Source organism: Macaca mulatta, chromosome 15 (assembly GCF_049350105.2).
Source record: "Macaca mulatta isolate MMU2019108-1 chromosome 15, T2T-MMU8v2.0, whole genome shotgun sequence".
NCBI classification, from domain to species: Eukaryota; Metazoa; Chordata; class Mammalia; order Primates; family Cercopithecidae; genus Macaca; species Macaca mulatta.
The window spans coordinates 94,641,051-95,084,153 of NC_133420.1; the positions used below are offsets into that span (position 1 = coordinate 94,641,051).

At 40.9% G+C, this 443,103-nt stretch overlaps 5 protein-coding genes, 5 long non-coding RNA genes, 1 other non-coding gene and 1 pseudogene across 20 annotated transcripts; 8 read left to right on the plus strand and 4 right to left on the minus strand.

Moving 5' to 3' along the window:
* The first annotated feature begins 33,931 nt into the window (after positions 1 to 33,931).
* Positions 33,932 to 65,049, plus strand: AK3 (adenylate kinase 3). 4 transcript variants are annotated; one of them, XM_077965008.1, is made up of 6 exons: positions 33,932 to 33,984; positions 51,161 to 51,203; positions 52,381 to 52,500; positions 57,220 to 57,392; positions 57,993 to 58,111; positions 63,119 to 65,049. In XM_077965008.1, the coding sequence occupies exons 3-6, from the start codon at positions 52,440 to 52,442 to the stop codon at positions 63,237 to 63,239; spliced, it is 474 nt and encodes a 157-aa protein (XP_077821134.1). In that variant the 5' UTR covers positions 33,932 to 33,984; positions 51,161 to 51,203; positions 52,381 to 52,439; the 3' UTR covers positions 63,240 to 65,049.
* A 4,593-nt stretch (positions 65,050 to 69,642) lies between these two features.
* CDC37L1 (cell division cycle 37 like 1, HSP90 cochaperone) lies at positions 69,643 to 96,599 on the minus strand. The gene is made up of 7 exons (NM_001257827.1): positions 96,305 to 96,599; positions 91,070 to 91,351; positions 86,762 to 86,855; positions 78,720 to 78,835; positions 78,042 to 78,164; positions 73,883 to 74,047; positions 69,643 to 70,225 (listed from the first exon to the last, which is right to left on the minus strand). The coding sequence occupies exons 1-7, from the start codon at positions 96,434 to 96,436 to the stop codon at positions 70,124 to 70,126; spliced, it is 1,014 nt and encodes a 337-aa protein (NP_001244756.1). The 5' UTR covers positions 96,437 to 96,599; the 3' UTR covers positions 69,643 to 70,123.
* On the plus strand, positions 80,210 to 83,562 carry LOC144334707 (uncharacterized). Its single transcript, XR_013404857.1, has 2 exons — positions 80,210 to 80,459; positions 82,753 to 83,562. It is a non-coding gene; the product is annotated as an uncharacterized LOC144334707 (long non-coding RNA).
* An 80-nt stretch (positions 96,600 to 96,679) lies between the features above and the next one.
* On the plus strand, positions 96,680 to 99,468 carry LOC144334706 (uncharacterized). The gene is made up of 2 exons (XR_013404856.1): positions 96,680 to 96,882; positions 99,319 to 99,468. It is a non-coding gene; the product is annotated as an uncharacterized LOC144334706 (long non-coding RNA).
* Positions 99,469 to 107,098: 7,630 nt separating this feature from the next.
* On the plus strand, positions 107,099 to 166,211 carry SPATA6L (spermatogenesis associated 6 like). 7 transcript variants are annotated; one of them, XM_028835183.2, is made up of 14 exons: positions 107,104 to 109,565; positions 109,745 to 109,789; positions 113,969 to 114,106; positions 118,503 to 118,551; positions 124,271 to 124,312; positions 135,390 to 135,514; positions 142,897 to 142,974; positions 146,516 to 146,755; positions 149,553 to 149,655; positions 153,336 to 153,370; positions 154,121 to 154,308; positions 161,069 to 161,162; positions 162,241 to 162,347; positions 165,759 to 166,211. In XM_028835183.2, the coding sequence occupies exons 2-13, from the start codon at positions 109,751 to 109,753 to the stop codon at positions 162,328 to 162,330; spliced, it is 1,221 nt and encodes a 406-aa protein (XP_028691016.1). In that variant the 5' UTR covers positions 107,104 to 109,565; positions 109,745 to 109,750; the 3' UTR covers positions 162,331 to 162,347; positions 165,759 to 166,211. The 7 variants fall into 7 exon arrangements, with proteins under 7 accessions (XP_077822248.1, XP_077822247.1, XP_028691016.1 ...); XM_077966121.1 differs by lacking the exon at positions 162,241 to 162,347 and having other exon boundaries at positions 107,103 to 109,565; XM_015117773.3 differs by lacking the exons at positions 107,104 to 109,565; positions 109,745 to 109,789 and adding an exon at positions 112,567 to 113,844.
* Positions 110,757 to 113,719, minus strand: PLPP6 (phospholipid phosphatase 6). Its single transcript, NM_001198707.3, is given in 1 exon segment — positions 110,757 to 113,719. A coding segment is annotated over 1 exon segment (891 nt). The 5' UTR covers positions 113,633 to 113,719; the 3' UTR covers positions 110,757 to 112,741.
* On the minus strand, positions 135,528 to 137,786 carry LOC144334708 (small ribosomal subunit protein eS6 pseudogene; annotated as a pseudogene).
* Positions 166,212 to 179,069: 12,858 nt separating the features above from the next.
* On the minus strand, positions 179,070 to 270,661 carry SLC1A1 (solute carrier family 1 member 1). Its single transcript, NM_001265831.1, is given in 12 exon segments — positions 179,070 to 181,217; positions 183,398 to 183,532; positions 190,003 to 190,197; positions 190,644 to 190,766; positions 192,729 to 192,836; positions 194,458 to 194,642; positions 199,713 to 199,811; positions 201,368 to 201,410; positions 203,001 to 203,115; positions 205,379 to 205,471; positions 222,360 to 222,500; positions 270,399 to 270,661. Coding segments are annotated over 12 exon segments (1,575 nt in total). The 5' UTR covers positions 270,490 to 270,661; the 3' UTR covers positions 179,070 to 180,970.
* Positions 203,107 to 204,189, plus strand: LOC144334709 (uncharacterized). The gene is made up of 2 exons (XR_013404858.1): positions 203,107 to 203,741; positions 204,096 to 204,189. It is a non-coding gene; the product is annotated as an uncharacterized LOC144334709 (long non-coding RNA).
* Positions 240,965 to 258,524, plus strand: LOC144334710 (uncharacterized). The gene is made up of 2 exons (XR_013404859.1): positions 240,965 to 250,665; positions 256,566 to 258,524. It is a non-coding gene; the product is annotated as an uncharacterized LOC144334710 (long non-coding RNA).
* A 507-nt stretch (positions 270,662 to 271,168) lies between the features above and the next one.
* Positions 271,169 to 421,842, plus strand: LOC114672800 (uncharacterized). Its single transcript, XR_003723291.2, has 3 exons — positions 271,169 to 271,536; positions 418,718 to 418,826; positions 419,442 to 421,842. It is a non-coding gene; the product is annotated as an uncharacterized LOC114672800 (long non-coding RNA).
* On the plus strand, positions 377,679 to 377,783 carry LOC114672973 (U6 spliceosomal RNA). The gene has a single exon (XR_003723486.1). It is a non-coding gene; the product is annotated as a U6 spliceosomal RNA (small nuclear RNA).
* Positions 421,843 to 443,103: the final 21,261 nt, after the last annotated feature.

Sequence of the window (443,103 nt, forward strand, 5' to 3'; positions counted from 1 at the left end):
TCTGTAACTGAGAGAAAAACATGTATGATCTATGGAATTAATATCAGCTTACAGGTCAATTAAGTTGTTAATTATTCATGAAATCATAGGTTTTCAGGGCTTGAAGGATCTTGGAGATGACCAAGCCCAGTACTCTATCCAACACACAGCTGCCCTATACACCATACCCAGAGCGTGGTCTTCTAGGGTCTTATTGTAAATCCCCACAGATTGACAGCTTATGGCACACGAGGAATTGTGCTCCATTTCCTGATATCTCTGTTTAAATATGTTTTTCTGCATAGCAAGTTGACTTCTTTCTTCCTCATATTGCAATGCATTGATTATGGGAGCAAACTTAACCCCTCATGCTATAAAGCCCTAATACGCCACCTTCTCATCCTAGTGAAATATACCTGGTTTTGTATGCTATTCCTCCATGTCATTCCAGATCATTGTCTTTCCCAGTCATTGACCTGGGGTCCACCTGTAAGTCTGGTAGACCATTCTTCAGTCCGATTAAAAAAAAAAAAAAAAAAAGCTCTGCGAGGCCGGGTGTGTTGGCTCATGCCTGTAATATCAGCACTTTGGGAGTCTGAGGCGGATGGATAATGAGGTCAGGAGATAGAGACCATCCTGGCTAACACGGTGAAACCCCGTCTCTACTAAAAATACAAAAAAATTAGCCAGGCGTGGTGGCGGGTGCCTGTAAACCCAGCTACTTGGGAGGCTGAGGCAGGAGAATCGTTTGGACCCGGGAGGCGGAGGTTGCAGCGAGCCCGAGATTGTGCCACTGCACTCCAGCCTGGGCGACAGAGTGAGACTCCATCTCAAAAAAAAAAAAAAAAAGGTCTCTGCTGTTCTCTACTCCCCTTCCTTGTCCTGCCCCCAACTCCACCACGTCCCAAACTGGTTGCTGGTAAAATGGAAGCCCTAGCACAGTAAAGCAAACCCATAAAAAACACCTTTCATGTGACAGTTGTCTAAGAAATCAAAGCCGCATCAAGAAGAGTGGCTAATATTTAGGTCTGGAACTGTAATAATCAAAAAAAGGACAATTCTCTGAATTTTCCCTTCAGGGAGAAGTTTGGAACAATGGGCTTATTAATTCCAGCCGAATTAGTTTTGGGACCAAAGCTGTCTGAAACCAGAAAAGGGAAACCAGCTGCAATGAATTCCAGGAAATATCAACATGTGTGTACTTCTTAGAGGGAAATTTCCAGGGATTTCTGGGAACGTTTTGTAGCTTCGGTGCTTACATATGTTTAGTGTATGTAAGGCAAAAGCTTAACCCAAAAATACTCAGAAATTGACACAGTGAGTCTTTTCTTTTTCTTAAAAAAAAAAGTGTCCTATTTTTTCCTGATTTATAAAAATACTACATTATCATAGAAAGTTTAGAGAACACAGAAAAATATACAAAAGTAGAAATTAAATCAGGGCAGATACTCTTACAATAAATTCTTTGTATTATCCAATAGAAAATGGTATACTTATTAATTGTCATGTTTGATGTAAAAATTATAATAATAATGGAGCCAGGTGCAGTGGCACAAACCTGTAATATCAACTACTCAGGAGGCAGGAGCAGTAGGGTTGCTTGAGCCCAGGAATTCAATGCTGTAATGCACTGTGGTCATACCTGTGAGTAGCCGCTACACTCCAGCCTGGGCAACACTGTGGGGCCCCATTTCTAAAAATAAAAATTTTTTAAACTAGGTTGAAAATTACTTTGGTTGTGTTCTTAAATTCTGTTGAACAGAATTTAGAATTCTTAGAAATTTAACTCTCTTCTTCCTGCTAGAATTATAGAATCTATGTTAATTTCTTGAACTTACAAACAAAGAAATCAAGAATGATAAACTCCATGATTGTTTCATCGCTGACCAAAATGTCAAAAAAGGTTTCCAGCTAGGCTTTTTTCAGCAGCCCATAGAAAATATTTACGGTCATTTCAAACTCAACATGTTTAAAAACTGAGATCATCTTCCACTCAAATTTGAGGTTCTTCCCAGTCATGCTGTTTTTTAGAAGGACAGGTAATGCTATTTTTCTGGCCCACCAGACTCACAACATCAATGCCTCTCTCTCTCTTCTTATCAACATATTCAAGGGCCTGGTGTGGTGGCTTATACCTGTAATCCCAGCACTTTGGGAGGCCAAGGCAGGAGGATCACTTGAAACCAGGAGTTGGAGACCAGCCTGGGCAACATAGCAAGACCCCCATCTCTACAAAAAAAAAAAAAAATTACAAATTAGCAGGAAATGGCAGTGTGCACCTGTAGTCCCAGGAACTTGAGAGACTGAGACAGGAGGATAACTTGAGCGCAGGAGTTGGAGGTAGTAGTAAGTTATGATCGTGCCATTGCACTCCAACCTGGGTGGCAGAGCAAGACCTTGTCTCTGAAATAAATAAACAAGTCATATTAAAGAAGATAGCAATTCTTTTTTTCGGGGGGGGGAGGCAGACAGAGTTTCGCTCTGTCACCCAGGTTGGAGTGCAATGGTGTGATCTCGGCTCAGTGCAACTTCTGTCTCCCTGGTTCAAGTGATTCTCTTGCCTCAGCCTCCTGAGTAGCTGGGGCTACAGGCGTGCAACACCATGCCCAACTAATTTTTTTTTTTTTTTGAGACAGAGTCTTGCTCTGTCACCCAGGCTGGAGTGCAGTGGCGCGATCTCGGCTCACTGCAAGCTCCGCCTCCTGGGTTCACGCTATTCTCCTGCCTCAGCCTCCTGAGTAGCTGGAACTACAGGCGCCCACCACCACGCCTGGCTAATTTTTTGTATTTTGTTTTAGTAGAGACGGGTTTCCGCCATGTTGGCCAGGATGGTCTCAAACTCCTGACCGCAAGTGATCTACCCGCCTCAGCCTCCCAAAGTGCTGGGATTACAGGCATGAGACACTGCACCTGGCCAAAGAAGATAGCAATTCTGTTGATTCTTTCTTTAAACCCTCTATAGGATTCCAGCCCTCCCTTTGAAATTTCATGCCACAACCTTAGGCCCTATCAACTGGGAAGCTATTAATAAAGGAGAACCAGAATTAATCTTCATCCAGCTGCCTTTGTTATTCTTTCTAAAGTATCCTTATGTTTTCAGTCCTTTTTTTCTTTACAATGTGTGTTAGCTCCAAATTGTTTAGTGACTCAAATCAAAACTCTTTGGCCTAATGCCATTCACCCAAAAACTATTGATTTAACTACTCTGTGCCAGGCACTGTGTTAGGCAGGAAGGATACAATGGTGACCTTAACAGACAAGATTCCCTGCCTCGTGGTGCTACAGTCTAGTGGGGGAGACAGATAAAAAAATTGAACAACAACAACAAAAGCAACAAAATAAATATTTAACTTGTGACAAGTGCTCTGAAGCACATCAACAGAGCGCTGTGCCCAAGAATCACAGAGACAGTCTATCTACTCTGGCTGCTGTGTGAGGTGCAGATTAGAGGGAGTTGAAAGAGGACATGGGGAGAAAAATAAAAAGAACACTACCATTGTCTGTGTCTGAGCAGCAGATGACAATGGCCTGGATCATGGTGATGGCAATGGAGAGGAAGGGACATGGTCATGTTAGAGATGTAGTTAAGAAGTAGAAGTGATAGAACTGGCTCATGGATCTGATACAAGAGGGTAGTAAGGAAAAAAGCTGAATCAAAGACCATGTCCTGCTTTCTGGTTTGAACAATTGGGTAGATGGTGGTGCTAGTTACTGAGATGAGAAATATAATAGAAGAAGAAATTTGGGAATTATAATCAAAGGCCGCGCAGGGTGCAGTGGCTTATGCCTGTAATCCCAGCACTTTGGGAGGCCAAGGTAGGTGGATCACCCTGAGGTTAGGAGTTCGAGACCAGCCTGGCCAACATGGTGAACCTGTCTCTACTAAAAATACAAAAATTAGCCAGGTGTGGTGGTGCATGCCTGTAGACCCAGCTACTTGGGAGGCTGAGGCAGGAGAATCACTTGAATCTGGACTTCAGTAATTCTCCTGCCTCAGCCAGAGGCAGAGGTTGGAGGCAGATGTTGCAGTGAGCCAAGACTGTGCCACTGCACTCCAGCATGGGCGACAGAGTGAGACTCCATCTCAAAAAAATAAAAAACAAAATAAAATCAAGGGCTCCATTTTTGGACGTAACCAACCATATAAGGAGCAGAACCAGCTCTGGCATCACAACGATAGTAGTGGCCACAAGGAAGCATGTTCCTGCGGTCCCTCCCTTCAAGCCCAGCTCTCCCAGAGAGAACCCAATCCTCTGAGCAGCCAGTGGTTGATCCTTATCCCAGCTGGGGACCCCGTTTAGAGAAGCTTTGACCTTGGCCTATCGAATTTGTCTTCTGCTGCTTTACAGGAGGTTCCAACCCTCCAGAGCAGAAAGAGGTGTGACCAAAATACCTCCCCAGATTATTGGGCAGGAGGGACAGGAGAAGGGGATTTCTCCTGAAGATGCCCTAGTTTAGCAGGGCCACCCTCTCTTATGACTGCCTGTGGAATGGAAAGAGGGGAGCCCCCATCTTCCATAGTTCGAAGGGTGGGATTCTAAGAAGTCCCTTGGAAGCAATTTCATCCAAAAGGAAGCATTGCCATACCCCTCTCCATCCAATGCTCTGTTGAACAGGAAGAGGTAGGTCTGACTCACATCTGGAGAAGTTGCTCTCCCTGCTAGGAGCAGAGAGAGGCAAAGTCAGCCCCTCCTGGTCCACAGCCATATTGAGGCTGAGTCCTGGCACCCTGTCCTGTCTAGTGTTGTTGGTCAGGGCCTGCCCATGGGAATAGGGCTTCTGGCTGGATGACTTTCCTCCCACCCCCCTAGGTGGCCCTCCCTGGACAAGCTGAAGCAGATCTGCCTCCCTGACTGTGACGTGTTGTGTGGCCCCTAGAACCTGTCTCAGGCTGGCTTCTCTCACCTCAGGCACCATGGCGAGGTCCTCAACTTCCTGGACAGAGAGATTACTCCCTGCACTGCTACCATTATTACTCAGGCTGCCCAGATCAGGCAAAACTCATTCTCTGAGGCCAAGTGCTCAGTCCAGCCAGAGAACATCAGAGCTATCCGGAGCTAGGAGAGACAGCTCGGCTCCCCTGCTTACAGAGTCAGCTCCCTCAGGTCCAGAGCAGCCCTTTCTCTTGGGTTGGGACAGGAGACATTGGACAAAGACAGGAACATCTGCCACCTGAGGCACTCCTACTTTGTGCCTTCCACCCTAGTCACTGACACCATCCGGAGGTAGCTATGGTCTGACCCTTCATCATGAGGGCAACAAAGCTGCTCACAGGAGGTACCTGGGAGAATGCTCTTGACTGCTACTCTGACTGGGAGCAGGTCACCAAGACCCAACACCACTCTTGTTGCAACCACACTTCCAACTCCACCCAAGATGAACACTTTGGCCTTTGGACTCCTTACCTCAATCATCACTAGGACAGCTTACTTCCTGACCTCCTCTGAGTCACCCCAACCTCATGGGCCAATTCTGTGGATATCAAAGAGTTATTGCCAGGTGTAAAATGATTCCTGGGATGATCTGGGACTTGACTGTCCACTGCCTGACCAGCGCCTTCCAGAGCAGGTCTCCTGTATTGAGAAAGTGAATCAGCCTTCATCAGTGACCTGTGTGTCCCCAACAAGACTCCGACAAACCATGCTCCCTGCTATAACCAGAGAACTGAGTGTATCAGTCAGGGTCCTTCAGAAAAAGAACCAACAGGATGTGTGTGTGTGTGATTATAATAAATATATTTTATATATATATGATGTATCATAAGAAATTGGCTCATGCAATTCCCAATATCTAGAGGGTGGCAAGTCCCAATATCTGGAGGCTGAGTCAACAAGCTGGAGATCCAGAAGAGCAAATGGTTTAATTCCAGTGTGAGTCCTAAGGCCTGAGAACCAGGAGAAGTGATGGTGTAGTGCCTGTTCAAAGGCTGGCAGACTCACTTACCAGGAAGAACAAATGCTTCAGTTCGAGTCAAAGGCAGAAAAAAGCTAATGTTCTAGTTTGAAGGTAGTCAGAAAAAGGAATCCCCTTACTTGGGAGAAGGTCAGCCTTTGGTTCTATTCATGCCTTCAACTGATTGGATGAAACCCACCCATGTTAGAATGAGCAATCTGTTTTATTCAGTACACCCAATGTAAATGTTAACCTCATCCAAAAACACCCTCTCCAAAACATTCAGGATAATATTTGACCAACTATCTGGGCACCCTGTTGTCCAGTCAAGTTGACACATAAAATTAACCATCATACCTTAGGATGCAGACTAACTACCTCAACACTCTCTGAGATGAGAGTATATTAGGGCCCAAGATGAAAGAGTCTAAAGTGAAATACATTAGACCCACTGCAGAACCGCAGAGGGATTAGATAGTGGGCAATGCCCTACCCCAACCACCCCAATAACTCACTAGCTCTAGTTTTGATATGCTAACTTTGAGAAACCTATGACTCCTCCAAATGTCACTGTCAAGTAGGCAGTAAAATGTTGGAGCTAGGCAGTCAGATGAGAGAGAGGTTTGAGACACATATTTGGGAATCAGCACAGAACATTAAATCAAAGGGTAGTAGGGCCAAGTGTGGTGGCTCACACCTGTAATCCCAGCACTTTGGGAGGCTGAGACAGGGGGATTGCTTGAGCTCAGGAGTTCAAGACCAGCCTGAGCAAGATGGTGAAACCTGTTCTCTATAAATTAATTAATTAATTAATTAATTAAGCAAACCATTAGAGCTAGTTCTCTATTAAAAAAAATCAAACCAGTAAACGTAACACAAAAATAAATAAATAATTTTTTTAAAACCAATAGGTAAAGATTATAGAGACAAGAGAGAAGAGGGTCCAGAATGGATCCCTGGAGAACTAAACCATCTGAGATTGAATAGGGGAAGATGGATATAGATAGGTGAAGAAAACTGAGAAATGCCAGGGTAAGGGGAGGAAAACTTGGAGAATATGGGGTCACTGAAGACAAGAAAAGAGTACATGAAAATGATTGTACCAAATGCCACTGTGAGGTCAAGTAAAGAGGAGAACATACAAAAGCTCATGCTGTTTGACCATTTTTATTTTATTTTATTTATGTATTTATTCACTACTGATCAGAAGGCAAGACCATTTTCAAACTTCTACAGTTTGGTTCCATTTCCCCTAAATGACCTGATCTCTTGTTGAATTCTAGCTGGAGTCACACATCCCAGTTTGCTAAGGGCAGTTCTCCAAATAGTCATGTGCTCATGTCAAAATGTAATTTTTAAAAGTAGTTTTATTTATTTTATTTTCTCTTTATATATTGTTTTTTCTTAAGAGGTCACACTGAAGACCACATGTAATTATTAATAGTGCTCTCTTTCATTATCAAAAGTGCATTCGTCTGCATGATAAATTACATGGTTGGCCTCTTTCTAACACAAGCCATTTGTGCCAGGTGAGCAGGGATAACTTTCCTCCCAATTCCTGCCATTCTTCTTCCTCTTTTAGGGCTTCTTCCCAGGGTGCTCCCCTGACACCGGAAATGCTTCTGCTCCTTTCTGACAAACTCAAGTCTCACCTCTCCATGCTTCTTCAATTCCCATCCAACCAATGGCCTACTCTTTCTTCCTCTTTATTTTCTTAACGGTGTATTTTTACTCCAAACAATATCCAATTTATAGAAAATTTGAAACCATAGAGCAAAAGACTTTTTTCTCCTCATGTATTTGAGAATAAGTTGCCAACATGGTGTTGGTGGCCCCTAAATACTTTAGCATTCTCTTATAAACAAGGACATTCTTCCTACCAAAATCAGGAAATTAACACTGATACACTGTTACAGTATAATTCTCAAACTCATTCAGGTTTCACTAACTGTCCCAGTAGTGTCTTTGTAGCAAATAAGTGCAGTTCAGAATCATGCATTACATTTATTTGTCATAGCTCTTTTAGTCTCCTTCAACTGAGAACATTTCCTCAGTTTTTTTCTTGACTCTTGTGACTTTCTTGACTCTTTTGCAGTTACAGACTAATTGTTTTATAAAATATCTCTCAACTTGGGTCTGTCTCATGCTTTCTAATGATTAAATTCAGGTTATGTATCTTTGACAGAAATACAAAAGAAGTCGTGTGTTCTTCTCATTGGATTCACACTTCAATATGTCCTATCACTAATGACGTTAACTTTGATCATTTCATTAAGGTGGCATCTACTGTGCTTCTTGGCTGTAAAGTTACTCTTTTATCCTTTGTAACAAATAGATGTTTTGTAAGGAAGAACTTTGAGAATATGTAAATTTTCCATTCCTCTTCAAAATTAATCTTTATATCACTTTATATTAATAGGGACTCATGAACTATAAATTATTCAATGGGTATATTACTATCAATGGGTTATATTACTATCATTATTAAGTTTGATGTTCAGATTGTCTCAGATTTGACCAGCAGGAAATTTCAGGCTGGTTTCAGTGTCCTTCTTTGAGCACTTTCTTTTTTTTTTTTTTTTTTTTTTTTGAGACAGAGTCTCGCTATGTCGCCCAGGCTGGAGTGCAGTGGCCGGATCTCAGCTCACTGCAAGCTCGGCCTTCCGGGTTTACGCCATTCTCCTGCCTCAGCCTCCCGAGTAGCTGGGACTACAGGCGCCCGCCACCTCGCTCGGCTAGTTTTTTGTATTTTTTAGTAGAGACGGGGTTTCACCGGGTTAGCCAGGATGGTCTCGATCTGCTGACCTCGTGATCCGCCCGTCTCGGCCTCCCAAAGTGCTGGGATTACAGGCTTGAGCCACCGCGCCCGGCCTCTTTGAGCACTTTCTTACTTTCTGACACCAGAAGCTATCCCAGACTCATCTTTTACTTTTCATTTATTAACTCCTAGAATCAACCAGTTCTCTTAAGGGGTCTTGGTTCCTGTAAGTGAAGAATGATATTTAGAAAGCAGGACTGGGGCCAGGCATGGTGGCTCATGCCTGTAATCCCAGCACTTTGGGAAGCGGAGGTGGGTGGAACACCTGAGGTCAGGAGTTCGAGACCAGCCTGGCCAATGTGGTGAAACACTGTCTCTACTAAAAATACAAAAATTAGCCAGGCATGGTGGTGGGCACTTGTAATCCCAGCTACTCGGGAGGCTGAGGCAGGAGAGTGAGACTCTGTCGCAAAAAAAAAAAAAAAAAAAAAAAAGCCCACACACCCAAAAACCAGAAACCCTGACTGGGCACGGTGGCTCATGCCTGTAATCCCAGCACTTTGGGAGGCCAAGGTGGGCAGATCACGAGGTCAAGGGATCAAGACCATCCTGGCCAACAGGATGAAACCTCGTCTTTACTACAAATACAAAAATTAGCTGGGCGTGGTGGTGCGTGCCTGTAGTCCCAGCTACTCGGGAGGCTAAGGCAGGAGAATCGCTTGAATCTGGGAGGTGGAGCTTGCAGTGAGCCGAGATCGCGCCACTGCACTCCAGCCTGGAGACAAAGTAAGACTCCTTCTCAAAAAGCAAACAAACAAAATAGAAACAGAAACCAGAATTGGGACCAGGCACAGTGGCTTATGCCTGTAATCCCAGCACTTTGGGAGTCTGAGATGGAGGATCGCTTGAGGCCAGGAGTTCAAGACCAACTTGGCCAACATAGCAAGACTCCATCTCTTTTTTTTTTTTTTGAGACGGAGTCTTGCTTTGTAGCCCAGGCTGGAGTGCAATGGCATGATCTCCACTCACTGCAACCTCCACCTCCTGGGTTCAAGTGCTTCTCCTGCTTCAGCTTCCTGAGTAGCTAGGATTACAGGCATGCGCCAGCACTCCCGGCTAATTTTTTGTATTTTTAGTAGAGACTGGGTTTCACCATGTTAGCCAGGCTGGTCTCAAACTCCTGACCTTGTGATCTGCCCACCTTGGCTTCCCAAAGTGCTGGGATTACAGACGTGAGCCACCATGCCCAGCCTGACTCAATCTCTATTTTTAAAAAATAAAATAAATAGAAACCAGTATTGGGCATCATTGACCTCAGGCCCTCTCAGGGCACAGAAGTAGGGAATATAAGGATGTATGTATACACATTATACACATACACACAATCATACATGCATTTACACTTATATTTCTCTACATATGTAATAAAATATAGATCTTATTAGTTTGTTTATTGAAAACCATGACTTCATACCAATACTTCTCATTCCAACCCAACACAGATTTCATTAGAGTTTTCTGTCCATAGTTTATTTTTTTGAGATGGGCTGTTGCTCAGTTACCCAGGCTGTAGTGCAGCCTCAATCTCCTGGGCTCAAGTGATCCTCACACCTCAGCATCTTTCCTTGAGATGGCATACAGGTGCATGCCACCACACCTGGCTAACTTTTTTTCATTTCTGTAGAGATGGGATCTCACTATGTTGACCAGGTTGGTCTGAAACTCCTGGTCTCAAACAGTCCTTCCACCTCAGCCTCTTAATGTGGTGGGATTACAGGAATGATTTGTTAACTCTCTTCTCCAAGAGCGAGAAACTTTGCTCCCATTATCCTTAATATTATATATTTACATACACATCCTTGGAGATACCTTTCTCTCCCCACCGGGACTCCAACATCCCGTGGCAGACTGCCTCTCTGCTGGGGCACCCCTCACTGCTCTGACACCCTGGCCTGGACTTGCCCCTAAATGTATGCTTTCTGATCCTGGTCAGGTTCTGGCCACCACAGCTCACCTCCACCCTACTCATAGCTGCCTATCTTGCTTGACCCCGCCCCTGATGACTTTTGCACTTGAGTTTTCAAGGAAGGAAAAGAGGAACTGTAACTTCTCTCTCATTACTTTTAAGCACTTCCATTTCACTTATACTTGGTCATTCAGAAATTAATAGTTATTTCGACTATGCATTGTTCTTAAATTGTGTGATGCCTTTAAAGAGCGCCTCTTCAGTGAGATTGGGCCTATGCTGGGAGTACAGGTCCTTTTTCCTGTCCACCACACTTCTCTGTTTACCCAGAGTTGGGAAGACTGCAAACCCTCCCCCTGCCTCCCTCCTAGAAGGTCTCTGGCTGAAAGCTCTGTCCTGCCAGGAGGAAACCGACTCAGCCTCCAGTTCTGGCCTGGCCTGATAGTCTGCCCAGTGGCCAGGCCAGCTCTATCAGTTCTGTACACAGGGATGCCCTGTAGGGAGGGGGAGGGAGGAGGAGGAGAAGGAGTTGTGTGCAGGGCCCCAGGCGTTTGCTGTGCCTCACTTCCCACACCTCAGAAGAATAAAGTACTCAGCCCAGAAGAAAGATTCAGGCTTTCAGACTGGTTTGTTAGAGAAACGACATTCAAAGGTTACTCACGAGGCACTTAACAACCTGTAAAGGAAACTGGATGACTAACAGAAATTACAGGATGGCTCCACCCTCTCACTGAAATGACATATTCATTTGAATGCTTGGGTAATTTCACAACAGGGAGTGCTGGCAGGGAGCAGCTTTTCCTCACTGAAGATGGAAATAAGGGTCATTGCTAATTTCCTTCTCCTCTCCTTCATTACCTGCCCAGCTCTCTGCTGCCACCAGCCTCCTGCCCCGGCTTTTCTTGTCTAAGGCTTCATACCTTAATAAATCAATTTACTCAGCTTTGTTCTGGGCTAGGTGAAAAAGAAAAAAAAAAAAAAAAAAGATTAATGTATTCACACAAGTGGGACAATTGCAGACAAACTGAGTAAGAAAAAATAAATTCAATTATGCAGTATTTGAGGCTTGAATTCCAGTAAATCAACCAAACTTCTTCCTCCTCCCTTCAGGTAAAAGCATTTGTGTTGACACAGCGCCGCCTGATGGCAACTGGAATCTTAGCAGGAAATATTCACCTTACATTCCAACGTTATGCTGCTCATTTCACGCTTTTTTTTTTTTTTTTTTTTTTTTTTTTTTTTTTTTTTGAGACGGAGTTTCCCTCTGTCTCCCAGGCTGGAGTGCAGTGGCGCGATCTCGGCTCGCTGCAACCACCGCCTCCCAGATTCAAGCGATTCTCCTGCCTCAGCCTCCTGAGTATCTGGGATTACAGGCGCGTGCCGCCACGCCCTGCTAATTTTTTGTATTTTTAGTAGAGACGGAGTTTCACCGTGTTAGCCAGGGTGGTCCCGATTTCCTGACCTCGTGATCCGCCCACCTCAGCCTCCCAAAGTGCTGAGATTACAAGAATGAGCCATCGCGCCCAGCCATCATTTCACACTTTTTATTTTTAAATTTCAGTTCCCTTTCAAGCTCTAGACTCTTTCATTCAGAATCCATTCTCTGTGTGCTTATGGTAGATGCTAAAGGTCTAAGAATATATAGCCACTTCATGTCTAGTGTGGTAGTTCTTAAACTTGACCTTGCTCAGGTTGGAGTGCAGTGGTGCAATCTTGGTTCACTGCAGCCTTGACCTCGTGGGCTCAGGTAATCCTCCTGCCTCAGCCTCCCAGGTAGCTGGGACCACAGGCGGAGCCACCACGCCTAATTTTTGTTTTGTAGAGACAGGGTTTCGTCATGTTGCCCACATTGGTGTTGAACCACTGGGCTCAACAGTCTGCCCATATTAGCCTCCCAAAGTGCTGGGATTGCAGGCATGAGCCATTGCCCTGACTGAGAAAGTTTTAAAATGCAGACTCCTAGGCTCTGCCCTGCAAAGATTCGGAGTTGGTGGGTCTGGGGTATATCCCAGGATCTTGTGTTTAAACTCCCCAAGTGATTCTGAAACAAGGAGTTCACAAATCACATGTTGAAAGGAACTAAAGATGGAGAAGTAGACTGGAATTTGCAGTCTGGAATTGTTATTGCAGTGTAATTTGGCAAATGCCACAAAGTACGAACAGGGTCCGCTAGGGACACAGAGAAGGGATGCCTAATCAGATTAAGGAAAAGAATAGAGCAAGCTTCCCAGAAGGTGAGACTCTAGATGAATCAAAGTTGGTGAGATGAAGAAGGGGAGCAGGAGAATCAGACATAGGGCATAAACTATGGAAGGTAAGAGGGCATGAAACTCCATGGGCCCTGTGAGCAGTGCGGGAGGCTGGAAGGAAGGAGAATGTGGCAGAGTGTCAGAAAATGAAGGGCCTGGGGCTGGGGACAGTGGCTCACATCTGTTATCCCAACACTTTGGGAGGCCAACGCAGGAGGATTACCTTGAGGTCAGGAGTTTCGAGACCAGCCTGTCCCATATGGCAAAATCCTGTCTCTACTAGAAATACAAAAATTAGCCAGGTGTGGTGGTGGGCACCTGTAATCCCAGCTACTCAGGAGGCTGAGGCAGGAGAATTGCTTGAATCCGGGAAGCGGAGGTTGCAGTGAGTCGAGATTGCACCACTGTGCTCCAGCCTGGGAGACAGAGCAAGACTCTATCTCAAAAAAAAAAAAAAAAAAAAAAAAAAGGGAAAACAAAGGGCCTGGAATGCCAAGCTATCTTTCTCCCCACAGATCCAGGGAATACAGAAACTTTTAAGCAGGCGAATGACTTGAGCAGATCTGCATTTTAGGAAGATCTCTCTTGGCAGCAATGCTGAGGGTGCAGGACATCCGGCTTGGGTGATCAGATGTCATTTTCTAAGGGAAGGACAGGGTTGGAGGCAGGGGGTCAAGGAAAAGTAAAAGAGACACAAAAGGGAGGCTGGGCGTGGTGGCTTACCCCTAATCCCAGTTACTTGGGAGGCTGAGGCAGGAGAATCGCTTGAACCTGGGAGGTGGAGGTTGCAGGGAGCTGAGATCGCACCACTGCACTCCAGCCTGGGTGACACGGCGAGACCCTGTCTCAAAAAAAGAAAATAACAAGAGAAACAAAGGGAAAGAGGAGGCCAGGCATAGTGGCTCATGTCACAGGAGGAAGAAGTTCAAGAGAGGAGACTGTAGTTAGTAACAATGTATTGTATACTAGAACATTGCTAAGAATGAATTTTAAGTGTTCTCACCACACAAAAAAGAAATGTGAGGTAATGTATATGTTAATTAGATTGATTTAGCCATTCCGCAATGTAGATGTATATCAAATATCATGTGGGTCACCATAAATATATACAATTTTTATTTGTCAATTAAAAAATTTTGAAAAGGCAATCATTTTATAGTTTTCCCAGCTTGTAGCCACGAGGGCTTACATGGGTGTCTTTACGTCCACAAGAAGAGAGGCACTGAGCAGGCAAAAGGACAGGTGCCCAACCCACAGCTTCTGCTTATTCCCTTCCTTCCCCTTTACCAAGCTGAACTTACAGCCTGACCACAGAATGACCCAACAAAGCTAAATTTAATTGCGTTTGGAACCTAGGAGCAGACTCAGTTTGATCTCCAAACCTCCCGAGAGCAGCAGCGTACCCAAGGCCATCTATCGTATGGAGTGGATAAAGGAGTGTGTCTTCTTTCATTTTGTCAGGGAGTTCTGGGGTCTGTGTTCATTTCCCAGTTGTCCTTGACAACCCTGTTTTATGCTAGACAGCAGAGTGGGAAAAGCACTGGTCAGGAACCAAACGAATTACCAAATTGTCTGACACTGTCGCTTAAGCTGGCTGTCTCTCAGTTTTCTATCTTTAGAACAGGGATAACAGAGCCTACCCTAATCATTGCTTGGTTGGTCCAAGGATGAAATGAGATAGTGCTCTCAAAACTGTAAAATGTGTCGGGCGCAGTGGCTCACGCCTGTAATCTCAGCACTTTGGGAGGCGGTGGTGAGTGGATCACCTGAGGTCAGGAGTTCAAGACCAGCCTGGCCAACATGTTGAAACCCCGTCCCTACTAAAAACGCAAAAATTAGCCGAGCATGGTGGCAGGCACCTGTAATCCCATCTACTTGGGAGGCTAAGGCAGTGAGCCCAGATCGTGCCACTGCACTCCAGCCTGGGTGACAGAGTGAGACTCCGTCTCAAAACAACAACAACAACAACAACAACAACAACAAAAACACTGCAGAAAGCTTTTAAGATAGGTACAACTAAGAGCTGCATTACCGGATTTAGGTTGGGAGAAATAATACAGGAATGGCGCCCCCTTCTGTGCAACTCAGGAACTGCAACACACGCTGGAGGCAGCCTTCATCCAGGGTGGGGTCCGAGACTCAGGCATCACCAGGCTTAACTCCTATTTCAGGTCCCCTCCCTGTCCGTCGTTTTATGACTTTCCTCCTGGTTCTATTTGTGCCACCCTCCCCTCAATTTGATCTCCAACTGGGCCTGGCATCTTCACAGCAACTTAGAATTCTCAACCACGACCTTCTATCCCCACTTCGGGGCTCCATTAGTCACAGTGGGTCTTTCCTGCAGGAGACTCCAGCTGAGATATTTAGGCCAGATGCATTTTTTTTTTTTTTTTTTTTTTTTTTTTTTTTTTTTTTTTTTTGCGTTTCACTCTTGTTGCCCAGGCTGGAGTGCAATGGCGTGATCTTGGCTCACTACAACCTCCACCTCCTGAGTTCAAGTGATTCTCCTTCCTCAGCCTCCCGAGTAGCTGGGATTACAGGTGTCCGCCACCATGCCCAGCTAATTTTTGTATTTTTAGTAGAGATGGGGTTTTACCATGTTGGCCAGGCTGGTCTCGAACTCCTGACCTCAAGTGATCCACCTGCCTCGGCCTCCCAAAGTGCTGGGATTACAGGCGTGAGCCACTGCACACAGCCTAGCTTCTAACAGAGTCACTTTTCTTTCTTTCTCTCTCTCTCTTTCTCTCTCTCTCTCTCTCTCTCTTTCTTTCTTCTTGCCAATTAATGCTTGTGTCGACCTGAAAGGAAGAAGCTGAGGCAAAATTGCTATAGCGAGTTTATTGGGGTCAAGGTTGAGAACTGCAGCCTGGGACACACTTTCAAGTTGCCTTGGGGAGTGCACCCAAGGAAAAAAAAGAGAGCCTCAAATTTTTAAAGAATATAAGACGAATCAGGAGAGGGGGCGCTTACGAAGTTGATCATTAGGAATTCTCATTGGTTTACAGAAATAACAGTGGTTTGTGATTGGCTAGACTTTGTTGAACTGTAGGGTGTATGGCATTTTATGGCTAATTGGCATCAGTTAGTTTAGAGTCTGCATAGCAAGAGACTTCAAGAGATCATTATTTAGCTCAAGAAGGAGTGAGATGTGACTACAGTTACATCCCAATGCCTCTCTGGGCCTGATAATGTAAAGGGGTTCAGATTTCTCTGATAAAAAATGTATCTTTTTTCAGTGGCTCTCGCCTGTAATCCCAATGCTTTGGGAGCCCAAGGCAGGCAGACTGTTTGAACTCAGGAGTTCGAGACCAGCCTGGGCAACACGTCAAGACGCCACTGCTACAAAATTAGAAATTAGCTGGGTGTGGTATCATGCACCTGTGGTCCCAGGTCCTGGAGAGACTGAGGTGAGACAATCAATCACTTGAGCCCAGGGGGTTGAGGCTGCAGTGAGCCATGTTTGCACTGACGTGGGTGACAGAGCAAGACTGTCCCAAAACAAACAAACAAACAAAACCTTTTCTTTTCCCTCCACACTTGATAAGAGTGTTTTTTCACCTGCTTATCCACAGATTCCATGACATTCTCAGGAAAAGTGAATTACAAGCCCGAAGCAAAACTGCAGAGAGGGCAGGGTTTGTCTGGAGGCTCCTTCCCCCATTTTCTATACAGTTTTCTTTGAGAGCATCATGAGCCGAGAGCCAAAGTATTCCGGATTCCTTTACAATCCCATCCAAGTCCCAACCTCCCTGTGCCCAAAGCATAGTGACTCTGCTGTCTGCTATGACTAATTTGATTAATTAACTTTTAAAAAGTTATTGCTAGGTGATAATATCTTAATGTGCTAACGTATTTGTCTTTTAATAGCAGTCTTTAAAACCTGGAGCCGAAGATGGGGGAGAGAGGTAAAGAGAAGGATAACTTCAATGTCAAATTACGCAATTTGCCTGAGGAGATTATTTGTAGACAGGCCCTCTATTTACATAATGATAGGGCATGCCAGCAACAGGAACCTCACTGTCCCTCTGTGACAGGCATGATCTTCATTGTGCTGTTGAGAAAAGCGTGGATCAGAAAGGTCAAGTGCTCACCTAGGTCCGTAGAGCTAATCAGTGATGAAACCAGGATGAGGAGGCAGCTACCTTAGGCTAATTTGCACTTCATTTCTTTGCCACCTTATTCTGCTGTGAGAGAATATTTAATGAGGTGGAAGTTGCAAATATTGACTGAAAAGAGATACTCATATTTTTAAAAATTGTCTGCAGATTTAGATTATCCTTTGCTTTTTTTTTTTAATAACACTTGTTACTACATTGAAAAGAAGGTGGGAAGAAAGGAGAGAAGACAAGATAAGCAGAGCAAAAAAAAGAGAGGGAGCAACCAATATGTACCTAGCATTTTACACATGCTAAATAAAAAACATAAGAGGTCATTGTTTTAGACTGTTTCTGCACTAGGCCCCAGCAGACCAGACTAAAAACCAAATGCTGAAGTTCCACATCCATGTCACCAAACCCAAACTAAGTTGTTATCTGACTTTCCTAGAAATCCGAAGAGATAACAGCTGATTTTCCAAATAGGCCAGTCTTCAATTGGCAGGATAATGAAGTGCCTTCTGCTTTAATTCCTACCTAAAAGAAGTAGCCTGCAGTAACCTGATGTTAACTAATCAGTTCTTTTTCTATTGTTCTATCTCCACCCCACAGGAAAGCAGCTTTGCAATGCCTGGTACACACCGTTCTTTGCCTCTGCTTTCTTCACCTTACCCTGTCTGTAAGCCAGCCCCTTCTCAGCTCCTGGGAACACTTATTCTATTTTATAGAAAGAAGTGTTGTCCAACTCTAGAATCACAAATAAAACCAGCTGTGATCTTTAAATTTGCTGTAATTTTGTCCTTTGACACGTATATAATCTTATTTAAATCTTGCAACAACCCCATAGAGTAGGTATTATCATTCCCCTGTTTCATAAAGATAGGCTGGTGAAATTAAAATAGGTTAATTATTTTGCTCAAGGTCACTCAGCCTGTGAAAGCCAAACTCAGCTGTGTGTAACTGCAGATCCTGTGATCCAGGAAACCCTTGAATTTCAAGGAGGATGATTACCCTCATGGGAGTAAATGATTACCTTTGTAAACTAAAAATAAAATCCTAAGCTCCCCAACTGATGGATTGGACCCTTTCTTGGCCAAGAGAAATCTGAAAAACTGAGTCCCTGGCCATGACAGGATGGGAGGTCAGGCATGCCTCATTATACTCCCTTGCTTTTGCAGTTTAGACAAAACAAATGCTCAGCATTTGTGTTAAAATAGAGATCATGAGACTTAACAAGAGGGACTCTGTGAGAATAAGATACCAAATTATAAACAAGACCTGAGGCTATGCCCGACGTTAAGTCACAAACCCCTGCAGGTCACTCTGACCTAGACTTTCTTATCTTGACTTAAATGTTCCTTTCTGTGGACTTCAAATTTTTAGACAAACTTTTACTCCTTCAACCAATTCCGATTTTTCTTTTTCTTTTTCTTTCTTTTTTCTTTTTTTTGAGACAGGGGTCATTTCATTACCTAGACTAGAGTGCAGTGTTGTGATCACTGCAGCCTTGACCTCCTAGGCTCAAGTGATCCTCCCATTTCAGCCTCCCGAGTAGATGGGACTACAGGCACATGTCACCACACTAATCTAATTTTTTAATTTTTTGTAGAGATGGAGTCTCACTAGATTGCCCAGGCTAGTCTTGAACTCCTGGGCTCAAGCCATCCTCCTGCTTTGGCCTCCCAAAGTGCTGGGATTATAAGCATGAGCCACTGTGCCCAGCCCAATTGCAAATTAAAGAATATCTGAGTCCGCCTACGACCTGTAAGCTCCTGCTTCAAGATATCTCACCTTTTCCGGCCAAACCAATATGTATCTTCCATGTATTGGTTTGTCTTTGCCTGTAACCCCTGTCTCCTTGAAATGTCTAAAACCAAACTATAACTGACGACCTTGGGCTCACTTCCTCAGGACTGCTTTGAGACTGTATTTCTAGGGGCCATGGTCACACATATTAGCTCAGATTAAACCTCTTTAAAATCTTTTACAGCTTGTTTTTCTCTGTTAACACATTATACCTGGGATCTGGGATAGAAATACCCTGGATGGACCACAGCCTCAGAATTAAAGGGACATTATTAGGATAAAGTGATGTCTCATTTCTGGAGGGAAGTCAGTGCTACGGTGGGGGATGTTTTATATCAAAGGACAAGCAATGCCTCAGGCTAAGAGAAACTAACCAAGGAAGTATGCTGTATGGCCAACGTTACGGTATTTGACATGTCAGGAATGCCAAAAATAGATATGTGAGATTTGTAGAAAATTCCAAGAGAAAAAACTTCAGAACATGAGTTACCTCCATTCCAAAGGAAGTCACTACCTGTACTTAGATTTCTATGAGCTAATCAGAGAGCAGTCACAATTTATAAAAATAGAACCAGTCATTACACAACCAGGTTCATTTGTTTTATTTTGTCTTTGACTTTCAGGAGTTGCTTTTTAAAATGTTTTAGAAAATGGGCCGGACGAGGTGGCTCGTACCTGTAATCCCAGCACTTTGGGAAGCCAAAGGGGGTGGATTGCTTGACCTCAGGAGTTTGGGACTAGCCTAGGCAACATAGTGAGACTCATTCTCTACAAAATATACAAAAATTAGCCAGGCATGGTGGTGCGTGCCTATAATCCCAGCTACTCAGGAGGCTGAGGTGGGAGGATCACTTGAGCCCAGGAAGTGGAGGCTGTAGTGAGCCAAGATTGCACTACTGTACTCCAGCCTGGGTGACAGAACGAGACCCTTTCTCAAAAAAAAAAAAAAAAAAAAAAGAAAAAAGAAAAAAAAAGAAAGAAAAAGAAAGGAACGGAGGGAGGGAGGAAGGGAAAGAAAGAGAAAGAGAAAAAGAAAAAGAGAAAGAGATGAAAGCAGGCAAGGAAGAGAGAGAGAGGAAGGAAGGAAGGAAGGAAGGAAGGAAGGAAGGAAGGAAGGAAGGAAGGAAGGAAGGAAGGAAGGGGAAGGGAAGGGAAGGGAAGGGAAGGGAAGGGAAGGGAAGGGAAGGGAAGGGAAGGGAAGGAGGGAGGAAACCTTGTTGCGCAATTAACAAAGTGAAATCTTCAGAGACACATGGCCTCCATCCCTGTGCCTCAGCTCTATTCCCTTCTCCTCCTAGAGGTAATCAGGGTTTTTGTTTGTTTGTTTGTTTGTTTTTGGTTTTTTGAGATGGAGTTTTGCTCTTGTTGCCCAGGTTGGAGTGCAATGGTGCGATCTTGGTTCACTGCTACCTCTACTTCCTGGGTTCAGGCGATTCTCCTGCCTTAGCCTCCTGAGTAGCTGGGATTACAGGCATGCACCACCATGCCTGGCTACTTTTGTATTTTTAGTAGAGATGGGGTTTCTCCATGTTGGTCAAGCTGGTCTCAAACTCTCAATCTCAGGTGATCCGCCTGCCTCAGCCTCCCAAAGTGCTGGGATTACAGGCGTGAGCCACTGTGCCCGGCCTGGTAATCAGGGTTTTTTGCTGTTCATTTTCATTTTATTTTTCTATTTCTCTGCCTCCTGGGCTCAAACCATCCTCCCACTTCGCCCTCCTGAGTAGCTGGGACTACAGATGAACACCATCATGCCCGGCTAATTTTTGTATTTTTGGTAGAGACGGGGTTTCACCATGCTGCCCAGGCTGGTCTCCAACTCGTGAGCTCAGGTGATCCACCTACCTCAGCCTCCCAGAATGCTGGAATTATAGGTATGAGCCACGTTGCCTAGCTTGTTCTTCTGTTTTAAAAAATGTGAATATAAGGATATATTCATATCCTCTTCTCTCTTTAGTTAAATGGTAGGATATTACCTTCATTTTTTGCCACCCTACTTTTTTCAGTGGCTATCATGCCACAGAGATACTTCTTATGGGTTCTACAAATGCATATTTTACTATGTTAGTAAATCTTAGTTTATTCAATCATTCTGTGCTGAATGAACTTTGGGGATGTTTCTGGTCTCTTACTATTAAAAGTAGTGCTTACTGAATAACTTTCTGTATATGTCTTTTTGTATTTTTGAGATAGATGGATCAATTGACAAATGGTATATAAAATTTTGCTAGATATTGCCAAATTTCCCTTGAGAAAGAAAAGTAGCTCAGAGCAGTCTGAAGAATGTGAGGTATGCAAAATTTATTAGGCCAGGAGGCGGAGGTTGCAGTGAGCCGAGATCGCGCCATTGCACCAGGCTGGGCATGGTGGCTCATGCCTGTAATCTCAGCACTTTGGGAGGCCAAGGCACGTGGATCACCTGAGGTCAGGAGTTCAAGGCTAGCCTGGCCAACATGGTGAAACCTCTGTCTTCACTAAAAATACAAAAATTAGCCGGGTGTGGTGGCAGGTGCCTGTATCCCAGCTACTCTGGAGGCTGAGGTAGGAGAATCACTTGAACCCGGGTGGCGGAGGTTACAGTGAGCCAAGATCGCACCTGTGCACTCCAGCCTGGGTGACACAGTGAGACTCTGTCTTGAAAAGAAAAAAAAAAGAATGAGTCTTCAATCACAGGCCTGCCCCCTTCCCAGGTGTCATCCTCTCCCTCACCAGGGCAGCTGCTTAAAGGCAATTTATTTTTCTCTTTCTTTCTTTCTCTCTCTTTTCTTTTCTTTCTCTTTCTCTCTCTCTTTTTTTTTTTTTTTTTTTTTTTTTTTTTTTTTTTGAGACAGAGTCTTGCTCTGTCGCCCAGGCTGGGGTGCAGTGGCCGGATCTCAGCTCACTGCAAGCTCCGCCTCCCGGGTTTAGACCATTCTCCTGCCTCAGCCTCCCGAGTAGCTGGGACTACAGGCGCCCGCCACCTCGCCCGGCTAGTTTTTTGTATTTTTTAGTAGAGACGGGGTTTCACCGTGTTAGCCAGGATGGTCTCGATCTCCTGACCTCGTGATCCGCCCGTCTCGGCCTCCCAAAGTGCTGGGATTACAGGCTTGAGCCACCGCGCCCGGCCTCTCTTTCTCTCTTCTTTTCTTTTCTTTTCTTTTCTTTTCTTTTCTTTTCTTTTCTTTCTTTCTTTCTTTCTTTCTTTCTCTTTCTTTCTTTTTCTTTCTTTCTTTCTTTCTTTCTTTCTTTCTTTCTTTCTCTCTCTCTCTTTCTTTTTTTTCTCTTTCTTTTTTTTAGATACGGAGTCTTGCTCTGTCACCCAGACTGGAGTGCAGTGACACTATCTCAGCTCACTGTAACCTTTGCCTTCTGGGTTTAAGCAATTCTTGTGCCTCAGACTCTCAAGTAGCTGGAATTACAGGTGCACACCACCACACCTGGTTAATTTTTGTATTTTTTAGTAGAGATGGGGTTTCACCTTGTTGGCCGGGCTAGTCTCAAACTCCTGCCTTCAAGTGATCCATCTGCCTCAGCCTCCCCAAGTACTGGGATTACAGGCACGAGCCACTGCACCCGGCCTGCTTAAAGGCATTTAGTTTTTTCTTTCCTTCCTTGTAGTTTCCAGACTAGCTGATGAATTACCTAAAATTCTATCATAAATTGCACTATGTGACCCTCACCCATTATATTCATGTTCTTGGCATTAGTGATATAAAAAACAATGTATAGCCAACCAATAGTTCATGTTCAATTTAGGAACCACCCCGTTTTTGCCTTTGGAAACCCACTTGTAACTTCTGCTAATTGGAGCATATATTTCAGGGCAACTTGAACATGTATTTCCCAGATTAAAGTACTCGAATTTGGCCCAAATAAACTTTTGATTTATACTAATTTTACCTCAGTTTCATTCTTAAGGCTGACATCCTCCTTATAGATGGTACCATTTTTTGCATTCCCACCAGCAAAATATGAGTGCCTCCTTCCTCACCGCCTTGTAAACACATTATATTGTTGACCTTTGAGATGTTTCCCAATCTGATACTTGAAAAATGGTATCTCATTTTAGTTTTAATTTGCATTTATTTTACGGGTAGTAAGATTTGACATCTTTTCATATATTTAAAGGTCCTTTATTTTCATTTTGTGCGTATGTGTGTGAACTGCGAAGTGTTTGGATCTCTTGCCTATCTTCCATAGGATGGGTTTCCTTCCCTTTTCCATCTTTAGAAGCCCATCATATATTAGGAATATTTGCAGCAGTGTGCTGAAGCTGGCTAGTGCCAGCTTGCAAGTGCTGACTGTTAAATTTTTAGGAATTTTGCAGTCCCACTGATGTAGCATTAGTGCAGCTGATGTTACATTGGCAAGTTATCATTGGCTATGGTGGGAGTATTTACTCCATGGAAATTGGCAAATGCGATAACACCCTCCTGACCCCCACCCCTGGGAAGAACACATCACTGGACATTCACCCATTGCCTATGACATACATTGGAAATCATATCCCGGTTTGTCATTTATCTTTTCATTTTGCTTATGATGTCTTTTGCTATGTGAAAATGTTGTTTTGTATACTTCAAATTTTGGTCTTTTCCTTTATTGCATCTGGATATTGAATTAAGAGTTAGAAAAGTTTTCCCAATTTCTTGATTATAGAAAAATTTCATCATATTTTCTTCTAGCATTTATATAGCTTTACTTCTTTCAAAAAATTAGATATTTGATCCATTGGAATTTATCTTACAGTGGAAAAACAGATATGGTGGTGCTCCGGTTTGAACATGCCCTTCTAATTTCATGTGTTGGAAATGTAACTCCCAAATTTATAGATTGGTGGCATTTGCATGTGGGGCTTTTGGGAGGTAATTAGGATTAGATAAAGTCATCAGGGTAGGGCCTCCATAATGGGACTGGTGGCTTTATAAGAAGAAGAGAGACCTGAGAGGTTGACATGCTCTTCCTCTCTTGCCATGTGATGCCCTCTGTCATATTATGATGTAGTAGGAAGGCCCTTACCAGATGCCGGCACCCTGCTCTTAGACTTCCCAGGCCCCAGAATCATGAGCTAAACAAACTTATTTTCTTTATAAATTACCCAGTCTGAGGTATTCAGTTATAGCAACAGAAAACAGACTAAGACAGATTGTATCTTCTTCCACTGGCTACCCATTTATCATATGACTATTTATTAAGAAGGTCTTTTTCTCTGTTGATTTGAGATGGCATCTTTACCACTTATTAGACTTCCAGATGCCATTGTTTATTTTTCAGTTTTCTTATTTTTAAAAAATTTTTGGCTTTTCTATTCTGTTTTATTCATGTTCTGCCATGGGTTTGAACATTTATCCCCATCAAAATTTATGTTGAAATTTATGCCATTGAGACAGTGTTGGGAGGTGGGATCTTTGGGAAGTATTTGGGCCATGGGGCTGCACCCTCCTGAGTGGGTTTAGTGCCTTAATGAAGGGCTTTCGGGCATGGTCTCTTTCTCTCTCTCTCCCACCAGATGCTAGCACTTGGATTTTGGACTTCTCAGCCTACAGAACTGTGAGCCAATATGTTTCTTTTTCATTATAAAGTATCCAGTCTCAATATTTTGTTATAGCAGCACAGAATAGACTAAGATATGTGTCAATATTATCTTCTTATTCTACAGGCTTCCTCATTGTCCGTCTTTCTTAGGGCTTTCTCAGATATTCTTATTTATCCTTCCAAGTGAACGTCCTAATACAATTGTCTTAGCTCTAAGGCTCCCTCTTCTGTTTCTTTTACAAAGTGTTAACAGATATGACATTGTAGTATCTGAGTTCGACCTTCTCTGTTCTGTTCCTTGACTTTTGTCTAGACCTTATCTTTCTTTTTTCTTTAACACCCTTGTCTGGATAATTTGAATTCTACTCCCAGAAGTTTCTCCTCAGAGAAAGCATTTCCTGTATGCATCCAGTACATTTTGAAATCACTAATTTAGCTGCTGAATAGTTATGGAATTTGCGGCAAAATTATCCTCATTTTTTAAATCTATAAATTGTAAATGAAATGTAATTTATTTCATAAGGGGTTTTTGGACAACTAGAAGTAATTTTCTTTTTTTTTTTTTTTTTGAGATGGAGTCTTATTCTGTCACCCAGGTTGGAGTACAGTGGCACGATCTCAGCTCACTGAAACCTCCGTCTGCTGGGTTCAAGTGATTCTCCTGCCTCAGCCTCCCAAGTAGCTGGGACTACAGGCAGGCGCCACCATGCCTGGCTAATTTTTTGTATTTTTAGTGGAGACGGAGTTTCACCATACTGGCCAGGCTGGTCTCAAACTCCTGACCTCGTGATCTGCCCGCCTTGGCCTCCCAAAGTACTGGGATTACAGGCATGAGCCACTGTGCCCAGCCTAGAAGTAATTTTCAATCAGTTCTTAGTTCTACCTATCAGCAGAATTTGACTCATTTAATCATATTCTTCTTGAAACACTTTCTTCAATTGACTTCCATGACATCATACTCACCCAATTTTCTTCTTAATTGGCCTCTCCCTCTCTTTCAAGGTTTTTCAATGTTTCTTCCGTATCTTCCAACCTCAAAATGTTGGAGAACCTCAGAACTCAGATTTCAGACTTCTCCTCTCTATCTAAAGTTGCTCCCTAGTGAGCTTGTACCATCTCATAAATTTAAACATATTGACAACTCTCAAATTTATATCTCCAGCCTGGACCTCTACCCTGTGGTCAAAATTTATACATCTGCCTGCTTCCTTATTTTCTCTGCCTGGATGTCCAGCAGGCATCTTGAAGTTGACTTATTCCAAAACAACTCTAATATTTTCACCCACACCTGTCTTTCTTATAGTCTTCCCAATCTCAGTTAATGACAATTCTATTCTCCCAGTAGCTCAGGAGAAATCTCTTTTTTTCCTTCACTTTAATCCATCGAATCCACCAGGGACTCCTGTATGGTCTACATTTAAAATATATGCAAGAAGAGGGCATCTGCAGAGGAGAGCTGCCCGGCACAAGTACCAGTGTCTGACTGGAGTGAGGAAGATGTCTCCACATAGAGGGCAGTACAGTGTGGCTCAGGGTTTTGGAGTCTGCACAGGGTGAGTAGAATGCTCCTAGCGATAAGCAGCCTGGTCTGTGATCAGAGCCCAGAAGGGGTGAGAAGGATGTCTGTGGAGGGGGTGGTCTGGTCCAGCAGAGTGTCAGAGCCCCAGCCAGATAAGAGTGTCTACATATCGGGCTGATGAGTGGTCGGCAGGGAATTCTGTAACCCAAGTAGGGTGAGGAGGACATCTGCATGGAGAAAGGGTAGGCTGTGGTGATGGAAGGTTGGGTATACACAGGGTGATTGATCATAAATATGGATACATGAAGGACATGAGAGTCTGTTAGAGACACTAACTCAAAATCCAGAAGCAATGTGTGACTGTGTGTTAGGTAGATAAGAATAAAAGAAGACTGAATGTAGCGGTTCACACCTGTAATCCCAATATTTGAGAAGCTGAGGTGGGAGGATCCCTTGAGCCCAGGTATTTGAGACCAACTCGGGCAACACAGCAAGACCCTGTCTCTACTAAAAATAATAAATAAATAAATAAATAAACAAACAAACAAATATTATTTGGGAGTGATGTCATGTGCCTCTAGTTCCAGCTACTTGGGAGGCTGAAGCAGGAGGATCACGTGAGCCCAGGAGGTAGAGGCTGCAGTGAGGTATGCTCACGCCACTGCTCTCCAGGCTGGGTGACAGAGTAAGACTCTGTCTCTAAAAAAATAAAATAAAATAGGCCGGGCGCGGTGGCTCAAGCCTGTAATCCCAGCACTTTGGGAGGCCGAGACGGGTGGATCACGAGGTCAGGAGATCGAGACCATCCTGGTGAACATGGTGAAACCCCGTCTCTACTAAAAAATACAAAAAACTAGCCGGGTGAGGTGGCGGCGCCTGTAGTCCCAGCTACTCGGGAGGCTGAGGCAGGAGAATGGCGTGAACCCGGGAGGCGGAGCTTGCAGTGAGCTGAGATCCGGCCACTGCAACTCCAGCCCGGGAGACAGAGCGAGACTCCGTCTCAAAAAAAAAAATAAATAAATAAAAAAAATAAAAAAATAAAATAAAATAAAATAAAATAAAATAAAAATTAGTGGCTTCAATGTATGAGGAGAAGACCAGACTAGGATTGTAGTGAAGGATGGAAGGGAAAAAATGAAAATGAATCCTAGAATGTTAGATCAGAATTGAAGGTATCAGTGTAAACTCATGGCTTCAATAATACATAGATAAACATAGAAATAAATGTAGATGTAAACGTATGTGTAAATGAATACAAACATATTTACATGTTCCTTAGCTCTGTCCTCTGAGAGGGCCTTAAAGCAGCAACACATTAATAGTAATGAGCACACTGAATGCACAGGCCTGAGTTTCTAAATTCCATATTCCACTAAAGGGAACCAGGGATTCTTGGAGAAATGGTTGATCTCAGCCATCTCAATGTGTTGCTGGGTCTAGAAGTACAAGATGAACCTGGACCTTCTTATGCTAGAAAGTAAAGAAGTGCACAAAGAGTAATGGGGACATGCCAAAAGGACACAGATGCTAGCTGACATGAAGGAGATTCCATTAGCCAAATCTTAAATGATTTGAACATCAAAATAAGTAATAATGACAAGGGCTTACAACCTGTTTAATAAAATAGGAAACCATATAAATAAATGTAAGATAGTGAGTAAATTAGAAGTTTGATGAAAGACGAGGTATTTACAAAGTCTGAATTCAACTACCCTCTCACAGAATACTTTTTTTTTTTTTTTTAAAGACAGGGTCTTACTCCGTTGCCCAGGCTGTAATGCAGTGGTACGATCACAGCTCACTGCAGCCTCAACCTCCTGGGCTCAAGTGATCTTCCCACCTCAGCACTCCTCTCAACCCACTCCCTGAGAGGCTAAGAATATAGGCTGGGCCACCATGCCCAGCTAATCTTTTTGAATTGTTACCCAGCTGGTCTTAAACTCCTAAGCTCGAGCAATCCTCCCTCCTCAGTCCCCCAAAGTGCTGGGATTACGGGCGTGAGCCACTGTGCCGGGCCTAGAATACTTGTTAATTACAAATGGAAAAAGAGTAACTTTACAGTGGAGAGATCCTGCAGACACCACCTTAACTAGGTGATCAAAGTTAGCATCATCAATAATACAACACGTTAAAATCATATGCCATCTGATGGAACATAACAAAATCACAGCACTACTTCTGTAATTTTCTCTACCAAAGATGAATAAGCTGAATATAATCATGAGAAAACATCAGATAAAGAGACGGTGTTCTACAACATAACCTTCCTATAATCTTCAAGAGTGTGAAGGTCATTACGTCGGTATAGTATGGGAAGTTAAAAAAAAAAAAACAAAAACAATGAACAAAGAGTGTCAAGGTCATAAAAGTCAAGGAAAGACTAAGGAATTACTCCAGCTTGAAAGAGAACTGAAAGAGAATAAAGACATGGAAACTGAATGCAATGTGTGATTTTGAAAATCACACAACTAAAATTTACTGTATGATTTCATAACTTCTGTTATAAAGAACATTAGTGGAACATTTGGGGAAATTGAATAAGATCTGATTAAATGTTAGTCATGTGATTTTTTCTTATTTTAAAAGTTATATTGTAGTTATGCAAATATGTCATTGTAGGAAACATATATGAAAATATTCAAGAATGATGGGGCATCTCAAATGGCTCAGAAAAAAAGAATCTTTGTACTGTATTTGCAACTTTTCTAAAAGTTTGAGATTATTTCTAGAAAATGAATATTTGTATTCAGAATCCAACTAATTCTCATCACCTATACCATGCAAGCCCAAGTCATCATCCTCTCTCACTTGCATTATTACTTGAAACCACCACGATCACTTTATTTTCTCCCATGGCTTCTGTGGCTCAGGAACTTCGGAAGGGCTCAGCTGGATAGTTTTGGCTTGAGGTATCTCATGCAAGTGCAGTCAGATGGCTAGAGTTGGGACACCCAGGGAATAAAGCACTGCTCTCTCCATGTCATCTCAGGAAGTCCCTAAGTGGTTTCTCCATGTGGGTTAATCGGGACTTCCTTACAGCCTCTTGGCCTCGGGGCAGTCAGATTCCCCATGTGGCAGCTGTAGGCTTCCAAAATGAGTGTCCTAGTGAACAAATCAGAAGCTGCTTTGTCTTTTATGACTTAGCCTTGGAAGTCACATAATACCACTTCCACCATACTCAGTTGGTCAAAACAGTCACAGAAGTCTATTCGGTTAAAGGTGGAGGGGACAGGGACCTCACTTCTTGATTGGAGAAGTGTCAAAGATAAGCTTATGGACTGGGAGTGGGCGTCGTGGCTGTCTTCGGACAATACCATTTGCCACAGTGGTTTGTTAGGCCGTGTAAGGTCTGGACCCTTACTACCTCCCTGAGCTTTCTTGTTGAATAACTTTCATTTCTTGCTCTCTGTTCCAGGCAAATGGCTTCTTTGGAAACTCCAGCACACTCCTCCCTCAGGGCCTTTGCGTTTGTTCTTTTCTCTCTAGAACATTCTTCCCCCAGATATTTATTTATTTTATTTTTTATTTTGGAGACAGAGTATTACTCTGTTGCCCAGGCTGGAGTGCAATGGTGCGATCTAGGCTCACTGCAACCTCCGTTTCTCGGGTTCAAGTGATTTTCCTGCCACAGCCTCTTGACTAGTTGGGATTACAGGTGTGCACCACCACGACCAGCTAATTTTTGTTTGTTTATTTATTTATTTTTGAGACAGAGTCTCACTCTGTCACCCAGGCTGGAGTGCAATGGCATGATCTTGGCTCACTGCAACCTCTGCCTCCCTGGTTCAAGTGTTCAAACAATTCTCGTGCCTCAGCCTCCCGAGTAGCTGGGACTACAGGCACACGCCATCCCACCCAGCTAATTTTTGTATTTTTAGTAGAGTCGGGGGTTTAACCATGTTGGCCAGGCTGGTCTCAAACTCCTGACCTTAAGTGATCCACTCATCTTGGCTTCCCAAAGTGCTGGTATTACACGTGTGAGTCAACACATCTGGCCAGAATATTTATTATTCATTGAGACAGGGTCTTGCTCTGTTGCCCAGGCTGGAGTACAGTGGTGTGATCACAGTTCACTACAGCCTCAACCTTCCAGGCTCAAGCAATCCTCCCACCTCAGCTTCCCAAATAGTTGGGGCCACAGGTGCACACCACCACACTGGCTAATGTTCTTCGTCTTTTTTTTTTTTTTTTTGTAGAGAAGGGGTGTCATTATGTTGCCCAGGCTGGTCTCAAACTCCTGGACTCTAGTGATCCTCCTGTCTTAGCCTCCCAAAGTGCTGGGATTACAGGTGTGAGCCACCACGCCTGGCCTGGAGTGGATTTTTATAGTAGTGGATAACTGATGCACCTTCCTTGTCTTTGTTGCACTACAATCACTACAATCCCAGTAATTATTTCTCAAACATGAACCCTTCTATTCTTTTGTTCTCATCTAGGTAACACATAGTGTGAAGCAATATACAAACACATATACATACTTCTTGGAAACAAGCTGTATTAGTTCCCTAGACCTACAGTAACAAATTACCACAAACTAGGGGGCTTGAAACAATAGAAAGTTATTCTCTCACAGTTCTAGTGGCTACAATTCATAGTCAAGGTGAGGGCAGGGTTATTCTCCCCCAAGGATCCTAGGGGAGAATCAGCTTTGTGTCTTTCTCTTGGCTTCTAGTGTCCCCAGCAATCTTTGGTGTTCCTTGGCTTGCAGCTGTTTAAGCCCAATATCTGCTTCCATCATCACATGGCATTCTCCCCCTATGTTTTCAGGTCATATTGGATTAAGAGCTGACCATCTTCCACTATGACCTTGTCTTAACTATGTCTACAAAGACCCTATGTGCAAGTAAGGTCATGGTCTGAGGTACTGGAGGTTAGGACTTCAATATATCTCCTGGGGAAATACAATTCAACCCATGACACATGCCTATCATTTCCCCCTCAGTTGTACATTCTAGAGCCCTTAAACATTTCAGTCTTCAATGTGACAAAGGCTGGGCATGGTGGCTCATACCTGTAATCCCAGCACTTTGGGAGGCCAAAGCAGGAGGATCATTTGAGGTCAGGAGTTTGAGACCAGTCTGGCCAAATTGGCGAAACCTCTACTAAAAATACGAAAATTAGCTGGGCATGATGGTTCAGGCCTGTAGTCCCAGTTACTTGGGAGGCTGAAGCAGGACAATCCCTTGAATCCAGGAGGCAGAGGTTGCAGTGAGCCAAGATTGCGCCACTGCACCAGCCTGGGTGACAGAGAGAGACTCCAGCTCAAAAACAAACAAACAAAAGTGACAAAACAGTAATTCTTAGTATTTAATCAACAAAGACCTATTGAGTGCCTACTATGTGCAAAGCACTCATCTGGGCTTTATTTGCTTCAAACTAATCTGTATAAACACTTGATCATTAAATTAGAATTTGAATGAATTTGACCTCAGTGTTTTTCCGTTGGAACAAGGTAGGCAGTGAGGAACAGATCCATACAAATGCCTGTGAATGGTGAAATGACTATGCCAGGCACAGTTGCCAGGAGATTTCACAGACTGGCAGTTACTCATTTGTAATCAACAACCTTTCGCAAAGCTAAAGTTGATGGGTGTTTTGTGGGCCTGTTAATATGACCACGACACTCAGCTTTTCGCCCCTGCGATGAGAGGATGATTCCTCAGCTATTTTTGTTTGAACACTTTTTTTTCTAAACCAAATTTCCCCAGGATTTTCTTTCTGGTTTCTTTTGGAGCCAGAACCTCCTATGTTTCCAGCTTTGAGATTAGAAGTACTTTCTCCACACCTTCAGATTTTCTAGTATTGCATAAGTTGTACTTGTCCAGACTCGTTCATTCTTTAGTTAGTTGTTTTTCTCATCCTTTCATTTGTGGTGTTTACTTCATCCCTTCCTCTGCTTTCCATGGGTTATTTTGATGTCCTTTTCCCAATTACATTAATTCAATGTTTAATTCATTTATTTTCATTATTTCTTGCTTAGTAATGAGTATGTATGAGCTCGGCTGGGCACAGTGGGGTGGCTCAAGCCTGTAATCCCAGCACTTGGAGAGGTTAAGGCGGGCAGATCATTTGAGGTCAGGAGTTTGAGATCAGCCTGGCCAACATGATGAAACCCCATCTCTACTAAAAATACAAAAATTAGCTGGGTGTGGTGGCGGGTGCCTGTAATCCCAGCTACTTGGGAAGCTGAGGCATGAGAATCACTTGAACCTGGGAAGTAGAGGTTGCAGTGAGCTGAGATCGCTTCACAGCACTCCAGCCTGGGCGACAAAACAAGACCCTGTCTCAAACAAACAACAAACAAAACAAGGAAGGGCGCAGTGGCTCACACCTGTAATCCCAGCACTTTGGAAGGCCAAGGCGGGTGGATCACCTCAGGTCAGGAGTTTCAGACCAGCCTGACTAACGTGAAGAAATCCCGTCTCTACTAAAAATATAAAATTAACCAGGTGCGGTGGCACGTGCCTGTAATCCCAGCTACTTGGGAGGTTGAGGCAGGAGAATCACTTGAACTCGGGAGGTGGAGGTTGCGGTGAGCCGATTGCACTCTAGCCTGGGCAACAAGAGCAAAACTCTGTCTCAAAGAAAAAAAAATGTAGAAGGTATGTATTTTCTTTCTTTTTTCTCCATATCAGAAAGTAAAGGCTAATGTCTTTTCTAAGTACCAGGCTGTCTATCTATTGAAATCCCCCATCCATTCACTCAGCTAAGATTCACTCACTGTCTCGCCCTGACGTCATTTCTATCTTCTTTGAAATCAGTTCTGGACCTCTGAGGAGAATGGTAACTGTGTTTATTTTCATAGAGCCTTCTTTCTGCCTTCACATAGTGTCACAGCACAAAGCAATGATAATAAATGGACAACCATTATTGAACATTGACCCTGTAGCTGGCATTGCACTAAGTACTACATTAACTCCTCCATTCTAATCCTCTATGCCCAGTTTGCAGACAAAATGATACTCACTCGAATGTTTGTCCTCTGTTTCCATTCTTGAAACACGCCAAACCTCCAGTTTAGGGCCTTCCCCTAAAACTGGACATAGGAAGGGCCTATGTCTTTCTCTTCCACATTCTAATTAAGTACTCAGCACAAATGCCATCTCTTCAAAGCTTTTCCGACCGCCTATCTACAACAGCCTGCCTCCACAGTTTCACATACTCTTTTATGTTACTTATAAAAGAATCTCACTCAATGAAACTCGGATTTCCTCTCCTGTAAAATGAGGTAGGCCCTCTCGGCTCAAGGTCACTCCCTCTGGTTCTACACAGACGAGTGGGAAGAGAGGGCCCTTGGCAGCAGAGGAAGAGGAGGAAGGAGGGAAGGGAAGAGGAGGAAGGAGGGAAGGGAAGAGGAGGAAGGAGGGAAGGGAAGAGGAGGAAGGAGGGAAGGGAAGAGGAGGAAGGAGGGAAGGGAAGAGGAGGAAGGAGGGAAGGGAAGAGGAGGAAGGAGGGAAGGGAAGAGGAGGAAGGAGGGAAGGGAAGAGGAGGAAGGAGGGAGGGACAAAAGCGGGGGTGGGTGCAGAAGCGGGGGGTCTGGCGGTCCAAGGGAGTAGAGGGGAGGGGGGACTCGAGTGGGCGCCAGGTGGAGCGGGGACAAGGGTTGTCAAGGGAGCACGGCAGGGGGCGCGGTGTGTCCCGCAGGGACTGGGTAGGGCAGCGCCTGCTATGGACTAGGGGCCCAGACTACAAAAGGGTTGTTGGAGGGATGGGTGCGGGTGGATTCCGAAACCAAGAGGCTCCGAAGGGCGACTAGAGGTGGCGGGGGCGGGGGGCGCGCAGGAGTTGCCAAGGTCGGACAGAGGGGAGCTCGGTCTATCCGGCTGGGACTCGGCCAGACACGGCGCGGGGTTCGGGAGTCGCGGAGAGGCGCGGAGGTAGATCTGAGCTGAGTGGAGGGCGCGTGGGGGTTGGTGCAGAGGGGCGCCGAAGGGACTGGGCCCAGCGGCCGGTGGAGAGGGGCCGCGGAGAGGCGCAGGTGGCAGCTGGGCGGCAGAGCGAGCGCAGAGGCGGCGCGGTTTGCGCGGCTGGGCGGGGCCAGGCGCCGGGGACTGAGTGCGCCGGGGTCGCCGAGAGGCGGGAGCAGCCGCGGGGTCGGTCGCTGTCTGGGCTGCCCCAGTGGCTGTCGGCGCACTTCCGGGAACGCCTGGGAACCTCAGTAACCGCCTGATAGCGGCGCTGCCAGCTGGCCGGCGCGGGCTGCGAAGCGGGTGAGAGCGCAGGCCAGGCCAAAGCCCTGGTAGCCGCGCGGCGCGGGCCTGGGTCTGCGGCCATGGGGGCGTCCGCGCGGCTGCTGCGAGCGGTGATCATGGGGGCCCCGGGCTCGGGCAAGGGCACCGTGTCGTCGCGCATCACCACACACTTCCAGCTGAAGCACCTCTCCAGCGGGGACCTGCTCCGGGACAACATGCTGCGGGGCACAGGTGGGAGCTCTGGGCCCAGGGCCGGCCGTGCGCTGTCACCCGGGTCGGACTTTGCGTGCGAGGTGGCCGAAGCTGGGCACGCGGGTCCCAGGCTGCGGGCGCGGCATTTCCCTCCCGTCGCCCGGGACAGAGACCTCGGGCTGCTGAGCGACTGCGCCCCGAAACCTCCGGCCTCCGTGGGCCGCTTCGGGCGGGTTATGGGAGAGTGGGGCTGGGGAAGGTACTGGAAAGTTAGGTCAAGCTCGAAGTTCAGAGATGAAAGGAAACCACCGGGCTTTGTTTCAGAGGCACTAGTCTTCCCAGTGGCAGCCACTCTTGGGGGTCCATCGAGCTGAGCTGCAGCTTATTCAACGTGCTGGTGCATTTAGAAGACTGGCATTAGCCCTGCTAGAGTTTGCTTGTTTTGTTCTCTTCTCTTCTTTTCTCCTCTCTTTCTTGTTTTCCTTTTTTTTTTTTTTTTTTTTGGTGTGGTTAAGCTCTATGGGATCTTGTAGTTCTGACCTTTCCCCCATATTCCGAAGGCCAAGTATTATTTACCCTTGTTGCAGTCATAAAATTATCTCAAATTTTGATATCCCTAGATTTCGTAGACACGGAGGCTATTCTTACGCGTGGTTACATAAAATATTTTGTTTCTCATGCCAAATGAATTCTTACAGCTCAGCACGAAAGCCAGTTAACAATCTACACTATACAATGGGTGAATTTGTGGTATGCAAATTCTCTCTTAAGAAGGTTGTTTTTGAAAAGCCAATAGCGGGAGTTTTTTTCTCAAAAAATGTTGACCTTTTCAAAATAGAACCTGTTTTGAAACTCATTTTGAAACCCATTTACTATATAGAAATAATGCCTACACAAGGCCTTTTTCTTTCTTTTCTTTTCTTTCTTTCTTTTTTTTTTTTTTTTGTAAGGATAAGAAACAGGATAGACGTGTATAGCATAAAAAACAACGCCGTCCTTCGTTCCCTACCTCAGTCCCATTCTTCGGGGGGGGGAACAGAGTTTCCTTCTAGAAAGGTTTACTTTGTAAGCACAGATACGTGTATCACTTATTTTCTTTTTCTTTTTTTGGTTTGTTTGTTTTTTGAGACGGAGTCTTGCTCTGTCGCCCAGGCTGGAGTGCAGTGGCGTGCTCTCGGCTCACTGCAACCTCTGCCTCCTGGGTTCAAGCAATTCTCCTGTCTCAGCCTCCCTGGTAGCTGGGACTACAGGCGCATGCCACCACGCCGGGCTAAATTTTGTATTTTTGGTAGAGATAGGGTTTCACTGTGTTAGCCAGGCTGGTCTCCATCTCCTGACCTCGTGATCCACCCACCTCGGCCTCCCAAAGTATTGGGATTACAGGCATGAGCCACCGCTCCCGGCCAAGGTGTGTCTTTTCTTGTATGTAATATGTGATCATACTATGTATATATACTCTGCATCAGTGTGGTTTCACTTCGTGTCTGGGATATATTTCACATGAAAACGGACACATCCGTTTCATTCTGTTTTTGTAGGTATGTATTTTCAGAATCTAGTATGATTTATGTAACCAGTTCACACCTGTAATCCCAGCACTTTGGGAGGCTGAGGTGGACAGATCACTTGAGCTCAGCAGTTCTAGACCAGCCTGGGCAACATGATGAAACTGCGTCTCTATAAAAAATTCAAAAACAATTAGCAGGGCGCGGTGGCAGGCGCCTGTGGTCGTAGCTACTCGGGAGGCTGAGGTGGGAGAATCACTTGAACCTGGGAGGCGGAGGTTGCTGGGAGCCGAGATTGCAACACTGCACTCCAGCCTGAGCAAGACCCCATCTAAAAGAGAGAGAGAGAGAAAGAGAGAGAAAAAAAAGTTGTTTGACTTGCTTGCTAAATGTTGTTAATGCAACATATTGAAGTAGTTAGGTAACATTAAACAATCCCAGATACTGATACTGGTTGGGGTCAGGTTAACCAAAGTCTAAGAGAGTAGGCCTGGCACAGTGACTCATGCCTTTAATCCCAGCACTTTGGGGACTGAGGCAGGCAGATCACTTGAGGTCAGGAATTCAAGACCAGCCTAGGCAACATGGCGAAACCCCTGTCTCTACCAAAAATACAAGAAATTAGCTGGGCATGGTGGCTCGCGCCTGTGATCCCAGCTACTCAGGAGGCTGAGGTGGGAGAATCACTTGAGCCCGGGATGCAGAGGTTGTAGTGAGCTGAGATTGTGCCACTGTACTCCAAGCTGGGTGACAGAGTGATACCCTGTCTAAAAAAAAAAAAAAGGAAAAAAGTAAAGCATATTTATTATAAAAGAAGGAAACTATATCTCTTTCATGCAAATATAAAAAAGGTAAATTAAGATCCTTTATAATTCTGCCTTGCCACACAGAGATGATTATAATTAACCCTTGGGTGCATTTTCTTTTATTCTTTTTTTTTTATTTTTCTTTTTTATTTCTGTTGCATTTGTATTTGCAAAATGGTTAAATTCTAAAAACAAATTGTCATATTCTAAATGATAGGTTACTTTTTTATTCTCATTTATAGTGAGCATGTTCACGCATCATTAACCAGTCTTAAAAACGATGTTTAAGCTGGGCGGGGTGACTCAAGCCTGTAATCCCAGCACTTTGGAAGGCTGAGGTGGGTGAATCACCAGAGGTTTGAGACCAGCCTGACCAACATGGCAAAACCCTGTCTCTACTAAAAATACAAAAATTAGCCAGGCATGGTGGTGGGCACTTGTAATCCCAGCTACTTGGGAGGCTGAGGCAGGAGAATCACTTGAACCTGGGAGGCACAGGTTGCAGTGAGCTGAGATGGTACCCTTGCACTCCAGCCTAGGTGAAAAGAGTGGAACTCCATCTCAAAAAAAAAAAAAGATGTTTAATTTTATCAAAGTTGTATGGTTATATTTATTTATTTATTTATTTATTTATGTATTTATTTATTTGTTATTTTTTGAGACGGAGTCTCGCTCTGTCCCTCAGGCTGGAGTACAGTGGCGCGATCTCGGCTCACTGCAAGCACTACCTCACGGGTTCACGCTGTTCTCCTGCCTCAGCCTCCCAAGTAGCTGGAACTACAGGCACCCGCCACCATGCCCGGCTAATTTTTTTGTGTTTTTAGTAGAGACAGGGTTTCACCATGTTAGCCAGGATGGTCTCGATTTCCTGACCTCGTGATCTGCCCACCTCGGCCTCACAAAGTGCTGGGATTACAGGTGTGAGTCACCGCACCCGGCCAAAGTTGTATTGTTATTAAACATTTTTATTGGACATGTATGTTGTTAACCATTGTTTATTATAATAAATACTGTTATGACGATCTCTGTACATAAACATTTGGCACATCTTTGCTTATTTCCTTCAAATAAATTCCTAGTATGGAATTTCTACAAATATGGTACTATCAAATACTACAACAGAAGGGTTGTTCCAATTTACTTTCCAGTCACTGTTTTATGAGGGTGCTATATTTTATAGCCCATGGCTGTATTTTATAGCTAAGGTTTAAAATCATCCCAGGAGATATGATAAGAACACTGGAAACATTAGGCAACTCATTGACAGTAGCAAAGCTGGAATGTAGATCATTACTGAAACCTGGAGTCAGGGAACTTGAATCTGACCTTAAGACATTTAGTCCAGTTCTCTCTTTTATTTTGTTTTATTTTTTTGAGACAGAGTCTCACTCTGTTGCCCAGGCTGGAGTGCAGTAGCACAATCTCGGCTTACTGCAACCTCCGACTCCTGGGTTCAAGCGATTCTCCTGCTTCCGCCTCCCAACTCAAGTAGCTGGGACTACAGGCTTGCACCACTGTGGCTGGCTAATATTTGTATTTTCAGTAGAGACGGAGTTTTGCCGTGTTGACAGGCTGGTCTCGAACTCCTGACCTCAGGTGATCCACCTGCCTCGACCTCCCAAAGTCAGGCCTCTCTTGAAGATGAAGAGACTGAGTTCAGGAGAAGAACCTGCTTGATAGTAAACAGTGTTTATTGGGGGATGAGGGTGAAAACGTAGATTTCCTTGTGTGCTAATTAAATACTCTTTTCTCTATGCAGTATTTCCCATACTGAGATTCATGAGATAGATGTGAATTAGACAATGAGATTCATGAGATAGACATTTTAGATAGATAAAAACTTTTTATCTATCTATTTCAAAGTAGATTTGAAACAGACACAAATCTAGCACACCAAAGCTGTATTTCATGAAAATTATAGCTATTAATTTTTAAAGCTAAGTCACTTTAAAGAAAACTATATAGTAAAGAACTGTATAGTAAACTATATAGTGAATAGTAGTTCAGCTATGGTAGAAATCATGAGGTTGACATGTGATTGCTCAGTCTGAGACACTGCACTGTAGCATAGTACTTCTCAGAGATGTAACCTTGGCTAGGTTTGGTGCCTCATGCCTGTAATCTCAGCACTTTGGGAGGCTGAGGCAGGAGGGTCATTTGAGCCCAGGAGATTGAGATTAGCTTGGGTAACATGGTGAGAACCCATCTCTACAAAAAATAAAAACATTAGCTGGATGTGGTGGCACACGCCTTAAGTCTCAGCTCTCTGAGAGGCTGAGGTGAGAGTACTGCTTGAACCCAGGAGTTCGAGGCTGCAGTGGGCTGTGATGGCACCACAGTACTCACAGTGACAGAATGAGACCCTGTCTCAAAAAAAAGGGAGACATAACCCTAGACTAGACGGCCAACCCTTATGAATCTCCTTTATCCTCATCTATATGCTGGGGCAGATGAATGTAGTGGATAATCTTCAAGACTTCTGTCAGTCCCTGGATTCTATATGTCTAACGAAACATTATTATGTATACCTATGGCACATAGGCATGCATAATTAGGATACTGATGGCAGGGCGGATTTTTTTTTTTTTTTTGAATGGTAAAACATTTAATTTGTAATAGGCAATTCTAAAAATATAAAAGGATATTTCATGAAAAGATTCTTCCAAGATATTTTATGCTTATACAACCAAAGATTTACCTATGCTTCTCTTTGTGTATGTGTTTTTTAAAACACAGATTATAGCATGCTGTATATACTGTTTTATGCCTTTAACAATATTGCTTTGCATATGGAGTACCCCATTTCATTTTTTTCTGATAGCTTTATTGAGATATAATTAATGTGCCATATAATGTATCCATTTAAAGTATAAAACTCAGTGGACTTTTTGTATATTCACAGAGTTGTGCAGACATCACCAAAATCAACTTTTTTTTTTTTTGATATGGAGTCTCACTCGCTCTGTTGCCCAGGCTGGAGTGCAGTGGCACAATCTCGGCTCAGTGCAACCTCCGCCTCCCAGGTTCAAGTGATTCTCCTGCCTCAGCCTCCTGAGTAGCTGGAATTACAGCCATGAGCCACCATGCCCAGCTAATTTTTGTATTTTTAGTAGAGATGGGTTTTCATCATGTTAGCCAGGCTGGTCTCGAACTCCCTACCTCAAGTGCTGGGATCACAGGCGTGAGCTACTGCGCCTGGCCTTCATCAATTTTAAATTAATATATTTCTTCTTTTAAGAAATTTTTTCTTTGTTCTTTTTAAAATATTTTTTTGGCTGGGCATGGTGGCTCACACTTGTAATTACAGCACTTTGGGAGGCCGAGGAAGGTGGATCATTTGAGGTCGGATTTGAGACCAGCCTGGTCAACATGGTGAGACCCCGTCTTTACTAACAATACAAAATAAAATTAGTTGGGTGTGGTAGCGGGTACCTGCAGTCCCAACTACTTGGGAAGCTGAGGCAGGAGAATGACTTAAGCTCAGGAGGCGGAGCTGCATTGAGCCAAGATCATGCCAACGCACTCCAGCCTGGGCAACACAGCAAAAACTGTTTTAAAAACAACAACAACAACAACAACAACAAAATATATATATATAAATACTTAATTTTGTATTTTCTTTCTTTTGTTTCCTCATAATCAATGGAATCCATTTTTCTTTTTTTATAATGGAGATGGGGTCTCACCATGTTGGTCCAGGCTTGTCATGAACTCCTAGCCTCAAGTAATCCTCCCTCCTTAACTTCTCAAGGTGTTGGGATTACAGGCATGAGCCACAGTGCTCAACCTTTTAAAAATTAATATTTTTTCTTTAATAATCAATTTTAGAACATACCCATCACCCCATAAAAGAAAGTTCATACCTATTAGCAGTCACTTCTGTTCCAACCCCGCTCCCCTCCACCTGAGCCTCTGGCAACACCAACTCTCCTCCTGTCTCTCTTGAGTTTTCTATACTGTACATTTTACACAAATGCAGTCATACAATATGTGATCTTTTCTGACTGGCTTCTTTCATTTAGCTTAGTGTTTTCAAGGCTCATCCACACTGTAGCATGTTTTAGTACTTCATTCTTTTTTATTGCTGAATACAATTCCATTTTATGGATGGGCCGTGTTTTATTTATCCATTCATAAGCTGGTGAACATGTGGGTTGTTTTCTCTTTTTCTGTTATCTTATGGGTGTACCATAGTTTGTTTAAATAACTTAAAGAACAATTTTTAAAAGGTAAGCCTGGTCGTGAATACTGTCTCAAAGAAAGTAGGCTTTTGCTAGATGGATATTTTTTAACAAAGTAAGTTAGGCCTTTTACAATTCCATGGCTAGAATCTAGTAGAATCCAGGGAGCTTGTCTGTCCATCTATCCATCTGTCCATCTAACCATTCATTCAGGCAACTATCCATGGATCCTTTAAGCATCAGATATGTGCTAGGTAGTGGAGACACGGAGAGGAACTGATTTCACTAGGTGCTCACAGAGTGTAGGCATGGGGGCAGGTGGGCAGATGGACATGTGTATTAGTCAGCTCAGGCTGCTGTAACACAATACCACACACTAGGGAAGGCTAAACCACAGGATTTATTTTCTTATAGTTCTGGAGGCTAGAAGTATAAAACCAAGGCACTGGCAGAGTTGGTTTCTGGTGAGGCCCTTCTTCCTGGCCTGCCTAGTTGCCTTCTCACTTTGTTCTCACATGGCCTTTCCTCTGTAAGCAGGCACCCCTGACATCTCATCCTCTTCTTATAAAGACACCAGGCTTATTGGATTAGTGCCCTCCCCTTATGACCTCATTTAATCTTTTTTTTGTTTTTTTTTTGTTTTTTGTTTTTTGTTTTTTTTTTGAGACGGAGTCTCGCTCTGTCGCCCAGGCTGGAGTGCAGTGGCGCGATCTCAGCTCACTGCAAGCTCCGTCTCCCAGGTTCACGCCATTCTCCTGCCTCAGCCTCCTGAGTAGCTGGGACTACAGGCGCCCGCCACCGCGCCAGGCTAATTTTTTGTATTTTTAGTAGAGACGGGGTTTCACCGTGGTCTCGATCTCCTGACATTGTGATCCGCCCGTCTCGGCCTCCCAAAGTGCTGGGATTACAGGCATGAGCCACCGTGCCCGGCTCCATTTAATCTTAATTACCTCCTTTAAATCCCTATTTCCAAATATCGTCACACTGGGGGTTAGGTTCCATCATACAGATTTAAGGGAGACGTAATTCCGTCTATAACAACATGTAAACAGATAGTCATTGGTGTGATAGGTGTTGCAATAGAGACAAGTCTGTGACATTTGGAAGTTCAGAGTGGGAGCTTCCAGTTCCATAGGAGGTTGAGGGACACTTGACCATGAAGGGCCTTTTAGGATGTGTGTTGAAAAATGTGTAAGAGCTTACCATGGGGCTTGGGTAAAGGCTAGGAGGATCCATGTATATAGAGCTCCTTGCTGGGGTGTGGTTTCAGGCTGAAGTGCCAATGGGGAGGATGAGGGAGGAGGAGAAATAAAATGAGGCTGGACCCAGGTGGGCATTTATGTAATTGTCAAAATCAGGATTTATCCGAAGCAGAGTGAACGGGAAGGGGAGTATAGGCCTGGAACAGGAACTCTTTCTGGATGCTTCACTGAAGAGGAGAGCGATTGGGTGATGGTTAGCGGGAGGAACAATGGTCAAGGGAGGTTTTCATTTTTAATATAATTCTTGTGAAATATTCCATGCATCAGAGTATTACAAGGTCTATGTATGGTTAGAAGAATAATAAAACGAACATCATTTACCTGTCACCAGAGGGAAACAAGGACTTTGGGGGCCTTCCAGTTCCCCTTCCATGCACATCTCCTTCCTGCTTCCCAGAGGTAACCACTTTGTTGACTCAAGTGTTTATTATTTGAGAAAAGTTTTTTTACAAGCCCATGATAGGGCATAAAGCTATCATTTAATTTCCTGATATTCTCCTAGTTTTATTTTGTTTCAACACAGTTTTAAAGTTAAGTTTTATGTCATTTATAATGATTTTAAAAGCAATTTTGGCAGGAACTAGGTTAATTCTCTGTAGCCTTTTCTCTTGGCACATGTGAAAGAGAACTGCTGGTTGGGGGGTGGCTCACCCCTGTAATCCCAGCAATTTAGGATGCTAAGGCAGGAGGATCACTAGAGTCCAGGAGTTTGAGACCAGCCTGGGCAACATAGTGAGACCCCTATCTCTATAAAATAAATAAATAAATAAATTAGCCAGGCATGATGGTGCTTATCTGTAGCCCTAGCTACTTGGGAGGCTAAGCTGGGAGGATCGCTTGAGCCCAGGGGTTTGAGACTGCAGTGAGTTATAAACATGCCACTGCATTGGCTCTTTGAAAAAAAAAAAAAGAGAGAGAGAGAACTGTTATTTACAGTTTGGTCAGGTCCCTCTTTTGTGCTTCATAACTGCTCAAACAGTAAGTTTGAATAAGCTTATTCAGATATGAGGTGTGGTTGATTTGGGTAACATGAACTTTAAAGGGAGCTACAGAATTTAAAATGACTTTTTATGTAATATAAAGGTTTATTTCTCATAGTAATGTCTCCATGTTTTAGGATTTCTAGTTATTATCCTCAAAAGTTGGTTTTGAGTTTCCCTTTCTCTAACCTTCTTTTCTTATTTTTGTGTATAACATTGTAGAAAATTAGCTTATTATAAATAATTTACTTTTGAACTGCCTTTTGTGTTTTGTGGAAGTGCCCAAATTTGTTAATTTTTGAATCAAAAAAGGAAATATAGTTGGCCTTGAACAACTTCCGGGTTAGGGCTGCTGATTCCTAGTGTAGTCGAAAATCCACGTGTAACTTCTGACATCCCCAAAACTTAAATATCCTACCGTTGACCAGAAGCCTTACCAATGACATACACAGTTGATTCACACATATTTTATATGATATATGTATTGTATACTGTATTCTTATAATAAAGCAAGCGAGAGAAAAGAAAATGTTATTAAGAAATTATCAGCCATGTGCAGTGTCTCATGCCTGTAATCCTAGCACTTTGGGAGGCCAAGATGGGAGGATCACAAGACTCCATCTCTACAAAAAATAAAAAAAAAATTAGCCGGGCATTGTGGCGTGTGCCTGTTTTCCCAGCTACTTGGGAGGTTGAGGTGGGAGGATCACTTGAACCCAGCAAATCGAAGCTTCAGTAAGCTATGATCACACCACTGCAGTCCAGCATGGGTGTCAGAGCGAGACCCTGTCTCTAAAAACGAAAATCATAAGAAAAGAAAATATATTTACTGTTTGTTAAATGGAAGCGGATCATCATAAAGATCTTCATCCCCATTGTCTTCATGTCAAGTAGACTGAGGAAGAGGAGGGGTCAGTTTTGTTGTCTCAAGGGTGGCAGAGGCACAGGTGGACCCATGCAGTTCAAACCCATGTCGTTCAGGGGTCCACTCTAGAATTTTTATGAGGAGTCTGTTAAGATGTAATATTAAATGTAGGTAATCAAATGGATAAAACTTTACCATATCTCCAGAGAACATGCTGGTTGTCTTTGCATATAATTTTGGGAGGGGGTAAATATATTTGAAAGGTAGTATGCAAACTGCTTAGACTCGGAATTAGGGAGTTAAGTCTTTTTTTTTTTTAATAAGCTTCAACTGAAGCATTATAGGCTCCAGGTTTTAATAAATATTGTGGATAAATGCTTATTGATATAGAAATATGTTCATTATATATATACCATGAAGTACTGTGCAGCCATAAAAAAGAACAAGATTATGTCCTTTGCAGGGACATGGATGAAGCTGGAGGCCATTATCCTTAGCAAACTAACGCAGGAAGAGAAAACCAAATACCTCATGTTCTCACTTATAAGTGGGAGCTAAATGATGAGAACACATGGACACATAGAGGGGAACAATTCACACTGGGACCTTTCAGAGGATAGAGGCAGGGAGGAGGGAGAGGATCAGGAAAAATAACTAATGGGTACTAGGCTTAATACCTGGGTGATGAAATAGTCTGTACAACAAACTCCTACAACACAAGTTCACCTGTGTAACAAACCTGCACATGTACCCCTGAAAATATAATAAAAATTATAAAACAACAACAAGAACAATAAAATAAAAACACTTTACATTTGAAAAAGAGTGACAATATCAGTAGCTAAAACCAACATCAACAGTTACAAGACCATCCTTTCAGCCAAGTAAGGCAATCAAAAGATGTACAGATCAGGTAGCAGTCTTGATCAGTCAGGCATTCAAACTGGGTCCATAATGATCAAAGTGAAAGTTCACAGAGCAATTATAATTGAGAAGGTAAAAACTCATGTAACTTCCATTCAATACTGCAATTTAAAAATAGATTTTTTCACAATAACCATATACAAGATAATATATTTAACACATAAAAGAGAAAAATAACAATTCTTTCTCATCACACAAAAATCTCTTTGGAATGTTAAAGATAATCTATTCTCAATGTCTTTCTTGTTCTAATTAAATCATACAAACATAAAAAAAGTTCGTGATAAATGAAAAACAGATTACTAGACTACACGTAGGATTATCTATCTATATGTTAACAAAACTAAAAAATACCTGGTTTTTGTTTTGTTTTTGTTTTTCCTGAGACAAGGTCTTGCTCTGTCACCAAGTCTGGAGTGCAGTAGTGCAATCATGGCTCACTGCAGCCTTGACCTCCTGGGCTCAAGCAATCCTCTCACCTCAGTTTCCTGAATAGCTGGGATCACAGGCAATGAAAATTTTTATATTATCATTAACAATAATTATCTCTGAGTAGTGATGAGACTATGAGTGTTTTTAAATTTTTTTTCTTACTGGGAATTTTTCATCTGTTCTATTTTTTAAAAAACAACATCGATTTAATTCACATACCATACAGTTACTCCTTGTAAAGTGTATGATTCAGTGATTTTTAGTGTATCCAAAGTTGTGAAACCATCACCTCCGTCAATTTTAGAACATTTTTATCGCTCCAAAAAGAAACCCTGTTCTCATTAGCAGTCATTACCCATTTCTCCCCAACCCTCCCAGCCTTTGGCAACTACTAATCTTCTTTCCATCTCTATAGATTTGCCTATTCTAAACATGTTATGCAAATGGAATCATACGATATGTAGTCTTTTGTGTCTTGCTTCTTTCACTGAGCATGTTTGAAGGTTCATCTATGCTGTAACATGTATCAGTACTTCATTTCTTTTTTTGCTGAATCATATTCCATTGTCCTGATATATCACGTTTTATTTATCTGTTCATCAGTTGATGGACATTTGAGTTGTTTCTACTTCTTGGTTATTTTAAATAATGCCACTATGAACATTCATTTACAAGTTTTTGTGTAGACATATTTCTTTTTCTTTCTTTCTTTTTTTTCTTTTTAAGAGACACAGTCTCTCTTTGTCACCCAGGCTGGAGTGCAGTGATGCCATCGTAACTCAACAGCAGCAGCCTTGAACTCCTAGGCCCAAGTGATCCTCCCACCTGAACCTCCCAAGTAGCTGGGACTACAGGTGTGCACCACCATGCCCGTATTTTTTTGATTTAGATGTAGGGTCTTGCTGTGTTGCCCAGGCTGGTCAGGAACTCTCAGGCTCAAGAAATCTTGCTGCCTTGACTCGCAAAATGTTGGGATTACAGGCATGAGCCACCATAGCTGGCCATATGTTTTTATTTCTCATGGGCATATAGCAAGGGGAGGAATTGCTATCTCTTATGGTAACTGTCTTTTTTTTTTTTTTTTTTCCCGAGACAGGGTCTTGCTCTGTCACCCAGGCTGGAGTACAGTTGTGCGATCATGGCTCACTGCAGCACTGAGCTCCTGGGCTCAAGTGATCCTCCTGCCTCAACCTCCTGAGTAACTGGAACTAGAAACACATGCCAAGCACCCAGCTAATTTAAATAATTTTATTTAAGCTGGGTGTGGTGGCTCACGCCTGTAATCCCAGCACTTTGGGAGGCAGAGGTGGGTGTATCACCCAAAGTCAGGAGTTCGAGACCAGCCTGACGAACATGGTGAAACACCATCTCTATTAAAAATACAAAATTAGCCAGGCGTGGTGGTGCATGCCTGTAACCCCAGCTACGCGGGAGACTGAGGCAGGAGAATCACTTGAACCCAGGAGGCAGAAGTTGCAGTGAGCCAAGATAGTGCTATTGTGCTCCAGCCTGGGCAACAGGAGCAAAACTCCTTCTCAAAAACAAACAAACAAAATTTATTTGTAGAGACATGGTCTTGCTGTGTTGCCCAGGCTAGTCTTGAACTCCTGGCCTCAAGTGAAATTCCTGCTTTGGCCTCCCAAAGTGCTGGGATTGCTGGTGTGAGCCACCATGCAGGGCTTGGTAACTGTGTTCAACCTTTAAAAAAACTACCACACTGTTTTACAAATTGGCTACACCACTTTATAATCCTACTAGCAATGTATGAGGGTTATAGTTTCTCGACATTCTTACCAACACTTGTTTTTATTTATTTTTTTGTTTGAGACACAGTTTCACTCTGTCGCCCAGGCTGGAGTGCAGTGGTGCGATTCAGCTCACTACAACCTCCGCCTCCCAGGTTCAAGCAATTCTCCTGCCTCAGCCTCCCTGGTAGCTGGGACTACAGGCATATGCCACCACAGCCGGCTAATTTTTGTATTATTCGTAGAGACAGCATTTCACCACGTTGGTCAGGATGGTCTCGAACTCCTGACCTCAAAGTGATCCGCCTGCCTCGGCCTCCCAAAGTGCTGGGATTACAGGCATGAGCCACCGTGCCCGGCCTAACACTTGTTTTTAAAGGCATATATTGTTTTATTGTGCCTCACAGGTACTGTATTTTTTTTTTTTAACAAATCTAAGTTTTGTGGCAACTCGGTGTCGAGCAAGGCTGTTGGCCCCGTTTTTCTAATATGTGCTCCTTTCCCATTTCTGTTTCACATTTTTGGTAACTTTTGCAATATTTAAAATATTTTCATTATTATCATATCTGTTAAAGTGATCTGTGATCAGTGATCTTTGATGTTACTATTGTAATTGTTTTGGGGTGCCATGAACTACACCCATATAAGATGGCAAACTTAATTGATAAATGTTGTGTGTGTTCTGACTGCTCCACTAACCAGCCATTCCCTTGTCTGTCTCCCTCTCCTCGAGCCTCCCTATTCCCTGAGACACCACAATATTGAAATTAGGCCAATTAATAACCCTACAGTGACCTCTAAGTGTTCAAGTTAAAGGAAGAGAGTGGCACATCTTTCACTTTAAATCAAAAGCTAGAAATGATTAAGCTTAGCGAGCAAGACATGTTGAAAACCAAGACAGGCTGAAACTAGGCTTCTTGCACCAGTTAGCCAAGTTGTAAATGCAAAGGAAGACCTTGAAGGAAATTAAAAATGCTGCTCCAGTGAACACTGGAGCACAAGAAAGTGAAACAACCTTGTTGCTGATACGGAGAAAGCTTGAGTGGTTTAGATAGAAGATCAAACCAGCCACATCATCCCTTAAGCCAAAGCTCAATCCAGAGCAAGGCCCTAATTCTCTTCAATTCAGTGAAGGCTGAGAGATGTGTTGAAGCTGCAGAAGAAAAATTTGAAGCTACCAGAGGTTGGTTCATGAGGTTTAAGGAAAGAAGCTGTCTCTGTAACATGAAAGTGCAAGTGCTGATGCAGAAGCTGCAGCAAGTTATCCAGAAAAATCTAGCTAAGATCATTGATGAAGGTGTCTACACTAACAAACAGATTTTCAATGTAAACAAAACAGCCTTGCATTGGAAAAAGATGCCATCTAGGACTTCCATTGCTGGAGAAGAGAAGTCAATGCTTGACTTCAAAGCTTCAAAGGACAGGCTGACTCTCTTGCTAGGGACTAATGCCGCTGGTGACTTTAAGTTGAAGCCAATGCTTATTTACCATTCCAGAAATCCTAGGGCCTTGAGAATTATCTAAATCTGCCCTGCCTGTGCTCTGTAAATGGAATGACAAAGCCTGGATGACAGCACATCTGTTTATAGCATGGTTTACTGACTATTTGAAGCCCACTGTTGAGAACTATTGTTCAGAGAAAAAGATTCATTTGAAAATATTACTGCTCATTGACAATGCACCTGGTCACCCAAAAGCTCTGCTGGAGATACACAAGGAAATTCATGTTTTCATGCCTGCTGACATAACATCCATTCTGTAGCCCTTGGATCAAGGAGTAATTGCAACTGTCAAGTTTTATTATTTAAAAAATACATTTCATAAGGTTCAGCTGCTGTATAGATAGTGATTCCTCTGATGGATTTGGGCAAAGTAAATAGGAAAACTTAGGGAAAGGATGCGCCATTCTAGATGCCAGGAAGAACACTCATGATTCAGGAAGAAGGTCAAAGTGTCAACATTAACAGGAGTTTGGAAGAAGTTGATTCCAACCCTCATGGATGACTTTAAGGGGTTCAGGCCTTCAGTGTAGGAAGTAATTACACATATGGTGGAAACAGCAAGAGAACTGGAATTAGAAGTGGAGCCTGAAGATGTGACTGGATTGCTGCAATCTCATGATAAAACTTGAATGGATGAGGAGTTGCTTCTAATGAATGGGCAAAGAACGTGGTTTCTTGAGATAGAGTCTAGTCCTGGTGAAGATGCTGTGAGCATTATTCAAATGGCAACAAAGGATTTAGAATATGACTTAAACTTAGTTGAAAAAGGAGCAGCGGGTTTGAGAGGATAGACTACAGTTTTGAAAGAAGTTCTACTGTGGATAAAATACTATCCCACAACACTACATGCATCAGAGAAGTTTTTGGTGAAAAGAAGAGTCAGTTGATGAGGCAGACTTTATTGTTGTCTTCTTTTACGCAATTGTCATAGCCACCTCATCGTTTAGCAACCTCTACCCTGATCAGTCAGCAGCCATCAGCCATGGAGGCAAGACCCTCCACCAGCAAAAAGATTAAGACTCGCTGAAGGCTCAGATGATCATTAACATTTTTTAGCAATAAAACTATTTTAAATTAAGGTAGGTACATTGTTATTTTAGACATAATGCTATTGCACTTAATAGTCTACAATGTAATGTAAATATATAACTTTTATATGCACTGAGAAACCAAAAAATTTGTGTGACTCACATATTCACTTTATTGTGGTGGTCTGGAACCAAACCCACAATATCTCCAGGGTAGGCCTGTATGTGTCTTTTTGACTATAACCATGTTCGTGAATGTGAAGTGGTATCTCATTGTGGCTTTCATTTGATTTCCCTAATGATTAAGGATGTTGATCATGTGTTCATGCGCTTATTGGCCATTTGTATATCTTCTTTGAAGAAATGTGTATTCAGATCCTATGCCCATTTAAAATTTTTTTAAATTGTTGAGTTGTGAGAGTTCTTTAGATGTTCTAGATACAATTCCTTACCAGATACATGATTTGCAAAATTTCTCTTCCATCCCATGCTATGCATTGTCTTTTCACTTCTTTTCTTTTCTTTTCTCTTTTCTTTTTTAAGAGATAGGGTTTCACCATGTTGGCTAGGCTGGTCTTGAACTCCTGACCTCAGGTGATCCGCCCACCTCAGCCTCCCAAAGTGCTGAGATTGCAGGCAGGAGCCACTGCACCCGGCCTCACTTTCTTAATGGTGTTTTTTGAAGCACAAAGTTTTTAATTTTAATGAAGTCTAATGTATCTATTTTTTTTCCTTTGTTAGTTGTGTTCTTGGTTTGATATCTAGAAACCATTGCCTAATGCATAGTGATGAAGATTTATATGTGTGTTTTCTGTTAAGAGTTTTTAGGCTGGACACAGTGGCTCACACCTGTAATCCCAGCACTTTGGGAGGCCAAGGCGGGCAGATCATGAGGTCAGGAGTTCAAGCCTGGCCAACATGGTGAAACCCTGTCTCTGCTAAAAATACAAAAATTGGCTGGGCATGGTGGTGGGCGCCTGTAATCCCAGCTGCTTGGGAGGCTGAGGCAAGAGAATCACTTGAACCTGGGAGGGGGAGTTGGCAGTGAGACAAGATTACATCATTGCACTTCAGCCTGGGCGACAAGAGTGAGACTCCATCTCAAAAAAAAAAAAAAAAAAAAAAAAAAGGTTTAGTAGCTTTAGCGCTTACATTTAGGTTTATGACCTATATTGAGTTAACTTGTATACATAGTAGAGGTCCAACTTCTTTCTTTTTCATCTGGATATTTATTTGTCCCAAGAGCATTTGTTAAAAAGACTACTTTTTCTTCATTTATTTTGGCATCCTATTAAAAATCAGTTTACTATAAATTTTAAGGTTATTTCTGGACTTTCAATTCTATATTTTTTTTTGTTTTTTGTTTTTTGTTTTGAGACAGGGTCTCACTCTGTTGCCCAGGCTGGAGTGCAGTGGCATGATCATGGCTCACTGTAGCCTTGACCTCCTGGCTCAAGCAATCCGCCCGCGTCAGTCTCCTGAGCAGCTGAGACTATAGCCATGTGCCACCACACCCAGCTAATTTTTAAATCTTTTGTAGAGATGGGGTCTCACCATGTTGCCTAGACTGGTCTCAAACCCTTGGCTTTAGACATAGGTTTACTTCTTTTTTTCTGGATGCTTTTTATTTCCTTTTCTGGACTAATTGCCTTGGCTAGAATCTCTAATATTATATAGAAGTGGCAAGATAATCTTTTCTTACTGCTTGTTCATATACTGATAAAATTAAGTACTTTATTAATTAACCCCATCTTCTAACCCATCTGTTGCAGCTGGTTGGGGATTTAGAAGAGGGCTTGGCCTGAAGAGTGAGAGGTGAGGGGAGAGGCCAATAACAGGTTTTTTTGGGAGTTGGCCCTAGAGAATTGCATGTTTTTACATTTTTTTTCCCAAATGCTGTTGATGAGGTTGAAGCTCTCCCTCCCGAGAGCAGTGGTCAAAAGCCTGGAGACAAAGAAGTTCACACATTAATATAAGGCTGTTTCAGTGTGTCCTGAGCTCTACATCTACCAAACCCTCTTCTAAGTGCAGTCTGCAAATCCAGCAGCACACCTGCCACATGACAGCCTGTGTCCATGCAGTTACTGTTCTTAGTTAAAAGCCTAAAGTTTCATGAATCTGACAATTTAGAATCTGTTTTGGGGTCAGTATGGCAATTCATACCAAGAGTTAGGAGAATGTTCATATATACCTTGACCCTTTAATCTGACATCTGGGAATTTATTCATTGCAAACAATCCCAAAGAGAAATAAAAAAAAAAAGAAAAGCAAAAAAACAAGAGTCTTTGGTGATGAGGAAAAATCAAGACTAATTTACACAATTTAAATGTCCAACAGTACTGCTGTAATAAAGTGTATTTTTATATATTTATTTCTAAATATATTTGGAGTGTAATATCGTTACCTGAAACAACTATATAAAACTACTGAAAAGTATTTACTAAATAATGCTAAGTGACAAAAAGAACATAAAATTGTAGATATGCAGATTATGATGGTATTACAGTTCTGAAGGTATAGAAATAGTTTGGTAAGGGAACATGAAGAAATTAAAATGCTCTTGCATAAGAGTGACATATAGTTGTAGGTAATATTATTAAATTGTTCATAAATCATTTTCCAGAGTGTTTTGTTAATAAAAATATGACATAATCACAATGCTAATCTGGTTAAAAATGGAACTGTGTCACAATAGCAGCACCTGTTTTACAGGATTGGAAAAGTCTCTACAATAACATGATAGCAGGCATTTAAACTGAATCATTCAGAATAATGATGATTTCAAATTCTTATTTTAAAAGAAAATAATTTCAGCTATTTCATAGTTTTTTCTGGTAGAAAATAAAAGCCTTTGTTTTTATCAGAAAAGTTGGTGATGCACATTTTCACATAAGTATGCCATACAGACTTCCCCTTTGGGCAACTCATTCCGAGGTGCCTGGAATGGGATAAAACAAATGCACTTACTGATTTTTTTCCCCCTTTGCTGTAGAAATTGGCGTGTTAGCCAAGGCTTTCATTGACCAAGGGAAACTCATCCCAGATGATGTCATGACTCGGCTGGCCCTTCATGAGCTGAAAAATCTCACCCAGTATAGCTGGCTGTTGGATGGTAAGTGGAGTGTCGTGAGCATTTCACCTGCCCAAAATAATGAGTGCTGACAGGAGAATGAGCATTTCATGAGCTTCGGACGGACTTCAAGGATGGCGTTTGCAGGAGAGGGGTGCTTGGGACTATCCTGAAACCGGTCTTCTTCTCTGGGACCAGTTCTATATCCAAATGGAAAGAGGGAAGTGAATTGCATGATTTCTAAGATCCCATCAGTTATAACTTTAGTTCCTTTCCCCTTTCTTTGATAATATTCTGTGATATGGGAGGATCACCACAGAAGAAGCAGGACCCAAGAGTAATTTACAATAATCTGTAAACTTTCTCTAGCCAGAGGTATGGCAGAATCCTTGAGGGTAGGTTGATTTTTAGTTTTGTTAATATAGAGAGGAGACGAGATTTGTTTCAGTTGAGTCCAGAGTTCTCACTAAAACTGGGATAAACTTGGGATAAGCCTTTTCTTCAAGAAGATCTGAGTCATAATATCCTTTTTTGGAAGAGGGTAGCTAATCTAGTCTTCTCTCCTACTCAACCCCATTCACCCACCTTTGCACACAGGCATGCATGCACTCAGTGCTGCCCTCACCAAGCCCTGCAGCCCTGACTTGCTTGCTTTATCTAAGAAGGTTCTGAAGTCCTTGTCCTTGTGGAAAGTACATTCTAGTAGAAGACAAGTAGTAATCAAGTAAACGAAAACTTGGATAAGCCCAGATATAAGTGCTAAAAGGTAAATTAGAAGTTGATGTGGACCAGAAGCAGTAGTTCACGCCTGTAATTCCAACACTTTGGGAGGCCAAGGTGGGTGGATCACCTGAGGTCAGGAGTTCAAGAACAGCCTGGCCAACATGGTGAAACCCCATCTCTACTAAAAATACAAAAATTCGCCAGGCGTGATGGCGCACACCTGTAACCCCAGCTGTTTGGGAGGCTGAGACAGGGGAATTGCTTGAACCAGGAGGCGGAGCTTGCAGTGAAACGAGATCGCACCACTGCACTCCAGCCGGGGTGACAGAGCGAGACTCCGTCTCAGAAAAGAAAAAAAAGAATTTGATGTGAACAGGGAGTAATGTAGTGGAGAGGTAGGCAGTTTTTTTTTTTTTCTTTTCAGTTGAGACAGTGCCTGGCTCTGTTGCCCAGGCTGGAGTGCAATGGCGTGATCTCTCACTGCAACCTCCTCCTCCCCAGTTCAAGTGATTCTCCTGCCTCAGCCTCCTGAGTAGCTGGGATTACAGGTGCCCACCGCCACACGTGGCTAATTTTTGTATTTTTAGTAGCGATAGGGTTTCACTATGTCAGCCAGACTGGTCTCAAACTCCTGGCCTCAAGTAATCTGCCCTCCAAAAGTGCTGGGATTACAAGTATGAGCCATCACACCTGGCCTCTTCCCCTTTTTAAAACAAAATATGTTGTATGGTTCAGAATTAAAAATTTTGTTTTAAAAAGTTTAATGAAAAATCTTGCTTCTTTATGAGATGGAAGGGCCTGAAAAACATTCCCGTTTGTGGGAGGTCTTGAGGAATGAGTAGGATTACATGGGTGGAGAGACAGGTCATCTTTGGCAGCAGGAAGAAGGTAAACTAAGGTAGGTTGGTGATGCTGCCCCAGGAAAGTGTCAAGTCATGCATGACACCAACCCACAGTAAGCAGTAAGGGTCTCGGGGGAAAGCCAAAGACTGAGCCAGATGGGACAGGCCGGGAATGTGAAGCACTAATGTTTGTGATTTTGTCATTGTTCTATTGCAAAAATACCTTTTCCTTTTAAAAAATTAAGAAAGTTGTAAATGTTTCACAGAGAGGCTCAAAATCCTTAATGATCGCATCCTTTAGTAACAATTACTTTTAATTTCTTGGTATGTAATTCATCAGGATTTTTTGCATAATTAGTGATTTAAAAACATATACATACACATTCAGAAATGTATAGTTGTCCCTCAGTAGCCTCAGGGGTATCGATTCCATCCACCTCCTGTGGATACCAAATCCATGCATGCTCAAGTTCCTTATATAAAATGGTGTAGTGTTTGCATGTAACATCTGCTTAGCCTCCGGTGTACTTTAAATCATCTCCAGATTTCTTGTAATATCTAATACAATGTAATTGCTATGTGAAGAGTTGTTATAATGTATTATTTAGGGAATAGTGACAAGAAAAATAAGTCTACATCTTCAGTACAGGTGCAACTATCCATTTTTTTTTTCTGAATACTTTTGATCTGAAGTTGGTTGAATGCCCAGATGTGGAACCCACAGATGCTACTATATTTGGTATAAGATGTGAGTTAAGTTTCTAGCTCCCCTCCCCACAAGTAGTATCTAATATTGTTATATATATTTTTGTATAATACACACACACATACACATACCATGTTTTGCATTTTGCTTTTTCATTGAATAAATCTATATTTAACACATAGATTTGCCTCATGAAATAAAAGATGCATGGGCTTGCATTTTGTGTCTGTATCATAATTTGACTAATCTACTGAGGAACATTTGGGTAAGACAGCTTGTGTTCAAATTCCACTTCCATCACTTTGTGAGCTTTGTGAGCTAAAGTAAGTTACCTAGCCTCACTGTACCTCAGTTTCCTCATTCATAAAGTGGGAATAATAAAGTATGTCTCTTAGGGTTGTTATGATGGTTAAAAGAAATGATCCTTGTAAAACATTTCACATACAGTACTTTGCATCTAGAAAGTGCTCAAGATTTAGCTGTTAAACTCCATTTATTATTATTAAATGTACTAAAATTGTTTTCACCAGGATGACTTACTTCAGTGTAAATTTTATAATATTTTTATTTTATAAAATTATATAGATTGAGATTTTGCCATTATAAGCTTTCTTTGGGGGCTATTATTTCTCCCAAATCCAGGTTTCCTGGGTATAGTTTTAGTCATTATCACTGTCATTTTAGCACATTATAAGGTCTGTTTTTCCACATTTCATTGTTAATAAGAAAATGTAATTTTTCAGACATTATTTTTGCTCTAACAAATTATGCATGTGCAGTTTTAACTTTTTTTTTTTTTTTTTTTTAATGGAGACAGTGTTTTGCTCTGTCACCAGGCTGGAGTACAGCAGTGTCATCATGGCTTATTGCAGCCTTGATCTCCTGAGCTCAGGCGATCCTCCTGCCTCAGCCTTCTGAGTAGCTGGGACCACAGGCATGTGCCACTATGCCCTGCTAATTTTGTTGATGTTTTTATTTATAGAGAAGGGGTCTTGCTATGTTGCCCAGGCTGGTCTCAAACTCCTGGGCTCAAGGAATCCTCCTGCCTTAGCCTCTCAAAGTGCTGGTATTACAGGTGTGAGCCACCATGCCTGGCCTAACTTTTGTCATTTTTGAAAATATATTATTTTGGCTGGGCGCGGTGGCTCAAGCCTGTAATCCCAGCACTTTGGGAGGCCGAGACGGGTGGATCACGAGGTCAGGAGATCGAGACCATCCTGGCTAACATGGTGAAACCCCGTCTCTACTAAAAAATACAAAAAAACTAGCTGGGCGAGGAGGCGGGCGCCTGTAGTCCCAGCTACGTGGGAGGCTGAGGCAGGAGAATGGCATAAACCTGGGAGGCGGAGCTTGCAGTGAGCTGAGATCCGGCCACTGCACTCCAGCCTGGGCGACAGAGCAAGACTCTGTCTCAAAAAAAAAAAAAAAAAAAGAAAATATATTATTTCTACTAATTTTAATTTTTTTTCTGGTATTCTGGACAAAATGTCCTTAGTAACAACATTGCAAAGTCAAAAGTTTGTGATCAAAGTATTATTTTAAATTCCCTAATATGTTTGGGTGTATTTCTGAATTCACTCATCAGGTACATTTGCCTGTCTATTTTTGAACTACATTGTTTAGCTATATAACACATCTGCTTATCTGTTAGGGTTTTGACCTTTTGCATTAATAGTGTTTCTTTAGCTGGACTTTAGTTTCATTTTGTCGTATTTCAGAAATAGCCTCTGGAGTGTTTGTTTGTTTTTGAGAAGGAGTCTCGCTCTGTCACCCAGGCAGAGTGCAATGGTGCGATCTTGGTTCACTGCAACCTCCCCTCCCGGGTTCAAGCGATTCTCCCACCTCAGCCTCCCAACTAGTTGGGATTACAGGCACCTGCCATCATGCACGGCTAATTTTTGTATTTTTTTAGAGATGGGATTTCACCATGTTGGCTAGGCTGGTCTTGAACTCCTGACCTCAGGTGATCCGCCCTCCTCGGCCTCCCAAAATACTGGGATTACAGGCGTGAGCCACTGCACCTGGCCAGCCTCTGGAATTTGAGTGAAGATCATGAGTTCAGTTTGAGTTTAAAGGCAGGAAAAGTCCTGTGTCCCAGTTAGAGGTAGCAGGCAGGAGGAATTCTTTGTTATTTGGGTGAGGGTCAGCCTTTTGTTCTATTCAGGCCTTAAAATTGATTAGATAAGGCCCACCCATATTAGGAAGGGCAATATACTTTATCAGTCTGCCTATTTACATGATAATTTCATAGTAAGAGCAGCCTGACAGATATACCCAGAATAATATTTGCCAAATATCTGGGCACTCATGCCCTCGTCAAGTTGACAGGTCACCATCACAGTTGCACTGCAGCTGTGATCAGCCTGCCTGGTGAGCCTCATTCCTTTTGTTCAGATTGTCCAACATTAATGCTTTTTCTTTCTTCTGTCTCCACCTCCCCCTCCACCTATACTTCCTTTCTTTTTTCTTTTTCTTTTTTACTTTATAAAGGTTTTCCAAGGACCCTTGCACAGGCAGAAGCCCTAGACAGAGCTTATCAAATCGACACAGTGATTAACCTGAATGTGCCCTTTGAGGTCATTAAACAACGCCTTACTGCTCGCTGGATTCATCCCGCCAGTGGCCGAGTCTACAACATTGAATTCAACCCTCCCAAAACTGTGGTGAGTAGTTGTTGTGGCACTGTCATATAGCATACTGTCCCTGAGTCCTCTTGCCCTAACAGACATAAGTTTAGTGAACTTGGAAATCTTCTGCCAGACCAAAACTCCCGAGGGTATATTCTCAAGTTACTTGGTATCGTTGACTGATATAGTCCACTGAGCTTGGTGCTAAAGGTGCCCCAGGAGCAACAGGGGTTTGTTACTCATTCAAAAACATTTGTTGATTTCCTACTCTGCCAAGGAGTGTGTTAGGAGTTGGGCTGATAGAGATTCATAACACCTTGGTTTATTTAGGACTTGAAGTTAAAATTCCCAGTTTATAGCTGAATCTTTTTGTATATATACGAACTTACTTAGAGGCTGCTTAGAAAACCTTTTACTCTAAGGCTAAAGTGACTGATAACTGTGGAAATGAAACTGGCGTCCCCTGTTTCTGTTGCGATGATCTCTCTTGAGGTTGAATTCCATTTACTTAAAAGTTAGCACATTTTTGTGCTTGGTACTTGCACAGAGATGTTTGTTTAAAAATAATTGAACTGCTTATGAAAATATCCTTCAGAAATATGATATCTGATACTAGTCTCTTCTAATCCTGTTTAGGGCATTGATGACCTGACTGGGGAGCCTCTCATTCAGCGTGAGGATGATAAACCAGAGACGGTTATCAAGAGACTAAAGGCTTATGAAGACCAAACAAAGCCAGTCCTGGAATATTACCAGTGAGTTTTTGCTTTTCAGAACTTCTCTTGCATAGTGGTGCACTAAGTCTAGTTTTGATTTTCCTTCCTCTACAGCTGAAATGCTAAAATGCCAAAAGGCCCAGTTCACATGGGCTTAAGTAATAAAGGAAATACATTAACTTGTGTAACAGAAGTCCAGAAGGTAAGTTGGGCTTCAGTCACACCTGGGTTTGATCAGTGTAGCCATTCTCTTGGTTTTGCCTTCCTGTGTGTATTGGCTTTGTCCTTAGGCTTCCTGCATGGTAGCAGACATTTGCAGGAACAGCCAGGGCTTCCTTTTCTATGAAGGGCTGAGGGGTAACCTTTCCTCCAGTGAATAGAAGCCCAGAGCACCACTCAGATGGAGCCAACTTTAACTGCAGTCAGGGAATGCCTGGCACTTACTGTTACAGGCTTGGGTTACTGCCCACTGCAGAACCAGTCATTGGGGTGGGAATGGTTACACTAATTACACTGACCAGTCCACATCTAGAGTTGGTAGTGCGACAGTCTCACCCAAACTCTGCTATGTGCAGATGTTCCGCAATTTACAATGAAATTACGTCCTGATAAATCCATTGTAATTTGAAAATACCAAGCACCATAACTTAGCCTGCCTTAAACGTGCTCAGAACACTTAGATTAGCCTACAGTTGGGCGAAATCATCTAACACAAAGCCTGTTTTGTAATAAAGTGTTGAATATCTCACATAATTTGCTGAATATTGTACTGAAATTGAAAAGCAGAATGATCGTACAGGTGCTCGAGGTACAATTTCTACTGAATGCATGTTGCTTTCGCACCATCATAAAACTGAAAAACCCTGCATTGAATCATTGTAAGCTGGGGATCGTCGGTAGCAGAGGGAGGGCTGGAATGAATGCTGGGAAGGCAAACCTAATATTGCCCACCACATTTGCCAATACAGGATGCTATGGTGTGGAAGAATGTCAGATGGCGGCTAATCCCTCTGACTCTGTAATTGGCTAGCAGTCTTTAAAAGCTTACATTTTAACATTGTTTTGTCTGCAACACATACAGGAACTGTACTGAATGAGTATTTGACTTAGGCTAAGAAATAGTCCAGTTTTCTTACTGAGCCTTCCCACTTCTTACAGAGGATTTACTGCCTCCCCTTTCATTTGTGTACTTACTGAATACTGATCCTGATCAGGGCAGAACAGTATCATGGGCAGAACACAGACTCTGAAGCCAGAATACCTAAGTTCAAGTCCCAGCTCACCATCTTCACCTTCACCTTCTGCTTAACCTCTGCCTGTTTTTTCCTCTATAAATTGGGGAAGAGAATAAAGGGTTAAAAGATTAATATGGGTAACTTTCTGTGACACATAGAAAGCACTATAGAAATGTTAGCTATTATTATTGTTGTTGTAATAGGGCACGTATGCAGTAAAAATCTGAAGCAACCATTTCCAAACATTTATTTATTTATTTATTTATTTGTTTATTTATTTATTTATTTTAGAGACAGAGTCTCACTCTGTCACCCAGGCTGGAGTGCAGTGGTTCTATCATAGTTCACTGCAGCCTTGAACTCCTGGGCTCCAGCAATTCTCCTGTCTCAGCCTCCCAAGTAGCCAGGACTACAGGCCCGTGCCACCACACCTGGCCAATTAAAAAAATTTTTTTTTAGAGATGGGCCTCTTGCCATGTTGCACGGGCTAGTCTCAAACTCCTGGCTTCAAGCAACCCTCGTGCCTCGGCCTCCCAAAGCATTGGGATTACAGGTATAAGCCACCATGCCTGACCTTTCAAACCATCTTAATTGTCTCTGGAGCATAAAATTATGTTGGCAAACCACTTTTTATAGTAACTGTTACTATAATTTTGTCATTTGTTTAATGAGACTGGTTCTGAAAATTACCATCTCTTTTGCCCTAGGCAAGCTATTTAACCTCCATGCTGCAAATCCCTTATTTGTAAAGTCAGGCAATATTAAATAGCATCTGCTTTACAGGGTTGTTAAAGGAATTAAGTGAGAGATCCTGGGAAGTCCTACAACAGCCCTGGTGTCTATTAAATCATTCATTGTCAGCAATTATTGTTTACTCTCTTGACACTGTGGTAGGCCCTTGGTCCACATGGACAATTAGATCCAGTCCCTGTCAGGCTCCAAGAAACTATGTATGTGGGTGAGGTGGGGAGCTGGGTAAACAGTATTTATCATACAATGTGATATGTGCTTATATTAACTAAGAACCTAATTCACACCAGCTTAAGCAAAAGGGGAATTTATTGGTAATATAACTAAAAAGTCACAGATAGATGGATGGGTCCAGGTGTTCAAAAACACCTATCATCAGGCCTCAGTCACTCAGCTCCATTGTTCTGTGTTGGCTTCAGTCCCAGGTGTGCCGTCCCTGTGTAGCAGCCCCTCAGCTTTCCAGTTTACCTCCTACTAGTCAGAAACCCCAGCAGCAAAGAGCCTCTTTTGCCAGCAAAAGTCTTGGGGTTGGCATCGATTAGCTCTGATCATGTCCATCCTTGAAGATGGGGAGTAGCGACAGTCTCTCCTGAACCTCGTCAACTGAGTTTAATGGAGAGGTTGTTTCCCAAAAGTAACCAGAGGAAGGGAGAATGCATTGTTGCTGGGCAGATAGCACCACCACTGCAAGGCTATGAATAGAGAATCCCCCAATGCAGTGAAGTACCAGGGGTTGTTGGGATTTGTTCTGTCAAAATATCAAAATATGGGAAGGGGCCTGGGACGGTGGCTCATGCCTATAATCCCAGCACTTTGGGAGGCTAAGGCAAGAGGATCGAAGAGGCGGGAATTCAAGATCAACCTGGGCAACGTGGTGAAACTCTGTCTCTACAAAACATAAAAAAACAAAAATTAGCCAGGCATGGTGGCACACGCCTATAGTCCCAGCTACTGGGGAGTCTGAGGTAAGAGGATTGCTTGGACCCAGCAGGTCGAGACTGCAGTGATCTCTGATTGCACCACTGCAGTCCAGAGTGCAGGTGTCAGAGTGAGACCCTGTCTCAAAAAAAAAAGGTAGGAAGGGCAGTCGAGGAAGGCTGCGAAGATGAAGTGAATGATGCGGGTCCTTATCTTAGGAGATATCTGAGAAGTCTTTCTAGGCTGCTTCTGGCTTTTGCTGCCTCTTGCTGTTAATTCAAGCTTTTGCTTTTGCTTTCTCTCTCTCTCTCTCTCTCTCTCTCTCTCTCTCTCTCTCTCTCTCTCTCTCTTTCTTTTTTGAGACAGAGTCTCACTCTGTCAGGCTAGAGTGCAGTGGTGCCCTCTCAGTTCACTGCAGCCTCTGCATCCCAGGTTCAAGAGATTCTTGTGCCTCAGCCTCCCCAGTAGCTAGGACTACAGGCGTGTGCCACCATGCGCAGCTAATTTTTGTATTTTTAGTAGAGACAGGGTTTTGCCATGTTGGCCAGGCTGGTCTTGAACTCCTGACCTCAAGTGATCCACCCTCCTTGGCCTTCCAAAGTGCTGGGATTACAGACGTGAGCCACCACACCTGGCCTAATTCAAGCTTTTCATTCTCAGCTCCCACACATAGAACTAGGGCGAGACTTAACTAAAAACTGAAAGTTTATTTGCAAGAATGTTAGTAATAGCATTGTTATTTAAAAATGCTGATGGTTGTATTGTTGGTTGTTTTAGAAAAAAACTCTTAGCTGTGGGACATTGTAATTGGTCTATGTTTACAAACAACACGATGCCCTTACTCTTTGGAGGACCAGTTGTTGAAGCTGGTTCCATTTTATTACACAGAAATTAAAATGACAAATGTTCACCCACGATTTAGGATCAAATAGGTGCCTGCAATTGTGCCCTCAGTAATTAACCCACTTGTGACACTGGTTTGATTTTTAAAGTGGCTCTTCAAGAGGCTTACAACAGTTAAGAAGCTTGCTTCCTTGAAAGCTGTACCAGGTGCCAGTGAATTTAGAAGCAGGGGGGTTTCTCATACCCTAAGAATGCTGTATTTGCATAATTTCCCTCCTTAGCAGATGTTTCTTACCAAGAAAACAGTGGGTGATATTTAAGTTAACTGTGGCGAATTTTATGAGGTATCAAGAAGGAATACTTTTGTCCTTAGTGAAACCCCTGAAAACCTAGTAAGAAGGGCTGCAAAGGTATGAGGGATCCTGTTTTCATAAAGTAATAAGCCAGAGTTCTTAGGTTGCCCTTTTGCAGCCTTTAAACCAGTGTGTATATGTGTAGGTGTACACATGGACTAGACGAGGGGTGTTAGCAAGAGGAATGCCAGAATCTCTGGAGGGAATCTGTGTGGCTTGAAAAGCAACCCCAGGATTCTGATTCTCACTCCTCACCATATTATCCACAGGAAACTGGAGTAAATAAAATAGACTTTGGCTGCTGGTCTAGTGACAAGCTAGACAAATCTGCCTGTGGAGAAATGAAGACAGTCAATAGGAAACCCAGTAAAACCAACACCTTTTATTCCCCTTTCTGTTAAAATTCAGAAGAGTGGAGTAGACGAAAAAATAAACGTTGGCCTAGGCAAAAAGGAAAGATACTCAAGTATTAGAAAGTAGCTTTTGCAAAGGAGTTAAGTAGAAAAAAAAAGCTGACGGGTGTTCTGGTATCTTAACAGGTTCTGTTTGGAAATGTACTACCAACTTGGTGATTTGGGCTAAGTTACATTACAAAGAGATGTTTTTAACAGTAAAATAAGAAAATTTGAGCTTTGGAAAGGATTAAACAAACTATTATATGTAAAGCATGTAGCACAGCCTTTGACACACAGTGCATGCTCAATAAATAAAATAAATGATAGGTGCTGTTATTTTTTTAAGCACCCATTTATGTAAGCCAGAGAGCACAACTGAAACTAAAATCTAAATTTTCCAATGCCTGGCCAAGTGCCTTTGTCTCCTGATTACACAAACCCATACTTACCAAGACTCCTAAATCTACATTATCATCGTTTACAGAAAAGCTTTGAAAGAGCTTATTAGGAAGACTCAGACCTGTGTTTGTTTGTTTTTTGTTTCATCTTTAGGAAAAAAGGAGTGTTGGAAACATTCTCCGGAACAGAAACTAATAAGATTTGGCCCTATGTGTATGCTTTCCTACAAACTAAAGTTCCACAAACAAGCCAGAAAGCTTCAGTTACTCCATGAGGAGAAATGTGTGTAACTATTAATAGTAAGATGGGCAAACCTCCTAGTCCTTCCATTTAGAAGCTGCTTTTCCTAAGACTTCCAGTATGTATGAATTCTTTGAAAATTATATTACTTTTATTTCTATTGATTTTATTCTGGATACTAAGGATGTGCCAAATGAGTCGGATACTAAGAATCATCCTTTGAAGTCATCTGGTGTTTTATGCAGTTATCCTCAAAAACATCAGCGATGTCTGAACTTTTCAAACATCTGTTAGAGCAAAATTGAAAGAGCATTTGGTAGTAGTCTTTTTGTTCAGTTAACAAGTGGTTGATAAAATTTCCATATTTTTCTGGAAAAGTTTAAAAAAAGTTACATGTCATTTGGAGAAAATATATAGTCAGAAATTTTTGCATAGATTGATGCCAAAAAAGACATTTCTAGCATTGTGGAACATGGTGAGACACTATATAAAATTTCAGAAAGAAAGCAACTGGATTTACAGATTTATTGTGAGACACAAATTCACTGCTGCCTTTACACTAAGAAATGTATATGTTAACCATATATGCTGTATTTATTTTGTTAAGCATACTTTTAGTTTACTCAGAATTTTCAATTTGCTATAAAAATGTATCAATTAGCATATAGAAAAATATTACTTTAAGATGACTTGTTTCCTTTGAAAATACATATGTACTGAGGGTTATGATTTATGTCAGAAATTGACATAAGTGCTTTTACAAGCACCAAAGTTGAATGAATTTTCAACAAAATGTAATTCAAGTCTATGTTTTCAGATGTGACTCAGGTTAAGAAATGTGTTTTAGGATCTACTTGCTGGTTTTTCTTTTTGATCCAAATGTATGATCTGCCCTGATAAATAACAAGTTATAGTACCATCTCCCCCGCCAAAAAAAAAGAAAGAAAAGAAAAAAGAGAAAACCTGTGGCACTATGTAAATAAAGTAAGCATACTTTGTCGTTAGTGAATAGATGAGGCATGCCTGGGAAATGCTCCCTTGGCATAAATAGCAATCAATCATAATTAGTAAACAAGTGTACCAATAAAAAGAATTTACATGATAGGTTAACAAGGACCAGGAAAGTAAGTGAGTTTCCTGAAGGAGTTCTTTGTTCCTGATCAAATAAATCTGTACCTGTGAGCATTCACTGCCACCATATTTTAAGGAGAAAGAACTCTATTGGCGTCATCTGAGCAGCCATTTAAAAATTGGAATCTGAAGGATGGTTGCTGATGTACTGTGTGGTCTGGTAGAAGTGGGGAAATATGAGAGGTGGAAGAAAAATTTGATTATGTCTTCCATGGCATATTTACTCTTACTTTACTTGATGCCAAGTCAAATGAAACAAGCCCTCTTACAAGCTGTTACTGCCTTTAAAAATCCGTTCCATTTTTTCCCCAGGTACTTAAAATACAAGTGCCAGTAAGTGGTTCTTATGTATTTTGGGGGAAATTTTTTATTTCCCTTTTCTTCTGATATTTAAAAAATTCATCAATCTTTCAAGATGAACCAAGGTTTTTTAAAAGAATTATAGTAAACACTTCATTCTTTATAAAACTTTCTATAATGCCTTATTTGAATGTTAATCTTAGGTGCTTTCTAAAAACTGTTGTGAAATACCAAACTTATGGATTATCACTAGGTTATCGGCATACATCAGTCTTTATCAGAATAAAATGAAATGTCGTAACTGTGGCTGTTGTGGTCCTTTGCAGGGCCTGCTCCATCCCACCTTCCTTTCTGCTGCCTGATGTCTCAATGGCTTCCGAATGACTGTTCTAATAAATGATCTTAAAACAGTCCATAGGCTGGTTTCGGTTTATGCAATACTTCATCTCCTGCTATGGTAGCCGTGCCTGCCTTCATAATACCCTTAGGGGATCTGGAAATCAAAGTGAGGAGTGGAAGAACATGACTATGAGAATTAAGACTATTTCCTGTGACCATTCCCTTCCCACCCCCAAAACAGCCCAAAGTTTGCACGTACATTCATTACTTTAGGAATGAATATGACTGTAATACAACTTTTTCTTTATTTTTTTTAGACAGGGCCTCACTCCATTGCACAGACTGGAGTGCAGTGGCATAATTGGGTCACTGTAACCTTGAACTCCTGGGCTCAAGCGATTCTTCTACCTCAGCTTCCCAAGTAGCTGAAACTACAGGCGTGCACCACCATGCCTGGCTAATTTTATGTTTTGTAGAGATGGTGTCTCGATATGTTGCCCAGGCTCGTCTCCTGGCCTCAAACAATCTTCCCGATTCAGCTTCCCAAGTGCTGGGATTACAGGTGTAAGTCACTGCTCCCACCCAAAAAAATAATTCTGTAATGACTATCATTAAGATTTATGTACTACATGGAAATACATGTATGGAGCTGAATGCCATGGCTAGGAGAAACTATTATATTTTTGTTAAAAGCCAGTGAGAGGCTGGGCGCGGTGGCTCACACCTGTAATCCCAGCACTTTCAGAGGCCAAGGCGAGTGGATCATAAGGTCAGGAGATTGAGACCATCCTGGCCAACACAGTGAAACCCCATTTCTACTAAAAATACAGAAAAAAAAAAAATTCACCGGGCATGATGACAGGCACCTGTAATCCCAGCTACTCGGGAGGCTGAGGCAGGAGAATGGCGTGAACCCAGGAAGTGGAGGTTGCAGTGAGCCGAGATGCCACTGCACTCCAGCCTGGGCTACAGAGGGAGACTCCGTCTCAAAAAAAAAAAAAAAAAAAGCCAGTGAGAACAGCACCTCAACCCACTTATTTTATAGAGTAAAAGTTATTTTGCTATACCTTTTGTAAGCAGAGTGTACCGTGGGAAATGCAAACTGGCAGTTGTTAACACCATCCAGAAATTTGTCAGTTCCATTTGAAATAGTTTAAATACTGGCTCAAATTTCTAAACCTCACCCTGTGGCTATTTTCCCCCCAGCTATATATAATGGCATTCTAGCAAGATACTTTGGATCCTCATAACTTGTGACAAAACTGCCCTATACTAACAACAAATCATTGTAATTATAGATCTCAAATTATGTTAAATTGCTATACTTGCAACCAACAGCAAGAATTTATATTTTAGAATATGTTAAGTCTTCTCATTGACCAAAACAAACAAACAAACAAACAAAAAACTTCAGACCCTGATAAATTGTAGAAATATCTTTCCTATCTTTGCAGTTAAAGATTTTCATCTTGAAAGTTACGGTTAAAAAAATTTTAAACAGTTAAAATAGTGTAGCTGTGCTTAAAGCTTCTGGTAAAAGCCAATATGCTTTGTAGAGCCCTTTTCCCCCTCCTGCTTTTTGTTTTTAGCTCACTAAATGATATAAACACTGAGTTTTTCCATATATAGCACTGAATAAACTGTCACGCCAAAGTGTCAATCAGTCCAGCACTGTGTCATCTTTTTCTAAAGGATTCCAAGTTAAATGTCTGATGTGTAAATAACATGAAGAATTATGCTGTTAACTATGTGAAAGATGTGGGAATTTTAAAAATCATTTTCTATATTTGGAGAAGATCAAACAAGTCTAATTCTTCAAAGCTTATGAGACTGGTTTCACTTCATATTAGATGGTAAACAATCAAGAATGAACTTATATTCACCCTTGTGTCCCCCTCCCCTGACCCCCTTGGCTCACACAGTAAGCAAATAATTTTCAGATAAATCAACTTCTCAGAGTTATGCAATTGTATATACATGTCCATGTCCATTACAGATGAGAAATGGGTGGATTTAAGGGTTTTGTTAAAAGTATGTTTGCTATAGTGGCAAAATTGAAATGGAAAGCCTAACCTCAACCCAGACAAGTACCTCGGTTCTGTCCCACACCAATTTAAGAACTGAAATACATGACTGACTTAGAAAAGTAAACTGACATTTTGTTCTCCTCTGAAAATACCCCAAGGTTAACTTCAGGATCACCTTGCCTAAACCTACAATCAACTTTTTTCATCCTGTAAGAAAATCCACTTACTAAAACAGATTCATGTTCTTTGGGCAGCATGTTCATTCATTTTTTAGATGGAGTTTCACTCTGTTGCCAGGCTGGAGTGCAGTGGCGCCATCTTGGCTCACTGCAACCTTTGCCTCCCGAGGTTCAAGCAATTCTCCTGCCTCAGCCTCCCAAGTAACTGGGACTACAGCCACGTGCCACCATGCCCAGCTAATTTTTGTATTTTTGGTAGAGACGGCATTTCACCATGTTGGCCAGGATGGTCTCGATCTCCTGACCTCATGACCTGCCACCTCTGCCTCCCAAAGTGCTGAGATTACAGGTGTGAACTACCGCGCCCGGACGTTCATTCATTTTTAAAAGGGTAATATGATATGCCAGTCTGAAAGAAGAGGAGGACCTGGTTTTCCTAAAGAAAAGTTATAAGAGATTGTGAGCTCATTAGGCAAAATTTGAAAGAGTCCACTTAATGGTATACTTGGAAGAGAATGTTACCCATCTACCTAAGAGTAATAATTTCAAGTCAGTATTATCTTCACTACCACTGAAAAAATGACAGAGTTAACAGAGAATAAATGGACAGCTATTTGATTAAAAAAATTTTTTATTCAAATATTAATTTTATCAAATGAAACAAGAATCTTTGATGATATTTTGATGTAAAAAAAAAGTTTCATTCATGTGTTTGCACTTTCCATGGTTTAATTTGTTTAGGGTAAATTGTCCAACCTGAAATATAAATTATCCCTTTGCTTAGTATACTCTTTATTTCTTAAGAAACCAAAAAAAGGACATTTCATTTGATAGGATTTAGTTCAAGGATGTCAATTTACTGTTTCTAGTACTAAAGTACGGGTAACTATGTATGGTCTTTAAGTGCAAATTATGGCATCAGTCAATGGTTCCCAAAACAAACCAAATCACACTTACATACTCAAAACACAGTATTTTCTTTTGCAAGTAAAAATATATAAAACAAGTTTCAAAGAACGTCTTTTCAGTAATTCCCGTTTTAGAAACAAAACCCCTCAAGAATAGTTTACTCAGTTTGTTGATACTTTCTCTCCTGCCAGTCTTCAGTCATTAAATACCTGTAACTTAAAGAAGGCAAAATGAAATTCAAAACCATTTGAATGCTTACAGGCAAATCCTGGGAAAGAAGGGAAAATAATAATTCAAGTAACATTTCTGTGAAACTGGGAATATGGCTCCTGTGTCTGCCCATTCTCTCAATTTGGTAGAAAGGGAAAAATAAGAGCTTGCTTCAGAACAGAACAAAAAAGAAAAAAATGTCTATGACTAGGTCATGGGTTAAAAAAAAAAAGTACAGGCTGACAAACACTACTATGTAAATTAGTCAAACATTTTATTATAGAGTATATATTTATATCAAAAGCACAAAAAGACTTTTATTCTGAAAACCAGGAAGATTGTGATGTTACAGAAGAAGATTCAATAATTCCAGTCCATTTCTAGGGTACTAAGTGTCTGATCACCTCAGTTAAAACAAAATACAAATGAGGCCAAGGTCACAGGTCTGATCACCCTGAGTCCCTTAGCACTATTTGGTTTCTCAAGTTGAGACATGTATTCCCAGTCCCAGTTAGCCACCTTCCAAGTGTTTGCTATTAGTCTTAATGGGTACTTAGCCAAAGACTACACCCAAATATAACCAAAGCTCATGTCTAAGTCATAAGATTAATCCTTCAATAATAAGGATAGCATAATTAGCTTTGTTACCTAATTCTACATAAACTAAATCGTCAAATATCCTGGCATAATTGAAATGACTTACCGAGGAAATAGTAAAGCTTGGAAGCATTCTATGGTAACTGAGCTGAAAAACGGGAAATGCCAAATGTTGTAAATGCCGTCATTACCAATAAGGGTCACCAAATTCTCAGAAACAGGTAATTGGCAGCTCAAGGCAGTTAGCACTACAAGATTTCTCTTTAAAAAAAAAAAAAAAATCATTTTTAAGAGTCCTTTTTTAAAAGGCTACATCAAAAACCAAACCAAAAACAAACAAAAAAAATTAAAAAGGCTACATGAGTGAAACAATAACCACAAATTTAAAAATCAGATTATTATTCCTGTTTGTTCTTACGAGTCATTAGTATTCTTTTAAAACTTACTCCCTGAGAGATCCCAGACTATGTTAAGAAAGAGTGAGCTTGAAGTTATTCTTATTTAAAGAGAAAATCTATATTAGCTCATCACTTTTGATATTACTATAACTCTTAAAGTCAGCAGGGTAAAATCAAATTCTAAGGAATATAGTTTTGAGAATCATTTGAGGGTAAATGTAATGTCTACATCAAATTTGTATTATAGTCAAGGATTTAACTGATGGTGCCGAAAGTCAAGTATTTAAGAGTTAAGACTTTTAAAAATTGTACCCCCCAACTTACTTAGTAAAGTAGATTACCAACTACTGATTTATTGCTTTTAATGTGATGAAATACCAGATTTGACAGCTAAATTAGCAGTGGGATACAAGTACGTTTTTATCTTTAATCATTTTTGTAGAATAGGACATGTACATATCCATATAAAAAGAGACTGTAGCAGATGCCTCCCAGAATCAACCAGTTCTTGTAAACATTGCATTTGTGCAGATTTTCATACTTGATTCCAAAATTGAGAACAATAAGATTAAAGGCAAATTTAGTAGCCACAAAAAGTCCAGTTTGACTTCCTGCAACATATGGTACCACTCCTCTCTTCAGAACAAAACAAAACAAAAAACCTAGCAGCACATTAAAAAAAAGTTTACAAAACATTTCAGTACTCTTTCCCTCCCATCAAAAACCAAACAAAAATAAAGTGCAGCACCCATAAAAGTGTCAAGAAAATAGCCAAGTTCTTCCTTTCTTGTAACAAAATAGCACTTGACCTCAGCAGTCTTAACCAAATTATACAGTGTCCATCATTTTGGGTTCATCATCTTCTTTATGTACCACTGAGTTTAAGCTGCAGAGAGCTGTATTGATAGAATACTGAAGATAATCTGGATTCTGGGGAAAAAGAAAAGGTGGATTGGGGGGGAGAAAAAAACGCATTATAACCAGTTTTATGACAGCACATACATATATATTCAGTTTCACAGTCCTATTTCTCTGCAGTGTAGTAGAGCAATAGGAAAGAAGATGGACTTTGGAAAGAGACTTGGGCTGAATTCCAAGAAAATAAAGAAAAAAATAGGATGCTATCACCTATGAGATGTGATAAAAGAATGATACATGTGAAAAACAGAAATGTTAACAAATACCACCTTTCTTCTCCATTTAATCATACAAGGCAAGGCTACAACTTCCATGTGATTATATATACACAGCTACTGATAATTTAAATATGGTTTGAAGTCAGCGATGCATTTTTAAGATTACCATCTAATTATAACAGTAAATACAAAAACTGCAAATCATTTGAATGAAGAAAAATATTTGCTGGGTAAAAATTGTGGATATCTTCAGGGTCTACTATGGTTTCACAAAGGTTAAAACAAACGCAGTGAGAAATCTGTATGCTTTTGAGAGGTATTTACATCCTTATTTTTTAAACAGAATAAAACCACGGGATTTTTTAAACAAGCATCACTCATAAATGTTATGTCAATTTCAAAAAAAAAAAAAAAAAAAAAAACTGGGAATAGAAAACATAAAATCTTACTCAATAAATGCAAAAATAAAACCATTATTTGTTAAAGCACCATGAATAAGGGTATAGCCCTTAAGATCCAGAACTTTAGAAAATTCTTCCCCAATTCAATTTTGTCTACTCAATTGTTACGAATGTCTGCTAGTTACTTAAGACTTTTACCACTTGTATTACTAGTTTTACTTGTATTTATTTTATTTAATAAACACCAACGAGGACAATAGTCAAACAGGATAGATGTCTTAAACCTCACCATCCAATAAGAGGTTGGGAGGCAGGGTTTTCTAAAGATCCTCCTAAGAAAGTACAACACTTTGTGAGATTCCTTTATTCTAAAAGTCAAAAAGCTAGCTGGAGTTTGGATTATTCCCAATCAGGTCTTTATGAAGGAAATAGCAGACACAACCGAGATGGGATATTCACACTGGGCCTCAGTTTTAATCCTGCCTCTATTTAGTAAAGCAAGCCTCAAGGAGAACAAAATTCACAATTTAGTAAAATTAAAAGCTAGCCTATAGGATAAACCTAAAGTAACTGTTATTATATCTATATCCAAAAGGCCTTGGATTAGACCTCTCAAAACTAAGGATAATGAATGGTATTTGGCTTATTTCAAACAATTGCTGTCAATTATTTAAAAAAAGAAATTAAAAGCTAAATGGTTACCCACACTTAAGCTTTATCAAAAATGACCAATATTCTTGCTACATTGTCTCATTCTCCTAAAAAACAGCTTTAAGTCCTTTTTCTGACAATCCAAACCTAATTCTCTGGAAGAGAGCTTACAATTACTCTATTAAGACTGGGCTCCAGTTTTCCATGACACAATTTTAAATAACAGAATTGGCTGAGGAGATTCTCCAAAACTCATCCACCCATCTTCCTAAGAACTGTAAGATACTATCATACAGAGACTTTAAAAAAATAGAAGGAATCAGTATACCCAACCTAACCTATACTTAAATTTCATTGACTGTCCCATATTTTCATCTAGTAACATTCTCAACACATATGACTCAACAGTCTGTGGTACAGGTGAATAAGCAGTGAAGTATAACAGAAATCCAAAAGTAGAATATTAGATTCATCACTTATTGTGTTGACTTCAGGCAAGTTACTTAAGTTCTATGAATTTCAGTTTACTCATCTATAAAAATCAATGAAAATGAATCACAGGGTATTTGAGAAGATTAAATAATATGTGTGAAAGTGCTTTGCAACCTATAAACTGATATAAAAATGAGATGTTATTATGGTAAGATTTTTCTTCCAAACCTCTAAACTGATGATTTGGTCCCTCAAGTGTCCTCTCATTTTATTTCCCTCAATTAGTTGATAATCCTTTCTGCACATGTAGCAAGCATCTAACTGAAATTTTATCCAGCCCTTGTATCCTTCAGAAGGACTACACCAGTATGCTCAAATTGCTTACCATAAGGAATTGGTCTCCCACCATGAGGAGATTAGCCCAGCTTAATTAAATCTGAATAACCCTGATAATATCAGCAATACAAAAGTGTCAGAATTGTATAATTCTAGTCCCCCCATGACTATAAGGGATGCCTAGCACCTGATATCAGTTGCTATCTAATATGTGTAACAAGGACTTACTTCTCTCAAACCAGAGGAAACTTCTTGATAACAAAGGCTAAGATACTATAATGTGTACCTTTCCCTCTTATGTTTAGAATCAGTTACACCCTTCCAAAGTCTCTTTTTTTCCTTCCCATGCATTACGTGACATTTTAATTTCAGGAGGTTTATATATTGGATTTCACAGTGACTTGGTCCCAGAATTCCCCTGGAAAAACTACTTCCCTATGGGCTATTTCTTAGGAACTGAAGAGAAAAATCATAATGAATTTAAATAAAATTAAGAGATAATCTGTAGGAAATTTGTAGAGGGAATATTTCTTACATGTCTAACTAAGGAGGAACATTAGTAATTATTTAAAAATCAAACATTTATTTCCATCCTTGAGACTTTTTTTTTCCAGGCAGCCTCTAGAGCCAGAGTAGGCTCAGAGACTCCTGAGAATAATATTTTTGACTGGGGTAAATATGATCAATCGCTTTCCTTAAAGGACATACATGTAATTGGAATGGTGAAATTACAGTGACATAAGGTCGAGTCATTGAAAATCTCAATTTTTAGCACTTTATGAGGTTTAAAACTAAATATAGGACTCTCCTTGCATTGTCTTTTGCATAAGACTTTCCTTCTCACAATGTAGGCAACAGATTAAACTGGCTAAAGCTGGTCTTAAAATCTTGGAGCCTGGAAATGAGAGATGACTGGGCTCTATTAAAGTGCTACTAGTAAAATCAAATGGGTAGGAATTATCTAATAACTTAAACTTGTAATCCTAACTAGCATCAGGAAGACCAGTGGTCTGATCACTTCTCCTTTTTGATGTAAATTTTTTCTTGCTGCCTATATGACATGGTTTTACCTTGATCAAACCACTGAAGACTTCGAAGAGGCTCAAACAGTTGGCCAATATTACCAGATACAATATTATCAGCTACATTAGTGTGTTCTAAAAATGTTACATCTTGTAGACAATACCAACATTTAACAAGAAAATACTAAATAAACTTAAGCAACAGATCACACTGGTTCCACTTGCATGTCCACTTTGAAGCTAATTCATCTAAAAAAAATCAAAATGGCATAGTTCTAACTCAGGATGAGATGTTTTAAGGAAGTTCCTGAGGGAGCCATCTTGAAGAGTTTATGACTGAGAGGATCAATAGCTAAGATTTGTTCTTAAGAATGGTTAGGTATAACTAGTCATTACTACATTAAAAGGAGAGGAAATCTGGTATCTCTAAATACTTAAGAGGTGAGATTCGGTACCAAAACATGGCATGAAGTAAGATTCAACAGTTATCTTCTGAGGCAGGAATATGTAAAATAGTAACACACATTAAAAAAAAAAAAGTTTGGCAAAATAACAAAAATTATGTGAACTAATATGCTTATAAAATAAATATTTACTTTTCCAACTTACCTGTGGTAAGGATTCTAATAAACCTATAGATCCAACACCAGAATGGGGAACATGATTCTGAAGTGTCATAGGATGAAAACTTTGTGATTGAGAATAAAGTCTTACTCTTGACTTGAAAGCTTCAAGTTCATTTTTGAATGCTTCAAAATAACCTTCTTCCTCTGCCTAGAAAAAACAAACAAACAAAAAACAAAGACTGTGTTCTTCAAGATTTCTAGACATAGTAAATTCCAGAAAGCATATAACAGGTTTGAAGTGGAGGAAGTAATGACAAGGTGAATAGTCTAAATACAGAAACCACCATGATCCCTGTCACATTTGTGAAAACTACCTGATTTATAGGAACATTAATAATTGGTTTGCTCCATTTCCTTCTGCTTCAGCAAAATAAGCTAATAAAAAAAAACCCTCCCTATACATACGCACACAACTAAAAGAAAAGAAGGTTTTCTCTGTATTTTCCTTGATTTATCTGGCTCCTTAACAGGATCCAAAATAGTCCTCATTTAATCTGTCAAATTCATTCTGTCTTCCTCCCACTACCAAACAATCAAGGGATATTCTTAAAACCTTTTAATCCTCCAACAATTAATGAAGGTGCACTATTACCTGTTCCTAGTAATTTTCTAACTCTATATTCCCTACTTGTAAGAGCTATGAAAACCAAATAGAATTCAACAGTCAACATCATTATGGAACTATCTTCTTGTTCTAGTTAAGCAAGTACCTTCTTTTCAATATTAGAGAAAGAAAAAGTATGATAACTTAGGTCGAGGGAGTGGAACTCTTAGGCAACTCTCTATTGGCAGCTGCCTCTGTTTATGTTTCTTCTGAATATAGAGAAATGATACAGAGATTTATCCTACCAATAGAATGCAGGCTTTAAGTTCAAGTAGCAGGAGAGATCTTGTCAAATGGATTTTAGGTTGTGTAATCAGGTTAAAACCTGTGGATTACTTATCAGCATCAGCATCTATTGAAATAACACAGAGAATGTTCTGTGCTGCCATCCTATCTTCTTGTAAATTTAGGAAGAACTTCCTTAATTACATTTTAGCACCTCGCTTTATAAGAACTTGTGTGGACACAGAGTATGTCATATCCAAAAGTATTCTTTCTGAAAATTGAGAGGCACAATTGCTGGCCTCACTGCATGCTTAAGGTTTAGGGATTTAGATACAGTGATGACAGATTTTGTATTATTAAGTAATGTGTAGGCCACTTGCTTAATTTCTTTATGCCAATTTCTTCACCCATAAGATAGCAATAGTAATCCTCATAAAATATTATATGAATTTAATGAGTTAATCCATGTAAAGTGCTTAGAATAGTCCCTGGAACAAAGTAAGCATACCATGAAAGTGATTATTTCATAATTTTAAAAAAAGTATTATTAAGAATACAATGTTAAGATTGAAGACCAGTGCCTTTCAGTTTTACTTTGTTAAAGTAAATGTCAAACAATATATATGATTTGGCCATGTTCCATTATTTTATTAAACACTAGTTTAAACACATCCATTAATGTAAGATGAAAAGGAAATTATGTTTTTAACTACTCCTAAGTGTCAAGTAAAAATTCAGAAGAGACGAAGTGTGGTGGCTCATGCCTGTACATTTTGGAAGGTTAAGGCAGGAGGACAGCTTGAGCCCAGAAATTCGAGACCAGCCTGGGCAATACAGTGAGACCATGTCTCTACAAAAAATTAGCTGGGGATGGTGGCATGTGCCTGTAGTCCCAGCTACCTGGGAATCTGAGGCAGGAGGACTGCTTGAGCCCAGGCGTTCAAGGCTGCAGTGAGCAATGATTGCACCACTGCACTCTAACCTGAGTGACAGAGCAGGACCTTGTCTCTAAAAACAAACAAAAGTTTAGACTAGTCACCAGAAGCAGCCTAGCTAAAATACCAAGTCAAGTATTTGCTATTAAAGTTCAACTGTTTCAGGAAAACTTCGTGTTTCGGTTGCATTTCAGAAGAGTTTAGGGTATTTAAGTTAGGACTACTGCCACATTGACAGTTTTTTTTAAATATACAAATAATAATTTTATGTTTATAAAAGGAAATGTTCATTGTAGTACATGAAAAAGAAAATGGAAATTATTTATAATTCCACCACACAAGTATAACCGAAGTTAAACTTTTGGTATATTTCCTTTTAACTTCTAATTGTATATGTTCAAATATATCCTATGTGCAGAAAAGCATGTAAAAGACATACACACAGTTTATTCAGCAACACCCCCACTATGTGCCCGTAGAAATTAGGAAATAGATCATTACTAGTATCCTAGAAACCAGTTCCCAAGAGCATTTCCCCTCCCTCCCTGAGGTTATCATTATTGTAACTTTTGTCTTCTTAATCATTCCTTTACTTTAGTTTTACTGCTTATATATGCATCCTTCAACAATATATTATTTAGTTCTGCCTGTTATTAAAAAAATACTTTATAAAAAAATACAAAATAAGAACGTTGATACTAGATATATCCATTTAATATCTATCTAAACAGATACATCACTCTGTGGTTTGTTTGATTCACTCTCTTGTTTTCCATCCATGCTGATGTTGGCTAGTATTTTACCGAATGAATATACAGGTTGCATATCTGAAATGCTTGGCACCAGAAGTTTTTCAGATTGTGAATTTTTTCAGATCTGGGAATATCTGCATTATATCTACCAGCTGAACATCTCTAAATTGAAAACACAAAATCTGTGAGTATTTCCTTTGAGTGTCATGTCAATGCTCAAAAAGTTTCGGATTTTGGAGCATTTTGGATTTTGGATTAGGAATACTCAACCTATACCACAATTTATTCATTGTTCCCAGGTTTTTGCTATTATGAACAATCTACTATAACCATTACGGCAATCTAGTACATATGTGTAAGAGTTTCTCTAGAGCAGCAGTTCTCTTTACGTCTTGAAAATTACTGAGGACCCTAAAGAGCTTCTGTTTATGTAAGTTATAGCTGTCAGTATTTACTGTTAGAAATGAAAACTGAGGAATTTTAAAAACATTAACTAAAAATAACAATGACAAACTCATTACACTACCATTAATAACATTTTAATTTTTAAAAAAATTGTTTTCCAAAACAAAAAAATTTAGTGAGAAGAGAGCTGCTTTTTCTTTTTCCTTCAATTTTTCTAAATCTAATGTCTGGCTTTACAGAAGATGGCTAGATTCTCATATTTGTACTTCCGCATTAATCTCTATTATACACTACTGAGAGAATGAAAATGAAAATTAAAAATAACATCTTGATATTATTATGAAAATAGCTTGGACAGAGAACCTCCTGAAAAGGTCATGAAGCCCCTCGGGGTTCTTGGACCACACCTTGAGAATCTACTCTCTAGGGTGTATATACCTAGGAGAATTTCTGGATGTTAAGGCAGGCACTTGTTCAACTTTACTAGGAAATTTTGTAAAGTGGTTGTTCCAATTTATACTTCCACTAGCAGTGAATGCAAATCCTCATTGCTCTACTTCTTGGGCAGCTTTTAAATTACTGCAAATCTTGTCAGTGTGAAAGGGTACTTAATCTTTCTAGACATCTATTTTTCTTCAACATGGCCAACATCATCTAATATGTACTGCTTCCTGTGAATTTATAGCATAAGCATGTCTTCAGCTCACTACAAATGTTCCATAAATATAATTTTAAAGGGTACATAATATTCTATGTACCATGGGTATTTTTAACTATTCCCTTAATTGCTGAATTTTTAGGTTGCTTCCTATTTTTTCTTTATAAAAGTCTGATTTCTCATTAAACTGCTGAGTTCTACACATGAAGAATCCTGTATCTATTTTGCTCAATAATGCATCCTGAGCATCTGAAACAGCTGTGCTTTGCATTAGGCACTCAACATTTACTGAATGAATTAATGACAGAACACAAGTTTCCTGAATATACACATTCATTTAAATGGGTCTCAATTTCATATACATGCTGTAGTACAGCCTCTTATATAGCTCTTTTAAGTTTAAATTAGCAAGAAATTAGCAATATAAATTTTCTTTTCACAAGAAAATCTACAGAATTTAGCCTGTGGCATCCTGCTTGGATGCCTTCTATTGATACGAATAGAACAAAGAGGTCTCAGCTGGGACCAAATCTTCCCATTTATCATATCAAATAATTACTTACTTTGGCTTTCTGGAAAAATAAACGAAAACACCCTCTTGGATCCACATTACAGTTTTTGGCCATTTCCATAATAAACTGCATTACAACAGCTTGATGTGCTATTTGTTCCATTAAAGCCCCTTTCTGAAAAAGATTTAAATGATATGAGAAACAAATATATAAATATATTTAATTGGCATACTGATTCAAATTTTGCATTTTTAGAATATTTCTGATTTTACTCTCTGTAGTTATAAGTCAAATACTTTACAAACATATAAAGAGTATATCTTAGTTTATTATTATTATTATTATTTGTATGTGGACCAGAATAACTAAAGGAAGACCATGCTCTGAACTTGATTTAATACCATGATTACTGTCTGGATTTTTAAAATACGACTTTCAAATTAGTTTGAAAAGGATTATAGCAATATGAAAATAAGAGAGATGGGGGTGGAGTGGGAGAGAAAGCATAGTGGAAAAGTTTCTGTATGCTAACTGAAACAACAACAACAACAAAATCCCACATTAAACTCAAGGAGATCTGAAAGAAAAAAATGGTAATTTCATCTAATGACCTTCCTGCTTTCTTTTAAAGGACTTAATGTAGAAAAGAAAACAAAACAAAACATCAATAAAGTATGAAATCAGATTTCCACTAAGGTTCCCAGAAACTCAAGGTTCACATAATAATACCTTCTCAGCTTCTAGGTGAAAACACCATAAAATAAGATATTTAGCAGTTTCTTCACATACAAGGTATGGATGGTCAGACAAAAATCTCTGACTATCATCCCATCGACTCAACATACCTGTAAAAAAAAGAATTGAACCATAAGTGTTAAATATTTTCCTTCTTCCTATAAGGGAAGAAATACCAACAATTCTTAATTCATTAATCTCTTAATAGTATTTTAAAATGATTCTCTTTAAAGACAATTCATATTACCAGAGCAACAGACTATGGTAAAAGAGCAAGTGAGGGACAATACTCTTTAAAGCAATACTTAGTAGACTGGAAAAAGCTCCTAAAATTCACAGAAAGTTTTATTTCAGATAATTAATCAGGCCAGAGTTCACTATTAAAAAGTCCTGCATCCACGAATGCCTGCAGTCTTGGGCAAATTGAGAGTTAGTTATGTAAGCCATTTACTCATGATGTCTTTTATAAACAAAGTCTTTTAAAAATTAGTTAAGCGTATTTGAAAATGGTTGTCATTTTGTTTCAAGATGTCAAAGAAATCCAAATACTATTTAAGTTATATCTACACTTTTATCTAAATTAGTAGGAAATTTGGTCAAAGTCAATACCACCAAGAAATCACGGAACCAGCAAAGTGTTGACTTTTTAATGTTGTCTCTACTAAAAATAGAAAAATTAGCTGGGCATGGTGGCAGGCGCCTATAATCCAGTTACTTGGAAGGCTGAGGCACAAGGATTGCTTAAACCCAGGAAGCGGAGGTTGCAGCGAGTCGAGATTGCACCACTGCACTCCAGCCTGGGCGACAGAGCGAGAGACTCTGTCTCAAAGGAGATAAGCCGGACATGGTGGCACATGCTTGTAATCTCAGCACTTTTGGAGTCTGAGGCCAGAGGAATGGTGGAGTCCAGGAGTTGCAGGCCAACCTCAGCAACATAGTAAGACCCTGTCTCTACAGAAAAAGTTTAAAAATTAGCTGGGCATGGCAGTGTGCATCTGCAGTCCCAGCTACTTGGGAGGCTGAGGGGGCAGGATCACTTGGGAGCCTAGGAGCTGGAGGCTGCAGAAGGTATGATGGAACCACTGTGCTCCAGCTTGGGCAATACAGTGAGACCCCATCTCTTAAAAGGACTTAAAAAAAAAAAAAGGATAAAGACTGTAGCATTTTCTCATAGAGTATTCTAAGCTTTATAAAGTTATTTCCCCAATGCTTTGCATATAATGATTAGGTCACTTGAAGTTCTGAGAAACAGAATGATTATGGAAGTTACTTAAAACTACTTTTTAAAGTATAAAGAATATTGCCAGGCATGGTGTAATCCCCACTATTTGGGAGGCTGAGGTGAGAGGACAACTTGAGCCCAGATGTTGGAGGCTGCAGTGAGCTATGACCTCACCACTGCACTTCAGCCTGGGTGACAGAGCAAAACCCTACCTTTTAAAAAAGTCTAATGATTCCTGGGACTCAGATTTAAAGAAAGCACAATCCTTATTTCTTACACTTGAACCCATAAAGTAAATCCTATGAAGCAGTTTTGCCTTAGCTTTCTTACACTTCTGGAGAGGTAATATTTTCAACTCTATCTACCATCCACGATAAAGCATTGCTCCTCTTGTTTACTTCTTCATGGCAGCATTGTGACTCACTGAAATAACAAAAGCCTTATCCATTCTGATTTATTTTGCAGGAAGGATAACATGAAAGGGTTCCTGACACTTGGAGCCATGGGGAAAGGTATCACTAAATGTTAATTTGTTTTTTCTTTTTGTTGAGACAGGGTCTCACTCTGTTGCCCAGGCTAGAGTGCAGTGACACGATCTCAGCTCACTGCAACCTCTGCCTCCCAGGTTCAAGCGATTCTCCTGCCTCAGCCTCCTGAGAAGCTGAGATTACAGGTGTGTGCCACCACACCCAGTTAATTTTTGTACTTTTAGTAGAGACAAGGTTTCACCATGTTGGTCAGGCTGGTCTCAAACCCCTAACCTCATGATCCACCCGCCTCAGTCTCCCAAAGTGCTGAGATTACAGGCGTGAGCCACCACTTCCGGTCAAATGTTAGTATTTTTTAACTACCTATTTAATACCTGAGACAAATTAACACTTGACATTGAAAATATATTTTTTTTAAATCTGAGAAATACTATCACTTGATTTCAAAAATGCACATTGAATTAGTATGAAATTGATAAGTTCAGTTACAGGTAGTTGATACAGACCTTTGTGGAAACAGTGTGGAATTTTATGAACAAAACAAAGACAGGTGGGGTGCAGTAGCTCACACCTGTAATCCCAGTGCTTTGGCAGGCTGAGGCAGGAGAATCACCTGAGCACAGGAGTTTTATGTCAGTCTAGGCAACAAAATGAGACCTTATCTCTACACAAAAAGATAATTAGCCAGGCGTGGCCTAGTACACCTGTAGTCCCAGCTGCTTGGGAGGCTGGGGCAGGAGGATTGCTTCAGCCTAGGAAATTGAGGCTGAAGTAGCTATGATCTTGTAACTGTAATCCAGCCTGGTGACAGAAAAAGACTCTGTCTCAAAAAATAAACACATAAAGAGAATCAACAACTCAGTGGAACAGCATATACCTCAAATTACTGACATTATTTTGGAATTTGTAAACAAACTTGTATACAAATGGAGAGTAACAACTTAAAAGATGGTGGCTGAGAACACAGACTAGAGCTAAATGGCCCAGGTTCAAATATTGGCCTCACCATTTTACTATTGTGGGCAAGTCCCTTTATAGGCCTCCATTTCCTCATCTGTAAAATAGGGCTGAAAACAGTACCTAACTCAGGATTTTTGTGACAATTAAATGCTATTAATTCATATAAAGCCCTCAGAACAGGGCCTGAGACATAGTAAATACTCGATAAATAATAAACACCCATTAAAAATGTTTATTTAGCTAATCCTTTGGTTAAGGATAATACAGTCATTTTAAACTAGCCAAACAATTTATCTGAATGCTTGGAAAACCTCATTTTGACAAGTTTAGATATTTTAATCATATGCTTTAACCTATGTATTTCCCTAGTGAACATCTAAATCTCAATCCATCATCAACCTTCATATGCCACCTGATTCCTAAAATGGTCCTGAAATACACATGTCCTTATTACTGATTTCCGTTTCCTCTTTCATTATACTTATAGAATTATTATTATTAATTTATTTATTTGTTTATCTTGAGAGACAGGGTATTCCTCTATTGCCTAGGCTGGAGTACACTGGTGCAATCACAACTCATTGCAGCCTAACCTCCCGGGCTCAAGAGATCCTCCCACCTCAGCCTCTGCAGTAGCTGAGACTACAGGTATAAGCCACCACACTCAACTAATTTTTTTTTTTTTTTGTAGAGATGAGGTTTCACTGTGTTGCCCAGGCTGGTCTTGAACCCCTGGGCTCAAGTGATCCTCCAGTCTGTTTCTCAAAGTGCTGGGATTACAGGCATGACCACCATACCAGGCTTAGAACGATACATTTTAACAAACTGCACTAATTCATTTTAATTTCCATGTGTACTAAAAATCTCCCAGCTAGTTTGTGAATTACTTGAGGAAAGCTGTATGATCATTTCCCATATTCCTAAACTCCAGATCTCCTATATTTCCAATCATCTACCACCATATGCATTTCTACCGATATGCCTGCACATAAATCCATCTTACTTGAAACCAAACCTATACTTGTCTCTCTGCCATCCTACAGTGCTTCCTAGGCTCCATGTTACCAAATCAAGCGTTCTAGAAATTCCTCTGACATTTCCATTTCTCCCACATCAAACTGATCACCAAGTCCTGTGGTTATACTACTATGATCAGTTAATATGGTGAATCACATTAATGAGTTTTCTAACATTAAGCCATTTTGAATTCTTAGGATAAACTCTTTGAAAATTTTTTTTCGCATTATAAAAATAAAGTTAGTTTATCGTGAAGAATTTTTAAAATCCAGAAAATAAAAGTTATCTGTAATTCTACCACAAGACATTATTGTTAACATTTTGATGTATTTCCTTCCAGGCATATTTTTGAATGACTTTTTAAAAAAACAAAATTAAGGCCTGGCGTGGTGGCTCACACCTGTAATCCCAGCACTTTGAGAGGCCAAGGCAGGCGGATCATCTGAGGTCAGGAGTTCAAGACCAGCCTGGCCAAAATGGTGAAATCCCATCTCTACTAAAAATAAAAAAATTAGCCAGCGTGGTGGCAGGTGCCTGTAATCCCAGCTACTCGGGAGGCTGAGGCAGAAGAATTGCTTGAACACGGGAGGCGGAGGCTGCAGTGAACAGAGATCACACCACTGCACTCTAGCCTGGGGGACAAGAGCGAGATTTCCTCTCAAAAAAAAAAAAAAAAAATTAAAATCATATGCATTTTCTATTCATTTCACTTCATATGTAAGAATGCTTTATATCAAATGTTTTTCAAAAATAAGATATTGATTTTTTTTAAAAGCAATAAACAATTACATTGAAGAGGTTGTAAATACTCATAATCAGTACAAATGAAAAAAATCCTATCATAGTATTTGCGCAAATGTTTATAGCTCTTGGTAAAATTTCCAGTGACAACATCCTACACAGATTAAAAAAAGCTGAATCACAGCTAACTTTGGCTAAAACTGAAGATGATGTGCTCTGAAAATTAGATGACTCAAAAAGCAGCTCTGATGATCATAAAGCCAGTGATGTCAAACATGCATATAACGGTTTGAATGTAACGGTTGTAAAATGTAAGAGATAAAAGGCTTTGTTTCTAAATTAATATTTTATATTTATAAAATGTGAATTACCTAAATTAATAAACTAAATACAAATGTAGAGGAAAAAATCAGATTTTAATGCTTTATACTATTCCATGATATACTGTACCATTTACTATTAGGTGGTAAATTCTACCTAATTGTAAGGGTAAAAGCAGCACAAGAAAGGTAGTCAATAAATTGTATAAGGGAAAAGCTAGGAAAAACTCTGAAGAATATAAGCACAAATAAGACCACAGAGAAGCACTGGTGGGAAGGCCGTATAGCCCTACACAGCCCCCACACACACCAGGCCGATGTCATCCAAGGGTCTGGAATGCAATCCAAGTCCAGAAAGCCTCCAACTGGAAGCTTTAATTACATCTCCTATTGCAGATGTGTTTAAAAGAGTATACCAGAAGCCATTATCCTAAGCAAACTCACATAGGAACAGAAAACCAAATACCACATGTTCTCACCTATGTGGGAGCTAAATGACGAGAATACATGCACACATACAGGAAAACAACGCACACTGCAGCTTACCGAAGGGCGGAGGGTGGGAGGATCAGGAAAAATAACTACTGGATACTAGGCTTAATACCTGGATGATGAAATAATCTGTACAACAAATCCCCAAGACACACGTTTACCTATGTAACAAGCCTGCACATCCTGCACATGTACCCCTGAACTTAAAACAAAAGTTAAACAACAACAAAAAACCAAAATAAAAGAGTATACCAATATAGTCATCATTTTGGTAAGCTTTCTTCTTTCATCACAATAAGCATACATCAGAAATCTTCCATCAAGCAGGTATAGCCACAAATTTTCACTGTCTTGTCTCACACTTCTATCAATTCAGTGCCATAATTCAGTCCACAGGGATTTTTATTATCTTATTCCCCATGACTACAAGTTGGTCCACTCTCCACTGATGGAACTTGGTAAAGCAGAAATTGCAGGTATTCCAGGTCCCTTATTAAGATTTCCAGAGTGGGAAATAAAACACGTGAAAATTTTGGGAGCCTACTACCTTAGTAACATTCCTGGGGATCCAACATGCTGTGGCAAGTAATATATCTCCTCTGAAGTTAGAGTCAATATGCATTTCCAGTAAAAAACAGGCACAATGTGACTCCGGGAGTGGCTATTGGTCTGGTTGGGTGTGAATACAGCAAGGTTCTGGTATTTATTACAAGATAGTATATTGGAAGTTCATAACACATAATGGCAAAATGATTGCTTATTAATCACCTGTGGATGTTAAGTCAGTTTTTTTCCTCAACTATCTCATTATTTGCACAACAGTTTCATAAATTCAGGGGTCACGGTGGCACAGGTTTGTGATTATGCATAGATTTGACAGTGTAGACTTTCCCCATCAAGGATGTTCTAGTATCCTAATCCAGTTTAGCCACTGAACACCTAATTTGCCAGTAGCAAAAAACATCAAAATCTCACTATGGCACAATGCACTGCAGAGATGAGCCAGCCATCAAGTAGCAGGTTGATTACCTTGGCCCCACTTCATCTCAGAGGGACTGGTAATTCTCACTTGAACCAGCCCACTTTAGATGTGGAAGTGCCCTCCCTCCTTGCCATGCTTCTAATCAGTAATACATCTGTAGTCTTACTAAATGAATTATTCACCATACCACATTATTTTTTGACCCAGAAACTCATTTTACAGCAAAAGAAATGCAGACTGTAGGGTTCATGAAATTCACTGTTCTCATAACGAACATCACTACCCAGAAGCAGGTTTTATAAAACGCTGAAGATACATAGCACCAGATGGGTTACAACACTTTGTGATATTTGGATATTTTCCTACACAAAATTGCTTCTGAACAAGGCAGTCAGCTTACAGCAAAAGTGAAAGAACTGTTTCTCATTTACTAGGTTTCTCGTGGCTTCAAAGCAACCAACTTTCAGAGTGCCAGCTGGGTGAAAACACCTTGAGGAATGTTGTTTTACCAGATGCAGTACATGCTCTGAAAGAGCAATCAGTATGGTACTATTTTTCCTTCAACAGAAAAACATGGGCCTAGAAAGCAAGCACTGTAGGCGGGAGTGGCAATTCACATATCACAACTAAGATTCATGTGCAAATTTTTTGCCTTCTATCCTTATGACTCAAGGCTCTGCTCATTTCAAGATTTTACTATCTGTCCAAGGGAGGCCTGTGTATGCATTTTTTTTCTATTATAAATAATACACATTGATGATATGTAGAAAAACTTCGTCTTTATTTCTTCAGGTACTGTTCTTTTAGTTAAATACAGTCTTTTTTCTTTATTTAAAATGAAAAGTATGAGCAAAGTGAATTTTATGAATAAATTACATAAAAGGAAGGGAAAACATTGAAAGTAATATTTATTGTATTGACATAATTGAAGCATAAACGAAATTCAAAAAATTCTGAGTAAATAAACACCAATAGGAAAAAGATTTCAAAATGCCATTTAAAAAGTTCATGAATATATTACAAATAAAAACCTTGTTTACTAAATTAACATACTACTTGGAATTTTTTTTAAAAAGTTTTTACTTTGGAATTAAAAAAAAAGTTTTAAACCTTAACTCCTAACAGTTCCTAGTAGCATTTTCATGCCAGCGGTATCATGCTGCCTATAATTCTCAGAACACACCATGCTGTTTCCTAACTGCCCGTCTCATGCTGTTGCTGTTGGCTTGCCTCCCTTATACATGAAAAACTCTTATCTGTTCCTCAAAATCAAGCTCAGATGCTGGCTTCTCTGGGAAGCCTTCACTTGTATCAAACCCCCTCTTACCCTTTTTCCCCAATAGAAAAAGCCTATTTTTCAGTTCTTTATATATACATTTCTATTACTATATTTATCTGAGTAACAGTTCAAGGATCTGCCTGAATTATAAAGCATCATATCCAAAACCTGAAAAAAAATGAATAATCTTTTAATCATAAGATAATCAGATTCCAAAGAAGCAAAGAGGAGAAAGAAAAAAGCAAAGACTAGTTGGGAAATGGAAAGAGGCTATGGAATACATAAAGTTGTCTTAGAAGGTAGTACTATATAATAATACTTTTGCTTGTCTTTACCATTTGGTAGGCTCTGTCAATTAATTTTATTTATAACCAAAAAAAATTCTAAAACAAGATCTACACAGCTGTGCCAGAAGTAGCTACAAAATTGGAGTTTGCTACTTTTCTTTTTGGCTCTCTTTTTATAAGTCCGTTTTTTGCACATGTACATATGATACTAAACATTACAAAGAAGGAAACCCAAGTAGTAGACTTACCAAAATGTCTGATTTTTTGCTCATATTTTTGCATAAATGATTCTGATTTATCTTCATCCTCCGTGTCTTTTCTTTTATCTTGATTAATAAAACTCTAAGAAAAAATTTTAGAAATTTAAATCAGATTTTAAATTCTAATTGAATCTTCTTTCTCAGATACTGAATACCTAGCAATTCTTCCTGTAGACAATATTTGTGGTATAGTATCATACTGATATTACATGATTAAATTCATCTGTTAAACTATTTTTAAAAATTAAAATTTTCTTGTATGGGAGTCTTATTAATTTTGTTTAAAATGATATATGAGGCCGGGTGTGGGGGCTCACGCCTGTAATCCCAGCACTTTGGGAGGCCGAGGCGGGCGGATCACGAAGTCAGGAGTTGGAGATCAGCCTGGCCAACATACTGAAACCCCGTCTCTACTAAAAATACAAAAAATAGCTGGGCGTGGTGGCGGGTGCCTGTAATCCCAGCTACTCGGGAAGCTGAGGCAGGAGAATGGTGCGGATCCAGGAGGCAGAGGTTGTAGTGAGCTGAGATCACACCATTGCACTCTAGCCGGGCGACAGAGCAAGACTCTGTCTCACAAAAAAATACATATGATATATGTGTGGATATAGGTTTATCTTAGAAATCATGCAGAAAAACAACTGAATTACCCTTTTTGGTAAGCTGAATTTCCCAATTAAAAGCAGGTATAGAAACATCCTTTATATTTTACATGAATAATTTACTTGTGCATTATTTAATTCCTGTAAGTATTTGCAACTCTTGCCTAATCTTTCGAGTTCTTGCTGGAAATAAACTCAGAAATTCAAAGCACATAAACTATATTTACTATAAATTCTTTATTAAGACATAAACCAGAAATAGACCATTGTTGTTGCGTGTCTTTTTTTTGTTTTTTTGAGATGGGGTCTTGCTCTGTCACCCAGGCTGGAGTACAGTGGCACAATCATAACTCACTGCAGGCTCAACCTCTTGGAGTCAAGTGATCCTCCCACCTTAGCCTCCAGAGTAGCTGGGACTATAGGCGTGAGCCACCATACTCAGATAATTTTTAAATTTTTTGTAGAGACGAGGTCTGGCTATGTTGCCCAGGCTGGTCTTCAACTCCTTGGTTCACGCAATCCCTTCACCTTGGCCTTCCAACGTGCTGGTATTATAGGCATGAGCCACTGTGCCTGGCCCTTTGTTGCATTTCTAATAAACTTCTTAGAAGAGACCAAACAGTTTGATTTTTAAAGTCAAGTACAAATTTCTATTAAGGAAGTACTTATTTTCAGTTAAATAAGTCATAAAATATACCAAGAATAAAGTTTGTATCTAGCTAGAAAAACTGGCAGAAGTTTCCTAGAACATTCTGTAATCGTATTTATACCCTGTTATCATCACTGCCAAAAATAAAAATTGCAAACTAGATGACTGCCAGTTTATAATCAGGAAGCACTCAAAAGTTTACATATTTCAAAATAAAAGATTTTTTCTTTATACAGTCTGCCATCTAGACCAGCACTGTCCAATAGAAATACAATCCAAGTTGCAAATGTAATTTAAAGTTTTCTATTAGCCACGTTAAAAAGCAAAAAGAAACAGATGACATTAATAAATTATTTATCCTAACATATCCAACCTATTATTTCAACACGTAGGCAATACAAAACAATTATTAATATTTTACTTTTTTTGGCACTAAGTCATTGGAATCCGGTGTGTATTTTACACTTACAGCACATCTCAATTCAGACTAGACACATTTCAAGCACTCAATAGCACATGTGGCTAGTGGCTATCAAGTTGGATAGTGCAGATCTAGATCAGTCCTCTCAAGTCTCAAGCTCCCAGACAAAACCAGTGTAGGACTTTGAGCAAATGACTGGAACATAAAGATAGTCCTAATTAATTTGTGAGATAAATGTAGGCTATCTTAGAACCTAAGTTTAAAGAAATAATTAAAAGCAACAACAAAATGAAAATATTTTTTTTGTGACCACTGTGTTAAAGAAGAGACATCTCTTGCAGTGAGCCGAGATCACGCCACTGCACTCCAGCCTGGGAGACACAGCGAGACTCCGTCTCAAAAAAAAAAAAAAAAAAAAAAAAAAAAAAAAGAAGAGACATCAACTTTACAAAACAAGAAATATTACTTTGAACATTTCTGGAACCTTCTGGAAGAAAAAAGTTATTTTAAATAGTTTTGGGATATAAATGCAGAACAGAAAATAACACTTAAGATGTACCCCTTAAAACAATATATACAGATATAGCAAATGACTCAGATAAAGAATGATCCCATTGTGGAGGGGGAGAAAAAGTATATGTAAATTAGTAGAGGCACAGAGAAAGTCGAGAAAGATAGGACTCACTGTTAAAGTACTGATAGGGCTAGTGGCGAGGTGTGTTACTGACTGCTGTAGCAGAACTAGAGCTGGTCCAGGGAAAGGCAATTTAAAAAGCTCATGAGAGTAGGTGAAAGCAGATGCCAAGAGGACAATTAACAAGTAGGTTATGTGCTGAGAAGTCTAGAAAATAATGATGGTTAAAGATAAGGTTCATTGTGGACTTAGACAAGAATGAGCAGTCTCTCCCTGAAACTTGAGGGTGAAGTACAAATATAAAGAAGTATCACTTTACAAATTAGTAGAAAATGACTGAATTTCATTGCCCCATAGGTTACAGACTAAAGATTTAAATACTTTTTTCCTAGGTTCTACATTTCATATATTCAAAGGATTGTGGACTACACAAATGTATCTATTTGTTAAAATTTTACACTTAAGATTTGTGCATCTCAAAGTATATAAATCTTACCCAAAAATTAAACAAAAAATAACAATAAAATGCAGGAATGGGTGTAGGGGAAGGTACAGATGAAATGAAAATGGCAGAATGATGACAGTCATTGATGTGGACTGTGGGGTTTATCTGTTCACTTTGTGTATGTTGAAATTTTCCACGATGAAAGGGCTGAAAACAGGTCTAAAGTCCAAATTCACTCCTAGATGATACATCCATGGGCTAATTAAGGAAAATGACGACACTTGAAGGCCTCTTTCTCCCTATTCTCTGCATGTTTCAGGCCTAAAGAACACTCATAGTGGATAACATACAAAATCTACCTTTGTGGTAAAGCTAAAAGCTTTCAGCTTTGTGAACTGTGTTTCCTTCAGCCATTATGGGATAGTGAAAAAAATGAACACCAAAATATCTGTATCCATCAGCATGTTCATAGACTTCTTTATAAATGGTTCTCCAAAATAAGGCTTAATACAAACTACAATTTTTCTTTTTCTGAGACGGGGTCTCACTGTTGCCCAGGCTGGAGTGTAGTGGCGCAATCTCGGCTCACTGCAATCTCTACCTCCTGGGTTCAAGTAATCCTCGAGCCTCAGCCTCCTAAGTAGCTGGGACTACGGGCACTACAGGTACATGCCACCATACTCAGCTAATTTTTGTATTTTCTGTAGAGACGGGATTTCATCATGTCACCCAAACTGGTTTTGAACTCCTGGACTTAAGTGATCTGCCTGCCTTGGCCTCCCAAAGTGCTGGGATTACAGGTGTGGACATCTAAGCCTGGCCTATTTTTCAATAAATATCATTTTATTCCACATTTAAAACACTAGTTCATGAAGTTTTGCCTTTTATCCCCTTTTCATGCATCTGAAAATTAATCTCTAGAAACTCTAGTTTTCAAATGGAAAACTGAGGTATTAAACCCTGAAGTTTGAAAAACATGGGATTTTAAAAGTCTAAGCCTTCATTCTTAAAGGCACTGAATAAAGGATATTCAACACTTCTCATCTTATCTCTCCATCCCAGTCAGTAATTTCTCACATTTAACCCACCACTAAGTTATTAAGTCACTCTACTTAGTTTTCTACTTAGTTGATTCATTTATAAAAATAAGGTAGTTGTATTAAAGGAACTCTAAAGTAGTGATAATCAATGTAGGGGGTACAAAATATGAGATGTGGAGGAAAATATTTCACAACTGATCTATTTTCCCATCGTTATAAATATCAAATTTTTGTGAATGTTTTTTAATACATGTAATATTTGTTCGGCAGTACATTTATATAAATATGTATTTCAGACTGCTCAATTAACTGCCTGGAGTCTGCAGCTCTACAACAAAAGCTTTGAGACTTTCTGACTTTCATAACTTTTCAAGCACCTTTCATAAACTGTTAAAATTGAACACCGTTTATGGGATTCTGCTGCTTTGCTACCAAATACGCACAACTGGTTTGTACAAACACTTCAGTTTTTCTTCTTTCATTATGGCTCAATACAAGGTCATACCTTATTAAAAACATCCTTGCTAATGGCATCCATGCTCCACAGACACATCTTCTCTCTTTGTACTAGAGCTTCTTCTTTCTGTCGCCACTCTTCTTCCCGTTGCCTCAGTTCTGATACTGCTGTTTGTGCTTTGGCATGCTCCTGATCCAAGGACTCAGAATTATGCAGTGCTAAGCTACCAAGTTTCTGTTGAGCTTCAGCAAGATTCCATTTGCACGCCACAGAGCTCTTTACAAACTCTTTCTGCTTTTGGCAAGCCAATTCAATTCCATGGCTATACATCTGGATAAAAACAATATTTGCAAGAAATGAAGAAAGCAATGGATGTTTGTGCAGCACAGTTCAATTTTTTTTAATTCAAAGGATTTCTGTACAATATTTTGGAATATAGTATATCCTGTGTTCTAGGTCTGCAGTCATGTTTTTATATCTTAGTCCTTGTTTCATCAACTAAATTCTAAACTGCTTTGTTAATTTATGTCTATCCCCTGACAACTAACAGCAACAAAAAGCCTGGCAACTATCACAGTGTCTTGCATGAAGCTAGTGCTTAACAAACATTTAATTAAGTCTTCATAATCCTGAACAAGCAGAATAACGAGAACAAAGCTTAAATCTAGTTCATCACTTCAATACTCAACTTGCTGACAACCAGGCCTTTATAATTTTGTTCTCCAAATTCTTCACTACAAAAAAACCTCCTTTTATCTAGAAGTAATCATTTCTTGGTTTCTATTTTCTATCTGTATTTTTCTAATCCTTGGTGATTTGAGAAGTTCTTATTGGATATTTCTATTTATAAATGATTATATCAGACAGACATCCTTTAATTTATTCCTAATCAAAATAGGCAAAGTTATATATCTATATCTATCTATCTATCTATATTTTGAGATGGAGTCTCGCTCTGTCACCAGGCTAGAGTGCAAAGGTACGATCTCAGTTCACTGCAAACTCTGCCTCCGGAGTTTACATGATTTTCCTGCCTCAGCCTCCCAAGTACCTGGGACTACAGGCACATGCCACCACGCCCAGGTAATTTTTGTATTTTTAGTAGAGGCAGGGTTTCACCATGTTGGCCAGGATGGTCTCGATCTCTTGACCTTGTGATCTGTCCACCTTGGCCTCCCAAAGTGCTGGAATTACAGGCGTGAGCCACTGCACCCAGCCGCAAAGTTACATTTCTTAAAAGTAGCAATGGTCCACCCTGCTGACTGTACTAGTCAAAAGCAGTAGTAATTAGTTTTAATATTTACTTAATTACTACATGTAAAATACTGTGATAGAGATTCAATTCCCTATATTCCTTGGCTCTATAAAACAAAAGCTGAAGGCACATTCTTTATGACTTCTTAGTCAAATGTAGATCAACTTCAGAATAATTTCTCTCCAATCTATTCCCGTATCTTCATCACTATTCAAGCCCTTAGAATCTCACATGTGAATTATACAAATGCTGACTCTCTTATCTCAAGCCATTCTCCACTCCACTAGACTGGAGTGATCTTTCAAACAAATGAATCTGATCTTTTTTTTCATTCTTAGCTTTGGGATAAAGGACATACTCTGTGGCATAGCCCTTCGTGGTGGCATAGCCCTTTGTGATATCATTTCCCATTACCTCTCCAGACTCAGTTCCAATTGCTCTTCTACTTGTTTGCTTATTCTTCCCTTTCCTACCCTTGTCCCTCACTTCAATTTGGCAATCCTCTTTCTTCGAGGTAACTCCTACGGAAACTCCTATCTTCATCCAGATTCTGGCAGACCCTAAACTTTTTCTTACCCAGTCTCTCCCCACCCAAGTTATGTCTATTTCTATTGTGGTGTTTTTCATACAATATCATGCTTATTTGTTTACTGACTGGTGATGGTAAACAATTCTGAGGCAAGTAGCAACCAAGGACCCTACCTCTTAGCTGAGTCTTCAGGCAAACTCAGGTTTGTACTGGGACAAATGTGGACACTGTTGCTATTCAGATGTTTTATTTGCTCATTCAGCAGGTCTGGAGCCCAGGTACTATAAACAATGTCCCTAACTAACCAAATAAAACATTTATTTTTACTTTTTGTTATCTTAGAATAGGATCAAGAATAACTGTAGAGTAGCTATGCTTAAAACAGGGCCAGGAAAAGGAGAAAAATTAAGCTATAAAACTTATTTTGTAAGAAAAGATATAAGAAATTTTGTATACAAAACTTCTTTTGGCTGGGTTCGGTGGCTCACGCCTGTAATCCCAGCACTTTGGGAGGCCAAGGTGGGCAGATTACCTGAGGTCAGGAGTTCGAAACCAGCCTGGCCAACATGGCAAAACCCCTTCTCTACTAAAAATATTTTTAAAATTAGCTGGGCATGGCCAGGAGCGGTGGCTCACACCTATAATCCCAGCACTTCGGGAGGCCGAGGCAGGTGGATCACGAAAAGGAGATCGAGACCATTTTGGCTAACATGGTGAAACCCTGTCTCTACTAAAAATACAATAAAATTAGCCGGGCATGGTGGCGGGCGTCTGTAGTCCCAGCTACTTGGGAGGCTAAGGCAGGAGAATGGTGTGAACCCGGGAGGCAGAGGTTGCAGTGAGCCGAGACTGCGCCACTGCACTCCAGCCTGGGTGATACAGTGAGACTCCATCTCAAAAAAGAAAAAAAAAAATTAGCTGGGCACGGTGGTGGGCACCTGTAATCCCAACTACTCAGGAGGCTGTAGCAGGAAAATCACTTGAGCCTGGGAGGCAGAGGTTGCGGTAAGCCAATATTGTGCCATTGCACTCCAGCCTGGGCAACACCGCAAAACACCGTCTCAAAAAAAAAAAAAAAAAGGAAAAAGAAGACAATATATCAAGAAAAGTAATATGGTTATATGGATAAACAGAAATTATCTTGCATTTTCAAATTATTTGGGAGTAAATATTCTTTTCTCAAATCAAACAATTCTAAAAATAATTTATGTTTTAATTCTCCACAAACTACCCAGACAACATTTGGTCATTTGGCAAACTATCCAACATGTATTCAGATGATTAAATAAAATATTAGGTCACATTCTAATCCATGACCATACAGAAGTTTTAGAAAGACATTAAACATGATCTGCCTTTACATTAATTGGATCTAAGAATTACATATCACATAATACATTAAGAAATCTAGATCCCCCTTATTTGATAAAATTAAGCCAAAGCTGTTTTTTAGGATTATAAAATGTTAATTAAACATTTTATTTTTTTCCAAACATTCCAATCCAAAAATTTAAGTCTTAAAGCCAGCAAAACCAATAAGTAGGTCTGTAATAAACACATGAACTTAGAATTAATAATCACGTTGCAAATTTTTTTTTTTTTTTTTTGAGACAAGAGTTTCGCTCTTGTTGCCCAGGCTGGAGTGCAATGGTGTGATCTAGGCCACGGCAATCTCTGCCTCCAACAATTCTCCTGCCTCAGCCTCCTGAGTAGCCAGGATCACACACACCCACCACCACACCCAGCTGATTCTGTATGCACCACCACGCCCGGTTAATTTTGTATTTTTAGTGGAGACGGGGTTTCTCCATGTTGTTCAGGCTGGTCTCGAATTCCCGACTTCAGGTGATCCACCTGCCTCAGCCTCCCAAAGCGTGGGATTATAGGCGTAAGCCACTGCACCCGACCCACTTTGCAAATTTTAATACCATTTAAAGGTAGTTTCAGACAAAGTTTTACAGTACTTCACAGGGTGGGCAGTGCAGTAGGTGGGAAAATATACTGGACTAGGAGTCATAAGTGGGTTCTAGTTTTAACCTGGCCACTAACTAGTTACACGGTCTCAGGGAAATCACTTTTAATGAGAGAGATAAGCTTACTCACTTCTAAAAATCTTTCAGTTAAACAAATTTATAAGTGCACAAGTAAGAAATTAACATACAGATATTTCTCTAGATTACTTCTGTAATTCAACCACAATGCACTGTAATTCTTGACACCCTTTTTCCTCTTCATATGCCTTCCAAATTGACAATGGCACCTGCTGTTCACTCTTTTTTTCCTCCCTAACACATCATATGCTTATAATACATTTTGTATATAAAGATGACACTGGTGATCCAAAATTAGTGGGTGACTAATGATGGACCCATCAACTCTCATTCTATCCTCCTAAAAAATGTCTTATAGTTCCCCAGTGACTAGCTGGCCAAAGTACAGACAGTGGTTATGAAACAGCATTTTTCTCTGTGTGAAGCCAACTAACTCTGTTAGCTGGGCATAAGACTGATAATCTCACGCTTACTGGCAAACAATTTAACTCATCCTCATTAACATCTAGCAAAATAAGTTGAGAGGAAAACTACTATTAAATCTGTTACACTCTTGGGAACCCCATTTTGCAAGGAGGCGACAGACACCTATGATCCATTGAATATATTAGTGTTTAGACTGTGATCCTGAAATATACTTCCAAAACACACAGGGATTCGGAGGAGAAAAAAAACAGGAAAAGGTGATGCGAGTATGTAAGTATCCCCTAAGATAGGTCCCTGAAAAATCCTTAGTAGTATATCACATTTGGATACGTTTCAATGGCAGGAAGGCAGGAAAGCTGGATTGAAAACACAAGTAAATACCAGGAACCTAAGAGAAGTCTGAAGGAAAAGGCAAGTATATGCGTATATATTTTCACTGGAGAATGACGTGAAGCAAAACTAAACAGTAAGGCAAAGATGGTCACGCGAATGGGAGAGGTGTACGCCAGCGTCAAAAGCGAGGTTTGAAGAATTTACTCAGTTGTCAACATGGGTTGAAATCGCATGTGAAATCTTTGTGAGGACTCGGTGTGACGTTGAACTACAATCATTCACTGTTCCTATCAACTGTGCACAAGTATGCTAGAGCCTTTAACAGAATAAAGTGCTCCGGGAAAACCTCTCACAAGAGGACAAAGGGTCAATGTTACACCATGAGCCGCCCCAAATCTGGGTGCTGTCAGGAAGGGGAGATGGAGGAACGTCTTCCAAGGGTGAACAGCAATCAGCCAAGGTGAAAGAAAAGGTGTGCGTGGAGGTGGAGGTTGGTAATACATGGCCACCCCGTCTCCATCCGAAAATGCTATAAAAGGGGTGGGATGGTATCAGGCATCAGATCCCCGGGCCCCGGCAGTGAGGTGGGCGCAGAAAAAGGCTTAGAAGAGGGTCTGGGAGACGCGGCATTCCAGGGGTTTGGGGACAGCACCACTCCATCCCTCGGCAGAACGCAGGCCCCCTCTCACCTGGGCGCCGCCGCCCGGCAGCTGCGGGCAGCGGGGAGAACTGGGGAACACGTCCAAGTCACTCTCTTCCTCAGCCTCACCCTCGGCCCGAGGGAGGCTCCAGGGTCCCGGAGGCGGCCACGGTTGCTCCATGTCCGGCTGCTCCGGGTCCTACAACCGCCCCCGGCCCTACAACTGCCACTGCCAACAGACTTGGCGTGAGTGGAACCTGCTGCGCCGAGCCAGAAGCCCAGCCGGGGGCCAGGGCCGTTACCCAGAATCCCTCTACTGGCCGCGATGCCGCTGCACACCCCGCGATAGCCTGGGCCTCGCCACCGGCGGACGGCGGAAGAAATAGTCGGCACGGTGCGTCACTTCCGGTTGGGGCGGGGCTGTGAAGGCGCGTCCCGGGCTCTTTGCGTGTAGGGGGTGGATCTACAATTGTATTCCTGTTTTAAGCACCATTCTCTTTGAGCTTTTCGGCACTGCAAACTTAACGGCTAATGGCGCTGTGGGTGGAGAAATGTTTGTTAGGTAGCGTTAGGTATTGCTATCTGGTGTTCCCTATACCGAAAACGGCGGGTCCTGGCCGCCTGGAGGTACGCAGCCCAGGTGTCCACTTTGCATGTTCCTTGGAAATTGCAACTCGTTCCTTTACGTTGACATTTAAACCAGTGATTCTAAGGCAGAGTTGGGGCGGAGGGAGGAGAATTTTGAGCAAGCGGAGCCAGTTTTCCTCTCATTTCTAATTACAGGCAACAACAGAATTCTGTGGTTGGTTGGTTGGAGGAGTACACCAAAAATAAAGTACCAGAGCGAGCACGGCTTCAAAAAAATTAGGATCAGTACCGCTAGTAGCGAACGTATAAGAAGGGCTTCCTGTATTCCTACGTATCTTGTTTAAGCCTAAAGATGTGTGCCCTCTTTATCCCCTTTTTTGGAGACGAGGCAATAGACCTAACAAGCCTGAGACCACACATTTTACAAGGAAGAGGTAGCATCCAGCCCCAGGGAGTTTAACTTCAGAACTTGCACGTTTAACAATCAGGTCTTGCTGCCCTACTCATAAAGAGACCCAAATAAAAACAACATGACGCCATTTTTTTCCATGTATTTAGATTGGCAAACTTATGAAGTCGCTTAATACCAAATGTGTACCAAGACGTAAGCAAATGATGTAAGAATGTCATTAGTGTAACCTTTTAGGAGGAGTAATTTGACAATATGAGAGGCTTGAGCGGATTGATTCAGCAATTTCACCACTAAGGAAGTATGCAACAATTATTTTTGCGCCAATATCCAAGGATTTATCTACAAAGATTTTTGGCAGCAATTTTTGTGTGTGTGTGGCAAGAAAAAAAAAAAGTATTCTGATTGTCCATCTATAGAGGAACTTAAATTACGGAATATTAATACAATGGGATATTACCCGTTTTTAAAAAAGTAAATTGTATCTAAATATGCTGATACATAAATACCTCCAAAAGGTATTGAGTTTTAAAGCAACTTGCAGAATTAAACATATGTGTACGTATACAGAGAGAGGGCAAGAGAGAGAGATGGTATTTGCGTGCATGTGGGGGTGTGTGCAGAACATTCCTGGAGGATATACAAGAAACTGTTAATGATTACCTCGGGTGGGTGAGCCTAGGAAGAAAAGCTGCTGAGGACCTTTACTTTCCACATTTAGCTTCCCTGTACTGTGCTGTTTGAAATTTTTCCAATGAATGTACATTAGTAATTATAACAGTACAAGATTACTATAAAATTAATTACAAATAAAAGCTGAGAATCACTTTTGCACCTAAACCTTTTGAATTTAGGGGTGAAAGTAACAGGAGAGACTGGAAAGGGAAGAATAAAAGAAAAACATTTTTCTCTTTGCTTCCATGAAGCCACCAAGTGCTTTGAATATGCCTGGCATAAAGTAAGCCCTGTATAAACGCTAATGCTGTTGGTTTTTCTCCTACCTCTTTTACTACTTCTCCTCAGTCTTCTTCCCTTCTAGCTGACCTCTAACTTTAGAGTTCCTCATATTTTGGCCAGTGAGGAGAATTCTGTGGCTTTACATAACATCTGTGTATCTATAATTCTCAAATTGAAATCCAAGTCCTGACCTTACCCCTGTGCTCCAGACTCATGTCTACCCGCTGATTTGTCATCTCTTTTTGAATGGTTCATACACATCTTAAATTTAACACATCCAAACCCTTGATCTCACTCCCTTCCCCAAACTTCTGTCTTTTCTGTGTCAATCAATGGCATCACCATCCAGTCCAAAACCTAGAGTTCAGCCTTAGTTCCTCCCTCTCCTTTACGTCTCACACCAACAGCAAGTCCTGCTGTTTTTACCCCCAAATACGTCTTGAATTTATGTTCTCTCCTGCTTTACTGCGTACTCCCTAGGCCAGAACACTATGATTGCTTCTCAGAACTACTGCAGTAGTCTTCCATGCTTCTGTTCCATTCTTGCTCCTTACAATCTCTTTATACTCGTCCCAGAGAGATATTTAAAAAAATATATATTGTGTCTCACCCCTACTATATCAATTATATGCTTTCAATGCAAATAACTGAAACCCCAGCTAAAAGAAACCTAAACTATAAGGACATTTATTGGCTATTTAACAAAAACAATGATGCCAGGATAGGCTTAGCAGTTCAAAGATGTCATTAAAGATTCAGGTTCAGGCCAGGCGTGGTGGCCTACACCTGTAATCCCAGCACTTTGTGAGGCCAAGGCTGGTGGATCACTTGAGGCCAGGAGTTCGAGACTAGCCTGGCCAACATGGCGAAACCTTGTCTCTACTAAAAATACAAAAATTAGCCAGGCATGGTGGTGCATGCCTGTAATCCCAGCTACCCGGGAGGTGGAGTTTGCAGTAAGCTGAGATCGCACCATTGCACTCCAGCCTGGGTGACAGAGCGAGACTGTGTCTCAAAAAAAAGAAAAAAAAAAAAAAAGAAAGATTCAGATTCTTTCAATCCCTATCCCCCATCTCCAGCATCCTAAATCTGTTTACTTTCATTTTCAGGCTTGTTACATCATTGTTGCAGGATGGCTGCTACAGCTCTGGACATCACATCAAAATATGGCAGAAGCTAAAGCAGGAAGAGAGAGGAGAAGGCAAAACAGCTGTATTCACCTGTGATTCTCATATGAAGAATAAAGGTATTTCTCGAAATCTTTTAGTGAAATCCTTGTATCTTATTGGCCAGAACTGGCTTAAATAAATTATGATTTGTTCTCTGGAGCTGGATGCATTGCTACCTAAACAAAATTGGAGTTCTGTTAGCAAGGAGGAAGAGTTTGTGGCAGTAAGGTAGGCTATCACATTTTCTGCCATAACTGATAAAGTTCCTGTGAAACCTAGTGGCAGCCTAATTCCTAAGTGTCATTCCTGTCTTTATTTTTTTTTTTTTTTTGAAATGGAGTCTTGCTCTGTCTCCCAGGCTGGAGTGCAGTGGTGCCATCTCAGCTCACTGCAACCTCCGCCTCCTGGGTTCAAGCAATTTTCCTACGGGATTACAGGTGCACGCCACCACACCCAGCTTATTTTTTGTATTTTTAGTAGAGACAGTTTTCACTATGTTGGCCAGGCTGGTCTCAAACTCCTGACCTCAGGTGATCCGTCCGCCTTGGCCTCCCAAAGTGCTGGGATTACTGGTGTGCACCACTGCACCCGGCCCTGAGTGTCATTTCTTAAACCCTCTCCCTAACACCTTCCTTGCCCTCTCCCACCCAAAATTTCTCTTGGACTCCTTTCATTTCCTCAAACATGGCAGTTCCTTTCCTAACTCATGGCCCTTTCGAGTTGCTATTCCCTTTACCTGAATATCTTTTTTCTTACTTTGAAAGGCTTGCTAGTGGTCATGCTTCTCTTCTTCGATCTTAGATCAAATCTCATACTCTTAGGCCAATCCGGCCAGTGAGTCTAAATGAGGTTCTCATTTCTTCTTCAACCTGTTCTATTTTACCACCTTGTATATTTCCTTTCTACTATTTATCATAGTATTATTTTATGTTCACTTAGCTATGTTTCTTCCCCCAATAGAATGTAAGCTCCATGAGAGCACAAACTGTTTCTTATTCACTCTTGTACTTACATGGCTCAGAACAGTATCTGGCTTACAGTAGACACTCAGTAAATGTGGGCTGAATAAATGCATAGAGAATGAATGAATGGAAACAAGGATAAAAGAAAAGATTAAATAAAGGCAGAAGATGGTGAAAAGGGAACACAAAGAAGTATATTTTGGTAGGAGATAAGGAGTGGGTATAATGATATCAGAAGTAGCCTCATCTTGAGCCATTGCTGACTTCAGGATCTGAATCCTGTGCCCTGACATAGTAAACACTTATTTTTAGAAACAGTTTTTGCTATGTTACCTAGGTTGGTCTCAAACTCCTGGGCTTAAGAGATCCTCCTGCCTCGGCCTCTCAAGTGGCTGGGATTACAGGCATGCACCACCAGGTCTAGCTCCAGTAGACACTTTTTAAACAAGTCTTGGAACTTAATCATACTCTTTTACTTTCTTATTTTGGATAATAAATAAAACTAGTTGGAAAATGCTTTGGGTCATAATTTGCCTATTACTCCCGTGGATGTAGAGCTAGCCAGCTGAACTCAAAGGAGCAAATTAGGTTTTTTTCTGAGTAGAAATTACTTTTAAATGGAAAGACTATGTAATCCAAAATGCCCAAGGGCAGCCCTTGTAGAAGGACTTGTGTTGCATCATTATGTAAGCATTGAGCCTACAAATGCCAGTAAATCAAAGCACAAGCCAAAGAGTAACATATGAGTCTGACTCATGAACTCTAATAAAGTTGTGTGAAACAGAACCCATGTGTGGGTCCAGATCCCAAATGACTTCAAGATTGTTAAAAGCTGTGCAATTGCAATTTGATTCCTTCCTTGGAAGATTCCTGAAAAATTCTTGAGAAGTGTGTATATGTAAAGAAATACTCAAATTGCCAGCTGCTGTTTTGGATATTCATGCAGAGATCACTATTATAATACAGCACTACTTTTTCCCTTTAAGTGGATGTCCCTCTGAATTACTTGTAAAATATTATTACACACCACAATAATTTTCTCATCTTATCTGCATTTGAGGTGAACAGATCCACTATATTTTCTTTTTCAGTATGTGTAAGACTTATATTGAAGGGAATTTTATACATTAAAGATTTTTTTAAATTGTTATTACGATTTTTTTTAAGAGACAAGATTGTGCTCTGTCGCACAGGCTGGAGTGCAGTGGCAAGATCATAGCACATTGCAGCTTCCAACATCTGGGCTCAAGGGATCCTCCCACCTCAGCCTCCTGAATAGCTAGGACCATGAGTGCATGCTGCTATGCCCACCTAATTTTTTTAAAATGTAGACATGGGTTCTTGCTATGTTGCCCAGGCTGGTCTTGAACTCCTGACCTCAAGCAATCCTCCAGCATCTGCCTCACAAAGCACTGGGATTACAGGTGTCAGCCACCATGCCCAGCCTATTATGAATATTTTTTAACACACAAAAGAATAGAATTACAGAAACCCCATTCATCCATCACTCACAGTCAATAATTATCAAGATTTTACAACATTTGCTTTATCTATTCCTTTTATTTATTGACTGGAATATTTAAAAGCAAAATCTTAGATGTTAAATCATTTTACCACTACATACCTTAATATATGTCTCTAAACAATGTTAATATTTGCCTTACATAAACACAAGGGCATTATCATATATATAAATTAATGGCTTGGTGTTATCAAATGCCCAAACCATAATCAAGTTTCCCTGATAGGCTGGGCGCGGTGGCTCACGCCTGTAATCCCAGCACTTTGGGAGGCCAAGGCAGGTGGATCATCTGAGGTCAGGAGTTCGAGAACAGCCTGACCAACATGGAGAAACCCTGTCTCTACTAAAACTACAAAAAAATTAGCCGGACATGGTGGCGGAGGTTGCGATGAGCCAAGATAGTGCCATTGCACTCCAGCCTGGAGCAACAAGAGTGAAACTCTGTCTCAAAAAAAAAAAAAAAAAAAAAAAAAAAAAAAATTTCCCTGATAGTCTCAAATATTACATTTGGTTTGTTTGAATTAATGTCCCAACAAAGTCCACATATTCCATTTGGTTGTGAGGTCTCTTAAGTATCTTTTAATCTAGATCAGTTCCCTCACCTCTTCCTTTTTATTTTTATTTTTTAAATGCCATTGACTTATTGCAGATTAACTGGGTTAGGGTCCTATAGAATGTCCCAGATTCTATTTATTTATTTATTTATTTATTTATTTATAGACAGAGTTTCGCTCTTGTTGCCCAGGCTGCAGTGCAATGGCACGATCTCGGCTCACTGCAACTTCCGCCTCCCGGGTTCAAGCGATTCTCCTGCCTCAGCCTCCCGAGTAGCTGGAATTACAGGCTTGCACCACCATGCCCGGCTAATTTTTTTTGCATTTTTAGTAGAGACAGGGTTTCTCCATGCTGGTCAGGCTGATCTCGAACTCCTGACCTCAGGTGAGTCGCCCGCCTCAGCCTCCAAAAGTGCTGGAATTACAGGCGTGAGCCACCGCGCCCAGCTCTATTTATTTATTTATTTATTTGTTTGTTTACTTATTTATTTATTGAGACAAGGTCTCACTCTGTGGGCCAGGCTAGAGTGCATGGCACAATCATGGCTCACTGCAGCCTCAACCACCCAGGCTCAGGTGATCCTCCCACCTCAGCCTTTCAGGTAGCTGGGACTGCATGTACATGCTGGAATGTCCCGCATTCTGTTATAGATATGTCTGCCTGCTTCCTTGTGTTGTCATTAACATGTTTTTCTATCCTCCATGTTTCCTTTAAGTGAAGTTAACTCTAGAACAATGCTGCCCATTAGAACTTTCTGTGATGTTGGAAATATTCTGCCAGCATTATCTAATACCAGTAGCCACTGGCAACATGTGGCTATGTGTGCTTTAAGTGTGACTAATGCAAGTGAGGAACTGGATTTTAAATGTATTTAGTTGGACAGGTGCGGTGGCTTACACTTGTAATCCTAGCACTTTGGGAGCCTGAGGTGGGCAGATCACCTGAGGGCAGAAGTTCGAGACCAGCCTGGCCAACATGGCGAAACCCCATCTCTACTAAAAACATAAAAAATTAGCTGGGTATGGCGGCGAGTGCCTGTAAACCCAGCTACTCAGGAGACTGAGGCAGGAGAATTGTTTGAACCCAGGAGGCAGAGGTTGCAGTGAGCCAAGATTGTGCCCCTGCACCCCAGCCTAGGTGACAAGAGCAAGACTCCATCTCCAAATAAATAAATAAATAAATGTATTTAGTTTTAGTTCAGTTAAATAACTATAAATGACTACCGTATTTTTATTATCAGACAGTGCAACTCTCAGTGTAGTTGATTAGATTCAACTACAACTTTCTTGATAAATGTGCTTCACAGGTACTTCCTATAAATCACATAGGGAAGCATACCTATAATGATGTAGAGTGGGGCTGGAATTGATCAGTGAGTTCATATGGTGACAGCCAGATTCTGCTAATGTAAAGTTTGCCCAAAGGATATAATGTAAAGTCTGCCTAAAGGATATTAACATTAATATATATAAATTATATATGTGTATATATGTATGTATGTATATATGTATGTGTGTATGAACTATATACACACTTCATCTTTTTTATTTATTTACTTTTTTTTTTTGAGATAGAGTCTCACTCTGTTGCCTAGGGTGGAGTGCAGTGGCGTGATCTCGGCTCACTGCAACCTCTATCTCCTGGGTTCAAGAGATTCTCCTGCCTCAGCCTCCCAAGTAGGTGGAACAGGCCTGTGCCACCACACCCCGCTAATTTTTGCATTTTTAGTAGAGGAAGGGTTTCATGTGTTGTCCAGGTTGGTCTCGATCTCCTGACCTCGTGATCCACCCACCTCGGCCTCCCAAAGTGCTGGGATTACAGGCGTGAGCCTCTGCGCCCTGCTATACTTCATCCTTAGGCAGTTTGTTAGAACCAAAGAACGAACTCAATGTAGTTCATTGAGCTTTCTTATACATACAAAAGTGAGAAAGGTAAAACTTTCTTCTCTGTATATCAGAGTTTGAGAAAACTAAACTATTACAGAAAATTTTAGAGAAAGACTTTAGAGAAGGCCAAATATAAGACAATTATTTCTTGGGTCTTGAGACTGGGCCCATGCTTTAAAAGAAATAAAAAATCAGTGACCTGGAAATGCACTACTACTGAAATAATCCAGATCATTTCATGTTCTTGGGTGTTTTTTCGTTTTTGTGTTTCTTCCTTTTCAGGCATTTCTTACAAATGCAAATGACTAACTCACTTTGGAAACTCAGTCTGCTGGTGTTATTCATACTTGCTTATGAATAATTCACTGCTCAAAAGATTGTAGGGCCTGACAAATGAGTCTGTTGAGTCCAGACATAAACAAATTGCTTAGAATAGGACTTTGAGGGTCTTTTTGTTTTTTTAATCACTTATTATTAAATACAGCTGCCCTTTTGCTCTAATAAGGGAGTATGGATGTGATGGAGAGAACAGGCCCTCTTTTCTTACCTGTCGGCTTGTCTGATAACTCAGGTGGGGAACCAATGGCAGGAAGAGGACTCAGCATGCACTGAACAGTGCCATAAAATCTGACTTGACTAACCTTTCCTCTTTCAGATTATGAAAGCTAGACTCTTCCTGGATGCATATATGCACATGTAGGAAATGTTGCCTATCATTTCAGGAGGTTTAAGACCCCTGAGATAGCTAGGAATCACAGGATAAGAAGCCTTGCACTGGAAGCAGAAGTGGCAGACACACTTGCATGGATATTTTTATGGCATGCAGTATATAGGAGCTCCAAAAGCTGAAGAAGTCAGTTCCTGCTCCTTTCTATATTCCCAGACCAATCCTTTCTATTATTTTACATTTTCTACTTGTTTTAATGCGGTTTCCTTTTTGGACTAAATAATGCAAGTACTTGGCAAAAATATATTTTTTAAGTACCTAAAGATATTCAATGAAAAAATAACTTCCGGCCGGGCGCGGTGGCTCAAGCCTGTAATCCCAGCACTTTGGGAGGCCGAGACGGGCGGATCACGAGGTCAGGAGATCGAGACCATCCTGGCTAACACAATGAAACCCCGTCTCCACTAAAAAAAATACAAAAAAATTAGCCGGGCGTGGTGGCAGCGCCTGTAGTCCCAGCTACTCGGGAGGCTGAGGCAGGAGAATGGCGGGAACCCGGGAGGCGGAGCTTGCAGTGAGCCGAGATCGCGCCACTGCACTCCAGCCTGGGCGACAGAGCGCGACTCCGCCTCAAAAAAAAAAAAAAAGAAAAAATAACTTCCTCTCTGCCTCCCTATCCCAGGTCCCTCCCCAGAGGAACACATTATTAGCACCTTCTAGCATATCTTTTCAGGGATATTCTAAGCATATATGTAGATATAATATTCTCCTTCTCTCCCAAATGGCAGCACAGTGTATACATTTTTATGCCATTTTCTTGACTCTGTATTTTATAGACTATTTACTGTTAGAATGTATAGCTCTGTCTGCCTCATTCTTTTTCCATGCTGCATAATATTCCATCATAAGGCTAAAACATAACTGATTTAATCTGATCCTACCTAATGAACACTTAGCTGGTTTCCAGTATTTTTTCAAATAGAAATAATTGTGCACCATATATTTTTGTGAAAGTATACCCATGGGATAAATTCCTAGCAGTGGAATTGCTGAGTCAAATTAAACAGTTTGATAGACATTATCAAATTGCTCTCCGGATAAGTTATATGTGGTAGGCAGAATAATGGCCCCCAAAGATATCCATGTCCTAATCCCTGGAACCTGTGCATATGTTATCTTACATGGTAATGGGGAAATTAAGGTTGTAGATGGAATTAAGGTTGCTAATCAGCTGACCTTAAATTAGGGAAATTATCCTGGATTATCTGAGTGTTTTCAGTGCAATCACAAGGGTCCTTACAAGTGAAAGGGAGGCCAGGCACGGTGGCTCACACCTGTAATCCCAGCACTTTGGGAGGCCGAGGCAGGCAGATTACTTGAGATCAGGATTTCAAGATCAGTCTGGCCAGTATGATGAAACCCTGTCTCTACTAAAAAGACAAAAATTAGCTGGGCATGGTGGGACATGCCTGTACTCACAGCTACTCAGGAGGCTGAGGCAGAAGAATTGCTTAAACCTGGGAGGCAGAGGTTGCAGTGATCTGAGATTGTGCCACTGCACTCCAGTCTGGGTGACAGAGCAAGACTCTGTCTCAAAAAAAAAAAAAAAAAAAAAAAAAAAACCACAAAAAAGAAAGAAAGGGAGGACCAGAGAGAGGGCAGCATGAGAAGGACTTGGCTCTATGTAGCCAGTTTTGAACATGAAAGAAGAGAACATTAAGCCAAGGGAATATGAGCAACCTCTGGAAAAGCAAGGAAACAGAAAAGGCAAGGAATGTAGCCCTGCTGGCACCTTTATTTTAACCCAGTGAGATCTGTGTTGGACTTCTCACAAAATTAAATAATAAATTCGTATTGCTTTAAGCCCCTAAATTTGTTATGTAGCCATAGAAAACGAATACATTGTATGTATTTACACTCCCATCAGTGTGTTTTCCCATACCCTTCCCATTAGTGTTGTCTCTTTAATAGTTTTTTCCTTTCATATGAATATACTTATTATTTGAAATATTTATGATTTTTGTGTCTTATAATTAATTTTTTTAGTTAAAAAAATCTGAGCCATAATTATCTGCCATATTCTTGTTCTTTGTTAATTTACTCTTTGGAAAATCCCCATTTGGGGCATGTTTCATTTTCTTGTCTGGGGCCAGGATGTGAACAGGATGTGCTGCTGTATCACTTCTGCAATGCTGATGTCACTAACTGGCCAAGCTGCACTGCAGACACTCTCTGGAAACAGAGGTTGTTCACTGAAATCTGTTTGCTGCCACCAAGAGGTACCTACCCAGTTAACAAAGCCTTTCTCTTGTAGTGGTGACAGTCCAATCCTTAAAAGGCTTTGTTGGCCCCCTGCAGAGGTGGACAGCCTCAATGATAAATTACTTTGCAAGATGAGTGAGAGGCATTGGGTATCTACATCTCCACAGCAGCTGAGAGCCTCAGGTAACCATGGTGGGGACAATTAGGAGAGTGTGAAGTATCCCCATCAACTCATTTAATATCACCATAGAAGATTAGCAGAAGTAGCTGTGCCTGGTCCTTTCTAATTCTGCAGATTTCTTTTACCCCATGTGATGGGACCTCTCTTTACCCATGTACATTAACCCCCACAGATTGGCTTGACCATCTCTGCATTTAATATTCAAAAATATTTATTATCTTCTATCCTATTTAGGGTATAAACACTTAGCCATGCAGAGTTTATAGATTATGGAGACAAATAGTAATCAACAGTCACAGGAACAAATGTAGAACTGCTATTATGGCAGTTGCTACAAAGAGGAGACACATATATGTATGATATAAGATATGATATTGAGATCCCACCTTGTCAGGGGCAGCAGAAGAGAGGTCTTGGTGGGGTATGTAAATCTGTGTACATGTGTTAATCAGTACCTGCAATGGATGACACTCTTAAGTAAAGGGTACAGAGTGAGGAAAGGAAAGGACCTAGAAACATTGCTTAGCCAGACAGAGGAGGATAAACAGACAAATAAAGAATGGCCAGAAAGTTGGAGGGAAACCAGAAGAGAGCTGTGCCCTAGCAGCCAAGCAAGGAGAGACCAGTTAGATCAAGAGTTAAGACTAAGAAGAGCATATGATGGAACATTGTGTCTCTGGAGATCAACAGGATGTCTATGTTGCAGACCCAGTGATGTGGTAGGGCACACCTGGATTCAAATGTGGCTGCTCCCTTATTAGGTCTGTGGCTTTTAGTAAAAGGCTATCTAGCTTCACATTCTGCATCGTAAAATAGGGATAATATCTCCCTGATAGAGTTATTATAGGGATGAGATGAATTAGCATATGCAATGTCCCTAGCACTTTGCAGATCCTTAATAAAGACTGATTCTTCTCTCCCAATACAACTCTGGCTATTTATTAATTTGTTCTGTTTGTCACTCTCCTTGATTTCTTAGCATTGGTGTTGGTGACCTACCTGTTAGGATCATCACAGGTCCCGTCCCACATCACTCGGGGTGTCAGCAAGTTGTGAGTGACAAATCAATGATCTGGACACTATAGGTAGCTAGATGCCCACCTGTATCTCTTGGTATGCAGAGAGACACAGCACTAGGAACTGGATAAGGACACAATATGCCCTTCTTTATCATACCAAGTTTTTCCCTTCCAGGGAAATAAACTTCAGTTACCAAAATTAATACCTAATCTTTGTCTTGACCATCCTTCTGCACTATATCCAATTGTATAACTCTCTAATGCAAAATACTAGTAATAAATGACTGAACACAATTTAGGGTTTTTAATTTTTTTTCGGAGACAGCATTGGCCTTCCTAGATTTTTTGGATTGCTAGAAGGAGCCACTACCTGCTCCTTTCCTTCATTTTTGTCTATTATATATAGTGAATGTCCCCTACCCATTCAGAACTCTTGCTCTGCCCACCACCTCTGACGGTTTTTACAGTGTAACTGTGATTATGGCAAATACAGTAACTACCCATTGGGCTACTCAACGCTTGCCTTAAACTAAACCCCAGAAAAGGCTGGACACTGTTATGGAGAGACTGACATACTTCTATTGTTGCTAACAGGGGGTACCTAACTTTTAAATCTGTTTAAGCATTAACCTTGTGTTTCTAATTAGCACACGTTTGCTACTGACGGTGGCCATGTTTTCCGAAGCAAACATAACATCTAATAAGCAAAAGAGTATTTTTAGGAACAGACAACTATATTAAATGAGAATTGTTACAGAAATTCCTAGGCTTGGGGGTCGTGCAGCTACTAAACATGTGTACTATTTAAATTATAACAGACCTATGATCTCATTCTACTTTCAGAATGGAAACGGTAAACATTTTAACATGGTAATTGGGGATAACAGGAGCTGATGGAAAGAAAGCTGGGATTATCGGCGTTTCTCTATCCGCCTACCACGCCAGACAGGGCCAGTCTCTCCAGTTGGGGGCACTGCGTGAGGGACAGCGACCGCGCCCCCAAGCGGCGCACCGCGAGTACGCGCGTCTGCGCTGGGGCCTCGCGCGCGTTCCACGATGGAAGACTGCGCGTTTGAGTGTCCCTGGCAACGCCACGCTTCCGCCTTCTGGAAGCCTGCACTCCAGCTTCGAGTGTGAGAGACCCGTCTCGGTGGGAGGGACCTGGGCTGGGGGGGACGGTGGGGGAATAGGGGGATGGGGACTGGAGAAGCTTCTGGGAACATTTGCTCTAGGGATTGAGCTAAACTAAGAAAAATTGGTCCAAGGCTCGGCACAAAAGGATCTTTTCATTCCAGTCCTTTCGCCCACGCAGGGAACGATGCCTCTGGAGGTGGTGGTGGAGCTGCAGATCCGGGCGGTAAGAGATTGATGAACTCCCCCTCCTTAACCTCAAGTCGGACTCTTAAATAGTCTCAGGTGGTTTTCAACAACCCTCCCCCACATCCTCCACTTACCACAAACACATCATTATCTTCTGGGACAGATCGTACCTTTGTCCTTAAGATTCTCCGTATTGGTTTTCCCTGACTTCTTAACATTTAATTCAGCTCCACCTGTTCCCACCTTTTTTTTTTCCCTGTTCTAAAGTTAACATGTTTCTTATCTTTATCGTGATTTTTTTTTTTTTAGTATTTTCAAACAACCCTGCATTAAGTCCAGGTAGAATTTTATTTTCTTCTCCTGGATAAAATTTTGTGAACGGATTTTAAACTTCTTTAACCAGGGAATAATTTTAAAAAGCTCCATCACTTCCTGATTATTTGCCAACTCTATGAAGCAATCAGATATTTTCCTATGCTATTCTCCCCTTAGTGATGGCTCTGGCTTGCTAATTCCAAAAGGGAAATCAATCAATCAACAAATATTTTGTAATTATCAAATCTTTCCTAAGTGAGGTGCTGTTGCAGAGTGACTCCATGGTTTCTACTTGGGCGTCTACCATTCCCTCTTATTTCAGTTTCCATTTTCCAATCCTTCCATGTAGTTAGTAACAGAATGTCATGCCACCTTTCCTCTAGGGGCTTTTCTACTGGCTATGATTACAAGCATAATGCTAACAGGAAATTGTCATGGAATCTGGTTGGCCTCCATACAATTGGCAAATGCTGTGGTTTCATCATACATGTGGGTGTGAAAGGTGATCAAAATTTCCTGGATTTGTCCCACTTTGCTGTCAGCAAATAGGGCTAGACCATATTCAGTCATACTATACCAGTTTTAAGCTCTAAAAATTGTGCAGGAAGATGAAGGAACTCTTGAGAAGCTAAGTGATAAATCAGTCTCCCTCCTCATCAAGGCAAAAATTAAGTTTTCATCTCACTTCATTCACCATTATTGGTTAATTTTATTTTGATTTTTAAAAGGCATTCCTCAGTGTACAATTAACAAAGAAATCAGTTTTCTACTCTACAGTACTTAGGATGCTTCAAAAACATCAGGTGAAATTGATCTATGCTTTAAAAGTCAGAACTCAGGCCCCAGCAACTAAAACAGGGAATTCCAAAATTGTAATTATGAACTAGATGGTAAGCCTAATTTCATGCCCCTCATATTCAGATTTGTGGACACGGCAAGAGGAAATATCATTTGCTTCCAAATATCCGGCCTGAATATTGCTGCAGTTAAAACAAAGGATCTCACTAAGGTTAAACAACAAACCCAACCCACTTAGAGCTTCACAGTTTAGCTGCTTTAGCAAGTGAAGAGGTAGTCGGTGTTCAGGATGTTGTGGGAATGCAAATGATTTGATTTTGAGGCATGGCTGTTTCTTTTTCAGTGTGCCCCTCACTCTGAACAAGCTCATGCTTTCACTCAATCAAAACCTACTTATCACAGCCATTCTCCAGGTTCCTATCCGAATCTCAGTATGGTAGATCAAAGTCCATAATAATTTCTATTTATAAATGCCAAAACAGTCATTAAGATTATCTAAGGACATCACTTCCATAGGTAATTTAAAGGATTTATTTTCAGGTAGAGCAGTATTTAAAGCATATGCCTTCTCCAGTCTTTCTGGGTCAAAGAATAATGAGCAGAGTCTACCCTGCGTTTGGTGGTCTTTGGTCTTATGATTTGGGGAGGCACCATGGATGAACAGCTTTAAATGTAAAGATCAATGTAAACAGAAATTTTGGAATTATACCTTGTGCCTGGTACAGCAGCAGACTCCCCTGATGAATTTCAAGTTAAATACTGTTACCTAAAATGTGCTGTACCTCAGAAAACGGAATTCCATGTGAAAAACTGTAGCATACAGGTATATACAAGAAAGCTTACGTTCTTGCATTGAGAAGACGTTCTTTCCCCATTTTATTACCCTGATAGAGGAGCATTATTCTTTATTCAGTGGAGATGACTGGCAGCAGGGCCCCTCCTGTTATACTGGTCACTGGCATAATATATGGTCAGCCTATTCCCAAACTTTCAGTTCCTCTGACTCTCCCCAGCAACTTAGTTCCTCTGCCCTCTCTCATGCCATGTTAGGTTGTAAACAGAAATAAGCATGGGGCTATGTCCCATTCTTCCTTTTCTATGAGCATCTTAGATATGCCTACCTTTTAAGTGTTTCCTCTTTAAGCAAGTTCTTGGCTTTTTCTCTGAATGCTAAAAGACAGGGAGTAGTGGGAAACACATAAAGATCTTTTGAGGGGTGGAGGGAGAGGAGAGAAAAGACAAGTATCATAATCTCTTTTCCCACTACCCGATCCACAAATATGGATAGAGATAATAAAGAGAAAATAAAGTAAAAAAGCTTACCAAGAAAATCAGGATTAAGAAGAAATCGTCCCAACTATGGCAACAGATCTTCAGGGAATAAACTAGAAAAACCTATGTCTTGAACTTTAAAAATACTGTTTAAAATCTACCTCAGGAAAAGGACTAGGATTAGTACATGGCCTGTCTGCATGTATATTTACAGAATGAACATCATGTTTCTTTCTCAAAGTTCAGTTTACAAGTGGTATGTTGATTTAGGGATTACCACAAAACACAAATCTTATTGATACCAACTTTTAACAGCAACAGTATAACCACCTCAGCTTGGTTTCTTTGCAGTTGTCCTGGAGACATAAACAATTGTTGAATAAATATGCAATAGAGGGTTTTTTGCTTTCCCTAATATGGCTGTGTTCAGTAATGGCCAGCGTGTGCTCCAGCCTAGCAGCACATCAAGATGGTGGGACACCTGAAATCCCAAAGGAAGCCTGAAATGCCTAAGAGGGACAAGCGGGATGGCTGCTGGTTTAGGTTGGCATCATCGAATGTGGAAACCTTCAGACCTCCTGGTGCCATCATCAATGAGATGGTGTCATCGTTGACTCCACAGTAAAAAGAGGACCGGAGCATTATGGGGTGAGAGCCAGCAATAGTCCACGATGCTGTACTGCATGTAGCCCAGAAAAAAGCCAAAAACCACGTCGGTGACATTGTGCCGCCCCAGCATGACCCTGGAGAGGCCCAAGACGAAGGCCCACAGAACCACCAGCACCCTCAGTGGAATGGCCAGTACCAGGTGGTTCAGGATGAACCTCGACATCAGGGCAGCCCTTGTGGCATGGCCCGACGGGAAGGAGTACTTGTCCACCGAGAGAGTGACAAACATGTCCATCTGGTTGTGGGCCGGGCGGCGCCTGCGGACCAGCCCTTTGATCAAGGCCACCAGCAGCAGGTCCAACAGCAGGGCGAAGAGCAGGTTCATCAGCACCTCGCGCCCGGCCCAGCTGTCGCTCCTGCACAGGCAGTAGAGGGTGCCCAGCAGCCAGGGGATGCCATGTCCCGAGATCTCCAGCAGCTTCATAAGGGGTCGCACGCTGCCCCACGACGAGCTCTCTCCCGCGCACACCCCCAACTTCTTGGACAGCCACAGGTCGATGGCCAGCAGGGAGCGCAGGGCTATGCCCAGGAAGGACGGATTCAAGTCCATGCGGTCCTCCTCGGGCAGCGGAGGCGGGGGCGCCTGGGAGGGGCCCGCCGCGGCCAGGGGGAAGGAGCCGCGGCGGTGCACTGGGCTCTCCGAGGCACGGAGCCGGGCGCAGGTGGGGTCCACGCCGGTAGCGCGGCTGCTGAGCAGGGACTGGAACTCAAACCTGCTGCCGCCGCCACCGCCGCCATGGGCTGGGCTGCCGGGGCTGCTGCTGCTGCTGCTCGAAGCGGAGACGCCCAGCGGCCGTCCCTCGACGCTCCTCCGGGGACTTGGCATCGCGGATGGCGGCCCGGACCCCGGTACCAGGCCGGACTAAACAGAGGCTTCCCGGCCCTGCAGCCTCTTCCGCTTCCGCACTACCATCCTGGAGGGGCGGGGAGAGGAGCCGGCGAGAGCGCGATTGTGACACCTGGTGGAGACGTGTGAGGGAATTGGAATTTCCAATGTGAGGAGAGCAGAGGGGAGGACGTTGGCGCTGGGAGGTACAGGTGAGGGAATGAGGTGATGGGGAAAATGTCAGTGTTTGTAGGAACTTAAAAGAAATAGAGCCCCGTGTAACAAAACAAAGGAAAGCCTGTTTTCTCTCTCTTGTTTGTTTTCTTTCTTTTTAAGATTTCTTGCCCAGGGGTGTTCCTGCCTGGCAAGCAAGATGTGTACCTCGGGGTCTACCTCCTGAATCAGTACCTGGAGACAAACAGCTTTCCCTCTGCGTTCCCCATTATGATTCAGCAGAGCATGAGATTTGAAAAGGTGATCTTGACTTTCTCATTGGCTTTTGTTGTCTGAAGGTAACCTAAAAGTTCTTATAAAGAACACAGGTCTTACAGCATTATTTTGTAAATTTCCTTCAAAAAAATTATCCAAAAGCACTTCAGCACAGTACAAAACCGCAGTCGGCCTTGAAGCAAAACCACAGTTGGAAGACTTGCTTTTGTAATGCAGGTCTGAGCCAAGTTCTGTCAATCTAGTGCTAAATACCCCGGTTGATGTTTCCTATTCTTGGAACTCCCATGGCATTTTTTAACTAGAGCAAGGAGAGCATTTCTGAATGTTTTTGGAGGTGTTAGAGGTAGTTGCATTATATTTATGAAAGGGATTATTAATAAACTGTGGACCTTATAAAAAACTGTATTAGACCAAGAAAAATAATGAAAAAAATGAAATTAGTTAAATCCTGTAATTAAAATCCTGTAACAAAATAAAAAGGCTGTTCAGATTTACTGTTTCCTCAGCTCACACCTGGTTTACTTAGCTACAGTGATAAAAGCTAGATTCCATTCTGGTGAATAACATGGTGATATAAATAATCACAACATTACCAGCCCTCTTCCCACCAAATTATTTCATAGAATATTGATGTTATTACTATGTCATCACTGACAATCTCTTAACATTTTTGTTTTGGAATTTAGAGATGGAATCAGTTTTAACCTTAGTAAGTCTAATGATGTTGCCCCAAACAATATCACTAAGGGAGATCTGGGGAGAAGGAAGGCTACAGAGTAGAGCATGTCATTTTTAAAGGTCTGGAAATTGAGGCCCAGAAAGTGACCTATCTGTTTCAACCTGAGGTTGAGAGAGATGAAGATCAATTTTCTGAAGGGCTAAGATTGTATGTAATATTTTTATAAATCACAACCTATTAATTTAAATGAAGAATGTACCAAACTGGCTGGATAAAAGAAGAGAGAAATAAATGGCTATAACCTTGGTACATATAATCAGAATCTAAAGGAACTTAGTTCTCCCATTTAGATGTTGGAAGTGGTAAAAAAGAGCCTGGCACGGTGGCTCACGCCTGTAATCCCAGCACTTTGGGAGGCCGAGGCAGGCGGATCACGGGGTCAGGAGATGGAGACCATCCTGGCTAATACGGTGAAGCCCCGTCTCTACTAAAAATAAAAAAAATTAGCCGGGCATGGTGGTGGGCATCTGTAGTCCCAGCTACTTGGGAAGCTGAGGCAGGAGAATGGCATGAACCCGAGAGGCAGAGCTTGCAGTGAGCCGAGATCATGCCACTGCACTCCAGCCTGGGAGACAGAGACAGACTCTGTCTCAAAAAAAAAAAAAAAAAAAAAAAAAAAGTGGTAAAAAGTTGATGGTAAAAAGTTGGTGGTAAAAATGCAGTCTTCCCCTCCCCCCCAATAATTTTCTTTTTTTTTTTTTTTTTGGAGACAGAGTATTGCTCTGCCATCCAGGCTGGAGTGCAGTGGCAAGACCTTGGGGCACTGCACCCTCTGCCTCCCAGGTTCAGGCGTCTGCCACCACACCAGGCTAATTTTTGTATTTTTAGTAGAGACAGGGTTTCACCATGTTGGTCAGGCTGGTCTCAAACTCCTGGCCTCAAGTGATCTGCCCACCTTAGCCTCCCAAAGTGCTGGGATTACCGCATGAGCCACTGCGTCTGGCCTGTAAAAGCCTTTAAAAATATTTTTATAAGAAGCCCTAAGATAGAAAATCATAGAAGCACACGACTAGATAACTCCAACCTCCTTGATTTGTCAAAGAGAAGAGTGAGCCTGAGTCACATTTCAGATGCCACTTCTGCTCTGTTGAAAAGCTGTACATTTGAGATTACTAGTCAAACAAATCATGGAACCATTTTTTCATTTTATAAAATTCACTCAATTAATTGTCCTCTTGCATGAGTTGTTTGGGTTCATATTCCTTTCTTCCTGTTGGTTTTAGCTTCCTTGTATCTGTTCCCTTCTCTAGCTGCAACTACTTTCAGCAGGTGGTAAAAATTTTCTCTTCCTTGGATCTTCTGTTTAATTCAAAGTGGAATTTTCTGAGGCATTTGGGTAAACAAATTACTCATAAGAATATATGAGCCATTGTTCAAGCAGTTCATGTTGATCATTTACTCCCCAAGATCATACTTGAGAAAATCCTTAGATATGGATGTTAGTTTCTTAGAGCTGCTATACAGAAGTACCACAAATGGAGTGGCTTAAACAACAGAAACATGGTTTTGCTGTTCTGGAGGCTACAATTCTTGAAATCAGAGTGTCAGCAGGGACATATTCCTTTTAAAGGCACTAGGGAAAGACCTATTCCAGGCCTCTCTCCTAGTTTCTGGTATAGTTCCTTGGCTTGTGGCAGTGTAATTCCAATATTTACATGGCATTCACTCTGTGTGTGTACTGTTAAAAAAGACTGGGGTGGGGGAAGTCATTAGGCTGGGGCGGCTCCAGTGCTTTAAATTCCTGCGTAAGCAAACTGAAGCCCAATGTAAACAGTAAAACTATAGACTTTTACCAAACGGATGCCACCAATGAACTTCTAACTGGAGATTTTACCGATAAGAAATTGCCAACTAACCTTTAACTAGAGACTTTACCTATCAGAAACTGCCAATGATCTCTTAACTAGGGTCTTTCTACTCCAACCAATTAAATGTATTTTCTTTGTCTTATTTTCATGTCAGCCTGTAAAAGCTTGCTGTCCATAATGCAGCAGTGGAGGTCTCTGAACCTCTTTTAGTTCTGAGTGCTGCCCAGTTTATGAATCGTTCCTTGCTTAAATAAATTTAATTTTGCCTAAAGTTTTTTTTCTTTTCTTTTCTTTTTTTTTAAAAACAGTTTCTGTGCTCAAATTTCCACCCCTCCTCAGGACACCAGTCTTATCAGAGGCCTACCTTATCCCAGTATGACCTTATTCTAACTTAAGTAATTTTATTTGCAGTGACCTTATGTGCAAACTAAGGTCATATTCTGAGATACTGGGTTTAAGACTTCATCCCATGAATTTTTGGGGGGACACAATTCAGCCCATAACAATGGGTAAAATGAAAGGATTATTAAAATAATTTAGGCAAAAAAACTCACTTACCCACATTTGCTTGATAAATCCAGTCAGTAGGACAAAAATTGATTATATGAGACACTTTCATTTTTGTTTAAGTTTAAATACCATTTAAATCAGAACTTTGAAGCCTGAAATCAAGCTCTGCTGAAAACGTTTTGTTTTTCTTAGGGCCTAGAACTTAGGGGGAAAGGCATGGTGTACCTTTATTTCAATCCCATCCCAGGCCCTTTTATTTCAAGAACAAAATATAAAGATTTGGCAATGGCTAGATAGATATTACAATGTTTTTCTTGTGCTTCAAGATACACTTAAAACTTTTGAGACTCTCCTCTCTTTCTTTTCTTATTCTATGTGAGTGTAGCTGCTAGTACTTAGCTTTTGTTTTGTGTTACGCATAGGTAAAATTTCTTTTTATGTTCCTTTTCAGCACAACCAATTGCTTGGGAAGAGAAACCATTCATTCAGTTAACATTTAATGAGTATCTGTTGTATACAGAATGTTTTGCTAGGTAGTCAAACAAGACTCTTTGAGGTTAATTCAAGATGGGCTTTTAACACAAACAGTAGAGCTAGGTCAAGTTGATGACATTTTTAGCATGTGGTAGATTTATCTAATTGAGATTTTTTTGCACTTATTGTTGTGTTAACCTTCATTTATTCTATAATCAATTGTTGAACTTTTAATCAGACACTTATTAAAGGTACATCTGCTGAGTTCTAAAATGTTATGTGACTGGATTTCACATATGTTAATTACTTGGAAGAATTTAATTTACCCTTCCTCTCTCTTTCTTTCCTTCCTTCCTTCCTTCCTTCCTTCCTTCCTTCCTTCCTTCCTTCCTTCTCTCTCTCTCTTTTTCTTTCTTTCTTTCTTTCTTTCTTTCTTTCTTTCTTTCTTTCTTTCTTTCTTTCTTTCTTTCTTTCTTTCTTTCTGTCTCTCTCTCTCTCTCTCTCTTTTTCTTCTCTTCTCTTCTCTTCTCTTCTCTTTTCTTTTCTTTCTCAGGGTCTCACTGTTTCTCCCATGCTGGAATGTGGTGATGCCATCTTAGCTCACTGCAACCTCTATCTCCTGGGCTCAAATGATCCTCCAGCCTCAGCCCCGCAAGTGGCTGGGAATACAGGCAAAAGCCACCAAGCCAAGCTATCTTTTGTATTTTTTGTAGAGAGAGGATTTCACCATGTTGCTGGTCTCAAACTCCTGAGCTAAAGCAATACACCCACCTTGGCCTCCCAAAGTGCTAGGATTACAGGTGTGAGCTACTGCACCTGGCATTTACAGTTTCTATATGCACTTATTAATACAACTTTGAAAATTTATTTTCTCCATTTTTCTCTGCAGGTATTTGAAAGTGCAGTGGATCCTGAAGCTGTAGTAGACCTTTTGGAAAGTAGGTACTCTGAAAAACAAAACAAACCAAAAGACTGTTGTGTGTAATTCACAGATTTAAAAGTCTGCTCTTTTCTAGACTGTGATATGTTCATGTTTGGTAAATATTTATTTCAAGACAGCCTATGTAAAATTTGAATCACATTTTTGATTCTGCTACATACCCTTCCTAAATATAAATGGGCTTGGCTGGGCACGGTGGCTCACGTCTGTAATCCCAGCACTTTGGGAGGCCGAGGTGGGTGGATCATTTGAGGTCAGGAGTTTGAGACCAGCCTGGCCGGCATGGTGAAACCCCATCTCTACCAAAAATACAACAAAATTAGCCGGATGTGGTGGCACATGCCTGTAGTCCCAGCTACCTAGGAGGCTGAGGTAGGAGAGTCACTTGAACCCAGGAGGTGGAGTTTGTGTGAGCCGAGATCGTGCCATTGCACTTCAGCCTGGGTGGCAGAGGAAGACTCCATCTAAAAAAAAAAAAAAAAAAAAAGCTAGATATAGATGGGTTTTGATGGGGGATGGTATGATTCTGTTTGGTTGTTTATTTCTAAAAATTGTTTTTGTGTATTTCATTGTTAGAATATTTTTATCACTACAAAAAGCAGCTCTATGCCCATTAGCAATCACTCCCTATTCCCCAGCAACCCTCCTAGCTATCAGTAACCACTAATCTTTCCATCTCTATAGATTTGCTTATTCCGGATATTTCATATGAATGAGGTTATGCAACATGTGCTTCTTTGTGATTGACTTCTTAGTATAATGTTTTCAAGGTTCATCCATATTATAGCATGTGCCAGAACTTAAGTTTTTGTTTGGCCAAATAGTATTCTATTGGATGAATATATCACATTTTGTTTTTCTAGTCATCATTGATGGACATTTGTATTGTTTCCACTTTTAGGCTATGATGAATAATGATGCTGTGAATATTTGTGTGTAAGTTTTTGTGTGAACGTATGTTTTAATGCCTCTTGGGTATACCTAGGAGTGAAATTGCTGGGTCACATTGATACAGGAGTGCTGGGAAGAGAGATAGTGGTACCTTTAAATAATATGGAAGGAGGAAGTGCTGGGTAGAGGAAGGGTGTGATCCCTGGCTAGGGCTCCATCCCCACGGACCTAGATGAGGACAGGCACTCCTGCTTTCCCGCCCAAATATTGCATTTCCCAAGACCATCCTGGCCCACCACGTCCCCATCCTGTGCCTATAAAAACCCGAGACCCTAGCAAGGCAGAGACAGAAGCGACTGGACATCGAGAGGAGCACATTGGCACTAGCAGAACAACACGGAGTTTGGCTGGGGCGGTTGGAGGAGAGCTGGGGCCGCCAAGCGGCCCAACTCCAGGGGAAAACCATCTCCCTTCTGGCTCCCCCATCTGCTGAAAGCTACTTCCACTCAATAAAACCTCACACTCATTCTCCAAGCCCATGTGTGATCCGATTCTTCCAGTACACCGAGGCAAGAACCCCGGGGATACAGAAAGCCCCTATGTCCTTGCAACAGGGTAGAGGGTCTAACTGAGCTGACTAACACAAGCTGCCTATAGACGGTAAACTAAAAGAGCACCCTGTAACACACACCCACTGGGGCTTCAGGAGCTGTAAACATTCACCCCTAGATACTGCCATGGGATTGGAACCCCACAGCCTGTCCCCCTCTGTCTGCTCCTCTAGAGGTTTGAGCAGCGGAGCACCGAAGAAGCAAGCCACACCCGCGTCGCACGTCCTGAGAAGGGGAAAAGGGAGCTTTTCCCGTTTCAATATGGTAACTGTATGTTTAACCTTTTAAGGAAGTTTCACATTATTTACCAAAGCAGCTGAATCATTTTACATCCCACCAGCAATGTATGAGGGTTCCATTTTCCCACATCCTGGCCAACACTTGTTATTATCTGTCATTTTGATTGGTAGTCATCTTTGTGGGTGTGAAGTGGTATCTCATCATTGTTTTGATTTGCATTTCCCTGATGGCTAATGATGTTGAACATTTTTTCGTGAGATAATTGGCCATTTGTGTATTTTCTTTGGGGGAAATGTCTATTCAGATCTTTGCCTACTTTTTAATGGGATCATTTGTCTTTATTTTTTTGTTTATTTTGAGACAGGGTCTCGCTCTGTCACCTAGCCTGGAGTGCAGTGGCACGATCATACCTTACTGCAGCCTCAACTTTCTGGGCTCAAGTGATCCTCCCACCTCAGCCGCTGAAGCAGTTGGGACTACAGGCACACAGCACCATGCCTAGCTAGTTTTGTTTTTGTTTTTGTTTTGTAGAGACAGGATGTCATCCTGGGTAGAAGTCAGAATGGGAGCAGGCTAGGTCTCAGGCTGACATACCAGGTAGATTAAAGAGTTTGAAATTAGGCAAAGAGTGAGTCAGTACCTACAGAGGTAGCATAGATTAGGGTAGTCACTGAGCAAGTATGTGTCTCAGGAAGCCATCAAGGTAATTGGGTATAAAAAATGATGCCTTTGGCATTTGGCCTTTTAAAAAGTAGATTCAATACCCAAGTTGATTTACTGCATTTATATTTCTACCTGAATCTTAAAAAACAGGAAGGTGAAACATCTCTCTGAGATGGGTCACATCTGTAAGAGCACTGATTCTCTCAAGCCTCTTTAAATTCAGAAAAAAATCCAGCATTTCAAATGATCCTGCAAGAATTGGGATATTTTCATTTCATTTCCCAGTATTAACCCTGGGAGGTAGAATGAAGCATAAAAGAACATAAGAACAGTTCTCTAGGTCACTCATTAATGATTTCCTTTTGTCCTTGATATTTAAAGCAAGTGTGAATTACGTGATGCCATTCCAGAAGGCAATTAAAAGGTGTAGTTATTTTATCAAGCATCCTAATTAACTTGCTCTATGGAAGAATAGGATTTTTCAATGAAGTATCTTGCGGATAAGAGGACAGGCCCTGAGAACACACTACTTGGGTTCCAATATAACCCTGTTACTGTTAGCCAGTCTGACCTTGCCCACATTACTATAGTTTCCTCTTTGAGGTTTAGTTTCTTCATTCATAAAAATGAGGATAGCCATTGCATTGGACTCATAGAGTCACGATGAGAATTAATTGACTGCATAGAATTTAGAGCCTGACCATAATCAAAAAATCAAAAATAGTAGATGTTGGCATAGATGTGGTGAACAGGTAACACTTCTACACTGCTGATGGGAATGTAAACTAGTATAACCACTATGGAAAACAGTGTAGAGACGCCTTAAAGAACTAGAAGTAGAACTACCATTTGATCCAGCAATCCCACTACTGGAGTATCTGTCTACCCAGAGGAAAAGAGGTCATTTTATGAAAAAAATACTTGCACACGCATGTTTATAGCAGCACAATTTGCAATTGCAAAAATGTGGGACAAATCCAAATGCCCATCAATCAACGAGTGGATATAGAAACTGTGGTGTGTGTGTGTGTACATATATATATACATATATATATATATTCCATTATATATATGTATGATGGAATACTAGTCAACCATTAAAAGGAATGAATTAATGGCATTAGCAATGACCTGGATGAAATTAGAGACTATTATTCTAAGTGAAGTAATTCAGGAATGGAAAATCAAACATCGTATGTTCTCACTTATAAGTGGGAGCTAAGCTATGAGGATGCAAAGGCAAAAGAATGACACAATGGACTTTGGGGACTCGGGAAAAGATTGGGAAGGGAGTGAGGGATAAAAGACTACAAATAGGGTGCAGTGTATACTGCTTAGGTAATGAGTGCACCAAAATCTCACAAATCACCACTAAATAACTTATAATCAAATACCACTTGTTCCCCAATAACCTGTGGAAATTAAAAATTAAAAAGAAAGAATTTAGAGGCTGAATCAAACTAAGTGCTTAAATTACCATCAGGGTGATGGTTGGCAAATATATATTCCCTCCTCTCATTTTGAAAACCTAAAGTGTCAGGCTGTCTTGGCTTTTAAGTTTCTTGGCATTTAAAGTTTTGTCATATAAATTCAAAATTTTTTCATAAATCTACAAAGTTAGAATTTTACTTTTGTTGTCTATTTAAAATGTTTTCATGTCTGGGCACAGTGGCTTACATCTGTAATCCCAACACTTTGGGAGGCTGAGGTGGGCAAATCACCTGAGGTTAAGAGTTTGAGACCAGCCTGGCCAACATGGTGAAACTCCATCTCTACTAAAAATACAAAAAGTAGCTGGGCATTGTGGTACGTGCCGGTAGTCCCAGCTACTTGGGAGGCTGAGGCAGGAGAATCGCATGAACCTGCAAGGTAGAGGTTGCAGTGACCCAAGATCGCACCACTGCACTCCACCCTGGGTGACAGAGCGAGACCCTAATTCAAACAAAACAAAAACAAATAACTAAAATGTTTTCACTTGTTATGTTATTTTGTGAGAATTATCTTCATTGATTTTTTTAATTGTTATAATTGCACCAACCTAATATATCATTTAAGTTATCTTAAAGATCTGAACTTTATTCTTGTCCTTATTTTAATTTTATTCTTGTCATTGTACATAGGCTCGCTATTTCTAAATATATTTTGAACTCAAGAAAATTTAAAAAGTTTATATATATATATATATATATATATATATATATTTTTTTTTTTTTTTCTTTTTAAGATGGAGTCTCACTCCATTACCGAGGCTGAAGTGCAGTGGCACAATCTTGGCTCATTGCAACCTCCACCTCCCGGGTTCAAACAATTTTCCTGCCTCAGCCTCCTGAGTAGCTGGGATTACAGGCATCTGCCATCATCCCCGGCTAGTTTTTGTATTTTTAGTAGAGACTAAAATACATGTTTAGTAGAGACTAAAATACGTTCACCATGTTGGCCAGGCTGGTCTCGAACTCCTGACCTCAGGTGATCCACCCGCCTTGGCCTCCCAAAGTGCTGGGATTATAGGCGCGAGCCGCCATGCCTGGCCTTACAAAGTTATATTTTATGTTTAATTTGTATAGTCATATTGCACACTATTTTAAGCAAGATAAACTTTTGTACATTAATGGATAACAAGTGGATTTTGAATATTTAAGATGAAAATTGCATTGTTATTTTAGAGCTCTATGTATATATACACTTACTTATTTATTGTATGCACTTTTAGGAGACAAATATTGCATCTTTTTTTTTTAATACTTTTCAAGAGGTGAAGTGCTATTTTTTTTTTTAACTTTTAGGTTTAGGGGTACATGTGCAGGTTTGTTATATAGGTGAACCCGTGTCATGGGGATTTGTTGTAGAGATTGTCACCCAGGTATTAAGTCTAGTATCCAATAGTTATTTTTTCTGATCCTCTTTCTTCTCCCACCCTCCACCCTCAAGTAGGCCCCAGTGTGTATTGGTCCCCTCTGTGTGTCCATGAGTTCTCATCATTTAACTCCCATTTTTAAGTGAGAACATGCTGCATTTGGTTTTCTGTTTCTGTGTTAGTTTGATAATGACCTCCAGATCCTTCAAAAGACATGAACCCTTGTTCTTTTTTATGGCTAGTGAAATGCTATTTTTATAATTCTGTTACTCTCATTACACTCTCTTGATTGATTAATTCTAGAAATACCTGATTTGATGTTGGTTTGGAGTTATTTTTAATTATTATTTTTATTATTATTACTATTAAATGGATTTTATAACAGTTTAAAACTTAATAATTATTGAAAGACTGTGGCAATTTTTGGAAGTATTAAAATCTCATTTTTTCCTTTTTAGGCTTCCTAACCAGGTTTGAATTAATACAGCTAGTTCCTCCAGGTAATGTGCCAGTAAATACATTTCTAAATTAGCTTAATATAATTTTAAAATAAATTTGGCCTGAAAAAATGGGTACTGTACTTAAGAGTTGTGTTTTAAAATAACACATAACTTTATATATCTATAAGTTTATATAACACATGCCTTTTTTCTGCCAATCTATTAAATTTTGTCTATTTTCAGAATAATAACTTTATGGTGTTTGGTGGCAGGGAACATAACTTAAACAGACTCCTTGTCTTTCCATTTTTTAATAACTTTATTTAATTATTAAATAATTTTTCAGTCCTGGCTTAGCTGATTTCAAGTTTTGACCTTTGGCTGTGTTCTAATTTGTGGGGTGTGTGTGTGTGTGTGTGTGTGTGTGTGTGTGAGAGAGAGAGAGAGAGAGAGAGAGAAACCCTAAGACATTTTCTTTGTTAGTTGCTGGAACAAGGTTGGTAAACTATAGTCCCTAGCCAAATCCAGCCTGTAGGCCATTGTTGTATGGCCCGTGAACTAGAAATGGTTTCCACATTTTTTATTGCAATTTAAATCATATACAATTCATCATTTTCAAATGTACAATTCAGTTGGTTTTAGTATGTTCATAAGATTGGACTGCCATCACCACTAATTCCAGAACATTTTTATTACCCCAAAAAGAAATTCTGTGTTTATTAGCAATCATTTCCCATTCCTTCCTCCTCCAGGCCCTGGCCACCACTAATTGTGTCTCTGTTGATTTTCTCATTCTAGACATTTCATATAAATAGAAGCCTACAATATGTGACCTTTTATGTCTGGTTTCTTTCACTTAGCATAATGTTTTCATGGTTCAGCCATGTTGTAGCATGTGTCAGATTTTAATTCCTTTTTGTGCCTGAATAATATTCTTCTATATGGATTGGGTAATGAGGGCTCTGCCGTTATGAATAGGTTGATCTATTCATGGATTAATGTATTGATGGGTTATCATGGGAGTCAGACTGTTGGCTTTATAAGAGTAGGAAGAGAGACCTGAGCTACCATGCTCAGCACCCTCACTATGTGATGCCCTGTGTCACCTGCCTACTCAGCAGAGTCCCCACCAGCAAGAAGGCCCTCACCAGACACAGCCCCTCAACCTTGGACTTCTCAGCCTCCATAACTGCAATAAATAAATAGCCTTTTAAAAATAAATTACCCAGTTTCAGGTATTCTGTTATAAGCAACAGAAAATAGACTAAGACATTTCTACTTTTTGGATGTTTATAAATAATGTTGTTTTGAATACTTGTGTACAAATTGTTGTATATTTGCTTTTAGTTCTTCTGTGTATATACCTAGCGAATGGAGTATATGATAACTGTTTAACTTTGTGAGGAACTGCCAAACTATTTTTGGTTTTTACATTTTTAAATGGTTGGAAAGAATTTTTGAAATGAATATTTAGTGATGTGAAAATTATATGAAATTCAAATTTCATTATTCCTAAATACAGGTCTTTTTGGAACATAGCCATACTCATTCGTTTAAGTAGTATTTATAGCCACTTTTGCAGAGCAATGACAGAGGTGAGTAGTTTTGAACAGATGGCCTACAAAGCGTAAAACATTTAGCTGTCTGACCCTTTACAGAAAGAGTCTGTGACCCCTGTGCTAGAATCATGAGATTCTAGGAGGAAGCTCTTCTGTGGTACTTTTGCTTTGCAGTATGTCTTGAGTGACATAAGACCTGAGCTGGTGAGAGAGGTTAGGACCTGCCACTCAGTGGCACCAATTCTCATAAATAGTCTTTCAGTATAGCTATCTAGTTATTTTAGGGTTGTTGGCATAGAAGTGCGTGTGCGTGCACGCTTGTGTGTGTGTCTGTGAGAGAGAGAACACTGAAAACTCAGAAAATTCTCTTCTGATCTTTGTTATTACACATTTCTGCTTTTTTTTCTTTCTGAAAATGAAAATAGCTTCATAATTTTTACTTGTAAAAATTATGTAATCCTGAGAGAACCTTTATTTATATTTTGGTGAACATATTTCTTGATATTTCTCTGTAGATAGAAGAATACATAGATATGGAATTTTTGCATAGCATCACGTACTTTTTTTTCTGTTATTAGCTTTCCCCATTGTATGTCACTGTTATATTGTTGTTTAATTTTTTTTAATTTAATTTTATTTTTTATATGTATCTTTTGAGACAAGATCTCACTCTGTCACTCAGACTGAATGCAGTGGTATGACCTCCTGGGCTTGAGCAATTCTCCTGCCTCAGCCTCTCAATAGCTGAAACTACAGACATGCACCATGCCCAGCTAAATTTTTATTATTAGTTATATTTTTTGTAGAGCTGGGATTCCACTGTGTTGCCTAGGCTGGTCTCAAACTCCTGGATGCAAGCAATCCTCCCACATTGGCCACCCAAAATGCTGGCATTAAAGGTGTGATCCACCATGCCTTGCCTATGTTGTCATTTCTAAAAGCATAAATCTACGTTTTAAAAAAAATTTAGTTTTTTATTTTTGAGACAGAGTCCAGCTCTGTTGCCCAGGCTAGAGTGCAGTGATGCAACCTCAGCTCACTGTTCCATCCGCCTCCTGGGTTCAAGTGATTCTCCTGCCTCAGTCTCCTGAATAGCTGGAATTATGGGCACCTGCCAACACGTCCAGCTAATTTTTGTGTATTTTTTGTAGAGTCGGGGTTTCACCATGTTGGCCAGGCTGGTGTCGAACTCCTGACCTCAGGTAATCTGCCTGCCTCGGCCTCTCAAAGTGCTGGGATTACAGATGTGAGCCACTGCCCCCAGCCTACATCATTATTTTGATAGCTATAAATAATTTTATTAATTTATGTATGTGTGTTTTATAGGTCTCTAAACAGTATTTCCATAGTATTTTGAGTTTTACTTTTCTTACTTTACATTGTTACCTATAGTTTACTTGTCATTTTCAATAGCTATGTATTTTTCCATAGTGGTGGTGTTATCCATAAATTGTTGAGCATTTAGATTTTCTTTTCTTTCACATATTTCTTGGTATATTTACAAATAATAGAATTCTTAGATTGAACCATGCCTTTTAAACTGGGGTAAGCTGATCCCCAATAAGGTTCCAATACTTCTACTGCATCCAGGAGTGCATGGCATTCCCATTCCCCATATCCTAGTTAATGCTGGATACTGTCAATTGGATTTGTTGTGTTTGCAAAGTATGTCATGGCTCACGCTTATAATCCCAGCACTTTGGGAGGCTGAGGCGGGCAGATCATGAAGTCAGGAGTTCGAGACCAGCGTGGCCAACATAGTGAAACCCTGTTTCTACTGAAAATACAAAAATTAGCTGAACATGATGGCAGGTGCCTGTAATCCGAGCTACTCGGGAGGCTGAGGCAGGAGAACTGCTTGAACCCGGGAGGCAGAGATTGCAATGAGCTAAGATCGTACCACTACACTCCAGCCTGGGCGACAGAGCCAGACTCTGTATAAATAAATAAGTAGATAAAAATATATTTTATCCTATTTTATGATCTGTCTCCTTTTTAGATATGACTGTGACAACCTTAAATTTAAAACTTCTTAAAATTTTTCATTTTCCCATATTATGATTTGTTTTCTTTCTTTCCTTCTGTATCAAGTGACTGTCACTGTCCTTTGATTACTTATGGAGTAATGTCTGACATAAATGTTGTATTTTGGTATAGATTCTTATTTTTAACAAAGTTTTAAATCAGTTATGCTTAAAACAGTTACATTTTCCCTGTTTTGTTGTGTTATTTTGATGTTTTATGGTGTGTGCTTTTCTTTTTCTTTAGAGAGCATGGGAGAAGGAAGATGAGACTAGCAAATGTCTCAGCTAAAGCAGAGGGGACTGAGGAGGCTTTTGATAGGGATCGTAGTCCTGCCTGCTGTGGATATCACTGAAGCAGGTCAAGGGCCCAAGTGAAGTGCAGTGAACCCAGGAGTCTGTAGTTCTTTCTTGTGCTTCTTGGTTCTTTGGCAAAGGCTGCCGCTGGAGACAGACAACAACCCCACTCTGTGAATTTAAAAACAGGTGCTTTTGGAGATGTCATTACCTTCATAGATAGATGGAACTGAGCAGGTGCCTCCTGCCTGCTTTTCAGAAATTCTCACTGAATGTTTTTCAGCCTAAAAGTGACAGGCTGAAATCAGGGCACTGAGTTTTTTTCCATAAGTTTTTTATTCTTATTTGACCCAATTTTATGTTCAAACATATATCACTGCTGGCAAATTATATTTTAGTATGCTGAGAAAGTAGAAGCATGCCCACTTTGGTCTTATTTAATTTTACATGGGTTTTTAAAAAGTTACCCAATACCTAAGTAATCTCAGTATAAAAAATTTAACTAACATGAAAGTATGTAAAATAAAATGTCAAAAGCCCCTTCAACAATCCCTGACAGATAATTACCATTAACAATTTGATGTGGGCCAGGTACGGTGGCTCGCGCCTGTGATCCCAGCACTTTGAGAGACAAAGGTGGGGGGATTGCTTGAGCGCAGGAGTTCAGGTACAGCCTGGGAAACATGGTGAAACCTCATCTCTACTGAAAATAAAAAAATTAGCTGTGTGTGCTGGTGCGTGCCTGTAGTTCCAGCTACTTGGGAGGCTAGGGAGGTCACTTGAGTGGTTAGGGAGGTCACTTGAGCCAAGGAGGTTGAGGCTGCAGTGAGCTGTGATCTTGCCACTGCACTCCAGGTTGGGTGACAGAGTGAGACCCTGTCTCAACAAAACAGAACAAAACAATTTGATGTGTATCTTTTTAAACCTTCTAAAATACGTTTGGTATATTCAGCCAACCCTAAAATATACACATATGCATGCACATGCCTTATATATAGTTGGACCTTCTGATTGTCAAGTTCCACATCCATGAATTCACTAACCATGACTCGAAAATGTATTTAGGCCTATGATGGTTGTGTCTGTACTGAACATGTACAGACTTTTTCTTGTCATTAGTCCCTTAACAATACAGCATAACTATTATATAACATTTACATTATATTAGGTATTATAAGTAATCTAGAGATGATCTGAAGTATACAGGAGGATGTGCATAGGTATATGCAAATATTACACCATTTTATTTCTTATTTTAAACTTTTTATTATTATGCTCTTTTTACCTTCAACCAACTCACCCCAACTACACCATTTTATATCAGGGACGTGAGCATTCATGGATATTTTCTTATCTGCAAGGGTTCCTGAACCAACCTCCTGTGGATACTTAGGGATGACTGTATATTAAATACAGTATATATAAAGATAAATATATTTAGTATTTAGCATATATAGTTGTGTGTGTATATATTTTATGGTTGGTTGAATACACTAAATGTTGGTTTTCTGGTCTCTCGAAAGACATATGACAGTCCAAGATATACCACATTTTAAAAAGTCAAGTGCAGAATATGTATTTTCAGCATATATACACACACACACCTATATATATGTTGACTATAAATATTCTGCAACTTCCTTGTTAAAACTTAATATGTCTTGGAGTGCTATAAGTTTTTCATGTGACCAGAAGCCCATCTCTGAGAAGGTTGGGAGAATAGTTGTTTGAAAAGAATGATTGCAGAATATTCTAACTGAGTGCGTAAATACTGGTTATAACTCAAAAATTAATCAGATGCAAAATGGGAGCTGTGTTATACTTGTTTTTTTTTTTTAATTTACAATCTCTCAATTTCAGATTGTAATTTTAGTGGAATTAAATTTGAATTGCGCAAAATAACAATTGATTTTACTTAGCTTCGGATGTAGTACAGATTGATCCATTAATTTGTTCCATATATGTTATTACAGGCATACTTTTGCACACACGATCTACACTGTGCCAGTCTTCCTAGTGTGATGCTGGTGGCACCCACCGGGCATGTAGCAGTGGCAGTGAGCCCTCGTGATCTGCTGATCCTTGATACTAGCTAATTTTTTTTTTCTTAAAGTCTCCTGCGGACTGCGCTGTGGGGTCACATGGCCCACATTTGGGTTCTCAGGGACCAATTTCTCTGTTGGCTGAATTGTTACCTTTTCATTTAGCTGTATTTATTGCTTAATATTTTTTCTCATTGCTTTCAAACACACATACTCAAAAGACATGTTATGATCATTAAGTTAATAGTACAAATAAATTAATAATACAAGTAATGATATCCAGATGTGCATATGGCTTTACTGCTAAAGAATGAAGTCCAGTGATCTTTGCTGCCAAGAAATAAGACCCTTCCTGTTCTTCAGTTTGCAAAGGTGGGAAAAGGGAATGGACACAGGGGGGCAGCGTGATCCTATTCCACAGTGAGCTTGACGCTTTCTTTTTATTAACCTCTGAGATAAATACCTTCACTTTGGGTAAGTCAGGTATATTCAGTCCAACTGTAAAAGTCTATTCTCATGGGCCCCCATTCACTTAACAGAGCTTAATTTTATACTTTTATAGCAATGCTTTTATAGCAATATTTTACACTTTTGTAGCAATGCTTTTATACTTTTATAGGCATTAGCAAGGAAGGACCTTTTGTCTCAGATGATTTGGTTTTGAATTCCTACTTTGCCATGTGGTATCACTAGCCATGTGGCATCATGACAGGTCAAACTCTCAGAGCCTCAGTTTCCTTATCTGTAAAGAGGGAATCAAATGTGATCCTGTATCTGGAAGCACACTGTCAATTCTGACATGCTCTAAAAATGTTAGATATTCCTCCAGCCAATGTTGTTATTACAATTGTTATTTCTTTTGAAGTCTAATTTGTTTCCTTTTTGGGGGAAAAGTTCATTGATGCCATTGATGATGTCACTGTCTGTGTAATGAACTCTTAAGAACACTGAGTTCTCTCAGATACTTCCCTTGACCTATAAGACTTGTTCAGCCTGTGAATATGTTTATTATTTCTAACCTAGGCTCTTGCTGTACCGTCCTCTTAATGTGCTGACATTTTCACTCTGGGTGGCAGTTTGGATTTCTAGAAAGTGACCACACCAGAGAGACTGTCTTGAGAAGCTTCATAGCCTTCTATTTATTTGTCTAACCCTGTTTCAGTCTATTTTTATTCCTGTGATTCTAAAGATAGGGTATGAGCTCACTTTCAATTTTCTAGCCTCTTACTTTTATCTAAATTCTTGCTAAACACAGGAATAATAATTTGCAGCTATCATTTAGATGCAGTGACAAGAACTAGCCAAAAGCATATGAAAGGAAAGAGGGAAAAGGAAAGGCCTCCTGTGTAGAACGTCATCTCAGGAATCTAGGTGCTTGTTCCCGGTAGGAACATAATGATGTTTACAGAAGCCAGAGCAGTTCTGGGGCCACTGCTGGGCTGGTGTCAGAGAGCAATCCTGGTAATGGTAGGCAATGTCAGGTGCTGTGCTGTGCATTATACATGGCTTTGTCATTCGTCTTCAGAGTAGTCTTAAAGGGCAGGTACAATGACAGTTTTTACATTTTCTTGAAGAGGAGACTGAAGTTAAGTAGTTTACGTAATTTGCCCAAGATCACATAGTTGGTAAGTGGTGGAGCAGGGATTTGAACCCAACCTTGCCTGACCCTAGAATTTGAATTCGTGGTGCACGTCTGTAATCCCAGCTACTCGGGAGGCTGAGGCAGGAGAATCACTTGAACCCGAGAGGCAGAGGTTGCAGTGAGCCAAGACTGAGCCATTTCGCTCCAGCCTGGGTGACAGGGCGAGATTCCATCTCAAAAAAAAAAAAAAAAAAAAAAAAGTTCTTAGCTCTATACTATAGGCTTCAGGAGTAAGTTGTCTTTTGTTGCTAGTGATAGCTGGGGAAATTGGCACATCACTTTCCATTTGCAGGTTGTACTTCAGAGTTTCTGGATGGAGGCAGAGTCTGTTTTTGACCAGCAAAGGTGGGAGGATTATGCCCATCACAGGGAGCATTGTAAGAGGAGCATTAATGAAGAAGGCCAGGATGAGACTAGTAAATGAAGCAGAGAATTAATGTTAGAATTACACCCATTGGCTGAGTGTAGTGGCTCACGCCTTGTAATCCCAGCACTTTGGGAGGCTGAGGCCAGTGGATCACTTGAGGTCAGGAGTTCGAGATCAGCCTGGCCAACGTGGTGAAAGCCCGTCTCTACTAAAAGTACAAAAATTAGCCAGATGTGGTGGCAGGGTGCCTGTAATCCCAGCTACTTGGGAGGCTGAGGCAAGAGAATCGCTTGAACCCAGGAGGCGGAGGTTGCAGTGAGCCCAAACTGTGCCACTGCACTCCAACCTGGGCAACAAGAGCGAGACTCCATCTCAAAAAAAAAAAAAAAAAAAAGGAATTACACCCATCTTCTCTCCTGTCTTCCTACCCTCTCTATCTCTATTCCTAGCAATTTACTGTTATGGAGCTTAATTTTTAACTATGCATTTATTTGTATAATTGTTTAATACTTATAGACTATAAGCTCCAGGAAGGCATTGATTATATTTACCTTCTTCACTAGTATACATCCAGTGTCTGTAAGTCTTACTACATAGGAGGTTCTCAATGAGTGAAGTGTTTTTTGAATATATGAATGAAAATAAATTGAAAAATGAATGAAGGGTAAGAGTTGGAAAAGCTTTTAGAGAACATTTAGTCTCTCTTCTCCTTTTTTTAATAGTATGGAAACTGAGTCTCAAAGAGGGTAACTAATGCTTATTGAGTGGCTAACGTAAGCTGGCACTTACGCTAGTTAACTTACTTTAGTCCTCATGTTCATTCATTTAAGAAGCATTTATCAGGTACCCATTATGTCCTAAGCATTGTTCCACAGGTTTAGGGGCAGCATCCAGGATGCTGCACTTCACCACTCGTCTCTGAACATCATTGAAGTTCAATTTTAAAATGTCTATCTTTAGTGATATTTCAAGGGGCTTGTTGAAGATGCTGACAGTGAGGCCCCTTTTCAGGTGTGATTGTCTTGGCTGGACCCTGTACTGATTGAACTGCTCTGAGTTCACACCTTTCTAGGGACAACCCTGCCAGCAGTAGAATAATGTACAGAAAAGACAAAGTCACTGCTTTCATGGAGCCTTGTTGGAAGCAGATCACGAATAAATACATGAACAAAAATATCAATTAGTGGTAAATCTTATGTTGAAAGTAAAATCAGGTGATGTGATGGGGAGTGTCTGGGAAGGAGTGCTCTTTTGGATTGGGTTACCACCTTCTGATAAGATGACATTTAAACCAAGCCTGTTATTCAGTAGGAAGGAGCCAGCCCTGCAGAGACCCGGGGAGGGAACTTTACAGAGAGGAGAATGATAAGGCACAACCCTTATGTGGAGGTGAGCTTGGTGTGTTTGAGGGACAGCAAGAAGGGTAAAGGATGACAGGGAACGACGATCAAGGGGAGAGTGGCAATAAATGAATTAGGAGAGATTATTAGAAGCCTGATTATATAGAGTCTTGAAGTCTAGGGTAAGGTGCTTAGATTTTATTCTAATGCGATGAGAAGCCCATTGGAAGGTTTTAAGCAGAGAAAGGCACAGTCTGATGTATTTAAAACATTGCAGTGTGCGGATAGTGGATTTGAGTGCAGGAGAATGGAGGCAGGGAGATCAGCTAAGGCCATGGCAGTAATGCAGGAGAGCATGCATGGTGGAAGTACATTGCTCAGGAGGGAACATCAATCCATTGTGGCTGGAGTGTGGCTGGGAGTGCACGAGTGGAAAGAAATGCTATTTATGATGAAAAATATAGAATAATTTCTTTTTGCACTTTGATTCTTTCCTCAGTAGAACCGAAACATTCGTATTAAATGGAGTTAGTAGGAGGAAGAATTTAATGCATCATATTATGTGATGTAAGGTCAATTATGTTCTACAGTTGATGTACTGAAAACGAAGCAACCCTCATCAGAATTCTTCTCATAAGTAAAGTGGCAGTCACTAAATAGCAAAACTGCCTCATTGGCTACAGTTACTTTTTTGATGGTCCTCTAGGCAGGGACCACTCTCAGTTCAGATCACTTCTGCAGCACCTGCTGTGTGGTCAAGGATGATTCAGATGGTAGCTTTCTGTCCTTCGGCTCAGTAATTGTTCATCCTATTAGACCCAAGATCTTTTGGTAATGAGTATTTTGTAGTATCCCTTTTATGATACTAAAAATATTTGTAGTTAATATAATCAACTTATACAAGTCACTGTAAAAAATTAACATAATCTGATTGTAATATAAAGTAGAAATGAAAGTGGTGTATGATAAAATGTATATGTTAATATGTAAGTGTCAAGCATAATGAAGCATTTAGATGGGACATGATTTTCAAAATATCAAACAGGTCCAGTTAAAGATCCAAACAAAACAAAATACAATTGTTCCTTGATTTACACAGTACTTGGAAAAATTCAGTGTATTTCCAAATCATGCAAAAAAAAAAAAAAAAAAAAAAAGCTTCGTCTTTACATATAACATAGTTACATAATTATTTTCAATTACATAGTTAGTTAAGTTCTAGGCTCAGATAATTATAAAATAGTTTTTAGCCTGCAAGAATGTTTGCAAGATATTAGAAAGTCATTGGGGCTGGGGGAGATTGTGTGATGTGCATGAGTGTCTTGAGCACTGCAGGACTCCCTCACACCTCTGGCTCCTGCCCCTGAAATATTTCCACAAATGTCCAAAATGTCCCTGGGATTGGTACCCCTGCTGAGAACCACAGCTGTAGCTGTCATCTGGGCCCTTGGCATCCATGCATCACAGAACACATTGAACCCCAGTCTAAACTGTAAACTTGTGTGAACAATGCTATGTTCGCCTTGTTCCTATTCTATCCCCGGTACCTGGCTTAAGGGTTATCATTAGTAAATATTTGTCGAAGGAAAAATTGGATGGATAGATGGAAAGATAGATTTTCCTATTTGTTCTGTTTTGTAGAACACCTCTTTAGTCTTTTTTTCTCTGTTATGACTTTGGAAGGCTTTAAAAAATTATCCAAAAGATAAAAAGTAATAGAAATTAGTCTCCTCTTGAATAACAGGTGCTAGGATCAATGTGTCTATTTTTACCTGAGTGCCATCTCTGCCATCATCTGCCTGAACTTTTATTTTGTTAAACCTGAAGGTGTAAATACAGATATTTATACTTTTTCTCCTTTCTTTCTAGTGTGGGATGAGTTGGCCTACTATGAAGAAAACACACGGGATTTTCTTTTCCCAGAGCCCAAGCTAACACCTTCGCACCCTAGGAGGTGTAGGGAAGTGCTCATGAAGACGGCTCTAGGTTTTCCAGTAAGTGATTCATGTCCATCTGGGCTTCTATTAGGAGAGAAAGTCTTGGGACCTGAATGTTTTATTCCTGAGGAGGGTTTGATCTTTATTTTGGTTAGTACCCCTGCTGTTCTGTTTAGTGGCTCCGTTTAGATGCCCAACTCAAGGTACCAAATTATACTGATTTTCAGTATTGATCTGAGAGGTGGAAGTTTTATCTAATCAGGCTAAAATCTTTTCCATATTTACATTGTCACATAGTTATAAAAGCCTCCTTTTGTTGCAGATTAACAGAAAGATTAGTTTGTTTAATCATAGCTATTATGACTAAATAGAGTAGCAATAGCAGTTATGTTATTTTTCATTTATTTTGCACTTTCAATTTTTTCTCCCAACAATTCTCAAGTTAGCCAAGGCAGATATGGTCTCCATTTAACAGAGAGGAAACTGACAGAGGCTCACAAATTGATATTACTGAAGAATCTTGAAGGATATAGCAGATATTCCACTGGTAATTTAATTCTTTGGGGGGCATTATCTGAACCCAAATTCAAGGTACGCATTTTGATGTTGTCTTTGACAATTTCTTTTCCCACGGCAACCCTGATGATTTTCTTGACCGTTACATCACTTGAATGATCTCCATTTAAAAGGCTATGCCTTTGAGAATTATAAAAAGTATTTTGATACTCAGCTTTTCTCATATTGCCCCATGAATTACAATTACTATAATTTGTTATCGTTTCCTACTTTGTTGAGAGTACTGTGCAGAATATATTTAATATAACAGTCAGGACCTCTGTTTCTATGAAGCTTATCATGACAGAGCTTCTAATACTTCAAACAGCAAACATTCATTAAAGGTTGCCCTAATCAGAATTCCTAATAACTGTAACCCCAAGCCCTTCATTATCTTTGAGAGTTTGATGAATCTCACTGAAACTGTCTTTGTTTCTCCAAGATCTTCATGTATCATTTAAATCCATGGTACATGTGATAAGCTTGCCTTTAATTATTTTATTTTGAGTTATTGGGATATTGCTCTTCAGAAGCTAAAAGTTTAGGATCAAAAACTGATGAGAATCAGGTAGGGGATACTCTATTATTTTAACTTTGGTTTGCCTAGTTCTCTGCTAAATAAAAGGCATCTACAAACACTGAGCTGGTATCCAGTCAAGTATCAAGATAAAAAGAAGCAAACGTTCTTATATTTTCTTGATTGTTATCTCTGTTCAACTTTATGGTCATAAATAGGAAAAATAACCTATAGGAGGTTGTATTTATAGTTATTTATACATGCAGTTAGTCATTAGAGAATAGATTTTTTAAATATGTGGAAACACCTGCATGCATTAGAGGTAGAGTATTCTTACAATTAAGTTAATCAAATTATATTTTAAACAATTTGTGAATAGATAGAGGGACTCAATTTCTCTCAACCATTCTATAAAGCAAAATAAAACCAATTGCATAGTAGTGGTTTTTGGAGTGTGGGATCTGATCTTATTTGTTACTCAAAAAATTTTATTTTTGACTGGACTCAGAAGTAGAAGCTTGCAGAGAGGGCCGCCTACATCTGTTGTCAATCTATTCCTGGCATTTTTCTTTGGTCTCCTTCATTCTTTTGGCCAAAAGTTTAGCATATTCTGCAGCCTCTCTCTTATTTCCCCTAGTAGTCTCTTTCGTCAGAGTAGTATGCCAGAGTTTGTGTTACAGGATATGTGGAGTAACGAGACACTGAATCTTGGGTGCTTTGGTTCTAGGTTTCTTACCTTCTTTGTTTAAGGGCTTTATTACAATATATTGGCAGATATCGTCTCTTTTAGAGTGACTGAAAAGTGCAGATTCTGCTAGGTCTTTTGGGCCCCAGGCGATGAGGCACCATAGTGTCAGTCAGTCCAGGAATATCCTTCTCTCCTTTTTTGATGATAACCAAGTTGAGAATGGTCAGATTGGTGACCACATTGTGACCCTGAACAGATTTGCACTTTCTTTCTCCAATTCTCCTTGGTCTATAACAGGAATGTCCCTTCTCAGCAGCAGGTGGACATAGCCATGGGTCAGGACACCCTGCTTTATGGGAAAAACTTGTTTGTCATTCTCATCGCTGATCTGGACCACATAACCCTCCCAATCTTCACCCAGAGCATCTCAGTAGTAACTTCTGTGGCCATATGCTTCTCATAAAAAGTATGAAGTTTGCTTTCATCATCCACTTCAATGAATTTCTGGCAGCCAGTGGCTGGAAAGGAAATATTCAGCTTCATCTTTTTGTTTGTTTGTTTGTTTTTGTTTTGATGTCTAACCAAGTAACTGTTACGTATTTATTTGTATACAATAAAAGCGTCATGAAAATTCTGTGTTGGAGATCACATCCATGTTGCTTTCACACATAAATAAGTATTATTCTGAATAGGAGAATATTAGTTATGTCCTGATTAATGCAATACATACTTCCTTTGTCAAGTATTTCCTCTGCTTTAATAGACAATTTCAGAAAGACATGTTAAGGGGGGAAAATCACACAATACTAAGGATCTGAGGGCCATAAACATCACGTATGTTGAGTTTGCTTTTAGTTTTGTTTCCAGTAGCTCTTAACCAATGTCCCTGGCTGTAATCTACGTGCTAGACACATTGCAAATGTTCAAAAGTGTATAAGATGAAAGAGCAACACACTTAATTGTTGTTATTATTTTTTGAGATGGAGTCTTGCTCTGTTGCCCAGGCTGGAGTACAGTGGAGTGATCTCGGCTCACTGCAACCTCCGCCTCTCAGGTTCAAGCGATTCTCCTGCCTCAGCTTCCCAAGTAGCTGGGATTACAGGCACTCACCACCACGCCTGACTGATTTTCGTGGAGACGAGGTTTCTCCATGTTGACCAGGCTGGTCTCGAACTCCTGACCTCAGGTGATTCTCCTGCCTCAACCTCCCAAAGTGCTGGGATTACAGACGTGAGCCACCATGCGCAGCCTTCAGCTTCATCTTGAAGCAGCTGATTGCCCCCGAGATACCACAAAAAAGAGCTATCACTTTAATAATAGCTGATGTTTCAGCCTGGCCAACACGGTGAAACCTCGTCTCTACTAAAAATACAAAAATTAATTGAGCGTGGTGGCGCATGCCTGTAATCCCAGCTACTGAGATGCTGAGGCAGGAGGCAGAGGTAGCAGTGAGCCAAGATCATGCCACTGCACTGCAGCCTGGGTGACAGAGTGAGACTCCATCTCAAAAAAAAAAAAAAAAAAAAATAGCTGATGTTCACTGTGTGCTCACTGTATACCAGGTACTGTGTTGAGCTCACTATCCTGTTCTTTCCCCACTATAAAGGAGAGGGAAGCTGGTGTAAAGAGTTTCAGAAATGCACTTAGGGTCACAGAACTGGTGAGTGATGGAGCAGGAATTCTCATGCTGGCCTGACTGGCTTCAGAGCCTGCGCTCTTACTCACTGAATGATGCTAATTTTCTCATATTTATTTCAGCCCACTATCTGATTTCTTTTCATTAATATTGTAGGAACTAAGAATGAATATGTGAGACAAATTCACTTTATTTTCTCCTAATTTATCAACTTATTAACAATTAGATTTATTTCCTCCACTAGCATGTGGCTTTTCTTTGTATTTCTGTATTTTGCTGTTTTATTTCACTTGATACTTTAACAGTATTTTTTATTTCCTGGTGAGGTCAAGAATTTTTTTTGTTTGCAATATTATCTAGTCTTATCTATTAGATAATAGATAATATTACTGTCTCATCTATTAGATAATAGATAATAAAAGATGATAATACTGTCTCCCTGTGAGGCAATGAGAAGATTGCACAATTATCTATTATTTTATTTATTTATTTATTTTTTTTGAGACGGAGTCTCGCGCTGTCACCCAGGCTGGAGTGCAGTGGCTGGATCTCAGCTCACTGCAAGCTCCGCCTTCCGGGTTCACGCCATTCTCCTGCCTCCGCCTCCCGAGTAGCTGGGACTACAGGCGTCCGCCACCTCGGCCGGCTAGTTTTTTGTATTTTTTAGTAGAGACGGGGTTTCACCGTGTTAACCAGGATGGTCTCGATCTCCTGACCTCGTGATCCGCCCGTCTCGGCCTCCCAAAGTGCTGGGATTACAGGCTTGAGCCACCGCGCCCAGCCAATTATCTATTATTATGTTAGGTTAAGACTGACTTTGTAAAGTGAGCATAAAAAGCATTTAAAAATTATTTTTATTTGTTTATGTTATTATGTTATTTATTATGTTAAATCCTTTCATTGACCTAACTGTTATCAACATCATTCCATTGGTAAGGAGACTGGTTGAGATATAGTCTCTAAATTTCAACTCTAAAGTAAAATGTTATGCTAAAAGCAGCACGGTATGAAAAAGAAAATACATTCTTCTTTATTGTCTGTAAGTCATGGCAAGGAGTGGAGGTCATATAAGGTGAACAAAAATGTGTTACAGAATGTGGGTTCCTTACCAGCAGGGGACTTCCTTCCTCCTCTCTGGGCAAAGTGGATCAGGAACTTGAAAATCTATTAGGTAGCTGCATGTACAGTGGTTTAGTATGGAATCAGATTGTCTGGGTTCATTCCCAGTTTTGTCATGAATGGCTATGAGACTTTGGGTAAGTTAATCTCTTTGTGCCTTAGTTTACTCATCTGTAAAATGGGACTGTAATGGTACATCCCTCACAGGATTATTGTGAGTGTTAGATGAGGTAATACACAGTGTTTAGCATAATACCTGGTATATAGTTAAGTGTACAATAAATCTAAGCTGTTATTATTTATTGTGCTGTCATCCAAGGGTTAATACTGTCTCCCTGTGAGGCAATGAGAAGACTGCACAAGACTGTGGCATGAGAGATGACTTGTTCAGGCTCAGGCCACTGGGCTGTGGGGGACCTGAGGCTTGGCACACATGTGAGGGTCATATGATTCTACCAGTAGCACTGTGGACACTGAAATTCTCCTTGCCTTCTTCTTCTTGTAAGCCATCTGGTTAAGAAAAGATGAGGCTGTACTAGTCATATGATTGTACATTCTTTATCAAATGTCCCTCTGCATTGTCTGACTCTGTGTAGCATCTTGGCCCCTGTGTTTATAAGCCTAGAAATGTTTTCTTGAGTTGTCTGTCCAAGCTTTGCACTCTTGTGTGCATACTGTGCATTCTACAGGCAATATAAAAAGGAGTTAAGGATATAGATTGTACCTGTGAGGACTTGTGTAGACAGGATGGGTGCACAGGAATGAATGAATGCACAGGAAACAAGCTGACTAGCTGATTCACAAGGCCCCTGAAGAGATAGCATGAGGAAATGGAAAGAAGGTAGGTTTTGTAGTAGTTCAGCAGAGTTTCTTTTTTCTTTCTTTCTTTTTTTTTTTTTTCTTGAGTCTCTCTCTGTCATCAGGCTGGAGTGCAGTGGTGCGATCTCGGCTCACTGCAACTTCCGTCTCCCGGGTTCAAGCGATTCTCCTGCCTCAGCCTCCTGAATAGCTGGGATTACAGGCTCACGCCATCACACCCAGCTAATTTTTGTATTTTTAGTAGAGAATGGGTTTCACCATGTTGGCCAGGATGGTCTCGATCTCTTGATCTCGTGATCTGCCCGCCTTGGCCTCCCAATGTGCTGGGATTACGGGTGTGAGCCACAGTGCCTGGCCAATTCAGCAGAGTTTCAAATCCTGGGTCTACCCACCTGTGTGACATTGGGCATACTATTAAACCTCTCCAAGTCTGTTCCCTCCTGTGTAAAATGGGAATACAGTGGTCTACTACACAGGTTGTGTGAGGATTAGATGAGATCGTGCCTCTGGAAACCCTTAACAGAAGCTGGCACATGTAATAAGCATGCAGTAGATGTTGGCTTCCTTTCTTTCGAGGGCTTCAGCTGGGGCAGACCCTGTTATGGAAGCACCTTGAGTATAAGTTGTATAAATGAAAATGAAATATTAGAGACTGGAGGGAGAGACTACTATAGGCTTACCTGGAGGAGTTAGAGTGAGATCAGACATTGAGAGATGGGTAAAATTTGGATGGAAAAGAAGAGAAGGAAGGTGCCCTCAGGACAAGAAGTAACTTGGCCAGGTGGTGGTCTCTGGGGGAGAGTAGAGCAGAGAGGTCATGCAGAGGGGCCACTGGTGAGTCGATGGGGTCAGATGGAGACAGTGTAATTTAGTCAGATCCAGGTCCTGTCGCTGTGGTGCCATTTATAAGCCTTGTAAATTTGGGAAAATTGCCTTAATGTCTCGTTAGGCCTCATTTTTTGGGGAAAGCAGTTGTATTTTAAAAATTATTATACAATAAAATTGATGCTTTTTTGGTCTACAGTTCTGTGAATTTTAGCACGTGTATAGATTTGTAAAACCACTACTACGATCGGGATATAGAACAATCCCATCACTCCTAAAATCCCCCTCATGTTACCCCTTTATAGGCACACCCTTCCCCTGACCCTAAGCACTAGTTTTTTCTCCATCACCATAGTTTTGTTTTTTTGAGAATGTTACATAAATGGAATCATACAGTCTGTAACCTTTTGAGAATGGCTTTTCTCACTTAGAAGAACGCTGTTGAGATCCATCCATGTAGTTGTGTGTGTCATTCATTTGTTCCTTGTTATTACCGAGTAGTTTCCATTATGTAAATACACCACGGTTCATCTGTTTACCCATTAAGAGTGTTTGGATTGTTTCTAGTTTTTGCCCATTTTTCAGTTTTAACATCTGTAAAACAGGATGATTATAATAATTGTACCTACCCTATAGGATTATAAGAATTAAACAGGATAGGATATATATACACACACACATATATATATAACCCAATATTTTAGACAGTATGGTACTGAGGACAAAAAATAGAAATATCAAATCAATGAAACAAAATTAATTTGGAATTAGGTCTAATGAATACAAATATCTGATATGAGATATAAAGCAAGTTTTTCAAAGCAGGTAGGTAGAGAGGAAGACTCTATACATTATACATACCTCTCTCTAGGTAATCGCATTCAATTCCATGGTGCGGTGTTTTAAATAGAGTAGCTAACATCATGGACACTGGAGCCGGAATGCCTGGGTTCAATTAATAGCCATCATTACTAGATGGACATGTTACTTAAACTGTGTCTTAATTGAGGAGTACTATTATAAAACCTGCCTCATGGGGTTGTGTTAGGATTGGATGAGTTAATATATATGAATTACTTAGGCCTGGCTCTGATACATAATATATATTACATAAGTATTTAGCTATTCTTATTACATATATATTTTAGATAATGTGTGTGGATTATGCCAACCACACAGAAGAGCAGTTAGGTTCTTGTATGATTTTAAGTTAGAATGAGATGGCCAAAGAACTGTTTCTAGTAATTTTATTTGCTTTTCTTATACTGTTTTATTTTTAGGGAATTGCTCCTAAAATAGAGTTTTCTACAAGGACAGCCATCAGAGAATGTGTGTTTCTGCATAGAAACAGATTTCTTGTAAGTACAATACAAATCTAGTGATAGAAATGACCGGATTTTTTTTTTTTTTTCCTAATTTAAAGAATTTTTGCCCAAACTCAGTTTATCAAGTTTACATGAAACTAAACAAGTAGAAACCTGGAAAGTTTTTACTAGGTTTGAATTTCTGTAATTCAAACTGTTTACTCAGCCAGTCATATTAGAGTATGTTTGGCACATATGTTTGGCAGCATGATGTAGCTGGAAGCAGGGTGATTCAGAAGCTAAAATTACAAATTTGATGTAACTGAGCTAATTAGCTTTTGTTATTGTCGTTCTATGACATTTACTTTTGATCTTATGAACAGCAGTTTCCATCTTTCTTTTTTAAAAGTTCAAAAATTTTAGGCTAGGCATGGTGGCTCATGCCTGTGATCCCAGCACTTTGGGAGGCCGAGGCGGATGGATCACCTGAGGTCAGGAGTTAGAGAACAGCCCAGGCAACATGGTGAAACCCCATCTCTACCAAAAATACAAAAGTTAGCTGGGCATAGTGGTGTACGCCTGTAATCCCAGCTACTTGGGAGGCTGAGGCATGCAAATCGCCTGAGCCTGGGAGGTCAAAGCTGCAGTAAGCCAAGATGGCTCTACTGCACTTCAGCCTGGGTGACAGAGTGAGACTCTGTCTCAAATAAAATAAATAAATAAAAAATAATAAAAATAAAATAAAAATTTAGAAATTTTATTTTTTCATGGATACATAATACCTATATATATTTATGGAGTACATGAGATATTTTGATATAGGCATACAGTGTGTAATAATCACATCAAGGTAAATGGTGTATCTGTCACCTAAAACATTTATCCTTTGAGTTACAAACAATCCAATTATATTCTTTTAGTTATTTTAAAATTTACAGTTAAATTATTATTGACTATAGTCACCCTGTTGTTCTATCAAATACTAGATCTTACTCATTTTTTCTATTTTTTTTTTTTTACCCATTAACCATCTCCACTGCCCCTCAGCCCCCACAACCCTTCCCATCTTCTGGTAACCATCATTCTACTGTCTGTCTCCATGAGTTCAATTGTTTTAATTTTTAGCTCCCACAAATAAGTGAGAATATATGAAGTTTATCTTTCTGTGCCTGGCTTATTTCACTTGATATAATGACCTTAACTTCATCCATGTTGTTGCAAGACAGGATCTCATTATTTTTTGTGGCTGAACAGTATTCCATCGTATGTATATAATATAATTTCTTTATCCATTCATATGTTGATGGACACTTAGGTTGATTCCAAATCTTGGCTATTGTGAATAGTGCTGCAGTAAACATGGGGCCATCTTTCTTTTGCTGAGGCTGATGCTCAGATTGTATTCATGGTCCATCTTTGGTAAACGTGAAGCGTCTTAGGGCATCCATGTGTACTACCTCAATTTTACTCTCTTCTTCAGTCCTAGTGTCCCCCTCACCCCAATTTCTTTCTGTTTTGCTTTTACCTTATTGTATATAATGTTGTTGCCACTTAAAATCTTTTCTAGAACAAGATAGAGAAGGAATAAAGGTAGTTTGTGAAGCTTCTTCAAATACTCTGGGACACGGTAGAGTAAAACCTGTATGTGAAACAAAATGCTTATCCCAGATCTTATGTATGGTCCTAGAAAAGACCTTGAAAATGTGGGCTGTGTGTTATGGGATTCTGAATGAGAAAGAAGGGCCAATAATCTCTGCAAATCTATCAAACCTCGCAGCATAATAACTCATGTAATGGGAGACCAGTGATTAATTTTAAGGAAGGCGTTATCTGCTTTTTAGTTTCACCTTATTTATCCTCTTTTCTCTCCAATTTATTTGTGATATGTTCATAGCAATTTTTCAGTGTTTCTTTCTCTTCTGTTCTACCATTTTAATTCTGTTTTAACTTCCTAGGTCTTCCTTTCAGTGTTAACTTTTTAAACAAATAGTTTTATTGTTTTTTTTTTTTTGAACTCCTGGCCTCAAGAGATCCTCTGCTTCAGCCTCCCAAAGTGTTGGGATTACAGGCATGAGCCACCGCACTCAGTCTGTTCTTTTTTTTTTTTCTTAAAAGTATCACTTTATTTTGGAAAATTAGAAAACAAAGATAAATAAGCGAAAAGGACCCAAAATTTTAAAAACCTGTCCCATTTTTGCCATTTAGAGATCAGCATTAATTTTTTTGGTATATTCTGTACACACACACACACTTTTAAAAAAGATTGAGATCACACTGCATTGCATATTATTTTGTACCCTTCTTTTTTTTACTTAACTTATCATAAACATTTTCTCATGTCCTCAGGTATTCTTGTGCCAGACAATTTTTCATGGTTTCATAGTATTCCATTATATGGAAGTACTGTAATCTGTTTGGCCATTCATTTTCCTTTTGTTGAGCACTTAACTGACATATCAGCCAGGGTCCAGTCAGGAAACCACACCAAACTTGTGATTGTAACAGAAAGATTTAATTTAAAAAAATGGCTAAACAGGGGTTGAAAGACTGAAAGGTAAAAGGGGAACACTGAAATGAAGAGTAACTGCAGGAAGCAGCTTCCACCCCTAGGGCTGGGGAAACAAAGGGAAGATGTTGGGTCAGCCAGAACACAGAAGCTTAAAGAAGAGACTGAACAGAAATGGGACCCAGACCTCTGGAGAAGGGCTGCTTTCCTGGATGCTTCTTCAGGAATTCGAAGGTGGGACTCTGATGAGCTGGGACTCAGATCTCTAAGGAGGGGCACTGCTCCCTGCTGGTGCCACAGGAGCTTGGAGGAAGGTTCCTGTGAGTCTAGACTCAAATCTGAACAGGGGGCTCTGGCCCGCTGCTGTTGATATGTCTGGAGGGGTGCAGTGGGGCTAGTTCTGGCATAATAGGGGAAAGGCTATAATCTGGAGCCACTTGCAGCTGTTAAGGGGAAGAATTGTTGCTGGAATGATGCTAACAGGAATAGAATACAAAACTGGAAGTAGCCAGTCACTGTATCTCCTCCAGCCTTGCGCTTTCTCTAGCACCTTCTAGTGGCAGAGCCTACAGAGACCAGCTGGAAAAGCAAAAAGGGGGTTTGTAGAGTCCCTGGGTCAGTATTGTATAGCTGAGGTGGATTTGCAACTGAGCGCAATTGCTTACTCACCAGTACAGTTGGTTTCTAACTTTTGAATTACCATAAGCATTTTTGTAGCTATACATATAGCCATAGTTATTTCCTTATAGTACATTCCTGGAAGTGAAATTGCTAGACCCCTGTATGTGTCAAATTCTCTATTATCTATCTATTGGAGGTGTCTGACACTTTCTAACTTTCCCGTTATAAATAAATCTCACTGTTAATTAGTTGAATACATTATACTAGCAAGGTATAAATACTAATGATGTTGAACTGAATAGGAAAAAAATTAGAGAAATGTCCTTCCTTAAGTTTATGTTTTATAAATCTGAGGTGTTCTATCTTTGACCTTAATTTTTTAAAGTTCAATTAAATACAGTTATATTCTGATTGAATTTTTTTTCTTTATTTATTTTTGAAAATATTCTTTTTTTTTGTTTATTTCAGGAAGAAAGACATAAGTCACGAAGGCCTTTATCTACATCACATGAACCAATATTTCCCTTAAATACTATAAAGATGAAACTAAAGGAGAATAACCTCAACAGACTGCCCAAAGGCATGCAAGCCCGGGAGCCCTCTCCATGTTCTACCAGGCATTTCTTCCAGGACCAGCCAGTTCAGTTGAACCTTGGAAGTAATTTCAAAATCTCTGGAGGAAGCAAGCCTCCATTTGTTGTTAGACATGTGAGCCTAAAATTATTTTTTAGAGTATTTTGCAATAGTGAGGATATGGATGAGGGTGGAATAAAGGAAGTTTGAGCTATAATAACAAATGAATAATATTAAATAAAAAGGTACTTCAAATTGAATAAAAATTGTGATTAAATTATGTTAATTTCCTAGATCATTGTCAGGAAACTCTTAGAAAGGTGCCCTATACAGTAGACTTGCTCAGTAAATGTCAGCCATCCCTATTTTTAATTTTTGAAAATTATTAGCAGAGTATAATGTCTACACATGATAACTTGCTGTTATCTTGAAGAGTCAGTGAACTGACAGAGGTTGAAAACGCGTAACGAAGGTTGGCATGCACTCTGTATCAATCCAAAACTAAAGCTTCATCAGTTTTAAAGAAAACTACATGAGTTTTCTTAATGAGATTGGTGCTCAGTGGCCATATGTTGAAGAGCCAGAAAAGTTTGTTTGCAGGAAGAAGCAATGTTGTGCGATACTCAAAGCACTTAATTAAAGTCATCTTAGATTATGTCCTCTGGCAATGGTGGGCAAATTTAATCACACTAGTTCTCTTAGTCTCTTTACAATTTTTTTTTTTTTTTTTTGAGACAGAGTCTTGCACTGTTGCCTAGGCTAGAGTGCAGTGATACAATTTCAGCTTACTGCAACCTCCGCCTACCACGTTCAAGTGATTCTCCTGCCTCAGCCTGCTGAGTAGGTGGGATTACAGGTGCCCACCACCACACCCAGCTAATTTTTGTGCTTTTAGTAAAGACAGGGTTTTACCGTGTTGGTCAGGCTGGTCTCGAACTCCTGACCTCAGGTGATGCACCCACATCGGCCTCCCACAGTGCTGGGATTACAGGCATGAGCCACTGCACCCGGCCTACAACTTTTTTGCTACTATAAAAGTAATGGAAAACAGAAAAGTTCAGGAAAAAAATTAATCCATTGGCTCACCAGCATAATAAAATCATTGTTTGATTTAATTTGACTCAATTTCTCTACATTATACTTGCATTCATAGGCTTTATTTTTTCCACAAAGTTGTAATTATACTGTATATACAGATTAGTTTTCCTACATATTCCGATTAAAATTATATTTAAAAAATTTCCTGTGTTATTTTGCAGTCTACAGGAACACCAGTTCATGTTCTAATTAATGACTTATTCTCCAGAATGTTAACTATTGATAGTATCATTAAGTTGATATTTTGATTTAAAGTCACCAGTGGTGATGTTTGTGTATTAGGCAGAGACTGTGAAGTGTAGTAAGTCTTGAAGTGAAGGTGCTGCTGAGATGACTGTATGTAGAATTGGTTTGTAGAACTGTTTGGCTAGAAACTGCAGAACAGCTATCTACAAAAAATACACAACAGCTGTTGTCTTGGTGGCCTGGGTAATGACATCTGGCAAAAATCTAACGACCAATCTTTAAACATGGGGCCATAAAAATATCGAATTGAGTTCATTTATTTCATTTTGTTGAATATATATCTGATTTACTTCATTTGATATAAATTATTGTAAAATACAACTTTAGTCCATGCCATTATGAACTAAGTAATCTTAAAATCTTGGTAGATTTCTTAGGGGATTAAAACTTGTTTGATACTTATTTTATTTAACAAATTCTTATATAGTTTTTCCTATGCGCCAAAGTCTTTTATCAGTGATTTGGCATATTTAATTTTTTTATTTAGTCAGATTTTCTGATGATATGTGATGTTTCCTTAAGTAGAAGCATTAAAATTTAGAAAACCTGATGTTATAAAGACTATAAATTCAAGTCAATATATTAAAGTAAAATGAAAAGTAACATTATAACCTGCCTTATTAAAATTTTAAAAAACAGAAATAAAAAAAATTCAGCACCTCTATATTGTAGATATTTGGAAGAGTCCCTAGTTCACGTGTTTTGACCTGTTTGCAGATCATGTTTACCCAATTTTTCCTTAGGAAAATATGGTCAGTCACCATAGATAAAATAATATAGTTGCTATTATTATTATTTATTATTATTATTTTTTTGAGATGGAGTTTCACTCTTGTTGCCCAGGCTGGAGTGCAATGTCGTGATCTCGGGGCATCACAACCTCCGCCTCCCAGGTTCAAGCGATTCTCCTGCCTCGGCCTCCCAAGTAGCTGAGTTTACAGGCATGTGCCACCACGCCCAGCTGATTTTTGTATTTTTAGTAGAGATGAGGTTTCTCCATGTTGGTCAAGGTGGTCTCGAACTCCTGACCTCAGGTGATCCTCCCTCCTTGGCCTCCCAAAGTGGTAGGATTACAAGCGTGAGCCCCTGCACCCAGCCTAGCTACCATTATTCTTTTTTTCAAAAATGTAGACACTTGGACCAGAGAGGAATGTGGAAAGTAGAAATGTCATCTTGTGGGAATCCCTTGCTGTCAGTGAGGACCCCACTTAGGCCACCACTACTCACACTGTTTAAGGAATGTGAAATATTGTCCTATTTTAAGAGATTGTGAAATAAAGCTTCACTTGCCCTCTTTCTGTGCTGTATCCTTACCAGTTGTTGGAATGTAATTTGTGTCTAACTTTAGTTCCTTATGCTAATGTTTAGCCTATGTCCTCATGTTCTAGCCTCAGTGAAGGACAGAGAGTTTCTCCTTTTAGGTGTAACATGTAGCAAACTTGGAGACTGTGATCTAGGTGGTTTTCCAGCCTTCTTTTTCCAACCTGTGTAATCAGTGATTGAGGGGGAGACAGGCATTACCAGTGATGAGGGGAGGGTACTAGAAGCTATAGTGGATTCTAGTCTTATTTCTTTCCTTTACTTTCAGGTGGACAGTGCAAAGCCCTTTGGTGAGAATATTTCAGAGCATCATTTGAGGAGGTGTAGAAGAAAATCTAAGTTTTCAGACTTTCCGTTTCCAATGAGAAGAGGTACTTGAGTTTCTTGTTACTCCTGTACATTTCCCTGTGGCAACAAATGTGTCCTGTGTATACTCTTTCATTCTGAGGAATCACAGGTTATGTTCGGAACTGTGGGCCTAATTCTCAAGTCCTCTCCAGCTGTGGAATTTCCAGGGCAGTGGTCCCACGAAGCAGAGTCAGCTGAGAAGCTTCTGTCTGAGAGTTCCCCTCGTCATTGAAGGGGACCGTTCTGAGCAGCGTGCTGAGTGTGCTGTGGTTGCAGTTGTTCCCTGGCTGTTCCCTGGCTGGGCTGGGAAAGCAGAGTGCAACTTGTCCTGCTGTGAACCCTTTGCAAAGTCACCATTGATGCCTAACAAATAAGGCTTTCCATTTTTCTGGATGGGAAAAAACAGGAGATTGATGGTGATCAGGAGATGTAACATTTGCTTTACAAGATTTCATGTCAGTAAGGTGGGAAGCCAACTCTATCTGAAGCAGTTAGATGAAGGCAGGGTATTTTTAAACCTTTAGATTTCAGGCCCTTTTGCATTCTTAATATTATTGAGGAGCCCAGAGAGCTTTTCTTGATGTGGATAACATCAGTAGTTAGCATGTTAGAAATTAAAACTGATACATTTTTAAAATGTAAGAATAGACTACGGCCAGGTGCAATGACTCACGCCTGTAATCCCAGCACTTTGGGAGGCTGAGGCAGGCAGATTACCTGAGGTTGGGAATTTGAGACTAACCTGACCAACATGGAGGAACCCCATCTCTACTAAAATTACAAAATTAGCCAGGCATGGTGGCGCATGCCTGTAATCCCAGCTACTCGGGAGGCTGAGGCAGGAGAATTGCTTGAACATGGGAGGCAGAGGTTGTGGTGAGCCGAGATTGTGCCATTGCACTCCAGCCTAAACAACAAGAGTGAAACTCAGTCTCAAAAAAAAAAAAAAAAAAAAAAAAAAGAATAGACTAGTATTTCTATTCCATTAGCCATCATCATCATGATGATGTCATAACATCATTGTGGCTTTTGGAAAACTCCATTGTGCAGTGGTGAGAGAATGGGAATGAAAGAGGCAAATCATGTCTTAGTATTACTATGAAAACAGTTTGACCTTGCAGATTTCCTGAAAGGTCTTGGGGACCCTTGGGGGAGATCCCTGGACCACACATTAAGAGTCACTGGGTTAAGGAATTCCTTGTAGGCTTTTGACTGAAATCCATGAATCGTGTTGTTAGTGAAGGTCGTGTTGGTGAAGATCAGTCATTCCTGAAATTAATCAAAATTCTTAGGCTGGAAAGGAATGGTGGTGGTCCATTCTCTTGCCTGCTGGTAGCACTGAACTTTCCATCTATTGCCATCCCTGACAGTAGAGTTCTTTATCTTAGGCTTAAAGGTTTACACTTTTAAGGGTCTACTTTTAAGCCTCTTATGGTAACTTAAGCCAGTGTTCTTAGACTGTGGTAGCTCTTTGACAGCAGCTGGCCAAGGACAGAGTACCGGGTTTGAAGCAGAATGTGCTTCATCACATCTGACATTTAATTTAAGTTCTTTGAATTGAAAGTCACCCGGGTAGCTTATAAAGCAGCATTGTCTTCTCTACTGCAGTGAAATCACGCAACAGCAAATGTCCTTTCCTGGGGCGGACAAGTTGGGTTTAATGCAGGCTCTATTATGATGGGACTCACACATCACATTGGTCTCGGCCTTTGTCTTTTCTTAATCCTCACAGGTGGAGAACTAAGGTTCCAGAGAGGTTACAATGTGTGTAAAGGTCACACACCAGGTTTTTGGCATACCTACATTTAGAGAAGACATTCAGACCTCTGGCCTCAGATCCTTGGAATCCCTGTAGCTTTCAAGCCAGAACTTTGCTTATGTCAGTAAGGTGGGAAGCCAACTCTATCTGAAGCAGTTAGATGAAGGCAGGGTATTTTTAAACCTTTAGATTTCAGGCCCTTTTGCATTCTTAATATTATTGAGGAGCCCAGAGAGCTTTTCTTGATGTGGATAACATCAAGCTCATTCATCCAGGCCTAAGGTAGAACACAGCAGTGCTTCTCAAACTTGAATGTGCATTTGAATCACCTGGGGCTCTTGTTAAACTGCAGATTCTGATTCATTAGGGCTGGGGTGGAGCTTAGGTTTCTCCTTTTCTAACAGGCTTCCAGGTGATATGAATGCTACTGGTCCAGGGACTGCACTTTGAGAAGCAAGGGAATGAAGGCGAGCCCCCCTGTGAAAGGAAGGGCTCAAAACCAGTAGGTAGGAGTTTCTGAGGCCACAGGGTTATGAGGCCACAGGAGGAAGGAGGTTATGAGGCCACAGGTTATGAGGCCACACTGGAAGGAGGTTATGAGAAGGGGGTTATGAGAAGGAGGTTATGAGGCCACAGGGCAGGTTTGTGGCTATAGCTGAAAGGGCATTAGCATTGCTGACTCCCTGCCCAGCTGGGGGTGGGTGCAAAGAGAGCTCCTGGGACAAAGTGGTACCTACATATCTATATGCCTAAAGGATATGAAAATGGTCTGGCTTTAAAAATCTCTTTTTATATCTACCAGTGACATGGGGAGGGGGATCAGTAGTCCAGAAAAAGTCCTTTGTCATTGCCTGAGCCCCGGTCACACTGGGGGAAGCCATGGTGACCTTAGCATTGTCTTACAAATACTAATTTTAAAAACATTTTTTAATCAACCTGGAAAAATCCAACCTAGTCTTCACTTTCTCTGTGTCTTTATTACCTCATTTCCTAGTCATCCTTGCCATACTTCGGCATTAGGTCTACTTACCTATCATGATCATTTACAGTCATGATAGTGATTTCCATTTTTGCTATGTTCTGTATTTCTCCAAGCTTTTACGTATTTGTTGTCTCAATTTAACATTTGTGTCTACCTTGGACAAATATATTCAAGAGCTCCTGCATAAATAGGATTCCATGAAAACCAAAGAAAATGTCAGAGGAGACAGTTTACAAATTTTATGTTAGACACATAGTACTTTTTTTTAGGTTCTGGGCACCTACTCAAATACGAGTTTTTCAGGCTGCTTAAGGGTTATTGAACTTACTCATTCACTTTAGACTTGCTTTACCCTTCCCTCTTCCATACGTGCTGTCATTGAAGACAAATCGTCCAGAGGCTCACACCTGTAATCCCAGCACTTTGGGAGGCCAAGGTGGGTGGATCACCTGAGGTCAGGAGTTCGAGATCAGCCTGGCCAACATAGCAAAACCCCATCTCTACTAAAAATACAAAAATTTAGCTGGGCGTAGTGGTGGGCACCTGTAATCCCAGCTAGTCTGGAGGCTGAGGCAGGAGAATCGCTTGAACCCGGGAGGCGGAAGTTGCAGTGAGCTGAGATCGTGCCATTGCACTCCATCCTGGGCGACAGTGTGAGACTCCATCTCAAAAAAAAAAACAAAAACAAAAACCCAAAAAACAAACAAACAAAAAACCCAGAAAACCTCATTGTTAACCTCAAAAAGACAAAAACAAAACAAAAAAACCCCACGACCCAGAGAATTGAAGTGGCGTAAGGGAGACTTAAAAGTGGTAGTGTAACTTACAAGGGAGCATTTAAGTTTTTAAATAATTCATTCATTGTCTAAAATTTTTGTACCGCTGTAGAATAAATATAATGGCAGTTTTAAAGCTAAATGGTAATAATGAGTCATTGAAACACCTGTTCCTCTTTCTTCTAGCTTCTTCTCTTGACAGCCTTGCAGCTAATGTAAAGGTAATTTTAGAAATAGAATTTGTAAAATGATTTACTTCAAGCTATCTTATGTCAATTATTGTGCTTTTTCCAATCAGTGGTGGATATTTCTAGTTAGTCTGCTTAGGTGGAATTGCTGTAGTTTAGTGTTTGTTTGAAGATGTGCCCAGACTCCATGTTATACTTTGCTTTGGGGTTAGCTGGTTTGTGCCCCTCATATAAGTAGGATGAATCACCACGGAGGGTGTATGTAGACCCAATACCTACTTTATTGGTAGTGATTTTTATTGCTTTTTCTCCAAGCAAATAATTTTATACATAGAGGTGGTAAATCATTTGTTCTTGAAGTTTGATTGGTTTGTCAAAGTGAAGGCTCAAACTTCTGTGTAACAACATGAGAATAGATTTATGCAGAGAAAATGGAATATACTATGCTTCTTATGCCATAGCACTTAAATATTTTGTTAAAGTTATATTTTTCCCAGATCAATAATCCCTAGTCCTCAGAAATCAAAGTTTACAGCGTGAGTTTATTTTGGTTTGTTAATATATCCCAAACATACAGACTTTTGGTTATTTTTATCAGTCTTAACTCCTGAGCATTTTGTCACTAGTCTTCACTTCTCCAGATCCTCTTCTATTTGCGGGAGATCCCTGGCGCAAATGTTCTGTCATCTTAGCCCTAGTTGTCTTCCTTGTTCAACCCCACCCCCAGCTCTAAATTAAGCAAACAGAAGCAAAATTACAATTAAATAATGCGCATTCACTCAGGTTATCAGAGAGCCAGATGAACGGATTATTTTAAGGAGTGACTCATCATCACGTTTAGATTCAAGTCAGTTTGGAAAGTCCTCGTCCAGTAAACAAGGTGATGCCGATTTCCACCGGAAAGCTTCATTTGCCACCTCCCAGCATTCCAGCTCTCTCGGACCCTTGGATCAGCCCCTTCTCAGAGAAAGGTCAGTATCAAGCACCCATCTGTTTGCCTGAAGAGTGCATTGTGGCCTGGCAGGGGTAAAGCTGGGTCATTTCATCAGCTTCCTTTCTTAGGAATATTCAGCTGGTGACACCTTGATATGAAAAAATGATTATTTCTTTTAAAATCTACCCAAAAGCCAGAGGCATATCTCAGAATATTTGCTGTGAATGGAATAGACAACTAACTTTGACATAGGTACTATTTATCTACCCATTTTTATTTGTCATACATTTAAAAACTAAACCTTTTTATTTTACCAGTATAGAAATGTTCACTACAGAAAGTTTGAAAATGACAGAAAAAAAAGGGGAAAAAAATTACCCATAGTCCTACCACCCAAAGACAAATGTTAACATATGGGCGTATATTCTTTTTCTAGACATGGTTTCTTTGTTTACATTATTTTCAAAAATAACAAAATTATATTTGCATATGTCTGGAGAGCAGGCCAGAGAGTAAGAACAGAAACCTTTATTTGCCAAATGGCACACTCTAGTAGGGTAAGTAACCATTCGTTTGCTTGAGTCTGCCTGATTTTAGCCCTGAAAGTCCTGCATTCTGGGAAACCCTTGAGTCTTAGGCAAACCAGGACAGTTGGTTACTTGAAGTTCAGGGAAGTGGCACTGACAATAATATTTATAAGATTGTTATTTTGAATGAAGGATATGCCAATCTGCTTTTCTCTGCATTATTAGTGATGAGAATAAGAAGCAAACTGTGCATACCAGAATAACACAATTGCTCACAAGGGACTCAGAGTAAATATATCCCAGAACCACAGTGGCCCTGAAATTTTTACAGGAATTATATTAACTTCGAGGTAGACTAAGAAAATGGCTGTCTATTCTTAGCGTTTTTCAGAAATGACAAAATAACTGTATATTCAAATGTTAAATCATGGATTTAAGGAAGCCAGATCACATATTTTAATAAAATCCATTAATATATGGTGAGCTTTTGATTAGTTACTTTATTAGAGGAAAACAATACAACATAGATTAAAAAAAAACTGGCTCTGGGCTGGGTGCGATGGCTTATGCCTGTAATCCCAGCACTTTGGGAGGCCAAGGCGGGTGGATCACCTGAGGTCAGGAGTTTGAGACCAGCCTAACCAACATGGAGAAACCCTGTCTCTACTAAAAATACAAAATTAGCCAGACGTGGTGGCATATGCCTGTAATCCCAGCTACTCGGGAGGGTAAGGCAGGAGAATTGCTTGAACCCGGGAGGCGGAGGTTGTGGTGATCCGAGATCATGCCATTGCACTCCAGCCTGGGCAACAAGAACAAAATTCCGTTTAAAACAAACAAACAAAAAAACTGGCTCTGGCACACAGAGACAGGTGGTCAGAGACACACTTATACCTCTCTGTGCCTGGCCTCTGTCCCCTCCTGTCTTATGCTTTTGCCACCAGCCTGGAATTCAGCAGACTGGCAAAGCACAGGAGGTTATCCTGGATTTAAAGACTTGTAAAGGATTGATTTTAAATGAAGAGTGGAAAGAACTTTCAATTGGCAGTGGTCAGGAGACATGGGCTCTAGCGCTCATGTGTCTCTAAGTGCTGGGTGATTTCACACAGCTACTTGACCTAATTTTTTTAATTAATTAATTTCTTTTTTTGAGATCGGGTCTTGCTTTGTCACCCAGGTGGAGTGCAGTGGCACAATCACAGCTCACTGCAGCCTTGACTTCCCCAACCCAAGCAATCCTCCTGCCTCAGCCTCCTGAGTAGCTGGGACTACAGGTGCGCACCACCATGCCTGGCTGATTTTCGTACTTTTATTTTTGTAGAGATGGGATCTCACTGTGTTGCCCAGGCTCTTCTCAAACTCCTGGGCTCAAGCAATTGTCTTGGCCTCCCAAAGTGCTGGGTACTGGCATGAGCCACCGTGCTCAGCTTCAACCTTTTAAACCTCAGTTTCCTCATCTTTAAAATGGATGTGATGATCAAAGATCCATCTGCATACAGCCACAAAGTGCTTCTCAGCTGCCAGAACTGGGGAAAACCCGTGGTTTTTTTTTGTCCCTGTGCTTTCTATCTATAACACCTCCCAAACTCCTTAAAATCAGTACTGCAAGCTTTTCTGAGAGACTGTATTGAGCATGCTGTTATTGGGTAACTGTTGTGGACAATGGACACCATCATGACACATCTCTGCTTTCCACTGGCTCACATACTAGACAGGAAGGCAGGCATACACCATGTCACTGAATATGAGATAGACTGTGGTAGGCACTTAACACTTAACAGAAGTACAATCCAAATGCAGGGGAAAGACAGAGTGGGAGGAAATCAATTCCATCAGGAGAGAGATCTGAGAAGGCGTCTTTTCTCTTTAAATACATGTTAGATAGTTTATGCATTCATTCAGCCAGCCTTTCCTGAGCGTCTTTATGCAGCAGGCCAGCAATTCTCAACTCTGGCCAACAGAAGAATTGCCTCTTGTTTACTGAGTCAAAATCAACTAGGATTGGAATTGAGTGTGTGGGCGGGGAGTGCATGAAATCTGTGGTTAAGAGGAAAGTAGGATTGATACTCAATCTGCTAGGCCTGGAATGGGAACACTGACATTTAAGACATTTCTCCTGATCTCTGAAAACTTGCAACCTAGTAGAGGATATAAAAAATAATAATAATAATAAAAAAGAAGCATGCGAAGAGCTTTCTACAAAGCAGAACTTTGTGAATAGTGTGGAACAAAAGTTACTGGAGTATAAAGAAAAAGGGTGGAACTTTTGGAGTGTTTTAATGGAGGAGGTGATGCTTTCATGTGGTGGTGAGGGGAGAAGATTGGATTATGATGGGGTTCATGGAGGTGAGTGATGGGAGGTGGGAGGCAGGGGCACTGTCAGCTTCCAGCAGTTAAGAAGTTTGGAGAAAGTTGGTGCCAGTACTCAAAGGTTTGAGGGGGACCTTTGTTGCTTGACCTAAGGAGTTTGGGCTTTGCTTGGAAGGAGTGAGGAGCTCTGTGATATTAGTCACAGGAGTTGGCATAAGTGACTTTAGAAAGATGAGTCTTAGCTGCAGACCAGAGTTTTACTGGCCATCTCTGATGAGGCAGCAAATTCTTTGTGCCCAAAGTCTCTCTAAACTGGTAGCTTGGGACTTAGTTGGACTATGAGTTTGTAAATAAGGCCATGATTATCAGTGACAAAGAATAACACAGCCACAGAAAGGCCATCCAGTTTGCCCATAGCTGTCCTGGTTTTAGTACCAAAAGTTTGCATTCTGGGAAACCCCTGAGTCCCCCTGAGTCCCAGTTAAACCAAGACAGCTGGTCACCTTAACACTAGAGAAGTGGCTCTGAAGATAATATTTTAAAAACAGTTCTTTTGAACGAGGGATATGCCCTTCATGTCCTTGCAGAACACATTGCCCGTTGGCTTTAGAGTGATCACCAGGGCAGATTCCTGGGACCCTGGGGGTTGCTAGCACTGTGTCTCCACTCACTCAGTGTTCTTTTCACACCAGCGTTATCAGGACCACTCTTTCTCTGTGCCCAGTTCACAAGGGTGCATGAGAATACCTGTTGTGTTTCTGCTAACTTAATACTGAAGTCAGTAAGGATCAATGTCTTAGGGATGAGTTGGGAGACAAATTTTGGAGTGAGAGTCAGCCCAAGGTTTTGATGGACGAAGTAGAAAACACTTTATCAGAGTGAACAATGGGAGTACTAAAGGAGGGAGAAACACTGCCAAGCCTGTTCCCTGTATCCACCATCTGAATAGTGTCATGCCCCTTCAGCACACCCTCTCTCTGCACGTTACTAAAGGAGAAGGTAGATCCCATGGAGAGGGCTCTAGTAAAGGCATAGCATTGCTCCCATCTGTTGACTCATCATTCTCTGAGATCTTCAAATGTAAAAAAATAAATTGCATGTAACGATAATGGTAACAAATACAGGAGTCGCTTTGGTACTGGTTACTCTAGATCTATGAAAAAACATTTACAGTATCCAGCTGGTGGCTGTTTTTAAATGCTAGCTTCATTTATAGCTTCAACATATTTCTATTCCTTCCTCTTGAACATTCTTAGAGAAGGGCCAGGCGCGGTGGCTCATGCCTGTAATCCCCGCATTTTGGGAAGCGAGGTGGGTGGATCACTTGAGATCAGGAATTGAAGACCAGCCTGGCCAACGTGGCCAAACCCTGTCTCTACGAAAAGTACAAAAATTCGTTGGGCGTGGTGGCATATGCCTGTAGTCTCAGCTACTTGGGAGGCTGAGGCAGGAGAATTGCTTGAATCTGGGAGGCAGAGGTTGCAATGAGCCAAGGTAACGCCACTGTAGTCCAGCCTGGGTGACAGAATGAGACTCTGGGTCAAAAAAAAGAAAAAAAAATTCTTACAGAAGCATAGAAATAATGTTTGTAGTGACATGGGCAGTGCTTTAGGTGGTGCTTCCATTTGCTATGAGTTGTTTTCTTGGGTCGGCAATGGATTTGTGTAGATCCATTCATACTCTTGGTCTTGTCTCCCTGGAAAAACCAGCGGGACATGCTTGTCACAGAGAGAGCTGGAATGGAGGCCCGGATGTGGGCCGGAACCAGCCAAGCAGAGGGGCAACTGCACAGGGTGGTCATTCATATGGTAGCCATAGTAACAACTGGATTTCCAGATGTTCCTGTCATTTCCAGTGTGTACCGCACATTAATTAAAGAGAACCATTTTCTTTTCTTTTTTTTGAGATAGAGTCTTGCTATGTTGCCTAGGCTGGAGTACAGTGGTGCCATCTCGGCTCACTGCAACCTCCACCTCCTGGATTTAAGCAATTCTCATGCCTCAGCCTCCCAGTATCTGGGACTACATATGTACCACCACCACACCTGGCTAATTTTTTATATTTTTAGTAGAGATGGAGTTTCACCATGTTAGCCAGGCTGGTCTGGAGCTCTTGGCCTCAAGTGATCCACTCATCTCAGCCTTCCAAAGTGCTGGGATTATAGGTGTGAGCCACTGCGCCTGGCCCCAAGTGGCTATAATTCTTTGGGTATTTTTAGAAAACCGTATCTGTGCCTTTCATTATCAAATTGCTATGTACACTTTTAGATTAGTTATATACCTCAGACTTTAGGATTTGGTAACCATCCGCCTCCTGAATATGAATGGATGTATGAATGAATGAATGAATGAATGAATGAATGAGAGAATGAATTCAATCACTCAATAAATATTTATTAACTACTTACTGTGCTATTCAGTTCCTACTCTGCCCTGGGATGAGCTATTAAGCAAAGAGTCTCAGTCTCAATTTCACTCTAGGAGTAAAGACCGCCATTAACCAAATAATGACAAAATGTCCACTGGTGCAAATGGTATTAATGAGGTATAGATAAATGAAACTGCAAGTGCGTATAACAGAGAAGCTGACCTCCTCTGCAGGAGAGGGCTCAGAAAGGACTTTGCTGAGAACTGAACAATTGAACTGAGCTCTGAAGGGTGGGTAGGAGTTAATAACAGTAGTGAGCAGGGTTGGGAGGTAGAAGAGGGAACAGTGTTGCCAAATGCCTATGGAAGGTAGAAAATGCTCTATGTTTGGGGAACTGAAAGAGACTATCAAACCTATGGTTCAGTTTGGAGTCTGGGTGGCCTAAAGTAAATGAGATATGAGATAAAGTCCTGGTGGTAGGAAACAACCAGGATTGGAGGCTGGGTGTAGTGGCTCACACCTGTAATCCCAGCACTTTGGGAGGCTGAGGCAGGAGGATCACTTGAGTACAGGAGTTTGAGACCAGCCTGGACAGCACAGGGAGACCCTGTCTCTACAAAATACTTAAAAGTTAGCTCCGCATGGTGGTGCATACCTGTAGTACCAGCATTGGAAGATTGAGGTGGGAGGATCCCTTGAACCCAGGAGTTCGAGACCAGCCTGGGTAACAAGACCCTATCTCTTAAAGAAAAAAAAATAGCCAGGCATGGCAACATGTACCTAGTTGATCCTCTGGGAGGCTGAAGTTGGAGGATTGCTTGAGTCCAAGAATTCAAGGCTGCAGTGAGCTATGATCATGCCACTGTACATTAGCCTGGGTGATAATCTCTCCCTAAAACAACCACTGGGATTAAATTTTATATTAAAATTTTTTGGATTTAAATTTCATATTAAAAGTTTTTATATTAAAATTTTAAATGTAAAAGTAGGGTTTGTTCATGAGAGAAATATCTGAAAAACACAGGAAAGTACAAAGAAGAAAAGAATCACTCATAGCCACACATAGAAACACGAAAAATTCTTTTTTTTTTTTTTTTTTTTGAGACGGAGTCTCGCTCTGTCCCCCAGGCTGGAGTGCAGTGGCACGATCTTGGCTCACTGCAAGCTCCACCTCCCGGGTTCATGCCATTGTCGTGCCTCAGCCTCCTGAGGAGCTGGGACTACAGGTGCCCGCCACCACACCCAGCTAATTTTTTGTATTTTTAGTAGAGACAGGGTTTCACCATGTTAGCCGGGATGGTCTCCTGGCCTTGTGATCCGCCCGCCTCGGCCTCCCAAAGTGCTGGGATTACAGGCGTGAGCCACTGCGCCTGGCCAAAAATTCTTAACATCTGAGCAGTTTTTATTCCCCAGTGCTTTTCCTATGGGTAGGTTTAAGAAAGACATTGAAATCACACTATGTTTACCATTTTGCATGCTGCTATTTTTTATTATGATTAAGTTTTAAATATCAATCCATATTGTCATGTGCTTTATTTAAGTGTCGTTTTTAGTAGCTGCTTAATATTCCACCCTGTTCCATCTGTTGAGCAGGTTCCATCCTGGTTCTCAGTCCACTTGGAAGAATATCCATGAGAGGGTATGCAGTCTTCTGACATCCCACAGAGCACAGCAGCACCAAAATAAGGTTAGACTTTCTTATAAAACTAAATCTTTGCTCACTAAATAATATGGGAACAGGGACCTATAGTCTAGTCAGGGAGACAGACATTAATCAAATAACCACAGAAATAAGTGAAAAATTGTGAGGCTTACCAAGGAGATTACCTGTTGTCCTGAGAGTGAATGGTGGCGGGTATTTGACATGGCTGAGAGTCAGGGCTGGCTTCCTGAGGATGAGACAGTGGGACTTGGATGCAACGGAGGAGTAGCAGCTAATTTGGTGCATGGCACTCATCAAGTGGAGGTCCTTTCAAAGGACTAAGAGAAAGCAGGCTAACTGGCCCACAGAGCATTCCTTTCCCCTGCACACATGAATCCCAATCCAGTGAAGAATACAGTTGTGTTTGAACTATGTAAGGCCACAACATGGAAGAAAGTTGTTCTAAAATTTAATAAGGTGGTTTTTGGCTGTATGACTTTTACAGGGGTATGGGGAGTGCTTCTGATCCATTGGTAGGTATTCCCAGTACTTTGTCACTGCTTCAGACACACAGCTAAATGGCCGTTTACCAGCTCCAAAGAATTCAAATAAAGGATAACAGTGCCCCCAGTGGCTGACTTTAATGATGCCATGTATTTGAATTAGTCATCTTGACTTATTAAATACTGGCATATGCTAGATTTGCAGGATGATGCTTAAAAATAAATGTTGTTTGCCCTAACCATGAGGGTACTGAACTACTTTACTTCTTTTCTGCAAAGTCATAGGCTTTGCTTTAATTCCTAACCTTTTCGGGCAAGGACTCTCTTTAAAATGTAAACAAAGGCCTGGTTTGGGGCTTAAATCTATAATCCTAGTACTTTGGGAGGCTGAGGAGAGAGAATCTCTTGAGGCCAGGAGGTTCAAGACCAGCCTGGCAACATAATGAGACCTCGTCTCTACAAAAAAAAGAAAGATTCTACATACACACGTATATAGTGAACCCCATATAACAGCATAAATTGGATGCACAGACCTCCTACATGCAAAACTATACCTCTGGGTATCATCCATCTCTATTATGTTATGGGTAACATAATTGCTGGATTTGTTTTTATTGTAGGAAGAGTCTACCTCTGAAGTAAATTATATCATTGAAAGACCAAGCTGCCCTCTGAAGAAATACCCACTGCATGAACAGAGATATTTTTAAGCTGCTGTCTTATATAAGTAAGCAGCTTAAATACTTCTCCTTATCTTGGTTTGCTAAAAGAATTTCAGTTTTCTCCTATCAATATGAAGTAACTAGAAAGTATGGAGGACGGGAGACTTGGAGGAGACTTGAGAACCATGTTCTTCCCTTGCTCTGTATAATGGAGCTCTGATAACGGCAATGCATGTGTCTTCCAGTTCTCTTGCCTTTTGTAATCATCTCTCCTGCCCCCAACATCACCCTTTGTCTAAGGACCTTCCAGCCTTCTTTCAGCTCCTTCAACACGAGCTCTTTCCTGCCATGGGGTCTTTGCACATGTTGTTTTCTCCATCTGGAATTTGTCTTCCTGACTCTGCCTGGATAACTTCTATTTGTCCTTCCAGGCTCGTGATTTTCTGCGACACGACACTCCGTCTCTCTGTGATGCATACCGTTTAGCACACTGCATTTTTCCTTCATAAATTATAACACAATTTATTATTATATTTTTATCTGGGCTGATTGTTTAAAATCTGTCTGTTCTACTGGAATGAAACCTTTATGAGATCAGAGAATCTGTCTCTGTTGCTCACTGCTTTATAATCAGTATTTAGTGCCATACAATGGAATCACATTTAACTTTTCAAACACATGTAGTAGGTGTGTGCACTGAACAAGAACCTGCCTTCCCATCTCCACCCTGCTGCTGTCCCTGTATCACCTGACCCTCCACAATGGTTGCTGCTCAGTAAAGAGAGTTTTGTTTTGTTTTGAGATGGAGTCTTGCCCTGTTGCCCAGGCTAGAGTACAATGGCATGATCTTGGTTCACTGCAACCTCCACCTCCCGGGTTCAAGTGATTCTCCTGCCTCAGCCTCCTGAGTAGCTGGGATTATAGGCGCACATGACCACGCCCAGCTAATTTTTGTATTTTTAGTAGAGACAGGGGTTCACCATGTTGGTCAGGCTGATCTCGAACTCCTGACCTGGTGATCTGCCCGCCTTGGCCTCCCAAAGTCCTGGGATTACAGGCGTGAGCCATTGCGCCTGGCTGCAGTAAAGGGTTTTTATAAATGCATGTTGAATATGCATTTATTATGAATGCATGTAACAAGGAAACTCTGGAATTCAGATCTGTGGCAAATAGCCACATTGTGGGACATCATAGTTTCTCATATATTCTTTTCTTTTCTTTTCCATTCAAGCTCAGAATAATAATCGCTATTCCTTATGGCATGCGGCCTGAGTGCTGAGACTAGTACACATACTTCACATGTATTAAACAAGTTCATATCTAATTCTCAGGACAACCTGATGAGATAGGTACTATCATTAGTTCCATCTTACAGCTAGGGAAACTGAGGCATAGGTTAGGTCCGTTGCTCAAGGTGACATGGCTAGTGAATGGTGGAGCTTTATTCTCTTAACTGCTACATTCTATTGCATTTTCAAAGCTGAGTGTAATCATACATGGAAATCCATGCAGAGAAAGAGCAGGTGTGTGAAGGAGGGCCCTTTGGAACCCAAGCAGAGTTTGTGGGCATTGCCTTCAGAAGGCTCCCACTAGGATCCTATAGCTTTGTAATGTATAGTCCTCATGTCAGCAGGATCAGAATAATTATGCATCTTTCTAAACAATAAAGGAGTGTGGGATAACCTGCTAAGTTTTCACTGTAGTCAGGCTCCTGAAAGTCTGGTTTGAGGGTCACGCGTGCTTTACAGAACAAGTTGGTTTGCCCTAGGGGTGGCCAGGGCTCCCTACCTTCAGCACAGAGGAATGGGGAGGACAGCTCAGTAATTGCCCATTCTGCAGGCTTCTACCTTAGAACGTTCTGCTTGCTAGATTAAAGGACGGATTCTGGGCCATTTACTCTCTGGTTACCAAAGTAATTGCTGTCTAGGCCATTATTTAGGTGGTTATACAGAACATAGCCCACATGATCATCAAATGCCAAATTACGCTGAATTTCAACATGGGTAATATCAGGTTACACAGAGCCTTGAACCAGCTGATATGTGGACACTGATGTCGGGGGATAGAGAGAAAGTAAGAAAAGAAAAAAACACGTCAATTCTGTCTTGGAAAATAGGTTTCATACATAACAGGAATTCCCACCCAGTGGTTTGACATAAGTTTAGAAGACCTTCTCTGGAAGTCTCCATACCATCCTCCCTGACACCACTTCTTGAGTCATGGATTCCTGGAGAGGCTGGGATCCTGGAGGGTCATTTTAGTGAAGGTTTAGTGATTGTAAAAAACCCAAGTGACTCTGGCTAGTCTTAAGCAAACAGGGCGTTTATCTGAAAGATGCTGAGCATCCATCTCAGTGAGTCCAGGAAAGATCCAAACAGGCAAGATCAAATAACTGAACAGGACAGCCAGAGCCACTCCTGTGGGTTGGGAGGACAGACCCCAGGCAGGAGGCATCCGCCACACACAACCCAGTGGCTCCCATGGTGTGTCCCAGTTCTGGCTTTTCTTGAGGACTTTCTTCTAATGGCAGCACCAATACCTGTCTCTCCCTTTCTCCATATCTGTTTCACTGCCAGGTCCTGGCTCCCCAGTGATCTCGAGATCCCAGGGAGATGAAAAAGTAGATTCTTACCACAAAAAGGTCAGGGATTCTTTAGCCAAAAACAATGAGTCAAATTATCTGACCAGGTAGAGGGAGGGAATGAGTGAAAGAAATGGGTTGAAGGGGTTGGAATACATCTACTTCTGGATCTTTTGGGACTTGGTGGTTTTGGTATAAACAGAGTATCCCTTGTATATTTAAAATTGGTGAATTTTACCACACAAAAAACAAACATCCAAAAAACCAAACAAAACCTCCCACAAAGAAACCCATCAGATTATCCCTAGTTCTCTTGGAAGGCATGATTGCCATGACATCATGGCCCCCAGTGTGCAATGCCAAATTACAGAGTGAGACTGCATCACAAAGAAAGCAAAGAAAGGAAGGAAAGGAAAGGAAAGGAGGAAGGAAGGAAAGAAAGAGGAAGAAAAGAAAAAGAAAAAAAAGAGAGAAAGAAAAAGAAAGAAAAGAACAGAGAAGGAAAGGAGGGAGGGAAGGAAGGAAGGAAATTTGTTCAGTAGAATATAGTTGATTGGAACATGTTTAACAGGTCAACTGAATAACACCTATTTTGGCACATTTACTATGTAGCAAGGACTGTGCTAACTCTTCACAATAATAGTAAGAGGTGGATACTCTGTCATCATCCTGATATTTTACAAAGACGTCAAGTAAATTGCCCAAGGTCGCACAGATGCTCACTATGCTCACTGGGTTATTCTGTTGTGGGAATCCGGGGAGACTAAGTGATCCCAAGGCATAGCTACATGCCAAGATTGGGGTAGTATGAAATTATCTTTTTCTCCTTACTTGTATTGGTTGTTTGCCTTTTTCTCAATACCATATGTAGAATATATTGCTTCAAATTTTGCAGGGGAAATTAATGAAAGCTGAAGGAGGATCATGAAGAGCTCACTCACTACGACAATTGAAGCATCCTTAAAGAAATGAATAATTTTTGTTGTCTATGTTGAATCACTGATGTCTAATCCCCTTTAAACCAAATGCTGTACTCAGTCTTTTGTGCCCAGGTAAGAGTTGTTGATTAAAGTGTTTGCTGTTTGGGGGCTCACATTTTCTTGTCAAGCTGGAAAATTTGTGTTTTTGCATGTTTATTTTAAACATGAAAGAGGAAGCACTGTAGTTGGGTGGCAGGTGCTTATCCATTTGGAAAGCACTTCTTAGAATTCTAACAGGCCGGGTGCGGTGGCTCAAGCCTGTAATCCCAGCACTTTGGGAGGCTGAGGTGGGTGGATCATCTGAGGTCGGGAGTTCAAGACCAGCCTGACCAACATGGAGAAACCCCGTCTCTACTAAAAATACAAAATTAGCCAGGCATGGTGGCGCATGCCTGCAATCCCAGCTACTCGGGAGGCTGAGGCAGGAGAATCGCTTGAACCCGGGAGGCGGAGGTTACGGTGAGCCGAGATCGTGCCATTGCACTCCAGCCTGGGCAAAAAGAGCGAAACTCCGTCTCAAAAAAAAAAAAAAAAAAAAGAATTCTAACAAAAATGTCGAGATGCCTTTTAAGGTATTCTTCATTTTTGACAGTGGATGTGTTCTTGAAAACTTCTTTCTTTCTCTCTTCTTCCTTCTGATCCCTTTCTCTCTGTCTCTCATTAATTATATATGAGCTAGAGGAAGTTGGTATTCACAGGAATAACCTGATAAATCCTCCAGAAAAGACTGTCAACCTGACTTTCTCTTTTTGGTATATCCTTTTTTTGTTGTTGTTTATTTCTTAGTGTTAGGCTTGATTTACATGAAGCCCACTAAAAACCTTGGAAAACAGAGCATTACATCTGGATAATTCAGATCTTGTTTTAAATGTTGAATTTCTGTGATAAATTTGTAAGAGGAGGCTAGCTCCTTTGGAGTGTAGTTTAAACTGCTCCTTCTGTTTCCTACTCCTTTGTTCCAGCAATTCTTTGTAAATTTAGATGAGGAACAAAACCTTCCTCAAATATTTCTCCAAAAGAGCTACACATTAAGTAAATAGGTTCTACAGATAGGACTGCCAATGCCAGGTTTTAAAGTTAGTTAGGAAGGTGCATTTATGAAATGCTTACACAGTGTGAGGGAGCAGGAAGAGGAAGGGGATGGGATAAAGGGAGACTAGAGGCACATTTGTCTTCATTGATACAGACCCAGAGAAGAGGGGCCTGAAAATGGAAACTTATGTCCCTCCTTCATAGTATAACCATAGCATTTTCCTCTACCAGCCCTACTATAGTGTGAATGTTTGTGTTCCCTCCAAATTTGTATGTTGAACTCCTAACCTCTAAGGAAATGGGGCCTTTTGGGAAGTGATGAGGTTGTGAGGGTGGACCCCTCCTAAATGAGATTAGTGCCCTATAAATAGGCTCAAGGGAGCTCGTTTGCCCATTTCCACTGGCGAGGAGACAGCGAGAAGGCGCCATCTCTGAACCAGGAAGAGGGCCCTCACCAGATTCTGAATCTGCCAACATTTTGATCTCGGACTTCCCAGCTTCTAGAACTGTGAGAGATAAATTCCTGTTGTGTGTAAACTACCCAGTTCATGACATTTTGTTATAGCAGCCTGAATAGAGTAAGACACTACCCTAAAACTTGTTCAGTTTTTAGAAGATTCAGTGAGAGACAAGTTTTCTTTTCTCATTGTGATCATAGGGATTGGTTCATTAGGTAAATTAAGGAAATGAAATTAAAAATTAGAAAAGGAACTCCAAAAACAAAAACAACAAAACAAAATTCATTTATCCTCTTCTCAGAATTTCAGCCAAATAAAGGTATATCCAAGTTGAACCTCCCAATCTAAAAATCTGAAATCTGAAATGCTCCAAAATCCAAAACTTTTTGAGCACCAATATAACACCATAAGTGAAAAATTCCACATCTGACCGCATGTGGCAGGTTGCAGTCAAATGCATTTGAAACTTCATTTCATGCTCAAAATTATTTAAAATCATGTATAAAATTACCTTCAGGCTATGTGTATAAAGTGTATATAAAACATAAATGAATTTCATGTTTAGACTTGGGTCCTATCCCCTATCCCGAAGATACTTCATTGTGTTTATGTAAATATTCCAAAATACAAAATCAAAAACCAAAACCCAAGTTTAAAACACTTCTGGTCAGTCCCAAGCATTAAAGATGAGGGAGACTCAACCTGTATCACAACCAGTATTCCACCTTGGCAAGGCCAACAGCAAGCTTAAATTACATATGCTAATATATTCTCAGTCTCTCTGAAACTATAGTTGTCCATTTGTTATTCTGATGTTACCTCTAAGTAGTCATCAAAAATAAGAAAATACTGTGTTACATTAAGGTTATGCTATAAGTCTCAGCTAAAGGAAAGCAGCCCTAATGAATTGGTATCCCATTTCATTTATTGTTAAAATATACACCATGCATTCAATATTCAGTGTTTTTTGAAATGGTTTGAGCATAACTCTTTAATTTAATAAGATCTTAAATACACATTCTTATTTAAAGTCATTTTTGGTTTTCACACTAAATTATACTTTTTTCCCTCTACTTTCGCATTTATTAACTCTATTCCTTAAATTATAATCATTTTTACTTTTTATTTCTCAAGGAGTTATCTCAATTTTGAGGAATCATGCTGGGGCAAGGATTGCAGTTGAAGTATTTTGCTTTTGGAGTATATAATAGTATGAATAATTTTGTGATGTTTGGGGGTTTGGATTACTTTGGGAAGGTCTGTGTCATTAAACATCATAAAAATAATTCCCATATGTCTTGCTTCAGTTTCTAATTCCTTTCTTGACTTTTATGGTTGCAGATCTGTCAAAGCGTGGAGCATATTTTATGGACATGTTTCATGGGGTCTTGGTTTGCAGAGGCTCCTAAGAAAATATCCTTTGTGGAACCTAGGCCCTCCAAACAAAAGCTGCTGTACAATGAGGCCAGTTCTCTGTGGTCACCTGACGTAGCTGAAGCCTGTAGGCCATGAGTTATAAAAGAGATTTTTTAAAAATGAAAGTGCAAATCATATGTTTGACATAAAAGAGGTGGTTGGTTTTAGGTGTAATTTGAGAAGACTGATGGGTATGTGTGTGAGTTTAGCCCTAGCGCCCAAATGCCAGGCTACTCTCAGTATAGCCAGTACTCCCCCGAGTTGGTTCCATCAAAGGAGCCCGCTGGGTTCTCTGGAGGGCAGCCTGAGGAACAGGATATGCTCTCTAGTCCGTGCTGTGACCAGAGAACCCACTAGTACCACCGGATGGGGCTGCTGTCTTTCTCTGGTTAGGGGACCCCTCCTAGCACTACTTGGGGGACCTGCAGGTCTTGAGGAGACCTCTCTTCCCTTGTGCTGGGAACCCTGCCAACAGTAAGAAGAGTCCCAACCCTTTGCTCCTTTGGCCTGGGAGCCTTCCATCCTCCACACTGAATCTAGGGGCACCAAATTATGGTAATAAAGTTACTTTATTTATCAAAGGAAAGAACCTATGCTTAATTTCACATAGGGAATTTGGTCAAAACAGGGTCATGTCTAGGACAGGAGCTATTACTTGGTGCAGATGGGTCCTTTTCTTGATAGCTGAGTTGATGGAGCTTCTTCAACAAAATGAGGAGTTTCTGGTCCAAAATTTTTCCTTGGGATTCTGCATCTTTTAGAGTGATCCATTAGCACCGCCCCACCTCACCCCCCACCCCCACCGTGTGTGTGTGTGTGTGTGTATTTTGTTTTCTTTTTTTTTTTTTTTTTAATATAAAGAATAGAGAAGAAGTCTCCCTATATTGCCCTATATGCTGGTCTTGAACTCCTGGCCTCAAGTGATCTGCCGTCTTGGCCTCCCAAAGTGCTAGGCTTACAGGTATGAGCCACCGCACCCCTCCTAGTACCTGGATTTAAATCCTAGTTCTGCCATTTACAGGCTGAGTGCCTTGGACAGATAATTTAACCTTTTTGTGTCTCAGTGTCCTTATGTATAATATGGAGGTAATAATAGTATCTATCTAATAATGTTATTGTTGATAGGTAATACATTTAAAGTACATTAAATCAGTGCCTGGCACAAAATGAGCACTCAGTGGGCATTAGCTATTCTTATTCTCATCTCATTTAATTTTTTGAGGAAAGCATTGTTCCCCCTATTTCTGGCTAAGGACACTGAGGCTCAGAAAAGCAAGTGTCAGAGCCAGTTTGCAAACCCTGCTCTGTGTTGTTTCCAAATCTCAGGTTCTCTGTACCACTTCCTGTCACCCCTTGGCTGCCACCTGGTTGGCCTTGAGGCATCCCAGATAATTCAGCCTAAAGGGTTTGAAAAACATGAACTCAGAACATTTCAGAATAACAGAGCAACTGAGGTCTCTTGACAGAAGTTGGAACAATTAACCACTTCTTATTTAGGCCAACAAGAGAGGCTTTCTGCTCTTATTTCCTGTCATTGGAATGTTATGTTTGTAAACCGCATTTTTAGGAAGTCCCCTCCTCCCCACCACCCCCAAATAAACTTTCCTGTTCCTTTTTCTCCAGGAACTGACACTCACTGAAATTGGAATTTTGAACTGGGATAAACATCATACTTGTTTTACTGGGATGACTTCCAGGAACAGACCGTAGGCAGTGGCAGTAGGTGTTATTGCTGGAAGTGTTGCATTCGCGGTAGGAACTCTTCATTATGAAAGCTCATTTGTTGTTGCTTAAGGGATAGGATGACGTCCTTTGTTCACTGGGTCTCCTCCCAGCCCTGCAGTTAACCAAATTGATTCCACAGCCTCGCGTGGACCTACTCAACTTGTATTTGTTAAACTTCTGTGTGCTCACTATTGCGCAGGACCCTGTGGGGTAGGGAGGGGTCACACTAAGGGGTATAAAAAACAACCTGTGCCCTCTTGAAGTTTCCAGACTTACTGGGGCAATGAGACGTTAAATGAGATATTTCAAGTGTGATTCCCAAAAGGTGTTGCAAACTCGGATGTCTTTAGGGCCAGGCAGGATTTGTGACTGTCAGAAGCAGTGGAGTTTGAAATAATGGTGAGTGATGGGAGCTGGAGTGAAGTGGAGCGTGTAACACCCCACCCTCCCACAAGGTGTTCATCTTCAAATTCAAATCTAAACCAGCCAAAGGCTCTGTGGCCCACATAAAGCTCGTCTGAAGCTGGGTCTTGCCCAAAGCCACCAGTTTTGACTCCTGTTTAGTAGTATAAAGTAATGATATTGATTTACAGTGAGGTTTGTGGAATTCAATTTCATTACTTTATAGTCAAGTCTCATTGATTGACTTAATAATATAAGGCAGTATCTGATTATGTACCAAGATACTGTTGCTTCTGTGTGTTTCAGGAGGTTAGAAACAGGTGGTATTGGGATTGGAGGCCAAGAATTTATTTTCAGGGTTTAAAAAATAGGCAGACCAGGTAGAGAAGAGATTTGGGAGAGTGAAGCAATTGGGGAGAGTGTAATGAAGCATGTGCGTATGGAGAAGAGGAAATGTCTTCCGGAGTATCTTCTGAAGTGTCCTAAATATTCAGGTGAGTATTTTCAACTTTGTGCTGTAGACAATAAGAAGCCATTAGAGTTTTTGAGCCAGAAAGCAAAGTATTAACCTGATGATCTTGTGCAGGATGGTTTGGGGGTAGGTAGAGGCTGGCAGTGGGGAGACTCTGACAAAGCCTTTGAAGAAGTCTGAAAATTAGGGCAATAGAACCTGAACTGAGTAGGAGAGTCACAGGAAAGAGAAGGGCTGATTAGATACCAGGGCTGGGAAGACATCATGAGACAACTTATTTTAGGGGTGCTTAAAAACCTGTGGGTGTATGGGGGAGGTACCTGGCCCTTTTAAGGAAGAAGTGGTTAAGTCAGGTGGCCTGGGCTTGTTACAAAGTGAAGGTGAACTACTTAGTCAGCAGAATAAAGTATTGATGGAGAGAATAATTGCCCTGCAGAAATAAGGACACAGTGTCCTTCATTTTGTGGATTCATATTCTTCATGATGTGTGATGCAAGATGAACTGAAGGACTAAGAGAACAAAATAGGAGCTCAAATGAAATCCTTTAGGGACTTTTGTTTTTGTGGTCTCTTTTTGGCCAGGGAGATAGAATAGGGAACACTCAGAATTAGTAGGGGGCGGGGTGAGTGTTTCAGAAGCAATGGAGGCCTTGTCTGGGATTTTGTTTCGTATTTTTTTAATCCCTCTGAATCTTGTTCTTATCGTGAAGGCCTCATGGTTGTAAATAGAATTTAGAGGATTATCAAAATACAAGTTGTTTATTCAAGAATTACTTGGGAAGAGAAAATGCAGGAGTACACCACGTCCAGTGATGCACGTCTGGACAGAGGCTAAGTCTTGGGTCACTCACTTCACAAAGAGGCATCACTGTTCACTCAGGGGCTCCCACCTGAGGCCCAGAGCAGAGGGATTCAAATAAATGGACCAACCTCTATAGACCTGCCTTGCAACCTCAAACCTTTTGGGGACAAAAGCAAGAAGAAATGTTTATGATCCTAGATTGTAGGAGAAATAATGGTGATTTTTAAAAACACAATTCCCAATCTGGGAAAGAGAGACTACAGAAAAGATTGATGAGATTGATTTTGGATAAATTCAGTTTAAAAAGATGGTGGAAAGGCCAACAAGAAGTGGTCAGTAGAAGTTGGAAGTGGGGATCTGAGATTTGGCTTGGAGATCAGTGCAGGAGAAACCAAGGGCAGCTGTAGATTTTGTGGATACGCATTGTTGTTAATCATCTGCATAGAGATGGTAGCTGAATCCATAATATTGGAGGAGTATCTAGTGGAGAGAAAAAGACCAGAAGCATGTGAGCTTGTTCATTCATTCCACAAATATTTGAGGGGACCCTGTGTGTGTGGCACAGGCAGAGATGAGACCCACAGCAAGGGAGCAGCAGGAGGAGGAGGTTACAAAAGTGATGGAAGAGTGGTGGGAAAGGGTCAGGTGGGGCAGAACCTCGTAATGTCTTGGAAGCCAAGGAAAAATAACTTAGTGGAATATAAAGCTAACCGATAGTGACAAATGTTGCAGAAGAGTAAAAATTGACGACTGAGAAAATGCCTTTTGGATTTCATGAGCAGGGCATCGATGACCTCAGAGTTTCAGGAGTGCTGTGGAAGCCTGACTGTAGGGGATTAGGTGTTTGTGAGTGGGGAGGAAATGGAGTCACAGCATAAAGAACAAAAAGCAGCCCCTAAAATTTTGCAAGAAAAGGAAAAGAGAAATAGGGTTCCAGTTTTTATTCTGACTCCCCATCCCTGGTTTTGGAAAAGAAAGGGATTTTGGGGAGAGTTAGGATTTGAGTGAAACATTTAAAGGTGATATGAGGGAGGGACACAATGATATTGTATACCATAAAGGAGGTGAGGCTGGGCAGCTAGGTGAGATGGGAGATAATCTAGACATATTTAAAATTAATTTTTGCTAGAATGGGAAAACAAACAGGCAATTTGAGGGAGCAAATTTGGTTGTATCAAATAAAATGTTATGATTAGAAAAGATAAACAGCTTGTAAAGAGGTGACGATTGGATACTATCATGCATTTCCTCTTACTTTTTAGACATTTTGAAGCACTATATCTTAATAGTTAGGAAAAGACTTGGAATCATGTGAGTCCCAGCTCTGTGAACTTGGGCAAATTACTTAACCTCCCTAAGCCACAGTTTCCTCAACTGGGAAACAGACGGTAATATGACCTGCCTAATAGAAGTGTTAAGAAGAATGCGTGAGACTATGCATGTAAAGTCTTTAGTACAATGCAGCATATAATTAGCACTTGGTATTAGCAGTGATTCATTTTTTCTTAAACCACTTTATTCAGGTGTGATTGGCATACTAAAGGTGTACATATTTAGCATGTACAACTTGGTGAGTTGTGAAACAATCACCAAAGTCCATGCCATAAACCTATCATCTTCAAAAGTTTCCTCTCACCTTCTTTATTAATTAATTATTTTGGGGGGTATGATAAGAACACAATGTAAAAGCTACTATATTAGCAAATTTGTAAGTATACAATGCAGTATTAAGTATAGCTACTATGCTATGCAGTAGATCTAGCCAATGATTCTTATCTGCTTTGAACATTTAGACCACCCCACACTTGAGTTATAATTAATATTTTAGTACTCCTGGCACTCTCTGCCTTATAAGGCCTGGTGAAGAACAGTGACACTGCAGCCAAATGGCTGAGCCATCTATTTGTTGTGTGGTCTTTGGGGAAGTTGCTTAATATTTTGTGCTAGTTTCTTCATTTGTAAAAAGGAGATAATAATAGTACCCACTTTATGATGCTGTTATGAAATTAAATGAATTCATATTTACGTGGTAAGAACACTGCTTGCCACATAGTAATTGCAATGCCAACATTTGCTGAGTAAATAAAAATGTTCTTCCTCTGTGTCTTTTTTTTTTTTTTTTTTTGAGATTGAATCTCGCTCTGTCACCCAGGCTGGAGTGCAGTGGCGTGATCTCAGCTCACTACAAACTCTGCCTCTAGGGTTCAAGCCATTCTCCTGCCTCAGCCTCCCGAGTAGCTGGAACTACAGGCATGTGCCACTACAGCTGGCTAATTTTTGTATTTTTAGTAGAGACGGGGTTTCATCGTGTTGGCCAGGCTGGTCTCAAACCCCTGACCTCAGGTGATCCACCCGCCTCAGCCTCCTGAAGTGCTGGAATTATAGGCCTGAGCCACTGTGCTCGGCTTGTTGTTGCTGTTTTTCCTTCTGGGCTCAGGACATCCCACTTGCTTGGACACTCATCCTGGCAGGGAGGAATCTCAGGGGATACCTGCAGCTGTTAGGTCAGCACCTTAAAAGAAACTGGACCTTGATTTGCCTTAGAGTGTCATCTCTAGGAAAGGAAATGATGCCCAAGAATAGGGTAGCGACTGCCTGGATTGATATAGAAGCAAACATTTTCTTAGTGGCAAGAAAAGCAGACTAAATATCCTTGCAGGCTGAGTCAGCATTGTTTGCATGTCTAATTTTTTCATCAACTTCTGTGGCATGTTTTTCTAACTTAACTGTTCTCCTCTGATGGAGCAGAGAGCCTTGGGTTTGTGATTCATGTGAAATTGACACATTCTTTCTACCTTAACCTTTCTGGCTAAAATAGGAAATGGGAGGATTAGCTCCAAAGTACCTGAGAGGTAAAGCCAACTTGGCATGCTGGGAAGGCAGAAGCAGGTGTTGAGGATGAATCAGCCAGTGTCCCTCCATCGCCGACTGGTATTGCCTTCTTTTATCACATGAATTTATACAGTAGCACTTCTCTGACATCCGTCAGACTTGCCTAGTTTCCTAAAGACCTGGACAGGATAACCTCGGATTCATTTTGGAGAACCTTTATAATTTTTTTTAAGCCCTTGGCTCAGAAAGGCCTTTTGGCTGGCCTTTTGTTATTCTTGCCAAGCTAAGCTAATAGCCTTGGAAACACAACACAAGGGCTCTTTAAATAAAAGTTATGTTTGAATGCTTGGAGGAGGATCAAAGTCATCTTTAAAATGTGCATGCCTTGAGCTCTTTGTGAAGGCATGCTCATAAACTGGAAGGAGTAGTACCTTTCTCCAGCGACTGCCCTCCCAAGATGACTGAAGTCATTTCAATCTGTCTTACCTTCACCTTGGAAAAGGTAACTTTCTACGGGGCACAGACAAAGACAAAGCAAATCCTGGCTGGTGTTATATCTCCAGACCTCTTGCACCTTCCCCTGCAGCCAGACCCTTGACCCTGAAATGCTCAGATGATGCAACTCTGTATCACATTCCCTGAAGTGCCCTGAAGCCTTGGTAATGGCTTTCCTGCGTTATGGAGGAACGGCAGCTATCAGAGCCTGCAGTCTGACAGGAAAACGCAGCTTCTTGGAGGGAAAATGGAGGACAGGCATCCAGATACTACTGCTCAGTTTAGTTGATTCTGCATTTAGTTCCAGGGTTATTTGCCTCCCTCCATTTTTTGATAAACAGTACTTTTGTGAGGCAACTTTCTCTCTAGGTAATATCCTGGAGTTGTCCCCATGGAGCTAGAGCTTCCGAGCTGCACGCTGCCGGGGCCTTCTGGAAACCAGTGGAATTTCTCTAGAAGAGGCAATGGTATTCCTTTCTCATTTTCTACAGCCAGAATAATCAAAGGAATGTAAATGTTTATCTTGTCTTTTGGGGGCTTATTCATAACTGTTTTGAACTTGGTGTGGCAGGCCAAGTGGAGATTTGTAGATGAAACTATAAGTGTCACCCTAATTCTGGAGAGACACCTTCCAAATCACACATGACAGTGGTTTGGCCTAGTGAGGGAAGAAATGGGACATCAACTGTGTGGTTAGATTTCACTGCTTGCTTAGGAGTTTTGTGGCACTGTGCATGCAGCCTAGGCCATTGAGAAATGTCCTGATCATTTCCATCCCTGATGGATAACTTTATACACTTAGGTACACTCACCCAATTCCATATACAGGTCAATGTGTTGTTCCCAGCCAGGGACGGTGGCTCACGCCTGTAATCCCAGCACTTTGGGAGGCCGAGGCAGGCAGATCACCTGAGGTCAGGAGTTTGAGACCAGCCTGGCCAACATGGCGAAACCCTGTCTCTACCAAAAATACAAAAATTAGCTGGGCATGGTGGTGCACGCCTGTAATCCCAGCTACTCGGGAGGCTGAGGCAGGAGAATCACTTGAACCCAGGAGGCAGAGGTTGCAGTGAACCAAGATCGCAGCACTGCACTCCAGCCTCGGTGACAGAGTGAGACTCTGTCTCAAAATATATAAAGATATAGTTCCCAAAGCTAATTTAACAAGGCCTGCTTCTTCTTCTTTATATTATCTGGCTTTCACTTTAAAAATCTAAGATTGCAGAGAGGTACATTTCCTCCCACAGGGTATATTAAAAAGCTCCAGGTAGGGCCCTGCTTCCATCAGGTGAGGAGACTGTTTTTGAATAGTCACACAAGATTTATAGGCTGACTGCAAAAGTGAACTTCATGCTGGACTCTCATTTTCAGGACGTATGGAGGGGTGTTATGTGAAGGTACATCTCAGCTTCACACAGCCCAAGCATCTCAAATCCCTGTCTGTGTCTCAGGGCATAGGAAATGGCTGCGAACACTTATTTTTTGCTTACCTCCTACATAACACTTTATAGGAAAAATTTCCGTTTGCTACCCTTTAGATTAAAATGTCCCATTTCTGGAAGAGTTTCACCTTTATAGAATGGGGGCTGTTTACGAATCTCACGAGGTTGGGTATACTGTTTGCTCTGAGAACTCAGCCAGCACCAAGTGGTAGGAGCTTCATTCCTTCACCACATCAGGGACACGGATCCTAAAACACTGGAAGAGCAATTGCATCTCTATGGATTACCCATGTTAATAAATGGGGGAGGGAGAAGGGTGTAGTTTTTTCCCAGAAGCAGGGGTGGGGAGAAGAGACACTAGCATTTATTAGACATAGTCTGTAACAGAGTCTTTGCTACATGCATTTTCTCATTGACCACTGAAAGCAGTCCCGTGAGGAAAGAATTTTTATTCCTATTTCATGGAAGAGGAAACCAAGGCTTAGGTTGTTGGCAAGGGACACAAAGCTGGTAAGGAATCAGAGCTGTGTGCATACTCATTGTATTCCATAGTCCCTTGCTGGGCAGTTGGGGAATACAGAATATCAATCCTGTTGCATAGAAGCTTCTAGCAGCCTTCCAAGGCTCTGAAGGATCACTTCCTGTCTCCTGTTCCAGGAGGGAAGATTCTTGAGCCCCTGCAAAGCAAACACTGCAGCCGGCCTACTGCCTGAGTATAAGCCAAGCACACTCCCCATGGCTCTTCTAAGAATCGGGGTGTGCTTTAATAAAGGGCCTTGTACCCACTGGACTAATAAAGATTTGCTGGAAGAATAAAGTCATTTGTCAGCTGATAACACCATTTCTCTATTCATGAGTAAACTCTAGGCAAAATCAAAATCACATGGAGACCCAGGGGCACCAGCTCTTCCAAACAAGTATCTTTTTCTAAGGAATTGTGTTGTTGAGTATTTTCTCCCATGTTGTACACAAAGGAAACTACCCGGTATTCCTTTGGCCAGGTAGCAATAGGTATTTTTCTGAGGAGATAGGATCCTCTCAGTGGGAAATAGGGAGCTGTTCATTCCTTTGTTGTCTGTCACAGCAAGTAAGTCCATTGCCCCCTGCAGAATCCCCTCATGTCTGAGGTATTCTAGGCAGGACTGCACCATCCCATCAGAGATCACTCTGAACACAGCCATTTGTAGCTTGTAATCTTACTTCAGAGGGCAGGATTGGTCCTTTAGTGAAACCAAGCCACCATCATATTGAGAGGTAAGACTTTTTTTGTTGTTGTTAAATATAGGGTCTCTGTCACTCAGACTGGAGTGCAGTGGCGCTATCACAGCTCACTGCAGCCTCAACTTCCCCAGGCTCAGGTGATCCTCCCACCTAAGCCTACTGAGTAGCTGGGACTACAGGCACACACCATCACTCCCGGCTAATTTTTGTATATTTTTGTAGAGACAGAGTCTTTCTGTGTTGCCCATGCTGGTCTTGAATTTCTGGCCTCAAGCAATCTGCCTGCCTCGGCCTCCCAAAGTGCTGGGATTATAGGGGTGAGCCACTGCGTCCAGCCGACTATCTCTTACTGTAGTAACTTCTAACAAAATCCTACTTTCATCTCCGCCACAAAATATGCATGCAGCTGTTCATAATGGCACTGTATTTCCGCCTTGTAATCCCATTGGCTAACATGAACAATCGGATTATCTTTCCTCAAGCCTCGCTTTTTCATTCTTGGGGTAAAAAGTTTTGAAAACAATAATCCAGCTAGGCACACTGGCTCACGCTTGTAATCCTAGCACTTTGTGGGGATGAGGCAGGGGAATCACTTGAGGCCAGGAGTTCAAGACAAGTGTGGGCAGCATATTGAGACCGTGTTTCTACAAAAAATAGAAAAATTAGCTGGAGTAATGGTATGTGCCTGTAGTTCCACCTACTCAGGAAGCTGAGGTTTGAGCCCAGTAGGAGGAGGCTGCAGTGACCTGAGATCATGCCACTGCACTCCAACCTGGGTGACAGAGCGAGATTATATCTCAAAAAACAAACAAACAAAAAAAACACTGTGTAAAATCTAATTCAACTGATCATATCTCTGCCTTCCCACACCCATCCAAGTAAGTTAAAACAACAGATAACAAGAAGAAAAAGGCGGGGGGAAAGAATGAGGGAAGTGTTTATTGAGACTGAAATGGAACATTGTTCTCTTTTATGAGTTAACAGCAGTGTGTTAAGAGGCTGGTTACAAACTGACTCCAAAATGATAACTCGCAGCTCATGAACAGCTCTGCCAACTCTAGTGCCACTAATTGGGGCATCCTAGTAAGGGGTAGAACCATTTAGCCCAAGAGAAATTACTGATTCAATTTCATTTACATTTAGATTTATTTCTTATAAACAATAGCAATATTTGCATTTTAAAATTCACATTGAATCATTATTTACTATTTATGATGTTTACATAACAATTCAGTATCATTATGTTGTAGATTTCAGATGTAGGTGGTCAATACTGAGTACTTATTTACTCTTCTGCTATCTTTGGCACAATTTCTCATTTCTTAAACATGAAAGCACAGGTTTAAGTTGGCTACACAATACTGCAGAAACATGACTATTTTGGATCTCAGTGTAAGTACAGGTTTATGTTAAGCATTATTTACAAGATGAGAACTGAAGCACAGACTTTAATAAACTATCTTCATAAATTAGCAGAATGACAAGCAGAGAATGTAATGAATAGGGCCAAGATTACCGGTTAGAACAGTCCTCCCTGGAGGAGGAGACGAGTGTCATAGAATGGAACTATTTTCCCTGAACCACTGATATCAGTTTATGTCATGGGATTTACTCTGCAAGAACCCAGGTTAGGGGCAGGTCTTTTTCTGCAATGTGGCTTGTTCAACCCATGGAATCTTTATTAAAATACAACTTAGTTGGTAGCTGGCCAACATTATTTGGGCCCTGATAACAGAAGTGCAAGGATGGCAAAGTACTGGCCTCTTTGAGTACGAATGAACTTGGAAGAATAAAGCCTTCCAGTTGGATGAAAGCACATCCAGCCTTTTGTGAGTGACAGCTTTGTATATAATCTTATGCAGAGCTAATATGGATTGCCTCGAGGCAGCTCAAATCTGGAAATTGTAAATGAATGGCTATGCCACCTTGGAGTATCACCATAGTACATCTCTGCTTTAGGGCTGATATACAGATGTGAAACGATCGAACAACATGATTTCTCATTCTAGTGCTCCTGAGAAAGGAGTTCTGATAAGCCCCAAAGCAGACCTGGGTTGGAATTGTGGTTATTATTCAAGTACAAGGAGAACTCTTTATTTCACATTGACGGTTCAGTTCTGATCTCTGTCTGGCAAATTATATGAAAATAATAAATATATACATATATATATATATATATAGCTCTACGCTGAACACTGGGTTAATAGTTACCAGCGTCCCAATACAGTACATTGAAAAAAGAATCCTTCTCCCTTTCTTCCAAACCCTATGCCCATCTTAAAACTTATTGCAGAACTATGCTGGTCTGTTTTCTTTGAAATTGGCTGGAGATAAGTTAAAAATGGACATTTTGGCACATTAACTGGGGAGAGGTGGTTGAGATGCATTATAATTTATAAAAAAGTGAAAGGTCAAAGGAAATTCATGCCAATAGAAAGCCTGAGTAAACATATGTAACCAATGACAGAATATTTTTTTTAACCCAAAACACTTGTCTATGCACGAGAAAGCATTTTCTTTTTCATATCCATTACCTAATTCTAATAGTTATTACTTTATGTACTTCCAAACTTTGTCTCTTATAGAATTTCTAAAACTCAGATAATAGAACTTTGCTTTTAATGGATTTCCCTTCATCTTACCCCACACCCAAATCCCAAAACCCGGAGAGCAAAGGCTGTGAATCCAAATATACAAAATAATCTGGAGGTCTGTATATCAAATCAAATGAACACCTGGCCATTAGCATTTTTCTTTTCCTTAACCAGTGTTTGAGATGACTCTCATGGAAATGTCCTTCCTTGTTTTCAGTTATCTGCAGCCAGGGGCCCTAGAACTGTGAGGTCTGGGTGAATGAGATGGTGTCAGACTTGTCTACTGCAAAGCCTCCATTGACATAAGACTTCTTGGTGTCTGAGTCTTCGTTGTCAAGGATTGTAGATTCCAAGGCAAAGGGATTCACAATGTTTACTTCAGATGAAACATCCATCTGCTCCAGCTCCTTCTTGGAGAGCTTTTCCACGATGCCTGTCCCAAAAGCATCACCAAGGACGTTGACCATGGTCCTGAACCGGTCCCTGGGGAGAGATGGGAGGCGTCAGAAAGGAAGCCCAGATTTCATTTTCCTTCATCATCGGAGAGATGCAATGACCTGACATGTTCAGTTTAGATTTAAGTAAATGCAGAAAGTGCTGTCCTTATGACTGACTTACTGAAGGCTCCTCACAGGCCTGGGGTTGTTCATAAAGGCATAGCATGAGCTCTCCCAAAGTAGCAATGATTTCCCTAAGTCTCCCTAAATTCCCTCCTCTTTCCCAAAGAAACATGAATAGAGTTGTTCCAGATATTTTCTGGGGGAACTGAGGGAGGTTCAGAATTCAGTAAGTTTTTCAGCCCTAACCTCTGTCTTGTGGTTTTCTAGATTCAATGCAAATGCCATTGTGGGCTGTCTTTGGGCAAAGGTCAGAGAACTTGGGTGTTTTGTGGGTGGTGTATGTACCATGTGCATGTGGGGTATGCGTGTGTGTGTTCAGGTCTATGGTGTACTTGTTTATTTACCAATCTAGGTCACTCTACTTATGAGCAAACCAGGAGGCATGGCGCAGAACATGGGGTCAGAAAACACAGGTTAGCCCAGGAATGGATTTCTCCGTGAGCCACCCTCATCCGGTCTTAACTCCCAGAGAGCCTGGGGAAGAGACCGGTGACAGGAAGACAGGTAGAGAAGGCACACTGCAGAGGAGAGGATCCATTTTGATACTGGTGCTTTGTTGATAGCAACTGCATGCAGGGGGAATCTTGTGAAAACTACATCTGCAGAACAGAAAAGGCTGACAATGCTTACACATGGCCACACTGGATGCCCTTCTGTTATTTAGAACAAGTCCAGGGATTGAACTGGACCTAGTGTCTTTTTATCCCATACCTCCAATTGGACCTTTGACTCATCCGGGTATCTTGGCAGTGAAGGTAACTGGTTCTAGGAAGACTCAGGGAAAGGAGAAAAGTGCAAATCCACCATCATCACTAGAAAGAACCAAATCTTGCCTCAATGCTAGGATATCTTTGCAAGAAGGGTGCCACCTCATTTGGGCCTATAGCCCAGTTAGCTACTGAGGCCCCCCCAACCCATGACACAGCTTCCAAGCCAGGTGCAGAGGCTTTGCCATCTGAAATGTGAATCTGTGTTTTCAAGCCCACATAGGATGTCGCTGCTTCCCTTTCCATCTTATCTATCACCTGCAAACTACAGTACCTAGCACTGTACTCCCCAGTGAGCCTGAGCTGGTTCTGAGCAAAGGCTCCATGTGGAGTGATACTTACCTGCAATGCCAGGGGACAGAGCCAGACCTAGATGCTGCAAGACCCATGCACAGAAGTGGGCATCAAGGGTAAAGCTAGGAGCCAAGCTGGTTCTGACTTTAATCTTGAGGGTCACTAAAGGTACATTCTCACACAGATGTTCTGCTGTATTCTGTGTGTGTGTGTGTGTGTGTGTGTGTGTGTGTGTGTGTGTGTGTGTGTGTATGTGAGAGAGAGAGAGAGAGAGAGAGAAAGTGTTGTTGATTGGGGCCTGAATAGTCCAACTCATTCTAATCATAACAATGAAACTTGCCATTTATTGAGTATGTATGGGCTGCCCGATACTATTCTAGACACTCCATTCACATAAGCTCACTCAGTCCTTAAAACAACCCAATGAGATAGGCAGATTTTTTCCCATCTCACAGATTATACAACTGGGCCTCAGGTTACGGAACTTGCTCGAGGTCAAGGAACTTGCTCAAGGTCAAGAAGCTGGTAAGACACAGGATGGTGATGCAAACCCAAGTGCTCATGCCACTGTCCCTAACAGTTCGGAAGATGCTTAGGAAGATGGACTGATTTTGAACTAGGTGGTTCTGAGCCTATGATGCTGAACCGGGGCTGGGATAGGCCAGGATGGCCCCGGGGCCCTGCCTGGCTTCTCACCTTATTGTTCTGTGTTTATCTTTGTTCCACACCCAGCTCCTAACCTTGAGCATTACCAGGTATAATGAGCTGATGGAGCTCACTGGCTTTTTAAAATCACTACTCCACATTATGAGGAGTTAATTTTTAAGCACATTATCAGATGGCCTGGTCAGAGGAAAATTAAAGTAGCAACAGGTGGCTCATTAGGCAATCTGAGGAGAGAATGATGACAGACTGCAGAGCCCGCGAGGCTGGGAAGCCCGCCTGCACATCCGGCTGAGGCAGTGCATTTATTTCAACTCACAGGAGCCAGTCGACAGCAATGATCAGGGTGACATCCTCGGCGGGCAGGCCCACGGCACTCAGCACAATCACCATGGTCACCAGGCCAGCCTGGGGCACACCAGCAGCTCCGATGCTGGCAGCTGTGGCCGTGATACTGCAGAAACATACCAGCAGGAAAGGAGTTAGACAATTACCTCTCCCGTTAAAGCGTTGGCCTGAAATGGTTAGTCCCGCTTAGTCGCGATGGCTATTACTGCTGTGTCCCTAAGTTGGGCAGTTAGAATCTGTGACCTGCTGAGCCCCAGCTCTGCCTCATTACAGGATTAGAGCTGCAGGGGGATGGGGGCTGGGTGGGGTATGATGCCATCTCCTTGCAGAGAGAGATGTGGCACATCACTCTAATGCAAGGAAGAACTGCATAAGTGGCACCAAAAAATGAGCAAGAGAGATACTCAAGAGGAAAGCAGGAGTTTACTAAATGGGGTGTTAATAGAAGGCTTTGTGTACTCATCTATGTATACATACACTCATCCTAAATAAGTGCCAAGTACCTCTGCACCTGCCTTCCTACTCCCTTCTTCCATCTACTCACCACCCAATAATTTACGGAGCACCTAATGTATGGCAGGAATTTAAGTTGCCCTGAAGAATGGACAGAGGGATAGCTGTAGGGGCAGATGGACAACGGCATTTCAGGTGAAGGCAAAGGAATGAGACAATGGTTAAGCAGGCCTTATGCACTCTCTTGACATCACAGGACTCTTTACCTCTGGGAACTGCTCTTTAGGGCACTGGATTGAGAAAGAGCTGATCCTGTCCAAGATGCAAGCATTTACTCCTGACTGCTCCTTTTTGCCAGTAGATGTACTTTGTGGGAAAGAAAGATCTGGAATCCAGGAGACGCAGCCAGGTGAACTTTATTACCAGGTATTTAAAAAGATTCCTCTTGGTAAGATCAGGTGAGGCAGTAGGGATTTTTCTCTTTGTAATGTGCAGTCTCTTTATCAGCAACATCTTCCTTATTTTAATTGGATCATTCTGAAGGAAACAAGGGCTCACCCTGCCCTGAAAAGTCCCTTGACTTAGATAAGCTTGAGACCACACCCACGATGCTTTCTGGAGACAAGTCCTTGCCCTTGGGCCAAGGCCTGAACTGCTGCCCAGGTGCCACTGGGTTGAAAGGTGAAAATGTAAAAATTGCCAATTTAAACTGGAAGAATCCCTGATTCTATCCACAAATTCATATGCTTTGGGGCTAAAAACGTCTTAGAGTTCTTAGGAAGCTGATTCTACTGCCCATTCATCTGCCTACTGAGGTGTTGCAGAAAGCATTTGAGGGTACAAACACAGGCCAGAGTTTTTTGACAAGTGTATTTTCATTCAGTGGTTTTGACCACCAAATTACAGTAAATTAGAGATTTCTGGGGCTGTACCAATTACTCCAAAGGTTTCAGGCCTCAGTCTCAAAGGTTTCTGGCCTCTATAACCCTTTGGATCTCTTCTGACATAATCACTCTTTGGAAAGCCGAAGATTATTTTAATGCTGGTTGAAAAAAATTTAAATGGAATGCATCAACAGGTTTTCTTTGTCAGAAGTGATTTGTATCCATGCCAGCTGCTCCCTCTTGGAAACCCTGAGGTGTCACAGTTATCCATGTTGCTATAGCCTGAGGCTGGGCTTGAAACTCAAAATTCATTTAGTCCAAGAAAACTCTGTCCTTGAGCCTTGACCTTGCTTGCTAGACTACGGCTGTTTGACTGGCATTGGTCTGAAACTCAGAACTATGAACCTTCAGATGGGAGAAAATAATATAAAAACCTACTCCTGCTGCTTGAACATATTCTACTTTGAGTTAGAGGATTTCCACAGAAGAAAACATAAATATCAGTGGCACAAAGTTCTTTCCTCACACTGAGGCCTAGTTTTAGGACCAGCCACTGGACTTGGCTCTCTATATGGGTTGAAGGATGGGTTGTGACTTGGAGGGAACACAGGTTTTAGTGTCAGACACACCTGGGTGATGTACTTTAGGCTGTACCATTTCACTGATGGCATTTCTTTAGGCAAGTTACTTCTCTGAATCTCAATTCCTTGCCTGTAAGATGGGGACAGTATGTCTACTACAAGCTGCTGGGAAGATTAAATGAGGTTAATACATGTAAGGCATCTGGTATAGCACTTGTAGATGCTTAAAAACATGCCATTTCCACATGTATAGCTATGTAACAAACCTGCATGTTCTGCACATGTATCCCAGAGCTTAAAGTAAAACAAAAAACAAACAAATAAGAAGATTAAAAATGTGCCATTTCTGCTGCTACTTCTGCAACAGCAGTAGTTGCTGCTAATGCTTCGTCTATTGCTGTTGTCGCTGCCACCACTGGTATTATTTTTTGTTTTTTTTTTTTTTTTTTTTTTAATTAAATTATGGAGAGTTTATTACACACCAGCAATAACTTTTTCATATACTCCATTAGATAACAACACTGAGACATTTCAAATGTAGTTACATTAAAAGTCATGTTGGAATGTACTTTAATTACCATGATGATAGTGGCAGTGCTTACCAGGAAAAGAAAAGCATTTTGTTCAATTAGTGTTCTACTACTGCTACTGCAGCAACCAGAACAGCAACTATTATAACAACAACTACTACTACTATTACTACTGCTACCTTTTTTCCTCTCTGCTCTTTCTGGGCCCCAAATCCTATAATTATCTTCTTTATTTTATATATATATATATATGTGTATATATATATATATATTTTTTTTTTTTTTTCCCCAGAGACAAGGTCTCACTCTGTCGCCCAGGCTGGAGTACAGTGGCATGATCACAGCTCACTGCAGCCTCCACCTATTGGGCTCAAGTGATCTTCTTGCCTCCGCCTCCTGAGTTGCTGGGACCACAGGTGCGCTCCACAACACCTGGCTAATTTTTGCATTTTTTGTAGAGATGTGGGGCTTCGCCATGTTGCTCAGGCTGGTCTTGAACTCCTGGGCTAAAGTGATCTGCCTGCCTTGGCCTCTTCAAGTGCTGGTATTACAAGTGTGAGCCTCTGCGCCCTGCTGTATGATTAGCTTTACTTTTCTTTCTTTTTTCTTTTTCTTTTCTTTTCTTTTTTTTTTTGATGTGGGATCTCACTTTGTTGCCTAAGCTAGAGTGCAGTGGTGCCATCTCAGTTCACTGCAACCTCTGCCTCCCAGGCTCAAGCAGTCCACCCACTTCAGCCTCCTGAGTAGCTGGAACTACAGGCACATGCCACCATACCTGGCTAATTTTTCTTTTTTAGAATATTTTTGGTAAACATGGGGTTTTACCATGTTGCCCAGGCTGGTCTCGAACTCCTGGACTCAACCGATTCACCCACTTAGGTCACCTAAAGTGCTGGGATTACAGGTGTAAGCCACCGCTTCTGGCCCTAATTATTTTTATAAGACAATTTATCCTTTTTTTTTTTTTTTTCATTTTGACACGTGTACTCACACCAATTTTCAATCAGTTGTAACCTTTGAGTATTATGATAAAGCCACAAAAGGGTATGTTTTGGGTAGATAGTACCTATGTTTCTTTGACATCCAGTCCACAGAAATATACTTTGGGTCTAAAAATCTCTTTAACCGTTAGTTACGTGAACTATAACGGTAACTGTCAAGTAAAACCAACCTTTATTATTTCCCATGTAGAGCCAGTGAGGATTTTAAATTTTAAGCGAATGATTACTTTGGGTCTCACAGTTGTTATTGGTTCTGGGCCAGTAGTTACCAGCAAATCTGATTTAAGAACACACCAGAGAGTAGGGAGAGAGGCTTTAATGTGAATTGACTAGCCTCTAGGCCCAGCGTTCATTCCTCTGGCAGTGAGGTTAAAAAATGATTAGAAAGATCTAGAAAACTTATAACCAAAAAAGAGGGAGGGATTTCATCATAAAGTGGCAAATACACAAAAGAATTGGCACCTCATAAACCACTCCTTGGAAATCAGTTCAGTGAAGACTGGGTTCCACATGCCAGGGTGAGGGAAGTGGGAAAAAACCCTTGGAAATGTAAAAGTAACAACTGTTGGAAGCACAGGGGTGGTTGTGGAGCAGAAACTTTCTCAGGCATGACTCAAGGTTTCAATTTTGACATACTCTCTGCTGTTATAATTACATGACTTTACTCAATCTCTTTGGCACAGGCTTCTTTAGCCACTAACACTTTTTTATAGATTACACGGCATTGGGATAGTTCTCCAGCTGGTGTGCCAAATGGTGTATTTTGCACTTGTCTTCAGCCAACAGAAATACTTCGCGATTTAGGGGTGGGGAGGATTTAAAAAATGCATTGTGTTAGAACATTGTTAGTTAACAAACTCTGATTTTATGCCTAGAATTTATGTTTAGGCTGGGGATACAAGAATGAATTAACTCTAAAGAGTTCAGATTCAACCTTGAGCAGGCCTAGGGACGAGTTTAGTCTTAAACTTCCATTCTAAACTGAACAAAAGTCTTCAGGTTAACTCTCATCCCAGCCTATTACTCTAACATAGCGCTATCCAAAATAACTTTCTGCAATGATGAAACCATTCTATGTCTGTGCTATCCAATTCAGTGGGCCACATGGCTAGTGGTTACCGTATTAAACAGTGCTGTCCTGGAGAAACAAATCTGGCAAAATCCACTTATGACAGTTCTACCATCTACTTGGGCAGACAATTTCTATCCTCATTTCATTAGAATTCTCTGCAGCAACTGACTCTGTGGACCATTTCACCCTTGAAAATCTCTCTTTTCTGGGTTTCCATGATACCAAGGTTTACTGGCTTCCCTCCCATCTCTCTGTCCTTCTCCCTCTGCCTCTTGGGTTTTCCCTTCTCTACCTGCTTCTAGTATTAGGATTTTCCAAGCCTCAGTCCTTAATCTCCTTCTCTTCTCTACAAACTCTCCCTACGTCATGTCATCCACTTTCAACATTCACTGAGTGCTCACTACATAGGCACAGTTATAAGCATTTTATATGCATCTTACTTAATTGCCACTATTTGAATAAGTTGTAGGTACTATTACTCATTTTACAGATGAGAAAACAGGAGCTTAAAAATTCAAGTCACTTGCCCAAGATCACAGCTAATCACGATGTAGCTGTGATTCCAATACAAGCAATAACTTGTGACTCATACATTTGAAGACCATCATTAAGCTCATGTCCCTGATGTCTGTATCTTCAGCCAGACCTGTATTTCTCATTGCATGTGTCCACCTAGAAGTCTTAAAGGCATTTCAAATTCAGTGTGTCAAAAAGTATTAACTATTTATCTTTCCTACCTATATGTGCTTCTCTTACACTAGTTCCTGTTCTGGTAAGCCCCACCCCCCAATTTGGAATCATGTACCAATCCTGGGAGTCATCCTAGCATTCCCTTGCTTTTCACCCTGAATCCAGCTGATGCTTCTTCCATTCATTAGCTCTTCTCCAACCTCAGTGTCAGTGCCTTCTAATACCCTGCCTGGACTTCTGCAATGGTCTCCTAACTGGTTTCCTAGATTTGGTCCCTGCTCCCATCCAATACATCTGCCATATTGCCAGTTATCATTGTAAAAGGCAAATCTGCCAGGCGCGGTGGCTCACACCTATAATCCCAGCACTTTGGGAGCCTGAGGTGGGCGGATCACCTGAGGTCAGGAGTTCAAGACCAGCCTGGCCAACATGGTGAAACCCATTTCTACTAAAAATTCAAAAATTAGCCAGGTGTGGTGGTGCATGTCTATAGTCCCAGTTACTCAGGACGCTGAGGCAGGAGAATTGCTTAAACCCAGGAGGTGGAGGTTGCAGTGAGCCAAGATCGTGCCACTGCACTCCAGCCTGGGCAACAGAGCAAAATTCCATCTCAAAGCATAACATAAATAAATAAATAAATAAATAAATAAATAAATAAATAAAATGCAAATATGTCCACAATGTGACAAAGCATCTAAGAACTTTCCACAAACTTTTCGTACAAAACCTTTCATGACATGACCCCTGTCTCCTCATTCCTTTATGTTCTCCACATTGTATCCTTTATGCCAGCCATAGCAAGAAATCTGTATGCTGTAACTAGCCTATGGCTGCATCACAAGCTATTTCTGCCACCCCAGATGCTCTTAGCTTCTTCCTTTGCCTGCTAAATTCCTATTCTTTTAAGATTCAGCTAAATGTTCCCCTCCTCTGGGAAGCCATCCTTCACCTTCACAGCTAGAACCAGCCCTTCCCTCTCTGGAGTCCTCTGTGAACACCATACAGAGTTCTCTTACATCCCTCATCAGGGTCTTCAGCATTCATTTGGATATGTGCATCCCAATCTAGCAGGGATCTTTTGAAAGCAGGGACTGGCCCTTACTCAGCCTTGAGTCTTTGTGCTGGCCTGTGCCTAGATCCTACCGGCTTCAGTAAACCGAGCACAGGTGATGGCTTTGGCTACCCAGACCCCGAAGCAGAAATCTTGCATACCAGGATATAGTTGTATTTAATCTTGGGAAGGTACTTTGTAGATCAAGAAAAAGAATTCATCACTGGGACATTCTTGGTGTCCCTTCACAGACCATTTTTACTGGCAGTAATCCCCATATCACCGATGACAATGAATGTGACACCACGCCCCACCTGATGGTGATGATCTGCCCAATGCCCAAATCCAGGTCATTCAACTGTGCAATAAACACCGCTGCCACTGCTTCATAGAGCGCGGTCCCATCCATGTTGATTGTTGCACCAACGGGTAACACGAATCGAGTGATCCTCTTGTCCACCTGGTTCTTTTCTTCAGCACAGCGGAAGGTGACAGGCAGTGTTGCTGAACTGTGTGATAAAAAGAGAAAGGAACTTATGGTCTAGAAATGCTGGTCCTCAGTCCCTGCCTGAAGCCATGCCTCTCTTCCAAAAAGTAAATAAAGGGTCCTTTTGGGTAATCTTGTCAAGAAAAGTAAAGAAAATAACAAAACAAAATGAAAGAAAGGATCCAAAGCATGTTGGCCCTTTAGGCAGGTCCACGAATCAGAAGGTGCTGTGCCCACCGCTGCTCCCAGGTATGCCATAACCCCTTCCTGAGCTGCAGGCCATGCTAAGAGGGCAGGAAATATGCAACAGCGTGAAGCAATGTGTTCAGGGCCAGGGACAGAGAATATGGAGGCCATTTCTCAAAGGCAGCTACAAAAACCGCAAGCTGGAGTCTGTTTTGTAAAGTGAGGTGAGAGTTGATGACATTGAGTCTGGAGGCTTCTTCCAGAAACCCCTCTTCTGTTTACCTGGAAGAGATCATGAGAGCTGTCAGGAGAGCCTGGGCCATTCCCATGGCAAATCGGAAAGGGTTCTTTCGTACGACTATGAAATATATCAGTGGGAGAATAACAATGGAGTGGATTGCAAGCCTGTAAACAAGAAAGAGAAATTAAAGTTTCAAAGATAATACCACCTCCCCACACTGAATCCTTTTATCAAACATCTTTTTAATTTATAAAATTGACTTTCATAATGGCCCAATGAGAAATGGGAGTAGGGCAGGAATATACGTCCCCATTCCATGTATGAGAGTGTAGAGGCTCACTCAACAAATGAAGCATCTTGTCAGAGTTAATGACAAAGCCAGTAGCTGAATCCAAATTTAAGGCTTCACAGAACAGAATTATATCATGCTGCCACACCCCTGGGTGTGCTATTCCTGCCACATGCACAAAAATGCCCTTTTTTCCTTCTGTTGCTGCTGAATTCTTCTCCTCTAACACTCAGCTAGGCATCCCCCTTCCTCCAGGAAGCCTTCCCTCACTTCCCCAGGTAGGGCTGAGCCTTCTTTCCTTTGTACCCTCTATGTCACCACTACACTATACCTCATATACCTCTTATCACAGCGCTCAGTCCTTACCCCCTCCACTCCTTGCACCAAGCTGCTGTCTTGCTGGTGGCACCCACTGTCTAAGAGGGAAGTCAGATTTACAGTAAGGAAAAAAGTCTCAGCTATTCCACAGCCATAATTTGGGATGGACTTTCTTTTCTTTATTATTCCTGCCTTTTCAAACTGTTCCTTATTTCACATGGAAATACACAGGTTACATGAACTAGGGGGCTTAAGAAATGAGACTCATTTGGCAGATAGATATATACGTAACTGGCAGCTTACAGTCTACAGATCAGTTATGTGTGTTTGAAATAATAGGAAATGGTCATCAAAATTACAGATCCTGGAGGTCTGGAGAGAGGATCTTCTCGATAGAGAGCTTGTAGCTAAAAACCATGAGGAACTGACTTTTAGTTTTCCATTAGACACCTAGCTGGGGTGACAGAATAGAAACCAGCAGAACTTGGTTATGAAATGGCTCAGCTCAAACACCCCAGCCACATCACTGCTGAGACACAATCCCTGGCACTGCCTGTTTCAGCAGCCCTACAGCAGGGTGGCCTCCAGTGAGGTGGAGGTCCCGCCTCCCTTGGCACCATGGTCCTCACACTGTAGGGACCAAATCTACCTCTGTGTTGGCTGGCAGGGCTGTGTTTTTGGGAAACACAGATTAAGAACCAAATGTGCTGTGTTGGAAATCTCCAATACGATCAAGTTCCAATAGGTGAGGTGATTGCTCAAGTTGGGTGCTTGTAGGTATTGACTTGTGGGAGTCAAATCAATAATATTTACTTATTCCCTTAGTCTATATTTCTTAGCATATGTGACATATTCTGCCCCTGGCTAGGTGTCCAGGGGCACCATTCATATCTTATCCCACCTCAATAGCTAGGCTATAATAAATATGCAAACTACCCAACCCCTACTGCCTTCCTGTTTAATGGCTTCTAAAAAGGCCCGCACAATTCCTCCTAGCCTCGAGATTCTCCTGGCACCCTCTCTGACACTCTGATGGTGCAGGCCATGGTGGTGGTTAACAGCCCCTGCTTTGAACCAACAGCCATCCTGCTCCTACTTGCTCAAGTCTGATTTCATTTAGGCCCTTGCTAATTTCTTTCAGGTTCAAGGTGCATGGAGGCTATTCTTACTTGCCTGGCTAGTTTACATTCTTAAGGAAATGAAGGCCAGGAGAGAGCCAAGGGAGGCTACAAGTGGGTTTCTCTCTTGTTTTAAAAAATTATTTTAACATAACCAATAAAGGCAGTGACAAAGCCTGGTCCAGGCTGTTCTGCCAAGAGCTGACAATTAGCACAGCATGATCCACCTACAGTATAGCTGTTAAAGGGCAGCCCTCCTCCCCCTGCTGTCTTATCTCTGAACCCTATCTTTCCCAGCACATAGGGGAGAAGCCAGTTTTAACCAACTGAAACCCAACCTCCCAGTGGCCATCCTATTGGATTAAAGGAACTTTCTGTCTCTTCTCTTGAGTCTGACATACCCAGTCAGGACTGTGGCCATGTAAAGGCCCAGCTTGCGGAATATTTCCCAGTCTTCAACTTCTATGATCTTCCCAGCAATCAGGAACAAAATACCCAGTGGCATATAACTGGAAAGGAAGCACAACAGAGGCATGATTCCGTCAGCAAGTGTTTTCTCATGCTGGGTTGGTGGGGAAGGAACAGGCCAGTGTGCGCACCCTCGGCTTGGCATGCTCGCTTGGTGGAGCACGGGATGCAGAATTGAAGCTAAGAGCTGTTTCAAGTCCTGGGTGAACAATACTGGCTCTAGTTTTCAGTACCTATGTGCACCTTAAATTCTACCCATCCAAACTACCACAGGATAGTTTGCAAACTTGGCAAGAACATGTGGTTCTTGTTGATCTGAATAGATCCACATGATGATCTGAACAATTTTCATGGTTGCATCACTCAAAGCATTGAAGAAATCCACCAGAATTTATGGATGAGGGCGCATACCTCATGCCATGTTCCTAGTGCATATATATCCTGCTGATTGTCATATCTGCAGATCTCACTTGAGCTTGATCCTCACTGACAAATACGGCTCTTTCTAGCCATGGTCATCTGTTTCCCAGGTATCAGCAACAGAGGCATTAGTATTAGTACTGGAAGTGATCATCATAGCTCTATTTGTGGAGCTCTCATTACATCTTGCGTTAGGGAAAGTATTTTATGTGCATCATTTCATTTAATGTACTTCTCCTATCCCTGGGGGTAGGTTTTATTATCCTTTTTAACAGATGATGAAGCTGAGGTTTCTGCAGTATTAAGTGACCTGTCTGTCCATTTTTACTGAACCCTTTACACCACAGTCAGACATCACTGTCCGTATCTACACTTTGGATTAAATAATGTTGAACCAATTAAATATGAGGTAAGTGAGGCAGATGCCTCCTAAGAAAGGTGGACTTTTTGGCATTTCCAGGGACAGGGCAGACACTCAAGTGGTGTCACTGGTATGCTCACGGATGGCAGCTTTCATTCAGATGGGTTAGTGCCCATGCTGTACCAGTTATAAATATTTTGAAACTCACTTTTGCATGGGGCACAATAGGGAAAGCACTTTGTGTTCTCACATACAATGAACTCCTTCTAATCATTTTTTAAAGAATTGCTTCTTACATGAAGGCTGACTGGGTGTAAGATGATCTCGCAAGGCTTTGAGGGAAAAGACAATGGTTGATAGCTAGACTTTTGTTCATGAACTAACTCCTGGGTAATATGTGGAATTATTTAATACTCTAGTGGTGGCTGGGTGTGGTGGCTCACACTTGGGATCCCAGCATTTTGGGAGGATGAAGTGAGTAGATTGCTTGAGCCCAAGAGTTTGAGATCAGCCTGGGCAACATGGCAAAACCCTGTCTCTTCAAAAAATACAAAAAAATAGCCAGGCATGGTGGTACATGCTTGTAGTCCCAGCTACTCAGGTAGCTGAGATGGGAGGATCACTTGAGCACAGGAAGTTGAGGCTGCAGTGAGCCGGGATTGCACCGCTGCATTCCAGCCTGGAGTGACAGAGTGAGACTCTGTCTCAAAAACAAAAACAACCAACAGCAACGAAAGCCCCCACAAAATACTCTGGGGGCTCAATATTAAATGTCCAACTTCTCTAGCATGAGGTCAGTTGAGAAACATAAAACCTCTTCTAATTTTGAGGGGACAGAATTGTCAGGGGAAGCAAAATGATATTAAACGGTGTCTGCTCACCACATGATGATCTGAACAATTTTCATGGTTGCATCACTCAAAGCATTGAAGAAATCCACCAGAATTTGTCCCTTTTCTCCCATTTTTCCAATGACAAGTCCAAAGACAAGGCAAAAGACAATCAAGCCCAGGACGTTTATGCCATCTGAATACATGCCAATGATTTTGTATTCCTTTGTTTTGTTCTGTGGATCAAAACCAAGAAAACATATTGACTCATGATTATAATCTTGTTAGAAAGCACAGGTTTGGAAATGAGAAGATACAATGACCAAACATAATAAACTGGTGATCTCCCAGGCAGAGTCAACAAAACTATAGAAAATATAAAAACAATAATAAAAACACCTATGCATGTAACAAACTTAACCCTTGCTCCCCGAAGTTAACATGCTTTCTCTTCTTTCAACAAGTCCATATTTGAATATTTCTTATAAAGATTTCTTATTCTGGAACGGTTTATATTTTTATTATGAATTTTAGAATCAAGGCGCTTTTCAGGGTCATTTTAACTACTAGCTACATTTGGAGTCTGCTTAAAAAAGACAGGAATTAATAATGCAGGAAGTACAAAGTACTTACCAGTGTGAACACTTTTACCATCTGTTTTACCCTGATAATGAAGCACAGTAACATTCTTTATGCCTGTGGTCTTGGATGACCAATAGGATTATTTATTTATTTATTTATTTATTTATTTATTTAGAAATGGAGTCTCTCTCTGTTGCCCAGGCTGGAGAGCAGTGGCACGATCTCGGCTCACTGCAAGCTCCGCCTCCCAGATTCACGCCATTCTCCTGCCTCAACCTCCCCAGTAGCTGGGACTACAGGCGCCCACCACCACGCCTGGCTAATTTTTTTGTATTTTTAGTAGAGACGGGGTTTCACCATGTTAGCCAGGATGGTCTCAATCTCCTGACCTCGTGATCCGCCCACCTCAGCCTCCCAAAGTGCTGGGATTACAGGCGTGAGCCACCGCGCCTGGCCTATTTATTTATTTTATTTATTTTTTTTGAGACAGTTTCACTCTGTCGCCCAGGCTGGAGTGCAATGGTGGTATCTCAGTTCACTGCAAGCTCCGCCTCCCAGGTTCAAGCAATTCTCCTGCCTCAGCCTCCTTAGTAGCTGGGATTACAGGCATCCGCCACCACACCCAGTTAATGTTTTGTATTTTTGGTAGAGACAGGGTTTCGCCATGTTGGCCAGGCTGGTCTCGAACTCCTGACCTCAGGTGATCTGCCTGCCTCAGCCTCTTGAAGTGCTGGGATTACATGTGTGAGCCACCACGCCCAGCCAGGATTCTTTTTTTTTTTTTTTTTTTTAAACTTCTATATTCAAGGGTACATGCGGTGCAGGATGTGCAGGTTTGTTACATAGGTAAACGTGTGTCATGGGGGTTTGTTGTACAGATTATTTCATCACCCAGGTATTAAGCCTAGTATCCATTAGTTATTTTTCCTGATCCTCTCCCTCCTCCCACCCTCCTCCCTCTGAAAGGCCCCAGTGTGTGTTGTTCCCCTCTATGTGTCCATGTGTTCTCATCATTTAGCTCCCACTTATAAGTGAGAACAGGCAGTATTTGGTTTTCTGTTCTTGTGTTAGTTGGCTAAGAATAATGGCCTCCAGCTCCATCCATGTCCCTTGCAAAGGACATGATCTTGTTCTTTTTTAATGGTAGCATAGCATTCTGTGGTGTATATGTATACATTTTCTTTATCCAGTCTATCATTGGTAGGATTTTAGACATACAAAAATTAGCTAAATACTTACTACTGTGAATCATGTATTCGTTTTTACTTTTTTTTTTTTTTTAAACAACAGGGTCTCATGTTGTCCAGGCTGGGGTGCAGTGGCATGATCATAGCTCACTGCAGCTTCAGACTCCTCAAGGAGGGCTCAAGTGATCCTCCCACCTCAGCCTCCCAAGTAGCTGGGTCTACAGGTGCATGCCACCATGCCTGGCTTAATTTCTTCACTCTATCCTGGGTACAAATAGCCTGAGATTTACAGAGAGATAACTGAGTGATGCCAACTAGGTTTGTAAAGAATTATGTTAGCTAGGCACGGTGGCTCACACCTGTAATCCCAGCAGTTTGGGAGGCTGAAGCAGGTGGATCACCTGAGGTTAGGAGTTCGAGACCAGCCTGGCCAACATGGTGAAACCCCGTCTCTACTAAAAATACAAACATTAGCCAGGCATGGTGGTAGGCGCCTGTAATGCCAGCTACTCGGGAGGCTGAGGCAGGAGAATTGCTTGAACTTGGGAGCCGGAGGCTGCAGTGAGCCAAGGTCGCAGCACTACATTCAGCCTGGGTGATAGAGCAAGACTCCATCTCAAACAAACAAACAAAAAATTATGTTGAGGAGCCACTGGGCTACCAGTCATTTCTTACTTATGATCAAACATATATTTAGGGCAAAGCTAGAGTATTACTGCAATGGCTATAGCATAAGGTCTTCAGATTCAGTTGGAGATAGCCGGGCGCGGCGGCTCAAGCCTGTAATCCCAGCACTTTGGGAGGCCGAGACAGGCGGATCACGAGGTCAGGAGATCGAGACCATCCTGGCTAACACGGTGAAACCCCGTCTCTACTAAAAAAATACAAAAAACTAGCCGGGCGAGGTGGCGGGCGCCTGTAGTCCCAGCTACTCGGGAGGCTGAGGCAGGAGAATGGCGTGAACCCAGGAGGTGGAGCTTGCAGTGAGCTGAGATCCGGCCACTGCACTCCAGCCTGGGCAACAGAGGGAGACTCCGTCTCAAAAAAAAAAAAAAAAAAAAAGATTCAGTTGGAGAGACAAGACTGTGAGAAGCATGAGCCAATAATAGCAGGATGGTATGTAATTAATTGTGCACCCAAACTATGAGATACAAGTGTCATATGGAGAGTGGGACATGAATGAGGGTTTTGAAGTTAGGGAAAACTATGGCTGAGGAATCAGCAGCCAGGAGAAAAAGCATGTTTCAAAAAGATGGCAAGCAAAGGCAAAAATGATCATGCACTAGGCCTTTGTACCCTGCTTGAATAATTCTTGCTCATTCATTACGGCCTCCAGACTAATTTAACAACCCTTGTTGAATGCCCCCCAAACATCCCACTCTTCCTGATTGTAATACTCATCATTCTTTGTATGAGGACAGAGGCCTGGCGTCTGTCTTTTCACCATTATAATCCCAGTGCCCAGCAGGGCCTGGGGTATGGAGGGTGCTCAGAAAATATTTATGGAACAACATCAAAAGGCAAGAATAAAGAGTGATGGAGGAAGTGGATCTGGAAAGAAGAGAGGCGCCCACTGGAAGTAAGTTGTGAAAACTAGAGAGAAGCCAGGTCACGCAGCGCCTCTGAACCCGGTCAGAGGAGTTAAGGCTTTCTGCAGTAGGAAGCAGGGAGCCAATGGTAGTTTATTTAATTTGAATTCTTAAGTCTAATGAATACTCCTTTTCTCCTTAAATCATTCCTTCCTGTGTGAAGTTGAGAGAACATTCAGGAGAAATCACTACAGGCTTACAAAGATACCACTGCAGGCCCACACATTCTGATCTCCAATTCTGAAATCCCCAAAGCTCTCAAAGCATGTGGATTTTATTGATAAGTTTATAGCAAACTCTTTTGGCAGCAAAACCTATCCTAAACTGAGATGAGGCTACTGGCTACTAAGGGTTCATTTCTCTCCTTGGCAGAATATTTATGAGTTTGTTATAAAAACATTGATGTGGTTGATTCTGGCATGTTGTTGCCCTTCTCACTTACGAAGGTTGCATAATATGCAGTACATACACCACATGGCCGTTCTAAAGTCTGAGAAACTCTGAACTCCGAATTACATCTGGGCAGAGAGATTCTGACTAGGAATTGTGGACCTGCATTGCATGCTTATGTATCTGACAAATCTACAGCAGTTCCTAGAGATGGCCAGCTCTACTGTAAGCAGACCCGGAGAGGAAGAGGCAACAGGGCTCATTTATTTGCTCTTTGTGGTCGATTCTCTCTATTCCTGGTAATTATGTTTTGTAAAGTGCCCATGAACACTGCATTAGCAAATACTGAACCGTTGCTCCTGGGGGAAATGCAGGGTTATGTTTCTGGGAACCTTGGACACATCCTTTTCAGCAAACAATCAATATATAACATTGTTGTATTTCTTTTACAGACACCTTGTTTCATATAGATTGTTGATTTATTAATATTGACCTCACAGCCAACAGCACTATAACTCATTCCTGAATGAAGCTTTTCTAAAGCACAAATTTTCTCCCTAAGGCACATCAAATGCCTTAGGAACATCTTGTGCTTAGGAACCCTGGAGACCACTTCAACATGATGCTTACTTTTTTTGAAACAAGAGTCTTGCCCTGTCACCCAGGCTGGAGTGCAGTTGTGCAATCATAGCTCAAATGATCCTCCTGCCTCAGCCTCTCAAGTATCTGGGACTACAGGCATGTGCCACCACACCTGGGTTATATTAAGATGTTTTGTAGACATGGGGTCTCACTATGTTTCCCAGGCCAGTCTCAAACTCCTGGCCTCAAGTGATCCACCTGTCTTGGCCTCCCAAGTATTGGGATTACAAGTGTGAGCCACCATACCCAGCCTGGTCCTTTTTTATTTTTTGACACAGGGTCTCTGCTATCCAGGCTGAAGTGCAGTGATTCAATCATGGTTCACTGTAGCCTTGACATCCCTAAACAAGCGATCCTCCTACTTCAGCCTCCCAAGTAGCTGGGACTATAGGTGTGCACCATCATACCCGGCTATTTTTCATTTTTTTAGAGGTGAAGTGTCACTATGTTGTGCAGACTGGTCTGGAACTCCTGGGCTCAAGTGATCCTCCCACCTCGGTATCCCAACGTGCTGGGATTACAGACGTGAGTCACTGAACCCTGCCCTGGTCCATTTTAAACAGCAAAATCAGCAAGGAAAATCACAAAAATGCAAAAAAGATGATACTAAACACAATGCAAAATGGACACTTGTTTCCAGTATGAGAATCAAAGCAAGAAAGCAGAGCACAACTTTGTTCACCTTAGCTGGGAACGTGCCTGTCGGGTGACTCAAATATTTTGCTGCTTTTTATGTACCTGTGGATGACCACGAAAGCCCCATAAGTGTGGATTTTGGGGTCACAAATAAATTTTAGCAAGTAGGTGAATTCACAAATGCAGATTCTGTGAATGACGAGGATTGACTGTATTTCCTACTTGGTCATGAGTCAGTGCCTGTCTCCTGGGGAAGAGGAACAGGAAACAAGAATGGTACCTTGGAAATAGCAGTTGTCATGACAGCTGTGAAGGACTCTTCTGTCATGTTCGTCTCTGGATCTCTGGGAGGCTTCACTTCTTCACGCTTAGTTTTGTACTGCACGTTGGAGAAAATCAAGGACAAGCAAACAAAATGTTTTTTAAGCTTTTGAGACTAAATCACAGGAACATGTTATTTTGGTCAAACAAGTGCCACTGAAGGGATCTACCTCCAATGCCTCTGTTGGCTCCAGTTGTCAATGGTACCTCCCATCAGGTTTTGGAACTAAAAGCAAGGCAGAAATGTAAACCCCTGACTCCCACAATCACCATTCACTTATGTCAAAATGTTCCTTCACTTTCACAATAAGCGACAAGTTGATGGAGGAATAATACAAAAGAAAGTACAGGCTTGATCTGCAGGTGCTTTCAGAGACAGTCTCTGTAAGGATTCCTGTCAATCATTTTTGTTTTTATTAATTAATAAATTATTTTTAATTTGAGCAAAAACACTTCATCACTTTGATAACATCACCACGACTTTAATAAGCATCAAGAAAGGTTTAACAATGTGGTTGTTCCAAAATCAACAGTCCCCTTAGGGCTATTCAGTGATACTGCTGTTGAATTCTCTTCTTTCAGCCCTGTTTGGTTCTGTGGAGCTTCCACATGGGGGTTTAAGAAGGAGTGAGTATATTATTACACCAGGCATAAATGTTCCCCCTACAAGGCTCTGCCAACACCGAGAACCTTACAAACAACCACTGTGACTGATTTGCAAAGGCCCCGCTGTAATAGAGGAGGTTCTGTCCCTCGTGGAGGTCTGCAGAGAGCAACAGAGTTGCCATTTTTGTTGGTATACACAGAAGCCTCTGTTCATGTAACTTATGTAAATGAATACAGCAGTTTGTGATGGACTCAGCTGTCTTAAAGCACATAAATAAATAGGAGGGAAAGGCTTGAAGTAAATGGAGTGAAGAGATTGTTCAATTTTCCTATAGAAAAAAAATCATGGCTTTGATACACTACGTTGTGGAGCTCCAGCAATGGGGATGCAATGATTTTTTATTATTTCTTTTTAGAGACATGGTCTTGCCATGTTGCCAAGGCTAGTCTGGAACTCCTGAGCTCAAGGGATCTCCCACCTTGGCCTCCCAAAGTGCTGGGATTACAGGTTGAGCTTCCACACCTGTCTGGGACACAATGATTAAGGAGAAGACTGTGAACCTAGATGTGGACCACACCAGGAGGGTTAGATCCTGGGTTCTAATACCAGAGGAAAAGCAAAGAGGAGATAAAGAGCTACCTTTTTTCTGTAGAAAGTTTAAACTTCTATACAAATATACCATGGTTCTCCAAAAATAGGTACTGGAGGCCACATTTTAAAATACTCATTATTTGACAGATTTCTGACTTGTACCATTTGAGCCCTTTTGGGGGGAAAAGCATAAAGGAAGAGGAAGCAGTGTAAATTGTGACATGCACCTTACTGTGAGCCAGAAAGGCTAGATACAAAATAGAGACATCACCTTAAACTCGGCCAGTCACAGGTGTACGTCCTGCTGCCATTTTTGCGGGGCTAATTCCATTTCTTGAATCACAGCAGAAAAAAACATTTTTTAATTGATAATGGGAAGAGGGTAGCAACTTAAGAGCACAAGTAATTAATATTACCTGCTGAAAACAGGCCTGGACAAGATTCTCAGGGAACATATTCCTGTTGGAGACATGAAAGGCAGTATTATGTTAGGGCAAAAAGTATTGTTTTGTCATACCTAATATATTGGTAGAAATGAGTATAATATAAAACTAGTACTCTGGTTTCTCTTCTGGCCTCTCCTTTGCGGAATACTTCATGTATTGAGATTTCTTTTTTCCTGCAGAGCTTCACCCAAGTATAGAAAGCTCTCCTAATCAACTATCACTTAACTGATTCACTGAGTAACTGACATGCTTGCTCTCCTTGGTAAAATGGACACTCACAGTCAAGAGACTATTTATTCTTTAATATTCTGAACATTTCTGTTTTCATCAATGACGTTGTATGCTTACTGATATGGTTTGGCTCTGTGTCCCCACCCAAATCTCATGTCAAATTGTAATCCCCACATGTCAGGGGAGGGGCCTCATGGGAGGTGATTGGATCATGGTGGGTGGTTTCTCCCATGCTATTCCTGTGATCATGAGTGAGTTCTCACAAGATTTAGTTGTTTGAAAGTGTATGGCACTTCTCCCTTTGGCCTTGCTCTCTCTCCTGCAGCCATGTAAGACGTGCCTTGCTTCCCTGCCTTTGCCATGATTTTAAGTTTCTTGAGGCCTCCCCAGCCATGCGGAACTGTGAGTCAATTAAACCTCTTTCCATTATAAATTACCCAGTCCCAGGTAGTTCTTTATAGCAGTGTGAAAATGGACTAATACACTTACCATGGGTTCATTGTATTTGTTCCCAAATTCTTTATACCAGTTGCAAATATCATCATAATTACTGAATTTCATATTATGTAAACCAGTGAAATAGGAGCATAAAAAGGAAGGTATGGTTTCTATAAAATCTAAGCCACATGCCTGGAAACTCAGTAAAGGCCAGTGACTAAGATTTTTATGGTTAGATTAGGTATGGGAAGATTATTGAAATTAAAAAGAAAAACTGGAAAGATTTACACTCAGCTTTCTTTGCAATGTCCAAAGGTTTTGGTGCTCTGTTCTACAGAAACTTTATCTGGAACTTGCAGATGATACATTTATAAGGGCTGTACACGCAACAGAAACTTTAAGAAATTACCATGAGCTAACAAACTTGAAGAAAAGACCTTGACTTTATGTCAAACAATTGGTGAATAAATGCACTAAGTGTTAAGTGAAAACAAAATATGTAATGTGTATCTTATGTCCTTTTTTACGAGTCTCTGCTTTAATTGGTATTTTTTATTGACTGACCTATTTACAGCTCTGGTTGCTTTCAATAAGAGAGTTTCTCCTGTACAATTAAAAAATGGATTTATCTAAGTGCGCTTCAGAACTGACTACCAATCCATCCCAGCATCTCTCTGGAACATGTATCTGCACTTCTGTTCATCCTAAATCCTGATTCAGAAGCCTGTTTCTTCTCTTCCCTCTTGGAACCAAGACTTGGCAAGCAGTACTGGCTATGTAATTTGTGGGTTCCTGAGCAAAATGAAAGTGCACAATAATTCAAAAGTTATTAAAAATTTCAATAGAGTAACAGCAGAATATTAAACCACGTACAAGGCCTTGTGCTACTATAGGGTTGCATGTCCTTGAAGCCACCTTGTGGCAAGACACTCACCTGATGAGATCTAACATGGCATCCACCGTACTGACTTCAGGGGTGCTGCCTGTCCTGTCGATTTCAGCCACTTTCTGGGTGACACCAGGCTTAATGCTCACCACCAGCACAATACCTGTGGCCAAGAACAGTGTCCACAGAGCATTAGGAACCTTCCAGGGCACCTGGCACAGCTAGTACCTTTAGAACAGTGGGCATGGTTATACCAGGCAATAGTGTGATGGGGAGGACCCTGAGGTCCAGCCAAAATGCTGAGCCTCCTCTGGAATCTCAGCAACCACTTTAATTACTCTTCCATTTAAATGAGTAAGCAGAAAGAACTCCGTGTGCTTGCGTGCATGTGTGTGTGTGCATGTGTGTTTAAAATGAAGGGGCTGCATCCCAGAATTGCTTCTGGAAACACCTGCTGATGAGAATATTCTTTTTCTTGAACTTACGAGATCAGCCTAGGAAGGTGTTAGGGTAAGGATGATCCATTTTCCAGCCCAGAGAATGCATCTGATGTCTTTCTGCAACTTTTACCCACCGATGCTGGTTATCCTCCTGATAATACAAAACCAGCCTTGCCTTCCTTCCACACCATAGGTCTTCAAGTATCTCGAAAGCAGTCATGTGGGAAAATGCTGTTCCAGGGGTGGAATGAGGACAAATAGATGGGAGTTATAGGGAGAGAAGGTTCATCTCTCTGTAAGGAAGAACTGTCTACATGGCAGAGCATCTGACATCACCATTGTGGCCTTGGTAAGTAATGGGTTCCTGTCACTTGAGTGTCCAAGCCAAGGTGGGAGGCTGTAGAAGAGACCAAGACATTGGAGGGTGTTTGACTGGAGGGAAGTGAAGAAGAAAAAGGTCCTTATGCTCCTTATTGCTCCTCCCTCAAGAGGAGGCAATGGTAATCCAAGGGGTAGGGCTCTGGTATGCTGAATGGGTCCGTTTTGCTAGTGGGAGGAGTTGCTGGGCAATAAGGGGCCATGAGTGGGCATGGCCCACTCTTTTCCTCTCTCAGGGTTGTAGAAGGGCTATATGCCTCCAGCTAATAAGAGAGCAGGATCTTGCTTCTCATTGCAATTTTTTCTCTGTGTCTGTCTTCCTCAGGAAACTCATGAGATGATGTGGTTTTGTTTTATGGCAGAGTTCAGGCTCTCCTGGGTCCCTTGGCCTAATACCATTAAAGCCTCACCACATCCCACCTCTTCTTATCAGCTTATTGAAGCAGGGCTACAAGGGCCGAACTGCTGCCACATCTGAGTACATGCTCTTTCTGTCTTCCCCCTCTGGACATTCTTCTTAAAATGTCACTCAGGGTTACAAAGACCAAGCATTCTTCAAAAAACCATGCTAAAGGTATAAGAGCAGCTACTCCCTTACTAGAATTTTCTCCCTCTTACAAGTGGGATTTATCCTTAACAAGGATAGCTTAACAAGGATAGCTGTTAGCTCTTGTTACTATGTGAAATGCACTAAAATGCTATATTTCTGGAAATATTTTATAATTATACTCAACTTCACTATTATAGACCAATTATCCACTTTAAGAATTATGTAAGTGGCTGGGCACGGTGGCTCACGCTTGTAATCTCAACACTTTGGGAGGCCAAGGCAGGTGGATCACCTGAGGTCAGGAGTTTGAGACCAGCCTAGCCAACATGGCGAAACCCTGTCTCTACTAAAAAAGTACAAAAATTAGCTGGGCATGGTGGTGTGCACCTGTAATCCCAGCTACTCGGGAGGCTGAGGCAGGAGAATCGTTTGAACCCAGGAGGCAGAGGTTGCAGTAAGCCGAGATCATGCCACCGCACTCCAGCCTGGGTGACAAGAGTGAGACTCCTTCTCGAAAAAAAAAAAAAGTAGTTAGGGTCAGGCACCGTGGCTCATGCCTGTAATCTCAGCACTTTGGGAGGCTGAGGCAGGCAGATCCCTTGAGCCCAAGAGTTCAAGACCAGCCTGGGCAACATAGCAAGACTCCCCACGTCTCTTTTTAATTTAAAAAAAATATATTTTTAAAATAGTTGAGCTTTTCTTAACACACAATTTTTTTTTTTTAATCAGAAAGTAGTATTGTCAAAGTACCATAAAGTTTTCCCTTTGAAGTCTGTCTGCCAGGTTCAAGTGATTCTCCTGCCTCAGCCTCCCAAGTAGCTAGGACTACAGGTGCATGTTACCATGCCCAGCTAATATTTTTGTACTTTTAGTAGAAACAGGTTTTCATGTTGGCCAGGCTGGTCTCAAACTCCTGACCTCAAGGGATCTGCTCACCTCAGCCTCCCAGAGTGCTGGGATTACAGGCCTGAGCCACCGCGTCTGGCCACCAACTACTTTTTGAATGAAAAAAAAATTACCATTACATAGAGGAATAAGGATTCAGAAATAAATATTACCTAGAATAACAGCAATGAGAGTGGTACAGAAATAATACACGACAGCACGTAGACCAATTTTTCCAGATACGTTGGAATCCAGTGCAGCAACACCTGAAGGGCGAGACAGAAACCAAATTACATTAATTTTAAAAGACAGGTTTCCCGCAATTTAATCCTCAAGGTGTGAAATAAAGAGCTGAGAGGTGTTCTCATCTACAGACAATGGGCAATAACATGCAATCGGCAAAAGCAACACTTCAAAATTCCAAACAGATGTAAAAGAGGGAAGCCCAGTCAGGTGCAAGTTCCCCTGCAGGCAGCTTCCCACAGCCTTGACCTCCAGGAGTGCCCTGCCTTCAGATCTTCTTGGAGTTGGTCAGAAAATGATCATAAGGAGTCCCCCTCCCACATTTGCAGTAAGAACTTTACCAAGATTTGTATTATATCATTCAACATCCCTTATGATAAACTTCCTTTGGAATTCAGTTATCTAGGAAAAGTTTATCTTGAAGATCTGAGATCGTTTTGTTGTTGTTGTTGTTTGTTTGTTTGTTTGTTTTGAGACAGAGTCTTACTCTGTCACCCAGGCTGGAGTGCAGTAGTGTGATCTTGGCTCACTACAACCTCCGCCTCCCGGGTTCAAGCGAGTCTCCCGCCTCAGCTTCCCGAGTAGCTGGGATTACAGGTGCACACCACCATGCCCAGCTAATTTTAGTATTGTTCGTAGAGATGAGCTTTCTCCATGTTGGCCAGGCTTGTCTCAAACTCCCGACCTCAGGTGATCCGCCACCTTAGCCTCCCAAAGTGCTGGGATTACAGGTGTGAGTCATCATACCTGGCCTGAGATAGTTTTTTTTTTTTTTTTTTTTAACACTTGAGAAATCATATAACTCATGATAGTTTTCCTTTCTGCCCTTTCCAGGAAGCTTAGGCTCAACTGGAAAAAATAATGTTTATATACAATTATAAAAGTAATATACATTCATTATAACTATCTGAAAAAGGAGAAAAGGTAAAGATGACAACAAAAATCACATCATCTCATCAACCAAGTTAATATTCTGGTGAATTTTCTTCTAATATTTTTCTCAATTTTTTGTAAACAGCTGAGAGAATTTTATAGTTTTTAACCCTCTCTCTTCTTAATATTGTAGTTGTAAGCATTTTCCCTCATTGTTACAAACTCACCCTGAGGATAATTTTAATGGCTCAATAATCTGTCATGTGGCTATACCAGAATGTATTTAATGATCCACTTATTGCTGGATCTTTAAATGGTCCTGGGGCCAAATTCACAGTAATGTCATTATCCATTCTGGTTAGTGTGTTTCCTTCCTCTTTTCATGATTTTCAAATTGCTTCTGTGTAAACAACCTTATTGTGTATAGCTTTTATTGTGAGACATCTTAAAATTTCTATTTGAAAGAGGAAAGATATTAATAAATAATTTCCCAGGGCACAGGTAATGTCAGAGACTTACGATCATTTGGTTAGATGTCACTTCAAATGGTTCTTGGCTACCAGTAATATGACTAAGTGTTGCCCAGATTTGAAAGGGCTGTCTGGAGTGTCAAGGACAGCTGGATTAGAGGTGGAAGGCAGGCATCCCTGCTTGCCAGAAACCCTTGCTCCCTGTCAAAGATGCTCATATAAATGGAGTCAAAAGCCGTTCTCCAACTGGACTTGGACGTGGGAAATGGGCCAAGTTGAGAAACAACGGAATCATGTTTCAGCAAGCTGTCATTGGAGGTTTCAGACACTACCCAGCCTGATTTCCAAAATGAGGGTCATATTTTGAGTCAAAGGATCATTATAGAAAATGATTTTGCATATTCAGCACACATGAGTTGTCCCATAACCATTTGCAAAGCCTAAGGTACAGGGTAGCAGGAAAAAGGAAGAGGTTGTCACAAGGCAACCCCAAGGGAAAGGCAGTAAACCTGTATGGCTATCAGCATGCATAGGTAACTTTTATGTTCATTTCCCACACTAAAAGGCCTATCCATTTTTTTTAAGTGACTGGGGGATTATGCTTCTCATATATAATCATACATATTTGATGTACAGGAAAAATCTGCAAGGAAGTGATCACCATTATGACGACAGAACAAGTCATTTCTCACTCTAAACACACCATTTCTCTGGCTGTTGATTGCTCCTTTGGAAGTTAATATTTTGAGAGAAGGTGCTCTGGCCTCTGTAGCAGCCACCCCAGAATGTTGTTAAGGGGCCATTCATCAATCTCTGGGAAAAGATTGTGCAATTGCCATATAATGGGCATACTGCAATAGTCACATTCTAGAATAATTTTTATGATAGATTTTATTTGATTTGAGAAAAATGCAGTTTGCTGTGTTGAAGAGTCTTTCTTTTCCTCACAGTAAGACAACGAAAGGTAACAATTAGGCAAGCAACAACAAAAAAGTCAAGAGAGATTGAAGGCCAAAATTTAGAAACAAATTCACTATCTCATGTTTAGTTTAGGTCTCTTAAAGAGCAAATCATAATGCAAATATGTAAGCTTGCTAAGTATATTATATGATTATAAAATATGTGCCTATTTCATTTTAGAGCTCAGTATATCGTTTTGATAACTATAATAATTATTTCAAACAAAAATCATAGGTTAAAAAGAAACAAAAAGAATCACCACCTTAACAGACTCCAAGTAACTCATCTGTAGCCCTAATATGGGATCTATTTTCAGATATATTGTCCTTCTTTGGTAGATGTCTAATTTAAGCAGATTCCAGCCCCTAAAGTGCTGACAAGTGAGAGTCACAGAGCGGTTAAAGAGCTGTTCTTGGAGGTGTATTTGGTGCTCTTTCAGGATTTTCTTCCAGCAGTGAAACAAATTAAATCTATGTGGGTAATTGTTTCCAGCATATGTTAATATGTCTTAATTTGTCTTAATGATTTGGCCATGGGCTGGTGCCTCTGCTTGTACTCCAGGACTCAGCTGGCAATAAAAGGCTTGATAATAATGAGATCTTGGTGAAAATATCTTAAACAAATACATCCCCAAGTAGACATCCAGCTTCCCCTCTGTCCTGGAGCACAGCAACTATCTTGCAGTAACTTTCGCATAGTCCTTTGTTTTCCATTCCTCTAATCTACCTCCATCCTACCGTTTTCCCGGATATATCAGATATTTACTCAAATCAACAATTATACTTCTCTGCACTGTATAGTTACCTCTACCTCTGTACAGTTACCACTGTATAGTTACCCTCTACCTCTCTAGTCATCAATATGGGGGCAGAGCTGGCCCCCAAGTCCAGGCTCTTGCATGATTTATAATGCATTGTTGGGGATAAGAGTGGTGACCACTATAGAGGGAGAGAACAGATACAGGGAAACAGCCTAATCTTTGAAAACCTCTGTAAATAGGAACATTACAGAACTTAATGACCATAAAATGTCTGTCTGGATGGTTGTAAACACCCCACCTGCCACTAATATCAATAATGATGAGGATGATAATTATAATACAAATAATGATAATGACAATAAACACTATACTGACTGCATGTTAATGCATCATCTTTAATTCTCATTATAACCCAGGGAGGCAGGCATTATTACACCCATTTTACAGAGGACAAAACTGTAGCTCAGAAAGGCTAAGTACCATATAATCATAAAGCTGGTAAGGTGAGTGGTAGAGCTGGGATTCCAATCTACGTTTTACCTCAAAGGCCATATTCTTAACCACTATTCCATATTGACTCTATCCATGTGCTACAAAATTCTAGACTAGCGCTGCCCAGTAGAGCTTCCTGACAGAAAGGTTCTGTTTTTGTGCTGTCCCCTGCAGTAGCCACAAAGTGCACATGGTTAGCAAGCACTTGGAAAGTGGCTAGTGTGACTGACGAACTGAGTTTTCATTTTAGTTAATATATATTTATTTAATTTTTTTTTTTTTAATTTTAAAGATGAGGTCTCACTATGTTGCCCAGGCTGGTCTTGAACTCCTGAAATCAAATGATCCTCCCACCTTGGCCTCCCAAATTGCTAGGATTATAGGTGTGAGCCACCACACCTAGCCAATTTTAATTAATCTCAATTTAAGTAGCCACACGTGGCTAATGGCTATCCTATTAGACAACCCAATGTCTCTAGACCCTACCAGTGTTTAGCAGTTAGTGCGTGCTCAACAATGTTGAATGAACAAACTATAGCTTAACTCTATTATCAAATTCAGGAAAAGTTCTTTGCCTTGCAAGCATGGGCAGGGGAAAGGAAGATGCTAAGCCCAAATCTCCTGGCACGTAGTTCTATCTACTGCACTGACTGTATTGCTCTAAGGCCTGAAGCTTATTGTTCACTGGGCCCCCGGTGCCTTAAATAAGGTGCTCTACGAATGTTTGTACTTGAAGCTTTCTACAGGACAGAAAGAGCTGCATTTTTTACAAGTAATCCTCTCCTTACAAATGACCCCATTTCAAAGATCCACTTGTGGGTTTGAAACTTGGAACTCAGCAGGTAGTCTCCTTAGAAACCACTTATACATGGTGGTTTAGTTTGGTTCCCAGGGCAGCCAACGAGAACACTTTTCGCCATAAAAGACTCCACAGGGGAACATATGTAACATCTTAGTCTTTTTCAACCTTGTTTTGTTGTTGCTATTGTGCAACCCACCCCCCAAAGCCTTTTTCCTAATCACCACCCCTGTGAAATTCTAAAACCACAAACTGTGTATATAGTAAATGTATATAGTAAATGATACATGTATTTTTTACATAAAACAAGTAAGATTTTCTCCCCCAACTCACCACCACCAAATAAAAACAGCTTTTGCTACCTTGGGGACAATATTGTCTTGGTGAGAACTTGTGGTCTAGCTCAATGAATGTTGACTGAGAATGAGAATCCAGGCACTAGACTCTTATTGGCGGGACATCAGAGAGCAGGCCCACCTTAGTCCCAGACAAGTAAAACCTCATTTGTACTTTATTTCTGAGTTTTCACTCTCAATGGCCACCTGTGTTTCTTGCTCTCAGCCCATCTTTGGTGGCTGGCAAGGTCTAAAGGACCCCCTTGCTTTATAGTTCACTATCAGAACTCGTTTCTCCTGGGAGCTGAAAGCTGTCCTATAGGAGGTGATAAATGAGAGGGAACCAAGCAGGTGTGATGGCATCTGCACAGAAATCAGCAGTGAGTATTTAAAATGTTTATAGTAATTGGACAGTAACTTTATTTCTGTTGAATGTAATAATAAAAAATAGGGGCCGGGCGTAGTGGCTCACGCCTGTAATCCCAGCACTTTGGGAGTCCCAGGCAGGTGGATCACCTGAGGTCAGGAGCTTGAGACCAGCTTGGCCAACATGGTGAAACCACATCTCTACTTAAAACACACACACACACACACACACACACACACACACACACACACACAAATTTGCTGGGCGTGGTGGCGTGCATCTGTAATCCCAGCTACTCAGGAGGCTGAGGCAGGAGAATCTCTTGAACCTGGGAGGTGCAGGTTGCATTGAGCCCATATCATGCCACTGCACTCCAGCCTGGGCAACAAGAGTGAAATTCCATCCCCACCCTCTCCAAAAAAAAAAAAAAAATAGGGCTAGTATTTCATATGTCTATTTTTAATATAATTTTTCTAGTAATTTGCTCTAACTATGGTTTATGAAGGTTATTGATCTGTAACAGATCAGAAATTTTAACAACTGGATTTGCTCCATCCAGTTGAAAAACTAGATGTTTTGTGAAGCCCTGGTGCAGAGACTAGGTACTGTGGGTTTTCAGAGGAGCCTGAGCTGTCACCAGATTGAGATGACCAGGAGAGGCTTGATGGAACAGGTGGCATCTGAACTGGGCAGAAAAAGAAGAGCACGGTTCCAGTTCCTTGTGAGCCCAGAGTTGTCCATTAGAACCTGGGACAGTTTTGAGGCTGGGCTGTGGCCTAGAAACAGGGATAAAATCCCCAGTTGTCCTTGGAAGTCAGGGGCACCTGCTAGCTCTTTATTTTAGGAAAAGGCATTTATTTGCTTTTTTCACCTCAGGAGAAGGCTCTGATGAGCAAGGGTGTTGGCTCCCAGCCAAAGCAGTAATCATCTGAACTTTTTACAAAAACACTCCAAAGGAAGCAGTTGCCTGGCTAAACAATAGCATGTTTTAAAAATAAACATCCGAGGGCAAAAGACTCCTCCTAGAGCTCTCTGATTAAGCAACCACCCACTGAGAACAAAGCTTTCGTGACAATCTCTCCACATTGCTGTTAAGGTATCAAAATTCAGTCCCTTATTGGAAGTTCTTTTAGGTCTGGCATTTGGCGGTGTTACGCCATTATAAGTGAACACCACATCCAAGAAACTCACTGTTGCATAGGAGTTAAAACTCGCCATGTGGATGACTCCTGTCTCTGTCACCAGCAGAGAGGCCACCTGTGCAGAGAGAAGGCATGGGCTTTGGTGGGACAGACTGGGCTCAAATCCCAGCCTCCTCCCAGACTCAGCTTCTCCATCTATAAATTGGAGGATCTGAAATGCCTCTATCACCTTTAGGTTAATTGTGAGGAGCAAAGTGAACAACCAACCTCAGCTTGCATAGCTGTTGTGAGGATTAGAAACAATGTATAACAGGCCTAATACAGTGCCCAGGACACAGTGTGTTCGTAGTAAATAGCCTCCATGGTTACTGAATAAATGATAAAGATGATGCACGTCACTGAGCAAATGGAAAGCATTCAACAAGCATTAACTGATTCATTCCTTCACTACACAGTCACTAAAGAGATCTTTTAAAAACGTAAATCAGGTCATTTTATACATCAGGATAACCCTTCAGTGGCACTGAAGGTAAAGAAAATCCTTACCTTGGCCAACAGGCCTTGCAGGGGAGACACCTGCCTGCCTCTCCAGCCCCGCCTCGTGCCATCTTCCTGTCTCATCCTCTCCTTCAGCCTCTTCTGGATCAGACCAAGCTCCTTCCCACCCCAAGGCCTTTGCACAAGCTCTTCCCTTTGCCTGGAGCGCTCTTCCTCACTCTTCATCTGGCTTTTAAATTCTTTCCTCAGAATCCTTCCCCGATTATCCAGCCTAAACCAGGGTGTCCTGATTTCCTTGCTTGGCATCCTGTCTCAACAATTTTTATCATTGGTTCATTATTTTACATCTCTTTCTTGCTAGGTTTTAAGCTCCACGAAGGCAGGAGACCTAGATATCTGCTTGTTCACGAATGTATACTCAGTGCCCAGCACATAGGAGATGCTCAATAAACATGTTGATTGAATGAATAACAGTTATTTAAGTATGGCTGCCTGCCCTGGATCCCTCTCCCAGGCTCTGGCCCCTTGGCAGCAGAGTGCTGCCAGAACAAAACTTGCCAGTTCCAGCTGCTGCCCTTATGATCTGTGTGATCTTGAAAAAGTGGCTTAATCTGTCTTCAACCTCCTGTTTCCTTATCTCTAAAGATGGAGTTAAGGTCCCACCTACTTGACGACTTCATAGGGCTGCTACGAGGATTAAATAAACAGGTTCACAATTTTTAAATTCCAAAATGTTCCTTTTATTCCCCAGGGAAAACAAAGCAGGATATGATCTTACTTTGTTAATCCAGGGCATAGGGAAATCTCTGCAGCCTTGATTAGTACTCCCTGGATGTTCAAAGGGAAAGGAAGAGGCAAAGGGGAGCATGCAAAAGCTTTCCGTGCATGTGTCACCTATCACATCTACTTTTCTCAGAGACATTAAGAACTCTCTTAAAATAGGTAATATCTCCACTCTAGGCTATTTGGTGATGTTAACAAAATAAACTGGTCCTTAAGCAGAATCAGCTAAAGGTCCCCTTGAAGGTAAAGAAAATCCTTACCTTGGCCAACAGGCCTTGCAGGGGAGACACCTGCCTGCCTCTCCAGCCCCGCCTCGTGCCATCTTCCTGTCTCATCCTCTCCTTCAGCCTCTTCTGGATCAGACCAAGCTCCTTCCCACCCCAAGGCCTTTGCACAAGCTCTTCCCTTGTCAGCTGGTCCACATTTGAAGTTCAAAACATGCATCAAAAAGCAGTGGGCTCTCCAGGCGCAGTGGTTCACACCTGTAATCCCAACACTTTGGGAGGCTGAGGCAAGTGGATCACTTGAGGTCAGGAGTTCAAGACCCAGCCTGGCCAACCTGGTGAAACCTCTTCTCTACTAAAAATACAAAAATTAGCCGGGGGTGGTGGTACACACCTATAGTCCCAGCTACTTGGGAGGCTGAGGCAGGAGAATCTCTTGAACCCAGGAGGTGGAGGTTGCAAATGAGCTGAGATCGCACCACTGCACTCCAGCCTGGGCAACAGAGTGATACTCTGTCTAAAAAAAAAAAAAAAAAAAAAAAAAAAGAAGTGATGGGCTGTGTCCTGGTTTTAGCAGTCCAGGAGCTGTTTTAGCATTTTTTTCATTACTGTGGAACACGGTGGTATTTGTAGTTAGGACAAGTTTTTCAGAAGACTCCATGAACTTTTTGATTCCCTGAACTTATTGTCCAGTGAAAGCATTAAACACACCTCGAAGAATCTGAGGAACTCAGCTATTCTTTTCCAAAGTCCATATGAATGCTCTGACAGCAGCAGCTAGCAAATGGCTCGGTGAGACTTTTCTGGGTTTTTGCCACAACCTAAATATGACTGAGCTGTCTCTTTGCTTCTCTTTATTCATAAAATTGGTATCTCAGACTTCTAGGCAAAAGCTTCTTACATGCTGGTGAACTTTACAAACTGATGGCAGAGCAAGTCTTTTTATATTGTTCTCATTTCCAGAATGAATGCATTCAGTGTGTTCATATCTGCGTAGCTCAATTCTAATATTGGCCCTGTAGATTCTGCTGCCAGTTCAGGTACTTTGTAGGAACTTCTGAAGGTCTCAGACAAAAAAGAGTAAGTAAAAAAATTGTATAGCATTCTAGATGTGCTATGAAACATTATTATTGTTCATATTTTAAAACCGAGGACAAGTTAAGTAAAATCCAAGGTTTCACAGCTAATCCACGGCAGAACCAGGATTCAAACCGAGGCAGTGTGGCTCCTGTCTGTGCTCTTAACCACTAGACTCTCCTGCCCCTCTAGGATAGATACTTGTTCAGGTGTCCCTCTGTAGAGAATGGCACAGGTGGGAGTCACTGCTAGAATTGCTTCCCTCGCCTACAGGCTCAAGTCCAGTACCCTTGGCAAGGCACACAAGGCCAATAAACCCTTGTGCTCACCCCTTCCATCCCATTCCTCTTCCCCACATTTCCAGCATTCCACTTCCAGTCTCACTGTCCTCCCAAGATGCTATTTTGGGAGGACAAAGATGCTATTTTCTTCTGCCTGGAATACCCACCCTCATCCGTTCACTTGATTTTTATGCTTCCTTCAAAATGGCTCCTTCTAATGTCCCCTGTGCTGTCCTCATTCCCAGAAAGTGCTTATCACACAGCATTGAAATGTACTCTTTCTTTCTGAGATAAGACTTAATTTTACACGTTGTGTGTCTAGCAGAGCCTGGCTCATTAAAGATGGAATGAATGAATAAATAAATGAACGAATGGTCTCCCAGGTCCATGCATCCAGTATATAGAAGGTCCTTAAAATCCCTTTTTAAATAATAAAATCAGGTTATCTTACAGCTGAACAGAGCTATGAACAAGTCTAGTACCTGTTTAGTCAGAAAGAAGGCTCATGCATGGTTGATTCTCTGGGCTTCAGTCTCAGGGAAAGACTAAAGCAGGGCATATTTATCTCTTGCCACTATTCATTTTATTACTTGCAAATGACATGTTCATTATGGGAACTCTTCCTTATACACTATGTGGTTGTTTTGTCTTTGGAGGCCAGGCATTACACAGATCAAACTGATGCAGTAAGTCCTTTGGTTTCAACAGCTGTATTTTAACTCAACACAAATTTCTTGATAATCTTAGGGAAAGGAGCACTTAAAGTGCAGGAAGAGCCCACTTGTTCCAGATGTTGCAAATGAGGCAAGAAGTTCACTCTCAGACTGTACAGTCTTAGGCAACAACCTTGTCTTCCTGCCTGGAGTTTTAAGTTTATAAACCACCTCGAATGGCAATTTTCATAGAAACTAAACTGTATAACGGACCACCAATGTTTCAAGAAAAGAATGCATACTCCTCCCCCATAGCTAAAATTGACATTAAATGCTCTTAGCCACCTACATTTATGAACAGTAGCTTATATTTAATAGCAAGTCGTACAACAAAGTGATGTGCGTCTTCAAGTCTTACAATTCTTGCTAACGAGGGACTCCTGGACCTGACTATCAGATGACCTCAGCTCTGTGACCATGTGAGTGGTAGGCCCTCACCCTCTTATATGTGGTTTTCTATTAGTCTGTTTTCATGCAGCTGGAGTTAACAAATGTTAGCTGAATAAAACTGAACCTTGTCTCGGGGAGGCACGTGGCATGGTTCTTTTCATAGGAGGATGTGGGACTGTTTCCAGATACACAGCTGCCTCTGAGTAAATGAATACATAGCCTTTAAAAAAAAGCCTTCCTCAGCTCCAAATATTTAAGTGTGTCATCTGCTGTAAAGCCTGAGTTTACAAATAAGGTGTTCTAAGACTATCACCAACTGCACTTTATTCTGCTCATCCTCTATTCTTCAGTCTCTTCAGTGCATTCATACTCATTGCCAGATGTAGTAGTTTATTTTATTACCTGGATTCAACCTCAACTAGCTTGTATCTGGAGTGTCAGAGTCTAGCTGGGCAGGGGTCAGCTCCTGGCTGGCCTCCTGTTTTTGTAAATGAATGTTTTGTTGGCACACAGTCACCCTCAATCATTTACATACTGTCCGTGGCTACTCTCCCAGGACAAACAGAGTTGGGTAGTTGGGCAAAATACACAGGGCCTATAAAACCTAGAACATTTACTATTGGGCCCTTTATAGAAAAACCTTGCTTGAAAGGCAACCAACTCACATATGTATTCTACATCTGGCTGTTGTTTAATAAATACCGAATATACCTAAGGTTTTATAAGGCTTTGAACTTTTTTACTTGGTTAAAAAGTAGGGCAGGTGTGGTGGCTCATTCCTGTAATCCCAGCAATTTGGGAAGCTGAGGTGGGAGGATCACTTGAGGCCAGGGGTTTCAGACCAGCCCTGGCAATATATCAAGACCCTATTGCTACAAAAGTAAGAATTAGTCAGGCATGGTGGTGTGCACCACCTGTAGTCCCAGCCACTAGGAAGACTTAGGTGGAAGGATAGCTTGAGTCCAGGAGTTCAAGGCTGCAGTGAACTATAATGGTACCACTGCATTACAGCCTGGGCCACAGAATGAGACCCTGTCTTACACCGTCTCCCAACAAAAAGTAGTAGAAAACCTCTGATCTTATGGTTGAGGTCAAGCCCTAAAATTTTGAAATCCTAATGTGAAAGCTGGAGTAACAATTATCTAAAAGTCTGGAACTTTTTTTTTTTTTTTTTTTTTTAATCTTCCAAGGGTAGAGTGTTAAATTTATCTTTGGAGAAGCTCCTCAATTGTAAATCCAATCACCCAACCAGTGTCTGGTGGAAACTGAAAGATATTGATAAACAAAACACAAATATTTTCTCCTGACGTCTAGTGTTTAGTAATGTGACTTGTCCAGGAAGCAGAATGAGTACTAGGACTCACACTCAGTGGCCTGGGGGAGAGAGGAGGGAAAGGAGGGATTTTTCTTGGCTTGATATCTGCTTGGCTTGACATCCACTGAGCTGCAAACTGGTGCTGTTTCTTAAGGAGCTGTGTGTGCCCTTGTTTGAGCAGGTGTTTATAGGAAATCCAGAGCTGCGACATCACAGGAATGGTTAGGAATGAGCTTCTCCTTGCTCTGGAGGAAGAAATGTGCACAGGAACTGGCATGGACTTGGCCCAGCCTGACCTGGACAGACTCCCAAGTTCTACAAGCAGGATGGTTGCAATAACCCAGCAGGTACTATGGTATGGAATCTACTGAAGGCTCCTGATGGGGTCCACGAGGAAAGGCTACCCCCTGTGGCTGTGAGGGGGGTTTTCTCTGAAGTGGATATTCCATAATGGCAAGCATCCCAGGAAGAGGTCACTCCAGGTCAGGACAGGATGGCCTGTGTGCTAGTGGAATTTTTCCTTCTTAGAACCTGGTGTCAGGTTCTGGGATCTGGGGTGCAGGAAAGCTTGGAACACCTTTAGTGGAGAGATGAACTCCAGCCTCCTGAAGGCAAGCTGGCAGCTAAGCAGAGGGGCATCTCTGTTAAGGGACCCTGGGAGCCCCTTCAGGGAGCAGCTGGATGTCACCATTGGTGTTTCATCTGCTTTTGGTTACCTTTAGCAAAGATCATGTCCTGAGTAGCAGTGTGGTCTCAGCTACACTTTGGAGAATTAAGCTTCTGTTCCTGTCTTAGGATGGAGGAGCAAAGAGGGGAACTCCTTAGGTCACAGGGGTAGTGGCAGCCACAGCAGACACCAGGAGGCGCAGCTGTGCCCACTGGAGTGCTTCTGGCCCAGGCGGGGGTGGCAGAGGCTAAAGTGTTAGAGCTGGAACCTCTTCCTGAGCAAAGTTACGAGCATCCAGGAAGGATGCTCAGGGGACCTCTGGGAGTGGGACTGGAGGTGCTGTTCTGTTCCTGTGCCGGTCATAGGAGGCTCCAATCATCATAATTTAGTTTTGGGAAGTATTAAAGAAAATGTGACCTGAATTTAGACTCACTGGCTGGTGAGACCTGGACCAGGATTTTTCCAGAGCCACAATTCTCAGGCATATTCATAAGCTATTTCCTGTTATTTCTCTGGTGGTTTGATATAAATACAGCTTACAAGCCTAAATGTTAGCAGACCCCAAACACAGATATTCCTCAGCATGGCAGGAGCGCGTTCTTCACAATGTAATTTATGGGTAGGATTCTATTAGTACCCACAATGACTGTCTCTGAAAATGTCTTGAGTTTATATTGACTGTGCCATTTTTTTTTCTGTTTTAAAGTAACTTTGAGACATTATGTCATTTCATATATGCATTTAAAAAGTAAGGACATTTTCTTATACAACTATATGCCATTACCATCTCTAACAAAATCATTAACAATTTATTGATACCATCTAATAGACAGTCTGTATTCAAATTTCTCTGGTAAATATGACTTCTTAACCTTATTACATAAAAAGGGGTTCTTCCTGTTTTTTAGAAAAGCTATAAAGTGTTTTTTTAAATCTCACCAGAGGCTTTTGATGGCAGAATTTTTTTCTACCTGTTAATTTGGCAAGAGAGTTTCCTTTCTGCAGGAGCACAGATTATTAATCTTGGGTCTGAGTTCCAGCTGTGTTTCTGCTTCTGATTTACATATCCTTAGGGGACTCATTCAACCCTCCCCAGCTTCCCACCTGCATCCTCCTTCGGCCTAATAACTGTATACATTAAGCTACCAGCCTGCTGGATTTATGAGGGCATTTGCGATGTGAAATGGCCCTTCCTGTGTGTTTTCCATGGCCATCTTCTGGGTGGGGAGGCTGAGGACTACCTCAGAGTTTGGAGGAAGGAGCTGTGTACCAGGTAAAGGTGGCACTGAGCTGGCAGGGGAAGGGAGCAGAGATGGGGCAGAGAAGCGACCAGAGGCAAAATTGGAGGAGCTCAGGGCAGAATCCATCCCCATCTCTTTTATTAAAAATACAAACCAAACAAAAACACATGTCCAGTTGAAAATGTAAAGAAAGCACAATGGATCATGTTTTCTTACTTTCCGGATGTTAACCTTTTGGTTTTGATCACAACTTTTAAAAATGTATATACATTTTAATAAAATTTGGATTGTACACACTATCCTGTTGTGTAATTTTATTTTCCCATTTTATACTGTATTGGGAATGTTTTCACATGTAATTAAATATGGTTCTAAAACAAGTTTTTAACAGTTGCTTAGTATGAAAATTTGTATACTATGTATACATATGTATACAATATACATTTGTATACATTTAGGTTGCTTATAATTTATCACCATTACAAAAAAATGTTACCATGAATATCCTTGTACTTAGGAATTTGAACATATCTCTGATTATTTCTTTATGATCAATTCTGAGAAACAGAATTACTGGGTGAAGAGATCAGAACATGCTCCAAACTGTCCTCCAGAAAGTTTCTTCCAATTTATAAGGTAACTGAAAGTGTATGAATGAACTTATTTTCCTATAACTGTGCCAACACTAGTCTTGTTGCTTTTCCTCTCTAATATGACAATTTAAAGCATGGATATGCCATCATTGTCCCCACCCTGCTTTGTTCATATCCCTGGAATCTTTGACTATTTCATTGCTCCAAATCAAAAGATGGGGTGGTGGTTTTGCTCGCTGTCTCTAGTTCTTGACTGGCTGCTGCGGGTTTGGTGGAGGAAAAGTGGAGAAACGACTTGACCCATGCTATAGCTTCAAAAGTAGCTGGGCTATGTCAGTGGAATGCTGAGTTGTAAATTATTTTCCTAGATTATTTACAAGACTGAGCTAACACACAAAACATCCAGACTGCAAAAATCTCACTAGAGGAAGTACCTGTTTCTGGCTTCTGGCCAAAGGATATGCTTCCCAGAAAAAAAACCAAACCAAACCAAAACAAAACTCACTTATTGACTGCCAAGAGTGGCATGTATTTTTCAAACATCTGATATTACAGAATCAGTATATTCATACATGTATTTTTACCTTTTCTTCTAAAACCTATTTTACCTCAAGTTTTGGGTTTGCTGCATAATTTGGATCAATCTTCTATACTTCCCCTCATAGATACATGAGTTAAATAGTATTGCTCATCAGGTAGTTTATGCACCTTGTGCAATTGCATGCAAAATACAGTATATACATGTACAATTGTGAAGATTTTTCTTGAAAGGAAGTCCAAAGCTTGCATTGTGTTCTCAAAGGAGCCCAAGAAAAGATTAGGAATCTTTGGCTGAGTGTGGTGGCTCACACCCATAATCCCAGCACTTTGGGAGGTTGAGGTGGGCGGATTTCTTGAGCCCAGAAATTCGAGACCAGCCAGGGCAACATAGGAAGACCCCATGTTTAAAAAAAAATTTTTTTAAAGAATCTTTGATATGGAGAAGATTCTAAGGGTTATAACTACAATCCTTATAGCGGCCAGGCAGGTAACGTAAGAGTGAAGTGGACAAGGTATTGGGCAACAAGGAGTTGTGAAGACTATAGCATTCTTAAATGCATTTGCTCCAACTAAATGAAGTAGTTGTCTCTTGGTTTCAGACCACTGTTGGTAGGTGGGAATATTGGGCCAGTGTTCCCAGATCTTCATTTTTTTTTTTTTTTCAGAGAAAGCCAGAAATTTGGATATTTACATGAAATCTTTCCAATTTTAAATGCTTATGACAATTTAAACAAATAAATATTATTTGGGACAAATAATTGGTCTGCTGCTGTGTCAGTCAGGCTGCTAGGGTTAAAAGGAACCAGGCATTTCCAAACATAATTAAATACATTCATATAAAAATAATTAAATGCTCTCTTTAGGTTTCTCATAAGCCGAGAACATCAAGACCATTTAAGGACAAAGTTCCCAAGGGACTCTAGTCTGGTTGGAGTTTGGCAATTGGGAAATTCAAAGGCCAAATGTGACAGCTCTTCAAGCAATGCAGTTCCTGAATGCAGCAGATCCTGACCCCCACCTTCTCTTCCCCTGACCAATGTCCAGTACTCTACCAGGGCCAGTCCCAGGTCTTTACAGTGGCAGTGAAGAAAAATGTTCTAGAAGGGGACATGTCATGACATCTAATTGCGTGTTTACATAAAACCTTGATTTTCAAGCTAACAGCACCAGCTACTGTCATGCCACGTTTTACCAATTGCCAGAGTTAAGTACAAGAAACTGTGCAATGCAGATAAACTTATCACACCCAGACAAATGATATTTTTGTAAACCAAATTCATCTCTATCTACCTAAGGAAGCTTCCTCTTCAAAGGAACCCTGCAATATAATGATCAATATGGGAAAAGTCATTTCCAAATGCAACTGTGTCACAAGTTTTAAAAATACTGGGCCTTTCAAATGTGGTGCACATCCATATTTAAACCCTTCTCACAGAATTTGACTGCTGGTCCCCATAGCAAATATGTAGGGCAGATACATAGCAAGTTCTGGGTTTCAGTAGAAAGTGGGTAAGGAGTAGAGAGACCCTGAAGGCAGCTGTTGAGAGGCTGAGGGCAGTACAGCTGCAGTTGGGAAATAAATGAGTGAATGACTGAAAACATGATCAAAATTGACAATCATATTTTTCCTGAGGACACTAGCTAACATGTCAGTGACTAAATAAGCTTTTTTTTTCCATGCCCCAGATAATGTTTTGTTTATGTTTGAAAATGACATTTTCCTCCCAAGACATCATATGCTGGTCAAATGAAGATTTGAGCAGTGGTGGACAGCACTGTAGGCACAGTGTATGACAAAGCAATGCCATGTTGAGAACAGTGAAATGTTTCCACAGAAGCAAATATAGACATTCCAAGTGGAGAGAGGTGGAGAGGGAGAAGGAGAGGGAGAGGGGGAGAGAGAGAGATGCATCTAATGTATTTCAATTTTTCCCATAATTAGAGAAGAACAACTTAGGTGAAAGCTTTTTAAATAATCATAGAGAATGACATGGTTAGGCTTTGTGTTCCCACCCAAATCTCATCTTGAATTGTAATCTCCATAATCCCCACGTGTCAAGGGAGAGACCAGGTGGAGGTAATTCAATCATAGTGGCAGTTTCTCCCATGCTGTTCTCATGATAGTGAGTGAGTTCTCACGAGATCTTATGGTTTTATAAGGGGCTCTTCCTGCTTTGCCTGGCCTTTCTCCTTCCTGCCGCCTTGTGAAGAAGGCTGTCTTGCTTCCCCTTTGCCTTCTGCCATGATTGTAAGTTTCCTGAGACCTTCTGAGCCATGCTGAACTGTGAGTCAATTAAACCTCTTTCCTTTATAAATTACCCAGTCTTAGGAAGTTGTTTACAGCAGTATGAAAATGGACTAATACAGAGAACATCAGTTTTCTCAAGGTACCTGTAATCATGCTGGATATAATTAATGGCAAAATGATGAGTTTCAGCATCCGCATTAGAATTTCTCCAGGAAAAGCAAAGTAGAATTTCTCCAGAGTTGAGAGGTTGCTGTGTTCTCGAACCAAGACTCCTGTGGTAATGCCTAAGGAAAATAAGAGTTGGAAAGAAGGAAGAGGAACATTATTGAGTTCTCCTATATCCATGTCTATGGAAAAATACCCCCAAATGCACATTTTAATGGCAAGAAAAATAGTTTAGATCATTTCCCATGAGTCTGTAAAATCTAGACTGAAGTTATATTTTAAAATATAGTGAACAGAAAGTACACATTATTTAGTAAGTCTATAAAAAGTATTTTACACATGAAAGCTTTGTTGTCATTTCTTCCCCATCAATTATACTTATTATAATGACAAAATATTAAAGAACACTGTGAGAAAAAAAAATCTTAGTCAATCCAATACAGCTCTTTTGCTTTCACATACCACCTTTGTCTACCTGCAGAGATATTTGACATATTTTATTATTTTTATTAAGACAGGGTCTCTCTGTCACCCAGGCTAGAGTGCAGTGGTGCCATCTCAGCTCACTGCAGCCTCGACCTTCCAGGCTCAGTCGATCCTGCCACCTCAACCTCCCAGTAGCTAGGACTATATGCACACCACCACGTCCAGCTATTTTTTTTTTTTTTTGGAGAAATAGGGGTTCATCAGGTTTCCCAGGCTGGTCTCGAACTCCTGGCCTCAAGCGATCTGCCCACCTCGACTTCCCAAAGTACTGGGATTACAGGTGTGAACCACCATGCTTGGCTATTTTACATATTTTATATTTACATATCAGTTTGTATTTTTGTCATATTTTTATTATAAGTACATTTTGTAGCATATTTGTATAATCTTTCCTGTTTATGCGACTTTTATAATTTTAATAGGAATATAATATCCTATTGATTTATTTACCATATTATCAAATGACTGTTATCTAATGTTTTGCACTCTTTTCAGTTATTTCTAGGTAATGATATGTTCAGGTTTATCTGATTAAAAGGCTTTTTACAAAGTTTCTGATCTTGAGTACCTTGTACATGAAGTCTTATAATTATGTGAGTGTAGGGACATGTTCACTATTAAGAAATGTTGCCATTCTCTGAAAGCTTTTCCTTAACAAGTTGCCCATATTGAAATCCTCCAGTTGTATGGATAACACAATTTAATGATGACTTTGATAACTAAAAATCACAAATTTTTATTTCTTCTTAATTATCTTCCAAGTATTTCTAATAACATCTAACTGCTTTACCCTTTCCTTCTCCCAATACACACACCCTTATTTTAAGGCAAAAAAGGAAATGGCATGACTTTTGCATCATTTTTCCTTCATCAGCCTCTGTTGGATGTCATGATACTTGGAAGTAAAATGACTAAATGGCAGAAAGATTCAAGGAGGATATCACTGGATATGTGAATCTACAAACTCAAGCTATTAGTTTATGAATACCGAGACTTATTTGGGCACAATTAAAAACTCTAAGGCAATGAAAGAATATGTGAATTATAATCAGTACTAGAATTTTCATTTAAATTCAGGCATCCTTCCCATGCCCACTAGTAGACCAAATAGATGAACCTCACAAGATGCATTTTGTGTACTAACCTTATCCTTAGCTTAATTTTATTTCTCTAAATATTCTACCTTTGCCTTGATTTCTATTTTGTGCATACACTACTGGATGCATTTCTGGTGATTCAGTAGTGTTTACACACTACTGCATTGTGAATACACAATTTTAAATCATTATTGGAACAAACATATACACATACACACATAAACATTTCCCAAATTGTAGCTAAGACAAAGATGAAACAAAACCCTATTATCAATGCTATTTGGTTTCTACTTTACAACCCTAGTGTTAGAGACTCTTGAATGGATAAGAATACCAAGAATTCAAAATATTTTAAGTAAATTTAAAAAACATGATGTGCTCACTTCCTGCTTTATAAACTGCCTGTGTTCAGCTGTTCTATATAAACATACCCATATTATGCCCTAATACTCTGTAATTCCCAGGACTTTAAAAAACAAACAAACATTCTCTCTCATACTATTCAGGTTGCTTCAAGTAAATTTTTGGCTTGTATGTCAAAGAAAGCTCAGTGTGTAAAAAATAAAGATGTGTCTGTGCTCAAAAACTAGCCACACAAGGACTCTGTTGAATAGCAAAAGCAGCCCATGTGCCCCAATCTCAGGGCTTATATTACTAATGATTAACTGTGCCTCTAATTATCTCTATGCTAAATTAATGTAGGGTCATTAGAAAGATATGCACTTGCTATTTTTCAGCCTTTAGCCAGATATAGGATTTTTTTAAAGGGAGAAATAAAAGAGCTGTCAGGTATAGTAGCTTGAAAGCAATAAAAGGCGACATGCATGCCAAGCAGGTTACTGTATTTGGCAATTACAACTTTCTAGCTTTTTTCAAGCTTGTTCTTGAAATTGAGTGCCACAAATTGTACTCCAATATTTCTATTTTCCTTCCTTCCTCCCTCCCTCCCTCCCTTCCTTCCTTGCTTCCTTCCTTCTTTCCTTCCTTCTTTTTCTTTCTCTCCCTCTCTCTTGCCCCTTTCTCTCTTTCTTTCTTTCTAAAAAGAAGAATAGAAATACCAATCTAGCGCTGGAAATGAAGTTGGGATATTCAGAGATGTCACCCTGAGACCCTCAAATACAAGAAATGGCTAGTGAGAGGCCGGGTGCAGTGGCTCACACCTGGAATCCCAGCGCTTTGGGAGGCTGAGGCGGGCAGATCATGAGGTCAGGAGATCAAGACCATCCTGGTTAACATGGTGAAACCCCGCCTTGATTAAAAATAACAAAAAGTTAGCTGGATGCTGTGGCAGGTGCCTGTAGTCCTGGCTACTCGGGAGGCTGAGGCAGGAGAGTGGCATGAACCCAGGAGGCAGAGCTTGCAGTGAGTCGAGATCGCGCCACTGCACTCCAGAATGGGAGACAGAGAGACACTCCGTCTCCAAAAAAAAAGAAAAGAAAAGAAAAGAAAAGAAATGGCTAGTGAATGACCTCACCTAGGAGTTATGCCTTGTAAATTGGTGTGCTTTATCTTGGTCTCAAGCAGTTTAGAAACAGCAGATTCAGGATGAAGAAAATCACCAGAAGATTTTCCAGGTCCCAAGAAGAGGTCAGAGTCTCATAGGGCAAAACCTTTCTTTACCCATTAACAGAGTCAGAACCTTGGACTGGATTAAGGATTATGGAGAGGTCCTCAAAGCCAAAGGCTGCTAGGAAGAACTGCCCTTCTGGGATTATGCAGGCCAGGCCCACCTGGTAAGGCCACTCCCAGAACTAAGAAAGGTGGAGATTATGAAAATAAATAATTCAAAATCTCAGCTGTTGAAACTTTATTTTGAGCCTTAAGGGAATGTGATTATGGAACCTGAGTTACATAAATAGGCAGCTGTAACCTTTGTTTCTCTGATTATAGATTAGCCTTTTCCTTAACTACATTGTTTGGTAAAATGTTGTAAATGACTAAAGGGTGCCAGGGAAGACCCTTTCTCTCTAAGTGTGGATCTTCATTATAGATTAGCCTCCCTCTTTCCTCTTTCACACAAAGTCTTCATAGTTAGCACACGATCTAGGATGGAATGTTAAACTTGCTTTTAAATTGGAAAGGAAATGAAAAGCTGTATGGAAAAGAAAACAAATTAAATTTTTGTCACTCATAAACCAGCCTTGTGTAGAAAATACTCTAATCCTACTAAACTTCTTTGTTTGCTGTATAGAAACAAGTACTTAACTTTTAACTTCGAAGCACTGACTCCATTTCTCGGAGTCCATGTTTCTTGGATGGCCATTACCAGCTTTTTGCTTGAATAAACTCTTTAAAACTGGATTCTGATCCTTTTGATTATTTCAGGTTGACAAGATCAACAATTTCCCTGAACGGCGTAGCAGGAAGGACTTCAGCAGGGCCAACAAGGAATTCCCAGTAAACTAAGTACCTGGACCCCCAAAGCCTCAGCAATGGACACAGGACACCATTCTTGGGCTTCCTTCCCACCACAGGCAAGGTGATTTCAAGCAGATGCTTGGGAAGCTTGGGAAAGACACTGGTATTAGGCAAGCAGGCTCAAGCCTGGTTCCACCAATTGTGAGGTGTGGAACCTGGGCCATAACTTTAACTTCTCCTATTTTCAAGGGTTAGATTAGCTGCCTTCAGAAGTCCCTTCTAATGCCTCTAATCACCTCTGAGCCTTGATGTCCTCAACTTTAAAATGAGATCACATTATCTCATTTCCAAGAAAGCTGCCTGTGCTTTTGAAGCAGGAAATTTCCCAGACACCTTTGCAGGTAGGAACTGGAGTGCACGGATGCTAGATCTAGCTGGCCGCTTTGGCACTGGCGGGGGCAAACTCCACTCACTTGGACCCATTGCACTTCATCCCTTGCAGAAGGGAGTCCACAGGTGAGCAGGTGCGGGAGCTGGGGGTGAGGGCTTCTGGGCATCAGCCTGAGCAAACTGTGTGTGGAGTCCTGAGGCAGTGTCTAGTGGGTGCCCACTACCCCTGAAGCCTCAGACAGCGTGTGTTTTAGTCAGCACTCTTTTAGCTTTTGCCAGCCACAGACGGCTTAAGTGTTAACAGTTCAGTGGGCCCTCTACCTTTTCGTGTGAGACGGTTGCTGTCTACCGAGAGCAGACGGTCAGTGTGATAGCCTTTAGCATCCTCACCCATGGCATCCAAGCTCTTGTTTGGTGTCCAGGAATAATCAGGTCACATGAACAAATTGAAGGGTGGTGAATATGGAGGATTTTATTGCTGATGAACGTGGCTTTCAATGGAGGGGAGCTGAAAAGGGGATGGAGCAGGATCATCTTCTCCCAGAGTCTGGCCATCCCTGGCCAGACTCCTCCCCAAGGTAACACTGTCAAGCCATCCCTCTGAAGTCAAGCTGCTTCTCTCCAATGTCCAGGTGCTTCTCCTCTCTCTGCTGTTGGAGCCTGGGGTTTTTATGGGCACAGGATGGGTGGCAGGGGGCCCATGGGTGGTTTTGGAAAAGGCAACATTTGAGTGGGAAAACAAGAATGCATGTTCTCACTTTGGGCCATGGATCCAGGCTTCAGAGTGAGGCCTTTGCTGGGGACTGCCCTCTTCTGCCCAGAATTTCCCTGCCTCCTGTCCCTATTGCTTTCTCCAGCTTTTATGCTAAATATAAGTAAGCTGGTAAGGCCAAGTGCAGTGGCTCATGCCTGTAATCCCAGCACTTTGGGAGGCCGAGGCAGGTGGATCATGAGGTCAAGAGTTCAAGACCATCCTGGCCAAGATGGTGAAACCCCATCTCTACCAAAAATACAAAGATTAGCCAGGCTTGGTGGTGTATGCCTGTAGTCCCCCGTAGTCCCAGCTACTCAGGGGGCTGAGGCAGGAGAATCACTTGAACCTGGGAGGCAGAGGTTGCAATGAGCCGACATCACGCCACTGCACTCCAGCCTAAATGACAGGGCAAGACTCCATCTCCAAAAAAAAAAAAAAAGTAAGTTGGTAAAACACGAAGAAAGAAACATGGGAGGAAAACACCCATGATCTCAACTAGGGATTATTTAAGTTCAAAGGTGAAGGTTTAAAAGAGAAGATGCACAGAATGTCATTTCTTCCATGATGTCTCAAAAAAAACAACTGCCAGTTCATAGCCTTGTCTCAGAGGTTCTGAGGTGATTTGTTTTTTTGTTTCTAAGTTTATTAAAAAAGTATTGTTCAGGAAACAATACTGGGAATCAGAAAAGAACAACAAAAAAAATCACATATCATTACATCAGTCTCTCTCTCCCTCTCTCATTTTTTCCAGGTCCTAATCAGTCTTTGTTCTTATGCACACACACTCTTTACAGTTATAAAATTAACCTAGGGATAGTAGTTGAATTGCATTTGACTAAGATTTATGAAAACAGCATTGTCATTCTTTTGGGATATTTGCAGAAAAGAGATTAAAATCATCTGTGGTTTTTTAAAATGAAAGCCATAGAGTAGTTCTCCGGTACATAAATTAATTTTGGCTTGATTAAATAAGAATTACTGGCAAAGGAAAAAATCTTTTTAATTATTGCTGAAACAGATATGTAGCCATGCCATCATGCTAGGCACTACATTAAGCAAATTAATTACGTGCCTTTTTGCCTTTTGGGAGCTAATCTAAATAAATGTTGATGATGAGTAAATAAGTGTAGAAGAACACTTATTGACAAATGACTACATGCATTCAGTGGATAAATAGAAGGATAGTTTCTCCATCCTGCCCTCATGCTGTATTATCTGTAGCCCTTTCTCATCTCTTTCTGCCTCGCTAAAGAGCTGAGTAGCTCCACCAATATAGGCTCTTCATGAGAATTCCGGCTCAAAGCACAGATGGTGGAGTCTGCAAAGCTTTTATTTTTTTGTTTTAAAATCCTTTAAATAAAGTATTTACTACACTGGCAATATATTATAGCAGCTCTGCCTGAAATAAAAATAAATGCAAAAATTCATCCACAAACTCACCAACTCAAATATATCCAAGGTTGAATTGTTTCTATTTTTCCTTATACTATTGCAGTTGTGACAGGAAAATAAATCTTGGGGCCCCCGAATCCCTAAGCTAAAGGTAAAAGTCAAGCTGGTAACCCCTTAGGGCAAATCTGCCTCCCATTCTATTCAGAGTTACCCCTCTGCTCACAGAGATAAGTTTATATCTGATTGCCTCCTTTGGAAAGGCTAATCAGAAACTCAAAAGCATGCAACCATTTGTCTCTTACCTAACTGTGCCTGCAGACCCCCTGCCTGCTTCAAGTTGTCCCGCCTTTTCTGGACTGAACCAATGTAAATCTTATATATACTGATTGATGTCTCATGTCTCCCTAAAATGTATAAAACCAAGCTGTGCCCTGAGCACCTTGGGCACATGTCCTCAGGACCTCCTGAGACTGTCACAGGCACGTCCTTAACTTTGGCAAAATAAACTTTCTTGATTAACTGACACCTGTCTCAGATATACTGAACACATACTATATGTCAGGCCTTGCACTAAACATTTCAAATAAATTCTGTCTTGTATATTATCTCTTATAATTTTACAAATTATAATCTGTATTCTGCTGAAATGTCTCATAATTTTTAATGGCTATATATGGAGTTTTTTGTAAATGTTTTATTGAGATCAAATTCATATAACATAAAATTTACCATTTTAAAGTATATAATTCCATGATTTTTAACATACAATGTTGTACAACTGTCACCAATGTCTAGTTCCAGTGTTTCCATTACCGCCCAAATATTCCACACCTGTTAGTCACTCACCACTTCCCCCTACTCCCAAGGGCTCCTGGTAACCACTGATCTACTTTTCTGTCTCTATGGATTTGCCTAATCTGGCATTTCATATAAATGTAATCATACAAGATGCAGCCTTTTGTATCTGGCTTATTTCACTTAGCATGTTTTCAAGGTACATCCATGTTGTAGCATGTGATTTTTTGAAAAAGCACTTTTCATTTAATGTTATGTCATAAGCATTTCCCCCACGTTAAACATCTTCATCTTTTTATTAAAAACACTGAGTAATAAAACTTTAGCTGTTTGGAAGGACTTGCCTCTTGACCATCAGCCAACTACTAAACACTCCAATCCTTGACAATTTTGCTGAATGTTGCTGACTTTGCCTAGCGACCAAAGAGGCAATCATGAAATACCAAGCAAAGGTTCATATTAGCATACATTTTTAGGTTTAAGTTTTAAGGTAAGAAAGTACAATAAACACATTCTTTGTAGTAGGTTAATTCAAAAAGAGGCAATAACACTTTTGTGTTTATTAATATCCAAATATATCCCAAGCACTATATTGAGTGCTAGAGGATTTGAAGGGGAAGAGTTAAAAAATAATATAATTGTGTTATTAAAGCAATAAAAATGTTTTCCTTCATGGGTGACTCCACCATCAACAGGAAATGTGGTTTGCACTGTTTTGTCAATAGCAACAATTGTTTACATTGAGTCATCTATCCCTTTTGGTCTACCACCTACAATTAAGAATTCGGTCTGACTGAGGAGAAAAGTTGATTTTGGTAAAGGTCGAATGGATTTCGCTAGGGTAGGATTTGGGCCTGCAGGCAAAACTGGTTTTCTCTGACACATGACTGTGTTAAACCAGCATCTCTGTGCCCAGGAAGAGGGACTGCTTCTTCTCACAGGACCCTTGGATCTTGAAGCCGCTCCTGAATCAAAGGTTACATTGTATTCTGCATCATTAACATACTGAGTACACTTAGTTGTGTTTTCAGTGCTTTAATTAGTGGTCCATATTGGAGGGCTTTGACAATTCAATTATCCAGACTTTATCCACAATATTCCATTGCCCACCATCAGAGATCAGAGTTAGTTATATTACGGAAATTGAGAGAAAGGGAAGAATTGGGCCCTCTTTTTGCATGCTCCACCCTTTTCATATTTTCTCCCCCTCTGCAAACCTCCTTCTTCCTGTCAACCCAAATAAAAATAAGAGCAAAATAAGGGAAGGAGTCAAGTCATTCACTTTCCATTATTTATGGTGCATTTTAAGGAAGCTCTTAAATATTCAAGTTACTCTCTCAGCCTATTTGGTCTAAATAAATAAGAAAATACATGCACAATATTTGCTTCATTGTCCAACTCAACTTTATCACCTGGTAGCATTCAAGGCATGTATCTTACAGGTAACTGAGAACTCTAAAAGCGACTAGGCCCACGGATCATGAGCAAAATGATACTATTGTGGTGAAGTAATCAAGTAAATATATATTTTAAAAATGAGACCAAGTGTGGTAGCTCACACCTATAATTCCAGTACTTTGGGAAGCCAAGGTGGGAGCCCAGGAGTTTGAGATCAACCTGGGCAACATAATGAGACACCATCTCTACAACACATTAAAAAAAAAAAATGAAAGTTTCATTTTGACTGATGGCAGAGGCTACTGATTATCTAATTCATCCTTCATTCCTCCTTACACTTATTCATCCGTTCATCTGCATATTCATTTGTTCACTCATACATAGGTGTATTATCCTAATATATACATATCAAACACTTATTGAGCACCTACACAAATAGGCATCATGGCACACTGTGTGACTACAAAGACATCTGGATGCATGGCCCTTGCCCTCAAGGATGGAGGACAGAACAGTTTCATCAAGAGAGTAGAGACATTTGTCTGGGAAAGGAAGAGTATGAATTCGTAAGACTACTGCAAAGGCTTAAAGGTCAGAAATCTGGGGTATCTTGGCACATTTAAACAGCTTCAAGCAATTCAGTATGGCCCGTGATTAGGTAGGTGGACCTAACTGCACAAGTAAGAAGAAGGATCACATATGCCAAGCTAAGGATTTGAAACTGATTCTGAAGGCAGTGGGAAGCCTCTGAAGGATTTACTCCTTCATTGGAAGGAGTTTTGCAAGAGAAAGCAGTGTGCGAATCCTGTAAGTGGTTGCTGTGATCCAAGGTGGGGGGTGTTAAAGAGTGGAGAAGGGGAACAAATTTAGGAGGTGGAAGAGTTAGTATTTGGTGATAAATTATATGGCTGAAGGTGGAAGGCAGTAGAGATGAGGAAGAAAGTGAAGTTCTGGGGTTCTTGTTTTCTAGCTTGGGTAACAGGGTGGGTGGTGATACCTACCACAATGGGCAATATGGATAGTTCTAAGGATGATGAGTTCATTTTTGTATGGGACACTGAGGGGAAGATGCTTAATGAACACACGGATATGTGTATATAGAGCATAAGAAAGAGACGTGGATGAGGTATGTTGATATGGGTATCAGTGGCACAAACAAAGAGATAAGGGTAGATGAGGCCACATATATTACAGCCAACTCAGATTATAGACTGAGAAGCATGTACTGTTAAGGTTAGGACTCAATTTATCAAAGCTCTGGTATTATCTCTGTATACCTTAGATCCTCAACCAATTTTACTTCTTCCCACCTTCTTAAACCAGAATACTCTCAAACTATAAAAAAAATCTAACTTGCATTTTTTGTTTGTGTTTTTGAGATGGAGTCTTGCTGTGTCTCCCAGGCTGGAGTGCAGTGGCGTGATCTTGGCTCACTGCAACCTCCGCCTTCTGGGTTCATGCCATTCTCCTGCCTCAGCCTCCCGAGTAGCTGGAACTACAGGCGCCCACCACCATGCCCGGCTAATTTTGTTTTTGAATTTTTAGTAGAGATGGGGTTTCACATGTTAGCCAGGATGGTCTCGATCTCCTGACCTCGTGATCTGCCCGCCTCGGCCTCCCAAAGCGCTGGGATTACAGGCTTAAGCCACCGTGCCCGCCCTCTAACTTGCATTTTTAATAAAATCAAACTCCAGTCCTCCAAGATTTTCCATGCAAGAAGTATCTTCTTGTGAGAAGGGGAGGTGGGCTGCACAGTTTTGGTTCTTGTTCTTGGAGATGCCTTTCCCGTGGGGAATTCTCATTAATTAACACTGTCATCACGCATCGTGGTGTGCATCAAAGTGTCCATGCTCCTAATATCCCTAGCATAACAGAAATTACACTAGAAGGTTTAAATGAGACTTTACTAAAAAGTAGGGGGTGACGAGCAAAATAAACACAGAGGATAACATGCACAGAATAAGCTGAGTAACAAGAGGCAGGTATTCTTTCATTCTTAGTTGGTGACCCCAATAATGGGGTCTTCTGATGTGCTCCTGGTCTTACTCCAGGAGGGTTTTACTTCTTGCATTTTCTAAAGTTCAAGTTCAGATTCCACTTCTTTTCAGAAGACTCACCACTTTGCCATGACAGATACCCAGAATATCTACTGGTTGAGTGAAATGAGCCCCATAGTATGGCTTCAAAACAATAACAAAATGGTCTCAGAACTCAAACTCCATATAATAGAGATGTTCGCATAGACATTAGCATTGGATAGGTGCTGCCATTTTTGTTATATAAGCTTAGAAACAATTTCTGTAGATCTTTTGTGGGAATTTTATCTAAAATGAGAACCTGGTTTGGTTATCTCAATCAAAATACCAATCAAAAGAAAGTATAGCAGAATGGCAAACATAGTACACCATGACAGTCTAGTGTATTGATCATAGTGCTCAGATAAAATGTGAATAATCAATGCCATAACAAAACCAGCACTTTATAGAGCATGTCATTTTACAAACTGCTTTCATACAACAGGGTAGATAGAGCTACTGCATTAGTTTTCTATTGCTATGTAACAAATCACCACAAATTTAGTAGCTTAAAACAATACACAGGTAATATTTCCAAATTTCCTTGGATCAGGAGTCTGAGCACAGCTACGCTGGGTCCTCTGATCAGGGTCTCACAAGGCTGCAATAAGGTGTCAATCAGGCTGTATTCCTTCCTGGAGCTTAGGGTTCTCTTCCAGGCTCATGGGGCTGTTCTCAGGATTCACTTCCTGGTAGTTGCAGGATTTCTTACTGGCTGCCAACAGGGGCTTCTCTCAGCTCCTACAAGTCCTACTGTTCCTTGCCATGTGGCCCTCTGACAACACAGTGGCTTCCCTCTTCAGAGTCAGCAGGATGGGCCCAGTCTCTTTAAGGGCTTTCACTTGATTAAGTCAGGCCTACCCAGGATCATCTGTTTTGATTAACTCAAAATCAACTGATTAGGGACTTTAATTACATTTGCAAAAGTCTCTTTGCCTTTGCCAAAGAATGTGAAATACCATCATATCCACACTTAAAGTAAGGGGATTTTGCAGGGTATTTTTGCCAAGAAGTAGGAATCTTGGGTACCATCTCAGAACTGCCTACTACATCTACTGTAGATCCCCTACCACAACCAAACCGCATGAATAAAAACCTCATGTGACACTGGCATTAACTTTATTTCTTAATTGTAATTTTGTTAGAATTCTATTCAGTGTACAGAATCCGAATTATTGATTCTTTGAAAGACTATTCTTCTGAAATGTTTCAATGAAAAGTAAAAAACCATAAACATGTATACATCCACCACATGCAGACTGAAAAAATCCTCCTCAGATCTTTTTTTACAAATAAAACATTATGGTTGAGGGTCCATCGTATCCTCCCCAATTCCATCCTCTCTTAGATAGATTAGATAATCACTAATTTAAGCCTACTTTTTGTCCATGACTTTGTACATCTACTACTCATGTTTCTATCCATTAAAATGTCTTATGCTGTTTGTGCTTGAAAAATCTAACTCACATGGTATCAGTCTGGATGTATTCTCTTACCTTGCATTTTTGAAATTTTTTGTGTTTTTAATTATTTATTAATTATTAATATTAATACAAGTAGATCCAGTTCATTCAAAGTGCTCTTCAGTATTCCATATCACATTCCCTATTTTGTTTTCTATATGACTAAATCCTGCTCTTATCTGATAAATTCTTTCCACCTAATTTTTAAAGGTTTACTCTGTTATTTTTCTCACTTTTGGAGTTGATTGCTTAGCTCATTATCATTATCTTTGTGAGTTTTTTTGTTGTTGTTTTGTTTTGTTGTAGAGACAGGGTCTCACCATATTGCCTAGGCTGGTCTCAAACTCTTGGCCTCAACTGACCCTCCTGCTTCAGCCTCCCAAAGTGCTGGGATTATAGCTTTGTTTTTGTTTTTCAGTATGTGCATATAAGGCATTTCCTTCTAAATTCTGTGTTGGTGTCCTGTGAATTATTTTACAGTACTTTTACTTTTATTTAGTTCTAAATATCTTATAAATCTCTATTGTGATTTCTTTCTTTGAATTGTAAATTCTTTAAAAAATATATGCTTTTCAGTTTCCAAATGTATGGGTCCTTGGAGGGTTTTTATATATTCCTGATTTTTTATCTCTCTGTGATGCATTGACTGATTTGTCTCACACCTATCTTGCAGTTTCCAATCCTTACATCAGTTGCATTTCCTGGATGTTTAATTTATTCACTGAATTTTTAATTCCGGTCTTTCTAAGTTTCATTTCTAGAAGTTATAGTATCCTTTCCACACTATCATTTTTCTATTATCTAGTTTCTATTCCGCCTATTTTTCTTTAGTTATTCTAAACATATTTAGTATATATTCTTTCAGACTGTTCTATCATCTCCAGTGGGGGACACCTATCCTCCTACTGGGTCTTTTCCTGTGTAGTTTGTAATTTCTGATCATAGGCTTGTCTTTTGAGGAGGGGGTTGACTTTTTTCTGAGTTTACCTACAGGCTACTTGTTTTTCCTGGGGACTTAGGAGTTTCAAGTCCTCCAGGACAGTTTTCATATTAATTTTTCAGCTTGATAAATCAGCATTACACAGTGCTGTAAATTTAGATCATGCACTGAGGGAATTATCAGTCTGGATTTTAATCCTCTCATGGGTACCAGCTTTACCTCTTACTTTAGCCATGGGCAAATGGCAAACTTTCTTAAGGTTTTCCTGAGTCACTAGGTAGAATTTCTCTGCTCTTGTTTCCAAGGGCAGGGCCAAATTTTGTGGTTCCAGACTTTAGGTCAAGGTTTGATTTAAACTCCTTCACTCACATGGGCCAAGATCATATCTCCTTTCCCCATGTGGATATTAAAACCCCTATCTCCCATTATTAAAGCCTGTAAGTGGGTCTTGCTGTGGTTGGTTTGTCCTCACCAAAACTTATGCTGAAATTTCATCCCCACTGTGGCAGTATTGGAAGGCAGGTCCTAGTGGGAGGCACTTGGGGTCATGGGGCTGGATCCCTCATGAATAGTTTGGTGCTATTCTTGCAGTGGTGAGTTCTCACTCTGGCAGGACTGGATTAGTTCTCATGGGAATGGATTAGTATACTCAAGAGTGGGTTGTTATAAAGCCAAGATACCCCTCAGGTTTCTCCTCTTTGTATAGATCTGCTTCCCCTTTGACCTTCTCTACCATATTTTAAAAATAATTTTATATTAGTTATTAAAATTAAATTATATACACATGACCCAAGATGAGATGACTCTCTCTACCATATTTTGATGCAGCTCGAAAGTCTTCACCAGAAGCCAGGGCCATGCCCTTGAACTTCCCAGCTTGCCGAGCTGTGAGCTAAATCAACATCTTTATAAGTTACCCAGTCTCAGGTCTTCTGTTACAGCCACACAAAACAGATTAAGACAGGTCTAGACCTTAGCATCAGATCTTGTTTATACTTCCGGCTTCGAGTTCCCTTTTTATTTCTGGCACAAGGGGATTTCCTTTATTGCTTTTGAGTTTGGGTTTGGCTCTCCTTTAACCTGGAGGGGACTTTTATATATCTATGTGTTTGAGATGGTGGGAGAACCCATTCATATTAGCTCAACTACCATATTAATAGATGTGTGACACAACCATCAATTATTTATTCCTTATCCTTTCCAATATGCCCATTTTAACATGGATAATGGAGTCAGTAAATATTAAAATTGAGAGTTCTACACTGTATAGGAACGATCTTGCTACATCAAGAACTCATTATATTAAAACAATCATTGCTTTTCTAAGTATTCCCATGTATGCACATAGGATCAATTAGCCAACAATTATTTACAGATCACCTAATTTATACAATGCATTGGCTAAACGGGTAAATATAGATGAGAGTAATGTATAAACAAAGGGCCTTTAATATACACAATGAAATAAGGCATGTTAAATCACATGAGGCATTTTGAAGGAAGAAAGGAATTCAGCAGCAATCCTTCAGGAGGCAGGCTCTTTAAGAAGAGACTGTGTTCAAATCTTGGCCTCACCACTTTATTAGCTGTATTATCTTGGACAAAATACCCTGTAGCCTGTGCCTCTGTTTCCTCATCTATAACAATGGGAATAACAAAACATCAACCTCATAGAGTCATTAGGAGATTTTAAAATGAGACTATATGTAAAGTACTTAGAATAAAAAGTACCTGGCTCACACTGTAAGTACAGCTAATAAATGTTAGCTATTATTGTAGGCTACATACTCTTTATAGATTTTCTCATGAAATGCTCAAAAGTGTTTTGGCTCTGACAGGTAAGTCATGGTTACAGAGCTAAAGAGCAGCAGAGTCAGAAGTTGAGGAGAGAAATTAATGTTAAATATTTTTGATATGACCAAATTAACAAAATTCTTCCTTCTGTCTATGACATTTATTTTGGTAGAGAAATATTAACTTTTGTTCTATAAATTAAAAACTTCAGAGTTAAAATTATGATATATAATATAATGTTTGTTAATCTTTATACCACTTGATATCAACAAAATAAATGTCTTAGGGTCTTAATGGTACTAGAACACATGGTATGTGAAAAAGAAAGAAAGAAAGAAAGAAAAGGCATTTGGTATCTTCTGAAATAATTTCTAACGTGACTCAATAACTTAATTAAACTCTGCAAATATTTACTATGTCCAAGGACCTGTGTTAGGTTCAAGGGGTGGGAATCAAGGTATAAAAATGGATGATGTAAGACCCTTCCCTCAAGGAGCTCACATCTAATGAGGGTCAATCATAGATGCAACTCAACACAGGCAGGAGTCACAGTGGGGTGCTGAACAATGGAAGGTGGAAGTATTGAGCTGTGGGAAGACAGGGAGGGAGAGGAGGAAGAAGGGGAGAGGGCTGGGGAAGGCTCAAGAGTAAACACAAATAGGTACCTACCTCAGGATTTTATGGAATTTTTATGGAATTTTATGGAATTGTTTACAAGTACTTTGGGGAAATGCTAGTTGATCAAAAGATCGTGTTTCTTCATCCAGTAATGAAAGGAAGCTGCAGCCAGTACTAGGATGGTGATATGGTTTGGCAGTGTCCCCACCCAAATCACATCTTGAATTGTAATCCCCATAACCCCCATGTGTCAAGGGAGGTAATTTGGTGGGAGGTAACTGGATCATGGAGATGGGGGTCTCCCCCATGCTGTTCTCATGATAGTGAATGAGTTCTCATGAGATCTGATGGTTTTATAAGTGTTTGACAGTTCCTCCTTCACACACTCACACTCTCTCTCATGCTGCCTTGTGAAGAAGGTGCCTGCTTCCCCTTTTGCCATGATTGTAAGTTTCCTGAGGCCTCCCCAGCCATGCAGAACTTTGAGTTAATTAACCCTCTTTCCTTTATAAATTACCCAGTCTCAGGTATTTCTTTATAGCATTGTGAGAACAGGCTAATACAGATGGCATCAAGAGTATACCAGGTGAAATCCATGGAAACCATGAAAAGAAAGAGGAAGACTGACTCACACGGAGGTTAGGCTGAATAACCATGTGAGATGTGAAGGGATAGAGAAAATATAATGTAAATCTATGCTTCTTAAACTCTGATGTGCCCTGAATCACTTTGGGGTCTTGTTAAAAGGCAAGTTCAGGCCAGGCGCGGTGGCTCACACCTGTAATCCCAGCACTTGGGAGACCGAGGCAGGCAGATCACAAGGTCATGAGATTGAGATCATCCTGGCTAACTCAGTGAAACCCTGTCTCTACTAAAAATACAAAATATTAGCCGGGCATGGTGGTGGGCACCTGTAGTCCCAGCTACTTGGGAGGCTGAGGCAGGAAAATGGCATGAACCCGGGAGGCAGAGCTTGCAGTGAGCCGAGATTGTGCCACTGCACTCCAGCCTGGGCGACAGGATAAGATTCCATCTCAAAAAAAAAAAAAAAAAAAGAAAAAGAAAAAGAAAAGAGGCAGGTTCAGATTCATTAGAACTATACTTGGAATAACAAAGAAGGAAATGAACCTAGCAAGGGCATCCATAAGACCTTGCTACCAATGGCAAGCACTCACTTTGAAGAGCATAAAGATGCTGCTGCAAGCCTCAAGCAACTGGACACTAAGGTATGGTTCAATCAACATGCAAACAAGTGGGGCCACTCCCTTTGTAAAGGTCCTGAATAAATAATTGTCTTTGCTGACTTTCTCTCCCACTTAGCTGCCACCATCAACTGTACTTCCCCCTTCCCTCTTCTGCCTCAGGGTGCGGCTCCAGGCCTTCCATAAGGTACGCAGACATAAAGTCACAGTTGAGCCTAAATGAGGGAAAATCACACTAGCCAGCCATTATCAAGCTTCTAACCATACCATCTCAAACAATGAACTCATCATGACAAGAAAAATGTGCTGCAAATATTCTTCCTGGATGATGATGGGGTTCATCTGCCCCAGAATTTTTCTTTAAGAGCAATTTTGAAGCAAAAACAAGGTCTCCATCCCACCATGGACAAAAATGTGATAAACCCACAAGCTTCCTCAGCCACCATGGCACTTTCTACTATACCAGATGTGACCACAGCTTTCCTTCAGGTGGCGGAGAGGATTAGTGCAGGGCCTCAACAGTAAAACCCTCTCCAAACAAAGTGCTTCCTTCTCACTCCAAACTCCATTTTTGAGCATAAATCCTGATGACCTTTGAAATACTTGTGGGTAAATAGGAGGTAGGACCTGGTAGAGACAACCAAGCTTCACAATATGGCAGAAAAAATTTAAAATTTTCTTGAAATATATTGCTTTGCAATTTATTCAAAAATGAGAAATGTGCAAATTATGTATCTGGTAAGGGTCTAGAATACATAAAGAATTCTTACAACTCAACAATAAAAAGACAATCAAATTGTTAAAAATAGACAAAAGATTTGAATAGACATTTCTCCAAGGAAGATATACAAATGGACAATAAGCATATAAAAAGATGTCCAACATTATTAGTCATTATGGAAATACAAATCAAAACCACAATAAGATGTCACTTTATACTCAGTAGAATGGCTATTTTGAAAAAACACAAAAAGAGAAAATGATATATGTTGGTGAGGATGTGGAGAAATTGGAATCCTTTTGCCTTTTTGGTGAGAATGTAAAATGGTGCAGCCTCTGTGGAAGACTGTTGGGCAATTCCTCAAAAATTAAACATAGAATTACCATGTGACCCAGCAATTCCATGCCTAGATATATACCCTCTGGAACTGACAACATGTCCTTACACTAAAACTGTACAAGAAATGTTCACAACAACATTATTCCTAATAGCCAAATGTGAAAACAATCTAAATGCCCAACTAATTGTTGGATAAACAAAATATTGTATCTCTATCCAATGGAATATTATTCAGCCATAAAAAGGAATAAAGCACTGCTGCATGCTATGGTATGGATGAGCCTTGAAAACATTACACTAAGTGAAGCAAGCCAAAGAAGCCAGTCACAAAAGTACATGTACTATGATTCCATTTATATGAAATGTCCAGAAAAGGCAAATCCAGAAGCAGAAAGCTAACGAACCAAATTGATTTTTAAAATGGGAAAAAAGAAAAGTAGACAATAATAATATTAAAAGGGATTCATTCAATTTTGATTGGTTGATAATTTGATGGCTTTTTCACGAGGTGGGAAAGCTGATGACATCACAGTGAAACTTTTCTTTTTCCTTTAATCATCACACTAATAGCACAAAGATTGCCAAAGATGTGACATTTTGCTCAAACTTCCACTTGGCAGGATGTATGTGAGCCTATCAGATCTGAAAGTCTCACCATCTGGAAATAACAATTTGAAAACCCAAATGAAGCCAGACATGTTTATTAACAGCTCAAAAGAAGATGATCAATTTAAAGAAAAGTTGTGATTACAGATTGTGGAGCATAGCCTGTAAAGGAGATGCTTAAGAGCTTAATTTCCAATTACAGTGTCTAAAGATAAATCAAAACAGCCAACAGAAAACCAGGATTATTTTGAGAACAGTGTGATATGAAAATCCCTGTAGAAAAAGTAAAATAAAAACTAATGGCCTAGAAAAAATCAGCTGTCATTAATTAATGACTTGCATACCTGTGCATACAACCACTTTGCTAAGCTCTGTGGAGGATATGTGGTCTGGGTCCCCATGTGGTTTACAGTCTAGGTGAAGATATAAGACATAGCAGAAATTTCCATGAGTCACCTATCTGGAGTTGAATATGTCCCACCAGTTACTAGCAGTGTGACCTTACGTAAGTTACTGAATCCTTCTAAGCCTCTGTATCCTCATCAGTTAAAGAGAAATGAGAAGGGGACCTATGTCATATGGCTGTCGTGAGCATTAAGTGAAATAATGAATGCACAGGACTTAGCCCTGCCCTTGGCCTGCAGGAAGGCTCAATAAATATCTATGATTGAATAATAACAACAGATAATAACAGCACAAGTAGAGAGAGCAGAGCTTCCAAAATTATTGCCTGGTGTAAATAAAAACCAAGCAGGATCAGATAATGAAAAGAGGAATTAAGAATCTGGATTCTAATTCCATTTCTACCACATACATACTAAGCTATGTAATTTAAATCCTCTTGCTTTTTGATTGCTTTATCTAAAAACTTCAGTGAGGGTATCTCAAGAATGTTGGGTGAACCCAAAGAGAAAATGTACATAGGAAACACTGTGTGATCTAAACCAATGTCATGCATTATTCTTATTTTACAATGTATTTATCTATTATTCTTATTTGTTTCCATTTCATTGAAGACCACTCAAATTATACAAACAGTTATGGTGTAAAATTTAGAGGCCTAAAGACACACTCCCTGTGGAGGATTGAGCAGAAACTTCTCTTTAGAGCAAACAGAAACCAAAGTTTTATTTCAGCTCAGTTTATAGTTGTCTAATAAACAGTTCTGCAAACACCAGTCTTATAAATACAGCTGAAAGGGGTTGGAGATCCTAAGGCAGACAGAACAGTGGAAAAACATGACATGATTAGACACCATCGGGCCCAAACCACTCATCATTTATCTTCTAGCTTTGGGACAGAGCACAAATGACAGCCTCTATGTGCCTTGATTTTGCTATAAGTCAAGAAGGAATGATACACGACTCAGACTCAGGGTGAGTATTAAATGCAATAAATCATAAAGTGAGAAAATTCTCTTCTTCTTTCTTCCTTCCCTGTCACTTCTGCCTCTCCCCTCAGGGAGTGGAGCCATCAGTGCTGAAAGGTGGTACAGGCAGCAGAGTGACCTGATATTTTTCAGTCTACCCCGATGACAGAATGGGACTGATGGCTTCTGCATCTGAAAGAAGCTAGAGACACTGCATTGACAGGCAGCTGGAGTTGGAATAGGGCATGAGGCCTCTATCACCACAGATTCTAAACAAATGAAAGATGTCTACAGAGGGAGAGCACAAAGATATTTAAAAACCATGCTGTAGGCTGGGTGCAGTGGCTCACATGTGTAATCCCAGCTATTAGGGAAGCTGAAGTGGGATGATCGCTTGAGCCCAGGCTGCTGAGGCTTCAGTGAGCTGAGATCATGCCACTGCACTCCAGGCTGGGCGACAGAGCCAGACCCTGTCTCAAAACAAACAAACAAAAAGACCATGCAGTAGAAGAACCTTTTCACCACTCAAGGAAATAACACCTCCTTGGTCATCTTTCCTAAAACCAAAAAAAGTAATGACTTCATTCTTTTTTTTTTTTTGAGACGAAGTATCACTCTGTCACCCAGGCTGGAGTGCAGTGGTGGTGCAATCTCAGCTCACTGCAACCTCCGCCTCCCAGGTTCAATTCTCCTGCCTCAGCCTCCTGAGTAGCTGGGATTACAGGCACCCACCACCATGCTTGGCTAATTTTTTTTTTTTTTTTTTTTTTTGTATTTTTAGTAGAGATGGAGTTTTGCTGTGTTGGCCAGGTTGGTCTTGAACTCCTGACCTCAAGTGATCCACCTGCCTCAGCCTCCCAAAGTGCTGGGATAACAGGCCTGAGCCACCGTGCTCGGCTACAACTTCATTCTTAAAGTAGAGTTGAAATAAATTTCAACAATTTTCAGATGACATCAAAGACTGCAAATGTACAAGGCTACAGCGGTCAGGGCAGAAGTGAAGGAAACAGGCCTGTGGGTCTGTGGTGGTCCTGATGTCTCTGCCCAAGTCCCATCACATGAAAGTGAGGGTCCATGGTGGCCTTGTCTCCTGAACTTTTAAAGAGAAACTAAAAATCTAGGTCTTTGTGTGAGACCACCCCATTTTAAATATGTTAACAAAAGCTTAAAAACAATTGTTAAAGTCTGTGAGCTCACCCCAAATATCTCTGCAAGCCAACTTCCTCCTGGCTGTCATCTTTCATTCTGTTACACAATAACAGAAGAGGGAAGGTGACCAGTGTTCAGCCGAAAGCAAATATCACAGCAATCAGGAAATGAGCACGTGGAACACATGAAGCCTCCCGTGGTCTTGAGTCAATCTTACAAATGTTTTCTGGGTGACTTCTTTGTGCCAGCACCATAGGAGGTGCTATGTTGTGAGGTCAAAGAGAGGACGCTGCTCCTGCCACTGAGAAATTGTATTCTAGTAGGCAGGACAAGACAGAAGACAAGAGAACAAGCTAGTCTATAGGAATGGCCACCCCAAAATTGTAGGAGTTCAGAGCTACCCTTGAAATTCACATTAGGTGGGATTAAGAAAGGAAGAATTTTAGATGAACCTTGGATGTGAGAGTAAGAAGGAATTCACTAGGTGGGGACTATTGAGGACAGTGGAGAGTGGAGAGAACACCTAAAGACAGAGGGGCAAGGGAAGAAGAAACTAACATGTGTCAGGTGCCTATGGCCCAAACACTTTTATAATACATTATTTTATTTAGTCATCTAACAAGCCTGTTATTTACAGATAAAGACAATAATGTAACAAAGGTTAGGAAACTTGTCCAAAGTCACATGGCCAGCCTCGATATCCAGTTCTGTTGGACACCAAAGTTCTGTTTCTTCCATAAAGAGGTGATAAGAGTGTGTTCAGTCAGTAGTTTGGCTAGTGCTTGAGGGGTGGTTTAGAGAACCAAGACTAGGAAATCCCTTGGGGCACACCATGGAAGGCCTTGAATGCCAGGGAGGAGAATTTATACTTCTCTGACCCTAAGTTCCCTTCCATATAACGGGTTCTTTGTGAGAATAAAATGAGATAAACCATGTGTTAAACGATAAAGTAATATACAAAGATTAGCTATTAAGGATAATGAATAGCCATTGAACATGTTTATGTAAGAGCCAGCCTGGATTGGAGGAAAGCCTGGTTAAAATGTGTAGAATGGATTAGCATAGGGAGATCAGGTAGTTGGCAGCTGTTTACAGGCAGGAAGATGAAGGCCATAGGATTGGAAGATGGGAAGGAACTTCATCAGGAGTGGGATAGATTGAAGGCAGGAGAAGAATGAGAATCCCAGATCCGTAGTTTGGGTCAGGTAAAGGTTTGGTGAGATGATAAGGGTGGTTTATTTCAGACTTTGGGTAAAAGGGAGTATGAATCAGTTCATTAATTCATCTTGTTTCCCAGAGAGAAAAGAAAGATCAAGAGACTCCATTCTGGCTCTGCCACATCCCCACAGCCAGCCCTGTTTTATTTCATCTGCTTGCTCAAATTAAACCCACCACACTGGAGTGCAATCTGCCAGGAGCCAGCTGGGGTGTATTGTGTTCAGTTGTTCAAATGTTCAGGCCTGTTCTGGGTAAGTTCATGCTGGTGTCTCTTGGAGGGATGCCTAGGGTGAAGGGCTGAGCTCTGAAGTCAGACAAATCTGTTTTAGAACCTGGCTCTTTCATAGATCACAGGTCACTTCCTCTTTCTTTATGGCAACTCACAAAAGAGGGACCAGGGAAGCTCCTGTACCAATGTGGCTCTCTAACAGGATCTGGAACTGAAGACTAATTATTTGGACATGGCTTACATTCAAAAGGACATTTCGAAGTGGTTGAAGAGGAGAAACTTTGCTAACAACTTGTTCAAAGACTCTTTTACTCCAGGGAACATATCTGACTGGGAAGAGAGTGGAGGATCTAGTGCCTTGTGCCATACTGGAAACACACAGGACAGAATGCTCCACAACACAGCCTGGCCTTGGGAGGAAGGTAGGAGGTTCTGACTCAGCAGCCAGCTGAGAGAGGTGGAAGAAGACCCTTGATCTGGGCAAGCAAGGGTTCAGTCCTGCTGGAAAGTTGACTCTTTTACCAAGAGAATCCTGAATCGCAGAGAAAGAAGTCTCAGACTGCAGTACTCTAGGAGTGAAACCAGATGGATGCCTAGAGGAACTCAGCCAGCTGGATAAGCTCTCATCTCTCCACCTTTGACATTGTGCTTCACACGGATGTTGATGTTCACCAAGGGTTTTCTCTTCCACCCTCTTCTTGGGCAGCACACTCTCCCACAGGGATCCCATCTGCTTTTATAGCTTCCATTTCCATCTCTATCTGTTGCCTCATGCTGCTTCCCCAGTGACAAACTCAATATACAATTACCTGCTGGGACTCTACCTGGATACCTGCACATGAGGTCCAACAAGGGAAAAATAAACTTATCTATCCTCCCTTAAGAAAACCTCAGACTTTTCATCCTGGGTCCCCTGGTGATTTAAAAATAGGCCTATTGAATATCTGAAACTCTTTCCATCAGAAAAATGGAGGCTCTGTCCCTGTCTCTTCAATCTGGGTTGGCCTTCGTGATCACCTTGATAGACAAAATGCAGCAGTAGTGAGGTTATGTGGAATCCGAGATAGGTTAGAAGAGGCCAGCATCTGATGAGTTTTCTTCTTGGGACACTCACTTTGAAGCCCTGAAGCATCATGTAAGAAGTCCAGCTACCTTGAAGCTGCCATGCTGGAGAGACAACATGGGAAAACCAGAGCAACAGGGAGGGTAGTGGGGTGGGGGTTGGGGGAGAGAGAGAGAGAAAGAGTAGGGAAGAGAGAGAAAGAGAAGAGGGGGGAAGAGAGAGAGAGAGAGAGAGAGACAGACAGACAGACAGACAGAGAGAGAGAGAGTCAGAAAGAAAAGGGATACAGGAGCCCCAGCTGCTTGAATCCTGCCAGCCCAGGCAGAAGACAAGTGAGTGATGCCCTTTACATGATCCCAGCCCCAGCCACCAGCTCCCTGCAATCACAAGAAAGAACTGTGAGCAATAATGATATGGTCATTATTATTTTAAGCCACTAAATTAGGGGGTGATTTGTTACCTAGAAATAGATACCCCTAAATTGTGTTTTTATTTGCAAACATTTTTGGAGGGCTTACCGTGTACCAGACCCTGGGCTAAGCATAATTAACTCTGATCTTCACAACAACTCTATGAGGTAACTTCATTTTCAGGTGAGAAACTAAGGCACAAGCAAATGAAATAATTTGTCTAAGACCCCACAGCAAATAACTGATACAGCAGATATATTGAAGCGGTTTGGGTCTGAAGTGGTACACTTTTGGAACATTCCAACTGACTCTGTGTCCCATGCCACATACCAAGTTCTGCTGTTATTGGCCAAATAACTCTCAAATTCATCTCTTTCCCTTCTACCCTCACTGACACTGCCTTGGTTCAGGTCTGCCGCATTTCTCACCAAGGCTACTTCATCAACTTCCTAAAACTCTTTCTGCATACAATCTTGTCTCTGCCAATTCGTTCCGCAAACTAAGTCAGAGCTATCTTCCAGGATGCAAATCTGGCGGAGTCACTCTCCAGCTTAAAGCCCCTTCAATGGTTCCCTAACATAGGGTGGCACGCAAGCTCCCTGACCATCCTAGCCCCAGCCCCAGCCCCAACCATGCCCACTGTGTCAGTTCTGCCCTGCGCTCATGTCTTTGAGCCTTTATTTATTGTTCCCTCTGCTCTCTCATTTATCTGATTACCATTTCAGTGACTTCAAAACTCAGCTCAAGCATATTTGGAAAGCCTTCCCAACCTCCTCCATGATCCGTGTGACATGTGTGTCTCCGAGCCCGATAACCAGGGAGGCTCTGGCTGGCCCTGTGGATGTTATCTTAAGAAGTCGGTGAACCTTCCATGCCCAACAATATCCAAAACAATCAGGTCAGATATCCTCAGTGGGAATTAGGGCAGCATCAGGCCACTCAAGGTTCTGCTCTTTGCAGGGATGAGAACTCACTAGAAAACAGGAATTCCCCACCAGTAAACACAGACCCCCTCTTGCAAATGCCAGACATGTATGCACCAACTGACTCTTAAGGTGATGTATGTATGTGTACATGTGTTGATCATATAATAAAATTGACTATTTTAGTGTACAGTTCTATGGTTAACGGTTAACATGTTAAAATTCTTTTCTTTTCTTTTTTTTTTTTTTGAGATGGAGTCTCGCTGTGTTGCCCGGGCTGGAGTGCAGTGGCTCGATCTCAGCTCACTGCAAGCTCTGCCTCCCGGGTTCACGCCATTCTCCTGCCTCAGCCTCCTGAGTAGCTGGGACTACAGGCACCCGCCACCTTGCCTGGCTAATTTTTTGTATTTTTAGTAGAGACGGGGTTTCACCGTGTTACCCAGGATGGTCTTGATCTCCTGACCTCGTGATCCACCCGTCTCGGCCTCCCAGAGTGCTGGGATTACATGTGTGAGCCACTGCGCCCGGCCAACATGTTAAAATTCTTATAGCTACCGTCAAAATTATAATATAGAACAGCTCCATCAGGCCAAAGAGCTCTCTCATGCTGTATCTTTGTCGTCACACCCTTTCTCCATTCCTAACCTCTAGCAACCACTCCTCTGTTTTCCATCACTACGGGTTTGGCTTTTTGAGGCTATCATGCAGATGGAATCATATTCTGTGTAAGTTTTGAGACTGGTTTCTTTCACTGAGTATAATGCCTCTGAGATTCATCTGAGTTTTGTACGTATCAATGGTATGTTCCTTTCTGTTGCTGAATGGATCACATTTTATGGATAGACTGCATTTACTTATTGAAGAATATTTGGGTTTCCCATTTTGATTGATTATGCATAGTGCTGCTATAAACATTCACATGCAGATTTTTGTGTGAACATGTTTTCCTTTCTCTAGGACCTATACACAGGAGTGAGACTGCTGGGTCATATCATAAAGCTGTATTTAAGGTGAGAAGAAAGCGCCAAATTGTTTTTTTAGAGTGGCTGTACCATTTTATACTCCCATCAGCAATGTTTAATAGTACCAGTTGCTCCACATCCTCATCAGCACTTGGTGGTGGTGTTTTTTTTTTGTTTTTTTTGTTGTTTTTTTTTTGCCACTCTTAATAGGTATTTACTGGCATCTTATTGTGGTTTTACTTTTCCCTAACGGCTAATGATGTTGAATATCTTTTCATGTGTTTATTTGCCATCAGTATACCCTTTTCGGTGAAGTGTCTGTTCAGGTTTTGCCTATTTTTAAAGTTTGATCGTTTGTTTTCTTACTACTTAGTTTTGAGAGTTTCTTTATATATTCTGGATACAAATTTAGACAAGTTGGATATGTGATCTGCAATTCTTTTCTCCCAGTCTGTAGCTTGTTTGTTCATTCTCTTAAGTGCCTTTTGTAGAGAAAGAGACTTATGTTTTAAAGTCCAACTTACAATTTTTTTTTCTTTCATGAATTGTGCTTTGGCATCTAAGATCTCTTTGCCTAACTCCAGTTCATGAAGATTTTCCCCCTATGTTTTCTTCTAAAAGTCTTATATCTTTCTCTTTTCCTTTTGGAGTTAATTTTTGAATGTAATGTGATTTTAGGTTGCGGTTCATTTATTTTTTTTTTTCTGCATATGATGTCTAGTTGTTCCAATACCATTTGTTGGAAAGACTATCCTTTCCTCTTTGAAAAGCTGTTGCACTTTTGTCAAAAATCAATTGGAGGGCCAGGTACAGTGGCTCACACCTGCAATCTCAGCACTTTGAGAGTCTGAAGCAGGAGGACTGCTTGAGCCCAGGAGTTTGAGGCTGCAATGAGCTACGATCATGCTGCTGCACTCCAACCTGGGAGACAGAGTGAGACCCTGTCTCAATTTAAAAAAAAAAAAAAAAAAAAAAAAAAGACCAACTGGGCATATTTGTGTGGGTCTATTTCTGGAATCTCTGTTCTGCTTCATTGCTCTATTAGGTTGGTGCAAAAGTAATTGCACTTTTTGCCATGTCTATCTTTTCACCAGTATTATACTTGATATGTTGATAACCATATTGAAATAAGATAGGATTATTCCTCCAACTTTCTTCTTTTTCAAAATTATTTTAGCTATTCTAATGCCTTTGTATTTCCATATGAATTTTATTTTTTGTTTGGTTTTTTGGAGACAGGATCTCACTCTGTTGCCCAGGCTTGAGTGCAGTGGTGTGATCATGGCTCACTGCAGCTTCGATCTCCCGGGCTCAAGCAATCCTCCTACCTCAGTCTCCCAAGTAGCTGGGACTACAGGTGGATGCCACCATGCCTGGCTAATTTTTGTATTTTCCTGTAGAGACGGGGTTTTGCTATGTTGCCCAAGCTGGTGTTCAATTCCTGAGCTCAAGCAATCTGCCTGCCTCAGCCTTCCAAAGTGCTGGGATTACAGATACGAGCCACAGCACCCTGCCTCCATATGAATTTTAGAATCAGCTTTAGAATTTGATATATCTACAAAAATCCCTGCTGGGATTTAGATCAGAATTGCATTAAATCGATACATCAATTATGGGAGAACTGACATCATTCCTATGTTGTCATCCAATCCATGAACAACTTATGTCTCTCCATTTATTTAGGCATTCATTGATTTCTTTCATCAGTGTTTTATAGTAAGAGTACAGATCCTATATATATTTTGTTAGCTACATACCTAATCCTTACTTTTTGGAGCTATGATATACAATGTATTTAAATTTCCATTTTCTGTCATACATTGTTAGTATATAGAAACAGCAAGTGATTTTTGTGTGTTAACCTTGTATCTTTCAACCCTGCTAAAATCACTTACTAGTCTTAAAAATTATTTTGTAATTTCTTGGGATTTCCTGTGTAGAAAATCATGCCATCTGTGAACAGGGACAGTTTTCTTTCTTTCTTTTCAATATGCCTTTTATTTCTTTTTCTTGCCCTGTTGCACTGGCTCAGGCTTCCAGTGAGATATTCAATAGAAATGGTGAGAATGGACAGCTTTGCCTTATTCCTGTTCTTAGGGGGAAAGCATTCAGACTTTCAGCATTGAATATAAGCTGTAGTGTAGTATGTGTGTGTGTATGTGTGTGTGTGTCTGTGTGAGTGTGTGTGTGTTTGTATAGAATTCTTCAGAGTTTAAGGCAAAACATGCTTAATTTTTCTCCTCCTCTGCTATGGTATGAATGTGTGTGTCCTCCCTCAAATTCATATTTTGAAACCTAATCATCAATGTGATGGTGTTAGGAGGTGGGGCCCTTGAGAGGTGATTAGATCATGAGGGCAGAGCCCTCCTGAATGGGATTAGTGCCTTTACAAAAGAGTCCCAGAGAGCTGCCTTGCCACTTCCACTGTGTGAGGAAACAGCTAGCAGGCATCATTCATGAGCCAGGAAGTGGGCCGTCTGCAGACATGGAATCTAATGGCACCTTGATCTTGGACATCCTGGCCTCCAGAACGGTAAGAAATAAATGTCTGTTGTTTATAAGCTACGTAGTCTGTGGGATGTTGTTATAGCAACCAGAACAGACTATGATACCCTCTCTCAGCTTTTAAAGTGATTTCTGTCTCAGTTCCATCAATTTCAAACCATGTGGTTAATAACTAAACAACTTCACTGGCTTTTGTAACTATGAATTCAATAAAATTTAACTTATGAGTGTTGTATTGATTGCTTTCAGTAAATAGCTCAGGAACATAACAGATAAAAGGCAGGTTTGTTGTTCTTGTTAAGGGACAGTATCCCTTGTCCCTGCAGTAAACAGCACACCTCCTCTCAATTTGTTTACAATGGAGCTGAAGCCCTAACTAGTCCAGAAGCTTGGGGGAACATGGTAGGATGAGGGAGTGACCCTGGTCTCGCCAATCAGCTCACCACATTCCTTTGGTCCCAAGACTATATTGAAGAATGGAGCTCTGACTTAGGGCTGAGTTAGCCTAAGGTTAAGGCCATGGAGTCTTGTTTGAACTAATAGGGATCAGAAAGTTTATCTCTCCTGCTGGGTGTGGAACTGGGATAAAGAAACCTCGACCTGTGCTGGCAGCTATCTCACCACCAGGGAAGAGTCTTGCCTGGGAGTGAAAACGACACAGGTGTAAAGAGACTATATGTAAAGAGAGAACAGGTCCAGATGATACTAAACCCCTGTACTGGAAGCCAGGTACTGTTTCTAGACTCTTACGGTATCTGAGCCATAAATTTTATATGTTACCCCCACCACCTTCCAACTTTCTGGATTAAACCTGTTTGAACTGGATTTTCTGTTGCTTACAATTAGATGAGTCCTAAATTATAGTGGGGAGACAGAGAAACTGCCACTGGTATTCTAGGTGTCTTCTCCACCAACCACATTTGCCCTCCTTGCATGGAAGAAAGGCTGGTAGATGCAGGGCCAATGCTCTCTAGATGTGGAGGCCTAGGGCTAGGCCTGTGTGACCAGCCGGAGATGGTCCTGCTGGTATATAGCTAGAGGCTGTAGGAGCCATTCTGACCTCTCATTTCCCACAATGCCCTTAAGCAGCAGCCACCAGTATCACCAGATGTCATCAAAATAGACCAGGTGCGGTGGCTCATGCCTGTAATCCCAGCACTTTGGGAGGCCGAGGTGAGTGGATCACTTGAGGTCAGGAGTTTTAGACCAGCCTGGCCAACATAGCGAAACCCTATTTCTACTAAAAATGAAAAAATTAGCCAGGCATGGTGGCACGTGCCTGTAATCCCAGCTACTTGGGAGGCTGAGGCAAGAGAATTGCTTGAACCTGGGAGGCAGAGGTTGCAGTGAGCCGAGATCATGCCACTGCACTCCAGCCTGGGGGACAGAGCAAGATTCCATCTCAAATAAATAAATAAATAATAATTTCCTTGCCATCATTTCCTAGACTGTATCTTTTCAACACTTCTTGGTGTCCCAAGAAAACCTTTCAGCATGGCACTTCATTCCATATGGCTCTGTGCTGGTCACTCTCCATTTGCCCTCAGATTCACCCTCTGTCTTTCTTTGTCTTGCTCTGTGCACTGAGAGGACTGATCCAGGGTTCCTTGCCTCTGGTTTTGGCTGGGTTGAGCAAATGAGAGGCAGTAGCTGTAGATCTTAACGGTGGAAAGAGACAGAGGTTGGGGTTTTTAAATTTTCTTCTGCCCTCCCTGCCTGTGTTCCTCTGCGGCCACATAGGCCCTGTCTTTTGGTCCCTGCTACAACTCAGCTCTCACTGTACTGTGGAAACCCCATTACCCTCCCTTGCCTGTTCAGGCCTAGAGGAGCTAATAGCTTCCCAGTTATTCATCCCTGGGTGCCTCACCATCCCTTGCTGATTCCTTTTACCCTGCTGAACTCTATAAATAGTCCCTTGATTCAATTCTGCTCAGTGAAACCCTTTTGAGTGAGTGCACCATCTGCTTCCTGCCAGGTCCCTAACCAATACAGGCCTGCATGTCCTTCTCACCCCCAATCCCAGCAGATCCAGTCACAGCAAACTCCTTGCTATTTCTTAAAAGATGTTCCACGCTTTTTTGCTTACATGCTTTTTTGCTTTCACACTCATGTTCACACAGATCCCCCTCCCTCGAAAGCCCTTTGCCACTATCTCTGCCTAATAAACTCCTACCCATCCCTTAAAGCCTAGTTAAAAAGCCGTCTCCTCCAGAAAGCCTTTCCCAGGCTCTCTCCCCAGGTGGAAGGAATCTCTCCTCTGGACCCTACTCAGTTTTATCTGTATTTCTATTACCCCCTCAAACAGGTCTAATTCACGCTCTCCTTCCCTTTCATCTCAAGCTCCCAAGGCAGAAGCATTTGTCTGCTCATTCCTGTACCCCACCACCCCTGGCATCAAGCTTGACACACTGTAGGTGTTTGATTGACACCTGCCGCATTGAGCCGAACCAGGAATGCATTTTAATTGCTATTTAATGCACATGCCCAGGAAGCCACTGCATTTTCTACTCTTTGCTCATCAAACCTGATTGTGAAAGGCAGGAAAAAATCACTGAGGGAGGATGTCATGAGCAAAGCATGAAAATTGGGCCACAGGAATGCAGATAAATTCTGTCACACTGTCTCAGGGCCATCCAACCCAGAAGTGTGTCATAAACACAAGTCTCTCCAGTAACTCCTGACTTGTGAGATGTTCTCCTTTTACAATGGCTATGGTGCTGTACACATGAGAATTCAAGTGTCCAGCTCCTCACCTGGGGGATGCCTCCTGGGGATGGAGTCTTAGGAGTCCTTTGGGCTCAAGTGAGGGTGAGCTTCGTTGGGAAAATTAGGACCAGCCCACAGGAATCTAGTCTCTTGAGCAAGCATCCGGCTGGCTTAGAGTCCAGCAGGTGGGTGAATCTATCAGTCTCGGAACAACCAGACTCTCTCTCCCACAGGTGTGTCAGTCCCATACATGTGTGCTTGGATTATTTCCCAAGATACATATCTATGACTTGACTTGTGGATTCCAAAGTCTTGCATTTTCTACCTGTGGTTGACTCTGTTCTACTTTTTTCCTCTTAAAGCGATTTGTTTGCTAATCTCATGGGTGATTCTACCTATCATCTTGTTTGCATTCCTGTGAAAATCCTTTATCTATCCTATGGTCACGTTCCACTCTTTCCCCTCCTCAATATCTGGGCAAATATTTGGGTTCCAAGCCACTGACGGAATTTCTGTCCCTTTGCTCAGACTTGTATGGTTTGGAGAGGGCCTGGAATCCTCTGCTTGAAAGGTACACCTTTTCCTCCAGTTTAACTAACATCACGTGTCCCAGATCACTACCTCTTTACAACAGCCAGTTTCACATGCCTGTAAACACCTTCTTGGTTCACTACACAATCTTAGGAAGCCGTCTCCCTGTGTGTAAATAAAGGCTGACCATCTCTCCTGCAGCAGGTTTTAGTCAGGTGCAACTTAAGATCAGATTGACCTCTGGGAGAAAGAAGGTGGCCCATCGTTCTGGATTTTCTAGACCTGCTGCAAGCCTGGAACTCCTGGATGAACCCTGAACCCAGAATGCTAAGTCTAAGTACCTGGGTCTCCAGGACATACTTCAGTCCATTCCTTACGTCTGCTTACAAAATTTGTGTCATCTTGAATGCTCTTCCTCATGACTCTCAACTATGCTGCCTGCCTGCTAACTGTTTACCCTTCTCTCTTAACTTTTGTGGAGCTATAACTTTCCCCACTCCCAGAAGGACCACAGAAACATTTACTTTTATCTTCAAGTGAGTTAAGACATATTTTAAGAATTTAAAACACAATAGCAAACATTCATAAGGCACTTTATAATTTCAAAAAGTAACTCCATGTGGATCAGCTCATTTAATAACAATAGTGGATTAGATTGAAGGTCTAGAAATGATTGTGAATGCATCTAGGATGACCACCAGAGACCAAAAAAATCAAACATGGTGAGTATAATCTTTCCACAGTAACACTTGAGGATTTTGTTTACTCCTGAAATTTTTTTTTTTTTGAGACAGAGTCTTGCTGTGTTGCCCAGGCTGGAGTGCAGTGGCACCATCTCGGCTCACTGCAAGCTCCGCCTCCCGGGTTTGTGCCATTCTCCTGCCTCAGCCTCCTGAGTAGCTGGGACTACAGGGGCTCACCACCATGCCCAGCTAATTTTTTTTTTAATTTTATTTTTAATAGAGATAGGGTTTCACCGTGTTAGCCGTCTTGATCTTCTGACCTCGTGATCCGCCCACCTCGGTCTCATGAAGTGATGGGATTACAGGCTTGAGCCACCATGCCCAGCCTACTCTTGGAATCTTTTATTATATGTTTGTGAAAATCTTCAGCCCCCTTAGTACTGCCCTCATGGAAAACAGATGTTCCCTGGGAAATGAGGGGAGGTTCTAAGAGGGGAGAAAGAGAGAACCTAAGAAAAAATTACTGGCTGCATACTCCACGCACTGTGATCTGCCAACCCTTTTCCCTGGTACACAGGGCCCTGAATAGGCTTCAGGGAGCCTACACAAGCTCAGTGATGAGCACCAATTCAGATAACTTCAGGGTTCTAGATCTTAGGTGCAGTAAGTCCAGTCTTTTGCAGTTATTGACTTGAGGTTAAAAAAGCAACCAAGCATTACTCAATTATTTCCACTTAAGCAAAAGTAGATGTCGATTTCTATTTTTTTTTTTTTCAAAATAAATTAGCTGGAGATTATTGGGAAATACCAATATTCAATGCAGATGTTAAACCAGATACAGAGGGGACCCAGGCATGCTATTTAAGGTTATGGTTTCTAAACTGGCAACAAGATCTTTTCTTAGGTTATATCAATTTACTTCACATAGAACAGCATATTTCAGGCCTTTTCCACTTCATAACAAAACCATCTGTACACAGAACCCAAACACAACCATATAGCATTATATGTAAAATGTGAAAATGTACTTTAAAATGCAAGTGGCTCTAAAGCACTTGCAGGATAGAATTTCATAGTAATCTGGCCAGGCATGGTGGCTCATGCCTGTAATCCCAGCACTTTGGGAAGCAGAGGTGAGTGGATCATTTGAGGTCAGGAGTTCAAGACCAGCCTACCCAACATAGCAAAACCCCCTCTCTACTAAAAAAATACAAAAATTAGTCAGGCGTGGTGGCAGGCACCTGTAATCCCAGCTACTCGGGAGGCTGAGGCAGGAGAATCACTTGAACTCGGGAGGTGGAGGTTGCAGTGAGCTGAGTTGGTGCCACTGCACTCCATTCTGGGTAACAGAGACTCTCCATCTCAAAAATAAATAAAATAAAATAAAATAAAAGTACAAAAATTAGCTGGGCGTGTGGCACATGTCTGTAATCCCAGCTACTCAGGAGGCTGAGGCAGGAGAATTGCTTGAACCCAGGAGGTGAAGGTTGAAGTGAGCCAAGATCATGCCACTGCACTCCAGCCTGGGTGACATAGTGAGGCTCCATCTCAAAAAAAAAAAAAAAGAAAAAGAAAAAAAAAGAAATATACATATATGTACACATACACCCCCACATCACACACACAAAACTCCACATAATCCAAACCAAGGCCATTTCCTTATTAGCAAAGGTATTTCGTGACAGTTAAATATTACAGACTTATTTACCACTTGTTTTGGTCAATCTTGCTACAAAAAGACACTGAAACAGACAATTTTCTTCTTCAAGGTAAAGATGATGTCTAATTTAGAAAATCTTCCTCTTGCGATTGCACAGTGAAAGGTATCATTTAATTAAATATAAAAGCTTACTGGGAGAAATTATTTAAATCTACACAGAAGAAAACATCAACTTTTTAAAAACCAGTAAGAGCACTGTCTATAACACAATCCAAAATCTTTCAAACCCAATCACAGTGCTCTTTGCTGTTTTGTGACAACAAGATCTTTATCTCCATCACTTCATAGAACTCAGAATCTCTTCAGTCTGGTGAAACCTCAGGAAATTCTCCACATGCAAGAAAGAAATCCAAAAAGCGGCAGCAGAAATGGAGCAAGCCTGTTACATCTCCTGGTTGACAATTAACTTTTGCTAATAAAAAAGTAAAAACTTATTTTCAGACTCTGATGACCACATCTAGTGTTTACCCACGCGGTTGTTCAAAGTCTCCTGGAACAGGTAGCACAGACAGGCTAATTAATTTCTTATCATAGAAATAATCTCCAGACAGGGAGAGAAATGGGCAGAATTTGGATAAGGATGTGAAAGGATACTTGGAGGGGGAAAATCCAGAAATAAATTCACTAAATGGTGTAAGAGTTGCTAAATACCACAGCTGAAAAGGCTCTACCATCCAGGGTTGATTCAGCACCAAGCTGTGGCCCAATTATGGAAAAATAGATGGATCTTCCATTTTCTCTAATTAGCCCAAAGAATTCTCTGGAGATCAGGCTGGTTCTGGTGCTGCTTTCTTGGGAAGATCAGATCTCCAGTCTGGGAGCTTCAGGGCCATGCTGTGCTCACACTAAAATGGCTTCAAAACTGCTAGTAACCAGACTTGTTCCTCTGGGGTCCCCAGTCCAGGAGTTAAGTATGTTTGGGATGACTTAAGCTAGCGTAAGAGTTCCTCATGGTCTTCACTCAAAAACCCATACAACTGGGTGGGTTTCTAGGGGATGAATGGGATTGGTTCATCAAAGATTTACTTGTTTTAATTCTTCGGTGAAGAAGGTTGTAATCAGTCAAAAATATTTGGGGGCACCTCCTGTGAAGTAAGTACAATGCTGGATGCTATGATGTGACAGACCTGTGTAGTATTGCATTCTTGTCCTTAGAAAACAGGTAAGAAAAAGTGTGAAAGAACAGCAACACATATATTAAATTATAGTTCCATGTAATACTGAAACTGAACCTAAGAGACAATCCTCCTTACTCATATCATCACCTTTATGCAGACTTGCTCTTTCCAATCTTCAAGCCCAGAAATCCTACCACACCTGCTCAAGGCCATTCCAATTATGGCCTCCTCCAGGAACTTTCCCAGTTACACCATTCTTTGAAGGCCCACAGCATGCTGCAGCCTCCTTGCAGCATTTACCACACTCAGGATCATGTTAGTGATTCTGCATGTATTGCCATCAATAGACTGAGAGGACAAAACACAGACTTTGACTCTGCCTCTCTTATCAGTAACATCAGTGCTTGCGCAATTTAAATTCAGTTCCTAATTGATTGCCAAATGAATAAACTTTTCTCAGCAACAAACAATACTTTTCATCTTATGCGCCAATTCTGTTTGATCAACAGTGGTTGCCTGGAGCAAAGTTTGGAGGATTCTGAGACCACAACAGAGCTCAGTAGTGAAGAGTACTGTAATCAGTGATATCTGCCACAGAACAGGCCTGGGAATGGTGGTGCTAATGGTGATAATTTAATGCATATAAATCAAGGGTTAAGAATGCAGAGAAGGGAGATTATCTCCAACTGCAGTCAGAGAAGTCTACAAGATAAAAGTGGGAATTAGATCCATCTTCAAGGATAGGCAGGATAACAGTGAGTGAAACATTTGCGCAAAAGGATTAGGGCATGAGAGTACAACAGTTCTGGGAAAGCAACTAGATGTGTTCCACTAGAATGCGAGCTCAAAGAGAAGGCTTATGTAGGAGAAGCGTAGGGGAAAGGACTAACCACACACAATAAAGAAGAGCTACAAGACTGACAAAAGTTGAAGCAAGGAGGAGAATAGGTTTTATTTGGCTACTTTGCAAGAATGAAGCCTGTCTGCCAGAATGGTTCTACCTACCAATTAGGTGTATCAAGGTTTGCTAGGAAGGAAGACTTGCTTAATGGTTAATAATTAGTAACCTAAGCTTTAATCAGACAGTCCTGGGTACTAATCCTAGCTCTGTGTGCTCAGCTACATGACCTAAGCCTTGTAAATTTCAGTTTCCTCATCTGGTAAAATGGGAACCTCCTAACTCATTGTACTGAGTGTCAAATGGGAGGTAAATGTACATAAAACTTATAGTAAATTCTCAATAAATATTGATATTAGGTTGGTTAGCCAAAGAGAAATTTTCAAGGGAGAAAATATGTCACTCTCACTCTCTCTCTCAATGTCTCATACTTTGGGGAATCTTTTTGTTTTGTTTTGTTTTGTTTTTTCCTGGAGACAGGGTCTCATTCTATCACCCAGGCAGGACTGCTGTGGTGTGATCTTGGCTCACTCCTGATTCAACCTCCTCCCGGGCTCAAGTGATCCTCACCTCAGCCCCCTGAGTAGCTGGGACTACAGGCATGAGCCACCCATACCTGGCTAATTTTTGTATTATGTGTAGAGATGAGGTGTCATCACGTTGCCCAGGCTGGTCTCGGATCCCTGGGCTCAAGCAATCTGTCTGCCTTGGCCTCCCAAAGTGCTAGAATTACAGGTGTGAGCCACTGTGCCTGGCCCATAATTTGGGGAAATCTTAAATGAGACCTGCAAAGTGGCTAAGTGGCTCAGAAAACAAGTCTTTGAGATACCCACAGAAATTGAGCAGTATCAGTTTATTTTCCAGTAATGGGGAGAGGCTCAGGGATTAGGCTCTCTGTGGCTTAGGCATTTCTGGTGATGGTGCATTTTTTGTTGTTGACTTAATTCCTTACTGAGTTATAAGTAACTAGATAACTCTTAAGCAATAGAACAGTGGTAGAAAAATAATTATACAATCTCACCCAAGCTCTCTCCTATAAGGATTTCCCCCTTGTTTGAGTCAGTGCTGTAGTTTTTTTGTTTGTTGGTTTGTTTTGTTTTGTTTTGGAGATGGAGTTTTGCTCTTGTTGTCCAGGCTGGAGCACAATGGTGCGATCTCAGCTCACTGCAACCTGTGTCTCCTGGGTTCAAGCGATTCTCCTGCCTCAGCCTCCCCGGTAGCTGGGATTATAGGCATGCGCCACCATGCCTGGTTAATTTTGTATTTTTAGTAGAGATGGGGTTTATCCATGTTGGTCAGGCTGGTCTTGAACTCCCGACCTCAGGTGATCTGCCCGCCTCAGCCTCCCAAAGTGTTGGGATTATAGGCGTGAGTCACCGTGCCTGGCCAAAGTGCTGTAGTTTTAACCATCTGAAAGTGCTATACCCAAACAGTTGTCACAGAGAGATTATAAGAATAAACACACTGTGTGGCCATGTGGACCCTCTCTGAGGGTGTTTCTGAAGCCAAGTCCCAGTCCCCAAGGCCGCTATTACTTCAACATGCAGACCAAGCAGAGAGTCACATGATGATAGCAGGAGAATCATTTGAATCTGGGAGGTGGAGGTTGTAGTAGCCGAGATCGCACTACTACACTACAGCCTGGGTGACAGAGTGAAACTCTGTCTCAAAACAAAACAAACAAAATAGAAAAGGCCATTTAAAACACTTTCTACTATCAAGAGCCTTCCTAGACATGTGGAGATCTGCTGTGACAACTGCCCTGTCTTGGACACAGTTAGGGACTCTGAGATTAAGAAAGGGCTTGGGAGTGGTGACCTCAGCATGAGTGCAGGGCTGGTGGGACATCTTATCTTCTCAGGGCTGGTTCTGGGGTTTAGTGGTAGAGAACAAGGCACTGTATCCCTCCCTGTCTTGGCTGAGTGGGGACCGCTGCCCAGAGCTCACATAGCTGAGGCTGGGCCTGGGAGAGGAACGTGAAGCATCTGTGAGCTGGGAAGAGATCTGTCCATCCCAGAAAGTATAGGACTATTTACTGGAAAGGAAATATTCTACCTTTGGTAATGGAACAGGCAGTCAGCAGATAATTTTCAAAGTAAAGTAGTAACATTTCTGGCAAAGAGTGAGTCACTGAAACACTTCCTTTCCATTAACAGAGGTGTTACTGTGGGTGTACTAATTACAACAGGGCACTCTTTGTTGCAGTTTGGGGCTGTTCCTTCAGCAAGTGTAATGTATTAACTCTTTCTAAATCAATCTCTTGGGCGCAGCATGGTGCCTCATGCCTATAATCCCAGTACTTTGGGAGGCTGAGGCGGGCAGACTACTTGAGGTCAGGAGTTCGAGAGCAGCTTGGCCAACATGGTGAGCAGCTTGGCCAACATGGTGAAACTCCATCTCTACTAAATATATAGAAAATATTAGCCAGTTGTGGTGGCAGGCGCCTGTACTGCCAGCTACCTGGGAGGCTGAGGCAGGAGAATTGTTCGAACCTGGGAGGTGGAGGTTGCAGTAGCCGAGATCGCACTACTGTACTCCAGCCTGGGTGACAGAGTGAGACTCTGTCTCAAAACAAAACAAAACAAAATAGAAAAGGCCATTTAAAACACTTTCTACTTTAACAGACACTGCTATGGGGGGTTTAAATGGGCCACTCAATGTCATCTAAAATGAGTTCATTTTCTTCGAGAGTTCTTGAGTTGTCACAGCATATGTAACCCCAAATCTCCAGTGACATGGGAAATTTGCAGTACCTCAGGCGAACACAGCTTCCCTGGCACCAGGCCAGTGTGTCACGGACTCCCTAGGACAGTTATTTTCAGTCTCGGCTCTGTTAAAGGTAATCACAATTTCTCACAAGTAATTAATGTGGAAAGATTTCTCTCTTTATAAGCAAGTGCTCTCACATGCATGCATGCTCTCTCACAACTGAGTCCTAATCCTACCTTGTCTGACGTAACCCAGGCTTTACCCATCTGAGCTCCACCACATCCTGAATTTGCACACAAAAATTTTCTACACAGCATGTTTTCATTTGAAGCTTGCTTTATTTCTTATGCCCAATGCTCAAATTTTTAACAGGTTAGCAACTTCAATTGTGTAGTGTTACTGTCCTAAATAAAACACCATATCTTAAATTAAGCAACATCTAACAAGATATTCAAGATTTGCCAACCATTAGTAATTTATATTCAAAGTCTTCCTCATAGGAGGCATTAAGATTGTATATACCAACCTGCATGTGCAGAGTCTAATATGTAAAATCATTTTAAAGATTCATTTTATAATTTTGTGTTTAGATCATTTTGTTTGGGGTTTTGATTTGATAGACTTGAGTTATATATACCTTGCATAGAACAACCAAAAATCAGAATCATTTCAGTGATGCTTCAAATCTGATTCTGATTTGGTTGCAAAAATGAAAACACCAGGCATAAGCATTCAAAACCCAGTTTCTTTTCCTAATTCTTTAATATGTAGAATTTTGGCTAGGCCAGAAGGATCTCTAAGGTACTTAATTAAGGAGATAAGATAGATAGATGAGAGATAGAGATACATAATATAGGGTCGGGCGCAGTGACTCACGCCTGTAATCCCAGCACTTTGGGAGGCCGAGGCGGGTGAATCACCTGAGGTCAGGAGTTCGAGAACAGCCTGGCCAACATGGCGAAACCTCGTCTCTACTAAAAATACAAAAATTAGCTGGGCGTGGTGGTGGGCACCTGTAATCCCAGCTACTCGGGAGGCTGAGGCAGAAGAATCGCTTGAACTTGGGAGGCAGGGGTTGCAGTGAGCCGAGAACGTACCACTGCACTCCAGCCTAGGTGACAGAGTGAGACTTGAAAAAAAGAAGCCTGGATGACAGAGTGAGACTTGGTCTCAAAAAAAAAAAAAAAAAAGATACATAATACATACACATATATATTATGTATGTAATACATAATATATACATACATATATAATATACACACATATATATGTATACATAGAGACAGAGACCACGTATCTCAGTATTTTAGAGAACGTATAAGCAATATCATATATATACACATACACACACACATATATATGTATTTTCAAATGAACTTAAGTCACTATCAACTCCCAAATTTCTAGAAAATATTATGGAAACCAATTAGTAGTGCTCAGTATTTTGCTAATATTGTCATGTCTGTGGCATGCTATGGAGTAAATATATTAATACAAACTAAATATATATGACTAAACTAGCAACCTTGTCTGTTTTCATCAGTTTTCAGAAATATATAAACATAAAGCTATATTCCTCATTAAAAGCAAAAGTCCCCATTATATAGGAATAACTATGGCTTTTTTTGTTTTCCCTATGTCAAACTGATTATTTATTGTTGTGGAAATCACTGGTTTTGAGGATATAGGAACTAGGCTACTCCTGTCATTTTAAAGAAACTATTATTTTGTTTAGTGTTTTTGGAGTATTGTGTACTTTGCAAATATTTTAAATTAGAGACATATAAAGTCCAAAAACATACATATATTAGGTCTTCTATTACTGTTGTAATAAACAATCTAATAATACTGACCTAGAACATATTACCATGGTAAGAGCCCCGTATACAATTTACATTATTATCCCTATGTCACTGATCAGCAGTTCAAACACAAAACAGTTAACTCAATGTCAAGGTCATTTTATCATCCTGTAATGCCCTTTAACCCCCACTTAGCTCCTTATGGAAGAGTTCCTCTGGCTCCCAGCAATGAACTGTGGAATGAATACACAGTCATAAAGCTAAAGGTTCTTAAAGCTATAGGACTCTCAGAGGTTTTATAACCCAAGTCAACAATTACTAGCACACATACCACTAGTTCCGGACCCTAAGCCAGTGGAAGACAGCAGTAATCAATTTCAGAACTTTTGTTTTCAACTCTTTTTCAACAAACATCATACCAGATAATCCACTACCTATAAATGGTAAAAGATGCATGAATAGAATCTTCTTTGCTTTCCTAGCTAATCTAAATCCCTTTCTTCTTAATAAGAACCAAAGACTCAGAGAGTATAGGTAGCAGATACACTTTTTTGAAAATTAAAAAAATAGTTTTTAAGAGTCAGTCTCATTACTTTATGGCTCATTTTATTTTTTAGTGCCTGTGAAATGTAACAACAGGGACCTCAAGGGGTCTGTAATCTAGTTTTGAGAAAGAAAAGATTAACATGCTTGATATTTATATAGACTCATTCAGTGTTAATCTATGTTGCTGACATAGATCAGAGGGGGCTGAAACACACAGAGCAGAAGTTATGGAGGAAACAGAGTTTGATCTAAGTTTTAGGCTCATTTGTTCCCTTGACAAACACGGACAACCTTTTACTAACTCTCTGGGTCATAAATGGCTCAACAATTCAACAAATGTATTCACCTTACTGTGCAATGTGACAGGTACTGTGGGCACAGAGAAGAGCAGCACAAAATTCCTTCCCTTAGGGTTCATGAGTTTGTGAGGGAGGCAGAAAAATCAGAATACACGGTAATAAATATCACACAGCAGCAGGAGAGGACAGTGGTTAGAAGCAGAGTCTCTGGAGCCAGACTTCCAGGGTTTGAATCCCAGCTCTGCCCTTGACCTTGGGCAAGTTTCTTAACTCTCAGTTTCCTGAAAATATGCTTGATGGAAAGATTAAATGGTTTAATACCTATATAGCACTCAGAACAGTACTTGGCACAGAGTAATGGATACATAAGTCTCAAAAAAAAATTTCTGTTTTTTTAAACCACCCAATTTGTGGTAATTTGTTATGGCAGCCACAGGAAAGGAATACAATGCTTCACCCTTAACTCCTCCCTTCCATCTCAGGAGTATAAAGTCCTGTTCTCTGTTCAGGGCCAATCCCCGACCAGGTCCCTCCACTTCACGCTGTCTTCTCCACGCAACATCACTCATTGTTTTCTCTCTCTTCTGCATTTATTATTATTATTTTTTAGAGACAGGGTTTGCTCTGTCACCTTGGCTGGAATGTACAGTTATGTGATCATGCTCACTGCGGCCTGGAACCCCTGGCCTCATGTGATCTTCCCACATCAGCCTCCTGAGTAGTTGGGGTTACAGGCACACACCATCATGCCTGGCTAATTTAATTTTTATTTTGCAGAGACAGGGGTCCTGCTGTGTTGCCCAGGCTGGTCTTGAATTCCTAGCCTAAAGCAATCCTCCCACCTTGGCCTCCCAAAGTGCTGGGATTACAGACATGAGTCACCATGCTCAGCTGCATTTTTATTTTTAATGATCACTTTTCTTCAGGTTCGGTCAGACTCAAGTCTCCTTAAAAAACAAAAAACAAAAACAAAACAAAACAAAGCTGGGTGCAGCGGCTCGCACTTGTAATCCCTAGCACTTTGGGAGGCTGAGGCAGGAGGATAGCTTGAAGCCAGGAGTTCAAGACCAGCCTGGGCAACAAAACGAGACCCTGTCTCTTAAAAAAAGAAAGAAAAGAAAAGAAAATACTCTGGATCTTAAATATGACTTCCACTTTCTCTGAATTCTTTCACATCTAAGTGCCTCCAAATAAAAGCCCAGAAGGTCACATCCCTGTCCTTTGTATCCCCAACGCTGTTGAACACCCTCCCCAGACCCCCTCACTCCTGCCCCTGAACCTGTCACCCATCACTGTTCCTGTTCTTAATTTCTATCACACCACTTCCGGTTTCTCCTATGGGGCCCTTCTCTTCCCAGGCCTCCAATGCTGGGGTTGTCCAGAACTCTGTCTTTGGTCTTCTCTTCTCCCTACTCTCCCACGATAGGTTCATTCATTCCCAAAGCCTCAATCAGGTCCCTGACATGTTCTCTTAAGTCGACACTCCACTCCACGTTTGTCTCCTGAGCACCAGACTTACTTAGCCAGGTGCTTGCTGCCTACCTTTGCCCAAACACCCCTCTGACTCCTCAAACTCAACATGTCCACCGTGGAACATGCCATGTTCTTTTCCAAGGCAGTGCCCCTTCCAGGACTCTCTGTTTTGCTAGAGATGGCCACTGCCTTCTCCCTTGGACCAAATTCAGCCAAGCCCTGCAGGTTAACCCCAAGCAGCTATCTTTCCATTGTGTTCCACTCCTGGCTGCTCAGCTGAGGCACCCATCTCCCCTTTCCTGGACCTTGGACCTGAACCATCCTACTGCTCTGCCCCCAGCCTCACCTCCACTTCACCTCCTCCTACTCTCTCTCTCCCTCATTCTACTCCTTGATGTTTCTCACACAAACTAGGATGTTCCCCAGATACCTGTGCAACTTTTTCCTTCACCTCTCCTCAGTCTTGATTCAACTGTCACCTTCTCAGTATGGCCTCTCCTGTCACCCTGTTTAAAACTGCAACCCCCCACCTTGCCAGCCCACTCCCTGCTCTATACTACTCCAGAACACTATTCCCATCTAACATACTCTATACAGTAGGTTACCTATGTATTCTGTTTATGGTCTTCCTCTCTCTACTTGAACATTAAGTCCCATGAGAACATGCCGTATGACCCGGCTCTAGAACAATCCCTGGTGCACAGTGGGTGTCTGATACATATCCGTTAAATGAATGAATGGCTTAAGTGTTGATTACTATAGGGATATTCCTAAACAGTGCTGAGCCAAGGTTCTATGCAGGTGAGGGGCTGAGCCTGGAACCAGCGTGAACTGCTGCTGGGCCCTGTCTTCAAGGGCTAGACAGACAAAGCGGGAAAGCCTATGCAACGTCTCAAATTAGCACTTCCAGATGCACGCTACATGAGGCTGGGCAAGGGTATTACTAAGACCATGAAGGAGCTGTTTCTGATTTTAGATAATAGAATCAGAATCTATGCATGATTGCTTCCTTAGTGCTCCAAAGAAAACACTTTAGAATGAATAAGCTTGCCAGCTCTGTCATGTAAATGCCAATACCTATTGCTGTTTCTGAGTAGCTCTAAGTTGAAATCAGAGTTTTCAAATGACTGAAGTAATGGCATAACTGGTCTGGAGGGAAAGATTAGGTTTTATATTGTGTGAATAGGGTGAGGATATAAGAAGTGCCTTAACAACATTATATACTATATAACCATTATTGGATGACCCGAATCAGAAGGCTGGTAGAATTCTCACTCAGTAACTCTGCTTGGACAGAATTCCCACTTAGAGCATAAAACCTTCTTTCAGAATTTACATACTTAAATTATATTTATATAAATTATATATTTAAATAATATATTTAAATGAATTGAGGATTAGCGATTAGCCTGTGGGGTACAAAACAAAATGATTCATTCTTTCCATTTCCCCTTTAAAGAAATGAATAATGCTATGGAGACAGTTACTAGCTCAGACAGAGCAGGTCATCAAAACACTTGAATCACCCTAAATTATAGGTGGGACACTAAGCAGAACAGACACAGAGACATAATATGAGATAATTTATTTAATAAGAAAATATTAATTTTCTCATAATCAAATTATTCATATTTACCTTAAAATAACAACTATTGAGTGCTGAATATATGCCAGCCACACAACTGAGTATTTTTCACATTATCTTAATCACCTCTAATAACAAATGAGGTAATGACTAATATCTCCAATTTCCAGATGAGGAAACTGAGGCTTGTAGGGAATACACAATTTGCCTACATGATAGAGCTTGATAGTACCAGAATTCAAATCCCAAGGACTTTTCACTCCAGGCTCTCTGCTCATTCTACCATTCTATGGAAGTAAAGAATAAGCCTATAAGAATTATAATGAAAGCCGTGAAAATGTTCCTAGTGGTATTTTAGTAGGGGATAGAGGATTTTCCTGTGAAAATCGAAGATATTATTTTCAGGAAGCATGTAAGGTGTCACAGAAATTAACCAAGATGGTCACCTAACTATTCAATCCCTTCATCTTGTGAACAAGAATTTGAGAAATGTTTGGTTCTTAGCATTTCCTTGTCCATGAAAAGAGTGAACTTCCACTCCTGATAAAGATGACCTTTATTACATTTCCCCTCATGTGCTATATCTTGAAAAATCAGACTTTAAGCTGGCTCATAAAAATCTTTGCCCCTTATTTCTATAATCAAATATTTTAAAGTGTCAGGGCTACTAAATTATAGTAGTGACTGAACATCTCATTTCATTATTATTTCTTTAAATTTTTTTTAGAACTAGAGATGAGATCAGGCCAGTCTCAAACTCCTGGACTCACTCATTCCTGCCACCTTGGCCTTCCAAAGTCCTAGGATTACAGGTGAGAGCCACTGCACCTGGTCAGGGACCAAACATTTCAATGGCTATAATCAGAAAATGATGTTTTGTCAGGATAGTTAATAAATTTCACAGTTTTTTTCTTTAAGGTCCACATGCTGAAAAGTCCAGAAGGGAGGCTGCATCAGAGCTCCTGTGATTTTTCTGGATCAGTTAAGGCAGTTATAAAATAAATTCTTACTATCATGATCTAGCAAGGGTTTATGAATAGACTCAGTGCCACTGTTATAAGTCACTGGAATTTCACTGCCAGTTAAACAAATCAGCCCTTACAGACTACACAAACAGAAGTATGATTTTCCACTCAGGCCCAGTACTCTGAAGAAAAAGGAAAAGGAAAGGATCCCTGTTAATGGGCACATTGGGGGTGGTCTAGGTTTGAGACTTCTCAGACCGGAAGCAGGACTGCCCTTTGTTGCCATCTGAGGGAGCAAATATCCAGGAAGATTTCAGCTGGACACTTGATTTTTAAGTGGTGACTTTCCTTTCTGGAGAAAAGTACTCAAACCAAGCTCTTGGGGCTCACATACATTAAAATTGGAGGAAAGTGCCCATCTGAGACCAAAGGCCATGTCTGCAAAATGGGCATGTACTTCTTCTTGACCCTGAAGACGTATTCATGCAACCGATTCCAAAGGCCAGGGAACAATTGCTTAAAATCTTTTCCAAACCAGTCTCTAGTGAATTGCATGCTGACCGGTGGTGTGCAACACTTGGGTAACAAGTGAGTATCTCTGGAGAGCCCCATGCTGAAAAGGCAGGATAACTCCACTTTCACAGGGAATCAAGAGGGAGGCACAAGCCAGTGTTTACCCTGCAAAGTCTTTTTTTTTTTTTTTTTCCTTTTAGACAGGGTCTTACTCTTGTTGCCCAGGCTGGAGTGCAGTGTTGCGATCATGGCTCACTGCAGCCTCCACCTCCCTGGGCTCAGGTGATCCTCCCACCTCAGCCTCCTGAGTAGCTAGGAGTATAGATGTGCACCACCACACTATTTTTGTACTTTTTTGTAGAGATGGAGTTTTGCCATGTTGCCCAGGCTGGTCTCCAACTCCTGGGCTCAAGCAATCCTCCTTCCTTGGCCTCCCAAAATGTTGGGATTATAGGTGTAGTCATCTTTTTCTTTCCTTTTTTTTTTTTTTTTTGGTAGATTCTTGGTCTCTCACCCAGGCGGGAGTGCAGTGGCACAATCTTGGCTGACTTCAACCTCTGCCTTCTGGGTTCAAGCAATTCTCCTGACTCAGCCTCCTGGGTAACTGGGATTACAGGCGTGAGCCACCTCGCCCTGGCCCTCTCTCAAAGTCTTCAAAAAGAGCTTTAACAATTAATCCTCGACTCTTATCACTAGGAAAACAAACAAAGCCATCTCTTCTCTTTGGCCTAAAGGAAATCAAGTCGTTCTTTGTAGCATATGCTATTTAAATATGGTGGAGTAGGATAAACTTTCCCTTAAAAATGTCCAAAACCGAAGGAAAAAAAAATTCCAAAACCACTTGGCACTTGTTGGGGGAAATAGTCAAGATTTGCTTCTCTACTTCTCTCCTTTCCTCCTACAAATAGCCTCTGCTAGGGTCATTCCAGGATGTTATTTATTTACTAGAAACCTGACTTTCCTTTGCACAAGGTTCTGGAGAATCCAATCTGACCCCAACAATCCCATTAACTTCCAAAGGCCATTTCCCTGCCCTATTCCCACCCTAAGGGGAGGGGGCGGTTCGGAGGGGAAGCAGACAACAGCAAATATTCTGAGATTTAGGAGCAGCAACTGGAGAGGAAGGTACTCGAGTTTGGGAGGAGACAAGCTGTCCCCACTTGCCTTTTCAGCAAACACAGCTGCAGTTTCCAAAGGGAAGGTGGAGCCTGCCGAGGAATCCACATTCCTCAGAGGGTGCAACAGCCCTCACCTGCTGAGGAGCTATCACGGGAAAGGAGATAGATATGGCCCTAATCCCAAGGAAGCGCATCCCCGGGCCAGAGCTAGAAACACACAACCTTGGCAAAAAATCAGAATCTAAATAACTCATACCTCTGAGCAATGGCTCAGACATCCACCTGGTCCAGTGATCTGTGAGGGGTGGATCACTTAAATACACACTTGTTTAAAAACAGGCAAGGATGGCTTAAACATTATTTTAAATACAAAAACAACGTGGAGAGCAAGGAAGGCAGGAGGGGAGGCGGCTGAGTTCTCTTAACTCTATTCCCCCGTGACCTCCCGCGGGCCACAATGGCACATCCCAGAATTCAGGCACGAATGTGGCAGCTTTTCAGAGCCCGGGTGCAGGCAGTCGACGCTCGCCGCGTGGGAAGGCACCGTTCCACGCACTGCCCATGGTGAGCGGCGACAGCGTTCTCAGCCTCCCTCCCCCAAGGGTCCGGCCCATCCCGGAGGCCAAGGTGCCTCTTCCAATTCGACGGAGAACTGTAGTCCACACTCAATCTCTGTCCGGGCAGCGTGGTTGGGGGTGTGGGGGTGAGGAAGGTGGCGATGTTAGGGGGAGATACGGTGCGGGATTAACAAAGAAAAAAATCGAACCCTGTTTTCAAACGAGCAGAACCAAGAGCTACTTGCTTCCCTTTCGACTCCCAAGCCCCTTTGATCATTTTGGGTAGAGCAGGAACCAGCAGCTCAAGGAGCACTCAAATGGGAGTCCCTGAGGAGCTTTGTTCTTATTGTGCAGTAATTAGAGCGCTTGAGGGTGGGGGAGGGAAGGCCCCGCGGGGGACTCGAGGCTAAGGCCGAGGGGGCATTGAGGGACCCTGCATGGAGTGCGCCAGCGCCAAGCCCACCCTCACAGCCGCACGCGGCCTGGGCGCAGAGAGCGCGTGAGGGTGCGCTCATCGCCCACCCGCCGCGCCGCTCACCTAGCACCACCGCGGCCACGGTGGACAGTAGCAGCCAGTTATTCTTCAGGAACCGCTTCCACTCGCATCCCTTCCTCGCCGGTTTCCCCATGGCTGTCGCCGCTATCGTGCCCTGGGCTCGGCCGTGAGCGCGTGGGCTGGGCGACCCGGGGACTGCTGGCTGCTTGGCGGCGCGGCGAGATGCTGGTGCACAGGGGATAGGTGAGAGCTGGCCGCTGCAGTCGCCGCGGTCACCACCGCCGTTGCCGCCGCCACCCGGGATCGCGCACCGCGCCTGCCGCCCTGCCAGCCCGGTGGTTTTGCGTGGCAGGCGCGCCCGGCTCCTCCTGCCGCCGCCGCGCTCTGCGGCGCCCGGGCCAACCAGCGAGGAAGGAGGGAGGAGCGGCGGGCCCGGGAAGGAGGGTGGGTGCGTGCGTGGGGCGCCTGGGGTCCCTAGGGAGCAGGCGTGGGAGGGCGCCCAGCGCTGCGGCAGGAGCTGGGGCAGCCTCTCCGGGAATCCTGAGTCCCGCCCCACAACCTTCCACTGGAGTCTGTCTCGCTTTCCACGCCCCACTCATGCTAGGTCTTCGGGTTCAGGGTTTTCTTATGTCCCTAACCCAGAGAGGCGGAGCCACTGCCCTCCTTGGCGTGGGCTTCATCCTGCACGTCTCCCTCTCCGTTCTCCACACCAGCTATTTCCAGTGCCGGCACCCTAGAGAACGGGTGCCCTTTCGAGTTGGGGGAAGCTGATTCTGCCTTGGGTCCCTCTTGCCCCGCTACGCAGGCTGGGATGTGCCAGCAGCCGCGAAAGCCTGAAGCCTCTGGGAGGAGAGAAAGGAGTCCTGGGGCAGAACAGGGCTCTGGAAACTTTCACGCGGAGCCTCCAGTGCCCCCCCACAGGGATTATTAATTCTCCTCTTCGAGTCGCTGGAGGTGATTTGTCTGTGGACACTGGGCTTGGAAGTGTTCCCTGCACAAGGAGATGGTGATTTCTCTTAGAACTTTACTTCCGCTCCTTGTGACCACAGGCCCTGGAGCATGGAGGCTTGGTGCAGTAATTAGGACTGAGAACCGGACCCGGGAGCTGTTCTGGGGAGAAAGTGGGCGGTCCATCCCCTAAGGTCCAACGGATTGGAAAGGCAAACACAGGAGAAACTAGGTTAGTGGTGCCAAATATATTTGGTGTTGCTAAGTGAATTTCTGATTCTCTTCCATTTTCTACCCAGTTCACTCTCACATATACAAACTCTTTCCCTCCGTATACCGAATCAGTACCTCCGCAGCTGCAAGCGGTCTTCTTATCAGCTTTCCTAAAATTAGTGAGCCCGGAACTCTTTTTGCTATTGTAGAATCTACTCTGATTGTGGGTAGGGAGAATTTCCCCTACTAGATTTTCTGATGACTAAATCCTCACAATTTGAGCTTCATTCCTTTGGCGTAAATTGATAGAAGCATCTTTTAAGCGATAATGGATTAAGATTTACAACCTTGTGGACTTTAGTATGAGTGAGTTTATCAGCTCTTTCCAGAAAGCAAACTTTGACAGAAAGGTTAGAGGGATTTTAAGGTCTTTGGGTGTCTGAGGAAGATCTGAAGAAATGTCAGAAGGGGGGCCGGGCGCTGTGGCTCACGCCTGTAATCTCAGGACTTTGGGAATCCGAGGCGGGCGGATCACGAGATCAGGAGATTAAGACCATCCTGGCTAACACAGTGAAAACCCGTCTCTGCTAAAAATACAAAAAAAAAATTAGCAGGGCGTGGTGGCACGTGCCTGTAGTCCCAGCTACTTGGGAGGCTGAGGGAGGAGAATCGCTTGAACCTGGGAGGCGAAGATTGCAGTGAGCCAAGATCAAGCCACCGCACTACAGCCTGGGCGACAGAGTGAGACTATCTCTAAAAAAAAAAAAAAAAAAAAAAAAAAAAAAAAATGTCAGAAGGGAAACTATCAAGAAAGCGAGAACAGTGCCGGGCACTGTGGCTCACACCCGTAATCCCAGCACTTTGGGAGGCGAAGGCAGGCGGATCACTTGAGGTCAAGAGTTCGAGACCAGCCTGACTAACATGGCAAAGTCTCGTCTACCAAAAATACAAAAATTAGCCAGGCTTAGTGCCATGCGCCTGTAATCCCAGCTATTTGGGAGGCTGAGGCAGGAGAATCACTTGAACCCAGGAGGTGGAGGTTGCAGTGAGCCAAGATCACGCCACAGCACTCTAGCCTGGGCAAACAGAGGGAAATCCTATCTCAAAAAAAAAAAAAAAAAAAAAAAAAAAAAGCGCACGAGAGAAGACTTGTCCCACAGTAAAAAAACAGCTGGAAAAAACCCAAATGTCCAACATAAATGGAATGGTAAATATATTATGGAACTGCCAAGCAACAGTACCTTATGCAGCCTACATAAAGGAAGTTTATGAAGTTTTTAACAGCATGGGATAGCACGTTATAAATCTATATTTATAAATATAAAGGGAAGAAAGAAATACTAAAATTGCATATACAATTTGATCACATGTATGTAAAATAAACATATTGGCTGGGTGCAGTGGCTCACACCCATAATCCCAGAACTTAGGGAAGCTGAGACAGGAGGACTGCGTGAGCCCAGGAGTTTAAGACCAGCCTGGACAACATAGTTAGACCTCTGTTTCTACAAACATTAAACCAACCAATTAACAAGCAGATGAAATAAAACCATGTGCTTAGAAAAAAAGACCAGAAGAAATATGTCAAGATTTTAACAATGGTCATCTTTGCCTTCTATCTTTTGTATTTCCAAAGTGTCTACCATAGAACCGGGAGTGTTGGCTCACACCTGTATTCCCAGCACTTTGGGAGGCTAAGGCAGAAGGATCACTTGAGGCCAGGAGTTTGAGACCAGCCTGGGCAACTTAGTGAAATCTTGGCCCTACAAAACTTAATAAATAAATAAATAAATAACCTGGGCATGATGGCACATGCCTGTAGTCCCTGCTACTTGAAAGGCTGAGGTAAGAGGATGGCTTGAGCCCAGGAGTTTGAGGTTGCAGGGAGCTATGATTGCACCACTGCACTCCAGCCTGGGTGACAAGAGGCCTTACATCACCCATAGCACCTTCACACTGGGAGGCCAAAGCCCTTGGTCCCCTGAAGGTTTGCTTCAAAATCACTGACAGGCAGATTCATTAATAGGAGAAAAGGCATACCAATGTATTTAACATACACACAGGAGCCTTCAAAATGAAGACCTAGCCTCCCAATGAGGTACAGAAGTTTGTATACCATCTTGAGGTTACAGAGAGAATGGGGGCTTGAATCATGGTAAAACAGGTTGTGGGAGGTGGGGAGAACAGGAATTGCTGAGGGGATTAGGAGGGAGAATGAATGGATCGCTGAACAGAGATTAATTTGTGAATAGTTCTCTTTGATAGTGAAAGTGTCTGTTCAGGTGTGGTTACATTCTTGGTCTTACAGGAAGGGGAAGAACAAACAATTACTTTCTTTGATGGGTCTGAATCTTAGGCAGATAAAGGAACTTCCACTTCTTTGTGAGAGACCTTGAGGTTTCTCCATGTCAACATGTCAAAATGCCATATTTTGGGGTGTTGGATTCTGAGCCCAACAACACCTAAAGCCCCTATAGTGCATACTTGTTTTATGTTCATTTAAATTATGCATTGAAAATAGTGCAATATAAAAGATTAAAAAAATTTCAATATATACAAACATTTTGAAATAATCAAAATCTCCCTGACTAAAAGCAAAAGTCAAGCCAGGTGTGGTGGCTCATGCCTGTAATCCCACCTCTCCTCTTTGGGAGGCCAAGGCAGGTGGATTGCCAGAGGTCAGGAGTTTGAGACCAGCCTGGCCAACATAGTGAAACCTCGTCTCTGCTAAAAATACAAAAAATTAGCTGGCCATGGTGGCAGGCACCTATAATTCCAGCTACTCGGGAGGTTGAGGCAGGAGAATTGTTTGAACCTGGGGAGGCGGAGGTTGCAGTGAGCCGAGATTGCGACATTGCACTCCAGCCTGGGCAACAAGAGCAAACAAAACTCCGTCTCAAAAAAAAAAAAAAAAAAAAAAAAGCAAAGGCAGGAGTCTCAAAAGTTCAACGCTGGTAGTACAATCCCCTGATGGGTTCTTGCCTGCCACACAGGTAGAGCTGATTCACTGAGACACTGGTATTGTTGTAAAGATGGAGCTTAATTAATACAAAGCTAGTCACATGGGGAGACAGGAGGTTATTACTCAAATCAGCCTCCCTGGAAATTTGGAGGCTGGAGTTTTTAAGAATAACTTGGCAGTCAGGGTTTAGGGAATAGATTCTGCTGGTTGGATGAAGATAAAATCACAGGGGTGTGGAAACTAGTCCTTATGCAGAGTCAGTCTCTGGGGTGGGGCTACAGGACTGGTTGATTTGTGGATCTGATTGTGGTCAGCCAGTCCTCAGAAATCCAAAAGTCTGAAAAACATCTCAGAAAACCAATCTTAGGGCTGAGCACGGTGGCTTACGCCTGTAATCACAGCACTTCGGGAGGCCAAGGCGGGTGGATTACTTGAGGTCAGGAGTTCAAGACCAGCCTGGCCAACATGGTGAAACCCTGTCTCTACTAAAAATACAAAAATTAGCTGGGCATGGTGGTGAGTGCCTGTAATCCCAGCTACTTGGGAGGCTGAGGCAGGAGAATCGCTTGAACCCAGGAGGTGGAAGTTGCAGGGAGATGAGATTGCTTTACTGCACTCCAGCCTGGTCGACGAGAGTGAAACCCTGTCCCCCCGCCACCCCCATGCCAAAAAAAAAAAAAAAAAAGGAAAAAGAAAACCAATCTTAGGTTCTACAACATGTGATGATGTTATCTACAGGAGTACATTGGAGAAGTTACAAATCTTGTGTCCTCTGGAACAATGGTTGGTGATCATTTACGCCTACATCTTAGCAGAATTCAGGCTCCCTTCATAATCCTGATCTTTTGTCTTTTCATTGGTTCTATAAAGACGATTCCTATTCTCCAATGAGGAGGGGATAGTTTTGGGAAGGGCTATTACTATCTGTACTTCAAGGTTAAACTGTAACTTCCTCCTAAAGTTAGTTTGGCCTATACTGGGTACAGTGGCTCACCCCTGTAATCCCAGCACTTTGGGAGGCCAAGGTGGGTAGATCACCTGAGGTCAGGAGTTCAAGCCCAGCCTGGCCAACATGGTGAAACCCGTCCCTACTAAAAATACAAAAGTTAGCCAGGTGTGGTGGCAGAGGCCTGTAATCCCAACTACTCAGGAGGCTGAGGCAGGATAATTGCTTGAACCCGAGAGGCAGATGTTACAGTGAGCTGAGACTATGCCACTGCACTCCAGCCTGGGTAACAGAGCAAGACTATGTCTCAAAGAAAAAAAAAATTAGCCTAGCATGGTGGCACATACCTGTGGTCCCAGCTACTCGGTAGGCTGAGGCAGGAGAATTGCTTGAACTTGGGAGGCAGAGGTTGCAGTGAGCCTTAACCATGCCACTGCACTCCAGCATGGGTGACAGAGTGAGACTCCGTCTCAAAAAACAAAACAAAACAAAACAAAACTTAGTTTGGCTTATGCCCAGGAATGAACAAGGATAGCTTACAGGTTAGAAGCAAAGTAGAGTCAGCTATGTCAGATTTCTCTTACTGTTATAATTTTTGAAAAGGCAATTTCAGTGGGCCAAGTGGATTTTAAACTGTATTTATACTATTGCTACATAGAAGTTCCATTTTAGCTGGTAATAACAAACAAAAACAAACAAACACATACAAAGCACTTATATACCAGGCACTCTTCTAAGCACTTGGCCCAAATTAATTCACTTGGTCCTCTCAGTATCTCAGTGAGGTAAGGATTATTGTTTCCTCATGAGGTTGTTGGAAGAATCAAATGAAATATTATGGCTTATCATTCTTATCTTACAGCCGAGGAAACTGAGGCACAAAAAGATTCAGCTCCTTGTCTAAGTTTCCCCTTTTAGGAGGAGAAAGGGTTGAGCCAGATGGTCTGGCTCTGGAATTTGTGCATTTAACCAACACCTGTTTTTTTTTTTTAATTTTTTATTTTTCCCGACACTGAGTCTCACCCTGTTGCCTAGGCTGCAGTGCAATGGCACTCAGATCTCGGCTCACTGCATCCTCCACCTCCCAGGTTCAAGTGATTCTCCTGCCTCAGCCTCTTGAGTAGCTGGGATTACAGGTGTGCACCACCACACCCAGGTAAATTTTTTGTATATTTAGTAGAGATGGAGTTTCACCATGTTGGTCAGGCTGGTCTCAAACTCCGGACCTCGTGATCTGCCCACCTTGGCCTCCCAAAGTGCTGGGATTACAGGCATGAGCCACCGCACCCAGCCACCAACACCTCTTATGTAAGGAACAAATATAGAGTTGTTACAAAAAGAACTAGCTGAGTTACATGTTGTATTTTGTGCAAGGTCTTTAAGAGTCCATTCACCTGTATCCAGCAGACACTTGGGTCTCTAATGTGCTGTGCTCAGTAGGGCACTAAATACATTTTATGGGGCAGTGGTTGGACTCCTGCATCGTCTGTAACTGCTGCTGGCACCCAATTCTATGACATTTCTCTGCCTAAAGCAAAATACAGGATATGAAGCATCACTTTGGGGAGATGTCTAGTGATACTGGTCTTTAACTTCAATTCTTTTTTACTTTATTGTCTTCTAATAGTCATGGACACAAATGATCTTAAATTGAACAAAAGTTGAGAGGCATTTCCCTTGTAAGCTCTACTTTGAAGAACTTGGTCACTCAGCTCCTGGAAGAAAAAGTTCTCTCTCCAAGTCAAATAGAAAGAATTGTTAGAATTTTTTTTTCCTTCCAATAAATGCTAGCATCTCTCTTTTTCCCCCAAGTCCTTCAAATTCCACCATCCAAATAAACCTTTGACTAGTTTTTATTAATTACATTTTGCTAGTATGCTGCTGCTGCTTTTTAAAGATTTAAGTAATTCTGGCATTTCCTTCATTGTTATTTTTTTCCCTTTTTAAAAAATAGTTGACTCATGGCCTCTCCTGTTAGTTATTAAAGGAAAGAGACTTTGACTTTGCCACACGAAGTTGTATCAGCAGGCCTTATATATTAATTGGGATATAAATGAAAAAGGCATTCAGAAACAAAAAGTAAGACATCAGCTTCTGAGTATCTCTAGAAATAGTTTCCTAGTTGTATTCTCTCATCATAAAACATTTATGGTTGGTTGTTTTGTCCTCATGCAGTGGCAAGGGAGGAGGAGGTCATGGAGTACCAGAGTCTCCTTCAGCATCTCAGCTGCACAGAGTTTCATGATCCATGGATGGGGAGAAAGATGGTGTCAGCACACCTAGACACGCTTTTTTTTTTTTTTTTTTTGAGACTGAGTCTGGCTCTGTCGCCCAGGCTGGAGTGCAGTGGCCCGATCTCAGCTCACTGCAAGCTCCGCCTCCTCCCGGGTTTACGCCATTCTCCTGCCTCAGCCTCCGGAGTAGCTGGGACCACAGGCGCCCACCACCTCACCTGGCTAGTTTTTTGTATTTTTTAGTAGAGACGGGGTTTCACCGTGTTAGCCAGGATGGTCTCGATCTCCTGACCTTGTGATCCGCCCGTCTCAGCCTCCCAAAGTGCTGGGATTACAGGCTTGAGCCACCGTGCCTGGCTCTAGACACCCTTTTTAACAGTTTCTTCATCTTCCAATCTCAGTCTAGATATAACTTACCTTGGAACTATAAATTGAAGAAGAAAAGAACTGTAACTCGTTAAACTTTCACAACAATTCTCCAAGTAATATTTTATAAAGATAATTTGACTGGAAAGAACTTATCTATTAGTTATATGACCTTGAACTCTTGGCTTCAACAGAACTTTACCCCACGGGCTTTATTGCTCACTCTGACAAAGTGAAGAACAATTCCGTTTCATTTTAGGATATGAAACAAAAGTTCTCTGTCTGCCTCACATAAGCCGTGTGTCCTTGACCAAGTAATTTAAACTTTCTGAACCTCAATTTTCTTATCTGAAGATACCATTTAAATTAATAAATGCAAATAGTCAATACATATTTAAAACATGAAAAAATCTTCAATCTCACAAGAACTAAATACAAATTTAAACCAATATTTACCAGCTAGGTAAAGATATTTCGACATACATTTTTAAAAATTTACAATTGCAAAATTTATACTTTTAGCATTATAAATTATAAACTTAGAGAAGGTATGGAGAAGTGGGCAGTGTCATACCCTGCTGGTAGACCCAGAAAATGCTGTGACTTTTCTGAGGTTAGGCAATTGGTGACATCAATCATAAGTGCTTGTATTCTCTAACTCAAACACTCTACCTCTAGAAACTTATAATGAAAAAAATACCCAAAGATGTGCACAAGGGCTGTTCACCCCAGCTCAGCTGGAAACAACTTAACTGTCTAGTAAAGTAAACTGGCTAAAGATTAAGTGTGTAAAAGTACACTAGACAATGGGACATCACTTAGAGATTGAAAAGCGTATTTTAGCTTTGATCTGAATTACATGAGAATTACATAGGAAAATGAATTACATTGGAAAATGGTACACACACACACACACACACTCTCTTATGTTATTTATTTATTTATTTATTTATTTATTTATTTATTTTGAGACAGAATCTTGCTCTGTCATCCAGGCTGGAGTGCAATGGTGTAAGGCTCACTGCAACTTACGCCCCCCACGTTCAAGCAATTCTCCTGTCTCAGCCTCCTAAGTAGCTGGGATTACAGGCACATGCCACCATACCCGGCTAATTTTTATATTTTTAGTAGAGACAGGGCTTCACCATGTTGGCCAGGCTGGTCTCGAACTTCTGACCTCAGGTGATCCGCCTGCCTTGGCCTCCCAAAGTGCTGGGATTACAGGCATGAACCACCACATCTGGCTCAATTATGGTTTTAAATGCAAAAGTAAGTTATAAAACAGTAGATGGAACTGGGTGAGGTGGCACGTGCCTGTAATCCCAGCACTTTGGGAGGCCCACTTGGGAGGATCACTTGAGCCCAGGAGTTTGAGACCAGACTGAGCAACATGGAAAAACCCTGTCTCTACAAAAAATACAAAAAATTAGCCAGGTGTGGTGGTGCTTGCCAGTGGCCCCAGCTACTCTGGAGGCTGAGGTGGGAGGATCGCTTGAGCCCCAGAAGTCCAGACCTGCAGGAAGCTGAGATCAAGCTGCTGCACTTTAGCCTCAGCAACAGAGCAATACCCTGTCTCAAAACAAAACAAAACAAAAAACCAGTAGGTGGGTTTTTTGTTTTTGTTTTTGTTTCCAATAAATATGTAGTAATTTATTACTTGTATACTTGAAAATATAAAACTTACAATATACATTCTACAATTGCAATTAAATATGTGTGTGTAAGAGTAATATGAAAATTATTAATGTGCTTATTTTTCTTTTTGCCTTTCTGAGCACATGCGTTTTGCCCTGGTAGAGGTCAAGGCATTCATATGCTGAGGATATTAGGATTTGTTACAGAGGAATGTTAAAAATGTGGTAACATTCCACTTCTATATGATATATAGTGTTAGATAGCAGGAAAGAGGATTATTGAGAAAGAATGTTCCATATTCCTTCATTTCTTCATTAGAATATCAAAAGCTTGGCTGGGCATGGTGGCCCATGCCTATAATCTAGCGCTTTGCGAGGCCGTAAAGGGAGGATCACTTGAACCTGGACTTCAAGAACAACCTGAAAAACATAGTGAGATGCTGACCACAAAAAATAAAGTTAGACAGGTGTGATGGCACATGCCTGTAGTCCCAGCTGCTTGGGAGGCTGAGGTGGGAGGGTTATTTGAACTTGGGTAATCCAGATTGCAGTGAGCTGAGATCATGCCGCTGCACTCCAGCCTGGGCAACAGAGTGAGACTTCATCTCAAAAAAAAAAAAAAAAAAAAAAAGCCCAGGCTGGAAAACCCGTCTCACAGAATTCTTCTGTAGTGTAAGAAAGACACCTCTCCACCTATAACATCTGTCACTCTATCACAGCAGGAGGTGAAAACATAGGGAATCAAAAGAAAATATTTTCTGGTCAATGTTGGGCATGGTGGCTCATGCCTATAATCCTAGCACTTTGGGAGGCCAAGGTGGGCGGATCACCTGAGGTCAGGAGTTCGAGCCTAGCCTGGCCAACATGGCGAAAACCCGTCTCTACTAAAAATACAAAAAAAAAAGAAAAAAAAAAAAAGAAAAAAAAAAAAAAAAAAGAAAAGAAAAGCTGGGCGTGGTGGCACGTGCCTGTAGTCCCAGCTACTCAGGAGGCTGAGGCAGAAGAATTGCTTGAACTCAGGAGACAAAGGTTGCAGTGAGCTGAGATTGTGCCACTGCACTCCAGCCTGGGTGACAGAGCGAGACTCTGTCTCAAAAGAAAAAAAAAAGAAGAAGAAAATATTTTCTGGTCAAGAGAATGATGGGAAGAAGGAAGGGAGAGAGGAGAAGTGATGGTGGTCCTGGTTTCTCTCTCTGAGCTTCATCTAGGAAGGAGTGTATGTTAAAAAAAGGAGGGTAGCAGCTCTGTCTCCCACTAACCTGGAGTGCAGCCGCAACCACACCAACACCAACACAGCAAGGCAGTGTGGCCAGGTGGAGAGATACTCTGAGATTTCATTTCCTAACCACCCTTGGTAACTGGAGGCAGGGGTGCTGACTTGAGAGCCACAGGATGGTCATGACTGGGTGAGGCGATCCTCCTTAGACTCTAGGGAACCTCTATAAACTGACCTGATGTAGAGACTTGCATATTTGTTACTAGCAGTAGCTGAAGTGAGGTGTAGGCCTTGAAATGAGGTGTAGGTAAATGCCCTGAGCCCTAATTGAGCCAAAAGACAGGAAAGAATACATCTTCACAGCTGTAGATTTTATCCACAAAGGCCCACAGGGAATGTTGCAAGCAGGGACATGAAGGACAATGCTCTGGACACCAGGATCTAAATAAGTCCACACGTGACATTTGGTTAAGTTGTAAAGTATCTTTTATTCTATCTTATGTGTTTGTTAAAGGGACTAGGTTGAGGCCTGGTGCAGTGGCTAACGCCTATAATCCCAGCACTCTAGGAGGCTGAGGCAGGTGGATTGCTCAAGCCCAGACTTTCAAGACCAGTCTAGACAAAATGGTGAAACCCTGTCCCTACAAAAAATATTAAAAAAATCTGCAGGGATATTGAAAAATATGTATATTTAAAAAAAAGGTACTTGGTCATTTGTCCTACAAAATTCTGCTTATTCTGGATTTGGCTAATTCCTTCTCCATAGTGGAAATTAATTTGTTTCTGTATCCCCAATAGTTCCTATAAGTTGGTAGTTAGATGTAGAGGTTTGCTACTTCATAATGCTAAGATTGAACAGTGGATTCTGATGTCAGCCTGATTCAACTATGATAAATTCACCATCAACACTTCACATATGGTTTTAGCATCTATTGGTGACAGTGAAGACCATTTTAAAAAATTCATTCTAATTCTATCATTTGTACTGCATGTATTTTCTGTAATCAACTATTTGGTTACCCTGAATAGATTTTATATGGAAAAGGCAGGATAAATGCTTAATTTCTTTCTTTGGTTGGTTTTCTCAATAATGAATTAGTGCACCAGCAACTTCCAATTGTGACTACTGTGTTTTTTTTTGAGATGGAATCTCTCTCTGTCGCCCAGACTGGAGTGCAGTGGTGCACTCTCAGCTTACTACAGCCTCCACCTCCTGGGTTCAAGCGATTCCTGTGCCTCAGCCTCTGGAGTAGCTGGAATTATAGGCACCCCCCACCACGCCAAGCTAATTTTTGTATTTTTAGTAGAGAGGGAGTTTCACCATGTCAGCCAGACTTGTTTTGAACTCCTGACCTCAAGTTATCCACCCGCCTTGGCCTCCCAAAGTACTGGGATTACAGGTGTGAGCCACCACGCTGGGGTTTTTGTTTTATTTTTAAAATATTAGTACGAATACATGGATTTATATGTGTTTTGGATAGATTTATGTGTTCCAATCGGTTACAATCATGATCCTTTCCCATGCTCAAATCATCCTGTCTTTAGCCAATGGGAGCCCCTTCATTTTGGCAGCTGTGTTTTTTTAAACAACCACTTGTCTTCAATAGTGTCTTTGTTTTCTGACTCAGCAAGATGTCCCAAGACCACCTTGTGTATTTTTTGCCCCGAAACTGGAATCAGTTACTTCTCTAAAGGGTTCAGATTCTGGTTCCTGGTAAATAGTATTCAGGAGCTACAGTCTTGGTAATGGTGGCTCATTGCTACATTGTTTCCAGGCCTTTTTAGTGGACAAGGCTTAGAAATATGTATTTCATAGCAAGAGACAAATACATAATAAGTTCATATTGCTATTTCTGATTTCATTTTTTCTTATAGTGTAATATACATAATAAATTTTACAATTTTAATTTTACCATGTTTTTAAGTGTACAGTTTAGTGACATTAAGTACATTCATATTGTTCTGCAGCTGTCACCACTATCCATCTCCAGAACATTTTTATTCCTAGGCTGAAACTCTGAGCCCGTTAAACACTAACCTCTAGCCAGGAGTGGTGGCTCATGCCTGTAATCCCAGCACTTTGGGAGGCCCAGGCGGGAGGATCACTTGAGCTCAGGAGTTCAAAACCAGCCTGGGCAACATAGGGAGACCTTATCTCTACAAAAAATACAAAAATTAGCTGGGCGTGGTGGTGCACATCTGCAGTCCCAGCTACTCCAGAGGCCGAGGAGGGAGGATCACTTGAGCCTGGGAGGTTGAGGCTGCAGTGAGCCGTGATCACGCCATTGCATTACAACCTGGGTGACAAAGAGAGACCCCATCTCAAAAAAAACCCAACCCCCCAAAACCCACTAACGTCCTATTCCCCACCTCCCACCCCCACCCCACCCTAACTCCCAGCAAACACCATCCTACTTCCATATCTATGAATATTTGTTCTTTTGTGAGTGGCTTATTTCACTTAGCACGATGTCCATTAGGTTCACACATGTTGAAACTCGTGTCAGCATTGCCTTCCTTTGTAAGGCTAAATAAGATTGCATTGTATGTATTTACCACATTTTTGTTTATCCATCCATTTGTCGATGGACACTTAGGTTGCTTCCAACTTTTGGTTATTGTGAATAATAATGCCGTGAATATGGATGTACAAATATTTGTTTGAGTCCCTGCTTTAAATTATTTTGGGTATATACCCAGAAGCATAATTACTGAAGCATATGGTAATTCTATATTTAATTTTTTGAGGAACTGCCATACTGTTTTCCATAGCAGGTGTACCATCTTACATCCCACCAGCAATGAACAAGGGTTCCAATTTCTCCACATCCTCACCAATATTTGTTATTATATTTTCTAGTTTTTAAAATTCTATTAAAAAAACAGCTATTCTAACAGAGATGAATCAATTCAAATTTAAGATTATAGGATTGTGGCTACACTTTAAAATTTTTTATTCTTATTTCTTTTCTCTTTACCTTGAAAATGTTGGTTCCTAAAAACATTAATTCAAGTACTTATTTCCTAATACTATAATGTACACATAATAGTTAAAAAAAAACAAGACCCATATTGTTTCTAATAATAAGATCACTGGGCCGGGCATGGTGGCTCATGCCTGTAATCCCAGCAATTTGGGAGGCCGAGGAGAGTGGATCACCTGAGGTCAGGAGTTTGAGACCAGCCTGGCTAATGTGGTGAAACCCCATCCTTACTAAAAATACAAAAATTAGCCAGACTTGGTGGTAGGCACCAGTAATCCAGGCTACTTGGGAGGCTGAGGCAGAGGATCACTTGAACCCAGGAGGCGGAGGTTGCAGTGAGCCTAGATCCTGCCATTGCACTGCAGCCTGGGTGGCAAGAAGGAAACTCCGTCTCAAAACAAAACAAAACAAAACAAAACAAAACAAAACAAAAAGCCCCCACTGAATTCAGTTTAAGATTTCTCTGTGGATCTTGTGGTCCCTAAAGATACATCAGTAGAGATATATAATCAAATTACTGCATTTAAAAGTCACTGTAAATAATTATTTTTCCTGTTATTCTATCAATTTGATATAGTTATGATTATATTCATTATATGAATATGATTTTATTCAACAATAGATTATATTCATCCATTTGTTTTCAAATGTCAGAAACTGGTTTTTAAGAATTTAGTATTTTTTAAATTATGTAAAACATTTACATAGTTCACTCAAAACTATAAAACAATACAATCAGGCCAGGCACGGTGGCTCACATCTGTAATTCCAGCAATTTGGGAGGCTGAGGAGAGAGTATCACTTGAGCCCAGGAGTTCGAGACCAGCCTGGTTAGCATAGTAAGACCCTATCTCTATTTCAAAAAAATAAACAAACAAAAAACTGGCACAATCAGAGAATTCTCACATTAATATCCAACCCCACTCTTCTTCTACTACCCTTCCTCTCACTGTAGGTAGCAACTAATTATCTGTTAGAGTTTGGTTTATTCTTCAGTTGCCTCTTTTTAGAAAATATAAACACGTACTTATATTCATATTCCCCTCGCTTGTACACAAAATGGGAGCTTACAAGCCCTCTTCTGTGCCTCTTTTTTTCATTGAACAGTATATCCTGGTGCTCACTGAGTATCATAATACTGAAATCTTCCTCATTTTCTTTTCTACTTAATATTCTTCTGTGTAGGTTTATTATAAAGAAGTCTTCCTCATTCCTTTGCACTGCTGCAGAATAATACACTGTGTGGGTGCATCCATAGTTTATTTAACAAGTTCACTAGTGATAGAAATCTGGTTTGGTTCCAGTATTTTGCTATTACAAATAATACCACAAAGAATAGCATTGACCTCACTCAAGAATGCTCTGGTAAATGTTTGCCAAGAAGCTCTCTGGAAAAATAAAATGAAATGAGAAAACAACCCTGATTGAGCACCTTTTCATAATGTTTAGTGGGCATTTGGATAGCTCCTCTTCTGTGAAGCATCTGTTCAGCCTCCTCTTACTTCGCTATAAGGTTGTCCATCTTATTGTTTCCTCTATATGAGCCCTTTGCTGGACATATGTATTTCCAATACTCTTTCTCATTATTCACTGTCTTAGTGATTTCTTCTGAATTTCTGAATTTAAAAATTTTGACTGGGTGCAGTGGCTCATGCCTGTAATCCCAACTACTTGGGAAGCTGAGGCAGGAGAATCACTTGAACCTGGGAGGCGGAGGTTGCAGTGAGCCAAGATCGCGCCACTGCACTCTAGCCTGGGCAACAGAGCAAGACTCTGTCTCAAAAAAATAAATAAATAAATAAATAAAAATAAAAATAAAAAAATTAACATAGTCCAATTTATGAAAAGTTTCCTTTAAGTTTGGAGCAGAGTTCTGTTTAATAAATATTTGCAAGCCTGGGCAACATAGGGAGATCCCGTCTCTATAAAAATTTTTTTAAAAAATCAGCTGGGTGTGATGGCAGGTGCGTGTAGTCCCAGCTACTCCAGAGGCTGAGGTGGGAGGATCACTTGAGCCTGGGAGGTTGAGGCTGCAGTGAGCCATGTTCACACCACTGCATTCCAGCCTGGGTGACAGAACAAGACCCCATCTCAAGAAAAAAAAAATTGCTTTGGACTTCACATGAAAAGTAAAAAAAGAAAAAATAAGTAAAGAAAAAAAAATTGTTTACTCCAAAGGTATGAAGATATATGTTTTATTCTAGAAGCTTTATTATTTTGCTTCTTTCATTTCAATCTAAAATCTATCTGGAATTCATTATTTTGTATGATATGGATGAAGATTCATTTTTCTCCATATGGATATCCAATTAATCCACGAGCATTTATTGAAAAGATCATCCTGTCTCCACTGCATTGCAATGTGACTTTGGTGTATGTGTATGTGTGGATCTGTTGCTGAATTTTCTATTTGTGTGGTGCATTTGGGTTTTTGTTGTTGTTTTGTTTGTTTGTTTTTGTAGAGATGGGGTTTCACCATATTGCCCAGGCTGGTCTTGAACTTCTGAACTCAAGTGATCTGCCCACCTTGAACTTTCTATTTTGTTTTATTGATCTATTTGTCTATCTTTTCACTAATTTGCTCTGTCTTGATTATCGTAGCTTTATATGTAGCTTTGATATTTGATATTGTAAATCCTCTAACTTTTTTTAAGATTGTCTTACTTATTAATCATTCTTTGAATTTCCGTATAAAACTTAGAGAGCTTATGAATGTACACAGAAACACTTTCTGAAATTTTGTTTGGGAGTGACTCGAATCTATAGATAGATTTGGGGGGAACTGACATCTTTACACTACACAGGTTCATGAATTTCGAGCCTTCTGATACATGAAGCTAGTCTATTTTTGCATTTATTTAGGTCTTTTTTAGTTTTTCTAAATAATATTTTGCAATATTCTACATAGAAGTCTTGTGCATCTTTATTAGGTTTTCCCCTCAGTATTTAAGGTGTTTTGATATTTTTGTAAATAGCATCTTTTAAAATTTTTATTTATTTATTTTTATTTAACTTTTAAGTTTAGGGGTGCATATGCAGGTTTGTTATATAGGTAAACCGATGTCACAGGGGTCTGTTGTACAGATTATTTTATCACCCTGGTATTAAGCTTAGTTATCTTTCCTGATCCTCTCCCTCCTCCTCCCACCCTCCACTCTCTGATAGGCTCCAGTGTGTGCTCTTCCCTTCTATGTGTCCATGCCTTCTCATCATTTAGCTCCCACTTGTAAGTGAGAACATGTGGTATTTGGTTTTCTGTTCCTGCGGTAGTTTGCTAAGGATAATGGCCTCCATCTCCATCTACGTTCCTGCAAAGGAGGACAACATCTCGTTTTTTTGTTTGTTTGTTTTGTTTTTTGTTTTTTGTTTTTTTGAGAGGGAGTCCTGCCCTGTCATCCAGGCTGGAGTGCAATGGCACGATCTCGGCTCACTGCAACCTGCACCTCCTGGGTTCAAACAATTCTCCTGCCTCAGCCTCCTGAGTAACTGGGATTACAGGCGCCATCATGCTTAGCTAGTTTTTGTATTTTTAGTAGAGATGGGGTTTCACCATGTTGGCCAGGCTGATCTCATTCTTTCTATGTCTGCATAGTATTCCACTCCATGGTGTATATACATAATATTTTCTTTATTCAGTCTATCATTGATGGCCATTTAGGTTGATTCCATGTCTTTGCTATTGTGAATAGTGCTGCAATAACTGACAAGGTTGCAGAGAAAAAGAAATGCATATACACTGTTGGTGGGAGTGTAAATTAGTTCAACCATTGTGGAAAGCAGTGTGGTGATTCCTCAAAGTTCTAAAAACAGAACTACCATTAGACTCAGCAATCTCATTACTGGGTATATACCCAAAGGAATGTAAACAGTATTTTTTAAAAAGATTTTTCAATTGTTTGTTAATGATATCTAGAAATATAGTTGATTTTTAAAATATTTATCTTCATATCTGCAATCTTGCTAAGTTTATTTAATATCAATAATTATATAATTTCTGATTTTTTGTATATACAACATGTTATCTGTAAATAACGACAATTTTAGTTCTCTCTATTTTTTTTATTATACTTTAAGTTCTAGGGTACATGTGCACAATGTGCAGGTTTGTTACATATGTATACATGTGCCATGTTGGTGTGCTGCACCCATTAACTTGTCATTTACATTAGGTATATCTCCTAATGATATCCCTCCTCCCTCCCCCCACCCCATGACAGGCCCCTATGTGTATGTTCCCCACCCTGTGTCCAAGTGATCTCATAGTTCAGTTCCCACCTATGAGTGAAAACATGAGGTGTTTTGTTTTCTGTCCTTGTGATAGTTTTGCTCAGAATGATGGTTTCCAGCTTCATCCATGTCCCTAAAAAGGACATGAACTCATCCTTTTTCATGGCTGCATAATATTCCGTGGTGTATATGTGCCACATTTTCTTTTTTTTTTTCTTTTTTTTTTTTTTTTTTTTTGAGACGGAGTCTCACTCTGTCACCCAGGCTGGAGTGCAGTGGCCGGATCTCAGCTCACTGCAAGCTCTGCCTTTCGGGTTCACGCCATTCTCCTGCCTCAGCCTCCCAAGTAGCTGGGACTACAGGCGCCCGCCACCTCGCCCGGCTAGTTTTTTGTATTTTTTAGTAGAGACGGGGTTTCACTGGGTTAGCCAGGATGATCTCGATCTCGTGACCTTGTGATCCGCCTGTCTCGGCCTCTCAAAGTGCTGGGATTACAGGCTTGAGCCACTGCGCCTGGCGTGCCACATTTTCTTAATCCAGTCTATCATTGATGGACATTTGGGTTGGTTCCAAGTCTTTGCTATTGTGAATAGTGCCACAATAAACATATGTGTGCATGTGTCTTTATAGTAGCATGATTTATAATCCTTTGGGTATATACCCCGTAATGGGATGGCTGAGTCAAATGGTATTTCTAGTTCTAGATCCTTGAGGAATCGCCACACTGTCTTCCACAATGGCTGAACTAGTTTACAGTCCCACCAACAGTATAAAAGTGTTCCTATTTCTCCACATCCTCTCCAGCACCTGTTGTTTCCTGACTTTTTAATAATTGCCATTCTAACTGGTGTGAGATGGTAACTCATTGTGGTTTTGATTTGCTTTTCTCTGATGACCAGTGATGATGAGCATTTTTTCATGTGTCTGTTGGATGCCTAAATGTCTTCTTTTGAGAAACATCTGTTCATATCCTTTGCTCACTTTTTGATGGGGTTGTTTGATTTTTTCTTGTAAATTTATTTAAGTTCTTTGTAGATTCTGGATATTGGCCCTCTGTCAGATGGGTAGATTGCAAAAATTTTCTCAGATTCTGTAGGTTGCCTGTTCACTCTGACTGGTAGTTTCTTTTGCTGTACAGAAGCTCTTTAGTTTAATTAGATCCCATTTGTCTATTTTGGCTTTTGTTGCCATTGCTTTTGGTGTTTTAGTCATGAAGTCCTTGCCCATGCCTATGTCTTGAATGGTATTGCCTGGGTTTTACTCTAGAGTTTTTATGGTTTTAGGACTAACATTTAAGTCTTTGATCCATCTTGAATTAAATTTTGTATAAGGTGTAAGGAAGGGATCCAGTTTCAGCTTTCTACATATGACTAGCCAGTTTTCCCAGCACCATTTATTAATGGGGAAAGGGAATGTGGTATTATTTCCGAGGCCTCTGCTCTGTTCCATTAGTCTATCTCTCTGTTTTGGTACCAGTATCATACTGTTTTGGTTACTGTAGCCTTGTAGTATAGTTTAAAGTCAGGTAGTGTGATGCCTCCAGCTTTGTTCTTTTGGCTTAGGATTGTCCTGGCAATGTGGGCTCTTTTTTGGTTCCATATGAACTTTAAAATAGTTTCTTCCAATTCTGTGAAGAAAGTCATTGGTAGTTTGATGGAGATGGCATTGAATCTATAAATTACCTCGGGCAGTATGACCATTTTCACAATATTGATTCTTCCTTTCCATGAACATGGAATGCTCTTCCATTTGTTTGTATCCTCTTTTATTTTATTGAGCAGTGGTTTGTAGTTCTTTTTGAAGAGGTCCTTCACATCCCTTGTAAGTTGGATTCGTAGGTATTTTATTCTCTTTCAAGCAATTGTGAATGGGAGTTCACTCATGATTTGGCTCACTGTTTGTCTGTTGTTGGTATATAGGAATGCTTGTGATTTTTGCACATTGATTTTGTATCTTGAGACTTTGCTGAAGTTGCTTATCAGCTTAAGGAGATTTTGGGCTGAGATGATGGGGTTTTCTAAACATATAATCATGTCATCTGCAAACAGGGACAATTTGACTTCCTCTTTTCCTAATTGAATACCCTTTATTTCTTTCTTCTGCCTGATTGCCCGGCCAGAACTTCCAACACTATGTTGAAGAGGAGTGGTGAGAGATGGCATCCCTGTCTTGTGCCAGTTTTCAAAGGGAATGCTTCCAGTTTTTGTCCATTCAGTATGATATTGGTTGTGGGGTTGTCATAAATAGCTCTTATTATTTTGAGATATGTCCCATCAAAACCTAATTTATTGAGAGTTTTTAGCTTGAAGAGCTATTGAATTTTGTCGAAGGCTTTTTCTGCATCTATTGAGATAACCATGTGGTTATTGTCATTGGTTCTGTTTATGTGATGGATTACGTTTATTGATTCACAAATGTGAACCAGCCTTGCATCCCAGGGATGAAGCCAACATGATCATGGTGAATAAGCCTTTTGATGTGCTGCCGGATTCGGTTTGCCAATATTTTATTGAGGATTTTCACATAGATGTTCATCAGGGATATTGGTCTAAAATTCTCTTTGTTGTGTCTCTGCCAGGCTTTGGTATCAGGATGATGCTGGCCTCATAAAGTGAATTAGGGAGGATTCCACCCCTTTTTTTTATTCCAAAAAAACTATTTTTTGGAATAGTTTCAGAAGGAATGGTACCAGCTCCTCTTTGTACCTCTGGTAGAATTCGGCTGTGAATCTGTCTGGTCCTGGACTCTTTTTTGGTTGGTAGGTATTAATTATTGCCTCAATTTCAGAACCTGTTATTGGTCCATTCAGAGATTCAACTTCTTCCTGGTTTAGTCTTGGGAGGGTGTATGTATCCAGGAATTTATCCATTTCTTCTAGATTTTCTAGTTTACTTGTGTAGAGGTGTTTATAGTATTCTCTGATGGCGGTTTGTATTTCTGTGGGATCGGTGGTGATATCCCCTTTATCATTTTTTATTGCATCTGTTTGATTCTTCTCTCTTTTCTTCTTTATTCATCTTGCTAGTGGTCTATTGATTTTGTTGATCTTTTCAAAAAACCAGCTCCTGGATTCAGTGATTTTTTTTAAGGGTTTTTTTGTGTCTCTGTCTCCTTCAGTTCTGCTCTGATCTTAGTTTTTTCTTGCCTTCTGCTAGCTTTTGAATGTGTTTGCTCTTGCTTCTGTAGTTCTTTTAATTGTGATGTTAGGGTGTCAATTTTAGATCTTTCCTGCTTTCTCTTGTGGGCATTTAGTGCTATAAATTTCTCTCTACACACTGCTTTAAATGTTTCCCAGAGATTCTGATATGTTGTGTCTTTGTTCTCATTGGTTTCAAAGAACATCTTTATTCTGCCTTCATTTTGTAATGTACCCAGTAGTCATTCACAAGCAGGTTGTTCAGTTTCCATGTAGTTGTGCGGTTTTGAGTGAGTTTCTTAATCCTGTGTTCTAGTTTGATTGCACTGTGGTCTGAGAGACAGTTTGTTGTGATTTCTTTTACATTTGCTGAGGAGTGCTTTACTTCCAACTATATGGTAAGTTTTGGAATAAGTGCAATGTGCTGCTGAGAGGAATGTATATTCTGTTGATGTGGGGTGGAGAGTTCTGTAGATGTCTATTAGGTCCGCTTGGTGCAGAGATGAGTTCAAGTTCTGGATATCCTTGTTAACTTTCTCTCTCGTTGGTCTAATGTTGACAGTGGGGTGTTAAAGTCTCCCATTATTATTGTGTTTGTGTCTAAGTCTCTTTGTAGGTTCTAAGGACTTGCTTTATGCATCTGGGTGCTCCTATATTGCATGCATATATATTTAGGATAGTTAGCTCTTCTTGTTGAATTGATCCCTTTACCATTATGTAATGGCCTTCTTTGTCTCTTTTGATCTTTGTTGGTTTAACGTCTGTTTTATCAGAGACTAGGATTGCAACCTCTGCTTTTCTTTTTGCTTTCCATTTGCTTTGTAGATCTTCCTCTAGCCCTTTATTTTGAGCCTATGTGTGTCTCTGCATGTGAGATGGGTCTCCTGAATACAGCACACTGATTGGTATTAACTCTTTATCTAATTTGCCAGTACTTGCCTTTTAATGGAAGCATTTAGCCCATTTACATTTAAGGTTAATATTGTTATGTGTGAATTTAATCCTGTCATTATGATGTTAGCTGGTTATTTTGTTCCTTAGTTGATGCAGTTTCTTCCTAGCATCGATGGTCTTTACAATTTGGCATGTTTTTTCAGTGGCTGGTACCTGTTGTTCCTTTCCATGTTTAGTGCTTCCTTCAGGAGCTCTTGTCAGACAGGCCTGGTGGTGACAAATCTCTCAGCATTTGCTTGTCTGTAAATTATTTTATTTCTCCTTCACTTCTAAAGCTTAGTTTGGGGAATGGGGTATCCATCCCCTCAAGCATTTATCCTTGGATTTACAAATAAGTCCAATTACTGCTAGACTTGTTATTTATTATTATTATTTTTGTTTTTTTTCTTTTGAGACAGAGTCTTGCTCTGTTACCCAGGCTGGAGTGCAATTGCGTGATCTCAGCTCACTGCAGCCTCCGTCTTGTTGGTTCAAGAGATTCTTGTGCCTCAGCCTCCCTAGTAGCTAGGACTACAGGTGCGTGTCACCATGCCCTACTAATTTTTTGTATTTTTAGTAGAGATGTGGTTTCACCATGTTGGCCAGGCTGGTCTCAAACTCCCGGCCTCTGGTGATCCCCTCGCCTTGGCCTCCCAAAGTGCTGGGATTACAGGCATGAGCCATTGTGCCTGGCCTACTATCATTATTCAGACTAAGAATGTATGCAATATATATGTAAATTTCCTGCATTCTTACAGGATTATCCCTTCTCTGGTCATGAACAGAAAAATGTGCTGAAACATCTGTAATTGATGGGCAATCCCCAAGGAAGAAAGAGGGAAATGCTGATTCTGGTAATGCTGTTGGTTAAGTACGCAAATATAAGGCAGAGTTTCTGAAGAAATGTGTCACTGAAGTTTGTTATTGCTAGCCCTTTGGCCACATCCATTTATAGCTTGTGCAAATATGTCTGTTTAGAGGAATACACTACACTAGCTACCAGTGACAGGTTTGTGTTTTATTTTAATACCATTTTGGGGGATTTCTTCTCATATTCACATGTGTCTTTCCCATCGGGTTTAAACTCAAATGTGAAGTCTATTCAGACCAGCATTTCCTGGCTTCAATATTCTGCATACAACGTTTATAATTCTTTTCTTCTTCCATATGCCACTTATATTACTTGCCTAAGGTTTTCTTTGAACTCATTTTCTTTTTCTTCAATTAATGCCTTTTAAAAGAAAATATCAGGCCAGACATGGTGGCTCATGCCTGTAATTGCAGCACTTTGGGAGGCCAAGGGAGGTGACTCACCTGAGGTCAGAAGTTCAAAACCAGCCTGGCCAACATGGTGAAATCTCTACTAAAAATGCAAAAATTAGCCTGGTGTTGTGGTGGCACTTATAATTCCAGCTGTTCGGGAGGCTGAGGCAGGAGAATCGCTTGAGCCTGGGAGGTAGAGGTTGCAGTGAACCGAGATAGCGCCACTACACTCCAGCCTGGGTGACAGAGCAAGACTCTGTCTCAAAATAAATAAATAAATAAATAAAATTTAAAAAAATAAAGAAAGAAAGAAAATATTACTATCACAAATTGAAAATCAATACTGCTTGTCAAAATCATGGTAAAAATTAAAACAGTGAAACTGAAATAATTTTATTAAATACTACAAAGAGATCATCGCCTATTGAAGACTCTGACCCCCAGGCAGCCCTCTTTATTAAAATAAGCAATGTTAGAGAGGTTTTAAAGCCTAAATAAGCTGAGCTATTCTCCTTAATATAATAAAAAACCTGACAGAAATGAAAAGGGAGGGATTTTTTCCTGTGTGATTCCACTTTGTTCAGTGATTTGCCAGTGTACCACATGAAGGCTCCTCATGTTCTACTCTTTAGGATACACTGGATTGGATCATCTCCAAGATGTCTTTCAACCTGCATCTATGACATTCCAAATTTTTTTTCTTCGAAGTATTTTTGTATTTCCTCCCTCAGTTCTCACTCATGGAAGCTGTCCTTGACCTATACCACATGTACAAATGACTCCTTTCTAGCAATGACCGCTTGTACTCCTGCACTCTTAGTGCTGAATGTCACTATGAAAACACTTGGGAATTTTATATAAGAAACAGAAAAATGGAGAAAACTGTGTAAAGTAGGAAGTAATTAGGAGACAATAGCTCAGACAAAAGACATCCTGCATCTTTGACCTGGAACATTTTTATCTGTTTTCCCCAATATTTTTTCACTTTCTTGTACTTCCCACTTGAGGCTTATTTGGGTTAAAATAAGTGTATTCTCCTAAAACAGCAGATATCTCTAGGAGGATTAAAAGACCATCAGCTACCCACACCTTAGTATAAATTAATCTAATCGGTTTGGTTATTTCCTTGATGTCTGAGATTGCCAACATTAAAAGAAACAGAAAGAAATAATTTTGATGAGTAGTATATTTTCAGGGCCTGGGGGAGCATAAGAGGAGAGAGGGTTGGATGAAAGAGCATGAAGAGATAGAAGAGAAACAATAAAGGAAGGTCAGAGGGTCCCAAATAAAAGTTTAAGAATAGTTTAATGTTTTCTCTCTTTCCCCATTTTCTTGCTCTATCAGCTTAATTCCTGTCATACAGACCCAGAAGTCAGGTGAGTATAGAAAATGACACTTAAGTTACTTCTTAAAGTCAACTTTTATAGGCTAGGACTTTCCCCACCATTAGTAAAATTGCTTCTAAGGAAAAATGTATTTTGTGTTTGTGACAACCAACATATTCACTGCGTTCTATTACACAGTATTTGATAACCTGAGAACTATCTGTATGGATTCTGCATACAGTCAGTAACTAAGAAATACTATTTATCTCTCTGCCTTTGTAAATCTCCAGCGGAACAGAAAAATGCCAGGAAGATTGGTACAGACATGGACTTCCCCAAGAGAATGGTTCAATTTTACATAAAGTGTTCCTGTGCCCTTTAAGTCCTATATTAGGTTTCCCATCACCTTAAGTGCAATAGTTCTATTGATGACTTTCAAGCAGGTTCTAGGCCAGTGCTTTTCAAACTATCTGTGATGAAGGACCAGACTTTTTCTTCTTCTTCTTTTTTTTTTTTTTTTTTTGAGACAGGATCTTGCTGTGTTGCTCAGATTGGAGCACGTGGGCACAGCCATGGTTCACTGCAGCCTCAACCTTCTGGGCTGAAACAATCTTCCTTCCTCAGCCTCCTGTGTAGCTGGGACTACATACACACACCACACCCAGCTAATGTGTGTGTGTGTGTATATGTGTGTGTGTGTGTGTGTCTGTGTGTGTGTTATAGAGAAGGAATCTTGCTTGTTGCCCAGGCTGATCTTGAACTCCTGGCTTCAAGCAATGCTCCTGCCTCTGCCTCCCAAAGTGCTGGTATTACAGGCATGAGCTACTGCTCCTGGCCACCTCCTTTTTTTAACTCTTTGATCCGTGGTGGAATCCAAAAATGCAGTTTGTGCCACATGTGACTCAGCATACAAGTCTGAAAACACCCCCACTGGTCTCTTACCTCAGTCAACAAGACAATTTCACCAATCTTGAGCTTGGATGTTCTGGCAATGTCAAGTTGCTATAAGAGTTTCTACACACTAATTCCTAATTTCTGAGCTTATCTTATTGCAGAATGGTGAAAAGGTTTACAGATCATACATTGAATAGTGATCTTGTAGGTGTGCTCTGAGAATCCTTCTTATAAAATGACAAGACCCCTGCAGCCCTGGGGAGTCCTTTCATTGACCTAGAGTAGATGTAATCTAATGGTGTGGCCCATGGACAAAAATAACCTGAGAATTATTGGTCTGTAACACAGACTTGCCAACTCACTTGGTGTGCTCTTCTTGCTACTTCCACTCCTTTGAACTGTACCAGAAAATTTGGAGATTGTATAGTTTTTACCAATTATTATATTGCTAACTAAGTACATAAACATAATATGTAAAACAATCTGCAAAGCGCTTTCTCACTGTCAGATTAAGTTTTGCTGCAGTAACAAAGGATCTCTGAAATCTCAGAGCTTGACAACAATAAATCTTTCATTTCTTATTCATGCTATATTTCCATCAAGGGTCAGTCTGAGCCAGCTCCACTTGATCTTCATTTTAGGACCTATGCTGAAGGTGTAGTGCTAGTTGGGACATGGCTGCTGGTATTGGGTGAGGGAAAAGAGAAGATGGTGGCCATGTGATAGTTCTCAAGGCTTTATCCCAAAATGTCCATATTATTTTCTCTCATCTCTCATATCTCATTGGCCAAAGCAAGTCATATGACCAAGCCTGAAGGAGGCAAGGATGAACAAACTCCCAGAGGAAGGATCTTGGAGGGAGGGGCAGCAAAGAATCCAAACCCTAGTAACACCTATTGCAATCATTTTGAAAATTTGAGTGAGAGTTGAGGAAAGAGTAGAGGCATTTCAGAATGTGAAAAATCTATCCCATAAACAAGGAAGATAAAGTTACTTTTACTAATTTTAATACCAATATGAGAACATTTTACTCTGATTTTAAGGCTCTGTGAGAAGAATTGGTTATTTAAGTGCATCATTGAAAAATGTATTCTCTGTAAGAATTACAGATGATTCATATTAAAAAGAAAACCATCATGGGCATTGATCCATCTTTCTGGAGTATATAAGGCTGACATACAAATATACATGAAGTAAACACAAATGAGAATGTAGTCCCACCTGATACAAAGTTAATTTGTGCCTGAGGTTTGAAAAGTTTAAGATCTTTTCTTTTGATTTCCATGGTTCATTTAAAAGGTGAGAGTATCACAGAAAAAGAGTGACATATTCATTCTCTGAGGCTTGTTAGAGAATTCCTCATTTGGTAAAATAAGAGAACGTCTCCAACTCCCAGAGAAGAAGTAAGACTGGTCTTAGTAGTCTTTAAATATTCTTAATTCTCTATGGATGAGAACAAAATTTTCTCCCATCTTTCTTCAAATAGGAGTCATTTTAGTATCAAAGAATTAATAAGCCTCCTTAAGTACCAAACGTACAACCAAGGAGTAATTGGGCTCATTTGATGTTAGAGCTCTTCAAGGTCTCTTTTTATATTAAAAACACTCCAGATTGGAAATGCTTTGTCAGAACTAGAAAGAAAGAACAAGGACAAATCCCCACAGCATGCAGACATGTAGAAGAAAAAAGGAAAGAGTACTCCTTTATTTGCTTCTTTTCTTTCCCTCTTTGCCCATGATTTCTTATTTTTCTTTGGAGCCTTACATTACTACTCTTTTAAGCTCCTCTTGGGATGGCTTCTTCTGCTTCTGTTTAGTGAGATGTTAACAGCACATTTTTCTAAGAGCTCCTCATATTTAAACTCGGGGCAGTGGGGGAAATTGTGTTTTTCCTGCACTAGCCAGGACATCAAGCTAAACTTGGAGTATATATACCTACAGCTTCTTCATGGGGCACAGGAATGTGGCTGGAGAAGTGCCACATGGTGTGGACTTCCATTATGGCAACCTAATGGTAACCCATTATGCTTGTGTAGAAGTTACAGTATTTGCAGAGTTCATTCACCACATTTTCTTCTTTGATCTGATTTTGACATCAGTTCTGTGAAACTGGAACTTTCAACCCCATTTTATAATTAAAGATTAAGTGATAGAACCAATGGAGGGGATCCATGCAGATGTCATCTTTCTTTTCCAGGAATTGCCTCCTTTCTCTATCCACATTTATATCTCAAAAATGCCCATGATCTTCCAGGACAGCATGAGATTCCCCACTGTTGACTGGTCCACCACTGAGTCACCAAATTGCCTTTCCTCATGGCCATAATTGCTTGATCTACAGATGGGTACCTGACCTGAACCAAGTTAATCAAGAACTGTCTTTAGGATTTTACAGATTGGAATGGGCCAGGCGTGGTGGCTCAAGCCTGTAATCCCAGCACGTTGGGAGGCCGAGACGGGCGGATCACGAGGTCAGGAGATCGAGACCATCCTGGCTAACACGGTGAAACCCCGTCTCCACTAAAACATACAAAAAACTAGCCGGCCGAGGTGGCAGGCGCCTGTAGTCCCAGCTGCTCGGGAGGCTGAGGCAGGAGAATGGCGTAAACCCGGGAGGCGGAGCTTGCAGTGAGCTGAGATCCGGCCACTGCTCTCCAGCCTGCCAGCCTGGGCGACAGAGCGAGACTCCGTCTCAAAAATAAAAATAAAAATAAAAATAAAGATTGGAATGGAAAATTCAGCACCCCTTTAGTGGCACAAACTTTTAGAGCGTGCCTCTATCATTCTACTGAAACAGCTCTTATTAAGGTCATCTGTGTCATTCCCTCTCCCCTACCACGGTGATATCTAGGGATCAATTCTCAGGCTTCATTTTTCTCCATCATTCAGCAGCATTTAGCATGGTTAATCACTTCCTCCTCCACTTTGTTTTTCTTCCCCCACAATTTTTTTTTTTTTGAGACAGGGTCTTGCTCTGTTGCCCAGTCTAGAGTGCAGTGGTGTGAACATGGCTCACTGCAGCCTTGACCTCCTGGGCTCAAGCAGCCCTTCTGCCTCAGACTCCCAAGTAGCTGGGACCACAAGCATGTGCCACCATGCTCAGCTAATTTTTAAAAATTTTTTCTAGGAATGAGGCCTCACTATGTTGCCCAGTCTGGTCACGAACTCCTAGGCTTAAGTGATCCTCCCACCTTGGCCTCCCAAAGTGCCAGGATTACAGGCATGAGCCATTGCTCTTGGCTGCCTCTTCTACTTTCTGCATCTGCTTTCTGGGATACCACTCTTGTTTTCCCTCCTACTTCACTGGCTATTCCTTTTCAGTCGCCTTTTCAGGTTTGTTCCCCGATTCCTAGTCTCTAAAGATTGGAGAGCCCCAGGGCTGGGTCTTGAGACCTCCTGTATCCTCTGTCTGCCTTGGGCTGTCTTTGCTTTTCTCTTTGTCCTATAACACCACATCCAGTACTTCAGCATACAATGCTGACAACCTTCATGTATATTCAGTATATGGTCACTTCTCATCAGCTTTATCACCTGGTTCAACTTTCACCATCTCTTACAAGGATTATTCAAATGATCTCCTAAATAGTCTCCGTCTCCACTCTTGCCCCCTACACATGGCAGCCAGAGTAGTTCTGCTAAAACAAATCAGATCATGTTATTTTTCAGCTCATTATTTTCCACTGACTTGCCATACCAGAGTAAAAGCCCAAATCCTAACGATAATCTTAGATCCATGTGGCAAGGCCATTGCTACCTTTCTGCTCTTGCCTCTTAGCATTCTTCCTGTCACCCACTTCTGCTCTAGCACACTAGTTCCCTTGCTTGTCTTTGAACATGTCAATCACTTTCCCACTTTAGGGTCTTTGTATTTGCTGTTTCATCAAATATACTTATTACTTCCTCCCAAACATTTTCCACTTGTTCAGATGTAATCAAGTCTCACTCTGTTGCCCAGGCTGGAGTGCAGTGGTGCGATCTCAGCTCACCACAACCTCCGCCTCCTGAGTTCAAGTGATTCTCTTGCCTCAGCCTCCCGAGTAACTGGGACTACAGGCACACACCACCATGCTCAGCTAATTTTTGTATTTCTAGTAGAGATGGGATTTCACCGTGTTGGCCAGGCTGGTCTCGAACTCCTGACCTCATGATCTACCTGCCTTGGCCTCCCAAAGTGCTGGGATTACAGGTGTGAGCCACCACACCTGGCCCCTGGCCACCTTTAATAAAGTAATACACTCTACTTCCACCACCATCACCATCACTACTTGACACTCCCTAACTTTATGCTTGTTATTTTTTCCATAGCAATTACCACTACCTGGCATGTTATTTGTGCATTTGTTTATTATTTGACTCTCTCCACAACACATGAGCTCCTTGAGGGGAGTCCTTTCCTTGTCACTGCTATGTCCTCAGTGCCTAGAACAATGCATGCCATGCAGTTGGGCCCCAAAACAATAGCTGATTGAGTGAATAAATTAATGTAACCTTCTAGAGCTGTGGGAGGCTGTGTTTTCTCCCAAGTAGAGCAAGATAGTCTGCAATAAGAGAGAACAAAGTTGGCATGACAGGAGGGTGGAGATCTGGTAGGGAAGATGAGTTCTGGCTGAGCTTGAGTCTCCAGTTTTTCCTGGTGCTCAGGTGCATACCTGCTCTCCTATGGGTTGGTGGTTCAGTCCTTCCATGGAGTTAATGGGGCTTTGTGTTTAGCAGCTTTTAGTGGGATTTGTGAAACCAGCATGGTCCCAACAAGTACACAAAGTTCAAGTACACAAAGTATATAGAAGGAGCTATACTTAGGGTCAGAACTTAGGTCTTGGATTTTTAACCTAGTATCATACTGCAGTTTCTGCGATTTCTTTCTCTCTCTCTCTTTCTCTCTCTCTCTTTCTCTCTTTCTTTCTCTCTTTCTCTCTTTCTTTCTTTCTTGACAGAGTCTCGTTCTGTCGCCAGGCTAGAGTGAAGTGGCGCAACCTCAGCTCACTGCAACCTCTGCCTCCCGGGTTCAAGTGATTCTCCTGCCTCAGCCTCCCAAGTAGCTGGGACTACAGACACGCGGCACCATGACCAGCTCATTTTTTTTTTTTTTTTGTATTTTTAGTACAGATGGGGTTTCACCATGTTGACCAGGATGGTCTCGATCTCCTGACCTCATGATCTACCTGCCTTGGCCTCCCAAAGTGCTGAGATTGCAGGTGTGAGCCACTGTGCCTGGCCAGTTTCTGCATTTTAAGTCGTTATTTGATTACAGGGCCCAAAGATATATGTGCCCAAACCCACCCAAAACAAGGCCACAGAGGGTGTTAAGAGTGAATAATGTTCAGCTAGAGCTCACTGAATATCTGTTTTCCTCCTTTCAGAGGGTGCAATCAATGCAATCAATTCCCTTATAGATGCAGACAAATCTTGCTTTTTTTTTTTTTTTTTTTTTTGAGACAAGGTCTCACTCTGTCACCTAGGCTGGAGTGCAGTGGTGTGATCATAGCTTATTGAAGCCTTGACTTGCTGGGCTCAAATGATCCTCCTGCCTCAACCTCCTAAGTAGCTGGGACTACAACTGTGTGCCACCAAGCCAGGCTAATTTTTTATTTTTATAGAGACAGGGTCTCACTATATTGGCCCAGCTGGTCTCAAACTCCTGGCCTCAAGCAATCCTCCCACCTCAGCCTCCCAAAGTTCTGGGATTATAGCTGTGAGCTATTGCACCCAGCTCAAATATTACATTTCTTATAAATTGAAGGTTTGTGGCAACCCTGAGTAAAGCAAGTCTACTGGTGTCACTATTTTTAGCAGCATGTGTTCATGTCATGTCTGTGTCACATTTTGGTAATTTTTGCAATATTTCAAAGGTTTTAATTATTTAATCTGTTATGGTGATCTGTGATCAGTGATCTTTGATGTTACTATTGCAATTGTTTTGGGGCGCCATGAACCATGCCCATATACAACAGCAAACTTAATTGATAAATATTGTGTATGTTCTGACTGCTCAACTGGTCAGCAGTTCCTCCATCTCTCTCCCTCTCCTCAGGCCTCCCGATTCCCTGAGACATAGCAGTAGAGAAATTAGGCCAATTAATAACGCTACAATGGCCTCTAAGTATTCAAATCAAAGGAAGAGTTGCTTTAAATTAAAAGGTAGAAAAGATTAATCCTAGTGAGGAAGACATGTTGAAAGCCAAGATAGGCTGAAAGCTAGGCCTCTTGCACCAAATAACTGTGAATGTAAAGGAAAAGTTATTGGAAGAAATTAGAAGTGCTACTGCAGTGAACACACAAGTGATAAGAAAGCAGAACAGCCATATTGCTGATAGCGAGAAAGTTTTAGTAGTCTAGATAGATGATCACATCACTCACAGCACTTCCTTAAGCCAAATAGCATCACATGCTACAGAGAAAGCTTTTGTGAAAGGAGGAGACCATCCATGCAGCAAAATTCATTGTTTTATTTTTTATTTTAAGAAATTGCCATAGCCACCCCAACATTCAGCAACCATCAATCTGATCTGTCAGCAGCCATCAATATGGAGACAAGACACTCTACCACCCAAAATTTACAACTTTCTGAGGGCTCACATGATCATTAACATTTTTAAGCAATATTTTAAAATTAAGTTATGTGCATTGCTTTTTAAGACATAATGCTATTGCAAGTACAATAGACTACAGTATAGTGTAAACATAACATTTTTTTTTTTTTTTTTTTTTCTAGACGGAGTCTCACTCTGTCGCCCAGGCTGGAGTGCAGCGGCATGATCTCGGCTCACTGCAACCTCTCCCTCCGAGGTTCGAGCCATTCTCCTGCCCCAACCTCCTGAGTAGTAGCTAGGAGCATGCACCACCACACCTGGCTAATTTTTTGTATTTTTAGTAGAGATGGGGCTTCACCATGTTGGCCAGGCTGGTCTTGAACTCCTAATTTCAAGCAATTCGCATGACTTGGTCTTCCAAAGTGTTAGGATTACAGGCATCAGCCACCACACCTGGCCTAAACATAACTTTTATATGTACTAGGAAATGAAAAAAATCATGTGAATCACTTTATTGCAATATTCTTTTTATTCTGGGACCGAACCTGCAATATCTCTGCAGTATGCCTTTCAGGATCTGGAAAGAAACAACCAACGCATTATCTTTGAATGTCCCATTATTGATCACTTCATGGAGATATTAAAAATAGAGTGTTTTAAAAAATTAATTGCATAAGTGACTGGAGAAATCCTACAATGTTAGGTTTGGAAAGAATGTTAGAGGCAACTTCATTCACCCAAACAAATGATATAATCCACCCAGGGTAACTTGTTTAGTGACAGGGCTGGAACTAGAATCTAAGATCCTATGTCTGTTTGATCCTCAGTGCCGGCTCTTTTTACTATACAAGATGCCTGATTTTTTCTTGTCCTTCCACTTCCATCCTGTTCTTGGAGGCTGCAACCACATAAACTCTATTAATAATCTCTACATTAATAACTTGTGGATAATGCTATTTAGTTGTCTACAAAGAGTGTGGTGACACATTTTAAATGAACTGAGAATAACTGAAGACCGTAAGATGGAAGGCAATCTCACACTAGCCATGAATTAAATATAAATCAATGTAAAGTCAGCAATTTATGGACTCACCCATGTGAAAAAATAATAACTTTAGAATATGCCACAAAGGTAGGCTTAAAGCTCTTCATGAGTACTCTTTTTATATTTCTATTTTAGAATGAGAAATTGATTATTATCTTGGAGCTAAATTCTACTTTGCCCTATGCACCCAGGACTCTGGAAAAAGGTATAAATTACCTAGTAAAGTGGAAAAACACTAAGCACTTCTTAATTCTTAATAGTTTTGAGGAGGTAAATGGTATAAGAATAAAAAAGAGTTATTAAGAAAAATTAAGGAAAAACATAGAATTAAAGGCACATGTGAGTGTGTGTATAATTCTAGATTATATGAAATAAAAATTTCTTCAAATTTGTGAGGTCCCCTACCTTAGGGTGCCAGTAAAGAAATGTATCACCTCTAACTATATGCTTTTTCTTGAATAACCCCCCTCATTGTGAAATTATGAGAGAGAGACCCTAACTGTCCCAGCCTGGAACACATCAAACCCACAGACCAGAGGAGGGCAAAATATATTCCCTGAAATAGAGGAGAGTAGCTCCTCAAAACAGAAATGTAGATGCATTTACTAAAATAAGAGGAGATACATGCTGGAAAGAGTGAAATAACAAGTGTCCACTAGTATCTCCTAGATTTGCCCTTTCATCTTCCTTCCCATACTATCATAATGTGTTGGGAAACAGCAAGATGTAGGGCAAAGGGACCTGGACTTGGATTTGACCTTTGGCTCTCTATAACTTTAGATAAGACATATATAACCTTTATGGGCTTTATTTTTCTCATCTGTAAAATTAGAGGTCTTTAGCATATTATTGCAAAGATATCATTCTTCTGCAGATGATGAGTCTATCATGCACACTTTGGTGCTGTCCATGGTTCTGCCAACTTACAGTGAAATTCGGTAAATGTGCTTCAAAGACTAGAATTTATCAGGGTTAAACAGCAAGATTCTGGTGCAGGGCAGATCAAACAAACAACAACAACAATGACAACAACAAAAACAAGCAGTAAGATTCTGAAGGCAGGGAGTCAAATAGCTACTCATTTTGAGGTGACTGAAAGCTGTGGAACTAGGTTCTAGTTCCAGTCCTGTCACTAAACAAGTTATCATGGGTGGATCGTATCATATCAGTCCTGGTCCAGGAATTAGGAGGTGTAGTGCAATGCTCATCTGTGCTTTTGTCTTTGTGGAATTCATTTGCCCTTCCTCAGTTAATAGCACCACAATTTTCCTTTGATCAGTCATCTATTAATCCATGTGATTCAGGTAGGGTTGATCTCCTTCCCATCTCTCCCACCACCCTTTATCCCTCATTGTCACATTGAGGGATTGTAGTTGTGTACACAAGTCCAACCCTGGAATGACTTAAGCTAAAGACAGTCCTGGGATTTCAACTGAAATAATTTTAAATTCTATTTCAACTGAGGTTGATAAACTAGTAACATGTTATCTTGGACCTACTTGGGGAGAAATTTCATGAGAGTAAACACAACATAGAAAAAAAATCAAACATGAGAAATGGAAAGAAATAACAGTCTTGAAGCATCTGGATCAAGTTAGGCCTGGAACCCATAACTCATACCTGACTATTTCAGTTTTATGAACCGATAAATAATAACAATTTTTCTCCTCCTCTTCCTCCTCCTCCTCCTCCTGATTTTTACTCTTTTTTTTTTGTTAAGGCAGTATAAATTTGGTTTTAATTATTGAAACTAACATAATTATGCCAAAGTACATCTAGAATAGTGTCTAGGTCATTTACCTTCTCTGAACTTCCACCCACTCACCTGGAAAATAATAGAATAATCAATTATGCAATTCTTTAGTTCTTCATTGAACCAGTATACTTTCTCAAAAGTCTTCTTTCAATGAAATACAATTATTTAAAGATACTTTTTGGAGAGATTCCATTGATAGATGCAGGTAATTACCCTTAGAGATAAAAATGCACGTGCCAACACTGAGGTAAAATTTGAATACCAGGATAATCCCAGTCTCTGCTAATGGTTCAAGAGCTTGAATGAAGTGAAATTAGGGATTCTGGCCTGTCAGAAATTTGTGACCTTCTACTGCCTTGATCAAGTAGTCATTAATTTAGATTGGTATAAATTTGTGTTAACCCAGAATCCCATATTCCCTGTTATGGTAGAGCCGCCTACTTTTTCTTTGAGGAATAGTTTGTTTCCCATTTCGTGTGGTCTTGCTAAGACCGTCAATCAAGGCATCCCACCACCCTCCTCCAACTGGTCAAGACTTTGAGAGGAATGTGAGTCTTGAGTGATAAAAGGTTGAAAAACAGCTGTAGCTGATTCCTTCTTTATTTATAGTGTATTGTGAACACATTTTAAAACTTTATTTTGAAATAATTATAGACTTACAGAAGATTTACAAGAATAGGATAAAAATTCTCAAATACCTTTCACCCAGATTTCCCAAATGAAAACATTATACCACTTTTCTTTTTATCTCCGTTTCTCTTTCTCTCTCTGTCTCTCTGTATCTATCTACTTATCAATTATTTATGTATCTGTTTATATCTATCATCTAGTCTGCATCTACATCTATCTATCTAGTTTTTTGAATCATTTGATAGTAAGATATAGACAAAATATCCTTTTTTTTTGAGACAGGATCTCACTCTGTCACCCAGGCTGGAATGCAGTCACATTATCCTGGCTCACTGCAAACTCCACCTCCTGGGTTCAAGCAATTCTCTTGCCTCAGCCTCCTGAGTAGCTTGTATTACAGACACCCACCACCACGCCTGGCTAATTTCCATATTTTTAGTAGAGATGGGGTTTCACCATGTTGGCCAGGCTGGTCTCGAACTCCTGACCTCAAGTGATCCACCCACCTCAGCCTCCCAAAGTGCTGGTATTAAAGGCATGAGACTGGAGTGCAGTGGTGTGAAATGCAGGACAGTTGTTCTAAAGAGTTAGCATCATAATCTCAGACATTGCAGAAATGAAAATATAAATACTTGTGGTCTTAAACCATGAGATTATGGAGTTGATTTGTTACCACAACATAGTTTACTTTATACAAAGTAGATACCCAGTATCCTTCCAACATTTTTCCTTGGTATAAGTTAGCTAGGGTGGGCTTCTTTGTTCATGCAAAATTAAAGAACCCTAAGTGCATACACCATGGTTACTGTAACAGCCTCCCAAATGGTTTCATTGCTATCTGTCTAGTGTCTGCTCACCCTGATACAACCTCCAAACTTCTGCCAGTGTAATCTTTGTACAACTCAGGATGGATCACTCACCTGCTCTCCACTGTTTACTGCATGAAGTGAACTCAAGATTCTTCCTTACCAGGTTGGCTCTATCTTTTCTATCACCTTTTCTGTAGACATATGTTGCTACTCTTCATTTCTCCAGCATGAAGCTTTTAGAGATAAGGGACAAAGTTGCGTTAATCTCTGTACCTGTCAGCCTTTGCCATCACTAGCACAGGGCATTGCCTATTGGCTATTGTTTCTGTCTAAACCCATGGTCACAAAGTTTCCATAACTCCTCCTGTTGCCTTGACAGAGGCTCTGGCCAGTGGGCAGGAGCAGATGAGATAAAATGCAAGGAGAGAGTCTGGGCAGAACTTCCACTCTGGGTTAACACCCCAGTTCTACCACTTACCACCCATACAATTACTTAACTATGGAGAGCCTCATTTTCTTCCCATAGGTTGAGAATGACAATATTTAACTTGCAGGGCTTCTGGCACAGGATGGTGGAGGTACCAAGGAAAAAACAATCACATTCCTCTTCCTCACCAACAAACCAGAGATCAGGCAAAGCAACTGAACTCTTGGCTTGAGTTATTTGAAGATTAGCCTCTCAGTAAACATGAAATTTAAACTATACTGCAAACTACTCTGCAAACTTTGTGAATTATGAACTAGTTGAGGTATTTCTAGTTCCAGATTTTTTTTTTCAGAATTTCCTTTTCTTTCAGACAGAATATATACCTCATGTAGAAGCTGTATGATCTCCTGATTCTGAACTTTTGGACATTAAGACAAAGAAAGGAAGAATTTTACTATTAAAAATGAAGCATGTACTTCTTGATTAAAGCAGAGTTGTTACAAAGGTTGGAAAGTTATACTGATATAAGTGTAGATGCTGCTAACGAGACATGTCTTCCACTGTATGAGCATTTATAAAATTGATTAAGTTTTATGTCAAAAAGGAGGACTCATTAACATCTCAAATGTAGAAACCTTCAGGCTATATTTCTTAAATTGCAAATTATGATAGAAAGATACTTTAAAAAAAAGTAGCCACTTGGGATTTAAAAATACAATAAAACCAAAAATTTTCCAAATAATTCTTTTATACATTAAAAAAATATTTTTAATTAAAAATAATAGAGATAGGGTCTTACCATGATGCCCAGACTTGTCTCAAACTCCTGAGCTCAAGTGATCCTCCTGCCTTGGCCTCCCAAGTGTAGGGATTACAGGCACGAGCCACTGCACCAGGCCAATAATTCTTGAATGATCGTGGAAAAAATGAACTCTTGTGGTGAGGTCCCATATAGAAACTATAAGACTTTATAATAATTTATGTGTGTATAACCAAGATAGGCTAGACTCAATTACAAACAATTCCAAAATATTTGTTTCTTTATGGAACAAGAGGTTACTTCTACATCAAGGCATATATCCAAAGTAGTCTGGTGGCCAGTTGTGGTGGCTCATGCCTGTAATCCTAGTATATTGGAAGGCCAAGACAGTAGGATCCCTTGAGCCTAGGCGTTTGAGACCAGCATGGGCAACACAGGGATACCCTGTGTCTAGATTTTTTCTTTTTTTTCCTTCTTTTTTTTAATCATCATATACATTTGTCAAAACTCATCAAACTGAACATTTTAAACTGGTGGCTTTTATTAGATGTGGAATATACCTCAATAAAGCTGAGTTTTAAAAGAAAAAGTAAAGATGTTTTCTTTCTTTTCTTTTTTTAAAAAATTTATTTTATTTTTATTATACTTTAAGTTCTAGGGTACATGTGTACAACGTGCAAGTTTGTTACATAGGTACACACGTGCCATGTAGGTTTGCTGTACTCATTAACTCATCATTTACATTAGGTATTTCTCCTAATGCTATCCCTCCCCTTCCTCCCACCCCATGACAGGCCCCTGTGTGTGATGTTCCCCACCCTGTGTCCAAGTGTTCTCATTGTTCAGTTCCCACCTATAAGTGAGAACATACAGTGTTTGGTTTTCTGACCTTGTGATAGTTTGCTCAGAATGATGGTTTCAAGCTCCATCCATGTCCCTGCAAAGGACATGAACTCATCCTTTTTTATGGCTGCATAGTATTCCATAGTATATATGTGCCACATTTTCTTAATCCAGTCTATCATTGATGGATATTTGGGTTGGTTCCAAGTTTTTGCTATTGTGAATAGTGCTGCAACAAACATAACATGTGCATGTGTCTTTATAGTATCCTTTGGGTATATACCCAGTAATGGGATTGCTGTGTCAAATGGTATTTCTAGTTCTAGATCCTTGAGGAATTGCCACACTGTCTTCCACAATAGTTGAACTAGTTTACACTCCCACCAACGTGTAAAAGCGTTCCTACTTCTCCACATCTGCTTCAGCATCTGTTGTTTCCTGACTTTTTAAGGATTGCCATTCTAACTGGTATAAATGGTAGCTCATTGTGGTTTGATTTGCATTTCTCTGATGACCAGTGATGATGAGCATTTGTTCATGTTTGTTGGCTGCATAAATGTCTTCTTTTGAGAAGTGTCTGTTCATATCCTTTGCCCACGTTTTGATGGGGTTGTTTTTTTCTTGTAAATTTGTTTAAGTTCTTGTAGATTCTGGATATTAGCCCTCTGTCAGATGGGTAGATAGCAAAATTTTTCTCCCATTCTGTAGGTTGCCTGTTCATTCCGATGGTAGTTTCTTTTGCTGTGCAGAAGCTCTTTAGTTTAATTAGATCCTGTTTGTCAATTTTGGCTTTTGTTGCCATTGCTTTTGGTGTTTTAGTCATGAAGTCCTTGCCTATGCCTATGTCCTGAATGATATTACCTGGGTTTTACTCTAGAGTTTTCATGGTTTTAGGTCTAACATTTAAGTCTTTGATCCATCTTGAATTAATTTTTGTATAAGGTGTAAAGAAGGGATCTAGTTTCAGCTTTCTACATATGACTAGCCAGTTTTCCCAGTACCATTTATTAATGGGGAAAGGGAATCCTTTCCCCATTTCTTGTTTTTGTCAGGTTTGTCAAAAATCAGATGGTTGTAGATGTGTGGTGTTATTTCTGAGGCCTCTGTTCGGTTCCATTAGTCTATCTCTCTGTTTTGGTACCCGTACCATGCTCTTTTAGCCTTGTAGTATAATTTGAAGTCAGGTAGCATGATGCCTCCAGCTTTGTTCTTTTTGCTTCGGATTGTCTTGGCAATGTGGGCTCTTTTTTGGTTCCATATGAACTTTAAAGTAGTTTCTTCCAATTCTGTGAAGAAAGTCATTGGTAGCTTGATGGAGATGGCATTGAATCTATAAATTACCTTGGGCAGTATGGCCATTTTCACAATATTGATTCTTCCCATCCATGAGCATGGAATGTTCTTCTATTTGTTTGTGTCCTCTTTTACTTCGTTGAGCAGTGGTTTGTAGTTCTCCTTGAAGAGGGCCTTCACATCCCTTGTAAGTTGGATTCCTAGGTATTTTATTATCTTTGTAGCAATTGTGAATGGGAGTTCACTCATGACTTGGCTCTCTGTTTGTCTGTTATTGGTGTATAGGAAATCTTGTAATTTTTGCACATTGATTTTGTATATTGAGACTTTGCTGAAGTTGCTTATCAGCTTAAGGAGATTTTGGGCTGAGACGATGGAGTTTTCTAAATATACAATTATGTCATCTGCAAACAGGGACAATTTGACTTCCTCTTTTCCTAATTGAATGCCCTTTATTTCTTTCTCTTGCTGATTGCCCCAGTCAGAACTTCCAACACTATGTTGAAGAGGAGTGGTGAGAGATGGCATCCCTGTCTTGTGCCAGTTTTCAAAGGGAATGCTTCCAGTTTTTGCCCATTCAGTATGATATTGGCTGTGGGTCTGTCATAAATAGCTCTTATTATTTTGAGATACGTTCCATCAGTACCTACTTTATTGAGAATTTTTAGCATGAAGGGGTGTTGAATTTTGTCAAAGGCCTTCTTTGCATCTATTGAGATAATCATGTGGTTTTTGTCATTGGTTCTGTTTATGTGATGGATTACGTTTATTGATTTGCAAATGTTGAACCAGCCTTGCATTGCAAGGATGAAGCTGACTTGATCGTGGTGGACAAGATTTTTGATGTGCTGCTGGATTCAGTTTGCCAGTATTTAATTGAAGATTTTCACATTGATATTCATCAGGGATATTGGTCTAAAATTCTCTTTTTTTTGTTGTATCTCTGCCAGGCTTTGGTATCAGGATGATGCTAGCCTTATAAAGTGAGTTAGGGAGGATTCCCTCTTTTTCCATTGATTGGTATGGTTTCAGAAGGAATGGTACCAGCTCCTCTTTGTACCTCTGGTAGAATTTGACTGTGAATCTGTCTTGTCTTGGACTTTTTTTGGTTGATAGGCTATTAATTATTGCCTCAATTTCAGAGCCTGTTATTGGTCTATTCAGAGATTCAACTCTTCCTGGTTTAGTCTTGGGAGGGTGTGTTTATCCAGAAATTTATCCTTTTCTTCTAGGTTTTCTAGTTTATTTACATAGAGGTGTTTATAGTATTCTCTGATGATAGTTTGTATGTCTGTGGGATTGGTGGTGATATGCCCTTTGTCACTTTTTATTGCATCTATTTGATTCTTCTCTCTTTTCTTCTTTATTAGTCTTGCTAGTGGCCTATCAATTTTGTTGATCTTTTCAAAAACCAGCTCCTGGATTCATTGATTCTTTGAAGGTTTTTTTGTGTCTCTATCTCCTTCAGTTCTGCTCTTATCTTAGTTATTTCTTGCCTTCTGCTAGCCTTTGAATGTGTTTGCTCTTGCTTCTGTAGTTCTTTTAATTGTGATGTTAGGGTGTCAATTTTAGATCTTTCCTGCTTTCTCTTGTGGGCATTTAGTGCTATAAATTTCCCTCTACACATTGCTTTAAATGTTTCCCAGAGATTCTGGTACATTATGTCTTTGTTCTAATTGGTTTCAAAGAACATCTTTATTTCTGCCTCCATTTCCTTATGTACCCAGTAGTTATTCACAAGCAGGTTGTTCAGTTCCATGTATTTGTGCGGTTTTGAGTGAGTTTCTTAATCCTGTGTTCTAGTTTGATTGCACTGTGGTCTGAGAGACAGTTTGTTGTGATTTCTTTTCTTTAACATTTGCTGCGGAGTGCTTTACTTCCAACTATGTGGTCAATTTTGGTGTAAGTGTGATGTAGTGCTGAGAAGAATGTATATTCTGTTGATGTGGGGGTGGAGAGATCCATAGACTTCTTCTGGTCCACTTGGTGCAGAGCTGAGTTCAATTCCTGGATATCCTTATTAACCTTTTGTCTCGTTGATCTGTCTAATATTGACAGTGGGGTGTTAAAGACTCCCATTATTATTGTGTGGGAGTCTAAGTCTCTTCTCTTTGTAGGTCTCTAAGGACCTGCCTTATGAATCTGGTTGCTCCTGTATTGGGTGCATATATATTTAGGATAGTTAGCTCTTCTTATTGAATTGATCCCTTTACCATTATGTAATGGCCTTCTTTGTCTCTTTTGGTCTTTGTTGGTTTAAAGTCTGTTTTATCAGAGACTAGGATTGCAACCTCTGCTTTTCTTTTTGCTTTCCATTTGCTTTGTAGATCTTCCTTCGTCCCTTTATTTTGAGCCTATGTGTGTCTCTGTACGTGAGATGGGTCTCCTGAATACAGCACACTGATGGGTCTTGACTCTTTATCCAATTTGCCAGTCCTTGCCTTTTAATTGGAGCATTTAGCCCATTTACATTTAAGGTTAATATTGTGTGTGAATTTGATCCTGTAATCATGATGTTAGCTGGTTACTTTGCTTGTTAGTTGATGCAGTTTCTTCCTAGCATTGATGGTCTTTACAATTTGGCATGTTTTTGCAGTGGCTGGTACCTGTTGTTCCTTTCCATGTTTAGTGCTTCCTTCAGGAGCTCTTGTCAGGCAGGCCTGGTTTTGACAAATCTCTCAGCATTTGCTTGTCTGTAAAGGATTTTGTTTCTCCTTCACTTATGAAGCTTAGTTTGGCTGGATATGAAATTCTGGGTTGAAAATTCTTTTCTTTAAGAATGTTGAATATTGGCCCCCACTCTCTTCTGGCTTGTAGAGTTTCAGCTGAGAGATCCCTTGTTAGACTGATGGGGTTCCCTTTGTGGGTAACCGACCTTTCTCTCTGGCTGCCCTTAACATTTTTTCCTTCATTTTAACCTTGGTGGATCTGTCTTGGGGTTGTTCTTCTCGAGGAGTATCTTTGTGGTGTTCTCTGTATTTCCTGAATTTGAATGTTGGCCTGCCTTGCTAGGTTGGGGAATTACTCCTGGATAATATCCTAAAGAATGTTTTCCAACTTGATTCCATTCTCCCCATCACTTTCAGGTACACCAATCAAATGTAGATTTCGTCTTTTCACATATTCCCATATTTCCTTGAGGTTTTATTCATTTTTTATTACTCTTTTTTCTCCAAACTTCTCCTCTCACTTTATTTCATTAACTTGATCTTCAGTTACTGATACCCTTTCTTTCACTTTATCGAATCGGCTATTGAAGTTTGTGTATGTGTCACATAGTTCTCGTGCCATGGTTTTCAGCTCCATCAGGTCATTTAAGGTCTTCTCTACAGTGTTTATTCTAGTTTGCCATGCATCTTATCTTTTTTCAAGGTTTTTAGCTTCCTTGTGATGAGTTTGAACATTCTCCTTTAGCTCGGAGAAGTTTGCTATTACTGACCTTCTGAAGCATACTTCTGTTAGCTCATCAAAGTCATTCTCCCACCAGCTTTGTTCTGTTGCAGGCAAGGAGCTGTGATCCTTTGAAGGAGAAGAGGCACTCTGATTTTTAGAATTTTCAGCTTTTCTGCTTTGGTTTCTCCCCATCTTTGTAGTTTTATCTACCTTTGGTCTTTGATGCTGGTGACCTACAGATAGGGTTTTGGTGCGGATGTTCTTTTTGTTGATGTTGATGCTATTCCTTTCTGTTTGTTATTTTTCCTTCTAAGAGTCAAGTCCCTCAGCTGCAGGTCTGTTGGAGTTTGCTAGAGGTCCACTCCAGACCCTGTTTGTCTGGGTATCACCAGCGGAGGCTGCAGAACAGCAAATATTGCAGAACAGCAAATAGTGCTGCCTGATCCTTCCTCTGGAAGCTTCATCCCAAAGGAGTACCCACCTGTATGATGTATCAGTCGGCCCCTCCTGTGAGGTGTCTCCCAGTTAGGCTACACAGGGATCAGGGACCCACTTGAGGAAGCCATCTGTCCGTTCTCAGAGTTCAAACACCATGCTAGGAGAACCACTGCTCTCTCTAGAGATGTCAGACCGGGACGATTAAGTCTGCAGAAGTTTCTGCTGCCTTTTGTTCAGCTATGCCCTGCCGCCAGAGGTGGGGTCTACAGAAGTAGCAGGCCTTGCAGAGCTATTGTAGGCTCTGCCCAGTTCGAGCTTCCCCAGCCACTTTGTTTACCTACTCAAGCCTCAGCAATGGCAGACACCGCTCCCCCTGCCAGGCTGCTGACTCACAGGTCGATGTCAGACTGCTGCACTAGCAGTAAGCAAGGCTCTGTGGGCTTGGGATCCCCCGAGCCAGGCATGGGGTATAGTATCCTGGTGTGCCATTTGCTAAGACCATTGGAAAAGCACAGTATTTGGACAGGAGTGTACTGATTTTCCAGGTGCCATCTGTCATGGCTTCCCTTGGCTAGAAAAGGGAAATCCCCCAACCCCTTGTGCTTCCTGGGTGAGGTGACACCCCACCCTGCTTCTGTTTGCCCTCTGTGGGTTGCACCCACTGTCCAACCAGTCCCAATGAGATGAACCAGGTACCTCAGTTGGAAATGCAGAAATCACTGTCTTCTGCGTCCATCACGCTGGGAGCTGCAGACCGGAGCTGTTCCTATTTGGCCATCCTGGAATGGATTATCAGTTTTTTTCTTTTTTTAAACAAACAAACCACAAAGTAAGCTGGTAACAAAATTTAGCATAGCCATCCAGGCTACTGTAAACTTCAATTCAGCATGGTTCCAGGGATCGAAAGGACATGATGATTCTCACACAGGCTCTTAGAGTTTCTGCCCAGAAGTGATGTAAGTTACTTTGACTTATAGTTTATTTTCCGGAACAAGTTATATGGTCACACCTACTTCAAAGCAGGAGGAGAAATACATCCCACAGCATGCCCACAAAAAGATGCAAATATCTGTAATTATCTCTAATGACAACCACAATGTGCAAAAGAAAGAACATGAGGCTGAAGTGGGGAGATCACTTAAAGACCCGACTGTCTATAAGCCACTTTGCTAGTTGGCTCAGCTTTGAGAAGTGGCTCAACTTCTCTGCCATCAGGAGATACTGGAGCTGCTGAGACACTTTCAGCCTCTGTGCTCACAAGCATGGATGGGTTCTGGCTGCCTGAGTAGCTAGGCTGGCCAACTCTAGTTTTGTGGGTTTGTTGAGAATGGATTTGCCCCTAGGTTCTCAAATTATAGGAAAACACTGGATGAAATGATCCCAGATGAATAGATAAATGGGAATGGGGAGTTAGCAAAGAACCAGATTATACCTGCAGCTAAGGAGATTGTCTTAGAAGACAATCAACCTTAGTTGGGACAGGAAAGAAGGAATCATATGAGAGCTTTAAGGAGCTGACTGGTACCAGTCAAGGAAAGCTGGGCTCTATCAGAGTACAAATAGAAACAGGTAGGTTGCAGTGGCTCATGACTACAATCTCAACCCTTTGGGAAGCTGACATGGGAGGATCTCTTGAACCCAAGAGTTTGAGGTCAGTCTGGGCAACATATTGAGAGCTAATTTTTACAAAAAATAAAAATAGAAATAAATTTAAAAGGGACAGAAACAAACAGTGAAAAATGTAAAAGGGAACCAGAAAAAAAAGGCCAGAACATGGAACAGACCAGTCTTAGGTGTTGAACAGAGGACTGGGCTCAAGAGGCTGGCTGCTTTCCATAACCTCTTGGCAAAAGAAGAGGTGAAGTCATCTGAGTCCTTGGGGAAGCTGTCTTCCATGAAGCCATCTAATGGAGAAAAAAAATTCAGCACCTCTTTCAGCAGATCAGCAGTACTTAGAGGCAAAAATCAGTCTGGAAGCAGACTGAGGTTCAGGAAGGGAGATTAGTGGTCACTTCTAAGTAAGCATGAAGAGTTTAATTTCAATTTAACATTCACTGAGATTCCACTTGGGACAATAGGTACAAAACAAGTACCTGTAGTACTATGGGGTAAATGAAATAAGACATAGCAAGACATTGTGAGAATATAATGGGTGAACATGTCGGTGGTGGTGTTGTGGTTGGGAGATTGTTCAGGGACTACTTCCTGGTAGAAATAAGATTTGAACTATCTTAAAAGAAATTTAAGGCCAGGCATGGTGGCTCACTCCTGTATCAGGCACGGTGGCTCACAACTGGCTCAATCCTAGCACTTTGGGAGGCCAAGGTAGGAGGATTGGTTAGATCAGGAGTTTGAGAACAGCCTGAGAAACATAGTGAGACCCCATCTCTATAAAAAATAAAATGACTAGCCAGGCATGGTGGCACATGCCTATAGTCCCAGCTACTCGGGAGGCTGAGGTGGGAGAATCATTTGAGCCCAGGAGTTTGATGCCGCGGTGAGCTGCGATTGTGCCACTGAATTTCAGACTAGGCAACAGAGTAAGACCCTGTCTCTATTTAAAAAAAAATTAAGCGTTATGGCATAGAGGTCCATTACAGGCATAGGGTACATCATGAACACAGAGCAAGAGTAGCGGAGTGAGAATAATTTGGCATGTTTGCAAAAGTTGGTGGATGTGTTCGTTGAATCACAAGCCATTCAGTGCAGCTGGAACCTAAGTACAGGCAAGGAGAGGTAGGAAGTGAGCTAAAGAAGGAAGCAGAGGTCACACAATGAAAGCATTTTCACATCATAAGAAAGAATTTGGGACCAGATGCAGTGGCTCACGCTTGTAATCCCAGCCCCTTGGGAGGCTGAGGCGGGTGAATCACCTGAGTTCAGGAGTTTGAGACCAGCCTGGACAACTTGGTGAAACCCCATCTCTACTTAAAAAAAAAAAAAAAAAATTAGCCAGGCCTGGTGGTGTGTGTCTGTAATCCCGCTACTTAGGAGGCTGAGGCAGGAGAATCGCTTGAACCCAGGAGACAGAGGTTGCAGTGAACAAAAATCATGCCACTGCACTCAAGCCTGGGCGACAGAGCAAGACTCCATCTCAAAAAAAAAAAAAAAAAAAAAAAAACTGGATATTTTCCTGCTGTCTTAGTCCACTCGGGCAGCTACAACAAACTGACGTACACTGGGTAATTTATAGATAACAGAAACAAATTTCTCATGGTTCTGGAGGCTGAGAAGTCCAAGATCAAGGCATCAGCAGATTCAGTGTCTGGTGAACGCATAGCTTCCTACTTTATTGATGGTACCTCTGGCTGCATCCTCACATAATGGAAGCAGGCAAGGGTGTCCCCTTTAACCTCTTTCATAAGGGAAATAATTGTATTCATTAGGGAAAAGCCCTCATGGCTTAATTATTTCCCAAAGACCCCACCTCTTAATATCACCGCCATAGAATTTTGACATGAATTTTGGAGGGACACATTCAGACCAGAACATCTGTAAATCAGAGATTACAATCTGGTAAACCAGGGGCTGGTTTTGACCCTCAGATATTTTGTTTGGCAACACAACATTATCTTAAAAATTGAAATATAATTTAAAAATTGGGAGATTTCATATATTAAAAAATCTAAAATTTTGGTATTTCTAGGGAAAATGAGAAAGTCTGGCAATCCTGGGCCTGTATTCTGATATGGTGAAAACTACCTGGAGACAAATATTAGCTGTCCTCCTGGATGGGACAGGTCCATTTCCAGTTCTCTACAGTCCCCACCATGCTGTTGATTCCCCAACTGGCAGCCAGCTTCTCTTTTTATCTGCATGTCCCTCATAGTGAGATGTATACTTAAGAAGGATTCAGACATCTGCCTGGAAAGTCTGAGTTGCCCCTAACATGCTGTGTCCATGAATAGGTCATTTAGTCCCTCTTGTCCTCAATTTTCTCAATCCTTAAATCTAGACTAGTTTATTTTTATTTCTTATTTTTATTTTTAGAGTTAGAGTCTTGCTCTGTCACCCAGGTTGTAGTGCAGTGGTGCAATCATAGCTCACTATAAGCTTGAATTGCTGGGCTCAAGCAATCCTCCTCCCTCTGCTTCCCAAGTAACTGGGACTACAGGCATATGCCACCATGCCTGGCTAATTATTTTTATTTGTATTTATTGTAGAGACAAGGTCCCACTGTGTTGCCCAGGCTGATCTTGAACTCCTGGCCTCAAGCAATCTGCCAGCCTCAGCCTCCCCAAATGCTGGGATTACAGGCATGAACCACCACACCTGGCCTAGACAAATTTTTTTCTATTGTCACTTCCTACTTCATCACTCTATGACTTTATATAATAAAAATAGTGATGAAAAATGCTACAGCACTTTACAGTTTTCAAAGGTTTCATATACATTTTTCACAGTCTTTGTGAGATAAATAGTATGTTCCTGATCGAGCACATGAATAAACTGAGGTCCAGAGAGGCAAAGAAACAAATCCTGTGCCTTTTGTCCCACACCTCATTGCACCACTGTGCCATGCTTGAATTTCTCTCTTTCTAATATTCCTCAGAGCTGATGCATAATGATTAAAATAATGAAATACAACCAACTAGCATATATGAGATAAAATGTATGAGATATAACTCCAAGGCAACAGGAGAGGTTCCATGTGAAAAAAAAAAGTCATATATTTTTTAACCCTCATGTTTATTGTAAGATGTTTTGACATCTTAGGCAAGAATGAGCTAAACCGAGCCTCTATGGAGATTTTTTCACTTACCTCTTTTCAGACAATTTATCCAAGCATGAAATCTTTGAAGCAATTTTGTAATCAAGTCTGAAAACAAAATTTCAACCCCCAGATGCAGCAAAGCCTGTGGTAGTTAGAGAGAGCGGATGTGTGTAAGGAATGCAAATGCCACTGGTTCCATGTACCCCAGGGGCTTTGGCTCTTCATATGTGTTCATCTGAAGGGAGTGGAAGCCAGACTTCTAACGATGGGATAGCTTGCTTTCTTCATGATAATCAACAAAGTTATCAGATTATCAGACCTGCAAAGTCATGTCAGCAGCCAGGTGTTTTACTTCATATGTGGGTGAGTTTGAAGTTGTTAAATACAAAAGAATTACAGGAGTCTGGCTTAATGATTCGCATAGGACAGACAGATTAGAGCCAGGAGCTTATCATTCTGTTCATTCAAAAACTGTGTGTACTGAAAGATAATTGAGCTAATGATGTTAACTAATGCAGACAGGAAGTTTAGGGGAAAACATAAGCTTAGCATGTGATTACATAATATCTCTGATGGGGAGGACAGAAGGACATTGTTTAGATGTCTTTATTATTGTGTATGAGAAGCATACTAATTATTATGCAGTTCTTGTGAATTAAGATAAGTGGTATATCTTATTTTGCAGAAAAGCCTTTGTATGTCTTTGTATGCTGGTTGGTAGAAGGGCATTCTGAACTGAATGAAAACTGGATCACATTTCAAACAAATAGCTCCCATCACTTTGTCCTCATCATCACTTCTATAACTGACCACCAAATCAAGAGGTTACTATTCTTTTGACCATGGTCCCACTCCTTATTTTTTCCTGGGATGCCTCGTCTGTGGTGAATTACCAACACATTACACAACTTTAATTGAGACTCTTTGACTGTATTGTAGAGAAGCATGGGATATAACCTCTCTACACCAGGTCAGTAGATAGAGACACACACAGTGGAATTTGTAGAGTGTCAACCTGAGACAGATTAACATAATTTTTACTTCTTTGAGCCAACCTTTTTGACACCAGGCCCGCTAAGCTATTTCTTCTTGCATTTGGGGAAAACAAGGACCTTTCTAAGTTCCTGGGGCAATCTAGAATTTAGGTAAAAGCTGTTTTGTTTGCAATCACTTGACATATAAGCCTATTATTCCTTTTCCTGTTCCCCACAGCCACTTCTTGAACTGGCCTCTAGAAACATGCATTGCAAGTGATTTCTCTAACAGTGTGCTCTTGCTTCCTTTAATCTCATCTTGCTTTCCTTTTCAACCCTGGTTACTTTCTCTTCCATCATTGCTCCCTCCTATGTTAGTCTCCTTAAACGGGTGACACTGCTTTCCCTTGTTCGTTCTCTCTGACCTTAAGAACATGCATCTTCAATGTTTATTTTTCTGCTAGTCAACTTCTAATTTATTATGAATTAGAATTTTATTTTCTCATTCATTCATTCATTTTCTATTCTCATTCATTCATTCAAGGGAGAGAAGAGATTTCCAGTCAAATTGGAAAAGTAAATTTATATTTTAACACTTTCTCGCTGCTCTGTAATGCAGACATGGACAGAAAAAATTAAAGAAAGTCCTTATTTATCAGAAATGAACAGTGTAAGTGGTGAGTGGGGCTGGAATTACAGGCTTGCTGGGCTCTGGGTCTAGAAGCAGACAGTAGCTTGTTACTGGAAACAGGGACTCTAGAACGCTCCATGAGAGTTGGAGGCCTGGACACAAATTTGTTACTTGAAGCTAGTACTGGAATGGGACTCAATGTTTCATAAAGGAAGACTGGGGCGGGGAAATTGCTACCAATCAATGCTGGAGACTACATCCTGGCAAATGCTTGACTTGGGAGGTGGGAGGACATAGACTCCACAGCATGACCAGCAGCTGAACCAAGCTGCCTGCTGACTCAGTGCCTTGATTTGTAACACTCAATTATCACCCTAGGGAATCTCTAAACTATTCTTACGAACTTGTGTTCTGGATTGGGGTCTGGGAAACTACATGGAGACAACTTCAAAACTCCTGTAGAGAGGGAAAGCAAAGAGGGAGAAAAAAAAATGAAAACAAAATCCATTCAATTTAAAATAAACCTTCATTTTAATATCTGTAAATATGTAAAGGAATCTAATAGCAAAAAAGAATGGATTAATAACAGATAAGATTAATTTATTAATTTTATTTTATTAACTTGGTCTAACCAAGACTTTGAACTATGTATGTTTAAGGTATTTAAGGAGAAAAAAGGAGGCATAAAATTTATGAAAAATAAGAAATCATAAAACAAAAGCAACAAAAGTGAAATCTGAACTGAAAAGGAATGAGTTAGAAATTTTGGAAAATAGAGCAGTGTCCCTTACTATCTGATCGTGTTTTCACTCCCAAGTTCTGGAATACTTAGGGTGGTAAACTTGCCACTGGATGATTACCAGTTGAACTTCTTTGGGGCGTGGGGAGGGAAGAGAAGGCAGAGAACTTTCAAAAAGATAAACGAAATCAATAAATCTTTATCTAGATTAAGAAAGAAAAAGAGAGGACCCAAACAAATAAAATTAGAAATGAAAAAGGAGACATGACAACTGATGCCAGAAAAATACAAAGGATCATAACAGACAATTATGAACAATTATACACCAACAAATCGGAAAATCTACAAGAAATAGATAAATTCCTGGGCACATGTAACCTACCAATACTGAATTGTGAAGAAATAGAAAATCTGAACAGCCCAATAGTGAGTAAGGAGATTGAGTCAGGAGTAAAATGTCTCCCATCTAAGAAAAGCCTGGAACCTGATGGTTTCACTGTGAATTCTACCAAACATTTAAAGAAGAACTAATAACAGCTCTTAACTATTCCAAAAAACTGAAGAACAGGAAATTTTTCCTAACTCTTCCTATAAGGCCAACATTACCTTGACACCCAAACCTAACAAAGACAACAACAAAAAAAGATGGCCAGGTGCAGTGGGTGGCTCACGCCTGTAATGCCAGCACTTTGGGAGGCCGAGGTGGGCAGATCACTTGAGCCCAGGAGTTCCAGAACATCCTGGGCAAATGGCAAAACCTCATCTCTACAAAAAAACACAAAAAATGAGCTGGGTTTGATGGTGAGCACCTGTACTCCCAGCTACTTTGGAGGCAGAGGTGGAAGGATGGCTTGAGTCCAAGAGGTGGAGGTTGTAGTAAGCTGAAATCACACCACTGCACTCCAGCCTGGGTGATAGAGCCAGACCTTGTCTCAAAAAAAAAAAAAAAAAAAAAAAAAAAGAAGAAGAAGAAGAAAGAAAACTACTAGTCAATATATCTGATGAACTTAGACACAGAAATCCTCAACAAAACAGTAGCAAATCAAATTTAACAACACTTTTAGAAGATTATTTACCATCATCAAGGGAGATCAAGATGAATCCACTCCAGGCAAAAGAGGATGGTTCAATATATGCAAATCAATAAATGTGATTCATTAACAAAATGAAGGACAAAAACCATATGATCATTTCAAAAGATGTAGAAAAAGCATTTGGCAAAATTCAATATCACTTAATCGTAAAAACTAACAATAAATTAGGTATAGAAGGAATGTGCCTCAACACAATAAAGGCCATGCATGACAGATCCACAACTAACATCATATGGAATAGGGAAAAGCTGAAAGCTTTTATGGTAAGATTTGGCTAAGGCAAGGATGCCCATTTTTACCACTTTTATTCAACATAGTACTAGACGTCTTAGCCAGAGTAGCTAGGCAAGAGAGAAAAATAAAAGGTATCCAAATTGGAAAGGAGGAAGTAAAATTATTCCTGTTGGCAGATAACGTAATCTTACATATAGAAAATGCTAAAGACTGCACCAAAAAACTGTTGGAACTAATAAATGAATTCAGTAAAGTCGCAGGATACAAAATCAACACACAAAAATCAGGAGCATTCCTGTATGCTGATAGCAAACTATCTGAAAAAAAACATTAAGAAAACAGTTTCATTTATAATAGCTACCAAAAATACTTAGAAATAAATTTAACCAAGGAAGGGAGAGATCTTTACAATGAAAACTACAAAAAACTGATGAAAGAAATTGAAGAAGATACAAGTAAATGAAAAGATATCCTGTGTGCATGAATTGGAAGAATTAGTATTGTTAAAATGTCCATATTACCCAAAGTGATCTACAAAATCAGTGCAACCCTTGTCAAAATACCAATGACATTTTTCATGGAAACAGAAAATCCTAAAATTTTAATGGAACCACAAAAACCTTGAAGAGTCAAAGCAATTCTGACCAAAAAGAACAAAGCTGAAAGTATAACACTACCTAATTTAAAAATATACAACAAGGCTAAAATAACCAATAAAAACAGACAAACTAATGGAACAGAATAGAGAGCCCAGAAATAAATCCACAATTTACAACCAACTGATATTCGTCAAAGGTGCTACGAGCACATTTTGGGAAAGGTCAGTCTTTTCAATAAATTGTGTTGAGAAAGCAGTATATCCACATACAGAAGAAACGAACTAGACCCTTATATAAAAAATGAACTAAAAATGGATTATAGACTTGAATCTAAGACCCCAAATGATGAAGCTACTATAAGAAAACATTGGAGAAATGCTTCATGACATGGGTATGGGCAAATACTTTTTTGGATAAGACCTCAAAATCACAGGCAACAAAAGCAATATTGGAAAAATGGGATTACAGCAAGCTAAAAAACTTCTGCACAGCAAAGAAACAATTAGCAGAGTAAAGAGACAACTTATAGACTGGAAGAAAATATTTGAAAACTACACATCTGACAAGAGGTTGATATCTGAAATATAAAAGGAACTCAAACAACTCAATAGCAAGAAAACAACTGTATTAAAAAATGGGCAAAAGACTTGAATAGACACTTCTCAAAAGAAGACAGGTAGGCTGGGCAGGGTGGCTCATGCCTGTCATTCCAGCATTTTGAGAGGCTGAGGTAGGCAGATTGCTTGAGCACAGGAGTTCAAGACCAGCCTGGGCAACATTGTGGAACTTTGTCTCTACAAACAACAACAACAACAACAACAACAACAACAAAACCCACAAAAATTAACCTGGTGTGGTAGTGTGTTCCTGTAGTCTCAGCTGTTTGAGAGGCTGAGGTAGGAGGATCACCTGAGTTGGGGAGGTTGCAGCTGCAGTGAGCTGTAATTACACCACTGCACTCCAGCCTGGGCAACAGAGTGAGACTCCGTCTCAAAAAGACCAAAAACCAAAAACAACCACATAATCTCTCATGTGAAATCCAAAGAAGCTGATCTCATAAAAGGAGAGAGTAGAATGGTGTTTACCAGAAACGGGGGTGGTTATGAAAAAGAGAGGATGAGGAAATGTTGGTCAAAGGATATACAATCAATCACAGATAGAAGGGAGGAGGAAAAAATTTTTGCCCAGAATAGGCAAACATATAGAAACAGAAACTAGACAAGTGAGTGCCTATGGCCAGGAGGTACTGGGGAGAAGACAGGAGGAGAAGAAGAGAAATGGGGAAATTACTGCTAATGGTTGTGGAGTTTACTGGATGAGGAAAATGTTCTAAAATTTATCATGGTGATGGTTGCATAGCTCTGTGAACATACTAAAAACATTGGAGTGTGCATTTTAAATGTGTGAATTGTATGATATGTGAATTATATCTCAACGAACCATTTTAAAAATAGAAATCTTGAAAAATAGAAAAAATTATGGCTTTTGGAATACAAAAATTTTATACTTACCAGGATGATTAGGGAATTGGAAGGTGGTAATGAAGAATGCCCTCAGCATGCAGCACAGAGAGAGAAAGGGGTAAAACATGAAAGCGCATTGAAGAGACAACAGGTGCTAGGTGGTGAGGAATCAACATTGGCCATTATATTTTGATGGTACATTATAACCCCATGTATGTAATTCTTAAAAGCTGATCAAACAGTGCTATATTTGAAGAAAATTGACATATAGAGTAGGATTATACAAAACATGTGTATTAGTCTGTTCTCATGCTGCTAATAAAGGCATATCTAGGACTGGATAATTTATAAAGGAAAGAAGGTTAATAGACTCAGTTCCATGTGGCTGGGGAGTTCTCACAATCATGTCAGAAAGGGAAGGGGAAGCAAGATATGTCTTACATGGCGGCAGGCAAGATAGAGCTTGTGCAGAACTCTCATTTGTAGAACAATCAGATCTTGTGAGACTTATTCACTATCGTGAGAACAGTATGGGAAACCTGCTTGCATGATTTAGCTATCTCCACCTGGCCCTGCCTTTGACAAGTGGGGATTATTACAATTCAAGGTGAGATTTGGGTGTGGACACAGTCAAACCATGTCAATATGCAAAGTAATGAAGAACACCAGATTCAGGATAAGCTATTTCTTCTAATGTGGGATGAGAGTGCAGGGGAGAAAATCTTCACACTGCTACCGTCTCATCATCCCTTTGACTCATCCCACCCTCCTTAGGTAAATGATTATGGGGCGGGGAAGCTTCTCTGCGACATGAACAAATGAAGTCTATTCGTCAATTTGCCTTTAATTGCTTTTAATTAATATAACCTTCATTACTAAAACATTTTAGCTATATCTGCAATTTTTTCTTTAGATATTACATATGTAAACAAAATATCACAAAACATTAAGATTCATTAGGGTGGCATGAGGGGCACCTGAGCATTCATCACTTTAGCCTCATTCTTATACTTTTTTGTGGAAAAGAAATATTTTATTTGAAAACAAATTTCCAAAATACAAAAGAAGCCATTTAGTTAGCCTAAGTATTCAGAGCACTGGTTCTGGTGTTAGGTTTCTTGAGGTTAGTTCCTAACTTCTCAACTACAGTTGACCATTGAACAACATAGGAAGTTAGGGGCACCAACCCTTATACGGTCGAAAATCCACGTATAACTCTTGACTCCTTGAGAACTTAACTACGAATAGCCCACTGTTGAACAGAAGCCTTGTTAGTAACATAAACAGTCAACACATATTTTCCGTGTTATATGTATTATATGCTGTATCCTTCAATAAAGTAACTAAGAAAATATTAATAAGAAAATCATAAGAAAGAGAAAATATATTTACTATTCATTAAGAGGTGGATCATCTTAAAGGTCCTTATCCTCATTGTCTTCACAGCGAGTAGGCTGAGGAAGAGGAGGAAGAAGTGGGTTTGGTCTTGCTATTTCAGAGGTGGCAGAGGCAGAAGAAGTGGAGGAAGTGGAAGGGAAGGCAGGCACAATTAGTATAACTTTTATTGAAAAAAATCTGTGTATAAGTAGACCAAGACACTTCAAGCCCATGTCGTTCAGAGGTCAACTAAAATAGTTTTGTGACTTTAGGCCAGCTGCCAAATCTCTCTCTATGCCTCAGTTTCATCATCTGTAAAATGAATGTCATTATGGTGCCAATTCTTGGAGGTATTTGAGGATTAAATGAAAGATAGATAGATAGATAGATAGATAGATAGATAGATAGATAGATAGATAGAGATATACATACAGTCAAATATCTAGAAAATTTAGAAAATATGAATATGTAAAAAGAATAAAACAATCTCATTCAAATCATACAAATATTTTGATGGTTAAAACTGCTGTCTTTTATTTCCTTGTGGTTTTGCATATAAATATAATAAATCCAAGAACCTCATGCAGTTGGGGGTCCAGCAATCAAAAGTAATATTTAAATAACTCAAATTCTTCATTGCCACTTCTCCAAAACCATGAAAAGATTCAAATACACTTTCATAATAAACGTTTCAAGACTCTCCTCCTCTTCTATCCTATTTCCTCATATGCTAATGCTGTTGCACATCTTCTAGAAAATTCTTCCTCTTCTCCAGCTCAAGATACCTTCTCTCTATACTTCTACTGCAGCACTTTGTTATGTAGATTTAGTTGCTCTTTTGGTGGAAGTCTTGCTCCTTTTTCTTCCTCTTTAGTTGCTGTTCTCTCTCCATTATTCTGATTACACATCACAATAACTTAAATAATTTGTCTGAGAAAACAGAAAACCAGGCAAATTCTTGTTTTCTCTCTCTCTCTTTTTTTTTTTTTTTTTTTTTTTCTGAAATGCAGTCTCACTCTGTTGCCCAGGCTGGAGTGCAATGACCAATGGCGCAATCTCAGCTAACTGCAACCTCTGCCCCCCAGGTTCAAGCAATTCTCCTGCCTCAGCCTGCAGAGTAGTTGGGATTATAGGTGCCTGCCACAACGCCCAGTTAATTTTTTGTGTTTTTAGTAGAGACGGGATTTCACCATGTTGGCCGGCTGGTCTCGAACTCCTGACCTCAGGTGATCCACCTGGCTTGGCCTCCCAAAGTGCTGGGATTACAGGCTGAGCCACCGGGCCCGGCCCTTGCCTTCTCTTATAGTAAAATGTCATTGATGGGGATGGTGAAGGTAGCTTGGGGATCATGGTGGCACACATGAAGAACCGGAGCAGATAAAGATTGAATTCACTTTGGAGGTAGAAGGAAGAATATTAATATTATCGTGTTACAATTTTATCTTATTTCCTATTAACATAAGTTAATATTGTTTATATTAATATACAACCAACTTTTAATGTATTACAAATATTGCCCTTGTCTGTAATATTTTTCTATAACACCATGTTTCTTTGCATAATATCCCGTAATATGTATTGAAGGTTTCCCTATAGTTGTTTCCAATTCTTTATTACAAAGCTTTGTGATCATCTTCATATCTGTAACTATGGTCATACATAAATTCTTAGAAGAAGTATTGTTGAGTCCAAGGATATAGCAAATGTCTAAAATATTTCGGCATCAGTGCTGTGAGCCACAAATGCACCTTTTTCAAATATTAACATTTACAGCTAATATCCTTCATATATTACAAATCACAGATAATTTAAGGGAAGATTTTTGTTTGTTTATTTTTGTTTGTTTTTTGAGACGGAGTCTCGCTCTGTCACCCAGGCTGGAGTGCAGTGGCGTGATCTCGGCTCACTGCAAGCTCCGCCTCTTGGGTTCACACCATTCTCCTGCCTCAGCCTCCCGAGTAGCTGGGACTACAGGAGCCCGCCACCACGCCCAACTAATGTTTTGTATTTTTAGTAGAGACGGGGTTTCATTGTATTAGCCAGGATGGTCTTGATCTCCTGACCTCGTGATCCACCTGCCTCGGCCTCCCAAAGTGCTGGGATTACAAGCGTGAGCCACCGCGCCCAGTCTAGGGGAAGATTTTTGTCATCAGCTATTGTCTCAGCTTTCTTGGCAGAGATTTAAATGTAAGAGTCTTTTCAGTGGAGTGATAAATCTGTCTTTAAGTACTAGGCAGATCCAGGATGGTACAAAATTAACATCAAAGGAACTTTGTAAAACGATGCCTTTTGATGATCTTGTGACAAGGGTCAGGAGATGGGGAGAAGGTAAAGGGAATTGGTCTGGCAGGCTGAGGAATGCACTCCACATGCAAGTGAAGAAGCGAGGATCTGTTAAGCTCCCGGAAACTCTGCCTCTTGATTAGTCATGCTGGGACTTTACCCAACCTTCCTTGTGTCTGTTGCTGCTAAGTTTCATAATCCCATTCAATCTACACTATAATCCCATTCAATTTACACTATCCATTGTAATTCTGAGTATGAAACAGACATTTGGGGAGTGGGAAAAGGAGAAGGGAAAAAGCAAGCAAAGAAAGTGTCTTCCAGACCAAGCATGTAGTCATTGAGAGGAAGAATCTGGAGTTCTTCAGATTGACCATATTCATACCCTGTCAACCAGCTCAAAGAATCTTATCTCTATGTTGTCCCAGAGAATTGTCTTTGAGAGACAAACGCTGAAGCTTCTGCTGTATTAATGGTTGTGAACAACCCAAATTCTTGTACAACTTTGAGTCCAAATCATATAATTTGGTACCTGACAGCTTTGTTTTATTTCTTGAGTATAACTCTTGATTCTCTAGTGAGGTGATAATTTATTGGTGGCCGGATCACATCTTCTTTGAATCTCTCTAGCACCCAGCTCAGCACTGGTCTCACATGGGTGGTAGTCAGCATCCCACTTGCTTAAAATGGGCATTAGAATGAAACCTCCTCAATGTCAGGATTCTTAAGTTTTAACTTAATGGAGTGAGAAAAGTTAAATGTCTTCTGGGGAAGCTGGAATCAAACTTCAAGACACACTGGAGATCTGTAAGGAAGAAGAACTGTCTTACATCTGGGTTGAGGGGAGTCTTGGAAAATACACAACCTCTAGAGAAGGTTTCTTCACCTCCATGTATCCATCCATTCATCCATCCATCCATCAATCCATCCATCCATCCACTCACCCACCTATCCACCCCCTCAGTAAACATTAATTGAATATACACAACACTCCATAATCACGTGCTTTGGGTATCTGCTGGTTTCCCTGCCTGAGATGCTGTTCTTTCATTCTCCTCAAAGCTTCTATTATTTTTAATGTCTCAACTCAGATATTATCTCTTAGGAAATATTTTTTGAGCCCATAGACAGTTTTAGGTGCTTCTTTTCTCACATACCACTTTGACCTGGACATACTCCCATAAAATAAATTATAATATTGTCATGTTAATGCTTGTTTCAGATCTGACTCCCACAGACTACTTCTACTACCACTAATACCAGTAGAGTACCACATATGTGGAATAAATACATGGACAAATAACTATATACATTAAATGTTAGAATGTGGCATTGGCCTGAGTACCCAAACCTGAGGCTTTCTACACAATTGCAATTTAGGTAGACCACTCTTTCTTTCTTTCTTTCTTTTTTTTTTTTTTTTTTTGAGACAGAGTCTCACTCTGTCACCAGGCTGGAGTGTGGTGGTGTGATCTCAGCTCACTGCAACCTCCACCTCCCAGGTTTCCTCAGCCTCCCGAGTAGCTGGGATTAGAGGCTTGCGCCACCACGCCCAGCTAATTTTTTGTATTTTTAGTAGAGACAGGGTTTCACCATGTTGGCCAGGATGGTCTCTATCTCTTGACCTCGTGATCCACCTGCCTTGGCCTCCCAAAGTGCTGGGATTACAGGCATGAGCAGCAGCGCCTGGCCAACCACTCTTGAATATCAGAATAAATTGCACCACTAGCAAGTGGAAGCAGGGATTTCTGTGCAAAAGCCAGCCAAAGTCAAGCTTTCAACACAGATGGGCTCTGACAAAGAATCCCAACAGGTTTGCATCACTTAGAGATAAGTAGTTCTTTTTAGGGATCTAGAAATGAAGGCTTAGCTACACATATTTCTGACTTCATATTTCACCTTATGCAAATCATTTCTCAGTATCCAAATGAGTTGGCAAAAAATGGAGTCCATATTTTATCATGGCACACCCTTCCAGGAATTTTAATAGTTGGCTATAAATCTCTGTATGTGCTAACTGAGAAACTTCTCCTATGAAAGCTCATTTTATTGATTTATTTATATTTTATTTTCTGAGACAGAGTCTCACTCTGTCACCTAGGCTGGAGTGAAGTGGTGTGATCTCTGCTTCCTGCAACTTTCGCCTCCCAGGTTCAAGTGATTCTCCCACCTCAGCCTCCCGAGTAGCTGGGACTACAGGTGTGCACTACCATGCCCAGCTAATTTTTTTATTTTTAGTAAAGACAGGGTTTCAACATATTGGCCAGGCTGGTCTCAAACTCCTGACCTCAGATGATCTGCCTGCCTCAGCCTCCCAAAATGTTGGGATTATAGGCATGGGCCATAGCGCCTGGACATTTTAGATTAAGATTATGATAATCAGAGCAACATTTATATAGCCTGATAACTGAAATATTTTCTGGGTATGCTGGTTGAGTAAAACAGTTCTCCTTTGCAGATAGGTAAGGGTTATAAACACCTGGGAGGCAGGTTTCTGTGACTTGAACTCCCATTGCTTACACTGTGTTAGAAAACATAGTCTGTGTTGCCGGATGTGGTAGCTCACACCTGTGATCCCAGCACAGGGAGTGATGGGAGGATGAGGTGGGTGGCTTACCTGGAGTTAGGAGTTCGAGACCAGCCTGGTCAACATGATGAAACCCTGTCTCTACTAAAAATACAAAAATTAGCCGGGCGTGGTGGCCGGCGCCTATAATCCTAGCTACTCGGGAGGCTGAGGCAGGAGAATCGCTTGAGCCCACGGGGTGGAGTTTGCAGTGAGCCAAGATTGTGCCACTGTACTCTAGCCTGGGCAACAGAGCAAAAATCCATCTCAAAAAAAAAAAAAAAGAAAAGAAAAAGGAAAGAAAAAGAATATAGTCTGTTTTTCAAACAATGAATTTACAAACAGATTTTTGGAATACAAGGCTTGTGTAATACTTCTCAACAAATTTACATGGCTCCCTATTGCTGCTGAACATCTTTAAACATGGTATTTGAGGCCTTCTTACCTTTCCAGACTTATCTCTCACCTTGCTCCGCATAGCTGTGTTATGGCCAAACTGAACTACATGCGCTTACTCAGCCTACAACACTCTCTTGCTGCTATACATTTGCTCATGCTGTCCCCCCACTTCCGTTTGTCAAAATCCTACCCTAGCTTTAAGAATCAACTGTGGCCTTTCCTGATCACTTAAACATGATCACTTCTTCCTGTAAGTACTAAAGTTACTTTATCATTTAAAAATGATGACAGTTGTCATTTATTGGCAACTCCTATACACTGACCTTTGTACAAGGCACTTTAGAAACATTGCTTATCATAATCATCATGACATTATATGGGGAAAGGCATGAATTTCAGATGTGTTTCTTCAACGGTGCTCTCCCTTTCTCTACTGACTGGCCAAATGCGCAGGAGGACAAGGTTTGAGAGCAGAAGTCAGCAAACTGTAGCTCACGGGCCAAATCGATCCTGCTGCCTGTTTTTGTGAAACAAGTTTTACTGGAACGCAGCCATGCCTATTCATGTACATATTGTCTATGGCTACTTTTGTGCTACAGCGGCAGAGTTAAATAGTTGTGACAGAAACCATAGGGCACACAAAACCTAAAATACTATATGTTTGTTTGTTTGTTTTTTTCCAGATGACTTTTTGCTCTTGTTGCCCAGGCTAGAGTACAATGGTGCCATCTAGGCTCACTACATCCTCCATCTCTCAGGTTCAACCGATTCTGCTGCCTCAGCTTCCTGAGTAGCTTGAATTACAGACATCTGCCACCACGCCCAGATAATTTTTTATTTTTAGTAGAGATGGGGTTTCACTATGTTGGTCAGGTTGGTCTCGAACTCCTGACCTCAAGTGATCCACCTGCCTCGGCCTCCCAAAGTGCTGGGATATCAAGCATGAGGCACCATGCCCGGCCTTATATGGCCTTTTACAGAAAACATTTGCCAACCTCTGGACTAAGAGTATGGTGGAACCACACACAGGATGAAAAGATCCTGACTCCCTGAATGACTACATAGAGCAAAACTCCTCGTCCTCCCCAATCCTGTCAATCTACGCTGAAATGTAATAGAAGTGAGAAACAAGTTTTTATTCTGTTAATACACCAAAACCTCCTAGTTATTTTTTCCAGTAGGTAACCTGGCTTCACTAATACAAGAGCAAAGTAAGAATGCTAACTATCTGGATGGCAACCAAACAATTCCTTTTTCCATGATTCACGAATATCTAAAGTTTGTTGCTAAATTATTCTATTGGCATCAAATGCCTTTTAAAATTAGAGGCGGATAAGGGAAATTCTAAGACTCAAAACAGGAATGTGCTCCACAAAATAACTTTCATGAAGGGTGTGGTGATTGAGTTGCTTGTGATTTAACTGAGTCAGTAAAAACTGTAGGAAAAAAGGCCCAACAATTTCTGATCCAGGTACTTGGTTGGGATTCAATTGAGGAAGGAAAGATTGAGAAAATGTGTGAAGCTCTTCTGTATGCCAGGATCCTCCAGAGTTAGAGGAACTGAAACTGAGGAGCAGGTATTCACTTCTCACGGCTTCTCTCTTGGAAGAGCAGTTTGTGACATCCTTTTATTTCTTTAATGAGAAATGTTGGGGAAATGAACCCAGAGGTAAATATGAACTTTCCCCTAATTTCTGGCATGTTGAAAGTGACTGAATGTCCTAAAGGGAATTTGAATTAAGTTAACAGCCTTTATCTGCTTATCTCTGGATTGTATTTTTTTGAAAGGAGAATAGCAGTAATTTACACATTCTCCAGTGGCCATTGGGACTCCTAACCCTTTGCCTTCCTTAGGGATAACAGAATGAAGATATCTATCCTCTTGCTAGTTGTTCTTTGATTTATCAGAACACAGTGATCTTGAAACCATAAAGCCAGTTATAAATTAACTGATCCTAGCTTCTCAGTTTCATGGAATCATCAAAGTTCAAGTTGGATAATGATTGCTAAGATTATTTATGAGGGCCCTGCCCAAATATTTTCCGTGAAACACATACGCATAGGTGACTACTGGCAGCAATGCAGCTTCTCTGCTGATCTCCCATTCATCTAGACTGGGAGCTGCAAAGTAGTATCACATTCCTCCTGCAGATATGTTATGTGTGATCCACATAGTGTTTCAAAATCAGAAAGATTTCACACAAAAATGCAGCTTTGAACTTCTCTAAAAAAAAAATAGGATGACCTAAAAATACTGGACCCATAATCTCATGCATAAGTTGGAGCTAGAATTAGATGGGCATGCATGCACCTTCTAGCTAGGTGTGGTTTCCAGTGCCCTCTCTTATCTTAGCCCTGACCTGCTAGTTTTCACATTACCTTTCTGGCATCTGTAGGCATCGGAGTTCCTGGATCTCATTCCCGGTCTCGTTTTTGTCTCCTCTGCTTGCCTTGAAGTTTTTTTTTTTTTTTTTTTTTTTTTTTTTTTTTTTAAATAGAGGACAGATTTTGGATTCAGATAACCTGGATTGGCATCTTAGATCTATCATTATGTGACCCTGAACACAAGTTATTTGGTGTCTGTAGTTTCCTTGTTTATAAAATGCCTAAAACAAAAGATGAAGTGTTCAGAAGATTATCCAAGGTAATGCATGGAAAGCCTGCTTTAGTTTCAGGCCCTCATCTTCTCCTGTAGGGCTACTGCATCAGTCTCCACCTTGGTCACCCTGCCTACAGTTTCGTCACTCTTCCATTCCATAATTTTAAATATTTTATTTATTCAAAAATATGTTGAGCACTTACTCTGTGTCTGACACAGAGGTGAGGATTCAATGTTTGGTGAAAACACACTCAGTCTCTATCCTCATGAACCTTACAGTGCTACTGGGGGAGGCAGAACTAATCAAATAGTCACGCACATAGATGCAAAATTGTCATGGGGTCAAGCACTATGAAGTGGATGACCTTAGCATTAAAAGAACATGTGACAAGGTTCTTGACAAGGCCAGGGGGTCAGACAAGGCTCTTGTGGGGAGCATTGCTAAGTTGAGATCTGAAGGTGAGAAGAAATTTTTCAGTTGAAGAGGAGTGAGAAGAATATTCTAGGCAGTGGGAACCACATGTGCAAAGGCTCTGTGGGAAGAGAAAACATGGAAAACAAGGCACTAGAAGAAATCCGGTGGGTCAAGAGGAGGCGGAATAAGGGAAAGTCGGGGGGCATGAGGCTGGAGAGAGAGGGAGGTAGGGGCCAAATGGCATTGCAGGTGATGCTCAGGAACTTTATCATCTTAAGAATAGCAGGAAAGCCACAAAAGATTTCAGTGAGGGGTAGGTGCAACAGGATAAAATTTCCTTTATGAAAAGGTAACTCAATCTGGAGTGTGGAAATCAGATGGGAAGAAATATTACGTTGAATCCTATGAAATTGCCACTTTCAGGCTGGTTTTGACTTACAAGATAGCAATTTTATATGGGACCAGCTGATAGAGTGGATGCAGGGTAGACCAGTTAGGAGACTGATGAGAGATGATAGTGGTTTGAACTAGGATGAGGTTTTGGAAATGGGCAGATTGGACAGATATTTAGAAGGTAAAATTAATGAGCCTTAGTGATGAATTGGTATGGGGTGTCAAGGACAACTCCTGTGCCCTAATGGGGTCATTTGTGAGTACGGTACATTGGCACATGAACGGGCTTGGTAGGCATGAATGATTTCCCTTAAGCTAAAAGTGCCTTTGCAACAACCAAGAGAAGATGGTCTCTCAGTGTCTCTATAGAAATATCTTGCCTTGGCTTTTGCTCGATTCCTAGGGCTTTGAATGACACCATATACTATGTTAAATTATCAGTTTAAGGTTCCACACCATGAAAGTTTTATCAGTTAAGGCCCCAGACTTGTGGGTAGTATTAGCTCAGAGTTTGGTTTTCATTGGTGAATTTTTTTTAGCCCTCTGAAACCACACATAATAGCTTGTTTATGCAGATAGCTCAATTTCATTTTTTCCCTCCTTTCGGCCTGAACTAATTTTTTGTTTTTGTTTTTGTTTTGAGACAGAGTCTCACTCTGTCACCCAGGCTGGAGCACAGTGATACAATGTTGGCTCCCTGTAACCTCTGCCTCCCGGGTTCAAGCAATTTTTGTGCCTTAGCCTCCCAGGTAGCTGGGACTACAGGTACATGCCACCAAACTTGGCTAAGTTTTGTATTTTTAATAGACATGGGGTTTTGCCATGTTGGCCAGGCTGGTCTTGAACTCCTGGCCTCAAGTGATCCAGCCACCTCGACCTCCCAAAAGGCTGGGATTACAGACATGAGCCACCACGCCTGGCCTTATTTATTATTATTATTATTATTATTTTGGTAGGCATGAGAAACGTAGCTCTCTTGCCCTAGGGGGTCCATATTGCCATATGAAACTCCCATGGCCTCCTGTTATCAGCTCATGTTTATTCATCTGACTTGATTTCATGCTATTCCTGGCACTGGAAATTTCTTTTTTTCTGATTGAACTTGGTTATGTGGAAAATATTTTTGCTATATTTTGTTCAGGATTTCTGTATAGTAAGGGGCCTGTTTATGTCAACTCAGTGGCCTGCGTGGTCAGAAGCAGTCTAGTAAATTTTCTACATAGATTAGTACAACTATTTTCTAATTGTGCCTCTTTTTGTTTAGATGGAGTCTCTTGCTCCATCACGTAGGCTAGAGTGCAGTTGCACAATCTTGGCTCACTGCAACCTCCGCCTCCCGGATTCAAGTGATTCTCGTGCCTCAGCCTCCTGAGTAGCTGGGATTACAGGTGCACACCACCACACCCAGCTACTTTTTGTACTTTTAGTAGAGACAGGGTTTCATCATGTTGGCCTGGTTTGTCTCAAACTCCTGGCCTCAAGTGATCCCCCTGCCTCAACCTCCCAAAGTGCTGGGATTACAGGCGTGAACCACTGCGCCCAGCCACTGTCTGCCATTTGACATACGTATGCATCTCTTGTCACATGGCAGGGAAATCCTGCAGACCAGTTGTTCTCTGGGACTGGGCTTCAGGCTCAAGGAATATAAAAGTGTGTATACATCCTGGGTGCTGAACTTGAAGTTTGATGTGAGATGGAAGTTGCTTTGCAAGACCTTCAGAAGGACATCTCTGATTCCCACCCCTTACCACAGTGTCTGGCATCTAATAGTTGCTAAATAAATGTCTGTGTCATTGAAACAATTATAGGTGGAGAAGAGGGGAATTCTTGGCATATGCTTCACGATGATATAAAAATCCTGTGATTGGAATAGAGAATTGCAATCAGGATGGTTTTTCCAAACCCCAGAATGATTTGTATTCTCAATGGAGCATCCAACTTACTGTTCCATCACCTCTCACCCATGCATAAAATATAGATGGCAACAGTACTGTCTGAAGTTCTTAGATAAAACTTTTATGGATAATTCATTTTCATTCACATGTCATACACTGATTATTTACTATGTGCAAAATTTGTTTGCTAGGTTCTATCAGGTACAAAATGGTGACTAAGACATGGGCTCTACTCTCTGTCCTCTTCCACTCTACAGTTTAACTGTAGTGGGTGTGGGCAAAAGTGTATAAGTAACTGAAGTCAAAGTAATAATTCCTTATCAGATGCTTTCAATATGCCAGGAAATGTGCTAAGACTTTTTCTTGGATCAGCTCATTTAATCCTTACAAACTCTGTGAAGTGGGAACTGTTATTGTCTCCATTTTGCCAGTGAGGGAACTGAAGCATAGAAACGTTAAGAAACATCCACAAGGTCACACAGCAAGAAAGAGACAGAGCCAGGACTGAAACCCAGTCATTCTGGTTTCAGACCTCAAAGGTTCAAATATTTTGCTATATGGTTGCCCAAATAATCCATGGTGGACGGTGATATGTTCTGGAACAAATGTTCAAGCTCAGGCTGTGTGCACAAAGGAAGTCTCAGGAAAAGCTTTATAGAGAAATCTGTTTTTCCACAATCTTAAAGAATGAGTAATATTCTGACAAATAGTGATGGGCAAAGAGGTGTCCTAGGAATAGGGAATTGCCTGAGCAGAGACGGAGGGCAGATGAAGGCATCACTGCAGGTTTGGGAAACTGAAAATAAACAGTTCAGCGTGGCTGAGTGTGAGATAAGGGAGGAAAGAAGAGTTGGTTGGGACTTAAGTTTCAGGTGAAGAATTGTGGAGCAGGAAGTGGGGAAGAGGCAAGTGGCATTTCTCTCACTGTTGGTCATAAAAACAGTAAATCCTGCGAACAACTGAAGCTTCTAAAATCGACTCAGTCTACTCTCTGTTTGGGAGCAGTAATGGGGCATTTATCCCAAGGAGGAAATCAGATGACTTTAGAGGTTTCAAAATCTTTTCTGGAGTTCAAAGGCAAGGCTTCTTAACCTGGGGACTCTGGACTCACGGATGGCTGTCAGGGCACTTGGCACCTCAGGAAATTCCGGGCCAAGTTTTGCGTTGCATGAACATATGTGCTTTTTGTCAAGGAAGATGGTTCATAAGATGCATCACTTTCTCTAAGGGTACTTGATCATATAAATATTGCAAACCACTGCTCTGAGCACAGAGTCAGCACCCATCTTTCTGGGGCCTTCCTTGGACTAAGGAACTGGGACCAACGTTCTGCAAAAGTCAGAACTGAGAGTTTAAGTTCCAGATTCACAAGTAAAACTTTCAAGGGAAATACCACTGCTGTGCATCAGTGGAGACCTGAGTTCACCTTTGCCCTGGGATTGTAGGCTACCCTGCTGGGCAGTCCCGAGCAGGTGGTACTAGGTAAAGCAACATCTCATGTGAGGTGTCAGAAGAACTGGAGCTTCTGTCCCAGGAGGTTTACAAGAGTATTAGGAAGCTGAAGTTTCCAGGCAGATGACAGGTCTCTGGAAGGATCTCTACAAGGATCTCTGCATTGCAAACCCAACCCACTGGCGTCACTCAGCAAGGAAGCAGTCTTGAGAATGAGGCAATCTGTGGGAAAAGCCTATGAGAAAATCCTTCATTTCCTTCTCTTTGTCACATCATTTCAAAACTTGCCCGGCAGGCCTTGCTATTCCTAATACCAGCTGAGGTGACTAAGGGCAGGAAGGCAGATATGCCAGAGATGAAAACAAGGTCTCCAGGCAAATCCTTTGATTCACGGAAATAGTTGCGGTAGAGGCTGGTTTGGTCATTAGTGGCATATTTTGCATAATGATATCTTTGATAAAGAGAAACAGTCCTGTGTAAATTACTTAGGATTAAGACTCTCTGCATGTGACAGAAAATTCAAGACAGCAGTGCCTTAAACATGATACAAATTTATATTGCTCTCCTGTAAATCAGATTTGGAGTTGGGCAATCAGGGCTGTTTTGGCAGCTGATTCCATGATGAGCAGGGACCCAGGCTCCTTCTGGCTTGTTCTTCTTCCAAACTTCGGGGGCTGCTTCATGATCCAGATGACTCCTCAACTTCCAGTCATGTGTTCATATGCCAGCCCAGAGGAAGGAAGAAGAGGGGAATACCGGAGCTCCCTTCCTTTTAAGGACACTTCCCCAGAAGCCTCAAGTTTCAGCCTGTTTACATTTCATTGTCCAGAACATGTTGGCCACAAATATAACGCCCAGTGTGTTCTTTTCATCAGAAAATCTCTGATTAAAAAAAAAAATGGTCAGGCACAGTGGCTCACACCTTTAATCCTAGTGCTTTGAAAGGAAGATCGCTTGAGCCCAGGAGTTTAAGACCAGCCTGGGCAACATGGCAAAATCCCGTCTCTGCAATAAATAAAATAAAAACAGCCAGGCATGAGGGCAAGCGCCTGTAGTCACAGCTACTTAGGAGACTGAGGTGGGAGGATCCCTTGAGCCCAGGAGTTTCAGGCTGTAGTGAGGTGTGATCATGCCTCTGCACTCCAGCCTAGATGACAGAGCAAAATTCTGCAAAAATAAAAAAAATAAAAAATAAAAATAAAAAATCCACTATCTGCTACAGTTTCCCAGTGAATGTGGCAATAATCAAGTATTCTCTAAGAGACCACATTAGGCCTTTAAAGATTATTTTCTAGGGTCACACTCCTGTTAGGGATCTAGGCTAGAATCTGTTGCCTGGTACTTACAGGCCTATTCTAATTAAAGAGGCAGAGATTCATAGTGGTTTACAGCTTCAAGAGGGCTTAAAAGGTATTCCTTCTAACTGCCTAATTTCATAGACAGGGAAAGAGAGGTCCATAGAGACTTAAAAATACAGAGTGAAAGCAGGTTGGGGTGATGAAGAAAATCAGTGGCAGAGCTAGCTCTGGAAGCTACATCAACTGATTTTAAGTCCAAAGTTCTTCCTGCTACCTCATAGGCTTCTTTTGAAATATCACTTAAAAAAGAAAAATGTTTACATTGATGGTTCACTAGAAATTCAAGGATATTGGGAGTTTTCTTGTAATTGAACTTTCTTTCAAAAGTCCCTTTGCCTCAATTGATTTTAGAGAATATTTCTAACATCTACCAATTCTTTTTCCTGTCCTCATTCAAGTTAAGTGTGATAGATGGAATTTGCCTTTTAAGTTTACACTATTTTGTGGTGGATTAGGGTCATTGTTTGATCATCAGCTCACATTTTCTGCCTCACTACAGATTAAAGATTAGCAATGTTTTCTAAGAGATGCAAAATCTTCACTGATTTTTCTTCTGACATTTTAAGTATGTGTGTGTGTATATGTGTGGATGTTATGAACAAGAATAAAGCAGCCGAAGGTCTAGAAATACCAGGAAAGATAGCCTGATAGAAGCAGTTGGCTCATTTTTAATAAAAATGATTCCATGTACCCCTTATGGCATTTGTGCAATAACTTAGCCAATATTTATTATAGGGCATTGGGCTGAACGTTCTGTGACCTTGTGATATCCTCTAGAAATTATTGGTTTTTCAAAAATAAATCCCTTATACGAACTTGTTTAATAGCTGCTAGGTAGAGTTTTTGTGGGTTTTAATAAGGTATAAGTGATGCCCTGTAGGCTGCTGCCAGATAGGAGCTTTGGTGTCATTTTTTATTGGGAAAGAGAGTGGTTTTTCTAAAAGTCTGGGGGAGGGGTGCGGAAAGGTGGGGGAATGAGTAGCTTTCTCTGGATCCAGCTGGGTCGAACCCCTGTGCCCACCAGGAGGCCTTGGGAGCTAAGACTAAGATGCAACTCAGAGGGAAATAGCTGCCCTTCTGTGTGGTAAAGTTTAGTTTCAACTTCAGCTCCCTGAAAATTAGGGGACTTGGGGTCTGTGATGTCAGGTGACAAATATTTGTGGACCCTCTCCTGGCCTGAGGAAGATCCTCTGATAATCGGAACTTGTTGTTTAAAAGGCAGATGGTGATGAACCGGGCTAGGAAACACTCGGAGTTGTCCAGAGGTAGGGAAGGGCCCCTGACCTTCTTCAGCGGACCCCGCCCATGGAGGCATATACTCGAGCACTCAATCCATGTCCCCACTGCTGCTTCTGGCCCCTTGTGTCCACCTGACCCTTAGACTACACCTAGTTTTCTCTTCTGACTCCTGTGATGTGCTTCTTTCTCCAAAACCAGGGCATAGCAAGGCAACAATGACCACTATTTAAGAAGTCTGGGGGGCTGGGCGTGGTGGCTCATGCCTGTAATCCCAGCATTTTGGGAGGCTGAGGCGGGTGGATCACAAGGTCAGGAGATCGAGGTCATTCTGGCTAACACAGTGAAACCTTGTCTCTACTAAAAATACAAAAAACAAAAAAAATTAGCTGGGCGTGGTGGTAGGCGCCTGTAGTCCCAGCTACTCAGAAGGCTGAGCCAAGAGAATGGCATAAACCCTGGAGGTGGAGCTTGCAGTGAGCCGAGATAGCGCCGTTGCACTCCAGCTTGGGCAACAGAGCAAGCCTCCGCCTCAAAAAAAAAAAAAAAAAAAAAAAAAAAGAAGTCTGGGTCCTAGGGTTCAAAGGAACTGAGGGTTTACTTTTTCCATCTCAGGGTCTTTGTCTTGTGTCTTAAATGCATCCTTCAAATCTCTTCCTCTAGGTCTCAGTGCAAATGTCACCTCTGCAACAGACCTTCCCTGTGCTGCCCCCAGCACCCTCTGACATTACTCTTTATGTCATTATCCTGCTTTACTTTCTTCAGGGCTCTCATCTCTAACTGAACTTATCTGAGATTTGTATTTCCTCATGTGTGGTTTGCTCTGACTTCCCCCAGTAGATTGTTAGGCAGAGATGTTGTATCCCCAGTGCCCATACAGGACCTGACATAGGAGAGATATGTAACTGATATTTTTGATGGACTTGTTGACTGCAGCAGAATATGGTATTTTCCTGGGGAAACAGAATCCAGGTGGATCCCACTAGACTCCTGCGGGTAGCTCTCTGGAAGGATCTCTACCCACCTGGGGGTAGCCTACTAACCCCAGATCCTGGGGGAACCATGTCTTCTTTTTATTCTCTCACATACGTGGACTTTTTCTTTAGAGATCTTAGAACTGTCTGTAAGTATGTATTTGTAAGATTATTTCTTTAAGGCCTGTCTCTCTTTCTAGGACAAGGATTCATAATCATTTTGTGCCAAGGTTAGCTTTGTTATCTGATGAGGCTTATGGACTCTTTCTCAGAACAATGAATAAAATAAAACACATAGGATTATAAAGAAAACCAGTTATACTGAAATACAATCATCAAAGTGTTGAAATACAAATTTATGATACGGTTACATATGTGTTTTTGCATTAACACAAAATCTGGTGGAAGATTTAAACCTACCATAATTCTTGAGTGGTGATGAGCACAATTGACTTTTTGAGAAATCTGCAAACACTGTAACTTGATATGAACATGTCTGTGGTTTCTATTGGTGACAGAGGCACTGGACCTTTTTCACTGCTGTGGTTTGTTGCCTACATTCACAACTGAGTAAAATGCTCAATGTCAGTTAGAGATGAGTGAAAATAAAAATCTGATTGTTTTCCTACTCATGTTTAATGACTCCCTGAAGCTGATCCATGCATTCTAGGGGGCATCCCTGAGCCCCAGGTTAAGAATTCCTGCACTAGAATATATCACTTAGGTTTAGTTCACTATTTTAACACTAGCACCTAGGACACAGCTGGTGCTCTTTACATATTTGTGAATGGAAGAAAGGAAGGGACTTTTCTGTGTCTAACACTATTCTCAGAACAAGTTTGCTGAATGAATGAGTGAATTCTGCAGAAAAGGCAGTGAGCTATTCAGTAATAAATGAGAGTGCCCTCTTCCCCTGCCAGTTCCAATGATAACTGTATCTTGGATGAGGTCCTTTTTATTCTAGTGAAATCCATTGAGTGCCTCACCCACAACTAACACTGAATAAGTATTTGAATGACAAAATGCCACTAAACTTGGGCAAGACAAGCACCACCTGTAATTGATCAGGTATGATGGATCAGTGCATTGGGACTTCCATCAGACCAGCCAGCTTTCTCTTTGGGCTGCCTTTGGTTTCCTTTCTCATCAGCAGCATCAGCAGCTTTTATTAGCCAATGTCTTTTACTTGACAGCATCTTTCAGTTGGAACCAGACTTGCCTTCACCACCTGCCCTTGGTGAACTGTCTTGGATGGACCCCCTTTCCTGTCCTGTGGGAAGAGAGAGTCCTGTGGGATAGCAGGCTCACTAGGAAGCTGGCCCCGTCATGTGACAGAGATTATTTCAGCCTTTGATGAATATCAACTGGAAAGACCACTGCTATGTAGATTATTGCTTTCACAGTGCTTTACAAGTCAGCAGTCACTGACAGTACTTAAAGGGAAACTCAGTGCTAGTGAAGATGTCAAATTCACTATTCAATGTCTCAGAAAAATTCTTAATATGTCAGCAGTGCAGAAGCAAACATGAAACTCTTGGTAGCAGACACTTTTTAAGAATTTTGTAATGCTTTTTAAGACAAGACTAAATAAACATTCATGCAAGTGCTACAAAAATGAAGGCTCTATTTCTTAATGGGGGAGATATAAGTAGCTTGGGGAAAATATATAACAATTTCAGGTGGCTGTTATAACTAGATGTTATACATGGACTAGCTTTATTGTAATTGTAAGGTGCAATCCATCTTTCTATGTTATATAGTCAACCTATGTAATATCATCTCTTTTCTTTGTAATTTACCCAGTCTCAGGTATTTCTTTGTAACAATGCAAAAACGGATTAGTACACTGGGGCCCCGTGCTTCTTGTTCAAAAGAGATTAGCAGCTGTTCAACCAGATGAGCACCTAGTGGATTCTTTCTCCCTGATTTAATCAGAAGGATTAAACATTTCAGAGAGAAAACGAGCAGATCAAATGGTAAACATGCTCTGGTATTTCCCACCTGCCTTACCCCTGAGTTTATTGACTTGCTTAACATGATACTAAGTGATGACTAATTATACTTTCCTTGGATCACAGCACCTTATGAGTAATGGTTTGAGGTTCAAGATGCTTGTCTAGCTGTATAATCATCTAATTATCCTTCTTCTCATTAGGTTAGTGGGATATATACGGTCTCAGATAAGATACTCAAGGTAATAGAATACTGCTTCAGTGATGGAAGAAAATGATGTCCCCTCTTTTTAAACTCCTTAAAACTCCTGGCCTATTCTGCAAATGTGGCACTCAGTGGACTTGCGGATTCTCAAATTGCATCTTCCTCTCCATGTGGCCCCCTCTTCAGTGATTCTTTGAGAATCTGTGGTTTTCTGTTTTGGTTGCCCATTAGAATTACCTGGGAGAGATTTGTTTTTGAACCACACATGCCTGGACCCCTCTCCAGGAGTGAGCACCACAGGTGATAGCCTTGAATAGCCAGGCTTCAGGACATTGCTCTAAATCCCCCGTAACTACTCTCAGTGTATTTCTGTTCAGATCCCTGTAGATGGTTCTCAACCTGGGTGATATGGCTTAATTCTGTGTCCCTGCTCAAATCTCATGTTCAATGGTAATTCCTAATGTGGTAGATGAGGCCTGGTGGGAGATGATTTGATCATAGGGGCAGATTTCTCCCTTGGTACTGTCATCGAGATAGTGAGTGAGTTCTCATGAGATCTGGTTGTTTTTTGTTTATGTTTTTGTTTGTTTGTTTTTGAGAAATAGCCTCATTCTGTTGCCCAGGCTGGAGTGCAGAGGCATGATCTCAGCTCACTACAACCTCTGCCTCCTGGGTTCAAACGATTCTCCTGCCTCGGCCTCCCAAGTAGCTGGGACTACAGGCGTGCACCACCACGCCTGGCTAATTTTTGTATTTTTAGTAGAGATGGGGTTTCACAGTATTGGCCAGGATGGTCTCCAACTCCTGACCTCAAGTGATCCACCAGCCTCGGCCTCCCAGAATGCTGGGATTACAGGCATAAGCCACTGCACCCGGCCAGATCTGGTTGTTTTAAAGTATGTAGTGCCTCCCCTCCTTCTCTCTTGCTTCTACTCCCACTTTGCCTTCTGCCTTCTTGGTAGGTTTCCTGAGGCCTCCCCAGAAATCAAATTATGTTTCTACAGCCTGCAGAACCGTGAGGCAATTAAACCTCTTTTCTTTATAAGTTACCCAGTCTCAGGTATTTCTTTGGAGCAATGCAAGAACAAACTAGTACACTGTGGCCCATGCTTTTTGTTCAAAAGAGGTTAGCAGCTGTTCAACCCAGATGAGCACCTAGTGGACTCTTTCTCCCTGATGTAATCAGAAGGATTAAACATTCGGGAGAGAAAGTGAGCACAAGTTTCTCATATTTGAGGTCAGAAAGCGAAACTCATGAAGTACTTCTAAGAGATTTTAAAATTCCAGTTCTCAGCAATGGTGAAGGTATTTTATAATTTATTGGATTTTAATCTGATTGCTTAATGACAGATCGCAAGGCCTGTGTCATATTTCCAAAAGATTCAGGAATTCAGTTTCCATCCCCCTCTCTAGCCTTATCTTGAGTTGATTGCACTTCACACTCTACATTTCTACCATTCAGGGCAGCAACTTGAAGAAGGTTTGAATGTTCCCATCCCCTGTCCTGGCTCACATTGCTCCTCCTACATACAATACTTTTCTCTTCATCTCTACCACTTGAAATCTTACACTTTCTTAAAGACCCAACTCAAATACTACTTTTTTTCATGAAGGTTTTTCCTCCCTCCAATTCTGGAATCAACATCTTTCTCCAATATTTATTTATTTATTTATTTGAGATGGACTCTGGCTCTGTCACCCAGGCTGACGTGCAGTGGTGCGATCCTGGCTCACTGCAACCTCTGCCTCACAGGTTCAAGTGATTCTCCTGCCTCAGCCTCCTAAGTAGCTGGGATTACAGGCAGCCACCACCACGCCCAGCTGATTTTTGTATTTTTAGTAGACACGGGGTTTCACTGTGTTGGTCAGGCTGGTCCAATATGTTTTTATACCACTTTTATATCTGTTCTAGTCTTTGCAAATTCTTACAAAGTCGTTTCCAATACTTAGTTCAGAGGTTTTACAGATAGAGCAAATCCGGTAACATCCTCATTTTAACCTACCCATTTGGGCAATGTTGTGACTTGCATAAGGCTACGATCTGCATGTCTATCTTTCCCTCCTGAGGCCAATGACCTCAATAGTTAAAGCCCAGTCTCTTTTTTTGCAATACATATTTGTGGAATTAAAAATTGCCTCAGTCATCTGTAGCAGAGTTTAGGTTTCAGAATAGCTTCTTCAAAGGACATCTGGCTATATCCAGTACACTTGTTCAGGATGGCTCATGAGTGACTGTTATGTGTTAGTAAAAAGATTGAGACCTCTAACCCAGCGCTTCTCAATTAGGCAGTGCATTCCTAAGATGGATATGTGTGGAATGTTTTTTGATTATCACAATGACTGGAGGTGTGATCGGGTTTTAGTGGACACGAGCCAGGAATGCTAAATATTTTGCAAAGTTTCCTCACAAAAAGAGGTGTCACATTGAAAATATCAATTGTTCCCTAACCCCTATACCTATATTGACAGATATACCAATCCACATTACAAAATAACTTAAAACAAAAAAAACAAAAAAAAAACCTTGATTTGGAGAAAAGGGGGAAGTTCCTAAAACTCACTTTAAAGTCATAAGCAAAATGTCCTGGGCTTGTTAACAGATAGGCAAAGATTACAAAGTTCAATGATACCTGGTTGGTGAAACAGGAATTCTCACATAATGTAAGTGAGAATGTAACATTAGATAACCTTTTTGAGGACAACAAAATTTATTGATATTTAAAATGCACATTTTTTTGACCTAGCAATTTCACTGCAAGATGTTCGACCTACAGATGTATTTACACAAGGGCCCCAAATTACATTTACAGGAATGTTCATTACAACATTGGTTGACATTATAAAACAGCAAGAACAAACTATATATCTATCAAAAAGAAAACTATGTATCAGTGTTGGTACATCCAAACAATGGTATGTGACTGTATGAAAAGACTGCCAAGATACATTAAGTGGAAAAAAGTGAAGCATGATATACAAAATATGATTGATTTATCTTCAAAGTATATAAGTGTACATATATACAGAGACAGTCCTTGCTTTTCATGGTTTGATAGGAACAAAATTCAGTTACCATGTTTTAGTTAAATAATATCAGTCCCCTACAACACAGTTCAAATTCAGTCACCACAGCATGTTAACCGTGAGTCATTAGATAAATCATAAACTTCACTTCTGGTTCTTCAGTCCACAAATCACTCTATAAATAATCGATACCCTTCAAAGTCTACCCTTGATTGATCATCAAGTATTTTTTATTCAGTTTACCAATAGACGGAAAAGTGTGTAATTGTGTCGCCTGTCTCCAGTGATAAACTCGTGTGATGTTTTACAAAAATGCATAATTGAGAGAAGGAATTAAGCCCAACAAATAACAGAACAGAGATAACACTGGCAGATAAATTCACAGTGAATGTAAGTGGGGTTATAGAAGAAATCACTAGGCTGAGGCAGGAGAATCGCTTGAACCCGGGAGGCAGAGGTTGCAGTGAGCCAAGATCGCACCACTGCACTCCAGCCTGGGCAACAAGAGTGAAACTCCATTATAAGGAAAAAAAAAACAAAAACAAAAACAAAAAAGAAATCACTGACCATGGAAATGTTGACCATGCTGCCATTTGAGAGACTCTAGATATGTAGTCACAGGAACTTAGTGGAGGTGAGTCTGTCAACCTTAATAAGAAAAATGGTTGTGATGAAAAGGAGGAAGGTGTCCCAGAGGAAGTCACACCAGCCAAACAGCCAAATACTTCATATTTAAGGAACTCTGGGAGTCACTTTGTAACACTGAAAGTATGAAGGATAAAATATTGGAAGCCGATCCAAATTTAGAAAGAAATACGTTAATTTGGCAAGGCATAAAAAATATAGTTCATATTATTAATTTATATGGCAAAAAGAAGGCAAGCACTGTTTAAATTAATCTTTATAAACCTTTTAGAATAAGATACTTTACTTCTCAATGTTCCTAACGTTTTACATTACGGTGTACTACATAGCAATATTACTATTTTTTTGTTTTCCCTTACATTTATAACCAACAGTAAAAGAGGTTTTAATATTTTGACAAAAAATTGTAAAGGAGATGGAACAGTTGTGATTTTTTCATTGAATATTAAGATCAATTCGCATGCCTTTTGTTTTTTGTTTGTTTGGTTTTTTTTTTTTTTTTGGTGACAGGGTCTCACTCTCTCAACCAGACTGGAGTACAGTGGCTCAATCTCAGCTCACTGCAGCCTCAACCTCCTGGGCTCAAGCGGTCCTGTTGCCTTGATCTCCTGAAGTGCTGGGATTATAGGTGTGAGCCACTGCACCTGGCCACTTTGCATGGTTTTAGTTAGTGCAGTCATTTGATCCTGTGCTCTGCAAAGTGAGGTCTGCTTATATATGTAAAATACAAATATATTATATACATTGTTTATGTATGTAAATATATAGATGTATATAATATATTTGTATTTTTTTAAATGGCAGTGTATATTCAAAGAATTGTTAATAGTGGTTACTTCTGAGGAGTGGGGCTCAGGGAGAGGAAAGACAAAGGGAAATTTTATTTTCATTTTATACCCTTCTGAACTGTCTGACTGTTCCATTAGTATGTATTTCTTTTTGGTATAAAACCTAAATAATTGAAAGAAAAGAGAAAGGTTAAAATTTTTTTTTAAATGTGTATATGATCTGTGATTTTTTGTTTTTGTTTCTGTTTTCTGGGGACATAATCCGAAGATTTGATCAAGAATTTCAAAAGAATTTGACATCAAAAAGGTCAAAATCCATTGTTGTAAGGTCACATTTACACTGTTTCCTAGCAGAAAGATTGCAAAATATGCAATTTTTTCAGGCTTGCATGTGATCTGAGCTGTTAATTTCATTTGTGTATGGGAGAACTGGCCTGAGAACAAGACCAGCTGATGGTGATGTTCAAGTGCAATTTGCAAACAGATGCCCTAAACAAAATGCCTCTGCAGTGTCTGGTGACTAACATTCATCTGTTTAGAAGCCAGAAAGACTGAAGCAAAGTATGACCTTGTGCATAACTCTGAAAATTTACTGGCTGGCAAACCAAATGTCAAATGCATGGTGATGAGCATTCGGAAAAATAATGTTGAGGTTTCTGATATATTTACCCTGCCTGGACTTAGATAGTGAGCGAGTGAAGGGTACCAAGTGGATGAGGCTGAGAACTTAACCACTGATCCAGGATGGGCAACTGAGACTTTAAGGGAGTCAGTGGGGTGGAAAGATCCTCACAGATCCCTAGTCCACTTACACAGTGCATTTCCACCTTCTATCATAGTCTCTGGATAGATGAGGAGATCCTTCAGAAAATGTAAGCTTATTTTAACCAGTGTCAAAGAAAACCAAAGTTGAATAGTAGTTGAAGCAGTTCAAACAGAGTTTATTTAGAACTATTGGAATAGGAGAAAAGAGGCCTCTGTGTAGAACTAGGCTCAATTCTAAATACAAGAACAAGTGGGGATTTACAGCTAAGGAGCAGGGTGGGGATCAGTGGATAGAAAATTACTAAAAGGAAACATCAGGAGTAAGGAGGATTTTAGCTCAACTGACCTAAGAGAATTCTTGGTGAAGACAAGCCACGGTGATCAGACAACATCTGGAATACAGTGGAAGATGAGAAACCAAATTGGACATTGAGGATGATCAGATATGCAGGATGGGAGAATCTGGCTAAAACAATTTAGCAGGGTTCTTGCTAAAACTGGAATTTTCAAGGAGGTGCACAGATGGGCCTAGGAGGAGGTTGAGCAGCCTGACTACAGATTGGTCAAACAGTGAATCCTTGTTACCCAAAAAAGTTCTGAAAAGACCAGTCAGTGGTCAGGAATGACCAGGCAATGCTGAAGCAGGCAGGATGAAAGCTATCCACCAGCATTATATAGGCATAATATTTTTTAACCCTTAAAACAATCCTATAATTGTTTGACCACCCCAATATTACTAAGACAACTGAGGTTCAACCGAGGTTTAAGGTTAAGTAACTTGTCCATTGTCACATAGGTGGTAAGTGGTGGGCCTAGAATTTGAAGTTTAATTTCTGAAGTTCTGAATATTCACACTGAGTTATGGTTTCTCTGAAGTGCTTGAAAAATGCCTCTCAGCCATACATGTTTTGCCATGTCTTCCATTTATCAGAAATCTTGCTCATGCTGCATGATCTAATCTAAAATCTGTCCTTCCCTGCTACCTTGCTCTGAACTGGGCTGACCTGGTGCTTGCCATTTTGAGTATTTAAACCTTTTGACTCTCAATTCTACCCTTTTGTGTTTCTTTCATATGGTCTCTGTGGCTGGGGATCATCTCGCTTTTGCCAACTTCACATTCCAATTGATTCAGAGGAAATGTGCATGAGTCTTTAGTGTTTTCCCTAGAAATATGGCATGGTTCTGGCTTTCACTGACTTGGCTGAGGCTTCTAAGCCTGAAAATAAGAAACATCTGACCACAGGTCTGTAAAGGCAAGTGACAACCTTGGGTAGAGTTAAATTCTATAATCTGGTGAAGTTAAGCCATATTTGGATAGCCAGAACCTCATTTAGCAAAATCCAAGTTTTCGGTTGGATTAAATTTTATAGGGTTTTAGTTAATAATTTGAAAAATGAAACTGGCTCTTTTGGGGTTTTTACATAGTGGTTAAAATGGGCAGTGGAAAGCATTCCCTACCTGATATAAGACTTAGGGAACATGGGTCTCAAATGAGTCCCCCATGTTAGGCAGCCATATGACGTCTGGGTGGCAATGTTCAGGATGCTACTAGGGTTCCTTCCTAAGTCATGGAGTCAAATCTGGGCCCTTTACAGAACTTTTCAAGTCAGAGCACTGAAGAGTTTGGCAAGCTAATGATTGCCCACAAGCAGGATATACTGGAGAAGATGATTCTTTAGAGGTGGAAACTGGAGCTTGCACAGCTTTGAGAAAATATGTGTTTGAAAAATAACCAGAGTTCAAAATGTGCAGGCTTAGAAGCCAAGTCCAAGTCTTATGGAAACCCTTTTGTTGATTAGAACAGGGATTAAGAGTATGGCCGTGAGATTGGAAGAGACCAAGAATGTGTTATTAAACAGAGAAGATGATACTTCTTACAGTCATAGTAAACACAATGGTGTGATTTAATGTGCTAGGCACTATGCAAGGGTATGTCCATATGTAATCTCATTTAATTCTCCTCAACAACCCTGATTTGGGATTGTGGTATTAAACGTATATCCAAAGTCTCTGAGTTAGTGGGTATTGGATCCAGAACTCAAGACCAGGTCTTATTCTATTTGGCACACTTAACATTATGATTACCTACATTTAATAAGCCAAAAAGCATCATCTATTGAGCATGTCGTATTAGTTAGGGTAGTGCTAGATGTTGAAACAGACAAACTCTAAATCTCAGTAGCCTAACAAGACAGAAGTTTATTTCTTATTCATATTAAGTGTAATTGCAAGGGCTGGCAAAAGAGACTGTGCTCCACATGGTCACCCCAGTATCCAAGCTGACATAGGTCGGTCATCTTTGACACTAGTTTCTAAGGTAACTCTGGATGCCAACAACAAGAGGCAGATGGAGGAAGAGAGATAGGGATGGTTCATAAGGTAAGTTTTTATGGGCCAGGCCTGGAAATGGCACATTCATTTTTGACCATAATCTACAAGTCAGGTTCAATTTTATGGCTAAATTTAACTGGAAGGGAGTCTGGGAAGTGTAGACTAGTTATGGCCCCAGGAAGAAAGGGATAAGGGTTTGGTAAACAGCCAGTCTCTACCACATTTGTGCTTTTTTACAATGATCAGAATTTAAGTATAATAAATAAATATTGCCCTTCATCAAGTGCCAAATACCATCCTAGTTTCTGGGGATATACATACAAGTGAATAAGCCGAAATCCATGTCCCTAAGTCTAGCAGGGGAATAGACAGAGATACAAATGCAAGAGTGATATCCATTCTTACCTAGATTAACTGTTCTAGACCACTTGTGTCTTACGTTACACCAGGTATGATGGAATACTCTCTTGTTCAGAATGAATTATTTGAATGCTTTTAGTCCCAAGAAGTGTCTGCTTCAAGATCTGAATGTAGGCGTCAGTCTAAGGTAACTTTTAGTCCACTAAAAAACTTTGGTTAAACGCATTTGTAGACACCCCCAAAAGTAACAAAGTCACATTGTTCACCTCTCACAACTTAATTCCATATTACACCATTAAGCTATCATAGCAGGATAAACCCTCCACCTTGCTAGGCCTGAAGGTATGCCTTCTTGGAAGAGCGCCACCTAACCTTCAGGATGGCTGTTGGGCTGTGTGGGTGGTAGGATGAGTAAGGCATTTTCAGAAACTCACTGAGGATAGAGATGCTGTTTAGAGACTTAGACAATTTTGTTAGAGGATTTGAAAACCTTCTCTCTTGATACCCATGTTAAGATTGTGTACTAACTCTTAAAATAAATATTTTCTATGTTTGAAGCTCATTTAGCACTAGGCCAGATTATTTTATCTAAACTAGTTAGGACCATAAATGAGCCAAAATGTTAAATGGCACTTTTTAACCAAAAGTGTTTTTAAACATTATTTTATTAGCTTTCTCTGACTTTGAGACCACACATTGAAAGCTTGTAGGAGAGGAGGATTGCAGGGAAAAATGCAAAAACTTCAACATAAGACTGTGGTGGACGGTGTTGTATGCCAATTGTCCATGGGTTATTTCTTTGGGAGCATGAGCCGTGAGTTTGTATTCTGTAGTTTCAGAAGAGAAGTTAAGCTTGTTTACCATACAGCATACAGCACCATAAATCAAAAATATGGATTTTCTAAAAATAAGGTCAAATGGAAGATAAAAGCAGAATGAGAAGATGGGACCAAAGGGAAAATGTATATGTCACTATCTCCCAAATTAGTGGTTCCCAAACTGGGATACACAGATAAATTCTGAGGGATTACTAGTTTTCTGTGAGTATTTAATACGTTTGCATATTGATTTTCATGACAACTAAAAAATATGTACAAGAATATTATCAGTCATCTGTATCACGACCTCATAACCTAGTACTGCTGCAACATTTTGTGCCTGAGGTTGTATTTCTGTTTACAGTTGGAAGGTCGGGTGGACTAATGAAAAAGGTGTAGAGATAGACCTAAGATCTAAATGGTATGTTTGCACCAAGTGAAGGACAGAAGTCATTATAACACATTGCAGAAGTGAAATTTTCACAGTAATTTATTTTTTATTTTTTATTTTTTTTATTTTTTATTTTTTTTTTTGAGACAGAGTGTCGCTCTGCCGCCCAGGCTGGAGTGCAGTGGCGTGATCTTGGCTCACTGCAAGCTCCGCCTCCCGGGTTCACGCCATTCTCCTGCCTCAGCCTCCCGAGTAGCTGGGACTACAGGCGCCCGCCACCTCGCCCGGCTAGTTTTTTTGTATTTTTTAGTAGAGACGGGGTTTCACTGTGTCAGCCAGGATGGTCTCGATCTCCTGACCTCGTGATCCGCCCGTCTCGGCCTCCCAAAGTGCTGGGATTACAGGCTTGAGCCACCGCGCCCGGCCCACAGTAATTTAAATTGAGAAAAAGTGTGAGTGAATTAAGTTACCACATCACACATGTAAAATTAGGCCCAAAATTCAAGAAGACATTGTGAGTGGTAACCAGTTTTGACAATATCACTTCATCTGTTGTGTTTACTAATATTATTTAAATAAATTGTACTAGTTTTATAATTTTGTTTGCATTAAATTTTACATACTTGTTTTGGGTCTTACAAATGTGTAAAAGTTGTATACAGAAGGAATTATAACCCTTTTTAGGCTTATACACAATTTAAGAAAAAAATCCAAGAGTTTGTGAGAATTACATTTCTCACAGTGACTAAAGGTGGGCCACAGAAATCTGCATTGACCTTCTGGTGGCTAAAACTAAAAAAGAAACTTGATCAGCTAAAGATTAATCTTATCGGTAAGATTAAAATATCCCATTTGCTCAGAAGGACAACTTTGGCTGGCAGTTAAATATGAGCTAAATTTTGCCAAAGAGTACCTATCAGAGAGATGCTGATGAATGCAAAGTTGAGTATCCTTGACAACATCCCAAGATCACTAAAACAGTGAATTTAAAGCTGCTATTTCTATAGCATCGTTTTATGCAAAACAATGGAAGCTATGTGGCAATTAAAATAACTTTGTGCTGGATCAAAGCAAATGTACAACCATCTGACCTCTTTCAGTTTTTAATAAATTCAATAAAATTTTAGCTGATTGATACGAAATTCTTATGAATTTTTTCAATTGGAGTTTCAATAGATGCATGAATTCTTTATATGTACTTAAAATCCTAATATTTTACTTTCAAAATTCATTTTTTCCTTTTTGGCCTACAACTGTAACTAAAGAAATAAGGATGGTTTTTTTTCCACAGCTCTATGCTAAAGAGAAAAAGTAACGGCTTTTCTGTTGTTCTAGGTTTTTCTTAATATTCGAACCCTGATAAATAACTGAATTTTTCAGGGCCGGGTGTGGTGGCTCATGCCTGTAATCCCAGGACTTTGGGAAGCCAAGGCAGGAGGATCGCTTGAGGCCAGGAGTTTGAGACCAGCCTGGCCAACATAGCAAAACACTCTCTGCTGAAAAAAAAAAAAAAAAAAAAAAAAAAAAAAAAGCTGGGCGTGGTGGTGCACGCCTGTAATCCCAGGAACTTAGGAGGCTGAGGCACTAGGATCGCTTGAATCTGGGAGGCAGAGTTTGCAGTGAGCTGAGATCTTGCCACTACACTCCAGCCTGGGTGACAGAGTGAGGCCCTGTCTCAAAGAAACCCCCACAAACCTCCCCAAACCTAGTTTTTAAACCACATTATTTCTGTGTTTATGTATACTGTCAAAAAAGATAGTAAAAATAACTTATAAGCATTTGGAGAGATGGGGGATCTTCCAGTAGCCATGTCTGAAATTGGAACTAGCCAATAACAAACAAGTCCAGGTTTGTTTTTCTTTTGGCCAATACATTTTTTCTTTGACAGCCTTTGTTTTATGAGAAATTCCCTTTTCTTCACATTAATAGTTTGTGATTTATCACTTGTTTCTTGCTTCTTCAACTCATGTTTAATAATTCCCCAACCAAATGACTATTTGCATCTAAAAGCATAATTTGTTTGAAATTACTAGAATCTTCAATATTTTCTCTAATTATCTTTGTTTATGATATCACATTGTGACAATAATTCTCATTATGTATGTTCCATAGTAATCATTATACTAGTAAACATGTTCATCTGATAATGAATGACATAGGAGACTGCCTGTAATTATGACAAGGGAAAATTGAGCCATAAGTATATTAGTAAAGTGATATTTGGAGATCATTGTTAGAATATTTTAGATAATATATCTAAGTATATTATAGTAATATCCACATCCCTAAGTGAAAAATGGAGAACATCATTCTCACGTCCCATCTCCCTCACTCACATCTCATCAATTAAGCCCTGTTAAAGTTTACCTTGTCAACCTGAAATAATTTAAAGGATCAGAATCCAGTTTAAAAGAGTTCATTCAAGGGTAAAGCTGATAATAGCCATTCTGGTAACAAGAGACTCCAAAAGAATGGTCTCAGTGCTCCAAGAGGAGAAGTTAAGGTCTTCCTTATATAAGCAGAAAAGGAAGAAATTTAACAGGATTACATTTCCCGTACAAGACTGGTTTATAAGTTACAGAAATTTGACAAGTTACACCTTGTTTTTTTCTTTTCCAATTTAAAAGAGTTTGTGTATACATATATACATATATATTTAATTTTTTAATTTTTATTTCTTGTGGGTACATAGTGGGTTTATATATGTATGGGGTACGTGAAATATTTTGGCACAGGTGTGCAGTGTGTAGTAATCCCATCATGGAAAACTGGGTATCCATCTCCTCAAGCATTTATCCCATGTTACAAACAATCCGATTCTACTTTTAGTTATTTTAAGATGTACAATTAAATTATTATTGGCTATAATCCCCCTGTTATGACATCAAATACTAGGTCCTATTCATTCTCTCTACTTTTTTTTTAATACTCATTAACCATCAACACCTTCCTCCCTACCCCCCAAGGTAACCATCATTCTGTTCTCTATAGAGAACGGTCCAAATCTTGGCTCTTGTGAACAGTGCTGCAACAAACATGGGAGTGCAGATATCTGCGCAATATACTGATTTCCTTTCTTTTGGGTATATACTCAGCAGTGGGATTGCTGGGTCATATGGTAGATCTATTTTTAGTTTTCTAGGAACCCTCCACACTGTTCTCCATAGTGGTTGTACTAATTTACATTCCCACCGACGGTGTACGAGGGTTCCCTTTTCTCCACATTCTTGCTAGCACTTGTTGTTGCCTGACTTTTAGATAAAAGCCACTTTTACTGGAGTCAGATGATATCTCCTTGTGGTTTTGATTTGTATTTCTCTGATGATTAGTAATGTCGAGCAGTTTTTTATATACATTGGCCATTAGTATGTCATCTTCTGAGAAATGTCTATTCAGGTCTTTTGCCCATTTTAAAATTCGATTATTAGATTCACAGAGTTGTTTGAGCTCCTTATGTATTCCAAAGGTTATTTATACTTTGTCAAATGGGTAGTTTTCAAATACTCGCTCCCATTCTGTGGGTTGTCTCTTCACTTTGTTGATTGTTTTCTTTGTTGTGCAGAAGCTTTTTAACTTGATGTGATTCTAGGTGTACGTTTTTACTTTGTCTGTGCTTGCAGGGTATTATTCAATAAATTTTTGCCCAGACCAATGTTCTGGACAGTTTTTCCAATGTTTTCTTTTTTTCTTTTTCTTTTTTTTTTTTTTTTTTGAGACAGAGTCTCGCTCTGTCTCCCAGGCTGGAGTGCAGTGGTGAGATCTCAGCTCACTGCAAGCTCCACCTCCCGGGTTCACACCACTCTCCTGCCTCAGCCTCCCGAGCAGCTGGGACTACAGGCGCCCACCACCACGCCCAGCTAATTTTTTTTGTATTTTTAGTAGAGACAGGGTTTCACTGTGTTAGCCAGCATGGTCTCGATCTCCTGACTTCGTGATCCACCTGCCTCAGTCTCCCAAAGTGCTGGGATTACAGGTGTGAGCCACTGCACCCAGTCAGTTTTTCCAATGTTTTCTTACAGTAGTTTCACAGTTTGAGGGCTTAGATTTAAGTCTTCAATTTATTTTGACTTGATTTTTGTATATGGTGAGAGATAAGGTCTAGTTTCATTTTTATGCATCAGGATATCCAGTTTTCCCAGTACCACTTATTGAGAGACTATCTTTTCCCATTATATGTTCTTGGCACCTTGGTTGAAAATGAGTTTACTGTAGATTTGTGGATTTGTTTCTGGGTTCTCCATTCTGTTCCATTGATCTATGTGTCTATTTTTATACCATTACCATGCTATTTTAGTTACAGTAGCTCTGTAGTATAATTTGAAGTCGGGTAATATGATTCTTCCAGTTTTGTTCTTTTTGCTCAGGATAGCTTTGGCTATTCTGGGTCTTTTGTAATTCTATATAAATTTTAGAATTGAATTGTTTTTCTATTTCTGTGAAGAATGTCATTGTTATTTTGATAGGAATTGTATTGAATCTGTAGATTGCTTTGGCTAGTATAAACATTTTAACAATATTGACTCTTCCAATCCATGAACATGGAGTATCTTTCCATTTCTGTGTGTGTCCTCTTCAATTTCTTTCATGAGTGTTTTATAGTTTTTATTGTAGAGATCTTTCACTTATTTGGTTAATTCATAGGTACTTAAGTTTATGTATGGGTATTGTAAATGGGATTACTTTTTAATTTTCCTTTTTAGATTTTTCACTGTTGGCTTTCATATAGAAATGCTACTGGTTTTTGTTTGTTGATTTTGTATCCTGCAACTTTACTGAATTTGTTTATCAGTTCAAATAGTTTTTTGATGGACTCTTTAGTATTTTTCCAAGTATAAGATCATATCTCACCAACATGAAGAAACCCCATTCTCTACTAAAAATACAAAATTAGCCAGGCCTAGTGGTGGATGCCTGTAATCCCAGCTACTTGGAAGGCTGAGGCAGGAGAATCGCTTGAATCTCGGAGGTGGAGGTTGCGGCGAGCCAAGATAGCACCACTGCAGTCCACCCCAGGCAACAAGAGACAAGAGCAAAACTCTGTCTCAAACAACAACAACAACAACAACAACAACAACAACATTAAAAAAAAAAAAAAAAGATCGTATCATCTGCTCATCTGCAAATAAGGACAATTTGACTTCTTCTTTTCCAGTTTGGATGCCCTTTTTTTCTTTCTCTTATCTGATTGCTATAACTAGGACTTCCAGTACTATGTTGAATAATAGTGATGAAAGTGGGCATCTTTGTTGTCTTCCAGATCTAAGAAGAAAGGCTTTCAGTTTTTCCCCATTTGGTATGATACCAGCTGTGTCATATAGCCTTTTATTATATAGTCTTTTATTATACTGAGGTATGTTTCTTTTATACCCAATTCTTTGAGGGTTTTTGTCATGAAGGGATGTTAAACTTTATCAAATGCTTTTTCAGCATCCATTGAAATGATTATATGGTTTTTGTCCTTTATTCTGTTGATATGATGTGTCACGTTGATGGATTTGTGTATGTTGAACCATCCTTGCATTGCTGGGATAAATCCCATTTGATAATAACGAATGATATTTTTAATGTATTGTTGACTTTGGTTTGCTAGTATTTTGTTGAGGATTTTTGCATCATGTTCATCAGAGATACTGACCTGTAGTTGTTTTTTTTTTAATGTATCTTTGTCTGGTTTTGGTATCAGGGTAATACTGGCTTTGTAGAATGACTTTGGATTTATTTCCTCCTCCTCTATTTTTCAGAACAGTTTGAGTAGCACTGGTATTAGTTCTTCTTTAAATGCTTGGTAGTATTTAGAAGTGAAGCCATTGGGTCTTGGGCTTTTCTTTACTGGGAGACTTTTTATTACAGCCTCAATATTGTTACTTGTTATTGGTCTGTTCAGGTTTTGAATTTCTTCCTGATTCAATCTGAATAGGTTGTATGTGCCTAGGAATTTATCCATTTCTTCTAGATTTTCCAATTTGTTGGCATATAGCTGCTCATAGTAGCCACTAATAATCATTTGAATTTCTTTTTTTCTTTTTTTTTTTTGAGATGGAGTTTTGCTCTTATTGTCCAGGCTGGAGTGCAATGGCATGATCTCGGCTCCCCACACCCTCTGCCTCCTGAGTAGCTGGGATTATGCACCACCATGCCAGCTAATTTTGTATTTTCAGTGGAGATGGGATTTCTCCATGTTGGTCAGGTTGGTCTCAATCTCCTGGCCTCAGGTGATCCGCCCTCCTCGGCCTCCCAAAATGCTGGGATTACAGGCATGAGCCACCATACCAGGCAGGATCATTTGAATTTCTGTGGTATCAGTTCTAATGTCTCCTTTTTCATCTCTGATTTTATTCATTTGTGTCTTCCCTCTTTTTCTTAGTTACTCTGGTTAAAGGTTCATCAATTTTGTTTATCTTTTCAAAATATTAACTTTTTGTTTTGTTGGTCTTTTATATTGTCTTCTTCATTTTAGTTTCAGTTATTCCTGCTCTGATCTTTATTATTATTTCTTTTCTTCTACTAATTTTAGGTTCAGTTTGTTCCTGCTTGTCTAGTTCTCTAAGATGTATCATTAGGTTATTTATTTGAAGCTCTTCTTCCTTTTTGATGTAGGCATTATAGCTATAAATTTCCCTCTTAGTACTGCTCTCACTGTGTCCTCTATGTTTTTGTATACCGTGTTTCCATTATCATTTGTTTCAAGAAACTTTTCAGTTTCCTTCTTAATTTCTTCACGGACTCACAGGTCATTCAGGAAATATTGTTTAATTATCACGTGTTTATATAGTTTCCAAAATTCCTTTTGTTATTGATTTCTAGTTTTATTCCAATGTGATTGGAGAAGATGCTTGATATTATTTTAAATTTTTTGAATGCTTTAAGACTTGTTTTGTGACCTAACGTATGGTCTATTCTTGAGAACAATCCATGTGCTGAGAAGAATGTATATTCTGCAGCTGTTGGATGACGTGTTTTGTGACTATTCATTAGGTTAATTTGTTCTACAGTGCAGATTAAGTCCAATGTTTATTTGTTGATTTCCTGTCTGGCAGATCTGTCCAATGCTGAAAGTGGGGTGTTGAAATCTCCAGTTATTATTGTATTTGGGCCTATTTCTCTCTTTAGCTCTAATAATATTTGCTTTATATATCTGGTTGCTCCAGTGTTGGGTGCATATATATTTATAATTGAATCCTCTTGCAGATTGTCCCCTTTGTCATTATTTAATGACCTTATTTGTCTCTTCTTACAGTTTTTGTCTTGAAATCTATTTTTTCTCATAAGTATAGCTACTCCTACTCTTCTTTGGTTTCTATTGTCATGTATTATCTTTTTCCATCCCTTTATTTTCAGCCTATGTGTGCCTTTATAGGTGAAGTATATTTCTTGTAGGCAACAGATCATTGGACCTTATTTTCTCATCCATTCAGCCAGACTCTGTCTTTTGACTGGAGCATTTAGTTAATTTTCATTCAATATTATTATTGATAAGTAAAGACTTACTCCTGCCATTGTATTATTTGTTTTCTGGTTGTTTCGCAGTATTCTCTTCCTTCTTTCCTTCCTGTCTTCTTTTTAATGAAGGTGATTTTCTCTGGTGGTATGGTTTAATTTCCTACTTTTTATTTTTTGTGTATTTGTTATGTTTTTGTTTTGAGGTTACCAGGAGTCTTGCAAATACTATTTTATAATTCATTATTTTAAACTGATGACAACTTAACACTATATATCCAAACAAACAAATGTGCAAAAAGAAAACTAATAAAAACTCTCCTCTTTATAACTTTGTTCCCCTACTTTTTGACTTTTTGTTGTTTCTCTTTATGTTTTATTGTGCTATCTACGTCTTGAAAAGTTATCGTGGTTATTATTTTTGAGTGGTTCATCATTTAGTCTTTCTACTTAAAACAAGAGTAGTTTACACACCACCATTACAGTGTCATATTATTCTGTGTTTTTCTGTGTGCTTACTATTACCAGTGAGTTTTTTACCTTCAGATGATTTCCTCTTGGTCATTAACATCCCTTTCTTTCAGACTGAAGAACTCCCTTTAGCATTTTGTGTAGGAGAGGTCTGGTGTTGATAAAATCCCTCAGTTTTTGTTTTTCTGGGAAAGTCTTTATCTCTCCTTACTGCTTGAAGGATATTTTTACCAGATAGGGTAAAAGTTATGTTCCTTCAGCATTTTAAATATGCCATGCCATTCTTTCCTAGTCTATAAGGTTTCCACTGAAAAGCTTGCTGCCAGGGGTGTTGGAGTTCCATTGTATGTTATTTGTGTCTTTTCTCTTGCTGCTTTTAGGATCCTTTCTTTATCCTTGACCTTTGAGAGTTTGGTTAATAAATGCTTTGAAGTAGTCTTCTTTGGGTTAAATCTGCTTGGTGTTCTATAACCTTCTCATACTTGAATGTTGATCTCTTTCTCTAGGTTTGGGAAATTCTCTGTTATTATCCCTTTGAATAAACTTTCTACCCCTATTTCTAGCTCTATCTCTTCTTTAAGGCCAATAACTCTTAAATTTTTGAGACTATTTTCTAGATCTTGTAGGCATGCTTCCTTGTTTTTTATCCTTTTTCCCCGTCTGTGTGTTTTCAAATAGCCTGTCTTCAAGCTCAATAAGTCTTTCTTCTGCTTAATCAATTCTACTATTAAGAGACTCTGATGCATTTTTCAGCATGTCAATTGCATTTTCCAACTCTATAATTGCTGCTTGGTTCTTTTTAATTGTTTCAATCTTTTTGTTAAATTTATCTGATATAATTCTGAATTCCTTTTTTGTGTTATCTTAAATTTTTTCAAGTTTCCTCAAAATATCTGTTTTGAATTCTTGGTCTGCTAGGTCACATATCTCTGTTTCTCCAGGATTGTTCCCTATTGCCTTATTTAGTTCATTTGATAAGGTCATGTTTTCCTGGATGGTGTTGATCCTTGTAGATGTTCATCACTGTCTGGACATTGAAGAGTTTGGTACTTATTGTAATCTTCATAGTCTGGACTTGTTTGTGCCTGTTCTTCTTGGGAAGGCTTTCCAGGTATTTGAAGGACTTGGGCCTCAAGCCCAGTAATGCTGTGGTTTTTGCAGATATGTAGAGGTACCACCTTGGTGGTCTTGGATGAGATTTGGAAGAATTTTCTGGAGACTTTTGTTCTTTTCCCTTACTCTCTGCTAAAATTGCCTGGAATTGGGAATGTGGTGATGCAAACACCCCTGTGGCCACCACCACCTGAAGCCAAATAGCACTGGGTCTTGCCCAGAGCCTTTCCTTTCAGGATGCTGAGGTCCCCTAGGCCCTGGGCATGTCCATAGATGTTGTCTGGGAGCCAGGGATTAGAGTGAAAAAACTTAGCAGTTTATCTGTTGTTCTATTCTACTATAGCTAAGCTGGTGCTCACACCACAATACAAAGTGCTTCCTGCTCTTTCCTCCCATTTCCACAGGCAGAGGGGCCTCTCCCTGGGGCCATCACCACCACTGGTCCACACGAGTTCTGCCAGGCCACCACCAATGCTCACTTAAATCCCAAGGACACCAGCCTAGGCAACATGGTGAAATACTGTCTCTACTAGAAAAAAAAAAAAAATTAGCTGGGCATGGTGGCATGCACCTGTAGTCCCAGTTACTTGGGAGGCTAAGGCATGAGAATCACTTGAGACTGAGGCATGAGAATTGCTTGAACCCAGGAGGCAGAGGTTGCAGTGAGCTGCTGAGATTGCACAGTTGCACTCCAGCCTGGGCGACAAAGTGAGACTCTGTCAAAAAAAAAAAAAAAAAAGACAGGCACAGTGGCTCACACCTGTAATCCAAGCACTTTGGGAGGCCAAGGCAGGTGGATAACCTGAGGTCAGGATTTCGAGACTGGCCTGACCAACATGGAGAAACCCCATCTCTACTAAAAAAAAAATACAAAATTAGCTGGACGTGGTGGCTCATGCCTGTAACCCCAGCTACTCAGGAGGCTGAGGCAGGAGGATCACTTGAATTTGGGAGACAGAGGTTGCCGTGGACCCAGATCATGCCATTGCACTCCAGCCTGGGCAACAAGAGTGAAACTCTGTCTCAAAAAACAAAACAAAACAAAAAACCAAACACAAGATCTCTTCTGTCAGCTCATGGTTAACGCTGCCAGACCTGGGACTCACCATTGAGGGAAGTGGGCTCTCCACTGCCCCAGGACAGGTACAGAAATGCTGTGTAAGAGCCTGGGTCTGGACTTAGGGACCCCAAGTGCCTGCTTGTTGCTCTGTCCTACTGTGGCTGAGCTGGTACCTAAGGTGCAAGACAAAGTCCTCTTTACTTTTCCCTCTGCTTTTCTCAAACAGAAGAAATGTTTCATCATAGCAACAATAGCTAAGAATGTGTTAGGTTTCCCCTGAGGCCAGCACGTCTCAGAGCCCGAGGCCTAAGGCATACTCCCTCGGTATTGCTGCTGGTTATTCAGGGACCAAGGGCTCTTTAGTCAGCAGGTGATGAATCCTGCCAAGACTGAGTCACTGCCTTCAATGCAGTAGATACCCTTTTGGCCCAGGGTGCATCTAGAAATGTCATCCAGGAGCTAGGGCCTGGAGTGGGGTCCTCACAATTCTGCCCAGTGTCCTATCCTACTGTGGCTAAGCTGGTATCCAAGATGCAAGATGAAGTCCTCTAAAAGAGTATATTTAACATTCCATTTTAGATAATGTGATAGTTACGAGGTTTTTGTGTAAGAGAAGTAAAGGAAGTTAATCTACAATGAAGATCAAGAGTGAAGAGGAAAGGAGTCTTCTCTGGTGCCCTTTGGTCTTTTACAACATTTGACAAAACAGTATAGGTAAAGAAATGGCTAATCTATAAGAAGAGGAACAAAGGTTACAGCTGTGTAGGTTATAGCTGGCTGTCACATAACTCATGTCTCATAATCACATTCTTTTAAGGCTCAAAATAATTTAAGTTCCAACAGCTTTGATTTTGAATTACTTATTTTTACAACCACCTAAAGAGCTCTACCCTTTGCTTCTCTAGCCTGTCTGCTTTTATTCCAGTTCAGGTCACCATCATTTCTTGTCTATAGTATTTCAACTGCCTCCTAACTCTTCTCCATCTTTCTTTACATGCCCTCCCTTCAATTCATCATCACATGGAAGAGTGATCTTTCTCCACTTGATCTTAGCCAAAAGGCCGAGAAGCGATAGGGGAAGAGTCATCTTTCTCAAACACATGCACCTCCTGTGTTGAAAACGTCAATGATATTCCCAGTCCTTGGGATTAGGAGTGAACTCCTTACATGGCTTCCAAGGTTCTTCATAATCTGAATCCTGCTTGTCCTGGGGCCTTGTCTCATCCCATTGCCCATCCTCCTCACTCTCCATCTCACTCCCACCTCCTATTTCTGCTCCAACCATGCTGTATTGCTCTCTGTTCCTTGAAAAGACCACGTAGTGTCTCACCTCTGGCCCTCACACTATTTCCTCTGCTTAAATATTCTTCTCTCCATCTTTTCCTTCAGGTATCAGCTACAGCATCATGCCTCAAAGTAAACTTAACCTCATGCCCCAGGCTAGGTTAGATGCCTCTTCTTGGCTGCTCATAGCATCCCACACATTGCACCACTGTAGCATGTATCACATTTTATTTTACTTTGCTTGTTAGTAACAGCCTCCAGATGTGGGATGCTTGAGGAAAGGGACAAAGTCTTGAGGAAAAAAATAACTCTTTGATATATAGATTTAGATAGAGCACTGAATAACAAATCACAAAATTACACCTGGCATTATGGTTATAAAAGAAAGGCAGCATGGTATAGGGGAAATGGCAGACCAGGACTTGATCTTGCCTCTGCCTCCTGGCCAACTATGAGACCTTGGGAAAATTATTTCATATTCCTAAGCCTTAGTTTCCTCATCTGTAAATGGGATGAAACTATCTACTTTCAGGGCTATCGTAAAAGAGTCAGTTTGATGATACATATAAAAGAGCTTAGCACAATGCTTGGCACGTATTAGAATACTCAGAAGAGGCAATTTTTTTTTTTAAATCACTATGTACCCCATGTTGATAAATAATATATACATGGGGTACATAGTGACATTTTGATACATATAATCTATAGTGATCAGATCAGGGTAGTTAGCATATCCATCATCCCAAAGATTTATCATTTCTTTGTGTTGGCAGCAGTCAATATCCTCCTTCTAGCTATTTGAAAATACATGTAAGTGTTAACTATAATCATCCTACAATGGCATAGAACACTAAGAAGTGGTTGTTATTGTAAAATATTATGATCTGCCTCACCCCAAGCATGAAATATATGAAAGCAGAACAGAAGACAAAGGAATCTGAGAACTTGAGCAGGCTGGGTATGGTGGCTTACGCCTGTAATCCTAGCACGTTGGGAGGCCAGGGCAGGTGGATCACGACGTCAGGAGTTCAAGACCACCATGGCCAATATGGTGAAACCCAGTCTCTACTAAAAATACAAAAATTAGCCTGGCGTGGTGGTGGGAACCTGTAATCCCAGCTACTTGGGAGGCTGAGGCGGAGAATTGCTTGAACAGGGAGGCGGAAGTTGCAGTGAGCCAAGATCGTGCCACTGGACTCCAGCCTGAGTGACAGAGTGAAACTCTGTCTCAAACAAAAACAAACAAACAAACAAAGCGCTTAAGCAACTGCTTCAAAGTCCAGAGAATGATAGTGGATGGGGGGTAGGGGAAGAGGGTGAGTGAGGAGACACTTTTAGCTAAAGGGAGAGCTACTGACGTAGGCCTTAAATTGAGCTGGAGCAGAGGGTGGAAGAAGAAAGAAGAAGGAGGCAATGTTCTCCAGGCCCCCACCCCCTCAATGTAATGTCCAGGACCCCAAGGCAACTCCAGCATGGGTGGTAAGGGTATGAGAATAGTGGTAGAGGACACTTTAATGTGCACTTGAATCACCTGGGAATGCTGTTTAAAATGCAGATTCTGATTCCATAGATGTGGGGTGGAATCTGAGACTCTGCATTCCTAATAAGCTTCCAGGTCATGCTAATGCTGCTAATTCAGGGATCATATTTTGAGTATCAAGGATGTAGAAAATAACCACTTATGCTATTTCTTATTGTGTAATGATATTAAAAAAAACCCATTCGCCTCTTAGCAATTTTGTGAGGATTCCATTGGGGAAGAATATTCCGTGTGTTTGGGAAAAATATTCTGATAAATCACTTGGTATTGAGGTGTAGGTGGGATGACTCACCAAAGCATGCATTGAAATAGTAACTGAAGATCTTAAACTACTTTCTCAGGAAGGGGCCCATTGACTCAAGGTCTTTTTGTCTCTGCTTCAGAATGAGAGGGGCATCTGGGTTTGAGGGCAGAGCAGAATGGCTATCTGTAGGAGACGGGGAACAGTGTGAATGGGGAACTGGATGCAGGGACCTACATTGGAGGAATGTCTATAGAGATATTCAGAACTCGTTTGCTTGACAGTATGCTCATTTTTCTTCATCCCATCCAAGGAATACTTTGGATTGTTCAGCAGTGCTTCTGTGTATGTAATTTTCCTTCCTTCCTTCCTTCCTTCCTTCCTTCCTTCCTTCCTTCCTTCCTTCCTTCCTCCCTCCCTCCCTTCCTTCCTTCTTTCCTTCCTTCCTTCCTTCTTCCTTTCTTTCCCTCCCCTTCCCTCCCCTCCCTCCTTCCCTTCCTCCCTCCCTCCCTCCCTCCCTCCCTCCCTCCCTTCCTTCCTTCCTTCCTTCCTTCCTTCCTTCCTTCCTTCCTTCCTTCCTTCCTTCCTTCCTTCCTTCCTTCCTTTTATTTCTTTGCAGGGGCAATGGGTTTGAGGAGATAGATGAGGGGACAGCACACAGCAGGATTACTCTAGCCTTGAAGGCTCTTGCTTGGTTTTCTTGAACAGTTTCTGGGTGGTAGGGAGTCAGGAGGAAACAGTGGGACACATCCCACCTTCTATTGTTGAGTATTCTGACTGTACTGTTATCAAAATCAGTAACTGAAGCAAAGAACAATAATGTATTGGAAAATATCTTCAAACTTGCAATAGGTTAAAAACCAAATGGTCAAGCGTGGTGGCTCACGCCTGTAATCCCAGCACTTTGGGAGGCCGAGGTGGGCAGATCACGAGGTCAGGAGATCGAGAGCATCCTGGCTAACACAGTGAAACCCCGTCTCTACTAAAAATACAAAAAATTAGCCAGGCGTGGTGGTGGGCACCTATAGTCCCAGCTACTCGGGAGGCTGAGGCAGGAGGATGGCGTGAAGCCGGGAGGCGGAGCTTGCAGTGAGCCAAGATTGTGCCACTGCACTCCAGCCTGGACCACAGAGCGAGATTCTGTCTCAAAAAAAAAAAAAAAAAAAAAAAAAGGAGAGGATTGACAAAAACAGAGGGGAAGACAATGACATGGGAGACAAGAGAAGAGGCTGCTTAAGAAAAGGTTAACAGTGCCTGGGCGTTTTCCCAGAAAACAGGAGGTGAAGGAGTAACACTCTCATAAAATCAAACTCGATCAGACATATTCAGGCTTGCTTTATTTCAGAACTTCACAAGCCCATGACTCAAGGGACTGGCACTAATTTTAAAACAGAGTTATAACCTGGGTTCCATGAAAGGACTAAAGAGGTGTATCCTGGAATCTCCTGAAATCATATGTGAAATTTATGTCTGTACATATACATATCATTCTAGGGAGAGGCTACTTATCTCTCATCAAATTGCATATCCAATGGTGATATTAAAATGGTTAAGAATCACTGACTTCAAAATTAAAGCTAGCTAGAAGTCCATCTTCAATAATCTTGTCTATGAAAACAATGAAAAAGTGGAAATGACAGGAAACTAGAAATTTTGTCACTAAGAAATCAAAGTAATCAGTCCAGAGTTACATTATCATTATTTTAAAGTAGTGAAGTCCAGCTAGAGGATGATGAAATGTTGATAACTGCTTAGAAAAGTAAAAATGGGCTGGGCATGGTGGCTCACGCCTGCAATCCCAGCACTTTGGAAGCCAAGGTGGGCAGATCACTTGAGTCAAGAGTTCACAATCAGCCTGGCCAACATGGTGAAACTCTGTCTCTACTAAAAATACACACACACACAAAAAAAAAAAAAAAAAAAAAAAAAACAACAACTTAGCTAGGCATGGTGGTGGGTGCCTATAATCCCAGCTACTTGGGATACTTGGGAGACTGAGGCAGGAGAATTGCTTAAACCCAGGAGGTAGAGGTTGCAATGAGCTGAGATCATGCCAATGCACCACAACCTGGGCGACAGAGTCAGACTCCATTTCAAAAAAAAAAAAAAAAAAAAAAGTAAAAAGAAAAGGAAAAATGGCCTCCCTTGATGCTATTCAATAGAAAATGGTGACCAGGCTGGGCACAGTGGCTCACTCCTGTAATCCCAGCACCTTGGGAGGCTGAGGCAGGTGGATCACAAGGTCAGGAGATTGACACCATCCTAGCCAACATGGTGAAACCCTGTCTCTACAAAAAATACAAAAATTAGCTGGGCGTGGTGGTACATGCCTGCAATCCCAGCTATTCAGGAGGCTGAGGCAGGAGAATTGCTTGAACTAGGGAGTCGAAGGTTGCAGTGAGCCAAGATTGCACCATTGCACTCCAGCCTGGCGACAGAGCGAGACTCCATCTCAAAAAAATAAAATAAAATAAAATGGTGACCAATTATTCTCAATGTCCATAGTAAATGACAACAAAAGCTTGACATCAGACATAAAATAAATTCAAGTTAGAGCAGTTAGTTTTGCCCCCCAAAGAGCACTTGGCAAAGTCTGGAGATATTTTGGTTGCCTTAACTAGGGCTTTGTACCTACAAGTGGGTAGAGGCCAGGGATGAAGAAGAGGTATCACCTTCCCAGGCACCAGTACCAAAATGACTGAGGAGTTACAGGAGATTCTTCTTCTTTAGCTAGAGCACCAGAGCTGGATTTCGGTAGCAGCCACCACCAGGTATCTCAGGCTGCTTACTGGAGGCCTAAGAAGGCAGGTGGATTGAAATCTCTGTAAGGATCAAACATTCACACTAAAACACTGCAGTAAATGAGAAGGGGAAAAAGAAAATCACGTCAGCACCTCAACAAAATACCCAGACCGCACGCAAGACTCACCTCATTTTGGAGGTCATGTAAATAATTATGAGTCAATGAATACATTTATATTCTACTTTTAAAAAGTGCCTTTTGCCGGGCGCGGTGGCTCACGCCTGTAATCCCAGCACTTTGGGAGGCCGAGGCGGGCGGATCACAAGGTCAGGAGATCGAGACCACGGTGAAACCCCGTCTCTACTAAAAACACAAAAAATTAGCCGGGCGCGGTTGTGGGCGCCTGTAGTCCCAGCTACTCGGGAGGCTGAGGCAGGAGAATGGCGTGAACCCGGGAGGCGGAGCTTGCAGTGAGCCGAGATCGCGCCACTGCACTCCAGCCTGGGCGACAGAGCGAGACTCCGTCTCAAAAAAAAAAAAAAAAAAAAAAAAAAGTGCCTTTTAAGGGAGAAGATGTGACTAGAGTTTAATATGCTGAATTACTAAGACTTAAATTCATGGGCACAATTTGTAAATGCGTGAACATAGTCTGCATAAAACCCTTAACATTAACCTTTAAGTATGTTGGAGACATGCAATAAATGCCCCTTTACTTCTTAATGAATAATTAGAAAACATTTTACACCATTATAGACACTCTAGATTCATGGTTCCGAATTTTTAAGTCAGCAATTAGTCATCTACGTGATATTCAGTGCAAGAATAGCACTCATAAATAATAGTGTATTTTCCCTAGCCAGACTGATTAGGTAGCTATTTATAGTGCTAGCTATTGCGGCTGTGGTCTCCAAGTATAAAGATATTCATAATAGTTAGACATGGCTATATTTGGCAGTGTTTTGTTATTGCTATAATACAGGGAGAGCTATATGAGGTTATAATTTTTCTCATTAGTGGTGAAAGGAATGGAAAATGTGCTTGCATAAGTCTGTACTTGGTAAAAACAAATGTAGAGTCAGATATGCAAAATTAGGTTTTCTTCAGAACAATGAAATGAATGCAGTGGGCTTCCTTTTCTGAAAGATTTTGGTATAAGATATGAAGCTGACCTTTTGAATGGCTATGAATTGTTTCTCAGATATATTTAAACTGACTTAAAGGTAAATCTTCCTTCCACCCACTCAACAATACATGGTATCACCAAATTAAAGCTTGACAGTTACAGGTTTCCTGTGCTTGTTGTTCAAGAACTGCGACCATAAAGAATTCTTCTATATTTGACGCACAGATCCCAAAGCCTAATGCCATGTTTCCTGAGAGAATGAAGACTCACCATGACCCCACATTGCTCCTTTAATCCTTGAGCTAGGGGCTCTGAGATAAATAATTTTTAAAAATTGAATCAAGATCTCCTAAATGAAAATCTAAAAATCTTCAAGCCATCCTGGGCTTTATGCACTCCTTGAGAAGAATTCTGGGTCCTCAAAGTTAGCAATCAAGGGGGTCATAATAAATTTAGAAATAAATTCAGTCAAAAACTCTTTTTTCTTTTTTTTAAATAGACAAATTTTCCTGGGATTGGGCCTTTAATGGAACTGGGTTCAGCAAATCCAAATTCTGCCCCCTACTGGCTCACTCAGAAAAACCGTTTTCTGTTTCAGTTTTGGCAGCTCTGTAATTAGGGTAATAAATTCAAACTCAGGCCCACTGGGTCATAAAGGTCGTAGAAAAGATAATTATATCATTGGCAGTAAAAAGCGAATCAGATTAAAACAGAGCCCTTCTTACATGTTTAACAACAGTAAAAGAAAAAGATCATCTCTTAACTAATCAAAGTTAACATTACTAAAAATGGAGAAACTAACATAATATACCTCCTGATATGATGTATGGAGAAGGACAGCAATTACTTCTTTAGTTTTCCTGCCAAAAATGCATAACCTTAATCTAATCACAAGGAAACATCAGCCAAATTCAATGTGGGGGACATTTTACAAAATAACTGCCTTTTAATCTTCATAAATATCAAGGTCAGAAACAGAAAGAATGACTGAGAAACTGTTCCAGACTAAAGGGGACTAACAAAACATGACAACTAATGCAATACGGGATTAGATCTTGGGCTGAGATCTAATGGTTAGAAAAGATATTATAAGGCAATGGATGAAGAGAGAATATGGAATGTGGGTTAGCTAATGATACTGTATCAATGTTAAATTTCCTGGTCTTGATAATCACAGTGTAGTTATATAAGAGGATATCATTTTTTTAAAAAAGTAAAATGTACACTGAATATTTAGTAAGGGGCAGAGTGTCTCCAAACTTACTCTCAAACGACTTACTCTCAAAAGCCATAACTAGAGTTAGAGCTAGAAATAGAAATAGTAATAGAAATAGAAACACAAATGTGTGTGTAGAGAGAGACAGACAGGTATGTATAGCAAATGGAGAAAACAGAAAACGTAAGCAACCAGTGAACCTGTGTAAAAGAGATACAGAGTTCCTTCTACTATTATTGCAAAACATACAAATTAATTTATAATATAAAAAAGACGCCAGGCTCGGTGGCTCACGCCTGTAATCCCAGCACTTTGGGAGGCCGAGGCAGGTGGATCACGAAGTCAGGATATTGAGAGCATCCTGGCTAACACAGTGAAACCCCATCTGTACTAAAAATATAAAAAATTAGCTGGGCGTGGTGGCGGGCGCCTGTGGTCCCAGCTACTCAGGAGGCTGAGGCGGGAGAATGGCATGAGTAAACCCGGGAGGTGAGCTTGCAGTGAGCCTAGATCGCGCCACTGCACTCCAGCCTGGGCGACAGGGCGAGACTCTGTCTCAAAATAAATAAATAAATAAAAATTAAAAAATAAAAAAGACTGCCATTGATTACAATAAACATTTTTGTACACCATTATGCAAGTCATTTTTTTTTCTATCAGATCTTCCACAGTGGGATTGGTGGATCAGGTAAAACTCCCTCACTTTTAAAAATAAGTTAAGATCCAACGTGTGGTGATTCAGGAAGAATAGTGATCTAAAGAAGTAGTTCTGGATTTTTTTCCAGTTATTTCATTCTGGCAAAGGGCATCTATGCGTAACGTACTCTTGTGTGTTTCTACTTATCATTATAAGTACCTGTAGGATTGACTCAGAGAATGGGGCTATGCTGAGGTGCTCCCTTGGGAGATAGCAGAAGCAAATAATTAATTCATTCAGAAACATAAGAATGTCATGAATAGGGTGTCCCTTCTCCCGTAGTTTTAATACTTCAAAAGATGCTGCATTTACCAGGTAATTTGGGAGAAAGAAGAAAACATTAAAGTCTGGGACAAGATACAAAAGAAAAAGCTGGAACTGTCCCCTGTCAGAATCTAAGGTTTGGGGCCATACTGAAAGGTAATTGGCTTCAATCTACCTTCCCCAGAAGGGGTTACAGATACCAGCGAGGTGGAGAGGAGGCAGGTTCTACTCAGACTAGTGCATCCCTAAGATCCCCTGGGAAAGATATGCATTTGTTATTATTTTTTAAAATTTTATTTTATTTTAAGTTCCAGGATACATGTGCAGGATGTGCAGGTTACATAAGCAAACGTGTGCCATGGTGGTTTGCAGCACCTATCAACCCATCACCTAGATATTAAACACAGCATGAATTAGCTATTTATCCTGATGTTCTCCCTCCTCTGATCCCCCCGACAGGCCCTAGTGTGTGTTGTTCCCCTCCCTGAGTCTATGTGCTCTTATCATTCAGCTCCCACTTACAAGTGAGAACCTGCGGTGTTTGGTTTTCTGTTCCTGTGTTAGTTTGCTGAGGTTAATTGCTTTCAGGTTCATCCATGTCCCTGCAAAGGACATGATCTCATTCCTTGGGCTGTATAGTATTCCATGATGTATATGTACCACATTTTCTTTATCCAGTCTATCACTGATGGGCATTTACATTGATTCCATGTCTTTGCTATTGTGAATAGTGCTGGAATGAACATACGTGTGCATATATCTTCATAATAGAATGATTTATATTCCTTTGGGTATATACCCAGTAATGGTATTGCTAGGTCAAATGTTATTTCTGGTTCTAGGTCTTTGAGGAATCACCACACTGTCTTCCACAATGGTTGAACTAATTTACATTCCCCCCAAAAATGTGTATATTTGTAAGAATATTAACAGTACCAGGTACTGGATGTGTGTTTCATTGTACTAAGTGCTTTACCAAAACCCTATTGACAGTACAAACCTCTATCTGAGTTTCCTACTCTTAATGGAGATTTTTAAAATGTGATTTTTCCCCAAATTTCAATTAAATATTTACACATCTGGTAGAATAAACTGAACATCTCAACCCACCCCAGCCCCACACACACACACACACACACACACACACACACACACACACCCCTCTTAGAATGGAAGAAATCTAGCAATGAGGAAGAAACTACTTGAACCTGGTGCCAGGTGACACAGGCAGAGTGATTTTTCAGTTATTGGGTAAAACAATGAAAACAGGATCAGAAAAAAAGTCTATTGTTATTAATTCAAAAGAAGTAGAGTTAAAGCTATACCAATAAGAGAACACACCCCCTACTTAGACTAGACAAAGCAACCTTTGGAAGAAATTGCTTTTCTCACAGATAAATTTGATTGTCTCTAAGGAATTTCTGAAGGAAATCTGGGGGCAGGCTCTTCTGGAGGTGAAGTACCCCCCGTGTCCCCACTGTCCCTTCCACCGGAGATGAGTGTATCTATGAAAGGGGGATCAGAGGAAGCTTTGCTGGCCTCCAGGTAAAGCCAGAGGCAGCAGAATATTACAGACTGAAGAGGTGACTGGGTCTAGGGCTTTCTATCCTGGCAGGGACAGCGAGCAGAGATAGAAAGGGAGAGCGAGATGGAGAGGAATGACATCCAAACAGAGTAGAAGAAGACAGGAGGATAAGGAGACAGAGAAATAGGCGGGAAGCAAGACTTTGTGGAGATACTTTCTGAAAGGCACCAAATGTGGAGAACTTGTTTCCTTTTTGAGACGTAAGAAAGGGCATTAACTTTTTAAAAAAGGTACAATTCCAGTTTCTGCCTCCAGCTCTCTACTGCTTTGGGTCATACATGAATCTTTCAGAAAGACCATGATCTAAACCCTCTCCCAGTGGAGTCCAAGGAAGGTAGAAAGTTGGGATAAGGAGAGGTAGCCTCATTGTATAGAATGGGTATCTGTCCTGTCCCACAGTGGACTACTGGGTGGGGAAGAGCCACCACCAACTCTGGATCTTCCAGCCTGAGAGAAATGTGATTTCCTAACTCCCTTGACTTCTCATGGGTCACCACAGATATCTGTATGAGGCCAGAGAGACTGGGCACTCCCATGGGTATAAGCATATAAACGCTACTTGCAGTTTAAGAAGTTTATCAAGCACCACTGGATATGATGGTGTGTGCCCATAGTCTCAGCTACTCAGGAGGCAAAGGCAGGCGTATCACTTGAGCTTAGAAGTTTGAGGCTGCAATGAGATATGAATGTGCCACTGCACTATAGCTTGGAAGGCTGAGTGAGACCCTGTTTAAAAAAAAAACAAACAACTTTTATCAAGTACCTAATGTATAAAAACAATGTCTGGGTTTGGACTGCCTCAAAGTCTACTTGTGCTGTTTCCTGCACATAGTCCAAAGTATTGCGCCCTATGCATATTATGCATGATTGCTCTCAGTACGTAGAAATGATTGCATACTTCAGCTGCAGCTGCTGCTTTCCCCCTCCAATTTTATTCTCCACAATTTGGAATGTTTCAGAGATCTTCAAACATGTCATGATCCTTCAGGCTTCTATACATGTCTGTGGCTCCCTCTACCTCAAATGTCTCTCTTTTCTCCTCTGCCAGAAATTTTTTATTAATCTGGGTTTTAGCCCATTGCAGCACATAGTATTTGTTCAGGAAGTGTTGATGGAATGACAGAAAGAATGAATGAATAATTCCCTTCTCCACTGTCTTAGAACCTTCTGTATGTGTCACTCATTTTACTTATCACACTGTGTTGCCTCTTACTTATCTGCCACAGATTCTTGATGGCTAGCACTGTTGCCTGGGAGGATAAACCAATAGAAGAGTGCTTGAAATATAGCAGATGTTCAACAAATTATTGTTGAATCGATCTGAATTGTTCACTCACTCTTGGACATCTGCTTATTCACTGCACTTGGACACCTGTATGTCTGTGTGTGGTGTAGTCTGTGTCTTTCCTCAAACGCAGGTGTTTTTATAATATGGCTTTCTGGCTTGACATGATATGATTGTCCTGGGCAGAAGTCAGCATACTTCCAGTGTCTAGGACTAAGAAGTATATTTGGCTGGTTATTTTGATTTAGATTCTTCTCTTGAACTCCAAATTTTTAGTTAGTTCAAGATCCAAGACCTTTGGAAATGCAGACTCTAAAGGACCATATTTCACAAACATGGGCTTTTGAGTTCCAGCAGCCTTTGGAAGTCCTACATGGCTCTATGCACTGTGGGATGTCCAGGCAAAATGAATCCCCTTCCCTCACAACCTACAAGTTCTGGGCTGTGAGTCATGTCACTCCCTACATTTGTACAGGAGGGAAATCCAGTACTTCCTTGAAGGGGAAGAGATATTCATGAATGAGCAACCTAGATGAAGGCAGGATAGCAGAACTGTTAGGAGAATTGATTTTGAAGTTAGCCCTGAGGTTGAATCTTATCTTTTCCGCTTGTCAGATGTGCAACTTTGGACAAGTTACTGAACTGCTCTTAGCCTCAAATAATACCTATGTCACAGGGTTTTCCTAATGATTCAGTGAGTTAATGCACATCAAACATGCAGCTCAGAGTACGTACTCACTAGCTGCTGGGTCATTCATCCAATTCACGCTTACGGAGGCTTTGGCACCTCAGTCGGCTTAAGTGCTCTTACTTTGATTTTGTATATAGAATCCCCTTAAAATAAACAATCATTGGTACCCCCACCCTATCCCCTTTTCTTCGTTTTCTGACTTCTTGAAAAATCTAAGAGCTTAGCTTTTCCAAATGTGTGATCTGGAACATCTCTTCTGTTCTAGGAGCAGCTTACAACCCCAAAGCTATCTAAAGTCATTTGGAACATTTTGGCCATTATTATTTCAAATACTTTATTCTTACTGTCTTTCTTCTGGGACTCTAATTACATATATGTTAGGTCATTTTATATTGTACTATGAATTCTGGAGGCTGTTTTATTTTTTGTCAGCTTTTTTTTTTTGCCTCTCTACTATTTTTACTTTATTATTATTATTATTATTATTGTTATTTTTTTTTTATTATTTTGAGACGGAGTCTCACTATGTCACCCGAGCTGGAATGTAGTGGTGCCATCTCAGCTCACTGCAACCTCTGCCTCCCAGATTAAAGTGATTCTCCTGCCTCAGCCTCCTGAATAGCTGGGTTTACAGGTGCACGCCACCATGCCTGGCTAATTTTTGTATTTTTAGTAGAGACAGGGTTTCACCAGTTGGTCAGGCTGGTCTCCAACTCCTGACCTTGCGATCCGCCCATCTCGGCCTCCCAAAGTGCTGGGATTACAGGCTTTAGCCACTGCGTCCGACCCTGCCTCTCTACTCTTAAGATAAACCCTGGAGGTAAAGCTAACCAGGGAAATTTCTCCCAAAAGAGGATGGCATCCTTGATGTGAACAGCTTTTCCCAAGTTCACAGATTAAGACTTCTATCATGAAACTTATCTTTGAATATTTTTTCTTGCTTATGCCTCTATGAACATAGAAGTGGAAAAGGGGTCTGTTATGTGCACTTATGGGGTATACTTTTACTTGTGAAGGAGTTTGCAGTCAGTCTTATACGTGGATAACCTTATACTTTGATAGATAAAAGACAAAGGCCCAATGCAGGTAAGAAACTTTAATGGTACACGTGTTGCCTCATAATCAGTCAAAAACAAAACATTGGTTTACTCCTCTTAACCCGCATCATGGGTTAAAGAGAACATTGCCAGAAGGCCTTCACTCTTCTAAAAGGGCATCATTCGTTAGGTCCTTTTTCCACGGTTTAAAATAAAAAAAGCAATGATTAGAAATTTATCCCTCATGATAGGTTCTAGAGCAAATTCTGCTGTAAAGGCTACAGTTACACAACAGACTTTTAAATTCTCTTGTGAAAGTTATGCTAAATAATAGAATTAGCTAAACAGAAAAGTACCTGTGCAGCTGCTGGCAATTGTGGCCTATGGGGAAATACATCAAATGAAGATTATAGAAATTCAGTGGTAGGGGATTGACGAAGAAATTGCTTAGTCAAGTGAATAAACTCTTTACCTAGCTCATTCTTTGATCTATTTAATTTTAGGAGGTTTGGTTTATGGGGACCCTGGATAAGGAGCATACTCCAAACTCTTGGTATTATCCTCCCAATAGTCACAGTAATAGTCTCCCTGCTGCACTGTATTCTCTCAAAGATTTTAAATACTTGCATGCAGCCCTCTCTAGAATGTCATGTAGTCTCCCTCCAATTTGAATGACAAGAGCTGAAAGAAATGTGCAACCATGAGGACACCGTGACCTATGAATGACATGCTGAAATCGGAAACCCAAAATGATGGCAACTGAGAGTGGCGCTAAGGCCACAAGTTTTGGTCACACTCTCACCTAAGTAAGAATCTGACCAAAAAGAGGAGGAATTAAAAAAATAATTCTGGCAGGCCATTGTTTTGGATTAAGCTCATACACTAGGCCCCCACAAACCAAACCAAACCAAACCAAAATGGAATTGCTCATGCTAAGACTTTAAGGAAACACATAGATTCTAGAACAGACCAGGTTTTGTTTTTTCCCTCCTGCAAATCTCTATAACAAACATTTCTGACAGCATAGGTATCCACCCCCTGAAGTTCCCATTAAATCTTTTAACCAACTTCATTTCCTGTTGCCTAGAGACCATCAAGCTTCAGATGATCATGCAACAAAGGTTCCAGCCAGTTCCAGGGGAAGACACCACCCCTGACCATTAAGGAGCTACCCTGCCTCCACTAGACGGAGTAGGGTGAGAGTTCTGTGATCCTCAATAGGGAGGGACTATGCCCCAAGCCAGCATGAAGCAGTTACAGAAAAAAGGCCATCGGTCCCTCTGCCTCCCATAAAATTTATGGGCATCATGTCTCTCAGTGGGGAAATGAGGCAGGAAAACAGGGTCTGGAGGCAGGGAACATGAGGTCAATTCACACTTTAGCTATGACAGGAAATATCCTCTCCATTGGGCGTAGGGTCAAGTAAATGACTTTGTAACTTTATTTTGTCCTTTCCATTTACATAGGGCATACCCCAAGTACCAAATGGCATCCTCTAGAGGTTATTTCAACTCCCAAAAATTCTGTAACGGGATCTTTTAGCTCCTATGCTCAGGCCGGCTCCCAAACCATGGAGTGTACTTTCAGTTTCAATAAAACCCTTCTTTGTTTGTGCGTTTTGTCCAATTCTTTGTTCAACACGCCAAGAATCCGGACACCTTACACCATTAACACATATACTAAAATTGGAATGATACAGAGAAGATTAACATGCTCCTTGCACAAGGATAACATGCAAATTTGTGAAGTGTTTCATTTTAAAAAATTATAATTTTTTTTAAAAAGGAAGAAGAAAATGAAGAAAAACTAATAAAAATAAAAACAAAGATAAAAATATTCCTGGCTACACACAAAAGATTTGGCTATGAAAATGTTCATTGCAGCCCTATAATACACACTTGTAGACACAATTTTTATTATTATAGTGAGGTAACTGTAATATAGCTTAGTAACCAAAGCTCCTTCTGAGTAGGGTGGTTAGAGGAGATTCTATTTTTATTCTCTCTCTATTGTTTTTCTCCCTTAATTTCTACTGTGGACATGTGCTGTTACAGTAAGAGAATAATCCAAATAAGGCATTTAAAGAAGGGATAAATTCCTCACCCCAGAGGTAGTTTGTCACTGGTTGGCTGTGAGTGATGAGGCAGCAAAGATGCCATCAATAGATGGGAATAGGGATCTCAATATATTTGTGTCCTGAAGCATTCTCTGCTAAATGTTTCATGATTGGTACAGATGGTAAGTGGTACAGGAGATTAGAATCTCTCTCTGGATGGGCTCAGGGTTGGGGTGAGCCTTGTGGACCAGGAAAAAGAACTACATTTTCTTTTTTTCTTTTTTTCTTTTTCCTTTTTCTTTTATTTTTTATTTTTTATTTTTTTTGAGGTAGAGTTTCGGTCTTGTTGCCCAGGCTGGAGCACAATGGCACACTCTTGGCTCACTGCAACCTCTGTCTCCTGGGTTCAAGTATTTCTCCTGCCTCGGCCTCCCGAGTAGCTGGGATTGTAGGTGCTCACCACCACACCCAGCTAATTTTTGTATTTTTTAGTAGAGACAGGGTTGTGCCATGTTGGCCAGGCTGGTCTCGAACTCCTGACCTCAGGTGATCCACCTGCCTCAGCCTCCCAAAGTGTTGGGATTATAGGTGTGAGCCACTGCGCCTGGCCAAGAACTGCATTTTCTAGAAGCCCAGGCTAGGTCTGAGGTTCATGAAGGAGTCTAACATCTATATTGCTTGGAAAATGCAGCTTTTAGGTTTTAGGTATCAACTTCTATCTTTGGGGTTGGGAAAATCCTTGAAATTTTTAGCTGCAGAGGGAATCCATGAAGAAACAGAATGTGGGAAATCCAAGGGATTACAGAAACAGTCCTGCAGGCAAGCTGCAACCCATGAGATCCTAGCCACTAAAAATTCACAGTATATAGTAAACTGTTCTGATGAGTGTTAGGAGATTTTTCCTTTTTTAAGAAATTCAAAACACACTTCAAAGTATATTGCTCCATTATTGTTTTACAAGCAACTTCTAAAAGGCTGAGGCATCTGCCCTTGGTTTCTGCTCCTCTGTTGGGCAACATTATGAAGCTTGTATAGCTGAATGCTGACAGGTGAGTTGAAACTGTGACAATGACAGTTAGGAGCCAATGTTGTGCAACAGCGTCTGGCTCCAGGTTCCCAGTTTGGATCTCAAGGAAAGGAAAGTCTTTTATCTGATATGTTTTGGATGTGTTCAGGGGCTGGAGGTTGAGTGGGTGGGAGTGGGAGACATGGGACGGTAGGAAGAGGAAGACACACGACTCTGTGGATATTAACCAGCTGGTGAAGGAAATTTTTTAAAAGGAAATGGAATTTATTACCTAGCCCTTGAATAAGCAGTAAGCTGGGAGACCATGATTTAGGTTAGGGGTAAGGCAGTGGGTGACATCTTGCTGTCCAGGGAAGAAATTAGAGAGTCATAAATATATTTGCATGTATATATATTATATATAAAAAGGAAAGAAGTTATATGTATAGAATATATATATTAAGGAAAGAAGGCAGAAAATGGAAGGAAGCAAGGAAGGAAGGAAGGAAGGAAGGAAGGAAGGAAGGAAGAAAGGAAGGAAGGAAGGAAGGAAGAAAGACAGACAAAGAAAGAGGAAAAGAAACAATTTCAATGCCATTGGCAAACACTCGACCATGAGTAATAGTACTTGTTGAAGAACACAAAGCTGATATTGACAACTTAGAAAATAAACTTTTATCTTCATTTGGAATTTCTAGAAAGTTTTTTTTCCAATGAAGGTGAGTCCTGGCTAACGGAACAGTATTATCTAAAAAGTAGTTCCATTTCCCCCCCTCTGGCAGCATTGCTATTGTTTCAAAAGATCCCTCCATGATGGAAACCCCTTATAAGGTCCAGCACCCTGTGTTCACCACCAGTGTGCTCCACAAAGTGAGTAGGAGGAAAACATGTACACCTCATTGGCACAATCTGTGTACAGTGTGCTGGGCAGTAACTAGTTAACCCCCAAAGGCCACAACTTCTTCAGTGCCAAGTGGGAAATAAAGGAGACCACTCTCATCTGCCCTGTAAATGAAATGCCTGATCAGCAGCCAATGGCATACAAACTCCCCCAGCAGATCACTGAGAAATTGGGGTGTTCCCATGGATATTTAAGGCTGTAAGTCTTGAAGGAGAGGAATTTAGGGGTTCCTGCTCTCTCCAGGGCCATCTAGCTAACAAAGGCCTTTATTCTAGACAAGAAGCCCATTTCAACTACTGGAGATCCAGTTACCATTCAATACCTCACTCTTAATTAAAGTAAACTTCTGAACATAGAAGCTTGTGGTCAATCAACACAAAGAGGTTGATTATCCCGAAAATCGACTTTTCTGGAAGTAAGTGTTCAAATGGAGATGATCAAGTCATAATATTATCTAAGAAAGGCTATAGGGGACATTTGGAGACTTCTTTTGGACTTATACATCTAGCTTTTATTTCCTTTTAACCATCTTAATAGATTTTTAATACATCCAGAGAATTAAAATTTAAAAGTGTTGAAATATAGCCAGGTTTGAGCTTGTTTAGAAACTGCTTTTGGAGCACACGCTGTTCTTAATTTGTTAGTAATTGGAAGTAATTACTAAACAGCTTCTGCTAGAGGTGAAGGGTTCTATGTTATCTTAGATGATGCATAATAAATGACTCATGGTAAACCCACATTAGTTCGCTTATCCATGGTTTAAGAATAATTTAAGTCAATAATAAGAAAGTAGTAGATAAAAAGGAAAATTAAACTTTCAAACAACAGCTCCAAATGTTATGGAAAATGAATGAGATTGTAAAAGGTGAATAAAAAATGCAATCTGGTTGGAATTTGGTTTTGCTTGCAAATTCGTTAAGCATTTATTTCTAAACTTGTTCTATAGAATGTTAATGCCGAGAAGCTAGTGCAATGAAATCTTAGGCCTTGGGCCAGTGGGAGGCCTACTTCTACTGGTTTTAGTTCTTGCTTTCTCACATGAAGTCTGGCAGCCTCAGGCCATGCCATCATTTCCTTTCAGAAAATCCAGGTTATTGGTACAGTTGAAGTTTTACTGTCTATTTTCTTGGCAAGGTTTCTGCAACTCCCTCTTAGAAAATAGACAGATGGGAAGGTGGATTGAAGCACACAATCACTGCATCCAGGGAAGGTCAAATTTTGTTTTGTGAAATGCCCTTCCCTGGGCCAGAAATATTAATTAGGCAGTAGTGACACCAGCTGGTCTTCCTGGGAATCCTCCCTCATGTAATTCATTAGAAAATGAACAGATTGCTGTGGTCTGCTTAAACTGTATTAGGTACAGTAAAAGCTACATAAGAAAAGAAAAGGCCCTAGGCCGGGCGCGGTGGTTCAAGCCTGTAATCCCAGCACTTTGGGAGGCCGAGACGGGCGGATCGCGAGGTCAGGAGATCGAGACCATCCTGGCTAACACGGTGAAACCCCGTCTCTACTGAAAAATACGAAAAACTAGCCAGGCGAGGTGGTAGGCGCCTGTAGTCCCAGCTACTCGGGAGGCTGAGGCAGGAGAATGGCGTGAACCCGGGAGGCGGAGCTTGCAGTGAGCTGAGATCCAGTCACTGCACTCCAGCCTGGGCGGCAGAGCGAGACTCCGTCTCAAAAAAAAAAAAAAAAAAAAAAAAAAAAAAAAAAAGAAAAGGCCCTGATCTTGAAGGGTTTATCATCTGAGAGGTATAAAAATATATATAGATGCTGTCTCAACCCTATACTACCCATCCCTCACTCTAGAATTTTGTCTCAGGAGGTTAGGACAAGGAGAAGGTCCTGGTATCTATATTTTTATGAGGATTCTGATGATCACTCTGGTTTGGGGAGTGATCAAGAGAAAAACTGATTGCTAACATACCTGAATAAATACTCTAGAAATCAGAGAATGAAAGAACCATAGGAATTCAGAGTAAGCAAGATCATGTTTGTGTGAGGTAATCAGAGAGGCTTCCAGGAGGAGGAGATTCTTGTAGATTTGTGTGAAAAAGCAGAGAAGTTAAAAAACTATCACAGTAATAAGGTAATATAATCAGGGAGGTATCCCAGGATGGGGGAAAGGCATTTTATTCCCTACACATACTGTTTAATAATGCTCTAACTCTCCAGTGGAATTTCAGTTTTCATTCCGGATTCTTCTGGAACAAACAAAATGTTCTCCAATCCGTACTTTCAATACCTAGTGTAATCATATTTACTCTGATTTTTCCAGGTGTGTCATTCAGTGTCTGGCCAGAAAAACAGAAACCACTCTAGATGTTTCAAATAGAAGGGATTTACTACAGATTTTGGTATTAGGGACATTGAAACAGATAAGCAAGGGAGTTAAAGAAGCAAAAAGGGAAAAGGGTGACATTCAGAGATTAGTATCTGTAGAAAGCAGTTACCAGCCTTAGGAACTAGGGGAATAAAATTGAAGAGGAGTTGTCAAAGTCCAGGAGCAAGCTTTAAGGGATTCCACCCAGCCTGTGCTGGGACTGCCAAGGATGGTCTCCCTAGCCACGGCTGGGACCAATAAAGAACGGCAGTTCCAGCAGAACCTTGGGTCACTGAAGGGACACAGCTGTTTCCAGGAACAACAGCAGAAACAAGAGAGTATAGGAAAGAAATAATGGCTCTTCCTCTTGCCAGACATAACAGAAAGACAGGTAGTAAAGGCGTCTGGAAAATGTAGTTTGTGGATCCCCACAGCCCCAGCAATACAGACAGGATGGAATAGCGTGAAAGTGGAGCTGAGGGGCAACAGGTAGACAACTGATGCACCAGGTACAATGAATCAAGAAGTACTTCTTTCAGGAAGACAAACGGGCATGCCCCAGTTGGAGGTTCATGCATGCAGATATTAGTACCAAAATATGCCTGAGTGATGTGTCCATAAAATCAGAGAATGAAACCTGTGAGGTTTTGTGAGTACTATGTGACCATTCCATTCTTGTCTCATCTTTTCCTGTGTTAACTTGATTTACCCATCCATTTGTCCATCCGGTTGGTGCCTATTGTATATCAGACACTGTCAGGCTCCAAAGATAATGCCATGCAGCCCTCTTTAACTACCTTATGAGCCAGGCAGATAGTGAACAAATTTGATAATCACAGAAAATACTGCAAGTAATAATCATGTAATTCATTATTTATACTTTTCAAAGTACTTTCTCATCTTCTATCCTAAAATTCCTGTAAGATATTTTTAAAGATATTTTCACGTTGAGCTCATTTTATTTCCCCACCAACAAATTTTCCGTGAAGATTGCATGTCATTTTCTTAAAAATGTAAAGTCATTCACGTTTTTGCTGTTTTCTCACTTACTTGGTTCTTCCTCTCCTTTTTGATGAGTAAGATTTCCCCTCTGACCAGTGACTTTGCTGAATTTTTCCCATCTTTTTACCTATCAACAATTCAACCATCCCTGAGACTAGATATCCTGTGGCCGTTTCTGCCTGTCCTCCCACATTCTTCTTCTAATTTTATATGGCTTCTTTTCCTCTTGGGTTGGTACATTTTCCTCCATTGTTTTCACTAACTAGCTCTTGTAGATCCACCTTGGAGACATTTTGAGAGATAAGACATTGCAAGGAGTCCTTCTCTTCTCGCTCCATTCTTGGGAGGGTCTTGCCTCTCCCATCCCAAAACTTTATATTGAATTAAATCCACATTCTCCTTTCTACCAGTTTTTCTTACTTTATTTAAAAATCTTAACTGTATGTTCATATTTGATTGGTAATGACCAATGTTTCTCAAAGTATTCTCAAAGAACTACTTGCCTCTGAATCAACCAGGTAGCTTGCTAAATATCTAGATTTCTTGGACAACTTCAGTCCTATTGACTCAGAATCTCTGGTGTGGGGCCCAGAAATCTGCATAGTTAACAAGTTCTCCTATGTGATTCCGATTATGCAAAAGTGTGAGATGTACTGATAGAAATCTTTGTCTTCAGCTCTGACATTTAAATTTTTATCTCCTTGGGTGCTTTTGAAAATATTTTTGTTGTTAACAGAATACTCTGACTTCCTTGATGGGCAGTAATAATTTGAAGTTTGCCCCCTTATTTCTGAAATCATTTTGCTCAGAGCCAATTGCTATCTTTGTGTATGTGTGTGTGACAGAGGTTTTCATTACATATAATAGAAGATTTCAAATAACAGCAGAGACTTATTAAAAAAAGAAACAGAGTTAAATACGTGTCTAATTAGCAGGCAAGAAGGCAGATTTATTCTGTTAGAACTTCTTAAGGAAGAATCAATAAGGAACCAATTATAATTCCTTCTCCTACAGCCAAGATGCCTTCTAGGTTTGAAACCTTGTCTCAAAATACTCCTGTGGAATACTGCAGGTATTGATGCACTACAGATAGTGAAAATGAGGCTCAGAAAGAGTAGGGGACTTGTGGATGGTCACATAACTAGTTACTTGCAAAGCCAAGATTGGAACCCAGTCCTCCTGGGGGTCTTTCACTCTGTCTGTCTCTAAGACAGACCTCCTTTTTTTTGGTTTGATGTCTGTGCTGAAACACATACAGATGCATACACACACACTTGCTCCTATTCTTCGCAATGTAATATAACGTGTGTCAAATATTGATCCTTTTTGCGCCTATCTTTTGCAAAAGCAAAGTGAGCTCCTTTCTTCAAGAGCAAAAAGATATTTGAACATACCTCTGTCATTGCTAGGGACACTGCGAATGAATATGTTTTATTCCGAGTGGTGCTGACTGCAAATGGAGTGGGATGGTGTACACTGAAGTGAAGCAAATAGTCATGATAATTTCAAGGTCCACTGAAACAGCAGAAAACAAGTCAACTGCCACCCCCCAAAAGAAATGAAGCAACTCGAGGTTTAGCTCCCAGATCCCGAAATCTCATCAACTCAAAACAGCTTATAAGCGTTTCCACATTTGATCTCCCACTTCTAGATAATTTGCGCTAAGAGAAGGGACTAACGTTGTCAATCTTCCAAAATGGCTGAAAAATCCAGAGTCATTTAGAGTCAGCTTTGCAACATGTTATCTTTAGCATTTGAATTTGGGATTAATATATTTTGAGAAATTATAACATTTTAAATAACAATAGCATGGTGTTTTGCCAAACCCTTATTAACCTCAGTAGGGAAGGCACCACGTTCAAGAGGCTGAAGAGACCCATAGCCAGCAAACGAGACATGGGGTTTTATCAGGAGCTTATATAGAGGGGAGAGAATGCAGTGGTGGTGGGCTGGACAGGAGAACAGCCTTGTGGACAGAAATGGTACAGTGGTGGTGGGCTGGACAACATATCCGCCTTCCTACAGTCCAGTGGTGGTGGGATGGATAACATAACCACACAGCCCAGAGGCTGCAGACTAGGCAGGAAAACCACAAGCACTTGCAAACAGCATGCAGCTTATATAGCATTTTCACTTAACATTCTTCCCTTAACAATCTCCACCTGTCAGCCTTCATTTAACCCAAAACACTTGGCCTCAATCCCCTTCATTTAACCCAAACACTTGGCTTGATGGGGGCTCAGATGTACCTCATAGAGGAAGAATCAGTCTCCAGGTTGGCCATGCCCGGACTCCCTAACTTGGAACACATATTCAGGTGCTTCTGCCATAGAAAGTCATTCTAAAGGTTTAAGTTATTGCTCTCAGGGAAGTTTACCCTACACATGCTATTAAGAACCAAGAAATAATATGTGCCTTTCTCATTCTGCCTCTGGATTTAGGATTTCCTCCTCTACACAGTCCATATTAGGAATAGCGGGTGATTTCCCATTGCACCAACCAAAGTGGAATATTTCTCTCTGTTTTCATTATATATATATAGTTATTGTACCTATTTCATAGGATTGATGTAGGGGTGCCAGAGAAAATACAGGGTGCCTAGTCAAATTTTGATTTCAAATAAACGAATAAATTTTTGCTATAAACATATTTTAAGGCCTTCTCTTCCTGGTTTTTCCCAGAGTCAGGAAAAGCTGGACTGAGAGGGCAAAAGAAAAAAACAAAAATATGTTTTAAATATTTCAGAGAAACAGTGAATACATTTTTAGTGTATCTGAACTATTTCTGATGAACATTGAATAATTGCACCTGGGATATACTTATACTGAAAAATTATTCATTGTTTATCTGAAACTCAAATGTAACTGGCATTATATAATTTTATTTTCTAAACCTGGCAGCCCAGACTGAGGATTAAATAATATATATATAGTATCTGGCACATAGTAAATGTTCATTAAAATTATTTTTATAATTGAGTTTCTACACACCCTAATAAGTGGTAATAATTAGCATTTGTATATTACTTTACTGTCTCCGAAGTCCTCTCATATTCACGATCATTCTGATCTTTTAATGGTTCTGTGGTATCCCCATTTACCAGATGAAGAAATTAAGCCTCATACACATAAGTTTTACTGGCTGCAGAGTAATCCATGGTATGTTTTACAATCTTTTACTTTATTGACATGTATTTTTGAATATTGATTAAATATTGGTTGCTATTATAAATATTATTAAATGAACATCTAAGAGCATGCTTTTTACAACTACGTTAAAAACTTCTTAGGTTAGAGATCAAGACTGTTTTTTCCTCCATTGCCACCTAAAAGTAATACTCAGTAAATATTGCCTAAACAAATGCAACTTTAGATTATTGCTAGCTTTGTCTAATAATGAAAAAATAAAATTAATAACATCTTGTAATACTATATAACAATAATATTAATAGCATCTTGTAATACTGTAAAGCCAGCCATATTCTAGATGGTCTACATTTCATAATAGAATCTTCACACTACTCTGTGAAATAAGATAGCATTATTACCCTGTATTAGGGTTCTCCAGAGGGACAAAACTAGTAGGATATATGTATATATGAAAGGGAGTTCATTAGGGAGAATTGGCTCACAGGTGAAATCCCACGATAGGCCGTCTGTAAGCTGAGGAAGAAAGAAGCCAGTAGTGGCTCAGTCCAAAGCAGGGAAGGCAACAGTGCAGCCTTCAGTCTGTGGCCAAAGGCCTGAGAACCCCCAACAAACAACTGGTGTAACTCCAAGAGTCCAAAAGTCAAAGAACCTGGAGACTGATGTCCTAGGGCGGGAGGAATGGAAGGAAGCATCCAGCACGGGAGAAAGATGAAAGCCAAGACACTCAGCAAGCCAGCTTATCCCACCTTCTTCCTCCTGCTTTGTTCTAGATGCGCTGGCATCCAATTGGATGGTGCCCACCCACATCGAGGATGGGTCTTCCTCTCCCAGTCCACTGACTCAAATGTCAGTCTCCTCTGGCAACACCCTCATAGACACACCCAGAAACAATGCTTTACCAGCTATCTAGGCATCCTTCAATCAAGTTGACACCTAATATTAACCATCACACACCCCATTTTACAGATCAGGACTTTGAGGCACAAAGAGGTTAGGGAATTTTCTGCCCAGTTATTGGGCTAGTAAGTGGTGGGGCTGGGAGGCAATCTCAAGTGGTCTGGCTCAAAGCCTGCATCCTTTGCCATTGTACTATTCAGCCTCCAGCAGTGGAATCAGTGGCTCAAAGAACACGCACATTGCAAACATCCTGATGCATATTGCTAAGTCACCTTCCGGAAAGACTGCGCCTGTATATTCTTCCACCAGAACACATGAGGGTCTCAGTGCAGCCTTTCCAGCACTGAGTAATCTCATTGCAACTTTTTTCTCATGTTTGATAGGTTAAAAATAGTATCTAATAGTTTTTGTTACATTTATTTGATTACAATAAGTTGAGCTTTCTTTTTCATCGGGTTGAAAAAGTTATATTTCTTCTTTTATAAGATGTATATTTACATTAGTACCCTCTGGCATATTAGGATGGAACCAACCACCTACGTGACTTCGATTTTCATGACTTGCTAATGACTTGCAAAAGTCAGGTTTGCTTGTCTTTTAGCTTTGTGTTTGGACATTTGGCTTATAAAGTTTAAACATAAATAGAGAGAAATATGTCACTCTTTTCTTTTGTGATTTCTTCTGTTGCTCTTGTGTTTGGAAAGACAGCATATAGATTCTACTTTTTAAACTGAATATTGTCTTCCATTGTTTTTTCAAAGGCTCTCCCCAGGAAAAACAATCTTCAGCCTTTTAAATCTCTCCTTGGATACTCCTAATGTTTTAAATTCTTGACACCTGAAAAGATGAATTAATTTTTCTTTTGTAAGCTTTCCCCACCAACCTGTTTCCTTCCTAACATCTTCTCCTGAGAGGAGCCCTTTGTCTCTGCTTCAGGGACAATCTCTCCACCAGGGTCATGCCTGAGAACTTTGAAGGAGCGCACACCAAACCCCACTCCTACTTTTTTTCAACCCAGATTGCTAACCCAACTGTTCTGAATGATCATAAGGCTTTTTGTTTTGTCTGGTGTTTTAGCAGAATTCAGCATTTGTCTCATATGTGATCTCAGCATTCCTGAGAAGCTCACAGCTCAGGGACTGTCTTTCTTTTACAGATGAACAAAGACTGAGAAGTTAACCCAGCCAATGAAACGTGTAGCTGACACTAGAAACTGGTTATTCTAATGCCTGCCCTTGTGATCTTTGTACTATTCCAAAGTTTCTTAGGAATGACTTACTATCACAACAGGAGAGCTAAAGCCTCACACAATCACGTTTTCTGTCAAGTACTAGTGTTTTAGAAGGTTCTAAAACTTTCCCACTCACACCGAACTGTTATTGGTTGGCAACAGGAAATACTCTTAACATTTGTTTTATGTGCACATCTTTTTAAAAGTCACTAGACAATGATGAGCATGTTTTATTACTGTAGAAGCAAACATTCCCATAAGGAGGGGCTTGTAGTTCTACTTAGTTGTTACTTTTTACATCCTTGCTCATTAGAAAGCCATATGTCTGTGGATTATCTTTTATGTCAGCCACAAGATGGTACCATTGCACAATCTAGAGAGAGCATCAGTCAGCCGAAAACATCTTCAGAAAGATTAATGTTCAATGTAGCACAAACACAGAAGAAACTTTACATTTATATTATAAAACAGCCCCAAATTGTTTCCTTCCTTTATTAAAGGTATAAAGGAAACTTGTATATGCTATAATTTGATATATCACTTTTCTCTCTACACCCACACTCTCAATCTGAAAAAAGCCAAAGTTCTGTTTGCTCCACGAGAACACTGTGATCTCCTTTACGTCTACTGAAGGAGATATTTGTCATTCTGATGTTGGGAGTTCATTAGACTTGATTGTAACTCCCCTTCCCTTCAAATCTCTTTTGAACGAGGCTGGTTATAGGAGGTCAGCACTCCTGAAAGAGTTCCAAATTCATTTTTGCAAAATGGGAAATGACTAAGAACAGTGGGTTGTGTCAGGATAAGATAGGATTTGCATTTAAGATCAAGCAGAGAGCAATCAAAGCATCATTTTATTATAATAGTGAAAAGTTAGAAACAACACACATGTCCAACAATAGAGGGAGTGAAACAATCATCTAGAGGCAAACTTTGCAGATTGTAAGTAACAAGCTGCAGAATAATATTTCACCACATAGAAAAATACTCGAGATGAATTGTTAGGTGGAAAAAATGGATGGCAAAACAATATATTCAATTGTGTGCACGTATGTGCATGTGTGTTGATGGCAGACATGTGCAATAAATGAGTGACAGTGGTTCTCTCTGAGTGAAGCTAATTGACTTTCTTGGACCTTTGAGTCTTGTCTACATTTTTTATTATAAGCCTGCTTTATGTATGTGATAATTCGTCTAGAAGGTGAGAGGGCTCTGCTGCCAACTTAGGTCTCATTCTCTTCCCGGTGGGGAAGACAAGATGCCCTGATTGATAGCCTTGTCAGAACCACACAGAGGAGGAAGGGGGAATAGTTCCCCAAGAAAGGGATGTGAGAGAGACAGCCACCATGTGTGATCTTTGCCTGGACAGGGTTAAGGGCATTTTAAGGGCTTCAGGCTGGGCCTGTGTGAGGGGCTCTTTTAGAGACTGGCCAATAATTAGTTGGAAATCCTATCCATATTAGACCCAATATTGATTCTTTTGAAATATGCTATAAGGTGGAAGTTTCAAGATAGCAAGGAGCCCGGAGAATAGTCAAAAGTATCCACACCAGCCCTTTCCATCTTTTTGCTTTACAGGGATAGATAAAGCAGGGAGTAAGATATAGAGGATTTAGCCCATAACAGCCATTGCTTCAGAGAAGGGGAGTTGTTCTAATTCATTCTGTAGCTTCTCTTGGAGGAAAAATACCTGACGGTGCTGGCATCCAATTAGAAGGCAGTATCACTGAAGCAGTTTCAACAAGCAGGTCCTTCTCTGCACTTCAGTAGCAAAATTAAATCGAGGAATACAGGGGGACAGAGATTTTGTGATGCCCCCAAAGCATCACCATTACCTATTCCATTCATTTCAAGATGTGAAATGTAACTGTTTAAAAGGTGCACATGTATGAAGTAAATTGTTCAATAGTCACAGTTTGAAAATTACATTTTTGGCCAGGCGCGGTGGCTCACACCTGTAATCCCAGCACTTTGGGAGGCCAAGGCAGGCAGATCACGAGGTCAGAAGTTTGAGACCATCCTGGCCAACATGGTGAAACCCCGTCTCTACTAAAAATACAAAAATTAGCTGGGCATGGTTGTGTGCATCTGTAATCCCAGCTACTCGGGAGGCTGAGGCAGGAGGATTGCTTGAACCCAGGAGGCAGAGGTTGCAGTGAGCCGAGATCGTGCCTTTGCACTCCAGCCTGGGCGACAAGAGCAAGACTCTGTCTCAAAAAAAAAAAAAAAGAAAAGAAAAGAAAATTATGTTTTCCCTTAGATAGCAAAAATCATTAATTTCTAAGTGTTAGAAAGTATTTTTTAGCTCCCAAAAGGAGAATTTGGCCAGGGAGTTTGTACCACATTTATATAATTCAAATTGATTCCTGGTGCAAATTGAGTGGTCCCAGAAATATGTGCTGCTTCAACAGTTTGTCACCACAGAGCAGTCTGTACCCCGATGCTGGATGTGGATCAACTCGATCAGAATCATGTGGAAAGGATTTAACCTCCCACCCCCACCCCCTACCACTCTCAGATTCTGAATTAGTAGTTCTTCAGTGAATCTTGAGATTCCCCAATTTCTCCCAGGTGATTCTGAAATACAGCCAGGATGGGAAACTACTGATTTAGGTGACGGGGACCTGGAAGCTGTTAACTGCTCATACTCCACCTTAATGCATGCATGATCAGCGATGTCTGAGAATGGCATTCTGGGTACCCCAGGTGCTATCACGGTGCCAGGAAAGTTCAGTTTTATATAAGTAAGCATCATTTTGAGATGTGGAAATCACAAAACCCCATATTTTTCTGTGCTTGGAAGTTAGGAAACAGGGAAGCCACTTTTCTGGTGGTTATCCCTAGTTCTGAGATATGCCATTTAATATTCCAACTTGTGTTTTTCTTTCAGGTACATTTTTGCTTTCTGCAAACTTTTGTGCAGTACCTGCTAGTACCAAGCACAAGGCTCTGAGGTAGATAGAAATATCAGCCATTCTCCTTGTTCCTGAGAAGTCACTGCCCATTAGAGGCTAGGGAAGAATGGTGGAGTCCCTACCATTGCGTAGGGTAATACCTGCCAAAGTGGCAGGAGGTGGGAAGAACATAGGTGAAGTAAGGATAATAGCACAAGATTCCTTCAAAAGTTAGATGAGCTGTCATAACTTTACAGCATCTTCCCTTGATTCTATTTTTAGGAGTCTCTAGGAAAATAATGTATTTAAGCAGATCTGGATCTCCCCAAGCCATAAGACTTTCTCCTTTTAGTCATCAGTCCCTAAGATTAGTTAAATTTAGAAAGTCTTGAATTTGAAGCAAATTAGAACTTAGGTGCACATGCTGTGTGATTTTTTTTATTGGAGGGTCACTGTGCAGAGGAATATCACCTCCTGAAGTGTAAAAGCCACACAGAGGAGGTGATTTGAAGTATCGATTCTGGACTGGGTGGTTTGCATGTTGACGACATGCTCACAGGCAAGTTGATGTTTACTATATCTAGGAATTAGCTAACCATGGGAGGGGCAGTCCCACCCCAGGTCCACAAAGCCCCAAGATGTCAAAGCACTGTAAAACACAGAAAATAAAATAAATGATTAATACAACCTGGTTAAAAAATAAAGTTATTAAAAGTTTCAAGATGGCAACAGCAAAGCATTAAACCAAGCCCATCTGAGCACAGGGTCCTGGCGACTGAATGGGTGGTACATACATGATGAAATTCTTTCTAGACTAAATCCTCCTGCCTCAGGACACTTCAGCCACCCTTCACAGCATAAGCAGAGCTGGTTCAATAGAAGTTACACAGTCACATCTTCAAAATAACAGGAATCCCACAGGAGAGGAGGGGACAAGACCCAAGACCAGACCTATTCATGGAGGCTGGACCAGAACGGGGCTGACAAAGACCCAGGTGCAATTATGGCCGGGGTAAGCAGACAGGCAGAGCCGAGCATGCAAGTGGCTGGGAGGACACAGTTCAATTCTCGATGCGTTTATTGTGTGATATTCAAAAGAACTAAGAAGTGGCCTCTATGTTTGAAACAAAAGTTCAGATCTTCAGGGCGACTGGAGCCAGGCTAAGGATTTTAAATTCATTTTGTAGGAGATGGGGACCCACTTTAAAGCATAAGAGAAGTAACGTGGTGTGATTTCTATGTTTTGGAAAGATGACTTTGCCACAATGGAGTAGTGAGTAGTGAGAGAGACGAGGCAGGGGGCAGAGGCCAGTTGAAAGGTTGTAGTGGTAGTCCCATACCTAGTGGATCCCAGTGAGAGATCAGCAAGGAGGGGCACAGGCTGGGGGTTGGGGGTGGAAGGGTGTCCCCATTGGCAAGGCTAGGTAGGGAAAACCATCAGAACTGCTCTTACTGGGCCAGGATTTGTGAACAAGACTCCAACCTTTGAGTAAAGGAGTTTGCAGAGCAACACAGGCCACATACAGAAGCTCAAAGGAAAGGATTAGCACTTATGGGGAGGAGGAGCCTGGGGCTTAGGACTGAGGTCATATCCGGTGGAAGAAGTGTAGTGGGCCTTCAGGGACAGCCCGTAAAAGGCACTGACTCTGCCATGCCTAGTTCCCAACAATGCACTGTGGCTACTTCAATGCCTCCTGTCCTCGTCAGCTGGGATTTGTCCTGAGCATGTGCTGAATCAGCCAATGGAAATTGTGTTTCCCCTTGTCAGGAACAGAGGAGCTGCCAAGCCTAGGAGCCAGGCCTGACCAAATGGTTTATGCATGCTTTTTAAAAAGAACCAAAAAACTATATTTTTTTCTTATTACAAAAATTAGAATTTTAGACAATACAAGTGAATACAATGAAAAAGCCAAGAAAAGTATAATTCTACCCATCCCAGGTCACTGTTAACATTTGAGGGCTCGCATCTTCAGTAGCTTCATCTTTGCAATTTTCCTTCTAGATTTACAAAAATAGCAGTCTTGTTTGCTATTTTGAAGGGATTATGATATCTTTTACCTTTTGAGGTTTCACTAATTTGTGGTTCCTATATATTCATATGTGTTTATTTTGAGTCTTTCTGGAAGCAGGAGCAGGTCTGCTGTTTTCTTTTGGATTTCCAATGTACATTGAGTATGGGTGAACTTCATACTTCAGTTTAACGAAAAGATATAATATTACACTAAATTTAATTAATTAAAAATAATATATTTTATTTATATATTACAGTATATAAAATACACTCTGTTATGTATATTAAATACATATTAAATATAGCATATTTGATATTTAGAAATACTTATATTATGCAGCTTCTGTTCTTCTGTCCTTCCACACGAGCCACAGTTTCAGATTCATCATGATCCAGAGGAAAAGAGGCTGTGATCAAATCAAAATCCTCAAAGGTCTTGACAATTTGGAATAATGAAGGAAAGGAACCAGACTTAAAGAGATTTAACTAAGTGAGATGAAGTCCTATATTTACAGCTGAAAATCTAACAAGAACCCAAGAAGCACGCAACACTGGGCTAGAGACAAGGCAACACCCCAAGGCTCTGAGGGAAGGGTGGGAGGAGCAGGGCTGCTGTCCTGGAGGAGTCTGAGGAAGTGATGTTGCTCACTCATCTGAAGACTGTCACGTGGAAGGGAGAGCCACACTGATCCAGAAACCCAGGACAATATGAACTTTCAGTTATACTGATTTTTTTTTTTTTTTTTTTTTTTTTTTTAGGTGGAGTCTTGCTCTGTTCCTAGGCTGGAGTGCAGTCTTGGATCACTGCAACCTCTGCCTTCTGGGTTCAAGTGATTCTCCTGCCTCAGCCTCCCGAGTAGCTGGGATAACAGGCATGCACAACCACATCCGGCTAATGTTTGTATTTTTAGTAGCGACAGGGTTTTATCATGTTGGCCAGGCTGGTCTCGAACTCCTGACTTCAAATGATCTGCCTGCCTTGGCCTCCCAAAATGCTGGGATTACAGGCATGAGCGACCATGCCCAGCACGATTCTCTTGAATTCCTTTTGCTATCTCTCCATTCATGTCCTCCTGCAATTGCATGCTTCATTTTTAACTGTTTATTTTTGGCCATTAATATAGGATTTTATCTCTATTAGATAGTCTCTTTTTAGATCTAGTTCATGGTTCCAACGTGTCAAGGTCCTTTGGGATTCTGATAGTCAGTGAGCCTCAAACCCAAGTCTTCCAATAAAAAGCACATTTGACCATCAAGCCATTGTTATATCATAATCCTCCATGTGCATGTGAAGAACGGAGGGCCAAAAGGGATAACTGCTTGTACGAAGCCCTACAGCCCAGTGAGGGTGTATCAGAGCCAGGACTACACCTGAGTCTTCTGACTGTCAGGCTAATGTTCTTCCTATGGCACCATGCTCTCTCAAGACAATTTTGATCATATGGTAGAACTTACAGGTAGAAGTCCTAGAAACAGTATAACCGAAACCTGCCCTTAGAGTAGTGCATGCATCAACATTTTGCAATCAATTCTTCTGACAGAACTAGAATTGGTATTATTGTTCTTATTTTACAGATGAGAGAATCAGGAAGGTTAAATATTTTTATTCCATGTCAGAGAGCAAAGTGGATGCTCATATCCAGAAAACAATTAGATTAGAAAGATTCTTAAAATATCTTCGGGAATGCTTCTTCAGAAGATCTAGAAAGGCGGCTGAGTAATCCATCAGGCATTATTAAAATGGGAGGACCTCAAGGTCTGACTGGTGGAGATACTAGTCTTAACAATGTGCAAAAATTCCAAGATGAAGCTGATTTTCAAAGAGACACATAAGAAAGCATCTAAGTACTTGTGGTCTGATTAGAATTCTGAGTCTAGTTCTCTACATTTAGAAATAGAGAAATGGAGAAAATTTTCAGGAAAAAAGACATCATTCTTTTGCCCATTATTTGTTCTGTTTAATTAAGCCCTTCGTTAACATAAACCAGGTTTAGATTATTCTCACCGAAGAGCTTTGAAGAGGTCTTTGAATACCAAAATTGCCACCTTGCTTTAAGTATAAACCAGCAAGTTCTTAGAGACCAATTCCACTTTGAATTAGAACAGAATTTAAGAGCAAGAGGGGTCCTTCAAAACCGGCTCCAGGCCATGCTACTATCCTTTTCTTAAAGCTGAGGAGCCGAGGTTCAGAGGTATGAAATGGCTTCCTCACAGTCATCCATTAGGCTTTGGCCATGCTTGGCTTAAGAATAGGGGTCTTGTGCAGGCCGGGCACGGTGGCTCACGCCTGTAATCCCAGCACTTTGGGGCGCCGAGGCGGGCGGATCATGAGGTCAGGAGATCGAGACCATCCTGGCTAACACGGTGAAACCCCATCTCTACTAAAAACATAAAAACAAAATTAGCCTGGCGTGGCGGCGGGCGCCTGTAGTCCCAGTTACCCGGGAGACTTAGGCAGGAGAATGGCGTGAACCCGGGAGGCGGAGCTTGCAGTGTGCCGAGATCGCGCCAATGCACTCCAGCCTGGGCACAGAGCGAGACTGTCTCAAAAAAAAAAAAAAAAAAAAAAAAAAAAGAATAGGGGTCTTGTGCACTCCCTACCCAGTGCTCTTTCATTTCTCTGCCTCATGATGCTCTACTGCCTTCTGGCTGAGAAAGCTCTATAGTAAGGGCTTTCCAGGATGACTTAGTTATTTTCTTTGGAGATACTGAGAACATTAAAATAAGTCCTTTTGAAAACGTAAGGATAAAAACACCACTTAAAAGCTGATATAAGTGATTTTAGGGTTATTCATTATTTGAGAATAGTCATACCATGTGATACGTTCATTGACATGAATAAGCAAGAATTGACTGGTTAACTTGGGTTACCTAAGAGGAAACAGCATACAGTAGAAAGTCCAGGGGCTTTGGAATTACACTTGGTTGCAAATTCTGGATTTGACGTGTTCTTTCTTATAGGTTTGGCCAAGCTACACAAACCCCTCTGAACTTAACTTTCCTTACTATAAAATTGAAAAAATTTTCCTTACTATAAAATTTAACTAGTTGTATTAAATGAAGATTAAATGAATTGATAAATGTGTGAGTACCTAGCCTAAAACCTGGCCCATATTTGGCATATAATAAATGTCTCTTCTTTTTTTTCCATTCTAGAATTTGCTACTTCTTCAAATGTATTCTCTCAATAAATATGTATAGTACTTGTGTTAGGTGTGGATAAGGAGGTAAATGATAGAGTATCTGCTCTCATAGAGAACATTTTTTTTTTTTTTTTTTTTTTGAGATGGAGTCTCTCTCTGTTGCCCAGGCCGGAGTGCAGTGGTGCGATGTTGGCTCACTGCAAGCTCCGCATTCCGGGTTCAAACGACAGAGAACATTTTTAAACAGGGAAGATAAGCATCAAATAAGCAATTACGATGGAATGTTATGAGTGGTTAGCTAAGGAAATTCAGGAGGCCCAGGGGGATCAAGCAGGAAGACCTAGTTTAGGGGATCAAGGAAGGCCTCTGGAAGGTGATGGTGTTTCAGTTGAATCCTAAAGGATATATAAGACTTAGCCAAATTAGATGGGGTGAAAGTGGGGAAGGGAAGTCACAATTATCCCGAACAGAGGCAGCAATCAAGTGTGAAAATGCTGAAGGGAGAGAGTTCAACAAATGTAAAGCGAGAAGGAGAGTGGTGACTGATGAAGCTGGAGAGTGGGCAGGGGATATACCGTTGGCCACTTACAAGCCATGATAATGATTTTGGAAGTTGATTTCAAGGGCAATGGAGGATCATTGGAGAGTTTTGACTAATATGATTTTTGTCATTGAAATTAGAAGGGTTTTAATATTAGCTCTCTGGAAAGGTGTAGATAAAAGCTACTATTCAAACAGGCTGATAGGATTGTTTTAGGAAGTATCCTCATCCTTAATTCATGGAATTCAGGGATGGATGTCTTTCTGCTGGAAAGTGGCAGAAATTTAGCCATTGTGCTCGACCACAAGAGGGAGCTAGTGGTCTTCCACGAGTCTGTAATTACATTTTCTTCTGGCCCATTGTTTCCTGACAACATGGTGGCACTGGCAGTTGGCTCAACTGTTTGGCCATTTTCCAGTGACAAGACCGTTATGGCAGTTGGTGGTTCGTAAATTCAGTCCCTGCTCTCTGTGCCCAACCATATGTCCAGACCTTACTGGCACTCCTAGGCCCGGAGCCTCCAGCCAGCTCAGAACAAAGACAGTCTGAAAAGGCCTCTCCTCGTCGCCATCGCAATCACTTGAGCATTTATGCTCAAAACAGCTCTCTTACAGGAAAACGTTTGTGTTCCTCCAGAATGTGAAGGAAGGTTCATGGTTTTTAAAATTCATGAATTGCGTGGAATGGAACGTTCCTTCTCTGAGTACAGGAAAGAAACAGAGAGGCAGTGTCTTTACGACACCCAAGCTGTGGGTCATCTCAGGCAGGAAAAATCTAGTCAAGCCAATTATTTGGCATGGTGTGTGCCTCTTTTCCTCCCATCCCAGGAAAAGGTTGTTTTTTTTTTTTTTCACGTTTTAAGTCGTTGCCTTGGATTCACTTGAAAGTACTCAGGCTTAGGCAATTAGCTAAAGAAATCTACTCTTGTCTATTTAAAATTATTTGAAGAAAATGATTCTGGCTGGGTATATGATCAAAGAAAAATCTAATTAAAAGATTCAGGTGAACTGCTTTGCTTTGGTTGGTTTAAATACAGCCATGAGGATAGGATAGACCAAATTAAGGATGGTTAAAGCTAACTCCACATTTCCCTTTATATCCTCTGTCTTATCTCATTGGGCCCATTTCTTCCTGTCTTCTGGGTGCCCCATACCCTTATGCTCCAAAATCAGTCCTCAGTTCCCCACTGAAGCATTTATTTATTTATTTTTTAAGACGGAGTCTCGCTCTGTCACCCAGGCTGAAGTGCAGTGGCGCATCTCTGCTCACTGCAAGCTCTGCCTCCTGGGTTCATGCCATTCTCCTGCCTCAGCCTCCCACATAGCTGGGACTACAGGCACCCACCACCATGCCCAGCTATTTTTTTGTATTTTTTTAGTAGTGACAGGGTTTCACCGTGTTAGCCAGGATGGTCTCAATCTCCTGACCTCCTGATCCGCCTGCCTCGGCCTCCCAAAGAGCTGGGATTACAGGCGTGAGCCACCGTGACCGGCCCACCGAAGCATTTTCAATAGCCTTTCCTTCCCTGCTAGCTCTCCCTCCTACACTTTTCAGTAACACCTTAGAATGTGAGTTTGAAACAAAGAATTTGGTTAAACAGATTTTAACAGACTCTAGAGTGTGAATATAGGAACACTCATCACACTCTCGTAGCTCCTTGACCCTTTGGGGTGCAGGGGTGTTGTATTTTAAAAGAAGATATTGATACCTCAAATGAATACTTGGTGGTGACATTTTAGATTTGAAGCATAACGTGATTTTTCCACTATATTATGTAAAAGAAAAACTTTGGCAGTCAGTGGAGTAGGGTCAGTTGGAGCAGAGCTTTGCAGCACTGCAAGCAAGTAGTCATCCAGTTTTTCAGATGACATTTTTGGAGTCTCAACTTTTGTCCATCCAAGTGAGCAAGTCAGGGTGATAAGATGCAATGCAAGGTTTTTATTATGTTTGATTTCATCTTTCTTTCTTTGTTGTTGTTGTTTTGAGATGGAGTCTCACTCCGTCACCCAGGCTGGAGTGCAGTGGTGCGATCTTGGCTCACTGCAACCTCCACCTCCCAGGTTCAAGCAATTCTCCTGCCTTGGCGTCCCGAGTAACTGGGACTGTCAGCACCTGCCACCATGCCAGGCTAATTTTTTATACTTTTAGTAGAGTCAGGGTTTTACCATAATGGCCAGGCTAGTCTCAAACTCCTGATCTTGTGATCTACCTGCCTCCACCTCCCAAAGTGATTACAGGCATTAACCACTGCACCCGGCCTTATTTGATCTTTCTAATTTTCATATGACCTTTCTCGTATCTTACACCGTGCATGTGATCTTTTGCATAATCCATCTCTATTCCAACTACCTTTCTCCACCCACACATAACACTTTGCAGTATGTGGAAACTGGAAGTACTGCTTGCTGATAATATCTGATGACCTACACCAGGCACAGGATCCTCTGAACAAAGATATTTCTCTCTTATAAAGAAATTGTCTTGAAAGAACATGGACTTTTTTCATAAGTTAAAAATATCCAATTTCTTTTCACTCCAAAATAAAAATCACTGTATAGTTTTCTTATTTTAAAAGCAATAAATGCCAGGTGCAGTAGCACACACCTGTAGTTCTGGCTACTTGGGAGGCTGAGGCAAAAGGATTGCTTGAGCCCAGGAGTTGAAGGCTGCAGTGTGCTATGATTGTCCCTGTGAATAGCCACTGTGCTTCAGCCTGGGCAATAGGGCAACATAGCGAGACCCTGTCTTAAAAAAAAGCAATACATGATGACAGCATGAATACATAATATATATATAAAGTGTAATAAAAATATAAAGAAAATAAAAAGATAAGCATGATCCCATCTTTAGAAAATAATCACTGTTAAAGTATTAACATTTTGGAACATAATGTTTGAGATATTTTTCTATGCCTACATAGATATTTTGAGCCTCAGCAATATTGCATTATGGATATTGTTTTGTAACCTGACTTTATTCACTACTTACATATTGTGAGCATCATTTATACCATGATTTTAATTGGTAGCATACGATTCCTTTAACTGAAAATATTATCATTTATTTAGGCAATTTAACCAATTTCCTATTAATGAAACTGTTCACACTTAAAAATGGCCAAATATTGTACCCTAAGACTTATCCTTACCCAAGGTGTGCTACACACTGTTTCTGAAGAAGGAATTTTTAAATATAAACTAAGAATATCCAGTTTTTCAGAATTAATTTCAAAGAGACGACCAAAGGTCTACAGAGATTTCAGGAGGGATTAGTTGTTCTGTTTGTTAATAGTTCTTCAGTAGACTCAGGGATATATCTGAAGATCAAATGAAAATTATTAAGTATTTCTACTTTTAGGATGAGACCCTTGGATATTTTATTCAGCTAAAGGACAGACTTTGTGACTTGACCACACATTTTGCATCAATGGTATATGCTTTTAATATTTATTAGATAAGTCTCTATAGGGATTATATGCTACCTGCTGTTGAACCAAGGCTACCAAAGGGAAATTTAAGCCAAAGATTGTGAACTCTTGAAACCTCTTTTGTAATATTGGACTACGTATAGTCCTGCCCTGCTTCCTCATAACTGGAAACATTCTTGGAGCCTAGCGTTAATTGTTCCAAGAGGTTGTAACCCAGCTCATTAACCTCAACAGCCATCCAGCTCTTGTGTGATTATTTAGCTGGTACTAAGGGTTGATCAATGATCGTTGCATATTTGTATGCATGTCTTTTCGGAGAAGACGAGTGAAATGAAATTTCTATGGGTAGAGCAAAGACGTGAATGGAAAACCAGTGTACTTAGAAATGTTGCTGAGTGCCTATCTGTTGAAAATTGATAGAGGTGGGGAGAATCTAGTTCTGGATGCTAACTACTCAGATTCTAGGAAACATCTCTTGGACAGGACTCTTGCTGCTGCAATATGTATTGCAGAATTTCTACACTGAAATTTGTGTTTAATTTATAAGTATCTTAAATATGTTTGAAGTTTAATTGCTTTTTTAAAAAAAGCAAGTTAATTTTAATCACTTATCCTAATGATTCCCAGTTTTTTGGTGTTAACCAAGTTATTGAAAACCTTCTTTGCTTCTTCTGGGTCTCATTCTGTCACCCAGGAGTGCAGTGGTGCCATCTCGGCTCACTGCAACCTCTGCCTCCCAGGTTCAAGCAATTCTACTACCTCAGCCTCCCAAGTAGCTGGGACTACAGGCATGTGCCACCACACTGACTAATTTTTGTATTTTTAGTAGAAATGGGGTTTCACTATGTTGGCCAGGCTGGTCTTGAACTCCTGACCTCAAGTGATCCACCCATCTGGGCCTCCCAAAGTGCTGAGATTACATGTGTGAGCCACTGCAACCAGCCACCTTATTCTTAATTATTGATTTTTGATCACTTCTATTTTTGGTGGTTTCCTAAGTCAAAGCTGTCTCTTGGGCCTAATGGAACTGATCTCCAATTCACAGAGTAAATAATGGACCAGTGTTCTCTTCTCTCCTCTCTTATCCTTTCCTGTCTTTTTTTTCTGCCTCTATCTTCTCTTTGATTGCCAGCATTTCTCCTTTGCTACCTTCTTCATCTCTCTCCTTCCTCCCTCTAACTCCTCAAATTCTACCTCATTCTGATCCAGGCTCCTTAAAATTCGGCATTTTGGATGCCTCTCCATTGTTCTCCAACATGATAGCGGGGTTTTCTGGCAAGCTCTCTAGGTCCTGCAGAGTTTGCTCTATTTGCGGAATGAAGTGATGCAGCAAAAGCTGGGCCCCTAGTTCCTTTGTGCTTTTCCATGCATCCTCCTCTTTGATGGGGCATTACCTGAGGGTGCAAAAATGTTTTTGACCACAAGAATAATATCCAGGCATTGACGCATAAGGTAAGATCCCTTTCCCACTGAAGTCCTTGAAGGCAGCAAACACATGACCATGAGCAACTTTGAGGGAAATTCATCATAAAATGCCTGTTTTTGAGTGCTGTTTGATAAATAAGCCGTTGCTATAGGAGTTTAATAAAACTGGCCCCATGCCAAGATGGAAAGCGTGTGGTCATCAACTACAAAGGGAGCTTCAGCTGAGATGGCTCATTTTGGGATGAAAATTGTCTTCCTGTTTTCTTACTACATCAATGATACAGCAATTTCTTTTATAATTTCCAGTTGTGCACAAGCCAGTCAGCAAAAAGAATGAGAGTTTCCTTCCTAGCTGAGAGAATATTCTTTTAAAAGAAAGGAAGTAGGTAAAAAGAAAGAAGGAAAGAGAGAAGTAAGGAAAAAAATCCATAGCAACAAATGCATTTAAAAAATCTCCCCGCTTTCCACTGGTTTCAGGGAAGAGACATACAACGGCCAGTCCTGGGTTTTGTCTTGACAGTTGCCTCCCCAGGAATGTGTGGCTCTTGAGGGGAACTGGTGAGCACCCTTTAGTGATCCAATATTTTGTAAATAGATTTATCCCCCCTTGCTCACCATTTATTGTTTGCTAACCTAGGGAAAGGATATCAGTTGATTGTTGGAATTTCACTTAGCTTTTTCTCATTAAACTGCTTGCACATTGCATTTCTTTTGGACGAGGAGAAGAGAGATAACATTCCAAACTTGCAAAAACAACATACAAACTTCAAAGATTACAAGGTCCTTCCCTTTACCATTGGGGAAAGAGCTTCAAATTAGGCTGTAGATTTTCTACTGATCTGCAACCAAATTTAGGGTTTTAAGATGTAATAAAATCATCATGTTACAAAAATGTCAGGAAACATGGTTAGGAGCCTTCACTGACTTTTAATGCTGAATCTTCCCATTATGTTTGCAAGATCAGAGCAAGGTCAAATCACAACTGCTTATAGACTGGCTAGGGTAGAAATGTGGGGACCTGAAAGCTTGGGCTTCTACTTAGATTGTGTTCCAGGATTGATCTTGGTATCTCAGGTGAGTGACAGACAGAAGTGGTTCATACACCATAGCCTTGTAAATCTAAATCTCCTTGCATGCAGAGCATTACTGATTAGAGAATGGAAGGGAAAGGGACCAACACTATTGTATTTATACGAACTGTTGTCTTAGATTGGGTTCCACAGGAAAGGGAACAGCATCTTTAGAGGAGTAAGAGAAGCAAGACTGGTCAGAAGGAGAAGGAGAAGTTTAATGCGATTGCAAGAGAGATTTCAGCTAATCTCACAGGGACCTTTGGAGCTGAGATGACCCCTCAGAGGAGTCCCTTCTTGAGACAAGGAGGTCAGTCTTTGGTACTGCCTTACATCCACCAGTCATTACATTAAGGCCGCCTAGAGGAAAAAGTGAAACTGCTCCTTTCTACAGAGGACAGTTTGCAAAGAGGTTCAGCTGGCAGCTGGCAGCAGCAACACTCCCAGGAATGAGTGCATCAGCCCTAACGTAGGGACCAAAGGTGTTCCACAGCATCCAGTAACAAGTGTTCAGTTTCATGTGTTCTCTTGATTGATGCTTAAGTGGGGCCTGTTTCAGAAAGAAAATGTCAAGGCTAGAATAAAGGCACTGGGACAATGGGAGAATGAGGTCAAGGCTATTTGGAGGCTGGCTATTGTGGAAATAATGCCATCAGATGTTCCTCTGTTTCCTTTTGTCATGTGCCTCCCTGAGCAGCCAGCTCCTCCACCTCAGTGGCATCATTCCCAAATACACATGGCTAGGAAATGCCTACTCCCAAGTGAACACCTCCTTCAGCAGCACCCTTCAAGGTGTCTGTGCCTCAACACACTCAACACAACTCTTTCTGTGTCAGGAAAAGGCAACCTAACACAATTTTAGGAACATAAGCTTTGGAATAAAAAAACATTGATTCAAACGTCAACCCTGAAACTTATTAACGATGGCCATGAGCAAAGGACTGGACAGCTCTCATCCTCAATTTTTTCTTTTATAAAATGGGTCCAATAATATCGACCTCATGGAGTTAAGGTGAGGAATAAATGAGATAATCCTTGGAAAAGGCTAAAGTGGTGAAGTAAATGCAAAGAGCTTAATGTATGTTAGCAGTTATTGAAATGACAGCAAATTAATATTACTAGTAATATTTGTATTAGCATTACTGGCCATGAGTCACATCTGTCTGAGCTGGTGGGGATGATTTTCCGGGTGCAGAAAGCAGGTGGACTTTGGCTGGGAGCGCTGCAATCTCTGAGATGGATCACGTTTTTCTCATAACGACCAAACATAGTCCGTTGCATGCTCTTTTGTTGCTGCTTCTCTTCACATGTGGAAAACATGCTGAGACACAGAGCACTTTGATGTTAAACTGACTAAAAACCACAGGTGGGTCAGGCAGTTAGGTGATGATTCCAGTCGTTCTCAGCCTGCTGCCTCACTGGAACAAATAGCACGGTTTGCATAAAACCTGTGCCCTCATTTGAGTAAAAACAGCAGAGGGAAATGATGACTTCATTAGGAGATGGGGAGTACCTTAGGTGGGCTTCAACCTGTGTAATTTTTTTTTTTTTTTTTTTGCAGATCCTGACATTCCAGTAAAATGCTTAAAATATATGTATATATAAACACACATAAATATATAAAGAAAATAAATTTGTATGTTATATACTTAACATTCATCTCAGCATAGAACAAAGGAAGAATACATATATTGGTGCCCACTTTTATTTAACATCAAGATTAATTATTTTTCAAGGTAAATATTAACTAAAGTGGAGACCAGGGCAGTGTGTACCTCTCAGTTCAATAATTCTTGATGTTAACTTCAGCAGAAATCAATGTCTGTTTATTTACTCCCAAGAGCCAATGCAGGCAATGTTACCATTTTAAATACATTTTAGTTCTAAAATTAAATTAAAATCCAGGTCTTGGTTCTCACGGGTACTATATGCTCCCAAGTTCTTTCTACAAAATATTAAATAAAACATTTACTGGGTCTGTTGCCCCTGTCCACAGTCAGAAGCTATTATTCCTCTGCAGATGAGAGGGAATCACTTAAAGGTGGTAGGAGGTGGGCTAGTAGCTCACAAAAGGGTCAGCTGAAAGATTGTTGGACTTAGTCTCATTATAGTAGAAATAGCATTCAGAAGGCTGTCCTGCTCTTTTCTGTGAAGGAAGGTAAGCAGCTATTTCTAAGGCCAGTGGTTCCAAAAGTAGTTTGGGTGAATCCACTAGGTGAAGGCAGGTATAGTAAAGAGAAAAGATCTAATAAGTCATATGCCAGTTCCAGCCACTCAAGCAATGGAGCCAGGAAGCAGGAGGTGCTCAGGGAGATTCACACACGCACATCTTGGTGTATGCACAGCGGTGGGCATTCCTGGACCTTTAGGGTTTGGAACATGCTGGAACAACCGCAGCAATTGACTTATCTGGAAGAAACCACTTTCAACCCCAGTAGAGTAGTAAACCTGGATGACCAACAAGCCAGAATGAGGTACTTGGAACCTCCCTTTCAGGAATCTTTGCAAGCTTCTGCCTCTACAAGCCACCATGGTCCTACCAGTTGGGAATGTTGAGGATGGGACTAGTGAGGAATGTTAAGGGATTAGGAACCTAGCCACGTCTTGAACTGCAGCCAGCCTGAAAGTCTTGGAGTGGAAGAGTGGAGGCAGCAGCAGTGGTAGCCCACACTGAGTTCTATAAGATGACTCTGGTCATTAGTAAGATTTTATATCTTACAGGGACATTTTACACGCCTCATCTGCTTACCATATAGGTTATCTGTTGAATGCCAGTCAGACTGTAACCTGGATACATATCAATTACACACAAACACATATGTGCACACGTACACACGTGTGTGCCCATTCCTCTGGAGCACTTGTAGAAAGACTACTGCACAAGGCATGCCAAGGCCATGTGAATGTGGTGCACAGACTGTAAAATTCCCATCTAAATAGGGAGATGGTAAGAATTACGAAGTCCAGGGTTTTCTTTTCTTGGGCACTGGTGTATCCCCAGCAATAAGAAACGTGCTGGAACATAGTAGGTGCACAAAAATGTTTGTTTAATTCACCACTCGTAACATCAACACCAATTATACTACCAGCAAAAACTATGCCAACAAATGAGAAAATTTCACTGGACAATGAACATTTCAATTTGTGAAGATACTTCGTACATTGCTTGGTACCTGATAATTATTGAATAAATTGATCAACTTTGTGTTAGTCTAGTTTTTTTTTTTAATTACGAAAGTGATACTAGGCCATGGTAAAAAAAAAAAAAAAAAAGAACATGAAACGAGTATACAACAAAAAGTAGAATTCCTTGTTACTCTGGCCACCAGTCTCACTTTCTAGCAGCAACTAGTATTTACAGTTTATGCAGGCTTCTGGAAATTTTCTTTGCATATGTACACACATACACATATATACATATGGATATGTACACACATGCACATATATATATATATACACATACACACAAATGGGAACATACTGTACACACTATTCTGCCCTTGTCCTCACTTTTCTCATTTTGGGCATCTGTTCTTATCAGATCATATAGACCTATCTTATTTTTTAAAAAACAAAGGCATAATATCCACAGTATCCTATAATGTAGAAGTAATATAACTTATTTAATCCTCCTCCAATGGTGGAAATTTGCATTGTTTGTTTGCCATTTCAAACAATTTAACAGCAAACATCTTTGTCCTGCTTCAGAGGCACCGTTGACACAGACTCACTGGGAATGGTGCCTCCTGACACTATGCAATGTGGTGGCCCTGATCCCTGTATTCAGTTCTTTGACCATGTCCAGGTATTTCTGTAGGATAAATTCCTAGATTTCTGTAGGATAAATTCCTAGAAGGCCACTAGTTGGATCAAAGGCTATGCTCAATGTAAATTTTGATACCTAATCCCCAAAAAGTTGAAAGTTGAATGATATTCACATGAGTCAATGAGTCATTTGAGGAGTTTTCTAGAGAAATAGAACCAATGGAAGACACATACACATGCACGCACATACACACACACACACACACACACACACACACACACACACACACAGGAATTAGTTCACATGATTCTGGAGACTGAGAAGTCCCAAGATCTGCAGTCAGCAAGCTGGAAACCCAGGAGAGTTTATGGGATAAAGTCTGAGTCTGGAGGCCTGAGAAGCAAGAGAGCCATAGTGTAAAATCCAGTCCAAACTGACAGTAGGAGAAGACTGATTTCCCAGCTTGAAAATAGTCAGAGAGGGAATTCTTCCTTACTCAGGCAGTAGTTCTGTTAAAGCTTCCAAGGGATTGGGTGAGGCCCACCCACACTTGGGAGGGGCAATCTGCTTTACTCAATCTACTGATTCAAATGTTAATTTCATCCAGAAACACCCTCACAGACACAACCAGAATAAGGTTTAACCAAACATCTAGGCACCTTGTGACCCAGTCAAGTTGACACAAAATTAACGACCACAGGGTTATTCCCCAAAGATTTTAAATAAGAACAAATTCCACTCATTTTTAAATGCAACTTGAAACTAAAATAGAACTTTTGTTTCAGTTCTGTTTGCATAAGTAAACTCACTAATATTCAATGATTTGTACATGCTAGATTTTGTTTCAGATTTCTAGTCTTTGGAAATAATAAGATTTAGTACCAGTCAATATATTCCACCTTTTGAAACACTTATTAAATATTATGAAAATGCCAATTCCAGCTCCTGGTATAATGCTCTCCCCTGAAAGTCCAATTGAACTTTTTTGCATGTGTAATCTTGCAAACATTGGTGGGCATTTTACATCCAAAAGACTTTGTAATCAAACCTTCAGAGATTTTCTTACTGATGTTTTTCAGCTTTTGGTTCATCAGCAAATTCCAAATTTATTCTTGATGATCTTTGTTGCTCTAATAGTCATGCAATTTCATTTATAAATGAAACAAGTGGTCTTTGATCACATACTCTTTGTAAAATCTGATGCACTCTGTTGAATCTGCTGTGTTCCCTTTGTATTTTAAAAGCAATAGCTGCAATAGAGACAGCTTGACCTTACCGTGAGAAATAGCATTTTATCATGAAACTTGGCAGAGCCTTCAATTTCCTCCCATCTAATATCTGTCAGTCATTCCCATTGTCCAGGAAACATTTTCTCTGCTCTCCATGTGAAAGTTGTTATCTCTGGTGGCAGATACAACTTTTCTGAAGCCAGATCATTCCCATCCCGTGGCTCAATCATATTGCTTTGTCGGATCCCTGTGGAAAACCAATCATGCTCTTTAAAGTGTAGCTGGAGAGTTAGTGATACAAAAGAAAGACACTGGATCACTTGCACATACCAGTCCCCAGTCCCCCTAAATTGTGTGCCAGTCTCTCCAGCTCTGTTGCTGAACTCAGTGTGAATACAATAGCGACTGAAATGAAAGAAAGAGGTCCTGTTTACCAAATCATATTGTTGAGCTAGAAGGAACTTTGTCTAATTATAACACATCATTATAAGGAAAGGTAAAGCCAAGAGAGTTGACTTGGATTGACTTGGCCAAGACCACTCAGCTCATTAGTGTCAGAGCTGGGGCTGGAAAACATATTTTTTGACTAACTAATTTTACTGATGTATAATTTGTGTACCATAGAATGCATGGAACTGAAGTGCCCAGTTGATGCATTTTGATAAATATGTATATCTGTGTAACCATACCCAATACGTGCCAATCAAGATATAGAACATTTCATTGCTCCCAGGACTTTCCCACATGCCCCTTTCTAATTAGAAAGCAGGTGTTTGATTCCTGATCCAGTGTTTTGCCACCACTGACTCTTTCATCATTGTATAGGTGCAACGGTCAGTTGGTGAAAAGCGTCCATGGCTGGAAACAGGGTGTATAGGCTCTCATTCCAGCTGCTCAATTAACTATGTGACATTAGGCAAGAGGTTTGCTGAGTTAGTGTCCCTAGCTGTCAGAAGATAGGGTATGAGTGAGAAACCAGATTGTAAAAGGTGATAAAGCTTGTCTTTGACTCCTCCTTCCCCTCTTTTCTGAGATACTTCTTAATAGTTCCTGTAAGGTGTCACTGAGGTGTCACTAGGACTGTAGCACCCATTTCATTCTTTACCTGATTTTGAGCTAGCTAGGTATCATGTCAAAGGAAACTTGTCTATTTCATGCCAAGTTATTGTTCCTAGAAGTGCTTGTATTTAATAATCATAGTGATACCTATAGTTTATTGGGCACCTGTAAGATATCAGCCATGTGCTTACCCCTCTATATGCATTGCCTAAATGAGCCCTGCCTTACAGGAGCCCTGTAAGTTTATACAAAGCCTATCTGAGGCTCAAGGAGGTTAAGTTGCTTGCAGATAGTCAAACAGCTGGTAAGTGGCAGAGTTTGCTTTGGGACCCAGATGTGCCCAACTCCAAATCCAGGACACTTTCCAACTCTACTACTTTGACTCAGGGAACTTTTTTTCTTTTTTTTTTTTTTTCTTTTTCAAAATGGAGTCTCGCTCTGTCACCCAGGCTGTAGTGCAGTGGTGTGATCTCAGTTCACTGCAACCTCCGCCTCCCAGGTTCAAGCTTCCAGGGTTCAAGCGATTCTCCCACTTCAGCCTCCCGAGTAGCTGGGACTACAGGCGCGTGCCACCACGCCTGGCTAATTTTTGGTATTTTTAGTAGAGACAGGGTTTCACCGTATTAGACAGGATGGTCTTGATCTCCTGACCTCGTGATGCGCCCAACTCGGCCTCCCAAAGTGTTGGGATTACAGGCGTGAACCACCTTGCCCGGCTACTCAGGGAACCCTTAAAGGTGACAGTAGCTTGTCCCAAAGGAATAACTGTTTGAAAGTGGAATTTGAGGTAGCATGTCTTCCTAGAGGGAGAGTATCATCTGATCAAGGAGCTCAGGGACACTTATGCATCACTCCAGTGCTGCCAGTGGGGTTACTCTCCTGATCCCAGGACCACAGGAGACCTGAGAAAGCCCCTTGAATAGTGCACTGTTCCATGTGAGTGTGATTGTGCTTAACTGTGCCTGGGACAATCTTGTGAACTGAGGTTTTGACTTGAATAAGATGAGTGACATGGATTCTGGAGGATAAACAGTTATTATAGGGAATATAGTCTATGGAAAGTGAGATCCTGGGATGTAGTGTATAATTCTTGGTTAAATATAGCAAAAGCAAAGAAATAATCACCCACTCACTCAAGGAGGTGACTCTGGTTAGGGACCCCATGCCTGCTAACAGGGTGCTTATACCCTCCTCCATATGGCGTGAAGAGAGGTGTCCTGTTTAAAGAGTGCAAGCTAAATCTCATTCAAACACACAAAAAGGTCTCAGGAAGTTTGGCTGGAGAAAGTACTCAGTTTCAGATGGGGAGTCTAATTCCACGTGCCTTCGCTTGCCATTGTCTGATTTGCAAGTTTAGCATAACACTCTTTTTTTAAAAGCCCTCTTGGCTATTTAAGAGTTTTCCTGCAGTTGGCCGGGCACGGTGGCTCACGCCTGTAATCCCAACTCTTTGGGAGGCTGAGGCGAGTGGATCACGAGGTCAGGAGATCAAGACCATCCTTGCTAACACGGTGAAACCCCATCTTTACTAAAAATACCAAAAAATTAGCCCGGTGTGGCAGTGTGTGCCTGTGGTCCCAGCTACTGGGGAGGCTGAGGCAGGAGAATGGCGTGAACCCGGGAGACTGAGCGTGCAGTGAGCCGAAATTGTGCCACTGCACTCCAGCCTGGGTGACAGATTTCCTGCAGTTGTTCAGAGGAGACTGTGGGAAACAAAAGCAAATCAACAGCTACAGGCACCAAATTAAGTTCAACACATATAATTCAGAACACATATCTTTGTGCACTGGATAAGCAGGTCCCCAGAAAAACGACAGACTATTCTGCTGTGTGGTTTAGGGGAGGGATCTGGCTCTATCTCCAGATCATCTTAGACTTTAGCTTACTCAAGATTATGGCCCTTTTTGGGTAACTTCTTGACTTTGGACCTGCTGAGAGATACCCTTCAGTAAGGGATCAGAGTGCAGTCCTTAGTTTTGTTGGCAACACACAAGTACACATGCCAGTGCCCAGAGGCAGTTCTGGAAATGCCTTACTCATTTCTTGGCTGGGCTGAGTCCAGAGACAATCCGTGGCCCTGAACTTTGGAATCCTGATACTCAATGGACTTGATTAGTTTTGCTGCTGGTTAACTCCCACACCTCCTTCTCATGGTTTAAAGAAAGCTGCCTGAAATCAAAGGACTGAGACTTCACAAAATCAGATCATATAGCAAGCAATTTCATGCACAAAAAGACAGTGGAGTGTTTGAGGGGTTGCTGGGCTACAAACATCTGTACCCAGACTGTGGTTTTGCCTGGCTGGTAGGGCACAGAAGTCTGCTCACTTTGCCTCAAGTTTTAGCCTTTAACGACACAGGGATGTCAAGAGAGGGAACTTCTCAGAGTCTGAGAGAAACAGAGATTTGGGTCAAGTTGTATTGTTCACCCAGGAATCCAAAGACAAGGCTGAGTCTTGAGAGGTGGCTACCACACCCCAGGCTGAAATAACTTTCCAGAGAGCTAACTGGCCTCCTAACCAAACCAATGAGCCAACAAACCCCTGAGGGTTGGAACCCTGAAGGAGTGAGAGGACCCCATATCTCAGCCTGACAACTGGCTACTTACACCTGCTAAATGTGTAGAAAACTGGATTTTTTCCATGCACCACAGGACATGGTTTTCTTTCAAAGTTCACAAATTCTCTTCATGGTTTACCTAACTATGAAGATTCATTTTTGGCCAATGTCCAAGAAAATTTATTTATGACCAATTCTGTATTTTGATCTCTCTATCCAAGTATTGTTTCCAAGAGCCAGCAGTACAAAGGCACAAGGGCCAGCTGAACGGCCCATGGCCACACATAGCCCTTCAGCCTGCATTGGTTTTGATCGTCTCCCCACTAACCAGGTCTGTGCCCACAAAAGCTGGTGGTGGCCAAAGGAAGAAACCTCCCTCTACAGAAGTAGCCTAACCCAAGACAGAGTTCACTTAAACGGCCATCTCTAAAGGGCATGGTTGTTTGGTTTCCCTTCTGTGCTCTCCGATCCTGGGAATCAGGGGATGCCCCACCATGCCTTAGTCCTCTGTATTTCTATGTCCCCATACCCTCACAGGCCAAAAGGACCCAAGGTGAATTGTGAACTATTTTAATTTGGAGATAAATGACCAAGGGACCCTACACAAAGGGCCCAGTGTAATTTTAGTAGTCATAGGCCAACCTCAGGTGGCTCTCTTGTTCCTGAGCCATGTTCCTGCATGACTTTGAGAAAATCACTTAGCCTCCACAAAGAGAACACAACTGGGTGTTGCCTGAGTTTTACTGATGTTGGCAAAGTTTAATACAAAGACTGTATTTTTTTTATGTAAAGGAGACAAAGAGTGGATTGAGACAAACTTTCTCTATAATAACAAAAATCTCCTTTTCCATCATAGTTGTGAGTCTGTCTTCATGAACACTATAGCTTGGACTTACACTGACGTTTACCTCATGAAAAGAGATTTTAGAAAATTGATCTTGCTTATTTACTTTTTAACCAAGAGCAGCTATTAACCCTCTAGGAGTTACATCAAATTCTTTAGATCCAAAATGCAACTCAAATAGAAGCACTACTAGTTTTATATTTTTCTCCAGATTCAGAATCCTGTGTGCCTTTTTTTTTTTTTTTAAAAGAAAACTGTGCATTCATTTTCTCTGAAAATGACTTCTTTGTGCTCCAGTTTTCTAGCTTAAAGATAAAATTGGATTCTCTGAAGAGGCTCAGAAACTAATTTTAAAAATCTAAGGCCCATCAGTAAGTGACAGAGAGTCCTTTGGGTATCATTTTATGCTCCCTAGTTCAAGGAACAACAACATTTTTTTTTTAAATGAAATCTTTCCTTATCATTTGATGTTCATCATTACCAAATTACATACTTTTATCTCTTTTTGCCCATGAAAATTTCAATAATTCTAAACAGTTAAATGGAAAGTTCATTTTCAATTAGTGTGATAAACTGAGTAATAAAGAACTCTTAGAGAAAGATATTTTTGTGTTTTTAAGTATATATTCTAAAATTTTGTAATGAACTCAAGCACTAAATATTTTATGAGATATGTAAAAGATTTCTCCTCACCCTCCAATTTTTTTTGTTTTGTTTTGTTTTTGTTTTTGTTTTTGTTTTTTTTGAGACACTCTGTTGCCCACACTTGAGTGCAGTGGTGTGATCATAGTTCACTGAAGCTTCAACCTCCCAGGCTCAAGTGATCCTCCCTCCTCAGCCTCCCAGATTGTTGAGACTATAACCACACCCAGTTAATTGTTTGTTTGTTTGCTTGTTTGTTTCGAGACAGAGTCTCACTCTGTCTCCCAGGCTGGAGTGCAGTGGCCTGATCTTGGCTCACTGCAACCTCCACCTCCCGGGTTCAAGTAATTCTCCTGCCTCAGCCTCCTGAGTAGCTGGGGCTATAGGCGCGCAACAAGAAGCCTGGCTAATTTTTGTATTTTTAGAAGAGCTGTGGTTTCACCATGTTGCCCAGGCTGTTCTCGTACTCCTTCTGCCTGCCCTGGCCTCCAAAAGTTCTGGGATTACAGACGTGAGCCCCTGTGCCTGGCCATTTTTGTATTTTTTGTAGAGATGGGGTTTCACCATATTGCCAAGGTTGGTCTAGAACTCCTGAGCTCAAGCAATTCGCTTACCTCGGCCTCCCAAAGTGCTGGGATTACAAGCATGAGCCACGACGCCCAGCTATCCTCCAAAATCTTGATTCTTTTTTTTGTTTAATCTTTTTATTTTGGAAAATAAAAAAATACAGAACAGTATGAAACAAACCTGCACGTTGTGCACATGTACCCTAGAACTTAAAGTATAAAAAAAAAAGAATGATAAACAACGTATGTACCGACTACTCATTAATATTTTATTATTTTTGTTTTTAGTCTTTTTTAACTAAAAAATAAAACATTACAGATTAAAGTCCTCTTTGTTTCCCATTCTGTCTCATCTTCTTCCCAGAGACAGTTAATGTTACGAATTTAAGGTGCATTGTTAAAATATTTTTGAATACTTTTTACATGCATTGTTATGTATCCAAGAACAATATATGCTAGTGCGTGTGTGTTTTAAATGCACGTAAGGAACAGTTTATCCTACATAGTTTTTTGTATATATCATTTTAGAAGTTCCTTTTTAAAAATGTAACATTGATTGATCCATGGATATCTCTATTAGTGAGTGAGTCTTATTTGTTTGCATTATTTGTGATATCTGACATATTTGGACTCACTTATGCCATTTTAGTTTGGTGGGTTTTGTTTGCTTTTTACTGCTCTTCTCATCTTCTATTGAATTGGTCAATTCTTCTTTATTTCCTCTTCTAGATTAAAAGTTACACATTCTACTTCTGGTCCTTCAATAGGTACCATTAAAATGTTATTATACACAATTCACATTATTTTTGTTTTTATTTTTCTGAGATAGAATCTCCCTGTCACCCAGGCTGAGTGCAGTGGTGCAATTATAGCTCACTGCAGCCTTTACCTCCTGGGCTCAAGCGATCCTCCCACCTCAGCCTCCCCAATAACTGGCAGCACAGACTTGTGTCACCACACCTGGCTAATTCACATTATTTTAAAATAAATACTAAAGTTTGTGTATATTCTCCTAAACAAGCAAGGAATTGAACACATTTGTATTTTACTCTCAACAATCTCCTTCTGGCTCCTATGTTAACTATTGTCTAGTGTTTTAGTTCTACCTTGTTTTTTTTGGTTGTTCGTTTTTGTGGGGTTTTTTTGAGATGGAGTTTCGCTCTGGTTGCCCAGACTGGAGTGCAATGGTGCAATCTCAGCTTACCGCAACCTCTGCCTCCCAGGTTCAAGCGATTCTCCTGCCTCAGCCTCCCGAGTAGCTGGGATTACAGGCATGACCACCAAACACAGCTAATTTTTGTATTTTCAGTAGAGACGAGGTTTCTCCATGTTGGTCAGGCTGGTCTCGAACTCCCAAACTCAGGTGATACGCCTGCCTCGGCCGCCCAAAGTGCTGGGATTACAGGCATGAGCCACCACAGTTGGTCAGTTGTTTATTAGTGGTAGTTCACGTATTTTCTTTTCTTTTTTTTTCTTTTTTTTGAGACGGAGTCTTGCTCTGTCACCCAGGCTAGAGTGCAGTGGCATGATCTTGGCTCACTGCAAGCTCCCCCTCCCAGGTTCACGCCATTCTCCTGCCTCAGCCTCCCGACTAGCTGGGACTACAGGCGCCAGGGCCACCCCACCTGGCTAATTTTTTCTATTTTTTAGTACAGTTGGGGTTTCACCGTGTTAGCCAGGACGGTCACGATCTCCTGACCTCCTGATCTGCCCGCCTCGGCCTCCCAAAGTGCTGAGATTACAGGTGTGAGACACCGCGCCCGGCTGATTCACGTATTTTCACCAGATTTCCCCCCCTTTTCTCACCATTGTTCTTGAATTCCATCTTTCATCCTGGCTTTTTCTTTTTTGTTAAAATCTTACTTTTGGTAGCTTTTTGGTGAGAGTCAGTTAACTAACTCTTGGACTTTGGATGTATTCAAAACATATGCTGGTCATGCATGGTGATTCACGCCTGTCATCCCAGCACTTTGGGAGGCCAAGGCAGGCGGATCACTTGGTGTCAAGAGTTCGAGACCAGCCTGGGCAACATGGTGAAACCCCATCTCTACCAAAAAACATATGTTTAAAAGAATTAGCCAGGTGTGCTGGCACATACCTGTAGTGCTAGTACGTATACCTTCAGCTACTCAGGAGGCTGAAATGAATGAATTGCTTGGGCCAGGAGGCAGAGGTTGCAGAGAGCCGAGATTGTGCCACTGCACTCCAGCCTGGGCAATACAGCAAGACCCTTAAAAAAATAAAGGAAAAGAAAAGAAAAATGTAATGCTATTTTTACTCTTGAATGATCACTTACTTTGGGATAGAATTCTATTGTGTCAGTTTTCCTCCCTGATGACTGTGAAGATAGAATTCATTCTCTTCTGGTACCTGCTGCTTCTGAGGAGAAGTTTGTTGTCAGTCTAGATGTGTGATTGTTCATTTGGAGATATTTTGCCTTCTCTTTTCTGTTTGCGTCTAAAATTTTCTCTTAATATTTTATAGTTTCACTGTAATGTGTCAGTGTTTGAAAATTTTAATTTATCCTGCTCATGACTCAGTGCGATTTCTTTTGTTCTGAGAAATTCTCACCATTGTCTCTATTCTATTCTTCTGGAATTTCTAATAGAAATTCTAGTAGAAATTCCAGAACGGTCTCTTTCTAACCTCCATGTCTCTTAGTGTCATGTTCCTGTTCTTAATTTCTTGATTTCTCTGTGCTATGTTTGTTTTTTATTTTTGCAGCTTTCAATTCACTAATTATCTTTTCAGTTGCTTCTTTTTTTTTTTTTTTAATTTTAATGGGTATATTTTCTTTCTTCTTCTTCTACTTCTTTTTTTTTTTTTTTTTTTTTGACAGAGTTTTGCTCTTGTTGCCCAGGCTGGAGTGCAGTGGCACAATCTCAGCTCACTGCAAACTCTGCCATCCAGTTTCAAGCGATTCTCCTATCTCAGCCTCCTGAGTAGCTGGGATTACAGGTGCACGCCACCATGCCTGGCTAATTTTTGTATTTTTAGTAGAGTCAGGGTTTCAACATGTTGTCCAGGCTGGTCTCGAACTCCTGACCTTGTGATCTGCCGGCCTCAGCCTCCCAAAGTGCTGGGGTTACAGGCATAAGCCACTGTGCCCAGCCAAATTTTCATGGGTTTCATTTTTGAATGAATTAAATGATATGATGAATTAAATGAAAATTTAATTCATTCAATTTTCAATGAATTAAATGAAAATTTTAATTTCATTTCTTAGATTTCTACTAAATTATTTTTCAAATGTAATTGCTCTTGTTTCAAAATCTCCTAATCTTAGATCACTAATTTGGATTCTTTCCCTTTGTACAAAGGATACTATTTTTAAACTACTTCCAGATGTATTATTTTATTTTCCTATCCTGAATATCTTCACATCACATTGTGGTGACTAGAGGGCTTCTAGAAAGAGGCAGAGAAACATGTATTTTTATTTATTTTTTGAAAAAAATACATTAACAGCTTTTATCTTCAAATTGGATTTTGTTTGACTCTGCACTAAAAACAAAAAATAAGCTTGAAGTCCAGGTCCCTGTAAGTGTAGAGAAGCTATCCCAACCAGACTTAATGTCTAAGAAAGAGGCCAGAATCAGAAAGAAATAGGTTATTATATAGAGAAGTGAAGCCCAGAGCCCAGCACTTCAAGGCCTTGCATATAACAGGACAAGCTTCAAGGGGGTGTGACCTACACAGACACACAGGGCCCCAGGCTTAGAAGAGCCACAAATGGTTTATTGATCAAAGAGACCCTCGTTCATTTTGAACTGGGCCCCAAAATTACGTAGCTGGTTCTGGTACTAGTGGTACTAGGGAAAGTCCTGAGAAGACAGAAAGAGGAAGAAAAGAAAAAGAACAAAAACAAAAACAAAAAGACCCTGATGTTTTTGACCCCCAAGGCATTTTGGGTAGAAGAGACATAGAGGCAGCAGAGACACATCAATCCCAGCTCTTCCTTGGCCCAGAATGACAGAGGATATTGCTTGATTTGAGAGGAATACCAAAGATGGGGTCCTTTTGTCCAATTTAACATTTTGGATTCTGGAAGAAGAGTTCAGTCTCCCTTGTCACCACCCCAAAACAGAGATAATAAAGCAGTTCTGAAAGCGACTTTAAAATAAAAATATTTTTAAAAATTTCAAAGAGGTATAGTACAGTAGGATAATAAATTTACACTGTGCACAGGTGAATGGTGAAAATGCAGTTTAAAGAAATTTGCTGTTACTTGATTCAATTTGTATCAATTGTTTCTATCCATATAAAGGTGGGAGGAAAAAATATAAATTTTAAGTCAAATCCAGTAAATATGGCCCAGTGCAATAACTGAAATAGTCCCTTTAAGTTAATTTTCAGTCTTTTGATTTAAACGTGCCCAGTTCCTCACGTTTCCGCCTATTCCGTCTTTGATCTCCAAGGTGCTGTTGAATGGGTGCCTGTGGTATAGCAAACATGGCCATGCAGTGGTGGAGGAAGGGAGTCTCCCATCTCCACTGGGCCTTGTGATGGCTCTGGGTCTTCCTTGACCTCTGCAGTGATAGAACCCCTATGCTTGATCCCTTCTCACTATGCTGCTATCAGTTGTCTCTGAGCTGGTGTAACTTGCATTCTGACTCTCTCAGTTTGGTCAAAGTCAGTTTTGCCCCACTGCTCTTGGCCCCTGTAAATCTCTTTCACATTCCCTAAGCCAGCTGGCCTGGGCTGCTCACCCACAGCCTCTGCAGCAGATTGTCTCACTCTTGCCAGGACAGGCCCCACAGAAGGTTCACCGATTTCTAGTTCAACTGGCTTCCAGATAAACTGAAGGCTAATGACCAATTCAGGACACCCCGAAGGCTTCATGGCTTCATTTCCTCTTGCCACTGCGAGTTTAGGTTTCTTCTTCATTTCTGGTACTTAGATATTTTTCCTTTTTGCTGTCAAGCCCTGCTTAAAATATTTTTTTTCCTCTTTTTTTCAGTATTTCTGTGTGCTTAGAGTGATGCTTTGTGTGTCATCTTGTCTGGAAGTCCTGGAATATTATTTTTGCTAGTAATTTGCTTTAAAAACCCTCTTTTCCAGAGGTCAAGGTAAGTACTTCAGTTCATTCTCTAAGTAAATGCAATCTGAGTTAACTAAGTTTTGTTAGGCATTTTTTTCCTTTTTGGTCATCTAGCATACGGGAATTTTTTTTCTGTGCAGTGACTATTTCCATTCTTTTTTCTACGCATCAATATAAATCCTCAACACCAATTAGACTCTATGAGAGGATATTGTATACAATGTACGTGCCAGGACACAAATAAAATAATTCCAATTAATTATTAAGTAAGTAAATATAGAAATATTTACTATTATAAAGCATTTATAAGAGTCAAATGCCTGAACTTTATGGATCATACAATCTACTTGGAGAAATATGGTTGCATAAAATATTTAAATAACATTAGTCTGCAGTTCAGCAAGTGTGCATACCAGTGCCACTAACACCACCTATTGTAAACTTTTGTGGAAAGGAGAGATTGTTATCAACTGGGGTGTTCAGTGAAGCCCTCATGGCAAAGGCTTATTTTAAGTTGAAAGTTGAGAGATCAACTGATGTTTAGTAAGCTTAGATAAGGAGTAGTGTTGCATTCTCCTATTTTTGTGCTGTATTCTCTTATTATTTTATTATTATTGAGTTTCATGAATGTTTTCCTCCTTAGGCTTCTTTTCCAATTAGAAATAATGTTTACTGGATATCTGCTGAATACAAATTAATACATGTTTCCTGTGGAAAATATGAAAAATTATAAAGAAGAATAAAGCACCATCCATAATTTTACTCTACAAAGCCAACAGACATAATTTTGATTTTATAATTTCAGTATTTTATATGCACATTTGTGTTGAATAAAAGTTAAATCATATTGAGCTTATATCTCTTTAATCCGTTTTTTTTTTCACTTACGAGCATTTTCCTTTTTGAATAAGATTCCTCTAAAATGTAACTTTTAATGACTGTATATTTATCATATTTGTTTAACAATACCATATTGTGAGTCACTGGGAGAAAGTCAGGTAGTTGAGTCCTCAAATTTCATTCTCACCTTCTTTCATAATAAGAGAACCCTTATTTCAATGGGACTATATTATGTCCAGTTAAAAGCCACATCTCCCAGCCTCCTTGGACTAGGTGTGGCCATTGACCAAGTTCTGGCCAATGATATGTAAGGAGAATAGTTATCAGCAATTTAAAGAAAAAAAAGGGGGCTGACTCAGTTGAAAGCAGCATTCTTTTGCTTTTGCCTCCTATCAACTTCCCACTGCATGGGATGAGGAGGCGATGGCTGGAGTTCCAACAGGCATCTTGGATCACGAAATAACCTCAGAAAGCTGTTTCCTGAAGATGCTGAACTGGCAAGAAAGAAACCCTAGTCCTTGATGATATTGTGAAGACACCATATTAGCATGGATGGCCTATTTCTGAATTTCTTTCAGGTGAGAAAGAAATATATTTATATTTTATTTAAATGTTCTCTTATACGCAGACAGACCTAATTCTAACACAGATACTTAGACTGATTCCGATTTTTGCTGTTATAAGTTATGCTGTAATTAACATACTTGTTCAAAGGTCTCTGTGCATTTGTCTGAGAAAGTTGAAGATGTATTTCTAGAAGTTGAATCATAAATTAAAAGTTTTATGAACATTTTAAATTGATTTTTGGCATATCTTGTCTAATTTGGGAAGAGATTTTTAATGAGGGTACTCCTGGGCAATGAACAAATCAGTAAGAATACACACATCCTAAATGTGCAGCTAAAACTCCACTCTATTGTTCCCTTTACTAGAATGGCTAATGAGCCACAGTCAAAAGGCTAAAAAAATTACCCAGTAAAATAGTTGTGTTTCAAGCCTTTCAGGTAGTTATTCTTAAGATTTTTGTCTGAATTAAATTGTAAAGCGATAGACTTCCCACCCCCCACCAAAAATCTCAAAAAAAAAACCAAACCAAAAACAAACAGAAAGCTACCATGTGAGGTTTATTTCTTTCCCTGATTTTAGTTTGCTCTGGATTATTTGAAAGATGATTATTATTGGTGAGTTATGTGAGTCAATAGTTCTCAAACTTCAGCACATATAAAACTTCATCTAAAGCTCATCAGAAAATGCAGATTCCTGAGCTCCACTTCCAGGTCTTCTGATTCAATTGATCTGGAGGGGGTGCAGGAATATGCATTTTAACAGGCACACCACTGAGAGTAGCCCTGATCCAGATAAGTTAAAGAGTTTTTCAGCTTGTTATAGTTTGGATGTTTGTCCTCCTAAACCTCACGTTGAAATGTGATCCCATATGTTAGAGGTGGAGCCTAATGAGAGGTGTCTAGGTCATGGGGGCAGATCCCTCATGAGTAGATTAATGCCCTCACTTAGGAGGGGTAGTGTGTGAGTTCTTGCTCTATTAGTTCCCATGAAAGCTGGTTGTTAAAAAGAGACGGACACTTCCCCTCTCTCTCTTGCTTCCTCTTGTCATGTGATTTCTGCACAGGCCAGCTCCACTTTACCTTCTGCCATAAGTGGAAGCAGCCTAAGGCCCTCACCTGAAGCCAAGCAGATGCCAGCAGCGTGCTTCTTGTATAGCCTGCAGAACCGTGAGCCAAATAAACCTCTTTTCCTTATAAATTACCTAGCCTTAGATATTTCTTTATAGCAACACAAAATGGACTAAGATACAGCTATTGCCTGAAATTCCATCCATTAGTAAATCTTGTTGCCACTGCTTGTTAGTCCTTCTAGAGAAGCTGACCAAGGATGGGCATAAAGGTGCAACTGAGACCGGCAATTCTGCTCTTTTCTATCAGTTGATTGACATTTTGTGGCTCTGGATGTAAAGCAATGGCCACACTTATGAATAATGGATATAATACTTTAGAAATTATTTAATGTATTTTTTATTCTCCCTAAATCGAGATGTCATATGGCTCTTCATCCTTTTAATCAATGAATTTTAATGCTTCAGGGGCAGGGCAGTCACTGGCTAGAACACCAAAGTCATTGCTCAGCTTTGACTGTCAAATGAAGCTTTTTATGTATTGTATCCCCAGGGAGAAAGTGCTGTTGAAAGCTAGGCTGCATCAAGAGAGAAAGGAATTTCTAAATTTCCAAAGCTCCCTTTATGTATCATTTATTTCTAATCTTATTGGATTCCTATTAGAGAATGAGGTCTGTAAAATCTCTACTTTTCATACTTTCTTGAGGTTTCTTTTACAGGCAAGTACATGATCGATTTTTGCAATATGTCTTTCTTTCAATGGATGTCAAATTCTTTAGCTATTAAAACAAGTGAGTTGATCATAATTTCAGTTCTTCTGTGTCTGTATTTATTTTTTGTCTCCTAGATCTCACTGATTTGAAAGAAGTGTATTGGAATCTCCCACTCTAACTGTATTTTATTTGTTCTTTTTGAATATTGAATATTCTTTTTGAATTTAATTTCATTTTTATCAAAGCAATATTCTTTTGCAGTCAAATTGTGCTCTGACGCTTAAAGCAACAAGAAAAAAAGGCGTGTCATTCCCTGCCTTACTCCCACTTCCCCAAATTATCACTCCCCAGAAGCAATCACTTTCGGCTCTTTTTGCTTTATCTTCTTGTGGTTACCTATATATTTCAAATTCCATGTATCTTTGGCTTTTAAATTTTAAATATTACCTATCAACATTCTACTTTGGAAAATGAGTTTGGAGGGAAAAGAAAACAAATTCCTGTATCCAATCTGATACATTTAAAGTTTTTAAGGATGGGGGAAAGAGGAACAAGAGCAATTGGTAAGAGACGTGGAACCTGTTTCTTCCTCCCCAGGCCAAAATCCCAGTTGCAGGTTTGATGAGTATTCAAAATTATGTTACATTTAAAAATATTTATTGAGCACTTACCATTCTACTAAAAATGACCTCATGAACTTGCATTCTAATGAGAGAGCCAGAAAATAAACAGATATGGAAACTATATGTCAATTGGTATAAAAAAGAAAATGCTATGAAGAAAATAAAATAAGGTAGATAGGATGGGGGGGGCGTTAAGTAGGGTCATTATAGAAGGCCTGACTGAGAAGGTGGCATCCGAGCAAAAATGCCTGAAGTAGGTGAGAAAACTGGCTAAGTGTGTTCTGAGAAGAGCAGAATGAAGGAAGGGCAAAGGTAGGAAATGAGGTCACAGAGGCAATGCAGGGGCCCAGTGGCAGGAAAGGATGAGAGTCAGATTGTGTAGGATCTTGTCAGTACTTAGACTTTTACTCTGAGAGGGAAACTTCTGGAGACTTTTGAATACAGGAGTGATCTGATTTAACTTAAGTTTAAAGGAATCACTTTCACAGTTGTATTAACAATAGACTGAAAGGAGACACAAAGTGTGGAAGCTGGAGACCAGCCAGGTAAGTAATGCCATAATTCAAGTGAGAGATAAGTACAACTTGGACTGGAGTTCAGTGGGGAAGATGGTGAGAAGTATGAATTCTGGATATATTTTGAAGGTAGAGCCAATAAGATTCGCTGATGGGTGAGCCGTGGCAATCCGAGAGGAAGAGAACAGACAAGGAATTCTGGCCTAAGGAACTGGAAGAATAGAAGTGCTACTTCCTGCAATTGGGAAGATTGTGGTTAGGAACCTATTTTAGGAGGAGAAAATTCAGCTGTGGATATGTCATGTTTGAGATGCCTCTTGGTCATCCAAGTGAAATGGTGAACTAGACAGTTGTATATTTAAATCTAAAATTCACTGGAAAGTTTAGACTGAAAATGAAATTTGGAAGTTATTAGCATAGATGGTATTTAAAGCCAGAAGACTGGATGAGAACACCCAGGGAGTGAGCGAGTATGAAAAAAGAGAAGGAGGCCTAAGGACTGAGCTCTGGGTTACTTCACACTTAGAAGTCAGAGGAGGAGGCAGAGAAGACTTGATAATGAAGTCAGAAGAAAACTAGGATTTCCAGGAGGCCAAGTAAAGAGTATTTCAAGGAGAAAACACAACTTTGTCAAATGCTGCTGATACATGAAATAGGATGAGGACTGATCGTATTGACTGCTGGATTTACCAATATGGAGGTCATTAGTAGACTTGAAGAGAGCTGTTTCAATGAAATGGTAGTGGGGGTGGGAGGGAGGAGAGGAAACCCTGGGGGAAATAAAAATGGTGAATATAAATTTTATCAGGGGATTTGCTGTAAAGGGGACCAGAGAGGTGGGGTGGTAGATGGAAAGGGATGGAAGAGGATGTATGTTAAGGTACGAAATAGAATTCTGTGTGTTTATTTATTATTATTATTTTTCTTTCTGACTCTTATTTTAGGTTTAGGGAGTACATGTGCAGGGTTTGTTATATGAGCACATTGTATGTTGCTGGGGTTTGGAGTACAGATTATTTTGTTACGCAGGTACTAAGCATAGTACCCAATAGGTAGATTTTCAGTCCTCACCCTCCTCCCACCCTCCACTCTCAGGTAGGCCCCTCGTGTCTGTTGTTTCCTTCTTTGAGTCCATGTGTACTCAATAGTTAGCTCCCACTTATAAGTGAGAATATGTGGTATTTGGTTTTTTGTTCCTGAGTTAATTCACTTAGGATAATGACCTCCAGTTGCATCCATGTTGCTGCAAAGGGCATGATCTCATTCTCTTTTATGGCTGCATAGTATTCCGTGGTGTGTATGTACTACATTTTCTTTAGCCAGTCCACCATTGGTGGGCATTTAGGCTGATTCCATGTCTTTATTATTATGACTAGTGCTGTGATAAACATACATGTGCATGTGTCTTTATGGTAGAATGATTTATATTCCTTTAGGTATATACCAAGTAATGGGATTGCGGGGTTGAATGGTAGTTCAGTTTTAAGTTCTTTGAGAAGTTGCCAAACTGCTTTCCACTGAGGCTGAACTAGTTTACATTTCTACCAGCAGTGTATAAGTGTTCCTTTTTATCCACAACTCTCCCAGCATGTTGTTTTTTCACCTTTCATAATAGCCATTCTGACTGGTGTGAGATAGTATCTCATTGTTTTGTTTTGTTTTGTTTTGTTTTTGAGACAGGTGCTAGCTCTGTTGCCCATGCTGGAGTGCAGTGGCAAAATCAGAGCTTACTGAAGCCTCTAACTCCTGGGCTCAACCGATCTTCCCATCTCCGCCTTTCAAGTAGCTGGGACCACAGGTGTGTGCCACTATGCCTGGCTAATTTTTTAATTTTTTGAAGAGACAAGGTCTTGCTGTGTTGCCCAGGCTGGTCTCAAATTCATGGGCTCAAGTGATCCTCCTGCCTTGGCCTCCCACAGTGCTGGGATTATAGGCATGAGCCACCATACCCCGGCCTCATTGTGGTTTTGATTTGAATTTCTCTAATGATTAACAATGTTAAACATTTTTTCATATGCCGAAAAGCTCCTAGATCTGAGAAACAACTTCAGCAAAGTTTGAGGATACAAAACCAGTGTACAAAAATTAGTAGCATTCCTATAACCAACAATGCCCAAGCTGAGGGCCAAATCAAGAACACAATCTCATTCACAATAGCTACACACAAAAAATAAAATACCTATGAATACAGCTAACCGGGGAGGTAAAAGATCTCTACAATGAGAATTACAAAACACTGCTGAAATTAGAGATGACACAAACAAATGGAAAAACATTCCATACTCATGGATTAGAAGAATCAATATTGTTAAAATGGCCATACCGCCCAAAGCAATTGAGAGATTTAATGCTATTCCTATTAAACCAACAATGACATTCTTCACAGAATTAGAAAAAACTATTCTAGTATTCATATGGAACCAAAAAAGAGCCCAAATAGCCACAGCAATTCTAAGCAAAAAGTATAAAACCGGAGACATTATGTTACCAAACTTTAAACTATAGTACAAGACCACAGTAACCCAAACAGCATGGTAGTGGCACACAGACACATAGACCAATGGAATAGAATAGAGAACCGAGAACCCAGAAATAAAGCCACACACCTACAGTCACCCAATCTTTGACAAGGTCAATAAAAACAGGCAATGGGGAAAGGGATGAAAGCACCAGGCCATAAATGGTGCTGGGATAACTGGCTAGCCACATGCAGAAGATTGAACCTGGATCCCTTCCTTTCATCATAGACAAAAATTAACTCAAGATGGGTTAAAGACCTAAATGTAAAACCCAAAACTATAAAAACCCTGAAAGTAACCTAGGAAATGCCATTCTGGTCATAGGCCTTGCCAAAAGATTTTATGACAAAGGTGCCAAAAGCAATTGCAGCAATAATGAAAATTAACAAATGGGACCTAATTAAACTAAAGAGCCTCTGCACAGCATAAGAAACTATCAACAGATTAAACAGACAACCTACAGAATGGGAGAAAATATTTGCGAACTATGCATCCAACAAAGGTCTAATATCCAGAATCTACAAGGAACTTAAACAAATTAACAAGCAAAAACAAACATCCCCATTAAAAGATGGGCAAAGGATATGAACAGATACTTCTCAAAAGAAGACATATATGTGGCCAACAAGCATGTAGTATGTTTAACTGTTATGAGATCTAATCAGTAATGTGAAAAAAAGGTAATGACAGAGAAAAAAGGGGAGATCCCATTTGTTGGCCATGGAGTCTAATGCTGAAGTGGAGAAATTTTCCTTAGAAGAATTGATTGCTTGTTCATAGGAGGGAAGGCAGAGTACCTGGGCACAGTTATCAGAGCCGGGCAAAGGCACTGATGCAAGACTGTGGTTTTTTCTATTGGTTTTGAAATTATCAATAAATTGGATGGAAGTGACTATAAGTGAGGAAGTGCAAGGGGTCTGAGGAAAGAAGAGAATGAGGGAAATAAGTCCTGGAGGAGAGTGGGAGAAAAACTGACACAGGGCAGCATTAAGGGTCTACTGGAGGTCAGTGACCTTGAATATGAAATGAGGCAAGTCTTCACAATGGTGAGTTTTTCTCCAGCACACAGTGAGCTGTGTGGACATCAGCCTAGAGAAGAAGGAGAGTTGATTTGAACAGGGTCAGATGTTGCCAGATAACTACAAGTGTGTAATCCCCGGGTAATAGAGTTTATCTTTCACTTGTGTGAGTGCAAGCCAGGAGAGCTTTAAGCTCCAGTGATGCCAGATACGTTGGAAATGGCTGAAGAAGTGGAAGTGGATGGATAGAGAGCAGTCTTGTTTTGTCCTACAGAATGTTGCACATGCCTGTGGATCAGATAATGCAACTAGGAAAGTCTGTCCCCCAAAAGCAACACAGAAGTTCTAAGGATACCAATGGACCAGAAGAGATAAAAGATCATCTGGATTACAGATAAGAAAGACTTGCAGCCCAGAGGCTACCTCAAGGATGTCAGATGCCAATTGTGGGTGTTTGCAGAATTTCTAAAAGAATTAGGTGGGGCCAGGCACAGTGGCTCACACCTATAATCCTGCACTTTGGGAGGCCGAGATGGGCGGATCACCTGAGGTCAGGAGTTTGAGACCAGCCTGGCCAACATGGCAAAACCCCATCTATACTAAAAATACAAAAATTAGCCGGGCGTGGTCATGCGCACCTGTAATCCTAGCTACTTGGGTGGCTGAGGCAGGGAGAATTGCTTGAACCCAGGAGGCAGAGGTTGCAGTGAGTTGAGATAGTGCCACTGGACTCTAACCTGGGTGACAGGTGACAGAGCGAGACTCTGTCTCCAAAAAAATTAAAAAAAACAACAACAAAACCAAACAACAATCAGGTGGGATCGGGTTCCGACAATGGTCTCCAGGTTCAAGTGGTTCAAGTGTCCATGGTGGTCAATAGCATGGATGTGGTGATGAGCACATGGACCATCACCCTCACTCCCTCACTCCTGCTGTCCTGCCACCACATATACATAGAAGCTTATCTCTAGACCCAGGAACCATCTGGGCAAGGAGAACAGGGATGGAGGATGCATCCTGAAAGATGGGGAATTTACCCCAAAGACACTGGGTGAGACAAAATAAAAGAATGTTTCATCCTGGAATTGAGTTGCCTTTTAATTGGGAAGTTGAAGTTTTCCCCTACCCCCTCACTTCTATTCAGCTCAAAAGTCAGATGACATCAGTCATGGGAAATAAAGGAAAATGACATACTTTTTTTTTTTTCTCATTTGATTTGTAATTCCAAAACTTCTATCTGGGTACAGATGTTTTGGATCATTCAGAGATTTAAAACATACATATTACTTCTGTTCCCCTGTGGTAATTAAAAGTTGGCCATGTAAGAAAATATTAAAAGTATGGAGAAGTCTGTAGAAAAAGGGAATAGATCCAGAGATTCTAGGGGAATATCAACCTCATGCTAAGCCAAGCCATGAAGACATGGTGAATTCACTGATGAGCAAGAAGCAAAGCCTCTTGTCAGCTGGTATTAAATGTTGACTTCTCTCTAGTCTTTGTGTCTTGGTCAATACCAAATATGAAAATGTTTGCTCTTAAGTTCTCTCTAGGAAAGTATCCGCCAAAAACATGCTTTGCTTTACTTTTCTTTCTCTCCTTCCTTCCTTCCTTCCTTCCTTCCTTCCTTCCTTCCTTCCTTCCTTCCTTCCTTCCTCCCCTCCTCCCTGCCTTCCTTCCTTCCTTCCTTTGTTCCCTCCCTCCCTCTCTCTCTTTCTTTCTCTTTTTCTTTCTTTTCTTTCTCTTTCTTTCTTTCTTTTCTTTCTCTTTCTTTCTTTCTTTCTTTCTTTCTTTCTTTTTCTTTCTTTCTTTCTTTCTTTCTTTCTTTCTTTCTTTCTTTCTTTTCTTTCTTTCTTTCTGTTTCTCTCTCTCCCTCTCTCTCTTTCTACCTCCCTACCTCCCTCCTTTCTTTCCCTCCCTCCCTCTCTCCCTCCCTCCCTCTCTCCCTCCCTCCCTCCCTCCCTCCTTTCTTTCTTTTTTTCTTTCCTTCCTTCCTTCTTTCTTTCTTTCTTTCTTTCTTTCTTCCTTCCTTCCTTCCTTCCTTCCTTCCTTCCTTCCTTCCTTCCTTCCTTCCTTCCTTCCTTCCTTCCTTCCTTCCTTTCTTTCTTTCTTTCTTTCTTTCTTTCTTTCTTTCTTTCTTTCTTTCTTTCTTTCTTTCTTTCTTTCTTTCTTTCTCTCTCTCTCTCTCTTTCTGGCAAAAACTGCCACAGACTTCGGAGCATCATATACATTAATGAGATTTCCAATTTTGAACTTTGACCCTGGCGTGCATTAATGATCCCCCCCACATGACTCATCAGCTGTTGGGATGCATCCCAGATGTCTGTCACCAAGGCCTGATAGTGCAGTGTCCTGTGCGTTGATACTGCCACAACTGTTTGAGAATTTTGCCTTTAGTCAATCTGAGCCAAAGGCCATTGCAGCTCAGGGGAACTGTGTACTGAAAATTGGAGGGGAAATAAGGGCAAAGTGGTTTCACCAAGGGCTCTAGCAGAGTTCAAAGTTGTGTATTTATCCAGTAATCCAGTGGGAAGAAAAGGGCATTGAGGAGGCTTCTCTGTAGAATGCAAGGCAATACTACTTGAGAAAATGGGTCATCCAGAACTATCTTGGGTCACATCTTTACTTTCACCAGGGGCTCAGCATGACAGAATGTTCCTCCTTGGAAGTGGAGCTGTTTTATGTTAAATGGCATCTGGATTTGGACAAATCTGCTATTTTTCATGCTGTCTTACTCCATTTAGGCTACTATTAAATAATACCCTCAACTAAGTAGCTTGTAAACAACAGAATTTTATTTCTCATAGTTCTAAAGGCTGGGAAGCCCAAGATCAAGGAGACGGCAGATACGGTTTCTGGAAAGGGCTCATTTTTTGGTTCATACAAGATACTTTCTTGCTGTGTTCTCACATGGTAGAAGGGGCAAGAGGTTTCTCCAGGTCCTCTTGTATAAGGGCACTAATTCCATTCATGAGGGTTCTGCCCTAATGACCTCCCAAAGTTCCCACCTCCAAATATCTCATATTAAGGATCAGGCTTCAACATATGAATTTTGTACAAACCAGCGGCTCTCAACTTTTGCTGCATGTTAAATTATTAAAATAACCAGGGAGCTTATAAAACCTACAGAATCTCTGGGCATGCAGACAATGGTCTTTAAAGAGCCTCATGGGATTCTAACGTGCCACTAAAGTTTCTTTTTTTTTTTTTTTTTTGAGACGGAGTCTGGCTCTGTCACCCAGGCTGGAGTGCAGTGGCGCGATCTCGGCTCACTGCAAGCTCCGCCTCCCGGGTTTACGCCATTCTCCTGCCTCAGCCTCCCGAGTAGCTGGGACTACAGGCGCCCGCCACCTCGCCCGGCTAGTTTTTTGTATTTTTTAGTAGAGACGGGGTTTCACCGTGTTAGCCAGGATGGTCTCGATCTCCTGACCTCATGATCCGCCCGTCTCGGCCTCCCAAAGTGCTGGGATTACAGGCTTGAGCCACCGCGCCCGGCCTAAAGTTTCTATACTTTGATTCATACCATCATTATCTGAGGTGCTTGTCAAAAATGCCCATGCCCAGGCCCTACTGATGCCATATTGAGTCAGATCTCTTTGAGTGGAAGCCCAAGAATCTGCATTGTAGCAAAGTGTACAGGTTCATATGAACAATTCTGACAACCACGGTTCAAGACAATAATGCTCAAACTTGGTTGCATGCTGGAAGCACTGAGATAATTTAAAGAGTACTTATAGCCTGATCCCACCCCTAGATATTCTGACTGAATTGGGATGGGGTGTGGCCTGCTCATTAAGATTTTTAAAGCTCTTTAATGTCCAACAATGCTGAGAGCCAGTGGTAACTGCACTAGTAGCATCAGCATTATCTTTTGAGAATTTGTGGAAATGCAAATTCTTGGGCCCCACTCCAAACCTACTGAATTGAAAACTCTGGGAGTGGAGCCCAGCAATCTGTGTTTTAACAAACTCCCCAGGTGATTCTGATATGCAGTAAGGTTTGAGAACCAGGAGATTAGACCTAGCCAATTAGCACTAATCAGCTAGGAAGAGTGAATGGATCAGATTAGCTGGTGGGCACTTTCGAGTCTCAGCCCAGTCAATTTCAGTTGGGGGTTAGGGGAGGCTGGCAGGACACACCCCTCTATGAGAGGTGCCCAGTACGATGCAGTTTGGCCAGAAAGGTCAGCCTCAGGGTTTATGAAGAGCTCTGATCTCTGCCCTGAACAACTGACTCTTCTTCAGCTGAAAGCTGTGCTGCTCCGCAAAAAGGGAGCCCAACCCACCATTCAGGGCAACCCAAGGGCTTTCCACAGCTGCTCCTAGGCTTTGGTGAGAATAACCACTAGCCACCACTTGCAGTGGCCTGTTAAAATTCACCTTCCTGAGCCCCACACCTACGGTTTCTGGTTCTCTGGGCTCGTTTTGATCCCAGTGAGAAGCTTCTTTTGTACCAAACTTCCCAAATCCCATCACTGCATTGCTATCTGGCTTTGAAATGCCACTGTGGCATCTCCACCCTTGCTTGGGAAACTTTGCTGAATGAAAAGTCTCATTAGCTTTATCTGAACGTAAATGCAAAGGGCAGAGACGGATCACAGGAGGACCGGAAGCAACAGGTTGGAGAGGCTCTTTCCGGTTAGCAATCCAAACTTCTGCACGTATTTGGCCTCTAGGCGGCGCCAGCCCTTCAAAAAACAAGGCTGTTTATGTAACAGATTGGCAGTTTGAACGTCTATATAAATGTCATTCTTTAAAAATAAAGACGAAACTCTCAGTTAACTTAAACAGGAGCAAATTAAAAAGTAGAGTGAAGCTTGTATTTCATGAGCACAATTCATCGGCTGTCTTTGGTACTTCAAAATGATACATTTTCTCCGAATAACTGGCACCCTCCCACTGGCTCTAGCTACATAGTGACAAAACAACAGGTCAATTGACTTCAGTGAAGAAGACAAATCCAGTCAGTGAGGACCGGCTTCATGTGATTCATACACCTGGGGACAGAATTCTATCTATGCCACCAAATACGTAAGCCAAGCCACTAAACTATGACTGAGGTGTTGAGTTTATCCTCAACAAAATATCGAGGAAGTTTTGTATGGACAGTCTCAATTGTTTTGAACATGATTATTTTGCTTCATGAACTCACCAGGAGGGTCCTTGAAATGCCACTTTTCAACACAGTTTTAAGGGTAAGTCTGTAACACATAAAGCCATCTCATTTTGAGGGCTTTGTGTCCTTGTGTGTTAATGCAGAATCACAGTCTTAGCTTAGAAATAGAATCACCTGGGGAGCTTTAAAAAAAATCCCAGGGCTCAGGCACATACCCTAAACCAATTAAATAAGGGTCTCTGGAGCTGGGACCCAGGCAACAGTTCTTTTTCCAAGCTCCTTACGTGATATAATATGAGGCCATCTTTTTGGTTCCTCTACTTTCTACTTGCCCCTCCTTCTCCCATGGGGCTGGCTACAGGAACCAGTCTCCAATACTTACACTGCTTTCCCCAGTTCCTTTTTCACCTTGGGTCTGTCCCCAAACTTCATGCAGAACAATGCCTGTGAACAAGTCACATGCCTTTGAGATTCTGTCCAGACCTAATTGAAATTCAATGGTAGCCACATCTTGACTTCAAGTTTGGGGCCCTACACAGTCATTGACTGGTAGATATCAACAGTACTTCATAGGTTGTCTAGTATGGTGGCTCCCAAATGCCAGTCCTGAGACAAATTCCCATCCTGAATAAGAATAATCCAGGGAGCTTGTTTAAAAAATTGTGTGTGTGTGTATACATATATATAATAGAAATCCATATATATATATATATATATATATATAAAATTTCATTACCGGAAAGTCTCATTCAGTAGGTCTACAGAAAGACCTGAAAGCTGTGTTTTAACAAGCTAAGCTTAAAGGAAACTGATCTAGTCCAACACTGCCAACACATAGCAGTAGCAAGATCTCAATGGGATATGCCTTGTTCAAGGAAACTTGGCGAGTCAGGAGAAGAGATAGGATTAGAATCAGGTGTCCTGACTTCTGTGAAAAGAAGTCATGCTGTGGACAAATACAGTTTGCATTTCAAAACTTAAAAAAACAAACAAACAAACAAAAAAACCACACAGTCAATGAATGTACTTGCCAATCTTACCAGTCAGACATTAGAGAAAGAGCAAAGCATCCTGGGAAATCAGATCTAGGACCTAGCTCCTGTTTGGTCACATAAGCTGTGTGGTTTGGGGCAAATATTTTCATCTCTTTGAACCCCAGTTTCTTCATCTTTCGAATGGGGGTAATAGTTGCCTCATAGAGTTTTGTGAGGATTAAATGATACAACATATCTAAAAGGTGGGTAGTGGAGCCTGGTACTGAGTAAACAAAACTGTTTGCTACCACTTCTACTATTATGATCATTATTATTAATGTTAATCAGCTTTTGTCTGACCTTATGATATGGTAGAAGGAGTCAGATGTTGGCACAAAGGGATCCTGCATGTTCTTTTAGTTTAGTGATGCTTGAGGCCCTTGTCCAACTCAGCATGTCAGAAAAAATGACCTGAATGAGGCTGAAGCTTTTTGTTTGTTAGATATATTTTTTTATTATAAAGGAAATACACATCATTGTAGAGTACATAGAAATGTTCAGTATCATTGCAAAATATTGCTTTCATTCTTTTAAATCAAAAGTATGATAATACTATCCATATAATTTTGTATCTTTATTTTCAAATTAACATTTCCTATGTTATTAATTTTTTGACAATATCACTTTAATAGCTGCATAATATCTAATCATATTGCTGTATTTAATTAACTATTTTCTGATTGTTAGACACTTACATTATTTCCAGCTTTGTTACAATAATTAACACTTTGATGAAGGTCTTTGTAGATAGATAAAGTATTTTTCTGAGCTTCTGATTATTTCCTCAGGACTGAGTCCCACAATGAGAGTTTTGGGGTTAAATGATTTGCACTTTTAATGATTCTTTCTGTGTGTTGCCAAATTACTTTCTGGAAAAGTTGTATCAATTTGTTTGTGCTCTAGAAGCCAATGACACTACCAATTTTGAGTATTTTCTTTTTCTAATTTCATGGGTTAAAAGTAGTCTCATTTTAGTGCATTTAAAAACACTTACTAGTAATATTAGATTTTTAAAATATTTATTAGTCATTTATATTTTGTCCCCTGGAAATTGTCCATTTACTTGACGTATTTTTCTCTTGGAATTCAGTGAGTTAGTATCTTCCTTATCATATTATACAAGTATTCATGTAGAATTGACAGATAACTTTGTAGACCTCTTTTCATAGATCTTTTTAGCAAATCTATAGTGTAATTAGTATGTACATCTCTCTACTATCATAAAAGTTTGCCAACTAAAGGAATTAATATACAAATTGTACAGGACTTGGGACATTAGCTCTGGAGCAGTGAACATCCCACGTTTCCCGTAAGTGATAGTTTGGTGGAATGACAAGGTTTGGAGTTAGGTGGATCTGGATCTAAATCCTAGTTTTGTTGCTTACTGGTTTTGCAGTCTTGGTTTTGTTGTTTTATATTCCTGTGTCTTACTTTCCTTTTCCACAAAATGGAAATTATATGTTCAGTTTCAGGACTCATGTGAGGATTCCAAGAGATAGGGCTGATATCAACACCCCGACACATGTATCAGTGCCTTCAGGGTCTGGCACCAGAAACTGTAGCAATGATCTTAAGGAATCCAGGTCCCTGGCCCAGAACTGCCACCCAGGGTATTGGTGACCTGGCCTGGCCTGGTGGCTTTGGCCCTGTGGAGCAACTTTAATGCTAGTTATGCCAGCACCAGGGGCTTAGTGGACAGCAGATACCTTAGCCATGGAGATCTCTGAAAGTATTCAGAGCTAAAGAAGAGGAAACCCATATATCTCATGTGGCCATGGAGAGGACTGATTTCAAATCCACATGAGATGCTTTTTGGAGACTCCAAAAATTAGGGCAGGGAGAGGATTTTGCAGTGAGCTAGAGCCAGAGAACTATTGCTTTCTACTGCTATTGTGACCCTACTTTAACATCATGCCATGTGGCTTATGGGTAACAAACAGATTGGGAAATGGAGGCCCACAGAGGTGTAATGACTTGCTCAAGATCTCGCAGCACATCATCTCCAAACTCAGGTTTTCTAACTGCTTGCTCCCTGACCTTTCTTCTTCATCACCTGTCACAAAGTAAATTTACCCAAGTCAGCAAATTTTTACCTTAGGTTGTCATAGCTCTGTTAACTAATTGAATTTATTGGAACTGGATACAAACACCAAGGCTGGAATGAGGAAAGAATCACCATATCCTCTTAAATCTGGTTCAATGGTGGAAGGACCCTGGGGCCATTCAGAGTAGGTCAAGGGACCCAGGGGAGGTCAACTGGGTTCTGAGGCTTCTTGAAAGGGTTGGATGCCTCTAAGAGAGGTCTAATAGATCCCGATGTTTCAGGTTTAAACTAAAACCCTAAGTCATGTTGAAAGTGCCCTTGTTTAACCCAGGGCTATCTAGGGTACTACAGGTGAGATGCCAGGTGTAAGCTAGGTTAACGCCATCCCCAGGGCTGGTGAGGGGAATAGTCACCAGAACCACGGAATTCTGCCTCTCTGTTTTTCACACTTGAAGGCTTTGTCTGCACAGGAGAGCATGTGGAGCAGAAGTGACATTTCAGATGATTAGAGCAGAAGCCCTTTACGGAGTAGCATTACCGGATATTTTTATTTGCTATATCTGGCAAGTTTATGAGCAACTGAGGATCTACTTTAACTGAACCGTTTGGTTTAGCTGTCTACAATTAATTGATCAATTTCACAGGTTAATTGGCTTAGGGCTTCATTTCACTTTGTGGTATAGACTTTGATCGCCACCAGAGTTATTTCTTATGCTTCTAATTTGTTTCAATTATGGCACTAAGATGCTCAGTAAAAATGGGTGGTAATGAGGCCAGGCGTGGTGGCTCACGCCTGTAATCCCAGCACTTTGGGACGCGGAGGCGGGCGGATCATGAGGTCAGGAGATTGAGACCATCCTGGCTAACACAGTGAAACCTCGTCTCCACTAAAAATACAAAAAATTAGCTGGGCGTGGTGGCGGGTGCCTGTAGTCCCAGCTACTCAAAGGCTGAGGCAGGAGAATGGCTGAACCCGGAAGGCGGAGCTTGCAGTGAGCCAAGATCGCGCCACTGCACTCCAGCCTGAGCAACAGAGCGAGACTCAAAAAAAAAAAAGGGCGGAAATGATTTCTCTTCTGAGAGCTGCTCTTATTTTAGTTGTGGGCTGAAGAGAGCAGGCATGACTGCCCATGACTGGCCATGCTTTTGAAGGTCAGAAATACAAAATGGCCCTGGACAAGCCCCCTTCTGCAAGTGGCCTTTTGTAGCACCTTTGTGTGTGAGAATGAATGCTGTCTCTCATAAGGGCAATAGTGTGGATTGAGGGAGTGAGGAAGTATAAGGAGAAGACAGGCAAAGCAGCACGGGGACAGTGGCTGAACAGGCCCATTCATTGCTCATTGGGCCAGGTTGGGCTGTTTGGTGTTCACCTAGGTAACCTGTTGCCAGGAGGACAATAATAACTTCCCCATGACAACGCTGGAGCAAGATCCCTGGCACTGCAAACAGAGCCAGAAAAGTCTGCCCTAGCTTGAACTTGCTGATTAATGAACATGCATTTGTGCTACAATTGTTTCAGGAAGGGTGGAGGGGACAGAGGGCACTGACCAGCTTCCTTGCCTCTCCAGCCACCAGCTCCTTGACAGCCAACCTTTTCTGTCCACCTACATACTCTGGAGCTCCCGTTTTTTTAATTGTTGCTTGTTTTGAGAGGTTCTATGATCTCTCTGTAATTTGTAGAAGGACCAAATGTTATATCCAGAAAGCTCATTGGAAAACAGATTTAGAACCTGCCTGGAATTTACACTATCAGATGGTCTTTCACTGTCCCCCTGACAGTTTCTTTACCTGTAATAGCATCAATTCCTATTACCTAAATTTGGGTGAATTTATATGAGATCACACTGCTCAGTCACACTTGCTGTAACTGTTTGTCTTGATACTCAAATTCAAGCCCTCTGAATTATGAGACTAGCATATTGTCTGCCTCATGAAGAGGTCACTTTTGTTTCCAAGCACTTAAGCTCCTAATAGGAACCCTAGTCCTTTCCTCTCCTGCAGAGGTCATCAGAGCAGACAAGGTGGCACCATTCCAGGTAGGATTTAAGGAATCCAAGAAATTCCCAATGCAAAATGGTTTTCCCTGGCATTGCCTGCAATTCCACCTTTTTCTAAAGCATTGTTTGGAGCTTTATGATAATATAGTTTCTCTTGGGAGGATATTTCCAATCAGGTGTAACATCTGGAAGTGATGGGGAATCAAAACAGATGAAATCGTTGGGGGTGAGGGGGGCATCACTTGCTTTACAATTACTTCTAGAGCCACCCTTCACAAATTCCCATGGGAAGCTAATAGCATTATTTGACAAAGGGGCCTCATAGCCAAGTATGTTAGGGAAACATTGGGTTAAAACAAATTGAATAGATCCCTTTTCTGAACTATTGTTTCATGTATCAAATTTGGGAAACTAGCCCAGAGCCATGTTGAAAGGTCATTGAGCAAAATCTTGTTCTGTCACTTTTAACAGCTCAGAAAACTAGAAATCTCTCCTTCTGTTTTAAGATTAGATTATTTGCTTATTCTTAAGCAAATTAAAGTCAATTTTTTAAAAAGGCGTAGTTTCTTTCTTTCTTTCCCTCCCTCCCTTCCTTTCTTCCTTTTTCCTTCCTTCCTTTTTTTTCTTTCCTTTCCTTCCCTTCCCCTTCCCTTCCATTTCCTTTTTCCCTTCCCCTGCCCCTCCCTTTCCCCTTCCCCTTCCCCTTCCCATTTTCCTTTCCTTTCCTTCCCTTTTTCCTTTTCTTTTTCCTTTCCTTTCCTTCCCTTTTCATTCTTGTCTCACTGTGTTGCCCAGGCTGGACTCAAACTCAAGTGATCCTCCTGCTTCAGCCTTCTGAGTAGCTGGGACTGTAAGAGTGCAGCACCTGGCTAAGGTTTAGCTTCTTAATTTGTAAAATTGGAGTAATAACCTGTCTTATAAGGTTGTTCTGAAGATTGGAGGAGATGACTTAGATAAAGCAGCTGTCACAGAGTAAGTGCTCAATGTTATAAAAATTAGAGAGCTGAAGACGTTAACATTGAACCAAGATTAATGTCAGTCCTGTTAGTGACCATAATAAAGATTGTAAACAAAGAACAATAATACTGCCCATCCCAGAAATATTGATACTATCATGTATAAGGTTCAGAATACATAGTGTCTACAAACCAGTAGATATTTTGATATACTTACTGAATAGATGGGTAGAGGAACACCTGTCTCCATTTGTATCAAATTCAATCTGTATAAATAGAGAGCACATGAGGCTGACTCCCACGTATTAGCTACAATAGTTCAAAGATTAGAGAACTTTCTATCTCATCTAATAGTCCAGAGGTAGGTTGGTAGTTTAGAGTGAGTATACTGCTCTCTGCCCTAAGAAGGCATCCAGAGCCCCAGGTGAGCTGGTCTGTTTTGCTGTCTTCAATGTGGAGCTTCCATCTGGGTGCAAGTCTGCTACAGTTGTCACTGTTTCAGCCAGCAAGACAGGGGAGAGAGGAAGATGGAAGTAAGTGGTTTTGTTAAAAAGATTCTGTGCACTAGAACTTAGTCACATGGCCACATTCAGCTATAAGGAAGGCAGGGATGTTAGTCCCCAGCTGAGCAGCTGTGTGCCCAGATAAAGCTTGGGTGCTTCTATCACTGAGAGGAAGAAGGTGATAGTGGGTAACGAGGGCCAGTTAACAGCCCCTGCCTCCAAAACCTAGCCCAGTTCTACACCTGGATCTGGAAAGGAAAGGCACTGTCAGTGAATGTTGACTATTAGGGTCAGCATGTCGATCCTATAGCATTGAATTGGGGTATTTTCTTCTATGTTGGGATTTCCACTTCAAGAGATTTAGATAAGCTGAAGTGGATTCGCAGAACTACAACCAGAATAGTTAGTGATGGAATGGGAATCCAAAGGATATGAGAAATCCTTGGAGGAATTAAGTCTTTTTAATCTAAAAGAGAGAAGATTTAGGGGTAACAGGTTTCTGTCTTTAAGTACATAAGGACTCCCAAGTTGAAGAAGAGCTAGGAAGGGCTCGTGCTTTAGTCTCCCTAGTATCTTTCCACTCCACCCCTTGCACCAGTCGACAACCTGGGCATTGTGAATTTCTTTTTGTTCCTGTAATAAATCATATTTTCTCTTGTTTCTGGGCCTTTGTCCATGTGTTCTTTCTGAACCACTCCCAATTTCTCTCTTCCCACCCAGATGTTCATCTGGTTGTTTCCTGCTAATCTTTCAGGTCTCACCTTAGACATTCTGAACTTTGGGAAACTTTGGCTCACACCCAAGTCTTTGACCAGTGCCTGTCTTCCATATTTCTTCATCGTAACCCATCACACTCTATCATCATTGTGTAATCGGGTGAATTTACCACTGACCACTGTCACTCAAGTACAGACTCCACAGATTTCCCTGCAGCTCCATTATTTCTCTGGTTGTCAAGAACTGCAACTTCTGTTTCAAGGGACCAATCAGTGTCATGAGCTGTTGAAATGGGAGAGAAAGGTCAGTGATGGTAGCTTGGGTGGTACAGTGGGTTGAATAGTGTCCCCCCAAAATTCATGTGTACCCAGAACCTTAGAATGTGACCTTATTTGGAAATAGGGTCTAGATGGAATTAGTTAAGATGAGGTCATAGTGGATAAAGGTGTGCCCTAAAACCAATGATTGATGTCATGAGACAAGGAGAGGACGCAGAGACACACACACACACAAAAGAAGGCCCTGTGAAGATGTAGGCAGAGATGAGAATTATGCTGCCACAAGCCAAGGAATGCCTGTGGCCTTTAGAAGCTGGAAGAACAAAGGATTCATCTCTAGAACTTTCAGAGGGAGTGTGGGCCTGCTAACAACTTGAGACTTACAACTTCTAGAACTGTAACAGAATACATTTCTGTTGTTTTAAGTCATGCAGTTTATGCTAATGTGTTATGCAGTCTTAGGAAACAAATACAGGTGGCTCAGGGCAAGATGGGCCTCTTTGCTCCTGGACAGTCTTATGGTGACATGCATGTAGCTGCCAGTAAAGGGTCCTAACCACACACTGCAATGCGAAGCACAGCTAACGCGATCCTTCAGCATGATGACACACAGTGCTTGCTCAAATGGCAAAGGTGATCTGCAGGCATCAGCTTAACCCACTCCTGGCTCCCCTGGTGCTGGTGGTGGATGATCCTGAAAAGTCTCTCAGCATTGATTCCATTTTTTCTAAGTTATTCCCTGAGTTCAGTCCCTCTTCTCAGCAGGCTCCCATTCCCTCCCAGGTATTGCCTCCGACTTAATCTCCACCTCTCTTCATCTCCATCTCAACCTTCATCTCCACCTCTCTTCATCTCCATCTCAACCTTCATCTCCACCTCTCTGCATCTCCATCTCAACCTTCATCTCCACCTCTCTTCTCCATCTCAACCTTCATCTCCACCTCTCTTCATCTCCATCTCAACCTTCATCTCCACCTCTCTTCTCCATCTCAACCTTCATCTCCACCTCTCTGCATCTCTATCTCAACCTTCATCTCCACCTCTCTTCTCCATCTCAACCTTTATCTCCACCTCTCTTCATCTCCATCTCAACCTTCATCTCTGCCTCCCTTCATCTCCATCAACCTAAGTGGAGGTTGTTTAATTTCTCTGGGATTTTGACTGACTGGGTCCTTCTCTTTTCAATTAACTATCAAGGCGTAAACACTACCCCAGTGGTTTTCAAAGTGTGATCCTTGAACCAATAGCATCAGCAATACCTGGAAAGGTTTTAACAGTGCCAACTCGCAGGGCCTATGCCAGACCTACTGAATCAGAAACTCTGGATGGGTACCAGCAATCTGTGTTTTAATAGGCCTTCCAGATGATTTGCATGTGCACCAAATTATGGGAACCATTTGTCTACACCTTGCTGTCTTGGGATCCCTGCTTTTTGATTTTCCTTTCCTTCTATTGGCAAAATGCAGACATCACAAATCAAAAATGATTTGGCTTTCAAAACGTTTATGATATGGGTTTTGGGAGTATACATTGCATTTCCTAAAAGTAAGTTTTGGCCATTTCTGTGTATTTGCATTCCTGATTAAGTGTTAATTTTCATTAAGGATATGTGAAAACCTCCAGCTGATTTGGGAAGGGCCCTGTTCAAGGAAATATGGGAGAGAAAAACACAAAGATTAATTGAAATTAATTGATATACTAAAATAAACATAATATCACCCTGCATTCATTTATTCACCTATGTCCCCATCTAGACTTAGAAGCTTTCTGAGGGCAGGAACTGTTTCAGTCTAATTTGCCATTGTATTACCAGCCCCTGAAGTAGGCCTCGACACTTGAAGAAATGACAGTATTAATATGTTATAAAGATTGTGAGTTCCCCATTGCTAGAGGTATGTAAACACTGGCTAGATGCTACTGGCATGGACATGCTGGAGGAGGTTCGCATATCAGGTGGGTGGGCAGACTAGATGAATTTTAAAGTTCTCTCTCATCCTGGAATGCTGTGATCCTTTGTTATAGAACCCTGTAGAGATAGAGGGTGGGGTTGTGCTGTAATTGGCACTGTGTGTAGCACATTCTTGTTAATAAATGCTTTCTAGCCTGTTGACTTCTCCAGTGAGGGTGAGGTAGATGGGGTTATGGTGGTTTTATTATAGACCCCCAGATACCATCTAGTTCTAGGACAAATGAAAGGCATTTGAAATACCATTAAGGGTCATTTTACCATTCGGAGGTATCTGTTTTTTTCAGTTGTCAATATTTGTAAATTTGGAGAATTAATAATGTCAAAATGAAAACATTAATTATCAGAAACAAGCTAACAGAGAAAAATCTGAGAGTATGAATGGGAAAAAATGGCACTGCACACACACACATGCGAGGTTTCCCCTAACTGGTCAACATGCAGGCCTGGGGGTTGTGGACTCAGAACATTATCTCGAGAGTGGGCTTCAGAGAGCTTTTGGTTCAAGGAAATGGAGGCCCACAAAGGTAGAACATTTTTTGATCTCACACAGTTGCCCAAGTTGGCAGTATATTAGTGGATTGAAAAAGGTCTAGGCTGTTTCTTTAAGTGTTAAAACGATAGCCTGGCAAGCAGGCAAGATTTGAGAGAATCTTATTAATCATTCTAAGCCTTTTGTAACAAATGCTGTTTGGTGCCCTTACACTGGCCTCAAGAGCTGTGGTCACTGGAGCTTATGAGAAGCAGTTAGGGAAGCCTGTGCCAGTCCCTATGTACTTGTTCTTCTAAACCTAGCCCCAAACCTTTCTCCTTTGCAGGTACTTCCAGCCTATGTTTCCAATTCTGTCTTATTTTTTTCTTCTTACTGTTGCTGTAGATTCCATTTTTTATTGTGATAAAATACATATAACATAAAATTTACCATTCGAACTACTTTTTGGTGTGTAGTTCCATGACATTAAGAACATTCACATTGCTGTGCTGTCATTACCACCATCCGCCCTCGAGAATTTTTCATCATCCTAAACTGGAACTCTACCTATTAAAATTAACCCCCATTCCTCCCTCCCTTCTGGTAGCCACTACTCCATTTTTTGTCTCTAAGAATTTTACTACTGAAAATACTTCATGTAAGTGGAGTCTTACAGTATCTTTTTGTGACTCAGCTATTTCGCTTAGCATAATGTCTTCAAGATGTATCCATCTTGTAGCATGTGTCAGCATTTCCTTGCTTTTTAAAGCTGAATAATATTCCATTGCACATATATACCACATTTTGTTTATCTATTTATCCACTGATGGACATTTAGATTGTTTCTACCTTTTTCACTATTGTGAATGATGCTACTGTGAACATTGGTGTATATATATTTCTTCAATAGACTATTTTTTCTTCAACTTTTATTTTAAGTTCCAGGGCACATGTGCAAGATGTGCAGATTTGTTACATAGGTAAATGTGTGCCATGGTGGTTTGATGCACAGATCAACCCATCACCTAGATATTAAGCCCAGCATCCACTAGCTGTTATTCCTGAAGCTCTACCTCCCCACCAACCCCTGACAGGCCCCATTGTGTGTTGTTTCCCCCAGTGTGTACATGTGTTCACATCATTCAGCTCCCACTTATAAGTGAGAACAGGTGGTGTTTGGTTTTCTGTTCTTGTGTTAGTTTGCTGAGGATAATGGCCTCCAACTCCATTCGTGTCCCAGCAAAGGACATGATCTTATTCCTTTTCATGGCCGTATAGTGTTCCATGGTATATATGGACCACATTTTCTTTATCCAGCCTATCATTGATGGGCATTTAGGTTGATTCCATGTCTTTGCTATTGT

Coding starts and splice junctions, on each gene's coding strand:
- AK3 (XM_077965008.1), top strand. CDS start 52,440: ATGACTCGGCTGGCCCTTCATGAGCTGAAAAATCTCACCCAGTATAGC. Junction 52,501..57,219: donor GTATAGCTGGCTGTTGGATG/GTAAGTGGAGTG, acceptor TACTTTATAAAG/GTTTTCCAAGGACCCTTGCA. Junction 57,393..57,992: donor TCAACCCTCCCAAAACTGTG/GTGAGTAGTTGT, acceptor AATCCTGTTTAG/GGCATTGATGACCTGACTGG.
- CDC37L1 (NM_001257827.1), bottom strand. CDS start 96,436: ATGGAGCAACCGTGGCCGCCTCCGGGACCCTGGAGCCTCCCTCGGGCC. Junction 86,856..91,069: donor GCAAGGATGTTTTTAATAAG/GTATGACCTTGT, acceptor ATTTTTTCTTAG/AGTTTTATTAATCAAGATAA. Junction 78,836..86,761: donor GCAAAAAATCAGACATTTTG/GTAAGTCTACTA, acceptor TTTTTTTTACAG/GTATGTTGAGTCGATGGGAT.
- SPATA6L (XM_028835183.2), top strand. CDS start 109,751: ATGCCTCTGGAGGTGGTGGTGGAGCTGCAGATCCGGGCG. Junction 142,975..146,515: donor TGCATAGAAACAGATTTCTT/GTAAGTACAATA, acceptor TGTTTATTTCAG/GAAGAAAGACATAAGTCACG. Junction 146,756..149,552: donor CTCCATTTGTTGTTAGACAT/GTGAGCCTAAAA, acceptor CTTTACTTTCAG/GTGGACAGTGCAAAGCCCTT.